This window comes from Equus przewalskii, chromosome 7 (genome assembly GCF_037783145.1).
Source record: "Equus przewalskii isolate Varuska chromosome 7, EquPr2, whole genome shotgun sequence".
NCBI lineage: Eukaryota > Metazoa > Chordata > Mammalia > Perissodactyla > Equidae > Equus > Equus przewalskii.
The window spans coordinates 24161665-24726121 of record NC_091837.1 but is presented as its reverse complement, the minus strand read 5'-3'; the positions used below and the strand labels follow the sequence as shown (position 1 = coordinate 24726121).

At 47.7% G+C, this 564457-nt stretch overlaps 15 protein-coding genes and 4 long non-coding RNA genes across 129 annotated transcripts in view; 10 read left to right on the top strand and 9 right to left on the bottom strand.

The window, feature by feature from the left end:
- RILPL2 (Rab interacting lysosomal protein like 2) overlaps nt 1-26455 on the top strand; it is a 30660-nt gene extending 4205 nt beyond the window's left edge. Inside the window, exons 2-5 of one of the 2 annotated variants that reach the window (XM_008518501.2) lie at nt 7665-9395; nt 15806-15957; nt 20547-20660; nt 25900-26455. In XM_008518501.2, coding sequence (XP_008516723.1) covers nt 9063-9395; nt 15806-15957; nt 20547-20660; nt 25900-25930 — 630 coding nt within the window. In that variant the 5' untranslated portion in view covers nt 7665-9062 and the 3' untranslated portion in view covers nt 25931-26455. Of the gene's footprint in view, nt 1-7664; nt 9396-15805; nt 16193-20546; nt 20661-25899 lie in introns of those variants that run through there. The other variant, XR_011542460.1, reaches the window with a different exon arrangement.
- A 2520-nt stretch (nt 26456-28975) lies between these two features.
- On the bottom strand, nt 28976-48741 carry KMT5A (lysine methyltransferase 5A). Of its 4 annotated transcripts, none has more exons than XM_070629260.1 (8): nt 48542-48592; nt 43009-43130; nt 41693-41849; nt 38556-38775; nt 38058-38145; nt 33271-33330; nt 31820-32010; nt 28976-30836 (listed from the first exon to the last, which is right to left on the bottom strand). In XM_070629260.1, the coding sequence occupies exons 1-8, from the start codon at nt 48549-48551 to the stop codon at nt 30626-30628; spliced, it is 1059 nt and encodes a 352-aa protein (XP_070485361.1). In that variant the 5' UTR covers nt 48552-48592; the 3' UTR covers nt 28976-30625. The 4 variants fall into 4 exon arrangements, with proteins under 4 accessions (XP_070485361.1, XP_070485362.1, XP_070485363.1 ...); XM_070629261.1 differs by lacking the exon at nt 48542-48592 and adding an exon at nt 43387-43705; XM_070629262.1 differs by lacking the exon at nt 43009-43130 and having other exon boundaries at nt 48542-48741.
- A 761-nt stretch (nt 48742-49502) lies between these two features.
- LOC139084761 (uncharacterized) lies at nt 49503-52836 on the top strand. Its single transcript, XR_011542465.1, has 3 exons — nt 49503-49631; nt 50795-50871; nt 52697-52836. It is a non-coding gene; the product is annotated as an uncharacterized lncRNA (long non-coding RNA).
- A 5647-nt stretch (nt 52837-58483) lies between these two features.
- On the top strand, nt 58484-111032 carry SBNO1 (strawberry notch homolog 1). 5 transcript variants are annotated; one of them, XM_070629170.1, is made up of 32 exons: nt 58484-59035; nt 67477-67608; nt 68111-68215; nt 69599-69911; nt 73354-73454; nt 76715-76811; nt 78322-78482; nt 79240-79373; nt 79543-79633; nt 81124-81285; nt 82171-82306; nt 82386-82491; nt 82627-82780; nt 83221-83403; nt 83944-84041; nt 85575-85726; nt 88063-88260; nt 88904-89071; nt 89160-89335; nt 89801-89932; nt 91484-91619; nt 92302-92414; nt 92504-92575; nt 93029-93128; nt 95372-95446; nt 96103-96249; nt 96561-96655; nt 96753-96845; nt 100652-100789; nt 101427-101503; nt 103166-103359; nt 104564-111032. In XM_070629170.1, the coding sequence occupies exons 2-32, from the start codon at nt 67477-67479 to the stop codon at nt 104704-104706; spliced, it is 4182 nt and encodes a 1393-aa protein (XP_070485271.1). In that variant the 5' UTR covers nt 58484-59035; the 3' UTR covers nt 104707-111032. The 5 variants fall into 5 exon arrangements, with proteins under 5 accessions (XP_070485271.1, XP_070485272.1, XP_070485273.1 ...); XM_070629171.1 differs by having other exon boundaries at nt 58510-59035; nt 69602-69911; XM_070629172.1 differs by having other exon boundaries at nt 58789-59035; nt 76718-76811.
- Nucleotides 111033-121875: 10843 nt separating this feature from the next.
- CDK2AP1 (cyclin dependent kinase 2 associated protein 1) lies at nt 121876-132164 on the top strand. 4 transcript variants are annotated; one of them, XM_070629286.1, is made up of 5 exons: nt 122710-122964; nt 123172-123217; nt 126988-127085; nt 128841-128967; nt 131353-132164. In XM_070629286.1, exons 3-5 carry the CDS (start codon nt 127017-127019, stop codon nt 131418-131420), a joined length of 264 nt encoding a protein of 87 aa, XP_070485387.1. In that variant the 5' UTR covers nt 122710-122964; nt 123172-123217; nt 126988-127016; the 3' UTR covers nt 131421-132164. The 4 variants fall into 4 exon arrangements, with proteins under 4 accessions (XP_070485385.1, XP_070485387.1, XP_070485386.1 ...); XM_070629284.1 differs by lacking the exons at nt 122710-122964; nt 123172-123217 and adding an exon at nt 121876-122185; XM_070629285.1 differs by lacking the exons at nt 122710-122964; nt 123172-123217 and adding an exon at nt 123220-125762.
- Nucleotides 132165-134126: 1962 nt separating this feature from the next.
- Nucleotides 134127-146173, bottom strand: MTRFR (mitochondrial translation release factor in rescue). 11 transcript variants are annotated; one of them, XM_070629270.1, is made up of 6 exons: nt 146018-146143; nt 140120-140300; nt 139551-139652; nt 138800-138975; nt 136226-136533; nt 134127-134545 (listed from the first exon to the last, which is right to left on the bottom strand). In XM_070629270.1, exons 3-6 carry the CDS (start codon nt 139631-139633, stop codon nt 134327-134329), a joined length of 786 nt encoding a protein of 261 aa, XP_070485371.1. In that variant the 5' UTR covers nt 139634-139652; nt 140120-140300; nt 146018-146143; the 3' UTR covers nt 134127-134326. The 11 variants fall into 11 exon arrangements, with proteins under 11 accessions (XP_070485371.1, XP_070485378.1, XP_070485375.1 ...); XM_070629277.1 differs by lacking the exons at nt 139551-139652; nt 140120-140300 and adding an exon at nt 138190-138323 and having other exon boundaries at nt 146018-146169; XM_070629274.1 differs by lacking the exons at nt 139551-139652; nt 140120-140300 and adding an exon at nt 143196-143333.
- A 115-nt stretch (nt 146174-146288) lies between these two features.
- MPHOSPH9 (M-phase phosphoprotein 9) lies at nt 146289-203981 on the top strand. 24 transcript variants are annotated; one of them, XR_011542456.1, is made up of 24 exons: nt 146350-146475; nt 148697-148959; nt 151375-151528; nt 156822-156911; nt 157125-157648; nt 158567-158690; nt 162164-162254; nt 163951-164033; nt 166847-166972; nt 167131-167591; nt 167926-168081; nt 172178-172265; nt 174209-174424; nt 183751-183798; nt 184686-184750; nt 186146-186247; nt 191927-192058; nt 192937-193112; nt 193918-194064; nt 195083-195203; nt 196011-196088; nt 196915-197162; nt 197470-197538; nt 200030-203981. XR_011542456.1 is itself a non-coding variant. In XM_070629226.1 (24 exons), exons 2-24 carry the CDS (start codon nt 148853-148855, stop codon nt 200129-200131), a joined length of 3534 nt encoding a protein of 1177 aa, XP_070485327.1. In that variant the 5' UTR covers nt 146350-146475; nt 148697-148852; the 3' UTR covers nt 200132-203981. The 24 variants fall into 24 exon arrangements, 20 of the variants coding, with proteins under 20 accessions (XP_070485330.1, XP_070485336.1, XP_070485338.1 ...); XM_070629226.1 differs by having other exon boundaries at nt 195985-196088; XR_011542458.1 differs by having other exon boundaries at nt 146357-146475; nt 151419-151528.
- A 1486-nt stretch (nt 203982-205467) lies between these two features.
- On the top strand, nt 205468-350691 carry PITPNM2 (phosphatidylinositol transfer protein membrane associated 2). 50 transcript variants are annotated; one of them, XM_070629178.1, is made up of 28 exons: nt 205557-205694; nt 238671-238776; nt 249810-249895; nt 311430-311602; nt 324418-324632; nt 325817-325938; nt 328130-328357; nt 330689-330997; nt 332085-332180; nt 334024-334128; nt 334350-334420; nt 337296-337543; nt 337969-338158; nt 338318-338437; nt 339059-339276; nt 339696-339874; nt 341202-341372; nt 341913-342062; nt 343173-343337; nt 344156-344317; nt 345218-345366; nt 345735-345851; nt 346185-346301; nt 346418-346566; nt 346663-346812; nt 347220-347403; nt 347485-347613; nt 347707-350691. In XM_070629178.1, the coding sequence occupies exons 4-28, from the start codon at nt 311525-311527 to the stop codon at nt 348028-348030; spliced, it is 4146 nt and encodes a 1381-aa protein (XP_070485279.1). In that variant the 5' UTR covers nt 205557-205694; nt 238671-238776; nt 249810-249895; nt 311430-311524; the 3' UTR covers nt 348031-350691. The 50 variants fall into 50 exon arrangements, 45 of the variants coding, with proteins under 45 accessions (XP_070485308.1, XP_070485279.1, XP_070485285.1 ...); XR_011542451.1 differs by lacking the exon at nt 249810-249895 and having other exon boundaries at nt 347278-347403; XM_070629184.1 differs by lacking the exon at nt 249810-249895 and having other exon boundaries at nt 343176-343337.
- Nucleotides 236581-242470, bottom strand: LOC139084762 (uncharacterized). The gene is made up of 2 exons (XR_011542466.1): nt 241853-242470; nt 236581-241221 (listed from the first exon to the last, which is right to left on the bottom strand). It is a non-coding gene; the product is annotated as an uncharacterized lncRNA (long non-coding RNA).
- Nucleotides 279762-283260, bottom strand: LOC139084759 (uncharacterized). The gene is made up of 2 exons (XR_011542463.1): nt 282427-283260; nt 279762-280442 (listed from the first exon to the last, which is right to left on the bottom strand). It is a non-coding gene; the product is annotated as an uncharacterized lncRNA (long non-coding RNA).
- A 369-nt stretch (nt 350692-351060) lies between the features above and the next one.
- Nucleotides 351061-353686, bottom strand: ARL6IP4 (ARF like GTPase 6 interacting protein 4). Of its 4 annotated transcripts, XM_008518475.2 has the most exons (6): nt 353462-353686; nt 352965-353138; nt 352251-352556; nt 352050-352167; nt 351661-351730; nt 351293-351583 (listed from the first exon to the last, which is right to left on the bottom strand). In XM_008518475.2, exons 2-6 carry the CDS (start codon nt 353125-353127, stop codon nt 351527-351529), a joined length of 714 nt encoding a protein of 237 aa, XP_008516697.1. In that variant the 5' UTR covers nt 353128-353138; nt 353462-353686; the 3' UTR covers nt 351293-351526. The 4 variants fall into 4 exon arrangements, with proteins under 4 accessions (XP_070485364.1, XP_070485365.1, XP_008516697.1 ...); XM_070629263.1 differs by having other exon boundaries at nt 351061-351730; nt 353462-353630; XM_070629264.1 differs by lacking the exon at nt 351661-351730 and having other exon boundaries at nt 351061-351583; nt 353462-353630.
- Nucleotides 353687-354352: 666 nt separating this feature from the next.
- On the bottom strand, nt 354353-359409 carry OGFOD2 (2-oxoglutarate and iron dependent oxygenase domain containing 2). 2 transcript variants are annotated; one of them, XM_070629267.1, is made up of 7 exons: nt 359165-359409; nt 358684-358865; nt 357801-357914; nt 357612-357711; nt 355959-356086; nt 355436-355693; nt 354353-355363 (listed from the first exon to the last, which is right to left on the bottom strand). In XM_070629267.1, exons 5-7 carry the CDS (start codon nt 355995-355997, stop codon nt 355100-355102), a joined length of 561 nt encoding a protein of 186 aa, XP_070485368.1. In that variant the 5' UTR covers nt 355998-356086; nt 357612-357711; nt 357801-357914; nt 358684-358865; nt 359165-359409; the 3' UTR covers nt 354353-355099. The 2 variants fall into 2 exon arrangements, with proteins under 2 accessions (XP_070485368.1, XP_008516698.1); XM_008518476.2 differs by having other exon boundaries at nt 358684-358740.
- ABCB9 (ATP binding cassette subfamily B member 9) lies at nt 359404-394631 on the top strand. Of its 4 annotated transcripts, none has more exons than XM_070629252.1 (12): nt 359404-359612; nt 372043-372733; nt 379137-379251; nt 379826-379956; nt 380935-381140; nt 383207-383404; nt 384645-384773; nt 386553-386741; nt 387225-387398; nt 389529-389688; nt 390976-391112; nt 393375-394631. In XM_070629252.1, exons 2-12 carry the CDS (start codon nt 372127-372129, stop codon nt 393633-393635), a joined length of 2307 nt encoding a protein of 768 aa, XP_070485353.1. In that variant the 5' UTR covers nt 359404-359612; nt 372043-372126; the 3' UTR covers nt 393636-394631. The 4 variants fall into 4 exon arrangements, with proteins under 4 accessions (XP_070485353.1, XP_070485352.1, XP_070485349.1 ...); XM_070629251.1 differs by lacking the exon at nt 359404-359612 and adding an exon at nt 359850-360010; XM_070629248.1 differs by lacking the exon at nt 359404-359612 and adding an exon at nt 366356-366567.
- Nucleotides 394632-416210: 21579 nt separating this feature from the next.
- On the bottom strand, nt 416211-419281 carry LOC139084757 (uncharacterized). The gene is made up of 3 exons (XR_011542450.1): nt 419108-419281; nt 417560-417666; nt 416211-417355 (listed from the first exon to the last, which is right to left on the bottom strand). It is a non-coding gene; the product is annotated as an uncharacterized lncRNA (long non-coding RNA).
- VPS37B (VPS37B subunit of ESCRT-I) lies at nt 417448-445346 on the top strand. Of its 2 annotated transcripts, XM_070629167.1 has the most exons (6): nt 417448-417609; nt 417903-418089; nt 419111-419398; nt 440267-440438; nt 442095-442177; nt 443062-445346. In XM_070629167.1, exons 3-6 carry the CDS (start codon nt 419288-419290, stop codon nt 443554-443556), a joined length of 861 nt encoding a protein of 286 aa, XP_070485268.1. In that variant the 5' UTR covers nt 417448-417609; nt 417903-418089; nt 419111-419287; the 3' UTR covers nt 443557-445346. The 2 variants fall into 2 exon arrangements, with proteins under 2 accessions (XP_070485268.1, XP_070485269.1); XM_070629168.1 differs by lacking the exons at nt 417448-417609; nt 417903-418089; nt 419111-419398 and adding an exon at nt 438561-439417.
- Nucleotides 445347-447586: 2240 nt separating this feature from the next.
- Nucleotides 447587-517427, bottom strand: HIP1R (huntingtin interacting protein 1 related). Of its 10 annotated transcripts, none has more exons than XR_011542447.1 (35): nt 516898-517132; nt 514359-514551; nt 511516-511682; nt 509228-509329; nt 462612-462675; nt 461928-462070; nt 461535-461591; nt 460269-460349; nt 459818-459894; nt 459471-459532; nt 457208-457348; nt 456404-456461; nt 456205-456280; nt 455905-456045; nt 455715-455776; nt 455412-455484; nt 455119-455302; nt 454907-454995; nt 454695-454811; nt 454488-454589; nt 453972-454166; nt 452790-452937; nt 452597-452683; nt 452108-452215; nt 451806-451942; nt 451427-451537; nt 451035-451122; nt 450734-450764; nt 450589-450651; nt 450121-450235; nt 449908-450013; nt 449641-449764; nt 449504-449565; nt 449195-449401; nt 447587-448917 (listed from the first exon to the last, which is right to left on the bottom strand). XR_011542447.1 is itself a non-coding variant. In XM_070629162.1 (35 exons), exons 1-35 carry the CDS (start codon nt 516931-516933, stop codon nt 448870-448872), a joined length of 3612 nt encoding a protein of 1203 aa, XP_070485263.1. In that variant the 5' UTR covers nt 516934-517132; the 3' UTR covers nt 447587-448869. The 10 variants fall into 10 exon arrangements, 5 of the variants coding, with proteins under 5 accessions (XP_070485263.1, XP_070485265.1, XP_070485266.1 ...); XR_011542446.1 differs by having other exon boundaries at nt 450135-450235; XR_011542445.1 differs by having other exon boundaries at nt 451035-451093.
- A 3533-nt stretch (nt 517428-520960) lies between these two features.
- DENR (density regulated re-initiation and release factor) lies at nt 520961-532297 on the bottom strand. The gene is made up of 8 exons (XM_008518471.2): nt 532273-532297; nt 531204-531318; nt 527322-527341; nt 526261-526345; nt 524290-524373; nt 522298-522414; nt 521365-521504; nt 520961-521257 (listed from the first exon to the last, which is right to left on the bottom strand). Exons 2-8 carry the CDS (start codon nt 531307-531309, stop codon nt 521213-521215), a joined length of 597 nt encoding a protein of 198 aa, XP_008516693.1. The 5' UTR covers nt 531310-531318; nt 532273-532297; the 3' UTR covers nt 520961-521212.
- A 15533-nt stretch (nt 532298-547830) lies between these two features.
- HCAR1 (hydroxycarboxylic acid receptor 1) lies at nt 547831-551829 on the top strand. Its single transcript, XM_070627235.1, has one exon. It carries the CDS (start codon nt 548844-548846, stop codon nt 549840-549842), a length of 999 nt encoding a protein of 332 aa, XP_070483336.1. The 5' UTR covers nt 547831-548843; the 3' UTR covers nt 549843-551829.
- A 6390-nt stretch (nt 551830-558219) lies between these two features.
- On the top strand, nt 558220-560503 carry HCAR2 (hydroxycarboxylic acid receptor 2). The gene has a single exon (XM_008518468.2). The coding sequence runs from the start codon at nt 558531-558533 to the stop codon at nt 559518-559520; it is 990 nt and encodes a 329-aa protein (XP_008516690.2). The 5' UTR covers nt 558220-558530; the 3' UTR covers nt 559521-560503.
- The last annotated feature ends 3954 nt before the right edge of the window (nt 560504-564457 follow it).

The window sequence follows — 564457 nt, the reverse complement described above, 5'->3', positions numbered from 1 at the left end:
CTAGATGGTCATGTCAAACTGTTGGCAGTGGTTGCTCCTGGGGGTGATGGTAGGATTGTGGAGGAGGAAGCCCTCTCACTTTTAATTATATCTCCCTGAGTAGCATTTGAAATTTTTTGCAATAAGCATCTATTCCTGTGTTTCTTGTGTTAGCAGCGGGTCAGACCGAATTAGGAGTACAAGAAGGTGAGTGGAGCTGTGAGTCAGAGAGAAGGGGAAGGCAGGATTGCGCAGAGAAAGCCTTCAGACCAGGTTGCAGGTCTGACAGCTCTGAAAGGGAGGAGGAGAAAGCAGCAGCGGGAAGTGAGAACCTCAGACCACAGCAGAGACCAACCCGGGGGGTTCCTTCGGGCCACGATTGCCTGTTAGAGTTGTCCCATGTTGGACAGAAATGTCCTGGTCCCAGTACCCCTGCTGTCTTCAGTTATGGACTTCAGGCCTCCTGGGGAAAGCGTGTCCTTAGCGTGAATCCTGCGGCAGAACCTGGAGGGGCTGCGGCCGGCGACAGCCAGGGACCTGCAGCCCTCGCACCGACCCGCAAGGTCCTTCCTTTTTTTATTGTTAATTGTGGGAACAACAACATGAAATTTACCGTAATGATTTCTAAGTGCAGAGTTTAACAGTGTAAAGTATATTCACGCTGTTGTGCAACCAGTCTCCAGAACTTTCTCGTCATGCAAAACTGAAACTCTGTCCTTGTTAAACAACTCCATGTTCCTCCCACCTCCCACCCCCGCCACCCACCAGACTTTCTGTCCCTTTGACTGACTACTCTTTGTACCTCATAGAAGTGGAATCATAGAGTATTTGTCCTTTTGTGACAGGCTTCTTTCACTTAGCATAGTGTTCTCAAGCTTCATCCATGTTGTGGTCGTCTGTTGATGGACACGTGGGTTGCTTCCGCCCACTGGAATTGTGAATGATGCTGCTGTGAACATGGGAGTACAAATATCTCTTCTGGATCCTGCTTTCAATTCCTTTGGATATGTACCCGGCACTGGAATTGCTGAATCCTATGGTACTTCCATTGTTAATTTTTTGGGGAACTGCCATACTGGTTTTTCACAGCAGGTGCATCATTTTACAATCCCACCAGCAGGGCACAAGAGTTCCCGTTTCTCTACATCCTCACCAACACTTGTTATTTTTCTGGATTTTTGTTTTTGTGTTTTGTGTTTTGTTTGTTTGTTGAGGAAGATTAACCCTGAGCTAATGTCCGCTGCCAATCCTCCTCTTTTTGCTGAGGAAGATTGGCCCTGAACGAACATCTGTGCCCATCTTCCTCTATTTTATATGTGGGATGCTGCCACAATATGGCTGGATAAGTGGTGCATAGGTCTGCGTCCAGGATCCAAACATGGCAAACCCCAGACCACTGAAGCGGAGCACGCAAACTTAACCACTGTGCCACTGGGCTGGCCCGTTTTTGTTTTTTAATTATGGCATCCTAATGGGTGCAAGGTGATATCTCCTTGTGGTTTTGATTTGCATCTCTCTAATTAGTGATGCTGAGCATCTTTTCATATGCTCGTTGGCCTCTTGAAGGGTCATCTGAAAAGCAGCTGCGTGACTGCGGGGTTTATAAAATTAAAAATTAATAGTAAAATACCTTACAAACCAAGCAGAAGATCTGAGGATGGCATGGACGACCCTAGTAGAGATTTCTATAGAAGTTTCACACTAATAAAATCTCAAACAAACATTTAACATTACCTGTGGGCACTGGGTTAAGCTCATTTCATTCAGCAACTCTTCAAAGAATGAATTGTTCATTCCATTGTGTCGCCAAAATCTCCTTTAATGCACCTCCCACTCTCCATCCTGAATAAACATTTCACCTAAGTTACAAAAAATAGTATTGGGGCTGGCTGGTGGCATGGTGGTTAAGTTCACGTTTGGCTTCGGTGGCCCTGGGTTCGCAGGTTTGGCTCCCGAGGGCAGACCTAGCACCATTCATCAAGCCATGCTGTAGCAGCGTCTCACATAAAGTAGAGGAAGATTGGCACAGATGTTAGATCAGCAACAGTCTTCCTAAAGCAAAAAGAGGAAGATTGGCAATGGTTGTTAGCTCAGAGCCAATCTTCCTCACCAAAAAAAAAAAAAAACAAAACCCACCAAGTATGCTCTTATGCAAACACAGACTCAAAACAAGTGCCTGAGGCACCACCCTTCCTGCACCCAAATTCTTTTCTAAAGACTTTCAACTCCTAGAGATGAAGTCACTGGCCCAAGATTGCAGGCATTTAAGGCAAACCGGGAAATCTCTGAAATCCTTGCTATTTCTGGGCATGATTTGAGGGTAACAAGACTTGAAAAAAATTTAGAGAACAGGAAGAAAGTCATACTGAGTGTGTCACTCGGGATTAATGGTGCCACAGATCTTCAGAAGGGCCTAAGACTTACTCTGCTTGATGTACCAAAATAGAACCACAACATATTTGCTAATGGAACATTCCCCTTGGGGGGCTGTAGCCCCAAACATTTACGGTTCCATTTTTATTGTGGGACCCACCCACTTACTTTTGTTTCCCATGTCGCTTTTTCCCTTGTTTCAACCGTGACCTTACTTTATGCTCCCTTTTGTGGTCACTTTGGTTTCTTCTCAAAGGCAGGAAGAAAAAAAAAGTACAGCTGCGTACGGTTGCATGCCTGTCAAATCTCAGGGGAAGAGTGTTTGTGACATTATTTTTAGAACTTCGTATAATGATGTATCATTGGGACTTTTTCAAAAGCTTTGTTTTAGACATATTCTATGTGTGTTACCTATCCAACTTTCCATATCTCGTTCTCAAATAATTATATGAACTTGGGAAATTTCTTATACTTCATATTTTGGAAATAAAATTAGTTTATAACAATAATAGGCGACATCTATTGAGTATTTACTATGTGCCAGACACTGTTCTAAACCACGTCATAACCATCTTATGAAGTAGACTCTAGCCTTATCCCCATTTTACAGCTGGGAAAACTGAGTCCCAGAATAGAGGCGTAGTTTACTTGCGTAACACAACACAGCTTGCAAATGGCAGAGCCAGTCAAGATTTGAACGTTTGTGGTCTGGTCTAGAACCCACCCTTTTGAACACTACGCTATCACTCATTGTTTTTCAAACCTGAGCGTGCATCAAAATTACCTAGAGGGCTTGTTAAAACACAGATTGCTGAGGCCCACCCCAAAGTTTCTGATTCATTGGGTCAAGAATTTGCATTTCTAAAAAGTTCGCAGGTGATGCCGCTGCTGCTGGTCTCAGGAACACACTTTAAGAACCTCTGCTGTAAATCATAATTATTTTCATAATTTCTGAACGGAGAGAGAAGGATCATGATCACCTACCAAGAGATAGTCCAATTCTGTGAGGGGCCTAAGAATTAAGATCAATAACACTGTATGATAATAGCCAGCATCCATTGATGCTTATGATGTACTGGATGCTGGAGTAGGCACTTTTTGGGCGTTATCTCATCTAATCCTCACACCAGTCTTGGGGAATATTTTTATTTTTCTCTGTTTACAGTGAGGAAATGGGGATTTGGAGATTAGGGACTTGATCAAATTTATGCACCAGCAAGTAGCAATTGTGAGGTTCAAGTCAAGACTGCTTAACTCCACAGCCCTGTTCAGACTTTGCACTTAGCAAATGCTCAGTACATAAATTATTAAAGGAATGAACAAAGGAATCTCTGTTATTTTATATCAAAAGCATAGCTACTCAATGGAAGACATTTTGACATTTTTAAGGCATGTTTACTAGGTTTCATTATGTAACAAAGGGGTATAAAGCACAGAGGAAGGAAGTAGAGGGTGAATTTCTAGGGAAATTTCAAGGCAGAAGGAACTTTTGACCAGGACGATGGTGCAGAAGAGATTCATGAGAGCATAAGTGGCTGGGGATACTGAAGGTGTAAAAGAAAATGCAGAAGCATTAAATTCTTTCTGATAACAATGCTCTGGGAAGGCTGCTTCCACTTAGCATTGAGACATAATTCGCGTGTCATAAAATTAAGCCATTTGAAGTGTACATTTCATTGGTTTTTAGCAAATTCACAGAGTTACTCAACCGTCACCGCAATCTAATTTTAGAACATTTTCATTACCCCAAAAAGAAACTGTCTGCATTAGCAGTCACTGCCCGTCCCCCTCTCCCAGCTCTAGACGACGACTAATCTTCCTGTCTCTATGGATTTGCTATTCTGCACATCTCATATAAATGGAACCATACAATATGTGGCCTTTTGTGACTGGCTTCTTTCACTTAGGAAAATGTTTGCAGGGTTCATCCACGTCGTAGCATGGGTCCCTGCTTCATTCCTTCCCTCCCTCAGCGCTTTACTGAGGGGTAATTTACCTAAAGGAAATGCACAAATATTAAGTGTACAGCTCCACGACTGTTTACCTATGTACATATATTCTCATGTGACCTCCACCAAGATCAAGATCACCCCACAGAGTTCCCTCATGCACTTTTTAAAAATTTTGGTAAAGTACACACAAGATAAAATTTACCATCTTAACCATTGTCGTGCAACCGATCTCCAGGACTTTTTCATCTTGCAAAACCGAAACTCTACGTCCATCAAACACCACTCTCCATTCCTCGATCTGCCCCAGCGCCTGCAACCACCATTCTACTTTCTGTTTCTATGAGTTTGTACTCTAGGTCCCTCATATAAGTGAAATCATATAGTATTTATCTTTTTGTGGCTGGCTTATTTCACTTAGCATAATCTTCTCAAGGTTCATCCATGTGTGGCATGTGTCAGAATTTCTTTCCTTTTTAAGGAATCATATTCTGATGTATAGATAGACCACATTTTGTTTATCCATTCATCCGTGGATGGACATTTGGGTTACTTCCACCTTTTGGCTGTTGTGAATAATGCTGCTATGAACATGGGTGTGCAAATATCTTTTTGAGACCTTGCTTTCAATTCTTTTGGACATACACCCAGAAGTGGTATTGTTGGACTGTATGACAATTCTATTTTTAATTTTTTGAGGAACCACCATTCTGTTTCCCGTAGTGGCTGTACCGTTTTACGTTCCCACCAGCAATGCACAAGACTTCCAACTTCTCCACATCCTCTCCAACACTTGTGATTTTCTGTGTTTTTTTTTTTTTTTTAGTAGTGGCCATACTGATGAGTATGAGGAGATATCTCATTGTGATTTTAATTTGCATTTCCCTGATAATTAGTGATATTGAACATGTTTTCCTGTGCTTTTTGCCCGCTTATATATCTTCTTTGGAGAAATATTTATTCAAGTCCTTTGGCCATTACTTTTTATTTTTAGTAACAGCTTTATTGAAACATAATTGACCAATTTAAAGTGTACAATTCAGGGGACGGGCCGGTGGCACAGCGATTAAGTGTGCACGTTCCACTTCGGCGGCCCAGGGTTCGCCGATTCAGATCCTGGTGTGGACAGGGCACCGCTTGGCAAGCCATGCTGTGGCAGGTGTCCCACGTATAAAGTAGAGGAAGATGGGCACGGATATTAGCTCAGGGCCAGTCTTCCTCAGCAAAAAGAGGAGGATTGGCGGCAGATGTTAGCTCAGAGCTAATCTTCCTCAAAAAATAAAATAAAGTAAAAAATAAAGTGTACAATTCCATGATTTTTAGTATATTCACAGAGTTATCATCATAATCAATTTTAGAACATTTTCATCACCCCCAAAAGAAACCTCATACCTTTTGGCTGTCACATCCCAGCCCCCTCAGCCTTTTAGCTCTCCAGCCTTAGGCAACCACTAATCTACTTTCTGTCTCTATGGATTTGCCTATTCTGGACATTTCACATAAATGGAATCATACAGTATGAGGTCTTTTGTAACTAGCTTCTTTGACTTAACATAACTTCCCATTAACAAGTTGTGAGAACATGTGTGAAATATTGTCTATGAAGGAAGCTCATTAGAGACTCTGTGCCAAAGGTTTTTATTGGGGGCTGGTCCCGCAGGCACCCTCTGCCTAGGAATACCAAAGTTCCAGACTCCCAGGAGGAAAGCTGGTGTTCACCATAAACCTTGGTGTTTGTGCAAACAGCTAAGGCACAGTGAGCTCCTCTTACCTCTCAAGGTGGTGAGAACCCTCCTCACATCCAAGGTCCCACATCCCAGCCAAAGACCAGCCTTACAGTCAGGATTTGCAAATGCTAGCATCCTCGGGCCGCTTTGTTAACTCATTTTTGCATAGATTTTGGTAAGGATTGTGCTGATTCTGCAGATCGATTGGAGATGTAAGATGGAGAATATTGCCGTCTTAACAATATTAAGTATTACAGTTGATGAACATGGGATGTCTTTCCATTTATTTAGATTTTTAATTCTTCTTATGTTACTTGGTAGTTTTCAGTGTGCAAGTCTTATATATCTTTTGTTCAATTTATTTCTAAGTATCAGAGGCCGGCCCCGTGGCTGAGTGGTTAAGTTCTCGTGCTCCGCTTTGTCCGCACAGGGTTCCGGTTTGGATCCTGGGCGTGGACATGGCACTGCTCATCAAGCCATGCTGAGGCGGCGTCCCACATACCACAACTAGAAGGACCCACAACTAAAAATACACAACTATGTACCAGGGGGCTTTGGGGAGAAAACGGAAAAATAAAATCTTTAAAAAAAATTACTTCTAAGTATATTATTCTTTTTGATGCCATTGTAAATGGAATTGTTTTCTTAATTTCGTCTGCAGATTATTCCTCGCAAGTGTGTAGAAATGCAATTGAGTTTTGTATATTGATCTGGTATCCTGCAACCTTGAGCTCATTTATTAGCTCTAATAGTTTTTTTGTGTTTTTTTTAGTCTGGTAAGATGGTGGATTACACAGATTGATTTTTTCGAACCAGCCTTGCATGCATGGAATAAACCCCACGCGGTTATGGTGTATGGTGTTTTTTATATAGTGCTCAATTCTGTTTGCTAATATCTTGCTAAGGATTTTGCATCTATTTTTACTTTTCCCATTTCTAATTGGGTTGTTTTTGTTGTTGTTCTTGCATGGGAGGAGTTCTTTTTATATTCTGGATATTAACCCCTTATCAAATTGTAATTTGCAAATGTTTTCTCTCATTCAGTAGGTTGCCTTTGATGCACAAGTTTTAAATGTTGTTATAGTCCAGTTTGTCTATTTTTTCTTTTCTTCCCTGTGCTTTTGCAGAAATCACTGCCAAATCCACTGACATAAAGCTTTTCCTCTATATTTTCTTCTAAGAGTTTTATAGGTTTAGGTCTTTGATCCATTTTGCATTCATTTTTGTCTATGGTATAAAATAAGGGTCCAACTTCATACTTTTGCATGTGGATATCCAATTTTCCCAGTGCCATTTGTTGAAAAGACTGTTCTTTCCCCAGTGAATGGTCTTGGCAGCCTTGTTGAAAATCATTTGGCCATATATATGAGGATTTATTTCTGGGCTCTGTTCTATGTCTTCATTCCTTTTTAGGGCTGAATAATATTCCATTGTATAATATGTTGTATTTTATTTACGGTAAGCCTAATATTTTATTTCAGTATTAATCACTGGGTGTTGTCACATCCGTGATTTATGGATTCTTGAGCCCTTGAACAGGAGTGTTGCTTTGATGATTAGAACATTTGTATTTTGTTTGTTTGCTTTGCTTTTTGTTTGTTTATTTTAGCTTTGTCCACTCTCCTTGTGATTCTAGAACCTTGGAGTGGAGAAAATCAGGTACATCTACCACAAGAAAGCTGCCAGCATATTCCTGGAAAAGACAAGCTCCTTGCCTAGTTTTCTGCCTATGATTATTCCAAACCTCTAATCAAACCTAAAATAACTTGTTTTGTCATCCACACTGCTAGTGTTCTCAGTAATCCCCTGTATATCTGTAGACTGCTTTCTAATTTTCAAAGCAGACAGTGAGTTTTGTCTTATTACTCCTCCCACCCTGCCCCATGTGTGAAGTGTCTTGCACACAAGCTTAATGTTTGTTGGAGGACAGAAGAAACCGTCTAACTTTTTTTTTTTTTTTTTTTTTTTTTGCTGAGGAAGATTCCCCTGTGCTGATATCTTTTGCCAAGGCCAAGCTTCCTCTTTGTTTTCTTTTTTCGTTTGGGGAAGATTTGCCCTGAGTTAACATCTGTGCCCACCTTTCTCTACTTTGTACGTGGGTCACTGCCTCACGGTGGTATAGGTCCATACTAGGATCCAACTCTGGAACCCAGGCCTCCCAAGCAGAGAGCAGGGAAGTTAACCAGTACTCCCGAGCGCTGCCGAAGCGCTTTCTGTCGCAGCATTATCTCAGGATCTCATCTCATGTACCCCTGGAAGCAGCCCTACCACCTAAATGTTGTTATTTACAGAGAAAGAAACTGAGGCTGGAAAGAGGTACGTGTCTTGCCAAGACCACAACGCTGGTTAAGTGGAGGAGCGCAGGAGCGAGCCAAATGCATAGCGCAGGGTCGCTCCATCTGGGTTCGCGCAACCCAGGCCTGTGGAGCGGGCACGCTGCCACCAACAGCTGTTTCTGCGTTGCCGCAGGCTCCAGAAAAACACCCTCAAACTGAGACCCGGATCTTCCTCCACGTCCCATGCAAATTCTACGGCTGGAAAGCTCGAGCGTGGGAAGGCGAGGCTGTGCGCTGTCTGACCCTCCCTTCCTGACTCGCGGTGGAAAGCCCGCCCGGGGCTCCTGGAAACCGGCGGGGCAGCGGCTGTCACCAGGGGCGGAGCTCGGCGCCGCCGGCCCTCCCCGCGGCTTGCAGCAGCGCCCAGGCCCGGAGCGATCGCCGTCACCCCGTCACCTCTCCCTTCCTCTTCTCGGCTGTCGTCCTTTCGTGCTCCAGACCACATCCTGGAGGCCGCTCTCCTGCGCGGTCCCCGGCGGGGACGGTGCACCCCGCGGCCGGGCCTGCGAGCCGCGCGGCGCGGCCTCCTTCCCCCGCAGGCCCACCCCTCGGCGGCGCCGATTGGCCGCTCCTGGGCCATCCCCGCGTCCTGGGCAGGCAAGGTCCTCTGCCCAGCGGAAAGTTTTCCGTGCCGGGAGGAAGTCGGCGTTGGAGACTCGGAGAAAGCAGCTCTGGAGGCTGCGGGGCTCTGGGCGGCCATGGAGGAGCCCCCTTTGCGAGAGGAGGAAGAGGAGGAGGAGGAGGACGAGGGGGACGAGGCCGGGCCCGAGGGGGCTCTGGGCAAGAGCCCCTTCCAGCTGACCACCGAAGACGTGTATGACATCTCCTACGTGATGGGCCGCGAGCTGATGGCCCTGGGCAGCGACCCCCGGGTGACCCAGCTGCAGTTCAAGATCGTCCGCGTCCTGGAGATGCTGGAGACGCTGGTGAACGAGGGCAACCTGACGGTGGAGGAGCTGAGAATGGAGAGGGACCACCTCAGGAAGGAGGTGGAGGGGCTGCGGAGAGAGGGCTCGGCGGCCAGCCCCGAGGTGAGTGCGGGAGGGAGGCGGTCTTGCCCGGAGCAGCCCCGAGGTGCCTGGGAGAGCACCCACTGGCAGGGAGGCACCCTTCTTCTCTGGAACATCCGAGTCCCTCAGAGAGTCACTGCGAGTATCCAGTCCTTAGAGTAGAAGCGTTAGGATAGTTACCATTTTGTGAGCACCTACTACGTGCTGGCCCCGTCTTGCGTATGTTCTAAATCAGTGGCTTCCAGCATTTTTGACGCGGGCCTGGAGTAGTGGCTCTCAAGCTTTAGCATGCATCACAGTCATCTGGAGTGTTCCTTAAAACACAGATTTCGGGCCCCAGCCTCCGAGTGTCTGACTCAGTAGGTCTAGAGTGGAACCTGAGAATCTGCATTTCTAACAAGTTCCCAGCTGATGTTGATGCTGCCGGGCCAGACATCGCACTGAGAATCTTTGATCTGGAGTGAGAAACACATTTTAACTAAAGAGAAATAGTGCTTATGACCACGGACAAGAATATTCAGAGCAGCTCTATTCATAATCGTGCCAAACTGGAAACAATCCAAATGCAACAGAGCAGTGGATTTTTTAAAACTGTGGTAGGTTCGTACTGTGGAATACTACACAGCAACGAAAAAGAACAGAGTGCTGGTACACACAACTGGATGGATGAATCTCACAGATGTAACATTGAGAGAGAGAAGCGAGGCACACAAGAGAGCCTCTTGTACGTGAAATTCAAGAACAGGCAAAATAATCTTTCCCTCTAGAAGACAGGGAGCAGAGAGTGGTGGGGAGAGGGAGGGAAATTTATAGGGAGCTAATCCGAGTGTGGTTGCATTGGTGTAGACATATGGTAAAAATCATTAAGCTCTAAACTCAAGATTAGTGCACTTTACTGTATGTATGTTACACTTTCATTTTACAAAATTACATTTTAAAAAACAATTTACCCTAACTCACCCTTACTAAACAGGATGCACAGTCAAACTTTCCTATTCTATTTTTATGAATTTTTAAATTCTTGTTGCAACTCACTAAATTAATATTATGACTCACTAGTGGGTCTCCAACCACAGTTAAAAAAAAAGCTGCCCTAAGTGGACCATCTCATTTAATCCTCACACTATTGTTATACCCATTTTACAGAAATGGAGGCACAGAGTAGTTAAGTAATTTGTCTAAGGACTTACAGCACGTAAGAGGTAGAGACAGGATTTGAGCTCAGAGATGCTAGACTTAACACGCCATACTAAAATACAGTATTTTTTGTATATTTTGACTTTTTGTACTAATGTTTGATGAGTGACTGTGCTGTGCCGGGCTCTGGGGCTGTGGAGGTAGATTAGACAAGGTCCCTGCCTTCACGGAGCTGACGTGCAGTGGGAGAGGGGAGACACAGAGACCTCCAGAACTCGAGTACAAGATCACAGCTGAGGCGTGTGCCATGGACGGACAACAGGCACAGCGTTGCTGAAGTTCACGGGGAAGCGTGAAGGTTTCCGGTGGCCTCCTGGTACGCTTTCACTTCATCTCCTCATTAGTCACAGCGACAATTGTATATGTAGGTGAGGTTCTACGCCAATATCCATCATATGGGATGGACGAGTATCTTGATTGTAGCCTGGCTTTTGAGGTTTAAGGGCAGGTAAATGCCTTGCCCAAGATCGCTCAGCTCACATTCTGTGTTCTTTTCCTGTCGCCTCCAACTCCAGGCAGGAGGAATGGAGGATATGGAGGCAGCCCTGCTGTGGACCGTGAACAGCGTGGTCTGCACAGGGGCCGGGTGATTTCCCAGATGGGTCACAGTGGACAAGCTTCATCAGTCAGCAGACGAGAGGGCACATTTTCCTCCCAACCTGCAGTCTTAAGAACGGGGGTGGGGGAAAAGGCAGAGAGAATGTTTAGTGCTGCTGAACAGTTCATAAAAATACACCGTATTCTTACCGTATTCTTTTCCTTCTTTCCTTTTTGTTTAACTATTATTTTTAGTTGTGGTAAAGTACATGTACAATTTACCATCGTTAAGTGTACAGTTCCGTGGCGTTAAGTACCTTTACATTGTTGTGCAATCGTCACCACCATCCTCTCCACAACTCTTCTTGCAAAACGGAAACTCTGTAGCCGGTAAACATTAACTCCCCATTCGCCCTCCCCCAGCCTCTGCTAACTACCCTTCTACTTTCTAGCTCTGTGAATTTGCCTATTCTAGGTATTTCATATAGTAGAATAGTGTCACATTTGTCCTTTGGTTATTGGCTTATCTTACTTAACGTATGTCCTCAAGGGTCATCCATGCTGTGGCATATGTTAGAATTTCCTTACTTTTAAAGGCTGAATAATATTCCATGGCATGGATAGACCACATTTAGTTTATTCAATCATCGGTCACTGGACACTTGGTTTGCTTCCATCCCTTGGCTGCTGTGAACAGGAAGGCACCAGCATCTCTTCAAGACCCTGCTTCCGGTGCTTTGGGGTGTATACCCAGAAGTGGGTTGCTGGATCACATAATTCTGTTTTTCATTTTAAAAGGAACTGCTGTACAGTTTCCCATGGTGACTGCACCATTTTACATTCCTACCGGCAGTGCACAGACCAATTTCTCCACACCCTCACCAACACTTGTTATTTTCTGTTTTATTTGTTTGTTTAAAGTGGCCATCCTAATGGGTAGGAGGAGGGTTTTTTCTTCTTTAAAATTTTAAGTTCAAAATTCGAAAGGTGCAAAAGTGTTTGTCTTGAAAAATTTCCCTCCTCATCTCTCTCCACCCCCAGCCACCCACGTCCCCTCCCTGGAAAAAATTTAAATGCTCAGTTTCTGTGTCTCCTTCCAGATATACTTTATGCAAACATAGGCAGATGTGAATATATTTTTCCCCTTTTTACACAAATGGTCTTATGATATATACCCCGTTCTACCTCTTGCTTGTTTTCACTTAATATATCGTGAAAGTTGTACTAAATCAGAATATAAAGAGCTTCCTCATCTTTTAATGGCTTTTGAAAACTTCCATTGTCCAGTATTATCAACTGTTCAGTTGAGGGCTCTTACCTTTGAGTTCATGGACCCCCCAAGAGGATCAAGATTCTAACTCGAGAGATCCATCAACTTACATGGGAAAAATACATATTTTTATTTTTGCCAACCTCCCACTGAAATTAATCACTTTCTTCAGTTATGAATGTGGACAACAAACCACAGTAATATTAGTAATACCTATGACAACCACCCATGGAAGTCACAGATATTTTCATATCTCATTACAGTACAGTACATATCTCAAAACTTTGTTTTTTGGGGCCGGCCCGTGGCGCAGTGGTTAAGTGCGCACCGTCCGCTCCTTGGCAGCCCGGGGTTCGCCGGTTCGGATCCTGGGTGTGGACGTGGCACCGCTTGGCAAGCCATGCTGTGGTAGGCATCCCACGTATAAAGTGGAAGAAGATGGGCACGGATGTTAGCTCAGGGCCAGGCTTCCTCAGCAAAAAAAAAAAAAAAAAAGAGGAGGACTAGGCAGTAGTTAGCTCAGGGCTAATCTTCCTCAAAAAAAAAAAAGAAAAACTATTTGTTCAGTATTTTATTAGACCTGTGGCTAGATCGTGTTATTTAATAAAGAATCATGTATATTAATAATAAATTTATTTTTAGAAGATTTTGATGACTGTATGTCATCTTAGTTGGTGTCCTTGTAATCCTGTACATTTTATTTTATATATTTAAAAATGTTGTGCTGAGAAGGAATCCATGTGAGCTTTACCAAGCTGCCAGAAGGCTCCATGGCACAAAAAAATGGTTAAGAATCTCTGCTTTAGAGTCAGCCCTTTTGGCCTAGTGGTTAAAGTTCAGCACGTTCCACTTCGGCAGCCCAGGTTTGTTTCCTGGACGTGGAACCACACCACTCGTCTGTCAGTAGCCATGCTGTGGCTGCAGCTCACACAGGAGAACTAGAAGGGCTTACAACTAGAGTATGCATCTATGTACTGGGGTTTGGGGGAGGGGAAAAAAAGAGAGAGGAAGATTGGCAACAGATGTTAACCCAGGGCGAATCTTTCTCAGCAAAAAAAAAAAAAAAAAAAATCTCTGCTTTAACCAGTCTCCTATCAAAAGAGATTTATTTTCCAATCATTTGCTCTTTGTACACTGAAAAATGAACAACGCTGACATATGCAGTCTGGCCCCTAGGGAGAGTATCTGGAGGAAATGTTCTCACTGGGTCAAAGGAAAGGTACATTTGAAATTTTGGTAAGTATTGCCAAACCTCTCAGGTTAAGGAGATTTGCTCCCTGAGCAGTCACTGTAAGTGTCTGTTTCCCCACAGCCATTACAACACAATGTGTTTTCAAACACGCTCATCTTTGTCAGCCTGATGGGAGGAACAGGGTCACTCTCTATTGTGTTCCTCTTTATAGTGCGCCTTATTCTCTTTATCACCTGTGGAATATTCCAGAGTGTGGTTGTGCCTTACTTGATTTAACTAGGCTTCTATTAATGGACATTTAGGTTGTTTTCAAACGTTTGCTTTATTTTAACTTTAGTTTGAAAAACTTTCACATCTATGGAAGAGTTGCAGCAAACACCTATATACCTTTCACCTCGATTCAGGTGTTGTATTCAGGTGTGTGTATATATGTGTGTGTTTGTGTGTGTGTATGTATATAGTATGTCTTAGGAAATACACACTGAAGTATTTATATACACACATGCATATATGCATATATGTGTAGATACACACATATATATACATTTAGTATATAGACACATATGCAAAAATAATATTTATGTAAATATATTATTTATTCATTCATAGTTTTGCTCAGCTTTTTGAGCATACCTTATGTTAGTTGCAGGATTAGTAGAAGATTAAGATCCTTTGCCCTAAATAATTCAATGTGTCTCTCTGAAGACATACTATTACATAACCACAAAAAAATGATCAAATTCAGGGAAAAAAGTTGATAGACTACTAAGATCTAATATACCATCCATATTCAAAGTTCGCAGTAATGTCCATTATAGCATTTTCTTTTTCTGATGCAGGATCCCATCCAGGGTCATACAGTACCATTAGTTGACACATCTCTCTCGTCACCTTCCATCTGGAATAGTTCCTCAGCTTTTCCTTGTCTTTCATGACCTTGACATTTTTTAAGATTGCATACGTCAGTTGGTTTGTAGAATGTCCTTCAATTTGGGTTTGACGTCATATTTCCTCATGATTAGATTCAAGTTCTACGTGTTTGGCAGGAATACCACAAAAGTGATGCTGTGACCTCAGTGCATCGGATCCAGAGGCCCTGATTCAGTTTGTCATTATTGGTGATGTTGACTTCACTCACTTGGTGAAGGAGGTGGTTGCCAGACTTCTGCACAGTGAAGATGTCTTTATTCCCTTTGTGATTAATAAGGAGCCTGCAGGAAAATGCTTTGAAACTGTGTAAAATATCCTGTTCCCCAACAAACTTTCACCCAAAGGTTTTGGGTCCATTTATTAGTCTTGCCTGAATCAATTATTACTAATTTGGTTCCAAAAGAGGAGATTTACTATAGGAATTGACTCCTGCAGTTATGGAGGCAGAGGTCCACAAACTGCGGTCTGCAGGCTGGAGCACCAGAAGGCCAGCGGAGTAACGTAGCCCGAGTCGAAGGCCTGAGAATCAGGGGGCTGATGGTGTCAATCCTGGTCTGGGTCTGAAAGCCCAAGAACCAGGAGCCTCGGTGTTCAAGGGCGGGAGAAGGTGAGAGTCTTAGCTCAAGCAGAGAGCGAGCGGGAACTCACGCTTCCTCTGCCTTTTTGTTCCATTCTAGCCCTCACTTGGTTGGATGACGCCCATCACATTGGGGAGGACCGTCTGCTTTACTCAGTTCACCAGTTCAAATGCTAATCTCTTCTGGAAACACCTTCGCATACATACTCAGAAATCGTGTTTAACCAGCTATCTGGGCATGCCTTAGCCCAGGAAAGTTGATACATAAAATTAACCATCACATCCCCATTAATTAGTTAGTTAATTTTAATTTTTTAATTGTGAGTAGCGACTTCCGAATTCTCTTTTTAGTTGGTAGGTTATTATTCATCCTGTTATTATTCATTTTGATACTCAAATTCTTCTCAGTTTGGCCAGTAGGAGCTCCTTCAAACTGTGTCATTTTGGTATGTCTCCATTCCTCATACCCCAAAATGTTCCAGGCTCACCTTGTATTTTCCCTGTTCCCTGTTCCGGCCCTGGAATCAGCCGTTCTCTACGGCCCTGGTTCTTTTCTCGGAGAATGGTGCTTAGAACTTTTGCATCTTTGCCGTCAGCCAAATACTTCCAGCAGGCCACGTCTCATCTCAGAAAGTCCCTGAGAGTAACAAAATGAAAGAACTTTCCTTCTGGAATGGGGAGTGTATCTTCATGTGAGACACTGTATAAGTAACGTCTTTTCTTAACAGGTAAACCTGGGACCAGACAAGATGGTGGTTGACCTGACAGACCCCAACAGACCGCGCTTCACTCTCCAGGAGCTGCGGGATGTGCTCCAGGAGCGCAACAAACTCAAGTCCCAGTTGCTGGTGGTGCAGGAGGAGCTGCAGTGCTACAAGAGGTGGGGCTCGGCTGCCTGCGGGCTCCGACGGCGGAGCAGGCCCTGCCTGGAATTCCTTGTCATGTTACATATTTGTTCTTATGATCATTCAACCAATTTATTGAAGACCTACTACATGCCAGACACTATTCCTGGCACTGGGGATCTAGCAGTGAACACAATAAAGTCCATCTAGTCTAGGGGGAGGACAGGCGATCGAGAAGGAAGCCTGAAATAAACAGGCAACATAATGGCGGTAAGTGCTCTAAAGAATATAAGGGAAAGTAACGGGACAGGGACCGAAGGGCTGTGGGAGGTGGGTGAGGGGCCTGCTTTAGATTGAGTGGTCAGGGAAGACCTCCCCTAAGGTCAATGACAAGAAGCAGCCAACCAGGTAAAGATTTAGTAGGGAAAAGAGAAGCAGGAAGTGCAAAGACCTTGATGTGGGAACCAGGTTGGCCAATCTAAGAGGTCCACCATGGCGGAAGCTGGCAGGCATGGTAGAGGCGGGTGGAGAAGAGGCTGGGGAGGTATGCGCTGTTGGCCATGGGAAGGAGCCTTCATTTGATTGTAAGTGCAATGAGAAGTTGTTGGAAAGTTTTAATCAAGGGAATGATAAGATCTGATTACTATTTTAGAAGATCAGTGGGGCTGGCCCAGAGGTGTAGTGGTCAAGTTCGTGTACTCTGCTTTGGTGGCCCGGGGTTCATGGGTTTGGATCCCAGGCACAGACCTACACATCGCTCACCAAGCCATGCTGTGGCAGCATCCCACATGTAAAGTAGAGGAAGATTGGCACAGATGTTAGCTCAGGGACAATCTTCTTCAAGCAAAAAGAGGAAGATTGGCAACAGATGTTAGCTCAGGGTCAATCATCCTCACCAAAAAAAAAAAAGAAAGAAAAATATCAATATGGTGATTTTGATAACTGAACTACTTGGTTGTGTAAGAGAATGTCCTCATCCTTTGGAAATACACGCTCAAGTATTTAGGATTAATGGGGTAAGATATCTCCAGCTTACTCTCAAGTGGAAGATGGATGGATGGGTAGGTGCATGGATAGGTAGATAGATATGTAGATGGAAGATACATAGGTGAACAATTAGGGGTCGGGTAAAAAGTATATGGGAAGTCTTTGTACTAATCTTAAATTTTTCTGTAAGTTTAAAATTATATAAAAATTAAGAATTAAAAAAATGACAATAATACTGTGTAGAGAAGGGATTGTGCGATGAGCAAGAGAGGAAACAAGGAAGGTGTTGACGTATCAGGTTTGGACTCTGCTGGGTCCATCTGTGCCACTGTTTCCCAAAATGTTTTTTCAGGTAGGTATTTCTGGAAAAGGGGGTCCTGTGGTCTAATAATTCTGAGAACATTGAGTTTAACAAAGCAAGTTTCCCTAGAGGCAGAAGAAGGAAAGACTAAGAGAATAAAAACACATTGCCATGTAATATTTATCACGGCTTACCATGTGCCAGGGACTCTGCTAAGTATATCTCAGCGTCATTACAATTAGTGTTACCAGCAAGCCTGTGACGTAAGGTAATGTTATCCCCAAGATGATCTGTGGTTCAGAGAGGTCAAGGACCTGCTTGAAGTCCACAGCTGGTGGTGGTAACTGTGAGATGTGACCTCAGACAACTGGACTTCAGAGCCTGTGCTTTTTTTTTTTTTTTTTTTTTTTGCTGAGGAAGATTCACCCTGAGATCCTGAGATAACATCTGTTTGCCAGTCTTCCTCTTTTTTTGATGTGAGCCGCCACCAGAGCACGGCTGTTAACAGACAAGTGCTGTGGGTCTGTGCCTGGGATCCGAACCCAGGCCACCAAAGCGGAGTGCACTGATCTTAACCACTAGGCCACCAGAGCTGGCCCCAGAGCCTGTCCTTTTAATTATCATGCCATGTCTGACCTTTGAAAGTTTGGAAGTAAAGATATAGCCTGACTCAAAACAAAGCAAAGCAGGGCCCAAGTGATATTATTCTTTCAGTGTAGCATCATTAAGAGAACAGCAATAAAGTAAGAGTGTTCTAGAAGCCAAATCCAAAAGGGCTGAGTTCTGATGACGGGAATTTAATTGTTTTTCTTCTGCTGAGGTTGGAACCATGTTACTCGAAAGACCTGTCTTCATCTCGTTTAATAAGTACTTCAGAAACAGGTAGTTAAAAACAGGAACTGCTAAACTGCCAATGCCGTGAGCAGCTTGTCAGTGAGTAAAGCAACACGCTTTATTTCCTGTCTTGAATTCCCAGAGAACCACAGATGCGCACTTCCCATCTGGTGCAGGCCAGTAGACAGCAGGGTTCTGTCTAGTCTCTTGTGTTATATATTCTGAAGAAACCAGCATGTCAGCTGAGATGTTCTCTTAGCAACTGCGTCAGTTTGGGGCCCTGAGCTCATGCTAATGAGTCTTTTTTTTTTTTTTAAAGATTTTATTTTTTCCTTTTTCTCCCCAAAGCCCCCCGGTACATAGTTGTATATTCTTCGTTGTGGGTCCTTCTAGTTGTGGCATGTGGGACGCTGCCTCAGCGTGGTTTGATGAGCAGTGCCATGTCGGCGCCCAGGATTCGAACCAGCGAAACACTGGGCCGCCTGCAGCAGAGCGCGCGAGCTTAACCACTCGGCCACGGGGCCAGCCCCCATCGTCATTGTTTTAAATCACTAAGTTTTAGGGTGTTATGTAACAATAAGTAATGGAAAAGAGGAATTTTTAGATGATGCCTCTTATTAAATAAGATGAACATTATAACAAATATATATAATAAAAATATAAATAATATTGAATAATAAGAGCCCTGTCTTTGCAAAACTCTTTGGCAAAGAAGGAGAGAGAAGGGTGAATTCTGCTCTCTGAGGCTCATACCTAAAGGAGGTCTCAGTCAGCTCGGGCTGCCGTGGCAAACACCGTAGACTGGGTGGCTTGCACAGTAGAGGTTTCTTTGCTCACGGTTCTGGAAGCGAGAGGTTCAAGACCAAAGTGCCTGCGCGGTTGGTTCTGACTCCTTCTGGCCTGTAGATGGTCACCTTCTTGCTATGTCCTCAAGTGCTGGGTGGGGGGAGAGAGAGAGAGCCCAAGCCTTCTGGTGTCTCTTCTTACAAGAGCACGAATCCCATCGTGAGGGCCCCACCCTTGTGACCTCATCTAACCCTAATTATGTCCCAAAAGCCCCATCTCCAAATACCGTCACACTGCAGGTTAGGACTTCAACCTGTGAATTCTGGGCGGGGGGGACAGTCCAGTCCTTAGTGAGGGGGAGAAACTGCGGGCATAAATTTACCAGAGGTACCACAACAAAATACCCAAGTGGATCTAACGAGCTTACCAGGTCAGACACTGAAATGCTTCGTTGTAGTCGGGCTTCTTTTGTTGCAAGTGACAGAAATCCAGTTCAAACCAGCTTAAGCACATAAAAGGAATTTTGTTGACTCGCATAGCTGGGAAGGACCCTGGAACTGTTCTCAGAAATGAAGAAACTGCAACTAAGGTCTCAGAGTTGGCACCAGGGACTTGGTGCCGCTTTCTTTCCTCTTTGCTTCTCTCTGTTTGTTGGCCTCGTTATCTTTCTTGCAGACGTGCCTTCTCTGAATCAGGAAACGTGGCTGCTGGCAGTCCCAGTTGCGCGAGTGAAAGAGAACAGCTTTCTCCAGCTTCTGTCCCAGGAAATACTCTGGCCCTCTTTGGGTCACGTGACCTCAATATCTTGTCAATCAATATCAATCTAGCTCTTATCGCATCTGACTTACACTATATATATATATATATAGACTATATATATATACACACTCACACACATATACATATATATTTTTTACTTATTTATTTGTCTATTGACTGCTTCCTCCCTCACTAGGATACAAATTGCACGAGAGAAGATATTTTGTCTTTGTTCATTGCTGTATCTGTAGTACCCTGGCACCGTATGTGGCTTGATAAATATTTGTTGAATGACTGAATGAATGAATGAATGAATGTCACATTGCCATATATTATCTCACTTAATCCCTCAATCCTACAAGATGGTTACTCTTATTTTTCTCATTTTACTGATTAGGAAATCAAGGCTTAAGTTAGAGAATTTGTACATGATCATATTTCTAGAAAGTGGAGAAGTTTTAAGTACTAGCCAGTGCAATTAGACAAGAGAAGGAGATAAGGTGTATCCACGTTGGAAAGGTGGAGGCAAGATTCTTACCAGCTGGGTCAAAATCTCTCTGACTCTAGAGCTTTCAATGATAATATTATTAGTATTATTTTGTGTGTGTGTGAGGAAGATTGGCCCTGAGCTAACATCTATTGCAATCTTCCTTTTTTTTTTTTTTTGCTTGAGGAAGATTGTCACTGAGCTAACGTCTGTGCCAATCTTCCTCTCTTTTTTTTTTTTGTATGTGGGACGCTGCCACAGCATGTCTTGATAGCAGTGTGTACGTCCACGCCCAGGATCTGAACCTGCAAACCCTTGGCCACTGAAGCAGAGCACACTAACTTAACCGCTATGCCACTGGGCTGGCCCCAATGATATATAATAATAATTATTAAGACCCTTCACTTTCAGAACTGCACAGGTAAGAGGTTTGCAATAAAATAACCCATTTATTTGTCCCCTTTTTCCAGTGGCCTGATTCCACCAAGAGAAGGCTCAGGAAGAAGAAGGGAAAAAGACGTTCTGGTTGCCAGGGCCAGCAGTGCCAGCAGTAACAAAGAGGAGAAGACAATCATAAGGAAGCTGTAAGTCACCTTGCTGCCCCCTGTTGCCACTAAATAATTGCTAAAGGAAGGAGTGGGGTGAGAGGAGGCTGGCCAGCTCCCCGGGATGGGGAGGTCCTGCTCTCCTGTGGGGGGGTGCTGCGGCTGATGCAAAAACTCAGTGCTGGTGGATCCTAATTTCTGCCGGGCAGTAGTCTAAGCGCTAGATATGTATGAATCATTGACCCATCACAGTGACCCTGTGAGGAAGGAAGTATCACTGTCCCTGTTTTACTGGTAGAGACTGGATACAGAGAGGTACAGTAATTTGCCCAAGGTCACACAGATGGCAAGTAGTGAAGTCAGGATTTGAACCCAAGGAAGTCCAGATTCTACACTCTGCTGCCTCCCTGTGATATAAGTACAATAGCCAACAAATAATAATGTTACAACTGGAAAACACAATGATTATTGGAGTGTAGGGGGCTACTCCATTGCCTCTCCTCCCTCCAGCTTTGGAGGCAGGGTCTCCCAGTGTTGAACCCGCCCTGCGGTTGCCTGTGGGCACTCCCCTCGTGTTTGTGCACTCTGTTAATCCCTTGTTTCTGCAGGCGCTGTGCCTCAAACCGCAGAGCGGGGGCTCTTGTTTAAAATTCAGATTCTTGGGAATCTTGTCAGCAGTTCCAGGATAAGGCCCAGAAATCTGGATTTTTAATGAATTCCCCGGTGACTCCGATGTGGGGACCCTTGGCCCCACTGAGACGTCCCTTCTTAGTCACCGGGCATGCTCTCCTCCTCCCCACGCGGCAGGCCGGTTGCCTTGGCTGCTTTGACAGCGTCTGGCCTGGGGACAGTTTACCAGCCCCTGGTCTCCTGGAAACTGAGAAGTGGCCGTGGTCAGGGATCTCATACTGGAATGCCTACCCGGGCCAGGCACTTAAAGTGGCTGAGTGATGGGGGCCAGACACTTAAAGTGGCTGAGTGATGGGGGCCAGGCACTTAAGGTGGCTGAGTGATGGGGGCGTGGGGTAGAGGCGGGGAACATTTGCCCCTCAGTTCTGTCTGGCTGAAGGATAACATGCTATCAGAGCTTATGATTCTTGAGAAAAACCAAGAAACTAGAACTTGTTTGGAATCTGATTTCCGAATGCTGGCAAATAATTTAAGTTAAAAAGTATAGACTGTTCGGTCTTGTCAGCACAGGACTCCTTTCTTCTTGTATTTATTTATTCCATTTTTATCTCCATCCCATTCTGCTTTATTTATTCCCTTTTTATCTCCATTCCCTTTCTACTTCCCAGCTCCCCTCTCCACCAGCCATCCTAATATGGTATTGAACATCTTCAAAAAAGTATATGTTGTTTCATGTGGATGTATTTTCAGTAAGTAACTGATATTTTAACACTTCATTCTATTTCCTAGTGTCATTTTTTTTCACTAAGCCCTGTTGTTTTTTTCTTTTTTATTAGGCACCCATTTTTTAAATTTTAATTTTTTTTGGTGAGGAAGATTGGCCCTGAGCTAATCTCTGTTGCCAGTCTTCTCTTTTTGCTTGAGGAAGATTGCCCTTCAGCTGACATCTGTGCCAATCTTCCTCTATTTTGTATGTGGGACACCGCCACAGCATGGCTTGATGAATGGTGTGTAGGTCCACACCTGGGATCTGAACCCATGAACCCAGGGCCGCCAAAGCAGAGCAAGTGAATCTAACCACTATGCCACTGGGATGGCCCCCCAATTTTTAAATTTTACTAATATATTTTATTAACCCAGCATATCCAAAATATTATCATTTCAACATGTATATGATCACTATAAAACATTAATGAGATATTTTACAAACTTTTTTATGGTAAACCCTCAAAATCTGGTGTATATTTTATATTCACAGAGCATTTCAGTTAAGACTAGCCATGGCTCAGAGGCTCAAAAGCCACAAGTAGCCAGTGGCCACCATATTGGACAGCACAGCTTTAGCCAATACATGGTAAGATCCTTTAGGCTTGAGGACTGAGTTAGAATTGTTGGGGATTTTTTTAGTTTTTTTTTAAATCATAATAAAATATACATAACATAAAATTTACCATTTTAACCATTTTTAAGTGTACAATTCAGTGAGAGTAAGTACATTCACAGTGCTGTGCGACCATCACTGTTATCCATTTCCACAACTTTCTCGTCATCCCATCGTGAAATTCTGTGATTATTAAACGCTAACTCTTTGTGCCCCTCCGCCAGCCCCCGGCACCCACCGTTCTACTCTCCCTCTGTGAATTTAACTCCTCTAGGGACCTCTGTGAGTGGAATCACACAGTATTTGTCCTTTTGTGACTGGCTTGTTTCATGTAGTGTAATGTCCTCAGGTTCATCCGTGTTGTAGCCTGCATCAGAATTTCCTTCCTTTTTAAGGCTGAATCACATTCCCTTGTATGTATATACCACATTCTGTTTACTCATTCCTCTGTTGCTGGGCATTAAGCAGTTTTAAAAAAATCTATCCATATAGCAGTGTAGACATCCAACTTTTGCTTCTAACCCCAGCATAACGGTCGCTCTCCCAGTGGTGGGATCCCAGGTTGCCCTCAGGAATCCCCCGCTGGAAGCAATGCCAGTGAATATCCCCATGCTTATTCATGTCCTCGTGTGGACCGGTGTGTGAAGTTCCCAGGAGTGAAATTGCACTGTCAGCATCGCTGTCAGGGTCCTGGCTAGAAACAAGTGGCACACTCGAAAGGGGTGATGGAAGAGATTTAAAGAAGGGACATCTTACAGATGCGTGAGCAGAGTTAAAGGATCCAGAAGGGATGGAGAAGCTCCCCCGAGCAGAGCAGAGCGGCAACAGGGCGGCAGGGAGGGAACCGTGATGGGGGGAGTGCGAGGAGGGCGTCAGACGGCAGTGTGGCCTTCAGAAGAGGAACACAGCAACTAGGAAGACAGCCCTGGCAGGGAAGGAGCGGGGAGTAAATACCACCCCTCTCTCCTCCCACATTCCCAGCTCCTGCTGGTGCCTCCCGCTGGCTGAGCCCAGCCCGCAGCTGGAGGACCGGGGACCTTGCTGCTCCTCTCCGTAGGGGCCAGCCTCTGGGAGCAGAGAGCAGGGTAGAGAAGGGAGGAGATGGTCTGCAGGGGCAGACAGCCCACAGCGTAGGCATGTGCTTAGTTTAGTTAAGGATTCCCAGACTTTCTGGAGTGGCTGTGTGAAAACTGCTTTGTCCCACAAGACCACTTGATGCCAGATTCATTCATTCCTTCAATGAATGTTTCTTGAGGGCCTACCATATGCCAGGCGCGCTGTTGTACATGCTGGGATGCAGTGAGCAAGCCGGTCTGCCCTCGCGGTGCTTACGTTCCAGTAGGGGGAGTCAGAGAGCACGCGGGGAAGGAGACAAATTAATGGGACAATTCCTGATACCCATGCGTGCTGTGAAAACCAATGAATAGGGCGCCAAGAGGGAGGTTGATAGGGGACTACTTTAGATCTGGGGAGTCCTGGAAGGCTTCTATGAGGAGGCGACATCCAATCTGAGCCCTCAGAGACCATAAAGACCCGAGGGAAGAGCCTTCCTGGCAGAGGGAACCGTGGGTGTAGAGGCCTGAGGCTGGAGAGAGCTTGGGGAAGAGGGCTCCTGGGGGCGGGAGCAGCGGAGAGAGTGGAGGCGAGGTCGGAGAGGCGGCAGATCACTCAGTGTCGTGGGTCCAGTGAGGACTTGGGGTTTCGTTAGTCTGTGCGCCTTGGGACGACATGGGAGGGTTTTAAGCTGGGGAGGGACGTGACCGTAGTGACACATGAGAAGCTCACTCTGGCTGCTTTGTGCAGAAGGGTCGGGTGGCAGAGTCACAGCGGGGCCAGGGGCAGTGTTTCCTCCCTGAGGAAGGCAGCTAATGAAGGCAAGAGCATCTCACCCCACACCAGGCGTCGGATCTGAGGGTGTGTATTTAGGACTGTCGTTGGCTGGTTTCTTTCTGCCTCTTCGAGGGCAGTTCTGTGGGTCACGAAACTGGAGTTTGAGGCTGATATGGAAAAAATAAAATGTTTGTTCTAGAAGTGCATGAGCCAGCCCAAGGACACGTGTTTAAAGAGAGTGAGGCCACAATTTCATGGTCCAGACAAGCTTGTTGAGCTAATGGAATGAAGGAAGGAAGGAGTGGTTTCCTGAAGAAGTAGGTCATGGTAAGAAGGATTTTTGTCTTTATCCTGAGGACAGTGGGGAGCCATGTCAGAGGTTAAGCTGAGGAATGACTTAGCTCTGCCTACGGCCACGGTCACTCTGGCTGCTGCTCAGTGGATGGCAGGGGGTGGCTGCTGTGCTCACCCTGGTGGCTTGGACTGGGGCGTGGGAGTGGAGGAGATGAGAAGTGGTGGGATTAGGAACATATTTGGGGCGTGATGACTAAAGTAAGCAGATGGGGGGAGGGAGGAGTTAAGAACAACTCTTAGGTTCTTGGCTTGGATGACAGGGTGGGGATGGTGTCACTTCCTGAGACAGGCGACTGCAGGGTTGGGGGAGTGTGCACAGGTTCAGGGGAGGATGGGTGAGCACTAACACCATGTCCAAACACTGGTCAAGGGCTCCCCCGCCCCATTGCTGGCAGAGCCACAAGTGGCACTCAGGGGTTTGTTTCGACAAGAAGAAAGAGTCCATATTCCCATCACTGACAGCCCACTGGCCATCTTTGCATCTTTCCCGTAGCTGCAAATAGCATTGAGATTTGTACTTTGTGATCAAAACCATTCTTCCTTTTCAAAACTTTGCATAGAGGGGGCGGGACACTGAAAGTTAGCTATTCCTGTCTCAGGGGGTGTCTTTATATGTTTTATCCAAGAACTTACATGTGAATCTGTATTCATTGCAGAGATCTGTTTTATAATTGTAGGTAACATTGGGAAGTTATCACTTATTCTACAGTAAAAACAACTAAAATTAAAAAGAAAAAATGGTGTCAGACCCTATCTGTGGGTATAGCACCGTGGTTGCACGGCCCTGAGTCCAACTTCTGATTCCACAACTTACTGTGTGACCTTGGACCTGTCACTTGACCTTGTGAATCAACATTTGCTCATCTATAAAACAGGGACATTGATTGCACTTGCCTCCTCAAGTTGTCATGAGTGTGAGATGAGCCGATAGATGGAAAGCCCCCGACAGTGCCTGTCCCACAGTGAGCCCTGAGTGGGTTTTTGAGTCAGTGACCTGCAAGCGCTGCTGACAGATTTTGCAGGGGGTTCTGCGTCCCTTGCTCCCTTCTCTCTGCTCCCTCTGACCCCTCTCTCTCCACCCAGGTTCTCTTTCCGATCAGGGAAGCTGACATAGATCAAAGGCCATGACCAAGGCGGCGCTTCTCAGGCTAGAGAAGAGAGCCCAGCAAGACTTGCAGACTCGTCTCTTCGTTTCCACACATGCACACTGTACTTGCTCTTTTGTTTCCCCTCAAAGCCGTCTGAGGAGGAAGGAGGGGAGGCTCTCTCATGATCGTTTCCTTCCTGGCTGCAGAACTGGACACCCGCGAAGCCTTGGCCAGGGCAGGTGAAACGGCACAAAGAAATCAAGCAAGTGGAAGGAAAGTGCCATGGGGCCCACCTCCTGGCCCGCTCTGACCACCCAGGGGGCCTCCAGCGGGAGATGTGTGCTCTCCTCCTCTGGTCCCACGGATGACCCTGGTCTTTACTGTGTAGCCGCAAAAAACATCCGCCCAAAGGGAGAGAGGAGAAGAGAATGCAGAAAATGTGGCATTGACATTCCAGTGACGATTTCACTGATATTTAGTGACTATTTGATTTGCTAACATGACTTTCTTTATGTGATTTTATATTAAAGTAAAATGACTTTTATACTTTCTGTAAGTTGTTTAGAGTGCTCTCTTAGAGTCACGTGACCTTGTGTAAGGTACTTCACCCTTTTGCAGTCTTGGTCTCCCAGTCTGTAAACTGCATACATGCGTGTGAGTGTGTGTATGCACATACACACAGAGATGGTAGTGTGGATATGGTGCGTGTGTATTTCATGGAATCTAAGTGATGCACCATTATTTTGTGTGTTGCTATGAGAAAAAAAATGCTGCAAATTATAATATTAAGATGCTATTGATTTTAAGGCTCATCCTGATTTCAGAGATGTTAAAACGTGAAAAAAATGTGCATTTAGGAATCGGTGAAATACAGTATATAGATAGCGGGTGGCTGCACTTCTCAAAGAAACTAACGAGGCTGCTGAACACATCCTGCGAGCCTGCCTTCTTAGTAAGTAGCACTGGCTTCCTGGATGTGTTTTGCCTGCTGCACGGATTATCTCCTTTATTCCTCTACCAAGTCGGGGAGACGGGAACTGGTACTCATCCCCCAGTTTACAGATTTGGAAACCAAGATTCCAAAAGGTTAGACTACCTTACACAAGGTCATGTAGCTGGGAAGTGGCTGCCCAGGATACAAAGGCAGGCCTGATTCTAAGGCCTGAGCTCTTATCTGTGAAGGTCTGTGTACCCCAATTGTCCAAAAAGTGCTAATATTAATCATGAACGATGGGGCCGGCCCGGTGGTGCAGCGGTTAAGTTCGAACATTCTGCTTCTCGGTGGCCCGTGGTTCACCGGTTCGGATCCCGGGTGCGGACATGGGACCGCTTGGCGCACCATGCTGTGGTAGGTGTCCCACGTATAAAGTAGAGGAAGATGGGCATGGATGTTGGCTCAGGGCCAGTCTTCCTCAGCAAAAAGAGGAGGATTGGCAGTAGTTAGCTTAGGGCTAATCTTCCTCAAAAAAAAAAATTAATAATGAATGCAATTTACTGCATGCCTTGCCTGCATCGTTTTAAGTATCTTACACATATTCTCTCACCGTATGGGATGGGTGTCATTGTTATTCCCAAGAGAGACCCAAGCAGATTGCAGCACGGTGGGGCTGAGGGACGTGTCCCAGGTCCCAGCTCAAAAGTGGAAGAAGTGGGACTTGAACTCAGGTGCCGACTCCACAACCCAGGCCTCAGCCACTCTGCCTCCCAAGATAAGTGGCAACATTTAAGGGCCTAATCCGGAACGCCATCCCAGTAGTCTTAGATCAGGGGCTCCTGGTTCCTAAGCCCACGTGGGGGAGGGGGCAGGGTGTGTGTGCAGGTGGAGTTTCTGCACCTTGGAGATGAGCACTGACTTGGGAAACAAATCTGTGCACCCCGGCTTCAGATGCACAGACCCTGGGGCATGGGTGTTCTGGAAGGTAGGGCCTGGGAGCATTTCTCCGGGAGCCAGGGCATGGAGTGGCCGCCGATAACAGAGCTGCAGCTGCTCCCACACCGCAGGCTTCCATCTACAAACCAGCACCAGCAGGAACAGGCTCGGAAGCAAGTTTTCCAGCCAGGTTTCAGAAGGCAGCAGAAGTGGTTGCTGTAGCAATCGTCTCTAAAAAACAAATAAATAGACACAGCAACTGAACACCAGGTGCTTATTATCTGTCAGCCCTGGGCACTTGTAAACCGTGAATGGTAGAAACCACCCCAATTTTTAATCCTAGTAACAGTGAACATTGGTTACTGAGGATTGTGTGTGTGCAAGGCACTACACTAGTGCTTTTTATGTATTAATTCATTTAACCCTCACAGTGACCCTGACACCAGCACCGGGAATGTCTCCAAGTTATAGAGGAGAAAGTGGCGCACAGAGAGGTTAGGTAAACTGCCCAAGGTTACACAGCTGCTAGGTGGCTGGAACGAGATGTTCTGTTCCAGGGCTGAGCACTTGGCCACCAGGCCACACTGTCCCCTCCAAGGTGAGGATGTAAAAATACATGACTATTGAATCCTTGGGACACTCCTGCAAGGCAGGTGGGTAAAGAGGGTTCCCATTTGATGGACAAATTTCAGAGAGGGTAAGTGATTTGTCCGAGGTGACACAGCTGACAAACGCTTAAAGCTGGTGCTGGAACTGATGTTTTGCTGCTAAAGCGAGGACTCTCCCCGGTTCCAATCTGCCTCAAGTGCCCCGTGCCCGGGGCTGAGGGAACTAACAGCCTCTCAAGGGCAGGTGGTGGGACATGTGGTGAAGACAGGGATCTGGGCGGGTAGGAGGGACTTCAGCACAAGCAGGTATGGTGGATGATTCCGAGACACCTACCCCAGATTCAAGTCCAGTAAATTAGACAATTCTATCAGGCGAAATTTGATTACGTACCAGGCATTGTTCTAAGGGGCCAATGTGCATTAACTTCTAATCTTCACGAGCAGCCTGTGACCCTCGTTAGACAAAGAAACTGTCCCCTCGGAGGACATCAATTGAAACTTGGACTCACACCAGTATGTGACCCTTTTGTAGACTCCAGCCCCACTCTTCTCTGCCTCCGCCTCATGAAAAACAGAAAGACACACACAGGTGGTTTCGCCTGGCAATAAATATTTTAATTTTTGTTTCATTTTTATGATGACAAATAATTTTCAAGTTTATTTCTTTTTTTGTTTTTAAATACAAAGCTAAGCCACAAACAGGTACAACCAAGACATTTTATCTCACATTAACACACTCCCGTCGGATCCTCCTCCAATTTGCTGACCACTGACCAGGCAAGTATGGGGTCGGGGGAAGACTTTCTTAGGTAGCACCGTCATGAGGCCGGGGAGGGGAGGGTGGGGGTGGGGACCTGGGGGCATCAAGGTTGAGGACAGGCTTTCATTGCCTGTCTCCATTCACATTTACCTGGGGCCGCGGGGTGGGGGTGGGAGGCCCTGGGTCTTGGCCGCAGAGCCCCAGCCCCCCCGGGGCTGCAGGTTAAGAGTGGGAATCAGTCCCCCTTTGGGAGGGAGGAGGCAGCTACCTACTCCTCCTGCCATCACAGTCGAGGTGAAAACTTCAGCCTTAGCCTGGATCCCTGGGCTGCTGGGCCTGCCCGCTCCCCTGAGCACCAGCAGGCGGCATGGGGGTCCTGCATTTCAGGGCTTGGAGGCTCACCCCTCGGTTCATGGCTGCATCTTCAAGGGAAGGAAACCAGGTGGTCTGACAGACAGACAGCCTTGACAGCAGGTCTGAAACTTTCAACCCAGCAGAATCGGGGTCGGGTGGGGTCGGGGGAGGGGATCGGGTAAGTAATTTCTGGTCCCACTACAAAACTTTATTTTTGATTAGAATAGAGTACCATCTCAAATCTCTTCTACAAAAAAAAAAAAAAGAAAAAGAAAAGAAAAAAATGCAGCCACTTCACTCACTTCAAGACCTATATACACGTAAGTTGTTTTCTGTGGTTTTTCTCTTTTTTTTTTTGTCTTTTTTCTTTTTTTGATTTTTATTATTTTTTTTAAAATAAATTCAGTGTTCACATTTCTATAAAGAATTAACCCAGTTTCAGGAAACCCTGCCCCGGCAGGGCTAGGTAAGCAATGCTTTTCCCTGCCCACGTCTACTTTATTACCCGCCCTGATGCTTCGAGGTGCCCGGAAAAGTGGCAGCCTGTGGAAGAGTAAGTCTAGGCCCAGCCCGTACTCACGGGCCACCGGGTCAGTAAGCTTTCGAGAAAGCAGAGGGGAAGACTAGCTTACTGCGAAACCTTTTTAAAAAATATTCATACACTTCAATGTGCGCCTGTCGAGACGTCAGGAAAACAAGAGCTTGGGAACATCCCGTCCAGGGCTTCGGGAGGCAGCATCTTCCTCGCACCCGTCAGGGGTGTGGGGAGGAGTCCTGGCTCTGCAGCTGGAGGCAGGAGCATCGCCCAGCTTCCTAGTTCATGTTCGATTCTCTCCTCTAAAACCTGTGCTGAGTCTTTGACTGCATGCACGGGAAGCACAAACGTTCAACTTGTATGCAAAAAAGGTACAAAAACAACTAGAATATAAAAGTTTTGGTAATATAAGGCCATCTGTTCAAGTCCACCTTGGAAACCTGTAACAGATATTTAAATACTACAGTGAAAAGGCATCTTAATATACTTTTTAAAAACATCTGAAGTCATCTGCTAAGATTAAGTGTGTAAAAAAAAAAAAAAAATCAATTCCCTTTGAGGGCACTTTGTCCATGGGGGTGGGGAGGCGGTGCATTAATGCTTCAGCCAGGGGTAGGCCTCGATGGAAGCCCTGCTGCGGTCCCCGTAGTCGTACAGGAGCTCCTCGCCGGCCGCGATGTCTCGGGAGGCGATGAGGATGAGGTGAGGCACGCCGTCGATGTCGTGCAGTTTGGTTTGGCAGTTCCCACATTTGCTGTGATTGATCAGTCTTCCCAGGCGATTCGTCTCTCTAGTTGCATCCACGCTGGCGGGGAGGGAGGGCAACAGAGGGTGAGATTGATGAAGAGGCCTTTGAACCCAGCCAGAGTCAAGCTTGCTCTCAACTCTGGGGGCATGTCGATTTATAGCTACAACTTTGGGAAGCAATTCAACTCAAAAAACATATCTTTAAAAGCCCAGAGAGGCAGTGGGTGGGGTATGTGAGGCGGGGGTGGGAGTGGACAGGAATGCAAAAGGCTCTTGTGGAGGCCCGTGAGGCAACTGGGGTTCTGCAAAATAAAGAAATGACTAAAAATCAACTCTGTGTGGGTGTGGGGGCTGGGAGTATCTGGGAACTCTCTGTACCTTCCACTCAATTTTGCTGGGAACCTAAAACTGTTCCAAAAAATACAGTCTAGGGACCAGGCCCATGGCCAAGTGGTTAAGTTTGTGCGCTCTGCTTCGGTGGCCCAGGGTTTTGCTGGTTCGGATCCTGGGCACGGACATGGCACCGCTCATGAGACCATGCTGAGGTGGCATCCCACATGCCACAACTAGAAGGACCCACAACTAAAATACACAACTATGTCTTGGGGGGCTTTGGGGAGAAAAAGCAGGAACAAAAAAAAAAGATTGGCAACAGTTGTTAGCTCGGGTGCCAATCTAAAAAAATAAAAAAATAAAGTCTATTAAAAAATCCAATCAACTCCACTGCCACGTCGAGAAAGGAGCAGTCAGAGACTTCCAGAGCTGGTCTGGCCAAATGCCCTGGGAGGGGGGCCAGGTGAGCCAATGATCAGGCTCTCATGGAATGAGTCCGCTTCTCCTTGTCTGATGAGATGGCACCTAGAACCGCTCAATCCCAGAGTGTAAAAATGGGAAGGGGCAGAGCTGCATCACAGCTTTGGAAAAAGGCAGCAAGAACTAAAGAAGCAGCTGGGCAGCAGAAAGATCAGCACGCTCCCCACGGCCCTTCGTCCTGACCGCCGCTGGGGCAGGAAAAGCCACTGGAAGCACCGGTGGACTCACCAGTAGGTTTTGCTCAGATACTGAAAATAGTACATGTAGCAGCCTGTGGAGGGGTCTTGTGCGTACAGAGCCTCCCGCTTCTTGGCGTCGGTGATCTCAATGAGGTCCCCGTGGTATTCCACCACAAACTCGCCCCGGGAGAACTGCTTGGTGGCTATCACGCCCCTGCCTTTGCCATCAATCAGGTCAATCTGTTGGGAGGTGACGAGAAAGAGGGTTGGTTTATAACAGCAACAGATGCCACCGTGCGTGGCTGGCTTCCAGGGTGCCTGGGGCTTACACCATTCTTCTAACAGCTTTATTGAGGTATGCCATACAATTCACTCATTTTACATGTACAGTTCGATGGGTATTATTAAACGGATACAGTTGTGTAACTATCGCCACATCCATCACCCAGAAAGTCCCCTTGTGCCCATTTGCAAAGCATTGTTAGACTGGATCCTCATGAGAGATCTGCGAGGTTGGTGTTGCCCCATTTTGCAGATGAGCAAACAGGCTTAGAGAGGCAGAGCCAAGTGTCCACGGCCACACAGTTAGGAAGTGCTGGAGCACACACTCAAATCCACTTACTTGGCCTTTTCAGAGGAAGAGTAGGACCCATTGTTCTGGGTCTCTTCTTTATTCCATAATCTACCCTCCTGGGTTTCTCCTCACTCCACTATAAATGGAGTTGGAGGTGCTTGTTTGAGGAGCCCAGACTTAAGCTCAGATCCCCCCAGAAGGTGAGTGGAGACTGAAGCTTTCTGACTCCTGCGTCCTAACCAGACCCATCTGGCCACCCTTTGGAGCGTTACTCCCCTCCCATCCACCCAACATGTTCAAAATATACTGAGAGAAGCAAATTTCCTGGGCATTGCCATTTCCCAGGAAAAGAGAGTTCAGAGAAAATTTATTAGTTTCTCCTTTTAAAGGTTTCCCCAGGCATCATGCTAAACGAAAGCAGCCAAATACATCAGGTTACACATTCTATGATTCCACGTATACAAAATGTCCAGAATTGGCAAATCCATAGAGACTGGTGGTGGCCGGGGGAGGGTACGGGAGTGACTGCTCATGGGAACAGGGAGGATGTTTGGGAGGATGAAAAAGTTCTGGAATTAGACAGGGATGATGGTTGCACAACACTGTGAACGTGGAATGTACTTAATGCCACCGAACTGTACACTTTCAAATGGTTACAATGGTAAATTCTATGTTATAAGCATTTTACCACAATTTTTAAAAACTTTCCCCAGGGTAATCCTTCACATACGAAGCCCACTCACGTCTCCTTCATGAGGCGCCCCCTTAACCATAGCTTAGTATATGGCGCCTCAACACCCTAACAGTCTGACTGGTCACAGTGACCATTAAAGGGTTAAAGCGATGGCAGCCGCTGTTGGCCCCGGGATCAGGGACAGTGGAACCACACAGCCTTAGCCTGATGCTGGGCCCCTGCTGCCCCTTACCTTCATTCCTTCTTCCTTCCCACTTTCAATCAATTCGTCTATTCTTTTCCTTTCTTCGGACTGGGTGGAGAGGAAAGAAAAACAGCACATCAGCATTTGCTCCTGGGCCACTTGGGGTAGCAACGGATGCCTGGGCCACCCACAGGGTCACTCACAGTTGGTCTCCATGATATCAGTCCCCAAGGATGCCTAAGGTCCCAATCCCCCTTTACTTGGTAGCTGTGTGTTGTGGACAATTTGCCACCTGGGGTTCAACTGGCCCAGGAGGGAGACAGTGGTAGCTCAAGGGCAGAACTAGGCTTGCGGCTATGTTGTTTGGCCCATGCAGTGTTCTAAAAAAATATTTAAACTGCTGATATTTAAAACTCATGGCTCTGGGGCTGGCCCCGTGGCTGAGTGGTTAAGTTTGTGTGCTCAGCTTTGGCAGCCCAGGGTTTCGCCGATTTGGATCCTGGGTGCGGACATGGCACTGCTCATCAGGCCATGTTGAGGCAGCGTCCCACATGCCACAACTAGAAGGACCCACAACTAAAAAAAAAATATATACAGGGGCCAGCCCAGTGGCGCAGCAGTTAAGTTCGCATGTTCCGCTTCTTGGCAGCCTGGGGTTTGCCGGTTCAGATCCCGGGTGCGGACATGGCACCACTTGGCAAAAGCCATGCGGTAGGCGTCCCACGTATAAAGTAGAGGAAGATGGGCATGGATGTTGGCTCAGGGCCAGTCTTCCTCAGCAAAAAGAGGAGGATTGGCAGGAGTTAGCTCAGGGCTAATCTTCCTCAAAAAAAAAAAAAAACATATATATATATATACACACACACACAGAATTATATACTTGCGGGATTAGGGGAGAAAAAGCAGAGAAAAAAAAAAGATGGACAACAGTTGTTAGCTCAGGTGTCAATCTTTAAAAATCAGGGCACAGGCACACCACATCTCTCCCTCCTGACGGCCCCTGCAAACGTCTCACTTTAGGATCTCTGAGCTACATCTCCACGGAAGCTGCTGCCAAGGAAGAGAAGAGGGCCTCCCATCCTAAAGAGTCAATGCACCCTGAACGGAGAAGCCACAGAGGAATGGACGCTCGAGATCTCACCTGTCCCTTAGGGTCACTGCCCGCACCTCCCCTCCCCCCCACCGCCATTACTCTGTCCATCCCTGATCCTGGCCCCACCGCTCTGTGGGTGCACAGGACTCTAGGGAGCCAGAGGGAGCTATAGAAAGACAGACCATAAGTCCCAACCCAGCGTGAACCCCCAGCCAACAGGATGGCACACAGGTGGGAGTTGTGCCGACAGCAGAGCCCTCCACACTCAGCTGAGCTCAGCCCTCCCCACCGAGGCCTCAGGACACCGCCTCAGCCAACGTAACCAGCCTGCAGCCCATGTGGGACCTTCTCACTCAGGCCACAAGTATTTATTGCATGTCTGCAATGTGTGTTGGGGGCATGGTGGTGAGTGAGACCAGGTCTCTGCAACCTTACAAGGGGTTTACAGGCGCCACAGAAGACCCCCACCCGACAGCCCCAAATCCAGCCCCCTCCTCTCCATTTCTACCACCGCCTTCCAGCCAAGCCGCGCCTGCGCCTGCCCGGGCGTGTGGGACAGCCGCCTTGCTGGTCTCCTGGCTCCCACTCTGACCACCCCCTTCACTGTTCTCCACAGCAGCCAGAGGGGCCTTTTAAAAATGTGAGATCATGTCATTTCCCCGCTGAAAGCCTCCCAGTAGGTTTATTCAAGAGTCAAGTACCAGCGTTGGCTCCTGAGTTGTGACAAATGTACCAGAGGTAAGACATTAATGGTGGGGGAAACCAAGTGAAGGGCCTATGGGAACGTTCTGTACTATCTTTGCAACTCCTGGGTGAGTCTACAATGATTCCAAAGTAACAAGTTTATTTAAGAAAAATAAAAGCCTTTCAGGAACTTCCCACTGCTCTTGGGATAAAATCCATTTTTCCGATGGCCCGTGAGGTTCCGCAGGCCCAGGCCCCGCCTCTCCAGCCTCCTCGCCCTCTTCGCCCTCGCTCCCACCCTCCGGCCACACTGCTGGCCCCGCAGAAGGCCAGGCTGGCTCCTGCTGCAGGGCCTTCACACTCGCTGTCCCCTGCCCGGCCTCTCCTTTCCCCAGTGCACGGGCCTGGCTTGCTTCCTCCCTTCCTGAGCTCTCCTCAGACAGGGACTTCCCTGGTCACAGCGGCTAAAGCAGCCTGAGCCTAGCCACGCTGGCAGACTACTGTTCTAAGTTAATGCCAAAGTGCCCTCCGAAACTACCTGGCCTTTTGGTTTTTCTTTTGTTGTTGTTGTTGTTAATTGCTCCCCAGTTGACGATAAGCTCCATGGGTACAGGGGCCTGATCTGTTCACTGTGGGGTCTCCTGGCCTAGGACAGTGTCTGGCACATAGTAAGAACTCACGGCAACGACACACAGCACCCCCCACCTTGCTGAATAATTAATGATCACAAGTGTGCAGAGACCAGTGAGGACAAGTATGTAAATGGGAAAACTGGGGTAGGTGACAGGAGGCTCTCCCGCTGGGAGTGAAGGTGGCTCGGAGACGAGCTGAGAGCTGCACCAGGCAGACACCCCACGTGCAGAGCCGAAGTGCCCGAGTTTCACCCTGGGGGCTCGAGGGTCTGGGCATGCAAGCAACCAGCTCGGGCCTTCCTACTGGGAACGCCACAGCAGCCCCAGGGGCCGGGAGGCAGCGAGTGGGAGGTGAGCAGGTCTGAATTAGGGCAAGGGCTGCGAAGAGGAAGGAGGGGACAGATAGAAGACATTCCCGAGAGGAATGAGCAGGCAGCTCTGTGCTTCAGCCCGGGGGGGGGGGGGGGGGGGGGGCTGGGCTGAGGATGAGGAAGCCAGGGCGTTGCCAACAGGCACAGTCCCCGCCCCAGGGCTGGCTGTCACCCACTTCGCAGCCAGGCTCCCCAGGTTCCACCCTCCTGCCCTGGACCTGGACTTGGACCTGAATGCGGCCCCACCCACTGTCTCCAGACACAACGAGGCACCCGCAGACCTTTCATTTCCGCTTCACCCTGGCCACCCACAGCCCTCTCCCAAGCCCGCCCGACTGAGCCTCGCTTTCTGCCAGCCCACGAGGGCCATCAGGCCAGGACTGGCCTTGCCCCTCAGAGGAGGTCCCGGGGTCCCGCCCTAGGGCTTCACCTGTGCCGCCAGGAGACGCCACCCGGGCCAGCACAGCCCTGTCACCCTGGCCAGTGACCACCTGGCCCTGGTGTTCCCTCAGCGGAGCCAACACAAGCGGGGGTGCAGCCTGGTGCCCCACAACTGGCTCATCGTCCCATGACAGAGAGGGCCGTTCTGGGCCGCAGACCCCGCTTCGGGGAGGTGGGCGTCCACTCCCTTCCGCTCATCTGCAAGACGCACGGCCCGGCTCACGCCCCACCGCAGCTTTCACGCCTCCAGACAGAAAAGCCCTTGTTCTTTAGTTAAAAAGCCACACTCAGCTGCCCCCACAGCCCACGGTGGCCCTTGGTGACCCCCCCACGCTCCGTGTGAGCACCGCACCGCCCCGGGGAGGCGTCTTGGGGCCTGGCACAGCCTTGCCCTCTGCAGTGCTGTCTGGAAGAGTGACCCAGCACAGCCTCCACTGCAGGCAAACATTTTATAACAGCTCGTTCTTGGCCAAAAGACGCTGCCTTTCTAAGGAAATAAAGCCAAAGCTTCTCGGGGGGGGGGGGGGGGCGGGGGGCGGGGGGAGGAACGGGGCCCTTTTTTTGTTTTTTTAAATGAAGCCTCATCGATTCAAAGGAAAAAAAGAAACAGAATACTGGATCGCCATATCTATCTACAGCTTTAACCTGTCCAGTGCGGAGGCAGTCTCTGTGGGCTGGGACGCTAACACGGACAGGACGGGGTCCCCCTCCTCTGCGGGGGCGGCAATCCTGAGCACTGCTCCTCAGCCTTGAGGTCACTTTAGGGGTTGGGAAAGCAGAGGGGCTGGCCAGACACCCCTGGGAGGCAGCAGGGAGGCAGCCCGGGGTGCGGGGCCGGCCACGCCCTGGGCTCCTTAACAGAAAGGCAGCAATCACAGCTCACTGCACCAATATTGACTGGCGCTGTGGAGCTTAGCCCTCTGCAAACACAACAGCAGCCGGAGCTCTGCAAACACAACAGCAGCCGGCGGGTGGAGGCCTCCCATGTCCCTAGGGAGGGTGGGGGGTGGGGAAGAGCAGAGGAGCCTCAGGAAGCGACAACACTGGGGAAGCCACGGTGACCACGGTAAGAGTTAACTGGTGCATGACAGTGCGCTAAGCACACTTCCAAGCGTTCTATGTGCTTTGAGGCATTTAATCCTCCCAACAACCTCACATGGTACGATTATCCCATTTTACAGACAGGGCACGAGGCGCAGAGCAGTTAAGTACTGACCTGAGGTCATAAGGCCAGTAAATGGCTCCCAAGCCACTGCTCTTTACCACCTCAGGACACACATGGGAACTTCTAGACGGTAGACAGACAAGCCTCTGAAAGAACATGCAGCCTTCCTCACGGTCCTAGGCTCCAGTGGCCCTGCCCACAGGTCCTGGAAAAGCTGCCTTTACCGTAACTCCTGACTTTCCATGCCATGTGCTACAGGTTACAAGGCTCCTTCACAGAGGACCCCAAGCATCGTGACAATCCCCATGAGACCAAGGAGAATACCAAGGCCACAGAGGCAAAGGGACTTGCCCCAAGATGACAAACAAAGGTCAGATTGTGCATGCCAAGCACTGCCCACTGGGCAACCGTGCCCTCCAAGAGCCAGAATTGAAACCAAGTGACTCTACCTGCAGCTCGGCTTTGCTCTTCCTGGAGCTCCTTCGCACAGGGTAGAAATCCGTGAGTTTGCGATTCTGCTGCGTTTTTCCTTGAGCTCTGGGGTAGGAAAGGAAGAGGAGAAAACAAACATTAGCGCTGAAACCCCACTCACATCCAGGAGGCACACAAATCCGTAGGAGGTGGCTCCTTGGAAAGGAGGTCACTTAAACACCCTTGTCCACTGCGGCCTGTGGTCACATAGGCTGGCCTACCCACAGGGGCCTCAGAGAGTGTGTCAAAGGCAGGCTGCCTTCTCTGGGGGGGAGGGGGGCTCTGCAGCTCTGGACCCATGCCAGACTGAGATGCTAACAAATAATGGTGTCACTGGTGGTGACTCAAGGAAGCTGAGCCTTAATGAGAGGCTGAGCTGGCAGACCGCTTAACCCTAGGCGGCACTGAGCAGGCCTCACTGGGCGCAGAGGAACCAGCCTGCTCTGTGCTGAGAGGAGGGCGCAGGAGGCACTTACTTTTTCCTGGGGGCCTGTTTGCCCTTGACGGGCTTTTTGAGGGCTTGCTTGCCGACGGCTGCGTTGGGAGAATCACAAGACAAGGTCGGAGTTTTTGGAGGTTCTGCTGCTTCAGATTTTTGGTTTGGAAAAGGTGCCAGGGGACCTCTCCTGGCGTCTTTGATCTTCTGTTCCTCGGGCTTCATGGTGCTTCGAACTGCGTTCCCAGTGTTTCTTTTCTCTGGAGGCAGAGGGTGGAGAAAGACAGGTTTATTCTAGACCGTCGGTCTCCCAATTCCTAGACCGTCAGCTGCACTCTAAGACAGGCTTTGAGAAACTCACGGGTGTGTCGGGCAGCAGTGCCCTGGGCCTGTTCAGCGTGGTGCCCACCAGCAGAGATCACAGAAAAAGCATCTGGCTTTACTTTTTGACCCAGACGCTGGGCAGAGCTATTGGTCTTCTGCATCTTTTTTTTCCCTTCAGTTTTATTCAGATATAATTGATAAATAAAATTCTAAGATATTTAAAGTGTACATCCTGATGATTTGATACACCCATACGTTGTGAAAGGATTCCTCGCATCTAGTTAATTAACACATCTGGCCTTCTGCACCTTGAAGGGAGAGCCCTTGAAGCAGAAGCACCCCAGACAGCAATACTGGGTGTCGATGGCTTCCAGGACTTGGGCTTCAGACCCCGGGAAAAAAAGCTCAGTTCCTAAACAGTGGGCCAGAATTGATGGACAGGAGTAAGGCAACAAAGCCGAACCTCATCCCCAGGAGCTGCTGGGCACACTTCACTGCAGACTCTAAAACAAGTTCCCTCTTCTAACAAGACCAAAGCCCGGCATTCACTGTGTTCTCAGCACGGTGCCCGGACACTGCTCAGTGTGTTGTGAGGGACATCGCAAATAATTTGTTACTAAACATAGTTGTGGAGCACCAGTGTTGGTGGACTATTCACTTTGTTTAAAAAAATGATTTACTTTTTAAAAATAAGTAAATAATACGTTGCTGGTAGGAATGCAAAATGGCGCAGTCCCTTTGGAAAAGAGTTCGGCTGTTCCTCAGAAAGTTAAGCACAGAGTTACCGTGTGACCCAGCGATTCTACCCCAGGCATCTATTAAGAGAATTAAAAACACACGTCTACACAAAAATCTGAGTATGAATGTTTGTAGCAGCTTATTCATAATAGATAAAAAGTGGAAACAACCCAAACGTCCATCAGCTGATGAATGGGTAAATAAAATGTGGTATATCCACATGATGGAATATTATTCAGCCACAGAAAGGAATGACACATGCTACAACATAGATGAACCTCATAAACATGATGCTGAGTGAAGAGGCCAGACACAAAAGACTACATAGTGTACGATTCTATCTATACAAAACGTCTAGAATAGGCAAATCCATAGGGACAGAAAGTAGAAGAGTGGCAGCCTGTGGTGAGGGGAGGAGGAATGGGGAGTGACTGCTAATGGGCTTCTTTTTGGGGGTGATGAAATGTTCTGGAATTAGTGGTGATGGTTGCACACACCTGTGAATACACTAAAAACCACTGAATTGTGTACTTTAAAATGGTGAACTTTATGATACGTGATTTATATCTCAATAAACAAGAGAGAAAGATAAATAAATACAGTAGAACCCATCCAGACTGTTCTCACCCCCTTACATGACTTATTGAGAAGAATGAGAGGGAGTCATGGCTGGGACGTCATACAAAACCCTAGGAGTGTGTGGTGTCCATGAATGTCAGCTGTCACGTCAGTCTGCGTCGAGGCAGAGAAAAGGTGGAGAAGCAAGGACAAGAGCCTGGCCCTCCTCCAAAGTATACCTGGCCCCAAACTCTAATTGTTGTCATTGAGTAACACTATGAGCCCAACAAGCTAGTTTATGTGCCATGTCACCATTCAGGACAATTTACATGCTGCCCCATTCAAGAAGGGATGAGACTGCCTGACTACCACTTAGGGAGAACCCCCTCCCCAGGCCCTAAGGGGAGGGTGCTACCCTAAGTGCTGCCAGTGCAGGGAGGAGCAGGCAGCGACCCTCGCAGTCCAGCGCAGGGAGGGCTCCCGGGAGGGAGCACTTCACAAAGCGCTCGTGCATCTGTGCTGTAAGTCACCTTTAGAAGAGCCCTGCGAGGTCGGGCTCCTCTCTCTCCCGCTCTACAGATGGGAGAACTGGGGCTCAGAAAACAGGAGCAACTGGCCCAAGCCTCCTCCCTGTAAGAGGCAGAGCTAGGATTAGAACCCAAGTCATGTGATGACCGACTGACATAGTATCGCCCTGTGCACCAGGGGACTCAGGCCGAGGGCTGGCTCCTGCCCCTGGCTCCGGGCTTCCTCGCCCCTGGTTCTCAGGTCTGGCCCCAGAGGTTGGGCTAAACCATCACTTATGGCATTTCTGTTCATGAACACGAGGCTTCCTTGTATGGAGCTGCTGGCAGCCTGAGTTCTGCTTCTTTAAAGCAAATTTTAATTAGAAGGAAGCCTGGTGAATTGGGTTAGCTCACACTCCCCACTGCCGCTTTAAAAGGGAATATCTGAATTAGAGCAAAACTTCTGTGAGGCTTCAGCTTGTTTAGCAGGACCAGACAGAATTTTCAAGAAAGGTGTATCTTCTTGTTCAATATTTTAACTCCAAATCTCATCATGGAGCATGCTGCTTTAGAGAGCAGCACTGAACACTTGAGTGAAAAAGAAGTTTAGAAATAAGGTCAAGGCCAGCTCAAAAAAGGGAAGGAAGTCAGTTGCCTGCGTTCACAGAACACAGCAAGGATTGCAAGCTTTGTGAGCGCCTGGTCTATACAACCCAGGCTCACTGCTGCTGCACTGTGGGCACTTGGGAGCCTCTTTACCTGCAGGTCAGGTGCACTGTTTTGCAACCTGGCAAGACAATCAAGCTTAAAGCACATACTAACTCTTGTGAAAGCAGGGAGAACCTGTTAGACCACACGGGACACGCCCTGGGCCAGGCCACCCTTTCCCCTCCGTCTGTGTTCTTAGCAGCAAGACAGAACATGTTCAAACCTTCGGAACCTGGGTTTAAAAGGCTCGATAAAAATTTAATATTTATGCATTATTATGGAAGTCAGAGGCTTCTGCAACGCGAGCAGCTGTGGTCAGAAGAGGGCCATTTCAGAGGCTTACCTTCTCGTTTCCTGTAGATTCCGGCTAATGGCTTCCCCTGGCATCTGACTTCATGATGTGCAACTGAGTTCTCTTCCTGAAGGGGGGAACGCATTCCAGAGCATTTGTTCGGGCTCATGTAGGAATAGATCTTTGACTGCCCGGTAAATACATTCTCCTAAAACGACAAATGCATATTCTGAAAGAGGCTTGAAGAAGATCCCATAGCATTTACGCAGAGAAGGAACAACCAGAATACAAAAGACAAAAAATAGACATCATCTCTCAAAAACTGGGATACCAGGGGGATGCCAGCCCCTGGAGAGCAGCAGAAGGGTTAGAATCTCCCAGGTCCAAGTCAGATGTTTCCAGAACACATGTGGTCTCTAATTCCAGTCACTAAGGAGACATCTGGCCAGCAGGAGAACCAGCTGGACACAGAGATCTATATAAGAAGGAGACAACCTACCAGTAGCAGGGAGGTCAGAATGACCCAGAGTAAACAAATCTGGAATTTGAAGGGCTGGCCTCTGTGCAGGAGCTAACTCCCCTGGCACGAGCGGCAGGGCCTCGGGCACAGAAACAGGCCTGGGGGAACCCGATTAACCACTTTCTGGTCCTGAGGTCACTTGGCAGGACCTATCATTACTGCCTGAGCCTTCTGTGGCCCAAGCCGGGCCCCTCTCAAATCAATGCCTCCAGCAGCCTCCCAGGACTGCAGACAGGACTGCGGCTGGGGGAATTCTCCCAGGGCAACTGGGGGTGGGGTGAAGAGCTGACAAAAGCAGAGCCTATGGGTGGTCACTCTATTGCTAACGGCATCTTGGCATTAACAGGAGGGTACCCAAGCCAGTGGGGCGGTCCAGGTCACTGCTGGTGTCCCTGGGTGTGGGGCCTCTCCTCTGAGCAAGCACAGAAAGGAGGAGGGCCTTCCCAGAAACACTGCTAGGGCCCTTCTGCCTGGTGAACCATTAAGCACCAAGTCAGCGAGACCTACGACCCCCCTCCGAGGGACCCGGGCAGGCCCCGGACACCCTGGGAAGGCAGCCACCTCCGGGGGAACTGGGTCTCGGGGTGTGGAAATGCCATAAAGACACAAACTTTTCCGAGGTCAAATATTGCCAGGGTCATGGCGGAGCGAGGGTGGACGCCACTCCCAGGCAGGCAGCAGAAAAGGAAGCAGCCGGGCCGGGCGCCCGGGCCGCACCCCCGCCCCGGGGCCGCGGGCGGGGGCCTGGGGGGGGCGCCCACGTGCTCGCGGCGCGGGGCTGGCGGGGGCGCCGGGCCGCACGGCCCCTGGGGCGCGCCGACTGAGTGCGGAGAGGGTGCCTGCTTACCCCGTCGGTGCGGGGCCTCCCCGGGCCCCTCCGCTCCACCATCTCCGGGCCCGGGGCCGTCGCTGCCACCGCCGCCGCCGCCGCCGCCGCCTCCACCGCGCGGGGCTTGGACATCTTCCTGCCTGGAGAGGGGGACCCGGGGGAAGCGGGGGAGGGGGCGCTCAGGGCGCGGCGGGGCGGGGAGCGGGGCCGCCCGGGCCGGGCGCCGCAGCCATGTTCCGAGGGCCCGGCGGTGGCGGGCCGCCCGCGCAGCGCGGAGGCTGGAGCCGGCCGGCCGGGCCCGTCCCGGGCCCGGGCCCGAGTCGCCCTCCCGCCGCCCGGCCCGGCCGGGCCCCGCGCGCCGCCCGCCCCCCGCGCGGCCGGGCCCGACACACCCACCTGCAGCCCGGCCAGGCCCATGGCGGCGCGCCCCGCGCCCTCGCTCTCGCCGCCGCCGCCGCGGCCCGGCCACCACCGCTGCCGCTGCCGCTGCTGCTGCTGCTGCCGCCGCCACCAGCGCCGCCGCGGCGCCCCGGGAAAGGGCCGGCGGCGCCCCACGGCGCCCCCTTCCCCCATGGCCTGCGAGCAGGGCCCGGACCCGCGCGCCGCGGCAGCCCGGCCGGCCGGGGACCGAGGACGCAGGAGGGAGGGAGCGCAGGCGGCGCGTCCTCCGCGGCCCGCCCGCTCGCCGCCGCCGCTGCCGCCGCCGCCCACCGTCCGGCTCCCGGCCCGGGAGGGGCTGGCAGGGGCGGCGCCGCGAGGCTCGGGGGGAGGGGAGGGGAGGGGAGGGGAGGGGAGGAGAGGGCGGGCCTGGCGGCCGCGACGAATCCCAACTCGGGCGCGCCCCCTCGCGCGCGGCCGCGGCCACTCGGGGAGGAAGGGGTGGGAAACTCGATAATGACAGCGCAGGCTGCCGGCCGGCCGGGCGCCTGCTCTCGCTGGCTCAACGAGTATTTTGGGAGACCCGTCCGTGCCAGGCGCAAGCCGCAGCGGGGAACGCGACAGGCGAGAGCCTTCCTGTGTGCCCGAAGCTGTGCTCACGGAGCGTTTTAAGGGCATTCAATCCTCCGGGCAAACCCATGGGGGGCAGGTACTGTGGCAAACCCGTTTAAGCTGAGGATACTGAAGCTCAAGAGAGATGCAGGGGCTTGCCCAAGGCCACAGAACTAGAAAGTGATGGGATCAGGCGTCAAACCCAGGCGGTCTGCACACGACCGGTACAGGGCCTGGGGAAACAGATCCACCAGTTACAATGGTAACTTTGCTGGGAGCTTCTCTTGCCTAAGTTATCTCACTCGAACCTCACGACAGCCCTATGAAGGCACACACCATTATTATCTCTTTGCTACAGACTGGGAAACGGAGGCTCAGAGAAGTGAGGAGCTTGACCAAGTTCTCAGAACTAGAAATGCATTTCCAGGCCAACTGACCCCAGAGCCTACACTCCGAGCCACTACCCTTCCCAATTACTGATGAGATTAAAGAAAAGAGCGTTGCAGAAGGGTTTAGCAAGTCACCCCGTTCTCCTGTCCCCTCCATGAGAAAATGTCCTTGGTAGGCAGGGGTTCCAGGTACCCTGGTGTCTTGTCTCAGCAGAGCTCACTGCCCTGCGCCACTCTGCTGGAGGCATTGGGGTTTGAGGGCCCACAGCCAAAGAGTCACAGTATTTGTGCAGAGTCATAGATGCAAACAAGACACCTTGGGGCGTCTAGCTCTTGCTGTTTGAGTCATGGCCTGGGAGGCAAGGACTTAGATTCTCTCCCTACCTCTGCCTCAGAGCTTCTTTGTGACCATGGCCAAGTCACTTCCCCAGTCTAGGCCTCAGCAACCTCATGGATAAAAACCAAGTAACTTGAATTCTATCACCCACCCGGAGCACCCCCCCAACATCCACAGATAAACAAATAGCTGTCACTTTAAGTAGCTGCCTCTCCTTAGAAGGGATAAGACTGAGTAGGATTACACAGCAGGGCACCGCTCAGGACAGTGCCTCCCCAACCAGCTCATGCTTTAGCATCCTTCCGGGCAGGACTGGGGAACCCCCCACCCTACCCCAAGTCCCCACCTCAACCAGTAACTCCAGTGGGGTAGGGTACTCAGCCCATTTGAATACCCAAGAGACTATGCAGAGAGTGAAAGAGATTCTAAAGTGACCCTCTGACACCCAGGCCGAGCCACGTGAAACAGTGTCTGTTACACCTGACGGGCAGAGGAAGTTTGGGGTTTGTTGCCAAACTATTGTGGGAATCATAGTTTGGGAGCAGGAAGCAGCCACTCAGATCATCTTGTCCACTTCCCATACTATTTTAACACCGCCTCACACACTATACACACATGCTCATGGCCATAGCTTTCTCTATGGTAGCCTTCAAATGCAAGGGATACACTAAAATACAAATCCAGCACTCATTCCTCCCAACTCTGCAGCTCTAGTACCTAGAATATGTGATATAAATCATTCGGTATAAGTTTCAAAATAGTCTTTCCTTTCTCTGTACATGAGCTGTTCATATGCATATAATAAATATAACCAGGGCAGGCCCCATGGTGTAGTGGTTAAGTTCAGCACGCTCTGCTTCAGTGGCCCGGAGTTCACAGGTTTGGCTCCTGGGCGCAGACCTATGCCACTCATCAGCCATGCTGTGGTGGTGACCCACATAAAAAATAGAGGAAGATTGGCACAAATGTTAGCTCAGGGCGAATCTTCCTCAGCAAAAAAAAAATAGTAATTAAAAAATAAATAGCTGCTGGCCCAGTGGTGCAGCAGTTAAGTTTGCACATTCTGCTTCAGCAGCCCAGGGTTCACCAGTTCAGATCGCAGGTGCGGACCTATGCACCACTTGTCAAGCCATGCTGTGGCAGGTGTCCCACATATAAAGTAGAGGAAGATGAGCACACATGTTAGCTCAGGGCCAGTCTTCCTCAGCAAAAAAAGAGGATTGGTGGCAGATGTTAGCTCAGGGCTAATCTTCCTCAAATAAACAGATAAATAAATAAACCCACCAGCAGAAATAAAAACTCTTATTGTTGCCCAGGATCTCAGAGAAATAGGATTCAACAGCAGTGATACTAATAGCTAACACTTCGGGAATGTTTACTATGTTACTATGTCTGGCCCTGTAATAATGCATTATTGAATTTAACCTTCCCAATCATACTAAATCTGTACTATTCCTATTTCACAGATGTAGGAATTGAAGCTCAGGGAAGACAAGTCACTTGCCTAAGAGTTACAAGACGAAGGTAATGATGCAGCTGGGATCTGAACTCAGTTCTGCTGTCTGAGGTACTTTACCATAAAGAATGTGTATTGCTTCCTTTGAAGTCAGACACTAAAATAGCAATTCATTCATTCCACAAACATTTATTGAATACCTACTTTGTTCCAGGCCTTGTGCTAAGGACACAACAGTGAACATAAAGACAGATGGAGCTCGGTGAGGCCAGAGGGGTCAGTAGGGCCCTATAGGCCTTGGTGAGGATTATGGATTTACTCCTAAGAGCAATGGGGAGGTTGGGGGAGGAGGGAGTACTGAGGCTCACATGATAAAAATCTGTGTTTTGGGGACCACTCTAGCTGCTAAAGGATAATAAATGGGAGATGGTAAAAGTAGAAAGAGGGAGATCAATTGGGAGCCATCCAACAATGGCAGCAGAGATGGAGAAAGGCAGATGGACCAATCCTCCTCAAACTAATATAGTCGAGGTTGAAAACATTTACATGACTGTAAAGCTCCAAAACCAGAGAGGAGTTCCCTGATATCTGAACATTTTGTTCATGTAACCCAGCGGGGCTCTCAAAGTGAACTACAAGTTTGGAACAAAGCCTGCTTTTCTAGAAGAAAAAGACTGATCCTTCATTTGAAGTACAGTAAATGATTTGATATTTATGACACTAAATGCCCAATTTAATAATTTTCAATAGTAATAAAGCCTTATGAAATAAGTAACTACAAGTTTAGGGGTCAAGTGAGACAGTGAGAATCACTAACCAATAAATTACAAAGGTGATTTGTAAGCCTGCCATGGAAGAAGCTGGAAAATTTGTCTCTGCTTTGGCTAAGGGAGGTGGAGTGGAACAAGCAATGACACAGCATGGCCAGAGTCTGGTCAGTGACTCTGGACTTCAGCTTCTACCTCTGAAAAATGGGAACAACAATTTGTAAAGATTAACTGAGATAATAAAGTGCCTGACCCTCAATGGTAATTATTATTTGCCCATATTAAGTATTTCAATGGCAAAGTGCTTAGTTTCATTTCCCCCCATAGATTAATTAAAGCAAGCTATTTTTTCTTCCAAATGCAGTACAGTTGAAATAGGTAGTTTAAATATTTTTCTACGATGGGAAAAATGAACCAGGGAAGCATAATTTTATTAAGATTTGTCAGATACTGTTAAGTATATTTTTAAATGCTTAACGCTTATCTGAAAATATTTGTCTTAATTTTCTCTGTGGATTAGGTTATAAAGCTCCTTAACTTGAAGTTCACTATGCCTCATTTCTTAATCAGAATCTGGGTAAGTCTTGTCCCAAAAGACCCTAAAGGGATGCTGGGAGAATAAATGATGCAACTGGGTGCAGGGCCTGAAAACAAAGGGGCCCAGCCCAATAAATATTTGCTGAGTGAGTCCTTACTTTATTCATTATTATTGCTGTAGGGAGCATACTGCATTAAAGGAAATTCCGACTAACATGCAATGCCTTGGAATTTTGAGAAAGATGTAAAACCTCAAGTTATATATTTTTTAAATAATAATTCCACGCAACCGTCCCGCTCAAGTTTTTACATGAAGGAGACACAGCGGCTGGAATGACTAGCGGCTGGAGATCACTTTGCCGCATAACGTAGGTCTTACTGTCCTGACAGCAAACTAAGTGTGCAAAGGACTTCAGGCCCGGACATCGCCTCCTGCGGCTGTCCAATCCCACCCAAGCCATCTCCCGTAGGCAGGAGACGAAGGGCCGCCCCGGGAGATGCCAGGAGACCCATCTCACCCCAAAGTGAGCCAGCGGGGCCGCTGACTGACTCAGGGCGTGGGGAGGGAAGGAAGGCGCCACTCCCACGCGCTCGCCCAGACGTAGGTTACCGACCAGCGCCCTCGCCTCGGGGTCGCCTCCTTTCCCAACGAGAGAGAGCACCCCCCACCGAAGCAGGCGAAGCCTCACCCTCCCTCCTCTGTGTATCAATAGCAACCATTCCCTGGAGGTGCCCTGTGCTTTAGTTTCCAAACAGCTTTGACATATGGACACGTTGCCTCTGGAGAGGCAGGCCAACAGTTGCCCATACTTTAGAGAGGGGAAACCGAGGCACGGCAGTGGGAGAGGTTTCTGGAGGCTTCGGGAGAGGGGAGGGAGGGGGAGAGCAGCGGGAGGGGGGGGGGACGGGAGGCGGGGAAGGTTCCGCAGCCCCCCTTTCCCCCCTTCCCGGTCCCCGCGCTCAGTCGGAGCAGCCTGCAGGAGGGCGCCTTCCCGCCTCTCCCTCTACCCCGGCCCCTCCTCCAGGGAGACGCCCCCCACCCCTGCCGGCCGGAGCTGGCCACCTGGGCAGATACCTCTAGCCATAGCCTGGCTCTGTCACCGCCTAGGATCTCCCGGGAAACGCGGCTTTCGAAAAAAGTTGCAACAACTGTAGCCAACTGCTCCGCCGAGCGCCGGCTGCCGCCCTGATTGGCGCCGCCGCCCGCCTCTCCTCAGGCCGCCTGCCGTGATAGGCGAGCTCAGCGGGGAAAGCCCGCCCTCCTCCCCGCCTCCTGGGCGGGGGCGGGGCGAGCGGCGGCACTTTGTACCAACGCTGTAGGGACAGGTCCTGGTGGAGGGGGTTGGAGGGCGTTTAAATTTTACCGTCTCCCTGCGTTGATTGGCTGTGGTGGAAGGACACCCGCACTGCCATTGGGGAGCCCCAAACCCCACCCTCTCCCGGTGCTGAAGCTCGGTCTTGGGAGGTTTAGTCACGTGGCTGGAAGCTCCAGCTCAGAGTGAACAGGATCTGGGACTTCCGGCTTTTCTCCGGCTTGACTGGAACCCGACCGTTGACCCCTCACCTGCCCTTATGAGCTGGGAAGCCTTATAGCTCTCCTAGCAGTTTGGCATCTCCAGAACCTTGACCCCTCCATCAGTTTAATTCATTCACTCCTAGATTTGAGAGGTTTATTGAGTCTCTTCTTCTAGTATTCAAAACCATCTGGCACGGTTCCTACCAACTAACAGGGTCGGCGGGTAAACCTCCCAGATCCTACCCCAACAAACCCACCCATTTTACAAATGGGGAAACAGGACCAGACGGAACAGGTAATTTACTTGCTGCCCAAGGTCACCCAGCAGTTTAATTACACGGCCTGGATCAGTTCTTTGACTGTGAGTCCACTAGATGGCTACCTTAACCCCAGGGAAACCACCATGCCCTGTTCTCCACCCAGGAGAGCCTCATCACTGTTCCCAGAGCAGCACGGGTGGCATGGGTATTCTCTGCTTTGAAGGCACGGAAAGTGTGCAGTAAGAGCTCTTCCCTGGGGGCTCCTCCTGGGGATGTGGGAAGAGTCCCTTATTCATTCTCTCTCTTTGGTCCCCAAGAAGGTTTTGGAGACTCCCACCACTGCCCAAGGACCCTACCATTACACTAGGAAAGCAGGAAAGCCAAATAAGGTGAGGTATGTGAAAGTACAGGGAAAAGTAGAAAGTGACACTTTGGCGCTAAGTTGCTGTATGTCTTTTGGCCCATTATTTCAGCTCTCTGGCCCTCGACTTCCCTGGCTGTCAAATGATGGAGTTGGGTTGTGATCTCCAAAGTTCCTTCCAGCTTCCATAAGTGCATAGAGGTTTTCACTTTCTCTAAAATTCATTAATTCAACATTGGTTGAGCTGTATACCTGGCACTATCTGGTCCCCCAAAGACACAGTGGCAAAAAGACATGAACCCTTCCCCATATTTTTTAGGGAAGAAACAAACAAGGAATTAGTTTTAAAAACATATTAAATAGTGATTAATGCTATCAGTAAAATGAATATGGGGAATTTTATAGAGCGTGACTGGAGAAAGGATTGCTTTTTTAGATTGATGAAGTCAGAGAAACATTCTTTGAATTGGCGGCTTTAAATTATGCCCTAAATAAGAAAGGTACTTCTAGGTGGAGGGAAGATCAGGTGCAAATGCCTGGAGCGGGGAATGAGCTTGGTGTGCTTGGGAAAGAAAACAAACTAACGCAATGTGTGCGTCCACGACGGTGAGAGTGGAGGGGATCAGGCTGAAAAGGTAGGGGCCAGGTCACATCGGCCCCTGACGCCTGTGCTGCTCTCTCAGCTCCAAATCCACTTTTTTCTACGCTGCCCTGTGATAGTGTAGCTGCAAACCATATTGCTTCTTTGTCAGCGAGCGTTAGGTTCTGTCAATAGGAGAGGATACAGGGAGACTGGAAGGCAGGGAGAGGGACAAGAGACTTTCTCGTGCCTGTTTACTTGCTATTCTCATCAGGGTCACTTAAGTAATGACATTTTATTTGTGGCAGGTCAGTTGGTTCGGTCTCCAGGTCCTTTCCTCACTCCCGGAGCAGCCTCAGTGTGCTCCCTCAGCAGTGCCAGAAGCAGCCCCTCTCCAGAGTTCTAAGCCCAGCTTTGCAGGGCCCCTCCCATAGCTCTTAAGGGACCAGCCAACGTGATGGTGTCCCTTTGTTAGAGACAGAAGAACCAGCTCTCCAGGGCTCCTGCTCTGAGAACCCCAACTTGTTCTCCTTGTTCTCCAGCCTAGAGGGGGGAACTACTTCCTGCAGTTGTTATGAAGGTAACTCAATGTTCCCTTTTTGCTTTTTCAGTCCTCCATCACCTGTTTGCTGCATTTCCTATTTAAAAATGCTTTCCGGACCAGACCCAGGCTGACACAAAGGCCATGGTAAGGACTTAGACTTGTATTCCAAGTCTAATGGAAGCCACCACATACGTGGTCTCAAGCAAAGGATAGACTGGTGAATCCGAACAGCAACTCACTGCAAATAGTTACATAAGTTACAACAATCTGTTTTGAGACTTGGAATCTGGGAATAATGTGACATGTTTCTGGAATGTCTGCTTAGTGGTCCCCACTTTCCTAAGATGGCCACATCATGTGGGTGAAATCAACCAGGGCTGAGATGACTTTCCTTATGATAGTGTTATCTTTGTGTTCATATTTGCTCCAGGCTTTTGCTATTGTTAAATACTTTGTTAGCATCAGTTCTTATAAGGCTCCACCAAATGTACCAAGCTTCTCCCAAAGTGCCACAGCCTGTGGCCACTGTGATCTACTAACTGCACTGCATTCTTCTGTGAAAAGATATTTTTTTCTATTATATGTATGTGTGTCTATATATAAGCATGCATGTATGGATTGATGGATAGATATATACGTATATAAATATATAAATTCTCCCATATATATTAATATGTGCAGTGTATATATATATAACGTATGCCATATATTTGGAACTCAAGCAAATGAGACTAAAACAACACTCTCTACCTCATAGGCTTATTGTTAGGATTAAATGAGAGAATGAATATAAAGCATATGGGGATGTAGGAGTTTGAAATGGTAGCCATTCAGTGGTGAATAAAACAGCATTACAAAATTGCATCTTACTGAATTGCTGTAATCTGGAGTTATTAACACTTCCTTCTCCATTCTTTTATTTGGTGTCCTCAGAGGGAGACCAAAACTTGTCTATTAAGTAGCTGTTCAAGAGAGGCTTCTGTGGTCAGGCTCTTTGTCACTGAATATGGAAAGAACGAACACAAAAATGGTATCTGGAGTGTAAAATTTGGCATCGGATGATATACTCAACGGCTTTTATGCCTGATGAGCGTTTTTTCTCATCTGTTAAATGGATATAGCTTCCCTTCTCCCCACAACTCTCATTGGGAAAAGATATTATAAACTAGTTGTTCAATTGATTGCGAATTCCTTAAAGTTTTAAAAATTATTTTATTGAAAAAGCAAATGTAAAATGTATATATTAATTTGCAAGGGTGTTTTTCTTTCTTTCTGTGGGGGCTTCTTGGCTTTTTTTTTGGATGGATCTTTAACTTGTGAGTTTGAAGGGATGAGTGAACATCACCATTTTGTTTCTGAGAGATGCTCTGAATAGTCGTATTAGTTTTCTAGGACTGCTGTAACAAAGGCACCACAAAGAGAGCGGCTTAATCAACAAAAATGTATTTTTGTTAACAATAAGCCTATGAGGTAGAGAGGATTGTTTTATTCTCATTTGCCTGAGTTCCAAATATATGACATACATTGTGTATCTCTATATGGCACATATTAATATATAGGGGGGAAATTTAGAGGCTAGAAGTCCAAAGCCAAGGTGTTGGCAGGGTGGTTCCCTCTGAGGGCTGTGAGGAAGAGGCTGTTCCACGCCCCTCCCCCAGCTTCTGGAGGTTTGCTGACTTTCTTTGGCATTCCTTGGCTTGGAAAAGCATCACCTCGACCTTTGCCTTCATCTTCACATGATGCTCTCCCTGTCTGCATGTCTGTCTTCAAATTCCCCTTTCATAAAGAAACAGTCATGTTGGATCAAGGCCCATCCTAATGACCTCATTTTAACTTGATTAGATCTGTAAAGATCCTATCTCCAAATAAGGTCATGTTCTGAGCTCCTGGGGGTTAGGACTCCAACACAGGAATTCGTGGGGGACACAATTCAACCCATAACAATATATTTTTGTTAAAAATAATTTAGGGGCTGGCCCCGTGGCCGAGTGGCTAAGTTCACGGGCTCCGTTGCAGACGGCCCAGTATTTCGCTGGTTTGAATCCTGGGCGCAGACATGGCACTGCTCATCAAGCCATGCTGAGGCAGCGTCCCACATGCCACAACTAGAAGGACCCACAACGAAGAATATACAACTATGTACTGGGGGGCTTTGGGGAGAAAAAGGAAAAAAATAAAATCTTTAAAAAAGTAATAATAATTTAGATATTTTAAATGTGCTCTTAAGAGAAAGTTTACAAAAATGAATAGCAGGGCTTCCATTATAAAAACATAAAAAGTATTTTTCAAGTTAATACATACAGAAACTCTTACAGCAGAAACTCCTCTCCTGTGATCTCCATCTCCCAGATCCAGAACAATCCCATGCATATGCTACCATAATACCTTAGGGACGGTAGAGACAGGGTTATAGTAAAGATCGAAAGAGATAATGGCCATAAACACTTTTTGTGTGTGAAGAGTTGTCAGAACATTCTGGAAATTCATATTAAGAAAGACGTGACGATTCTTGGATACCTGGCACGTTTAAAGGCAAGAAACTCAACCCTTGTTACTTGTGATGACTGAGGGCCTGTATGCTAAGTCTGTGCCTTTATTTTTCTTTCCATTCTCCTATTTTTCCCTATCCTAAAGAAATACTCTATATAGATTAAAAATGTCCCTACTTTCTTGGGATAGTTTGAGTCATTATCGGTCCATACTCAAAAAAGCCTGATAATTAGGCCAGTAAAAACTTTTAAAAATTAGTTTAAATAAATATTTTAACCTTTCAACATTGCACTTCAATTAGTATCTGTATTGGTTAAGACCATTGGACTGCAAATGAGGGAAACCCAGCTCAACCTGGTTCAAGGAAATAAGAGAGTTTATTGTCTCTCATAATAGAAAAGTTCAGGGGTAGGCATAGCTTCAGGCATGGCAGGATCCAGCGACTCAAAGGATGTCCTCAGACTGTAGTCTCTCCCTCTCTCTCCCTGTCCACCTCTTTGCCCCAGTGTTCTCTAGGTTGGCCTCACAGACTGGTCTCTCACTCTACCTGGTCGCTGCCTCCACTTCCGAATGCTATCTTAGCAGCACCAGAGGCAAGGGAGTGTCTTTTTCTTACTTTTTTCAAAACAAAATTCTGGAATTGAAACTCATTGGCCTTAATCAATGTGGCCTGGCAGTGGACCCAGTATTCCAATTGACCAGACCTGGATTACATGCTCAACTCTGGAGTGATGTGTATGGGAGATGGTTAGTGCTCTCCAAACCACATGGACTTTGATAGGGAGAGAGAAAATGAAGATGCTGCTGCCTGAAGAGAGATGGATTCTGGGCAGTCAAAAACAACCATTGTTCCAGAGCACAGATTTCTAGGGCAGTGAAAATCTTCTGATACTGGTAATGACAGATACATGTCACTATACGTTTGTCCAAACCCATTCAATGTACACCACCCAGAGGGAACCCTAAGGTAAACTATGGACTTTGGGTGATAATGATGTGTCAGTGTAGGTTCATCAATTGTAACAAATCTACCACTCTGGTAGGGGATGTTGATAAAGGGGGAGGCTGTGCGTGTGTAGGGGCAGGTGGTATATGGGAAATCTCTGTACTTTCCCCTCAATTTTGCTGTGAATCTAAAACTGTTCTAAAAAAATTAAGTAAAAACAACAACAAAACCCCAAAAACCTCTGAACACCATGATGTCTGGCCTCTTGAAAAATCCAATAGATGCTTCAGCCACTGGTGCTCTCTGCTGCATGAGATATTGCTGACCACTCACTCCTTGAAACTCTACTGCCTTGGCATCCATGATATAATCTCTCCTTGGTTCTGCCTTGACCTCTCTGATTGACCTTTCTCAGGCTCAGTGAGTGCTCACCTCTTAGATACAGACCTTGAGGGTTCTGCCCTTGGCCGCCTGCTCTTCTGCCTGCATTGTCTCCTAGAACAGCTGTGTCCTCTCTCATGTTTTAATCCCCATCTTGATCCTCAAGCTGTAGACTCTAACCGCTTGCTAGACATCTCCGCTTGCATGTCCTATAGGCCCCTCAGAATTCCTTACCATAGACTTATCTTGATGGCTTCCAGTGAACAATGCCTCCCACTATTCAGAGCCTTGTGCTGCCTTTTCATGAGTTCTATTTGCTCTTGTTAACTGACAGAATGTGGTGGAAACATCACTGTCTCAGTTACAAGTTTAAGATTTAAGAAAGGCTGGAAGCTCCTGCTTTCATGTTCTTAGGAGCCCTGAGCCACGACGTAAGAACCATGGAGAGGCTGCTGGAGAGACCACATGAAGAGAGGGAAATACAGCTGTACCAGCATCCCAGCTGAGCCCAGCCCACAGCTGACCCATCAGCTGGTTATAGACAAACAAGTAACTATTAGCAAGGCCAGCAGAAGAACCGTCCAGCTGAGCCAAGCCCAGCTTGCACAATCATGAGAAATAACAAAATGGTTGTTGTGTTAAGTCATTACGTGTGGGGGTCGTTTGTTACACAGCAATAGATAAGCAAAACATTCTTGATACCTAAAGCCAAACTCAGTTATTTTCCTCTTCAGATCTGTTTGTTTTCCTGAGGTCATAGAACTGATGACACCATTATCTACTGAGGTGCCTAAGCCAGAAAGTGAGACACTGTCTTAGACTCCTCCCTTCCCACCACCCCTAGCCAGCCAGCCACAGCATCTTGCTGGCTTTATCTCGGAAATATTTCTTGAACCTGGCCCTCTTCTATTGCTCAACAATTCTGCTCCAGTCCAGTTTCTGTTCTCATCTTCTCTCCACCTGTCTGGCCTTCTTACCTTCAGCCCAGTTCTTAGATCCATCTGCTACACTGCTTCCAGAGTGATCCTCCTAGAATGCATATCCAACCATGGTAGTTCTTTGCATAACAGGCTTCTGAGTTCCCCGCAGCCTACAAATAAGGTCCACGCTTAGCTATAAAAGGCTCTTTGAGAATGGCCTTCATCTACTTTTGTAGTCCTACTGGAATTCCTTTTTACTTGCTGTATCAATCAAGGTTCAGACAGAAGACGGAAACTACACCAGTTATTTAATGGAAATAATATAAGAAATTGTTAGCTAGGTAGAAACAGGTAAACTAGGTAACTGAGGGTAAAGAGAGAACTTTAAGGCGTCACAGAGGCAGCAACTGCAGGAAGCAGATCTCATTCCTCAGGCTAAGGGGACAAAGGGAAGGGACTGGTGTCACTTAAACTGAGAAATGTAGGCGAGGGGTCCCATGTTGCTGAAACTCAAACTCCAAGGAGGCTCAGCTCAGCTGGTGCTAGTGTCTCTGAGCTTAGAAGGCGACCCCGTGTAGGCTCTCATGGGCCCCCGTGTCTGGAAAGAGAGTTTGGTGTGATGAGGCTAGTTCTGAAAGCGTGCGAAAAACTGCAAACTGGGTATAGCTGCTGCTATGGGAAGGAAATGCAGCTGCCAGGGGGAAGAAGTGTTGCTGGGATGACGTGCACAGGAAACTTTTTCCTCCTCCAGCCTTGCAGTCTCTCTCTAGCGCTCACTGACACAGCTGGCAAAGCAGAAATGTAGTTGTGCAGTGCATCACAAAGCAGAGCAGAGAAGCTGGGGTTTGCAGCTGAGAAACAGACATCTTACCAACTGATGCACTTGTCTTGTTACTGTCCCTTCTCCTTGCTTTGCTCTGACCTGTTTCAGGACATTTGCATGTGCTGTTTCCTCTTCTCTTTGCCTAGTTAACACCTACTTTTCAAATCTCAGCTCAGTTATTTATCATTCTCTCAAGGAAGCTTTCTTTGAATCCCTAACGAGATCAAATTCCTTTATAACAGGTTCTGTTAACTTCTTTGTAGCATTGTCACAGTTACAAGTTTATATTTTGTGTAATTTTTGTATTATGCCCCCTAGACCGTAAGGGCATTAATCTCAAGGGCAGGGATCATCCCCTGCCTCTCTCTTGATTTTTCTTAAATTTGTGTCCCTAACCTCTAACACAGTACCTGGCACACAGAAGGAGTCAATAAATATTTGTTGAATGGAGTGAGAAGTGTAGTGTAAATAGCCACGGGGAAGTCAATACCGTGCCTGAATAGAGATTTTTCTGAATCATCGGGTTCCAGTACTATCTCTGCTCTGGGTGCACCCAGGAAGTCTTCCTCTTGCCTTTGACCGTCAGTACCTCAGTTCCCATCCTCTGATACAACTGCTACTTGTGTTGTCATTCTGAGACACTCTATGTGTATGTGCAAGCAAAATATATCATTATCGATTCTCATAGAGGTGCTTCATTCTTTTGAACAACTGTTTATAGGAAAACACCATAGTTTAGTTTACCTGAACTTTCTTCAAAGACAGTTAAGTTTTTTCCCATCTTTTGCTTCTAGAAATAGCGCTGCAATGAATAACCTTGTGCATGACATTTGTATGCCTATGTGCAATTATGGTATAAATATCCACTGAAACACCATCTTTTACTTTAGTTCAAAGTAAAGACATTATGCAGAGACGGCAGCAAGAATCTGGCTTGGATGTTCAGAAAGTACCCCAGGAGGGTGGAGTTTCTGTGTCAGACCTCCACTTCCAAAATCTGGTACTCGTCTAGTCCTAACGTGCAACCAGAGTTTGGGGGCCACTTGGTAAGTGAATTGTTCCAACCACGCTCCGAAGACACTGATGCATTAACTACAACGTCTTCGATTTCCTGGCTACACCCTTCCATACCTCCTTATCCTTTCATAATGGCACAGATTTGTACTTGCTTGTTTGGTCCACACTAGAGCATAAACTAGTTCTAGTGGATAGCAGTGAACAAGACAGATGAGGGCCTTGTTCTTATGGAACTATTTTTGTTATTTTTACCTTTATAGGTTTTTTTGTGTGTAAAAATTAAATGAAAGAGAGTAAGTAAAGTGATCAGTCAGCCATTTAAAATGTTTCCATTTGTACACACATACAAGACATATTTATGTACACAAATGCTAAGTTGGAAGGTTCATAATTATTCTTGCCATAACTACTTTTTTCTCCGTCTCCCCCAACATACTTTATCTTGAAGAGCTCACACTTTAACCTCCAAGTGTCCCAAAGACTGGGTTTGCTTTCAGCCCCAGACGAGTGCGACGCGCCGCCAGTAGGGGGCAAGAAGCACCAGGAGTGCCTACCACCTAAGCAACGGAGTCAAACAGCATTCTCAGAATGACTTTACAAAAGGGTTACCAAGAAGTTAAGTTGTTTATTCTGGGTTAGGGCATTTAATATAATAATAATAATAAAATAGAAGATGAAAATAAACCAGTGAGAGGTGGTAGCGACAGACCTATTCTACAGCAATCGTTGCTTGACAATAATGATGAACAAATTAACGTTCAGGTTACCGGGTGTGTGCAAGGAAAGAGGTGGTGAAGCTGACCGCGCTCACTCCTCAGGATGTGTTGTTAATGGCAGTGGACCAGGGGCAAGCAACCGAGTCACTTGCAGTTTCATATTGAATAAAGCGCTTTGAGCGAGCCTAACAAGCAACGAATATGGGAACATTTTTCTCTGGGACAGACGAGGTAATCATGAGCTTTTCAAACTGACAGAGACGCCACTAGATAACTTCCTGGGCCGAAGCCACACACCCAAAGCCTTTTGAAAATAGCTTCGGGCCCCTCCTGGCACGACTTTCAAAGCAGGTGTGGGACGCATGCGCCCGACCCACCGGCTGACCTCCTCGTGGCAACCCAGAGCGCCGACCTTCTTCCCAACAGCCCGCGGGGGAGAAAGGGAGGGGGAAAGCACTCTCGCGAGGTCTTTCGAGCGCCAGCGGAAGCAGTAGACACGTGACTCTCCTAGGCGGCCTTCGCCTTCCCCCCTCCCCCTTCTCGGAAACCCGGCCCCCTCACCCCTCGCCCACCCCGGAGCCGCGGTAATGGACCGTTTGGGTTCCGGAATTTCCTAGGATCCAACTACTGGTACCGGGTCGGCGGGAGCCGGCTGAGTCCGTGCTTGACGGCGAAGGCAGGGGGGCGGTCAAGATGGGGGGGGAAGTCATCTTCCTTCACCTAGGAGGGAGGCGGGGCGGAGAGCGGCGCTGCGGAGCGGGTGGGGGAGGGAGGAAGTCACGTGGGGCGCGCGGCGCGCGCTGCGTGCGCGCGGCGCCTCATCCCTCGCCCCACCCCCTCCCCTCCCGGCGGGCGGGGGGGCTGGGGGAGGGGCGTCAAGATGGCGGCGGGGAGGTAGGCAGAGCCGGACGCCGCTGCTGCCGCCGCCACCGCCGCCTCCGCTCCGCTCGCCTCTGGTTCTCCAAGCTCTCGCCGCCCGGGAGGAGCTGTGCCGGCGTCGGATCCCGCGGGGAAAGTAAGCCCTTCCCTCAGCCCTTCTCTGTTTCCACACTCCCTCTCCCGGACAGACTCCCACTCCCACCCTCCTCAGGGGGCCGTGTGGGGCCGGGCTGGGGGGGGCGCCACCTCACCCCGGCTTGGGGCCTCCCTCGCCCCTCGCCGCCCCTTCGGCTGCGCGCCCGAGGCTCTGGGGGCACGGTCCCCGCCGCGCTCGTTTCCTCCGCCCGTCCGCGCCGGGCCCTGCGGTGGCCGCGCGTGGGGCTCTCGGGCCCCGAGGGCCCCGCTGTCCCGGGCCGGAGGCACCCGTTTGGGCGGGGAGGCAGGGTCTGCGGACGCCGGCTCCGGCCCCGCTCGGTCGCCGCCTCGCTCCCCCCGCGTCACCTGCGGGTGCGAGTCCCCGACCCGCAGGAAAGTGAGCTCCGCAATCCTTCAAAAGTCCTGCTGCTGGAGGTCGCTCCCGGCCCGGCGAGCGCGGGGGGTGGCAGGGTCGCCCCGCGTCTGGACCGTGTCCCTGCGGTTTTCTGATGGCCTCGCTCCCAGGGCGGTGGGGAAGGTGCGGGGACACGTGGGGGCCACCTTCACGCCTCCCCCGGTGAGGAGGTTAATTTCACCTCCGGCGAAGTCTCTCTGCGGAGGGGAAGGCGGTTGGGGATTTGCTTACTTGGAGAGTGTTTGGCGTAACGAGCATCTAAAGTTCCCCAAACCAGTGTGTGCTGGTGGTTTCCCAGAAGTGGTTTTGGGGTCGGTTTAACCGCTGAGGAGATTTGGATGTTCCTGAACCCTTGTGATTGTTTCTCTCCTGACCCTGGCTTCCAGCTCCTCCCCTTTCCACCCCGGCTTTGTGCTTCTGTTTGGTTAATGTTTGCGGACCACTAACTTGATCCTCGCACAGAGAAGCTCTTTCTATGTGCGTGCTGCGTTTACTGTGGGAAGCTTTTGTTTTGGGGAGTCGCTGGTTGAGAAACGTGGGAAAAGAACGGGCGAGAAGATGAGAGTCAAATAAAGCAACGTTTTTATCCATTGAATTGCGCAGCCAATTGTAGCCGCACCCGGAAGTTTGTACTGAACACGTGTTGATGAGGGAAGGGTAAAAACTGGGTCCCCTTTGACCTTTGAAAATTGATTATTAGCAGTTTATGTTGAGTTAAATGTTTCATGTTCTCCAGGCAACCAGAATTAGAGACGGAGTAGGGCTTCTAGAGAGTCAGCCAGGAGGGTCTAGAAAGCTGTCAAACCCCCAGTTGCCCTAGCGCGAATCCAGTTAACAGTTGCAGACACTTAAACCAGCTAACAGTGCAGAGGGATTCCATTTTTTCCCAGTTATTTACGGCAATCAGAACTGATTTTCGTAAGCGGCGGGGGAAGCCATCGTCATTGCACAAAAGATAGTACAGAATTTCTAGGATAAAAGACAATTTGCTACTGGTGCCTTGAGTGAGATTTTAATTTCTCAAGCAAGAGAGTGTTTTATTTTCCTGTTTGAAGAAGTTGATCCCAAAATTAACCTTACCAGAGAAGACGTCTTTACTTTTTTCCTCTGGCTTCTACTTTTTATTTCCCAATTTAACTTGATTGCATACAGTTGTCTTCAGAATTTTGAATAAATTTTACTTTAGTTGCTGGATAAGTTTAAAAAAGAGCACTTAGTTATTGGTTTACAATTCGTTCATTCATTCATTGAATGCTGTTATGTGTCAGGCGATTTTACATGTTTTAAGAGTTTTGCTGAAATTGCTATTTAAAAACAGGCAGTCTTGAGATTCTTTCATGGTTTTTTGAATGATTTGTTTACCTCCAAGACTTTAGCTACAAATACATTTTGGCGTTTCTTAGTCTCTAAATTGAGCTTTGATTTGAGACTTGCCTGTGAAGGAGGTGAACACTCAGATCTGAGGTCTGGTCTTACCAAATAACCCGACTTTTCATGAGGCTCTGGGTTCTCATGCTTTGCCTGCCTAAAGTTGATGTAAAGATACTTTTTGAGAGGAATTGCTTTCAGGTTAAAGAACCAATTGATCATCAAAATGATGTAATCCTAAAATTTGTGCTATTCCCTTTGTTTTTTGATGCTAATTGACAGATGCACTTTGATGTGGTTGAACTTAATTAGTATTAAGGATAAAGTTGGGATACCACTGAAATTCTGTAGATGAAAAGGATAGGCTCTTGAAGAGCAGGAAATCTATTTTATGAATAAAATGTACAAAGCTTATCAAATTAGTTTATTTCTTGGGAGGCAGTGTATAGCACAGATCAGTGATTTTCAGACCTTTTACTGCATCCCACAGTAGGAAATATGTTAAATTGTGAGTTTGTGTATGTATACACACAGAACTGAAAAACCCATTTCATGAAGTAATGTTTATCTTCTCTACATGCTCTGCACTAATTTTCTCTTCTGTACTGAAATATTTAAAAATACTGGTCATGATACACTCAATTGGTTTGACACTCAATTGGTTTGACAACCCACTGTGTTGTGACCAGCAGTTTGAAAAATACTGATAGAGGCTTAAGAGTAGAGAATCTTGGAGGGATGTGATGTCAGCCAGGTTTGTAATTCTGCTCCAAGCTTGCTTTGTTGTTTCCTTGTTATACTTCATCTCTCTAAGCCTCAGTTTCTCATCTTTGACAAGAGAATAATGGGTTGCATTTATTCATGGGTTATCTTGAGGGTTAAGGAAACAGTCCGACCATATGGTAAATCTCAAGAGTAGCCATCTGAATTTGATCTGGTGATCAAGAAAGCGTCCATTCCCTCCCCCCCTTTCTTTCTTGTGCTTCTTTTGTAAAGCATTCTTGAAACTTTGTCTGTAATATATACGTTGCTTTGTGAATCCATTCTTCCTATAGGTTTTGCAATGGAGGATGGGTCATTTTACTGAGCAACTGCTCCCTTGAGAAGTAGGTGTTCAAAATACAGATTGTATCTTTTTAGGTAAAGAAAATTCTCTAACGAACTCTTTTGTAACTGCCTTCTCTTCCTCCTGGTTTTCTTAAGGAACCAGCACTCAGTAGACACTAAATACTGTTGATCGACTATATCAGCTAAAGTCTAAGTGGATCATTGTCCTTCACATTCTTAAACCAAATGTCAGTCATCACATCTGGGCTGCATAAAAAAGCAAGGTTGAAGCTGAGTAAGCTCTTGTAAATAAAGAGAAAAAATCCTTTTTGTTATTAGTTGAGGCAGAGATACTTGCTAAGTAATATTATCTGTGCACATTTAAAGATGTCTCTCAGTTTCCTGTAGACGTGCTAACTGATTAACTGGATGTGTGACACTTTCAGGTGAAAAGGGAGCTAGTATTTTATAGAGCTAATTTGGAGGTTAACTATTAAATAGATTGCCAACAAAGTTTGTTTTCTGGGAAATAAAATGTTGCATCAGAGATACGGAAGAAAACATTTTTTGGACATGATACTAATGTTTATCAAAGCAATAGTTAATAGCTAGAGGCTAATATTTATTCCAAGTAAATAGTATAACATTTAGTCAACCCAGCAATCCTATAAGGTAGGTTCCATTTTTGTTCCCATTGGAAGATGAGGAAACTGAGTCACAGAAGTTATTATTTGACCCTGTTATCCTACTAGTGGGTGATGTAGCCAGTATTTGAACCCAGGTATTCTGCTTGACTCTGTAGTCTCCTCAGTCTCTGTGGTGCTGCCGCTGCTGCAGATACATCCCTTGTATCTGCCTGGAGCTGTAAAGATCTGCTTTAGGTCTCAACAAGAGGAACCTTGTCCTCCTTGATAGGTTTCAGTGTTGGTATTCTCCGTGGGAACTGTATCCTTGCATTCTGATTGGCTATTATTTCTCAGGATTCTCTTCCTGCCAAGGATGGCTCTTAGTTTCTACTACTGTGTCCCTGTTTCTTATTTATCATAGATGCTTTGATAGGTGTACTGTTTTGAAATAGGTGATGATTTCAAATGTATTTATGATAAAAATGGAACCTTTTTGTTGTCTATTGTTTGAGAATCACTCTGCAGTTAGTAACTTTTGGATTTGTTAGATTGCTACCTATTAAATGTCACCTGAGGTCTGTGAAATGTTTTGTAGACACATTGTAACGCAGTGCTTACACCTAACAGTATTTGCATTTATCTTGTACTTAGTGGGTTCAAAGTGAAAGTGCTGTTTTCCCTCTCAGGAATAAATCTCACTTATTTGTAAAATAAGGTGGCGAAGACTGGATAATAGAACATTTTAAGGGCTCTCTGTCACCCTGAGCACTGAAATCCTGTGAGTCTGTGACAGTTTGAGAATAAGAATATGATTAAATATTAAGAGTTTTGCCTAATGGAGTTAGATGGAGAATGGCATAGATGTTCCCTGTCTGTGCCTTTTCCCCTTCTCACTGCACCAAAGTGCAAGTGGAGAACCTGTGCCCAATTGGCTAAGAGAGAAAGGATCCCTAGATTTCATTTCTGTATAAGATGTATGTAAAATTAAAATCTTTCATTATAGCTTGTAAAAGACCTACTACTTCTACAGATGTTGTCACTACTAGGTCACTTACTCAGATCGGAGAGTCTCAAGTTGTTGTTTGATTCCTGTGAATTTTGAAAAGGTCACTGATAGTGTTGTTTATAACTGTTGCCATCATTTCTTTTTTTCTTGTTTGTTTTGAGGAAGATTAGCCCTGAGCTAACATCTGCCACCAATCCTCCTCTTTTTGCTGAGGAAGAGTGGCCCTGAGCTAACATCCGTGCCCATCTTCCTCCACTTTATACATGGGATGCCTGCTGCAGCACAGCCTGACAAGCAGTGCGTAGGTCCGCACCTGGCATCCGAACTGGCGAACCCCAGGCTGCCGAAGCAGAATGTGTGAATGTAACTGCTGCGCCACCGTGCCAGCCCCCCATCATTTCTTATCTGAACAAATTTCTTCCCCAAATTCCTCACTTCCATGATAATATTTTTGTACATTTTTTTTTATCTTTTCTTTTTCTTTCTTTCTTTTTTTTTTTTGCTGAGGAAGATTCACCCTGAGCTAACATCCATTGCCCACCCTCCTCTTTTTTTTGCTTAAGGAAGACCAGCCCTGAGCTAACCTCTGTGCCAGTCTTTCTCTGTTTTGTATGTGGGACACCTCCACAGAATGGCTAATGAGTGGAGTAGGTCTGCACCTGGGATCTAAACCCACGAATCTGGGCCACTGAAATGGAGTGTGCAGAACTTTAACCACTCGGACAGAGAGCCAGGCCCATATTTTTGTACTTTTAATGCTCATTGTTCAAAAAATATATTTCAAAAAGCTGTCATGAGTTCAGTAACACTTTCCAATGATTTTTTGTTTCAGTAATTAGTGACGTTTCTGTACTTTGGAGTATAATTAGAGAGGGCTTGGTGTGCATCTAGTGGGGTAATGGTTCCCTTGGCCTCCAAGGGTTCTGTGGTTCTGTGGTCTATAGCTGAGGAGTCACTGGTTTAAAACAACGTACTTTTGTTTCAAATATAAATAAATCATTATTTCTAATATTTACAAACAAAGATGACATTTTGATAGTCTCTGGAGTTCTATTACTCTAGGTCAAGATTAACCATAGCAAGTGGGCCAAGACCCTGTGTTCCCACAGGTCAGTGGTCCTCGTGAAGTGTTTTATGGATTGAAAGTGTTTTTAAAGCATTGTGTTAGCTCTCTTGGTACTTGTTTGTGCTGTGTACTAGGATGATTTGTAAAGTATGGTCAACTACGTATTAGAAAAACGGATCAACTTAGTTTAAAATCCATGTTGGAACGTTTCTCTTATTTGTGTCCTCTGTGTCCAAGTCTTTCATAAAATTTCTATCTTGCTCGGGGCCGGCCCCGTGGCTGAGTGGTTAAGTTCTCGCGTTCTGCTTCGGTGGCCCAGGGTTTCACTGGTTCGAATCCTGGGCGTGGCGGACATGGCACTGCTCATCAAGCCACGCTGAGGCGGTGTACCACATGCCACAACTAGAAGGACCCACAACTAAAAATACACATCTTTGTACCAGAGGGCTTTGGGAGAAAAAGGAAAAATAAAATCTTTTAAAAAAAAATTTGTATCTTGCTGATAATGCTCTCTCCCCCTTCCAATTTTAATCTCAGACTATCATTTATTTCGAAATTAAGTGTTTCAACTTCACAGGTTACCAACATTGACTTCTAGGTCTGCTCATTGGAAAGACAATGCCTGGGCTTTGGGAGTTTGAATAATCTAGATCTGGATGGGTGGCCTTGGGCAGGTAATTTAAGCTTTCTGAGATTGAATTTTATCTCTGAAATTGTAGTACTGTCTTTTGCGGGGTTGTTATGGGCTCGTGTCACTAACACTGTCAGGCTCATAAAAGATACTTAGTCACTGTCAGTTCCTCTTCCCTTTCTCCTTCCTGCTCAAAGTGTTTTCTTCCTTAGGCTTTTTTTCCTTTCTCTGAAAAACTTTGGGGAAATCTCTTTTGGACGATCTGTACTTGCTCCTATGTTTTAAGTAGCAAGTCTGCCCTTAGTTTCGTTTCTGGATGTCTGTGGTTTCCACCTTAAACTCATTCCTGTTCCTGTTAGAACTTTCTAAATGATTCACGAGCTTATGTGACATAGACCTACCTAGTAGAGAATTTCTCTGTTAAATACTGTGCTTTCATCCAAAACAGTAGTTCTTATGTTGGAAGTCATGGTCATAGTATTGTTGACTAACATCTTTCTTTTTGTAGGACATAGTGAAACACTGACATTGAATTCTATCGCAGTCTGAGAACAAATGGACTAGTTGAAAATTAGTATATTATTTGTGTAACATGAAATTAGTTTTCTGAGAAAAACAAGTGCTGGGGCCGGCCCCATGGCTGAGTAGTTGAGTTCAAGCGTCCCGCTTCAACGGCCCAGGGTTTCCCTGGTTCAGATCCTGGGCGCAAACATGGCACCACTTGTCAGGCCTCGCTGAGACGGCGTCCCACATGCCACAACTAGAAGGACCCGCAGCTATGTACCAGGGGGCTTTGGGGAGAAAAAGAAAAAATAAAATCTTTAAAAAAAAAAAAAGTGCAGTCAGATTTCCCATAAGTATGTTTGTATATATATAAATAGGTTATTTCAGATAAATTAATGAGAAAAGTTAAAATTGAGAAAGCTCTGTGAAGCTTTTTCCCCCTACAAAATGGATAAAAATCCGCTTTGGTGGTAGAATACTTTGATCTGGCTCCTAAGAGTATAGTTGGAAAACCCCAACCTAAAATGTATTTACTTGCTCCTAAAAAGATGTCTCCCCCACCCGCCCCCAAAGTCCATATACCTCATTTTTCAGGTCTCCTGAGCTCAACTTTCAAATTTCTTTTACTTTTTTTTTTTTTTGCTTTTTATTTTTTGATGAGGAAGATTGGCCCTGAGCAAACATCTCTTGCCAATTTTTCTCTTTTTGCTTGAGGAAGATTGTTGCTGAGCTAACATCTGTGCCATGTTCCTCTGTTTTGTATGTGGGATGCTGCCACAGCATGACTTGATGAGCAGTGTGTAGGTGGGTGCCCAGGATCCGAACCTGCAATCCCTGGGTCGCTGAAGTGGAGCATGTGAACTTAACTATACTCTACTGGGCTGGCCCCTCAACTTTTATTTTTTCACTTTCTCCTGGCTTAACTCTAATCATCCATCAACTCAGGGTCTTTTGTTTGTGTGTTCCATATTCTCCCTTCTATTTTAAGTTTTTATTTAAACTTAGTCTCATGGACTCTCCTTCCTAAATATCTTGGAGTCCATTCCCCCTTCTTTCTCTCCACACCCTGCCATTACAGCACATCATCTCTCTCCTGGTCTGCTGTAGCAGTTTCCTAAAACGTGCCCCTGCCTCTGGTCTCATTCTCCCTATTCTCAGTTTGTTTCCTCACTGCCGTGAGGTGATCTTTATAAGTCAGAAACCTGACTATGTCATGCAGTCCTCTATCTGAAAACCCTTTAGTGACCCCCATTACCCACAGGATTAAGTGAAATCTCTAGCACGGTATACAAGGCTCTGGGTGATATCTTCCTCATCTCTTGCCATCACCTACCTGAGCCTCATATTTCTGTTCTAAGCTTTCTTACCCATGTTGAATTACTCCAACCATCATTATTAAGGAGTGCCGATGTCTTTCATGCCTGCATGAGTTTGAATGCACTGTCCAGAAGATCCTTGTGCACTTGATTTCTTCCTTGAGACTCAGCTCCGCTTTCATCTTTGTGACCTCTGTCCCCAGGCAAAGTTCAGCGTTTCTTTCTCTGTTCCCATAGCATTTTGTAGACAGGTACTTGTGGTGTGTTTTACCTTCTTCTCTGTTCTTTCCATCTTAATGTGAATTTCATGGGATCAGAGACTTTCATCCTTTTTGCCTGACATGTAGCAGGTTCTTCATAAATATTGAATGAATAGATTTGGTAGAAAAGGTTGGTTTATATTTAGAAGAGAGTTAATTGTCTTTTTAAGTTTTATGTTAATATTTAATATTTTGTTCTAAAGATGGTGGAGCCAGGGCAAGATTTACTGCTTGCTGCTTTGAGTGAAAGTGGAATTAGTCCGAATGACCTCTTTGATATCGATGGTGGAGACGCAGGACTTGCCACTCCAACACCTACCCCTCCGGTTCAGCAGGTAAGAGTTTTCTACAGCCTCTGTAAAAAGTAGGTTTGTCTTAATTTTAATTTCTACTTATGGAAATGGGTTTTATTAAGCCTTAATCTTAAATATACCTTTGAGTGTTATTTTTATATTGAGTATTAGTCTTCATTCATGAGGTGGAAAATATTTGCAATGAAAATCAAGACATTAATTTCTGCTTTGATGTATACGTAAGAGATGAATTAGAGTTATTGTGGGAGGATCATTAACCTCTGTAATAGTTGTCTTTGTACATTATAGAAACATTTTTATGACCTTTCACTATACACATTGTCTGAATTTTAGCACAGTTTTGCGAAGATGTTATGCTTGCAGAGATTGTTGCTTTATACCTAGTGTCAGTGATTTTACATTCCATTTGAATGTAAAACTTGACTTTTTTTGGTTTTAATAAAATAAATACATCTCTTGTTCTTGAAACAGAATTCACTGCCATCATTCCTTATTTCGTTCTCTGATGTTGTTTTCTCTCCAGTCAGTGCCACTTAGTGCGCTAGAACTAGGCTTGGAGACTGAAGCAGCAGTTCCTGTTAAACAAGAACCAGAGACGGTACCCACTCCAGCACTATTAAATGTTAGGGTAAGAATACTTAGTTTTGACATTACTACTAAAATAGTTTAGGATTGTAGTAAGAAAATAACCTTTAATATGAAATAGTTTTATCTCACTAGTTCTGCTTTTTGCTTCTTCTTTCCCAATATCCTACTCTCGCCTCCTACTCTGTAAAACATTTATTTTACTCTTCTGGTAGTTATGGTGATCAAAAGATAATTAGGACAAAACAGGAAATTTTTGGAGTTAGTTTATTGCAAGTGATATAATTCATGAAGTAAAAATGAACTGCATACTATCCCACTACACCTTTCATTTTTACTTATTTCGGCTTTTGTCTGTTGGTATGGTTTATTTTGGCTTTTTGTCTGTTAAAACAGCTTTTCTCTATTGGTATATGTAATTTTTATGTGATTGTAATTGTGCTTTAAATATGGAGTTCCTCTGACCTTACCTTAAACAAAGCTATTATTACCTTAAGCCTGGTGGTGTAAAATTATTGGATAAACTGGTTAACATTTGATAACTTACGATAAATTATTATTGAGAGTTTTGTTTAAAAGTGATTTACTTTGTTTAAAAGTAAATAGTAATCTAAAAGATTCTTCACGTAGTAGTCATGGAGAAATAAATAGTTTGAGGAAGAAAGAAAGTAGAAATAGACTTAAATTTATAAAAATATCTCAGTTGTACCTTAGTCGCTTGTAGTCACAGACATATTGTTATCCTCAAATCTTGACTCTTTTTTTTTTTTTTTGCATTTTCGTCCAGCTTGTAATGCTCCCACCTCAACTATAAAAAATAAGGTGCTTGGAGCTTTGTCTGAGGCTCAAAGGTAGCACCCACATGCTCACCTAGTTTTGTAATTTACCAGGCTAGGTCTTTCCTGTGACCCAAGAATTTAAAACTGCTTGGTGATTTTATCTTGTTAAGTTCTAAACATTAGTGTAGTCTCTGTGATAGCAAATGAAGCGTTGGACAGGAATCATAGAATGTTAGAAACAGAAACTGTCCTCAAAGAGACTGGGCCTCCAGAGGTGAAGCGATTTGCTTAAGGTTATCTACCTGGTTGAGGCAGTGCTGGGATTAGAAATCCTTTCTTTTCCTAGTCCTTGTGTTATGTGGGTTACTGTACATCACAGCTTGCTTAGCATAGTCCCATTTTATGCTTGCTGTCCCTGACAGTTATGAAATGTCACACTGCTGCTATCCCTTCTTTTCCTCGAAGTGGTGTGCTTTAACTTGGTAGTTTATAGCTAATCATATTTAATTAAAAATGAAGTGCCAATTGTTAGGTAAGAATAGAAGTCACTTTAGAGTTTTAAATGGCCTATTGTGTTTATGGGCATAGGCTACATTACAAAATGAAGCATTTTGCAGTGGTGTGACGTGTATGGTTTTCTTTTCTAGCAGCAGCCTCCATCTACGACAACGTTTGTGCTGAATCAAATAAATCAGCTTCCGACCTTGGGATCTACAATTGTAATGACTAAAACACCACCTGTAACAACGAATCGGCAAACCATTACTTTAACAAAGTTTATCCAGACTACTGCAAACACACGCCCTTCAGTCTCAGCACCAGCAGTACGAAATGCCATGACCTCTGCACCTTCAAAAGACCAGGTTCAACTGAAGGACCTACTAAAAAATAATAGTCTGAATGAACTCATGAAACTGAAGCCACCGGCTAATATTGCTCAACCAGTTGCAACAGCAGCCAGTAAGTCTGTTTTGAGTAGTGTCAACTGTCTGCCTTTGGTAAGATATATTAGTGTGTTTTTAAGGGTTTGCTTAGGTCTTAAAAGAACTGGGCATGAAAGAAGTAATATCTGCATGACTCTGTACAGTTATAGTGTTTCTATAGTTCAAGGGAAGCAAACATTTAGAAGCCTTAGCATTTGGCTTTGAAATGAAGTGTAGAATTATCAGGTGGCTACATTAACACCGTAAGATATCAGTGTTATGTATTGTGAAAAACCAGTTAACATTTTTCTCAGTCCTTTAAATCGTTGCTTCTCAAATTTTATGTGCCTATGAATCACCTGGGGATCTTGTTCAAAAATAGCATCAGGTTCAGTCGGTCTGGGGTGAGGCCCAAGATTCTGCACTTCTGACAAGCTTGTTGGAGGTGCTATAGCTGGTGGACCATACTTGAGGTAACAAGCCTTAAACTGATACTTTGCTGCTTTAACTCTGACTTTTCCACTTTTCTGATTTAGCCTGTCATTGACTTCATTGCTCGTGGGTTGTTGTGTTTTTACTAAGTTCTCTTTTAAAATACATACACTTTCATTATGAGATAATTCATTATAGTTCTTTGAAGAGTGAGCACCCATAATACTTTTTTCTAATGAACAGCTTTCTTGAGATAGAATTCACATACCATAACATTTACCCTTTAAAAGGTAAATGGATTCACTGGATTTTAGTATATTCAGAGCTGTGCACCCATCACCACTAGCTAATCTATATGCTTTAAGGATAGGTGTAGATTTAAAGGGGAAAAGCTCAATAATCATTTGGTTACGCCTTTTTGAGAATTCACTTATGCACAAAGAATGTAGATTTTATAGTTAGTTTTCCTTCTCTGGAGTGGCTATTTTTGTTATTCATTCAACACATATTTATTGAGTACCTATTATGTGCTAAGCACTTTTCTGAGATTTTGAGGCTATGGCTGGGAAGAAAGAAAACTGTTAAAATCTCTGCCCTCATGGAGCTTGCATTCTAGTAGAGAGAAACCGACAATAAACAAAATAGATAAGTAAATTATATAGTATGTTAGGTAGGGCTAAGTGCTCTGGAGGAAAATGGAAAACGGAATATGGGGTAGGAAGAGGTTACAGTTTTAAGTGGAGTGCTCAGAGGAAGCTTTGTATTTAGCACAGTAAGGGAATTGTTAAGAGTATAATAGAATTAATGTCTTTTTTTTAACTTTGGCTATTTTAAATCTTAGTAGTATAGTTTTAGAAACTGAAAAATGTGAACTCTTAGGAGGGACATTCTTTCCTTCCTTTGTCCCTTGGGCTAAATAATGTTTGAGTCCCTGTTGTATAACACTGTGTGGTGAGCACTGTTGGAGATGCTCTCACCTCACTTATCTCCTGAGCTGACCACTGTTTTATAGCGTTAGCATAGGAATGGGGGCCTTTTTAAGAAACAAATTTCTGTGGGTTCGTTGTATTCTTGAGTCATGAAGTTGCTGCTGTGTGCTAGCACTAGGTGTGTGTGTACTAGGACGTGCATAGCATCCCCTCAGGCTCTTGGAATGAGGTGATGTGTGTTGAATAGAGAGTTCCTCCTTCCAAACAGCCGCTTTACTTTTCTAATGGTGGGAGATGAGTTTTAATACCTGATAGAAATTGATATAGGCAGAATTGACTGCTTGGAAGTTGTACTCTGGTTGTGTTTATAAAGTAGAGGGCTAAAGGCATTCTACAGGAATGGGCAAAAAGTGTTTGTAGGATGATGTAGAACTAACTGTCTCCAGTGTCAGAGATGATTAAAAATACCAGATAATCTACTTTTTATGTTTGAGTCCATACCATTGTGCTCTAGTTTTATTCTCAAGGTCATTGTCTTGAGCTGGCTGCGACCTGGCAGTTAGATTTCCCGTTGGGAAATTGTTTTAACTGTCTTAGAACTGATTTCCATTTTCCGCCGTGGAGAGCAGGACTGTGGCCCTGACCTACTGAGGTTTGGGGCAGCATCTGGAATGGCTCCTAGGAGACTTGGGGGTGATTAACAGTTAGTGGAAACTGCTTTTCATTTAAGTTTTTGGATGTAATGAGGAGAAAGACTGCTGCTTTTATGTGAGTAGCTTTCTGAGCATTTCACTCCTCAAACAGCATATGCCCTCATAATTTAGACGACTATGCTATTGTGAGGAAAGACTTCAGAGAGCAAAACAAAACAGGATAGATTTGGATCTGACTGAGGAATACCTAATACAGTAACATCTTGGACATCCAATGTAGTAATTTTTAAAAGACAAAAGACTGCAAATCAAGGCTGTCCTTGTGTGGAAGCCTGAGAAACCATCAGACTAGACTAGGGCTGAAAAAGAAACGGTAAGTGAATGCTGAAGATGAGCAAATGTTTGTGTTGTTGGAAAGGGTCATCTTTTTACTGAAAAGGAAGAACATTAAAAGTATGAACTGCTAAGAGGAAGGTTTTGCATGTTCTTCTCTGATCTGTGTGGGTATTGCCTCTTTTGGATTCCTTAGCCCTTTGGGTTTCTCTTTAGGTTCTCATCTCTCACTTGAACTCCAGTCCTGTAACTATCTGTGAACTGTTCACTGGCTCTCCCACAATCATATTAAACAAATCATGCCCCAAAATAAAGTAATTATCTCTTTTCCAGCTTCTTTATTTTGTTAATGCTTTAATACTAGTCATTTTGGAGTCCCAAGTGACAGGCTCCCCCAAAAACTCCTTGTCTTTTGGTAGAAGAGATAAGATGCTAATCACTCCTTCTGGTGTGGTTTTCACACTGTGATCTCAAGAATCCTGGGTACTGGTGGGCGAGCTTCAGGGGTACTTGGAGGATAGACGTTAGTTACAGGGGCTCTGGACTCCTCAGTCAAGCAGGTCTACTTTGACACTCGGACTGAGGGGTTCTGTTGCTATATCTAAGAAGAATTTGCAGACCACTGGTGTAAAAGGTTCATTGTTTGGATCTTTATTCTGAGGGGAGGAGGAAAAGAGAGTTCCCAAATTGGTGTTTTTCCTTCCAGAAATAATTGTTTTGCTTTGAAAGTTAGTAAGCACCACCAAATCAGGTGAGATTGATTCTGGCTTCTTGATAACACCAGGTTTTATTTTTTTTTTTAATGAACCAAGTAAAGTGTCTCAAAGTAATGCTGGCTCTTGGTGTTTGTATTGAAATAAACTCTCAAGTAGTTCTGGTTACGGTGTCTTTTTAATAAATAGTTTTCACATTTCCTCTGCACGTATTTCCTTTTAAGTTGCTTGTTTTCTAAGGTTAATTCATACCTCCATAATGACACATAGCTTTGAATGTTTTCATCCTCATGCCTAATTTAAGTTAGTGATAAGCAGATTGGTATTCTTTGATTTGTGAAGTGGGTAAACTTTACTGAATTTATAAAAACTGTAGGAAAAGGAATTGTTCTAAAATGTAAATTGACTTTCTCCCTCAGCTGATGTAAGCAATGGTACAGTAAAGAAAGAGTCTTCTAATAAAGAAGTAGCAAGAATATGGATAAATGACATGAAGATGAGAAGTTTTTCCCCGACCATGGTGAGTTTCAAAATCTGCATCTGTATTTTGGTGTGGTATGAAAGTACACTTGGCTAAAAGTCCTCTACAATAACCCTTAGAACACTTTTTTTGGGTGAAGGGGGGGCTACTCAGCTACATAAACTAATGAATAAGCATTGAACCTCACTGGAATAAACTAATATATACTAAACAAGGTTATTATAACTTGCATATTTGATAGGCTGTAGTACTCACATCTTTTTATTGTGAATTTTCTCTGATCAGAAAAAACGATAATGTGAAGTTAACCAAAAGTATTTGATAACTATGTTCGTTTTAGGATTGAACCTGAGCTGTCAGATCAAATAATGGTGTAGGTATGGGTAATTATATGATAATTTTTTTCTGTGTTGGAGATGCTGTATACTTTGGGTTACTTGATTCCCTGCATTTATTTAATAACTATGCTGTGTATAACACTGCATGTGTGTGTGTGGTGGGTTTCTACAAGAAGTATCTGCATGGCTCCCCCTTCAATAAACGTACAATTTGACAACGGTATGGTTTGAGTAGGTATATAAGGTACAGCAAAAAGTGCATTGTGATCCTCAGAGAAAGGGTTATGAATTTGGAGGAAGGTGAGATCTCCCTAAACTTGATGGGAAGACTTTATTTTATGGAGGAGGTATAAGGAGCTTTAGTTTTGAGTCTGGAGAGACTGATAGGGCATTTTAGGAAGGGAGCTAAAACATTAATAGGCACAGGGAGTTGGTGGCTGTGTGCGTAGGTGACACTAAGCCTGGGTACTTGGGTTGCTGGAAGAAGTTGGAATGGTTGATTTGGGCTCTGTGGAGGATCGTGAGTTGAGCTTGAAGGACTTTTGACTTGGTGCAGCACCAATTCAGAATGGGTCAGGGTAGGGAGGAGAGACAGATTGGGATGTTGGTTAAGTTATCCAGAAGGGCAGTGATTAGGGACCAAACTTGGGAGATTGGAAAAGGGTGAGGGGAAAGAAAATAGGGGATGACTGAACATAACAATACCAAAAGGTTGTTAGGACTTGAGGATGGAATGTGGAATTAGAGAGAGAGCAGAGCAACCTGTACCTGACGTTCAACAGGGACCCGGAGAACAAGTGATTGCAGTACTCAGTTTACTTAATGGTTGTGTGCCAACAGCTTACTTGGGAGTTGATTTTTGGAAGGTAAGAAAACATTTTCTTTAAGAAATGTTTTATGTAGTGCTCAGGTTCCCAGTGCAGCCCATGTTTGTTCGTAATATGCCAAAAGTCCTATATTGTCCCAGCAGTTAAGAAACATCTAACAGATTGCATACTGGTAGCCTGTGGACCAAAACAAGTTGACAGGTATGTTTTGTTTGGCCTCTACAATATTTTGAAAAATTTTGAATTTATTGCTAATACATAAAATCTTGATTTCCAGGGGCCCGCCCCGTGGCCGAGTGGTTAAGTTAGCACGCTCTGCTTCGGCGGTTCAGGGTTTCGCGGGTTCAAATCCTGGGCGCGGTCGTGGCACTGCTTGTCAAGCCACACTGAGGTGGCATCCCACATTGCCACAACTAGAAGGACCCACAACTAAAAAAGTCTTTAAAAAAAAAAAAATCCTGATTTCCGGATTCTCTTGACCATTCTGAGCCCACATTGCCTACCTAGTAAAACATGCCTAAAGTTGAGTAGTGACCATTTAATTTGTGTGTTAGGCAGGCATTTCCCAGGTACCACAGTCTCCCTCCCTCCATTTTTCTCCTTAACACTAAGCTGGATGTCACTTGCCATTTTACCTTCAGCGGGCTTAGAAATATTACCTGTCTGGTCCCTGGATTTTGTGACCCTTTGGTATTACCAACTCATCCTCCAATTATACCCCTTGTGATTTTTTGTTTTGTTTTTGAATTTAAGTAGAAGACTATAAGGTAGAGGGAGAAAAGAGGAGTCTGGTCGTTTATTATAGTGTGCATTCCATCTTATAGGTGAAGAAAAGGTACAAAGGTGGGGGGGGGGGGTTGGTTCAGAACTTAAGTAATTTGCCCAAGGCTACACAAATGGATAACGGCAGAATTGCAATTTATATCTGTTTCTTTGGCTAACCCCATTTTGTCTCCAGTTTCTGAAATTGGATTTTATTTTGACGTACTTTCTGAGAACATTCAGAGGTTTGTGGATTTTTTTCTGAGGACTCCGTGAGTTAATGTTGATTAGATGTTTATCTCCTACCTCCTTTTACTTCTCACATTTTTGAGCATCTGTGTGCCATCATATTCTGCTCTAGACTAAATAAATACATAAAGTAGAAAGAAGAAACCTGCCATTACTTTTCAGTGTCATGTTATCCTTGGCATTACGTGTATGTCCTGACCAGGTTTTCTCCTTCTCTCCCTTCCTTGGTATACTGGGTTCCACAGCTGCTTCTCTCTGCTCTTCTTGAACAAGCACACGTTAATAAAGAGCTTTCCTAATGGTTTTCTGGTAATGAAAAGAGGTTTGTTCACGGTCTTCCTATTCCCCTATTCCTGCCTGCCTCTACCCCTTTAAGACTGTGGAGAAACACAAGGGAACATGAGACTGTGGTGACCATTCGCTCAGTTTGCTTGAGACAGTCTGGGTTTCCTCCTATTTTCCTGATGTGGTTACTGATAGCTCCCCATTTTACTCCCACATGTGCCAAGTTTTGGAGAGTAAATGATATGGCTGTCCTATATGATTGTTGTTGTGTCTGTGGAGACGCAGATGTCTGAAGTAAATTCTCTGTTCTTCAGGAGAACCTTTAAACTCCAGAGTTTTGGGGTTTAGGATTTGAAGGCAAGAAGACAGATGGAAGTGAACTGAAAGGAGGGTGGGATGTGAGACAGTTTCTGCCCATGAGGTTGGAGGATGTGCTGCTGGGGCTCATCTGCTTTTTCTCCCCAAACCCCTTACTCTTTGTATTCCTGGAGTAGGAATGAAGAGTGAGGACTGAGGTTAGAGAGCGTTCTGTGCTCAGGGAGGGTAGAAAGTATTGAAAGGGAAAGGAGTTTGTGACAATGATGGCTGGAAGGCAGGTGGAGCCCTTTGGTGACCTCTGTGTGTTAGGGATAAGAGTAAGACATGGATTGTCTGTGCTCATCATTGGAGAAGCAGGGAAGCCACAAAGTGTGACCCAGATTTTCGGGAACATAGAAGTGGTGTGTCATGTTTCCCAGCCTGATGAGTGAGGATATTCCTGCGAAAGCATTTTCCTGTGTGTTGGCTGGGGTCTCCAGTCTCTGGACTTAACACTGATTATGCGTTCTCTTTGTTACAGAAGGTCCCTGTTGTGAAAGAGGAAGATGAACCAGAGGAAGAAGATGAAGAAGAAATGGGCCATGCGGAAACCTATGCAGAGTATATGCCAATAAAATGTATGTCTTTGGGACTTGTCAACATAGTGAAAGATTTCTGGGTTCCTCTTAAATAATTTCCCCACACACGTTATTATCTATTAGGATCTGTCAGGATTGGTACTTCAGGATTTGAGAAGTATGAACATTGTAATATGTTTTAAACTGTCATGTGTTTTAAAATATCTACAAGAAAATTTTACTGTGGGTTTTTTCCTACATATATATAGAGCTTTGTTGTAAGTTGAAGTCTGTTAAAACCAAGAGTAAAAAAGTTTGAGTTTTATTTTATTTCAAGTTAATTTTGCTCATATTGGCAATGATTATAAAATCATAATAAATTGCACAGATGTAAATATGTATCTTAGCTTTTATAGTTTGTACAGCTTATCTAAAACAAACCATAAAAACATGGTAATCTTAAAAATAAAATGAGATATTTGAATTCAGTTTACATTAACACTATTTCTGCCTTTTTTCCATAAGGACCGTGATTCATTTTTTTAGTGGCATGATTCATTTAGTGGAAATGAATTCATTTAGTAAGTTGAAAATTAATAGCTTTTAGCTTTTGTATATAATTTTTCACTTTCTCATTCATTATATGGGGGTAATAAGATGAAAAAAACATCTGGCTAGAGTTTATCTTTTCTATACTCTGGGTTTATATAAAAAGCCACCAATAATACCAGTTAAATTAAACTAGAAATCTCTACCAACCATGTATGGATTCCCAAGATCTCATCCCTTTCTAGTCATTTAAAATGAACTTCAGGTTGTGGTATCTGAAATTTTTGGTATCTGGGTTTTTCCCCCTAAATAGTTTTCACAAAAAAATTGAAATTTATCTATGGGCCTTTAAACCACAGGTCAGCAAACTAAATCTGGACCCATGCCTGTTTTAATAAGTGGAGTTTTATTGGAACATAGCCAAGCCCATTGGTTTATTTATTGGCTATGGCTGCTTTTATGTTGCTACAACAATGTTCAGTAATTATAAAAGAGACCGGATGACCCACAAAGCTGAAATTATTTACTATCTGACCATTTATACAAAAAGTTTGCTGGCCCCTATTTTAAACTATTCACATTATATGCGTTTTGGGGAGTTAGTTGCTGTTTAATTTTATAGCCCAGACTTCTTTTGAAATACCTTTCAAGATAAAATTATATTCCAAACGTTTGATTCACCGATAGCAGTGAATGATTCGTTCAAGTAAACTCCTTAATCTAGGGTTTTGCTCTCTTACTACTGGAGAACCTGGTTGTCTGAACTAAGTTGGCATTTTTCTAGATCTTTTTAACCAGCAACTCTCTATTTAAACTGTAGGTAGTTGATAAATAAGTAATTTTAGTCAAATTTAAAAGGTACTTTACCATCTGTCAGTGACTTTTTATAGAATCCCACAGTGTATAGTTACTTATTATTGTATTTTCTGTTACAGGAAAAATATTGTAATGTCTTATAATAAAACCAGAAGTATTATTATGTAGAATAATTAAAATGAAGTATTTTTAAATTTTTGTTTAGTAAAAATTGGCCTGCGTCACCCAGATGCTGTTGTGGAAACTAGTTCTTTATCCAGCGTTACTCCTCCTGATGTTTGGTACAAAACATCCATTTCTGAAGAAACCATTGATAATGGCTGGTTGTCAGCATTACAGCTTGAGGCAATTACATATGCTGCCCAGGTAAGCAATAATATGTCATAACTACATACGATATTTATCTTTTAATCTGAAACCATGTAATATAGTTGTTTTAATCCAGGGTATGTTTTCCTTGCATGAAAAACTTATGAGTGTGGCTTTTATGGAACTTATATGTTAGAAGATTAAAGGGTAGTGTAGATGTGGGGAGTGCGTGTCTGGTGGAATTCACTGGGAATATGTATTAAAAATACATATATCCTTTGACCTAACAATTCCATTACTGGGAGTCTATCCGATAGAACTATTATATAATAACATATTTATAAGGCTATTTGTTGCAGCTTTTTTCCCCCCAGTGGCTGAAAGCTAGAAAAGATTCGAAAGCCCATACCCTTGGGGACTGATTGAATAAAATGTGGTATTACTATTCAGGTGTCAGAGCTGTGCCAGTTGTCTTGAAAGGATTTCTGTCATACTCCATTTTTGTAAAATAAGTAATGGCCAAATAGCCAACCATTCCCCATATTTATATCTGATGTAAAAGTTTGTATTTGAATTGTGCAAGCGTTGAAAGGGGTATGGAAGAGTGCTCACCAGTTTGTTAACTTTACCTGACGCATGTGGGGGTAGCAGGAAAGAGTATATAGTAACGTGAGGAAAGTATCCACACTAAGCCAAACTGTGCACCATTTATATAAAAACAGAGCACGTCTGCATGTTCCCGAACCGGTGGATGAAAGACTGATCACCAGAATATCAAAAGTAATAGATTAATTACCAGCTTTTTCCTTTTCAGCAACATGAAACATTCCTACCTAATGGAGATCGTGCTGGCTTCTTAATAGGTGATGGTGCCGGTGTAGGAAAAGGAAGAACGATAGCAGGGATCATCTATGAAAATTATTTGTTGAGTAGAAAAAGAGCATTGTGGTAAGTGCTAAAGACTGACCGGGAGCTTTCACTTGCGGATAGTTCCTTCAGCTTGTGGGGATGGGTTTTAAATAATAGGTGTCAAGGCCTGGTTTTATTTTTTCCTGAAAACTGCTAGAATAATGGAATTTATGTTTAATTTGTATGTTTTTCTTTTTTCGTGTGGCAGGTTCAGTGTTTCAAATGATTTGAAGTATGATGCTGAAAGAGATTTGAGGGATATTGGAGCAAAAAACATTTTGGTCCATTCATTAAATAAGGTATGAAAGTTTTGTATTCAGTTGCTTGTTCCATAAATAGTGACTCATCTGTGAGATGAGACTGATAGTAGTTTTTACCTTGTAGGTTGTTATGAGGATTAAATGAGTTATTTAACAGAAAGCCTAGTGAGTGCTAGCCAGTGTTGTTGGTGTGTGGATTACTGCATGTCAGATACTAAGCCAGGTAGGGTTATGTAGTGGCACACAAGATGGGCATTGTCTCTGTTGTTAGGGAGTTTATTCTCTGTGTCTTCAGTGTTATTTTTGTCTTTGTTTTTGAAGTAACTTGATATGGGCGGAGCTCATGTAACTATGAGTATGAGGGCGCAGTGTCATAAAGCTTTATGGACAGGCAGTGTGCCCATTGCAGTGTAGAGAGAATCGTGGTTTGGAGTCTGGTTTAGATATTTGTATGTCCAGTGGACTTGCATGCCGGATCCTGTGTAAATGTTAAAACAGTTCTGTCAAGTGGAAGGAAATGTGTCTCAGTGTCTAAAGCACACTTTAATGTGATGACAATCTTATTGTTCATTTGGGAAACCTTTATTGTTGCACCATTGTTGGAGTTAGAGGGTTCCTGCAAGAGCCTCCATCCTAGCCCTTTGAAAATAAGTAAACATAAATCTCCTTTCCACGTGAGTCCCAAGTGGGTTCAGTTTTGCCGTGCTCATCAGGGGCTTTTCTGGGTGGGTGCGACGGAGTGGATTGGGATGTGAAGTACTGTGTCTTGAATGACTAGTAACAGTTCAAAACTAATAACTGGAATTGTGTACCAGAATTACATCTAGAAATATTTTTGATTTCTGATTGAAAAGAAGACCACATTATTAATCATAATTCTCCTCTTTTTTTTTTTTTTTTTGAGGAAGATTAGCCCTGAGCTAACTACTGCCAATCCTCCTCTTTTTGCTGAGGAAGACTGGCCCTGAGCTAACATCCGTGCCCATCTTCCTCTACTTTTTTATATGTGGGACGCCTACCACAGCATGGTTCGCTAAGTGGTGCCATGTCCGCACCCGGGATCCGAACTGGCAAACCCCAGGCCGCCAAAGCGGAACGTGCGCACTTAACTGCTGCGCCGCCGGCGTGGCCCGAACTATTAATCATAATTCTTGTGTGTCTCTCAGAACTTAATTACAGTGCTTTGCATATAGTAAGTGCACAATAAATATTTGTAGTGATTGTTGTGTGTTTTTTTTTGTATGAGAGTTTAGTTTATAATCCTTTTTTGATGATAGCTTTTTTGAGACTTTGATGAAAGCTGGATCCTTGTACCCTAAAGTTGTATTTATACATAAGCATGGGTGTGTGCACTTGTGTGTGTGTGTATGGGTACACATATGTATGAGAAATTGTGTGCATGATTTTAGGAGGTCCTTTGACTTCCCTCGAGCCCATCTTGGACCCATCCGTTTCTTGCCTAGAAGTTTGGGTAGGATAACTATTTGAGAGAAAAGTGTATTTATTAACTTCTTCTCTTTTATTTTTAGTTTAAATATGGAAAAATTTCTTCCAAGCATAATGGGAGCGTGAAAAAGGGTGTTATTTTTGCTACATATTCTTCCCTCATTGGTGAAAGTCAGTCTGGCGGTAAATATAAAACTAGGTTAAAACAGCTTCTACATTGGTGCGGGGATGACTTCGATGGAGTGGTATCCTTTGCAACAAATGTTTTTGTATTTTTTAATGACACAAAAGTTAATGTAAGGATAAACATTTGGAAGACAGGAATCCTGAGATTAAATAAACAAATTGCTGCAATGAGTGCTTTAGTGATTACATGGAGTCCAAGGGGGTCAGAAAGTTGCTTCTATTTGTAGCTGTTACATAGGAGGCCAATATTTAAGTTCCTGGTTTAGGAAAATGTTAATAAGTATGAGAAATGCTGAACACTGTATTCCTGTCTTGAGGATTCACATTGCATATTTTCATAGTAAAATACCTGAGAAGACTAAGGGGAAAAAACCTGTTAACTTAGTGATCGCCAAACTTACTTGCTCATAGCGTACCTTTTACTGTCTTGCGTGAGAAACACTAGTTTTTAAAGTGCTGATTAAGTGGGTTAGCAATCATTTTTCTTCTTACAGAATTTGCCAAAATTATCTGTGTGGTGGACATTTCTTGCCACAGTGGATCTCCTTTCCTTTATTCTAATTAAGAATTAAATATCCAATTAAAATAAATACCAAATTCAGTGGATGCCTCTGAGGCTAGAGAGGGAAGGCAGAGAAATCAAGGAGAGGCACATAGAGGGCTGCATTTATATTTCTAATCTTTAAGAAAAAGAAAATCTGAAGTAAACATAGCACGATGTTAAGGTTTGACAAAGCCGAATGATAGGTATGTGGGTGTTATTAAAAAAAAAAAGTTAATGCCTAGGGGCTTATCATCAATAGCATCCCTCCCTATAATTAATAATCTTGACTTTTATCTACCACCCGAGAAATCTTGAGTGTTTCCCAAGGCTCCAGGGAAATAAAAGTTAACTCTTGACACTTGCTACTAATGTGATATGTTCCTTAATTCATTCCTTATAGATAGTGTTTGATGAATGTCATAAAGCAAAAAACCTATGTCCTGTTGGTTCTTCAAAGCCAACCAAGACAGGCTTAGCAGTTTTAGAGCTTCAGAACAAATTGCCAAAAGCCAGAGTTGTTTATGCTAGTGCCACTGGTGAGTAGTTAGTTATTTAAAGGGTATATGCGTGGGTTATTTTTTCAGCTATAATATGTTTTATTTTGGGGTTTTTCAGGTGCTTCTGAACCACGAAACATGGCCTATATGAACCGTCTTGGAATATGGGGCGAGGGAACTCCATTTAGAGAATTCAGTGATTTTATTCAAGCAGTAGAGCGGAGGTAATGCAATTTACAGTGTACACTATTTGTTCTCAGTAGCAGTCTAAAGGATGTGTTATTGCTAAAACCTCTTCCACGTATGTTAAAGCCTTACTATATTTAATGATAGTTACTGTGTGTTTTAATTTTATTCAGAGGTGTTGGTGCCATGGAAATAGTTGCTATGGATATGAAGCTTAGAGGAATGTACATTGCTCGACAGCTGAGCTTTACTGGAGTGACCTTCAAAATTGAGGAAGTTCTTCTTTCTCAGAGCTATGTTAAAATGTATAACAAAGCAGTCAAACTGGTGAGAATTTTTTTCTTAGTTCCTTGTGTTTTTAATGTATCTGATAACGTTTCCATTAGTTTTGTCCAGTGTTAGTCTGTCAGCCCCCAGGAGTGTATTTCTGCTATAAAAGAATAGATAAATCACCAGGTCCTTGTTTTCCAAGCTTTCTCTTTGTTAAAGTAACTTATACAAAATAGCCATTTATTTCAGTTTCATAGTTTTTGAAATCACAGTGTAACTATTTCCAAACATGATTGTATTAGTTAATAAGTTTTGAGACAACTCTGTGTGAGCATCCTGAAAAACATTTGTTTAGAGAATCCCAAGTTACTGAAGATGCTTTATTAAATTAATGTTAAATGGTCTTGCACTTAGCATTATATTGATTGAATTTAGACTTTCAAAAATAATTAACACTCAAAGATGAAATATCTAAAATGTTAATTGTGCTTCTTCAGTGGGTCATTGCCCGAGAGCGGTTTCAGCAAGCTGCCGATCTGATCGATGCTGAACAAAGAATGAAGAAATCCATGTGGGGTCAGTTCTGGTCTGCTCACCAGAGATTTTTCAAATACTTGTGCATAGCATCCAAAGTTAAAAGGGTTGTGCAGCTAGCTCGTGAAGAAATCAAGAATGGAAAAGTAAGTTGGAGAACACATTAAGAGATTCATTCTTTGGTTAATGTTTTTTAGTTTTTTCAGTGTTGAGGTTTTCTCCTTGTAAAACCTATTCTTTCTAAAGGATAGTTATAAAGGTATTAATGTAATAAGACTTTAAAAAATACATTTTTTAAAATAATAAAAGCAATGCTTGTTTATAAAGAATTTAGATGGCTCAAAAAAGTATAAAGATAGAAATGTCCCTATAGTCCGTAGATGTAATCACTGATAACCTGTGGGTATTGTATTGCCTTAAGGTTTTTTCTTTTTGGTGAATATATATGTACTTAAAGCACAAAGAACTGGGGCAAGGGCTTCCGTTGTGTCCACTGCTGTAATCCTATTTCATAGCTAAGCTTTTTACACATAGCATGTCTCAAATATACATAGAATAAATAAGCACAGATGTACAATAATGGGGCGTTCTTGTTTGAAATCTTTTTTTGTTACTAAACATTTAAAATGTTAAGAAAGCACATGCATATTTTTATTTATAATTAATATGTTTTCTTTTTTCTCCAGTGTGTTGTAATTGGTCTGCAGTCTACGGGAGAAGCTAGAACATTAGAAGCCTTGGAAGAGGGTGGAGGAGAATTGAATGATTTTGTTTCAACTGCCAAGTAATGTTTTTGGTTTTGAGTTTTTACTTAGATTGGTTTAAGTGTTGGCATTTCCTTGAGGCAAAATTTTTGATTTACCATATCATTTTTTGAACTTTTTTTGATCTTAGTTTTTGCAGTTCGGGGTAGCCATAACAGTATATTTATTGGAAAATAATACCAAAGAAATGCTGAAATGTTAAGCATTTTGGCAGTATTATGCCCAGTATTTGGAGTAATGGAAAGGCTTGATTTTTGTTTGTTATGTATATCTTGGAAATCTGTGACAGCTTGGTTTAGTTTCAGTTTTGGTTTCAGCTTTGTATATTTGAAATTACCATTATCCAGAGGAGCAGTAACTTTAGTTTGCCCCAGTTTAGTATGCGCTGATAGAAAAATTGCAAATAGTTATGAGATATTCAAAAAGAGTTTAGAAAAATGTTTTGGAGGGGCCCAGCCTGGTGATGCATTGGTTAAGTTCACATGTTCTGCTTCGGTGGCCCAGGGTTCACTGGTTTGAATTGCAGGTGTAGACCTACGCACCACTTATCAAGCCATGCTGTGGCAAGCATCTCACATATAAAATAGAGGAAAATGGGCACGGATGTTAGCTCAGGGCTAGTCTTCCTCAAAAAGAAAAAAGGTTTTAGGGGGCTGGCCTGGTAGCGTAGCAGTTAAATTTGCATGTTCTGCTTTGGCGGCCCAGGGTTCACTGGTTTGGATCCTGGGCACAGACCTACGCACTGTTTATCAAGCCATGGTGTAGCAGGCGTCCCACATATAAAATAGAGGAAGATGGGCACAGATTTTAGCTCAGGGCCAATCTTCCGCAGCAAAAACAGGAGAATTAGTGGCAGATGTTAGCTCAGGGCTAATCTTTCTCATAAGAAAAGTGTTTTAGCCATTGTTTTTTGTTTGTTCCCCTAACTTATCAATTCTAGCTCTGGTAGTAAAATTTGCAAAATAACCTTTGCCACTATACTATCTCTTGCCTTAGGGGATAGATTCAAGTGGCTCCTCTTAACATGGATATAATTAAAAACTGCTTTTAAAAGCAAAACATGAACCTGCTAATCTGTATTTTTCTGTACTTGCGTGCCTAGTACTGCTCTGTCTAAAATGATAGCCACTAGTCACATGAGGCTGTTGAGCAGTTGAAATGGCTGGGCCAAAGTGAGATGTGCTGTAAGTATAAAATACACACCAGGTTTCAAAGATTTAGGTAAAAATAATGTAAAACATCTCATTGATTACATGTTGCAGTGATATATTGAGTTAAAATGTATTAAAATTGGTTTCACCACTTTCTTTTTTTTTTTTTTACTATTTAGCTACTAGAAAATGTAAGAATTACATATTTGGCTTAGCCTGCAGTATATTTCACGTGGATAGCCTTGGCCTAGAATATTAAAATTCATTTAAGCTGGATTATCAATTTTTTGTAAGAGTGAACAAAGTATTTTATTTTTGACAAATATATTCAGTAAGACTTTATATGTAATTATTTTGCAAACTGAGCCACTAATTGTCACTTTTTCTCTCTCCTGCAAACAGAGGAGTGTTGCAGTCACTCATTGAAAAACACTTCCCTGCTCCAGACAGGAAGAAACTTTATAGTTTACTAGGAATCGATTTGACAGCTCCAAGTAACAACAGTTCACCAAGAGATAGTCCTTGTAAAGAAAATAAAATAAAGAAGCGGAAAGGTGGGTGCTTTTCTTTAAATGGTATGGAAAGTAGTATAAATTTTAGCATTTTGAAGCAACTGTATTTTGGGAATGAACTGCCTCCCTTGAATTGGCAAGCGGTTGCATATTTTCACTGTCATGTAGTTTTCAATGTACAAGTAACCCCGTGTTTTAAGTTAGGGCTTGGACAATTTGAGTGGTGTTAGGCACGGCACTAAGCACTGACCATGTGTGATCTCGTTTTATCCAGAAGGGATCCATATGAAAACAGATCTTATTTTTTCCAAGGAAACTAAGGCACAGAAAGATTAAGAGGTTAAGGAATTTCCCCAGGTTCGCATAGGTAGTGAGCAATATGTGGGAACCCAAATCCAGGCCTTTCTGTTATGGAAGCTGCGTTTATATGCAGTCACACGTTGCTTACCAATGGGATAGGTTCTGAGAAAGGCCTCTTCAGATGATTTTGTCATTGTGTGAGCTTCAGGGAGTGCACTTAGACAAACCGAGATGGTACAGCCTACTACACACCTAGGCTCTATGGTCCTAATCTTATGGAGCCACTGTCCTGTATTCATTCCATCATTGACTGAAATATCGTTACGTGGTGTGTGACATATGGGTGTTTTTAATAATCTTTAAAGAGACTTCTGTTAGTTTATTATTTAATTATTAGGAATACACTCACCATATTTGTTAAATGTTTTATAATCAAACTTGGGTTTGTGTTTAAGTGCTTATTACTAAGCTTGACTTTCAGATGTTAACTTCTCAGGCTATCTTTCTCTCAAATGGTGATAATAAGTTACATTATGAAAACTGTGATGCTTTGTGTTCTAAACACAGTGCCAGACACTTTAACCTTGTTTCATCTGTTCAGAGAAGTATACTTTTTTACATTTTTAGTATGCCTGAAAGTAGGTTGGTTATTATAGTGTAATTGTCCGTATTTTTTATTTTAGTGGCATAAAAAGTAATGCTGTGTGTTAGAATGAGTGACATCTTAGAATGGTCAGATGGTCACATTTCCCTTTCCTGAATTATGTTCTCACCATCTCAATATGTGAACCTTTTAATGTTCTTAATTTTGATTGGTTTGTTCCAGGTATCTTCTGACTTTTCAGTAAAATAATTCAAATCAGCACCCTGTTTGACTTTTTTTTGTAAATGGAAAGGAAGCCATAGTGGGGAGAGAAGTGAGCAGCACACATAAGAAGAATTTTTTTTTTTAAGATTTTATTTTTCCTTTTTCTCCCCAAAGCCCCCCAGTATATAGTAGTGTATGTTTTAGTTGTGGGTCCTTCTAGTTGTGGTACGTGGGACGCCGCCTCAGCATGGCCTGATGAGTGGTGCCGTGTCTGCGCCCAGGATTGGAACTGGTGAAACCCTGGGCCGAGGAAGCGGAGTGCACAAACTTAACCACTCGGCCACAGGGCCAGCCCCTGTTTGACTTTTAAAAATGAAGTGTTTTGTTTTTTCTTTTTTTTGAGGAAGATTAGCCCTGAGCTAACATCTGCTGCCAATCCTCCTCTTTTTGCTGAGGAAGACTGGCCCTGAGCTAATATCCGTGCCCATATTTCTTCTGTTTTATTTGTGGGATGCTTGCCACAGCATGGCTTGCCAAGCGGTGCCATTTCCGCACCTGGGATCCAGACCTGCGAACCCCGGGCTGCCGAAGCAGAACATGTGCACTTAACTGCTGCACCATTGGGCGGCCCCTAAAAATGAAGTTTCATGGATTTTTTTTTTTTAAGTATTCTGTAAACCTATAATTATTAGGCCTCTTCTCTCAACCAGATACACAATTAAATTGTGACAGTGCCAGAGGTTCTGTTTTATCTCTGTTGTCCTAATTTATTTTGAAACTTGTACACTTGAAGGCAGTCTTGAATTTGTGCTTACATATGTCATTTCTTGTTAAAAATAATTGAACATAGGGGCGGCCCCCGTGGCCGAGTGGTTAGGTTCGCACTCTCTGCTTCAGCAGCCCAGGGTTTCGCTGGTTCCAATCCTGGGCACGGACATGGCACCACTCACCAAGCCATGCTGAGGCGGCATCCCACATGCCACAACTAGAAGGACCCACAACTAAAAATATGCAACTAGGTACCAAGGGGCTTTGGGGAGAAAAAGGAAAAAGTAGAATCTTTTTTTAAAAAAAAATTGAACATAGCCTGATTTCTTATCAGAGTCCAAAAGGTTACCACTTGTTTGTGAATTTATTTGTTCTTATATACCTACATAAATGCTTTTCTTCTACAGCTCACATTTGAATTAAGTCATGAACTAAATATAACTTTCTGGATCTTTAGAACAGTGTATTTGGGCTGACTCTCTTGTTTGGGATTTGATGATAGGTGAAGAAATAACTCGAGAAGCCAAAAAAGCACGAAAATTAGGTGGCCTTACCGGTAGCAGTTCTGATGATAGTGGAAGTGAATCTGATGCCTCTGATAATGAAGAAAGTGACTACGAGAGCTCTAAAAACATGAGTTCTGGAGATGACGATGATTTCAACCCATTTAGAGATGAGTCTAGTGAGGATGATGAAGATGGTAAGTTCATCAATATGTTAAGTGTAAACTAAACGATAGTTATTTCTGTATATTTAAAATGGGATATTGGGGGCCTGCCCCAGGGCCGAGTGGTTAAGTTCATGTGCTCCGCTTTGGGGACACGGGGTTTTGCTGGTTTGGATCCTGGCCATGGACATGGCACCACTTGTCATGCCATGCTGAGGCGGTGTCCCACATAGCACGACCAGAAGGACCTGCAATTAGAATATACAACTATGTACTAGGGGGCTTTGAGGAGAAGAAGAAAAAAAAAAAAAAGATTGGCACCTGAACTGACACCTACTGCCAATCTTAAAAAATAAAATGGAATGTTGTATTGAAGCCTGTTTTTCTGTGCAGTACAAATCATGACACAGATTTCTGATCTTTGCTTCATGTAGAGCTCCAAGTATCGTCTTCTGAAGGTTTAGCTCACTTATGTAAGATGACCTCAATTTGGTGTGCAGTTGTTTTTAATCTCAAACCATGGAGTTGTACCTCATGGTGTATGGATGTACTCCTGGGCTACTGGAGTTGGTGGTGCTTTACAGGTTCTCAGCCAGCAACGCAGCAGAATTCAAGGGTTATTTCCCTTGAAGATTCTGTACCCATATTAACAAATGAATTCACACTTATCTTTCAGATCCTTGGTTAATCAGAAAAGACCACAAGAAAAACAAAGATAAAAAAAAAAAGAAAAGTATAGATCCAGATTCTATTCAAAGTGCCTTATTAGCATCAGGTCTTGGATCAAAACGACCTAGTTTTTCATCTACACCAGTTATTTCACCTGCTCCTAACAGTGTACCAGGTATCTGTGTGGAATCTTTGTGAAATGTGCTTTTAAACAAAACAAATATTTAAACTGTACTAATTTTTAACAAATGTGCTTTATCTAGCTAACAGTAACACCAACAGTAGCAGTAGCCTTATAACAAGTCAGGACGCCGTGGAAAGGGCGCAGCACATGAAGAAAGACCTTCTTGAGAAACTAGAAAAATTAGCTGAAGACCTTCCTCCTAATACCCTGGATGAACTTATTGATGAACTTGGTGGCCCTGAGAATGTAGCTGAGGTAAATATGACTTGATTACGGTTGTGTCTTAGTAATTTTTTTGCCACTTTTAAACCCTGTAGTATGAGTGATGTTTTGGGTATTATCTCATAATAATTGAATTTCCTCTCTTAGATTTAGAACCCTTGTTTTTCTCTAGTTGTTGTCCTAGAGCCAGTGAATTCCTGGCCCTAGTGTTTGTGTTTTTACCCCAAGACACTGATCTCTGTTACTGCACCTGTCACGCAGCATTTGTGGTCATTGCCCCGTGTCTGCTTTCTCCCCTGGAATTTGAACTTTTCAAAACCAGGGATTATGTTGCAATGTTCTCTCTCTCACAGTGCCTGGTGCAGCACAGACTGCTATACATGTTGGCTTCATCATCCCCTTGCATCTCCCACCAAGTTTCACTAATAAAGGAGGTCCTGAACTTGAAGCACCGTAGTCAGATACCTTAGTTGTAAGTGACACTGTTTGGCTTTCCAGATGACTGGCCGCAAGGGGAGGGTTGTAAGCAATGATGATGGAAGCATATCTTATGAGTCAAGATCTGAACTTGATGTCCCTGTGGAAATACTAAATATCACGGAAAAACAAAGATTTATGGATGGCGATAAGGTATGTTTTTCTGGGATGCTTTTCAATGAAAAGAATAATGCCCATACATTTGATTAATCTTTAGAAGGTTTTTTCCTTTTAATATAAATCATGTCTGTTGAGTGGTGTTATTCTGTGTTTTTAGTAATTGCACATCAGTGAACATTTTACATGTTTTCATTATTTTCTCAGAAATTGAATGTAATAGGTGTTTATACTTTGCACAGAATGTGGCTCTTGATAGCTTTGAAGGCTTTTGAAATTGTTAATCAGAATATTTAAAAAATACTGTGTTCTCTCTGGTTATCCTAGTGGCACCTTGTTTAATGCTGCTGCTCTCTGTTGGCAGTGTGATTTTGAGTCTAGGAATATATGTAAGCATGCCCGGATTAACTAGTACCCTTTGATTTTTCTGTTTCTTTTATTGCTCTGCCGTGTTATGTTAGGATGATTGAGTCTGAATGACTTGTCGATTGAACTTGCATGTCTGACCACTGTAGAGATCTGGGCTGCCTCCAGAGACTCTTTTTATAGGCTCCGATTGTTAAGTAAACTTCATCAATTTTACTGTTCTCAGATCAGTTCTTCCTCCATCTAGGTGGAATTGCTATAAGCATTTGCTGATGATATTGCTAAAAAATAGGAGCACCACTTCAACCTCATTCCTTCGTCTAAAAGGGGTAGAATAAAATCTTATCTGTTTACCTACATTTTGCTTTATGGTTCACTGAATTTTCCTGCCTCTGCAACTGGAAAATAGATGATAGTTAACACTATCAAAGTAGTCTTTTAAATATATTTAAAAACTCATGTTACATGTTTTAAGGATTGTAGAGTTAGAGGTATTATCTTGTAGGTTATTTTATGTACTTGTTTTGTGAATTTAGACTCTTGAAGACTGAGCCTTTTCTGTCTCCTTTCTTCAATACGTGGGCCTCCATTTCCTAGTTAGCGCCACATTCCAAAACAGCTGTTTCAGATTCAGTCATTGCTTCTCTGCATTTCAGCCAGCATAGAAGAAAAAAGAGGAGAATGGTGTGTCCCCAACTTTTAAGGACATTTCCGGGGCCGGCCTGGTTGCACAGTGGTTAGGTTTGCACATTCTGTTTCGGTGGCCCGAGGTTCGCTGGTTTGGATCCCCAGTGCAGACATGGCACCGCTTGGCAAAGCATGCTGTGGTAGGCATCCCACATGTAAAGTGGAGGAAAATGGGCACAGATGCAGGCCAGTCTTCCTCAGCAAAAAGAGGAGGATCGACAGCGGATGTTCGCTCACGGCTAATCTTTCTCAAAATAAGTAAATAAAATAAAAATAAGGACATTTTCTGGACGTTATTCATATCATCTACAATCTAGTGGCTGGAGGGTGCCTGCTCTTAGCTGCAAGGGAGACTAGGAAATGTCTTGATTCTGGACAGCCGTATATCTAGCTAAAATTGAGGGTTTTATAATTTAGGGAAGAAGAGGAGAGTGGTGGACCACCAGTAGTCTACTTAAGGACTTTATTTAGGGCACTTCCCAGCTTGTCTTAGTGCAAAGGTAATCTTTTTCTTTTCTGTTTTGTTTGATACAGAATATTGCTATCATCTCAGAAGCTGCCAGCTCTGGTATTTCGTTACAAGCAGATCGGAGAGCTAAAAATCAAAGGCGAAGAGTACACATGACTTTGGAATTACCCTGGAGTGCTGATAGAGCAATTCAGCAATTTGGTAAGCCTCCACTGAATTTCACGTAATAGATAAGCTAGGAATCATTGGGGAAATGTGTGCATTTTATTTATTTAATATCAGACATCTTAAAACTTGACACATATGTAGGTTTTGGAGATGTTTGTGTGTTGCGTATACCTTAAAGTATAGACCGCATCACGAATTCATTTCCTCCCTGTTTTAGAGGGTGTGAAACATCTGTGGTAGGATTTCATGGGATTTCTGGCAACATATCCAAAACAGGGCTCCTCAGGCAACTTTTCATTTCTCATTGGCCTTCGTAAGAGCACATCGCTCCTCCCCTTCCTTCCATTTTCACATCCCTGTGATCTGGTCATTTAGAAAACAGCTGTTTGGGGGAAAATCCAGAAGAGCTGTGCATCAGCAACATTGTGGTTAACCAAAGTTGGGGTGGTGATAATATGTTTATCATTTAACAATTTTATAGCCATTTCCGTCCCCTTGTAAGGGGGAGTATTGTTCTAAATATGGGTCTTGTTTAATTCAGTGTTTTTGATTTTGAACCTTTTGGCAAGTTATGATAATTGTTACAATCTTTAATTTTTCGTCTTCTTTAAAGGTTTCTAGATACCAGCTTAGTGTTAAGTGCCAGGAATAGATTTCAGAATACTCTGTATCTAGTGAACACAATCAGTAACTTTTTTTTTAAATGTTGTTATAGGACGAACTCATAGATCTAACCAAGTTACTGCTCCCGAATATGTCTTTCTGATTTCCGAATTGGCAGGAGAGCAAAGATTTGCATCTATTGTTGCTAAAAGACTTGAAAGTTTGGTAAGTTTTTGAGTTGTGTAGATATGTGTAAAAGATTGTGTATGTTACCTGTCTTCTGTGTCTTGATTGGCAATTTCATGTTTTGATAGGGGGCGCTTACACATGGTGACAGAAGAGCAACAGAATCCAGAGATCTGAGCAGGTTTAACTTTGATAATAAGGTACATTTCAGCTTTCAGTATCTGAAAACTTGTGGTAGTACATGGTGTCTGTAGTGAACAAAAAGGGAAAATGGTTACTGTTTGAAACTGCTTCCTCCTATGGTTTTCTGTAAAATCATGTCTTCCTGTAAGACACACGATTTCGCATATCAATTAAAGGTTTGGTGATCAACTCTGCAATATAATTATCTGTTCATTCCTATTGGAAAATAGGACTATGATAAATACTTGTGGATGAATGAGTGTGAGTTCCCAGAAGTAAAGCAAGTTATTTATTGAATGTCTGCTGTGTGCAAAGATGTGAACTAGGCACTAGGCAGTGTAAAATACATATGAAGATAATTGAGTCTTGCTGTTTCTGAATCTTTGGTATAATAATAGTTCTTAGACTATTCAGTTGGTCATGTGATTGGAGAGTATCCAATGCTGAAACTGGTTAAATTTTTTTTGCAGTATGGAAGAAATGCTTTAGAAATTGTCATGAAATCCATTGTAAACCTAGATTCACCTATGGTGTCACCACCTCCAGACTATCCTGGAGAATTCTTTAAAGGTAATTTTTAAAATAATCATAATAAAGGAAAATGAGTACTGATAAGGAGATACTAAAACCTATTCTAACACTTGCTGCTGTTTTTAGTTTTCTTTTGACATAAATTTTATAAAATTTAGAAATTGAAGGTTACTTATAATAAGCAGTGGATTTATTAAATTTCAATGAAGATTTATTGCATTTCGGTAAATTCAAATGAAATGCTTTTGTTCTTGACATAGGTATTGCATGCTGTTCACTAGAGGAAAGTAGTTTTATTAGCTTAATTTAAAATCGCTATGCTAAATAAGTAGCTTTTAAAATTTAATTTTAAAGTTAAAGTACCTAGGTAAATAATCTTTGGTAGAGGTAGTTGGTAGAGGGTGCAGATAAAACATAACTGACCATGTATTAGCAGTTGTTAAACCTGGGTGATGGGTAGATGTGTGTGGTTCATAGAATATTATCTTTACATTTGTATGTGTTTAGAAATTTCCATCTTAAAAAAAAGTTCTAGGTAGTGCTATAGAAATTCTTAGACCTATTTTGTAAATATGTAGAATAGATTTTACCCATAAATGTAGGAAGTCTAGATGATTTTAGTTGTTCAGGAAACTATGAAAATATTTTGGAAAATAAATAAATGTAAGATATTTGAAACATCATTGTAGAGTGAGTGTTTTTCACTAGAAAGTCCTTTCCAGTTGAACCAGTGTTAACAGTCCATATTGACATACCTGACAGGGGTGCTTATAATCACTGATGGCATTTAACAAAACAAAAAAGCAGTAAAGCCTTGGCCCTATTCTTTCTCTCTCTCTCTCCTCCCCTCTTTGTCTTTTTTTTGGTTGTTGGAGTGTTAAAAACAATCCCTCAATTTATTTCTAATTTTTTTCTAGTTACATGTTACTTATTCATTATAAGTAATGAAAATAATCTAAAAGTGTATCATGGGGGCCGGCCCGGTCACGCAGTAGTTAAGTGCGCACGTTGCACTTTGGCGACCTGGGGTTCGCCAGTTCATATCCCGGGTGCGGACATGGCACTGCTTGGCAAGCCATGATGTGGTAGGCGTCCCGCATATAAAGTGGAGGAAGATGGGCACGGATGTTAGCTTAGGGCCAGTCTTCCTCAGCAAAAAGAGGAGGATTGGCGGCAGATGTTAGCTCAGGGCTGATGTTCCTCAAAAAATTAATTAATTAATTAATTAAAAGTGTGTCATGAAGAGTCATTACTCTGCCCTTAACCCCCACCTTCCACTCTCACCCACCAAGGTCACAGATGTTGACAATCTGAAGGGGGCAGCCTTCCACATCTTCTCTCCATGTTTGTCTAAACGCATAGCTTTTGTTTTAAATGTTATTAATATTGCTTGCAACGTGCTTTTTCAGTTCATAACAGATATCCCTTATAATTCAGTAGCTATAGCACTAACGTTTTTTAACAGATGCATAATATTCTACAGCTGGCGTATACAATGGTATCTTCGCTTATTTCCTTAATGATACTCAGGTGGTGTTCATGTTTTTTGCCATCACAGTGCTGAAATTATACAGGTAATTTCCCTCCATAGGATGGGTTCCTAAAAGGAGAAATTTTTGTAGTAGAGATGTTTGACTACACAGGTGTCACCTGCAGAATCTGAACAACTTTGAGCATGTAGCAGAATACTAGCTGATTAAACAAGTGTGTAAATAGGGTATAATCATGCTTCCTATTGACCCTTTTCTCTTACGCCCTTATTCTCTAAGTCTGAGTTGGAGCCTGGACACCAGTATTTTTTAACAGCTCCATAAACTGCCCTCTTGGTCATACACTTCAGAACATGTTGATGTTATACATGTTGCTTATCTTTTGCATCACCTTGTCAATACTGACAGGTAACGTTTGGGCAGGAAACATGATTATATCCTTACTTATAGAATTATTTAATCAGCTAGTATTCTGCTGTGTGTTCACAGTTGTGTAGATTCTGTGGGTGACAGCTACATAGCCGAAGGTCTTCACAACCAGAGATTGCTGTTTGTAAGATAAGATATTTTAATGAAATAAGAAAATGTGTGATGAGGTTTGAATGCTGTAGGATTTTGAGTGCCTAGAGACCTTTGAGGCCTGTGGGCTCCATTTAGTTCAGCTCATAGGAACCATGGAACATACATAGGCTGTGTCTTAATGCTAGAACTTGATCTAGTGTGATTAGTTAGGTGACAGCTCATTGAGTCATTTGGGCTATAAGGTTTTTTTGCAAATTTATTTTCTTACAGATGTTCGACAAGGACTGATAGGAGTTGGCCTGATAAATGTAGAAGATCGCTCGGGAATCCTTACTTTAGATAAAGGTAATAGTATTAATTTTGTATATGCAGATAACTGTTGCTGTATCATTAAAGCCTGTTTGTTGTTTATGCTTTCGTCAGCTTGAAGGGGAAGCTTCCAATCCGTAGTTCCTCCATCCCTCATTACCGAGCACTCACAGAGCACTCCGGGTGGGTGGTTTTTGCTACAGTGGTTGTTCAGGAGAGATTAATCCTCTATTCTGTCCGTGTGTGTAGCAGCAGTTCTTGATGCACGTTGCATATGGGATCAACTATCAAGCTCTTAAAAAATACTGAAAACAGGAGCTCAGGCATTGGTAATTTTCCAGAGCTCCGAGGAATTCTAATTGTGCAGCCAAAGTTGAGCTTCCCTGACTTATAATTTTATGGGTTAAGAGAATTTTGGCGAACAGACATTCTCATGTGCTACATTGTGCTCATACTTTAAGTAAAGTTGAAGATGCGGAAATTCAATTCAGCAAACATCTTTTGAGCATGTATTATAGTCATGCTAGCTGCTGGAGGTAGAAATGGTCAGATTATAGCTATGTTCTGGGTACAGTGCAGAAGTTGTGAGGGAAGACTTGAGAGGAGAAAATGAGATTTGAACTAGGCTTAGAAGAATGTTTTCAGTTGCCGCTTGAATGCATTGAATTTTTTGTATAATCTTGTCATTGCAGATTATAACAACATAGGAAAATTCTTGAATAGAATTTTGGGCATGGAAGTGCATCAGCAGAATGCATTATTTCAGTATTTTGCAGACACACTCACTGCAGTTGTTCAAAATGCAAAAAAAAATGGGAGATATGATATGGGAATCTTAGGTAAGTGAGGATGTTTTTTAAAGATTTTTTTTTTTCCTTTTTCTCCCCAAAGCCCCTTGGTACATAGTTGTGTATTTTTAGTTGTGGGTCCTTCCAGTTGTGGCATGGGGGACGCTGCCTCAGCATGGCTTGATGAGCGGTGCCGTTTCCGCACCCAGATCCGAACCAGCAAAACCCTGGGCCGCCAAAGCAGAGCGCGCAAACTTAACCACTCAGCCTCAGGGCCGGCAGTGGGGAAGTTTTTAAAACATCATGTATATTCCTGATAAAATCCTCTTTTTACATTTATATGTTGCCTTTTCTTGTTCCAGATCTTGGATCAGGGGATGAAAAAGTAAGGAAAAGTGATGTTAAGAAGTTTCTGACTCCAGGATATTCAACCTCTGGCCATGTAGAGTTATACACGGTAAGTTGAGGAGATGTGCACATTCGGTTACACTGTCCTTCTGTGATGGGCGCTCACCGAAGTGAGATTAACTTAAATTTTAATATTTCTTTTACAGATTAGTGTAGAGAGGGGCATGTCCTGGGAGGAAGCTACCAAGATTTGGGCCGAGCTGACAGGACCAGATGATGGCTTTTACTTGTCATTGCAAGTAAGATTTGTTTCCTTTAAGTGGTAACTGTTCAGATGGATAGTGCATTTTCATTGCCAGCATTGTAGTTATCTGTTTGCTTTGTGCCGATTTTCCCATTGTTTGTAGCTTTCTCTGTTTTAATAATTTATCATTGTAGTTGTGGATTTCTCCATTTATACATTTTTATTTAATATATTTTGAGGGATGTTATTAGGTGCAACTTTTGAATTATTACGTAGTTGTAAATTGAACCCTTTTTTTTGCAATATGGTGATCGTCTTTAGTCCTAATAATACTCTATGTCTCAAAGATTCGTTTTGTGGTTATCAGTGTAACTACATTCTTTTGTTTAGTACAGTCATGCCTTGCTTAACGACAGGGATACATTTTCAGAAATGTGATCAGTGTGCAAACATTATGGAGTGCACTTACACAAACCTAGATGGTAGAGCCTACTGCACACCTAGGCTCTGTGGTTCTGACCTTATGGGACCACTCTGGTACGTGCAGTCTGTTGTTGACTAAAACATTGTTAAGCAGCACATGACTATCTGTATTCTGTGGCTAGAGCTAAGGCAGAGGCACGGGAGTAGGTGGGGGGAGAGGAGTACCTGTATGTGTACATACATATTCATTACATATGGACATATATATATATACACACACACGCATGCATGCATACGTTTATACATGGTACAATATCTTGAATTCATGTTTGTTTGTAATGTTCAAGGCTATGGAATTTTTATCTCACCTTTTCCCTGATATTTATCTGTGTTATCTTTCTTCCACACCAATCATTCTTATTCTCCAGGGCACACAGGATGATAAAATATTATCAATGCTACATCTAATATTCCTGCAAATAGTTTTTTTTAAAAAATAACCTTTTTTGGCATATACTTCCCCCATTCTCTCATTTTAAAAAATAGTTGTACTATTTTTGTCTTGTCAGCATGTGGCAATTATGTAGTATACTCTTCTTTTTAACCCTTCTTTAATATTTGTATTTAATGCTCACCACTCACTTGTCCTTAAGTTAATATCTTTCTAGTCATTTTGTTTGGCTGAAGCCTGTTCTGTAGCAGATTCCTCAAGAAGGGCTGATGAGAACAGAACTCCCTGAGTCTTTGCATGCCGCTAAGTTTGTCCGGGCCTTTGTGCTTGAAAGACGGTTTTACGGACAGGAAATCTTTAGTCTTCCATTGAGTGTCTTCAGTACACTGCTACTCACTCTTTGGAGATGAATAGTCGCTGTCAAAGTTTGACGCTGCTCTGTTTTCTTTCCCTTTTTAATTTAGTTGTTCTTTTTTGTCTACGTGCCCAAAGGAGTCTCTCTGTAAAGTTCGGTAATTTTATTAGAATGAATCCTGGTATTAGTGATTCAGCACTTTTATTGAAATATTATTTATATATCATAGAATTCACCCACTTAAGTGTATAATTCAGTAATTTTTGGTATATTACATTGTTTTAAAATTGTGGGAAAAATCTATAACAAAATGTCATTTTAACCATGTTTAAATATATAATTCAGTAATATTAATTATATTCACAGTTTTTTTCAACCGTCACTATTATCTGTTTCCAAAACTTTTTCATTATCCCAAACAGAAACCATAACAATTGTTAAACACTAGCTCCTCATTCCTCCTCCCCCAGCCCCTGGGAACCTCTTGTCTACTTTCTGTCTCTATGAATTTGCATATCTAGGTACCCCATATAAGTGGAATCATACACTTTTGTGCCTGGCTTCTTTCACTTAGTATAATGTTTTCAAGGTTCATCCATGTCGTAGCATGTGTCAGAACTTCATTCCTTTTTGTACTGAGTAATATTCCATTATATGTATATACCACATTTTGCTTTTTATTTGCAAATATTTATGGAGTGACCAACTGTAAATGAAGACCTGGGTCAAGACGTAACTGCATAGAGACCATATATGATGATGCCACAGGCAGGGTGAGACCAGAAATAAGCTGTCTAGAGCAGGAGCCCCTAAACTTTTCCCTGGAGGGTCAGACGGTAACTATTGCAGGTTCTGCAGGCCGTACATGGTCTCTGCTGACCAGTCTTTTTGAGTTTGTTTTTTTCCTTTCTCTCTCCCTACCTTCTTTCCTTCCTTAATCTGTTCTTAAGCTTAGGAGCTTCAGGCCAGATTTGGTCCACAGACCTAGTTTACTGGTTCCTAATCCAGTTTTTCCAGTGGTAACATTTTACAAAACTATAGTGTAATATCACAACCAGGATATTGGTAGAATTCACCAGATTTTATTCAGATTTCTCTCTTAGATGGGGTTTTGATTGGTCCACATAGGGTATTGGTGGTTGTTTTTCATTTGAAGTTGTTGCCAGAGTTTAAACCTTGGTAGATTTTGATGGAAATGCCTATCCCCGGCTTCCCTTGAGTGACAAGATGTGGTAACATTGGTGCTTTGTTACTTCCTGCATGGTGCAGGCAGCTGGATGTGAGGAGTGGTGGCCCTGGAAGAGGCATCGTTCTGGGAAGGTGCAGCCGCTTGTCTTTCAACTTGCACAGCAACAAGCACACATGCTTCACAGTGTGTTAAATGTGTGTTAACGTGAGGAAAACCGTGTCAGGATCACTTTTCTTTCCACTATAGTGTGATGATTTATAGTTACAATGAATTAACCTGGCACTGTCAAGATAGATCACACTGTTATGTGCTTTAAACACTCTCCTCTGAGTGTGAGACGTTTGAGTGTCTCACATCAAATGATAAACAATTTAAAAAGTAATTTTCACCGTAACTATTATTTTGTAGATTTTGCAGTAATTATGTAAACAGTGTTCAAAGAATTTCAACAAGTAAAAGACAAAGGACATTTAATATACTTGAAGAGAAAAGTAAAACATTGTCTTTTTCTTTTATCAGTGTCTTAATATAAAAAGTAGCTCAACAAATGATTTATATTGTGGGAGAGCTGGGGAAGTGTCTTTACTTTGAAACTTGTTTTTCCAAAGATTGTTGCTTAGAAATTTTTCACCTTTCTTTACAGGAGATATTAATTTTCCAAACTTATTTTTCCTTGAGTTAAACGGGGCCTTTTATAATTTCTTCTCAGGATTTCTTTCATAAGTCCAACTTAAAATAAGTTTTAAAAAGATATTTAAGTTCCATCGTTTGTTTAATGCATCCTTTACTTCCACTTCTTCATACACATGTCTTATTTGTTCCACGTTTTGGCTTTCTCCTGCTGTGGCTTTACCGTTTACAGATCCCTTTGTCCTGTAATAGCCATTTCACCCTCACTGCAACCACATGGTGGGCAGCACTCATGGATTAGATGAATTCAGAAGACTGTGGGTGATTAAAATCTTTATCTTGGAGGTTATATTTCTTCCTAACTTGAAGGAGAGTAATTTTTTTTATTATGAAAAACTTTAAACATACAGTAGAGATAAAAGGATTTTCCTGTGAAGACCCTTCGTGCCCACTGCCTAGATTCCTGCCTCACAGATCTCTGAGGCTGCTGGGGCTGAGTGTCCAGGTGCATGGACTGGAAGAGGTGAAACGATTTCCCCCGGGCATTGGTGCTTTTGAGCTGATTTCAAACAGTTTTCTGCCCGTGCCTTCAGCCTACCTCAGAATTAAGGTCTAGGAGCTTTCATTTTGGTGCGACTGTTAAATTTGGTTACACATGCAGTTGTCATCCTTTCTTGCAGTTGCATATTCATGTACTTATTTAGCATTACAGTCTCTCAAAGGATTATATTTGCGGATGTGATGGTATAAAAAACAAGCATGTTTTAATGTGTGTGGTATTGAATCTGTATGTTTCTCATTTTTTTTTAACAGATAAGAAACAACAAGAAAACTGCTATCTTAGTTAAAGAAGTGAACCCTAAAAAGAAGCTTTTCTTAGTTTATAGACCAAATACTGGGAAACAGCTCAAATTAGAAATTTATGCTGATCTAAAAAAGAAATATAAGAAGGTATTTGTTCATTTGTGCATTATGCTATATAGAATACTTATAATAACATATTGAAACTATGTTTAGGAGAGCTTTGTGTCTATTTATAAAATTATTTTGTCAATTTTTTTCTATTTGATTACTGGGAAATTGTTTTCAGAAAAAACTTTATCTGACTTTGTTACATTAATATTGTAGTCTTAATGCTTAAACCATTAAGAAACTTGCAGGATGATTATTTGAAAGAGCTTGTATTGTCAGAAAAGGAAGTTTCTAGTGCTAACTACAAAAAATAGAATTTTTTAAATAAAGAGAAGATGTGCAAGACTGTCTTTTGCAGTGATTTCTAGAAAAACAATAAATGGCTTTTTCCTAACATTGTTATTAGTTATTATTTTATCATTAGTATTACCCTATATTACTATTCTTCCTAGCCATTTTCACTTGAAAATGATTATCAGTAAGCTAGCTATTTGAAAAATGTATTACATAGGAGGAACCTAATGGCACAAGTTTATGAATGGCCTTCAAATGCAACCAGTGGCAAGGGCCAGGTTTTCTGTATAGAAATGATTTTGTTAGCTTTAGAGAGCAGATGAGGCAGCCAATTTGTTTAAAACAATACTGTTTCAATGGAATTTTTGTCTTATTTTCACAGGTAGTATCTGATGATGCCCTGGTCCATTGGTTAGATCAGTATAATTCATCTGCAGATACTTGTACTCATGCTTATTGGTTAGTATTTTCATGTTTCTCATCATATATTGCAAAGTGTGATCAAGATTTAATATAGGGGCCGGCCCAGTGGCGCAGCGGTTAAGTTCGCACATTCCACTTCGTCAGCTCAGGGTTCACCAGTTCAGATCCCGGGTGCGGACGTGGCACTGCTTGGCCTGCCGTGCTGTGGTAGGCATCCCACGTGTAGAGTAGAGGAAGACGGGCACGGATGTTGGCTCAGGGCCGGGCTTCCTCGGCAAGGAAAGGAGGACTGGCAGTGGTTAGCTCAGGGCTGGTCTTCCTCAAAAAAAAGATTTAATTTAAACATGGCTTCACTCTTTAGCTGTCTGAACCTATAAGTACATGAACAGATTATTGTCAGGTGGTGTTCTTTCAGTCAGAAGTACTTGTTCGATGGGCATGGACCGCATGCTGTTTAGATGTCCCCTCTGCTCTTCACTGATGCTGTTACTTCCAACCAATTGGTGTCTGGCAGCATGGACTTAACTGTTATTCTTAGTGTTAAGACTTACTTTTTCTCTCTTCTTCTCTGCGCCTTCCCTTCCTTTATTTTTTCCTTCTCTTTTTTCCTCAAAACTTTACTGGTGTCCCAAGTCAGTTTTATTTTTAAGGCTAAGGATCTTCTGGGAAACCACAGAGATGCCTCAGGTAGCTGATAGCGCCAGAAAACTTACGTTGTTGAGCCCTCAAGCTGATCCTGCTGTGCCGCTAGGCCAGCCGGAGGTGTGTTCTTTCAAGTCGTTGTGTAATACCCCTTACAGTGTTCATCTGAGGACCTTGTATCGGGTATTTTCATACCCTACAAATCTGAATTCTCTTCAGTGTTTTCTTACCCATTAAATAGTTAGTGTCATATATGACCCACTTTATGAAAAGGGATATAGAGTATCGATGAATTTTAGGTAGTTTTTTAGACATATGTAGGTAAATACATTTGCTTTGATGTGAGCAATGATTGCTGTTTGCATTTTGAAGTAAATTAGTCCTGTTGGAAATTAACTTAGGAAGAGCCTTTAAGATAAAATATTTTAAAAGTTACTCTACAAAAGTCCTCTAAAACATTTGCTTTGAGTTTTAGCAAGAAAAGTGCCCTACTGCTGTGCATTAAATTCATCTTGAATTAATACTGGAAAGACCTTTTTATTGTGAATTGTGAAAATAATTTTTAGCATAAAATTTTAGTATGTCTTCCTTTTTCACAGTTTTTAAAAAAATTACATATGGTTTCATTTTTTGTTTGTTTCTTGAGTCCTTTCCCACCTATCAGATTTTATTTGTTTATTTATTTATTTATTGGTAGTTTAATACTATAGAAATAACTGGCAGGATTATTTCATAAGCTAGTGTTAATACAGCAAACTAATGGATGTTAAAATGGCAAATGCTTAAATGGATCAAAACCAGTAAATCAGCCCTTTTACAGGGGCTCAGGCCCCAGAAATAACTAATTTTAAAAATCAGTAGTGATACCTTAAATAGCAAAGGGTAATCCAATATGTCAAAATATTGTAATCTAAGAAACTGTCAGTAAAGGGAATGGTGCTAGGACATTTTCCATTTGGAATTTGGGTAGACCTTGCAAGCCGTGTGTGTGTGTGTGTGTGTACATGTATATGTATATTTATAAATATATATCCCCCCTCCTCCCATCTATCCTAGGCGTGGCAATTGCAAAAAAGCAAGTTTGGGATTGGTTTGTGAAATAGGTCTTCGTTGCCGCACATATTATGTATTATGTGGCTCAGTACTGAGTGTCTGGACAAAAGTTGAGGGTGTTTTAGCATCTGTCAGTGGCACAAACGTGAAAATGCAGATCGTTCGGCTAAGAACGGAGGATGGACAGCGGATTGTAGGTGAGTCTAATTTTTTTTGGTTTGAGCTGTGGGAAAAAAATCAGATTCTGTTTCTTTCTAATTTTGCTTCTAACATCTTAGAATCTCTTCATCTATTCCAGTAGTGGGGTAGAGCTTGCTTTTGTATCTTCTTAAACGGTTGAACATAAGGTAAGCCTTTGAATGGACATTGTTGATTCTGGCTCAAATTCTGATGTGGTCGTTTATTTTATGCTGCTCTCTTCTGCTTCTTGCTCCCCTTCCTCACTGTTAACCATCTTCGTAGGCTCCCTGATGTGAAGACCAAGCTCTGCCTCTTACCCAGGATTCTCTAGCTGGTAGAATACAAAAGTCTACATTTTATGTTCATTTAGCCAGATTGAGACTATGGAACTCAAAGCCACTGTGCACAGAGGATGGACTGGAGTCCTGCAGGGAGTAAGGGCAAACCAGGCTAGCTGTTCCCACCATTCACCCAATTACAGGCTTCACAGCAATCCATCCAGTTATTGTACTTTCTCTATTGCTTTACCTTTATTTCATTTGCAGCAGCCTTCCTCTGTATAATAGATTGCAGGTTGGCAGCCTGTAGGCCAAAGTCAGTCCGTGAACATCTTTTTGACCCTTGAGTATTTTTGGTTATTGCAAGTTTTCATTTGAATTAGTTGCCAACGTAAAATCATATCAAAAGTCTGGATTTGCATCATCTTTTAAAAAAACACAATAGCTTCTCTGAAACTTTGAGCCCCTAGTCCCACACAGGAGGAGTTAAAGTGCCCTTACCCAGGGTTTATACTCTTCCAGTTTCCTAGCATCCACACTGTGGCCACTTAGAAGTTACCTGCTTTAGTAAGCATTTGAATTTGCAGCCACTGTTCTGTCGTCGTCTTGGTACAGTAGTCATGCCAGTGAAGGTGGTGTTCGGATACATTTGTGGAGCTGCAAAGATAGTAGATAGAAAGGTACCATACTTGACCTTCTGTTCCTCTACCAAGGAGATGGTGTTACACTAGACATATGCTCAGGTATTTGTGGGTAATGCTGCTGAGGAATTGCGATACTCACGAAGGGGCTATTTTAGTTATTAGGTATTCATTTAGTTTTTGTGTGGAGTCTTGTTCGTTACACTTAATATTATGCCTCCTTAGAATTTGCTGTGAAGCTGTAAGATACAGTATGGTTTCTCCTGGATGCAGCCTTTATAAATTCTTGTTTCTAATTGCAGGTTTGATCATTCCTGCAAATTGTGTCTCTCCTCTTGTAAATCTCCTGTCAACTTCAGACCAGTCTCAACAGCTTGCTGTCCAACAGAAACAGCTCTGGCAGCAGCGTCACCCCCAGAGCATCGCCAACTTGAGCAACGCATAAGAACAGACAGGTTTCAACATGGATGTATCTGAAATGCTGTTGAAGCATATCATTTGCATAAAAATCAGGGACAGTTTCCAAAGAATTATAATTTTTTTCAGTTGTGCTCTCTCTAGTTAATTTTTTGGGGAATAAGGACAAACCTGGAATAGATAGCAAAACTGAAAGTCAGCGGTGCCGATGGTGGCCCACATGTCTTCCCTTTGCTTCCCCATGGTACTTCCCATCTGCTTTCACTCTGGGCGAGCAGAGGACTCTGTGTGTGTGCGTGTGTGTCAGTCTGTTTGTTTACTTCTGAGTTTCTTAAAAGCTACAAACCACAATTGGTTTAAAAATGCTTGGAACTTCCCAAACTGGCTTTACTTTTACGTTATCCAGTGCTCAGGGTTAACGCAGTCCATCCATGCCATTGCTGTGGGAGTTATCCCCAGATGCATGTGTTTGAGTCTATAAATATAGCAAATATATATTGATTTCTTTTTCCAACTTAATAATAGGTTTATTAAAGCATGAAATGAAAGTTGCGTATCCTGCATTCAGGTTCTTTTCTGGTTTTTGTTCTGACAGTGCATGTCTCTGAAAGCATGCGTAAACAAGATTAACACAGAAGTCAAGTGACAGAAACGTGTGTCGATGTACAGCATTGGTTATTGCATTTTTATAGTGTTTATACCTGGGTGTTGCTTCTAACCCTGCGAGTCCCTTTCCCCCCTACCTCCCCATTCTCCTTGCCCCCGGTTTCTTGTCAAGGTAATGAGTACATACTTTTTTTTGTGATAAAACTCTTAAAAGTTAATTTTAACATATTAATAGTATTCCTAATGTGCTGCAAAAATGGCTGTAAGCCTGCTTTTCTTAAAATTACATTCTCCTTAACTTAAAGATAGTTTTAGAAAGAAGTACAAATTGGCTTCCATCTTGCAAAGAATCTTTTTTTTTTTACCTTATTATCTTAATTTGCTTTGTCACTTATGAAAAAGGAAACCGTACTTGAGTTGTAAACTAGACAATGAGGAAACACTTGAGGCTTCTGCTGTATGTTTATTTCTTGTTGTTATTGTTGTTACCCAGTAACTTGAATATTGTTTAATGTGTTGTAAGACATTGTAGAGTTTCTCTCAAGCTGTTAAAAATGGTAATGTACAAATGTGAATAGACACTTATCTATAATATGGGTAAGTTTTGTTTTGCCTATAATAGATGTTTATAAAAACAAGTGAGGGGACAATTGATCTTTTTGTTTCCTTTTTTTTTCCTTTCCTTTTTTTTGCTTGCACAGGTTGCACTATTGAAAAATTGAGATTGTATAAACCTGGTCAAAAGCTGCAAGATAGCACAGTCTTGTAGATGTCAAATAAAAAGTTATAATGTAACCCGAAGTGGACTCTTGCTTAGGCCTCACCCCTCAGAAGGAGTCTGTGATGGGGATTCTGCAGAGCTCGCGTGTCGCTCAGCATTCCAGGTAGTCTGATATTTTGGCTTAAAACCTACCCCTCAAAACTGAGATGGTGTTGAGGAAGGGGTAAAAGTGATAGGACTTTTGAGCGTTACTCAAGTTGAATTGTTCTCCTTTGTTACTTTTTAAACTCTTCACAGAATTGAGTGAGATGTCTGTTAAGTGATGGAAAGCTAAGACTTTCATCCTTTTGTGTTTCTTTAACTTGAGTTTGGTTATGTCAAATTTACCGTGAGTTTCCTTCCTTTGGATTTATCTATTCTCGATGCCTGAAAGGACACATTGAGAATAATTTCTCTTCTTTGGTGTATTTTGCCCAGTGGATGCAACTTTGATCCTCAGTCTAGTCCTTATATCTCAGGCAGTGATCCGTATGAATATCAACCAGTGTCCCTTGTTAGGGCCACTAGACCCAGCTGACAGCCAAGAACAGAATTGTCCCGCCTGCAGCAAACCTTCCGAGTCAGTCCTGTTTTTAGACCGGTAGCGCAGTCAGCTTCCATGAACAGACCGAGGTGAACCAGAGCTGGGGAGGGGAAGCACAGCAAACCTGCCCCCTCCAGTGAGACAACATGGCAGGGTTGGGGAAGATAGATGCTCAGAGGCTGTTGGCCCCGTCTCCTTTTTGTGTGTGTGAGGGTATCTTTTAAAAGCAGGTTACAGTTTTTTCCGAACAGCGTCATGAGGATTCTTTAGCGTGCGGTTAGTTCACCCCCACAGTTCATGCTTGCTCTTGGGATAGCTGTCTTGACACAAAGGGGCATATGTATGTTCTGTTCTTTGTAGAACAACTTTGTTTTGCTTTTTAAAAATAAGGCCTCTGAAAACTCTTAAAGTAGGCCTCAAAAAGGCAACCAGTGTAAATGGATGGGGAGCTGAGATGCCGCATGCCCATGCCCGTCATGGTGTGGTGTGCCTGTGAGCACTGAGTCTGCTGCACTGCCCTCTCTTGGGAGGTGAACAGATGACCTTTACACTGTGCCCTTGTCCAAGCAAGTTCAGGTTGGCCAACGTAGGGAAACCCAGCATTCAAGGTCCCCCTTTATCAAAAGATCAAGTCTTAACAACAGCTAGCTTCTGTAAAACAGATCCACATATTTCAGGATCTGAATGCCACGTCTGAACCCAGGGGCCTTGTTGAACTCAACGTGAGTCCATTTGGCCTCTGCAATGCCTTTTCTCCCTTTTTAGCAATATGGCTCTGAGCACAAAGGCGTGATTGTAAATCATGTTGGTGTTTTCAGAGTTTGCAGTGTCAATTGTACTGAAAACCACTTCCCAAGTCCAGAGCCATTCAAATGGTATTTTGGGGGGAATTAAATCTTCCCCTAATTTAGCAACCTCCATACCACATGGTCTCTATCTGCAGTTAAGTGGGACTATCCAGATATGTATCAATGATGTGAATTCCTGAAAGTATTAACAAAGTATTTCTTTAAACACAATTTGCTCAAAAAGTAAATATCTTAAGCAGTTTTCCCTTTTTGCTGCTAAATTACAGATACACTCTTTTTTTTCTTCACATCTATATATGTTACCAAGAATCTGCATCCAAAACAATGTAGTAGTGTGTGTGTATATATATTTATTCCTATCCCATTAATTAGCACTTCAGAAAACTTTTTGAGTTGCAACAACAAACCTTTTAGTTTTGTTTTGCTTCATCTATAAAAGTTAAAGTTCTAGATTACCAAACTCCCAGGGAATATAATATTTAGAGGCACAATTTTCTGCCTGTAGCCCCTGGGCATTCATTTGCTAATCTCCATGTGATGATATTAGAACAGTGTCTAACAGGCATGACAAGAAAGGGTACCAGGACAGCATTCACAGAAATGAGAACCGTTTCCTCTACTCATTCCACTTTCCAGTTTAGCATGAGGGAAAAAGCAATAGATTAGAAATGATTGTTGCATCTCAATTTATGAAAGTAGGGGCAGAGGAAAGGTATTTTTCCCTTGGGTCCTTTTCTTGATAAGATATTCAGAGAAAGGTTCTTATCAAAATACTCTCATTTTAAAAATGTGCCCGAGTGGTATGTGATCATTTCCAAGAATGGTGCTATACAACAGTCGCTGTGAGGCTTGGGATCCAGTTAGTAGATGTTTGGTCAGTTCAGGCGTCCCAGTGACAAAGGCAACCACTGTGATGATGGGCATTTGTTGATTCCCCTTGCTGTGTCTGGGGTCTCCCCAGCTCACATCATCCCTTGCACACGCACTGTGTACATGTGGCTGCTCGAATTCAGTAAGCAGTCCATGTCGTGGCTACAGCTGCGAACAAAAACCCTTTGTAAAAATTCCTTGTTGGATGCCAATGGTCTATACAAATGCAGTGTCTTTTAAGGGCGTGTAAGCAAAGGAAACACATCTAGATACCTGCAACTCAAGCTAGCTAGTAATCTTCTGAGTACTTGAGGTGAAACCCAAAACCCACCTTCTAATTGTATGCTGTACTTATATATATGTACATAAATGTGTATATATAGAGATGTTGAGTTCTTTTGAATTCTGAATGTAAATATTTCTTGTAAATTGGGATCTTACCCACTTATTTTTCCCTTTTCCCTCCTCCTTTCAGTCCTATTTATTCTTTTCTTGACTCCGCATATGGGGCATCTTATAATTTTTTTTTTTAATGAAGAAAAGTATGAAAAACTTCTTAGTTGAATTTGTTCATATATTTTAGAATTCAGTTGTGCATCTTTGCTATAGACTATAGAATTCTTATGTCTGTTTTGTGTTAATACTTTTCAACACGCCTGATTGTGTTTTGCGTTTTTATTACAGATTTTTACTCTGTGCAATGCGTTGTATTGGGGGGAATGTACTTGAGTGCAATTTCTGATACTGTCATTATATGACTAGTTCTGCTCATTTATGTTGCTCTTTGGAAGCTATAGTGAGCCTGATGTTTTCACATAAAAAAATTTCTTCCCAAGACTTCTTTAAGCTCCTCTAACTTCTTCAGTGCATTTGGGATCAAACTTAGTTCTTCAGGAAACCCGACTTGTTCCTACCCTTGCACTTTTTCAGGCCTGCACCAAAGTTCATCTGTGTGACTCTAGCTGAGAGGAAAACCTTACTGATCTGAATAGTGATTTAACGGCCTGCTGCTGCTGCAAACTTTCTGTTTCTTTGAGAAGTTGGGCCTGTATTTTTAACCTACAAATAATAGTCAGAAATTTACTTTGCAGTCGGCACAGATAATCCACTTCTGCTCTCGTCTGTTCAGGATATTTATGGGGAGAGAGGCCTGGTACATGCGGGTGTCCATATTGACAGGTAACATTAGAGAATGTACTTGAAGGAGCAATTGTCTTCCAAAAGAGAGCAACACAACTGCTGTGGGGCTTCCAGGAGCCTTCAGCTCGTGGGTTGATTCTGTGCTGAGGGTAAAACAGGCACTTAACCGCAGAAGGACTGGCCAGTAGGATCCCCGAGCTACTCTGCCACAGGGACTGGTGGATTTATCTTGACAGGATCAGCCATAAACCTAGGAGCTGAGCTGGATTAAGGTATTCTTAACAATTAGTGTTGCCCCTAGGGAAGACCCAGGGCTGGCTCAGGAAAATGGTGGTGGCCGTCACCTGGGAGGCAAATGTTGGGTTTTTCCTTACAGATTTTAAACCTTTAAGAAAACGTTTCTCATAACTTTTAGGAAAGATTGCCACGAGCATTTCTTGAGCCTTGAATTCATGTGCACGTTTCATTCATTACTATTGAACTTGGCAGACTTGTGGAAAATTTAACAGTTTGTGTTTAGGCGAGTCTTGGGAACCTAACTGGCCGTGAACTAGGGCCTGCCGGAGCCCAGCTCTGGTGTGAAGGCCTGCCTTGCCCAGCTTGCCGCCTGTGGCGCCGGGGAGCGGCTCAACTGTGTGGTTTGCAGCAGTCGCCGTCGCAGCGGCAGCAGGGTGGCAGGGCGCGTGAAGCTGAGACTGCCCCTGTAGTGCAGAGCCGAGCAGGGGATGCAGACTGGGAAAGTTGCTTCTTTTTGATACTTGCAATTCAGGCCTCCTCAGGCCGAAGGTCAGTCCATGGGCCGCTTAGGGAGAACTGCTGGCTTTTCCACCTGCCCTGCCCTAAGGGCCTTTCTTACTTTGACAGTATTTGTGGCACTGAAGAGGGTAAAGAAGCTTGAGCCTTCTTTCTGACTTCCACTTTCTGGGGCAGAGAGCTTTTTTTCTACGTAGCACATTGCAGTCTCACGCCATCCGAAAAAATCATTCTGTTCATGGTTTATACTGAATTTGCAAACTACTGATATTCTTTTTCAATAACCACTTGTGTCTACCATCAACCATGAGAGGTGGGAAGAGGTACGCTGTATCTCTGCAATAAAACCCTGGCCAGGTTCTACCTCCGCTGAGCAAAGGATACTTTTATACGTAGGCCTAGATCTTTCCTTTCCTCACCTGCCATGGTGCATCTTGAGACAACATGCGATGGAATCCAAAGACAATTTGAAACAAAGGTGGATGTAACTCTTTTGGTTGTTTTTATTTCATTCTGTTTTTTTAAATCTCCCTTTTTATATTGCTATTCCGTTTCGAATGTCCGTCAGTGTATGAAGGGTACACACTGTTCTGGTGATACTGCACTGCTTCCTTCAGCCTTCCACGGGAATGCAGTACTAAGTGTCCAGAAACAATTGTTAAGACCGTTTTGATGTGTAACTTTAAAAATTGGGTCTCATGCAATAAAAATGTATTGGCTGCATTTAGTGAGGTTTACCCTTGCAAGTGAAAAACGATTAACCATGAAGCGTAACAAATTCTGTATTTAGTTTTTTGTTGTTACTGTGGTTTTTGTTTTTGTTTTTGTTTTCTTTTTTTGTAAGATTCTTAAATAAATTAAACTGGCTGATACGCTCCTTCTCTCTTCGTGCTTTCTTGGTCTGGGTTCTGAGCAGCTGCTGGAGCTGTGTCAGTGCTGCCACGCACCCCTGGAGAGCTGCTTTCCATCTGGGAGCTTGGACTTCTGTCCTCTCGGCACTGTTATTTAACGTGAGTGATAGAAGGCTGCTCGCCTGTTGATCTCGTGGATAAAATGGAAGCCAGCGCTCATCAGAGCAGGAAGTATACACGCTGTCTGATGGTCAGACAGTACCACAGGCCTGGGCGAGGTCCTGCCACCTACCACTGTCCCCGAAACTCAGGTCACGGGGTGTCTTCCCTGAAAGATACCACAAAACAGGAGGGTAGCCGCGAGCGTTGTGTTGGAGGACTTGGAGATACAAGCCTCCCGATTTAAAATCCATTCCCGGTGTTGAGCAGCCACCCAGTCTGTGCGTCCAAGATTCGAGCTCTGCTTATGAAGAAACAAAACAGAAACTAGTGACCCCGCTCAGGGGGTATGGAGCGCTTAGTGTGTACCCTTCCTGTGGAGTGCTTGCTTTGTTTGTCTCCACAGTCCTCAATCCTCCCGTAGTATTTTTTTCTTCTGCTTTTTCTCTCCCAATCCCCCCAGTGTATAGTTGCATATTTTAGTTGTAGGTCCTTCTAGTTGTGGCATGTGGGACGCCACCTCAGCATGGCCTGATGAGCAGTGCCATGTCTGCTCCCAGGATCCAAACCAGCGAAACCCTGGGCCGCCAAAGCAGAGTGTGCGAACTTAACCACTCGGCCACGGGGCTGGCCCCAGTCCTCCTGTAGTTTTCAGATGAAGTTACTTTGCTCATAAGCTATGAAGGCCTTTTAGTTTCTAACTTTTGTGGAATTGGTGCTTGTATTAATATTCATTTGTTCAGTTAGTGTTCAGCAAGCAGCCGCTACGTGACTAGCATTGGGCCACATGCCGTCCCCAGCAGGTGATTCCTCGTGGGTAGTTAGTCTAATATTGGAGACAGTAAACAAGTGAGCAGGTAAGATTCTGGTGGTCCTGGGAGTTAGGAAGAAAACAGGAATGCTACGAGCACCTGAGGGTGGGGCCATTGGCGTGTTGACTCAGGTGACTGAGCAATGCGCTGGCACCAGATTGCCTCGAGGGAGCTGGAGTGGGTGGAGAGAAGGGAGTGCGGCTATTTTATGCCAGTACTGAGCTCTGGGGCTCATTGATAGAGAAATAATGATTGGCCGAGAACTCCAGCCAGCTCCTTGCACTGGACCTGGGAAGCCAGAGAATTTCGGAAAGAACAGGCGAAAAGACACCACAGAAAGGAGAACAGTTTGGCACGCGAGAGAATAGCAACTAGATTCTTTGCCCTGTGTGTGTGGTTAAAGAAATCCTCCCTGCCCCTGACAGGCGCGAGCACCCTCACTCAGTCCACAGATGAAGAGACGGGAGCCAGCAAGGGGTGGGGGCCTGGCCAGCCCGGGCGGTCTGGGCCGGGAGGCCGTGCTGCTGCCCTCCAGACCTGGAGAAAGGCCGTGGGTGGGAGGGAGGATGGGGTGCATGGATGGGTGTTTTTAAACGTTTAGAGTATAGCTTGTTTGGGTCTTCTCTCTGTGGGGTTTGAAATGCTTGAGAGACTCATTCAATTTGTAGATTGAAATGCTTAAGGGAATCTAATCAAATTTGTAAATGGTGTTCATGTTTAGGGGAACTTAATTTGTTAAATACACGAGATAATTGAGCATTAACTGAAGAACAAGTGAAAGGGAGTGTTTTACATTTTAACTTAAATTTTACTCAGATATTTGTAAGTTGAGCTTGAAGCCTGAGAGGAAACTTGTTTTTAAGTGTATAACCTTAATAAATTGAATATGAATTTGAGTCAGCAATAAGAGACCAGACTTCATATGGAGCCTCCACCATCCGCACCATTTTTCTGTTACAGTTCCAGTTTGCTTTGACCTTGTTCCCTTCAGCCTCTTATCTGTGCTCGAGTCTGTGTTCAGCCTCACCATGTGAGCCCCTGGGCCTGGGCACTACTGACATTCAGGCCAGGCCATTCTTTTGGAGGTGCTGTCCTGTGCGTTGTAGGCTGTTGAGTAGCATCCCTGGTCTCTATCCACTAGAGGCCAGTAGTACCCACTGCACCTCCCACCCCCAGTTACGACAACCCAAAATGTCTCCAGACATTGCCAAATGTCCTGTGAGGGGCAGAATTGCCCCTGGTTGAGAACCACTGCCCTAGACAAAATAGTCATAAAGAGGCAAAAAGCTAGGTTCTGTGATCTGTGTGCGTGTGTGCCTGCACGATCTGTGTGTTTTACAGAGGACAAGGCCCATGTCAAGGGGGTACCACCCCTGATATATAGAAAATATAAAAGTTAGGTGGCTGGGGGTTTGGAGTGTGTACAATACAATTTCCATAAGTATGAATATTTATCAGCTAGTCATTTGAGAGCATGATGTAAAGAAGCCATCTGTGAAGGCCTTTATGGAGAGAAAAGAGGCTAAAAGAAATGTGCAAAATGCTTATTTTTAGAGTCCAGTTCTCAGCAAGTTGGCTTCGTCCTCTGAAAGCTGCCCGATCGGGGCGTGAAGTGCATCACTGGGTTAGGAGAGGCAGGTGTCACGCTAAATGTTGCAAATCGTCGTCACTGGGTTAAGAATTACCACTAAGTGTCCGCAAAGGTGAGATGGCTAGGGGGATGCTAAATTAGTCTGAAATACTTAATTTTTACGTTTTCGATTGGTTGTTTGCTTGAATAAGTAACACCCGCACATGACAGAAGTCAACAGGCAGAGGAGAACATACAGTGAACATTGTTTTCTCTCTGCTCCTACCGCTTGGCCCCATTCCTCCTCCTAAGGCTGTCATTCTTGCCAGTTTCTTCAGGATCCTTTCTTGGGGAGCTTTAGAGGGTAAGTTTTTGAGCATCACAAAAATGCTCTAGCTTCTGTTGTTTACCTTTGTTCCAGGCACGATTCATTTTCACAAAGATCAATCTGCGAGCCCTTGAATTACTGAGGAAATCCAAGCTAGAATAAATTATTAATTGTAGGAAATTGGGAAATTCAACAACATGAACCTTCAGTAGAAAGTTGTGTTTTATGTAGATGCCCACTGATTAGAGCAATAGGAGGCCCCTACAACTCTTCCTTTCATCTCTAGTCCTGGATAAGATAAACGACACAATGCTCTCAGTTCTTGCATTAATAGTGGGTTTCTGTTTAGTTTTCTGTCCCCACAGTTTAGGTTTTTGCATGTGTGTGTTTCTTGTTCAAAAGTATTGATATGAAAAGAGGGTCACGATGTCCTGAGAAGCTTGCATGTCCTATTTTTATTGTTCTAGCCATAGGGGATCAGGCTTAAGAAACAAACTTTTGTGATCTAAAACAGGGACTGGCAAACTAGTCCCCAGGTCAAATCCAGTCCACTACCTGTTTGTGAATGACCCTGCAAGCTAAGTTACTTTCTTAAATGGTTGAAAAAAAGAAGAAAATTGTGTATCGTGAAAATTACATGAAATTCAAATTTGTGTTCATATATAAAGTTTTATTGGAACCCGGTCATGCCCATCCTTTTATGTATTGTCTAAGGCCGCTTTAGCGCCATAATGGCAGAGCTGTGTGGTTTGAGACTATATTGCCTGCAAAGCCTACAGTATTCACTCTTTGACCATTACAGGAAAAGCTTGCTGACTCCTAGTCTAAAAAACGGAGTCATGGCAGAAACATAACTGAAAATTAATAAATTTGGGAGTAGACCTCTGATCAAAACCCAACTTGCTAGAAAGTATGGTTTTACTGTCCTGAGGACATAGACCAATTTGGAGTCAGCAACTGTGACAGGCTAATCATGACACTTCCCCCACAGCTTGTCTGGCTGTCAAACTGTTGGGTCGGGCCACCTACTTAACTAGTTTCTTGGATCAGTGGTCTGTAAACACTTTTGGTCACATATTCCAATTAAAAAAAACAACACACATTTCTGAGCATACCTCCACTACTGTTTGCTAAGTTATCTGTAAGTTATACATGTGCTACTGTGCTAATATGTAGACGGTAAACCCCACATAAACAGAGGTTCTAATATTCTCTCTTCTGAGTTGCCCTTCTTACCACCCGGACAGGTGCACCCCACTTTAGGGCTGTTGTCTGGTGATGGAAACAGCTCCAAATGTTTCAAAGGGCTTTCTGGGCTGATGCTTTTCACTAGAGAAAATGGCATGTGTGTTGTCCATCTGCCTTCTTAGAAGGATGTTAGGATTTCGAGACTTCTTAGAGCTGCACCCCATCAAACCTCCCTAATCTTATGGAAGAAACTACGGCCCAAGGAGTTGAAACAACTTATTTGTGGCCTACGGAGAGGTTTATGGTGGATCCACAGCTCGAACTGGCCTCCTGATTTTCTTCCATGCCAGGCTCTTTCCCTGGGCTCCCCCTTCTCTCTCCTTCATTCATCTGTGCTTCCTGGCAAGCCGCTCTGTGAAATGCCCACTGAACTAATAAGGAGCCACTCTGGATCGTTCTGAAACCACTCATTAAAAGGTGCCTCTTTGAGTGAACTGCATACAGATGCTTGTTAGTGCAGCCACTACGAAGATTTCTTTCCCCTCTTAGGGGGTTTTAACTCTTAGACAAGGAAGAGCACAAAGGGAAAAAAATCCCAATTGTTTTTGAAGCCTGTTGTAGTGGGTTGAATGGTGGCCCCAAAAAGATATGTCCGCCTAGAATCTGTAAATGTGACCTTTTTTAAAAAAAAGGTCTTTCCAGGGTCCAGCCCCGTGGCCTAGTGGTTAAGTTTGGTGTGCTCTGCTTCAGCAGGCCCAAGTTTGGTTCCTGGGCACAGACCTACACCACCCATTGGCAGCCATGCTGTGGCAGGCGACCCACATACAAAATAGAGGAAGATTGGCACAGATGTTAGCTCAGGGCACATCTTCCTCAGCAAAAAAATAAATAAATAAAGGTCTTTGCAGATGTTATTAATTGAAGGTCTTGAAATGAGATTTTAAGGTCTTAAAGTGAGATCATTCTGGATTTGAGTGGGTCTTAAATCCACTGACAAGTGTTCTTAGAAGAGAAGACACATAGAGAAGAAGGCCACCTGAAGGCAGGATTGGAGTGATGCTGCCACAAGCCAAGGAACACCTGGAGTGAGCGGGAGCTGAAGAGGCACAGGATTCTTCCCTAGGGCCTCTGGAGGGCGCATGGCTCAGACTTCTGGCCTCCAGAACTGAGAATCAATTTCTGTTGTTGTAAGCCCCCAAGTTAGCGGTAACTTGTTATCGCAGCCCCAGGAAACTAACCCATCTGTTATGGAAAGTGAGTTGTGAGCAGGAAGAAGGGTGAGAGCTGGAGTCCTCCAGCAGAGGAGAACTGATCACATTTGGTCTCATTGCTAGGAGCACATTGAGGCCCTTGTGGAATGTTCTATGTGGCTGACCAGAACATTCAAGGATGTAGTTCTTTCCGTCGAGAAGCTCAGACTCATGCAGGAGACAGAGCAGATTAAGTGCAATAGCAGGCGTTAACAGAGGGGCAGCCAGCCAGGGAAGACTTTTCAGAGGTGGGGATAGTTGAGCTGGGCTTTGATGGATGAACAGGAGTTTGCCAAGCGGAGCACAAGGGCAAGTTGGTGTAATGAAAGCGATGATGTGGGAATGGACAAGTACCAGGGTCATAAGCCAGTCTGGTCCGAAGAAGAACTAGTGGGAGGCAAGGGTTAAGGTAATGGTTCCAGTGTGGTGGGGTAAGAGGGAATAGCTAAATGTGGCTGCCATTCCTGGAACAATAAGCTTCATGACAACATGGAGATTGTCTTCTCCTGCCCCTAGAATAGTGCCTGAAATTTGGTGGACTCTCTATAAATATTTGTTGAATAAAGGGGAAAAAACTGGGGCCGCCCTGGTGGCACAGCGGTTAAGTTCGCATGTTCCACTTTGGCGGCCTGGGGTCCGCTGGTTCGGATCCCGGGTGTGGACATGGCACTGCTTGGCAAGCCATGCTGTGGCAGGTGTCCCACATGTAAAGTGGAGGAAGATGGGCACGGATCTTAGCTCAGGAGGGCTGGTCTTCCTCAGCAAAAAAGAGGAGAATTGGCAGCAGATGTTAGCTCAGGGCTAATCTTCCTCAAAAAAAAAAAAAAAGGAGGGGGGACCCACATGATCTGAATAGATGCAGAAAAAGCATTTGACAAAACCCAACTCTCTTTTCATGATAAAACACTCAACAAACTGGAATAGAAGGGAACTTCCTCAACTTGATAAACGGCCTCTATGAAATGCCCACAGTTCACATCAGATGTAGCAGTGAAAACCTAAACACTTGCCCCCTACGATCAGGAACAAGACAAGGATGTCTGCTCCCACCACTTCTATCCAACACTGTCCTATAGTTCTGTCCTTGAGGTTCTGGTCATGGCAGTTAGGTGAGAAAGAGGAACAAAAGACATCCCATTTGGGAAGAAAGAAGTCAAACTCTATTTGGAGATGATATGATCTTAGACACAGAAAGCCCTAAAGAATCTACACACAGACACAAAAAAAGTATTAGAGCTAATAAGAGTTCAGGAAAGTTGTAGGATACAAGACAATATGCAAAATTCAGTTGTATTTCTTTTTATTTTATTTTATTTTTTAAAGATTGGCACCTGAGCTAGCAACTGTTGCCAATCTTCTTTTTTTTTTTTCTGCTTTATCTTCCCAACCCCCCCGTACATAGTTGTATGTCTTAGTTGCAGGTCCTTCTAGTTGTGGGATGTGGGATGCCGCCTCAACATGGCCTGATGAGCAGTGCCATGTCCGTGCCCAGGATCTGAACCAGCGAAACCCTGGGCCACCGCAGCAGAGCGCACGAACTTAACCACTCAGCCACGGGGCCGGCCCCCTCAGTTGTATTTCTATACACTAACAATGATCAATCCAAAAATTAAGAAAACAGTTCCACCAAAAATAATGAAATACTTAGGAATAAATTTAACCAAAGAAGTACAAGACTTGCACACTGAAAACTATAAAACACTGTTGAAATTAAACCAATAAGACCTACATAAATGGAAAGACGTCCTGCGTTCATGGACTGAAAGCATTGCAGTTAAGATGGACTACACCCTGCGCTAATGCACAGATTGAGTACAGGCCCTATCAAAATTCCAATTGCTTTTTTTTTTTTTTTTTTTTGCAAAAATGGGCAAGCTGATCTCAAAACTCAGAGAGTGATGCAAGGGACCCAGAATAACCAAAACAATCTCGAAAAAGAAAAACAAGTTGGAGCACTCACACTTTCTGAGTTCAAAGCTCACTACAAAGCCACAGTAATTGAAGCAGTGTGGTATGCCTGAAGGACAGAAAGAACAGTGGAACAGAATTGAGAGCCGGGAATAAACCCTCATATTCACCATCAATTGATTTTCTTTTTTTTTTTTTGAGGAAGATTAGCCCTGAGCTAACTACTGCCAACCCTCCTCTTTTTGCTGAGGAAGACTGGCCCTGAGCTAACATCCATGCCCATCTTCCTCTACTTTATACGTGGGACACCTACCACAGCATGGCTTTTGCCAAGTGGTGCCATGTCCGCACTTGGGATCCAAACTGGTGAACCTTGGGCCACCGAGAAGCAGAACATGTGAATTTAACCGCTGCACCACCGGGCCGGCCCACCTCATCAACTGATTTTCAACAAGGTGTTGAGATGGTTCAATGGGGAAACAATAGTGTTTTCAATGAATGGCGCTGGGACAACTGGATATCCACATGCGAAGTATGAATTTGGACCCACCTCACATCATACACAAAAGTTAACTAAACATGGATCAAAGATCAAAATGTAAGAACAAAAACTATAAAAACTGTTCAAAGGAAAAACAGGTAAAAAATCATTGTGATCTTGGATTAGATATGATACCAAGAGCACAAGCAAACAAAAGAAAAAATAGATTAATTGGACTTCATCAAAATTAAAAGCTTTTGGGGCCAGCCCAGTGGCGCAGTGGTTGGGTTCATGCACTCTGCTTTGGCGGCCCAGGGTACGTGTGTTCAGGTCCTGGGCGCGGACCTATACACTGCTTATCAAGCCATGCCGTGGTGGCGTCCCAGATCACAAAGTCAAGGAGGATTGGCACAGATGTTAGCTCAGGGACAATCTTCCTCAAGCAAGAAAAGGAAGATTAGCAACAGATGTTAGCTCAGGGCTGATCTTCCTCACCAGAAAAAAAGAAAGAAAGAAGGAACGAAAATGAGGAGACAATTCACAGACTAGGAGAAAATATTTGCAAATTGTATATCTGAGGATGGGCTAGTATCCAGAATAAAGAAGTCTTACAACTTAACATAAAAAGGAAACAATTAAAAATGGGTAAAGAATTGTAATAGACATTTCTCCAAAAAAAGATATACAAATGGCCAGTAAGCACATGAAAAGATGCTCAGTATCATTAAGGAAATGCAAATCACAACCAGTTCACACCCACTAGGATGCCTAAAACAAAAAAGCCAGATAATAAAAGTGTTGGTGAGAATATGAAGCACTTGGAACTCATCCCTTGTTGGCGGGAATGGAACATGGTGCAGCCACTAAGGAAAGTAATTTGGCAGCTCCTCAAAAAGTTACACAGAGTTACCATATGATCCAGCAATTCCCCTCCTGGGTATATACCTCAAAGAACTGAAAACATGTTCACACAAGATCTTGTACACAAATGTTCACAGCAGCTGTATTCATAATAACCAAAAAGTGGAAACAACCCAAATGTCCATCAACTGATGGATGGATAAACAAAATGTGGCTTATCCATACAATAGAATATTATTCAGTCACAAAAAGGAACAAACTACTGAAAGATGCTACAACACGGATGCACCTTGAAAACATGATGCTAAGTGAAAGAAGCCAGACACAAAAGGTCACATACTGTAGGATTCCATTTATAGGAAATGTCCAGAATATGCACATACATAGACACAGAAAGTAGATTAGCAGTTGCCTAAAGCTACAGGGAGTGGGGAATGAGGAATGACTGCTGTGGGGTATGGAGTTTCTTTTGGGCGTGATGGAAATGTTCTAGATTTAGATAGCGGTGATGGTTGCACAACTCTGTGAATATACTAAACACCACTGAACTGTATACTTTAAAAGGGTGAATTTCATACTAAATGAATACTATCTCAATTAAAAACAAAAGGAACAAATATTTTTCAAAGATGATCAGGACTTAAAGTGAGGGGGGTGGGCAATGCAGTAAAAAATACAATATCAAAAGAGAATAGCCCAGAAAATGTCTAGAGGGGATCAGGGCAGGCTACTGAGATCTGGATTCTTGTCCCAAGGAAACAGAGGCCGAGTCAAACAGCTAACAGGTGGTGAAGCCAGAGTTAGTACCCAGGTGTGTCTGTCTTACCAGCCCTGTGCTTGTAGCCTGCAGCCCTGCACAGTCCGATAGGAAAACTGCCAGCTATTGCAGCTATTGAGCGCTTCACGTGTGGCTGGGCTGAATCAAGACGAGCTGTGAGTGTAAAATACAGGCTGGGTTTGGAAGTGTTAGTACCATAAAAAGAACGTAAAGTATCTTAATAATTTCTTTATATTCATTACATATTGAAATCATACTGTTCTGGATCTATTGTGTTAAATAAAATATATTATTAATTTCACCAGTTTCTTTTTACTTTAGAAAACATCACTTCTAAAAAACTTTAGGTATGTGGCTCCCAATATGTTTCTATTGGATGCTGCTGCTCTAGAGCCCTGGATCCCCGGGGGCAGGGTAGGAGGGAGTTACATTGATTTATTCATGAAATAAAACTTCACTGAGCATCCCTGGCTGAACTAGCCTAAAGCTGATCACCAGGGGTGCTGGTTAAGCTGGGGAGGGGGTGTCACCTGCCCCTTCCATCCTCCAGGGAAGGAGGAAAGGCACGGGTGGTTCCCTTCCCTCTTGCGCGGGCAGGTTGACGCCTTCCTCACTAGATCCAGATGTGTCTGAATGTCTGTGACTAATTTAAAAATCTGCAAAGCATGGCGATTAAAAACGGCAGAAAAGGGTGGGCATCTTGTGTATTTTGACGAGCTTTACTATTTAAGCAGAACTCCAAGAAGCAGGACCTTCAAAAGCTTAGTCATCTATTCCAAAATACGTTTGACGATTGCACTTCAGACAGATCTGAGGATGGGCTGGGGTGGGGTCGAAGGAGGGTTAAAAATTGTAAGGTCAACTCCAGGAGAATAGAAACTTCGCCAAGTTCATTCTTGTACCCTTGCACCCGGAACCGTGCCGGCACACAGTAGGCGCTTCTTAAATATTTGACTGAGTTAAGGTGCAAAACTACGTGGATGCGAGGGTGAATTTTTGCAGGGGACGAGGCCCCTGGCTTTTGTCAGCGTCAAAGGAGCCTGGGCCCCCAAAGGGTTAAAACCCACTTAATTCGGACAGGGACATGAAATTTATTTGAAATCAATGTCAAGAATTGGTTGCTCTTCTTCTGGGGAGTCGCCAGACCTCGGCGTCTGGAATGATCTATGTGCTTAAAAATACCAGTCGCCACCATTTTCTCCAGGTAATTTTCCATCCCTGCCCCCACAATCAAGGGGAGAAAAAAGTAATTCTACAATCCTACCTAGCTATTAAAAAAAAAGAACAATTAAGCGGTCAAATAGCAAATCCCCAGGCGCTGCAAGCAAGGAAGAAGAAAGGGACCCTCGCGGGCCTCGGGCGCCGCCGGGACCCCAGCCCCCCAAAGTTTGCCAAGTTGCGGGCGCCGAGCGCGCCCGGAGGCGCGGGGCGCGGCCGCGGGCGGAGCCACCCCCTGACGCCGGGCCGCGGCGCGCCGGGCCGCCCCCTCCCGGCCCGGGCCGGCCCCGCTGGCTCCGCTCAAAGTTTGCGGCCGCCCCTGCGCCCGCCCGCCCGCCCGATGTATGGGTGATATACTGCAGCGGGTGTCAGGGTGAGGGACGGCCATATTTGCCGGTGCGGCCCCAGCCGTCAACAACAAAAAGTGCGCGGGAGCTCGGCGGGCGCACGGACGGGCGCACGGACGCCGGGGCCGCCTCGCCGCCGCCCGGCCTCGCCGCCGCCGCCGCCGCCGCCCTCGCGGCCCGGGCCCCGCGGCGCCCCGGCGCGCCCCGCCGCCCGGGGGGATGTCTTACAAACCGAACTTGACCGCGCACATGCCCGCCGCCTCCCTCAACGCCGGTGAGTGAGTGCGCCCCGCGGGCCGCGCGCGCCGCGCCCCAAGTGCCGCCAAGTTGGGGGCCCGCGCCGGCCCCGGCCCCGGCCCCGGCTCCCGGGGGCCCGCGGCGGCGGGGGGCGGCGGGCACCGGGTCCCGGCCCGGGGCAGCGCGGCGGCCGCCGCCGCCATGATTCCGGCGCCCGCGCCGCCAAAGTTCGCGGGGGCGCCCCGCGCCGCGCCGGGCCGGGGCCGGGGCCGGGGCTCGGGGCGCGGGCGGCCCGCCGTCCCCCCAACGCCGGCGGCCGAGGGCTCGCGGGGAGCGCGGCGGCCGAGGGCGGGGGAGGCTTTTCTCTGCTCCTTTTTCCTCCGGCTTTTGGGCGGCTCGGCGAGGGCCCCTGCCGGCGGGAGTCGGGAGCGGCCGGGCCGCGCTGGGAGCGGGGCGCGGGGCGCGGGGCCCGGGCTGCCCTTGGGGCGCGGGGCGCAGGCCCGGGCGGGGGCCGGCTGCAGGGCTGCACGTGTGCGAGGCCAGGGCGCGCGCGTGCAGGGCGGGGGCGGCGGCGTGCCGGGTGCCGCGGCCCCTGAGGGCGCGGGGCGGCTGGGGTCACCGGCGGTGCAGGGGACGCGCTGGTCCGCGGGGCTCGGCCTGGCGCGCGGGCGCAGGGGCGCCCAGAGCAGGCACGCGGGAGGCCCCCCGGCGTGCGCCGAGCGAAAGAAGTTGGAGAAGACCGGGGGCTTCCGAGTGCCTGCGCGCGGGCGCGGGGGCTGCCCTTCGGCCCGGGCCCCGCATCGCGGAGCCCCCAGTGTGGGTAGACGCCCCCTCCTGCAGGGGTCCGAGGGGCCGTCCTCGCCCCTCCCTGGGGCTGGAGCGGGCGCTCTCCGGAAACTCCTCCAGAAGTTGTCCGGCAGCTTTAAGCTGTGCCCAGGGCTTCCCCCAGGGACCGAAGGAGACATGGGGAGGGGGCGGTAAAATTGTGGGGTTCGGGGGTAACCGGCTTTGTCTCCTCAACAGGATCCTTCTCCTTTAGGCGCTTGGTTGGAAACAGACTTCCAAAAAAGTGAGGCGCGTTGGGGGGGGCGCGGGGGCAGAGCCCTTGCGGGGAGGGGGTTGGCCTTGCTGGTCAGAAATGCCACGTTGGCAGTTGGCCGCAAGTTTGGGGCCTTGTCTCCAAACGTTGACTCTAAAAATCTGAAGAGGAACCCAGAAAAGCCGTGTGTATATATATAAATACGTGTATATTTTTTAACTCCTGGGACACAGATTTGGAGACTGGAAGGGGTTAAGATTGAGGGTGTGGATGGGGGGATAGTTGAATTGGTCAAATGTGGGCTCTGAGCCCCAAGAGCAAACAGCCACTATTTCCTCCAATGTTCTCACCTGCTCTGGGGTCTGCAGACCTTACAAAGACAGGCTCTGTGGCTCAGGCAGGATTTCTCCCTGCCTCCTTCGACTGTTTCTGGGGTGGGAAGCATTGAGGTCTTGGTGCCAGCCTGGGCAGATGGGAACTCTCAGGAGTGCCCTGGCATAGTTGGGGCAGGGGCCCTAAACTGGGACATTTGGGGATTGGGGTCACAGAGTGACAGGGGCACCCACTCAGGACCCCTGACACCCCGTTCTGGTCTGGCTAGCACCTGTGCGCAGGTTTTCTTCTGTCTCCTGTGGGGAATTCCAGGAGGAGTGCTGAGGTCCTTAGATCTCTAGTGTTTTGGTGGGGGGCTGCCCACCTCCTCCTGGACCCCTTTAGAAAGCCCTGATCTCCCCCTGCCATTTGCATCCAAGATGGACTCTCCGCTGCCGCTCCTCCGGCTTCCTTGTCATCATCCCTCACGCCCTCCAGCCCTGCCTCCTGCTCGCGGGTTGCCAAGCCGCGGCCTGGCCGGCGGTGGCAGTGGCGGAGTTAGACAAAGCCCCCGCCTCCCCGCCGGAGAACCCCCCCCAGGCGCCCCAAGTGGCGGGAAGGCCGCCAGCTCCCCAGGCCCAGGCCGCTCTTTGTCTGGCGTGGGGGCGGGGAGCTGCGCCTGGCCCCAGGAGCTGCTGGCCTCTGCCAATCCCTCCCTCAGCTCCGGGCCCTCCCTGGTCCCCGCACACTGCGCGCATTGTCTGCGATGCTCCGAGAAGGCCGCGCTCACACCCAGTCTGGTTTTCTCCCTGGCCTCTTGCAGTCCGACCCGCTGGCCCTCCCTGTGTCTGCAGGAAGGAGTGGGCATGAGTGGAACTTGGGGCCCTTCCTCCGCCAACTCTCTCCAGGACCATAGCTACCCCCCCTCAACACAGAGTAAGGGGTGGGCACTGGCACAGAATCCGGGTCACTTACCATGTCACCCAGGTGACTGAGCTGTTGCCCCACTTCTCCCCAACTCCAAACTGGGCGATTTCTCATTCCCCCTCCCTCAGCCCCCCAAGACCTAACCCCAGCACCATGCAAGAGCAGGATCTGGAGCCTTCAGACATTCTATTGGGAGCGTTGCCTCAAACAGATGGGGAAACTGAGGTGCAGAGAGGGAAGGGCCTTGTCTAACGTCACACAGCCAGGTGTGGTTCAGATGGACCAGCCCCTAGTCCAGGCCATGCTGGCAGGAGAGGAGATGGGACAGGGAGGCAAGAAACACAGTGAAGAGAGTACTGGAGGAGGGGGCAGGAGGTGGTGTGGAGCATGCACGGGAAGTGTCCAGCTCACCTGCCAGGGAGCAGAATCTTCCAGACGCCTTGAAGTGCTGTGGGATGATACACACCCGCCTGCCTCCCCCATACCCCCCATTTAGCATCCTGGCCTCCCAGGGAGGTGTGGTAACTTGTAGCGGGCATGATTGGAACCCAGGTCTGGGGCTGCGAGGCCTGAGCTACCCAGACCACACTCACTCCCACATCAGAAGGTTCAGGAAATTGGGGTTTGGCTGGTGTGGGGAGCTCGGCATGGGTGGGGGGAGCAGGGGGGTACCCACCCTGCCCCATCCCTGTGCTCTGGCCCCTGCACATCTGTGGCTGCCTTGGCCAGAGGTTGCAGACATGCTCGCAGTGTGTCCCTGTCCTGAGCAGCATGTTCCAGCAGTGCAGGCGGGTGGCAGCTGAGGCTCCTAGCAGCACAGTGATGTGGCCAGTTCCCACCTTAGAGGTGGCAGAATCTGTGTTTCCTGGCTGGGCATCCTGTGTTTGAACATAAACCTGGGCCCCCATGGGGATATCCAGGGCAGGCCTGAGACCGAAGAAGACATCTTGGGTACAGAGCTGTCCCCAGCTCCCGGACAGATGGACCTGCGTTGGGGTGTTAGCCTCTCCTGCGCTGTGTGGCCTGGGGCAACACCTACCCTCTCTGGTCTGAGTTTCTCTGTGGGGAGGGGCTCGGGGTTCTTTAGGGCCCCTTCCCACTCCATCAGCCTGAGCTCCTGAACTTCCTTCCTCCCCTGCCCCTCCCCTTGCCCACACAAGATGAGCAGCTGGTCGGTTTGGCCAGCCTGGCACCAGCTGTCCATCCCCGGGGCCAAGTCTGCATGGCCCGCTGTGTGCGTGCGCAGGAGACCATTTGGCTCTGGGGAGGCAGGCAGAGGGGGAGCTGCTCCTCGGCCAGACGTGGAGGCAGGCGGGCAGCTGCTGAGGAGGGCTAGGTAAATTCTCCATGGTTACCGCTGTTTGTTATTCTGCAGGACATCCTTTTACCCGCTAATGGCCACTCGGACGCCATTATGGGTCTGCATGCTTCCAGCTACTGAGCTGGAGCCGGAAAATTCCCTGCTGAGGACCTCCCCACCCCCCGTGCAAGAGACTCCATTCTGAGCCGGGCCCTGGCCCTGCATGGTTCCTCACCGCTAAGGGACAGTGTCTCTGAGTGTTGCAGTCTATAAGCAGGGCCTTACCCTCCTCTCTTGAGGTGCGAGACATCTGGGCATAGAATCAGACTGTCAAGAGAACATTACCCTTTCTGGGGAGGGGGTGATGGGTTCAGAGAGGTTGAGGGGCTTGTCTGAGAACACACAGAGAGGCCATGATATTCTCCAGATTCCTGCCTTTGTGTCCAGTGCACCAGTCTCTAGCCAGGGTTGGGTTGCAAATCTTCCAAACTCTCCCCATCTTCCTCACCATATAGTCCAGCAGAGGTTTGCACACACAGGAAGTCAGTCCGGGTGTGGACCAGGCTCAGTAGCAGGTGGGCTCCTGTGGCAGCGATGTGACTCTAGGTCATCAACCTCTGCAGAGCAGGACCCAGGGAAAGGGGACTGGCAAGGATTAGGCTGAGAATGGCAGCAAATTTCCTCTTTGGTACCAATCCTGACTGCATGATGGGAAGGACTTCTGTGATGGATTAGTGATGTCTGCAGTGGTGGTGGGTTTGAAGAGCAGTGGCTTGCTAGCTACATTTTATCATCAGTCATCTAGGCGGAGTGTAGGCCATGACCAAACCATAGGACAGGAGTGGGGTTTTTTTTTTTTAAGATTATTTTATTTATTTATTTTTTGAGGAACATCAGCCCTGAGCCAACATCTGCCAATCCTCCTCTTTTTGCTGAGGAAGACTGGGCCTGAGCTAACATCCGTGCCCATCTTCCTCTACTTTATATGTGGGACACCTGCCATGGCATGGCTTGACAAGCGGTGCCATGTCCACACTCGGGCTCCGAACCAGCGAACCCCAGCCCGTGCAAGCAGAACGTACGCACTTAACCGCTGGGCCACTGGGCCAGCCCCAGGAGCAGGGTTTTTTATCCTGCAGAAAGACCACTGTTGGTGGCATGGGTCCTGGGCGGGGGGCCTGTTGCCTAATCCAGAGTCTTCATTTTGGGCACAACTAGCCAAGGCTCCGTGAGTCTCTGACTCTTCTCTCCTTCCCTGTAGCTGGGAGCGTCCACCCGCCCTCCACCAGTATGGCGACGTCCTCACAGTACCGCCAGCTGCTGAGTGACTATGGACCACCATCTCTAGGCTACACCCAGGTATGACAGCAGGGGTGATGCATAGTGGGAGGGGCTCTGGGGGTGGCCTGCGCCCTTAGGGGACCTGCTGCCCACTCTCCAGGGAGGAGAGTGGATGGAAGAGGCGAGGAGTAGAGATGATGGAGTGGGGCAGTCACCTGAGCCTCCTCAACCCAAGGCCCGGGCCTCAGAACAGAGGGGGGACCCCAAGAGATGGGAGGGGTGGGAGAGCCCCGCAGGCCAGAGGCCCTCAGAGCCGCAGTTCCTGCTGGGGCCACCACCCCGCCTGCATCCCTGCTGGGTCAGCTGGTGCCTGATTCCTGCGAAAGTCAGCCCTGACCTTGACTCTGGATCTGGGTTTGGACAGAGGAGAGGGGACCCCGCTCCCACTCATTCCCCACAAAGTCTGACCCCAGAAAAGAGGAACATGGGGCCCAAATGCTCATGGAGTCCACATGTTTCATTGTGGTCCCTGAATGAGGCCACTTAGGTTTACACCTGGTGCCACCACTGATGAGACTGTGACCCCCACTTGGCAACCTCTCTGAGACTCAGTTTCCTCCAGTGAAGTAGGGTGAACACTCACACCAGCCTCCTCGGGTTGGTAGGCGCATCAGTGGAGTCAGGCACAGCTTCAGCCATGCGGCACCTGCCAGGGCACTGCTGTCCCGGGGAGGGACCTGACCCGGCCCAGCCCTGGGTGTCACACACCAGCCGCCAGGTTCTTTCCTGTGGCCGGAACTCAGCCACGTTCTGAGGTTGCCACGGAGGCTGTCCCTTGGGGTGAGGGGGCGGCTCCCCGACCATGTCCCACCAGGCTGTCGTGTCCTGGGAGGAGAGGCGGGAGCGGGACCACCTGAAGAAGCGGTGGCAGCGGGAGGATGGGGGGAAGTGCAGCCTGGAGAGGAGGGAGGAGCAGAGAAGGAGGGAGGAGCACGAGGCCAAGAGGAGGTGCCAGGAGGATGCTGAGGAGGAGGCCACGGAGAGGAGAAGGAGGGAGGACCAGAGAAGGAGGGAGGAGCACGAGGCCAAGAGGAGGTGCCAGGAGGATGCTGAGGAGGAGGCCACGGAGAGGAGAAGGAGGGAGGACCAGAGAAGGAGGGAGGAGCAGGCGAGGGCCTTTGGAGGGAAAGAGCCCCGATGGGAGGAGGGGGGAGGGCGGAGGGGGGAGAATGAGGCTGAGCAGGCGGCCTCGGCCTGTGGCCGGTGGGGAACCCAGCCTCCCTGATCTGGGTGTTTGCTCGGGGCTGTTGGTGGGGGTCTGGAGAAAAAGGATTTCTCTGGGGTGGGCCCTGCCCGTGGGGAGGATGGATGAATTTAAACACATTCTGGGCTCCATCCTGATGGTCTTTGGTGGCTTTTTTAGTCCTGCTGACCCCACGTGTGGCTTCCATCACGTCCACTCGCTCTGGACCCTCAGCCCCCGGGATGTACTTGCTCTTCCCTCCGGGTCCCAGGAAGTTCTCAGTGAGCCCTTTCTTGCTCACAAGCCAGTCCCTTTTTTCATTTGAGATGATAAAAGAGCTTTCTGAAGACTGCAGAGGGGTTTCTTTGAGTGTGCAAGGACAGGAGAGAGGGCCGCCCCCTGGTCGGCAGTGGTCCCTCTGAGGGGACGTGCCTGGCCCCAGCGGAGGCAGTGGCTCTGGAGCCTACCCGGGGCTCGGGCCTCTCCCCTCCCCTGCCCTCACTCTGGCCAGCACGTGGTGGGGTCCTGACCGTGGCGTTGAGGTCAGGTCAGGGTTCAGTCCACCTGAACTCTTTCCTTTCTGATCCTAGGGAAGCGGGAACAGCCAGGTGCCCCAAAGCAAATACGCTGAGCTGCTGGCCATCATCGAAGAGCTGGGGAAAGAGATCAGACCCACCTATGCGGGGAGCAAGAGCGCGATGGAGAGACTCAAACGTGGTGAGTCGTTTAGTCTTACCTGACGGGTATCCTGACAGGGCCTGCCTCACTGCTGGGTGACCCCAAAGCACTGGCCCATTGACTGTTTGGAAAGGTTTTCCGGGGGAAACGTTGGAGCGTGAGGGAGGGAAGAGTCCCTTTCGCCACAGGGGCCCCCGTTTTGGCACAGAATTCCTGTGGGAGCTGGAGGCGTCAGGCGGGGGCGAGCGGGTCTGGGATGCAGGCTGTCCCTGGGATCTGACGGGAAGGGGCCTGGCGGCCAGTTGTCTTCAGCTGGGGCTTCTAAGAAGGGCAGCCAGTGACCTTCCTCGCCCTGCGTGCTTCCTGGGGGTCCACCTGCTTTAAATGGAACCTTTGTAGCCAGATGCCGCGACACTGTCTCTTGTCTGCCCCGCTCCTGGTGGCCGACACCGGTCCCAGGGAGCCACGGGAGCCAAATACTGCAGGCTCCCTCCTCCAGGCGAGGCCGGGGACACGGGGAGCCGCGTTGCCCTCCAAGCCAGCGGGTGTGTGGGTCTGCCCTAGTCTGGGGAGGGAGAGGGAACCCTTTTTAGTTCTTCCATGATTGAAGAGGGAGGAAGGGCGGGAAGAGGACGCCAGAGAAAAGAAGAGAGTCCTCTCGTGCAGGTGTGCCTGACAGCTGGCTTCAGAAGGCAGTGGAGCAGGTTGCCGCCTCAGGAGGCAGCGGCAGTGGAGGGAGGAAGGGGTTCTGTTTTAGAAGGGGCCGTTCAGAGCGGCAGCGGCCTGTGCGAATTTGATTGCAGGAGGGATGGGGGTTCTTCAGAAGGTTAGAGAAGCAACATGGGAGAAAAATGAGAGAACATTCTTTGGTTATAAATCTGGGGCATCAGGGAGCCTTCTGTTGAGGCTGTGACACTGCAGTGATAGTCCAGGACAGCTGGGACAGGCTCCCACTGAAAGCAGTGGGCTTCTGGGTGTTTATGAAGCCTTTGTCAAGAGGCTGACTGCCAGGCAAGGTTGGGTAGTAACAGGCCCAGGTGTGGGGAGGGGCCTGGCAGGCAGAGGTTGGAACCAAAGGGCGTGGGAGAGCTGTGGAGCTCATCCTTGATCCAACCCACGGGATCAGGGGCATTGCTTTGCCGTCCCGGCTGCTGTCTGGGGAGGAGGCAAGCGTCCTGGTAACTGGAGTGCTGGTTACCCGAATGAAAATCCCTGGGAAGGCGCTGGACCCCAAAGTCTAAAAGGCAGTCTGCAGCCATCCAGACACACCGGTGGTTGAAGTCAACACATGGACATCCCTAGTGACCGCTCTGGGGCATATCCTAGGCGAGCAGCCGGTCCCCCAGTCACCCTGACCACTAGCCAGGCCAGCCAAGTTTACAGCGTAGCAGGGTGAAAAGGGGTCACGAGGGCATGAGGGTGTCTGGCACATTGTGGATAGGTCGGCAAACTATAGCCGATGAGCTAGGAAATGGTTCTTTATAGTTTTTAATGGTGAAAAAAATATGATTTTGTGACGTGAAAATTACATGAAATTCAGACTTCAGTGTCCATAAATAAAGTTTTGTTGGAAGATGGCCATACCCATTGCTTCTGTCTGTGGCTACCTTCACGATTCAATGGCAGAATTGAGTATTTATGACAGAGACCATGTGGCCCGCAAGGCCTAAAATATTGCTGTCTGACCCTTTATGGAAGAAAGTCTTCTGAAGCTCTGAGAGGTAAGATTTGTGAGGTGTGGACGCCTAAGTGACTTGGGGATGTTATTCCCAATGCCCTCTGAGAGTCAGCTCTTACTGGGATAGATTCTTGATGTCTATTAAAATGAGATCAGTATATCATGAAGTTCCGTAAAGGCAAAAAAACGCAAGCAAAAGATAACCTCCAAATCATAGAGATAACAGACGGGGGAGACAAAGGGCAGAAGGTGGCTCAGGGACCTGAGGAGGAGCCGTCACGGTCGACCAAGAGTTGAACACAAGTGAGTAGGAATCGTCCTGACCCTACTACGTGCAGGCCACCTGACATTTATCAAAACCTTTCTGGAGTTTAGAATATGAAGAAGCCAGAAAAAGTAATGATTTGAAGGCATGGAATCTCCAAAATGGGCCAGGCTTGAAGAATTGGGTGGAGATAACGTTTATTCCCGTCATCTAACAGCAGGTCCCGAAGAGAGAGCTTGCTGCTTGTCACCTGGAGTGCAGGAGGACATTTTTAGGGAGGCGTGAAGAGGAGTTTTGGCTGGGAGAGGTGGGATGGGACGTTAGTTAGTTAGCTTTGCACACCGCTCGCATCCCGGGGTCGTGGGCTGCAGGTGCCGAGTTCCTGCCGGTGTGCGGGTTTTCCGGCTGGTTGTGAAAGGGCCCTCCTCCTCCTCTGGAATGGGCTCTGCCCGACGCTTCCCAGCCTCTGCCTCTCTTCCAGGCATCATCCACGCGAGAGGACTGGTTCGGGAGTGCTTGGCCGAAACGGAGCGGAACGCCAGATCCTAGCTGCCTTGTTACAGTGGAAGGTTTTCCAGCTTCTTGCAAGACAGAAAGTTACAGTTCACCTCCCCTGTTCAGATGAAACTCTTGTTTTCAAAATGGTAACAGTTTGATTTCTCCTCCGCAAACCCCTCTCAGGGTTCACTAGGCTCTGAACCTATGGTCTCTAAGATTTGAGAAAAGATTTTGCAGTTGACTAGGATTTACATTTTAAATAGTTAGGAACTACCCAGGTTTTTTTTCTTTTTTTAAGCATTGGTTCAAAAGATGCACGTAAGTTACCTGTCTTACAGCAAACTGTAGTTTGCCTCCAAGACACCAGGGTCTCGCTTTCATCTTCTCTTCTGAATACGTTTATGTTACCCAGATTCTTTGTTCCTTGCACAAGTGACTACAACTCTACGGGATTTGTTCTCAGCATTCTGACAGCACGCTTTACTTAGTAGCCGGATGGCCCCGTTTGCCAGACAGCGTAGATTCTGCTTAATGTAACTTCTTTGCTTAAGCATTTGCATGACTGTTAGTGCTTTGAAGTCAATTTAAAAAATGCACAAGTTATAAATACAGAAGAAAGAGCAACCTGCCCAACCTAACAAGGACCCCCGAACATTTCCCTACTAAGACTGTAATAGATTTCAGTTCTGCCTTTCCTGTAAGTGGATCCAAACATCGGGAAGAAAATGACTAAAACTGTTTGCATCTTTGTATGTATTTATTACTTGATGTAATAAAGCTTATTTTCATTAACAATTTGTATTAAGATGTGGATTCCTTGAATTCCTAAGTAGTATTTTAAAAAACAGCTCCTCAGTGAGAGGTGGGAGAGCCTGTCAAAGGGTCTTTTCCCACTGGCCCAGAGACCTTTTGTGTGATGTCATGGGCACCACAGGCTGGGGGAAGGATGCTTGCTTAAGTCGGGAGGCAGGGATAAGGCGACGTTGCCTCACGGATGCCTTGTGGCTGTGGCACACTTAGGTGTGTGCCAGGAGGAAAACAAGAACCACCGTGGAAGCACTGTTGCTGACTGTGCCCTCCCTCCCCACCCCACCCCACAATTAGGACCCTCTAGGTTTGTAGGTGCTTATCCTGCGGGCACTTCCTGGGTGCTACAGGAATCTGTTTTCATGCCATGCGGCCACTAAACTCAAGCTAGCTTGAGTTCATCTGGTGCTCACAGGAAGAGCTGGTGCTGAGAGAACACCGGGCTGGGTGCCTCAGATGTGCTGAGTCCATGTGGTGGTCTCCAGGCGTGCCTGGCACAGGGATTCTGAGGTAGCCTTTGCCCCAGGCCCTAGCACTGCTCCCCATGTAATGAGGATTCGCCTTGGTGGGGGGTAGACTACAAGGCGGGGTATGGTCAGTTTTGCAGGTGGGAGGCAAGGGCCCCACCGTAAGAGTAAAGGCCGTAGGAATGAGCTCTAGGGAATGGGCTCGCCTGCATCTCCTTCCCGCACATGACAGGAAATTCAGAAAGGTACAAGAAAGGCGACAGACACTGAAGCCTCTGTCCCTCCTGTCTGCAGCTCCCAATTTCCCTTCCCACTCTTACTGGTTTCTTGCGTACTATTCTAGATACCTTACTTGGCTACCTTCTAAGTGGAGGTTGGAATGGGGAAGGGCCTGCACAGTGCAGCCAGAGGTGGAGAGAGCCTTGCCTAGAACGCTTGAGCTTCCAAACCAGGCTGCTCCAAGGTGAGAGGAGCCTTGACGGTAAGCTTATTTGGATGCATGCTCTGGGCGTCTGCTGGGCCTGCTGACTGGACTGGTCCTGACTGCAGGCAGACGTGCGGCGGGCCCTGTGTTTCACGGTGGCCGCCTCACCTCATGGTATTTCCTCTACTTGTTTTATGAATGGACTCCAGATGTGTTCTAACAAGCCAAGCTATTAACCATGCCTAGAAAAACCCCAAGTGATTGTAAGGTCAAATCCAGCTGGAGTGATGGTATTGAGCACATTCATAAACAAATCCGGTTTGTGGAACGTCATCTCTTATAAATCCACTAGTAAATCAGCATATGGGAAACGATCTATTTCCACATCAGAGAGGTTACTTGGTAACATAGTCTAAGCTAATGGGGTAAATGGACAAGTAATTTACTGATTTGTAAATCTTTTGCCATCTTGTTTTTTCTCTCTTATTCTCTCAACCTGATATTAAGCTAATGGACATCTAAGTATCAATGAGCAATAACCTCCCAGATGACAAGATGGCACTAACTGCTATTAATGTTTGACTCAATTTTATAGTTCTCCATAAAAATGGACCTTATTAATAGTAATACAGTCACGTGCTGCATGGCCATGCTTTGGTCAATGACAGACCGCATACGTGACGGTGGTCCCATGAGATTAGTACCATAGAGCCCAGGTGTGCAGTAGGCTGTGCCATCTAGGTGTGGGTAAGTACACTCTATGATGTTCGCATGATGACATGGCACAATGACGCATTTCTCAGAACACATCCCCCTGTTGTTAAGGGGCATATGACTATGCTTTAAAAAAATATTTTTATTTCTAACCTTTGATAATAAAACAAGCTACAATCACACAAATGTATAGCTTGAAAAAATAAGGCGACATCCTTCTCCCTACCGCCCAGGTCAAGAAATAGAACTGTCGGTGACCCCGGAGGCCCCTCCCAGTACGGCATGCCGTGGACGGCCCTCCCCCTCCCAAAGTCGCCGCTAGCCTTTTAAGTGATGACTTCCTCGTGCTGCTTTACAGTTTTATTCTTGAACTGTGCATCTCCATTCACTACAACTTAGACCACCATTTAAAAAACTTTAAGGTCTTTTAAGTCTGTCAAAGATCTTTCTTTCAAAGCTCCATAATAATGCTGGTGATGGAACTCACCACCATTATTCCTTGAAAGCTTCTGGCAGTGTTTTAGTCAGAATCTGGACATTTTTACTCAGTGGACATTTTTACTTGATTCCCAGAGTTCTTTAAGGAGTTTCTTTTTTTCTAGGGTTTCCTTTGCTCTTTTTTTCCTTTCTTGCTTTTTCTTCTCTGACTCTCGTTTTTCCTTGTATACAAGACTGTTTTCCCCATTGTAGAAAACATCCACTTTCTCTTGTAGGATTTTCCGAGCTAGCTTTCTGTTTTGATCAACTGATCGTGTCTGATGGCACTGTAAGAGATCATATTTTATAAAGTGAAAACCACAGTTTGTTCTGGACAGGACCTCAGAAGTCATTAAATTCAAACTAGTCACTTTACAGATGGGGACAGGCTAGAGAGGCAAAGCCACTTGTCAAGAATCCCGGCGAGCCAGTGGCAGAACGAAGGCCGTACCATTTCCTGCCTCTGCCCAGCCTCGGCCCCGTCCCACACCCCAGCCGTACTGTGTGGCTTTCACAGTGATTGTTGATCACTGGGCGTGCTGTTCTGTTTAGAAGCAAGGACAGCCTTCAAATACTTAAAGTCCCAAAATAATCTTGAAAACATCAACCCATATGTCTAGCTTGTGGCCAGGGAACAAGCACTTGGTACACACCACATACAGACATCAAATTCTTTTTGGAAGAGGAAAAGGGCCTCTTCATTACTGTCAACCATAACATTCATCATGTAAAACATTCATCATGTAATACCTTAGTTATTACAGGCGAGTGCCTTGCAAAGCTTTGCTAAAAGAGAAATTCTTTGAATTTAGGGTGAAAGAACAGTATTAAAAGCAAATTTGGAGTAAGTTATGTAAAACAGGTTAAAAATTATTGCTCATGAATGACATTTTTTTCAAGGAGGAAAAGATAAGTGATTGAGGTTTTAATTGATATGCTTTTGGCTCAAAAACATGGCCTTGAAGAAAAGCTGTTAGCAACACAGACTTTGGGTTTGGTCTGGGTTGACCCCTGCAGCTGTATGACCTTGGGCAAGTTACTTACCCTCTGTCCCTGTGATGCCACGTCTGTACCATGATGAAGATAATGAATGTGGGCCTGTGAGGACTAAAAGTTAATGCGTGCAAAGTGGTTTAGACCAGTGCCAGCCACATAGTTACATGAGATATAAATATTTGCTATTAGTATTGGTGGAATATGAAAAACCTGCCTTTGCTCTCTCTTCTCTACTGTACCTCAAAGGCTTGTGGTGCCTTAGGGCCCTGGCCAAACAGAATGGACTGGCAGTTCCCTTGAGAGGCAGTGGGGCCACTACCAAACCAGGAAACAGGAGAAAGCACTTCAGCATTTCCTAGAGGTTCAGAATGTGTTGAAAGCTGGTGAGATTCTGATGAGAGACTGGTTTTCATATGAAGAAGGAAGACTCCTACAGGCAGCTATGCATAGCATTTTTCTTCTGAGGGCTGAAAATGGTTTGTAACATCACTCTCAGAAGGTTGGTGTCATTGACATTTACCAAAGAGGTGACAGAGGGACACGGAGGATGTGACCATCCTGACTAATGAGCCAGGTCACTAAGGGCTGAGACGGCTAGCAGACGACCCAGGCCGGCCTGCCGCTCAGGACTTGGAGCCCACGGCGGTGCTGCAGAGCTCTCTGCAGCCATCCTGCAGCCGAGTAGCTTTACAAGACCCGTGCTGCCTGCCAGCTTCAAGGATGGCAGCAATAGCCTGGCTCCCAAGGTCCTGGAAGGCAGCTTCTGAGGCGGTGCAGGAGGTTCCGCCCTGGGGAGGAATGGCTCAGGGCAGGGGTTGAGATCTGCAATGCCCTCTATTGCCGGGGCCAGAATGAAAATAGGCTTCAGCCGACACCCGTTATCACTCAGCAGAAACCTACTGTGGCGGTGCAAGCCAGCCATCTAAAAGCGGGGCTCAGGACCTCTCCCCTAGCCGTCTTTCTTGCTCTACCTTGACGACGATGCCTGAGGGCATGTGCTTCAGCACCACGCAGTTGCTTGTTTTGTTTGTCGCTTGGCCACCCGGCCCATGTCCTTTCACAAACTGCTCTTCAAGCTCACTCTCCTCCAGGGAAGGCAGAGCAGGGCGGTCCTTCTTGCCTGCCATCTGGACCCGAGTGACTGCTCTTCCTGGGGATAACAATGTTGGCCTCTCCCAAAGCCGGAGTCCCCACGACACTGTGCGTATTCTGGTCAGTGGTGCAGGAAAGCGAAATAAACCCGAGGTACTCATAGAGAGGGGCTCTGCTTGTTCAGGACCTGAATTAGACAAAAAGATAGTCTTTCAGGAAGATGCATTTGCTTTTCAAGATTATCCTGCGGGTTCTAATCTTTTGTAAAGTGGTTCAAACGATGACCACCCATCTGTTACGGAGGGTATTTAGGAAACTGGTGCAGATTATTCAGCAGCAACACCTCTCTCCAGCCTCACCTGGTCTACCGTGTTCTCAGGGGTACGTGCCCCTGCCAGCTGAGAAACATTTTCTTATAACTGACCAAAAATATCTTCAGAGCACCCAGAGGTACTGTTTTCTTGGGAAGGAGAGGTTTTGAGCGTGAAATTCAAAGGAACAGGACTGCCACTTGATAAAGAAATGTTAATAGTACATCAAGCAAGATTTAGGGTCTGAGTCAAGTGACATTATTTAAACATTTGAGAATCTTTGAATCAAAATGTAAAGACAACAGTATGCAATAGTCTATTTTACAGCTGAGCTTAAGCAGTCTGACACAGTAAATATCACTATCAATCAATGTCATGATTGTTGTTTTGAATGTTTCCAGTTTCATGGATTTGAATAGGAACACCTGTTCCCTCAGATGCACTGCCAGTAACGTGATCCAACTGGTACTCATCGTTAGAACTCCCAAATCAACTCGTTTTTATTAAGATGCCTGCTAGGTTCAAAATACCATGCGTGCTATAGTGAGTGATACGATGTGGAAAAGCGCTAGACTCTGTCTTCATGAGGTTCAGTCTAGTCAGAGAGAGAAGATATTCAAAAAGAAAGCAGCATTTAATGATATGAGATTTAAATAACCGCTCAAGATGTAGCACAAGGCTGACCCGTCCTGGTTGACAAATGAATAGTACAGAGAGTAACAGCTACAAGGAGATGCTGAACCCCACAGGCCTCTGCTTTTGTCGAGGGGAGGAAGGCGGAAGGACCTGAAAGGCGTTAGCTCTTTTCAAAGATCCGCATATTCCCCACGCAAACGGGGCAAGCCACAAGCTGGGCCAGTTTCCTCATCTGGAAAACGGGTGAATGAGCAGTTCTCCGCCCATTCCACACAGGCTTAAAGATCAGAGAAAAAGTATTCCCGAGAGGGCTTTTGTTGATACCTCTGAGGGCATGAGGCTGGTTTTTAGCAAAATCCCTGTCACCCAGGTGGACTATGGGAACTAAGAATGTGCCACTTGCTTCATGCTTCCTGATCGAGGATTATGTAGGTACCAAAGACAGATGTGCTGCCCTTTTTAACTGCTTCCCATGAGGCTCTACATAGCTTCTTTTACCATTTGAAACCTTCAAAATTCTAGCTCATGGCAACTGGTCTCTAACATAGGCAGGAACTGGACGAAACCTAAGCCAACTTCCTAAGCCAAAAGTAACTTATCATCCACCAAATTACTTGGCCAGGTTTGCTCTCAGCTCATTTACCTGTCACCCGCTGTCTTCTGACTGCTAACATCTACTGAGCCCACACTGACAGCCTAGATCAGCACTGAGGAAGCCTAGTGCAGACACGTGCTTCCTTGGAAATACGTGCATTTTAAATCCAAGTGTCCAACCTTAGTGATCAGTGCAACTGATACCGAGACGATACTGGTCATCTTTAGAGTGATAATGCAGTCTTCTTCACTTCTATCGCTACAGAAAATAAGTATAACGAAATATAACTTTCAAGCCTTACGCCATGCTAGCTTTCAATTCTGTGACTGACATTACGGTCTGAACTCCTGTCTTTGTGAAAGTCTGACGTTCAGGATGATCTGTCAGTGCCGGCGGGTGTTGGTGAGGGGCTCCGTGGCTGCGAAGGGAGACATTCTGAAAGAGAGTGCGCCAGTGAAAGCGGCGCTTTAACAACTAGCTTTGTTTATTGTGTGAAATATTTCAGAAGGATCCCCAGGAAAAGAAAAATGATAAACCCAGGTACTTTCTCGGAAATCTGTACAACAAAGAACCCACTCCCTATAAATGATTACGTGAATGAGACGAAGTCGATGTCCAAAATTCCCCTCCCCTTGTCTCTGCTTTCAACCCACAGAACGAAATTCCTGTGTGTACCAGATAGCATCTAGTCCCTGGATCAGATTCATTACAGCACAGGAGCCCAGCGCCCCTCTTGGGGTTTCTCTTCCGCTAGTGAGTAAATCTGACCAGGCAGGCCTGCACTGGGATACAATGCAGTGACAAAGAAAGGAAGCAAGTCTGAGACAAGGCGAAACTCCCAGACAAAGGGCGGGGCAGAGAGTGCTGTCCCCAGCTGCTTTGTCCCCAGCCTCTGTGTTTCAAATCTCTACCTTTCTGTCCTAGTTCAGGGCGGGGACACACACTGGAAGGCCTCCCACCCAACTGGAGTTCTCGAAGGTCCCGGTGCTCAGTTACTGCTGCTCTGTTGAACAGCTCATTCCAACAGCCCGTCGGATGATTCTCAACACTTGTAGTATCTCCTGGAGCTTTGGCTCTGTTCCAGCGCCTGCTCAAAATGACAAACACACCCATGGTTCCACTTCCCCAAAGCCCAGAGAAGAACACGGATTGGATTTCAGTTTTTGTGATACCCACAAAGCAACCCAAAGTCTTTGAGGAACAATAAAAGCAGCTCGGATTAGAGCTCGTTGGGACATTAAAAAAAGAGAAAAAGAAAAAGGGTAACAAGAAGTGCTAGTAAAGGCAAACCAGCAGTCCTGACAGCTCGCCCTGATTCCCTCTGCGAGTGTGCGCCAATCCACGGCTGGCTCTCCACCGACTTCCCCTTCCCACTTGGTCAAGTTAGGAGTAATAGATCTGGGGCCTTTATAAGACACAATGTTAATTTGTTCAATGAATACTTTCAACATCTACTATGTGCCAGGCATGGGCCTCATGGAGCCCAAGGAATCTGTAGCATAAAAGAGAAATTAAGACGTCCACAAATCTGATAACACCAGCCTGGGAAGGACAACATGCTATAGAGCAGTGGTCCTCAAACTTTATTACGCCCCCAAATCACTGGAGTGCATATTATTGGAATATGGAACTCGCATTCTATTAGGTGCCTCTCTTCCTGACCTGGATCCAGCCGGCACGCATTCCCTCTTCAGGCTTCCATAATCAACCCAGACCAAGACAGACACCCACTGTGGGGATGGCATGTCAGCTCTGGAACGTGGCCTGTGACAGGAGCAAACAATCCCGGATTTAAACGAGCTGCAGCGAGGTAAGGCTGTCTCACCAGCAGCTCCAGGGCTCTAGAGAGTGGGAAAGAGGATGCAACGCCTTTCCTTTGTGTCTCAAAGAAGAAAGGATATTTGAATCTGTTTTCAGGAAAGCATAGCATTTCAATCTCTGGACCCACCTTCTGGATGCCATTTGTCTAAAATTCACTGTTGAAGTATTTTTTTTTTTTTTAGAAAGAGAGAGCACTAGTTTCTCTTAGCCACACCTTTCATGGTATATCAACCTTGAAGAAACGGCATTAACTAACTGAAGGAACAGATGTGGAGATTAAACAAAATGGGGTGCTTTAGGAAAGATACTTGTTAAAGCTTTCACCACTCAAACTTTCCCCTGGGGATCTCATTAAATAGGATACTGGTTCATTAGGTCTGGGGTGGGGCCTAAGATTCTGCATGTCTTACTGGCTCCCAGGTGAGGCTGTTGCTGCTGGTCCAGAGACCACACTTTAAATGTCACGGCTAAGGGCTTTGAGCGAGGGTGCTGCCTGTATCCTGGCTCTGAGGATCGTCCGACTGCTGGATGCGAGCCCCAGGATCATGATGGCAACGATGGACACGAAGAGGGTGTAAAGGAGAGTAATGGCTGGGAAAGGAAAACATTTAGAGGAAAGAATTAAATGAGTATTGATTTGAGTTAACAAGAAGGTGAAATGGTTACAAGGGGATTGAGAAACTGGGTCATCTGAAAAAAGAACAAAAATTGTTGCTTCTATAGCATTAATGTTCTAGAACACTGTTGGCCAACAGAAATATATACAAGTCACATGTGAAATTCTAAATTTTCTAGTAGTGACATTAAAAATAGTAAAAAGAAACTGATGAAATGAAGGTTAATATATTTTAATTAACCCAATATATCACAAATGTTATTATTTCTTTTTTTTTTCAGTAAGGGAGATCAGCCCTGAGCTAACATCTGTGCCAGTCTTCCTCTATTTTGTATGTGGGATGCCACCACAGCATGGCTTGATGAGCGGTGAGTTGGTCCATGCCCAGGATCCAAACCTGTGAACTCCAGACCGCTGAAGCGGAGCACACAAACTTAACCACTATGCCACTGGGCCAGCCCCCGAAATATTATTATTTCAACATGTGATCAATATAAAAAAATTACTGAGTTTTTTTTCATATGTAGTACTCAACATCGGGGGTATGTTCACACTTACAGCACACCAGTTTGGACTAGCCAAGTGCTCACCAGCCACACATGCCAGTGGCTACCGTACAAGATCTAGAATTTGACTACTCAGAGTGTGGTCCACAGAGCAGCAGCAAAGGCAGCAGCTGGGAGCGTGTGAGGAATGAGGAATCTTGGGCCCTAGCCCAGAGCTCCCCAGCGAGAACCCGCCTTTTACTAAGATCTTTAGGTGATTCAGAGGCACGTTCCCGAAGCTTGAGCAGCACTGTACTAGAACACAGGCATTAGCAGGTTCTCTGGCTGCTGGGACAGACACTTTTAAAAGTTGTTGTTTCTTACATTTCTAATATTTAAGATTGAGACGAGAATTCAGGAGTGCTGATTACCTCCTTAGTCACAGTCTTTTTTCCCCCCTCCCCAATAAGGAGGGAAAATGACAGATCACAAAACAATGACCTAATTAATGGTGAAGGACCAAACAGTGAGCTTGAACAGACTGACGTGCGAGGTGCAGCTTCAAAAAGACAACATGGGGCTGGCCCAGTGGTGCAGCGGTTAAGTGCACATGTTCTGCTGTGGTGGCCCGGGGTTCGCTGGTTGGGATCCCATGTGTGGACGTGGCACCGTTTGTCAAGCCATGCTGTGGCGGGCGTCCCACATATAAAGTAGAGGAAGATGGGCACGGATGTTAGCTCAGGCCCAGTCTTCCTCAGCAAAAAGAGGAGGATTGGCAGCAGATGTTAGCTCAGGGCTAATCTTTCTCAAAGAAAAAAAAAAGACAAAATGGCCAGCTGATGGCACTGAAGTAAAGAGAGAGGAGACTGATTTTTTGGAAACTGCTTAGTAGTAATTCATGTTTCAAAAGTGTGTTTTGGTGCTCTCTGCAGAATGGGAATTAAAATAAAGCAGCCTACAGGGCCGGTTCTGTGACCTAGTGGTTGAGTTTGGCGTGCTCCATTTTGGTGGCTCAAGTTCATTTCCTGGGTGGGGACCTCCACTACTCATCGGTGACCATGCTGCGGTGGTGACCCACATACAAAATAGAGGAAGACTGGCACAGATGTTAGCTCAGAGCAAATCTTCTTCAAGTGAAAAGAAGAAGATTGGCAATGGATGTTAGCTCAGGGTGAATCATCCTCAGCAAAAAAATAAAATAAGGGCTGGCCCCGTGGCCAAGTGGTTAAGTCTGTGCGCTGTGCTTCAGTGGCCTGGGGTTTCGCCAATTCGAATCTTGGGCGAGGACACGGCACCGCTCATCAAGCTATGCTGAGGTGGCATCCCACATGCCACAACTAGGACCCACAACTAAAAATATACAACTATGTACTGGGGGGCTTTGGGGAGAAAAAGGAAAAAATAAAATCTTTAAAAAAAGTAAATAAATAAAGCAGCCTTTCTCTCCCTTTCATATGTGTCTCACCCTCCTGCTGTAGTTGCCTGCAATCCCAATGAGAGCGGGAACACCTCCCCAAATGGAGCTCCTAGGAACTGCGGCTCAGGCTTGAAACAGACCCTGTTCTCCCCTCGGCTTGGGGTTTTACAGGGAAGATAAAGCACCTTTCACCCACAGCAAGTGTTTTCAGAGAATTACTCCTCAAATGAGAACATCGTAATCGATTACGCAGGAAATGCAGAGCTGTTATCCTTGATTTTGGGGGACAAGAGGAAAGGAGATGACTCTGGGTCTGCTCAACATTTAATAGGCTTATGCTGCAGAGTTCAAGAGATGACTAATGAAGCCGATAAAGAGGCTTTCAAGTCATACAACACCAACATCCCGCTCAGGGTGTTTTAAACAGAAAACTTTGAATCCACAGAGAATTACAACTGTCCTATTTGTGTGCATCACTGTGATTTCCTTATATTTACAGCATCTAACAGGAACTTTATAATTTACCAACCACACTATTAAAACAAGAGAAACACAAAAAACAGCAATAACACTCTACCTTTTCTTCTAAAAGTCTCAAAGCCTCTATTACCGTTCATGATGCTTTGCATGTTCAGGACTTAAATGTTTTCAAAGCACTTTCAAATATATTATCGTAGTTGATACAAATAAGGAAGAGATCCACTATGTGGATTATTTCAGGAAGACTTATCTTGGGAAAGCATTAGCAATTCCATTTTTTAAACTAAACTGATCTTTCTACAGCTTGTTTCTTTACCTTTCGTAACATCTCCAGATCTGTTCTTCCCCCAGCTCCTTAAAAAGTGTTAGCTCATTTTCCTCAACTTTCTCTTCTGGACGCTTCCTCTCATTTTTTTCTCCCTGAAAGGCCATACTGCTTTGTAGTCAGTGTGACCTGTGTCAATGTTTTGACTCCGTGATTTACTCACCGTGCCACTCTGGCCACGCTTCCTCGTCTGTAAAATGGAGGTAATACCACTGAGGGTGAGAAGAACACCGTACATGTCGCCACAAATGTAAATCACTTAGGTGCACTTCGGATCCTTCCATGACACAGCTGAAGAAACCTGGACAAACTCACCACATCAATTGGGGTCTTACCCCATAAACCCAGTCTGCAAGCTGATCGTTTCATGGACTTTTTGTTTTAGAGCTCCGAGTGAAAAGGTATCTAGCATAGTGATCTGCAAACTACTTTACTCGGTATGGTCCCATTTAAGAAGTACTTGGAAGCCATGAAATTATCAAAGACATGCAGTTTGGTGAGGTCATAATTGTGGTCTTTGAAATCGGGTGCCACGGAGAAAATCATGATGCCAAGAATACAGCTTGACTTCCCAGCAGGTTCAAGTTGAAAGATAAAACCACGTTCATTGAAGCAAGTTCTACTTTAAACATAGAGATCTTTAGAAATTATCTAATATAGTAGGAAAAATCATGAAGGACAAGAAAGATGAAAAAATTCATATTTAAGAGTATACTCAATCACTTCCACGTTTAATGGTTAAACTACAGATTTAAAGTTTTAGAGTTCTTCATTTTTTGCTGTGGAGAACTGGCCCCCCCAAATGACAAACTGTTTGGATATAAAAATCAATGACACAAAGGAACACCCTGGTTAATAGACACAAAAGGCTTCATGCCATTAGCAGCCATTATTACTGAATAGCCTGATCTTATCCCAATTAATGTGAAAGATCTCCACTCAAAAGCTGTCAATTTGAAGCTTTCAAAGCAAAAGAGAAATACTGGAGCAATTTGATGTTATAGTAAAATCATATTGTAATCATATCCTTGCAAGGCCATGAAATAGTGGTGTAGGCTTGCATACAAGCAGTGCAAAATCTCCAGTATGGGGCAGGGGAGGTTTAGATTAGATGAACAGTTACTTAATACATATTTATACATACTTATAAAGCTTCTCTGTAGTCCAATTAGGCAAAGACAATTTCCACACTCTGAAATTTTTTTTTGAGGAAGATTAGCAGTGAGCTAACATCTGCCAATGCTTTTTTTTTTTTTTCTTGCTGAGGAAGACTGGCCCTGAGCTAACATCCGTGCCCATCTTCCTCTACTTTATATGTGGGACGCCGACCACAGTATGGCTTGCCAAGCAGTGCCATGTCCGAACCCGGGATGTGAACCCATGAACCCTGGGCCACCGCAGAATGTGCGAACTTAACTGCTGTACCACTGGGCTGGCCCTGAAATTTTTTTTGCTGAGGAAGATTGTTGCTGAGCTAACATCTGTGCCAGTCTTCCTCTATTTTGTATGTGGGATGCTGCCACAGCATGGCTTGATGAGTCGTGTGTAGGTCGGCGCCTGGGGAGCCAAACCTGCAAACCCCAGGGTGTTGAAGTGGAGTGTGTGAACTTCACCATCTCACCACAGGGCTGGTAGATTTTTTAAAATGAAGACCCTACCAAAGAGCTTAACCTAAGGTAAGAAATATGGTGTGAGCAACCTCACCAAGATATCTCACCACATCAGCTGGTTAACAAGACAACTTGGTTAATCAGAATACTAGCTCCTGGAAATGTTAGCTTATTAAGATATTAATAGATTTTTAAAAATTACTTAAAATCACAATGACCAAAAAAAAAACAAAATCCAAAACAGAAGCAAACACGCTCAAACTGAACATAGTCCATCTGATTTTGTAGCCAAAAAGCAATGACCTCCTGCCTCTTGCATGGTTAGGAACTAATCTCTAGTACTTGATTTGGGGGTTAACATTTTTCTTGTAAGGAAACACACCTGTCTTTGCCTGGAGCTGTTTCAGGAATACCTGCTCCTCAATTCTTCTGTGAGTGCAAGATTCTACAGTGTCTCAAATAATGGATTTTGAGACCAACTGAAATTAGTGATAAAATTGTGCGTTTTTAAAAATTTTTTTGGTGGACTTGAAACATGGTCACTGAAAACAGAGCCATGTGATTAAAAATAATTTGATTTTGGTTAGGTATCCCATGAGCATAGTACTGACGGATGGATTAACACAATGTGGGGGGCGATCAACCTATTTAAGCTTGAGATCTTCCATGCATGGATGGGGTTTTGGAAAGAGATGGGTTCTTCACTGCTGCGACATGACTGTTGAGTATTCTTAGGAGGTTCAGATGAGACGGAATGCATCCTGGCAGGCTTGTCATTCCAAGGGCAGATACAGCTCCTTCAGGCACATCTAAGTAACAGGGCCGGTGACACTGTGGGCTCAGGACACTCGGAGGGAAATCGAAGAGCTGGAAGGACCCTTAAAGGTTAGCTAGTCTGAAGACTGCGCACTGAACAGGGCGTCTGAGTTGGGCTGGGGGCCCCCAGGGAGGGACGCGGGTCCTCGGCGGTCCCTCGGAAAGCCTGGCAAGAGCAATGCTGACACCTGCCACGTGCAGCCGAAAACAGCCCTGCTACGCGCTAAGAGCTCCACGGGCTCTGCGGACAGCAAAGGGGGCTCGTCCGGCTCGTCGGCGGGCCTCAGAGGAACTGTCATCTCCGGGGCGGCGGGCCCCCCGCCAGTCCTTGAAGAGCCCCAGGGCCGAGCCCCAGGGCCGACCCACAGCAGCCGAAGGTAAACCAGGGGCAGGGAAGACTTAGCTCAGGTCCCTGGGCGGCTGCACCGCAGCGCCAGCGGGGCCGCAGGTCAACTGGCTGCGCGACTCAGGGTCGCGAGCCGGGAACCAGGCCTCTCTCCAGAGCCCTTGACAGTCGCGGACAACCGTGTGGGTCCCTGGCTCCTCCGTAGACCCTTACCTGGTTTCGGGACTGACCTCCGGTCCCCAAAGTTCGGGGGAAACCGGAACCGCCGCAGCAGCGGGTTCGCAATCGCGCTGCCGGGTTTGCGCACGCGCCCTACTCCTGCCGCGGCTTCCCTCACGTGCCCGAGGCTCATTCTGACCAAGTGCGCATGCGTGAAGCTGAGGCTCCTTTCCCGCGTGGCAGCCGTAGGTTCCCAGAGAGCCAATCAGATGAGAGCATTTAACAGCAGCCCCGCCCCCTCCCGTTTCCCAAGCTTCGGACCTCCCTCTTTGGCGCGAGCTGCGGAAAAGGGAGGGGGCAGTGGACGCGCGCGCCGCGCCTGGGCTGTCTCCGCCCCCTTCTGAGCAGCCAATCGCAGGCAAGACGCCGGGCGCGCGCACGCTCCCCCGAGTTTAACGGTCGCGAGAGGCCGCTCGACTGACCCTGACATCGGCAGAGGGAGCGCCGGCCAGGTAAGCGGCTGCCGGTCTGTGGGGAGCTCCCAGTTGCGGGGGATGGGGGACAAGACTTAGAAGACACGGTCTTAGAGGAGCCCCGAGTGTGCCGATGAGCTAGGGCGGGGGAAGACAACCACCAGACGAGGCGGCCCCGCCGCAACCTGCGGGTGTGTGTGGGGGCTTGCCGGCGGCCGTGCGCCTTTTCTAGACTACGTGCCCTTGAGTGACACCGGCGCGGCCCAATCGCAGAGCGCCTCTTCCCGAGGGGCGGGGGGCTTGTGGGATTTTTTCTTTTCTTTTTTTGGACGAGCTTCCTCCTCTCACTTTGGGGATCTCGATTGTAGTTGGAGCGGTGGCTGTTGTCCAGCCTCCTGCTGTGTACAATTTATGCGACTGCGTGGGTTCTTCCTCGCCTTCCCCCTTTGACCCGGGAGCCGCCACCCGCAATTGAGGTCTGGCTGTGAGCGCGAGAATGTCAGGATCTGGCCTCAAAAACCTTTGAAGTCACTCCTTCTTTCTCCTGTCAGCTTCCCAACAAAGCAGAACGCCTGGCTAACTTTTATACATCAGTAGACCCCGATCGGTCGCTCCTTTTTTCCGTAACTCCCTTTTTTTGCTAGGGATTGGGGGGCTCCAAAGTATCATATTTTGTTGCTGGAAAATATAAAAATATCTCTTTTTATATCCATTCTCCGTCTTTTTTAAAAAATTTTCCATTGTATAGCGGGGTTTTTCCCCCCTTCATCCCCATCCCCTCCGCCCCGTCCCCGCCTGCTGGAAAAGCATCATTGCGTTTCAAGCGGTTTTCCATCTGGATCTCCTGCATCCGGATTACCTCACTGGGGAAATAATAGATGGGGTTGCAGATCCCCGTCCCTGGAGAGCTTGTGTTTTCCTGGTAGAAGAGCAAGGTGATTTGAATCCAGGTATTTTTGTTGCCAGTTGGAAGGTGCAGCCCCTTACTCTTTCAATACTCTATTTGTCGTTGGCGATGGGCTGAGCCACTGGGGAGAAATCCATTTAGTCAGGTCCAGTTACCCTTGGCTTTCACACCTGTCCCCGAAGGAAATGGTTCCTTTATGAGCTGGTGTTTTTAAGGTTGTGCTTTGTAAATCAGGCCCTAGGCAGTGGGAATAATAGTTTCCCTCTATTGCACTACCTAAACTTGCCATTTTGTAAGCAGTATAGGTTTTCTTCTTTTTCCCTTGCTCCCTTGCTTTTTTTTAAAAAATGCATGAATTCCCTAAGACGGAATCCTATTGTTTGACTTGTTATAGCCAGTTTGTCTCCGTACACCTAGCTTCAGTTAAATTTTAGTTGACCTGGCAAATAGTTTATTTTTTGAGAAGTAATACGTCCATAGAATCCAGAAGACTGTGTAGTGCAAAAGACATTTCTGCCACCCCTCACCTTACAGCCAGTGGGAAAACAACCATTGTTAACAGTTTAATTGGCTGTTTTCAGTACCAAATTAAATCCTAAGCAGTTGCCATTCATCTCTTCACTGTATAAATCAACAAGCATGGATACTTGGTGGAATTTATTAAACAGATGAATAAAACATGTAAGTATTCCAACTGTTACATAGTAGAATTGTGTCTAGAACCTTGATTATTAAACACATAAAATTCTGAAATATTACCTGAAAAAGAGATAGTACTTCTGCAAGTCACCCTTATTGTAGATTTTTTATTGAGATATAATTCATGTACCATAAAATTCACTCTATTAAAATATAGAATTCAGTGTTTTTTTTGTATATTCAGAGTTGTGCAACCAACACCACTATCTAATTCAAGAACTTTTCATGACCCTGAAAAGACACCCCATACCCATTTCAGTCACTCCCATTCTCTCCTTCCCCCAGCTCCTGGCAACCATTAATCTACTTTCTTTCTATCTAGATTTGCCTATTCTAGATGTTTCAAATAAATGCAGTCGTACAATGCGTGGTCTTTTACTGAGCTTCTCTTACTTAGCATAATGTTTTCGGTGTTCATCTGCACTGTAGTGTATATCAGTATTTTATTCCTTTTCATGGCTGAAAAATATTCCATTATATGGCTACACCACATTTGTTCATCAGTTGATGGACATTTGATTTGTTTCTGCTTTTTGGCTCTTATGAATAATGTTGCTATCCTTTATGTGGATTAAGATTTCCAAAGTCATGAAAAGACAGTTGCTAGGTTTAGAGGCTTTTTATAGTAGTATTCTTTTCCTCATTCATTTTCAGACTCTTGGGAGCTTAGGATATTACACAGTTCTGAATGTTAGCAGCTGAAAATGCCTGTAGACGATGAAGCATCTGAAGATGACTCGGACTCAATTTCTTCAAACAGTGAAAAAACCTACATTTTCCAATAAGAGAGTATAACAGTTTCTGTACATTATGGAAGATTTTGACTTGGTGAAACCCTTACAAAAAACTTCATCTTCTCTAGAATCTGATATAAAAAATTCTCCCCATTCTCTTGGACTGAACTTAAATACTAATAGGTAAGAATGAGCTGGACAGATTTTTTTTTTTTTTTAGTGTAACAACAAATCAAAGTAACTTTATTTGCATAATTTACCAGTTTATCCACATAGTGTTATAGTTACTCTGATCAGGAACTGTTGAGGGACAGTTGTTAAGAATAGTTTTATTCTTCCATGATTTTTTTTTTTTTAAGATTTAATTTTTTCCTTTTTCTCCCCAAAGCCCCCCAGCACATAGTTGCATATTCTTCATTGTGGGTCCTTCTAGTTGTGGCATGTGGGACGCTGCCTCAGCGTGGTTTGATGAGCAGTGCCATGTCCACGCCCAGGATTCGAACCAATGAAATACTGGGCCGCCTGCAGTGGAGCACGCGAACTTAACCACTTGGCCACGGGGCCAGCCCCTCTTCCATGATTTTTGTTTCTCCCAGAGATGAGTACTTTTACATGGGGAACATTGTGAAAGAGAGCTTGTTGTGCCAATTGTGGTTTTCTTTACACTTTTTTTGTTTTTGGTAAATTACAAGTATATCTTTAAAATTTAGTTGCCTAAATATTGTTTCTACATTTTTTTTTAGAAATTTTTATTTTTTACTTTATTTTATTTTTTGAGGAAGATTAGCCCTGAGCTAACATCTGCTGCCAATCCTCCTCTTTTTGCTGAGGAAGACTGGGCCTGAGCTAACATCCGTGCCCATCTTCCTCTACTTTATATGTGGGGTGCCCACCACAGCATGGCTTGCCAAGCAGTGCCATGTCCACACCCGGGATCCGAACCAGCGAACCGCAGACCGCCAAAGTGGAATGTTTGCACTTAACCGCTGCACCACTGGGCCAGCCCGTTTCTACGTTTTTAAATTAATAGGACATATAATGTTTAATATTGCAGAAATACCCCACCAATCTGGAAAGTAGCAACTGAAGTTGAATACTAGGAAGTAAGCGAAAAAAGACACTCTTGAGTCGATGAAATAGATACTATCAAACAACGCATTTTCTTTTTAAACTATCCCATGTTTGGTTTCTTTTTAATCAGAGGCTGTTTACTCTCATTTTGTACATAGTCAGACAAGCTCGATTATTTGGGTTTCTAAATTATGGTAACTTAAAAACAGCAAAGAGGCAGGGACCACGAGAGAGGAGATCAGCTGTAAAAAGCAGGTCCAGTAAAATCAAAAAACAATAGTCTGGGCTACTGGTAAAGAAGCAAATATCTTTAACACAGTAGGTCTGTAAGAGATTGTGTTATTATAAATAAATTCCTTGAAAAATGTGTTCATTCTCTGCCCTCCTCAGGAGGAATTTAAGGCCACTTATAAAATATAGAAAATAAAAGGAGAAAGCATAAATTAAAGTAGGGTGAAAGGGGGAAAACAAAAAGCATGGGAAATGATCCAGAAGGGATGTCTGTCGTGCAGTCTATACAACTGGTCATGCTTTTTGGATCATTTGGGGGCCCCTTGAAGCCCACTTCTAGAAGAAATCTCTTTGAGAACATAGGGTTTGATTTGCTTGGAGGAACCTAAATGTGCCTTTCTAATGAAAATTATGTAACTGAACTTGTCTCCCTTTTCGTTGTGACTGGCAGTTAAATTGGCCACATTTAAACTTATTACACAACTATATAAACCCCTTACGACAGCATACTATGTTCTTTCCCTTGAATTTTTATTAACATTTTCTCCAACCTAACTCTATTATTTTACTGTTATTTTCATTAGTGCCCTCTTTTTTACAAAGTCTTTGTGAAACAAAGCGGAGTATCAATAAATAAATGATAATCATCTTTCAGTGATTGGAATTGAAATACATTTTAATGTCCTTAATTATACTTTGTGTTTTTATAAAACAAATCTGAAATAAACTCGTCTCGAGTTTGGAAAAGCAGTCCTTCTGGAAAGAATCAATGCTGTTTTACACCCTGAATAGCCTGAGTCAATCCTGAATATTTGCTGCTAATTTGCTGGGCCCAACTTTTATTCAGACAGTGCAAAGATAAGCATCAGCTTATCACACCAAATTAGGGGGATGCAGTTAAGAAGACTTGACTGTAATTCTGGGCAGTGGAGAAAGAATCTCCATGACACTAAAGGGCTGTTCTTGAAGTGGGGTGAAATAATCCTCTGGAATAATTTAGATTGGAGAAGCTGGAAATTTTTCTTATCGTTTAGCAGGAACTTTTGTATTCTGCTGGTTCTCACTTTTGAAGAAGGTCTTTCTGTTGTGTTTTTAAAAAGATAAATGCTGTCTGTCTTTTTACTGCTATTTTCCTTTCGTGGACAAACTTGTGATCAGATTTTCAACAAATGAGGTGCCATTAGGAAGGATTAAATATCAGTAGTTTTGTACTGCTCTGCTAAATCTTGAACTGCTGAATTATTCAACACTTTGGTAGAATGAAGAAAACCATTTGAATTATTTATGTTTCAACAGAAGTAGTCCCCACCTTAGTACAAATGGGGTATCCTCTTTCTCAGGGAAGACCAGACCGTCTGTAATTCAAGGTACAGTGGAAGTCCTAACCTCTTTAATGCAAGAGCTCCAAAACAGTGGAAAGACTGATTCGGAACTTTGGAAAAACTGTGAGGTATCTAGTTTTGTTTTATTTTTGGAATTTTAAAATAATTATAAAACGTGCCTCTGCTAAACTCTAAATTATTAGAAATTTATATCCTGAAGAGCATGATACTTAAAGTTATTGCTAAAGTAAGGTGATCGAGTATTGGGGAACGATATTGAATGAATGTGATAAAGATGATCAAAAGTATGTTTTAACAATATATTAGTGATTAGACATACTGTTTATATTTAAAATGTGAACTAAAATGTCTTTGTTCGGAGAAATGAGAATTCCAAAATTATTAATATTGTTTTTAATCCTAATGTTTTAAGTAACTCATATGGAATTGTCATCAAGAAAATCTAAATCCACTTTGAAATATTTGAATGTTCTAATTATCAGTTAAGGGTTCTATTTAGTACCTTATCACTTTTAGCTGTGATACATTGAGTTATGTTGATTTTTCAGGTCACTAGTCCTTTTTTTGGTCCATAGGTTAAATTGTGATATAAAAACTTAACAGTTCAAAGAATACTGGTATATATAAATTTTGTTTCATAGAGTAATGCCCAAGATAGACTTTTCCAAGGCTAGATTTGGTAATGCTTAATAGGAATGTATAAAACATTATTATTATTATTAAATTCTTTATTTAGAGTGTAGATTTTGTTTTAAATGTTAATCATACTTTTAAAACCATCATTTGTGTTACTTTTCAGAATGTAGAATAAATGGAATGAGACAGTGCCTGTTTAAGAATTTACTAGCGGCCACCCCTCAGTGTGATTACTTATTATTCCTTATCTGTAATCATTGAAGTTATAAAAATAACTGAGTGTTATTGTAAACCTTAAAAACATTATGCTTTAAGTTTTTATGTTTTTCCATATAACATCTGTATGTGCTAATACGAAAGACCTATAAAATGCCATTGTAAAATGAAGCAATTAAAAATAGAAGGTTTTATGAAATGTTTCTGCTAACGTACTTACTCATTAGCTTATAATACCTGACAACATGTTTTTAAAAGATGAGGCATTGCCTCTTGTAGTTTGGCAAATTCATGTCTGACTAGAAATTGTTACTCATAATACTTTGAAATCAGCACCTTAAATCAGACTCAGAATATATTTGTGAATTTAAGATACAGATTTTTGTAAGCCAGAATACCAACCAGCTACTCACCCCTTTTCACATTTGAACCCATTTCTTTCTTTCTGCCCTTTCTTCTTCACCTGTGATAAAACAGATAATTATTTTTATTATGTTTAGTAATAATTGCTTAATTTTTGTAATGTCGACATATAATTGATTATTAGGTGAAGAGTTTCTTAAGATATTTCTTACTTTGACAGACTATGAAATATCCCTCTGGCCATTTCAGTAAAATTTCTTGAATATATTTAGTGTGTTTTGCGGCATTTCGTATGCTAAAAAAGTGAAATCCTCTCATGTTTTAGTGTAGCACTTTAGAAAGAGTGGGAGGGGTAAGGATTGTGCAAGTCTTATTCCTGACTTTTTTCCCTGAATTTCATGTTTTCACCTTGTTTTTAACATTTGTCTGATTTCTGCCCCTTTAGGGGACTAATTCATGTTATTAAACCAAACATGAAACCTTCCACAATTTGAACATGAAGAGCTCTGGAGCTGATGTATTTTTTTTTTAATTAAAAAATATTTTTTTTGAGGAAGATAAGCCCTGAGCTAACATCAGCCACCAATCCTCCTCTTTTTGCTGAGGAAGGCTGGCTCTGAGTTAACGTCTGTGCCCATCTTCCTCTACTTTCTATGTGGGACGCCTACCACAGCATGGCTTGCCAAGCAGTGCCATGTCCGCACCTGGGATCCGAACCAGCGAACCCCGGGCCACTGAAGCAGAACGTGTGCACTTAACTGCTGGGCCACCAGGCCGGCCCCGTGTCCCCCCATCTTTGTGACAACCATGACCTCACAGGTTTTCAAAGTATAGTTCCCCCATTGAAATCACTGCTTTACATGCATCATATTTAAACTTAAAATTTGGTCCTCCCAACCATCTATGAGACTATTATTCCTCCATTATTATTCCTATTTTATAAATTAGGAAACTGAGGCACAAGAAATTAAGTTTACTTGTTCCGCACCACACAGGATGTTGGTGGAGAGCTGGGGGTCAGACCTTGGATGTCAGAGCCCAAAGGGTATTTACTGGGCCAGACTAGAAATCCCAGGCAGGCTTATCGCATCAAAACACTGCATGCAGGGGAAAACTTTAAAGAGATGCCATATCCTCCAACAATATGTAAAATTCAGGTCACATAAATCATTTTAGTTTGAAATGAATAATACCCCTTCTTAATAGTTAAGTGAATAATGTTATTCACTGCATTTATAATGTTCTTAAATAAGTTTATTTAAAATTAAAATGTTAGCTATAAAATCTGGCCAAGAAGAACAAAATCGTCTCCACTAATTTATATCCTAAGCGCTATTCATCTATAACCTAAATCGGAAAATGATAATAAGGATGTGATTAATATCAAATGTCTTACGTTTTTTGTTGCATAAATTGTTATTCTATCATTATTGTAATTTAGGTTTTTTTGTTTGTTTGTTTGGTGAGGAAGGTAGGCCCTGAGCTAACACCTGTGCCAATCTTGTATGTGGGACGCTGCCACAGCATGGCTTGGTGAGCAGTGTGTGGGTCCACGCTTGGGATTTGAACCTGCAAACCCTGGGCCCCTGAAGCAGAGTGCGTGAACTTAACCACTATGCCACTGAGCTGGCCTCATATTGTAATTTAGTTTTATGTGAATAGTAGCTTTATCAGATTAAAAGTAACCCCCGAAGGGTGTTGCTTAAGGTTAGTATAAGCTGTGTGAAAACTGTTGCCTGATTCTTTCTTTTTCTTTTTTTAAAGATTTTATGTTTTTCCTTTTTCTTCCAAAACCCCCCACTACATAGTTGTGTATTTTTTAGTCGTGAGTCCTTCTAGTTGTGGCATGTGGGATGCCACCTCAGCGTGGCTTGATGAGCGGTGCCGTGTCCATGCCCAGGATTCGAACCGGCGAAACCCTGGGCCGCCGAAGCGGAGTGTGCGAACTTAACCACTCGGCCCCACATTATTTCTTTTTTGTTGTCATTAATATAAGATACTTTATATTATAGGTAAGTTGAGAAGATGAGGAACTTAATGTGATCCAGCCTACCTTGCCCTGAAGTTAGTTGATTTAGTATTAATACTGCCTCTCAGTAGTCATATTTCATTTTGAAGCCTTCCTTTTCCAATCCTGAGGGTTTTTTCCCCCTTTGCCTTAATCCTGTTATACAGGTTTCAACTTATTTCTCTTGTGTACTATGGTTCTGTAACTGGCTTTCAGCATTAACCCGAAGGGCTTCTGGAGTGTGTAGTCTATAGTACCCAGAAAAGTTCAGCTTGAAATACACATTTTTATATACTCATTTACACTGTATTTCTGAGTGCTCACTCTTTCATACGCATTGTGTCCTAGCTGGAGATAGAGGGATGGTAGACAAGTTAACAAGGTGAACACATGAGATACTCTCTGACTGTGGTAAGTGCTCTGAAGGAAATAAAGAGGACGACAAGAGTAACTGTAAGGATGGTTTGGAAAGCTCTCTTGGAGAAGGTGACAGTTAGGCTGAACTTGCAGCATCGGAAGCAGCCAGCCATGTTAAGAGCTGGGGAAAGAGCTTTCCGGGCAGCGGGTACAGCAAGTACAAAGCTTTTGTGGTAGAAGACAGTGGTGGCATGTTCAGGGAGCACAAAGAGGCCAGCGAGGCCGGTGTATATCAAGCAAGGGACAGAGCAGGTGAGACGAAGTTGGGAGGAATGTATGAGCCAGGTCCTGCGGGCTCTGTGAGGTGGCAGGAGTGGGAAGACATTGAAAGGTTTTAGAAGGGAAGCTAGTCGTCCTGGTAGCTACTTATTGACATCATGTATTATTGCGTGTAGTCTGTAACTGAAAGTCCACCAGCTTTGAGACTGAATTTAGCCTCTGGGGAACTCCATGCCCCCTTTCCTGCCGTGTTTTGGCTTAATCTAGTTCTAGGAGTACTAACTGCTTTTGGGAGTAAGGATGGATCAGGACCTAAAAGTGGCTGTGAAGGGAGTTATAGGCACTTCCATGGGTTTTGAGTCATTTTTTCACTCCTTTATCAGCTGTTGTGCTTTAAAACACTTCAACATCTGACTTTAAAAAGAATAAATTTACTTAAATAACAAATAAATTAGGAGTTGAATTCTCATAATACCAAACTATTTATTTTAAAATGTGGGCATGAAAAAGAATAAAGGAAACCTCATTTAAAATGGAGTTGGGAGGCCAAAAGGGGGAGCCCTCGCTACTGCCACGCCAGGTCAATTACAGACCCCAACAGGAAGGCATCGGTTACACACCTCCTCCAGGAAGCACTCTCCTTTCCAAGCAAGCCCAGCCATCATCACCCTGCACTCTCACTTTTCTCTCACGGACTTTGCTTTTTTTATTTTTTGAGCTTGGCCCAGAGCTAACATCTGTTGCCACTTTTCCTCTTTTTTTTCCTCCCCAAAGCCCCAGTACATAGTTGTACATCATAGCTGTAAGTCTTAGTTCCTCTGTGTGGGATGCTGCCACAGCATGGCTTGATGAACGGTATGTAGGTCCGAGCCCAGGATCTAAACTGGAGAACCCTGGGCTGCTGAAGCAGAGTGCGAACTTAACCACTGTGCCACCGGGTGGCCCCAAACGGACTTTCTTTTAAAACAACCCCTCTCAGCTTCCTCCTTTTTCTCTATAAAGTAATGGTCCTTTCCTTTGTTTGCGGGACTTGCCCGTGGCTTTTGCTATAGCTTGCTTGTCCCAAACTGCAATTTCTTTGCTGTTCCCAAATAAACCCATTTTGCTGGTAAAATAACTGACTCTTTTATTTATTAGGACAACATGGGATTCTTTTTCTGAGTACAAATCAGTGTTTAAGAAAATCATTAGCTGTTATGAGGAAAGGAAGAGGAACTTAAGACAAATACAAAGTGGAACTCCTGGTTCTTGATTAATCAGAAATGATAGCAGATGACATCACATTAAGATGCCATTTGAGAAATGAGATTTATCCAGACCTTCAAGTTTACCCAGACCACAGGTTGCATGAGAAAGTGTCCCTAAGCCCCATATCCTTGTATTTTTGCATTAAATGTAGTTTTATACCTATTTAATTCAGCTTAAAAATTTTACAATAAGAAATAAATTTTTAAAAAAGGCCCTTACCCACTGGAGGAATTTATTTAATTAAATATTAGGTTAAAAATGATTTTTAACTAAAATATTTTATAATTTAATAGGCCAGGTGGTTACAGCTCTTCGATTTGGTGGAAAAACAATGCCAAGAACAGATAGTTGCCCGGCAGGAACAGTTTCACAACCAAATTCAAGTAAGTTGTTATTTGTATTGATTTTTTTTAATATTGTAAGGTTTGCAGAAGAACCAATTAATACTCTCAGTTTTGTTTGTAAACTAAAGATAAAGCATACGTATTATCTTTACTATAATATCATCATATTTTTAAGGACAATATTTTCATAACATCTATAAAAATGTGATGTTTAATATACTTTCTTACCCAAATCTATAACTTTATTTTCAGCGTATACAAGAAGAGATTAAAAATTTAGTCAAGTTACAGACCAGTAATGCTTCCTGGGCCTCCTGTGATAGAAGTTCTTTAGGTAAACACACATCTTCAGAAAGTCAAATGGGTTTTTTTTCTGAAAACAGTGAGAGAAATGAACCTGTTGTTAGTTACCCTAAGTCTAAGGAACCTGAAATGCAGCAGGAAGCATCCGCATCACACCCAGACTGCATCGTGGACAGCAGCTCAGTGAGCAGCGGGTATGGTACCTTTTGTGTCTCAGAATTAAATTCCTACAAATCGAAGGACCCTCAGGAGTTCATGGAGCTCCAAGAGTTTTCTAAAGGACGGTACGGAGCGCCTGTGGTGCCGACGGAGTCACCTGTAGATGGTGTAAAAAACAAGAGTTTTTATATCCATGCTACTGAGGAGTTCGGTGCATCTTTAAAGGAAGATATTTCCACTTTTCCTGGTGAACTTGAGCACAATTTTCTTGGTGAAAGTAAGATTTCGGAAGTATACGGTGGAAAAACAAATAGGTGAGTAGAATTTCTCCATCATTTAAAGGTAGTTTTACTGGTTTATTACATTTAGAATATAGTAAATAAATCACCTTTTAGCTGGACTATATTAGAAAGAGATGTGTTTGAACATTTATCAGTTTTATCAAATTCTTTTATTGTCTGTGGAAAATTGAAATAAACAAAGCATATTGTATACTAATGACATCTCACTTTCTTCCTATTTGCAATGCTGTAAGACTACTACTAAACTCTTAAGGTGGGGGGTCTTGCCAGAAAGGTACTTTTATATTTTCTGGTCACTATAAACTTACTAAAAATTAGAGTATGGGACTCTATCAACAGTGGAATTTTGTCACACATACTCATATAATTTGAAACCAAAAAGTATACACAAGCATACTCAATTCTATGTTTTTTTATATATAAAAAGAGACTTTGTAAGTTTAATGACATTTTGATTGCCCAGGGGACTTTTTAGTGAAGGAAACGTGACTGAATGTTTGTAAAGCCAATAATCATTTAAAATCATTTAAAAAAATCATTTAAAATAAACTTTCAGTTTTATATCTCTGAAATGTGACATCTAAAGTAAGGTATTTAGCTGTAGCAACACAAATCTTTTGTATACACAGTATAATTATTATTTCCTGTAAATAAATATGCTTTCACAGTGCTTTTAGTACTGGAAGGGGCCGTGGGACAGTTTTCGTTCTGTCCCGTGGCTGCAGACTATATGTATTGTTAATCACTGGTCATCTGTTTGTTGGCTTTGTCTTGGGCAAAGGAATTTAGGTGAATCAATACAAATCCATCCTCTGCTGTCAGAAAAGCACATCAAAGCATTTTCCACTGACTCTGTGTCTACCAGTGTTTTGATTTATTGTGAAGGACAGCATCTAAAGAGAGTACTTTTGGTCTTCTCTTTTTAAATAGTAAATCTATAACATCATGGGCACAAAAGCTGAAGCAGAACCAACCAAAGAGAGCACATGCAGAAGAGGGGTTTTCAAAATCTGTGCAAGGAAGTGAGCAAATCAAGAAATCACCAACGGAGAAAGTAGGTGAAAAGTCCCCTCCCTCTGGCATGCTTCAGTGCTGGTAATTATGTTGGGTTTACCAAACCGGCCTTTCTTTTTTTTTTTTTTTTTTGGGGGGGAACATTAGCCCTGAGCTAACATCTGCCAATCCTCCTCTTTTTGCTGAAGGAAGGAAGGCCCTGAGCTAACATCCATGCCCATCTTCCTCTGCTTTCTGTGTGAGATGCCTACCACAGCATGGCTTGATAAGCGGTGCCGTGTCCGCGCCTGGGATCCGAAAAGGTGAACCCCGGGCGGCCGAAGCGGAACATGTGAATTTAACCGCTGTGCCAACAGGCCAGCTCCCGTTGGGTTTACCAAATGCTCATCCATTTGACATTTTTTGCCTTTTCTTTTGTATTATTTATTTGTTCTGTTGATATATCTTCCTTTTGGTGTCTCAGAGGATTGGAAACAGTGATTTGCTCTAAGTATTGGTTCTTTAGTAGGCCAGAAATAAAAACTAATGAGGGATAAAATACTATAAGAAATGAACCGTTTTGTAAAGATCTTAATTCTCTTTGCAGTGCAAATGTTTATATTTAGCCAGGGAGTAATCCATTTAATTGTTTTTAGAAAACCCTCAAGTAATTTATACTACTGTTAAGTTGTAAGAAGTAGTATTATATGTGTGAATGCTTATGATGGCTTTATAAAAAAATGTGGAAGTTTGGACAACTCTGAATTTATAATCCAAATTGTAAGAGATTAAATGTTTAAGTTCTGTGCGGCCCTTTTGCTAATGTAGCAGCTGCTTTGGCAAGTGTCACACATCTTTAAAGCCTTTTTGGTCTAAATTGCCATCGAAAACATTGTTTAGTATAATACATTGAAATTCAAAAGTCAGGTTTCTCTACAAACTTGACACCTTTAGAAATTGGCCATGTCTTGATCATCCTAAACATACTCTTTCCATCATCCTATGAAAAAGATCTATTAAAGAGGAGAAGTTGAAAGAAGACGGTCGCTCAGCCTTCACAAGGCACTGTTTCTTCCTCTTTGCTTTCAGTAAATTTTCTTTCTTCAGCCCGTGATACTTAGGCTCCCTAGTATCACCGTTCTTTAAACTTACTCAGATTTGTGTGGAGGAGGGAAGTGAAGGTGAAGAAAGCGGCGTGAACCGAAAGCGTCTGCCCAGGTCCCAGACGTGGCCTCTAGTGCTGCCTTGGTAGCACTCTTCTTTTGCGCCTGTGTGCCATCAAGGACGGTGTGTTCTTGTCTGGTGTGATAGCGTGAACGCCTTTGGAGGCTGGGCTGGAAGTTGCGTTTTCATTGGAATAGGTTGGCAGAAAGGGAGAAGAATGTTTTCATACATACTGATTTCTTTTCTTCTGTTTTCACCTTAACTGAAACTCGGTCTGGAGAGACTTTTCCACTTGTCATAAACTTTGAGTTTGTGGTATGTGACTTGGTACCTTCACTGGTTTTCTTGTCTTTTGTGACCTAGCTCATTATTTATTCAGTGTAGCACAGTGGTTCCCAAACTTTGCTGCACATGAGAGCCTCCTGAGGAGCTTAAAAAATCGACTTGTGCCCGGCTGCCAACCCCATCGGTCTGCCCTCTTTGGTGCGCGCGTGACCTGTGTATCAGGAGGCTTCAGAGCTCCTCAGGTGATTCTCGTGTGCTGTCAAGCGTGGGAACCACTGGTCTAGCCTCATTTTCCTCTTCGGCTTGTTGGAGAGTCAGACCAGTAGCAGGAAGATCAGGCGCCCTGCTGAGAACTGCCCTTGGGGATAGGCCTGCCTCTGCTGATGGCAGAGCGTGGAGAGTGGAAGCCACGATGAGGGGGTGATTCCCGTTGAGGAGGATTTTTCCTCTTCTTTGATCTATCTCCTGGACAAGTTTTTTTTTTTTTTTCTTTTTAAGGTGAATGATATTTTTGGTATTAAATCATTAGGGAAATCGAGTTTCTTTGATATTTGAGTTTTAAATGATTTTCGGGTAATAGTGGTTGGGAATCAAAGACACCGCACCTGAAATACTTTTCTTACGTGCGTAATTCTGAATCAAATTCTGTGGATTCACAAAAGTCAGAACTTTCCTCTTTATTTCATCCTTTCTCTTCTCCTGTTGTTTTCCAGTTTCAGTGGAACTCTGGGAATCCTCCTGATCAGATTTCTCTTGAGATCCAGTTTCCTTTTTATGCAGTGGTCATTTATAGGGTCCTGCCTATTCTGAGGCACATCTTGAGGTTGGATATTGTTGAGCATAAGGGTTTCCCGAAGCTCCGGTCCTTGTCTCCTGGGTCCTTTGTCTTGCACAGACTTGACGTTGCCGTTTCCCAGGCTGTGGGACGTGGTGGTTTTCAGATGGGCTGATAGACTGTCCCCCACACTGATGAAGTGCCTTGCTTGGGTCAGCTTCTTGGGAAGGGGTTTCCATCGCCCCATATTTTCCTTTCTCAGTCAAAGCTGGGCCTGTTTTCTTCAGCCGATGCTTGTTTGCCTGAAGGAGAGCAGAGGCAGCCGTGTCTGGTGAGCCCCGCTCCAGCCACTGGGGTGGAGTGTCTGCCGAGTGCCTTACAGTGTGCACCTCAGAATCGGGAAGAGGACACTATTTTACTTGCGTTTTTTCACTTAGTCTTCTCCACTCACCTTTTCCTGCTCTTTTAATTACTGACACTTGACAGAAATTTGAACAGGTAGGAGTTTTAGACAAGGCAAAAGATGACCTAGGAATTTCTCGTGATGGGCAAGAGGCTAAGGGATGCCTTCGAGGCGAGGTGGTGGGGAGCATCATTATCTCAGCGAGCTTTTACTTTGAAGGGGGTCCGTGGATGGCTTTAAGCAAAGACAGCTTAGATGCTTTAACAGGAATTAGAAGTTTGATCATGATGGAATTCACAAGAAAAATTCTGGTAAAAATAGTCTTTTCACATAGTTCTGTTTGGAAACAGATTTCTGTGACAATGCCAGAGATATTTTGAGGAGAGATTAGCTCAGAATTATTGGAATTGATGATAAGTAAGCCTTTGGAGCCTTTTCCGGGGCTAATAACCAATTGTTTGTATTTAAAGTTCATATTAATTATTGTTTGCGGTTTTCAGAGTTGATTTGACTTATAAAAAGGAATTTTATAGCTTTTACATTAATTTTTATACTAAATGACTTTAATTCTAGGCTCTTCCAATTTCTTTTGGAAGTAGATGGCAAATTATAAATACATTTTCATTCTGAACTCATTAAGTAACACCTGCTCCCGGTTTTCTCCTTGAAGCTCCACGGAAAACTAAAATAAACATCTGTAAATTACATAGGAAAAGAAAATCCTTCACTGTTAGTTCCTATCATTTTGCTTTCTTGTAACCACAGGGAGAAACCAGGCTCCTTGTTCATGAACCTTGTGAACGTTTCTCCAGGCCTGAGTTTGACACCCGGCTCTCATTCCTTGGGTCAGCAGTTTGTGCCTAATGATTTTTAGCTGTCGCTCATAGTTTTCTTTCTTGGATTGTAGTCTGACTTCACTGCTGCTACACATCCTCGTGCTTTTTACCTCGATAAACCAGATGAGAGTCCAAATTCTTGGAAGTCTGATTCAGGAACAGGTATGATACTTGTGTGTGTGTGTGTGTGTATGTGTATATGTATATGTATATATATTTTTTCCCCCTTGAGGAAGATTCACCCTGAGCTGACATCTACTGCCGATCTTCCTCTTTCTTTTTGCTTGAGGAAGAGTTGCCCTGAACTAACATCTGTGCTAATCTTCCTCTCTTTTGTATGTGAGATGCTGCCACAGCCCGGCTGACAAGTAGTGTAGGTCCATGCTCAGAATCTGAACCCTGGAACTTGGGCCACTAAAGCAGAGCATGCAGAACCTTAACCACTACACCATGGGGCTGGCCCCCTGGATACTTATATTTTAAAGAGTTTTTTAAAATAACAGCTTGTCTGCATTTCTCATAGGATGATAATCACGTACAGTATATTAGAGTGGTTTCTGTAAATATATTAGGTGGTTTGCCTCTGGTAGGTATAACTTCCTTACTTGCCTTAATTTGTGTTACGAATTCTGTAAAGATAGAAAGACAGACTTTTGCAGTTAATTCGAACAGCTGCAAAAATCATCTCGGCATTTTTCAGGTGCCCCAAAATGAATTAAGAAATTTAAACCCTCTGTGAGCCATTCTTAACTCTCTGTGGTAAGCTTATTTTAGTTTAATGATTTTACATGCTGGCTCTTTTTCTCCCACAATCCCACATCCAATTCATCAGGAGGAATTAGCTCTGCTTTATGAAAATTGCCAGAATGCAACCCACCTTCCCGCTGTCACGCTCATGGAGCCCCCATCATCTGTCACCTGGGCTCCTGTAACTTCCTAACCAGCCTCCCCGTTCTCACTCCTGCACTTGCCATTTTCTCCACACAGTAGCCAATGTTATCCTTTTCAGAGATAATTCAGATCATGTGACTCCTCTGTTCAAAATTCTGCGGTGGTTTGGCTTCCTTAGAATAACAGCCAGGGTCCTTACAGAGGCCCAAAGGCCCAGCAAGATCTAGCTTTTTCTCTTTCACCTCACTTTATGCTACACTTTCCCTTTCTCTGCTCAGCAGGGAGGCTGTTTGCTCAAATGTGCCAGATATCTTCTCATTTTAGGGCTTTTGCATTGGTTGCTGGCTTCTTGGAATGTTCTTCTCCCAGTTTGGGGGAACTCCCTCATATGTGGCTAAAATGGCAGCCTTCTTAATTTTTACCCTTGCAATGCGCCAACCCTGACCACCCTAGTCAAAGAGAGCAGCTGCCCTCCACTCCCCGCACATTACATATCCCCTTTTACCCGATTTGTAAATGCACCGTCAGAGTGCTCGCCACCTTCTAACACACTGGACGTGCTGCGTGATTTACTTATTACTTGTGTCTCACTCTTCCTGCTCCCCGAGCCTGGCAGAGTAAAAGCTCAATAAGTATTCGAATTATTGAATTTTTTACATTGCTTCCCTGGAAGTCTGTACTATTCATAAAGAAATTATCGTCTTTTAAAAATATTTTTTAAATTGCACTAGTTTATCTTGACTTTTAATATAATATTTCAGTTTTAAATGTTTGGATCATTAAGTTAGGACTCTTAGAAGGTAAGGCACTCATGTGAATCTTTTCCCATCCAAATTCAGCTTCCTGTATCCGGACAGCCAACAGCTAGTCACTTCCCATGTTTTCTTTAGGTAGAAATAAGTTATTCTAGAAGGGATCCTGTTCTTGTTCCTCACTCTTTGCTGTTCTGTGTCTTTGTACATGGCAGGACTGACTGACTGGAAGCGGGAAGAGAAGGACACGCATCACTCTTTGCCTGAGACTTTAGAGAAGGACGTGTCACCAAGCCAGGTAATTTGAAACACAGTACCCTTATGTATTTACACGTACAATTGTAGTTAAGTACTCTATTTCATTACAAATTTTGTAGTTTTCAATTTCTGATACAGAAAAAAGCATAGTCTTTATATCATACTCACCTGCTTTCAGATTCTGTCTCTGTCATTCACTACCTCTATGATCTTAGGAAGTTACTTAAAAATGGAATTAAAAATGCCCGGGGAGTGTTTTGTGAAATTAAATGAGATGGTTTTTTGCCTACTATTTAAACATAGTAGATCCACAGATAAACTTTTCCTGTTGCCAGACCTGGTTTTGATTTTCCATCCTATTATACTGTCCCACTAATTGATCTGTACCACAATTCTGAGCAGTTTAATTTGCTGTATTAATTTTCTTTGAGCAAGAAATGTAAATATTTTGTTTACTTCAGAGCAAAGAAATAAAACTGTCCAGTATGTGTACATCGAGGTACATGTCTCACTTCTGGGTTTTGATCAGGTGATGAGAGAGTAGGTTGGGGAAAGGGAGAGATACAATTAAAGTAAGCAGGTGAGGTGTGAGCACAAGTGACAGGTGTAGACAGATGGGGCAGCAGGGGACCAGCATACTTGTCAGCATCAGTCCCACGGAAGGACAGAAACCAGCATTTCATCCTTCAGGAAAGGAGCAAAGAAGAGAGACGGATAAACGCAAAGAGAAAGGAAGGATGGGGAAGTGAGATTGCGGGGCTGGCAGGCTCCGTGGGCTTGGTGGTTATGGGGCTCGCTGTGTGTGTTAGCGGATCTGCAACATCAGTAAATTGACACTAGATTGCGTTCACTCTAAGATGCCATCAATTTTAAGACTTCTCTTCTGTTTCATCGTCTACCAAGAAAAAAAATTTACCAATTAGACTGATACAATGCTTTCTTATCACTTAGAATTTATATTTTCTTGCAGAAAGAGCTTGTAGACTTAAACGTAGATGTGTATCATGTAACTTATACATAGTCTCACAGCACGTAATGGTGTTTTGTCAATGATGGACTGCACGAATGATAGTGGTCCCTTAAGATTAGTACCATACAGCCTAGGTGTGTAGTAGGCTGTACCTTCTAGGTGTGTGTAAGTGCACTCTGTGACGTTTGCACAATGATGAAGTCGCCTAATGATGCGTTTCTCAGAATGTATCCCTGTCATCGAGTGACATATGACTTTACTTAAAAAAGGAAAATATAAATGAAGTAAATTGGTTAAAACTTCTTCACCTACAGAAGCTTGCACTCCTCCCTTTGTCTCAGTGTTGGTCTCTATGTTTTTCCATGTACCATTTTCCTCGGGCCATCGAGCATTGGTGATTTGGCATTTTTTTAAAAAAAGATGAAAGGCCTTGGTGCTGAGTTTTTACCTGGCTTGGTAGTTATGTAGAACTGGCCTACTTTTGACTCCCAGAGGGGGAATGTTGCTAAACATGTCTGATTCACCATCCCGTAAAGACTGGTTCTCAGGGATTCCAGTGTAGGCTCTAGGATTTTCTTCCAAGCTGCTGACACTTATTTGGCCAATTTTGATGGCTTTGGTATTTGCTTATGAGCAAGCAATGACAATTAGGTCACAACTGCTACTTGACCGAAAGTAGTTGTAAGATGCCATTAATTACAAGAGGCATCCGCACTTCAGAGATGTCAAAATATGAAAAGAAATCATAAAAGTGGTGAAAAGTGATACCTTGTATTACTGTGAACTCTAAATACAATAATTCTCCTGTTTACCCAGGCTACGAGGCAGGGCTTCCTCAGGCTGCCCCACAGCCAGAGCACTGCTACCTGCCATGGCCTTCAAGGCTTGAAGGGGACCTCTAGGTTGTTGGTATATAAAAAGTAAAATTCCAAAGCAGGATTACAGAAATATCTGGTAAATTTTAAGGGTTTACATTGAACAAATTAATGCCTCTGATGCACGCACACAGAAAGTATAATTAATTGTCTTATTCACAAGTTAGGTATAGGATTTATTAAAAAATATTAATTTATGGCACTCTGCAGCCTGTGTAGTAGGGTCTGGAAGTGGGACATAAGTTTAAAGCTCTGTGCTGAATGTGTTCTTTCGGTTCATCTCTTGTTAAATCTGTGATCTTGTTTGAGAGAATGTCCAGTTTAAATTCAGGGCCCAGGGTTAGATGGTACCCTGTCATGCCCTACAGTAGGTTCCACCTTGAAATAATTTAAGTCCAAGGTGTTAATATTTGAAGCTTAGACCTCTTTGCAACATTTCCAGTGTAGCAAAGCTCTAATTTGAACCTGTAGAAATTAGGGACATATCTTCTTATTCTATTGATTAAAAAAGAAGCTTATTTTCATCGAGTAACTTCTTAACTCTTCTTGTCGGCCAACTCTTAAACATGAATGTATTTACATAGATGAGGAACTCCACCTCTGATACCTGTCCCCTTGAGTTGCAGGAAATTCCTCTCGTGAGAAGTTTCCTCGTCCTGCTTCAGTCATTCATCATGAAGTCTTTTCTGACCTCCAAACTTGGTTCTCACTTTGAGTAGGGGACTACCAAGGATTTTATTCTTTGGAAGTATTCTTAGGCTGCTAAACAACTTAGGTTCAAATTATCCCCTTAGTATTTATGGTTAGGGGATGTGAAAACTTTTTCATTCTGAAGGGGACTCATAATAATAGGTAATGACTTCCAAACTTTTATTATAAATCTTGTCAGTCTAGAGTCTTAATTTATTTAAAATTTTCAGAATCTTTTTATGGTGCTGATCTTGATATCAGTAAATTTTCTTCATCATTGATAATACCGTTTAAATAATTTTGTTTCATATTTTTAAGTCTAATACTAGTAATGAGATGAAGCTACCATCACTGAAGGATATTTATCATAAAAAACAAAGGGAAAACAAGCAGTTACCCGAGAGGAATCTCACCTCTGCTTCCAACCCAAATCATCCACCAGAGGTAAAGTTGTCAACACTCTGCTGAGTGAAAATGAAAGATGCTTCGTGACTAACTTTATCTTAAGCTTAATTTTCCCTAGGAGATCTAAAGCCTACTCACTTAAAAACAAAAACTGGATACTGAGGGTGAAGCCTCACTGTTGTCTGTCTGATTTCTAGGTACTGACTTTAGATCCAACGTTACACATGAAGCCGAATCAGCAGATTTCTGGGATTCAACCACATGGCTTTTTGAATGCCCTTGATGACAGAATATCCTTTTCACCAGACTCTGTTCTAGAACCTAGTATGTCTAGTCACTCTGACATAGACTCATTTTCACAAGCAAGTAACATTGCTTCTCAGTTATCTGGATTCCCAAAATATCTGTCAAGTACAAAAACTTCACCAGTGGACCCTTGGAAAAATCATGCATTCCAGAACGAAAGTAGGACCAGCTCCACGTTTCCTTCAGTGTATACTATTACTAGTAACGACATCTCAGTCAACACTGTGGATGAAGAAAACACTGTCATGGTAACTGCAGCCTCAGTCGGTCAGTCCCAGTTTCCAGGTACAGCCAACAGTGTCCCAGAATGCATTTCATTGACTTCCCTGGAAGATCCTGTGATATTGTCTAAGTATGTATTTCAGTGAATGGCTTGTAATGTTAATAGATTTTCTATGATGTCTGCTTAAATGATGAAAATGATTTTTATTGAACTTTAGTAATGTATAATCTTAAAAAAAGAGATGTAGCATTTTTAAGGTAGAGCATCTAAAAATTAAATGATACATGCTTTCTTTCCTTCACTTTATTAGTGGTCAACTTATGAATTAATTTATTATTTTCTGTGGGTGTGCGAAGGAAAAAGACTGTACTTTTGCTTATGAGTGACTATATTTTTGGTTTCTTTTACAGGATAGAGAGTGAAGAGATGCTTTCCTAATGATGTTTTTCACTCCCACCAACAGGATTAGGCGGAACCTGAGGGAGAAGCACGCTCGACACGTAGCAGATCTTCGAGCTTATTATGAATCGGAGATAAACAGTTTGAGACAGAAACTGGAGGCCAAAGAAAGTTCTGCAGTTGAGGATTGGAAGAAAACCAATCAAATTCTTATAGACAGGTAAAACTTATAATTTAACTGTAAAGTTAATGTTTCTCCAACTTGGATAGATTATTTTCCCCAAAGGTGATATGTTGTGATGATAAAGCACTTTGAAAACGTTTCAGATTTGAAAATTTTAAGACAGAAAAGTGTTTGCCTAAGTAATTATTTTTACAGATTTGAACCAACCTCTTACAATACACTTATAACTGACATGAGGACATTTGTTTCATATGGGCAAAATACTGAAACAGTTGAGCAGATTTTGTGTACAGAGAGGAATGTCATTTATGGAAGGATTAGTACAGCATATGGATTCTCTAATAAGAAGTCTGTGACTAATGTCCTGGGGCAGTTCTCACCCCATTTTTATTTATTTTTTATTTTTTAATTAAATTTTTTTTTTGAGGAAGCTTAGCCCTGAGCTAACTACTGCCACTCCTCCTCTTTTTGCTGAGGAAGACTGGCCCTGAGCTAACATCCATGCCCATCTTCCACTACTTTATATGTGGGACGCCTACCACAGCGTGGCTTTTGCCGAGCCATGCCGTGTCCACACCCAGGATCCAAACTGATGAACCCTGGGCCGCTGAGAAGTGGAACGTGCGAACTTAACCGCTGTGCCACTGGGCTGGCCCCTCACCCCGTTTTTATAGCCAGATACTCAATGACTTTATCTCAGACACTCATGAATCTGTGGAAGCAATTATCCTGTTCAAAAAACCCATGGAAACACAGAGGAGAATGGCCCTTTTATTTATTTTTTATTGCAGTAACATTGGTTTGTAACATTATATAAATTTTGGGTGTACATTGTTATATTTCGATTTCTTTGTAGATTACATCATGTTCACCACTCAAAGACCAGTCTATCACCACACACATGTGCCTAATGACCCCTTTCACCCTCACCCCTCCCCCCTTCCTCTCTGGTAACCACCAGTCCAATCTCTGTCTCTGTGATGGCTCTTCTCCTTATGAGTGAGATCAGACGGTATTTGACTTTCTCCCTCTGACTTATTTCACTAGCATAATACCCTCAAGGTCCATCCATGTTGTCACAAATGGCCGGATGTCATCATTTCTTATGGCTGAGTAGTATTCCATTGTGTATATTTACCACATCGAGAATGACCTTGTATTAGGCATAGCTTTACACCTATTTTAGAGAGAGAGAATCATCTACACAATTTGATGCTTTAACTAGTGTTAATAATAGCATACTTGCAACATACTTTCAATTAAGTGGGACTTAAGCACACTGAAAATTGCTCAGGTCTAGATGATAGCAAAGGATTCTTCTCTAGGGCAAAAAAGACAAAGCCCCTTGAAAAAAGGTTAGGAAGGAACTGAAATCTTCTGGTCCAGTTGACAGTTTAATTTGCAGAATTCTAGGGAAACTAGCTGTTACACTAGTTTGTGCTTGCTGTGGTAGTTAACACGCTGTCGTATTCCTGAGTGTTTGTACAGCTTCCGGTTTGCTGCTATTGGTGGGGATGGGGCACAATGGTAGAGAGAAGTGATTTGAAAAGGGCCAGAAAAAAAAGCCAGGCTTAGGCTTTCTATGACCAAAGGGAAAGAGTAGATAGTAGGCTAGGGAAAGTTGCTCCTTTTTTTTTTTTTTTTTAAGACGACAAAGCTGGCCACAGGTACTTCCTGTTGGAAAACAAGTGTGAAAAAAATCCATCGGTGGACCTTGTTAGGGTAAAGACAGGGTGCCAAAGAAGACCCTAGTAAATGACAGCTAGTTAAAGCATTTCCATATCTAGAAACTGCTAGAGCACAAGGAGCAGTGAGAGAATGTATGTGGAGCAGATTGGAAGTCAGTTTTCTTTTTGTTTGTTTGTTTGTGGGGTTTTTTTGGTGAGGAAGATTATCCCTGAGCTAACGTCTGTTTCTGATCTTCCTCTTTTTGCTTGAGGAAGGTTGTCCCTGAACTAACGTCTGTGCCAGTCTTCCTCTATTTTGTATGTGGGATGCTGCCACAGCATGGCTTGATGAGCAGTGTGTAGGCATGCGTCCAGGATCCAAACCAGCAAAATCCGGGGTACTGAAGTAGAGCACGCAAACTTAACCACTACGCCACTGGGCTGGCCCCCAGAGTTTTCTGGAAGTGGATGTGTTATAACAATAACAGCAGCAATGTAGGGTACTGGAGTAAATATAACAACAGCGTGCAAGTGAATAGCAATACATTATTTTCTCCTACTACTCCCAAAAGGATTCAACTTCGCTTAAACAGTATAAAACTGTGTTACAGATGACAATAGAAACAAAATGACAAGTTGTAATCATTTAGAACTGGAGAAGTGATTCACCTAAGACCAAAACCAATATTATGTTGTCAGCATACACAGCAGCACTTTTTTTTCAGACTTAAAATTGCAAATTGGAGAATCCCACTGCTACTGCAAATGGGCCATTAACACTTAGATTGTAGGCCAGCTGTGATATCAGATTGTTATGTCACACAGTTGCAGCTCAGCAGACAAGATGTCTGGCATACCAGAATCAGTGTGGTAATTAACACAGAAAAGTACAGTTAACACACCTACACTTGGCTATTTAGTGATCTTTCTTTCAAGAACAGTTATTAGTACTTCATTTCTGCAAGGCATTAGTGCATAGTGGCTAGGAGTATGAACTCTGGAGCCAGAGGGCCTGGCTTAGAAACTCAGGAGGAATTTAACTTCTCTGCCTTTGTTTTCTCATCTGTAAAATGGGAATGGTGACAGTCCTTACTCATGGAATTGTGAGGATGAATGCAAAGTGCTTAACATAGACTGGATGTGCAATCAGTGCCAAACAGATAGTAGCTTTTATTCACAATACATCATTAAACACTGAGTTAAAATGGTAACCAAATTCTTTAGTACATTTTGTTACTTTGAGGTTCTATGATAATTAACTTTACAAAGAAAGTCTTTCATTATAAGAATAATACATTTATTTGAAAAAGTACAGAAGGCTATATAAGGAGTCTCCGTACCCCAGTCTCTCTTTTCACATCCCAGACTTAATTTCATTTTTTGCTTCCTTCTAGAAATCATAATGCATATATGTGTATAGAGATTTTTTCATAACTAAGATCAAGCTATTTTATGCAGTCTTTTATATCTTTTTTAAAATTAAAATCTTTTTTATTAGTTTTTTTAAAGATTTTATTTTTCCTTTTTCTCCCCAAAGCCCCCCGGTACATAGTTCTGTATTTTTAGTTGTGTGTCCTTCTAGTTGTGACATGTGGGACGGCGCCTCAGCATGGCCTGATCAGTGGTGCCATGTCCACCCCTAGGATTCGAACCGTCAGAACCCTGGGCCGCCGAATCGGAGTACATGAACTTAACCATTCAGCCACGGGGCCGGCCTCTAAATTTTGTTTTTTAATGTGGTAAAATTTAAGTAAAATTTACTGTTTGAACCATTTTTAATTGTACAGTTCACTGGCATTAAGTACATTCACTTTGTGCAACCATCACCACTATCCATCTCCAGAACTTTTTCCTCCTGCAACACTGACACTCTGTACCCGTTAAGCAACAGCTTCGCATTCCCTTCTCCCCCCAGCCCCTGGCAACCATCATTCTACTTTCCGTCTTTATTAATTTGATGTCTCTGGGTACCTTGTATAAGTGGAATCATACAGTATTTGACTGCTTATTTCTCTTAGCATAATGTCCTTGAGGTTTATCCGTGTTGTAGTATGTGTCGGGATTTCCCTCATTTTTAAGACTGAATAATCCATTGTGTCTTTGTATCTGTGTGTGTATATATATTGCATTTGGTTTATCCCTTTGTTCCTTGATGAACACTGGGGTTGCTTCCACCTTTTGGCTGTTGTGAATAATGCTACTGTGAACATGGTTGTACAATGTCTGTTCATATCTTGCTTTTTTCACTTAGTATTTCTTAGGGACCTTTGTATATCGTTATTGCCTCTGGATGCTATAATATCAGGTTCATTGGGATATATTTTACTAAAATGGCATCCTGAGTCTTAGCTAACTTTGGAAAATTTGTTTTATGTTATATATTGGAGAATCAGTTAGATTATATAATATTTTTAAGGGAAAGGATTTTATCTTCTAATTGTTTCATTTCAATTTATGGTTTTTAGATGTGGCCAATTAGATAGTGCTCTGAATGAAGCTACTAGTCGTGTGAGAACACTTGAAAATAAGAATAACTTATTGGAAATAGAAGTGGTAAGTAAGCACCCTATTTTTTGTTGTTCTGTTGACTTAATGTTAAAAATTTAAGCCTTTTTATTAATTGAACTTTACAAATGAATAGTTTTATAAAAACATTGGTTATGTTTTTTGTTGTCTCCTTTAGAATGTCTTAAGTACATTTATATTTTGATTGCTCTTGGCTTCATATGACACTATAAACTTTTACCCTTTAAAATTTGCATATCATAAAACTCACCCTTTTATTTATTTATTTATTTTTATTTATTTTTTTTTTAAAGATTTTATTTTTTCCTTTTTCTCCCCAAAGCCCCCCAGTACATAGTTGTATATTCTTTGTTGTGGGTCCTTCTAGTTGTAGCATGTGGGACGCTGCCTCAGCGTGGTCTGATGAGCAGTGCCATGTCCGTGCCCAGGATTCGAACCAACGAAACACTGGGCCGCCTGCAGCGGAGCGCACAGACTTAACCACTCGGCCACGGGGCCAGCCCCCTCACCCTTTTATTTTTTTAAATTTTTTAAATTTTTATTTTTTTGAGGAAGATTAGCCCTGAGCTAACTGCTGCTGATCATCCTCTTTTTGCTGAGGAAGACTGGCCCTGAGCTAACATCTGTGCCCATCTTCTACTTTATATGTGGGACGCCTACCACAGTATGGCGTGCCAAGCGGTGCCATGTCCGCACCTGGGATCGAACCGGCGAACCCCCGAACCCCTGGCCATTGAAGCGGAATGTGCGCACTTAACTGCTGCACCACTGGGCTGGCCCAAAACTCACCCTTTTAAAGTGTACAATTCACTGTTTTTTACTGTATTCACAGACTTGTGCAACCATCGCCACGATAAATTTTAGAACATTTTTCTCAAAAAGAAACTCTGAACCCCTTAGCCGTCACCCCCAACCAACCCCTTCTCCCCAGCCACTGGCAACCTATTCTACTTTCTGTTTCTATAGATTTGCCTCTTCTGGACATTTGATCTAAATGGAATCAAGCAATATGTGACTGTGTCACTTAGCATAATGTTTTCAAGGTTTATCTATGTTGTAGCTTGTATCAGTACATAATTCTTTTTGTGGCCAAGTCATATCTTACTGTATGGCTAGACCACGTTTTGTTTATCTGTGCGTCAGGTGGTGAATGTTTGGGTTGGTTTTACTCTTTGCCTCTTAGGAATAATAGTGCTATGAACATTTGTATACAAGATTTTGTGTGGATATGTTTTCAGTTTTCTTGGATATATAACTAGGAATGCATAAACTTTTAATCTTAAATAAATTTTTTTTTCATGTGATGACCAAGTTTGTTCTTCTGCATGTAACCTTGGAAACAGTGTTTTGGTGCACAATGCCAGTTATGTTCTATACACTGTGTTTTTGTCTTTGATGTCTTTTTAATCTTTGTCTCCTCCTAAACTATAAACTTTATGAAGTTAGGGACTTATCTTTCTTGTTAATCTTATATTTCTAGCACCGTAGTGCCAGGCACCTAGTGGATATTCAAGAAATGATTGTTAAGTGAATATTAATATATCAGATGCATTTTGAATTTTTTATTTTCATAGTAAGTGAGAGAATAGGGTAAGAAATGCTTTTTTCCCCATAAATATTAATGTGCAGTGACAAATTCCAGCTATACTTTCAGAACCGTTTCCCTAATAGCCATGGTTATTTTTTCCTCATTATAGTGATCTACAGATGAGTCCTAGAATCATAATGCCTCAGACAATGATTTCTGTCTCTACTTGATGATAATCTCATGGAGCTAACATTCTAGTAAAGCAATCCTTTCTAGTCTCCATCCCAGGGTTAACAAAATGTTTAAATGTGTTGATTTCCATTTGTAAGTTTTGTTTTATTACTTTTCTTTATATTTTAATACCCACAGTTTATTAGTTGCTTTTGAGACTTCTATTTCTTTTTATTAGAAACAATTTATTATCCTTGTCTTTGTTTTGTAGAATGAGTTCAGAGAACGCTTCAATACAGCCAGCAGTGCCTCCAAAATTTTGCAGGAACGAATTGAGGAAATGAGAACAAGTAATAAAGAAAAAGATAATACCATCATGCGACTAAAATCTAGACTGCAGGATTTAGAAGAAGCCTTTGAGAATGCTTACAAACTCTCAGATGATAAAGAAGCTAGACTGAAACGAGAAAACAAAATGTTTCAAGATGTAAGTGACATTTAATGATAACTTAATGACTTGATTGGCTAAAAGTGATTTTAGATATTGTACTCTTCCAAGCTGTGCTGACTTTTTCCATATTTATTTCTGTGTTACATACCTTTGCTGTAGCTGCAAATATGTACCCTTCTGATGGAGTCAGTTGGGTCTTATCTTGAAGCAGGAAGTCAGAGCTTTCAGAACTGCTGTCGCTCCCACGCCTGTCTGTCTCCCGCAGGTCAACTTTTGAGCTATCTCAGATTAACATCTGTGTCTGGCAGGGTAAAATGAACCGGATTTAGAACAGGTTTGATTGAACTTTTTTCACTTTGATTTAATTTCACTTAAAATTTGGATTCATATAACATTGAAACTGGATTAGGTTTCAGGTTTTCTTAATATCCTCTGTCATGGTATATAAAAAAATCACAGTATTTCAGGTGTTGAAATTTACTTCCTTATAGCTTTAGATTTGATTCTTGTTGCTTTGGTTTTTAGAATTTATTTACATGAAAGTAATACATGTAAATGGTTTAAATAGTCAAATCTCAAATGAAAAACAGCAATCTTTGCCACCTCTCCCTACCTTGGAGTCCAATATCATAGAGGCCGTTACTTTCAGCTCTTTACCTATTCCTTCTAGCATTTTCCTTCATATTTCTAAATAGCAAATTTATGTTGCTCTTTCCTTTTTTCCCCCTCTTTTCAATATCAGACATTATCTATTAACTTCCTTCTGTGCAAGATCACAGTTTAGCTTTCTTTCTGCATTTGTTCCCGATACAAAGATTTCTCCCTCTCCTTCCGATGTGATTAATAGATTAAATTGATTCTAAGAAGCTTATTCTTTTACCTTTTAACAACTCTGAAGTTGGAATGCATCTTTACACCATAGTGTCATATTTTAATGGGCAACATTTTTTTCTCTAGAAAATAACATAAAATAATGGTATGATTTCTAGTCCGTGGTGTCTTACATTTGAAATATGATATATTATCATTTATAGTTCAATCAATATTCAGTATATTGTCTGTAAATATTGTTTAGAGCTAAGCTGTGGTATACAGTGATTACTGTACAGTGATTTCCTTTCTCTTATGACTTTTATTTTTCCTAGAATTCACAATTGCCTTGCTTTTTTATCTGCTTACTTTTCTATATGCCTAGCACTCACTGTCCCCAGCCCCCACCCCAATACCCTTGAGGTCTGACACACAGATGATCTAGGACTCTCCTTCGCTGTCATCCTGGAAACTGTCCTTGCTTCTTTCCTGTTTTGGATCTATTGTCTTCTTTTTCGATTTAACTCTTTGTTTTGCTAGAGTACATCTCCTGAGAAAAAGAATGCCTGGGAGACAACTTTGGAGACTTTCCCTACCTGGAAACTTCCGTAGTATGCAGTCATACTTTACTTTTTAAAAAATACTTTTTTTTTACAACAGTTTTAGATTTACAGAAAAATTGAGACGATAGTAATGTTCCCACATACCCTGCACTGTTTCCCCTCTTATTAACATCTTATATTAGTATGGTATATTTGACACAATTAATGGACCAATATTGATACGTTATTATTAGTTAAACTCCATAGTTTATTCAGATTTCCTTCATTTTTCCCTCATGTTCTTTTTTCTGTTCCAGGACTTTCTACGTTTAGTTGTCCTGTCTCCCTAGGCTCCTCTGGGCTGGGACAGTTTCTCAGACTTCTTTTTGATGACCTTGACAGTTTTGAGGGGTGCTCATCAGATATTTTGTAGGATGTCCCTTGGAATTTTTCTGTTGTTTTTCTCACGACTAGACTGGGGCTTTGGGTTATTAGGAAAATCACAGAAGTACAGTACCATTTTTAGCATATCATTTCAACAAGCACTATATGTTTTTTATTCCTTCACAGTTATTATAGTAAAGTTTCAGGAGGGAGTGGATATAAACACTCTGTTCATTATGCCGTATTTAATTAGAACTTTACATGGCTTTATTACTGTTCTTATTCATATGTATTAATGGTCTCATTTTAGTGCATGTGAATACATGAACTCCTGGTTTTTAAAACTTCTTGTATTTTTTACTTTCACATAATATCAGACTTACAGAAAGTAGTAAAATTGTATAAAGAATTTATATATATCCCTCACTTAGTTTCTGAATGTCAACATTTTACAATATGTGCTTTATCTAATGAACCTTTAACTACTTCAAAGGCAGTCTTTCATATAACCAGATCAAAATTAGGAAGTTAACATAAATATAGTAGTCTTATTTAATTTATATAACTTTTGCAAATTATACTACTAATGTTCTTTATACCAAAAGAAAAGACTTTGTTTTCCCCTTGTCCAGGACCCAATCCAGGACTATATGTTGCATTGAGTTGTCACATCTTTTTAATGTCCTTTAATCTGGAATAGTTCTCAGTTTTTCTTTTTCTTTGTCTTTTATAACCTTAAAACTCTTTGAAGATGATAGAATAATTACCTTATAGAACTGTGCTTTTAATATGGTAGCCACTAGCCACATGTGACTTTTTCAATTTACATTAACTACAATTAAATAAAATTTAAAATTCAGTTCCTCAGTTGTACTCACCGCATTTCAAGTGCCCAGTAGTCACGTGTGGCTAGTGGCTACTGTTTTTAGGGCAGTGCCGATAGAGATTTCTCCCATCCTTGTAGAAAGTTGTGCTGGACAGCACTGTTCCTCATTTTGGGTTTGTGTTTCTTCACAGTTAGATTCCAGTTGTTAGAATGCACAGGAATTCCCCAGAAGTGAGCTGAGCCCTTCTTAGCACACCTGATTAGGAGGCACATGTTGACTTGGTGGTATTAACTTCCATCACTTGGGCAAGGTGGTGATTCCCAGGTGTCTCCACTGGAAGGTTATGGCCCCTGCCTTTTAATTAATGAGTAACTTATGAGAGGATAATTTAAGACTCTGTAAATCACCTTTTTCTCAGTAAACTTTTACCCACTAGCTTTAGCATCCACTGAGGAATCTTGCCTGAAACAAGTAATTACTGTGATGGTTGCCAAATGGTGCTTTTTCCAATTCTGTTGTTCCTTCTACGTTTTACTGAAAGAAGGCACTCTCCTTTCTGCTTTCTTTATTCATATCAGTGTGGGCTCATGGATTCTTATTTTATTCAGTGAGTTATAGTTCTTTTTTACTATGGTTATTATTTGGATGCTTGCATTGTTCTGGTTTTGCCCAAAGGGATACGTGTCAAGCTGGCTTCTGTGTCCTTTCGACCTGCCTATCATTCTTTGAGCCAGTCAAAACTTCTTGGCACAGCAAGATGTTCCAGGCTCATCTTGAACTTTTCCAGCCCCAGCCCTAAATCGGTTCATTTTTTTCAAGGAGCCCTGGTTCCTTCAAGTGGAAAATGGTATTTAGAAACCGAGATCTAGGTATATTCATTGCTACTGGAATGTCGTCGTTTTTGTTTATTCAAAAACCCACCACAATTGTATTCGAGTAGCAGTGGAGCAGCAGAGAATAGCTAGAATGCTGTTTTCACCTGAAATTATATTAATGTTGCCAGTGGTAACACTCACTTTCTTTGCATTCATCATGTCAAATATTTCAAGCATACGGAGAGGACTAGAGAGTAATACATTGAATAGCCATATACTAGCCATCTGTAGATAGAGTTGAAACACTCTCTTCTTTTCCTTTCTTCCACACCCTAGAGGTGCTGTCTACGCTAAATGTGCTCTTAGTTACCCCCGTGCATTGCTTTTTACTTTTACTACATATGCATGTGTCTGTGAACATATGTATAGTAGTGTTTTGTATGTTCTTAAACTATATATGAATTGTATTGCACTGCATATATTCCTGCTGCAGCCTGTTTGTTTCTCTCAACATTGTTTCTGGGTTTTACCATGTTGATACATGTAGCTTTTATTCATTTTTATTTAAACATTTATATTTGAAATATTTCTGGTATGAAGAATAACACAAGAAGTACACATGGACTCCACCACCCATCCTAAGAATTAAAATACTACAGATACATTGAAGTTCCTCTGTGCCCTTTTCTGATCACCTCTGCCTTTGTAGGAGTAACTGATCTGCATAGTGTGAATGCCATTCCCATGTCTTAGTATTATTACATGTGTATGTCTGCTTAATCAGTGTGGTTTGTTTGGCATATCTTAAAACTTTATAAATGTTATCATACTGTGTTTACTATTTTGCAATCTTTTTTTATTTGTAAGATTTATCCAAGCAGATACCTGTAGCACTAGTTCATTTGTTTTCATCCCTGTGTAGTATTCCGTTGTGTGAAACTTCCACAGTTTATTTATCCATTTTCTTATTGCCAGTTTCTCTTTATTGCTGTTATGAGCAGTTCTACCATGAACATTCCTATACATTTCTCCTCGTGAACATTTACAAGTACCTCTAGGGTATTGTTCCTGTTACCAGAGCTATAAAACAACCCCAAACTGGACATATTCTCCTCATGGACTCAGGGCTCCAGGACTCTGGCCCGGGCACAGCAGCAGGGGCAGCTTGTCTGCTCTGCCATATCTAGGACCTCAGCTGGAAACTCAAAGGCTGGGAGCTGGTTGTTGATGATGCCTGTAGACTAAGGCTGCCAGTCTTCTCCTTGTGGGCTGATGTGGGCCTCTGTGCAATGTGATGGCTGAGTACCAAGGACAAGTATCCTGAAAGAGTGTCCTGATAGCCACGTTGCCTTTTTTTTTTGAGGAAGATTAGCCCTGAGCTAACATCCACTGCCAATCCTCCTCTTTTTGCTGAGGAAGACTGGCCCTGAGCTAACATCCGTGCCCATCTTCCTCTACTTTATATGTGGGACGCCTACCACAGCATGGCTTTGCCAAGCGGTGCCATGTCCGCAGCCAGGATCCGAACTGGCGAACCCTGGGCTGCCGAAACAGAATGTGCGCACTTAACCACTGTGCCATCCGGCCGGCTCATGATAGCCACGTTGCCTTTTATGACCTAGCCCTGGAAGTCATACAGCATCGCTTCTGTCACATTCTGTTTCTTAAATGGCCCCAAATTCCTGCCCAGGTTCAAGGGAAGAGGAAGTAGATACCACCTCTTAACAGGGCGCAGCAAGATTCTGGAAGAGCCTGTGTGAGCTGAAGTATTGCTGTGGCCGTTTTGGGGACATACTCTGCCGTGAGACTGTGCGCGTGTGAGGGCACAACTGGCACGTAGACTGTGGGCACGGCCGTCTTCCTCAGAATGCTGCTCACTTGCTCGCTGAAGTGGCTGCACCAGTTACTTTCTTACCAGCGATGTATGAGAATTCTTATTTTTCTAGATTGTTCCCAGTGCTTGCTATTGTCAGACCTCTTTCGGTTTGATCCATGTGGAATGGCTGTGTGAATTGCAGTTTTCTTCTCCTGGCTTGTGGCTGGCTTTTCACTATCTGTAGTGTCTGTTATGGGGTACAGGTTTTGTATTTCAGTGTCCAAAATACAGTCTTTTAATTTATGGTTTGGGCCTCCTTTATGTCTTATTTACAAAATCTTTTTCTACCCAAAGATCAGAAAACTATTTTCCTGTATATTGCCTTCTAAAATTGTAAAGCTTTGCTTTATATATTTAGGCCTTTAATCTGCCCCAAATTCTCTCTCATCTATGGTATTGAACTTGAGGAATTGAACTTGATTTTTTTTCCAAATGATTAACGGTTGTTGAAGGACCCTTTTTAAATAGATTATCCTTTCCTTACTGACCTTTAATGCCACCTCTGTTGTATATTACGTTTCTTTCCTGTATGAGTGTGTTTTGGCGCTCTCTGGTCTGCTCTGCTGATCTGTTTATTTGTCCCTGAGTTGAAACCACACTGTGGGGGAGGAAGAACTGTCCCTCTGCCCTCTAGGTCCCTCTAGCTGGTCTAGGAATTAAATTGACATGAGACTCGGGACTGCTGAAGTGGCATGTGTGAACTTAACTGCTGCAGCACTGGGCCAGCCCCTATTTTATTTCATATAAATATTACCATCAGCTTAACGCATTTCATGAAAAACTCTGCTTTTGGTTGGAATTGTACTGAATTTATAGATGGAATTCAGGACAACTGAGACTTATAATATTGAATCTTGCCATACATAAATGTGAACATGGTTTATATCTCTGTTGCTTTAAATCTTTAAAAAAGAAGTCTCTCACCAAAGTAGTACACTTTTTTTTTTGCTGAGGAAGATTTGCCCTGAGCTAACATAGGTGCCAATCTTCCTCTTTTTTTTTTTTGCTTGAGGAAGGTTCACCCTAAGCTAACATCTGTGCCACTCTTTCTCTGTTTTGTACGTAGCTTGCTGCCACAGCACAGCAGCCAAAGAGTGGTGTAGGTCTGCTCCCAGGAACCGAACCAGAGCCGCCAAAGTGGAGCATGCCGAACTTAACCACTAGGCCGCAGGGCTGGCCCCAGTATTATACTTTTTTTTTTTTTTACATCCTATGTTAGCTTTTTCCTCTTAGGCACCATATTCTAGTATTTATCTCTGTATTTCTAAATAAGGTGCTTATATTGTTTCTTGAATTTTTAACCTGTCCATAATTATTGTGGATGAAGATTTAGTTCCTTTGCATGTCACTGGGCTGAGTATAGAATTCTGGCTCTCTGTTTTCTTTCCATCAGAATTTTGAAGACTTTGTCCTGTTGTTTTCTGTTGCCCGTGAGATACCTGAGGATCACTTCTCTTCCTTCTGCCCCCACCCCCGTCCCATGGCTTTTGTTTTTCCTCCATCTTTTTGTTTTAAAAGCTTGAAGGCTGCAGAAGAAGCGTAAGAATGGTGCAGTGACAACTTGTGTCTATTCCTTACCTAGATTCCCCAAGCGTGAGTTTTACACGTTCGCTTTTTGTCTTTGTGGTGTACAAACAGTTTCCTCTTGCCGAACTCTTTGGGAGTAAATTGCAGGCATTGTGAGGTTATATCCCTAAATTCTTCCACAGGTAGCTCCCAAGAACAAGGACACTACCTTCTCTTGCATCATCTCAGCCCAATTATCATACTTGGGAATTTAACATTGATATAATACTAGTATCTAGTATGCAGTCTGTATTCAAATTTCCCCGCTTATCTAAATAATGTCCTTTATAGGTGTTTAGGTTTGTGCTTTTTGGTCTGGAAGCCAGCCAAGGATCAGACATTGCATTTAGTAGTTGTGTTTCTCATTCCTTTTGAATGAGTTCAGAGCTCCTCCTGGAAGTCTGTCAACACCTCCTTTTTGTCCTCAGTGCTCTGAATTCTGTGACAGTGTGCCTTGATGGACTGGCTCTTTTTTGTTCATCATTTGGGACGCAGGTTCTTCCAGTCTCGAAATTAATGTCTTTCAGTTCTGTAAAACTTGCTAATTTCTCAATTAATTTCCTACTTCTCTTTTCTCTGTTCTCTCTTTCTGGAACTTTTACCAGTAGATGTAGCATTACATGGGTTGATTCTCTAAGACTTTTTCATGCTTTAGTTTGCATCATCGCCTCTTTATTCTTTATTTTCTGGTCTCAGTATCAAATTTATGTCCTCTCTCTAAGCTTCTAAGAGCTTTTTCTTGTTCTCTGATTTAGTTTTTCATAGCTTTTTTTTTCGTTTTGCTCAGGAAGATTCCCCATGAGCTAACATCTGTGCCAATCTTCCTCTTTTTTTGTATGTGGGACGCCGCCACAGTTTGGCTGATGAATGGTGTAGGTCTGTTCCTGGAATCCAAACCTGTGAACCCAGGCCGCTGAAGTGGAGTGCACTGAACCATGCCATGAGACCAGTCCCTGCATAGCTTTCTGTTCTTGTTTTATGCATATAATGTTGTTATTTCTCTGAAGATATTAATAACAGCTTCTTTCAATCCTTTCTTTAGTTTGGATTCATTATTTCTTCTAAGTTAACCTTTCATTTTGACTTGAAGTGTATTTCATAGTGAACGTTTTTTTCAGTGTTGCTGCTTTTATAGGCTCTCATTTGAGAGTGGGGTGGCAAAAAGCTATTTGGAGTCTCTGCACAGATGGGACTTGTTTCCTGGTAGCCTTCATTTATGGGCAACTGTAGAGTATGCACCAGCCATTTGCCTAGGAACCTCCAGATGTGAATATGTGGAGGTCTTTTTCCTGAGGTTGTTCAGTTTTCCAGTGTCTGGTCTGGGACCCATCAACCAGGCTCTGGGGCAGTGAGGGAGGGAGAATGAGGTTGGTATTTTTGAAAACTTGTCCTCAGTCATTTTCTCTTTATCCCTTTGCCTCCCCGCCTCTGTTACTTGGGTTTCCAAAGTTGTGTTTTTCTCCCATTCATGTCTCCGGTGTCTGTTGCCTGGCTGGACTGTCCACTGCTGCGTGGGGTCGGGGAAGGCCTGGGCTCCCACCGCTCTGCTTAAGGACTTTCTGCCTGGTGGGCAGCCCTGTGCTTCAGCCGTCTCCACTTCGGAACCTGCGATGCAAGTCTGAGCCTCTCCAGGGTGTGAAGAGATCAGCCTTCTTGCCCTGGGCATCCTTTATTCAGGCCCTGGAGGGTGTAGCCTCCCCTGCCCAGCTAGTCTTCATTGCAATCTCTCCCTGTTGCTGTTCCCACTTTTGTTTTCTCTTTAATTGCTTCATTGTTACTTTAGTGGGCTCTCAGGGCACAGAGAGAATTCTGTGAAGAATCTGTCCTCTTTAACCGGAAGTCTCATGTACATATTTTTAAATAAATTACCTGATTATATTAGACTTAGCTTGTACCTTTACTCTGGAACTAGCTTAGCAAAAAGTAGTACACGGCAATTCAAAAGAGAACAGTGCAAATAAGTTTAAATCTTTTAAAAAACTGCTCACTTAAGGGTATTGACACTACATTATTTTTGTTTTACTTTTTATTTTGAAATAAATTCAAACTTACAGAAAACTTGCAAGAACTGTCATATTCCTTTTGCCTAGGATCACAGTTGTTAGCATTTTGTCGTATTTATCATCCCGCCATATCTATATGTTTACACATGAATATATATATATTTTTTTTCTTCTCTTGAACCATTGGAGACATCGTGCCCCTTCCCCCCTGCACTTTGGGGATGTGTTTCCTAAGAACAAGGGCCTTCTCAAACGTGGCCACAGAGCAGTTGTCAAAATAAAGAAATCCAATCGTAATGTGGTCCATATCCAAATTGTGCTGTCACGGGACTGTTTTCCTGTCCGGGACCCCACCCAGGGTCATGCCTGTAGTCACTTCTCTCATCTCTTTAGTCTCCTTTGATCTGGCACTGTATGTTAACCTTTTTCTCTCATGACATTGGCATTTTTGAAGATATGGGCAGTTATTTTGTAGACTATCCCTGAGTTGCTGTTATAATGTTTAATTTTGTGGTGCAATTCTTTGTTTATCCTTGTAGCTTTTAGGAGAGTATGAGTCCCTTGGAAAAGAACACGAAAGAGTGAAGGTAATGTTGATTGTTCATCTTCTGACCTTCATGTAGGGGCAAAAGCCTTAGACTGGAAATCAGATCTGACCCGTCTCCCTCCTCCGTCCCCATCTAGCTGTTTGACCCAGAGCACTCGCTCATGCTCTTTGAGTCATTACTCTTGTTGTCACATGTTTAACTCACAAGTTTGTTGGATTCATTAATTTAACAAATACTTATTGAATGTCTCTTGCTTTTGAGATGAAACTTTTAGAAGAGTATAAGATACCATATAGATGCAAATAATTAATACTGTTTAAATAGAAAGCTTTGTTTTTCACAGCATTAGCTTTTCATGGGGTTGAGTTTATGGATTATGTTTGAATTCTTAATTAAAACTCTGTTTGGGAACTACCTATATGTACTCATTGAAACCCTACAATAATGCTGTAAGTGCGGTCGTATTTCTGTTGTGTGAAACGCAGGGTTGCGATTATCCGAGGTCAGTGAAGAGGCCTGCACAGCTAGGCAGCCAAGATTCTGGGGGGTCAGGAGCCAGTCTTTATGTCTGAAATCTCATCATCACAGATACTTGTTTTGCCATTTACTGAGGTTTTAGTCGTTTGTGGTTAAAATGTGTCCATTTTAACCCTAGATTGTTTCTAACCAAGCAAAGTGTAAGAGGCTATGCCTGTTACCAGGGGACCTGCACACGGCTGTTGTATAAACCGGTGTTTTGCTCTCATTTTTTCCCTTGAATTATGGGTATTGGCTGTGTGGTTGATGCCATACTTCCCAAGTGTCTGCCTAATTTTCTTTGTAGCTCTCTGGTATAGTCTTAGGTTAATACTGTGTTATGCGTTTTAAAATAAAAGGAATACGTTTGAATACTTCAGTTATCTGAATTTTTTCCTTTATTTTTGTAGGATACATTAAATACAACTGAGAACAAATTGCTTGATGCTCATACTCAGATTTCTGATTTGAAAAGGTAAAATATATTGTCTTACTAATAAAAAAACACCTCTAATCGTTCTTTTAGCACTTAAACGTGTGTCTTTATTGAAAGTGATGAAAAGAAAGCTTTTCTTGAGGATTTTTAAGTACCTTGAAGTTAGGTTTAATCCTAATCTTCCCCTGACCTGGAGATATGTTTGATTTTAGCCAAAGAAGACTTTTAAATGATTACAATATATTGGTGGTTGTGCCTAAAAGGTACATTTCCCCAGACATTATGTATTTTCTCAGCATTGGTAAAATCTAAATGATATTAAACCATTGAAAATAATTTTAAGAGGCAGTCTAGTTCACTGAATTAGTTTTGTGCTCCAAAAAGAAAATAACATTTACACCAATTTTGTGGTCATCTGCCTTCTTTAAGACCTGGTTTGGGGACTATATTCATGATTTGGTTTACTTAATTAGGTAGGAACAGTCATGAATGGTCCCTGTGGCACATTATTAGATATTTCTAATTGACTTTAGAGCATCTTTTTATTTTAGGAGATAAATGTCCCTTATTTAGGGATTTTACTGCTCTCCTAAGGACTTTCCATGGGGCGGGACAGAAATGCTGTCCAGCTTTCTTCTCTGCTCAGGTCTTTTCAGTGATGCATTCAGTTCCAGAAACAGCTTCTTTATCAGGTTGGTAGAAAGCATCAGCCCTGTTAGAGCTGCGGTTCTCAAACCTTCCTTGCAACAGAGTAGGTAAAAGTTTGAGTCTGAAAGATGAGACGAAGACATATACAAATTTAAAAGAACAGAAAGAATGTCAAGATATGCTCTGAACAATTAATTGGCCAGAGTACTTGTTTTCTGTTGGTAAACTTGAAAATAGGCTATTATTCTCAACACGGCACAAATTAGATGAGCTGCCTGTAGGCTGAGTTGTCCGGGATGGGAAGTTATTTTAATAGCTCTGCTGTTGGGTGTAAGCCTGCTTCCTCTTTTGTGAGAGTGTTACCTGTACATATTTCGTATGCATGAATCCATACATATTAGAATTAAACATGTTAGAATTGCAGTTTCTTTGAATACTTGAATTTATTTTGTTTTTATTTAATTTGTACCCTGTGTGTTTTGATCTGTAGTTAAATTTATAAATTTTTTTTAACTTACTGTGTTAAGTTCATTTGTTGCTCCCTTTTCCTTCAGCTGTAGTGTATGAAATGCTTCTTTGTAGAGTGTTTTGTATTTGCCTTCCTATTTATTCTTCCTGATTTTGTTGAAGTTTAATGGTGGCATCTTACTATGAAAAAGGTTTATGGACTTGCAGCTCTATTGTGACCTCTTTCCTAGAAGTGTCTGTTAAGTAAGTAATTTATAGTTGGGCTATATTTTCAATTTGTTGACATGTACTTAATTTATCTTATTGCTTTTGAATTAGAACAATTTCAAAACTTGAAGCTCAGGTCAAGCAAGTAGAGCATGAAAACATGTTAAGTCTTCGTCATAATTCTCAAACTCCCCTGAGACCGTCACGTGCCAAGTAAGTTGTTTCGTTTAATCTCTGTAAGCTTGAAATAGGTGTATCCTTTTATTGAACTGAGAAGCTCATCTGTCTAAATCATGAGAAAGGGTTAAATATGATCATAGAACTTAGATGTGTAAAAACATCTAATTGTTAGATGTCATCAAAGCTCTTAGGCAGAGGCATTTGCCAGGAGGGAATAGTGGAATCAGATCGGGAGTAAGGAGACTTGGGATATTTTTGTTTTTTGACTCTGCCCAGCTGTGTGACCTTATGCAAATCACTTAATTTTTTTGGAGCCCACTTTTATCATCTTTAAAAACAATGACATTGGTCTAGAACGTCTCAAAAGTTCTTTTAGCCCTAAAATTTCCCAAATTTTATTCCTGTGTTAATGGAAAGACCTATGGAGATGGATCTTCCTTAGGTCGTGTAGTTTTTTCTTTTTAGTTTTTCAAAATTGTCTTTGTTATAATTTCAGAGCATTATGTTGATATGTTTACAGAATAAGTTTTTTCCATATTAGAATTGGTTTTTATTATGATTTTGGTGTAAATAAAGAGTGTTGAATGAGTAGATCATAACTTCATAATATTGATGTTTATCGGAAAAAAGATTAAGTTGTAAACTTTAACCTTTCTAAATAATAATTGTCAAGTGGGAAACTTTTCCTAGGTCTTTGTTAATTAATCTTAGTAGAACATAGTGAATTATCTAAATAAAAAATTATGTAAGTAAGTGAAATGGAACATTTGAGATTGAACAAAATGGAAGCTAGGGTTGGGGTCAGGGAAGGCCTTTCTGTGGAGGTGACATGTAAGCAGAGAGGTGAGCTGTAGAGTTGTTCCAGCTGGGCATGTGGAGGGAAGGAGAGGGATGTCCCTGGCAGAGAAATTGGCCTTACTAAGTGCTGAGGTAAGAAAGAGTTTACTTTATGCTCAAAGAACCTGAAGGAGGCTAGTATGGGCTGAATATTGCCAGCAAGGGGGTGAAGCAGCCCCAGATGAAATTGTCGACCCGGCATCTATCACTTTCTGAGCCGTAGCTGGGAATTTGGATTTTACTCTAAGTCCGTTGGGAAGCCCTTGAATGGTTTTATATAGTAAAACTGTGTCATCTGTTTGCTATTTTGTAAGTGTACCTGCCATGAGGAGGAGATGGAGATGGAAAGAATGGAAGGAGAGAGACTAGGTAGGCTATCGCAGCGCTAGGAGAGAGAGGGTGTCAGCCGTAGAAATGGACAGAAGAGAAGAATTTGAGAGAGAGTCTGCAGGTAGAGTCCACAGAACGTGGCTGTGAATTGGATGGCAAGGTAAGAAAGGGAGGTGTCGGGTTAACGCCTTCATTTCTGTCGTAAACGACTGAATACCACATGTTGAACATGGGAAGAGCAGACCATCGGGTAAAGATCAGAATTTCCATCTTGAATATCTTAGTTTGAGATTCATGTGAATTCCAAGTGGAAATCAAGCAGGCGATTACAAATTTGCGTTTGGAGCCAAGAAATAAGGTCTAGGCTGGAGTTATAAATGTTGGTGTTGTCTTTCTAGATAGTGCTTAAAGCCATAGGATGGATGGTTGTGTTTAGTGAGCAGTGGTCCCAGGACAAAGCTCTGAAGAACCCCAGTGTTTTGATGTCGGGTAGAGAAGGAGTTGGTAAAGGAACCTGAGAAAGAGCTGCCAGAAAGCTAGGAGGAAAACTGATGGCAGTTGCCTGGGTCGAGTGCTGCCGAGAGAGAAGTGAGAGGAAGGTTGAGAGGGTCTGTGGGATTTGCAGGCGGGAGGCTATTGGTGACCTAGAGAGCAGTTTGGCTGGAGCGATAGAAGTGGAAGCCAGTTGGTAGTGTATTGAAGAGAGAATGCAAACAACCTAAACGTCTAACAGCTGGAACATTAATATACTGTGATATGCTTATACTATACAGCGTGACAGTGCCAACACCAGACCAGGGGTTGGCAAACTACAGCCCCAGGCCAACTCCTGGTACACCTGTTCTTTTAAGGTCTGTGAGCAAAGAATCGTTTTATGTTTTTAAATGTTTGAAAAAAAATCAAAGAGTAATATTTCATGATACGTGAAAATTATATGAAGCTCATATTTCAGCGTTCATAAATAAAGTTTTACTGGAACACACCAAGCTTTTTCACTTACGTACTGTCTGTAGCTGCTGTGCACTACAATAGCGAAGCTGAGTAGTTGTGGCAGAGACTGTCTGGTGTGTAAACCCTACGATAGTTATCATCTGGCTCTTTACAGAAGAAATTTGCTGACGCCTGAACTAGACCGTCAACGTAGTTTATTCTTAAGAACATAATGTGGAACAACAACAAAAAACTAGTTGCAGAAGAAATAGGATGGATACTATTTATATCGACTTGAGCATGTGAAACTTCTGCACGTCTTATGGATTCATACAGATGTAGTGAAAGTATAAAAACACGCATGAGAATGCTGAACACAAATTACTATCAGCGGTTGCTTTTGGGAGGGATGAGATTGGAGAGGAACTCAGGGGACTCTAGTTGTGTCCGTAGTGTTCCACTCTTTGGAAATCTAAAGAGGATGTAGCAAAGGATCAAGATTTTATAAAGTGGGATGGTTGGTGCCTGGGTATTATCTGTATATCTATGCATGGTTGAAATATTTTATAATTTTAAAATCAACAGGAACCGATCAAGGATTAGTATTCAGAATATATAGAACTCCTACAAATCAATAAGAAAAAGAACCTCCTCAATAAACAAACAATAAAACCTCTTCAGTAAACAAGCAGTTCACATAAAAAGAAACCTACATGGCTAATAAAAATGAAAAGATGCTCATTTCGCTAGTAGTCAGAAAAATGCAAATTAAAACAATAATGGGAGGCCACTCACACCATCAGACAGGCCACACTTACAGTCTACTCATTGTAAAGTTTGCAAAGATGTGAAGAGCTAGGAACTTGCAAACTCCTGGTTGGTACAGCTCATCTGGAGAGTGGTCAGTATCCAGTAAGACTAAAGACGTGGACACCCCAAAATCCACAGCTCTAGTTTTAGATATTTACCTTAGATTCTTACACCTGTCACTTGCAGCATTGTTAAAGGTGATATATTCGAACCTAAACATCCACCAACAAGAGAAAGGATAGATAACTGATATATTCATACTGTAGATAAATGATTAAAATGATAGAGCTTTATGTATTAACATGAGTAAATCTCAAACATGATGTTGAGTAGGAAAAGCATTAAATGGATGTCTATGTTATACCTTTTATGTAATTTAAAAAATACAAACAACAATACATGTGTAATTTTGCCTTAAAATTAAAAAAAGTATGGCAAGATGTTAGCATTTGTTAAAACTAAGTATGAGTGAGTGTGTTACAATGTTCTTTGTAATTTTCTAACAATTTTTGAAATGTTTCTTAATTTAAAAATTGAGGAAAAAAGGAGGAAAGGAGTGACTGGAAGTTGAAATGAAAATAGATAGAAGGGGCAACTTTTTTTTTTTTTAAGGCAACCTTTCTTTGGTAAGGACGATTGGCCCTGAGCTAACATCTGTTGCCAGTCTTCCTCTTGCTCCCCTCCCCCAAAGCCCTGGTACATAGTTGTATATCCTACTTTTATTTATTTATTTTATTTTATTTTTTTGAGGAAGATTAGCCCTGAGCTAACATCTGCTGCCAATCCTCCTCTTTTTGCTGAGGAAGGCTGGCCCTGAGCTAACATCCATGCCCATCTTCCTCTACTTTATACGTGGGACGCCTACCACAGCATGGCTTGCCAAGCAGTGCCATGTCCACACCTGAGATCCGAACCGGTGAACCCCGGCCCACCTAAGTGGAATGTGCAAACTTAACCGCTGTGCCACCGGGCCGGCCCTGTACTTTTAAGTCATTCTAGTTCTTCTATGTGGGATGCTGCCACAGCATGGCTTGATGAGCAGTGTGTAGGTCTGTGCCCAGGATCTGAACTGGCGAACCCAGGGGCAGAGCGCAGGAACTTAACCACTTGGCCGTGGGGTCGGCCCCAGACACAACTCTTAAAAAGTTTGGTTGTGAAAGGGAGCAGAGAGAGGAAGGCAGGAGTTCTTGTGTCATGGTTTCTCTTTCTTCTCTGAATTGTGATGCGAGGTTATCACCTGACAGTCAGGGTTGGGGTGAGAGGTCTGAGGAGGCAGAGAGGGTGTAAGACAGTCGTATTGGAGAATCGGAGCTCGCTGAGTACAGGAAAGCTGTGTTGTCAGCCAGTGTCGGGTGTCCACTTGAGATGGTGATAGTGATTCTGTAATGATACCCTAGTCTGCATTGGGTGACTTTTTTCCAGCAAAGCTCAACTGTAGGAGTGTAGACACTAAGAAGTGAGATCGTTATAGTCATCAGGGTTAGGTTTTTGCTGCCAGTCAGGTGTGATGGAAGGTGAGAGGGAAGGGAGTCAAGGCAGTGAATAATTATCAGGAATAGGTGGTCCAGAGTAGGTAGAGAGGAGCTAGGAAAGCCGGGAGGGGTTAACGTGTAGAAAATGGTGAGGCCGAGGATCGCAGGTCAGAGTGCTGTGTGTGGTAATGCTTGACTTGGGAGCCGAAAGAACCTTTGGAGGACTGGTTCCTTGAGCAGGGGCTGTGTTCTCTGGTGATGACAAAGTCCAGTGAGTGTCCTCTGAGGGGGGCAACTGAGGAGGAACAGAATCAGATCATTGGAGAGAGGTCCAGGACAGCCATACTTGTGGACGCTGATGCTGCCCAGTGTGAGAGGAGGAGCAGGTGCAGAGAAAGTGAGTCAGGTTCCGAAGTCCGGCAAACGACCACTAATGTATGATGACGTGAGCCTCAGACGAGCAGGGTTTTCATAAGAATGTGGGAGAGTAATGGTCTAGAAGCGCATGGCTCAATAAGTAGTGCCAGGAGCCACGTGCGGCTATTTAAATTTAATTTAATTTAAATTAAATAACATTTAAAAATTGGTCCTTCAGGGGCTGGCCCCGTGGCCAAGTGGTTAAGTTCACGAGCTCTGCTTCGGTGGCCCGGGGTTTTGCCAGTTTGGATCCTGGGCGCAGACATGGTACTGCTCATCAGGCCATGTTGAGGCAGCATCCCACATGCCACAACTAGAAGGACCCACAGCTAAAATATACAACTATGTACTGGGGGGATATGGGGAGAAAAAGCAGAAAAAAAAAATTGGCACCTGAGCTAACAACTGTTGCCAATCTTAAAAAAAAAAAAAATTGGTCCTTCAGCTTCACTAGCCACATTGCAGGTGTTCAGTAGCAGTATGTGACTGGTGGCTGCTCTGTTGGCCTCTGCAGATAGGGGATGTTTCTGTTTTTGCAGAAAATTCTGCTGGACCGTGCAGGTCTGGGAGGAATGAGCCAGACCTGAGCTGTGGTGGGATATGAAGGAGGTGCAGTGTGGGCAGTGAGGCAGTGGGCTCTTTGGGGCTGTTCAGAGCTGTGTGGATGTGAGAGTACCTGAATCTTGACTGCGATTCAGGAATGCTCAGAAGTAACAGAAACCTAAAATAACAATTCAGTTGGATCTGAAAACCGTGAAATAGAATTCATGTATCTAAAATAAGATTGTTACATGCAGTTTTTAAATTGCTGTGCAATGTGTAAGTAATATTTGAAAGCAGGTCATTTTCGATATGTGCTCGGTCTAAATTGAAGCAGAACCCTTATAATGCCGCTGAACTTTTCTCCCTCTCACAGCACACTAGCAACCTCAGATGTCAGCAGGCGGAAGTGGTTGATACCAGGAGCAGAGTATTCCATCTTTACTGGCCAGCCCTTGGACGCCCAGGATAGTACAGTGGATAACCAGCTGGAGACCTGTGTTCCTGGGTAAGATAGCCTTGTCAAAGATCCTATTTAGGAACCATTATGTTCTCTTAGAGATTCCAGTTGCCTTTAAATGTGCAGGAAGGTGTGAAGAGCCATCTCCTTTTTTCTTTAATGTCTTAATTTTGAGCATCTGATTTTTACTTTATTTTGAAAGGCTAGTGCTTTCAGGATTTTACTCTCATGGGCTCTGCAGAGCTTCCCGTGCTGTGCTCCTGGCTCAGTGGTGCACCATGCATGGGCTTGTGGTTAGGACAAGATGTAGATCCTCTCGCCCTCCGGGTCGCCCGGGCCCACATAAGCAACCTCATTCATTTACTCCAGAGTGCCACATAAATATAATATTTCTATATGTGCTAGGATGTGAAAAGGATTGAGAAGCGCGGGTGTGTTATATGCAGGTTCGGGTGTAATTTATTTGCATTGGGAAGCATACATATTCATTGTGGCGTATAATTGTGAATGCTCATGTTATTCCCCTAACAATCCCAGTAAACTGTGTGTCTCAGTTCAGGCTGCTATAACGAATTACCATACACTGGGTGGGTTTAAACATCAAACATTTATTTCCTACAGTTCTGAGGCTGGAAGTCCAAGATGAGGGGGCCAGCATGGTTGGGGTCTTGGTGAGGACCCTCTTCCTGGGTCTCTCCTCACATGGCCTGTCCTGGGTGCATGCATGCAGAGACAGGTCTATTCCTCTTTTATAAGGACACAAATCCCATCGTAGGGGATCCACCCTCAGGATCTCCTCTAAACCTAATCATCTCCCCAAGACCCCAGATAACCATGACAGTGGAGATTGGCGCTTCAACGTAAGAACTTGGAGCGGCACAGAAATTCAGTCCATAGCACTGTGTGTCCTGTGATTATCATTTAAGGTACCATTCTCCTCCGGAAAAGGATTCTTCCCCTGGAAGTACACCAACAAGCTTATTGATAAAAAAACAGAGAGAGACTTCAGACACACCAATCATGAAAGCTTTGAAAGAACTCGATGAAGAAAAAATACTTAAAAATTGGGGCACACAAACAGAGAAAGAAGACACGTCAAATAGTAAGTATTTTATTCCTTGTTTCATATAGATAGATACATAGATATCTTCTCCTTTCTCTCCCAATTATATTACCTTCTTTAAAATGAAATTCCTCAAGTAGTGAAATAAAAAGTTTATTTTACTCCTGCCTGAGCCCCATTTCATAGATAATTGAATCCCCTAGTTAATAACTTATCACAGTCATGGCAACACATACCTTTTATACAAAGCAAATTATATGTTACATTCTGATTATTAAAGATTGACCTGGCATTCTTAAGGATATTTGACAAATTTCTACATCCGTTTGTCTTACTTGCACACATGGAAAACTTATGACAGACATTTGGTAATCGTAAATGAAGATGTTGCATTTCCTACTCTTCCTTGCTTGGTTCCTGAGCATCTATCAGTGGGACAGGAAATATCTGTAATACTGTTTTGTTGCAGGTCCTTGTGCTTTCTCTGGAGCTTACTTGGTTGAGCCTGCTAATCACGTCATTAACGTCTTTGGTGTTGCTTCTCCAAAGCAGTATCTCCTAGTAAATAAATTAGTGACCTGATTTCTAAAAATAAACTCTGTTGAAAAAATCACCTTGAGTGCCGGTTGTAAACAGGGAATCAGAATGAATCCATTATAAACTCCCACATTTTTCTTCATCAAGCATTTTTTATGATGATAATGTGGTGCGTTTGCAAATAATCATTAGAACCTAGGTACTGAGGTTAATTGCTTGCTTGGCGTAACTGTCTGTTAATAAAGGCAGATAGCTGAAGCTGGGTTTGTTTTGTTTGATTTTTTTCCTTTACATTTTTCTGTTATAGAATTAGTGAACCCTCAGCAAAGTGAAACTTCAGTCAATGCAAGTCGGTCCCCAGAGAAAGGTGCCCAGCAAAGACAAAAGAGATTTAATTCTGCTTCACAGAGATCGTCATCTTTACCACCTTCAAATCGTAAATCAAGTACTCCAAGTAAGAGTTCGATGTCTGTATCTCTTGGGCTCGAAAGAGGGATACCTCAGTCGTGCACACGGTTTGATGTTTGTCTCCCTTATCCTCTCCCTCACATCTGGTAGTGTGCTCAGAGCACAGGATCCCTAAATAGATCTTGTCAATAATAACGTTGTCTGAATGCACAGATACGATGACTACAACTGAAGAAATTCTCAGTTTATTGAAGTAAGATTTTTGGTGTGTCCTGCAAATTTTTGGCAACTAATAGTACGTCACAGTTTTTGACATGGTAGACAACCGTCTAATTAAGCATTAGTTCAAACAAATTAAGCTAGCCTGAAAAAGGTGATGTTTTTCATACATTTACCTAAGGTTGCTCAGCATTAGTCACCTTTTTCTTTATCCAATTACAAGTATGGCTTTAAAGTTACGCATTGGATTTCCATATCCTCAATTCTGTGTTCATAACAGCAGAGGAGATTCGTATATGACTGTTACAGGAATGCTCGCTAGCACTCTGGTGTTTCCATCTTATTTCCAGTCGACTTCTAAAATCCTGAAAAACCAGTTTTGAGTCAGAGTGCTGAAACTACAGTCTGATATACTAAAATGTTGACAGTGGTTCCCTCTAGACGTTAGGATTATGAATTATTTTTATTTTGTATACTCTTATCTTTCAAAAAGTTTTTATTTTTAGTTTTTTTATTGAGTTAATGATAGATTACAGTCTTGTGTGATTTCACTTGTACATTAATGTTTGTCATTCGTGTTGTAGGTGCACCACTTCACCCTTTGTGCCCATCCCCCACCCCACCTTTCCCCTGGTAGCCACTAATCTGTTCTCTTTGTCCACATTTTTAAATTCCTCATATGAGTGGAGTCATACAGAGATGATCCTTCTTCAAAAAGTTTAACAATGAAAATGTAATTCCTTTTAGAGTTTGAAAAAACGTCCTGAAAAGGAAACTATGTTCCACCAATATGACACACATATAGAAGGAAAAAATATTTATTTCCTCTTTGTTTTCTTCTGTAGCAAAAAGAGAGATTATGTTAACACCAGTGACTGTGGCTTATAGTCCAAAGCGATCTCCTAAAGAAAATTTGTCTCCAGGATTTAGTCATCTGCTTAGCAAAAATGAAAGCAGTCCGATTCGGTAAGTTCTGTAAAATTGTAGAATAAAGTAGATATGTTATTGATTTTTTACAATGTCAACTTATGCCTCTAGCTATTACTGATTTTTCAGTTGTTAATGGAACCCTGTGGATTCAAATCATTTAAATGATCGTCGTACTAAAAATAGAAAAGCACTATAATACATGGAAACAGTTTTTAAACTACATAAACTGGCTACTAGTAAATTTTAAATACCACCTTAGAACCCCTTCTAGTTTTTGGATGTAGAATGATAATTCTTTGTTTTCCTGAAAAGGTGTACGATATGGGGAAATTCTTGAGCCATTTGTACAAGAAAGTGGGCTGTCCTGGTATGGCCCTGGCACTAAACCTAAGTTTATGTGTGCTCTGGAGAAAATTGTCCTCTCTGAAGTGTGGTCAGCAGGACTGACTCCTAAGACAGGAGAGCTGGTTTCCCAGCTCCATGAGGCTCCTGGAGAGATTACCTAAGCACATTGAGCCTCAGTTTCCCCTTCTGTAAAACGGGGATAATAATGCCTGCCCTGCCTATGTTATAAGGTTGTTATAAAGATAAATTGAGAGAATGTATGGGGAAATGCTTGAAGGCTCTACTATGTGCATATAATTTTGTGTTTGAAAATATATGTTAAATTCCAGTTTTAGAAAATTATATGACCGTCTTTTTTTAAAGACAAAAATATAGATATGTGAATTAACTGGATGCCAGCTCATCTTTCTAGTGGAGATAGGGAAAATCAGTTAACATTTTTTTCTCACAAGTAACTTGCTTCATTCAATAGATTTGATATACTTTTGGATGATTTAGATACTGTTCCTGTGTCTACGTTACAACATACCAACCCAAGAAAACAACTCCAGTTTCTTCCTCTAGATGGCTCAGAAGGTATCTTTTACTAAAAAATTATTACTTATGGCTTTAAGTCATTCATTTTGTGAGTTTCTGGTATTGTTTTAAGGTTCTAAATATTATAATACCCTGCACTTAAATATTTTTCTACCCAAGGGCCTCTAAAAATAAGCATTCATGATGCTCATATTGTGTGTCAGTGTTGTTGTCCTCATTGAAAAATAGGGAAACTGAGGTACAGGGAATGTTAGTGTTTAACTACCAGGGCCATACTGTTCAGTTTTTTTTTTACAGTCATGCATCGCTTAATGATGGGGATGTGTTCTGAGAAGTGCATCGTCAGGCGATTCCGTCATTGTGCAAACGTCACAGGGTGCTACACACACCGAGACGGTGTAGCCACTGCACACCTAGGCTTTTGGACCACCATCATGTGTGTGGTCTATCCTTAATGAAAACGGCATTATGTGGCGCATGACTGTACTTTCGTATTCTATAACTTATGTGCAACTTAAGCTTTGAGTGATTTTTTTTCTTTTTTCTCATTTATATTTTAAGTTTGGAATAAAGTTATAAGATAATGTATATGAAATCATTTGAGTCGGTCCTTAAAATGTTAATGTTGGTGTGTGTCCAGTGAATGTGGTGCTTGGTTTTTAAGCTTTTTCGCTTTAAGTTTACTTACAGTGCATTTGAGTTTGCATGTGTCCATTAGGGAAGTGGTGAAGCTTGTCAAACTGAGGGCAAAGCTTTTAGAATTCTGTGGAGAATAAGTGCTGAAAAAATAAGATCGTAACCTATTTAGTATATATATGATCTATTAGAAAAATTGATAAGAAACAATTTTTTTTCTCTTGGACAGAAAAAAAATATTCTGAAAAAGCCACTGACACCCATGTTAATCATAGCTCTTCCCTTGAACTGTTGCCAAATGGAGTGAAGAAACCCTCTGTGAGAACAGCCTGGGAGAAGAATAAGTCGGTTAGCTATGAACAGTGTCAGCCTGCTTGCGGAGCACGACATGGTGATGATTTTGAATATACAGCAAAAATTAGGACCCTAGCTGAAATGGAGCGGTTTTTTGATGAACTTACAAAAGAAAAGGACCAGGTAAAAACAAACAAAATTTTTAAAAAATCTTCTTCTGAACTTAACCCTGATGTCTTAGGAATAGTCAGAAGGGAATTGTGGAGGCCAACCTATCCCAGGAGGTTGCCGTGGGTACCACAGCAAAGCTGCACCGGAATAGCGTGCGAGCCGAGCTGTCCTTGCTAATCATGACGGGAGGAACTTATGTGACGACAAGATGGACAAGAAAATACTAGGCTGAAGTCTTGTCTTTCCATTCTGTTACAAACCTCCCTGCCGGTAATTAGAATTCTTCTATTTTTATTTAAACATCTTTTTGTGTTAACAGATTGAGGCAGCACTAAGTCGGATGCCTTCTACTGGAGGACGAATCACTTTGCAGACGAGATTAAATCAGGTGAAATGTCTTAGTCTGAATCTGCTTTAGAGGCTGATGCTAGTCCGTGCTCCATTTATCCAGGATGATGTTTTTAAATCATGACTTTTAGGCACGCTGATGCAGTCGGTCAAAACTGTTGGCCTTGTGGCCGGCCTGGTGGTGCAGCGGTTAAGTGTGCATGTTCCACTTCGGCAGCCCCAGGTTCGCCGGTTCGGATCCCAGGTGCGGATATGGCACCGCTTCTCAAGCCATGCTGTGGTAGGCGTCCCATATGTACAGTGGAGGAGCATGGGCATGATGTGAGCTCAGGGTCAGTCTTCCTCAGCAAAAAGAGGAGGATTGGCAGCAGATGTTAGCTCAGGGCTAGTCTTCCTCAAAAAAACCACCAAACTTTTAGCCTTTATAGGAAGTCTTCGGTGACTATAGCATATTCTATAACTGCATGCTAGCTTTCACGAATAAAAACTGATTTTACCTTCATACCTCAAGAAAAAGGTGGTCATGCCATTGTGGTTTCAAGAAACTAACGTTGGAGCAAATGGCGATATGCCTTATCAGATTTTACATTGTTAAATTAATGTTCTCACATGAAATCCCCCTTTTTGTGTTTGTTTTTTCCCCTCCAATCTGTAATTTATTTCTGAACCCCTTTCCATTTAGTAAACGTGTAAAACAGTTGCACTTTGCAGCTGGAATAGCTGTAGGGGTTAGAGAGAGAGAGAAAGAGAGGTGATTCCACTGTTGAGCAAGTGTGGCCTGTGTGTATTTTAGTTGCTTTTCAGAGAGAATTAAAATGCATGAAACCATGGGACATTTTAAATCTGCTCTTTTTGTAACATTTTAAACATAACAAGTATATGTCTCTTATATAACTGCATGTTTTGGCTTTTCAGTGCCTTAACTCCAGGAAAAGTTCATTTTCAGATTGATCTGTAATACCAGAAGGGAAGAAAAACACAATGAAAATAGCAGAGGTCTTTTTCTAGGGCCTGTGTCTCTAACTTCTCTTTTTTTCTGTCTTTGAGTCTTTTTATTGTTCTGAAAGTTTTTATTTAATAAGTTATAAGACTCAACACATGAAGCTCTTCTTAAAATAGTTTACTGGAAAAGCAGAAGAAAAACTTGTTGATATTCAGATTCTAAATCTATCTGAAACGTTTGTTTAATGTATTTTTATATAATGATTATAAGCGCTTAAAATAAGACTTAAAGGGTGTTAATTTCTGTTTATATATGTCAAACTAGTTCAGTCCAGTAAGAAGACAAATGGCAGCAAAAAGGGGATGAAGATGCATATATATGATTTATAAGTGAAAAAGGTAAAATTGGGCAAAAAAAAAGATGAAAAATATTCAGCCTCCCCAGTGAATAAAAAATATATATATACATTTAAACAAAAGCATCATTTTTTTTAAGCTATTACATTGGCAGATATGTCTTAACAACATCCAGGATGGGGAAAAGCTTATTCCCATACACCATAGGTGGAAGTAGAAATTGTTACAGACTTTCTGGAGCACAGCTTGACATGTGTCCAAAACTTTGAATTTTGTATTTCTTTAGACCCAGCGTTTTTACTTCTAGGAGTGATTCCTAAGGCAATACTTACAGATATGTGCAAAGAGATATAGGTATGTGCAAAGAGTTATGTTTAAGAATATTTATTGGAGCATTATTTATGATATCTAAATTGGAAGCAACCTAAATTTCTACTAAAAGATTCTTGGTTAAGTATGGTATATCTGATGGAATATTGCACGTTAATTTAAAACAATATCATAGAAGGATATATTTCATAACAAGAAAAGTTGATTTGGAAAACATTTTGAAGTAGAGAGTTTGATTCTGTTTTTATTTTTCTTCTTAAAAATGGTGTGCATATCTGCAGAAGAAACAGGAAAGAGGAACAGTGGTGTATTACTTTTTACTCATCTGTCTTCTAAATATTCTATAATGAAAGTGTAATCTTTTTATAATTACAGTTAGAGAGAGAACGATTTTTTAAGAGAAAATTAAGTTTTATTTCAGGATACCATTGGAGCTAATACTGAATAAAGTATTTAAAATAATATATATTCCAGGTACTATTTATTTAACAGTAGTACTATTTATTTTTATTTATTTGGGTTTTTTTGAAGAAGAAGATTAGCCCTGAGCTAACATCCATGCCCATCTTCCTCTCCTTTATATGTGGGACGCCTACCACAGCATGGCTTTTGCCAAGTGGTGCCATGTCTGCACCCGGGATCCGAACCAGCGAACCGCGGGCCGCCAAGAAGCGGAACGTGCAAACTTAACCGCTGCACCACTGGGCTGGCCTCCTATTTATTTTTAAATAGCAGTTGTTAGATTAATTCATTGTGAAATCTCTTGTTCTTGCAAAATAATTTTGTAATTTTACTGTTTATACTTATTGTTTGCTAGAAGAAAGGTTGGTTTGGTGGTAAGTATTGAACCGGTGAACTTGATGTAGAATTCTAATTGAACTTTCTCCATTATTTTCACCTAGGAAGCCTTGGAAGATCGTTTGGAAAGGATTAATCGAGAACTGGGCTCAGTTCGCATGACTTTGAAGAAATTTCATGTTTTGCGCACGTCTGCAAATCTCTGAGATTTGTAGCCATTAAATTTTGAGACATTTTTGTTTGCACTAATGTATAATTACGCACTCAGAAAAGGCAAACTATTTTGTACTGTTTATAGGCCTTCAAACAGTAGTTTTACAATCATGCTCTTCTTTACACTTGCTATTTTATACTTCAAATGGCCACATATTTTCAAGATATTTTTGTTATGCTCAGGAATCTCTTGTATATTTTACTATTTAAAAAGTATTATTTTTAAATAGTATATGTCTCCAATTTATATCAAGAATAAGGAAACGTGAACACTGGAGGCAGCTTGTTTCTAAATAGTGTTATCCTTTTACAATTAACTTTGCACACCAATTTTATAAACTTGTTCTACATTGTGAATATGATTTTTTAAAAAATAAATGCATAAGAACAGCTTTCATAATGATAGACTAATACATGCTGAATGCAAAAAAAATCTGGATTTTAGTTGTGTTGAGGTTTTTTAAAAATGATAATGCAGTTCCTTTTCGAAACATGTCTTAGAGTGAATATTAGAATAGTAATAATGGAAATAATGGAATATTGGAACGCTTTCAAAACTACATGAATATAACTCATTTTGTTTCTCTTAAACTTTATTGTTTATAAGGAAGGAAGAATGAGAGGGATGTAATTCTCTAATTTTGTCATATATGTTAGTACTTTTCAGAAAAAGTTGAACAATTGGAGAGCTGTAGCTTTCTGTCCATCATTCTGACCATAACTTGTGTCCCACCCTTGACGGTAGGTTGAGAAAGCTTTGAGGAAATGCAGGCCACCATCCAGTGAGGTAGTAAGAGCAGCCCTGGCTTCCTCAATGTGCAAGGCTTCAGCTGTCAGTCACTCGTCATGCAGACATTTGTAACCTCTCTCCACTCCCTCCACTCCTGCCAAAAAAAAAAAATAAATGCTCCCATAGTAGATGTGGTAAGAACACTAGATTGAGATCAGAAAAAGCTACTCTGCTTGTTAATGGACAGAGACTATGTCTGGATAGAGCCTGGTGCCTTTGTGGCCTTGCTGGAGGGCTCCAGCCCATGGCGTTGGCAGCACCTCCTGGCCCTTGGAAGTAGCCCCTTGACAGGAGGCTGTGTGCTGATCAGGAGCTCTAGCAGGTCTGTGTCCTGTTTGCTGGTCAAGTCTGGGCTGTTTAAGTCCACTTTTTGGTTGCCTGTCAGAACCTAGCGCCCACATGTTTCAGCTCGACACATGATGATAAATGGACTCATTCCAAACTTTCAAAATTGATTCCCATTGAAAATGCTCAGGTTTTAAGTTTTGCTTTACTTTTGAGCTTATTCTTCTCCGCGTGTAGCTCTTAATAGCATATAGTTACAGTGCACCAAGCCAACCGTTATTCCATTAGTGGATATACATGCCTTCGAGCAGGGGTCTCAGATGACCTTTGAGTACCCTTCACCAAAGCTGCACCGGCTGGAGCTCAGCCGGGGGCCCATAGCCATGCTCCTTCTCAGCCTGGGGGGCTTCTCCGCAAGGAGGGGCCGTCTGACAGCCCCTCTCCTGCTCCTCTCGAGAACGGAACCTCAGCTCCCAGCTAGCTCCTGCACCCCAGTTGAAGATGCCTGTCTAATCAAAATTGCTCATAACAGAATCAAGTGCCTTTATTCTTGGTATCTTTTTCTAGCCTTTTTTTTTAATCTCATAGTGACAGTAAAGAAAAAGTTCATTTAATCAAGGTCCAGTACAGCTTGTGTCCAGACCTAATAAAGGGATTGACTTTACTGATGATGTTCCCTACAGTGTGTCCAGTATATGTTGTTAAGAGTGAACTTAAAATTATTAGGATCTTTCATTGTTCCCTATTTTTATTGTAAAGTCCGCTACCTTCCTAAGACTCGGAAATTGCCATTCAGAAGAGATTACAGTTTTATCTTGTCAAGGAGTTATCTTCTTAGTAGTCTGTACTGGCTTATTCCCAGAAAGGTATTAAGCTCCATCAACACATTTTCTGTGCCTCTCTCTCAGAAAACATGCTTTGATTTTTGAAGTGTGTAATAGATTGGAAGTATCAGTCACTTTTTTTTTTTTAATTTTTTCTCTTCATAGCTGTGAAGAGGGAAACCAAGGAAAATCGTTTTAGCCGTCTCTCCCTTCGGTAATGCTTAACTTAGGACACTCAGCTCCACAACAACTCGCCCTAAAAGTGGAAAAGGTGGCCGTCTGAAAAAGCGACTCTTACCCCAGGGAGGTAAAGTGCTCTTGTTGCCGGCTGGGCTGAGCTGCAGTTAGTGAAGAGCTCAGTGAATCTTCTGTAGCGGGAAGTGCCTTCTCAAATGCAAATAGAGTTAAGGCTCTCCTTTCACCTGGCTCTGCCCCTGCCGTTCCCTTACAAAGCTCCTGAAGTGGGGAAACGCCCTTTGGGAGCTCCAGTTAAAATATGTGTTCCAGCCGAAGCAATAGTCAATGCAGCTCAGAGGGCGAGCCGGGATGCAGAAGCTGGGCCAGGGACAGGAGACCAGGCAGACCCAGGTCACACTTGGGCTCAGGCCTGCCTTCCTCTGCAGTAAAAGCTAAGATGAACTGATAAAAAGCTTCCATTAAGGGAGATTATATAAAGTGCCTGGTGCTTAGTGAATTTTCAGTAAATAGTACATTTCAGATTCATACTGAGTTAAACAGAATTTTGAAGTAGGGATTTAGTACTTTTTAAAAATAGAAAAGTAGATTATGTCCCCAGCAATTGACTTAAAAACTACATTGGGTTGGTTGACATTTCTGTTAAGTGGTCTAAGATGGTCTTTCCACCATTTTGCAAAAAATGAGCTTTCTTGGAGTTTAAATGAGCTTCCCTCTTGTGTGAGAGTTATTTTTTTTATGACAAAAAAAAAAGATAACCTGTTGAGTGTAAGTTCAGAAGCACTTTGCTCTTAAAACAGGTAATTTGGAGTTATTTGATATAAATACAGGACATTTCCCTTTGAAAAGTATTGCCAATGTAATCAAAATAATTCCTTCCTTGAATGTTCCCTAGTTAGCTGTCTAAAGGTGACAGCCTGTGAAGGCAGGACTGCACAAAGGAGGTGCCTGCCACTGGCCGTTAGAAGATCTATATGAATATTATTATTTTATAGAGTTTGATAAGCAACCAAGACAGTCCCATTTTTAACTCAGAAAAGCCCAGGTGCTTTGCTGAATGCTATTTGCAGTCTGAACTCTGCACTTAGATATGTAGTAAAATTAGACATTTTTGTCATTTTAATTTTGAGCTATCTCAAAAACTGTTTTCACTGAATTTTAATGTGCCACTTATGCTGTGAGTCTTTAAGAAGCTTTAAAAAATAAATGCACACCTTTAGGTGCCCTTTAGGAGTCATAAAGGTAAATCATATTTACCCATCATGAGTGATTGTGTATGGTTATGAGATCTGCAGGTCTGATTAAACCTATTGTATTGCACACATTTTGCAGGAAATAATTTCCTGCCCTGCCAAGAGTTGTGTGGCAGTTTGATCATAAACTCTACCCGTATTCTTAGGACCTGTGTTACTAAGCTTTCCCCTTCTGATTGGTGTTTTACTTCAATAGACTCCTCTCCAATGGGAGGAATCAAGCCATAAATTTGCATTTGCCGGACATTATACACCACATCATTGCTATGAGCACAGACTTCAAAGATAATTGTTTTATCTACACTTTCACAGTAACAGTGAGCAATATAATGTGAAAACTTTGCTTCCCGTAGTGCTGCTGCTGATTAGACAGACAAGTGCTTGTTGCGGTTAAATCTGGTCAGATCCTGGAGTGAAATTGTAAGCTCCACGAGAGCAGGGACCATGTCTCCTCCATTCTTGCGTACAGGCACTCAATAAATATTTGTGGCTGTGAGCTGTCTTGTGATATTGGTGTATTTATTCCTTCCAGCTAACTGGGATCTGGCTTTTAATAGTGTTGAGTCCTCTGAGTTAGTGGTTTGAGTACAGGCGTTGCAGCGTCCCAATGGTATCTGTCCAGGTGCTCAGTTCTGACTGGTGTACAGGCACTGAGCCTCACTCTGGAGCTCTGTGATGCTCTGAAAATCTTAATGGGTCTTAGGTACCTCTCGGTGGAGGGAAGGGGTTGAGGGTTTGGTATTTGATGGGACACCTTCACCTGTGCCAGTGTGATCATCATAAGACTGGTATTTTGAGGCGAGTCACGTAAGGGGGGCTTGCCTGGCCCATCCAGTCTCCAGTTCTGACAGTAACCCAAGGAGATGAACAGCCTCTGGTGGGTTTTGCTCCCCCTGACCTCGTCTGAACTCATCTTGGACTGCTTTAGTTTTGGTGTGCACTTGCCCTTCCAGGGGAAAGCCCTCAGGTCTCCTCTCAGCCATGTAAGGTGAGACTTAGTGGTGGGTGACTACCACTAGGTTTTAGGTGTGCCCTGGTTAATTCAGATCTTGGCAAACAAGTCCATCCTTGCTCAATCTAAATATACACTTAACATTTTGTTTTAAGTTTCACCCAATACCTCTTGGTCTCTTTATTTTCCAATTGGAGAGTCAAGATGAAGCTATTTCTCATCCTCTTCCAGTTCCTTCTTGAGGTCAAGGACTAGAACTTCACGCACACCCTCTGGCTACTGTGACTCCTACTACTTCTGATGGCCAGCGAGCATTTTCATTTTTCTTGGCCCAGGTCATATTTGGTGCCTTGGAAAACTCCTTGATGCCTATTTCCTACAAATGTGGTCTGTAACCGATATAGGTACCCGCATCTAAGTTTGGGCTTCAGTTAACTACCTTTGGCTTGTCCACAACATTCCAAAGGCCTTATGAAGCCCGACGCCCGTTGTTCCCCTAGATTTCACTTTACCCCCGAGGAACTTCGTTTTTTACAGCTATTTGAGCGACAATTCCCACGAGTCCACTCGCTCCCTCCCGCGGTGCCCCTGGCTCCGCTGGCACTGTAGCAAAGCCCCCCGGCAGACAAGCCCGGGGGCGTGAGGAGCCGAGGGGGCCTCCCCGCCGAGAGCGCGCCCAGGCCTGTGGGGCTCGGGCTGCGGGCGGGGGCGCAGCAGGCCGGCGGGCCGCCAGCGCGGGAGCCCCGAGTTCGCCAGGTTCTTCCGGCCGAGGCCCCGCGGGCGGCGGGCGGCGGGCTGTGGCGGGCGGGGGCGGCCCCTAACCGGGCCTCGCGCCGCTCCCCGCGTGGCCTGACGGAGGCGCAGGCCGCCGCCGAGTGAGGGAATGCGCGGCGGGCCCGGCGCGCGCGGGCAGCAGCGGCCGCTGGGGCGCGCGGGGCACGGCGGCGCCGCGCCGTAGGGCTGTCAAGCGGGTCGGCGCGCCCCGCGCCCCGGCCGCCGCCTCCCCCGCCCGCGGCCCGCGCTCCAGCGCGCAGAGCGCGGCGGCAGCACGTGCGCCCGCCCGCCCGCCGACGGCCGGGGAGCATGCCCGCGGGGGCCCGGCCGCTCGCCCGGGGCCAGCTGGCGGCGGCGGCGGCGCGCGGAGCCGCGGGGCGCAGGCGGCCGGGCCGGGGCCGCCGGGCGGGCGCCTCCCGGGCGGCGTGAGGCGGCGGCGGCCCAGCGCGGCGGAGAGAACGGAGCCGCGGCCGCGCCGAGCGGGTGAGTGTCTCCGCGGCCCGGGCCGGAAGGCGGCGCGGCCGGCCCCCTCCCCAGGCCCGCGGCGAGCCCCGGCGTGCCGGGCGCGGGCGGGCGGGCGGCCCCGAGAGGCCCGGCGGGAGGGCGGGGGGACCCGGGCCCCGCGCCGGGAGAGGGTGTGGCGCGCGGGGCCCCCAGTCTCAGGAAATCGCCCGAGTCCGGCCGCGGGAGTCGCCAGCCCTCCGGCTTCGGGCCCCAAATGCTCATTTCCGAATTTCCGTCGGTTGCGGCCGGGCGTGGAAGACTCCCCTCCCCCAGTGACAAGTGTCCCCGCGGTCAAGGGGCAGGTGTGCGGTGCTGGGCCTGGCGGTCCCACCCCGCGCTTGAGGATAAAGCGGGGAAGGGGCCGGGAGGAAGCGGTGGGCACAGCCCTAGGTCCAGCCTGCTGCCGCTTCCCACCGCCAGCTGGACGTCCCTCCAGCCCCGGCCGTGGCTGGGTGGGTGTTCGGGGCCCTAGCATGGGGTGCGGCCCTCAGAGAGGGGTCCGGGACTTAGGAAACGGTGCTCCCGGTGTCCTCCGTGGCTGGAGGAAACTCTGGCCCATCCGCATCCCGAGTCTCCCTTTTCTGTTGTAATCTAAGGTGCCAGCCGTGTCTTAGCGCCTGCGGCTTCCTCATCCACCCACCCCTCATCCGTTCTTCTCAGGGGCAGGGCTGATGGGTGACGGGGAGAGGGAAACTTTAGCGTCCGCCTCCCCCATAATGTGCGCTAACTCCCCCCTAAGAAACCCCACATGCACATTCTAAGTAAACACCGTGTGCTGGCTACGCAAATGTCATTTCAAAACAAGTCCTCTGGCTCTGTACCCTTTCAACAGACTTGCTGCCCCTATACAGAAATTCTAGATTCCTCCTCCCACCTTGCTCTCCCTACCTCTGAGATGTGGGCTGGGTCAGTTCTGGAAGCACTGGGGCCTGCCCATCTCCTCCCCTCCAGACTCGGGATTCTTCAAAGGAGACCTCATTTGAGCATCTTTCGGGGTCTACTACCAGCTCTCTTGCCAGCACCCACCGGGAGTCAGAGGAGCTGATAGGATAGACGCCCCCCTTTCTGTGGGGAAGGTTGTTAATGCTCCCCTTCCTCTGAATCCCGTCCACCACCCAGGCCCCCACCTGGACTATCCCTGCTCTGAACTCACCCTGCGCTTTATCTGTCTTTTGTGTGACTCTTATCACCGCCTGCCTGATTTTATAGTGACTTTTGTGCCTGGCTTATCTCCCCTGCTGGAGGACAGGGCTGGAGTTTGATTCATCCCTGATCTACCCCCCCCCCACCCCCCCCCCACCCCCCCTCCCACCCCCTCGTCAGCTCCCTTTGTGCAGCCAGCGTCTGGGTGGAGTAGGAGCCTCCTCCCTGGCTTGCCTCCGGGACCCTAGCTTGTCTGACTCCTGGACCGTTGCTGTTAAGTTATTTTTCTTCTGTTAAGAGACTGTACGCTGTGATCAGAAGAGATTCCTAGCCCTCACCCTTTGCAGAGAGAAACACAAGGAGTTAAGAAGGGCTATTTTTCTTGTAGGGAGTGACTTGCCAAATGACTAGGACAGTACATGCTCTGCTGTGATGGCCGGGCACAGAGTCTGGGTTCCCTGGGCAGGGAGCGTGGAATGGCCCTTCTCTCTTTGGCCTCCCACAGCTCACTGTGCAAGGGAGGCAGTAGGGTAGAGAATTGGAGGATGGGAGTCAGGGTTCCATGCCCGGCTGTCCCAGAACATCTGTATGAGCTTAACTAAGTCGCTTGGTTTCTCTTGGTCTTGGTTGGTGCTTATGGAATCTGAAAGAAAACTCCTTTGCATATAGGAGGCCCTTCAGGATCTGGGCCCTGCCTCCTCTCCCTTATCAACTCTCCATTGTGGAGACCCAGGCTGGTCTTCACTGGCCTTCCCGGGTAGTCTATCATCTCCACCTTTGGGCCACCCTAATCCGATTTGCCACATGGAATGGCAGTTAAATGTTTACAGGTGCCTCCCCGCTAGACTGAGCTCATGGGAGGTCAGTGCTGAACTGCTTTTCTCTATACCCTCAGTGCCTGGCCCATGGTCGGGTCTCAGGACAGTGTTGGATAAATGGGGAGAAGGTCAGTCTAGATGACTGCTGAGAGCCCTCTCCTCCCAAGGTGACTGCTTGTACACTCTTACAGGAAGCCGACTTTGCCTTCCTCCCTAGCCTATTTTCAAACCAGGCAGATATTCTCCGAACCATCCCATCCGTTTGAGTCTTTCCAGCTTGGTCTCGGAGAAGAGCTAGTCATGGAGAATGTGCTGTCATTTGTGGAGATTAGAAGAGGAAACTTCTGGTGCTTCAAGATCACAGCGCTGCTGCTTTCGGAACAGATGCCGGGGGGCCGTATGCTCTCAGTGGAGGGACAGCGATCTCACTCTTGCCACTTTAGCCGTGGACAGGAGAGGCAGTCAACCTAATACCACGTCTACCAAAGTGAGCGGTCACCTGCTTGCATTCCACTTCTCAGCCTTGCTCACACGAGACCAACGCCTCTGCAGACAGGCATCCTGACGTCTGCTTAACAGAATCCCCTGCCACCGGACACGGATGCAGCCAAGTGGTCTCTACACAGCTTCCCACAGGTCATTCCATTGATGCTTATTAATCTTTTACTGAGTACCTGGTATGTTATTACATAGAGCCGACAAATCCTCCATGCAGTTTGCTCTAAAACCATAATCTGGGGCATTGGCCCTTCTGCTCAAGGCATCTTACCAGGTCTCGTATGAAAATTTTTAGAATTTAGGGCCAGCAAAATTTACCTCCCCCAGGAGAAACTAAAAGCTTCCTCCCTTGATAATGAAAAGGAAGTTGGGGAAGGAAAACATGTATTGTTTGTGTATTCTGTGCACATAGTGTGTGCACGGGGCTTCCCCACCCATCCTGCAGGTGTTACCAAACAGGTTCGTTTTGCCCACCACACGATTATGCCAATCATCAAGATGAGGAGTTTGCCAAGAGGAAGAGTTTAATCACAAGGCAGCCAAGTGAGGAGGTGGGAGAACCAATCTCCTGGAAATGGGGACTTAGGGATATTTGTGAGATAAAGGGGTGGGGTGGTCTGAGTGTGGGAATAGATGATTGCAGGTGCAAGCATTGTCAAGCTCCAAGGCTCTTCCCCGGACGCATGTGCACAAAATGGTGGCGTCACCATGGTCTGAGGTGAACTTCTTAGCTGCCTGACATCAGGGGGGTCATCTACTCAGGCCCAGTTGATGAGTTGGTGGTCACAACTGGCCTGAACTGGACAAGGAGTTGACTCTCGGTTCTTGAAAAACTTAAGCACCCTGTCTGTAACCATGGTGACCCAAGTGTCAGAGATGTTATCTCTAGGGTGGCTTTAGTAATACATTATCTAACTACTTTTGCAAATAGACAACTAACTGAGTATAGTTAAAGCCAGTTGGCCCCCGGTTGCACAGGTTAGGTGGTCTTCTTCTCCTGTTTTCCCAGAGAAAGAAGTTGAGACACAGGGAAGTCAACTGATTGGCCCAAAGGCTCTCTGGGTTTGTACCTAGTTCTGCCTGAGTCTTGCATGCCACCCACACTGTCTTTCCACTGATTATGGTCACCTCCTCTCCCTGGCATCCAGGATGCTCAGCGCACAACCCCATATTCCATCCGGCAACTGTATTCCGTTATCCTCATAGTCAGCACGCTTATTTCTACTTTGCTTTACTGTCCGTCTACATGTGTGTGTATGTTTATGCGTAAACCTACCTATATTCTTTAGAAGTCATCACAGAAGGTTTCTAGAAAACAGTGGACAGATATGTGAATTGAGTACAATAATAATATTGCACCGAAAACTCAGGCCAACTCCCAGTGTGTTTAGGGAGACGAGCACCACTCGTAACACAGGGTGTGTATGATAAGTGTTGCTTCAACAGCAGGCAGAGTTCAGAGGAGGAGACGCCCTTTCTGGGAAGGCAGTCAGGGTTGACTTCCTGGAAGAGGTGGGATTTGAAAGAAGCTTTGAAGAATGGGTGGAGTTTTGATAGCCATAGCACCTGTAAAGGTGTGTAGGACTTAAGAGTCTAAAAAATGTGGTTAGCACAAAGGCTCCACCAGAACAGGTCTTCTAGTACGAAAGGAGAGGATTGGTCCAGAGGGGAAAGTGAGGAGCCTGGTGATGCCTTTTCAGATCCTCTCTGGCCTTGGTGGAAGGCACGGGGACACTGGAGCTGGGAGGGCTGCAACTCCTTAAGGAAGAGGAGCCGAGGCTGGCAGAAGAGAGGTGACATGCAGGAGCCCCATCCATTAGCCTGGAACCCAGATGACTGATTACCAGTTCAGTGCTGCTCTTTATACCGGCGAGGCTCCCGATGGGCAGCAGCCCTGTGTGTTGGCCCTTTTTTCCTGTAAAATGAGTTCAGCGATGCCTTCCTCATGCCCAGCCTGGCAACCGCCATGACAAACCCCTGCTAAGCCTTTATGGCCAAAGCCGTAAAGATGCCGTTGCAGAGGAGAGCTGGCATTCGCTTAAATTACTCATGTTAACAACTGTCCTTGCCAGAGGACCAAAAGAAAATTAACCAACAGGGAGGATTCCGGTAATAGACAAATCAAAACCCCAAGCAAGAGCCTTGGGGAAAAGCATCTAAAAGGCAGTTTCACACCCTCCTCACTGAAGTCCCGCATCCTTCACAAAGCTTTTCCTCAGTGCCCTGGCCCCCACAGCCCCGGGTCACTATTGTGGGACCGGGGTCAGGAGTCGGTCGTTCAGGGGAAGGGCAGAGAGCTATCAAAGCGGCCACAGGACGCGGGGAACCCTGAGGCTGATTCCCCTGTCAGAGCCATGCGGATAGGTGGGGTGTGGACACGTCAGCCTGCAGCCCTAGGAGCGATGGCCCTGCAGAGCAGAGGACCTCCAAGTGTAACACGTCACCTAACACAGTCAGGCTCGTTATTCGAGGTAGTTCTGTTCTGTAAAGTGACTTGACGCTGAATGAGCGAATATGGAACCACTGCTCCTAGGGGATGTACAGGGTTAGGTTCCTGCCAGCCTCTCGGCACAATGTGTTTGTCCACCCATCAATATATAGCCTTGTTTTATGTGTTTCCGTTTAAAGATGCCTTATTTAATATATATTGTTGATTCGTTACCACTGAACTCAGCCAGCAGCACTGTCACTTGTGCCTGAACCAAGCTCATCTAATGCATATTTTCCCCGTAAGACACATCACAGCATTCCCACGCCCAGGAACCCTAGACAGCGTTCAGCCCTCCGCCCGGGGCCATTTCAGACAGCGGAGTCACCAACAAAAAGCACAAAAGTGTGAATACCATGCTACTAAACAAGCCACAGAAAGGATGCTTGTTTACTCTATGAGCTGAAACGAGAGGCAGAGCGCCTTGTTCCACCTCAGCTGGGAACATGCGCGTTGGGTGACTCAGAGTTTTTCGCCACTCTGCGTCTGTCCACAAATGACCACGAAAGCACCCTGAGCCTTGATTTTGGGGCTACAAATAAATTTTAGCAAGTGGGCGAATTCACGAATACAGAATCTGTAAGTAATGAGGATTGACTGGATATGCAAAGTCCTTCCACGGCTGCGGCGTTTCACTTGAGCACCGCAGCGTTCCTGAGGGATGAGGAGGGACCGTTGCCTGCATTTCACAGCAGAGAGGTGTAATAACTTGCTCGAGCTTGCACAGGCAGCTGGGGCAGAGCCAAGACTTGCACTCGCCCATGGTTGACCCCAGGTGCAGCTCTTTCTCCTCAGTTCTCGCCACCCTCACGATCAGATTCCTCCCTCCTCCTGGCGCCCCCAGGATGGGGAGCCCATCTGCCGTCTTTGCCATCCTGTCTGCCCCCTCGGTATCTCCAGCATATAGAACAGGGCATCTTGTTGGTGCTCAGTAAGTACTGGATGAATGCAGGCTGGGGCTGCAGATTCTGCGTTTGTTCCGTCCTAGATGCCAGAGGAAGGAGAGCTATCTGGGCATGGTTTCCCTCCCTCGGCCCTGCTGTGACCCATCTCCCCTTTCCACAAGCCTGCGGGCAGGAGGTCCCAGTGTCGTTGCACGTGGTGGGGGTGGGGTGGCATGGCGTGCTTGTCAACCCCACGCAGGCCCCCCTAGCAGAACTGGTCTTGGCTAGAGGAGCTGAGGGCAGTCCTTTGCCCAAAGGAATGATCCTCTTAAGGAGGCGTTACGGGCCACGTGGGGCTTCCTGGGGCCTCAGCTCCTGGCCTTCTTATTCCTGGGAAGCTTTCCAAAAACGTTTCGCCCTGTGTGCCCCGTGACGTGTTGAGACTAGGTAATGCAGATTGTTGCTCTTTCTTCTCTCTGAGGCTCGCGCTCCCTTTGCAGAGGTGATTCCCAGGGAAGGACGGGATTTTCTCTTTTGGCAGCTGGGGGGCCTTCCCCCCAGGTCTCCTTGGGGTCTGGCTGACTCATCGGCTGGGCTGTGAGCAGGGCGAGCTCTTCCTCCTTGCTGCCCCGCGGGACTGAGTCAGGCCCTGCAGCCTCCTGGCCTCACCTGGCCTTGTTCCATGAAGAAGTCAGGCCCCAGGTAGGGCCCACCAGGCACCAGTTGCCTGCGTGAGGCAGGGGAGGAAGGGCTGACTCAGTGGGTACTTCCAGCTGTCCCCCTGCTGTCTCTTTACTGCCCCTTGAAAAGCCATCTTGAAGGGCTGGGCAGAGGGACAGGGGTGTGTCAGAGTAGAAATAGGTGACCATCCCCGTTTTCAGCAGGGACCAGCTTCCGTCGGCATGAGGTTGACCGGGAACAGGCCTTCCCTGCAGGTCTGGAGGCCGGGTCAAGGCCGGTTTAGCACTGGCATGTCCATGCCCCTCCTCTGTCCTGCCAGAGGGCCCTTTAATTGCTTTTCTTGGCACTTTGTAAGAATTGACATTTCACTTGCTTTTTTTTTTTTTTTTTATAAGAGGAAGAAAAACCAAACATTTTATGCAATTAGAATTTTCCCCTCTTGGGTAATCACAAGGGAAAAAAGCATTTAAGTCCTTTGAAAACCACACATAAGTGAGTCTTACCGAGCGGGAGAACATTCGGTCAGCAGGGACGGCCAGACATGGAGGCCGTTCGGCGTGCTCTCGTGTCAGGAAACAACGATTTCACATTTATTTTGGGTCTGCTTGTTGCGGCATATTTCAATTAGTTTGTCAGTGTTGTGCATCTGACAGGCCACACGTTTATTGTGGTTGAACCATCTGGGAGGTGGGAGGCCTGCAGCCTTCCCCACGGCAGCCAGTCAGTAACTACCAGTTTAAAGAAAATTTGTTTCATGTGTTTAAGAACCCAGCACTAAAACACCATTAATAAGAAAAGCCTCGAGAGTTCTGAAAGCATGCTCACTTGTTTAGCCATCAATCGGCCATGCGTAACCCAAGACCTCATTTTTCCCCCATGTGTATGACACTTTCCAATGCAGTGAGGCGAAGTTCTGAAGTGGCATCTTTAATTGGTCCAGAGCACGATTTGTATTAACCCGGCTCGGAAAGGAGCTCGTTAATTTACACTTGGGTGCAGCGCAGCCTGTGCGTTTGCTGCTGGGAGCAGCGGGGGGGTGGTTAACAGATCCTGGCATTAGTATGCAGCCGAGCTCCTGTCCTGTACTGTGATGGAGAACCCTAGTTTTACTTCAGCTCCTAGCCCTGGGTGACTCACCGTAGCGTCGTGAGTTCACGGTACTGACTGCTGACCAGTGCTATCTGTCCTGCACTCCTTTTACAGCACCCGATTACGCCCATTTTTCTTTTTACCTCTGTTATTTCCCCCCTGGGTAAAAGTTCTCTTTCCTGAGTAATGTTCTGTCTGACTTTCCGGCAGCGGGGAGAAAGGAATCCAGAATCTTACGAATAGGTGAGCTGGAAGGAGCTTTGGCAAAAAGCAAGTCTAATGGTTTGACCTTCCCACGAAAAGAAGTGACTTTCCGTTTCCCTGAAACCTTCTGATCCCAGGGCTGGGCGTGGAGCGGGGTTGAGACTCAAGGACACGGTAGTGCACTGGAGGCCGGCTCATAAATCCGGGGCGTCCAGTTCACTCAAGTTTGTCTTGGTGTCCTGGTAGCTGCAGGACTGGTGTTGGGAGGGTTTAGGCTAATAATAGCATCCATCTGTACCCAACCAGGTGACCCTTGATTATGGACTTTTCTGGGGACTGAGATTCCTGCTCAAGGAGAAGGCAGCTCTTCCCTCTCCACACCACGGGGGTCCCTGGTCTAGCCCAGCTGCTCCACAGGCCGAGGGACCTTGCCTTATTTGTCTCTGAGTCTCTGGTGCCTGGCACAGTGGCCTTCTGGTGATTCGGGGTCTGATGACCATTTCAGGGGAGGCAGTGGCTGCAGGTTCAGAGGTGAAGGGGCCTCTCGTTGATACATCTTTTGTGAAACGCCCTCCAGGGCACAAGGTGCTTTTGCCCGTTCTGCTTCATTTGATGCACGTAAACGCTGCGGTGCCCATTGTACAGGTGAGGGGACGGGCTGGAGAGGTCGTGATTTGGCCCCCAGGACTTTCACCTGTCGCCGTTCACACCTGGGGACACTACAGCTCAGAGACGGCATGGTTTGGGCTGACCACCCGGAAAATGAACTGCTGGTTGGGACTCAACCTAACCCAGGTCCTTAGTTCCTCATGTTCATGTTCACGTTCAGTCATGTCTGTGACACGGCCTGTGCTGCGTTGTCATGTTGTTTTTTAAATCCATCAGTATTTCCTGGTCTGGCTCAGTCTGAACAGTGCACAGTACTTTTCAGTTTGGGTTTGCGTGGGCTTTTGTTTCTTTTCTTTTTTTCAGCGGGGAGAACAGAATTCTTCTTCTGTTTTCTGTAACTTTTGCTTTTCAAAGAGGCCAAAGGGCTCCATGGACTTAGAGCAGACTCCCTAAGACAGGGTTGCATCCTCTGGCTCATGGCTGTCGACATGATTTTTGAGATCCTGTTGTCAAGTCCTCCAGCCACACCCCTGGAGGCTCGTGGTCAAGAGCCGGCACCAGGCTGGGGCTGCTGGGTGTGTGTATCTGAATCTTAGAGGGTGACGTACTTGGGAGGTGGTACCTTTTCCTTCCCTCAGGTATGAGCTGGCCTTTCAGATAAACCTCCTTATGGCTAGTCAAGCAGATCCCCCTACATGGGTGTGGGGCTGGTGGACACCCCCCGCCCCCGTGAGGAAGACTGGCCCTGAGCTAACATCTGTTGCCAATCTTCCTCTTCTTGCTTGAGGAAGATTGTCACTGAGCTAACATCTGTGCCAGTCTTCCTCTACTTTGTATGTGGGATGCCGCTGCAGCCTGGCTTGATGAGCAGTGTAGATCCGCACCCGGGATCTGAACCTGGGAACTGCGGGCCACTGAAGCAAAGCACATGAACTTAGCTCCTACGCTGCTCGGCTGGTCCCATGATCTTTTAATAAGAACACAGTTCAGGGTAAGCCAGGCTTGTCTGCCTGGGCTCTTCCCTTGGGCTGCTCAGCTTGGCCTGTGTCTTTTCCCTCTCCCTGCCCCACTTCTGCCCTTGCCTCCTCTCCAGCTCCTTAGAGAAAGAGCAGGGACCCAGTGGCCTTGGTAGGAGTGCAGCAGGAAGCCAGGTAGGGGAGGAGGAGGCTAACGCACTTTGTCTCCCACCAGCACCACAGTTGTCTGCCACACTTTTTCTCCTGGCTCTTCTGAGCTGGGAAAGCTGAAGGGGCCATGGCTGCTGGGCTGAGAGGTGACAAAGGTCAGGGTCCCTTCACAAGAGTTTTAGGATCTTCTTTTCTCAGGAGGCCTGCAAGGATGTGTCCAGAACAGCTGATTGGGTCCTTGCCCCAGATGGAGACACATCCCTGGAGCTCCTCACACTCTATCAACCACGCCCTGGACGGTGACAGTCTTGGTGTGGCTCCCAGGGTCTGGGAGTCCTGGCCAGCCTGTGGGCCATCAAGGAGTGCCTCACCTGGTTCTGAACTGGGAAGAGGGGTTTAGCAAAATCTCTGAGTAAAAGGGGCTTGGGGAAGGTGGTCTGGCCCACCTGCCCTCTCAGGTGGCTGCTTGCCGGTGTTTTCCTGCTTTCCCTGGAATCCTAACCAGTGCTTGGAATAACCTGGAAGAAGTCCACGCCCCTGGCTGTGCTCAGGCCTCGGCCACGGAGGGAGAATGGAGGTTCCAGCGTGTGCAGCGCGTGGGAATGGCCAGGAAGGGCCTCTGGATACCCAGCGGAAAAGGGGGCATCAGGCGAGGCTCTGGATGCAGGAGAGAGGGCTAGAGAATGTGAGATTTTCTTTTCTTTCCTTTTTTTTTAATCGAAGTGAAATTCGCATAACACAAAATTAACCATTTTTAAAGTGTCCAATTCAGTGTCATTTAGCACATTCACAATGCTGTGCAACGCCACCTCTATCTAATTCCAGAACATTCTCACCATCCCAAAGGGAAATCTCACAGCCATTAAGAGTCACTCCCATGTCCCCCTCCCCCCAGCCCTTGGCAACCACCATTCTACTCTCTGTCTCTATAGATTTACCTATTCTGGATGTTTCATATAAGTGGAATGGCACAATGTATGACCTTTTGTGTCTGTCTTCTTTCACATAATGTAATGCTTTCGAGGTTTATCAGTATTGTAGCATGTGACAGTACTTCATTCCTTGTGTGCATGGTAAAATACACATAACGTAAAATTTACCATATTTAGCTGTACACTCAGTGGCATTAGGCACATTCATGTTGTTGTGCTGCCGTCATCACCATCCACCTGCAGCACCTTTTCGTCACCCCAGACAGAAACTCTGTACCAATTAAACAACCCCCCATTTCCCCCTGCCCCAGCCCCTGGCACCCACCATTCTACTTTCTGTCTCTATGAATTTGACTCTAGGTCCCTCATATAAGTGGAATCATATAATATTTGTCCCTTTGTGACTGCCTTCTTTCACTTAGCATAATGTCCTCCGGGTTCACCCGTGTTGTAGCCTGTATCAGGATTCCCGTCCTTTTTGTGCTGAATGATATCCCATTGTACGTACACACCAAATGTTTATCCACGCATCCATCGATGGACGTTTGGGCTATTTCTGGGCCAGTGCGATTTTGACTTTGCCTTGCCTCTGGATAGGGAACAATGAAAGACAACTGGGCTAGGAGGACCTCAGATTGAGTCGCACCCTGCCAACATGATTGGGCTTTGACGAAAGCACCATTCTGTGCCTTGGTTTCTATGTCCATCCAGTGGGGGTAGTGATGCTCCCTCTCAGGAGTGCTGTGTGGATGCAGCGAGAGACTGGGTGGGAGGGTGGTTTTGTGAACTGGCCGTTGCCCTGCACATGTGGGCCACTGTCTCTCTGGTCAGGGACAGTCCAGGTCTTCATCGGCCATAAGTATGAGGGTTGGTGGCACCAGGCCTTCCACCCACCTGGGACTCACCTGGGACTCCCACTTCCTGGAAGGTTTCCTCCCTCACAGAGCTTCCAGAGCCAGCTCCAGGAGAAGGTTGTGGGCATGTGTCCTGTGCTGCCTCTCGGTGGCCTGAGTGCTCGCTGTTTCTCAGCCATAGCAGTAGGGGAGGCTGGAGACACAGGGCCTCCTGAAGCAGTGTCCCCTGGACCCCTCCCTTGGTGCTTCAGGAAATCGAAGCCAGGAGGATGACATTGGCAGCCTCCCGGGTGGCTGAGTCAGAGCAGAAAGTCGATCTGGAATTCACTAAGTCACACTTGCCTTCATTAGGCTAATTAACTTTTGATGTGAATTAGCCCTGTGAGCTGACTTAGGAAATCCATTATCAGGCCAGGACCAGTGTCGTGTGCAGTGGTGCCTAGGAAGCTGTGCCGTATTTTCCATATCCACCAATTAAGGGTGCTTAATTATTAACTTCGGACTGGGTGACTAATGAGGAGCTGCATTCATCATGCTTTATTTGAAAATTTTAAGGCCGTTTAAAATTAGCCGTAATATTGTTAATACTCGTACGAGGAATCATAAATCGTGATGCATGTTATGGACTACTTGGAAGGTAAGCTGAGGCGAGGATTGATTTGTGGAAGGTCACGTGTGAGCGGGAGGGGGTTCAGTGTGTGTAAAGTGCTGGCTGATGTGGGGAGTTTCCAGCTGACACACTGCTGGCACCACAAAGGCTGCTTCCCATTGGAGTGTCCATTCACTGGTTAGGTTCTCAGGCTGGCCCGCCAACAAAAACACGACCCACCAGGCAGCTGAATGGCTGAGTTCTTGGGGCACTTACTCTGTGCCAGGTCCTCAACAGCCCTCTGCAGTTAACGCCATCGTACAGAGGAGAAATCTGAGGGCTAGAGGGGAAAAGTGACTTCCCCAAGGTCACACGCTGATAGATTCAAAGTCTGGTCTGAAGCTCTCGGGTAAATTGCTACTTTAGACAGTTTACTGTACAACGGGCCCATTTTGAGAGCCCACTAGGAAGCTAAGCCTTCTGTGAAACTTTTGTTTTCTCAAGTGGGAAAATGTGATCCATGGTGCACCTTGGAGAAGAAGGAACACATCTTACTTTCGGGACGTAAGAGGGAGCACCTGCGTGTGCGGGAACAGCTGCGCCCACGGGGCAGGTGCCTTTGCTTGCTGGCACTCGCCCACGTGGAGCCCATTTGTCCATGACCCCATGGGTGTCGACCTTCACTCTCTTCCCAGGGAGCGTGGATGGTGGTTGATTCTGCGTCCTGGGTGTGTTGTCACCTGTTTTCATGGCTTGAGGGCCTTTCTTTGCTGTTTAGGTGTTGGTCACTGAGCGTCACTGAGCTTCGCTGAGCCCCCCTGGCAGCTGGAGTGGAACAGACGGGGGTTCCAGGAGGTAGAGGTTTTATTTTTAGCCCCACAGCCTCTGTGATTCTGTCACTATGGAGATATCAGGCTGGTAGCCCACGAGGCTGCACGCTTTTCCAGCCAGCAAGGAAGTGGGGTCCTGCTTCTCTCCTGGGATGTGGTTCCCCAGGCAGCCTGGGCTTCTCATGAGAGACCTCAGTCAGGGTCTGTCTGTGTGTGTGTGTGAGAGAGAGAGAGAAAGAGAGATGCTGCTGCTGCTGATGATGATTAAGAACTAGCTGCGGGGCTTGGCCCTGTGTGGAGACTGGTGTCCCCAGCCATCTTGTGCTCTGGCTGGCCTGTACTAGGAGTCCAGAGGCCCCATTTAAGCTGTGCTGTGTGACCTTGAGCAGGGTTGCTTCACCTCCCTGGGCCTTCGTTTCCTCACCTGACAAGTTGGGATGATAATTCCTGCCCTGTTGCTTCTCTAGATCTGGCGACAGCTTCGATTTGGGCAAACTTTGAGTCCACACTGAGGTTTGAATGCTGTGCGTGTGCACGTGCACATGTTTCCTGTGCATCTAGTAATTTTTCCATTGCCAAGATTGACCTCAGTAGATCCTCTAGAATTTTTGCCCACTCCTTCTTTGTCTTTTTACTTTCTCCTGTATTTTGGCTTCTTCATTTGAAGGCAGAGAAAGAGGAGGTTGGAGGGAAAACTATTCCAGTCCTTTCCATATATTATCATAGAAGATATATCAAGGAAGGTTGAAGCTGTCCTCCCTTTCCACCACCTGTGTGTCAGCCCATGGAGTTTATGAAGAGACTCTCTTCCATTCCTGTTGTCAGTTCACAGCCCTGCCTCCAGCAGGAGGTGACGCTTGGCACATTAGCTGCATTCCTACAGTGGACATAACTGAGGCCGAGTGGTTTAAGTATCTGTCCAGAGTCGCACAGCCGTAAGCACCAGAGCTGGAACGAAAAGTGAATTCTCTTGACTCTACAACAAGCGTTCTTTCTGTAGCTCTGTACAGAAAGCAGCGTAAGGTGCACAGATGCCAAGGGTTTGCCATGGGGCCTTACCTGGGGTTCCCGTGGCACGTGCCTCTTCCTTCTCTTTAAAATCTCAGGCTTGGCTATTATCCCAAAAAATGGAAAATAATAAGTGTTGATGAGGATGTGGAGAAATGGGAACCCGTGTGCACTGCTGGTGGGAAGGTAAAATGGTACAGATGCTGTGGAAGACAGTCTGTGGTTCCTCAAATAGTTAAACACACTTGCCAGCTGATGAATGGAGAAACAGAAGGTGGACTATCCATACAATGGAATATTACCACCGATTCCACCCCTGGCTTGTTATTCCCCAAAGCATTGAAAGCAGGGACTCAGACAGGTATTTGTACACCTGTGTTCATAGCAGCGTTATTCACAATAGCAGAAAGGTAGACCCAACCCGTGTCCGTCCGCTGATGAATGGATAAATGGAATGTGGTACAGTCACGCTTCGCTTAACGATGGGAATACATTCTGAAGAAATGCGTCGGTAGGCGATTTTGTCATTGTGCGCATATCATAGCGTGTAGTGAAGGGGAACAAAATTTGCCACCCCAAAATGTGTCTCTTTAACATGAGGATTATTTTAGGTTTTTGTTTTTTTTTTTTTTTTTTGAGGAGGAGGATTAGCCCTGAGCTAACGGCTGCCAATGCTCCTCTTTTCACTGAGGAAGACTGGCCCTGAGCTAACATCTGTGCTCATCTTCCTCTACTTTATATGTGGGACACCCACCACAGCATGGTGTGCCAAGCAGTGCCATGTCCGCACCGGGGATCCGAACTGGGGAACCCCGGGCCACCGAAGCAGAACGTGTGCACTTAACTGCTGCACCACCAGGCCAGCCCCTAGGTTGATTATTTTTAAGAAACAAAAGACTCAAGAAGGTTTTCTTATTGCCTCCCCCTTAACTACCTAAAAGAATTCAGATGAAAAAAACCTGTCTCAGGAAGCAAGCTGTCACCTTAGCATCACATGAACTGGGTGGTGGACAGGGAGGAACCTAGAAAAGCCTGTTTGTTGGGCTCCCCTCTGTGTTCTTCTGTTTCTGTGTGGCCACACACTTGTTTTCCAAATGTTTGCCCCTTTTCTCCTACCTGTGAACCTCCTTCCTTTCCTTTGAAGTCGCTGACTCTCCCCACCCCCAACACCTTCTTCGGTCTTTAGCTGGGGTGGTATGTAAGGTGAGAGCTTTGGCCGTCTTGGTGAGTTACTTGGTTTTCTGGGTTTCTCCCATGTGTACACGTATTAAACTTTTGTTTGTTTTTCCCCGTTAATCTGCCTCATGTCGATGTAATTCTTGGGCTAGCCAGAAGAACCTAGAGAGTAGAGGAAGATTTCTTCTTCCTCTATGGTACTTACACAACCCTAGATGGTATAGCCTACTAAATACCTAGGTTCTGTGGTGCTAATTTTATGGGACTGCCATGATATGCGTGCTCTGTCATTGACCAAGACATCCTTATGTGGCACATGACCGTATATCCATGTGGTGGAGTGTTATCTGGCCGTAAAAAGGAGGGACATTCTGACACATGCTATGTGGTTGAACCTCAAGAACATTACACTGAGTGAAAGAAATCAGACATAAAAGGATGGTATTGTGTGATTCTACTTGTGTGAGGTGCCTAAAATAGGCAAATTCGTAGAGACGGAAAGAAGAATGGTGTTTACCAGGGGCTGGGGGAGGAGGGATGGGGAGTTGCTGTTTAGTGGGTACAGAGCTTCTATTTGGGATGATGAAAATGTTCTGAAAATAGCAATTGTGGTTGCACAGCATTGGGAATATCCTTAATGCCACTGAATTATACACCTAAAAGTGATTAAAATGGTACCAAACCCCCTCAAGCTTATCTTACAACCTCAAATGGGTCTTGAGCCGGTCACTCCGTGCTTCTGCATCTGTGGAGCACGCAGCCTCCCCTGGGCACTGGGAGGGGCGCTCTCACCTCAGCAGGGAGTGTGCACACCAGTCCTTGTGCTCCTGGGGGGGGGCGTTCCTGGCAGTCAGTGGTCCTGCCTGGTTGCTGTGTGTGAACGACACCTGTCTCTATGGAGCACTCATGCACCTGACGTCGGGCATGTCCTTTTATGGCTCTTGCTTGCTCTCGGTGAGTGGAAAGATAAATACCTTTTCAAAGGGCAGATGCCAGCTGCCTGGGGTCCCTGGCGTCCACAGCTGCGAAGCGAGTGGGAGACGGCTCTGCCGAGGGGCAGGTGCTGCAGCCCCGGGTGTGCAAAATCACCCCCCACGCTGCGTGGTCGGGGCCCTGTGAGGACAGCCTGGGCATGGGGCAGGCTCTGCCACGCACCTGCTGTGGGAACTGAGTAGGGCACGTGCTTGTGTGCTCTCTCTCTCTCTCTGTCTCTCTCTGAGCTCCTGGTTGCTCACCTACCCCTTGGCTGGTCCTGAGGTTTAAAGGAGAATGTGTGTAAAAGCACCCAGCACGGTACCTGGTGCCCCACCGGGCTTAGGAAGTGCTTGGATTCATCCTCGTGTCTGGCCCGAGGGAAGTGCTGGGGTCCTTGATCCCTTCCAGCGAGAGGTCCCAGGCTGTGAAGTGGTCTGGAAGTGCAGTGGAGACCTGGGTGGCTGGCAGGGCGAGGCCCATTGATTGGCACAGGGGGACGGGCTGATGTGGTTTGAGGGGTTCCAGACCAAACCCAACTTCCCCTCCTCCAGGAGCTCCTGCTCCATGGGCAAGCCCTGGCCGCCTTCTCGAACTTTCTTTGCATCCGTCTCCTGGGACTGCGTAACAGAGCACTATGCACTGGGGAGCTTAAAACAACTGAAATTATCCTCTTACAGTTCGGGAGCCTGGGAGGCCTCATTTAGGGTGTGGGCAGGGCTGTTCCTCCCCGAGGTGCTGGAGAATCTGTTCCATCCCTCTTTCCTGGCTTCTGGTGCTGGCTGGTGATCCTTGGCATTCCTGGACTTGTAGACGCATTACTCCCATCTCTGCCTCTCTCTTCACATGGTTATCTTCCCTCTGTGTGTGTCTGTGTCTCTTCTCCTCTTCTTAGAAGGACACTGGTATTGGATTTGGGGCCCACCCCACTCCAGCATGACCTCACCTTAACTCATTACATCTGCAAAGATCCTATTTCCAAATAAGGTCACATTTTAAGGTTCTAAGAAGGATATGAATTTGGAGGGCATACCCTTTAACCCAGTACAGTCTCCATACTTGTTGAATGAATGAGTGAGTGAAAGGATGGCTATGAAAAGCCATCCTTGTGCGTCTGCTCAGGTGTGTTGATGCAGAAGACCTGGGTGTGCTGCAGTGGCGGCTTCAGGATCTTCCCCTCTTCCCCTCTCACTGCTGGCCTCTAACCCTGAGCCCAGCACTCTGGCTGCCTCCTGGCTCAGCCAACTTTGGAGGTAGAAACGGTAACATTTATTACAGGGAGAGTCACCACACGCAGGGTGTTCTCTGCTTCCTTTCTGCCCAGGATCTCAAAGCTCTCTTTGTTTCTCTCTTCCTCTCCTTGGAGCCAAGAAAGACAGGCGGGATGGCTTGGTGACCTTGGGCAAATCAGCTGCTCTCTTTGAACCTCAGCCTCCGTTGCAAATGAAGACGGCTGAACAGGATGCCTCTGAAGCTTTCTTTCGGTCTATGATTATTTCTGTTTTACTACTGAGAAAATTATGGGCCAGGAAAGTGTGCCCGTGGGCCACATGAGAGGCAGGACTTAAATCCAGGTGCCCTCATTCCCAGCCTATCCCTCAATCCTCTCTGTAGGTGAAGTCCCTCCACCTCTTGTAGGCAGCCCTCCGTGATTAACCTGACACAGTTATGTGCGTGTGTTGTTTTCGCCCTGTACCTTCCCCCTCCGTTTCTGAATAGGCAGGAGTAGTTGGTTGGTGTCTGTCTCTGTGCTCCCCCAGTACAGCACCCAGCACAGGGCTCATTACACTGGATTGTGGACCAGCCTCAGAAACATAAGCAGATGATTAAATACTAGGAGATCTACTAAAAGTAAAAAAGGGGGGGGGGGAAAGCTGAGATGCTTTCACTAGATGCTAGAAAAGCATTTGATAAAGCTCGACATCCATTACTCTTAAACATAGAGACCGAGGGATAGGTGCAGATTTCAACATGATAAAGAACATCTTCAATCAGGAGCGACTTCATCCTTAATAGTGGAACACTCTAGTGGCATTTTCCAAAGGATGTTTGAGGAACACAGAGTGCTACTGGGGATTGTGTCGTAAAGGGATTACGGGGCCAAACAGCATCTCAAGGACACTCCTCTAAGAGACATTCCTTTTAATGGCAGTTGCAAGACAAGCATAACCTCTTTATCACTATTAATCATCGCTCTAAACTGAAGCCAGTGCAATGGGCTAGGAAAGAAGTGGAACAGGACTCTTAGGAAGGAGGTTGCAAAGCTAATGTTTTGAAATGGGTGCAGTGTTCTTAGGTTTGCAAAGCAGACACACTGAGAAATAATTAGAAGTAATGAGATAGTATGGTGGCCAGGTTGCACAATAAATCCAGAACCCCCATCACTTTCCTGTGTGTGTCAGGGGTCACCCGTGGTAAGTGTAACGGGAAGGGGTGGCACCTCTGGCACCTTTTGGCTTGGGTGCCAACAAACCAGGGTCCTTATTTCTGGATAGAAACAAGAGTGACACCTAGGCAGTTTCAGGTGGCTGCCAACATCTCCTTTGCCTCCCTGGAGCCCAGAACCCCGGGAAATGTAGGGACAAGGGTGTAATGCAGAGCATTCCGGATCTCTCCTGGGATTAGGTCAAAGCTGTTTCTTGGGGCTAAGCGTCCCCCTTAGTGTTCCAGTTAAGGAGCTGTGACATGGAGTCAGGAGACCTGTCCTGAGTGTGGGGGTACCACTGTCTGGCTGTGGGGTTTAGCATGAGTTACTTAACCTCCCTGAACCGGAGTTTCCTCATCTGTGAAAGAAGGGCCACAGTGCCTTCCTCGCAGGGTTCTTCTGAGGAATCTCTGAGAATGTTTTGAATCCATTTGTGCACCATTAAGCTCTTGTTACAAAGGCTGGAAATCCATTATTTTAAGCTCAGCACCAATCCTGGATGGTGGATGCAACTAGAGGGGAGATGGCCCTCAGCGCAGTCTCCGAGACGGGCTCTCAGAATCTCCCCTCAGCCTTGTCACAGGTCCCTGCCCTGGCATCCCCAAGGCTGCCATGTTGAGTGGGCACGAGACGCTGGTGAGAAGAGTCTGGGTGTTGGAAGTAAATTGTGAACTCCTGCTGGAGACCAGAGCACGCACAAGTGCGGCCACGTCATTGTCCTACGAGGACACCTCATTAGCCAGCTTCACTGGGACTGAGGTGTTACTTCACATTTCCCCAGTAATGATCCTCATCTTTCTGGAAGGCACTTCTTGCCTCTCTTTCGATAAGCAATGAATGCTAGACATAATTCAGTCTTTTAGGGATCGCTGAGTCATTCAGCTGGCTGGGGCCACCAAGATGAAGTTCCCATGTCACGAACCAGGCTGTCCTTGGAGGCCTTGAAGGGGTGGATGGGGGTGTGTCTGCCAGTCCCTCAGGCTGAACCCACGGGCTCCCCATAATTCCTTTTTAGGTAATCTTCCCTCTTCTCTATTTCTTTTCCGTTTCTCTCCTCGGTGTGGTTTTGCTGCTGTTAATTTTTGGCCTTATTTTTAACCACAGTTGTTTGAATGACCACCCAAGGGGGCTGGGACAACCTTCTGAGGACTGAAGTCCTTGGGCTTTGCGACCGCTTTTCCTTGAAGCCTAGCAGCCTTGCTCTGTTGCCCGGCCCACCTCACCATGGTCAAGTTTGCTGCCAGCTTGCAGGCTGGGTCTGGGGATAACAGGGCAAGAGTTAGAGGTTTAATAGGAAGAGTCCCCAAGCTGGGTATGCACCGATGCCTGGAGAGCTGTTAAAAATTGTAATCAACTCACTGGAGAGTGATGGGGTTTTAGGTCTGCTTTCTGATTCCTTATGAATATGTGTTTCACAGAATTAAAAGGTAAACTGTAATGTGGTTTTAGAAAAAGTATTTTAAAATTATTAATATCCCCCCATTATATTCTTTGCATTCTACTATTTCAAAAGAAACATGAAATTTTGGCTTTTTTTTTTTTTTTACATAAAATAGTTATTAAAATTAAAATTTTAGAAACTCTTGTTCGATTAAACTTTTAGCATCAACTCAACTGCGCTGTCAGCGGTGTGCGTCTTCCTTTGATGTTACCGAGTCTGCTTTTTCTCCCTAGTTGTCAATTATCGGTTTCTGCTTCTACTCAACCTCTTCCTTCCTTAACAACTCAAGGCTCCCAATTTTCTAGTATTCCAAGAATGTTAATTATTTTTCAGATGCTTTTCTTCACTATTCATTCCCTTAATCATTCACTCACTCGTTCTTTCATTTATTCAAAAAGATTACAAAACACCCAAAAAGTTGTGACATTATACCAGACCTTGGTAAAGTTTGAAAGATAAATTAGATACATTCCTTGATTTATGGAACTTATAAGCTCAAAGATTACAATAAAGTAATGCAATAAAATCAATAGTAAAGATCATTTTGATAACATCATTTGGATAAGTCATGCATTGCACTGGGTACCAAATTGCAAAGCGTTGACAGACAAGCATGAGACTTCTTTGCATGCTTGTCTGCAGTCTCCCGGTTCACCCTAGAGGCAGCTACAGTGGCTAGTTTGTGTGTGGGGGGGGGTCTGTGTACTGTTTCAGAGAGATTCTCTGCATGTATGAATGTGTATTACTTTAAAAAACCCATGCAAATGGCTGCCTGCTGTTGTACACCTGCTTTTTTGGCTTGACAGTTCGTAAATGCTGGAGGTGTCCTCTCTTGCTTTGTTCAGCTTGCCCGGATCTTTTTAATGATGGGCTTAGTGTTCAGCTGATGGGTGTACCATCGTTTGTCAGACCCGTTCCCTGTTCCTGGGGTTCTGGATGATGGCAGCGGAAGACTGGAAGCGACAGTGCTGCACTGAGTCTCCCGGTGCATAGGTTTCATCTCAATATGCCCTCCTGCCTGTGGAATAAATTTCCAGAAGTAGAATTGCTGGGTCAGGGGTGTTTTCCTTTTATTTTCGATAGCTGTGGCTAAATTGCTCTCTGTAAAGGTAGTACCAATTTACACTCCCACTTACAACGTACGAGTGCGAGGCAGCGGTTTTTAACCTCAAAACCTCAGGCAAGGAAGAGCTTTTAAGTAAAATGAAAATCCGGAGAAAACCGTGTGAGAGCTTCTACCGCAAAGGGCAGCTCCAGCAGAGTTCCTGGCACGGCCGGTTGTGAACGAACCCTGGTCCCCATTAAGTGCCTCCTTGCAAACAATGCAGGAGGGGCCTCGATTCCCCAGGCAGGTTGTGGCCTGGAAGATTCCTTCCTGGTGGGGTTGGTGCAGGGCTGCCCTGCTTTTCCTCTGTCAGTTTGTCCTTCATCAAGTATCTGAGAAGCCCCAGGCACTTTCTGGACCCCTGTAGGTCTGATCTGACCAGAGTTCTCAAGTTTGGGGACTTACGTTGGGGCGAAACCCATGTGTTTCCAGGAGGAACCTCAGCAGGCCTGTGGCTTAGATTTCACAGACGTGTAAAATTATAAAACAGTTTTGCCATTAAGAACATAATTTTTAAAGAGCTGCCAATCGTAGATGTTACCAAGTGCTGTGGGGAGGGTGGATGGGGAGTTAGTATTTAAGGGGTACAGAGTTTCTGTCAGGGGTGATGAAAAAGTTCTGGAGATGGATGGTGATGATGGTGGCACAACAGTGTGAATGTCCTTAATGCCACTGAACTGTACGCTTAAAAATGGTTAAAATGGTAAAATACATGTTATGTATATTTAACCATGTGCACAGAAAAGCTGCAATTCACTGTAGCCATCCTCTCGAACAAAAGGACACTAAGAAATAGGAAAATTCAAAACTAAGAATAAAAAGAGAATAGATGGGGCTTTTTGAACAGTTTGCCCCGTTAACCATGAGGTTCTCCATTCACCTTAGACTGGCGAGGGCTGGGTAGGGCCTGGTGCTGACCTGCTCACTGGGGTGCAGGAGACCGAGACGGAGACACCCCCTGTCCCCACCCCAGAAGGAACTCGGGCTGGGCCGGCAGGGGGTCTGTGGTCCGGGAAAAGATCCCATCTCTGACCTGGGAGACCCAGGGCTAACCTGCTCCCCATCTGAGGCACTGGGCCCACCCTTGGCTGTCTTGTTTCTTTGTGTTTAAACAAGAGGCTTGTCTCTGGGCTGCTGCTGGGTGCTCTCTGAGCCTGGTGTGAGTGAAACAAACAGTGACTGGGTACCACCTTTGTCATGAATACTCCTGTGTCCCCAGCAGCTCAGAGAATTTTTGCAAAAAGAGCATTTGCTCTGTCTAGAAGCGGGCGAGCAGAGCAGATGTCTGAAACTACTTGGTGGCTCAGAGCAGATGCTCAGAGCGGACATCTCTCCCGGGGCTTGAGGGATCTGACCGGCAAGGAAGAGCTTCCCAGATATGTCACGTGGGCCTCTGCACGGCCACCTGGCCTCCCTGAGGTGCCAGGAGTGTTCCCAGCGAAAATCATCATTCCAAACTGGAACTATTGGCAGAAAACCTGTGTCGCTGATCTCCGCTTGTAGAGGGTGTGGATGTCGACGTGCTCACTCTCTGTCACGCGGGGTTGCCTCTGACAGTGAGGGAGCCTCATGCCGTGTCTGGCCATGAGCTCTGGCTTTCTTCACAGTCCTCTCTCCATGTGTAGGGTCTGTGGTCCTCACCCTACTCGCAGAGAGAGAAGTGCTATCCTAAGAAAGACCAGCGACCCTGGGTTGGTTCTAAGGCCACAGAGAGACCCCTGACCTGCGCCCCAGTGGCCCAGCCACTCTGTGACTAAAGAACCAGCTCGGACTGTGAGGGAAACTGCTTCAAGCCACATGTGTCACCCCTCATTTCACATCCAAAACACAGATTCCAGGAGGTGAGGTGGCCAGGTAGCACTTGCACCCAATCCGTGTGCTACCCAGGCCCTGGACGTGCTGTCTGGGGCATTTTACGTCTTAGAGGGTGTTAGTTATGAGAAGATCTTAAAGCTGTGGGTTCACGGTTGACGGAAACACTGCCCGACCTTCCCTACAGGTGCACCCCTCTGAAAGCCGCTGTCAGGGCGCGAAGCCACCCTGGCGGGCCACGCAGGCACCTGTGACAAGTTTCCATTTGACTCACAGTTGTCAAGAAGGTGACGTGACTTACCAAATTCTCAGGGCGCTATGATTGCTGAGCTGACACAGCTCCTCACGTGGGTGGCAAGCGTGTGCTTCCCATTAAGAAAATTGCTACTTTTGAACAGGCTCCGAATGGAACTTTTTTACCTTTACTAAAATTAAGAAAATAATAATAAAACAACCCGCCCAATACCCCAAATTAAAAAAAAAAAGGAAAAGGAAAAGTTTTAACATCAATGCAAAAAGAAACCCTGTATTCAGCCTGGTAGCAGAACGCGGTGGAGCCAGACGGACAGAAGGAAGAAGAAATTCTCATTTAGGCGAGATTAAAGTCACGGTCCTCCATCCTTCTGGAGCTGTGATACTTAATCCTTGTCCCCGCCTCCCGAGCAAGCGACAAAGCTTAGGTAGAAGCAACTTCGAATGCAAATGGACTGTGCTGAATTTGCCTCTGTGAGTTCCCTGTGGTCCCACGAGATCACTGGAGAACCCCCAGGCGGCTGCGGAACTGGAGCGGCCTTGCCGAGTGACGTGGAACGCTCGAGCCCTGGAGGGGTCCTCGGTGAAGCGAAGTTAGTCTGTTATTGCCGATGCTCAGCCCAGATGGAGCAGAGGGTGGGAGATTGAGAGCTCTGCTCCCAACCTGCAGGGGCCTGAGGCCGTCCGTGGGCACAGTCCGGCAGACACGGGCTGCAGGTGGCCTCTCGGGGTCCCCATGGTGGAGAATATGACGGGGATGGGGCCGGGGGACGCTGCCTGAATCCCCGAGCCTGGCCTCCATCGGTACTAAGGCACAGCGTTTGTGGACCGGCCATGTGTTAGACAATACTTACCGCATCCAGTAGCCAGATGGTCTAAACAACCCGTCAGTGGTACGGTATGTAAATATTTTCCATCATTATCATGGTGCTGCCGTGTTGACAGTAATGAGGCTGAAGAATTAGTCTGAGGAGCTTGCCGTCAAGAGCCAGTCAGGCCATGGGTGGGGCTGCGAAGCTGGCCCTGCACTGTGGAGGGGAGAGCTTTCAGGGCAAGCTTGGCCTCCTCTTTCTGCCTCCTGCCCAGATGCCGATTCCTCTCACACGGCAACCCCAGGGAGCATTCCCTTCTAGCTCTTAGCAAGGACAAGGTTTGTTTCTCATCATGAACCAGTATGTTTTTCACTGTTGATGAGAGCTCTGTGGCCCAGCATATTTCTCTCTTTGCTTTGCCTGCCAGGAAGCACATAGCTAAGATTTTTACTTATTTGCCTCCAGATTGTCCTCAGTTAGGTGTCTCAGTATAGGTTTTCTCCTTTGTGGTTTCTTTCTTTCTTTACTTATCTAGTTTTTTGGGAGGTGAGCCTATGTTGTAAGGTTTTTGGAAGCAGGTAGTATGGGTGGAGCTTGGATAACATGAAGCAGCCCCCATCATGTGTTTAGTGTATGATTGCAGGGTGCAGAGCTGGTCTTGGTCTGATCTCCCTGATTTATCAGCTAGACTGGTGGTGCCAAGAGGGCCAAGATCAGGCCTAGGCCTCATTCTCTTATGTGTCCTTCACACATCTGGCACGTAGTAACAGTTTGGTGAATGTATTAGTTAGAATAAGTAATGGTAGCTGCTGTAACAAACAATCCCGCAGTCTCAGTGGCTTAATACCATAAAGGCTTGTTCTTACTCTTGTCCTGTTTGAATTGGATGCTCTGGGGGTGGCTTCCATGCAGTGAGTTGGGGATCCAGGAACCTTTCCTGTTGTATTTCTGCCATCCCCTGGGGCTCCCTGGGGGTCCTCCAGTGGATCTGGGCAATCAGTTGGCTTATGAGCAAAGAGAGAGAGAGGGCATAGAAGATCACATGGGGCATGTTAGGGGCCAGGCCTGGAAGGGGTCTACTCACAGAACTAGTCACACAGTCCCACCTTGAATCAAGGGGGCTAAAAATGTTATTTAGGAAGAGGAAACTGGACCAAGCCAGACTGCCACAGGGAAACGTGGAATGAGCAAACAAATTCGTGAAAGATGTAGAGTTCCAGGTGCACAGTGGTGAGAATGCCACTGCCTGCCTTGTAAATCTACATGAAGTCACTGAGACTGTTTGGCGTTTCAGGTCGGTTTCAGTGTTCCCTTCTGCCGAAACTGGAGGACTGCATGGAGAGGCCTTTTCGGAGATCAACCTCCTCACTGTACAGATGGGGAAAGAGGGGCCCAGAGAGGGAAACTGACTTAGCCAGTCAGCCAGCTAGAGCTCTGGTCTCAACCCACACGCCTGGGATCACTTCACTGCACACAGGGACTCCCATCGATAGCTCTGTCCACACCGTACAAATCCCTGCTCTGGACAGGACAATTGAAAGTTGAGTAATTAAGTGACAGCTTGAGTCAATGAACCGATGACCTGGTTACTCCGTTGGATCATTGGAGAAATCCCCCAGCCTTGACAGCAGCTGTTTGAAACTCAGCACAAGGCTTGATTTCAGCGTTTATTCCATTGGGATTTGGGGAGTGGAAAATTAGTCTCTTCCTCAGAGTCATTCGAGCACTCACTTCTCTTAGTGACTCAGATGTGAGATGTGAAAGATCTTCATAAGCCTCTCATTAGGAGGAGAAATTTCCCCAAACCCATTAGAGAGCCTGACCACTGTGTCAATTATCTATTGCCGCAACAAAGTACTCCCAAACTCAGTGGCTTAAAACATCAACCATTTTATTTATTTGCTCACTGTGTGGCAATTCGGGCATGGCTTGGTAGGGACAGCTCATCTCTGCTCCACTGGTGTCAACTGGAAAAGCTGGACTGGGGGTGGGAGATCCATTTCCAAGATAGCCCCACTCTCCTGGCTGGCAAGTCCCGGCTGGCACTTGGCTGTATCACCTGGGGCTGTTGGCTGGGGCATTGGTTCCCCTCCACATAACCTTTCCCCATGGCTGGGTTGGGCTTCTCACAGCTCAATGATCTTCAGGTAATTGGACTTCTCACGTGGCGGCTGCTTCCCTCAGAGCACAAACACAGAAGCATCCAGGCCTCCTCCTCCTCCTCTTTTTATCTTAATTAATTTTGATGAGGAAGATTGGCCCTGAGCTAACATCTGTTGCCAATCTTCCTCTTTTTGCTTGAGGAAGATTGTCCCTAAGCTAACATCTGTGCCAGTCTTCCTCTGTCTTATGTGTGGGACACTGCCACAGCATGGCTTTATGAGTGATGTAGGTTCAGTGCCAGGGATCCAAGCCCATGAACCCTGGGCTGCCAAAGTGGAGCGTGCAAACTTAACCACTGTGCCACCAAGTCAGCCCCAGTTTAATTTTTTATCGTAGTAAAATACACATAAGATTTACCACTTTAACCATTTTTAAGTGTACATTTTAGTCACATTGTTGTGCAGACATCACCACCATCCATCTCCAGAACTCTCCTCATCTTGCAAGACAGAAACCCTGTCCGCATTAAACACTAACTCCCTGTTTCCCAACCCCAGCCCCGGGCCCACACTGTTTTACTTTCTGTCTCTCTGAGTTTGACTACAGATGGCCCCTGACTTACGATGGTTCAACTTGTGATTTTTTTACTTTATGATGGTGTGAAAGCAATACGCATTCAGTAGAAACTGTGCTTTGAATTTTGATCATTTCCCGGGCTAGTGACATTTGGAACAATCCTCTTGTGACGCTGGACGGCAGCCGCGAGCCACAGCTCCCAGTCAGCCCCATGATCACAGGGTGAACGTCCAATATATGTACAGTCATTCTGTACCCATCCAACCATTCTATTGTTCACTGTCAATACTCAGTCAATTACATGAGATAGTCAACGCTTTATTATAAAATGGGCTTTGTGTTAGGTGATTTTGCCCAACTGTAGGCTAATGTAAGGGTTCTGAGCAGGTTTACGGTAGGCTAGGCTAAACTATGATGTTTGGTAGGTTAGGAATATTAAATGCATTTTCAACTTATGATATTTTCAATTTATGACGGATTTATTGAAACATAACCCCATCATCGTAAGTCAAGGAAGATCTGTATTCTGAGTACATCATGTGAGTGGAATCATGCAGTATTTATCCTTTGTCACTGGCTTATTTCACTCAACATAATGCCTTCAAGATTCAGCCACGTGACGGAATTTTCTTTCTTTTTAAGGCTGCCTAATATTCCTTTGTATACATACGCCACATTTTGTTTATCCATTCATCCACTGATGGGCACTTGAATTGTTTCCACTTTTTCCTGTTGTGAATAATGCTGCTGTGAACATGGGCGTGCAAATATCTGTTTGCATCTCTGCCTTCAATTCTCAGTCAGGCCTTCCTAAGACTTGGGCCCAAACCTGGCCCAGAGTTCCTTCCACCTCATTCTGTCGGTTAAAATAGGTTACAGACTAGACTCAAAGGGAGGGGACTCCGCAAGGCCGTGGCTCATTGAGGCCACCAGAGTTACTATCTGGGGAAAGATCTTTGCGTAAGAGGCCAGGTGGACCTGCTCACCCAACCCATGCACGCATGGCTCCCCTTTCCGATGCCCCGGGAACGCCTGCATTCCTGGGGCCCAGGCTTCCAGAGGCCAATGTTCCGTGGAGAAGCTCAAGCCAGACCCCACCGGCCCGGAGGAGGCTGCAGCCCTTGCTGTATGTTTTGTGTCGCTGGTGGTTGTGCCTCTTATTACATAATCTGTTATTCTGTGCTGCACCAGGCCCTGGTTACTGTCAAAAGTTTCTAAAAGCCAGCTGTATCAGCTCCAGGCAACTGGGGGTGCTGCCTCTCCCTCATAGTATTAGTCACTCTGTACTTAGCTAAATTTAACTTTTTATCATCCAAATGATATTTTTGTGGGCTTGAAATTTTACATAATGCTACCAACTGCTGCAGGCTAAGAATTTCTCTTTTTTGTTGTGTGTGTGTGTGTGTATGTGTGTGTTGGGTTTTTCCTCCATGAACTTTTGCATACCCAAGGAAGCGTTGTTCAGTTTCTTTTTGTTGTTCTGCCCTCCCAGGCCTGGGTCTGTGCTCCAGGCTCTGCTTTGCCTTTACTGCAGAAAAATCGCTCCTAACATCATTCTAATGGGCCTTGTAATGCTTCCTTTCTCACTTGAGGTCTCTCCACTTTGAAGGTCTCTGAGGGTTTCCCTGCTGCCTCTGATAGTCTGACTACCAAGGTGTGGGGTCCAGGATGCAGACTCTTCCTCTTTGCTTGTGGGAGGGCGGGTGCCGAGACCTCAGCTGTTCCCTCACTGCTGGGAGAACTTGGGGCTGCGGGGGGGCTGGGGGGAGCTGGCATCTCCTTGGGGAGGGGCCTGGAGTGGGAGGTGGGATACGGGGTTGCAGCATAGCCATCCTGACTCTCCTGGAGCACCCGCTGCTCAGAAATGGTGGCACGCGGGCCCTTACCCAGGAGTCCTGTGTGTTCCACACCGTAGCTGTGCGTGGGAGGTGCCCACCTCCGTCTTCCGGTTGGAGAAACAGGGTCAGGTCGGAGGGGTGAAGCCGTGGTAGTAATTACGGCAGCAGCGAATCCTGAGCACTCCCTGTGTGCGGGGCGTGGCTAAGCACTGGCTCTTCGCAATGGTTCTGCGAAGCAGGTATTGGTGTCGGCACTCCTTTGCGAAAAGGAAACTGAGTCCCAGAGAGATTAAGCAGGATAAGTTGCTTGAGGCCAGAGCCAGATGTCAAAACCTGCCTACCTTCCGACCTTCTCCTGTCAGTCACTCAGTCATGTCACCTCTCCTCCCCTAAGCAGCTTCCCAGGGGCATGCCACTGAAGGACGCACAGATGGGACTCGAACTGGGCCCTGTGCTCTTTCCAGAGCCTTGCTAGGTGAGTTCCAGCCTCACCTGGCTGCCAGTTTCCTCGCTGCAAGCTGTTTTTAAAAATGCAGCAGGGGGCGCCAGCCCAGTGGCGCAGGGGTTAGCTTAACACGCTCCCGCTTCCGCAGCCTGGGGTTCGCTGCTTCCCATCCCAGGTGCAGACATGGCACCACTTGTCAAGCCATCCTGTGGCAGGCATCCCACATATAAAGTAGAGGAAGATGGGCATGGATGTTAGCTGAGGGCCAGTCTTCCTCAGCAAGAAAGAGGAGGATTGGTGGCAGATGTTAGCTCAGGACTAATCTTCCTCAAAAAAAACAAAACAAACACATCTGTCACCACAACTAGGATATACAACTATGTGCTGGGGCTTTGGGGAGAGAAAAATAAAACATTTTTAAAAATTGCAGCAGGGCGTGTGTATTTAGGCTATCTCTAGGGGAGTTAACCCAAAACTTGTGTTTCCCCCTGGGGAGAGGAACTGGGTGCCCAGGAACAGGAGCAAGAGAGAAACTCACTCTCACCCTGCACCCTCTTTATCTTTGCAGAAATACAGGTCTATTACTTGTTTTAAATTATTTTATTTTATTAGAAAATTAGGAACTCCTAGGTATATACCCAGAAGAATTAAAAACATACGTCCACACAAAAACTTGTCCATTAATGTTCATAGCAGCTCTATTCACAATCCCAAAAAGTGGAAACAGCTCAAATATCCATCGACAGACGAATGGATAAACAAAATGTGTATCCATACAGTGGAACATTATTCAGTCATGTAAAGGAATGAAGTGTTAATCCATGTGACGATGTGGATGAACCTTGAAAACATGATGCTAAGTGAAAGAAGCCAGACACAAAAGGCCACATATTGTACGTTCCCATCTATATGCAATGCCCAGAATAGGCAAATCCATAGAAACATCGGTGTTTACCAGTGACTGGGGGGAGAGGGTATGGAGAATGACTGCTAATGCGTATGAGATTTCTTTTTGGGGACAATGGAAATGTTCTGGAACCAGATAGCAGTGGTGGTTGCACAACTTTGTGAATGTACTAAATGCCACTGAATTGCACACTTTAAAAGGGTGTGCTTTATGGCATGTGGATTCTATCTCAATGAAACAAGACTGAGGAGCATGCCTTCTTTCAGATGGAATCAAAGACCGGCCTGTTGCCAGCAACCTGGACAGTTTGCTTCAGTGCCACTACCGTTTGCGTCTGTCCCTCTCTATCCATTCTTTAGCCACCTGCCTCACGTCTCCATGTCAGCGGGGGCTGCAAACCACAGTGTTTAACTTCAGCCGCACTACCCACTCGTTTGGAACTCATACTTTCAACCAGGGCCAGCTCGAGACATGCGGATGTCTGGGCAAGCTTATAATTTGGCACCCCGTCAAACCAGTATTCTTTAAGTGTTTGTTTGACATTTATTTAGTGGGGATGAGGAGAGACTGATATTCTATTAATAGATATTATATAGAGAAACAGATTCTCTTACTAATTCATGTCCACTGACTGAAACAGTCGGATCCAAAATTTTTCAAGAAAGCAATTTTGTTCATGTCTCCAAAGGTTGGTTTTCTTTTCTTTTTTTTTTCTTTTTTCTTTTCCCCACAATTTCCCAAGTCATTTGAGAGGCATATTAAAGATGTAGATTTAAAACTTAGGGGCTGGCCCCATGGCGGAATGGTTAAGTTCACGCGTTCCGCTTCGGTGGCCCAGGGTTTCGCTTGTTTGGATCCTGGGCGCCGACATGGCACCGCTCATCAGGCCATGCTGAGGCAGCATCCCACATGCCACAAGTAGAAGGACCCACAACTAAAAATATGCAACTATGTACTGGGGGAGGTGGTTGGGGAGAAAAAAGCAGGAAAAAAAAAGATTGGCAACAGTTGTTAGCTCAGGTGCCAATCTTTAAAATAAATAAATAAATAAAACTGAAAGGAGAGGATCCAGTGTTTAACACGATGACTATGGTTGATGACACTGTACTGTATAATTGAAATTCGCTAAGAGTGGAACTTAATGTTCTCACCCTCCCCCCAAAAAAGGTAAACATGTGAGGTGATGGATGTGTTAATTGACTCCGTGGTGGGAATCCTTTCACAAAGTATCAAACCACCACATTGTACACTTTAATATATTATAATTTTATTTGTCAATAAAATACTGAGATATCTCAATAAAACTGGGGAGAGAAACGTAAAGGGATAAAATGTTTTCTTTTGGTCCTGATGTACAGCGGCACGCCCTGTATTGCTCAGTCTCAGGCCCCTGCCCCCAGGACCGCAGCCCGGTGTGCACGGAACACAGTGCAGCAGCCCTCAGCGAGGACTCGTGTCCTGTTGGATTCTCTCTTTCCCTTAGGGCAGTGGGCTGGCCTGCGTCGCGCCTTTGTGTGAGGGTCACAGGAGGAAACTTGAGGTGTCTGGCAGCATCTTCCCACTTCACTCCTGCCATGTTTTGCACCCCTGCCCCTAGAGGCCTGTTCCCAAGTTGTTGCCTCGCTCCTTAAGCTGACCTGGCATTCACTTTTTGGACTTTAAGGGCTGTTTTGTCAGAAAAGTCACCTCCCCGCAGTGCCCCTCCCTGAGGAGCGTGCGTGTTCCCTGGCGGCCCCTGTGGATCTCATTCTGCTGGGTGTGAGTCATAGCTGACCTTCTCTCCCACGGAGGGGCTCGCCACGGAGCAGCCGGGGGCCAGCCTGCAAGATCCGGCTCGCCACAGGCTGCTGTGTTACCATGGCAAACCCCTCACCCTCTCAGCAGTTTCCTTGCCTCTGAAATGGGGGGACTCACATGGCCCTCACAGAGGGGTTGGATGTGTTGCAATGAAAGCTCAGAAACAGAACGGAAAAACCGTGCAGAGGCAGGGCTGGTGTGGAATTCCTTGGAAGGCAGGGAGGGAAGCTGGAGGGGCCGGCATGCCCGGTGGGGTGCTGGGATCTGGGACAGTCTGTCCGATGGGGGTTGAGCATGTGTATTGGGGTGTGGGTGCAGCGTGGAGAGGAGGGGCAGGTGTGAAGCAGAGATGGAGCCCCATCCCCTGCAGGCCCGTCCCGAAGAGGAGTTTGCAGAATTGGCCGTGGCTTCCCTGGGTGTGTGGGACTGCGCTGGGGCAGGTGGCGTGTGAGAAGCCAGTCTCTGTGGCTCGCAGCCACACCTCCCACTGCTGTGCGCGTAGTTATCGCCTTACCTCCCCGGTTAGCATCTCTCCCTCCCCTGAGCGCTTACTGTCTCTGCCCTCATGTGGCAGTTTCTCACTTTTGTTGCCCCGAGCCACCATGGAATACCCCTCGTATTTTGCCTCTGTCAAGACTGCTAGCCCCTTGCAGGCATAGGCAGGGGTCCCCGGAGCCCCCGGTGCCTCAGCTTGGAGTAGGGTTGCTCCACAATTGGGAATCCAATGTTGCCTGCTTCCTGGGCACAGGTACAGGGGCTCACAAGTGTGTCAGACAAACAAGAATGTGTGTGAGCCACAAAATGTTTGCCCTGGGGGCATCTCAGCCCCATGGGAGTCCCTGGTTGGGTGGCGGCCGTAGCGATGCCTCTGAATTTTCTGTCATCTCGTAGGCTGGTTGCACCTGAGACTCCCTGGAAACCCATTTCTCCACCTATTTCATTTTGGCATGAGTGCCCATATCTGGTCTTTGGGTATCTGGTGGAGGTGGGCCTCCAGTCACACACTGCCCACCTGCAGGGACCTGGTGGGAAGAGGAGAGTCATCTGCATCACCCCACGATGCTGACTGGGGCCCTGGGCAGGACATCAGGCTGCTGACCAGAACTATGGGCTGCTGTTTCCCCCACTCTTCCTCCTGCCTCCCCTCTGCAGCCTGAGGTCCTTCCTGCAGTCTTAAAGGTCAATAGGTGAAAAGCCTTAGGTTTGAGGCTGAGAGCTCTGAGCTGGGCTTCTGAGATAAGGAAGCTTCCGGTGCGGGGGATGTGGGTTCTCTTCCTGAGCAGTCTTCCCAAGCAGAGGGAGCCCTGGGCAGTGTCGGTGCCTCAGCCTCATGAAGGCATCCTGGACTGAGTCCCTTTGTCAAAGGGCAACTCCTTCAGCCAGGCGTCCCCTGTCCTGTCCTCTAGGCACATCTGGATTCCCAGTCTCTGGCATTGCCTGGGATGAGGCCTGGCTTGGTCGATTTCCCAGTCAGGTTGGCGTTGAGTGATCAGAGCGGCCAGGTGTCTCACCTCCTCACCCGCTGGACTTCTCCCTGCAGGATGCTGGCACGTGTGTTCTGGTCCCCGACAACCTTCTGTGGACTAGTGAGCCGTCCCTCCTCCCGCCGCAGGACACCCACGGAGCTTTCTCATGCCGATCTGCAGGTAAGGACCGCCCACCGGCGTTGGAGGTTGGAGTTCAGGGGCTCTGTTGCTGCCTCCTTCTTCCTTGAACATCTGACTTTATCTGCTTAGTGCTGGCTGGGTGGTGTTAATCCATCCTGCTTCTTGCACATGTTGACTGCGGTTCACTATGTAGGAAGGACTGGTGTGCCGTCCCTGGCAGCTTTAGATTCCAGATCCCACCAAGCCTCCTCGGCAGCCCTTGCACCTCTGCTCTGTCTGGAACGCCCTGGGCTGCCTCTCCTCTTGTGGCTCCCCTGGCTCAGCCTGGCCCTCCGCACAGGTTGTAATGGCGCCACAGAAACACCTGTGCGTGTGTCTCCACGTAACCATCTCCCTGGATGAGAAACTGAGGTCGGGTTGTGGCGTGCCTGGGGTCCCATGCGAGGTCAGTGGTGGCCTCAGGACCAGGTGCTTAGCTCTTTCTCCCCTTCTGCCCGAGTTAGGAGCAGAGCCCTGGATCCTCCTGGGCTTCTTGTTATTTTGCTCCATTTCGTGTCCCTACGTCTCAGGCACAGGCCTCGTCTTGGCCCCTCTTTGTCACACCAAGGCCTCTGGTGGTAGAGCAGGTCCAGTGATGCTGCCTCTTCCTTTCCTAAACTCTGCTGAACACTTCTCCCTGTGTACTGATTGGCTAGTTTGAGCTTTGAGGGCACGGAGGATAGATTTTCCATTGAGGGAAACTAACCTAGCGGGTGAAGAGGTCGAGAGTGGGGGAGCACCAGTCTGCCTGGTTTCTCTGTGTCTGTCTGGGCTGTGGGCTCTAGATGCACTGGCTCTGCTAAGTGCACAGTAACCTGCACGGGAGCCATTAGGATCCCATTTTACATGAGGAAGCTGAGGCTCAGAGATGGCAAGTATCTGGCTCAAGGTCACACAGCTAGTCAGTGGTGGGCCTGGGACTGCCCCCCATGTCTGGACCCGAAAGCACATGGCATGGTTTCCCAAATATGGCCAGACTTCCCCATGGGATGGGATCCAGGCTCAGCCCTTTCTCATGGCCTGGTGCCAAGTGAGTCCCTTCCTTCCTCTGGGTCTTGTCTTTCCTCAAGAAGAACAGGGCATGACAGACACGGCCTCAGCTGAGTGCCCCCCTCGCTCCTGCATTTCCACATTGGCACCGTGGGCTGCTTTCTTCTCTAATTGCTCATTCTTTTTCAGTGCCATGAAAAGGCCTCCAAGTGCTAGGAAGGGAGGGAGCTATGTTGTATTTTCTGTTTCATTTTAATTCACTCTCCAAGGTGTCTCTGCTGCCGGGGTGGGTGTGGGGAGGGCTGGCATGGAAATCAGCCCTGACTCTCGGCCTGTCTGGGGTTGCTCACTGTCCTGCTGGCGGGCAGGGCCTGGTGAGTGCGTCTCCACCAGGGCCTGAGCTCTGACAGGGGTCACGTTGCTCCGAGGGGCCCTGCTCCCACACACCTTCATTTCCTGTGCCCTTTGCTGCAGGCAGGGGGTTCTTTTCCTTCCTGACAACAGCATCCCCGAGTTCCACGGGGTTAGAATGGTGACTTGCAGCCCACCTTATCTGCAGTCCTCACTTAGAATTCCTCAGCTTCACTGCTTTACCCAGTGAGTATTTACTCAGTACTTGGTATGGGCCAGGTACGATTCCAGGTGCTTGGGACGCAGCTGTGAACAAAACAGATCAAAGCCCCCACCCGCCCGGAGTTATACCCTGGTGTTGGCCCAGCATGCACGCCGCACTCACACCTCTGCACTTTGCATATGCTGTTCCAGCGTGCTGAGGTTCCCTCTGCTTATCTCTACCCTAGACCTGGAAAACGGCCCCGAATGGGGAAGCTCAGGGTCGCCCCCACATGCCTCTGAGCTCCTCCTGGGAGTTTGTGGCCATGAGAGGCGTGGAGACCCCTGGGCCCTGGATGGCAGGAGTTGGGGAAGGAGAGAGGCAGCCCTCCCGGGGCAGGGGGCGGGGTGGCTGAGGATGTGAACCTCCTAGTGCCCTGCGCAGTGGGCTGAGGGAGGAGAGGACTTAAGGAGCAGGGTTTATTTTTAGAGGAGCTCCTTGCTCCAAAGGACCAGAGCCCTTCCTTCCCGAAGGTGGGTGCAGGGCAGGGGGCAGCTGGAGCTGTCATCTCAGCCCAGCCTGGCCGTGGTCTGGAGCTGTCTGTTTGACTCGAGGCGGGGGCCACCCGCAGAAAGGGTCTGCCTCAAAGACGGGTCCCAGCGGGGAGAGCATCTGCCCACAGGCTGCCCTCCCCAGAGTCGAGGATGTTGGCCACTCTGAGCCGGTGAGCAGAGCGTCTAGCATTTGCTGTTACCGTCGGTGTCCTTGGGGTGGGGGCTCAGCAGGGAGGTTCCCGCAGCCAGGCTCAGAGTCCGTCACTTCCTTCCTGACTCCCCAGCTCTCATAGGGAGGGGTGCTTCCTGCCATTGTCTCCGCCGAGGCCTCAGCAAGGTCACTGTCTCCTGGGGAGGAAGAGAGCTGATGACTTGGACAGGACCTCAGACCACAGCGGCAACTGACACACACTTTCCACCCCCTCTGGCCTGTGCTGGCCTCCCTGCCTCCCCTGGGGCCCCTGGATGGAGGCCGAAGGCGGGCCTAGGGGCTTCTCTCCTCCACCTGCGGAAGCTTAACCTTCCTCCCAGGCACTGCAGATGGAAAGTGGCCGCCATTCCCACGCGGTTTAGGTCTGGATAACAGCATGTTGGAACCTGCAGCCTGTGGGGCCGTGCCAGCGAGGGGTGGGAGCCCGCGGCGCGCAGGGAGCTCAGCGGTGCCTTTGCTGTCCCCCACAGCGCCCGGGAGAGGGCTGGGCGGGACCTGACGTGCCCCTCATGCCTGCCCCCCCCCCCCCCCCCGACTTCTCCCATCGACATTTTATTTCCTAACGAGGTGCCTTGACAGGGAAGACAGCAGAGGGGTTTCCGCTGGAGATCAGAGACCCTCCCCCGCTCTTTGTACGCTCTTGGGCCGCCCTCCTGCCCTGTGCAAACGCCCTGCTGAATTCTGGCCCATCGTTTCTCTGTTCTTCCTCTTCTCAAGAGCCTGAGGTACCCACTTGCTGGGTTTGCCCTGTTAGCTTAGGGGACTCACATCTTCCCGAGAGTGTCCGGGTTTGTGTTCAGCCAGGCGGCAGAAGCTGCCTTTCTCTGGCTTCATTTCTGGCCCCGCACCCAGTCCCTTGTCGGGTTCGCACAGGCTGCGTGGCTTTCACAGAGCCGGGCTCCAAGGCATCCGGCTGGCGCCCACCAGGATTGGCAGGGCCCGGGAGAAGCTGGCCCAGCCTGCGAGGCCATGCGGGCAGCACTGGCAGCCCCCCTCTGGCTGCCTTCTGCTCCCTCCTCCCTTGTCTCTGACTTCCCTTGGTTCTGATGAAGAGCTTGCTGCTTGAGGTTTTGTCCTGTGCTTTCCCCATGACGGTGGCCGTGTTTGTAACTTCCTCTCGCCTGGCAAGGAGGCACCTGGGAGCATTTGCTCATGAATTGACCCTCACACCTCCTGGGACCAGGTCCAGTCAGTGATCTCTGGGTCATTTCCTTGCTTTGTTCCCCTACACACTTCCTGAGCCACGAACCTGCCTAAAACAATCACTTTGATTCCTGGAGACAGTGTCCAGAGCTTGGGATTCTCAGAGGGACTCCTGAGACGATGCTGTTCAGGCTGGAGGGTTGTATGGCCCGAGACTGTTCCTTTTAGCAGCATGAGGGAAACCTACAAATGATGAAAATGTATTCACTCAGCACATATTTAGTGAGTCCCCACTACTCAGGGAGCTGGATATGAAGGAGTGTTGAAACATTTAAAGTTCTGGCCCTCCTGAGGCTTATATTCTAGCGGGGGTGGACATACAAAAACAAATACGCGGATGGCAATCAAAGCTAAATAAACGGGAAAGAGAAGGCCTCTCAAAACGGGGACATTTAAGCAAAGGCCTAAAGGAGGCAAGGGTGAGAGCCAGGAACTTACCTCAGGGAGGACATCCAGGCGGAGGAGACAACCTGTGCAAAGGCTCTGAGGCAGGAGCTTGTCTGGGGTGTTGAAGAAACTGGGGTGAGTGAGTGAGGGGAAGAGTAGTGAGGAGGAGGCTGAGGAGTAATGCCAGCCCACCTCCAGCAGAGCCCTGAAGGTCTTGTGGGGACTTTGACCTTGACTCTGAGTGAGATGTGGAGGTGCTGAAGTGTTTGAGCAGAGGAGGGCTGGGATTCGACTGGTGCTTTAGAAGGATGGCTTCCGGCTCCTGTGTGGAGAACAGACTGGAAGGGTGAAAGGAGGAAGCAAGGAGACCAGTGGGGAGACCATTGCGATGGTGAGAGGCGGTGGGCGCTGGACCAGGGTGGCAGCAGTGGAGGTGGTGAGGGAGTTGGGCTCTGGGTGTGTTTTAGCAGTCCATAGCCTTAATCACTTGGCCACCTTGTCCCCTACCAGCTGTGTTTTAAAGGTAGAGCCTAAAGGAATTGCTGAGGCGATCCCTGTTGTGTGGTCTTTTAAAAGGATGGCTCTTGCAAACTTGGAGGGACCCAAGAGATCATCTGGCCCAGCCTTTTCTCTTAACCTGCAGGGAAACTGAGGCCCAGTAAGGGAAGTTACTTGTCCCATGTCACATGGCAAGCTGGGTAGTGGCAGAGCCAAGACTCGGGCTTCTGACTCCAAGTGCGGTGTTTTTGCAGCAGAACTGATGGACAGCTCTGGGGAGGAGAGCTGCAGAGGTTTGCAGACCTGAGGGAGGAAGGGCTGGCCCCGGACACTACAGCTGAGCGTGGGGTCCCTGCAGACTCCACTGCTGGGCAGGAACCTGCGGCTTTGTAAGCTGCCAATTCTGGTTCTCCCTGGGCCAGTGTTTTAACCTCAGTTGGGCAGGGGTCTTGATGGCCGTGTCTGAGCTCTTGGGCAGATCAGAGTCAGTGCTTATTTCATTTAACGTACATGTTATTGAAGTGCCAGGCCAGAGACAAGATGTTCTTGCTCTCAAGGAGCTCACAGTTCAGGGGAAGCAGACAAGGGAACAAGGATGCCCCTGTGGTGGGGGTAATAAGGCCCAGTTTTAAGGCAGGTAGGGGGAGCTGTCCGTGCTCAGATCTCTCTCCAAGGACGAGCACTGCACGGCTTCTGCAGTCGCCAGGTGCCCCTGTGAACACACGCCCCTGTACCCCAAGGTGGTCTGTTGAAACCCGTAGTTAATCTTTTGTAATAAGGGAGCCAAGTGGGGTCGGAGGGCCCGGGTCTCACTGCCCGGCAGCTGTGTTACCGAGAACAGGTTTCACTTAACCTGTGAGCACCAGCTGCACCCTGACTAGCTCCCACTCACTGGGGGCCCCCTTGCATTTCATTCCTGGGTGCGCCTTTGTGAAGGTGGAATGGGCTGGTAACTTTGTGTTTAGTGTGCAAAGCTGCTCTAATTACCGGCATTAAGGTGACTTGTGGCCTGCGGAATATAGAACGAGGCCTGTGAAGTTCCCAGCTCGGCGTGGAAAGGTCTGGGCATCGTCTTTAGACTCCTTGGCACGAGGATTGCCTGGGAAGGTGAAGAGATTTTGCTTTCGTTGTCTTTGGAGAAGTTGAATCTGTAGGCCAAAGCAGGGAAAATCCAGTGTGAGTTTTCTCTCAACCTTTTAACTTGATCTGTCTCCATCACAATAAATGTCCAGTTGGAGAATGACAACTTGGAAATTGCTTCCATTGAGTGAGTCACGGGCTGTCTCCTGAAACCGTTCTCAGAGCCCTTTGCCCTGGTTAGCACCCATGTGACCACAGGTGATCAGGGACAGGGATAAACAGAATGTGGTGCCCAGAGGTGGGAGATCCGGACGGACCACTGAAGTCAGGCCTGCAGCCTGGCGGGCTGGGTGTCGGCCAGCCCCTTCCTTTAGTTGGCGTCTTCCTCTGAGGCTAGAGGAGGTGGGGGGACATGAGGCCATATCTTTGCTCCAGGGCACAAGCCGCCCAGTCCCCTCTTTCCCCACTGTGGGCTCCAGCCCCCCTTGCTCGCTCCGACATGCCTTGCCGGGGACTTCCTAGCACTCCTGTGTGGCTCTCAGGTGTAGACCCATTCTCTAGGACTACTGAGGTCAGGTGCTATGCCCAGATTGTGTCCACAGATTGGTGGCAAGTTTCAAGATTCACACATCTGCTCCTGGCATCAGGCTCCCTGAGAAAAGGGAGGTAGTTGACTTGTCCCCGGGGAGTGGGCTTTCTCGGAGGCGAGTTCCCAGGTGGGAAGATGATCACCTTACTAACATGTTAAGCACCTTCTATGTGCCTGAGCTGTGCTGTGCGCTGGAGGTAGAAAGAAGCCAGAGCTGTGCTTTGAGGGGCTCGGAAGGAGAGCCGTCCCTCCACTGTCCCTCCCTCAGTCACTCCTTCCTCTAGTCAAGCAGTGCCCTTTTTCTAGTTCTCATTCAAGTTATAAATACTCTTGGGAAATTTGTCACACGCACTCTCTGGCACTTTGCCATGAATAAGTTCATTCAATGGGACCAAGAAGCGGCCACGTCGGCGAGGATGAGACTTGATGGCAGTGGGGAGGTGGCATTGCAGCAGGAGGGACTGCTCCTACATCACGGATTGCCCCAGCACCAGCCCCATCCCCGTGACATGTGCTTTACTCCCACTGCAAGGGACATCTGAGGTCATGGGCGTGTTTTCTTGAACCATTAAAGCCTCTCGCAAAGATGGCCTGGATTTGAAAAGCCGGTGACCAACGGAAAGAGAGCAAATGAGAAGACCAGTTGGAGCAGCTCGCATGGTGTCTGGCGCTTAGGAGGAGCTCAATAAATAAACGTTCTTCCCTAACACAAACCAACCAACTGGTCAGTGCTGGCTGTGGCTCCCAGGGCTGGCAGCTGCCTGGGGACGGTAGCTGTGCCCCCAGCTGAGAGGGCTCTCTGAATGACATCTGTGTGGGGTGCCAGGCACGCGAGCGAATGGTTCCTTCCATCTGTGAAGTCAGGAGAGCTTCTGGAGCTGGGGACCTTGGAGCTGTGGCAGCACAGTGTGAAGGCAGCTGTTTGAGGATGTGCTTGCCCCAGGTGAGGCGGCCTGGGCCCCAGTCTTCTCCCACACAGAAGAATTGCCAGTGCTGCGCCAGCTCCTCAGTCCTGTGTCTGACACAGGAAGCAGGGGACAGGCCAGAAGTGGAAAGCTAGGGGAATGCCACAGTGTGGTGACCATGTCTGCTCGGTCTGCCCCTCCCTCGGGCAGAAGGGACTCCCCTGCAGTGTGTCCCCGGCACAGGGGACTGGCACGCCTTTGCTTTTGTAGAGTTGTTGTTTTTTTCTAACGGCTTGGTGGAGAGGTAATTCCCATAGCATATTCTTCCATTTAAAGTGTACAATTTAATAGTGTTTCATATAGTCACAGACTTGTGCAACCAGTACCACAGTCCATTTTAGAACATTCTCATCCTTCCCAAAAGAAACCCTGCACCTCTTAGCTATCACTTCCCTCCCCCAGCCTCTGGCAACCAGCAATCTGCTTTCTGTCTCTATGGACATTTCATATAAATGGAATCATACAATATGTGGCCTTTAGTGACTGACTTCTTTCAGTCATCATAATGTTTTCAGGGTGCATCTTTGTAGTAGCCTGAATCAGCATTTTGTTCATTTTTATAGCTGAGTTAACATCCATCGTAGGGATGGACCTGTATTCATTTATCATTCGTCAGTCGATGGACGTTGCATTTTTTTCACCTTTTGATTATTGTGAATAATGGTGCTGTGAACATTTGTGTTTGAGTTTTTGTGTGGACCTATGTTTCATTTCTCTTGAGTGTGTACCTAGAAGTGAAATTTCTGGGTCATGTGGTAACTCTATGTTTAAATTTTGAGGAACCGCCAACTTTCCCAAAGCCGCTGTCCCATTTTCAGTGCACATTGTTTTATAACGATCAGCGTGGAAGATTGTATAGTGTGGCGGTTAATGCAGGCTCCAGAACCAAGCTGCCTGGGTTGAGATCCTGACTGGGGGCCTTGGGCAGGTCTCTTCACCTCTCTGAGTCTCAGTTTCCTCATCTTTGAAATGGCACCAATATTAGTGCTTGCTGCGTGTTGTCATGAGGATTAAGCGAGTGAATATCGGTGAAGCGCTTGGTAAGGGCTGTGTCTGTTAGTGGTTGTGAGTGTTTCCCTGTAGGCCACAGGTGCTGGGCACACAGTAGGGGCTCTCCCCATGATGTTTTAAAGGGTGCAGCGTTTGCTTTCTGGGGCACCCCCTTTTTCAGTGCTTTTGATTCTTCCGCTCACCCCTGGGAAAAGCCGCTGAGGCTGTCGGTGTCTTGCACCCTAAGAATCTCTTTCCTCACTTGGAGGGGCTGCCCAAGGGCACCTCACAGCTATAGGGCTCTGCTAGGTTGGGCATGGGCCCTGGAATGGCTCCAGCTCTGAGAATGAGGCATTAAACCTTAAACCCAGGGACACAGGGAGCACCCGGAGCCAGGCCTCTGGATTCGGGAGCGGTTCGGGTAATTCAAAAGCTGCAGCACTGGGGAGGCAAGACCCAACTCCACGACAGTGGCCCCGTCCCTCCCTGCACCCCGGCTCCTGCTCTGTGATCGGCTGCTGGGAAGGAGACTGCGTCCCTGCCAGGAGTCCCGCAGACAGGCAGCCAGCCATTGGAAAGCTTCTTCGGATGCCCAACACTGCAGATGTGGCCCACAGCCCTGGGGCCTTGCCACCCCCTTGCACAAAGACGAGCCTGCTCCCTCACTAGGGGTGGTCCTGCCTCGGAGCCCTGGCAGGGTCGCGGCTGCCCAAGCTGGCAGCATGGGGTGTTCTCCCTGGACGAGGAGAGCCTGGCAGCCTGCATGCCGCCCAGATGGGGAGAGATTCAGACAGCACCCGGACTTGTCTCTGGCCCTGACTGCTGAAGGGAGTCCTGGTGTGGGGTTCCATTCTTTAAAAAAATTTCTTGTAGTGGGCAAAAATGATGGCTCTAGGTGGGCGTGAAGGAGGGAATCAGTTCACTCTCATCTGGCAGATGTTTACTGTGCCTACTAGGCAGTGGGACACAGTGAGGAAAAGGAACTCGCCATCTAGGATCAAACACATATTAGAGCACATAGTATGTTAATAGAGTGAGGCACAGAGTTCAGCTGGAGCAGAGAGAAGGCAACAGCTGACTGTCTGATGGGGAAGATTTCACAGAAAAAGAGGCCTTTCGGTTGGGCTTTGAAGGATGCACAGGAGTTTACCAGGACAGTAGGAGGAAAGACAAAGGGAACAGCACGAGCCAATGCCTTTAGTACTCAGAGTACATGGTATATTTGGGGAATGACAGGAAGTCCAGCTCCCTTCCCAGCCTGATCACCCTCTCACCACCCTTGATCCTGCACTTCAGCCACCTGGGACTTCTGCCATTCCCCTAACATACCATGCACTCTGAGTACTAAAGGCGTTGGCTCGTGCTATTCCCTCTGCCTTTCTCCCTACTGTCCTGGTAAACTCCTGTGCATCCTTCAAAACCCAACTGAAGTGCCCCCTTTTCTGTGAAATCTTCCCCATCAGGCAGTCAGCTGCTCCAGCTGCACTCTCTCTGCTCCAGCCACGCCCTGTGCCTTCCTCTATTAACGTACTATGTGCTCTAATTTGTGTCTGTCCACCATCCCAGATGGTGAGTTTTTCCAGGATGCCGAAGCTGAGGAGCAGGAGCAGGGCCCCTGGTTCCCCTAAGATCCCTGCTGCTTCTTCCCTGACCAGCAGGTCGTCTCTGACCTTTCAGGAGTGGGGAAGAGGCTGGGGAAGCAGGAGACAGTGTGCACGCTTCCAAGGTGAGCCTTGTGCTTGCAGCCAGGTGCAAGGGACGAGCCAGTAGGGTGGCTCCCTGCAACCCTGGGGCCCAGGTGACCTGCTTTTTGTGAGCGTGTACCCAGGAATCGGCAAGCTCTCGTGCCTGCTGCCTCTGAGTCTCCCTTTTGAGCTGGACAGTCTGCTCTGATTAGCATGCTGCCATCCATCAGGAGCCCGAGTCACCTTTGGTCTCCCTGCAGCCCGGCGGCTATGATGTATCCTTTTGGATTTGTCTGCGCATCACTACAGAGGACCACGGCCAGCGAGGAAAGAGGGATTATGTTGTTCCCATCTGGCTTCAGCCGCCTTCCCGGCCCCATCCAGCTGATCCCTGATCCTCACTGCCAGGCGGCAGATGTGGGGGGCAAGGTCAGCCCAGGAGCTGGGGACCCACCCCTCATCTTCACGTGAATGTCTTCAAGGCTATTTCTGGCCTCGCCATTATCCCAGCGGCTTGGGGGGATAAATATAGACCCGGATTGAGAAGCCCCGGTGGCAGGCAGGCAGGCAGCGCTGGAGAGTGTGTGGACGGGCTGCTTGGCTATAAATAAGTCTGCTAGAACACCTCCCCAGCCACACTGCGCTGAGCCGTGTGCGGAGAGACAGATTTCCTCGCGAACTCCCTCCCAAAGCCCACTCGTGCCCAGGGCTGGGCAGTAGAGGCTGCGGGGAGAGGGAGAGTCTGCGAAGAGGAGGGAAGCAGGATGCTGGCCTGTGGGGACCTTGCACGGAGGACGGGCTGTGGGAGTAGTTCTCTCTTAGTGCTGTTAGTAGCTTACAGAGAACGGCAGGTGGACCCAGCGGGGGTCCTGGGGCAGCTACGTGAAGGGACAGTATGTTGTGCTAAGAGCGGTGGGGCTGGGCCAGCATCCTTGGTCCCAGCTCCCCCAGGCCTGGGCGCTGTTGCAGAGCAGCCAGCAGACAAGGACTGGGTTGAGGTGGTTCTGGGGCCTGGGGCCAGCGGGTCTGTGGGGTGGCTCTGAGTCTTTCTCGAGCCACGTGTCTGTCTCCTTTTTCTGCGTCCTCCCTGCCCGGATGCACCCTTCTGACAGAGCAGAGCTTCATTGTCTTCTGGTCTCCAGTCCTCACTGCTCAGCTGAGGCCGGCCCTTAGTGACCCTTGTTCAGGCTGGAGTCGCAGGGCGGGGCATCCAGAGGCTCTGTGGCCCTTGACCCTCCTCACGCCTGCCTTCCTCCACCTTCCTTCCTGCGATCCTTCGATGTCCCTCCCCCAGGTCCCACCCCTCATTTCTGGCTGCCTCCTCCTAGGCAGGAGCCGATACCTGGGGCTGGCATTGAGCGAGGAGCAGGACACGTGCCCAAGAGACACTTTCCATGGAAGAGGATAGCAGTCGGTAAGCTGGCAAGAATGCTGTGAACTCCTTGTGAATACAATATTGTTGCTGTGCACTCACCAGTCATGGGAAGTGACTTCTTGCGAGCCCGTTCCCCATCTGCGGCCTCATTGAACAAAGACGGTGAGCTGGAGCGTGCAAGTGGGGCCTGGTGCACAGAGAAGTGACATGTATTAATATTGCTACATGAACGCCGCCCCGGGCGTGCTTGCTGTCTGCAGATGGGGAGTGGGCGGCTGTGGCGTGGGTGCCCTGCTGGTCCGCGGAGGTGGGCCTGGTCCTCTGCCCCATGGTTGTTCCTAGTGCTTTAGGGCTGTGAGGACTAAAGGAAGCCCAGGGCCACCTTGGCTCCTGGAGCAGACTGTATATGTGCAGATCCGCGTTTCAGCCCCTAGTGTGGGCGTGGAGCAGAGGGCCCAGAGGTGAGTTGGGCCTGGCTCCGCTCTCAGGAGCTGTTCAGCCATCAGAGGGGACAGAGTCAGTAGGCAGTTGTGGTGCCTGTGAGATGTGCCCGTGGGCATGGGGGTGTCAGGGGTGTCTACTCTTGGGGTGAAGAGCCCATGGAGGAAGTTCTCAGGCCCTGACACTTGAGCTGGATCCCGTAGAATGCCAAGTTTACCCAGCATGAGAGGTGGGGTTGGCATTAGGCAGAGGAGAGCCTTGCAGGCAGAGTGAACAGCCTGCGCAAAGGCACAGAGGCAAGAGGAGGCACTGTGGGTTCCCGTCTGCAAGTCTGGTTGGGGGATGTGCTGGGAGGACAAGCTGAGTTGAGGAGCCAGAGGGGTGGGGTGGCATGCGCTCTGGTTAAGGAGTGTAGATGTCGTTTTGAAAGCCGAGGGGGAGCATAGAGGGGCTGTAATCAGAGAATGTCACACTCTGATGTGTGTATTAGAAAAGGCTTCATCTGACTTCATGTGCATGACAGGTCGGAGGCGGTGGGGAGTTGGGGGCAGGCTGGTGGCAGCATCACGATGTCTTGCTTTGTTGAGTACCTGAAAGATTTTTTTGTTTTCAGCTGAGCCTGTAAAATCGGGATCTACGCATGTGGGTACATGCCTGAAAACTAGGATTTCTAAAGATGGCAGCGCTCAGCCGTTGCAACTTGCTCAGTTCCCCTTGTCACCAGAGGAGTGACTCTGTCCGGCAAGCTTGGCCACTGCCTATAGCCCAGGTCTGGAGTGAGATAGCTGACTCTCAAAGGACTTAGCCTGTGGCCTGGTTCCATCTCCAAGCTCGCACCCCAAATCAGCTGGCTGTGAAAGGATGTTGGTGTGTGGCTCTCAGCATCCCCACCCCCAGCCTGCTCCTTTTCCCTCCTCCCTTCCGGGCTGATGCTGTGCTGTGAGTTCCAGCACCCCAAAAAAGAAGTGACTTAGAAAGTGTTGTGTGACGGAAAGATAAACATGTTTGCTTAAGTGAACCATGGAACCCAGAAGTTAATCTGGTCATGTAAATATTTCCATGTGTTTATGATTCTGCGGGTGTATATTGATAAATAGAGAGAAGAAAGGAGAGATTGTGTGGCCTTGATCTTGCCTCCAGGGAAAGTGTGATATTTGGTAAGAACTGTGTGAGTCAGAAGTCCACCGCTGCTCTGATGTCCCCACACCTGCATAGACCGAGAAGGTCAGGGCTGGGAGCCTCCAAAAGGCCATTCAAGTCCAAGTCCTTCGTTTCTTGGGTGGAGAGTAAAGGAAAACTGTTTCTTGACTCAACACTTCTGACACCTAATGTGTAGGTTTCCACTCCAAGCAATTCTCCAGTTCTCTGCGGACACCAACTGGGTGTCCCAAAGTCAATTCAATTCTGACACTAATTCCTGGAGTTGGCGCAGACCCCACAGGTGAAGAGCTCAGTCCCACAAGACTGCCCCCCACCCACTTCAGATGCCAGTTGCAAGTAGTGGGTCCAGGGTTACCCACACTTCTGTTTGATTTGGCTACAAATCGGGGGTTCCCACATTCCTCCAACCCTAGCCTCAGGTTCGATAATTTGCTAGAATGGTTCACAGAACTCAGAAACCTTTACTTCATTATAAAGGATGTGATAAAGGATGCAGATGAACAGCCAGATGAAGACATACGAAGGATACGTAGGGCTCTGGAAGGGTCCTGAGCACGGGAGCTCCTGACCCCGTGGGGTCGAGGTGCGCCACCCTCCCAGATGGAGTCATCAACTTGGAAGCTCTCCGAAGCCCATCGTTGAGGGTTTTTATGGAGACTTCATAGGCACAGATGATGAAATCATTGGCTGCTTGCTGGTGATTAACTCCATCTCCAGCCCCTCTCCCCTCCTGGAGGTTTGGGCAGGAGGGGTGAGGCTGAAAGTTCTGACCCTCTAATCATGCCTCGCCTCGCCTCACCTCATATTTCTGGCCGCCAGCCCCCATCCTGAAGTTATCTGGGGAGCTCAGCCTCTAGTCACCTCATTAGCATACAAAAAGATGCTCTTATCACTCAGGAAATTACAAGGGTTTTAGGAGCTCTGTGCCAGGAACCAGGAGATGAAGACCAAATATATATTGCTTCTTATATGACAAGATCATAGGGAAACTGATCCCCGTGGAGGCTGGGTGAGGGGACACGTGTCCAGGGGCACATAAGGGACTCAGGGGCAGATCCTGGTCTTACCCCAGGGCTGTGCCTGGCTTCCCCTCGGCCCCCTTGAGGTCTGTCCTGGCACCCAAGGAAGTTACTTCCCTGCCCAGGCAGGTGGACAGCTGACTGTGGGGACCCCCAGAGGCCCTGCACCCAGAGGGGACCCGCTGTATCCTCTCTGTCCTGCCTTGTCCCTTCCCCACTGGTGGACACACCTTGCTAGCCTTGGTTCCTCACCCACTGCTTCCACTCATGCCTCTTGAGTGGAGTGGGACAGGTGGTCTGTGCCCCAGTGAGCATGTGACCTGGAAGGCAGGTTCACATCCTGAGCCTTCAGAGTCAATGGATTTGGGCTCTGCCAGGTGTGCCAGGTACCAGGTCTGAGGCCTCAGACGAGTGCCGTCACCCCTCCGAGCCTCATCAGTCACACTCTGCAACATGGGAATGCTAAAGTGTCGGCCTCGTGGGCTTGGTGTGAGGAGGAAATAAAGCAAGCGCAGCAGGCAGGTTCCCCGAGTTGTCTTACTTGCCCATCTCGGCTGCCCGCTGAAGGAGGAAGGCTGTGACGGGTGAGGGTCACAGACTGTGACTTCCGTTGTTCTTTAAGAGCAGTGGTGCCTCTCTCCTGCCCTGCGGGGGGGGCGGGGGGGGGGTGCTGCTGCAGGCACTGAAGGTGATGGAGGGGTCTCTGGTCAGAGGTCAGGTTCTAGCCCGATGACCTTGAGCAAGCCACCCTGGGCCCCAGTGTCTTTGTCTGCCCAAACCCTTGAGCACGCAGTCCAGGACAGCATTTACCGGGTGTCTAATGGCTGGTGTTGTGTTGGCACCAGGAGGTTTGGGGAGATTTTTAGGAGCCTTCCATTTCTTCATCATGTCTTTCCTGTGGTCCACAGGCCCCTAGCCCAGGCTTACGAAAGACCCCTCCGCCTCTCTGGAGTGGAAGGAGGAGGCGCCTGCCACTCTGGGTGCTCACCCAGGTTTGGATGAATGTGTGGCCACCTCCCCTGCAAACTGGCTGTCCTGTCACCCCACCCCCACTCCCTCCACCCTGTCTGGAAGGGCCTTTGGAAGCTAGCCCGATGATCCCACACCACCAACTGAGTGTGGTTTTGGAGAGCAAGCATCCAGCCTTTGATGTGTCTGTGCAGAGGGCAGCCAGTGATTTATGGTCCTGTGGGGGAGGGGAGAGCTCCAATTACCAGTTTCCCAAATTTGTTGTTTTATGGCTGGAGTTGGAGGTAGTGGCTTGGATATAACGTCCCCAGAGGGCTCTGCTAGCTTTCCAGGCGCAGAGCAGATAGCAGAGGCCTCAGTGCCGTTGCCTGTGAGCCAGATGCAACAGAGAACAAGCTCGGGGTTGAAGCGAGCCTCATGAGGGCACGGGGGCTTTTCTGGGGTCAGCCAGTGTCACTGTCCCTGGGAAGCTGCCTCTGAGTTCTCAGAGGAGGCAGACCAGCTTCTCTGTGCTCCTGGCCCCCATGTGCCCCGTCAGCTCCATTCCCCTGACTGGTCACCTCAGTCAGGATTGCCCCTTTGAAATGTATGGTCAGCCCTGGGTTGGTGAGGCTCAAATAAGACAAGTACTTCTGAAATAACCACCTGGCTCAGTAGAAAGCTTGTGATCCATAATGTGGGCAGAAGCAGCTGCCCCATGTGGCCTGGTGAAATCTGGCCTGTATGACAATGCTTTGCTGTCCACTTGGCCCCTGATCGGGCCTTTCATGTAGTCTTCACTGTGCCAGCTGCAGCCTCAGACCCTGGCCCACCACAGTGGTCTCTTGCTTGTGTCCTGGGCTTCGTCCCTGAGACGACAGGGATGCCTCTGCCCAGAGGGTGCTCGTCCCTCACCGCTGACCCTGGTCTTCTCTGACCCCCGTCGCTGAGCCCATGGGAGTCTCTGCTGCCCGGTGCTGCAGGGGGGAGGGTTGGCTAGGATGCAGCTGGGACCTGCCCAGGAATAATAAACACTGTTGGCTCCTCTCTGCCCCAGTGTTATTGTTGTTTGTTTGTTCCTCTCTGCTGTTGTTTCAGCAGAGATGCAATGGCACTGCCATTTGTGGTTCCTGTTTTTCCGCAAACCAGCTGGAGGTTTCCGCCTCAGGGTTGGAGGGTTGAAAGATGTGGAGCAGCAGTTTCTGCCCAGGCTGTCACCTGTCTTCTGGGTCCTCTGGCTGCATAGCTCTGGTTCAGGAGGGGGCTGAGTTGGGGCTCCGGGGATCAGCTGTGCCAGCGTCTGGGAGGGGAAGGGAGGCGGGACGGGGCAGCAGAGGGAGACTCCGCTGCAGAACCTTCTTCAGCGGCCTTAGTTGTTTACAAATGGTTGTTTGAGTTTTTTTTTATTTTGCATTTTTTTTACAAAGCTTTTTTAAGATATAATTCACTCATTTAAAATGTACAGTTCAATAGCTTTTACTATATTCATAGAGTTGGGCAATCACCACCACAGTCAGTTTTAGAATGTTTTCGTCACTCCAAAAAGGAACCCCAGACATCACCCCGCATTGCTTGCTGAACCCCCTGCCCCTGGCCACCACTGTCTGTTTCCTGACTCTCTGGATCTGCCTGTTTGGGGTTTGTTGTATAAATGGAGCCATGCAGTATGTGGCCTTTTGTGTCAGCTTCTTTCACTTAGCGTGACATTTTCAAGTTCATTCATGTTGTAGCGTGGATCGGAACTCCGTTCCTTTGTATGGCTGAATCATATGTCGTTGTATGGATAGGCTATATTTTTTTTCCCCGTTCATTGGTTGATGGCGAGTGTGTTTTTAAAGAGTGATTTTATGGGGGCCGGTCTGGTGGCGCAGCGGTTAAATTCTCACGTTCGCTTTGGTGGCTCAGGGTTCGCCTGTTCAAATCCCAGGTGCGGACACGGCACCGCTTGGCAAGCCATGCTGTGGTAGGTGTCCCATGTATAAAGTAGAGGAAGATGGGCACGGATGTTAGCTCAGGGCCAGTCTTGCTCAGCAAAAAGAGGAGGATTGGCAAGAGTTGGCTCAGGGCTAATCTTCCTCAAAAAAAAAAAACAAAAAAACGAATGATTTTACAGTTTCTGAGGTGGTGACGGGATCAGGGAACAATTCCATAGAGAATGAAAACAGTGTCAACAGTAGCTTCCAAGAGAGGCTCCCGGGGTGGAGCAAGGATGTCCTTTCTCTGAGCAGCCAAGCGAGAGGGGGAAGGAAGAGTTGAAGAGCCCAGAAAGGGGAAGGTCTGTTTCAGGGGTCCTGGCAATTTTTCTTTTCTCTTTCCATGAGCTGGGGAGATACTGAGCTGGCAGATGAGAGTGCCAAGCATCAACGATGGCTGAGGTCTCTCTGAAGGAGGCCCGGGTCCAACAGCTGGCGCGGTGGAGAGTGTGTGTCCCGAGGCCCTGCTTTGAGGTGACATCTAAGGCCTCAAGGAGCCTTGCAGGCAAATGCAGAATGAACTCAGACTGGAGCCTGCCTGACTGATCACCACTCGGGGATTAGGGCCCGGCAATTAAGCCTTTGTTTAATCTTGTTCTAATTGTCTCAGTCTTTTCAAACAGAGTGACTAGTAATCCTGTTTAAGGCTGCTGTGGGGCAGTGCCTTCTGGAGAACAGAGTCTGTCACTGAGAGGCAACGTGCCTCTCAGCTCTCCGCAGGCCACACCTGAGCCGCGGTTGGTTCTTAGGTCGGGGGCCGCAGCCAGGGGTCGCAGGAAAGATTCTGCAGCATCCAGACGAGGCCGGTGTCACCCACCCCAAAGTGTAAGTGCAGAACCGTGGTTGGGGGATTTCTCTGCTGAGCCACCTTACTGCAGGGACCCCTCGGGTTCCAGAACTAAGCGAGAGGATGAGGAGGCAGGGAGAAGCGGCTCCTGCCTCGACTCCCTGGAGGCAGGCGCCTGCTGGAGGCTCCATGCACTTTATTTAATTTCGCCCCGCATCAGCCCCGCGTAGTGGGTGTGAGACGGGACACAGCGGTTCCCAGAGGTCTCAGCTTGTGAGTAGATCGGGCAGCTCTAACCCTCCACGGCCGCCGTCTTCCCTCCGTGAGGGGGTGGCCCAGAGAGGAGGGCCAATCTCCGTAGAAACTTCAGGCTGGTGGAGATGGGGTCTCCAGGACAGTGTGGGGATACGCCTCTCTGGGTTTGACACCCACGCTCCTGGAGGCTCTGGATGAGGACAGGAAAGTGTCTGAATCGGTGTAGCCTGCCTGGGGATTGTCATGTCACTGCCTTTTAAAATCTATCAGCGAAGTGGACCCCTGTGCTTGTTTTGCAGGGGGCACTGCTTGCATCTGGGCCTCAGGCTGTATGGCTTCTGCTCCTCTGCCCCCAACCACCTGTCGAGGCCTGTGCAGGGGAGGAGTAGCCGTCAACCTTATGTGGAGAAGTGAGATTTATGGACTTAATAACATTTTCCCCTGTCTGTGGTGGTGAGAATGAAGTGGGGAAAATTGATAAGCCTCTGTTGTTTTACCGTAAGATGGAAGGTGGCTCTTGAAGCTGGAGGGACTGCTGCGTTTATCACCTGTGTCCTCCTGCCTCTGAGCAGCTGTAAATCGCATGGCCACACGTCACTTGGGTGCCTCTCAAAGTCGGCCTCCTGATGAAGCGGCTGCAGGACAGCAATCCTGCTGTGAGTCAGGCACCTCAGAGAGGGCGAGGTGGCAGGAACGAGAGGGGAGACACTCCTTGCCGTTTCTGCAAGGCCACTGGTGGCTGGTGGCCTGGCCCTGCCATCGAGGGCGTGCCCGTGTGAGTGGCCATGCTGCTTCTCCAAGCCCACCTTTCCTGGACATCCACGGCCACCTCCTCCCTTCATAGCTGCCAGCGTGTCCTCCCTGCAAGGAGGCAGGGCCAGCCGGCCAGCGCCTCGCCCGCTGACACACCGGTTTCATGAAACGTTTGGACAGCTGCCGATGTTTACCGAGTGTCCGCTCTGCACCGGGCCTGTGCTGGATGCTTCTCTTACGTTCTCTCCTTTCATCTTTGCGACACTCCCGTGAAGTCAGTGCTGTTGTTAACCGTATTTTATGAGTGAGGAAATGTGGAGAGATTAGGTAACTTGGCTGGGCCGTGCCAGCCTGGCTTTTGACTCCTTGCAGCGGCCTGAGGAGCCAAGATAGTGGTCATTGCGAGCTGGACAGGCAGGACAGCGTGCTGACCTGTCCGTAACGACTGGCGGGACTTGCAGCAATGACCCTCCCAGAGCTTCACTGTCTCCTTCTGTAAGATGAGGATAGAAGGCCCTGCCTCTGAGGACTGTCATGAGGATAAAAGGAGCGGGTTGAGGGTTAGGACCTTTCAAGATGCCCCAGCGCTCCTGCCTCCTGCTAGTCGCGGCCCCGTGCTGTCCCTGCCCACCCTGGACAGGGCCGACCCACGTAACCCATGGATGTTGTGGAAATGACGGAGTGTGACTGCCAAGGCCTGGTTATAAAAGGCAGTGTGGCTTTTGCTGTCCTCTCTCTTGGATCACTCGCTCTGGGAAGCCAGCCGTCATGTCATGAGGATACTCAAGCAGCTTTCTGGAGAGATCTGAAGACGTGATGAGGAACTGAGACTTCTTGCCTACAACCAGCACTAACTCATCAGTCACGTAAGTTACCTCAGAAGCAGCCGTTCCAGACCTGGTCAGGCTTCTGATGACCGCAGGCCTGGTCCACATCTTGACTGTGACCCCATGAGAGACCTGGAGCCAGAACCACCCGGCTGAGCCACTGTCTGATCTTGAGGCACAGAAACAGCATAAAATTAGAAACATTTATTGCCTTAAGCCACAAAGTTTTGGGGTAATTTGTTACGCAGTCATAGGTAACTAATATGAGAGCCATAAATGTTCATTTTCTTTCTGCTGCTCGCGAGTCATCTCTGTTCATGGGGCAAGTCCCATTGTCTCTCCCCTGGTGTTGGCTGTCCCTCGTAATTGCAGGTCTTGATGGCTCAGGCCTTTACGCAGAGACTGTGGTTTCTCAAATCCAGAACTCAGAAGGTCACGTCTGCTTTGTGCTCCTGGAACCTTCCATGAGGCGGGTGGACCCACAGCTTGTCGTGTGCAACTACAGCCAATCTAGGGTTTCCCTGGCTTTGTCTGCATGAGTGGTTTCCGTTGGAGGTGAGGCATGGATGTTTGGGAACTTCTCTGCCTGAGGTTAGGAGAAAACTTTGTGTTCTCTTTCTCCTCTGCTCTCTTCGTCTCTCTCTTCCTTTGGCTCAGCTTTACAGACCACTGGAGACTTTAGAACTGGTTTCCTTTTCTGGATGAGTCTGCAGAGAGCAAGTTCTGGGACCCATAAAAGAACCAAGGTTAGGAGGGCTGGCCTCGGCAGCCTAGTGGTTAAGTTCAGCGTGCTCTGCTTCGGTGGCCCAGGCATGGACCTACACCGCTCTGTTAGTAGCCATACTGTGCAGGCAGCCTACATACTAGAAAATAGAGAAAGATTGGCACGGATGTTAGCTCAGGGCAAATCTTCCTCAACAACAACAAAAAAAACCAAAAAACCCTAAGGTCAGCTGGCTGGTCTTCACAGGAGAGGGCTTTGGGCCTGTGGTGAGGGTGGTAGGGTTCCCTTTGGATCCAGGCCACACATGCAGAAGGCAGTAGGAGGAAGGCAGGGAAGGTGTGGGCCAAGCAGCCAGGCCTGGGCACAGTCGGTCTCCCTTGAGGGAGCCGGACTGGCTGGTCAGAAGAGCTGACCAGTCAGAACTGTCCTGGCCTGACAGCAGCGTGTGGTTACAGCCTCTGCCAGTGATGCCCCTGCTGCTGACACAAACTCGCACACTGACGTCGTTGGCCAGTCTCAAGAAAGCACTTTCAGACCAATGGCTTAATCTCTGATGCCCACGGTGGGGGCGGGGTTTACAAGCTCAAGCTCCTCCAAGTTTGCACAAAGGGCCCTAGATGCTCCCTGTGAGATGCCTCACTGAAGTCCTTGTGACTACCGTGTGCCAAGGGACCTGTCCCTTGACTTCTCATTCCTCCCTGGAAAGTACGCTGGCTTTGTGTGGTACGTGGAGAGAGGGCACTGTGTTAATTTAGTTCCGTCTGCTCTGCTGGTACGAGGGGTCTTGTTAAATCTGTACACCCTTTTAAAAAACTTTGTTGTACATCTTTCATTGTCTAGTTATCTGTCAGTCATTCTACCTACCTTTTTAAATTTTTAAACTCTTTATTAACTGTAACAAACGTGCAGAAATGTATAAATATTAAGTATACTGCTGATGACTTTGTGCAAACTGACCATCCAGATCAATTAACAGGACATCACCAGTCCTCAGAAGCTGCCCCGCTTCCAGTCACTCTTCCACCAACCATCCACTCTTCTAAAGCGATCAACAGAGTTTTTGAACACTACTCATGCGCCAGGCAGTGTGTTAAGCACTGGGGATACAGCAGTGAACCAGATGAAGTCCCTTCCTACGATATACTGTTTGGTGGTGCTAAATGCCAGGAAGGAAAATGAGCAAAGGAATAGAATAAGAGAGTGAAGGGGTAGGGAGTTTTAGATGGCATGGTCAGAGAGGACCTCTCTGTAGAAACCTGAATAAACTTAGGAAGCAAGTCATGTAATATCTGGGGAAGTGAGAACAGCAGGTGCAAAGGCCCTGAAGTAGAAGCATGCTTGGCAAGTTGGAGGAACAGCGGGGAGGCCGGTGTGGCCAGGACTGAATGAGAAAGGAAAGATGGTGAGAGACGGTAGAGTCAGGGGCTCCATCTTGGAGGACTTGTAAGTCGTGGTAAAGACTTTGACCTTGGTCCTAGTGTGAAGGGAGTCCCTGGAGAGTTTTGAGGTAGAGGAGTGCATATCCTTCTTTGCGTTTACATTTTCAAATGCTCACTTTGGCCGCCCTGTGGAGCCTGGAGTGGAAGCAGGGAGACCAGTAAGAAATTCTGTATCGCGGTAGCCTAAGAGAGTTGTTAATTAAGAGGTTTGTAGATATTTTCTAGAAAGTCGCATAGAGGGAAGTAATTGCCTTTGGGAACGAGTTAGAAGCAGCTTGCCCTTTAGCCGTGCGCAGAATCCCCAGCACTGTGCAGGGCCCCTGTGTCTGGCCCCTGGAAGGGCGTGGGCCTGCAGGTGTCCCCTGGGTTGCTGGGAAGGCATCGTGAGGCGGAGCCAGGACGCACCCTGGGCCGTGCTCTGAGGGAGGTAATTGCACTTGGGTGCCGGCCAACATAGCTCGGCCGAGATGAACCGAGTGTGATGAGCTTGGAGACCTTCAAGAGGGACCGGCCAGGCCAACCGTGCTGTGGGCCTCCCCAAACGACCTGCTCTGAGACCTTTCCCTCCAGCTTCCAGAGGTTCATGTAGCCCGGATGTCAGAGCTGCGGAAGCTGGCCAGGGATCTGCCTCAGGCCCGGGAGCCACATGACCAGGGTTTGAATCCAGGTTCTACCACTTCCCGGCTATGTGGCCTGGGGCAAATCACAAACCAGTCTGTGCTTCAGTTTCTTCATGTGCAAAATGGGAACAGAAAAGATTAAATCAGTTAATTCCTGTTCAGCACAGGTTAAGCCTCCAGGCCCCATCCTCTGCCCCCAGGGTCACTGACCTCCTGGGCAGCCTCGACAGCAGTCAGCCTTGTGTGTCGTTTGAGCTTTCTGGAGCCGTTGCCCTGGGCCCTCTCTGAAGGAGTGTGCCTGCGAGTTGGGAGGTTATAATTACAATCGTTGCATTTATCAACCTTTGGCGGCGTCCCAGCCATATGCTAACACTGTGCACACATCCTCTCACACAGTCCTCGGAGGAGCCTGTTTTCATCTCCACTTTGTAGAAGAGAAAACTGAGGCTTAGAAGGATGAAGGGCCTTGCCAAGGCCCTCTAGCTGGTAATGATGGAGCCAGGATCTGACTGCCTTCCCACCAGCTGCTTCTCTCCAGCCAGGAACAGCACGAAGGTGCTGGCTCGCTATGGATGCACAGGGCCATTGGTTTTCTGTTCTTGCTCAGGGCCACCCTACCTGGCCCTGTTGACCTTCCATGCATCTTTCTGACTATAGGATGGTCAGAGAGAACCTCTCTGTAGAAACTTAAATAACTTAGGATGTGAGTCATGTAATACTTGGGGAAACGCTTTCCAGGCAGAGAGCACAGCAGTGCAAAGGCCCTGAGGTACCTTCTGGGGAGAGCATCCCGTGGGCCTTCTTCTTGGCCGCTGCCTGTTCTTTGGCATCTGGTGGGCCATCAGGGACACAGGGAATCCTGACTCAGTGACACTGGCTAACATGAGGAGCCTTTCTCTGAATGTCCCTGGCGTTCCTACGTGACTGGAGGCGCCTGTGAGCTCCAGAGCTGTACCTTAGGAATTGAAGTCTGGCTAGGGGCAGACCACAGACGGTGCTGCCGGAGTCACTACACAGTTGTTAGCCCCTCCTGTATCTTTAGATAGCATTTTGGAAAGTTAACATTTTTTTTTTATTGTGGTAAAATACACATACAATTTGCCACTTTAGCCATTTTTAAGTGTACAGTTTGGTGGCATTAAGTACAATCAAGTTGTTGTGCAGCCGTCCCCACCATGCATCTCCAGAACTCTTCTTTCCCCATATAGAAACTCTGTCCCCACTGAACACTAACTCCCCCTCCTCCCTCCCCCCTCCCCCAACCCTGGTAACCTCTGTTCTATTTTCTGTCTCTGAATTTGCCTATTTTAGGCACCTCATCTAAGTGGAATCATACGGCAGTTGTCCTTTTGTGCTGCCTTCCTTCACTTAGCATAGTGCTTTCACGGTTCGTCCGTGCTGGTGGGGGTGGGCTTTTTAGAAACAAACAGGATGTTAGCACTGTGTGCCTGCCCCGTCCTGGGAGCTGCGAAGGCACCACAGAGGCTGAAGTCACGCACATCGTCCCTGCGCCTGAAGGCTTGGGCTCCTCCACCGCTGGCTTCACTGGTTTGCGTTTCTCCAGGCAGGCACCCTCGAAACCAAGGCCCCCATCCCACATCACGTCTTCTGCCACGGGGCATGTCACAACTCTAGGTTCATCCTGGGTCCTGGGCCATGTGGTTATGCCCTTCCAACCTCAGCCTCGTTTTTCTCATCTTTGAAGTGGATCCTGTGCACTGACTGTCAGGTTATCTCTGGCCACATGAAGCTGGCCTCCCACAGCCAGCCTGGAGCTGACCCTTGTGTGCCGGACAGACTGGGGGCAGGTGGGGGGGGGGGAGTGCCTCTTAGACTACGACTTTTTTATTTATTAAAAATTAATTAAGGGGCGTTGATGTATCAGGACCTAAGAGGAGTTGACAGGTCACATGGTCTCTGAAAGCACAGGGCTGGTAATCCATTTAAAAAAACATTTTCTTCTTCTTCTTTTTAATTTAATGGAGGAAATCATTAGTGGGGAAATTGGTAGAACTGATTTATTCCTGTTTTGGGGAGGGGGAGTGGAAGAGAAAAATCTGCTCTAATTGCTGCTTGTTCTAGAAATATGTCAGCAAAATATTCCCATTAGCCGGGCCTGGCATGGGCGGAGACAGCGCATCGAGCGTTCTTCCCTCAGATCTTGCTCTGGGCGGGGCAGGGGGGCTCCTTCTGGACACAGGTGGGTGGCTGGTGATGTCAGCAGCGGCACATCTTCTTAAACATCCCAGCAGTCTGCCTCGGCTCCCTGCTGGGGGACCCTGTTGCCCAAGAGCCCCTGGGACTTCAGACTCAAGCCCTCATTCCCAGGACACAGGACCAGGACCCCCATCTGGGAAAAAGGACTACGTGCCTCTTGGGCTTCATCCGGTTCCAAGGGGAGGCAACCGGGTTCACCCTAAAAATAACCAAATATGCAAACAACTTCGACATGCAAACGTTTTTCTTATCTGTGGGCCAAATAATTTAAAGGTACAGCTGTTTTCCACGGTCCCTATCTGTTTATTTTCCTGGAGCGGGGAGGAGCTCTGGGGTGATCTGGGCTGTTCTGAGGTCACCATCTTCCTGCACCCCTGCTGGAGGTCTGGCTGGGCGCTGAGGCCTGGCCGTGGGTGCTCAGCTGCTGCCCTGTCCTCGGGTGCCTCCTGCCCTGGGGCACCCTGAGTCTGGCAAGGGGTGAGTCACCTGAGAGTCAGGAGGCCCCGAGTGCCCCCGACTTGGGCAGGGTGGCGCTGGCTGGAGCGCTGTCGCCCCTTCAGGCTCACTGCATCTGCAGAGGGAGGGGTCCATCTTACTTTGATTTTCCAAGTGCGTCTGGCCCAGAAACACGGGTAAATGAGTTCTCGGAGCCAAGGCGGCTATAAATAGCCAGGTAGGACGTAGAGGAGGTGAAAGGTGAGGGGCTGCCAAGTTTGGAAGGCCCACTACTTCCCGAGCAGTGGCTGCGTCCTGGCTCGATCCGGCCCTGCAGAGCCTGTGGGATCCAGGCCCTGCATCACCTCGTGTCCTCACTGCCACACGCTGCACGGGGCCACTGTGAGGCTCCAGGACACATTGTCATGTCCACAGCTGGGGACTCTATCTGTGTAATAATCTTCCCATAGACGTACCACGTCTGAGGGGAAAGCCCACCATCAAGTGGGGGGTCCTGTGGCACTGAGTGTGAGGGGTAGGGGTCTAAAGCTGTGGGGCGGGGCCACCATCCCCACTGTCACAGGGAGTTCATCCACAGTGCGGGGAGGGGCAGGCCCAGACTGGTGGGCTGCTAACCTCTACAAAGTCTTTGTTCATTTATTCAGTCATCCACAAGTTCATTCATTCCTTCATTCAAAAGATTCATTCAGCGCCTGCTGCGTGCCGGGTACTCTTCAGGCCCTGGGGATAGAGAGATGAGTACAACCAACCAAAATCCCAGCCCTCATGGAACCTGCATTCCAGCAGAAGAGACAACAAAAAAAGAACGTGCTATGCCACGCACGAACGTGGAGGGCTTTTTTTCTTTTTTTTAGTGCTGTTGAGTAGATTCCAACTCCTAGCGCCCCTGTGTGAGCAGAGTGGAACCCTGCCCAGTCCTTTTGCACCATCCCCTCCCCTTCCAGTCCTATATCAGACGATGCTCCACTGCCATTCACAGGGTTTTCATGGCCAGTTTCTTGAGAAGTCAGTGGCCAGGTCCTTCTTCCTAGTCTGTCTGAGTCTGGAAGCTCTGCTGAAACCTGTCCACTGTGGGTGACCTGCTAGTGTTTGACATACTCGTGGCATAGCTTTCAGCATCACAGCGACACACAGCTGCCACAGTATGACAACCCACAGATGGGTGGTAGGGCTCTTTGACCAGGAAACAAACCTGGGCCGTGGTGATGAGAGCACCGAATCTTAACTGCTAGCCCACCAGGGCTGGCCTTGAGGATGTTATGCTAAGTGAAATAAGCCAGACACAAAAGGACAAATTCTGTATGAATCTACTTAAATGAGGTACCTAAAGTAGTCAAATTCATAGAGACAGAAAGGAGAATGGTGGGTGCCAGGGGCTGGGGGAGGAGATAGGGTTAGTGTTTAATGGGGACAGAGTCTCAGTTTCACAGATGAAAAGAGCTCTAGAGATAGATAGTGGTGATAGTTGCACGACAACGTGAATGTACTTAATTCCCCTGAACTGTACACTTAAAAAGGGTTAAGATGGTAAATTTTATGTTATGTGTTTTACACCATAATTTTAAAACTAAAAAAAGAAGAGAGAAAAGTACACAGTAAATAAGATGAGGATCAAGACCATGAAGAAAATGAGAAAGAGACAGGAGAGTGCTGGGTTTGAGGTAAGATTTAAATAAGGCAGCCTTAGTGAGCAGGTTCCAGACAGAGGCTGCAGGTGGAGTGGCACTGGGCAGAGGGGAGCAGGTGCAGAGGCCCCAGGGCAGGCAGGGAGGGCCTGCAGGCCTCCACCCTGAGTGGGGTGAGACCAGGCCACTTCGGGGCATAGTTTGAAGGGGACCCCCCTGGCTGTTCTGTTAAGGAAGGAGGGGCACTTGGGAAGCTAAGAGAAGGTTTATGGGGTGGGGGGACAGGCTGGGGCTCCCCGTCCTCTGTAGCAGGTCCCAGCCCTAGGTGACCAGTGCCTGATCTTGGGCTCAGAGCACAACAGGAGTTAGGGTTCTTTGTGGTTGTGTTTAAAGTTTTCCTATTTTACTGGAGTCCACCGCTGCCCCTCTCCAGATGTCGCTTCTCCCTCTCCCGCTTGGGCGGGTTAGAGTAGGTGAGGACAGGGGCGTGATGGCATGGCCAGGTTTCAGTTCCTGCCTTTCAGGCTTTGAAGCCACACAGCTCCTTAGAAGTACACAGCCATCCCCTGGCCCTTGGCCTGCCCTGGTGTGGGGGTTGAGTGCTGGTGGCGCCCCTCTTACCCAAGCCTGTCCCACAGTTGCCTCTCGGGAGGCCTGTGCAGGAGCAGACCAGAAGTTGGGGGCCTGGGCTTCAGCCCCACCTCTGCTTTGCTTTGCCATGTGTTCCTCCAGCTGAGTCTGGGTTTCTGCATCTGCAAAGTGAGAATGTCAGACTAGAATCTGGTCTGGATTCTGGTCCACTCGCTGTGCCAGGGGAGCGAGCTTGTGAGAGCAGCTTTGTGCACATGGGGAGGTCTTCCTGAGCACCCAGCTCCACTGCCCAGTCTAGAACCAAGGATGCCCTGCACACCCCACCCCCGCCGGGTCTCTGCTGCCACTCTAAGAAGGGGGGAGGGTCTGTTCCAATCCTATAGCTCCCACCCAGACATTCCAGGGATGACCTCAGGAGTTGCTGAGGGAAACAGCCGGACACGGGGTTCTAGAACGGGGGTCTGAGACCAATAGAGGCAGGAGGAGAGGTCAGCCGGTTCAGGAACGCACGTCATTATGGAGTCCGCCGAGCATGCTCCCCAGCTGGTACCCGTTTTGTTCCCTGAGAGCCAGACCACCCACCCTCTGTCCTTTTAGAGGGGGACCTCGGGGGCCAGGCTGCAGACAGAAGCCTGCTTCATCTCCCAGACACTGTGGGGTAAGTAGGGAGAAGAAGGGATGAAGGAAGTGGACCGAGGAGCTAGGTGCTTGGCCTGGGCCGGGCGTCCTGCGTTCCCATCTCATCGAGTCCTCAGAGCTGCTCTTTCCAGGGCAATCACCACTAGCCCCATGCGACTATTTAGTTTTAATTTTAAAATAAAGCAAAATGAAATTAAAAACTTTGTTTCCCAGGCACACTAGTCACATTTCAGGAGCTCAGTGGCTGCGAGGGCTGGCGGCAGCCGTATCGGACAGGGCAGACATAGAGCGTGACCATCACCACAGAAAGTTCTATCAGGCGGTGCTGGTCTTGTCTCTACAGCAACCCCAAGACGCAGAGACTACCGCCCCCACTTCACAGATGAGGAAGCTGAGGCTCAGAGAGGAGAAATGACCTGCTGGTCAGGCAGCCAGCCAGTGCCAGAGAGTTCTATAACCCAGGTCTGTGAGGTCTCAAAGTGTGGACGTGGGGTTGGTGTGCACATGTGTCCTTCTGCTCAGAGAGCTACTTCTTGGGGGACAGAAGACAAAGGCTCACATGTCAGCCACACACACACACATGCACACCCTGGGACCTCCGCTTCCAGCCCCGGGGCCAGGCAAGGCCTCCTGTTCTTGCTCCTCCAGTGGAGAGGGATGCCTTAATGAAAAGGCAAAGCAGGGATTCACAAGCAGTTTGGGGCCTCCGGGGCCTGCACCTTTGAGACCCAGTTCCTTAGGAGGGGCTCCGGGAAACTTCACTGGGCTCCGCGAAACTCATCTTAAAAGGGAGAGAACAACAGGCAAAAGGTGGAAACAATCCACTCCTGCATAGATAGATGAATGCGTGTGGCATATCCATCCAGTGGAATGTGATTCAGCCATAAAAAGGAACAGAGCACTGACACCAGCTACAAAGTGGATGAACCTTGAAAACATGATACCGAGTGAGAGAAGCCAGATACAGTAGGCCACATCCTGTATGCTCCCATCTATGTGAAATGTCCAGAATCGGCAAATGCGTAGAGACAGAAAGCAGACTGGTGGTTGGAGGGGCTGGGGGGAGGGGGAGTGGGGAGTGAGTGCCTATCAGGTTTTGGGGTGATGAACATGTTCTGGAACTAGATAGAAGTGACAGTTGCACAGCATTGTAAATGTACTAAATGCTGCTGAATTGTATACTTTAAAATGGTATTTTTTATGTTATGTGTATTTTACCACACTTAAAAAAAAGCAAGAGGAAATGGTAGCGTCTAGGTGGGGCCTGTGTGGATGTTCATTATAAAGTGTCTCGATTTTGCCGTACGTTTGAACATTTTCATAGTAAAGTGTGGAGGGGAAGTGAGAGGAGGACTGAAGGGACGATGTCTCCAGGGCCGCCCCTAGGTCTTGTGCTTCAGAGCAGCAAGACCTCAGCCTCTGTCCTGGTGTGTGGGGCAAGGAGAGGTGGGACGTTGGGTGGTGCTGCTCGCTGTACTTCTGTCCCGCTAAGGAGACACCAGTTCCTGAGGTGTCCACACCCCTTAGTCATCCCCAGATGTTTCAGTGTCACCGTACCTGCAAGTGCAGACAGCAGGTTGTCCTCGCTTGTGCTGAGGATGCCAGTGGGCCAGTGGCAAAGTCCTGGAGCTGGGGTCAGGGACAGAAGCAGCAGCAAGCTGGCAGCAGGTGCGGGGAGACCCACAGGGAGCCATGCTGGATGGTAACTTGGGTGGCCTGGTGCACCCAGGAGATCGCACTCCATCCTTCTCTTTCTGCGTAGGTGGCTCTGGGCATCGCAGCCCTCTCATGGGTGGGCATCCTCTTGTTCTCGAGGGTGGGAAATGTGCCTGACATTCCTGGGGAAATGTGACTCGAGGTTTGGCAACTCTAATTTCTAGAAATGAGGAGGCAGGTGGGGATCAGAAGTGCTTCCCCAAACCCCAGGCCCCTTGTGTGCCCCGGCCATCGGGTGGGGCTCTGGTCTCATTAGTCCCCCGTGGGTCTGGCCTGAGATGAGGGGCACAGCTCTTGCTGAGGGTGACAGAGCTCAGTGAGCCAGATGAGAAAGCCCTGAGGTCCTTTCCTGCCCCTCACCTCCCTTCTCGCCCCAGTGGCAGAGAGCTGCTATTGGCCCCACTGGGTCAGGCCAGTTCCCCTCCCAGCCTGGCCGCCGTGGGCCCAGAAGGCCTGGTTTAGGGGAGGCTGCGCCAGGAGAAGGGTGGGGATTGGTTCTCCGCGGATGCCTTTCCTCTGGCATATGGCTCCTCCACCCGCCTCGGGCTCTGCCAGCGGCTCCCCTTTCTCCATGGCAACTTAGCTCAGTGGTCCCAGTGGAGGAGAGAGAATCAATTCTCCCTCTTCCCTCCCTCCCTCTCCTCTCCCCACCCCTTCCTCTCAGCCTCCCTTCCTCCTTGGTCCGTGCTAGGGCTCTCAGCTCCTCCATCCGTCCTCTATCCGTCCATCCCGAGGACCTCCGTGCTTCGAGGCCAGCTCCTGTCTCCAGTCATGGGTTGCTTGCAGAGCTGCGTGCTGGGGGCGGCTCCCTGAGGCTGGCATCATGGGGAGCACGGGAGACCTCCGCAGACACGGGGGCGCTGCTGGATGCACCCAGGCCTGGCTCCGCGGTGTGTGGCTCCCTGCTCTAACACTTGGTCCCCTCTCTTCCCCCTCCTTACATTTTCTTCCTGAAAGGTAATTTCCTGCTAAAACTGTCACAGCCTTAGGACGGGTTTGTTAGCAAGGAAGGTTCTGTCCTGGTCACGTGGGCTGCTTGTTTTCTCTCAGTAGCTGGGATGGAGGGAGAGAGGGAGGGAGAGGCTTGGCCTGACTCGGAGCTCAGAGGGGACAGGGTGGCTTTGGGCGTGTGGGGTCTCATCCAGGGCTTCCGTGAGTAGCCCGGCTCCTGCCTCCTGATGCTTGGATCCACTGCTGTCTGTTGCACTTCCATTTTCCAATGTAATTGCTACACAGCATGGACAATCTGCTTTCCTGGGCCATGGTCTGACCAGGGGGACAAGGAGGAAATTTAGAGGCATCCACATGTACCCCATGTGGGGCAGGGCTCTGGATTGGGGGACACTGGGGACAGGTCTCTCTGTCTAATCCTTTCTCACCTGAAAATGGAGGTCAATAGGGGAATGTTTTGTCCCCGTAACCAAGAATTTCCAAGAAGATGGTGTAACGAGAGTCATCTGCTGACTGGTTCCAGGCAGAGCGGTCCTGGCAGCATGGCTGTCCTGGGCACTACTGCCATCTGTTTGGGACAGTCCCTCAGCAGAGTTTGGTTCAGATGGGATTTTAAGACCGCTGCCGGGTGGGTCGACATTCTCCATCGCATCTTCCCCATCTGCCGCCCTGGCGTTGAGGATGGCTTCTGAATGGCTTTCCTGGAGGCAACTGATGAGGTTAATCTGTCGGCTGCCCATCCCAGGGGTGTTCTCTGCATCTGGGCCCAGTGGCAGGCAGCCCACTCTCCCATACCTCTGCCTCCCGTGCAGCGGACAACGGAAAAATGAACCCCTCATTGCCAACCAGACATCTCCTCTGTTGATGGAAAGTGAGGCCCAGAGCGAACGGATTTAGCACCCAGTTCTTAGAAGCCACGGGTTTGCATGGTGTCTGAGAGGAAGCCCTGTGTGATCTTTAAATAGAAAGCGAACACCAAGTGGCCCCGTCTGACTCACAGGGAAGTTTGGTGCAGGTATCAGGGAAACAAGTCAATTTTGAACGTGGTGCCCATCATGAGGGCTGAGACGGCAGGGGCGTCTGGACGTTCAGGTATGTGTAGGGTCGGGCTCAGGGCGTCGGATTGGATTATCTGCTTTGTTTGAGCGTTATCTCTGACAGATCGCTTTAATAACAGAATCCTCCGTGAAGGCGGCCCCAGGCAGGGCTCCCGTCTGTTTCTATGCTCCAGCCTCTTTAAACTGCATTTGCTCATCTCCCAAACCCCTGTCTCTCTAAAGCTGCCTTCAACCCTGAATTCTTGGAGCTTCCTTTTGATAATCAGATGGGTTCCTGTTGGGCAGGATGAGAAGAATGCTTTTGTGTCTCCAGATGTCTGTGCGATGTCTTGCTTTTCGTTTGCTTTGAGGCTGGAGTCTGTCACTGAGACCTTCCTGGCATCTGGACTCTGTGCAGGCTTCTTAATGACATTACCCGCGTCTGGATTCTGGTTGGTTTGCTGTAAATTCTGATGGGTTTACAAGTTGTGTGAGGGGTGGGGAGGCTGTGTGCTGGTTTGGTCTGGTTTGGTTTTGGTTTGCTGGTGAACGGAAACTCTGATGTGACACGTGAAAGGTCAGCCCTGAGAGTGGCAGTGCTGTGTTCTCATCTGAGTGCTCAGCCCCAATGGGAGGCTGGCCCAGCGCTGCTGCTGCTGGGGTGACTCTGCCCTGGGGTCTTCCGTGTGTGCCCAGGGTGAGGGTTGCTTTGGTGATGCAAGTGTGTGTTCACTCAGCAAGCCCAGAGTCAGAAGGACAGCGGAGCAGGGCTGGTGTTGGAGGAGGGGAGGCACGGCTCCGCCAACCCGCCTGCTTTCATCCGGAGTGAATCCTGAGTGCTCCGTGCCAGCCTCCCCCTCCCTCTCACATCCTCCGGCACAAGGAGCCTGCCTCCTTTCTTAGTGTAATTTCACGTAGTGGTGTCTTACTTGAAAGCATCCTAAGGAGCTGCTGCGGGTGTGAGAGCAGGTCGGAGAGGTGGGAGCCCTGGCTGCTGATGGCTCCTGCCAGTGGAACCATGGAAAGCTCATTCCAGGAAAAGTGGAATGAACACTGCGTTGGCTGGCTTTCAGGCGGTGAGTGGTTCTCTCTTCTTTAAGTCCACGGGAGTGCTGGGATTCAGGGAAAGGCTCGGTGGGAAGCCCGGCTGTTCAGATAGCCCTCACAAAGCCCACGAAGCTCCGAGGGGAAAGTTTGACTTATTTTCCTCTGGCCTGGCTTGCAGTATGCTGGTCCACCACCCAGGCTGTGCCGGGCAGGACAGGCAGTGCTGGCTCGGCGTCAGGGATTCTAGGACTCAGGACCGAGTCTGCCCGGGAGGCCAAGCTTGTGTCCCAGCCCAGCCTCATACCCAGCTTTGAGAAAATCTGTTGGTAGTGACTCTTCATCTTCGTTACACAAATGCCTTAACAAACTGCAGGAGAAAAGAAGCTCATGAACATTGAATTCTCCCCCATCTGTCTTGTGATGTCCCCAAACACACATATACACGCACTTACACAAACATGCTCACAGGCATGCACATACCCACATGCTTGCACACACGTGCACACTCACATCCCACATGCACACAGGCATGCAGGTACACGCCTGTGCACTCTCACACACGCACACACAGATTCGTTTTCTCTTCTGCCATCGGGGGTACATGTACCAATTGGCATTCTGCTCTTGATAACACGATCTCCTATAAATTTACAGTTCCCGGGATTGATAAGATCATATGGCTATCCTTTTTATGTGGTGCTTTTCTGCTCAGTGTCTCACCTGAGTGAGACTGACCATTCCTGTCTAATTCCAGAAAGAGCTGCCTCCCTCTTGTACTGTTCCTCCTTACCATGCCCCCCGGGCTCTGCTGTGTTGTCAGGTGTGGGACAGAGATTGGCACGTTCATGTCTACAGGGGAGGCCCCTGGCTGCCACCTTTCCATCCTAGGCTTCTGAGCCTCTCAAGTCCAAAGGAACAGGAGTTGTCAGAGAAAGACCCCTTAGCTCAAGATGTGCTGAGCTGTGAGGCCCTGCATGTGTGTGCATGCAGGTATGTGTGTGTGCTCTCTCCACATTGTTCATATTTTGGCATCTTTAGCTTTCCTTCCCATTTCTCCCCATTTTCTGGTTCATTTCCCAGAGCACAGCTCAGCAAACTCTCAACTGGGATCTTAATACCCATCTCAGAGGTACCTTTACAAATCTCATCTAATTTAACAATTTGCAACCACCCTAGAAGTACTTGGTGTTGTCCCATTTTACATATGAGCAAACTGAGTCTCAGAGCAGTTGACCAGCCTACTCTGGGAGGGCAGAGCCAGAGCTCAGATTGCTGGCTCATTCATTCATTCATTCATTTACTCATTCATTCTTTCATTGATCAGTTACACATGGAACCTGCTCTGCATTGAGCTCCATGCCACTGGGCTTTGGGACAAAGAGAAGACTCAGCCCTTGCCCTTCAGGGAGGAGTCAATCCATCCCAGTTGTCTGAGGAGAGAAAAGGAAAGAAGCAGAGAGCGGGCCCGGAAGGAGGAGGCAGCTGGGACCTGAGTGGGGAGCCCCTCACTGCCCACCCAGCCCACTGCTCCTGCCTGGAGTGGGGTAGTCCATGCTACGCTGTGGAGAATCTTGGTGCTCTGGGTCCTGATCTGCTCTTTATTCTGCTACAGGGCAGCCTGGCTCTTTCTTTTAAGAAGAGTTACAACGTCAGCAGGAAGGCAGTCTGCAGAGCGGGGGCCTGTCTGTTTTATGCAGAGCACTCAGGTGTGGGTGGTTGGTGTAGTAGGAGGGGCACTGTGCACCAGGAGACCGTGCCTCGGTTTCTTCATCTGTAACCTGGAGGTAGCACCACCTCGTTCACACACCTCAGCAAGGAGGCAGGTGTGAGGGTGCTTGGCATTGCACCCCATGAATTGGGTGGTAGGATTGTTATCATGGATCAGACATTCTGGTACTTACTCTCCGACGGTTCAGAAGAAACTGTATGCGTGTTGATTGTATAAATAGGTTCTGTGCATGTAGATATCCACAGAGAGAGGGAGAATACAAATGGTAAAGCAAATGATTTAAACAGGGATTCTAGGTAGGGTGTACCTGAGAGTTCTTCTGTTATTTCTGCAACTTTTCTGTGAGTTAGAGATTATGTGAAAAAGAAAAACAGACTTAGGCTTGTGAGGGCTTTTCCCCAAAGGTGGACAGGATAGTAACACAATTTAAGGGCCTCGCAAGAAGCCACATGGATAAACCCTGGAGGGAAAGGGAGTCGCAGAGGTGGGATCTTTTAGGCCATTGGCCAGACACTCTCAAGGAGGACTCTCCCTCGACACGAGGGCCTCTGAGGCCAAGCTCCTTCCCAGCTCCCTCCCTGGGCTCAGTGACAGGGGACCAGGCTAGGATGCCTTCCCCAGGGCCCCTGCCTGGTAGCCTGCGACTCTTCTTCTGGAGAACAGAGCCTGCCGCCTGCACCGGGCCCAGAGAAAGTTGTTTGTATCTCGTGATGGTTTCTTATTTCTTCTTAATTTTATGAGGAAGATTGGCCCTGAGCTAACATCTGTGCCAACCTTCCTCTACTTTGTATATGGGACGCTGCCACAGGATGGCTTGGTGAGCAGTGTGTAAGTCCGCATCTGGGATCTGAACCGGTGAACCCTGGGCCACCGAAGTGGAGCACGTGAACTTAACCACTATGCTACTGGGCTGGCCCCACATGATGGTTTCTTGACCGAGCGCTGGTTTTGCTTTGGTCCAACTGCAGTTGCGTGTCCTCCCGTTACATCAGCCTTGAGGCCCACTGCTGTTGCGCGGGCTCCTGGAGCCCCTTTCGGTAGATGGTCACCCTCCAAACCGTGAGCAGCTGTTGAGAGGGAATGCCAGACCTAGAGTCCAGCTCTGCTCCCGGTGGACCTCCCCGAGCCTCCATTGTCTCCTTGACCAAGCCAGGCTTGGTGGGAATGAGTGAACCAGGCACCTGAACATGCTCTGTCTGATCTGTCCGACCTTGCGGGAGCTGCCTGCTCTGTGCCTCTGTTCCCTCACTTTGTTGCCATAGCGAGAACTTTCCTCAACAGGTCCCCATCGCCTCTCCGAAAGCAGGGCGGTGCTCAGAGGCTAGTGGGGAGGCAGCAGAGTGTTAGGAGCGTTCAGGGCTGTCTCTAGCTGTCTCACAGCCTTGGGTACTCCCCAGCTCGCCAGGGGAGAGCAGAGGGCAAAGCAGGTCAGAAGAGGTTGTCCTAATGCCTGCTCTGCCATTAGCCTGGTATGAGACCATGAGGAAGTCCCTGATCTCTCTGAGCCTCAGTTTCCTAGTCAGCACGACAGGGTTACTGATGGGAGCCCTCGGGAGACTGGGAAGGACAAAAGGGACATGTGCAGAGCGCTGTGTCCCATGCCCGTGCCCTCACTCTGCCTGTCGCCCATGCCCTTGTAAAGCACTTCACAGCTTTCTAGGCGTGGGCACAGCATTATCACAGCCTGTGGCTGTGAACGGGCTTTGTCAGGGCTGCAGCAGGCTGCGCAGATAGGGGACCGGGACCAGTTAATTTTAAAACACTTGCTGCCTGATTTCATTTGCCTGCTGGGCCCCTGCTAATTCACAGCTGAAGGCCTTTCTCCAGGACTTTGGTCTCTTGGGATGGAGAGATTGGGAGGTAGGGCTCCTCTGGGGTGGCAGGAGAGCAAGGCTTGGTAGCCACGTGGTCCTGGGTTTGAGCCCTGTCTGTGCAGCCTGTAGAAATCACTTAATCCCCTGAGCCTCTGTTTCCTTCTGCACAGAACAAGGGCCAACCTCCCGCTGCAGGGCTTTGGGTGAGAATGCAGGACTGCCTCCTTGCCTGGCCCGTAGAAGAAGCAAGATGAAGGAGGTGATGTTTTATAGGGCTCTCCTCCAGTGTAGGACTTTAAAAAAAGGATTGGTTTCAAACGGCCACTCTCTACCAAAGGTCACCCTAGGATGGGACCAGGCCGGCTGCTGCTTTTCATGCTCCCAAATGTTTGGTGAGCCCATGCCATGTCTTGGCCAACAGGACCTTCTGTCAGGAGATGTGGTCACTAAACTGCCTGTGACCTGGAATATGAAAAGCTGTGCTCCGCCATCCACCTGAGGACATGTGACACAGCAGCTGTGCTGATGGAGAAACGAAGGCACAGGGGTGTGTCTCACTGCTGGAGCTGGGTGTGGCCACAGTGCCAAGGAGGGGCCTCTCCTGAACCCTAACAGAGAGGAAGGGCCAGAATTTATGCCTGAATCACCACCCAGCAGCTTTGGCCTGGAGGAGAGGAGCTGGCACGATTGTTGCCTAGAGCCCTCTGCCCTCCCCACGGGAGAGTTGAGCCCGCTCATGCCTGTCGCTCCCGGGCAGCAGTCGACGTGCTAGACTTCCAGGTCAGGCCTGGCAGATGGGGAAACCGACGCAGAGACCCAGAGGAACTTTCCTGTTTCACCCAGAGCCACACTGGGCGGGGCTGGCGGGGCTGGCGGGGCTGGCTCATGGAGGCAGCACGGAGTCCAGCTTCCTCTGCTCTACTATGCCCCCCATTTGCAGCTGTGGAGGGGCCTTGCTAGTGATGTGGTGATGTCCCTTCCGTACAGCGCTGGCATGAATCACAGCATTCTTGGGGCTGGCTCTTGCCCCATAAATGATCTGGGTTGGGCCGATGCAGGAAGGGGCATGTCAATGCTGGGCCCTTAGGGGTGTCCCCCCCTCAACTAGCCTGGGCTGAAGAACTGGTTGGTCCCTGTGAGGTAATTTAGAAGGGAGGGTTCTGAGTGGAAGCCTGTGTATAGCTTGAGGAAGAGGCATTGTCCAGCACTCCTTGGAGAAGAGCATTCCATCCTATGGGCAGCTCTGCTCCTCTCTGCCTACTTGGCAATCTGCATGAACTTGCATATAGCAGCCAGCTCCTGCCTTGGCCTAAACAAGTGTCACATTCCTCTGAGCTGCCCAGCCTGGGCACTCTAGGAGACCGGGGTGGGGAGGGACACCAGTGAGTGCCTTACCCCCACACACACCCTCACCCCCGGGTACACAGAGCCATTGCCAGTCCCTAACTCAAACCCCTCCACTATAGCTGGGAAATTGAGGCCCACGGAGGGCCAGGGACCGACCTACTCTAGCTCCCAGGGCCTTGGTAGCACTACATAACATGACCTGCTATCTGCACGCCTGATAGCTGTCAGGGCCTGGGCCCATCCCCATGAGGGTGGGGACTAGGGCAGGATTTATGCCCCTGAGAGCAGTGAGCTGTGCCGGGGAGGAGGCGGGCAGAGCCTCTGGAATCCACCTGCCTCCTGGACCCTCTTCTGTTGCCCCAATCTACCAGCAGAGTCTCTGGCTGCATCTCATGCCCTGGACTCAGCTCATTTCCAGTCAATTAGTGCAAACTTGATGGTTGTGTTAACAGCAGTGTGCAGAGCTCATGCTTGGATGCAGCTTTGCAGTTTCCAAAGCACGTTGCATCGGGTTTATCAGTTGATTCTCACTGTGGCCTTGTGAAATGGTCAAGGCAGGCGACCAAGACCTTTTCTATGCAGGGGCAGAGAAGCCGAGTGAACTGCCCAAGGTCAGACAGCTGCTCTGGGATAGAGTTTGGACTTCAAATCAATTAGCTAATAAATATTTGCCAGGCACCTGCCTTTATTTTGCAACTGCTCTGGCCAGGCCCTGGGGAAGCAGCTGTGAACCAGACGCAGGGCCTGAGCTGGAAGGCACACATGCAGTGACATTACATTCTAAGAAAGGCCAGGAGAGAAGTCAGTGTCAGGTGCCCAGGGAGCTGACCAGGCCCTCAGGGAAGCCTTACCTGGGAACTCAGGGGGCTCAGTCACCTGATTCCAGGACCAGAGGGGCACTGCTCCCCCTCAGCACCCCCCCCCTCCCCGCCCCAGCCAGGCCCAGGAGACATAGATTCTAGTCCCAGCTCTGCTATGTGACCTGACAAGCCCTGTCCTGTCTGCTCTCTCCACCTGCACGAGGAGGTTGAACCAGGCCACTTGTTCTCATCTCTGGTGGGCCCCCCAGTCTCCTTGGGGAATGTGTTTAAAATACAGGGTCCTGGGCCTCTCACGCAGAGGTTCTGTCTCAGTAGCTCTGGGAGGGAGTGCCAGGAATCTGCATGTTGAACAGGCTCACTGGATGCTTCTAAAGCAGCTCATCCCCGTCCCTCAGTTTGAGAAATGCTGGACCAGCCACCTGGGAGCCCTTTGAACTCCTGACGTCATCAGCCATATGGTGGTCCTAAGCCTGTCCCTTGGTATGGCAGTGCCTGTGGAGCTGGGATGGTGGAGTGCCAGGGGTTTGCAGATGCTGAACTCTCTGAGCTCCCAGACGTTGTAGGAACCCAGGGAAACCCTAATCTTAGTCCTGAAGCTTCCAGAAGCCTTGGCCAGCTCCCCACCCCCTGTGAGAGGTCTTCCAAAAATGGAGACAGGTAGGGGATGCTGAGGCAAAGGTTTCTCATCACAGAAACCTGCAGTCCCTGGTTAGGACTTCACCCAAGGAGTGCTTCAGGCCACTTGCTTAGGGCTGGTGTGCCCAAGGACTCTGGCCGGGCTGGGCTGGCCTGACTAGGCATGGGTGCCCAGGAGAGGCTGTCCAGGGCTGGTGTGGGGAACAGGGAGAGTGGGGAGGCTGGGCAGCTCCATGTTTGGGAACCACTTCCCCTCTAGCGTCTTCAGAGTGGACAAAAAATGGCTTCTCACTGGCTCCTCAAGTGCCCTGAGCTAATTGGACTGCAGCCCTGGTGACAGCCTTGCTCAGTCCTGCCAGGGCACCAGTGTCACCCTCCCAACCAGGACGCCATTGGCTCTTCTGCTGAAGGCGCCCAGAGCAGGGGGACACTGGCTAATGTCCATGTGGTCAGCTCAGGCTATGGCCTGCTTTCTAGTGCTGCAAACCCAGTGCACTAGTTTCCTGGGGCTCCCGGAACAAGTGACCACAAACTGGGTGACTTAGAGCAAGAGCACCTTATTGTCTGACAGTTCTGGGGGACAGAAATCTGAAATCAAGGTCTCTCCAGGTCCTTGCTCCCCATGAAGACTCTAGGGGTGAATCCTTCCTTGCCTCTTACAGCTCCTGGTGGCACCAGGAGTCCCTTGGCTCATGGCTGCATCACTCTGATTTCTCCCTCCGTCTCCACATGGCTGTCCCTCTGTGTGTGTCTCTCTGTGTCCTCTCTTCTTCTTGTAAGGATTCCTGTCACTGGATTTTGGGCCCATCCTAAATTCAAGATGATTTCATCTTGAGATCCTTAATAATTACCTCTGCGAGACCCTGTTTCCAAATAAGTCACGTTCTGAGGTTCCAGGTGGACGTGAATTTTGGGGACACCATTCCACCCACTACCCCCAGCAGGCAGAATGTTGCAGGTAAACGGCAGGTCTGCTGCAATGGCTGGGGGAGCAGTTGGCTGGCGGCTGGTCCCAGGAAATGGATCTGGGACTTTGAGTAGCCTGAGGCTCTTGTCAGCGAGGGCAGCTTTGCCTCTGTTAGTAGAATCAGAGAGCCTAGAGCAAGGAGGTGGTGGTTGAGGGGGCAGCTACCCTGGAGAGGGTGTGCCATTTGGACACCTAAATTAAGGTGCCCTGGACAAGAAAAGCTGAACGTGGCTCTGAAGAGCCAACCAAGACCCTAGGTTGAGTCCCAGGGAGGCAAAATGCTCCCTGGGACTTTGCCCCTTAAGAACTTTGCAGCAGTGCCTTATAGGTGGTGAGCATCCCATCCTGGGAGGAAGTCTAGTGGCCCTCACAGGGTAGGGATTGCAGAGAGCATTCCCATCCCCCAGAACTCTAAGTCTATGCTTGTCTCAGTTAAGGACAGCCCCATCCAAGAGCCGTGCGTGAGCTCAGGGGCTCCCCCAAGGGCAGCCAAGGAGATGTGGCAGAGCCAGCCCCAGACCCCTAGCCTCTCCCTCTAGATGGCCCCTGGGTTTGCAAGCCAAGGGAGAGTGGTCCCAGTGCCCCAGGCTGCCAACTCCTCTGCAAAGCCTGACCCCCTCCCTCTCCCACCCCCACCCCATCTGCTTCCACAGCTGGGTCTCCCCTACTTCGCTCCATCTTATAGCTCAGCATCCTGTCTGCCTCACCCAGGAACCTTGTCCAGGGGCCAGCTGAGCACTCCACACAAGCTCTGCCCTGCCTCTCTCTGAGCGCGTAGCCCTCACTGGACACTTCACCCCGGGGCACGTTGTGGAGTTCTCATCTCGATGCTTGGCACCTGCAAGAGCCTTCATTTCTGTGTGTCCAGGGCCCATCCCAGACGAGACACACTGAACACATCTCAGCAGCGAGGGTGACGTTGAACTCCACACAATTACACGCACACCAGGCTGGAGGATATCGGAGGGCACACGGCTCAGCCCCACCATGACCTGCTGCAGACCTTGGGCAAGTCCCTGCCCCTCAAAGGGCCCTGTGTCCCCATCAGCTAAGGAAAGACGGGCCCTACTGCTCTGTGAAAACCTTCCTGTGTCTGACTTCTAGAAGCCCCTGATGTCCAGGGGTGGTGGAGGGTGACTCTGACACAGTGCCCGAGGTCTATGCACTCCCCATTGCCAGGACCAGAAGCCCCGTGGCTGCTGGCACCTCGGCCATCTGTCTCTGTCCCTTCCCATGCCCATAACTGTCCCTTAGACCCTCCTGCTTGGAGAGAACTAATAGGCTCCTCCTGGTGATGGAGTCCCCTCTGGTTCCCAGGCCCACCCAGGATGCCTGTTGGCTGGAGCTGCCTACTTCACGCCCAGGGGCTTTAAATTTTTTTTATTGAGGTGAAATTCACATAACATAAAATTAACCATTTTAAAGTAAACAGTTCAGTGGCGTTTATGACATTCTCAACATTGTGCAATCATCACCTCTGTCTAGTTCCAAAACATTTTCATTACCCCAAAAGGGGACCACACGCCCAGCTCTGGGGCTTTTTTCTTTTCTGTCTTTTTTTAATTGTGGTAAAATACACATAACAGAATTTATCATTTTAACCATTCCTAAGTGTACAGTTCAATAAAATTAAGTCCATACACATTGTTGTTCAACCATCACCATGATCCATCTCCAGAACTCTTTTCTTTCCCCAAACTGAGACTCTGTCCCCATTAAACACTAACGCCCTGTCCCCCTTGCCCCCAGCCCCTGGAACCCACCATTCTACTTTGTGTCTCTATCAGTGTGACTCCTCTGGGTGCCTTGTATAAGTGGAATCATACAGTATGTGATCTTTTGTAGCTGGCTTCCTTCACTTAGCGTGATATCTTTAAGGTTCATCCACGTTGTAGCCTTTGTCAGAATTTCCTTCCTTTTTAAGGCTGAATAATATTCCATTGTATGGACAGACCATATTTGTTTATCAGTTCCTCCATCAGTGGACACTTGGGCTGCTTCCGTCTTTTGGCTATTGTGAATCCAACCCTGGGACTTTCAGAGAGTCTGGTGAAAAAAGTACAGGGTCAGGAGTCAGCTGGGCTCATCAGATTCCCACTACATGCTCTGGCCCCCCTTAATCTGTAATTAGCTCCAGGCCCCAGTGGGAAGATGATCATTCCAGAACGCCCTACCTCACACGTACCCTCCTCTCCGAGCCACGCTGCCTTAGCTGCTCATGGGCCCCCATTTTCTCCTCCAGGAAGACAAGGACACACCATGCTGAGAAGCTCAGCCCTCACTGGAGCCTACTGGCCCCCTGCGAGGTCTGACTTGTGAATGACCTTGGGCATGTGGCTTCCCTTCTCTGAGCCTCTCATCTGTCAGAAAGACATAATGATCTGAGACGAACCACTCCTGTGGTGGTCTGTGTCAGCTTCTCACCTGGTGCCTGGCTCCTCGGAAATGCCCCTAGATGGCTATTCTCCTGCCAGCCCTGTTCCCCGGTCCGTTCCGTCCACAGGTGTTTGCTGAGTACCTGCTCTTAGAGGGCACGAGGCACCTGCAGGACAGGGCTGTAGGGGGCTGCTGGCAGAGGTGGCTTCGTGCAGCGTCTGCGGGATGACTGGACGCATCAGGCAAAGGGAGAGAGTTTGCTTTGGGAAGGGGAGCAGGGGTCACCCTTCCTGTACGTGCCCGGTGCCTCAGTGTTGGCTCATTTAATCCCACCCATCCCTGTGAGGTGGACGGTCGGGTGCAAGGAGGTCTGGAGTGGTTAACTGACTTGCTTGAAGACCAGGCTTGAACCTGAACTGAGGTCCGTCTGGTTCCACAGCTAGTCTTTCCCTCTGCGTCCTGCCGCCTCCAACTAGTTTTGCTTGTTTGTTTCCGGCCGCCTTGTTTTGCAGGGTGGGGGGATTGTGCTTGCTCCCGCCGCCCCGACTTCCCCGTTCCTGCTGTTCAGTCCGGGGCTGTTCAGCGCCTCCCCACTTCCCACCCTGTTGACACGGGCTGTTGCTGGGCTGGTTTTGTTTTTGACCCAGTCAGCCTGGCAGGGAAGTGGCGGGCTGTGTGCAGAGCTTCCCAAAATAGCCCCAGGCTCCCTGCCAAAGATAGAAGAGCCAGACTGTGTGCGATGGGCTTGGACCAGTTGAAGATGACTCAGTTCCCTGCGCCCCAGCCACCCCCTCTTTTTGCCCTCCCCTCAAGCTCTCCTGCCCTGCCCACCCCCCACCCCTCCAGCCCAGGCCACTGGATGCCCCTTCACACACCTGTGCCCCCTCAGGTGGCCTTACTCCTGGGAATGCTGAGAGGCTGCACAGGCCGCCAGCCTCGGGGCGTGGCTGCGAGGGGTTTGGTGGAGTCCCAGGCTCAGAATCGGGGGTACTTTTTCCCTCCCCCGACTGACTTGCCCAATGGCCTTGACCAAGTCCCTGTTGCTCTCTTGGCTTCAGTTTTCCAATTGGAAGTGGGGAGAATGAGTCTGTCGACCTGTCTTGTGTTATTGTGGGGCAGAGGTCTCAACAGGCGGCGGGAAGGTTGCTAATAATCCTATCAGTGAGTTATTTCTCCTGATCCTGACTGTTCTAGGTGTGAGGATACAGTTCACAGAGAGGCCCTGCATCGGCAGCGCTGTCCCCGTGTCGTTGTCATCGCTGTTCTAACAGTGCAGCCGCTGCCATTTCTCAGGCATTGTGTGCTGGGCACTTCACGTTCATTGTCTTTATTTATCCCCCCGACTACCCTATGGAGTGTATGTGGGTTGGACCTACTTTCGTAAGTGTGAACTGAGGCTCAGAGAGTCTGAGCAACTTGCCAAGACCAAGTGAAGGGTGGAGCCGCCATGGGAACCCTGTTCTAGCTTCAAAGCTGCGTGCCTTCTTTGAAGTCCTACCCCTCCTCCAGGGTCAGCCTGTCCCTGCTCGAGGCTTATCCCTCCAGACCCCTATCCTAGTCTCTGGTGGGCTGCCTGTGGTAGCCAGAGCAGCCAGGAGGTTCTGTCTACGTTTACATGGGACCCTGGTGTAGGACACACCGACGAAGTGCTTACCTCAACAGAGAGCCTTGGGGGCGGGAAGGGCACTTCTGGAGCTGAAGGGGCCGCCTCTTTATACCGTACACTGAGGCAACTTCGCAGAACAGTCAGCAAGCTTCTCAAGCACCAGGCCCCAGGGCGCCTTCACGCTCCTCGCAAAACCCCGTGAGGCCCAATTATTCAGACTTCGCAGGTGAAGAGATACAGCTCAGTGAGGAGGTCAGGCCACCTGTCCAAGGCTGCCCGCTGCTAAGTGGCAGTGCCAGGACTAGATCCCAGTCTGCCCGGCGCTCTTCCTGCCCCTCAGGGTCCAGGGATCAGGAAGTCCTTGGCCGCCAAGCTCCAGCGCAGTCCTCATTCTTGCCCCCTCCTCCCCTCATCCAGACAGGGCCTCGAGACGCGCAGGGCTCCTCAGGGTGGGCAGGCGTTGGCTTGGGCAGGGTATCTGTGGCCACTGGGGACTGCCCAGGGCTAGGTTCCATCCGCAGAGCTGGGCTTCTGACGTTGTTTGCCTCTGTGCCTGCGGCTGGTGCAATTAATATATTTATACGAATTGCTGTGTGCGTGTGTGTATGTGTGTGAGTGTGTTTGCTTTGTGATTGATCTCCTTGCGCTGTGTCCGTCAGGTCAGAGCCTGGCGAGTCTTTGGGGCAGGACGCACGTGACCCTCATCTGGACTGCATCGGCTGTGGGATGAACAGGAGTGACGCATGTTTGTGTCCATGGTATGTGGTGAAAAGCATTGAAGTGCAGAGCCACAGTTCCTTATCTTCAATTCCCAAATCCGGCAAGCTCTGAAAACCAAACGCTTTTTCATAACTCGTTTGGCAGCAAAATCCTGCCTGAACTGAGGTGAGGCTATTTATAGTCCGAGTAAGGCTATTTATAGCCTTTATGCATTTTGCATTCACGTATTTCCTGCAGAAATGTCAACTTATTTGATTACTGGATGCTGCTGAAATACGCAGCATTACCATCTAAAGTCCAGGGAGTTCTGAATTCTTAAATACATCTGGCCCAAGGGTAAGACCTCTACTTTTGTACCAGCTACAAATAGCCTCTGCCCCCAGCCCCCTACAGTATCCCTCCCCTGGGATTCCTGGAGCTACAGGGGATGATGCCATCTGTGGGGTCTCCAGGACCTCACCCAATCCCACAGCCAACGCCGCTGATAGTACCTAGAGGTTAGATATTTTTAATATCACCATGGGTGATAGAACACATCCTTATCACTAGGCATGGTGTGGGGTGCTCTCCACACTTATGTCTGATCCCTCATTGGATGTATTACCACCCCCCTTTGCAGATGAGTAAACTGAGGCTCAGAGTTTTAAGTACCATATCTAAGGACAGGTGAGAAGGGCAGGTGCTGGGCTCCAACTTGTCTTCCGTCTTGCCGCCTCTCTAGGAGGGAATGTGAGGCCCCAGCAATGTGCCTCCCTGGATTTACAGCCAAAGCATGTTGAAATTGGGAGGGAGCAAGCCTGTGGGGACCCAGGTGCACATGGAGGGGAGCAGACAGATGCGAGCCAGGCCCCTCCCTCAGCAGGGAGGAGAGGAGGCAGCAGGAGCCCTCTGCAGCCACAGGGCCTCCCTTGGGACCCCTCGCCCACCTCCCGCCACCACAGCTCCTGCTTCTCAGATGTCCCTTTTGTACGAGCACCTGTGCCACTCCCCCGCCTTGTCTTTTCCCAGCGGCTGGTGGCAATAGTGGTCGTAGCGGCTTGGCCCTTGGATCTTTTCTACAGTACCCTCCGAAGCCACAGGCACACTGCATGGCTTTGCCCAAAGCCCATCTGTCTGCTGTTCTTGGGGACCACCTCCCCCACTACCTTCAGGAGCTCCCTTGTGTCCAGGTGCTTCGGCAGGCTCTAAAATCCTCGAGCGTCCATGCTCCCCAGTGTGCAAGCTCTTTTCCATCATCTCCCATCATCCTGTGACAGCCCAAGGACCCCGCACCTCCTGGCATGGCAGTCCTGCCTCGGAGCATTCGCTCAGCTTCTTGCCCACTGGGAACCCTCCTGCCCCCGACATGAGCCACACCTGCCCTGCCATGCCATAGTGCAGAGAGAGAGCGTGCTCTTGGCCATCAGAGGGATCCTGTGATGGCCGCAGTTTCCTCATCTGCAGAGTGGGCTCGGGGACGGCTGCCCTGACAGAGCTGTCAGTGAACTGGCTTTAGGGCAGGTGCCTGATGTAGTACATACCTTGGCATGATCCCCCTAGCTGGACTTTCTTCTTGCCTACCCTTACAGGGTCAGAAAGTTTCTCAGGGCTGCCATGGGCTTAAAGAAGTTAACTGTGGCCCATGGTGGAGAGCTTGGAGTTGAGAGGCTGGGCTCTGGGCTCCAGTTCCAGCACTGCCCTGGCTCCCTAGATGGAGGGGAGGGAGAGGTAGATGCATGGATGGATGCATGCGTGCATCTGTGCATGCACAATTGATGGATACATGGGTGTATGTGTGGATAGATGGATGGATGAATGGATGCATTGATGGATAGATGAACAGATCAACTCTCTGGGCCTTAATTTCCCATCTATGTAGTGGTGGGGTTAGGTGACAAGTTCCCCTTCAGTTTCTGAGTTCTGTGATCCCATCTGTGTCAACCTAACACCCTTAAGGACCCCTGCCCCACCCTAGGCACCAGAGTACCACACCTGTGTCCAGGGGCTCTGGAACCTTCTCTTGGCTCCACTTTCCACCCCCCATTGGGCATTCCCTCTGCTGGCCTTGCAACCCTAGCCTTGCCCCTCTGCCCATGGGTGCGCTGTCCTGAGTCTGTGTCCACTCATCCCTTCCCACGGGAGGCTCAGTTGTTTCTTTTGACTTTTTTTGATAGAACCATTTGTCTGTGGTAGAGCGATTGTATGTCCCTTCAGGATGAACCACTGAGTGAGCAGCGGGTGGGAGCATTGTTATGTGGAAGGGAATGGCGCCCTCTGGAGTTGGGCAGCCCTGCAGTGGTATCGGGCCCTGGGGATCCAGAGGAGATGACGCATGGCCCCTGGTCCTTGGAGAACTCACAGTTTTGTGAAGGAAATAAGATCCCAAAGCAGTGCAGGTGTGAAGAAGCATTCTCCGCAGTAACAGACCCCCTTCGTGCACTGGGAGCTCAGCGGAGGGAAGGCAGGTATGGCTGAGGAGGCTATGGGCCAGGCACAGGGCTGTGGGCAACTTTAACCACAAGGCAGGTCTTGGCGGGGCTCAGCTCAGTAGGCAGGGTGTCCCTGGGGAGGTGGGGACCCAGATGATGGCACGAAGTACAAGCAGCCAGCACGGCTGGGGATCTCCACGCATGAGGTTGTCCCGTCACCAGCTCATGAATGACCTTGAGTGCCAGGATAAGGAGCCTAGGTGTTCTTTGTTGAATAAAGGTGAATTCTTGAAGGTTTTTAAGCAGAAGAGTGACCCAGTCAATTCCCCTTTCTTACAGTATGTTGGGGGTTGACTTGGAAAACTCACCCATGATTGGTGCTCTGAGCCTTCGAGGCCTAATGGTTGATGTGAGGAGCTGGGATGCTGGCTCACCAAGAAAGGGGCAGCTGCCAGGACTTGTTGGATAAAGAAAGGAAACTGACACCTGGAGTTTTGCCTGACCTTTTTTTCCCTGGAAAAAAATCTTTTTGGAATTGAAATTCACATAATATAAAACTCACCACGTTAAGGTGAACAATTCAGGTTCATCTCACATCAGTGGAATCACACGTACATCAGGTGCTTGGGGCCTTTCGGCCTGACTTCGGTTCTGCCTTGCCCGCTGTGCCCTAAGCTCACCCCGTACCTGCTGCTTTGGGGCCCTCAGGCCAGCCCTGTGTCCAGCCTGCTGTAGCTCCCAGTCTCCCACTGGTCCAAGAGAGAAGTTCAGATAGATTCTATGAAGGATGAGCCAGTAAGCATCAAGCTGGACCTGTGGGAGGGGCATTACTTGCATGTGTGGCTGTGAGACTGGGACAGTGCCCCCGACACAGGGGAGCACAGACCCAGCCCAGGAGTCACAGTGCCACAGGTCACGTCTGGGGCCTAGGCAGGTTCCTTCTTGGCCTTCACTGGGCCCACTGCTCCATCTTGTAGACCCTTTACCAGGACTCAGGCCAAGTGGCCAGTGCCACCATGTATGGGGATAGGGGCTGACCCAGTGGGAGGTGGTCCCTCGAGTCGCCCCCCTCCAGACTGTGCTCTGGAAGACCCCTGGAAATGGCCCAAAGCCTCTGAGTGCTTTCTCTCTGACTGGTGGGAACCCAGGAAACCCAAGGGCTCTTTGTGCCCTGCCATGTGCCTCAGGTGGTCTTCTCCCCTCCCCAATTTGCCCACCCCCAGCGCCCCTGCAGCTGAGGATTCCTGAATGTTTGTGGAGGTCTGCAGAGCACCTCGCGGTGTGCTCCCCACTGAAGACACAGAGATGAACCAGATACAGGCACTGCCCTTGAGCCTCACAGTTTAGGGACAGATAGTGGGAAGGGTGAGAATGTGGTAAGAGCCGGAGGCAAGGTGCTTTCAGGGGCCCCTGGCACCCAGCTTCGCCTGGAGTGGTCTGGGAGGGCTCAAGCAGCAAGTGCTGGTTAAGCTGTCTTAAAGGACACTTTGGAAGTTTGCCAGGTAGACCAGGTGGGGAAGGGCTTTTTCCAACAGAAGGAACAGCAAGTGTGAATCTCAGCAAACACTCAGGCAACAGTGAGGGAGCCCCTGCCGCGCGCCAACACTGGGGACTGTGTAGACGTGAGCGCTGCCCTTGAGGCTTCAAAGCTGGGGCCCAGGGTGCACAGCTGCCTGCAGCCTGGCTTCAGCCAGCAGTGAGAAGGGTGGGTAGAGCGGGAGAATCTAAATGGCCTCGGTGGGAGGACCCAAGGGGTCGTGGAGCTGAGCATGAGGGCCTTGAGTGACGTCTGGGAGCGGGCCTCTGATCCTGGAGGGAGCTGCCCAACGCAGTCAGATGCACTCTGACAGCTTCTAGAAGGAGGATTTGGGGGGGACCCAAACTAGAAGCATGGGAGTCAATTAGGAAGCTGTTTTGCCCCCCACAGGGAGAGCTGACAGGGCCCGGATGGAGGCCAGGTGGAATAGGGACAACAGGTGGGGCAAATTAGAGAGAGATTTCCACTTCTGCCTAGGGGATGTGGGAACCACAAGGAGGGACTTGGGATGGTGCTTCGGGACCTGGCAGCCATGAGACTTTGGGTGAACTGCGTGATCTCTCCCAGCCTGAGTTTACTCTTCTGCAAAATGCACAGAAGGGAGGAACGAGGAGCGTTGGTTCATCCCTACGTTGAAGAGTGAAGCTCAGGGAGTGAGGTGTGGTTTGTTTTTGCTGGGCTCAGGGCCCTGCTGCTGTCGAAGGTCACACTTGAACCTCTGGATTCCTTGGGTCTGTGCAGCCAAGGGGTCCTAGTCCCCCTCCCTGCCTCCAGGGGCAGCCGCACCTGATCGCCTCCTTGGCTGACCCTGACTGCACCTCCTCCTCCATGGTTAATAATTCAGGACCAGCCAGATGGCACTGCTTTCTCCCCCTCCTGCTCTTCCCTAGCCTCCTGGGGTTTGTTCTGCAGCTTGGGGTAGGCATGGGGAGTGGGGAGCCCGAGAGGCTCGCTGCAATTAGCCAGGTGTCCAGGTGTCTGAGCTTTCACCCCAGCGCCCTTGGCCTCCGTGGGCCCTGGGGAGCCCCAGCTTCAGAGTCTGTAGGCCCATTGCCTGTGGTAGTGGAGAGAATCCTCAGAAACCGCTGCTCCTGTCTTCTGCCCATCCCTGATTTCACAGGGGGTCTATCTAGGGCACTTCGTAAATATTTATAAGATGAAGAGACCGATGGTGCCATTTGCACTCTTAGGAACATTCCTTCCTTTGCTCTTCCCAACGTTCCTGTTAGGAAGAGAGTCACACGCACACACACATTCACATCTCCCGCATTCAGGATCTGAAGCTTCACAGTGCCCTGACTTGCCCAAAGTTGAGCAGTGACTTGAGTCCACACCTGCTTGGTCCCCGTTCAAGGCCAAGGGCTGGACCTCAGTGAACCGTGAACTCCTGGGACTGCGAAGCCCTGTAGGGAAAACTTTAAGGCATGTTACACTCTCTAGTTGTTGGCCTCATTCTTAATGTAATTCTGTGGGGCAGCCAAATGCCGTGACCCCCTACTTTTGCTGAATGTGGAGAGAGCACATGCTGAGGCTCAGGTTGTGGGCAGTTACCCCAGCTCCTGGCCCAGTGCCGGGAGGACAGGGACAGTGTCCAGTGTCATACAGGGCTGGGAGAGAACAAAAGACTATAAGCCTTTCTCCATTAACTTAGGAAGACTTGTTGGAAGAGGAGGGCAGGGCAGTTCTATTCTTTCATGCTTCAGGCCCTGATCCTGGGCCTCCTGGCTTTGGTAAGAGCTGCTGACAGAGAAACCTACCCAGGCCCGTGAAGGTGCCCTCCAGGGTGAGCAGCCCAGGTGCACTGTCCCCATGTCTGTCTGCTCATGTGAAGCCTTCACGGTGAGAAGCTGGCACAGAACACTCTGGGGCAGCTCTAAATAGGTGTGTGTTTCCCAGGCAACGTGAATGTGTGCTATCAGCCTACACTCCTCCGCTTGGGTGCCTAGCGCTGCCTAAGAGCTCTGGCAAAGTTCACGCGATAGTTGTCCTTCCCAGACAAGTAAACTGTGGCCCAGGTTATGTTTCCAGTGACCTTCCACCACTTCCCTGACCTCAGGGCCAGGGTCTGGGACCCAGGGACTCTCAGGGCTAACTCAAGGAAGCTTGAACTGCCTTGGGACCGGGCAGTGTTCCAGTAGCCAGGTGGACCTGGGGGGAGAGGTGGAGAGAGGTTGACAGCACAGAGAATAACCCCAGAGGGAGGCGGGGCCCCTTGACGATGGCTGGTGGGGGTGTGAACACATAACAAAAAGGTGCCACTCTCTTAACTACCTTCTCTCCATTTCTTTTAATCTTGCTTTCACACAGCTTCCACTAACATCTTACAAGCATGTGTCTGTCTGTCTGTCTGTCTGTCTTAAAATCATCATATTAGTGTATTGGAAACACTTTTGTAGATGAGGCTCATGGGGAGCCCCTGGCATGGGTTCCCCCTGCCCTGGACGTCTCGTATGTTTCTGCAGGGGAGGGGAGCAAGTGGGTGGCCTAGGAGTCTGGCAAGGAGGATCCCCATCTAGGATCTGTTGTAAGGATGGGCCTGGTTTTGAAGTTGATCAGAGGATCCCGTGGCCCAAGCTGCCCTCAGAGTGGTCCAGAAACATGTGAATGTAAGCAAAGTCTACTGATGTGTGATTAATTTACAAATAGGCGTGCAGAGCGGGACAGTGTGTACATGGGAGCCTGCTGTTCCTGCAAAGCTGCGTCAAGATGTCACCGAGCTGGGTTTTATTTTAGTCCCAAGCATTGTGTCTGTTTAGCACCAAGCCCGCATGGTGCTGTGTGCACACTGGGTGGGCAGAGCTGGTGGTGTTACCACCTCCTGGCGGGGAGAAGCCTTTGTGGTAGTTCCAGGCCCCGTGCAGGTGGGCCTAGACTTGTTAGAAGCCCAGGGCAACTCTCCAGATTCACAGAAAGTGCCCATATTTTACGGATAAAGTCTTTGCATAATGAAAGAGTGGTGAATGTCGGAACACCAGACTGCAGGTCACCTGGCATCTGCCCTCTACCCCCAACCAGCTGTGTCCTTCCCCCTACCAGATCAACTCCCCACGACTTACGTGGACTCAGAAGGCAGACTGTGAGATTTCAGAATGATTACACAGAGAAAAAACAACTTAGCTGATTTTGAATTTTCAATCATTTTTTGACCTTGGCGTAGAGTGAAATGTATCTTTATGCCCTTTAGGAGGAAAAAGTTTTCTGAGCAAGTGGATAACATGCAGAAGGTCAGCAGAAGAGCATCATCCTACTATTAGTCAGGACTTTTCTGGTTGTGAAAAACAGAAGTCCAATTTGAGGTAGCTCTGGTGGAAAAGGGACCTGCCACTACAGGATGAAGGCCGGGGGCAGCCAGCCTCAGCAGCGGCTGGAGTCACAGATCCGAATGTCACCAAGACTTTGCTTGTATTCAGCTCTATTGAGGCCCATTCCATTGTGGGCGCTGGTTCCATTGTCCCAGACAGGCTACGTGGAGGGACACGGCTGCTGACAGCCTCCCTGCATTTGCTACCAGCAAAAGACCAACTCATGTTCTCTTTGATCTCATGTTTTGAAAAAAATCCCTGGAAGTTTAAGCAGGGGCAAGATTACAGTTTCCAGATGGAGGGCAGACCACAGCCACCTTCGTGCTCCAAATCCCTCAATATGATAGAACAAATATTATTAAATATCCATGTGGGCAAAGAGATGCCTTTAGTGGTAAGAAACCATGAGGAATTTCCAAAAGATGGAGTGAAAATGGGTTTATACTGAAAATAGAAACAGTGGCCAAAAGTGTACCCAGGAGGTAGAGAGGTTCCTAGGTGTGCTCCAAGCCTAGATGCGACATGAGGAGGCAGGATGGGGTTCTGGAGTTAGCTACACAGTTTTGGAGGATAAATGAGGAAGTGGAATGAACTGTTAAGTTTCTTTCATTGGGGAAGGAAAGATAGATCCTTGTTAAATCTGGGCACTGTAGAGAATTATACATTTAATTGTGTGTGTTTAAATATTTAAAGATTATCACTGTAACAAGAGTCAGCAAACCATGGCCTTTAGGTCAGATCTGGCCCAACATCTGTTTGTGTAAATAAAGTTTTATTAGAACACTGCCACAACCATTAGTTCATGTATTTTCTGTGGCTGCTTTCATGCTGTAGTGGCACAGCTGAGTAGTTGCAACCGAGACTGCATGGCCCACATAGCCTGAAAGTTTTACTATGTGGCCTTTACGGAAAAAATTTTCTGACCCCTGCTCTAGAAAAAATGAAAATAAAACATAGCGTCCAATCTATTATAGAAAAAAAGGTGTATCTAACAAAGCAAAATGAATCCAATAAAGGGCAAAGAAGGTGAAAGAAAATAAATATGGTAAATAGAAAATGACAGGAATTGGTCTAAACATCAGTAAGCACAAAAAAAAATGCAAACAAGTTAAATTCACTAATTAAAGATAGTCTCTCAAAATAAGTTAAAAAAATTTTTAATGAGACTGAAAAAAAATACAACAGCTTAAGAAGTATGAAAATAAAAGGATGAGGAATGAAATCCCTAACAAACACAGCAAAGAAAGCAAATATAGCAATATTAATATCAGAGAAAAGAGAACTAAAAGTAAAAAATATTTTAGGTGTAAAGGAATTGTTCAAACTGATAAAAGGAATATTCTACTTTTCAAAAGGTAAAAGGTAAAAGTCATGGACTTTCTGTACTTAACAGTGTAGCTTCAAATACATTAAATAAAAATTGATGATATTGTGAGTGAAAAAATGGCAAACATAGAGTGACAATAGAGGGCCTTTAAAATCTCCAAAGTTACTCTTGTGGTGTATACATAGATGTGTACAAGTGATCAAATTGTATAGAACTTAAGACATACACACACCACACACACAAATAAGGACAAGTGAAAGTGGGGAAATCTGATTAAAATCTGTGGATTACATCACTATCAATGTCCTGGTTGTGATATTCCAGTTTTGTAAAATGTTACCGTTGGGGAAACTGGATAGTGTGCAAGAGATCTCTCTGTTATTTCTTACACCTGCATGTGATTTACAATGATCTCAATAAAATTTTCAATAGAAAAATCTCGAAGAACAATGCATTATATACAAAAGCTAAATAACTCTTAGGTTAAATGAGGAAGTCAAAGTGAACATTTTAAACAACAGTATTTGAAATGAATGGCAGCAAAGCACTGAATGTAAAAACCTATGGGATGAAGCCAAATCCATATTCAAAGGAAAATTCATAGCCCTAAGTTCATTTATGAAGTGATACATAAGACTAAAAGTTATTGAACTTAGCTTTCAATTCAAGAAGCTAGAAAAATACGCTCAAAGAAGGTAAAAAGAAATAATTAAAAATGAAGTCAGAAAGTGGAGTAGAATTCATCAGTAATTCCAAAAACATCTTCTTTGAAAAGGCTAATAAAAGAGAAAAATCTTTGGCAAGTCTGATTAGAAAAAAAAAAGAAGACACAAACAAAAAAGAGAATACAACTACAGAGAGATTTTAAAAAGAAAAGAATATTATATGCAACTTTTGGCCAATTAATTAGAAAATCTAAGTGAAGTATATGATTTTCTAAGTAAATAAAAACTACCAAAATTGGCTCATCAAGAAAATAAATTTGTCCCTAAAATAGGGATAAAAATCTCCCAATTGTTCAAGGAATAGATAATTCTTGTATTACGTTAACTATTTCAGAGCATGCAAAAAGATATTACAGGTCATTTTACAAGGAACCCTGGTGTCAAAATCAGAGGGTAACTCAGCACAACTACAGGCCACTCTCACTTTTGAATGACACCTAAATTCTTTTAGAAAAAAAACCTAAATAAAATATTAGCAAATTCAATTCAGCCAAGTAGTAAAAGAATAATACAGCGTGACCAAGTAGGATTTATCCCAAGAATGGAAAGAAGATTCACTATTAGAAAAAAATTTAATGTAATTTAGTATATTAACTGTTTGCTTTTTTTTTTAGTAGTAGTTGTTCAAAATTAAGATTGTTCTCATCGTAGAACAGACAAATGGATGCCATTTGCCTGCAGCCGAGGGAGAACTTTGTCATGCTGTCCTTCTACATAACATCCCTGAGTGTATTTCACAGGTGAGGCTGCAGTGGGCCAGGTCCCCGTTATTGGGGTGATAGAAGGAAGACCCTGTGCTGGGGTGACAGAAGGAAGGCAGTGTGCTGTGGTGGGTAGAGCAAAATTTTTAAAGCCAGGCCAGACTGAAAGAAAACATAGAGATTGTAAGGTCCAAGCTGCCCAGAGAGGGTACAACTTGATGGAAAGAGTGTGGTTTGAATTGTGTCCTCCTAAAAGATATGTCAAAGTCCTGACCCCTGGGACCTGTAAGTATGACCTTATCTGGAAATAGTCTTTGCAGACGTGATCACGTTAAGATATGGTCTTGCTGGAGTAGGCAGGCCCTTAGTCCAGTGACTGGTGTCCTTATAAGAGCGCCATGTGAAGACACAGAGACCCAGCGCCACACAGGGAGACGACCACGTGACAACAGAGGCAGAGATTAGAATGATGCAGCTGCAAGCCAAGGAGCACTGAGGATGGCCAGCAACTTCCAGAAGCTGAGAGAGAGGCAAGGAACAAGGAACCAGCCCTCCTGACACCTGAATTTCAGACTTCTGGCCTCCAGAACTGTGAGGGCATAGACTTTTGTTGTTTAAAGCCACCAGTTTGTGGCTTTGGGACAGCACCCCAGGAAACAAACACCCTTTCTGTCTGTCCTGGAGTAGGAAGAGAGCAGAAGCATGTGAAGGGTGAACCCAAACTTCCTGGCAGATCAGAATGACCTCCAGCTGGAAGTTCCAGGTGAGCTCGGGTGGGTAAGAACCCAGGCATTTGGTGAAGCAAATGTAAATCCTCTGAGGAAAATCAGACCCTTGTCCTAAGTCTCAAAGGATTTCTACAGGGGCCGGCCTGGTGGTGCAGCGGTTAAGTTTGCACGTTCTGCTTCTTGGGGGCCTGGGGTTTGCCAGTTTGGATCCTGGGTGTGGACATGGCACCACTTGGCAAAAAGCCATGCTGTGGTAGGCATCCCACATATAAAGTAGAGGAAGATGGGCATGGATGTTAGCTTAGGGCCAGGCTTCCTCAGCAAAAAGAGGAGGATTGGCAGTAGTTAGCTCAGGGCTGATCTTCCTCAAAAAAAAAAAAACCGAAGCAAAACAAAAAAGATTTCTACAGATAACCTCCACAGAAAATGAGCAGCTCATAGTCAAAAATAACCAAGCACGATAGTGAGGAGCCACTGTGAGCCAGCCAGAGCCAGCACCACTAATTTACAGCAGAGACAGACCCTCAGGACTTCAGATACAGCAGTGTTTACACACAGTGGATGAAATAACTATGCATTCAAATAAATAAAAGACATCATTGAACATGTGTGCAGGAAATAGAAAAGTGTAAAAAATGATCAAGCAGATTGGAAAAAGAACCAAACAGAACTTGAATAAGAGAGTAGTCATAAGTGAAGAAAAGGATTAGCACCTGGAAGCCAGATGTGAAGAAATCACCCAAATGCAACATTGGAAAGAAGAGGAAGCTGAAGGGAAGATGAAGCACATGCAGAAGGAGAAGGCCTAACACTCATCTAATCAGAGGTTAGAAAGAGAAGAGAAAAATAAGCCAGGGGCCACGTTTGAAGAGAGAATCGCTGAGAGTTTTCCAGAATTGATGAAAGAGGCGGAAATGGAGACTAGTTTGGAGAGAAGGTTGAGAATGCTGGAGAAATAAATGAAATTCAGCTCATAAACGATGGCTAGTTCTTCTCTCAAGTCCTGAGCTTAGAGCTAGATTCCAGCCCAGCCCCCAGAATGACTCAGAGACACCAAACCCTTCACCTTGACTCCCTTTCAACCTTGGTCAGTTCCTCCTACCCACAGGTTACGGATGGGCAGTTCCTGAGAACTGAGGGGTCTTCATTCTAGGACAAGGTGGAGAGCACCTTGAGACTATTGAGAACATTGCCCCAAATCAAGCAGAACCCTTTCCCTACACTACTCATCTCAAGGCAGTGCCGATCTTATTGTAGTCCATGAGAATGTTACTGCTTGGTGTTGGGCAGTGCACAGACTGTGCAGCTAAACTGGGCAACCCAGCGACCTCTGATGCCTTCTATTCCCAAGTTATGGGCCCATAGAGCTTTCCAAATTTGACCAGTGGTGTTTTTCCTTTGTGTTTTCCTTCCTCCCTCTCTCCCTCCCCAGAGAGGGATGGCATCCATCATTGGCGGGAGGATTTTATGGGGTGATAAAGGGAAGCTAATAACTCTGTAAAGCAGGACCAGTTACCTGGGAAACTTTCCAAGCATGTCATGTTCCCTGACAGCCTTGGGAGGCCTGGCTGTAAGGCCACACCACTCAGTGAGATGGAGCTAGGCCTGGGCAAAATTGTACAGACATGTGAATTCATGTGTGCACACCTATCCCTGGGGACACTGGCTGGGCCTCTGGGTCCAGGATCCAGCCCGGCCTGCTCACTCCCTTCTGAGTTGAGCATTTAGACCCAGTTGCTGGTGGCCTGAGGCACCTGAGCCTTGCTTACCTGGGGGCGCAGTAGACCAAGCCCCGATCCATCGCAGGCAGGACATGTGGATCCCGGTGCCCTTCTGCCCTTGACTCACTGTGGGGCCTCTCCAAATGGCTCAGCCCCCCTGGGTTTTTGTCTTCCTGCCTTGCCCTGGCTGCTTCTGAGCATTGACTTTGAGTGTGGTAAACTGTGAGGCACTGTGCACATCTGAGAGCAGGTGGCAGCCACTCTTGGGTCATTTGGGCCACCTGGCACTGGTGTATCTCATTCAGGGCCACACTCATCTCCCAAACCTAACCCACAGGAAGGGCCTGAGAAGGCCAGACGCCCCCCACACCCTGCCATGGCTAACAGCATCCGACCTTCTGTCTGCCTGCCTGTCTGAGCTTTGTGCCCCTGCACGCACTCCTGGGGGGAGGCAAGTCTGGCTCCATGAACAGTCTGAGTCATAGACGCTGTCAAGAAACCGGGTTTGTTACTCCAGGGACGTGGCAGGGAGAGTGCGCTATTCTTGGAGAATCTTGTGGATGCTCTGAGGAGCAGCTAACAGAGCAGTTTGTAATTAGCACTTTGGCTGCTTAGTGGCATTATCTGCCTGTAGAGGGGTTTCAGGAACATGTGCCAAGCAAGCCTTTCTGAATACCTACTCAGTGCCAGGCCCCTGCCCCCTAGCACGTGCTGAGAATGCAAAGACGAATCAGACACGTTTGCTCTCATTTCCTCTGCCCGGGCCCTCTTCTTGCCACAAGCAAGACAGGCGAGGTGTCTGGCCTGGGGTTACCCACGCTGTGGGGAAGGGAGGCAGTATGAGTAAATCGGATCACTCCAGAGCGTGGTGAGCCAGAGGCTCGAGCAGGGCAGGAGGGGGCTCCTCCTCCACAGGGTCGGGCAGCAGCCCAGAATCGGGAACTAGCCTGGCAGATTCCAAGCAGAGGAGGCAGCCCGGGTGGCTGGAGCACTGCAAGACAGGCAGGCTGGCAGGGGCCGGGGGTCAGAATTTCCTTCCTTTTGAAGGCTGAGTAATATTCCTCGTCAGGTCTTTCATGACTCACGTCTTCCCCAGTAGCCAGGAGAGTCCCTGAGGGCTCTATCTTGGTCCCCTCGACTCCCAGCAGCCAGCACAGTCTGACTTCTGGCTTAGTCAACACTGCTGGATGCTTGAAGTTCAGAGGGGCCCCAGCATAAGATTTCTTGCTGAGAGGGGAGGATGGAGGGGTTTGTTGAGACTAGAGTTTAAGGATCTTATTTGCTAGGTTACAGAGTGGAGATTTTAACTTCCAGGCAAACTTTCCTATTCTTATAAGCCACCACGGGAATTTGTTAAAAATACGTATTCCCAGGTCCCTCCCTTGGCAATGCAGCAGATTTGAGCTGGAACCAAGAAGTCTATATTTTGAAAGAAATATTGACCTTTATTTCCCAGATGAGTCAAAAACATTAAAATAGGGGGCCGGCCCAGCAGTGCAGCAGTTAAATTTGCACGTTCTGCTTTGGCAGCCCGGGGTCCACCGGTTCAGATCCTGGGTATGGACATGGCACTGCTTGTCAAGCCATGCTGTGGTAGGTGTCCCACATATAAAGTAGAGGAAGATGGGCACGGATGTTAGCTCAGGGCCAGTCTTCCTCAGCAAAAAGAGGAGGATTGGCAGCAGATGTTAGCTCAGGGCTAATCTTCCTCAAAAAAATAAATAAAACCTTAAAATAAAATCAAGTGATTGTTCTTAGATGGAGTTTATGGGGTACTGTCCCTCAGCTCCACCAAGGTTTGCAGTCACTATAATCCGAAGGAAAAAACCAAAAATTATTTCTCTAAATCACACGTCTTTGTAAAAAAATTAAAACTGTCCTGTTCTCTCCCATTATATCCAGATTCGGATTCAGCCACCATTAATCCATCAATAAATGTCTCTAGCCTTGAATATACCACTTAAAGTTTTGATTCCTTCCAAAAATGGGGCACACTTGCCTTTTCCACCTGGGAGGATTGACCTGAGAAAGCAAGCATGCAAAGCTAAGAACACTTGTAAGCCATAAGATGCTATTGTTCATGCTAGGGGTATGTATTTCTATAAACTGATATAAATTTAGACAACAGTTGTTCGATTCTTAAGCTATTTCTATCCTGGCTGCACAGAAGGATAACCCTGAGTCCACCACTGACTGAGTGACAAGGGGACGAGGTACCTTATAATGACACTGAGCCATGGCATCCTACCTGTAAAAATGGGTGTGCTAGCCATGCAGTCGAATATTATTCAGCCGCAAAAAGGAAGCAGGTACTGACACATGCTACAGCATGGACAAACCTTGAATACATGATGCTGAGTGAAAGAAACCAGATACAAAAGGCCACACATTGCTTGATTCCATTTAAATAAAATATCAAGAATAGGCAAATCCATAGAGACAGGTGGAAGATTAATGCATGCCGGGGGTGGGGGTAGGGGGATGGAGATTGAGTGCTAATGGGTACGGCGTTTCCTTTTGGAGTGAGGAAATGTTCCTGGAATTAGATAGTGGTGATGGTTGCACAACTCTGTAAATCTACTAAAAACCACTGAATTGTATACTTTAAGAGGGTGAATTGTATGGTATGTGAATTATATTTCAATAAAACAAGTAGATAAATGGGGGTAATAGATCTAACTCATGGCCGTCGTGAGGATTAAGTAACTCATAACTTGTTCGTGTAGCCTGAGAGTATAAAATGACTGAAGGGCTTTCTAAGCCAGGGAACCAAGAGAAAGTCTGGTGATGCTCATGGCTAGGTGTAGGGCGTGACGAGCCCCTGGTAGGGCCTTCAGGAGAGTCAGAACTGGGCGCACTGTATGTTTTCTCTTGCATCCACATGGTGTGTACGAAGAACTGGGTGCGGGGAGAGGGTGGGGCTAAGGCTCTGAGCCTTCAGTTGCTCCAGAATCTGGATCTTTAAAGAGCACTGCAGTTGGCTACTGGATCCATCAAGCTTGGGAAACACGGTTTTAGGCACTATGGGGACCTGTGGGCAGTTTCTTGGAGCTAAAGGGCTTTGTTGCTTCCCTGGGCCTGCACCCCATTGAGCTGTAGCTATTGCAGAAGGAGCAGTGAGGGCTCAGAGCTGCGGGGCACCACGAGTAGGGTAGGCTGAAGGGGCAGGGACACCGGCTCCTAAAACGCCAACGTGGGGTTTGGTTTGGGCCCCTCTGGACTGGGTCAGCCCCTCAGGGCTACTTGCAGCCTGCACAACACCAGCTGCTTTTTTGGAACAAGGAAAAAAATCATAATTTGCAGCTGATGGCTGTTAGGCTCGGAACAAACTGGAATCCGCACGTAGTGGGCTCCGAGCAGACGTTTGTGTGAGTGTATTGGCCCAGGAGAACCTTGTCCAGCCAGGAATCTGTTCAAGGGCTGTGCTGCCTGCCTACAGTCCATACACACTCCGTCACTGTGTGTTAAATGCAGGAACTAACCAAGGGCTGGAGACGCTGAGGGCTGAGAATTGGCCACTGGCTTAGCCCTGCGGGCGTCACTGATGGCCTTGACCAGTGCAGTTTCAGTGGAGTGGTGGGGTAAAGTGGTTTGAAAAGAGATTGGGAGGTGAGAAAGTGGACCACAAATATACCTAACTCTTACAAGGATTTTTACAATAAAGAGAGAAGGAAGTGGAGTTAAGAGAGCTGTGGGGTTCTTGTAAATGTGGGAGCTATTACTTGCATGTTTCCATGCTGATGGGGTGGGGGCTCCAATAGAGAGGCGAAAACTGATGGGGGGCAGTTAACTGCGAGAGAAGGTTCTCCAGTGACAAGAGTGGGACCCAGTGCACAAGAGGCAGCAGGTCGGCCTCCAGTGGGAACCAGAGACGTTCCTCCGTTGTCCCAGGAGCTGCAGGTGCAGGCAGGTTAGTGGATTTGATGGTGGGAATTTGAGGAAATAAGAAAGATCAGGAGAAGATGTGTAACAGCCAATGGAAAGTGCAGGAATGGAGTCTGTGTGGCAGGATCGCTGGGGGCTGGGACCCCGAGGTGTCCAGGCAAAACCTGGAGCCTGGGCTGGCCTGAGAAGTGAGCACTCAGCACTGTTGGCTGCAATTGTCACCATATTTACATTATCATTATCACATCCTCGTTATCATAACAAGGGGTCATCAGCTTTGGTGAAAATCCCAGCCCTGCCTCTTATTCACTGGGGTGCCCTAAAGCTTCAGTTTCTCTATGGGGTAACAAGCAGAGGTGCTTTGGGGCCCGGCCTGCGGCAGAGCCAACACTGCCAACGAGCCCAGCCCCATGCTGGATGGAGCTTAAACAGAGCCCTTCTGCCTGGAGGTGCTCCTGCCTCCAAGCATCTGGCCGGGGGGGGGGGGGGGGGGGGGGGGGGTGGTTCTCCCTCCCTCTGCCCCGGTAGCTGGGGGGCATTCTCCCCTAAAGGCGTGCTTGTTTCTAAGGCCAGCATGCTCCTGGAATGCCCAGACGCAGGACCTTAGGTGAGCGGACTCGTGCACTACTGACGAGAAGGATCTGGGTACTGCTGCTGCTGAAGTAGCAGTGCCACGGGGAGGTGACCAGGAACGGGAAACGGGGGCCCCTGAGCAAACCCTTGCAACCACTGCGTGAGCCTCAGCTGGGAACCAGATTGTCTGTGGAGGTCTCTCTGGGTTTGCGTTTCCATTGTCATATCTGAGCATCCAGTGGCATTCTGCTTGAACGAGCCAGCTTTATTTGAGCTATACTCAGTGCTAGCTGTGGGGAGCACCTCTCAGAGGCCATCATGGCGATGTTCCCTGGGGCAGAGACCAGCAGGGTCCCCAAATGGACCTGGCCCCTCGTGCTCATCTTGCAAGATCTGGGTCTCAGTTTTCATTTCCTCCCATACAGATCTCCTCTCCCCTTTTCCGTACAAGTGAGGTTGCAGCTGGCAGGCCCAGCAAGGAAGTAGGAGATGTAAAATCGGGGTACAAATTGCCCTTGGCTTGCGGCTGTCCTTGAGCAGGGTGCCAGCCCTCTCTGGGCCTGCCCTGCTGTCTGCACCATGGCGATAAAAAGCCCTCCCCGCTGAGCCCCTTGGCTGCTGCTTGGGTTGGGGTGTTACAGATGAAATGTTCCAAAATCCTCAAGCATTTTTCAAGGTCCCCCCCAACCCCCACCACACATCCCCAGCCCTGCAGAGCACTGCACACTCTGTGGTGCCCCCACGTGGCCACTGTCTCGTGGGGTCTGATGACAGAGTCCCGCAGTGACTTGGCAGTCATCCCCAGCTTGGCACCCTGGGCATACAACGATGAGATTTATGGCCTTCCCTGGGATGTCGGTGACTGCAGAGGTGCCCCGGGCTTTGGTGCTCCATGGGGCCCCCCTTCAATGCTCAGGCCAGGGGCATGGAGAGAGGCTTGGTCCTCTCTCAAAGGGGTCTGCGACAGTGGGGGAAGGCTGTGTCCTCCAGCTCTTGACACCTGTGAGATCCAAGCGTCAGTCTCCTCATTTATAAAGTGATGGTTGGACTGGAGTAGAGGTCCTCTACTGTTTCTTCCAAAGAAATCTGGTGAAAGTCCAGTGTCTAACAGATAGAGATGAAACTACTCCAGCAGCTAGGATTGGACGCCCCAGCCAGCTCCTTCCAGCTCAGACTTTTCTGGGGGATGTGCTGGTTCCTGCTTTTACCCCCAGGGGACAGAGAGGCAGCTGATTGGTGGTCACTTCATCTACAAGCTCCCTCACCCTACCCTAGGCCAGAGCTGGTCCCTGGGGCACAAAGAACTGCCCCCTTCCTCTCCACCCCCTCCCGTGGCCCTGTCGCCCCCTCCCATTCATCTGGAGCCTGCCTTCCCTAGATAGAGATGGTAGGGGGAGAGTATGGGGGAGAGCTGCCCGCATGGGGGCAGGTGATGTTCTTTTAACGTTACCTACTTTGGCCCCTACTGGGGGTCCCCAGGTTTGGGAAGCAGAGAGTAGGAGAGGAAGCTTTCCTAGAGACAGACCCAAGGGAGCCAGAAGGGATGTTCCAGACACACCAGAGTCCTTGAGTCCCAGGGCCCCAGAAACTGCTCGCAGCACCCCTGTCCCCGCCAGCCACCCTCCCCACTGTTGCAAACGTCTAAGCCGGCTCTGCTGGCCTGGCTTGGAGTAGCTTCCAGACCTAATGGCCAGAATGCAGCTGAATTGCCGCTGGACAGATTCCATCCTCTGTAGTCTCTGCACAGCCTCACTCCTAAATTCCATCTGTGACGTCAACCCCCAGCTAATCGTGGAAAAACAGATTAGGTTCTGTAAACTCAATTCTCTTGCTTCCCCTCCCGGTCAGGGTGTCTCGCCAGGGCCTCTGCTAGAGGAGTTGTCTTGCATTCCTACCTGCTCTGTCCGCCCACCCTTCTGAGCCAAACCCTAATAACCCACCAGTCTTCACCACAGGCTGTCGAGCCTGGCCCCTCTGCCCTTGGAGCCGAAGCTGTTTCTGTCGCTTGGCAACGGCTTTCTACTCCTAGAAGGTCCCTGAGATCTCTAGGCCCCCAGCCGCGGAGGCCCCAACAGGCACCCTACCCTCGATTTCTCGGTGGACTCAGGTGTTCACTGTCACCCTCAAGCCCTCTTCTGTCTTCCCCATGTGGGTTCTGGAGGGACAGGCTGCCTGAAGCAGAGTAGGGTGACATCCCTTCGCCATCTGCTGTGGCCAGAGCCTTGGTCTGCACCTTATCCAAGGCAGGTCTCATCCCCCCACCCCCCGCCGCGGTGGCCTCCCTGATGTCCATGCCAAGTGGCCCCCACTCTGACATCGTCTGGCCCTGCTTTTTCCTCAAAGGCACTGTGACATGGGGACTGGGGGTCCTTTGTAGGGTCGTGAATACAGGGGTTCTGAAAACCCATGGCTTTTCTAGAGACCAGGGGCCAAGTGCCATGTTTGAGGCCCACTGCAGGGTCCGTCCTGTCCTCCCGGGTGGGGGCCTGGGTGGATGTGCATGTGGGTGGGTTTCATGCGCGGTGGTTGCCCAGGCTCCTAGCCTGGCTTCCCTCGCTGAAGGGCCTCTCGAGACTTGTGTTTTTCTTTCTTCCCTCTCGCTGTGCCAGGCCCTGAAAGCTGCCCTGTGGAAAGCAGTAAAATATAATTCTGTCTAACCCATCATGACTCCAGCGGGACCAGAGATGAAATGTGTGTCTGACCAGGCAGCCAGTGTGGGTGTAATGAGATTGTCTGAGGGTTCAGCTGCTGGGGGAGGGGGGCTCAGGGGACAGGCAGAAGCACAAGTCATACTGCCTTCTCTCATTGTGGGACTGGAGTCTGCTGTCCCCCTTGCCTCGGGCTCATCCAGAATAAAGCAAGGGGGACCCTGTCATGCCCCCACAGGTCCACATTCTGGCTGCAGAGCCAGCCAGGACCTGCCAAGGGGCCATTTGTCCTTTGGACACCGTGCCCTGGGCACTGGGCTGTCTTTCTTTCCCCCATGGCAGTGGGTTTCGTGTCTGCACCTGGGGTAGGCAGCCCAGCCAGGAAGCCCACAGGCCCCATTCCCCAGGCACCTGCCTTCCAGACCCCGCGCAGTGCAGTGGCACCTCCTAATTGCTAGCTGAGTGCTGGATGGAACTGGACTAAGCATTTTATGTGAATTATCTCATTTAATCCACAAGACAGCCCAACGTTGTCGGTGCTGTTCTCACCCCTATTTTGTAGAAGATAAAATGGAAGATCAAAGAGATTAAGCTATTTGCCCACGGTCACAGCTGGGAGGTATTGGAAGGTCTGGCTGACTCAAAGCCTGTAATTTTAACAACTACACTGCTGGTCCTTCTCTAGCTGGTTATACACATACTGTTCAAACTCTGCTGCTGCTGCCTTGTGAAAAGTTGAGTAACATAGAAAAGGGCAAGTAAAAGTTGCCCCAAATTCCATCAATCTGAGATAACCCTCACCAGCAGCATCCAGTGAACGTTATTGCAGACTCTTTATACAAACAGACAGGTACAATCAGAGTAGTAATAACTTTTTAAAAAAATGAATCATACTTTACATGCATTTTTAAAATATCAAATTTAATTTTACTTGAATTTAACCGAAGATGTCACCTATTTGCATGTATTTAAAATGAAACAGAAGGGAATTGCTAAATTTCAAAAAAACATTTCTTTAACTTAAGTGACAATAGTTCTTAAAGTTAAGGGGGGAAAAGAAAAACTTTTTTAACAGCTTTATGGAGATGTAATTCCTATACCATACAATTCACTCATTTAAAGTGTACAATTCAATGGGTTTTGGTATGTTACATTAATTTTTTAAAGTTGTGGTAAATATATATGATATAAAATTTGCCATTTTAACCATTTTTAAGTGTACAATTCCATGGCATTAGTTCCTTTACAATGTTGTGCACCTGTCAGCACTACAATTTCCAAAATATTTTCATCTTCCGAATAGAAACTCTGTACCCACTAAACGGTGACTCCCCATTCCCCTGTCTCTCTAGCCCCTCATAACCTCTAATCTGCTTTCCAAGAGAAAAACTTTTAAAAGTTTGGAGTGATTAATTTTTTTAATTAATAAGCTTTATTTTTTAGAGCAGTTTTAAGTTCACAGTAAGATCAAGAGAATGGTACAGAGATTTTCCATGTACTCCCTGCCCCCACACATGCACAGCCTCCCCCATTATCAACATCCCCCCCAGATGGTACTTTAGTTACAACTGACGAACCTCCATGGACACATCCTTATCACCCAAGGTCTGTAGTGTGCATTAGGGTTCACTCTTGGTCTTGTACACTCTATGGGCTTTGATAAACCTGTAATGACATGTATCCACCATTGTAGTATCATACAGAATAGTTTCACTGCCCTGAAAATTCCTGTGCTCTTACTATTCATTCCTCATTAATTTTTTAACCTACATAATGAACCAAAGAAATTATCATCCACCTCTGTTCTTCCACTCACAATTTTTGTTAGTTACGTTATTTGTGTACGTTGTCAAGGTTTTCTGTATTCTATTCAATAACCATAATTGCCCCAATTTCAAAAATATTAATTCAGTATTCACCAGGATTTCTCCGTTGATGAACTTATTTTGATTTATCTTTTGGTTGGTTGGATTTCAGCATCAGGTAATTTTTTTAAAGACATTATGAATGTCTAAACCCTTAAATTCATGTTTCAGAAGGTCTATTAACTTTACACTCAAAGGATAGTTTTGCTAGGTATAAAATCCTGGTTCATAATTTCTTTCTCTTAGAACTCTGTAGACATTGCTCCACTTTCTGAAATTGTGTTGCTGTGGGGGATCCTGATTCTCCTCAACCCTTTGCCCTGTGCCCCTTAGTTATGTGATTCTTTTTTTGTCCTTTAAGCTCTGTAACTTTTTTAGGATGTCTCAGTGTTCATTACATCATCAAGTTTTCCTGGGCCACAGAATGACAGTTAATCTGCAGGGTCAAGTCTTCTTTATTTCAGAGGATTTTTCTATTACAATCATGCACCCCATAGCAACCTTTAGGTCAATGATGGACTGCATATACAATGTCAGTCCCATAAGATTAGTACTGTATGGCCTAGGTTGTAGTAGGCTATACCATCTAGGTTTGTGTAAGTAAATCTATGATGTTCACACAACGATGAATTTGCCTAATGACCCATTTCTCAGAATGTATCCCTGTCATTAAGCAACACATGACTGTATATGTTTGAATATTCTTTCCCCCTGTTCTATTATTCTGTTTTCAAGAATCACAGCAATTATGTATAGGTTGGATTTCGTTTTGCCTTCTGTATCTATCATTCTGTCTTATTAGTCTTTTCCGTTTAATCTTGTGTGGTTTCCTCAAGGCCGCCCACCATGTCTAGTTGTTCACACTGTGCTTTGTCTATTTTTTCATTGCTTATAATATGGCTTTTAAAAAAGATCTATGATGTATTTATTTTTCTTTCTCATTTTTCCCCTGAGCTCTGCTAACTCACCTCTCAGCTTTTATCTCTTTTTGTTGTCAAATAATTCTTTTTTAACGTCTGTGTCTCCTTTCTTCCACCTCTCTGCCCCCACCAGTTTTTAAGAGATTACATCTGTAGCTCCTCTGAGTCTGTGGAGAACTCCTTTTCTAAAGTCTTCCTCTGTTTCTCCAGATGATTCCTCTTGTGATCTCTCTTCTTCATTTGCCCCCCACTCTTAATGTGTAGGACCCACGTGGGTTCCTTTCTAATTATTCTTCTTTACCTGCTTTCTCAATAGCAGTGTGTGAAAAATGTGGGGAGTGATCTGGTGCAGTCTGAAGCTGCCTTTTGGGCTGATTTATTGTCTGGAAGATTCTCTTCCGAGAGCTGTTACGTATCCTGCGCCCAGGGATTCCATCTCCCTCGGGTTTCAGGGTTCCTGCGGTCATCGTGGCTCACAGCAAAGCTCTTGAGCTCTTTGACTCTCTGTATTAGCACCAGGGCCTCACTGCCCCTTCTCCTTCCCGAGCCCCACTTCACTCCTGGCATCTCCCTTCCCTGGAAAACTAGGTTCTGTCATAGAAATGGCATGTTGGCGTGAGTTTCCCATCAGCTCTCACTCTTCTTCCATTCCACAATGTAAAATGACATCTCTGCATGTACTCAGTTGTTCACAGCCCCAAACTGGAAATTACCCAAATGCCCATCAACAGTGGAAAGGCTAAGTCGATCATGGTACATTCACCCAGTGAAATACTAGACAGCGATGAGAATGAGCAGTCCTCAACTATGTGCCGCACCCTGGACAGATCAACAACTGTGAGCATGATGTTGGTCAAGAGGAGCCAGGATCGCAAGAGCATGTGCCCTGTGATTCCACGTGAGAGGCTCATTCTGTAGCTCACGGATAGTGGATATTGGCAGTTCATGGGCTTCAAGTACAGAAGAGGCAAAAGGCAGGGCAGCGCTTGTCCATGGCTGGGGACTTGTGACTAGAAGGGGGCACAAGGGGGGCTTCTGGAGTTGTTAATTTTCTGTTTCTGGATCTGGATGCTGGTCCAATGGGTGTGGTCAGTTTGTGAAAATATATCTAGACTTATGATATGTGCACTTTTTTGTATGTTTGTAATACTTCAATAAAAAGTGGGGGGGGAAAACCAGAAAGATGCCTGTCCTCTCCTGGGGGCATCCACCGCCCGAGATCTCACCATGCTAGTGGGAAGACTGTGGCCTGCCTCACCTTCCAGGAGGTGATACTTATTTGGGGTCCAAGGTGGCTCATGTTAGCTCTCAACGGGCTCCCTCCTCCCAGCTCAGACTTCGTGGCCTCTGGCTAGTGTCCCTCATGGATGAAGGTTTGAAGATATAGCCACTCCCTCATATCATCAGCGGTGGTGAATTCTCCCCCTTTAGTAGTTTCAAGTTGTTTTGGAGGGAGGAAGGTAGAATGGAAATGCTCCGACTCCACTATCTTCAACAGGAAGTCAGGGCAGATTTCTGAACCGACTACTGTAGGGGTCACTAGAAAGAAACAGGCCTGACTTTCTTTCTTAACTAAATAAAATGCTAGTACTTGACAGACGAGAGGCTGTCGGCCTTGAAGGACAGCACCCAAAGTGGCCAGCGCTCAGCGATCACCCTTGTCCGTCCCCAAGTTCTGCAGGACTGGCCTGAGGGGAGCAGAGCTCTGAAGGCTTCCCAGAGGGGTGCCCTGGCGGCGGGGGTGGCCGCATGCCTTCCATGGGGGCTGCTTAGATGATGACATTTGCTTCTGTGTGGAAGTGCTGGTTGTGAAACTTATGCTTTATAGTCACGCCTTGTCTGGGGAGTGCGTCTTTTCTCCCCCGAGAGACAAAACCCTCCTGGAAGCAAGTGACCATCTCTTGTCAGCCTGCTCCTGTCCCACCCCTAACACCGAACTCCATGGGCATGTGGGTGGGCTGTCACGCTGGGCTGCAGGGAATGGCCTCATCTCAGCCTTGAGCATGTCTTGCCCTGTGGCCAGTGGCTGCAGGGTGACCTCAGTGTTTCCACCCCAGCCCCAGCCCCTCAGGGCATAGCATCGTGATGCTGGGGGCATACCAGTGGGAGGTCACTCCAATGGCTCTGGACATTCCTGCCTCAGGGCCTTTGCTCATGCTATTCATTCTCCTGGAGCATGTCCTTCTAATTAGTGAGCAGGATCTCACTAATCCTGAAACAGCCTGCTCACGTCATTTGAAAGTTCCACCTTCCATGAAGCATTTCTCCAGTCCCCTCTGGCCTGAGTGATGGACACCACTCCTGGCAGGTGCACTTTTGTCATCTCTGTGATACTCATGGTAACTCTGGACAGCAGGTGGTGGTATCCCCATTTTATACATGGAGAGACTGAGGCTCAGCAGGCACAGAAACTTGTCCTGAGGGGGTCACATGGCTAGTAAAGGCCTTGTCAGGCTTTCAACTCGCATCCCGAAGAGAGGCTGCACCTGTGACCTCCTCTCCCGTTTGTGTCGCTCTTAGAGCCCTGATTCCTCTCTCCTATTTAATTAGCCACCTGTGCACTTACCGGTAACTATACAGAACGCTTTATTTTGTTCTTCTCGTTGTGGAAGGAAGTTCTGTCCTAGTTGTGTACCTACCTCTGTACCTCTCTAGCTCCTCATGGGCAGAAGCGCAGCCGCCTTCCTCTAACTCAGCCGCAGATGCAACTTCAGCCGAAGCATTCACGCCGTCTGGCAGTCTCCAGACCTTGGTCGGCTCTGAGCCTTGCCTGCCAGCCCAGCTCTCCTGGTGCTGGAGCTGCCGAAGGGCCTCTGGAACCTCTGGGGTTGTGTCCCCCCTCTGTCTCTGTGCCCTCTGCCTGCACATGGAGATGTGGACACCGCCTGCGTGATGACAGCTCACCGGGCAGCTGGTCTTTGGGAGGAGAAAGCCGAGACCTAAGGCGGAGGTGATGGTCACTGTGTACCTGTTCCAGACGTGTTCACAGAGCTCCGAAATCCCAGGATCAAGCCAGCGTCTGGGTGCTAGCTCCTGCTTTGGGAGCTCATCCCTGGCTTTAAAATGGGGGGAAGCTGGGGGTTGTCAGGAGGAGATGGGGCTTCTGAGGAATGTATGTAGCCCAGCCCCATCCTGCCCCCTCCCCTGAGTGCCTGGCAACAGCGCCTGGTGGGCTGGAAGAAGCCCCTGGATGGACTTGGTTGGGCTTGTGTTTGGGGAGAGCGGGCAGGTCATTTACCATGAGCTGTTGAGACCCCAAAAGGGCAGATTGCTCAGACTTCTAGAGTTTCTCAAGAACGTTTAGAGATTGTGGCTAACCTCTGTTACTTAGATGAGGAAATGAGACTTGCCCAAGGGGTCTCTGGGTCATTGAATTTGTTCCCCCCAGCAGAAGGAGCACACAAAACGATGTGGAAAAGCTTCAGAAACACGACCTTCATTGAATCTTGGTTTTCCCTTCCCTGTCTCCAGTCCTCATTTCATCCAGCTTCTCCCAAGCATGTGGTTCTCTCTCCTTTGAGTCCAGAGGTTCCCAAATCGAGCGCCTCCCCTACCCTCTGGCCAGTTGGAAGTCCATCCAGGTGTCAGCTTGGATGCCTTGCTGCCTCGGCTGAGCACAGGCTCTTGTTTCCTACCCTCTCCTGGAAGGAGGTGATGCTGTGGGGGCTCAAGGGCCATCACTCCTCTCTCCTGTGGCCTCAGCTTCCAGCCAGACTTGAGCATAGACCTGTGGGCCTTGGGGCAGGCAGGTCTCAGAGCCAAGTAGGGGCAGCCTACACCTTTGCTTTCTCCTCCTCCTGGACAATTTCAGCTCGGGCCCTGAATCCGCATGACCTCTCAGCTGTGGGCTGGACCCACCTACCTTGGAGGAAGGTTAGCAGTGATCTGTTTGCACTTGAGCATCGCCTTGGAGAGTTCAACCCCTCCCCTCTGTGGTAATCTCCTGGGTTCGGGGTTGATGGGGAAGAGCCAGGACCAGGAGGGGCAGTAATGACGAGCTTTACTAGGTGGTGCTCAGACAGGTTGCTCCAGTGGGAGAGTCCCTCCTAGCAAGAGGCCTTCCAGATGCAGCGATGTGGGCCCACCACCCAGAGGGGACAGGGGCGTGGGACTAGGGGCTCACCTATCTAGGTGACGTCGTTCAGAAACATGATGGGGGGCCTCTGGGTCGCAGACCTCCCTCATTTTGAGTCTTTATGGCCCCGGGGTTAATGTTATCTGTGGCTAGCAGATGTTGGGTATATAAAGGAGATACTCTCTGACTGGCTAAAAAGATGTTTATCTGGACTGTATTTAAAGCAATTGGATGTGTGAGGATTTGAGTGTGGTGCTGGGGCTTTGAGCTAACAGTTCTTCCTGCTATAAAGAAGTAAATAACATGGGGGTCATTTTAGGCTGATAACACAGGGACCATCTCTGGCCCATTTATATAATACCCCCAACCCTCTGTCTCTCTCCCTCCGTGGTTTATTAAAGAATTTCTTTCAGCCCTGTGTACTGATTGTCCTGAGAGTTCTGGTATATACACTTTGCCCAGTCTCATTAGAGATCCAGTAATGCGTTAGTGCCTGGAGATGCTCAGGCCTCATTCAGATGGTGCCCCAGGGAAGCTGCCTGCCTGGTCAGGCCGTCGCTCTTATCACTCAGCTGGTGCCCTGCCACCAGTCACTGTGAATCTTCACCGACTGCTGTCCCTGGTGTGGTCCTTCCAAAATGCTATCCTGATTCTGCCACTATCTATATTGGAAACGTTCACTCAGCTTCCAGTTAATAGCATGTAATCTAAGGGTAACCAGATGCATTGACAGCAAAGCCCCCACCATCTAGGGCATGAATTATGATGGGTGACTTCATTTTCCAGATAACTGAGAGAATGCTTCCTTCAAGCATTAAGGTTTTTTAAAAATTTGATTGTTTTAGGTGCAAGTCTTCATCAAATATATTGTCATCTTAAATAGAACCTACTATGAGTGCTTTGCTTATTTTTTTAAATAGCTTTATTGAGATATAATTCACATGCTATACTAGCCACCCATTTATCGTATTTATCTCTTCTACCTCCAAGACCTAGCCCAAGGTTAGCGATAGAATAGGTGTCAATAAATAGTTGCATTGGGGGCCAGCCTGGTGACGCAACGGTTAAGTTTGCACATTCCGCTTCGGTGGCCCGGGGTTCACCGGTTCGGATTCCGGGTGCAGACATGGCACCACTTGGCAAGCCACACTGTGGTAGGCGTCCCACATATAAAGTAGAGGAAGATGGGCACAGATGTTAGCTCAGGGCCAGTCTGTCTCAGCAAAAAAGAAGAAGATTGGCAGCAGATGTTAGCTCAGGGCTAATCTGCCTCAAAAAAATAGCTAACTAAATAAATAAATAAATAGTTGTGTTGGACTGAAGTGAAACCACGCTTAAGATCACCCCTTTTGGGTAACTCAGGACCTTCTGCCAGGAAGCAGCAATGCCATCTGTGTCTGGTGACACAAACAGAGCTGATGGCCCCGACACTGAAGGGTCCCAGACCACTGGTTTTTTAATTTCTCGCATCCGTTTTTCGCATAGTTTTGTTCATTCTGCCGTCTTTCCAACAGCCAGCCATCGTCAGTTGCTGCCGTCCCAGCGCCTGGCTCCGGCTCCTCCAGAGGCCTGGGGACTGAAGCTGCAGCTTGTTAGAACTGCACGTAAAACAGGAGTGTGGTGCTCTCTGCTCTTCGGGATGCGGCACCCTCCCACTGCCCGGCCCCCACCTGTAGGATGGCAACCCTTTATTTTCCCGTGGTTGGTCAGAGCATACACATCTTCTACAAGATTGTTTAGCAAACAAGGAGAATGGAGGCTAGGGAGGTGAGAGAACTTGCACAAGGTCACACGGTGGGCTCATGGTGAAGTCGAGACAGAACTGTAGCCTCGGGTCTAGACCAGGCCTGAGCTGTGCTGTTATGGCCACCAGCCTCTACAGAAAGTGACTCTTCTGTCCCTTCTTTCCCTTTCAGGGGTCCTTGGTGAATTTTGTCATGGTTATTTAAGGACCCTGGCCTAGAAGTCCCAACGCGCAGTTCCCCATCGACGGGAAGGCTTGGACTCCAAGATGATCATAAAGGAATACCGGATTCCTCTGCCAATGACTGTGGAGGAGTACCGCATCGCCCAGCTGTACATGATACAGGTGGGTCATGGGGCCGGGGTGGCGGCACTGGGCGCACAGCAGCTCTCAACACCCACGTGTTGAGACACACACTGTGAGAGACAACACCCACGTGATAGACACAGCACCGTGTCTCCAGGTGGGCTCCTGGTAAACATCTGAGTTGCATGGAGTCCTGGCTTCCAAGCACGATGCCAGGCACACAGTGGCACGCTGTGGGTGTTAGCAGCTGGATTGTCTCGCCAGCACTGATGATACTAACGCTCCTTGCATTTAACACCTGTCATCGCACTGGTCCAGAAATGGTCCTCCTGTTCAGTCAGCTCGGGCCACCTTAACAGAATACCACAGACTTGGCGGTGTAACCAAAAGACCTTTGCTTATCACAGTTCTGGAGCCTGGAAGTCCGAGATCAAGGGGCTGGCTGATTTAGCTCCCCCATGAGGACCCTCTTTCTGGCTTGCACACGGCCACCTTCTCACTGTGTCTACAACATGGTGGAAGGGGTGCAGGAGCTCAGTGGCGTCTTTTCCTAAAAAAGCACTGATCCTGTCCTGAAGCCCCACTCTCATGATGTGATCACCTCCCAAAGGCCCCACCTCCAACACCATCACATAGCGGGTTAGGGCTTCAATGTGTGAATTTGGAGGGAAGCAAACATCCTGTCCATAACACCCCACTTGACAGACGGGAAGGTGCGAGGCCCAGAGAAGTTAAATGACTTGCCCAAGAGCATCGCGTCTCTCCCGACTCTCAGGTCCACACTTTCCTCACTACCCTAGGCTGCCTGGGAAACGGCAGCGTCAGCTTTGGGGCTGATTTACAGAGTCACGAATGAGTTTGAGGATGACAGATTCCTGTGACAAGCCTCCCTACTCAGTGCCTGACGAACCTGGAACACGGGATCAGGAGCCCTAGGATCTGGCTGTTTGTGGCCCAGACATGACCACAGCCCCCACTCACTGGGGTCCTGCTCTGTGGAAGTCCCCCTCCCAGCTTCCCTGCCAGCCTCTGGCTCATCCTTGGTGCCCCAGCCCTGTGCCCGGCCCGCAGCTTTCCTCTCAGTTGAGGGGCTGATTAGGAACCTGCTCTTGGCCTGGTTCTGGCTCCTCTGGGCATATGGATGCCTCAGTCCAGCCTCTGGCCATGCAGCCCCCTGACGACAGCAGCGTCACACGCAGCCCTCAGGGCAGGGAGAGCCCAGCCAGCAGGGCCTCCACCTGCATCCCTGGGTTTGCTTGGTGCGCCCTTCAACCTGGGTCCGGGAAGTTAGGTATGAGCTCCCCACAGAGCCCGGGCCCCCAGCTCTCTTCTGGGTGGAGCTCGATGAAGCTTACTAGAGTTTAACCAGGCCCCAGCATGGGAAGCTTGACTGAGAAGAGAACAGAGGCAAACGCAGCCTCTCTGGGGGGCTGTTGGCTCCAAGCTGCTTCAGAAGCAGCACTCAATTCCCTCTTGAACCACTTATCCCTTAATTATTCCTAGAGAGCAGGGAGAGAGGAGAGACTTGCATCAGCCCCCCAGTCTGAGCACTCTGGAAATTGCTCAGCCTGCTCAGGGACCAGGCTGATCTGCCAAAGCTGCTGTTTGTCCTGCAGCTTCTTAATTCCCACCCAAGCCAGGGAGCCCAGACCGTAGCAGGCTGCCTCTCAGCTTCGCCTCGCCTGCTAGGCTGGGTGGTGTTGAGATCCTGGGGGACTGACTTTCAGCTTTAGGATATTCATAGCTTTTTTGAGCATTTAATCTCCTCTGACTCTGGGCTCCTCAAAAACACCTGCCATCTTCACACCTTTTTTTTTTTTTTTTTTTACTGTGGTAACATTGGTTTTATAGTACTATATAAATTTCAGGTGTGTGTCATTATATTTCGATTTCTGTGTAGATTACATCATGTTCACCACCCAAAGACTAATTTCAATCCATCACCTCACACAGGTGCCTAATCACCCCTTTCACCCTCCTCCCTTCCCCCCTTCTCTGGTAACCACCAATCCAATCTCTGTCTCTATGTATTTGTTTGTTGTTGCTGTTATCTTCTATTTATGAGTGAGATCATATGGTATTTGACTTTCTCCCTCTGACTTACTTCACTTACCATAATACCCTCAAGATCCATCGATGTTGTCACAAATGGCCAGATGTCATCGTTTCTTATGGCTGAGTAGTATTCCATTGTGTAAATATACCACATCTTCCTTATCTATTCGTCCCTTGATGGACACCTAGGTTGCTTCCAAGTCTTGGCTATTGTGTATAATGCTGCATTGAACATAGGGGTGCATATATCTTTACGCATTCGTGTTTTCATGTTCTTTGGATAAGTACCCAGTAGTGGGGTAGCTCAATAGTATGGTAGTTCTAATCTTAATTTTTGAGTAGTCTCCATAGTGTTTTCCACAATGGCTGCACCAGTTTGCACTCCCACCAGCAGTGTACAAGGATTCCCTTCTCTCCACATCCTCTCCAAAACTTGTTGTTTCCTGTCTTGTTAATTATAGCCATTCTGACGGGTATGAAGTGCTATCTCATTGTAGTTTTGATTTGCATTTCCCTGATAATTAGGGATGTTGATGTTGAACGTCTTTTCATGTGCCTGTTGGCCATCTGTATATCTTCTTTGGAGAAATGTCTGTTCAGATCTTTGGCCCATTTTGTATTTGGGTTGTTAGTTTTTTGGTTGTTGAGATGTATGAGTTCTTTATATATTTTGGATATTAACCCCTTCTCAGATATATGGTTTGGTATGGGAGAAGAATATCTTCTCCCAATTGTTAGGTTGCCTTGTCGTTTTGTTGATGATTTCCTTTGCTGTGCAGAAGCTTTTTAGTTTGATGTAGTCCCATTTGTTTATTTTTTCTATTGTTTCCCTTGCCCGGTCAGACATGGTACTTGAAAATGTGCTGCTAAGACTGATGTTGAAGAGCATACTGCCTGTGTTTTGTCCTAGAAGCTTCATGGTTTCAGGTCTTACATTCAAGTCTTTAATCCATTTCGAGTTAATTTTTGTGTATGGTGTAAGATAATGGTCTACTCTCATTCCTTTGCATGTGGCTCTCCAGTTTTCCCAACACCATTTGTTGAAGAGACTTTCCTTTCTCCATTGTATGTTCTTGGCTCCCTTGTCGAAAATTGGCTGTCCATAGATGGGTGGGTTTATTTCTGGGCTCTCGATTCTGTTCCTTTGATCTGTGTGTCTGTTTTTGTGCCAGTACCATGCTGTTTGGATTATTATAGCTTTGTAATATATTTTGAAGTCAGGGAGCGTGATACCTCCAGCTTTGTTCTTTTTTCTCAGGATGCCTTTGGCTATTTGGGGTCTTTTGTTTCTCCATATAAAGTTTAGGATTCTTTGTTCTATTTCTGTGGACGCTGTATTTGGAGCTTTGGTCAGGATTGCATTGAATCTGTAGATTGCTTTAGGAAGTATGGACATCTTAACTATGTTAGTTCTTCCAATCCAGGAGCATGGAATATCTTTCCATTTCTTTATATCTTCTATTTCTTTCAACAGTGTTTTATAGTTTTCAGTGTACAGGTCTTTCACCTATTCACCCCCCTTTTTGAGGTTTTTTATTTTTAACATCTATCCTTATGCCTCCAATTAATGCAAAACACCTCATGGGCTTGTACATAATGCCTCCTGCAGGCCCAGGGCTGCTGGGCATGCTGGCTCCTCCGAGCCCCACCGGCATCTGCCTGCCCCTTGGGGCCAACCTCTCTGCTCCCACCGTGGCATTTGTCTTCCCTGCCTCTGGCCCCAGGTTTCTGGGGGCTCCATCCACCATGGGGGTGATGACAAGCGCATTATCTCCATTGTGTGACGTCTCACAGAGGTGAACATAGGTCAGAGCTCGCCAGCTGTACCTTCACATAAACACGGTTTGTCGCATGTCAGTCAGACCTCAATAAGGCTGTTAAAAAACTGAGTTATATTCACCAGACTTTTCTGTGCCTGCTCTGGGCTGAGGACTAGGTACAGAGATGAATGAAAAATGGTTGCTGCTCTCCAGGGGTGCCTCGGGAAGATGGATGCCTACACAGCCCACTGAATGGAGCCTGGAGCAGCGATCCGGCAGCCAGGGAGCCAGATGTTCGCAGGGCTTTGGGCTAATGCTCCAGGAGTGCATCGCTCTGAACTGGGCTGTACGAGATGGATAGGCCTTTAAGGAAGCAGCTGCGTTTTTAGGGGGGAGAAGAGCAAGACCTTAGTTAATTTCCCACTAGTCCTGCTTACCAGCAGAGGTGGCAGCTCAGAAAGGGCCTGCCTCCTGAACTAGCTGCCTCCTCCCGAGGCTGTGAACAAGATGGGAATAGCTCACATGTCCAAGCGCCTCGCCAAAAAAACAAAGCTGGCCTGGTCAGGAGAGAGCCTTCTAACCCAGGAGGGGCCCAGCAAATGCTTGCCCCGGAGTGAGCCATCAGAGGTGGCTTGGCCAGGACCCTGGACAGCTCTGAAAACTGCTGCTTTCAGGGGTTTCTTGGTCTTTGCCTCCTCTTCCCCTTCCCCTTCATCTGCCCCAGGGCTGCGGCAGAGCTGCTCCTCCACACACCCACCCCAGGAGCCTCCTGTTTCTGAAGGGTCCTGGCGTCATTGGGTCTGAGCTTTCTCTGCACCAGGCCCGTGGTGACTCAGGCCCCTCCTCTGCAGTCCCCAGGCCCCAGGGAGGGGGAGGAAGAGAGGGAGAAGGGAAGATTCCCTACCCAGCCTGTGTGGGCAAAGTAGGCTGAGTCACCAGTCAGGCCTCGCCCTGGGCATGTGTGGCCCTGGGGAGCTGGGCGTCTCTCTGCTGCCCGTCCACCATCTCCACGGGAGGCACCACAGCGCTGCTTACAGGAATGGTTGGCAGGGAAAGGGTGGCTCCTGGTGTGGGCAGAGAAGGTCAGCGCAATTCAGGAAGAGCTTTCTCCTAAGTGGCATGACTGAGTGCCAGTCTGTGCCGGGGAGGCTCGCCCCATTTGGATCCATCACTGGAAGGGAGCCAGGCGTCCACCCTTTGGGATGCCAACTCCAAAGCTGAGGGAGAGGCCCAGACTTGGAACTAGCGACAGTTGGGAGCAGAATCCATTTATTCATTTGACCAATCTATATTGAGCCCTACTGCGCAGACGTACTCAAGTGCTGTGTGAGGAGGACAGGCTGAGCCAGTCTGGGTCCCGGTGGCTCTGCCACTGCTAACTGGGGCCCTTGCAACCCTGAGCAGACTACTGTATCCATCTCCTGTGAGTGACTGTAGCCATTGCCCCCCAAGCGATGATGGCGGCCTGGGTGCCAAGAGGCTGACATAACATCACCTGCTTTAATCCTCACCGCACCTGTAGAGGTGGTGATATTTGTACCCATCTTACAGATGAGAGGTTGAGGCTCAGAGATGTCAAGGAACTTGCCCAAGGATACATAGCTGGCCCAGTGCAGCCAGGCTTTGTCTGCAGGCAGGGTTGGCCATCTCTTCCATGGTGTGTGGAGATGTCCTCATCCACCCAGCTCTTACCTTCTCTGATGTTGCAGCTGTTGAGGGTTGGAGTAGAGATGCCCCTGCCCCGTCTGCCTCTAAAGCCTATGCCCTTCCCTAGCACAGCTCTACCCCCATGCTCGCCTCACATGCACACATCTGCACCTGGGGGACGGCCAGGCCGGGGTCGGTGTGGTCAGCCTTAGGAGTCAGCCACACACTGGGGAATGTGCTGGTTCCAGAAGGCTTCTGTGGCCAAGGGCTTGGCTTCATGGGGGGGCACTGGGTGGGAGGCAGCGAGGGGCTCACCTGTCAGGCACGTCTGGGACAGCATGAGGGTGCTGTCTCTGTTTTCCCACAAGCAGGCTGAAGCTCACTCACCAGAGGTGATGGTGGGCGCTCGCCCAGCTGGTTGACTAGTGTCCCCCCAAAATTCGTGTCCACCCAGAACCTCAGATTGTGACCTTATTTGGAAATAGGGTCTTTGCAGATGTAATCAGTTCAGAATCTTAGGATGAGATCATCCTGGATTTAGAGGCCCAAGTTGAATGACTATTGTCCCAGTAAGAAGAGGAGAGGACAGAGAGAGACAGAGGGAAGGTCATGTGATGCTGGAGGCAGAGATTGGAGTGGTACAGCCACAGACCAAGGAATGCCTGGGGCCAGTGGAAGCTGGAGGAGGCAGGAAGGATCCTCCCCTGGAACCTCCAGAGGGAGCTTCTGGGATGGGCACATTGCTCTCCCAGAGTGGGGCATCTGAGGCTGACTCAGGCCCCGCTCACCTGAGTGGGCATGGGACTTCTATGCAGCTCACTGAGGCCAGGTGGGAGGGACCCTCCCCACCCTAGCTCCCTCTCCAGACTTCCCTGTCCCTTCTCCACCCTTGGCTCCCTGGCTGGCTGGGCACCCCACCTCACCCTCAGAGACTGCACAGCCCTGGCCCCTCTGACCTGCTCATCCTCTTCTTGCCGAGCTGCCTGGCACCCCAGATGTATTAGTTTTCTGGGGCTGCCGTGACAAAGTCACAGAAATATCTTCTTTCACAGTTCTGGAGGCCAGCAGTCTGAAATCCAGGTGTCGGCAGGACCGTGCTCCCTCTGAGCGCTCTAGGGAGGATCCTGCCTTGCCTCTTCGACCTTCTAGTGGAGACTGGCTTCCTTGGCATCCTTGGCATGTGGCTGCATCGCTGCAATCACTGCCTCCATCTTCACCTGGCCTTCTCTTCTGTGCATGTCTGTCTCTCTGTTTTCTCTTCTTATAAGGACCCAGGGCCCACTCTAATCCAGTATGATGTCTCCTTAACTAATTACATCAGCAAAGACCCTATTTCTAAATAAGGTCACATTCTGAGGTTCTAGGTGGATGTGAATTTTGGGGGGCCCTTCAACCCACTACACCAGGGCTTGGGCAGATATCTAGCCCCATGTCCACTTATAGTTTTAGAAACTGAGACGAGGGAGAAGTGACTTCTCCAGAAAGAGAGGGAGCTGGTCACAGAGTTGGGACTAGAATCCGCTGATTTGTTCAACATGTATCTATCAAGCCCTACCTTGTGCCACAGTGTTTTCCTGAAGGGGCTCCTGCTGTGGGCGAGCAGCCCCAGAATCCAGCAGGTCTCAGTTCCGGTCCCAGCTCGGCCATTTGGTAACCAAGTAACCTTGGACAAGTCCTTCCACCTCTCTTATCCTCCACCTTTCCATCTGCAGATTGGGAATAGCAGCAGTGCTGCACCTGTCCCAGGGGTAGTGGCAGTAACTAAAGGAGAAAGAACGTGCAGAGCACATAGCACAACCGCCCATAAATGGAGCTCCTGTCAGAGGTGGGAGCTGAGAAAGCATCCAGGAGGAAGTGGTCGCTGTTTTCATCACGGAATTGCAGCCATGTTCCAGGAGCTCCTTTAAAGAGCGAGGGATGGTGCACCCCTACTCTGACCCCATCTTTGACCGCAATCAGGGTCTTTTCTTTTTTTCTGAAGACTAGTCACTTTGGGCCATGGAGATATAGCACATCTTTATACCCCAGAGTGGGTCATGCCCCAGGGGTGAGGCAGTGCCATTGGGAGTACTTGTGTGCCTGTCTGTGTGTGTGTGCACGTGCACACCTGCTGTTCAGGAAGCTAACTGAAGATGGCCTTGGCAATGCCATCATGTTACCATGGAAACAGGTGCTGGGCTTAAAGTCATGAGCACTTCGACCACAAGCTTTCTGCATAAGCAGAAACCTGAGCTTTTGGACACTGGGAAGGACAGTCATAGCAGAGACACTTAGAGGTGACCCAGGCGTCATATCTCACAGGCGCTGCCACCGGGGCCTGTTCCCACTTCCCACATCTGAGCTCTCTGAAGTCTTAGTGAGTACAGGAGGCAGCACTGGGTTTTGTTCATTTGGGGTTTTTTTGCAGGTACTATCTATTTATTTAAGTCTGATTTACATATAGCAAAATGCGCAAAACAGAAAATCATGTAAACCACACCCGTCAAGACAATGGAACATTTCCGTGACCCCAGAAAGTTCCCTCTGCCCGTTCCCATCAATCCCCCATCATCCACCCCAACCACTGTTTCCGTTTGTCACCAGGAATTCGTTTTGCCAGTTCTAAAGCTTCAGATAAATAGAGGAGCACGACATACACCCTTCTGTGCAAGGCATCTTTCACCCAGGAGGATGTGTTTGAAATTCATCCATGTCGTGTGTGTCCGTACTTCATTCCTTTGTTATTGCTGAGATGCATTTCATTGTGTGACTGTGCCACAATTTGTTTATCCGTTCACCTGTTGTTGAACCTTTTGGTTGTTTCCCATGTCTGGCTATTATAAATAAAGCTGCTATGAATGTTTTACTTAGAAGTCTTTGTGTGGGCATGTTTTCAGTTCATTTGTGTAAATATCTAGGAGTATAATTGCTGGCTCATAGAGTAGATATGTGTTTAACTTTATAAGCAACTGGAAGCACTTTACCCAAGTAGATACAACTATTTTATACTCCCACCAGCAATGTGTGAGAGTTCTGTATCTTTGCTAACATTTGTTATTGTCCACCTTTTGAAGTTTAGCCATCCTATGTGATGTGTAGTGATATTTCATTGTGGTTTTAATTTTTGTTTCCCTAACTGTTGATATCAAACATCGTTTCATGTGTTTATTTGCCATTTCTATATCTTTCTTTTAACTGTCTGTTCAAATCTTTTGCCTTTTTTTAATTTAAAAAATTGGCTTTTTTATCATCTTACTGAATTCTAGAAATTCTTTATATATTCTAGATATAAGTCCTCATATATATATATATATATATATATATATATATATATATATATATAAAATAAGTATTTGCTCTCAGTCTATGGTTTGTCTTTTCATTTTCTTTTCTTTTTTTTTTTTGAGAAAGAGTAGCCCTGAGCTAACATCTGCTGCCAATCCTCCTTCTTTTTTTTTATTTTTCTGAGGAAGACTGGCCCTGACCTAACATCTGTGTCCATCTTCCTCTATTTTATATGTGGGACGCCGGCCACAGCATGGCTTGACAAGCGATGCATAGGTCTGCACCTGGGATCTGAACTGGTGAACCCCAGGCTGCCGAAGCAGACCGTGCAAACTTAACCACTGTGCCACCCAGCCGGCCCCCTGTCTTTTCATTTTCTGAATGGTGTTGTTCAAAGAGCAGAAGTTTTAAATTTTGATGAAGTCCAGTGTATCAATATTTTCTTTTATGATTAGTGCCTTCTGTGTCTATTTTTTTAAAAATCTTTTCCTACCCCAAGGTCATGAAGATAGTCTCCTTGTCATTCCAGAAACTTTATTGTTTTAGTTTTTACATTTAGGTCTCTCATCTACATCAAATTAATTCTTGTATATGGTATGAGGTAGGGGTTGAGGTTCGTTATTTCCCATTTAGATGTCCACTTGTTTAGCACTATTTGTTGAAAATAAAATTTGATCAAAATTTCCTTTCTCTATTGAATTGCTTTGCTGTCATGTTAGATTAACTGACCGTATGTGTGTGGTTCTATTTCTGGACTCTTCTGTGTTGTTGGTTTCTCTTTATGTCGGTTCACACTGTCTTGATGCTGCAGCTTTACAATAACTCCTCCGTCTCTGGACTTCTCTTTCAGTGTCGCTTTGGCCGTTAGAGGTCCTTTGCATTTCTGCATATGTCTGAGAACAAGCTTGTCAATTTCTAAGAAAAATCCTGCTGGGGTTTTGATTGGGTTTGAGTTAATCTATAAATCATAAATCAACTGGGGAGAATTGATATCTTAACAATATTGGGTCTTTGATCCGTGAATGTGGCATCTCTTTCCATTTATTTAGATTTTCTTTAATCGTTCTGAACATGTTTTATAGTTTTCAATGTGGAGGGCTTAAAAATCCTTTATTAACTGTATCTCTAAGTACTTTATATTTTTTATGCTGTTGTAAACGGCATTCTTTAAATGTTTAATTTCTAGTCATTTGTGGCAAGTATGTAGAAATACAAGACTTTTTATGTATTGATTTTGTATCATGTGACTTTATTGGTTTTTTTGGAGATTCCTTAGGCTCTGTTATGTATACAATTGTGTTGTCTATGAGTCACGACAGTTTTCTTTCTTCCTTTCCAGTGTTTGTTCCTTTTTCTTGGTACATTGCAGTGGCTAGGACTTGAGCTCAATTTTAAATAGAAGTGGTCAGAATTGACATCTTTGCCTTGTTCTTGATCTCAAGGGAAAAGCATTCAATCTGTCACCATTAGGTATGATGTTAGGTGTAGGTTTTGGTAGATACCTTTTATCAGGTTGAGGAAGCTTCCTTCTATTCCTAGTTTGCTGAGAGTTTTTATCAGGAATGGGATTGAATTTTGTCAAATACTTTTTCTGCATCTATGGTTGTTTGTTTGTTTTGTTTTGTACCAGCTTTATTGAGATGTAAGTCACACACCACACAATTCATACTTTTAAAGTGTATAGTTTGTCGTTTTTATGCATTCACAGGGTTATGGAACCATCACCACAATCAATTTTAGAACATTTTCATCTCCTCAAAAAGAAGTCATTCTCCATTTTCCCCACATCCCTAGACAACCAGTAATCTACTTTCTGACCCTACGCATTTCCCTGTTCTGGACATCTCATACCAGTGGAATCATACAGTATGTGGCCTGTTGTGTCTGGCTGCTTTCACTTAGCACAGTCCTTGCGAGGTTCATCCAGGTTGTAGCAGGTGTCAGTGCTTCATCCCTTTTTATGGCTGAATCATACTCCACTGTGTGGATGTCATTTGTTTATCCATTTCTCAGTTCATGGACATTTAGGTTGTTTCCACCTTTTGGCTATTGTGAATAATGCTGCTATGAACATTCATGTACAAGTTTCTGTGTTTACATATGTTTTCATTTTCTTGGATCTGTACCTAGGAGTAGAATTGCTGAGTCATATGGTAACTCTATGTTCCACTTTTTGAAGAACTGCCAAACTGTTTTCCACAGCGACTGCACCATTTTACATTCCCACCAGCAATGTATGAGGGTTCTAATTTCTCCGCATCCTCGCCAACACTTGTTATTGTCCATCTCTTTGCCATCCTAGTGGGTGTAAAGTGGTATCTCATTATAGTTTTGATTTTCATTTCCCTAATAACTAGGGATGTTGAGCATCTTTCCATATGCTAATTTGCCATTTGTATATCTTCTTTGGAGAAATGTCTATTCAAGTCCTTTGCCCGTTTTTCAATTGGGTTGTTTCTTTGTTGTTGAGTTGTAAGAGTTGTTTATATATTCTGGATACAAGCCCCTTATCAGATATATTATTTACAAGAATTTTCTCCCATTCAGTGGGTTGTCCTTTGATGCACTAAAGTTTTTAAATTTTTATTAAGTCCAATTTATTAGTTTTTTCTTTGTTTGCTTGTGCTTTTGGTACTGTATTTAAGAAACCGTTCTCCTGGGGCCAGCCCCGTGGCTGAGTAGTTAAGTTTGCGCCTGCACTTTATCGGCCCATGGCTTTACTTCTTCAGATCCCGGGTGCGGACATGACACTGCTCATCAGGCCACGCTGAGGCGGCATCCCACATGCCACAACTAGAAGGACCCACAATTAAAATATACAACTATGTACTGGGGGGCTTTGGGGAGAAAAAGGAGAAGGAAAAGAAAAAAAATATTGTGAAATTCAAGATCATGAAGATTTACCCCATGTTTTCTTCTAAGAGTTTTATAGTTTAAGCTCTTACATTTAGGTCTTTGATCCATTTTGAGTTAATCTTTGTATATGGTGTGAGGTGGGGGTCCAACCTCTTTCTTTTGCACGTGGATATCTAGTTGTCCCAGCAGCATTTGTTGAAAAGACTACTCTTTCCCCCATTCATGGTGTTGGCCCCCTTGTTGAAAATCAGTATATGCAATATATTGATCTATTGGTTTAGTTCTAGACTCTCGAGTCTGTTGCATAGATCTTTCTATCCTAGGCTAGTACTACACTCTTTTGATTATTGTAGTTTTATAGTAAGTTTTTATATGGGAAAGTGCGGGTACTCCAACTTTGTTTTGTTTTGAAGATTGTTTTGGCTATTTGAGGTCTCTCATAATTCCATATGAATTTTAGGATTGGTTTTTCCATTTCTACCAAAAAGTCCATTGGGATTTTGCTAGGATTGCATTGGATCTGAAGACTGGGGGAACGTTGACACCCTAACAATATTAAGTCTCCCACTGCATGAACATGGATGTCTTTCCATTTATTTAGGTCTTTGATTTCTTCCCACATTGTTTTGTAGTTTCAACATACAAGTCTTTCACCACCTTGGTTAAATTTATCCCTAGGTATTTTATCCTTTTGGATGCTATTTTAAATGGAAATAATTTCCTAGTTTCCTTTCTGCATTGTTTGTTTTCATGTGTTGATTTTGTATCCCGCACTTTTCTGAATTCATTTATTTTGTCTAACAGGTTTTAGGGGAATTCTTTAAGATGTTCTGTATATAAGATTATGTCATCAGCAAATTGAGAGAGTTTTACTTCTTCCTTTCTAATTTGGATGCCTCTTATAATTTCTTTTTCTTGCCTAGTTTCTTCAGCTAGAACCTCCAGTGCAATGTGGAATAGAAGCAAGAAAGCAGGCATCCTCATCTTGTTCCTGCCTTTGGGGATGCTTTTAGTCCTGGGACAGACGGGAATCAGAGTGGAGGAGTTCACACATGCAGTGCTGGGGCTTGGAGGGAACTTGTGGCCTGTTCGGTCTCCTGTAGGAGCTCTGGGGCACGTGGAGCCTGGGTCTGGATTAGAGGTTCTGAGTGACACAGGAGGAACCAGCCTGGTTGGCTAAGGCCTCTCCTCCTTTCAGCAGCCCCAGGCCTGGTCTTCCCTTCTGCAGAGTGCTCCGGCCCCCACACATCACGGGTGCTTTTGTCCCCACAGAAGAAGAGCCGTAACGAGACGTATGGCGAAGGCAGTGGCGTGGAGATCCTGGAGAACCGGCCCTACACGGACGGCCCCGGCGGCTCCGGGCAGTACACACACAAGGTGTACCACGTGGGCATGCATATCCCCGGCTGGTTCCGCTCCATCTTGCCCAAGGCGGCCCTACGGGTGGTGGAGGAGTCCTGGAATGCCTACCCCTACACCCGAACCAGGTGAGCCTGTCCCCACACCTCTGCCATCTTGGGGGAAGCAGCCCTGCGGCATAGATCCCAGGGTGGCCCTTCAGGTAGACTCAACCCGTGCACACCAAGGAGCCCAGTCTCCGGGGGGACTGAGCCTCTGTTCTGGATGGCCTGCATTCCAAGAGCCTTCGTCCTCAGGAAACAGGCAGGAGAGGGATGGATGCACCCCTGGATGCCTCCCAGCCTGCCCAGGACAGGAGGCCAGGAAGGCATGAGTCAATCAAGGGCTGTCTGAGACCCCTTTGCCACCTGGGAAGGCTTAGGGAGTACAAACTCACTTTAATGTTTGCCTGAGAATGCAGGACCGTCACCCACTGGGAAGAAACGCAAACTGAGGGTAGACCAGATGGCCCAGAGATTCCCTCCAACCCTGAGACCTTCAGCTACTATGACGATGTGTCATTACATGGCATGTTGAGCAGGGCTTTCCTTTGTGTCCCCCCTGGTAGGCGGTTCTTTACTCTGTGCCCGCCCCCCCAACCCACCCTGTGTAGCTGAGCACTGCTAGGTTAGAACAGATGGGGGGCCACCCCCAGCTGGCTGCCCACTTGCTGCACAGGTGAGGTCCCCAGAAGTCTCTTGGGGCTTCCTTCCCCACACTTGGTGAGGGCCTGGAGCTTGGCAGAGGATCCCCTGAGGTTATTCTTCTTCCAAACAGTGCTTTCCTCCTCTGAGCTCCTCTCCAGCCGAGAGAGGGGCTGATCCCCTGTTGCCAGACCTGGCTCCTTGGGGAATGACGGGGGTGAGCGATGGCATGTCACACAGAGTGCTGGTCCAGATTCAGCCTGCTTAGCAGTACACCAACATAGCTGTGCTTGTGGCGCATCTGTGTGTGCCTGAGTCTGCACGGTGCCTTGCACATGTGGACCATGGACACAGGGCTTCCAGCAGCTTCCTGCAACATCTCCCTCTTCTGCCCAAACCCATTCCTACCCCTAGCCTGGCCTTGACTATCCTTGGGACAAGCTGCAGGTCCAGGAGGTGGATGGGACAGACAAGTCTCAGCCCCCGCTCCAGCTCTCCTTCTCCTCCCCCCTGGGCCCCACGTGGGTCCCTTCTCTCCTGCCCAGCAGGGTCCAGCAGGCCCTGGCCCAGACACCCCATGCCCACCCCCTCCAACCGCGGGGCCTGATGGATGCTTTCCTTCCCCACAGGTTCACTTGCCCTTTTGTGGAGAAATTCTCCATCGACATCGAAACCTTTTATAAAACTGATGCTGGAGAAAACCCCAACGTGTTCAGCCTGTCTCCTGTGGAAAAGAACCAGCTGACAATCGGTAACCACCCACCACGAGGCTGCCCCCCAAGGAAGGGCAGGAGCCCTACAGAGCCGTGTTCTGGCTTTCCCTGCCCATGGGCCCCTGGTTCTGCCCTTGGTTTCCTGGCCTGGCAGGCTCCGGACTGGCTCCTGTCCTAGGCGAGGAGGCCAGAGTCCCAACAAGCCTGAGGGGGTATCTGGGAAGGCTGCACTGGCCTCCTAGGCCCCATTTTCCTGAGATTCACATCCAGGCTAAGTGCTTTTCCCACCCCAGGCGCTTCCCTCCATCCTGCCAAGGGGTCCCCATCCCCAGAAGAACACGTGTGTGCTCAGGGGCCATCTCAGGCTGAGAGCCATGCGTGAGTGCAGTGGGCCCAGCGGGACCTGTGTACCCTTGACGGCAGGTGGCCTCGGCTCCACTCCCCTCCAGCTGACTCTGCCATGCAGGAGATGGGCCCCATTTGTTAAATCTTTTTTAAGAGAGGCCAGAAATAATGATTTTCATGTGAAATCTCCCAATTCCTGAGTGTTGGAAACTAATTAAAAATCGTTGCAAATAAACTTACACTGGCCACATGAAACACATCTGTGGGCCAACTGCAGCTCAACAGCCACCAGCCTGCAGCCTCTCGGTTCCAGGCCCAAAGGAGCGAGCCACTATGGAGGTGCCTGAGGCAGGGGCACAGCTGGTGCTGGAGAGGTGGCCCAGGAGCCTATGCCCAGGAGCCTCTGATGGGCGTGGAGGGCTTTTCCCTGTGACGCCCCAGCTCCCTCCCTCTGGCTGGAGTTTTCAGGCCCCGCTGGAGTTTGGGAGCTGTATTAGCTTGCTTGGGCTGCCCGAACAAAGTACCACAGACCTGGGGGCTTAAACACAGAAGTGGATCATCTCAGTTCTGGAGGCCAGAAGTCTGAGATCAAGGTGTTGCTGGGTGGCTCCTTCTGGGGTCACTGAGGGAGAATCTGTTCCGTGCCCCTCTCTAGCTTCTGGTGGCTGCTGGCCATCCTTGGCGTTCCTTGGCTCGTAAACATCACCCCAACCTTGGCCTCCATCTTCACATTGCATTCTCCCTGTGTGTGTGTCTGTGTCCAAATATCCTCGTTTATAAGCACACTAGTCATATTGGATTAGGGCCCACCCTAATGACCTCATTTTAATTTGATTGCTTCTTTAAAGACCCTCTCTCCAAATATGGTCACCTTCCGAGGTTCTGGGGATCAGGACTCCAACACGTGAATTTAAGGGAGACGCATTCTACCCATAACAGGATGGGAGGACTCAGCATGAACCAGGCCCTCTGGCAGCTCTGTCTGTCCAGCCTCAGACACTACCTGAGCTCCCCCCAGAGGCCACCTGTCACAGTTCCTAAGTCCTAGCCTTCCCCTTGGTGGCCCTTGCTTGCCCCAGCAGGGTGGGCATGTGGTCAGCTCCAGACAGGATGTCCATCCCTCACCAAGTGCCACTGCCCTGCGGTGACTTCTGACCCCTCACTGGTTTCAGTGGAGCTGATGACTGTGTCTGCAAACCACAGACCAGACTTGGTGCTGGCTGGCAAACCAGGATGATGAGACAGCTAGGGCCTGGCTGGGACAGAACTCCCCAAGTGTCATTGTCTCCACACATCCGAAAGAAGAGCTCTCTGAGCCACAAACGCTGTCCTGGGTGCCTTCTCACTGAGTGTGTCCCCAGCCCTGTCTAACACACCCATGCCTCGGGAGTGAGCATAGCAGGGTGGTTTTGACTTTAGGGAGGAGGCATGTGACAAGAGGTGGCATTCCTCTTGTCACCCCCGCCAGGTCCTACCAGCCCCCCGTCCTGTTTCCTGTATGCCCAACTCTGTGACATCTGCTGCCCGCTCTCATCCTGGACCAACTCAGGCCCAATACCCCACACCAGGCCCCTTCAACCTTCTCTTCCTATCTCGTCCCTTCTGATCTGTCTAGAAGGGGCTTGCTAGCAGGCCAGCCTGCCTCGACCCGTTTATAGTGCCACTTCCCTCTCAGGGCACTGGAAAGACACAGGCCCTGTGGTCAGGGGAGCTCGGGGTCAGCATGACCCAGAGCAGCATCTTCAACCCCATATCGGGGTCTGTGGCCCCTCAAGGCCCAGACTCTGTGAGGATTTGGGGTGGCAGGGACATGGGGAGGAGATGGACAGGGAGGGGTGGGGTGGAGACAGGGCAGAGGTGGCCACTCACAAGGTCTCCCCACAGACTTCATCGACATCGTCAAGGACCCCGTGCCCCCCAGTGAGTATCGGACTGAGGAGGACCCCAAGCTGTTCCACTCAATGAAGACCCAGCGGGGGCCCCTGACCGACAACTGGATCGAGGAGTACAAGCAGCGGGTCTTCCCCATCATGTGCGCCTACAAGCTGTGCAAGGTGGAGTTCCGCTACTGGGGCATGCAGTCCAAGATCGAGAGGTTCATCCACGACACGGGTGAGCACGTGGGGCGCCCAGTCCGTCTGCGCCCCTTGCTGCCCACCCCCTCGCACCGCAGCTGCCTGTGATTCTGTGTTTCTGTCTCACTCCTGAAAGGCATCCCCAAGGCCCACGTGCAGTTTCCCACCTGGTTATCTTGAGCACCCATAATGCTTGCTGAGCCCCCACAGGCGACAGACAGCATATGTTGTCCCTTTCTGCAGCCCCAGGCCCTGCCCGCAGATGCTGCTGGCTGGTTTGTGTTTATAACACGTGGTGCTCACCCCCCAGGGGGAACAGCCCCAGAGGACAGCTTCTTTGCTGCTTACCTACACCTCTCAGAGGCGCCCGGGGCCCCAGACCCCAGGTGCTGCCTCCCTCATTGGGCTGGAAGTTCCGGGGGCAGAGGGTCTTGGACATCATAGTGTCCTTGCACCACGCCATCCTGGCCTAGAGCAGGTGCCCAGGGAACAGGTGGACTAACAGATGACCTGGGGTTCCTGGCCCAGGTGGTGCTGACCAGGCTCCTCCCTCCCCTATAGCTGTCAGTGCCAAGGGCTTGGTCCCAGCCCTGAGGCTCCTGATCCAGGAGCAGCCTCTGGGCAGTCACCTTTTGACTCCAGGAGCGCAGGGACTTTGTTTAGACATGTCTAACGAGCCACACAATTGACAGCATACCACACACTTGTCATATCAGCTCACGATGGCCTGTGAGGGTTGCCACTGTCACCCCCATTTGTAGAGGAAGAAGCAGAGACCCAGCGCTAGAGCTGAACCCAGACCTCCCGTCCCAGCCGCCCTTGATCTGAACTAACATTCTCGTGCCTGTGGTGGGGGGCACATCCCATCGGACAGTCTGTTCAGTGTGGGTGCTGGCTGACCCCAGGGGTGGCGTGTCTGAGACCATGGCCCAGGGCCGGGGGGATGCAGACGGTCCTGGCTGAAGGAGGGCACCCTCCCAGGAGCAGGGCCAAGAAGGTTTCCTCCAGGCGGACCTTTAGGAATGCAGGGATTTAGAAAGGACCGCGTGAGGCAGAGTGGCCTGAGCGAGGCTGGGAGTGGGAAACAGGAGGTGAGCAGGGAGGAGGGGTCACCACTGACCAGCCTGGGAACGTGAAACGACTGACCACTTGGAAAGCTGCTCAGCTTTCCCTAGGAAAGCGGAAGGTATGTGTCAGGAGACCCAGTGACGTCCCTCCCTGGTTTGCATCCTGGAGAAACTCCGGCACGTTCCGGAATGTTCAGAGCAGCAGGTTTGTCAAAGCAAAACGGACAAACAGTGAAAGTGAGCCAAAAGCCCATTGGCAGGAGAAGGAATAAATAAAATGTGGTATTTCAAACAAATAAATACCATACAGCAGCAAACCTGAAAGTCACCCAAAAAAGCAAGTGGCAGAGAAATGCATGCAGTGTGACACATACATGTAAATGTCAACAGCATGCAAACCAACCCAGCATATTGTGGAGAAAAACACATCCGGGTGCTAAAACCAGAAAGAAAAGCAAACAATAAACAGAGAAATCGTGTGTTATTTTTCTGGGGCAAGAGGAAGATGAGCCCCACGTCACTGGTCATGTCTGCTCCCATGCTGGGTGGGGTGCATGGGAATCTTTATTTCTTCTTAATGTTTTCTTAACCAGCTTTATTGAGGCCTAATTTTACATACCATCCGCTTCACCTGTTTTAAGAGGACAGTTCCATAAGTTTTGGTATATTCAGAGTCATGCACACAGTTCTAGAACATTCCGTCACCCCAGTCTTTTGTTCACGGTCACTCCCACCCCAACCCAAGGCAATCCTCATCTGATTTCTGTCCCTATAGTTCTCGTATTAGGCTTTGTACCTTAAAAGCTGTCATATCTTATTTTGTATTTATGATATATTCTTATATATCTTACTTTGTTTTATTTTTATATATATTCTACTAAAAAATGAGAAGGACTAGCCCACTTTGAACTTTAACTTGATTTTCCATGGGAAATTCGACAGGAAAAGTATACTAGACATTGAGACAGGAGACTCAGGAAGTCCTCCAGCCTCCTCCAGGGCAGGAATTCCTCCCAAAATTCAGCGTGGCTTCTGAGCAGACTCATTACCTTGGGAGACCCCTCTACTCTAGTTATAGAACCACTGTGAGCTTCTGAGGCCATCTGTGAGCCAGACCTTTCATTTACAGATGGGGAAACTGGGGCACGGGCAAGCAGTGATTTACCCAAGGCCACACAGTGAGTTCGGGTCAGAGCCTGGCCTGCAATGTCGGGGTACACTCCAGCCCCACGCCCGGCCACAGGAGCCTCTGGGGCCGCTCTCATGCTGCCTCTCTCTTTCCCTTCCCCGGGCCCGTGCAGGCCTACGAAAGGTGATGGTCAGGGCCCACCGGCAGGCCTGGTGCTGGCAGGACGAGTGGTACGGGCTGAACATGGAGAACATCCGGGAGCTGGAGAAGGAGGCTCAGCTCATGCTTTCCCGCAAGATGGCCCAGTTCAGCGAGGATGAGGAGGAGGCCTCAGAGCTCTCCAAGGATGAAGCCACCCAGGACCAGACCTCTAGGGAGCCCCCTGAGCCCAGCAGCAGCGGCGGGGAGCCCCTGGCAGGCCGGGGCCTGAAGAAGCAGTGGTCCACGTCCTCCAAGTCATCGCGGTCATCCAAGCGCGGAGGTGGGTTGCAGTTCTGCCTCTCTCCACTTGGGGTCCTTGCCCTCTCCTCGTCCACCCCAGTGACAGCCTTCACCCTCTCCCGAGGCACCCTGTGTCACTGCCAGATCATTCTAACTTTGAAAACGGACTCTTGCTTTCAGACACCATGAGCCACCTCCTCCTTGTAGCCGTCCACCTCTGAGAGAAGCCCAGGGTGCCCCCACCCCCAGCAGGTTGCCCCAGACTCACCTGCACAGCCCACGGGAGATGGACAGGCTGGCCGTGTGGGAATCCTGCTCCCAACCTCTCCCAGGACCCAGCTGGCTGCAGCTCTGACAAGCCAGGGTTCCCAGGAGGAGGGGCGTCTGGGTGGGCTCCACCCAGCACACCCAGGAGGGGCCTCTGCTCCTGAGGCGGGAGCCAGGCTCAGGGAGCCGGAAAGCCCTCAGATCCTGAGAAAGGCCTCTCTTTGGAACTTTTGTGGACATGCTGTGGCTGTTGGGGAAAAAACAGGATATCCCCTGTAAGGCCAGGAGTCCCCTCTGCAAATCGAGTCCCCTCTGCAAATCCGGCTTTTCCCATACCAGGCTTGTCTGTCCTGTGCTGAAGGGACCCGTGGAAATATGTGCATCAGTACCTTCTATCTCACTCACGGCCCCGCACTGCCCTGCATCCCCATCTGTCGGCAGCAGAGCGTAAGGGGCTCACTCCTGGGCAGACCCAGGTCAAAGGCACGGGAGTGGACCCAGGACTGCACGTCCTGACCTTCTCCAGATACCCTCCCACCTCCACATCCTCCCCAGGACACGACTGCACTGTGCCAGGTGGGCTGGGAGGGGACCATCTTGAAAGTTCCAGGAGCTGCCACAGAGATGAGCCAGGGCCCCTCTGCCCCTCATTTCTCCACTTCATTCTCTTCTAAGCCCTCCTGGCCCTTGCTTTGGCCACGTCCACCAAGGGGGCTGCGTCTGGTTCCCATGGCAGCGTGGACAGTGCCCCTTTGGGGCCTACAGGTCTTCTTCACATCTCCCTGCCTTCTGCCCACTCAGCTCTGCCGCTCAGCCCAGTCCAGCTGGGTGGTCGGTCAGTCTGGGGTTTTGCCTTCCAGCGAGTCCTTCCCGCCACAGCATCTCGGAGTGGAGGATGCAGAGCATCGCTCGGGACTCTGATGAGAGCTCAGACGACGAGTTCTTCGATGCTCACGGTAGGCGGGCTCCTGGAGCGCCCTGAGGGCCTTCCTGGGAGAGGTAGTGGCAGGGTCAGGGAGAGTCAGGGGCAGGGGTGTGGGCTGAGGTGGGAATTAGCTGTGGGAAGTCCTGGTGAACAGCATGGCACGGGGCAGAGGATGAAATGAAGTCACCCAGAGTTCTGGGGTCTCAGGCTCGCCCTAACCACATGTGCAGTGGGCCTGGTGGGTGGGGACCATTCTCTCAAACGCCCCCAAAATGGATTTACAATCAGATGGCAACTTTTTTCCATATATGAATTTATTTCCATACGAAACTTTACAAAAGCATTTTAAGTTCTTATAATTTTCCAATTTTTTATAATTACCTGATTTTTTCTTGATTAAATTAATGTAAATCTAATGTAGAGACTTTAGAAAATGCAAACAAGCAGAAAATATATGAAGTGCCCATTTTCCCACTCATCCTACCAGACTCAGCCTGATGAACCACCACCTGTGCCAGGAAGACGCGAGTACAAAACGCTCGCTTCCTGCCTTGCCCGTTCCTCCCAGGGGAGTCAGAGGGCTGCAGGCAGGTGCGGGAGACACGTTTCCGGTTTGGAGTTTATAGGAAAGGACACAGGCTCAGAAAGGGACAGGGACATGCCCATAGACACACAGCAGGGCACAGGCAGAGCCAGAGCCATCTCCTGCTGCCTCCGTGGCTTGGAACAGGCAGAGGAGTCACCTCATTGTAGCATCTTAGGTGACTGGCTGGCCCTCAAGGGAGAGAACTTGGACAGTCAGTGTCCAGGCAAATGGGAGGTGCCTGGTTTGGCCCTGGGGCGGGGCCTGGAACAGGTGGTATGGTTCCTGAGCCACTCTCTGCGCCTGGGACCTCCCTGAGGGTAGGGAAGGGTATTTTGAGCCTCCCATCCCCCCACAAGCCAAGAAGCTAAGCCCCTCCTGGCTCTGTGTCTCTGACATGAGGAAAATACAGAGCTAATGTAGAAACTTTAGAAAACTAGAAGAGAAGAGACAGCATAGCAGGAGATGTCAGAGCTGCAGTGTCCTCAGGAAACTGGCCCTGTGACCCATTGCGTGGCTGGAGGAAGGACCAGCACATGCTAGAGCCCAGACAGCTGCCTCTGAGCCAGTGGTGACAGGTAGCAGTTCTCAGAAAGCAGAAACAAGAGTCATGAATGGACTTGTTCCCAGCAGCCTTGTCTCTAAACTGTTCTTTTGTGGCCATTGAAAATGGTCAGGAACGTCAGCTGATGAGTGGAGAAACAGAATGTGGTCCCTCCATACCATGGAATGTGGTTCAGGCATAAAGAGGAAGGAAGGAGTGACACATGGGTGAACCTCAGAACACCCTGCTGAGTGGAAGGCGCCAGGCACAAAAGACCACATATCGGATGATCCCATTTATAGAAAATGTCCAGAAGAGGCAAATCCACAGGGACAGAAGGCGTATGGGTGGTTCCCTAGGGGCTGGGGAGTGACTGCTGATAGGGACGGGGTTTCCCTTTGGAGATGGAAATGTTCTGGAACTAGATAGAAGTGGTGCTTTCAGAGCATTGTGAATGTAATAAATGTTACTTTAAAATGGATAAAATGGTGAATTTTATGTTATGTGAATGTGACTACCGTTTTTTAAAAAGGTCAGGCAGAAGCCCCGTGGCTTTGTGGCCCCATGTCCGTCTTGTTAAGGAAGGGAGAGCAGAACTGAGCATGGAGGGGCACGCAGGCCAGAGAAGCATGGGAGCCCCCAGAACAGCCATCCTGGGCCCTCCGCCTCTGGATGCCAGGCCTCTCAGCGCTGCCCCCAGTCCCTGCCCTACACTGGGGTGCTGAAGCTCCTCTCTCTCCTCTCCAGAGGACCTGTCTGATTCAGAGGAAATGTTCGCCAAGGACATCACCAAGTGGAACTCCAACGACCTCATGGACAAAATCGAAAGCCCTGAGCCAGAGGACACACAGGGTAACCAGCCCGGAGGCTGCAGGGCCCCGGGGAGTCGGGGTGGCTGGTGGGCCCAAGCCCCTCCTCTCTAACCCAGCTCCTGCTCAGTGCTGAGCGTGGAGAGGGCGTAACACACCAGGGAGGGGGAGGGCCCCACTTGTCACAGTCACAGCCTCTGCCCTTTGGGCCCAGGGCTGCCTGCTGGTCCTCTGCTCATAGCGCCCACCACTTCTGTGTTACAGACAGTCTGTACCGCCAGAGTGCCCCCGAGTTCCGAGTAGCCTCCAGTGTGGAGCAACTGAACATCATGGAGGTGGGTGCCCAGGTGGCAGAGGGCCAGGGGCTGTGCTGCTGAGGCCCCAGGGCTGCCCGGGGAGGGGGCAGGTCCTGTGGGGGCTGTGGAGGCAGCACCTCACACCCAGAGCCTCACATCCACACTGGCCTGGGCACCATCAAAAAAGCCTGGGGCCCACCCCCTCGGGTGTCCCTGAGAACCAGCAGGGCCTGCAGCCAGCCCCCGAGGCAGGCCTTGGCCCAGCGCCACCCGTGGAAAGTAAAACGAGAAACTTGTAAATTCCAGATCAAAAGTAAGATCTTCACCTTGTGCCCAGCCTGCCTGCAGTCCCTGAAGAAAAAAGGATGGAAGGGGAGGAAGCGAAAGCCATCTAGGCAGAAGTGATGTGGCCGGCGGTGGCCGCCCCGCTGGGGCAGGCAGAGCTCTCAGTGTCCAATAAAGCTGTCGTGGTGGAGTGCCTGTATCCGCTTCGGGGGTTCTTTGCACAGAGCTCACGCCCCTTCTCCTCCTCCACCTGTGGGCGGTCAGAGCTGTTTGCACTGGGGGCAGGAGCTAGGGCTGAGCGGGGCTGTCAAACGATGTGGTCACTGCTCTGGCCTCAAGCTGCCCAAGGTGGAGATGGCACCCCTGGGGACTCGGGGCCCTTGGGGAGTTTGGACTGGGTTGGGGAGCATCCACACCACCCTCCCCCTCTTGGGGTTTTCTTTAAGGTCTGAGGTCCAAACGGGCTTCTCTAGAACGGTAGCTAGGATGAGGGGAGTTCATTTCCAATTGCCGGTTAATGGTGATAAAGCAAATGGAGCCCCCTCCCCACCTATGGCGCACACAGCTCTGACGGCCCCCCGGGGAGGGGCAGAAGGGGCCTCGGGCTCTAGATCTGCCTCAGGATGTGCCTTCGGACCCAGCACGGATTCTGGGGCGCTGCCATCCAGAGCCAGATCCCTTTGCTTGTAACAGCCCCCAAACCGGAGCCTCCTCTCCTAGCCTTGGAAGGAGGGCAGCTTTATGGAGACACTGACGGGAGCCCCCGGCTCTCCAGAGCCCGCTCCCTGGCCTGCCGAGTCGCCTTGCCTCCCATGGCTCTGTTCCCATGGAGGTCTGAGTCTCAGGCAGGGTGTGCCCCTGTAGAAAGCAGGCTGAATGGGAGGAAAGTCATGTCTTAGACTGGCCTCCAGGGTCCCTGAACGGTCTGCAGCCTCCAGTGCTGGGTCCCACAGTCAGGATTCTCTCAGCCCCCAGGCCCAGCCCTGCCTGTCCCCATGACTAAGGGCTGCTGGACTCCGCCTCCCTGTCCACGTGATGGAGAGGCTCTGTAAGACATTTCTTTCATGAGCCCCTCAGCCCTCAGGGCCATTTGGCAGTCTGTCCTGGCCTGTGGTCTGGGCAGCTGGTAGCCCCAGCCTGCCCTGGGCCATGAGTTCATTTCTGCCCAGGCCGCCTGGCGATGGGCAATCCTCATAGGAGGACGGGAGTCGGTCCCCAGCTTTGCTGGGCGTGCATTCCAGCCCGTGCCCTGTGGTCCACGACTGGCCAATGACCAGCCCCATCTCGGGGAAGAGGCAGCCCAGCCTTGCCTCTGCTCCATGCCCAGTGTGGACGACCAGCCTTCCTCCCTTCTGTGCTCACCCAAAGCCCTCTGCTGGAGCCCTCAGTGGCTCCCAGCCCGGCCCATTCCTGGTGGCCTCACCAGCCCCTGGGTCCAGTGCTCAGACTGCTCACCCTTCTCCTAGACTCTGCATTGACACTTGGGTCCTGCTGCTGCCCCACTTCCCGTCATCCAGTGGCTCAGTTCAGGGCCAGTTGCCCCCACACAGGTCCCCCCCAGTGGCTTTAGCCCTTTGGTCTGCCCTCCCGGTTCCTTGGGGACAGACCCCTCTCTTCAGCTCCCTTCCCCACCCCTACACCCCCTGACGTAATATGGACACAGCAAGTACTCACCAGTGGTCCCTCTTGGGCCCTCGCCTCCCCCAGTTACCCACCAGAAGCTTGGGGTGGGGAGAAGCCCCTGGGGATGGGGCCATAGCCTGGGTTGGCAGGAGAGCACTGAGCTGGTGGCAAGAGCTCTGGGTTCCAGTCCAGCTTGGCATTGATGTACTGTGTGACGTTAGACAAGTCCCTTGACCTCTCTGGGCCACCACCACCTTGTCTCTAAACAGGACAGTTCCATACCCCGTGGGATGTGTACAAGTCTCACGTCCCGCTTGGACCTCACAAGCAGGCCTGAGCAGCAGGAGGTGGGGTCGTTACCCCTCACAAGTGAGGGGCTTCAGATAGACACACCTGCGCTGCCCTCCCTGCTCTGAGATGCTGGGGCTCTGCCACCGCTGTGACATCTCTGCTCCTGGTCTAAGAGTCCAGGAATGGCAGGGCCTGGGGACAGGCGACAGGGGAGGAGACCCTGTGCAGATGGAGGGAGCGCTCAGAGCTGCAGGCGGAACGGCCAGGCCTAGGCCCTGACCTCAGCCCCTCTTAAGTGACCCCGTGACCTTGAGCCAGCTGTGGCCCTGCCTGCTCGGGCTGAGACAGACCTATGCCTGGACACAGACACAGGGAGGCAGCTAGGCCCCCAAGGCCTGGACAGGGCTGAGCCCCTGCCTCCTCCCCAAGGCCCGAAGTCCCAGAAGCCCCCGCAGGGAAGTGGAATTTGTGCTTTTGTCCGTGTCCTCTGTGCTCTGGCCAGGCTGGCAGACAAGAGCAGGGCTGCATGGAGAGGAGGAAAAGGACCAGGTCAGCCTCCCGGGGAAGGGGTTGCGGCAGCCGACACCAGGCCCTATAGCTGAGGAACTGAAATCAGGGGAGCAACTGGGCCTTGACAGGCTCCCTCCAGGGTGACAGGGGCCTCAGCAAGGAGCTGAGTTCCCAGGAAGTTGATGCCCGCCCTCCGCCCGCATAGGACGAGGTCAGCCCGCCACTGGCTGCACCACCCTCCAAGATCCACGTGCTACTGCTGGTGCTGCATGGGGGCACCATCCTGGATACGGGCGCCGGGGACCCCAGCTCCAAGCAGGGTGACACGAACACTATCGCCAACGTGTTTGACACTGTCATGCGCGTGCACTACCCCAGCGCCCTGGGCCACCTTGCCATCCGCCTGGTGCCCTGCCCACCCGTCTGCTCCGATGCCTTCGCCCTCGTCTCCAAGTGAGTGTACCAGTCTGCTGCCACCCCGACTCCCACCCCCAGCCCTGAGGGTCAGGCGACTCTCCCAGTGTCTGGACCCCCCTGTCCAGACATCAAGACCTGCCATCCAGCCTGTTTGGCCCGGAGGCGGCAAAACCTATGCAGATGGCTGAGCTTAGAGTCGGGAGGGGCCGGCGCCCAAAGCTGAGCCTCAGTTTCTGCCTCTGTGATGTGGGGATGCTGGCTCGCCTCCGAGATGCAGGGCCTTACTCCCAGACTCTGTTCCTCAAGCCTGCCCAGGCCTGGCCCAGAGGTGTCCCCACGGGGTTTGCTGAGGCTGTCAGGGTAGCAGGAGGCTCCTGCCCTGCTGCTCAGGTCAGGGGAGACAGGGCCCTTGGGCTGAGCTAAGGCCGCCTACTCTCTCCTGACCGGGCCCCCTCCCACAGCCTCAGCCCCTACAGCCACGACGAAGGCTGTCTGTCCAGCAGCCAGGACCACATCCCCCTGGCTGCCCTGCCCCTGCTGGCCACCTCCTCACCCCACTACCAGGAGGCAGTTGCCACAGTGATTCAGCGGGCCAACCTCGCCTATGGGGACTTCATCAAGTCCCAGGAGGGCATGACCTTCAATGGGCAGGTGAGTCATGGGGTGGGAGAAGGGAAGATAGAAGGCCCTGCAGGGTGGGCTGGCCTGGACTTCCAGCCCTCCCCGGGGCAGGGGGTGATGGGGTTTTCCCCAGCCCGCGGCCCAGCAAGCAGGGCAGGCACTCAGGCCTCTGGGCCTATCCCCGTCCAGGTCTGCCTGATTGGGGACTGTGTCGGGGGCCTCCTGGCATTCGACGCCTTATGCTCCAGCAGCCAGCCGGTGTCTGAGAGTCAGAGCAGCAGCCGCAGGGGCAGCGTGGTCAGTGTGCAGGTACAAGTTTCCCACGGCCCCTGGACCAGGGGACCTCCAGGATGGGGCCTGCATTGCACTTTGGCCCCAACATCCCCAAGGCCTGCCATAAAAGCAAGGGAAGAACAGAGGTTGGCAGCACAGGTGCCCGGAGGCAGCGGGGCCAGTGCACAGGGCGGGTGGACAGCTGTAGCGAGGCCGAGCCAGGAGCACATGTGGCTTCAGCAGGCAACGAAGCAGGGTCTGCACAGTGGGGAGTGGGCGCTGGTCCTGGGAGGTGCGGTGGGTGGACTCTCGGAGCTGCCCAGCAGGAGAAAGGATCCGAGGTCCCTCTCGTGCAGAGCAGCAAGTTGCCTGGGTGGGCTGGGCAAGGTAGTGAGATCAGCAGAGATCACCAAGGTTCAGGTGGCTGGACCAGGAATGAAAGCTGTGAGGACTTGGCCAGTGGGCTGGGCGGGGGGGGGGGAAGGGGGGGGCAGTGGGGGCACAGAGGGACAGGGCTTTCCTTCTGGCTTGGCTGAGAGGCTGGCTGGGCAGTGGCCACAGAGCCTCGAGTCAGGAGGAAGGACGCCACTTCCAGGACACTGAAGAGGGGCCAGGCCAGCAGCCACCTGGCAGTGAGCCTGCATGGGGCCATTCCAGGACACTGATATGCTGTCCCCTGGCATCCCGGTGAATGTGGCACATGGCGGTGGTGGCGGCAGCAACCTGGAGAGCAGTCGGCACCTGAGCCGCAGCAACATCGACATCCCCCGCAGCAACGGCACTGAGGACCCCAAAAAGCAGCTACCCCGCAAGAGGAGTGACTCATCCACCTACGAGCTGGACACCATCCAGCAGCACCAGGCCTTCCTGTCCAGGTGGGCGGGGCTGGGGGGCCAGGGGAGCAGACCGTGAGGCCCACTCCATGGTCTGACAGGGAAGCCCAGACTGGGCCCACGGCTCTTCAGTCAGGAGTAAGTGGCTTGTTGGGTGAGGTAGTTGTCTTATACACGCCGAAGGCCATCTTGAGCCAGAAGGAGCAGGTTGTCTAGAAGTGGAGTGCGGTGGGGAGTTACAGCAGGGTGGCCCTGGTCAGGGCTGTCCTGAAGGTGGTGGGCTCCCTAGAGAGGTCATCAGAGGTGTCCCTGCAGGCGCTGGGCAGCTGTACTGGCAGGACAGCACAGGGGACAAACCTCATTTGGGCCTGATGAGCCCCAAGGGGTCTCCTTTGGGAGGCTGAGGGGAGGCCAGCCCTAAGAAGAGCTGTGGTGTCACCTCGAGCATCCCCTGTCTACAGCCTCCATGCCAGCGTGCTGAGGAACGAGCCCAGCTCCCGCCGCTCAAGCAGCTCCACCATGCTGGACGGTGCAGGGGCCCTGGGCAAGTTCGACTTTGAGATCGCTGACCTCTTCCTCTTTGGGTGCCCACTGGGGCTGGTCCTGGCCTTGAGGAAGACCGTCATCCCTGCCCTGGATGGTGAGCACCCTGCAGGGGTGGGGCAGGGGGTACCTGAGCTGGGTAGAGGGTCTCAATGGACCAGTCACAAGTCCATGGCTGCATCCCAGCCCCCTTCCTATGTTGGTCTCATTTCTGCCCTCTCCACCAAGGACCCATGGCTCTCCCATGCTCCTGCATCAGCCGCTCAGTCTCTGGCCCCCATTCCCCAACACCTGCTGTTTCATGTCGTCTACAAGGCACCCCGGGAGCTGAAGTCCAGAGAAGGAAGGGGCTACCCCAGGATCAGATGGGGACTGACCCAGTCTCCTGTGCCCAGGGTCTTCCCATAAGGAAGAGATGCAAAGCCAGACCCCCCTGAAGTCTCCTAGGTGCTATGGCCTCCCAGACCCAGAGGGGCCACGGCCACACTGCTCCAGGGGTAGTCCTCTCAGCTTCGCAGACAGGGAGGCGGGACGTGTGAGCTGAGCAGCCCATCAGAGCAGTCATCTCTGCCTGGTGCCCCTGGATCAGCCAGTGTGGCCCAGGGAGCCCTGGCATCCTCACTGTGCAGGCCCCATGTTATGTCCCCAGGTTACAAAGGGAGAAAATGAGGCTCAGAGAGGTACAGACACTTGCCCAAGAGCAAGTGAGTGGTGGCTTACATACAAGTGCACAAGAACTTAGGGACTGATATTATGGCAACGGCATCTGTACTCGTGAAAAAACCAGAACCAACGTTAACATCCATCTGTGGGAAGGGGGGCTGGTTAAATAAAGTCTGACACAGCCATACAGTGGAATACCCCACCACAGGTAAAAAGAATGAGGCCCAACTAAGAGTGCTGACATGAAAGACTCCAACATTCTTTGTGTTAAATGGGAAAAAAAGCAAAATTCAAAAAGTATAGCATATGTTCCTATTTGTGTGGTTTTTAAAGTGAGATGTATACTACTGATGGTTTATACTTGCCTCCACGTGATCTGCCTAACAACTGCGAAGGGGCTGGGACAGCAGCCGCATCCCACAGCCTAGTGCACAGTTCAGGTCCTGGCGGGCGCCACTCTGCTCAGTCTGCGCATGCCCGAGCTCCAGGGGCCTCCAGCCTTATGAGTCTGGGGTGGAAGGGAGCCTTTCACGTCTTTTATCATATACTCTTCTGTACTTAAAAAAAATTTTTTTTACCACAGTCATAACTGTCTCAATTTAAAAAAATTGTTTAATAAAGGGACAGTGGCCCAAGCAGACCGCAAATTGATAGACACACTTTCGGGTTTTTCCGTGGTCCCCACTGGCCCGCCCTAGGCCCCGCCTCCTTGGGCCGGAGCTAGCTCCGGGCTCTGCGACCCCCACCCCTGTCTCCCGCAGTGTTCCAGCTGCGGCCCGCCTGCCAGCAGGTCTACAACCTCTTCCACCCCGCTGACCCGTCGGCGTCGCGCCTGGAGCCGCTGCTGGAGCGGCGATTCCACGCCCTGCCGCCCTTCAGCATCCCCCGCTACCAGCGCTACCCGCTGGGGGACGGCTGCTCCACGCTGCTGGGTGAGCGCCGCCCGCCGGCCCGGGGAGGGGGCAGTGGGCGGCGCCGCGGGGTGCCCCGGGCCCGGGTGGGTGGCCGGGCTGCGCGGGGAGGGCGGCCTGCACTGAGCACTTCGAGAAGCTGGACACCTGGTGTAGGTGCGGTGACGACACAGCCTCACAGGTCCGGGCCTCACCCCAGGTGTGAGGGGGCAAACTGGGACCAGGATCCCTGCCCTCTGCCAGGCCCAGGCAGAGCTGAGACCCCCAGAACACTAGCTGATTCCGGGGCATTATCCCACCCGGTGCTGAAGCCCCTGGGTCACCTGGTCTGGAGATGGGGTGCAGGATGGGGGTCAGGGAGCACGTTTGAGGGCTGCTTGTCATCTGCTCACGGCCCTCACCCACTGGCCTGTCCCACCTGCCCCGGTGTGTCCCCCAGCGTCTTGTCACGTCCTAGTCCTCGTGGAACCGCGCGTGTCTGTGTCAGAGCGTGTCTGTGTCCACACAGCCCACACGAGTGTCTGTTCTTGTCCTCTCTGTTCTCTCCTTTTCTACTTCCAGTGGAGACCATGCAGAGAAACCCTGAGCTGGTCCTGGAGGGCGGCCCCCTGGCCCCTCTCCCGCCCGGGGACAGCTTCCTGGAAACCAGTATCCCTGTGCCCGCGCTCACCTGGCAAGATGGGCCCCGCCTGAGCCCGGGCTCAGCTGAGTGTGTGTAACCCCGCCTGCTCGTGGTGGTGTCCGCTTCACTGGCTGACCGCTGGTCCTCAGGGACCCCCATGCCCTCCTTGGCCACTTGGAGTTTGTGGGACTGTGGTGGCGAGTAACAGAGACTGGGCAGGATAGGTCCTGGGGAGCTGACCTTCTCACCTGCTCTCTGCACACTGGGGCAGAGCTGGGAGGGGACCCAAAGCAAAGGGGGTCTAAGAGTGGCTGTCTCAGGGTCACCTAGCATGGGTGCCAGGTCAAGGGCTCTGTCCCTCCTTTGTGAGGCTGGCAGGGGCAGCCAGGAGATGAGATGAGGCCTTGAGCCCACCGGGACCCACCTGCTCCCCCAGGAGAAGGCTTTTGTCCTGGCCAGGGGTTGGATTCTCAGGGTCCCTCCCACCCCTTCCCTCTCTGAGGAGGTCCGGACACCTCCTGCACCCCGTCCAGAGGGAGTCCTCTAGCTCAGCCCCATTCCCCCTGTTCTGCCCTGCCCTGCCCTCAGCCTGGGCCCAGGTGAGCCTGGCTCAAGGCCCTGGCCCCTGCCTTTGTCAGTGTGGCCCGTGTGTAAGGGCCGCCCAGGGTGTTGCCTCGTCCTCAGGCTTCAGCGTAGGGCATCTCCAGAGGCTGCCCCAGGCCCCTGTGGCTGGCATGCCTCAAACCCAGCTGCTGTGGGTCAGGCCGGGTTAGGCTGGGCCCCGGAGGCTGAGAAGGCCAGACTAGCTCGGGAGACCAGATCAGGAGCCATGTAGGGGAAGAAGGGTGGCCAGGGGGAGTGTGAGCCTGGCCACCTTGCCTCCCTGCCCACTGTGTCTGTGTCAGTCCGTCTGTCCACCCCTGCCCCAGCCCTCCCTCTCTCCTGCCTTGGCCCTGCCCTGCCCGTTCACCCTGAGCAGACAGGCCCTGGCACGTTTGGGCCCATCCTCACTGCCAGCTGTGCTCAGATGCCACCGCTCATTTGCAGCTGGAGGTGTCAGCCTTGCCTGGCACAGCCACCACTCTGGCCTGCCCCAGCCCAGGAGCACACTGAGCCCTCTCTCCCACTGCTCGGGGCCAGGGAGCCAGGCTGGGCAGGGCCTCTCTTACCCCTGGGTCTCTGGTCTCCTTCATCTGCAGCAGACGCCCTCCAGACCCATAACACGGTCTTCCAAGAGCACGCGGCCCCCTCCTCGCCCGGTGCGGCCCCCACCACCCGAGGCTTCCGCCGAGCCAGCGAGATCAGCATCGCCAGCCAGGTGTCCGGCATGGCTGAGAGCTACACGGCATCCAGCATTGCCCAGAGTGAGTGCAGCAGTGTCCAGGCTGGCCCTCCCTGCACCCTCCCTGTCATGGCAGGGGCCATTGTGGCCCTGGGGATAGTTGCTAGTGTCTGGAGACAACTGGGGAGGGGCACTACTGGCATCTGGTGGGCAGAGACCAGGGATGCCACTCAACACCCCACAGTGCACAGGACGGCCCCCCAGCGAAGAGTGATCAGGCCCCACATGTCCATTGAGGACTCTGGAGGAAGGAGCCTTGGAAGGCGGGACCAGGTCCAGGTGTACAAGATGGCAGCATCGTCTCCCAGACAGCTGGAGGCAATAGGCCTGGGAGGAGGGGTCCTAGTCCCAGGGGCCAGTGCTCCCTGAGGGAGAAAGCCGTGTGTCTGTTTCTGGACAAGCTGGAGGGGTGGCTGAAGGGAGACAAGAAGGTGAGGTCTCACTGAGGCCACCGGCTGTGACCAGCCCTCCTGCTGCCTCATGGGGCAGAGGACCCCATGGCCTTCTTCACTCCTTGGCTCTTGCCCACTTCAGAAGCTGCTCAGCAGCTGGAAGTGGAGACTGGGTCACCCCCCTCACTCCCCTGGGGCCAGCTGCCCCCTCCCACCCTCCCTGCCGGCCTGGCAGGTTCTCAGGCTGCCTGTGAGAGCAGGTGATGCTGGGGCCAAGGCTGGCATGGGTGTCTTTCTGTGAGGAGGACTGAGGGGGCCTGGCACTCTTCCCAGAGTGCTTCCTGGCCTATAGTGGCAGCATGGTGGTAGTGGTGGCAGCATAGTGGCAGTGTGGTTGCAGCTGTGGCCCCAGTGTGGCTGAGCCTTCCCCGTTGTTCTTGCTTCTCAGAGGCCCCAGTGGCACTCAGCCACACCCCCAGCGTCAGGCGCCTGTCCCTGCTCGCCCTGCCCCCCCCTCCCCCTACACCCCCAGGCCCCCGCCTGCAGGCCAAGCGGGTGAGCCCCAGCCTGGAGAGGGTCCCCCGCCTCCCTGACTTGGACATCAGAGAAGGTACTGGGTGTCATGTGCCCCCCACCCACACACGCCCTTCTCGTCTAACTGCGGTTACTCACTGTTCCCAGGCCCATCTCACCACCAGGCCCTGTCTACCATGCCCCGCTGAAGCCTAACCAGGGAGCTGGAGGCTTGGGCTGGCAGCACTCACACATCCAGGGAGGAGGCAGGAGCAGTTGGAGTGGGCTGAGGGCAGGGGGACTCCAGGAGCTAGAATGGGACCAAGTGAGGCCCAAGGTTGCCTGTCAGGTAGGCTGTGGGCAGAGGATGGAAGAGCCCCGGCCCATGGTCAGGCACCATTTACTGAGCACCTCCGCCGCGCAACCACCAGGGAGGCGCCTTAAAAGCCGTATCTGGAGCTCGGGTGGGAGCTGGGATTCACACCCAGACCTGTCTGACCTGAAGGCCCAGACTTCACACTCGGCCTGCTGAGCCCCAGGCTCCCAGGTACTAGGAGGACAGAAAGCCTTGCCTTGGGGTTCAGGAGTTATAACTCCACCTCTGCAAAGTCCTTCATGGTCTTGAGGCCTGGGGGCCAGACAGGGGGTCCAGGAGAGGCCCGGAGAGGGCAGTGATAGAGCCCAAGGCAGGGGGTCACCAGGATCAGTGACAGGACCAGGGACAGCGACTCCTGCCTCCAAACTGGGCTTGTCCGCCTCCCCCCTAACTCCACATCCTCACCGCTGAGTACCTCCCACCTTGGGGTGTCCTGGCTGCTTGCATGCTGTCCTGGTGTTCTGTCCCTTCTCTCCTGCTCCCCTCTGTCACCCAGTCTGGGAGGTGGAAACTGGCCTTGCCCGTGGCCCTTTTTCCCTAGTCGGAGGAGGGTCTAGTCTTTGGGTTGAGCCAGGTGACCCCCTGGAGTCCCAGCACAGTCACCACCCTTCCTCCTGGCAGTTGCTGCAAAGTGGTGGGGCCAGAAGCGGATTGACTATGCCCTGTACTGCCCCGATGCCCTGACGGCCTTCCCCACCGTGGCCCTGCCCCACCTCTTCCACGCCAGCTACTGGGAGTCAACGGATGTGGTCTCCTTCCTACTGAGACAGGTACCTGGTCCCACTGCCAGGCACACCTGCGCCTCACCGGAGGGCCCTAAGTGACAATACCACTGACACGGCCTCATTCCATAGAGGAGGATGGTGGGGGACCCCACCCTCTGACCCCCATCAGGCCATACAGCAAGCAGGATGGAGGAGCCCTTGGGGATGCTGAGATGGGGTGAATGTATTTGCACATTCATGGGACAGATGTGAATTTTGAGTGGCCAGAGTGTGGGCTGTAGTGGGTTGAATAATGTCTCCCTAAATCCTCACAGGTTCCTATTTCTGGCTCCTAGGGCCGCTGGCCTCTCCCTCCTGAACAGGAAACCCCAGGCTTCAATCTGCCCCATAGCCTGCCTCTGTTCCCCTCCCAGGTCATGAGGCACGACAATTCCAGCATCTTGGAGCTGGATGGCAAGGAGGTGTCAGTGTTTACCCCGTCAAAGCCAAGAGAGAAGTGGCAGCGCAGGAGGACCCATGTGAAGCTGCGGGTGAGGGGTCCTATGGGTGCCCAAACCCCACAGCTATCACCCTGTTGAATCCACAGGAAGACCCCTCTCAGGGATGAGGAGACTGAGCTGCTATTAAGAAGCATGCTATTTAATTCTCACAGTCTGCAAGGTTGGAGTTATTACCCCATTTACAGATGGGGAAGTGCACCAAGGCCATGTAGCTCAGTGGTCAAGCTGGACTTGAACCTGGGCCATCTGGCCTTAAGCCCATGCTCACCCCCAGGGCCGACAGGAGGCTTGGGCTGAGCCCAAGAGACCCAAGCTGCCCCTCCATCCCCAACCCTGACCCAGCCTTGCTCTTCCTCTCCCCAGAATGTGACAGCTAACCACCGGATCAATGATGCAGTCGCCAATGAGGATGGCCCACAGGTTCTGTCGGGCCGGTTCATGTATGGGCCCCTGGACATGGTCACCCTGACCGGGGAGAAGGTAAGGACACAGCGAGTTAGCTGGAGCCCCCTGCCTCACCTCCCTCTGGCTAGTGTATGGGAAGTGGGCAGGCCAGGGGCACAGCCCCCTCGTGACCAGCCTGCGCGGGCTCCCAGGTGGACGTGCACATCATGATGCAGCCGCCCTCAGGCGAGTGGCTGTACCTGGACACGCTGGTGACCAACAGCAGCGGGCGTGTCTCCTATACTATTCCCGAGACTCACCGCTTGGGCGTGGGCGTCTACCCTGTCAAGATGGTGGTCAGGTACGTGCCTCCGGGGTGCGAGCAGGCCAGGCCGGCCTCCTCTGGGGCAGGAGGAAGGGGCTCTGGTGGGTTCTGATCTACTGCCCCCACTCCCAGGGGAGATCACACGTTTGCTGACAGCTACATCAGCGTGCTGCCCAAGGGCACGGAGTTTGTGGTCTTCAGCATCGACGGCTCCTTTGCTGCCAGCGTGTCCATCATGGGCAGCGACCCCAAAGTGCGGGCCGGAGCCGTGGACGTGGTGCGGTGAGTGGCCCAGAGGGGCACGGTGTGCGGGCTCAGAGGCAGAAGCTCCTGGAGGCCAGAGCAGGGGACATTTGGCAGGGAACCTGGGACTTGAGGAGCCGGCACCACCACTTACTAGCTGTGACCTCTTGACACTGATGCCTCAGTTCCCTCATATGGGAAGTGGGGCTACGAACCTAACAAGCAGGTACACCTGCTGCAGGAGCATCTGTGGGCATCGTATGACCTATGCCATGTGTGTCATACAAGGGCTGTCGCCATTGTGGTTGCTACTGTTATTGTTGGAGCCTCATCAGAGATGCGCTCTTCAATGGCCCAAGTGGGGACTGGCTGGGCAAGGAGACAGGGCGGCCCAGGAGGGAGGAGGGGGTGGCTGTGGGACACCCAGGCCTGCCCCTCGCCCCCAGACACTGGCAGGACCTGGGCTACCTCATCATCTATGTGACGGGCCGGCCCGACATGCAGAAGCAGCGGGTGGTGGCATGGCTGGCCCAGCACAACTTCCCCCATGGTGTGGTGTCCTTCTGTGACGGCCTCGTGCACGACCCGCTGCGGCACAAGGCCAACTTCCTGAAGCTGCTCATCTCCGAGGTGGGTCCCGGGGGGGAAGGGATCAGGGCAGAGGGTGGGGTGGAAGGGCCATACCTGTGCCCACACTGGTCTTGCCTGCAGCTGCATCTGCGAGTGCACGCAGCCTACGGCTCCACCAAGGACGTGGCAGTCTACAGCTCCATCAGCCTGTCGCCCATGCAGATCTACATTGTGGGCCGGCCCACCAAGAAGCTTCAGCAGCAGTGCCAGGTGAGTGGGCAGATGGTGGTGGGTGGCACAGGTGGGCAGCCCCGGGAGCCTGGCCCCTGGACAGCCGTCCTCCTCACTGCCCCTCCCCTGCAGTTCATCACAGACGGCTACGCGGCCCACCTGGCGCAACTCAAGTACAGTCACCGGGCACGGCCAGCCCGCAACACAGCCACGCGCATGGCACTGCGGAAGGGCAGCTTCGGCCTGCCTGGCCAGGGCGACTTCCTGCGCTCCCGGAACCACCTGCTCCGCACCATCTCAGCCCAGCCCAGCGGGCCCGGCCACCGGCATGAGCGGACACAGAGCCAGGCGGACGGCGAGCAGCGGGGCCAGCGCAGCATGAGCATGGCAGCCGGCTGCTGGGGCCGCACCATGGCTGGTCGGCTGGAGCCAGGACCAGCCGCAGGCCCCAAGTAGGGCACCATCAGTGAGGCGCTGTGGTCTCCATGGTGCTAGGCCAGGGTGGCCAGCCCCACCAGGAGGCCTAGCCAGGGCACACACACTTGGCTGGGGACCAGCTTGTCCCAGGGCCTGGCAGAGGACATGGGCCGTGCCACACACAGCCCTCCCAGCCCTGCCTCATTATCCTAGGGTCTGAGGAGTTCCAGCTTGTTGTGGAAGGTGGCAGGATGACCAGTCCCAGGATGATGGAAGGACCAGGACCCCCCATGTGGACCGGCCTGGAAGGCACTCCTGGACGTTTGCCCTGCCTTGACCTCCCAGCATCCTGACACCTGCTCACTCTGCCCCCAAAGTCCCCTCCCACTTGGTAGCAGCTCCAATGGGGGACAGCCTGCTTCTTGTTAACTCGAGTTACTCAACTGTTCAACCTCACTGGTTTTGCACTGATTCTTGAGAGCGGAGACCCATTACCATCTTCTCTGGCTACAGACTCGTTGACATGCATGAACATTCAGTGTATGCTGATCCAGGACCTGTTGCTACACAGAAGGCTCCAGGGCAGCAAATCCTTGTGCAAGCAGGAAAGAAAGGCCATATCTTAATTTCTGCAGCTCCTCCTGGCCCGCCAGCACCCTGGCAGCCCCGGACCCCTACCCATCTGTCCTGCCCCTCCTGGAGCCCAGTCTGGATGGGCCTGGCATCATCTCCAGCCCTGGACATAGCCCAGGCAGCGAGGCAGTGAAGCCCAGAGCCAGCTCCCACCTGAGAAGTCCGGCCTTGGGCTGCGGGGCCTGGACAGGCGACAGGCCTGGCCTCCTCTTCTGCTCACCTGCCATCAGTCAAGGCCCCATGCCTCAGCCCCTCCCGCGTTTCTACACCTTTCTACTTCTTCGATCTGATTTCTATGAGGTTTTTTTAAATGAGCGATCCTTGGCTGCTTCCTTTTCTTAACTCTTTCAGTACCAAGCGCAGCCCCTCGACATGAAAACACCCAGCACTGTGACGGAGTCCAGCCTGGTTCTGGGTCCCGGGGCCCTGCCTCCTGCCCATGCAGGGGGCGCAGGGGCTCCCTGCCTCACCTGACCCGTTAATTCCACTGAATTTCTACTCTGGGGTGGGTGGGGCACACACTTAGGTTTTTTTAATGCCAATTCCGTTTTGATGCCGAATCTAAGAAGCCACAACTTGCTTCGTTAGCTTAGGGGCAGGCAGCCGCGACTTCATTTCCCACCTGATAAGGACCATGCTGTCCTGCACGCTGGGTCTGAGCATCAGCCCTCCCTCCCCAGAACCGACCACAGTCTGAGCTCTGGCACTCGGTCCACGTGGCCCTCTGCTGCTCCTGCACCTTTTCTGAGGCGGCGGAGCCTGCCTGGCCTCAGCCAGCCGTGCAGCAACCAGGCTCCTTCTGTGAGAAGCTGCTGCCAACCTGGATACGGCCTCAGGGCCTCGTGGGCCGGGACAGGGAGGCGCACAGATCGATGTTAACGTTTTCCCATGTGTAGATATGTACAGCCAAAGGGTTGTGTAAATGGTCTGCCAAAGTGGGTCTATACAGAGTGAAAGCTATTTATTTTGTGCAGAGAAAAATATCTGGAAGGACAGGACCTTCAGGGTTTATTCATATTTAAGACGTAGCTGTTTGTTGTTTCAGGCATTATGTATAAAGCGAAGATTACTTTATGGACCAAGTTTTCCTGTAACTGTTGCAGTGGAAGTGCAATATCTGACCCCCTGCTCCCCAGCGGGAAATCACTCGGCCCGACAATCACGGCCCCAGCAAGGGGCCCCTGTGGCCAGTGCCTCCTCCTCTCTCGGTCCCACCTGACCTTGTCTTGCCTACTACCTGGGTGACCAGCCATCCGGAGAAGCACCTGGAAGAGTCTCGGGCCCGCCTGCAATAAAGACCAGGAGGCCTCCTGGCCTGGGGAGGCCGTGTGGGCAGTGGGCTCAGCCTCTCTCAGCGGGCAGCTCCCCCATGGCTCCACGCTGCCCGCCCGCCTGCCCAGCCGCCAGCCATGCCAAGGACAACAGCAATAGTCCCCCGGGCCTCTCCCAGCGGCCCTTAGCCATAGATGGTGAGATGGGCAGCCCACCCTTCCCGCTGACGTCTCTCTTCTATATCCAGGTCTGCTTCCTGCCTCCCTTAGATTCCTTTCAGCACACTCTCCTCTTGAGGAAGCACTAGTTTCTCAGAAACTGAGAGAGGAAGGGCAGAGTCCTTTAAAAATACCAAAAATGTTTACAGCGTTGGGTGCTGAGCTGCAGGGCTCAGGCCTGACCAGTCGCAACCAAAGGGTGAGGCAGGCCTTGCTGACTGCCACCCCCACCCCAGGCCTGTTGGAATAGAAGCCTTAGTCCCACCCCACCCCACCCCAGGACTGAGCCTCAGCCCACCACCCCCAGATCCGACCACCTGCCTTCTCTTTGATTTCTAAAGAGGGATTCAGCAGAGACCCCCCCCCCCACCTTTCCCAGCCCGGTCTGAGCTGCCTGCCTGCCCACCACGTCACAGTCTTCACGTCTCGGCCCCCTCCTGTCCGTCTGTCTGGGCCATGTGTGAGCAGTGTTCTGACGCGCCCGGCCCACCCTTGCTGTCCCTGCACCACCAGGCCTGAGTGTGCTCTGTATGCAGTGTCGTCGTCTGTACACCAATTAAAGCAGCAGGAAGGCTTCCTTCTGGGTCTCGTTACTGCACTGGCGACCAGAGCAGCGGCCGGGGGTGGGGTCTGGCGTGGGGGCACAGCCTGTTCTGCGGTGGGAGAGGCCATCCTTCCCAGGACACAAGGCCCGCTGCACCCACTGCCGGACCAATACATTCACGTGGACCTTACCCTGTGCCAAGCCCCCTTCCAGCCCCTTCCCGGCATGAACTCGGTTTGTCCTCACAGCAGCTCATTGAGGTGGGTACTCTTAGCCTCTCTGCTTCACAGAGGACACAGCTAGTAAGCTGGGCCAAGATTCCCCCACGGCCCCAGCGCCGAGACTCTCAACTGTTGTCACCTGCAGGATAAACACAGCAAGGGCAGCAGCCTCCCTCCCAGCCTGAGGGAATCAGATCTAAGAGCCAAGTCCCTGGGTTTGGGATTCAACTAGGGCTGGGGGTTGGGTCCAGTCCAGGCAGGCTGATCTGAGGATGCACAGGGCACAGGTGGCCAGTGTGGCCTGTGTGCACAACCGCCGGGGTACACCCCAGCTTTCCCCAGTCCTGTTTTTCCAGAGAGTCAAGTAGCAGCCTTCCCTCCCCCTCTGCACAAAAACCAACAGAACAGAGGAATTCTCCAAGCAGGGGACATTTAATATTTGGGGAGCTGTGCTCTTCCAGGAGAGGGGAGAACTGATTAGGCCAGTGACCCCGTCCTCCACCCCTGCCTCTGAGAGGAGGCTGGACCGGAGGCTGGTCCCCAGGAGAAAAAGCAAACAGCACCCATTGGGCTTGCTGCTCTCCACCCTGAGGCCAGCCTCCAGACCAAGCCACCAGCACGTCCACAGGCCTTGGCCAACAGGGCCCTCAAGGCAGCAGCCCCGCTCGCAACTGGAAGGCCAGGCCATCCCCTCGGGTGGCTTGCTGGGGAAGAAAGCACAGGAGGGGGAACATAAGAAACAGAGCTGAGGGTGGGCCCTGGGCAAAGGGGGGACACCCACCTTGTTGATCTCTCTGTGTCGTTCCTTGGTTACGATTTCCTCTAAAACCTCACCGTCTCCCTTAATGAGCCTGGGGGAGGAGGCGGGGCAGGCTGAGCCTCTAATGCCAGAGCAATGGGAACCGGAACTGCCCGGTGCCAGTAGAGGGTGTCAGGCCTCAGGCTCCCGGTCCCTCCCTCTCTCCCACCCTTGGGACAAGGATAAAGGCGGCCAGCAGCAGCTCCTACAATTGCTTACTCTAGGCAATGGGGAGGAACGGCCTAAGAAGTCCCAGCAACAAGAGACTACTTTCTCCCCCGTCACCGGCCCCTCCTCCTGAGAGTGTCCATCTGAGGCCAGCACTCCCAGATGCAGCAGTATGGGGCCAGGCTTTGCCAAGCGCTCCCCACCTGGTGCGTCCTGTCTCTGGGTCCACCACCTTGCGGATGACACTCTGCCGGGCATCCCACTCCTCCTTGGTCATGGGCTTCATGGCCTGGATGCGGGTCTTCTGCTCATCCGTCAGGACTGGAAGGGGAAATGGTAGGCAGGTGGTGGTCGGGCCACGAGGAGAGGACCCTCCCCCTCCTGCACACAAGGTGGCATGGTACCTGGGCCATGTTCTTCCTCCTCGGCTGCTCTGTGCCACTGGTCCAGGGAGGGTCCCGGCAGAGCCTCAGCCTGCTGCACCTTGGCCTTCTCTTTGCCTTTCTTTTTCAGCCTCTTCTTCCTTTTCTTTTTCTTCTTCCTCTTTTTGTCCTTGTGCTTCCCCCGCTTCTTCCGGCCATCGCTGGAGGAAGAGGAGGAGGAGGAGGAAGAGGAGCTGGAAGAACTGGAAGAAGAGGAGGAGGAGCTGGATCGTGGTCTCCTCCGGGCCTTGTGCTTGCTTCTCTCAGTGATGCAGGGAGAAGGTGAGGCTGGAAGGCCAGGAGGGGAAGAAGTAAACCTTCGTCCCCTTGCTCTGGCCTGTGGCAGGCTCAAGCGGACTCAGAGGGGTGAGACCTCCTGACAGGGCTTGCCAGAGCAGGGGTCAGCACTCTCTGGGCTCCACGCAGTCACTGTGTGCCCGGGAGCAGGGCGGCCAACCCCGACATCCCAGGCCCAGCTGCACAGAAAGCATAAGTGCTCCTTTCAATCCATACTCAGTGAGTCCGCCCAGCCCCTGGATTCTGAGGGTCTTTCAATCCAGATATCCAGGTTCTATGCTCTGCACCCTTGACCGTTTATTGCTCACTGCGACTTCCCCACAGCCAGTCCTGGGAAGCCGGCGTGCAGCTCCCTCCATGAAGCTCCCTCATCCCTTTTCCCAAATCCTTGGTCCTCACCCTCCGCCCCAGGGGAGACGGTGCTGGCCTTGCGGCCTTGGGATCTAGAAGCCGAGCAGCTCCTCGGGGCGTCCTTACTGCTCTTCTTCCTTCTCTTTTCCGACCCTCGCTCCCGGGTCCCGCTGCGACTCCTCGAGCCCTTGCGAGAGCCGACATGAGCCATAGCGCCAAGGGCTGCAGAAGGGAAGACGCGCCGAAACGGAGGCTCTCAGGGCGGCTCTACTCTGGGCCTGGTCCTCGGGGGCCCAGGGCCCATCCCCGCCCCAGGCAGTGGTGTGAGGGGGTCCGGGCAACCGCACGGTCCTCACCCACCCCAACCCTTGGGGACTCCGCCCACAGCTTCTCGGCCGACCCCCGGAACCTCCGCCGCGGTCCCTTTAAGGGCCCGCCCCCGGCCCGGAGCTCCACGCCTGCGCACACGGCTCAGGCGCCCTTAAGAACGGCCGCAATCCTCTGCTTGCCCCGTGCGTCCTGAATCCCATCCCGCGCGCTCCTACCCTCCACCCCCGCGCCCTCCGCGGCCTCGCCGCTTTAACGAAAGTCCCTGGAGCTGCTCCGCTCCCTCTTCAGCCGCCCATCGGGCCGGACAGGGCGCCCTGCACCACGCCTTCGCGTGAGGAAGCGGCGGCAAGGTGACTTCCGGCTCGGGTGGTGCTGAGTCCGGCCGTCCGGCTGCGAAGCGAGACGCTGCTGCCTTCAGTTCCGAAGCCCCAGGTTCCGTCTCTGAGGCAGCCCAAGAAACGGAGCGTGCAGCACCCACCTCCCGCGGAGGCGAGCTGGGCATCCGGGCTTCCGCCTCCAGGCTGGTGCGAGGCCTTGCCTGCGCCCGCAGCTCCCGGCCGAGGGACGTGCTTCCCAGCCTGGCGCCAGTCCCCGCTCGCAGGCCCTTCGCCGCAGCTCTGCCCTCCTCCAGGGCTGCCTTCCCGGCGGGCCCCTGCAGTCCGGCCTCCCCGAGGCCCCGGGGGGAAGGCGGCCCTGCTGCGCGCCGCTCCCCGCCCTGCGTTGTCCGCGGACTTGTCCACTCCACCAGGCCGTGAGCTCCGGGGCTGAGACACCCTGGTCTTTCCTACGTCCCCACCCAGTAATGCAGAGGTCGCAAGCTCAAATGTCCATAAGCGGCCGGAGAGATCGTGGCAGTGACCGAGGGAGGGGCCCGTGAGACGGAGCGGGCAGCTGAGGCTCTGCTCCGGCTGATTTCTGCGATGTGGAGTAGGGCCTGCTGTTTCCAGATCTTCCCGCCTTCCCAGGGAAGCCAAAACTCAAGATTTCAACATGGAAATCTCTGGTTTTCAGATGTCAACCCACAAACAGCACAGCTGCACGCCTTATCCAATTTTGGGGCCATCAAGTTGCAAACTCTTCAACAACAATAGCAGCAAACACAGGGCTCTTATAAAGCACTTTATAAACGTTAAGTCATTTGGTTCTCACAACAGCTCTAGGAGACAGGCACCTCTAGAGAGGGAACTAAGGCACAGAGACGTCAGTGGCTTACCCACGGGGAGAATCAGAGTTCAAAGTTAGGCAGTCTGGGTCCAGAGTCCCCGCTCTTCACCCCTCCTCAGTAAGCCCTCAACACTGTCTAGAAGATGCTATTGGTGGCCCACCCAAATCCCCTTCATAGGCAGGTGCACTCACCCCCAGCTGTGATGTCCACTGCTCACAGCTCCCCGGAAGATTCCCTTGGCCCCTGGGAGCCATCTTGCCTTGGAGATCCATGTCTGGGAAGTTACTCACCCCTCCCCGCCCCGGGCCGACACACCTATAACTGATGCTGGGGGCAAATTGTACAACTGATGCTCCAGAGCTCCCCGTGGGGTCCACTGAGACTGGATTCCACTTGACACCACATCATGGCCCAGCTCCTTCCTGCCCCATCCTTCTTCCCTCACTTTCCCCTGAGGGTGTTTCCTCAACAAACCACTTGCACAGGAATCCCCACCGCAGGCTCTGCTTCTAACAAAGCCAACCTGAGCCAGCCTGTCTGCTGAAAGAATGACCCAGAAGCCTGCATGTCCTCTTGAGCCCAGAAGTACTGAGGGATGCACAAAGTTTATTTCTGCCTCGCCCAGCCCAAGGTGGCAGAGCCCTCTGCACGGTGCCACCCCCCCTCCCCCGACTGGGCCCTACCAGGCTCAAGTCAGTGCACACACATCCACTGTGGTGGGCTCCTCTCGGGTGAAGCCGTCGCCGAAGCCCTCGTCGTCCACCAGGTCAGGCTTGCGGCAGCACATGGGGCAGAGGCGGTTTCGCACAGCAGAGGCCCGGAGCCAGACAACGAGGTTCCAGCGCTCTCCAGTGCCCAGGGGCCGGGCCCCGTGCAGCTGGCTGCCCCGGTGCAGAACGCCCTGGCCCACCATGTGCTCCACCTCCAGGGGCTCGGCCAGGGCTGAAGGCGCCTGCAGACAGTGGGGCTCAGGCCTGGGCACTCCCGGCTGCCCCAGGCCCTTTCCCACAGGTCACACACTAACCTGGAAGAGGCCCCCGAAGTACAGGGCGCCCCCCGTGAAGGTCTTGCCCAGGGCCACATTGAGGGTGAGCTCAGCGTTATCGTAGTGGCAGCCCAGCTCACGGTCCTGGCCCAGTGCGTATTTCACCACAAAGGCGCGGTGGCTGTCAAGCCAGCCTCCACCACAGTCTGGGTACAGCAGGGCCGTTAGCGGCTGCAGGAAGCGCTCCCGCAGTGGCGTCACCAGCGGCTCATCCAGGCCTAGCTCGTGCAGCAGCACCTGGGAGGGAGATCCGGGGTTGGTGGGGAGACTGGTGGGCCTCACCCTGGTGCCCTGGGGGAGTTCCTTCCTAAGGACAGTGCTATGTGCTTTGCAAACATCAATTCGTCTAACTTCATAATAATCCTACCGTGATCCCATTTTACAGACAGGGAGACCGAGGCCCAGAGAGGGTCACACAGCTCGTCTGCAGCACTGCAGCTACGTCTCCCCAGACCCCAGATGTCTCTGCCTCCTCGGGCCCACCAGGCGGAGCCTCACCCACCCCATAGTTGTTCATGGTGTTGGGTCTTCCCTTGGGCATGTCCGACTGCTCGAAGTGCTCCAGCTCCTCCAGCAGGGCCTGGCAGAACGGTGCTGTGAACACCGGCAGCCGGTAGATGCGCTTCTCCTCTGCAGAGGGCGGGACAGTCTGTCGGCCAGGCGCTCCAGTGTGGGGTTGCACAGGCCTGAGTTCAATCTCCCCAAGAGCAGTGTAAGCCTGGGCATGTCTTTTCACTTCCCCCAGCCTCAGTTTCCTCATCTGTGCAATGGGGATGATGAGGGTACACCCCTCCCCCCCGCCAGGGCTGTGTGATGAGTAAATGATGTAACGTGTGTACAGCAAGGGGAGCTCTATTCTCAGGCCCCCCCACTGCTCCCTGGAGCCTCTCATCCTGCCTCCAGAGTGCCCTCAGTTCTAGCCTCCAGACTCAGATGCGGGTCCTGATGAGGCCCAGAGACAGGAAGGGACAAGCCCAAGGACACCCAGCAGGCCAGCGATGGAGCCAGTCCAGGACCACAGAGCCAGCCTCAGCTTCTTTTCACCCCCAACCCCTCATGAGCCACCAAAGTCTGCACCTCAACTCAAGAATCTCTTGGAGCCTCTGTCCCCCAGAGGCCAAGAGGGGCTGCTCTTTCTTGCGGGGCCCTGGTGGGGAAAGGCCAGGCTCAGAACAAAAATGTAAAGTCTTGGCAGATGCACCAGCACCCAAGAGGTATAGGGCTTGTGTGCCCTACCACACACACCACCTCTGACCAACTCACAGCCCAGCCCCAGCCCCACCGAACCAGCCTCCACAATCTCCACTGCTGGGGAGTGGATGGCAAGGAGGGGTCCCCCTGAGCCTGGGAAGGGGGCCTTCATTGCACATTCCACCCTCTGCCCCCCAACAGAGCACAGGCTTCATGAGGGGAGCAACTTTACATCTGTCTCCCCACAGGACCCCGCAGACCTAGGATGACAGTAATTCTAAGTCTAGGAACCACCTTCCAAAACTTATCCGTGCTGAGCCTTTTATGCACATTCCCTCACTTAGTTATCACAACACCTCCAGATGGGTATTACTGCTCCCATTTCACAGATGAGGAAACCAAGGCAGAGAAATTAAGGAACTTGCAAGGGCTCCCTGGCCTGGAACTTCCTGCTAGGTTTAGCCAATGGGAGTCCCGGGCAGGAGATCCGAGGGCAGGAGAATGGGCCATTTCTGAGTTGGCGCAGCTGTGTGCCTCTGCTCAGGGCCACAGCGGCTGTCCGGCAGCCCCTCTCCCATGGCTCCAGGTCGTGGCAGGTTCACTCTTGCCCACTCCTTCAGGTATAGGGGTGGACCTGCTCCTCCTGCACCGCCCGCATTGCTAGCCCTGGAGAGTCCTTCACCATCCCTTGCTGATCCCTTAACCCAGCCCACACCTGTCTCAGTTGTTCCTGTGTTAAGCTCTTCATCTGAATGTGCCAGCTGGCTCAGGCCTGATACGAGGCTCTGAAGAACTTTGCTGGGTGAGTGAGTGAGTGAATGAATACAGACACCCTGTTCCTGGCAGGTTGGTTCCACCAGCTCTTCCAGCTCCTGCTGGTTTGGTTTTTGGAGGCACACATGGTGGGTGGGGGGAGCCAGTCTCCCACCCCCCAGTCTGCCAGATCACAGGGCCGAGACCTCACCCGACACTGTCTCCAGACGCTGGAGGAGGCCCTCGAGGCCCGCGCCCGGTGACGTGCTGTACTCAGTCGCAGCCAGAAACTCGGGAGCCAGAGCCGCATCCTAGGGGCAGAACACACCAGCCGTGGGGCAGGCAGCCCCAGGCCCGGATGCCTCCACCTCCTTCCAGTAACCTGCCCCCTGCCAGGTACCTGCAGTGACTTGTAGAGCTCGGGTCGCGCCGGGTGGTAGGAGCTTGCGATGAGGGCTTTCCTGGCAGCTGACTCCGGCCCCAGCAGCCGCCGCCTCTCCACCTCCTGTTCAAGCTGGGGTGGCAAAGGGCCCCGTTACCAGGATGGGGCCTCCCATCCCTTCTGAGGCCATTGTACGGATAAGGAAACTGAGGCTCAAGAGGGCCAGAGCAGGGCCCAGGCTGGAAGCCAAGTCTCCCTAAACTCCTGACTCTGCCAGAGTCGACTGCAGATGCCAAGCTATTAGCTGAAGGGGACTCCTTCTAGAAGGGGGCCCATCTAACTCTGGGCTGCACCAGCATGAGCGTGGCTGGGATGAGAGCCCCTTGATGCACCTCAACCAGCTGGACCCACACAGGGAGGGAAACAGAGTCCCGGCCAAGCCTTTTGTTCCACGGGCTGCAAAGGGCTCTCCTGGGAAGCTTCCACCACTAACCCCCCGTGAGGGAGGAGGTGGGACAGAGCAGCAGCAGCGGTCTTGGAACCAGCCCAAGGGGAGTCGGGGAAGGGATGAAGACCAGGAGCCTGGTGGCCCTGGGAGAGATCTCAGCTCCACCCGCTGTGAAGTCCTGGGCAAGAACTCCCCTCTCTGAGGCCAAGTTTCTCATGTCAAAATGGCATGAGGTAGACAACCTGGCATTCCCTGCGTTCTCTTTTTCTGGTGACAGGACCCAAGTGCTGTGGTAAGTAGGGACAGGGAGCAGGAAACGTAAGGTCTAAGGAGCCCTGCAGACATCTGGGACTGGCAGGCCTTAGGATGGAAGACCCTTCAAACTACTGATCTAAAAAGCAGGGGCCAGGCTGGATGTGTAGGGGAAGGGGGCGGGGGGGAAGGGCGTGTTACCTCTCCTAACAGCTGCTGGAAGTCCTTGGGGCTGATACAGCCTCGGCTGCGCAGGATCTGGGAGCAGAAAGGCCAGTGAGCACGACTGTGTGACCTTGGGCAAGTCACTGAACATCTCTGAGCCTCAGTTTCCCCTCCTAAAATGGAGACGAGAGCCCCGACCTCCCAGGATCGCTGTGAGGCTGAAATGCGATAAGACAAGGGAGGGTTCTCCGCTGCTCTCACAACCACACCGACGGCGCGCTGAGCCGGGCCCTGCCCGGAGCACGTCACGGATGTGTTTGTTCATTCGTCTTTCACGACCACCTCACTAACGAGACACTGTTATCCCCATTTAAAGTGAGAAAAGGAAGGCACCGAGAAGTTGTCATTTCTGTTGTCACATCTGAGCACGCGCTGCGCGCCGCGGGCACAGCCGCAGACCTCGGGGACAAAGGTCCTCCCCGCCCACATCCCCGCGGAGCCAACAGAGGCCACTCACCGGGCCGTAGTCCTGGCGCAGCTGCTGCTCGTCCCGGAAGCGCACGTGCAGCCCGTAGCGCGCCACGTACAAGTTCTCGGAGCAGAAGCAGGCGCAGCGGCAGAAGCGCCGCGGGGCGCCCGCCGTCGCCATGGTGAAGAGCGGCGCGCGGCCCCGCCGGCTTCCGTATGAGCACTTCCGGGCACGCCCCCAGCCGGGAGGGTGTGGAACCAGAGGCCCAGGGACCGTTCTAAATTCCCAAGCGCAGAAAAGAACGAAGACGCCCCGTCCCAGGAAACGGTGCGCGACGGAGAAAGATGCTCCCGGGCCGCGGTGGGGTCGGCGGCCTCGGCTGAGAGCACGCGGCCTTGCCGTCCCGCCTCACATTTTCCCCATCCACGAGGCAGGGATTAATCGCCCCACTTTACAAATAAGTGAACTGAGTCGCATCCTCACAGGACATGGAGAGGTAGGGACTCGAAATCCCAAGACGTTTTGTTTAAACGCCGCCTCCCTTTTCTGCTCGGAGCTTTGAAGAACCAGCCAAGCCCACGAGGACAGTTAGAGGAGCTCTGGGGTCCGATCTCTTTCCTTCCAACCGCTATGACCCATCCAGTTCTGTGCGTGTGAGCTTGGGTTTAGCATTTACCCCGAGTCCCTGCCTGGCACTAGGGCGCCTCCGCCGCAGTATTTTAGGATTCCAAGCAGTTTGCCCCTGTGAGTGTCTCGCGCAAACGCTCCGGCCGGCGTGACTTCCGGTGGCGCTCCGGGTGGATTCAGATGTGGGCGGGCGACAGGGCGTGGTCCGCCGGCGGCCACACCCCGCACAGCCAGGGTCAAGTTCTGCCCAGCCGCTGCGTGAGATGAGTATGTTTCCTATACGGCGTGCGCCCCACCCTCGGGGGGACCCATCACAGCGCACATACCCTGCCTGGGGACCCTATCATTGTCTGCCGTGCACCCCGCAGGCTCAGGCTGCAAAGCCGCGTGAAGACGCTTGGATGGCAAAGCCATTGCTCAGATGAGAGAACTAAGGCGCCAAGCAGGGAGAAGTCGTGTCCCCTGGAACTGACCCCTGACCCCTGCCCTATAGTTCCTTCCCTCAGCGTAGTGCGCGGATGGGGGTAGGGTGGACTCTGGGGCTTCAAAACTCCAGCCCTTATCCCAGATAAACAAGTGACTACAAGTGACGATTCCTGTTGGCGGAGCCAGCCTCTCTACCGGGACCTGCACTAAGGGCTCTACCGCCCACCTTGTCCCCTTTCATTCCTACAGCAAACCTTTGAGCTAGGTGCCATTATATCATCATGTGACAGATGGGGAAACTGAGGCTCAGGGAGGTGCAGTGACCTGCCCCAGGTCACTCACCAGTAGGGGACAAATACAGAGTTTGAACCCGACTGAGTTCCCTGTTCACCAGGACGGGGTTCTCTGAGTGATGGGAATATGAGGCATTTTGAATTTTCTCTCCGTGCTTGTTGGCATTTCCTTGATGACTCTGCTTTCCTTTCCTCCTTGTGTGTACACAGCTTCACACTCACACATTCGCATACACTGACACTCAGTGGTGCATACACACGCTCACACATGCTAACATACATTCACCCACAAGCACACATGCGCTCACATCCTCACACAGACCATCAACATATGAGTGTTCATATTCACACACCCAAATCACATGCTCACACTCATGCACACCCTCACACACATACTCACCCACACTCACAGGCACACCCCACACAGTCACACATACACTCAGCACGAACACTCACACACTCAGGCAGCACAGCCCTGGTTCCTTTCTTCTCTATGGCAAGTTGAGCTCCAAGGCCCACAGGTTGCTCCTCCAGAAGCCCAGGGCCCCAGAAGGAGAGGGGAGACCCTCACATCCTTTGATTCAGTGCCAAGCCGTCCTCCCAAGCCATCTCCCTCAGCACATTTGGGGGTCAAGACTCCCACCTACAAAGTCTCCCCGCCTCGCCCCAGTACCACGCGGGACCAGGAGAGGGTCCCCACTCTCCGGGCAAAGCCCACACCAACAGCCTGATTGGTTTTCACACTGTCTGGGTTGGGGCAGCAAGACCCTCCTGAGTGTGTGTCTGTGAGTATGGGAGGTGTGTGTATGAGCATGTGGAAGTGTGTTTTGAGTGACACAGGTCCCTGCCCTTCTGAAGCTCTCAGTCAAGTGGGGGAGACAGGAGTAAGCAAGGAAACAGTTACGTGACCAAGTTATTCTCATTCAGTGTGAGAGAAAGGGAGACACAGTGTGGGGTGTGATGACAGTGCCTGGAGGTGGCTGCTTTAGATGCGGTGGCCAGGGGACACCTCCTGAAGAGGGACATTTCAGCCGAGCTCTAACTGCTGCAGCAAGATCAGGCAGGAAAGGGTTCTAGGCAGGGGAATGGAAAGTGCAAGGGCCCAGTGGAGGGATGAACTTGGTGTGCTGGAAGGCCAGCGAGAAGCACAAGGGCCCGTCCTAGGGAGCGAGGCCAGGGTGGTATTGGGCGCCAAATCTTTGGGCAGAGGAGGCCACAGTTAACATTCTGCAAAGGGAAGCTGTTTAATCCCCACAACAAATGCAAAAGATAGGCACTATCCCCATTTTACAGATGTGGGAAATGAGAATCAGAGAGATTGAATGACCCACCCAAGGTCACACAGCTCGTAAGTGCTGGAGTTCGGAGTGGAACCCAAGTCTGACTGTGCTGGGTTGTTCCTAAAGGTGCAGCCAGGTCTCCATCGGTGCCCGCTCTCCTCCTCAGGTATGAAATCTAGGTCACTGGGCCATGGGAACCCTGGCACCCAGCCCAAGTCTCCTGAAGCTACCAGGCTTCCCCAAGGAGAAGAATGGCCTTTGGGGGCCTGCTTCCCCCACTCAGGACCCAGCTCCCCAGCCCAGAGCTCTGTGACCTGAGAAGGTGTTTAAAGTTTTAGAGGTGTCTTGATAGCCCAGCGATAGGGAAGGGACCTACTATCCAGGAAAGGATCCATTTCCCCAGCTTGATGGTCACTACCCGCCTTGAACTGTCTTCCTCCACCGGGGAGGCCCAGGGCAGCTGGCTCTGCAGCCAGCCACCACACAGGCCTGGCACCTACAGCCTCCCCCCAGCTCACCCGGGTGGAGTTCTCCCTTTGCAGTGGTTTACAAGGTGAGCATGGTCTGCTTTCAGCTTACGCTGGCTCTCCCCGTGGCCCCATCCTCCTTGGAAACAGTGTCCCTGTCCCCACCCTGCCCCAGCCTGGGCTCAGTCACCGCAGCAAACAGCAGCAAGAAGAATATTAATAGTAAGCACCAAATTAATGTGTGCTCCCAGCCAGCCATGACATGTGTGAGGTGTTATCATCTCCATTCTACAGACGAGGAAACTGAGGCTCAGTGAAGTGCAGGGGCCTGTCTAGGGTCGTAAACCTAGTGAGTGGCAGAGCCAGAATTAGAACACCCATCCTCCTATCTGATTCCAGAGGGGCGTGTGTGCGTGTATATTATCTGTAATATGCATGTATATATGTATATATACATATGTGTAGATGTGTCTATATACATTCTTTTCAATTAACATGGAGCACATATCCAGAAAAGGGCACAAAAGTGTACAGTTTGGCAAATTTTCACAAGCTAGACACACCCATGTAACCAGCACCAGATCCCAAACAGCACTCCCGCAATGTTCCCGCTCAGTCACTACCCATCTCCCAAGGGTCTTAAGAGCAAAGATCCCTCTTGCCTGTTCTTGAATTGGATACAAATAAAATCGTATAGTATCACTATTTTGCATACTGCTCCTTTCACTCAGCAGTATGTTCTTGGGATTCATCTGTGTGGTTGTGTGTGTGGCAGCAGTTCGTTTTTTCCTGGCTGCCCAGTATTCCACTGGGTGCCCATCCACCAGGCATTGAGCCATTCTTCAGCTGACGGACATGAGCATTGTTTCCAGTTTGGAGATGTCATGAATGAAGCTTCTATGAACATTCTTCTTTTTTTAAGAATTGCAGTAAAATATACATAACATAAAATTTAACATTAAAACCATTTCAATAGACTTCATTTTTTAGAGCAGTTTTAGATTCACAGCAATATTGAGTCGAAAATACAGAAATTTCTCATACATTCCCTGCCCCCCCCAACACACAGAGCCTCCCCCACTATCAAAATTACATTAGGGTTGGGAGTTGTATATTCTATGGGTTTTGACGATGTTTAATGACGAGTATCTATCATGACAGTATCATATAGAACAGTTTCTCTGCCCTGAAAATCCTCTGTGCTCCGCATCTTCATCCCTCTCTCCTCCCTAACCCCTTGAAGCCACTGATCTTTTTACTGTCTCTGTAGTATGTAGCCTTTTCAGATTGGCTTTTTTCATTTACTAATATGCATTTAAGTTTCCTCCGTATCTTTTCATGGCTTGATAGCTCATTTCTTTTTAGTGCTGTATAATATTCCATTGTCTGGATGGACCACAGTTTATTCATCCATTCCCCGACTGAAGGACATCTTGGTTGCTTCCAAGTTTTCGCAATTATGAATAAAGCTGCTATAAACATCCACGTGGAGGTTTTTGTGTGGACAGAAGTTTTCAGCTCATTTAGGTCAATGCCAAAGAGCACGATTCCTGGATTGCATGGTAAGAATATGTTTAGTTTCCTAAGAAACTGCCAAACTGTCTTCCAAAATAACTGTCCCATTTTGCATTCCCAGCAGCAATGGATGAGAGTTCCTGCTGCTCCACCTCCTCGCCAGCATTTGGTGTTGTCAGTATTTTGGATTTTAGTGCGTCTATTAGGTATGTAATGGCATCTCATTGCTGTTTTAATTTGCAGTTTCCTAATGACATATGATATTGAGCATCTTTTCATATGTTTATTTGCCATCTGTATATCTTGTTTGGTGAAGTGTTTGTTCAGGTCTTTTGCCTCTTTTTTAATCGGGTTATTTGTTTTCTTATGAGTTTTAAGAGTTCTTTGTATATTTTGGATAAGTCCTTTATCGGATATATCTTTTGCAAGTTTTTTTCCCCAGTCTGTGGCTTGTCTTCTCATTCTCTGGACACTGTCTTTCACAGAGCAGAAGTTTGTAGTGAAGTCCACCTTATCAGTTCTTTCTTTCATGGGTCTGCCTTTGGTGTTGTATCTAAAAATCATCTCCATACCCAAGAAAATCTAGATTTTCTCCTATGTTATCTTCTAGGAGTTTTATAGTTTTGCATTTTACATTTAGGTCTATGATCTATTTTGAGTCAGTTTTTGTCTAGATTCCTTTTTTTTTTTTTTTTGCATGTGGATGTCCAGTTGTTCCAGCACCATTTGTTGGAAAGACTGTCTTTGCTCCATTGTACTGCCGTTGCTCCTTTGTCAGAGATCAGTCGACTATATTTACATGGGTCTATTTTTGGGCTCTCTATTCTGTTCCCCTGATCTATGTGTCTGTTCTTTAATCAGTACCACACTGTCTTGATTACTGTAGCTTTAGACTAAGTCTTGAAGTCAGCGAATGTCAGACCTCTGACTTTGTTTTTCTGCTTCAATGTTGTGTTGGCTATTTTCACACAGCAAACATGATAGAGCCTGGATGTGGACTCAGCTCTGAGTCAGTCTAACTTTTGGATACATCCAAGATATTCTCTGCAAGTACAATCATATGTGTGTGTACATAGTTTTTATTTATTTATTTATTTATTTATTTTTGGTGAGGAAGATTGGCCCTCAGCTAACATCTGTTGCCAATCTTCCTCTATTTTGTATGTGGACTGCCGCCACAGCATGGCTTGATGAGCAGTATGTATGTCCGCACCCAGAATCTGAACCCTCGAACCCTGGGCTGCTGAAGCAGAGCACGAACTTAACCGCTATGCCACCAGGCCGGCCCCTGCAAGTACAATCATGTATTTGCTTTTGTTTTTGCACAGACAGTAGCACACTTCAAACTTCTTCTGTCCCATGTTTTTACTCAATGCATTTAGGAGGTCATTCCATACCTTTATATAACTTTTGTATATACACAGATACATAGATTTTTTTTCCCTGCTACAGGGTATTCTGTTGAGCAATGTTCTGTAATTATTTGGCCAGTTCCCTATGGAAGGGTATTTAGGTTATTTCCAGACTTGTACTTCAGTAACTATCTGCAGACTATTATCTTTGCTTCTCTCCACAAGTCTATGTATAGAAGAAACTCATACTGGGTCAAAAAAAAAGGTGCGTTTTAAATTCTGAACTCTGCTCATGTAAGCAGCAGAGGCTGTCTTAAATTCAGAGAGCGCTTGAAGCTTCTGACTGAAGGAGGGGATGGGGGATGTTTTGCCCCACCGGCTGCCCCCCTGGGCCTTGACCTGCTCTCCCCAGTGTGGTTCAGGCCACACTGGTCCCTTTCTGTCCCTCCAATGGCCAGGTGAGTTGCCACCTCAGAGCCTTTCAGCTTGCAGTCCCCTCCCCTAGAATGCTCTTCCCCCAGACCTCTCCGTGGCCCTGTCCTTCTCACCGTTCGCCTTTGACCGTTCTCAGAGAGCCCTTCCCAGATGAAGTAGCCCCATGGCACCTTCCGTTGCCTCAACCGGTTCTATTTCCATACAGCACTTAGCACTGCCTGAGATTATCTTATGTCTTTACCTGTTGATTTTCTGTCTTCCCCACGCCAGGCTTCCCCACGCCGGGGGAGGAGGAGAATTTTCTCTTTTTTTCACATACAGCTGTGTGCTGAGCACCTAGCACCTAGCACCCACTCAGTACATATCGCTGCCTCCCCTCTCCCAGTGCCCACTATCCTGCTCTCTTGTTCTGTATAAAATGTGCTCCCTTCCAACAGATACAATTTCCTTAGTCACTCTCTGTATTGCCTGACTCCCTCACTGGAATGTCAGCTCCAGAAGTTCGCAAGCTTGTCTTGTTCACCGCTGCCTCTCGGACGCTTAGAATGGTGCGCGGCACATAGTGGGTGCTGGACAAATATTTGTTGAGAGAATGACAGAGTGAATGAGGATCATAAGCCCCGCCCTGCAGGGCGGGCAGGCTGTCCCTCCAGAGGAAAAGGCCAGCGAAGGAGTAGGCACCCCCAGCAGGTGAGGCCACTTCCCTCTGCTCAGGACCGGCCGCCCGCCTCCAGGGCAGCAGCGCAGAGCTGGAGGGCACCGCGGGGCAGATGGGGGTGGGGGCTGGCCGCAGGTGGGCGGGGCTGGCTCTGGCCCCGCCCCGGAGGCCCCGCCCCCCGGAGGCCCCGCCCCGCCCGTCAGCTGGCCTGGGCGCCGGCCCCGCTCCGCTCCGACCTTGCCGCGGCGCAGCCCCGGCGGAGGGCGGGGAGGAGGGAGCGGCGGGAGGAGCGGAGCGAGCGCGGCGCCGGGCGCGGTCTCCAGGGAGCGTCTCCAGTGAAGACCCGAGCCCGCTGCGCCCCCTCCCCACGGCTCACCTGGGGCCAGGTAAGGTGACAGGTAAGAGCGCTGCGCCCGGGACCCCCGCCTCAGGTCCTTCCCACGCAAGGGTACCAAGCCGGGCACAGGCGGGGGCGTCTGTGTCCCCCTGTCCCGAGGGTGGAGTAGGCATCTCGTTGAAGGTGGGAGCCTTCCAGGCCCTCGCCCCTGTACATCGGCGCCCGCAGCGGCAGGTCCCAGCCCCCCATCCCTGCAGCATCCTTTCCACACCCGCAGGGCGAATGTTGCATTTATTTTAACTCCTCAGGCGCCGCTGCCTCTTGGAAAATGGTGGGGGTGCCTTTTAGGGAGGATCCTGGGACGGCGGTCCTTTCCCCAGGATCAGACTGGCGCGTCTTCCCACGGCGGGGCCTGCCCTCAGATCCTGAGCGCCTAGCTGTGGCAGAAGACTGGGGGCCTGCCGAGCCTGGCAAACCCCTTCCCCTCAGTCTGCCCAGCTGGCCCATGGGCTGGTGCTGTTCACACATCCACCCTGGCAGTTAGGCCTGTAGGTTCCCAGGGTCCCCTCCCTTATTTCTGGGACTCTGTTAAAACAGGGTGCTCCTTCCCCAGGCCTGACATTAACTAAAACAGCTTTAAGCTGGTCTGACAGGATTCCCGGCCGTCTGCACACTGTCCTACCCCCCACAGATAGGCTGGCCTCCATTCCCCTCCTTGCGATGGGGCAGGTGCCAGGTGACAAGAGGAGGGTGTGAGAAGGCCGCCGAGCTCTCCAGTTTGCCTGCCCAGAGTCACAGTTACCTGAGACAACTTTCCCGAGTGCCAGAGTGCGGGCCAGACCCAGTGTGGGATGTGGTGGGCTCAGCAAGGTGGGAGTCAGGATCCAACAGCGTGGACCCAGCCCAGTCCTGGCCCTGTCTCCGGAGACCCCATGGTGACACCATCCCACAGAACCAGCCTAAGTCAGCCAGGGTTTGCTGAGCAATGAATGGGCCTTTCCCTGCTGGGTGATGACCACTGTGGGATGAAAAGTCCATCAAGTCAGGGGTTGAATTGAAACCGAGCTGCTTGGGCTGCCCAGGTTCCTCAGGACCCTTTTCTCGCCGTCCCCAGATGGCCTGGGCAAGGGCACCCCAGACAGTGTAGTGTTGGGTTTCAGTCCTGCCTTCCCGTATCCTCTGCATGTGCTTAACTTCCCCAAGCCTCCGTTTCTCCATCTGTGAGAAGGAATGAGAGCTGCGAGGACCTCCCAGGGTGGCCGTGAGGACCCACAGAGATGGGAGGCGCCAGGTCCTTAGCACCTTGTCCAGGACTTAGTAACACTTTGTAAACGGTGGCTGTTGTGGTTGTAGTGATGATTGTTATTTATCATCTCCTGGCTGTTCCAGCCTTTCCTTTTGTGCAGCTGACAGCTGGAGATGCCCCAACCATCATTTTTTCTACTGGGAAGAAAAGCCTTTGACAGGATCCCTCGTAGGGATGGGGCCACTTGCTAATCCTGTGCCATTCCTTAGCATTTGGGGTCAAGGAGAGTTGCCTCTGCCCTCCTGGGCCGTATCAGGCCCCAGGCAGTGTCTGCTCTGGCCTCTGGCCACAACCTTGTCCCTGTCCCTCAAGCCACACACGTCACCCATGTGCCCACAATTTGCCCTCCAGCTCCACCTGGCCAAGCCCGGCTGCATCCTCCAGGTGAGTCAGAGGGAGGGCAGGGACATTCCTCTAAGCAGCCCTGTGGTCCCCATTCTCTCCTCCTCACAGTCTTGGCTGGTGGTCTTGTCTTCTTCATCCTCCTACTCAGTAACTTTAAAAATAACAGAGGAGCCTGTCCCCACCAAGGGCTGTAACCCGACCCGAGTTGCATTCTGCTCCATCAGACCTGGAGTAGGAGGACTCAGCACTGGGGAGCTGGGGGACCCTGGTGCTATTGCTGCTCAGCCCCCAGCTCACTAGGTGACCCTAGACAAGCCTTGCCCCCTCCCTTTCTGGAACTCAGTTCCCCCTTCTGTAAAACATGGTTCAGACAGACTGTCATGCTGGTATGCGAAATTTTGTTTATTCCAGTAAAGATAAACATCTGGGGCCCCAGGAGGGGGGGTGCGGGGAGTGGCTGTCAAATGGGGTTGACATTACCCGAGCGGAGCAGAGGGGAGTCAGGAAGGAGCTCCCTCAGTGACTGGAGGGTGGGTGGGGGACGGGAGAGGCAGCCAAGCCCCTGGGCTGGTCTCTGGCAGATCTGCCTTCTGTCCCATTTCTGAACGCCAGCTCCTTTCTGGGGACTGAGGAACTCCTCGTGCTCACCAAGAGGTGAGCAGCAGCCAAGGTGGCTGGCAGGGCCTGGGCAGCCAGCAGTCACTTGGCCAGGAGGCCTGGTGTGGCACCAGGCCAAGAGCATCCCTCTCTGGGCTCCGACTCGCGCTCACCCACTCGCTGGCTCCTCGAGGCTTCTGCATTGCAGCAGACAGGAGCCCTGCGCTGGCAGCCCTGCCGAGGCTGGGAATGCAGCAAGGGCTTGGGCAAGGGGTGTCTGTCCTCCCATCCCGGCCCCGCTCCCTCCCCTGCCCTTGATCCCACTCACGGGAGGGGCAGCTGCTGACAAGGCAGCCGTCTTCTCTGGGACAGACTTGAGTCTGCCTGGAAGTGCTGGGGTGAGGGCAAAGCCCAGGCTTGGGGACCGTCATACCTCTCAGTCCTCTCTGCATATCAGACCCCTTCTGAGTGTCATTAGGGGGCTTGGCTACCCCTGGAGAGGCTGGTTTTGAAGGATTAGGACTTTGGAGTTAAGAGCATAGACTTTGGAACCCGACAGCCTGGGTTCACATCCCAGCTCTGCCACTTCGTAGCTGTGTGACCTGGGGCAGGCCACTTAACCTCTCTGTGCCTCAACTTTCTCAACTGTAAAATGGGTATAATAATAGAACCTACCTCATAGGACTCTTGAGTATGAATGCATGTAAATCACCTAGAACAGTGTCAGGCACACCTTAACATCAATAAGTGTCAGCTGGTTTTACTGTTGTTGCTGTCAGTGTCACTGTGATCATGGTCATCTGCTCTGCTTCTTGGCTTCTGGGGGCTTAAGCATCATGCATCGCTTACAAAGAGCTGAGTTCTCAGAAATGCGTCACTAGGCGATGTTGTCGTTATGCAAACATCATCGCGTGTGCTTACACACACCTAGATGGCACAGCCTACCACACATCTAGGCTCTATGGCACTGGTCTTCTGGGACCACCGTGGTACATGCTCTGTCCTTGACCACAGCGTCCTTGTATGGCACATGACTGTAGACTCTCTTTTCCTTAGCTGAACGCTCCCTGTTGGCTCTTGTTGTATTGACAGGCGTCTTAGCTTAGCAGTTGGAGCCTAGATTCTGGAGCCAGACAGCTCTGAGTTCAAATCTCAGCTCTGCTGCTCACGAGCTTCAGGATTTGGGGCAAGTTATTAACTTCTCTGAGCCTCAGTTTCTCCATCTGCTAAATGGGGATGAAGATAGTGCAAATCTCACAAAGTTGTTGTGAGGATTAAATAAGTGAACACATATAAAGCTCACGGGCATGTAACGGGCGGGCTCAGAGGAAGGGCTGTGCTGTGTAACTTGTAGCTTGTAGTTCTTGGGCACCTGGCGTGTGTACATACAGGCATGCGGTTCAGAGGGTGAGAGGCAGGTGCTGGGATCCCTCACATACTGGCTCGAGTCCTGGCTTGGGCCTTTGTTAGCGGGGTGATATGGCATGTGCTTTTCCCCCTCTGTGCCTCAGTTTCCCCGAATGTAGATAGGAATGTGGAACCAGCCTCATGGGGTTGTGTGGGGTTTCTGTCACTCCAGAACATGAGGTCCATCACCTTGGTTTGGGCACCAGAGCTGTGCGGGAGAGGGTGTCTCGGGCTGGCCCCCCTTCCTGCACTACTCAGAGTCACCCCTCCTGTTGTTCCATGCCTCCACCCTCCGCTTGGGGACTCCAGAGCTTTGCCCATTTTCCAGGTGGGACAAAAAAGACCCCAAGAGAGAAAGGGACAGAATGAAGTCAAGAGGTAGCACTTGGAGGCATGCCCTAGCTCGGTCCCACTTCTGCCCTGGACAAGCCCCACTCCCAAACTCAGGCCACCAGGCCCACATCCCACGGTGGCCCTGCAGCTCCTGGGGTCTCCCAGGCCCCGGCTGAGTCCCGAGGAGCCCCATGTGGGGGACGCTTTGGACAAAGCAGACATTAGGCTCCAGAAAACCAAAAGGTCCTAGGGCTGGGGGTGAGGGCCAACCTGGGCTACAGGAAAAGATTCTGGAAACTTCCAGGCAGATGTGAAAGTCCCTGAATCACTCTAGAGCCTGCAGTCCCCTCTTTATCTAAGAGTACAAAGGTTTACTTGGGGAGAGAGAAGTGAACAAACATTTATTAAGCACCCACTGTATATGGGGGTAACAATCAGCAGTAATTATTATGTACGAGGCACTGTGCCAGAACTGATGTTCACGCGCTAAACCTCACGCTGACGTTTTACAAGTGAGGAAACAGGTTCAGAGAAATTAGTAGTAATTGTAGCAGCAGTAGCAGTAAAAACAGCGACCATTTATTGCACACTTTGCTTATCTCAGCTTCACCGACAAAGTCCTCCAGACCCCTGCCCCCTGCCAACCTCTTGGGGCCTCCTTGCCTCCCTCAAGCACGTCGGCACACTCCTACCTCAGGTCTCTGGCACTGTCTCTTCCACTCGTCCAAAATGCTTTTCCCCCAGATATCCACATGGCAGACTCCCTCACCTCTTTCAGTCTGGCCCAAGTGTGGCCTTCACTGCAAGGTCTTCCGTGGCCCCCCTATTTAAAATTGCCCTTAGACTGACTCGTAGCTACAGAGAACAAATTAGTGGTTGTCAGAAGGGAGGGGTGTAGGGGGAAGGGTAAAACAGGTGGAGGAGATAAGAGGTGCAAACATCCAGTCATAAGTAAGTCGTGGGGCTGTCACGTACCGCATAGGGAAGATAGTCGACAATATCGTAGTAACTTTGTGTGATGGCAGATGGCAACTAGTCTTATCAGAGTGATCATTCTGTAATGTAAATAAATGTCAAATCACTATTTTGTCCACCTGAAACTAATGCAATATCCTATGTCAACTCTACTTCCGTAAAAATAAATAAATACAAATTAAAAAATAAAATTGCCCTCACCCCCCCATTGCCCCCATCCTCTACACCGCACTCTTTTTTCCCCCACCCCTTACCTCCTAACATACTATATCATTTACTTATGTTTATCATCTGTCTCTGACACGAGTGTGTCAGCTTCGCAAGAGCAGGGGTCTTTGTTCCTTTTGCTCATTGTTAAATCCCCAACACAAAGAACAGTCTGGCCCCCAGCAGGCGCTCAGTGGAGATTCCTTGGATGAATGGAGTCTTCACAGCACCCCTATGAAATCAGTACTCTTGGCGGTGCCATTTTACAGATGAGGAAACTGACGCTCACGGCTGTCAGGTGACTTGCTTGAGGTTCCACAGCCAGCAAGTAGCAAACCTGAACCCCTTGCCCTGTCGCCCCCACAGGTCTGACCTCACCCTGCAAACAATGGCCTTGCCCCTGTGAGCCAGAGCCTGCCCATTGGCGCCTGCCCACTGCCAGCCAGCAGGATGCAGCTGTGGAAGGCGGTGGTGGTGACCCTGGCCTTCATGAGCTTGGACATTGGCATGACCACAGCCATCTACGTTCTCAGCCACGTGGACCGCAGCCTGCTGGAGGACATCCGCCACTTCAACATCTTTGACTCGGTGCTGGACCTCTGGGCGGCCTGCCTGTACCGCAGCTGCCTGCTGCTGGGGGCCACCATCGGCGTGGCCAAGAACAGTGCCCTGGGGCCCCGGCGGCTGCGGGCTTCCTGGACGGTCATTGCCCTCGTGTGCCTCTTCGCGGGCATCTACACCATGGTGAAGCTGCTGCTCTTCTCCGAGGTGCGCAAGCCCGTCCGGGACCCGTGGTTCTGGGCCCTCTTCGTGTGGACTTACATCTCACTCGCTGCCTCCTTCCTGCTCTGGTGGCTGCTGTCCACAGTGCAACCAGACGCCAAGGCCCTGGAGCCAGGGACAGGTGCTGAGGCCGAGGCCGAGGGCTTCCCTGCGGAGGACCAGTCGCCACCTGAGCAGGCATCGGGGGCCACGCTGCAGAAGCTGCTGTCCTACACCAAGCCCGACGTGGCCTTCCTCATGGCAGCTTCCTTCTTCCTCATCGTGGCAGCTCTGGGTAAGTGAGGACCCACAGGACCTGGTGGGCACCCAGGAAATCAGTGTAGCAGATATAACCCCCTGTTCTTTCCTCTGAAATTTTTAACATTTTACCTACATGGTTCAAACATCAAGTTGCTATGAAAAGGTAAACATTGAGAGTTTCACTTTTAATTCTGCCCCTGGCTACCCTGATCCCCCTGCCCAGAGCCAACTACAGGAAAAGGTTCCAGAAACTTCCAAGCGGGCAGGAAACCACGTTTATTCATTTCTTGTATGTGTTTCCAGTGTTTCCTGGTAACAGCTACATGCACATATGAACACGTTACTCTCCCCACCTCATACACTTTGTTTAGGGTCCTGCTTTTTTCACTTAACTATATATTCTGGAATTTTCCCATGCGGTACCTCATTCTTTTCTTGGGCTGCATGATATTCCATAGATTGATTGTGTGTGTACTAACTGTGCAGTACTTTATTTATTTATTGGTTTTTTATTGCGGTAACATTGGCTTATAAGATTACATAAATTTTGGGTGTATATCATTATATTTCGATTTCTACGTAGATTACATCATGTTCACCACCCAAAGACTAATTCCAATCCATCACCACACACAGGTGCCTAATGACCCCTTTCACCCTCCCCCCTCCCCCCTTCCCCTCTGGTAACCACCAGTCCAATCTCTGTCTCTGTGATGGCTCTTCTCCTTATGAGTGAGATCAGACGGTATTTGACTTTCTCCCTCTGACTTATTTCACTCAGCATAATACCCTCAAGGTCCATCCATGTTGTCACAAATGGCTGGATGTCATCATTTCTTATGGCTGAGTAGTATTCCATTGTGTATATATACCACATCTTCTTAATCCATTTGTCCCTTGATGGGCACCTAGGTTGCTTCTAAGTCTTGGCTATTGTGAATAATGCTGTGAAGAACATAGGGGTGCATGTATGTTTATGCATTTGTGTTTTCAAGTTCTTTGGATAAATACCCAGCAGTGGAATAGCTGGATCATATAGTAGTTCTATTCTTAATTTTTTGGGGAGTCTCCATACTGCTTTCCACAGTGGCTGCGCCAGTTTCCACTCCCCCCAGCAGTGTACGAGGGTTCCCTTCTCGCCACATCCTCTCCAAAACTTGTTGTTTCCTGTCTTGTTAATTATAGCCATTGTGACTGGAGTGAGATGATATCTCATTATAGTTTTGATTTGCATTTCCCTAATACTTAGTGATGTTGAGCATCTTTTCATGTGCCTGTTGGCCATCTGTATATCTTCTTTGGAGAAATGTCTGTTCAGATCTTTGGCCCATTTTGTAGTTAGGTTGTAGTTTTTTTGGTTGTTGAGATGTATGAGTTCTTTATATATTTTGGATATTAACCCCTTCTCAGATATATGGTTTGCAAATATCTTCTCCCATTTGTTAGGTTGTCTTTTCGTTTTGTTGATGGTTTCTTTTGTTGTGCAGAAGCTTTTTAGTTTGATGTAGTCCCATTTGTTTATTTTTTCTACTGTTTCCCTTGCCTGGTCAGACATGGTACCTGAAAATATGCTGCTAAGACCGATGTTGAAGAGCATACTGCCTATGTTTTCTTCTAGACGTTTCATGGTTTCAGGTCTTACGTTCAAGCCTTTAATCCATTTTGTGTTAATTTTTGTGTAATGGTGTAGGATAATGGTCTACTCTCATTGTTTTGCATGTGGCTGTCCAGTTTTCCCAAAACCATTTGTTGAAGAGACTTTCCTTTCTCCATTGTTCTTGGCTCCCTTGTCGAATATTAGCTGTCCGTAGATGTGTGGGTTTATTTCTGGGCTCTCAGTTCTGTTCCATTGATCTGTGTGTCTGTTTTTGTGCCAGTACCATGCTGTTTTGATTACTATAGCTTTGTAGTATGTTTTGAAATCAGGGAGCGTGATACCTCCAGCTTTGTTCTTTTTTCTCAGGATTCCTTTGGCTATTTGGGGTCTTTTATTGTTCCATATAAATTTTAGGATTCTGTGTTCTATATCTGTGAAAAATGTTGTTGGAAGTTTGAAAGGGATTGCATTGAATCCATAGATTGCTTTAGAAAATAGGGATATCTTAGCTATGTTAATTCTTCTAATCCATGAGCGTGGAATATCTTTCCATTTCTTTGTGTCTTTTTTAATTTAGTCCAACTGACAGTTTTCAGTGTACAGATCTTTCACCTCTTTGGTTAAGTTTATTCCTAGGTATTTTATTCTTTTTGTTGCAATTGTAAATGGGATTGTATTCTTAATTTCTCTTTCTGCTGCTTCATTGTTAGTGTATAGAAATGCGGCTGATTTTTGTATGTTGATTTTGTATCCTGCAATTTTACTGTATTCATTTATTATTTCTAAAAGTTTTTTAGTGGATTCTTTAGGGTTTTCTATATATAAAATCATGTCAACTGCAAATAGCGACAGTTTCTCTTTTTCCTTTCCAATTTAGATCACTTTTATTTCTTTTTCTTGCCTGATTGCTCTGGCTACGACCTCTGATACAATGTTAGATAAGAGTGGGAAAGTGAGCATCCTCGTCTGGTTCCATAGATTATTTAGTCAGTCTTCTGTTGTTGGACTCGTGGGTTATTTTGAGTCTTTTTCTTACAATAAATACATTTCATATGCATGTGGGTATATCTGTAGGATAATTCCCGGAAGTGGGATTGCTGGGTCAAAGCATTTTTTGTAATGAAGCAGAAGAAATTAGAGACCATCAGAGTACATTGTCTGTGGAAAGATGAAGTATAGTTTTGTGAAACTTTGAGTTACATGCGCCTGTGTGTTAAGTGTGACCTGGTTTGTGATGTAAAATGTATTTGTCACTATGGGTCTGGTCCAGGCAGGTTGAAAGCACCACTCCAGCACCGAGGGTAGGATGGCAGCATTGCAGGGTGGACACTCCACGGGAGCTGGGGCAACGAGGCCTAGGTGGAAATCCCATTCTGCTCCCTCCCTGGCTGTGTGACCGTGGGCAGGTTCTCGAACCTTCCAGAGCCTCACTTCCTTGTCTGTGAGACTGGGATTGGTAGTATCCTTATGCCATGAGGTTGTGAAGCTTGAATAAAGCAGATGGGAGACAGGCATGTGCAGAGCTTAGTGCAACAGGTGAGTACTCAGGAGTGTCAGCGATCACGAGTGGTTCCATGTTTCACTCACGGGGACAGAGTCTGGGAGTGGCCACAAAGCCAGAGTGTTCTCGAAGAGGACAGGCGAAGCCCAGAACTGGCCCCAGTTCCGCAGCCCCTTTCTCTGACTGTCCACCTTCTGCCCTCTCAGTCCTGGCCCCTTAACCGCTGTGTGATTTTAGGCAAGTTGCTTAACCTTTCAAAGTCTCAGGCTCCTCAGCCGTAAAATGGACATAATAATGTGACCCATCATGTTGGGGCTCTGAAGCTCAGTGAGTTAAGACAAGGAAGACACCCGGACACTCCTGGCACATAGAGAGCTCCCGATAACTTTTGGTGGCTGTGAATATTGGGGTGATCCTTTCTGTTTAACCAGCTAGTTCTCCTACTCATGCTTCAAGGCCCAGATGTCCCCTCCTCAGGGAAGCCTCCTTGGATTCCACCGACAGCGGCCCTTTGTCTGCACCTCAGTTACAGTGTTGGTGACATGAAAAGCATACATCCACCCTCCTGCCTGCACTACCAGGCTGAGCCCCTCAGAGGTGGGGGCCGAGTCCGACTCTCCCTGCTCCCCTGATACCTGGCACAGAGGGAGGCTCACGGGATGAGTGAACGAATGAATGAGCGAACAGATGACTGTCCTGCCTGTGTGGGCAGATGGTGCCCCACGACCTCGCTTCCTGCCAGGTTCCTGCTGTCAGCCGGGGCGCGCTCAGAGAATGCAGATGTCCTGAAACACACCTGGGCAGCTTCTGCTGGGTCGAAGTTGCTGCCTCCGACTTGGGCTCAGGCCCCCGACGTCACTGATACTTCACGCAAGTTTACTGATCCCAGCCAAGCTCCAGTTTCTCATCCTGAAATGGGCACTTCCTTGGGCTCTTGTGAGAATTAAGTGAGATGAAGCACGGTGCCCAGCAGAAATCAGTTTTTCATGAAAGTTAGGTGCTGTGATTATTAATAATTGTTTTTCAATCAACAAGCATCCAGTAGGGCCCAGCTTTTACTAACATCTCATAATCTGAAAGAAAAACTGCAGATTAGGAAGAAAGGTCAGTTTTAGGTTTGAGTATCTCCTATTAAATTGAGATTCTTTTTTTTATTTTTTAAGATTTTATTTTTCCTTTTTCTCCCCAAAGCCTCCCGGTACCTAGTTGTGTATTTTTAGTTGTGGGTCCTTCTAGTTGTGGCATGTGGGATGCCACCTCAGCATGGCTTGGTGAACGGTGCCATGTCCGCGCCTAGGATTCAAACTGGCGAAACCCTGGGCTGCGAAAGCAGAGCGTGCAAACTCAACCACTCAGCCGTGGGGCCGGCCCCCTAAATTGAGATTCTTTAATATGGATTTCATGGCAACCCAACTACATAAACTTGGGCAAGTGACTTAACCTCTCTGAGCTTCAGTTTTCTCATCTGTAAAATGGGAAGAATAATAATACCATACCTATATGGGAGGGAGGCATTTGAGATTTGAAAGAGATGAGGGAGCAGATATCTAGGGTAACAGTGCTCCCAGCAGAGGGAACAGCCCATGCAAAGGTCCTGAGGCTGGAAAGTGCCTGGTTGTAAGGAATAGCAAAGAGGCCAGCAGAGCTGGAACAGGGTGAGTGGGGGTAGGGTAGAAGATGAAGTCACGTCAGTCACAGGGGCCCGATTGTGCAGGATGCCGTTGGCCACTGTAAGGACTTTGACTTTTACCCTGGCTGCGATGGGAGCCATTGGACTGTTTTGGGCTCAGGTACGACAAGATCTGATTTCAGTGTCACAAGACCCTGCTGTCAACTGAGTGGAGAACAGGCTGACGGGGACAAGGGCAGGGAGAGCCAGGAGCTGGTTACTGAGATAGTCTAGGCAAGATGGGCGGCTTGGACCCGGGTGGGCAGTGGAGGCAGTGAAAGTGATCGGGTTCTGGAAATATTTTGAAGGTGAAGCCTCAGGATCTGCTGACAGATTGGAGAGTTTCATGTGGCTCTTGTGCAGATTCAACCCCAGAGTTGGCATATGTGCGTGGCCCAGCACCTGCACCCAGAAAGGGCTCGAGAAACGTCTGCTGTGGTTAATATCGTCGGTGCCTGCTGGAATCAAAATGCTTTTGGAGCTCGCTGATGCCCTTTTCTCCCCTGTGGGTAAACTGAGGCAGAGCTTCCGCTCACGTGGAACTCCACAGTGGTGGCTGGAGACCCCATCTGGCCGAGGACTGTAGGGACTGAGGATCCCTAGGTTGCCATCTTGTGGTCCCTGTGCCAAGACCAGCAGAGGGCACCAGAACCCCACAGAAGCCCTCATTGTCCCCACTGGGCCAGTCATGTAGAGCTGGCCAAGGAGGGGCTGGCCAGATCTGCCCAGGATTCATTCACTGACCTTTATTGAGTGCCGACTGTGTGCCCAGCCCCAGGCCAAGCTGTGCCTGTGGCAAGAGCTGCAGTGAAACGGGACAGAGCCTGGGCTGACCGCGTTTCATTCCCTGTCTATCATTTCCATGAGACGAGTGGGCATCCCGGATTATCGGGAAGGAAGGGACAAGGAAGGAGCCCCCAAATTGGAAGCCGGTTTGGGTTTGAGTACTGGCCCTGCCTCTTAACTACTGTGTGACTTCAGGCAAATTACTCCACCTCTCTGAGTCTCCCATTCCACCTCTGTGAGATGGGGGTGACATCCCTTCTCAACCCCCTCTCCCCACCCCTGCCCAGGATTGTGGTGAAGATTCACTAAGACAAACGGGTAGGAAATAACCTGGCAAATTGTGTAGCGCCCACCAGGAGGGCCGCGGTGGCAATTTCCAGCACTGCTCGGAGCCAGAATATCCACATCTGAGGTTCTAGAATTTGGACTCTGAACCCTCCGTCAATGAGAAGAAGGATGTGAACTTGGCGTCATCAGCCCCTATTGCTGTGTGGCCTGGGCGAGGGTCACCTCATCCTTTCAGTGTCGCTTTCCTCCTCTGTAAAGTGGTGTGATGACAGGACCAACTCGAGTCTGCATGCAGAGAGGATGAACCTCCGCCCGGAGTCCCGTGCTCTGAGTGCTGGGGGCCTGGTGGCTGTTATATACCCCCGACCCCGGCTGGGTAGATGGAATAACCCATATGTCCTGTGTTCCTGCTCCCTGAAAAGAGAGCGTTGAGCAGCGGCCCCCACCCTGCTCCCGCCGTGGGGAGAGGCTGGAGATTGCCCAGAGAGAAACGCCCCCAGTGGAGCAAGCAGAGGGGTGGCCTGTGGGCTTCTGGGAGCAGGGGTGCGGGCTCCCCTGGCTGCAGACGCCCCCTGAGCCCACCCTGTCTCCGGCAGGAGAGACCTTCCTCCCCTACTACACGGGCCGGGCCATCGACGGCATCATCATCCAGAAGAGCATGGAGCAGTTCAGCACAGCCGTCATTGTCATGTGTCTGCTGGCCCTCGGCAGGTAGTCGGCGCTCGACCCCACTCCCTCCCCCGAGGCCCGCAGCTGGTGGGGGGAGAGCAGCTCCTCAGGGGAAAATGGGCCAGAGGGGTGCAAGAAATGTCCCTGGTGGGCCTGTCCCTTAGCTGGTCACCGTGGTAACCAACAAACAGGGCTTAGCACCCATGTCCATGTGGTTCAGCCACACCCTAGAGCCATACTCGCTTGTCCCTAAAAATGGCTGCAGTCCTTAAGGGTTCCCTTTTCACCCTCCCTGGCTGTTTTCCAAGTGGAAGACGAGGACCAGCCCTGTCTGCACTGTTCTGGAAGGGAGAGGGATCTGGCTGGCAAAGTCGGGTCCCTCACCGACCCGTAGACACAGTCCCCCTTTGCCCTCACCTTGGGAGCTCCAGCTGGGGGACAAGGGAGACCTCGGGGTGGTGCCAGCCCTGGAGAGTGGGCTCAAGGTTGAGGTCCATCCCGTCTCCGCCCCGCAAGTGGCCGATGCCTGCCAGCAGCGGGAGGGGACAGCCAGGTAGCAGCTGTTGGTTGTCAGAAGGACGTCGTGCTCTATGTAACATCTCTTATCTGCAATTAGCTCATTTGCCGCAGGTATTCGGGGCGGCATCTTTACCCTCGTATTTGCCAGACTGAACATCCGCCTTCGAAACCGTCTCTTCCGCTCGCTGGTGTCTCAGGAGATGAGCTTCTTTGACGAGAATCGCACAGGTTGGTCCCCCGGGGCCTGGGGTGACCTGGGGCTGGGCCCGGCGGGGTGGGCTTGCCTCGCATTGAGGAATTAAGTGGGCACGTTCGTGGTCTCAGCCACGCTGGCCCCTCCATCCAGTTCAGGATGGAAACCCCCAGCAGGCTGGCTGGCCCCTGGCCCTGCCCGAGCCCTGGGGAGCTGGCCTGCTGGCTGAGGTTTGGGTGTGAGCTGTGGCTGCCCTGGGACCCTGGCCAGGCCACCCGAGGTCCCTGCAGGAGCCAAGGCCTCGCCTCCCACTGCCCTCTGGAAATCGTGAGGGCCAGGACTGCCCAAGCCTGTGGCCTGAGAGGCCCAGCACCTATGGGGGTGAGTGGGGTGGGGGTACAGGGTGAGCCAGACAGACAGTGTCATCTCTGGCCAGGCTCCCAGGCTCAGACAGAGCAGCCTGGGTCTGAGGCCTGGTCGTACCACTCACTAACTTCACCTCCCTGAGCCTCTGTTTCTTCATCTCACGAAGAACAATAGATGGGAACAATCACAGCAGCCACCCCATAGGGTTGCTCTTAGCCCGGGATCCAGGGGTTGGTAAAAGAGTATCTGCCTTTTCTCCTCCTCCGGCCCAGACGGCCATTTCTCTGTGAGGCAAGAGAGGAGTTCATCCCTCTGCCAGGGCAGGCAGGAGACGTGGCTTTGATTCTGGCTCAGCCGCCGGCAAGCTGTGTGGCACTGAGCGAGCCTCTTCCCATTCTGAGCCCCGGCCGCCATCTCTGTGCTGTGGGATGTGCTGAAGCTGAGGCATGAGGCTGGTGTCAAGGGCTGGGCTCAGAGCGGCCCTCGAGGGGCATCTCTTCCTCCCTCCCCACCCCGCCCGGAAGGTGGGGGAGGTCCGCCCTGTCCCACGCTTGTCTTGGAAGCCCCCTAGCCCCCCGCCTCGAGTCCCCTGCCCTGCCCGCAGTGGCCTCGTTGCTGCAGCGGGAGCTGAGCTGCCTGTGTTCCAGGGGACCTCATTTCCCGCCTCACCTCGGACACCACCATGGTCAGCGACCTGGTCTCCCAGAACATCAACATCTTCTTGCGGAACACGGTCAAGGTCACAGGCGTGGTGGCCTTCATGTTCAGCCTCTCGTGGCAGCTCTCCTTGGTCACCTTCATGGGCTTCCCCATCATCATGATGGTGTCCGACATCTACGGCAGGTACTACAAGGTAGGCCCGCCTGGTCCCTCCCTGGGTCTAGGAGCGTGGTGGCTCCCAGGCGTCCCCTCAGAAGGGGCTTGGGGGCCGCAGGGGCTAGCAAAGGACCCATCTTGAGGCTGTGTTTGCATTCATTCACTTGTTCCTTCAGTCATTCAATCAATACTTATTGAGCACCCACTACATCCCGAGCACCAGGATCCATCAATGAAACAGACAAGGGCCCTGCCCACAGGGAGCTTATATTCTGGTGGGAAAGACAGACAATGAGTAACAACAATATTAATGATGAGAATATATAATACAGTAAAACGTGCTAAGTGCTGGGAGAAAAATGAAGGGAGGGAAAGAGATTAGGAGCATGCGGGTGGGTGCGATTTTAAATAGGTCTTTCTGAGAGGGCGACATTTGAGTCAAGAGGTGTTCCAAGTGGAGGAGGGCACAACCGGTGCAAAGGCCCTGAGGTGGGCACGTGCCTGGTGTGTCTCAGGAGCCTCAGGGAGGCCAGGGAGGCTGGAGCGGTGCGGGGGGATGGGAAATGAGGGCAGGGAGGCAGCAGGGCCCCAGGCGCGCATCTCTGCAGACCTTCTGTGGCACTGGAGGGGCCGTGTGCCCCCTTTCTGTAGAGTGTGCGTTCCTGCGGGGCTGGCTCGGGCCCATGATGCAGTGTGGACAGGCCGCTGTCCCCCAGCCCCTCCTTGGCACTGCGTCTGCCGGGAAGGCCAGCCCGTGAGCTGGGCCCCCGCCACACCCGCCTGCTTCCTGCTTGGTGGTGCCCCGCCCCTACCGAACCAAGGCCGGGTTCGGGCAGGGGCAGTGGCAGGCCCCAGGGATCCGGGCCTGGGGGGCAGGGTTCTCCCGAGCACGGGGCTTAGACCCTGATGGGCTCAGCGTCCCCAGCTCAGTGGGAGCCCTGGGAGCCTTTGACCTGAGGCCAGGCCCAAAGGACCCGGTTCCCCGCAGCCGCTGTGTCACCTTCTGGCAGAGCCTGCCGCCCGGACGGCCTCTCCCTGCGCCTCGGGGTCACAGGCCGTGCTGTCTTCCGTCCTCAGCAGAAAAAGTACATCTGCGAGTTAGAGCCCCACGGGTCCCCTTCCTCTGCTCCCCACCCCGCTCTTCCTCCCTCCCTGCAGGCCCCGGGAGCGGGAGCGGGGCAGGAAACCCCGCCGCTCCTCATCGGCCCTCCTCCTGCGCACCTTGGCCGGCCCTGGGCCGAGTGGGCGAAACCCCTAGGCCCCCCTGCTCCGGTCTGCAGCCTGCAGGCGTTAGTGCGGCACCGGGTCAAGTTGGCAGCCGCCGATGGCTGCGCGGGACTTGCAGGTCCTGGGACGTGTCTGGGCAGGACCCCGCCCAGGAACCCCTGGCGGCCTTCCAGGCTCGTTGGAGACTCTGAGTGTGGTGACTCTTGCAAAACCTGAGCAGCTCTGCCCAGACACTGCTTCCAGAACTCTGAGGGGCAGCAGCCTGCTGGTCACACTCTTGGAACCGCTTCTCAACCATCTTTCCCCAGTTATACACACCATGCAGGCGGATATAACCCATGGCCTCTGCCAACATCTAGAACTTGGCTAGGTATTCTGTAATCTCTGTGCCGACCCTCAGGCCCTCACATAATTTAATGTAACGTTGATGATGTAAATGATGTCCCCGTAATAGTTGGTGTTTCTTGTATAGTGTAGAACCTGAACAACCATCCAGGACATCCCTGCTCTGATGCCAGTACAAAAACAGGTTTTGAGGCTCCTTTTCTGAAAGGATTACCAAAAACTGTACGGTCATGAGTAACTTCCTTTGACTACTGGAGATGACTTAACGGTCAGCCTCCCATCCTTCAGGAGCTAGAACCTTGGGATGTCACCCCTAGAATCCAGCTGGAATCTATTCTCTAAGTCTGTCAAGTGGAGCCAAAAGATGGGGGAGAAAGGAGAGCTGGGTCTTATCCTTTCGTCCTTGGGACTCCCCGCATGGAGCTGGCAGCAACGAAGGGTAGAAAGACCCAGAGAGGCCTGGGGCTCAGCTGGAAACTGAGACTGTCTGTTTTGGTGTCCCCTCTTTCTTGTCCCCCCTCCTGCCCACAGAGGCTCTCCAAAGATGTGCAGAGCGCCCTGGCCAGAGCCAGCAACACGGCGGAGGAGACCATCAGCGCCATGAAGACGGTCCGCAGCTTTGCCAACGAGGAGGAGGAGGCAGAGGTGTACTCGCGGAAGCTGCAGCAGGTGTACAAGCTGAACAGGAAGGAGGCAGCGGCCTACACCTACTACGTCTGGGGCAGCGGGGTACGTGGCCCTCGCCCCCAGCAGGGCTGACGGTGGGGACAGCACCAAGGATGGCAGAGCCCTTGATCAGGACCGTAGCCCGGGTCCCTGTGTGTCGGTGTCAGGCCGCTTGCACCTGACTGCACTCAGTGGCAGCTTTCTGCTTGTCCGGGAGAATCTTTCTGGAAAAGCCTGCGTCCTCACAGAGGACCCCCCTCCCGTCCTGCCGGGGCCTGGGCAGCGGGCTGAGAGCTGGCTTTTCTCAGCTGGGGAGGCATTCCTGCCGGGGAGGGGCGTCACCCGGAGGCCAGGCCACTTTCCCACATATCCAGGGTCACAACCTCACCTGCCCCCTAGAGTGTCTGCTGACTCTCTGAGGAGTGTCGCAGCCCCTCCCTGGAGGATGGGGAGGGCTCAGGTCCTGTCGCTGCCACATCTGGGAGGTGGGCACATAGGGGGTCAGCTGGGGCAGGAATGAGGAGGGATTGGAATTTAGAGGGAAGAACATGCTGCTGGTCTACAGGGGGTCCAAGGGACAGGGACTGTCTGGGTCCCCCCTGGGCAGGCCGCCCCTCAGAAGTGCCGAGCCAGGGAGGAGAAGGGGCGGAAATCCAGCTCAGCTCGCGGGCCCCTTTGCAGTCGGTGCCCCACAGGGGCGCCTTTGTTGCTTGCACAAGGACACTTGGGGTCTAGCCAGGACCTAATTATGGGGCCTGCAGTGGGAGGGGCAAATAGGGACCCTGACTGGTCCCTCTCCTCTCCCAGACACACCCCAGGCTCGGGAGGGTGGGGTGTACCCTGGACAAGCTCTCCCTCGTGGAGCCTTGTGGGCGAGGAAACAGACGGCATCGTCCTGCTCTGCCCAGCTCATGGTGTGCCCAGCGGACTTGACCTCTCTGAGCCTCGCTCTTCCCAACGAGGAGGAGGCCTAAGAACTCCTTCTTGGCCTAGCCGGGGCACTTGGGGGTTGCATGTGTGTGCCAGGGCCTTACAAAGGAAGCCTTGTTCTCAGCCAGGCCCATGGCCCACTCCAGCTGGAGGCCTTTGCCAGGAAAAACTCCACGGCGGGGGCGGGGGAGGATGTGAGGGACAGATAGCACCAGCACGTGGGAGGACATCCCCGAGGCTGGCGGGAGTTTCAGTTTGTGGCTGGGAGGGCACAGCCCACAGCTGCTCTCACGTCCCCTTGCAGCCTGGGGGACAGGAATGGGGGCCATAGGGGGCCGATCTGACCCAAATCCCTTGTTGCCTCTGCCCCCAGCTCACACTCCTGGTGGTCCAGGTCAGTATCCTCTACTACGGGGGCCACCTTATCATCTCAGGGCAGATGACCAGCGGCAACCTCATCTCCTTCATTATCTACGAGTTTGTCCTGGGCGACTGTATGGAGGTGAGGGGCTGGCTGGGGGAGGGGTCCTGGGAGAAGGGAGGGGTGTGTGAGGGAGAGGGATCCAAATCAGGGGGTGCTCCATGGTCCAGGGGTGTGGTACTCTTTCTAAGGTAGGTAAGGAGAGAATGTGATAATGCCAATAATGATGATAATACCGACAGGTGGCAGCGACAGTTATTTCAGAAAATGCTCCTAAGAGCTCCGGGGAGGCCTCCGTGCTAGGCAGATTCCCATTTCTCAGAAAAAGCTGAGGCTCAGTGATGTTAAGTGACTTGCCCTCCGCGTCTGTGTGGGAACTGGGTTCAAAGCCAGAGGGGCCCGGCGTTATTTTAACCCACTTTAAAGAGCAGTGCCATGGAAAACACAGTGGTGGTTTTAGAGCACGTCTTCACCTGGGCTCTCCCTCCAGCAGACCTGGCCTTTATTTCCCACAGTGATGAAGCCCAAGGACGTGTCTGTGGGGGCATCTGCTGCAGGTGGCACTTTGCATGGGACACTGTCACACATGCAGTGTCATTTGTCTCAGCACTTCTCCCTCCAGGGCCCCGTGCCTCAGAAGTACCCACACCAGGGGCAGAGGTGCTTGTCCCGGGATGTTCGGTGCAGCAGTGTTTGTAACAGGGAAGAGCTGAAACAACCCCAGGGGCCCACCGACCAGGGCTTGGGTAAATACGGTAGGGCTTGGGTAAATACGGCACATCGGGATTCCGGAAACAGTCCACCTGTCCTGTAAAACCAGGCAGAGCTGCAGAACTGAGGTGGGTCTGTGTGCCCCGGCGTGGAAAGAGCCCGAAGCTTTATCACAGTGAAAAAGCTGATCCCTTAGCAATAGGGATAGTCTGATCCCATTTGTGTTTTTTCAGATCTCAAACTTTTTAATCATATACGTGCATATGTTTATAAATGCTCAGAGAAAGGGCTGGAAAGATCCAGTACATGGATAACCGGGGCCGCCTCTGGGATGAGGCATGAAGGACAGCGTGCACGCACACTTGTACCTGAATATGCATAGTAATATCTTGATATTAATGATAGCAGTCATCACGGTGGTGTGGTGGAGCACTGTCTTCACAAAACCGTGACACTGGAACTAATGTCACCCCCACGTCACCAACTGGGACACTGAGTCACAGCACTCAGATGCCGGGCATGCCTGGGTTCAAGTCCTGGCTGTGGCACTTCCCAGCTGTGTGACCTGGGGAAAGTTACTTGCGCTCTCTGTGCCTCAGTTTCCTCATCAGCAAAGAGGAGATGATGATAGAACCTACCCGTTAACATAAACAAAGTGCTCAATAACATGAGTCCTCATTATTCACATTTATATTGTGTATATTTTTACCCAAGGAGAACGTAGAGTATAAATTAAGAGCCATTTTTACAAGTGAAATTTTTTAAATGCTGTGGCAGCTGAAGGAGGAAGGGCGGATTCCTGTTCGGCCGCCTTGTGGCTGGTTCGTGTGACTTCCCTGTGCTTCCGTTTCCCTCTCTGGGGGGCAGTGACACCTCCCCTGCTGGGCGGGGGCAGATTTAGGTGTGGTGACTGCCACGTGCCGGCTCCCCATGTATTCTGGGAAGGGTGCTGGCATTTGTGCGGCTGTCCTCAGTTTCTCCTTAGCGTCACTGGCTGCTGCACTAGCAGGTGGGCGCCAGCAGCCTCCGGTGCCCCCAGAGCTGCTCTGTGTCCTTGCTCTCTCTGCACCCCGTTCATCCCTCTGGCACAAGGAGGGGGGCCCAGGGATGGCCTGTCGGTGGGGCAGGAACGCATCTCCTCCCCCGCAGTCCATGGGCTCCGTCTACAGTGGCCTGATGCAGGGAGTGGGGGCCGCCGAGAAGGTCTTCGAGTTCATTGACCGGCAGCCAACCATGGTGCACGATGGGAAGTTGGCCCCTGACCACCTGGTGGGCCGAGTGGACTTTGAGAACGTGACCTTCACCTACCGCACTCGGCCCCACACCCAAGTCCTGCAGGTGAGAGGGGCTCGAGGCCTGCCCAGGTCTTCCTTTCCCTCATCCCATCCCTCTGCACCTAATCCAGGCCAGGCCCTGGCGGTGTGGCCAGGAACACGGAAGGCCAGTCCCTGCCCTGGGGCAGTTTGGGCTCCAGTTGGGATAAGTGCTAGGAAGGCAATAGATCAGGGTGGCGTGACAGGGGCAGTCTGCAGAGATGGTGTTAACAGTCAAGGAGGGCTTCTCGGAGGAGGTGACATTTGAGCTTAGACCTGAACGAGGAGCAGATGCCACACCAGCTGGCTCTTTACGGAAAGAACGTTCCAGGCAGAGGAAATAAGTATAAAAGTGCTGCCAAATCCGAGAAAGGAGAGCATCCTGGGGGACCAGCAGTGCCCAACCATGGCATAGGAGCACAGGGCGGGCTGGGAAGGGCACCTACCCGTGTCTGAGGCCAGAGCATCTAAGCCGGTGGCCCCAACCGTGTCTGCCTGTTCCTTGCAGAATGTCTCCTTCAGCCTGTCCCCAGGGAAGGTGACTGCGCTCGTGGGGCCCTCGGGCAGTGGGAAGAGTTCCTGCGTCAACATCCTGGAGAACTTCTACCCCCTGGAGGGGGGCCGCGTGCTGCTGGACGGGCAGCCCATCGGCGCCTATGACCACAAGTACTTGCACCGAGCGGTATGTGAGGGGCCCTGCTGCCCTCCTCCGCCCCTCTCTGTCTCACCTTCTGTTTGGTGAGCTGTAATGCAGATGCAGAGAGCAGCCCAAGGAAGGTCTGAATCATCATCACCTGTGTAGCGCCACCCAGGTCAAGAGAGAGAACATTCCGGCACTCCAGAAGGCCCGCATGGGTCCCTCTCTTCCCCCCACAAGCAGTGTCTCGCCTGGCTTTTATGATCCTAATTTCCCTGCTTTTCTGTTTTCTCGCCGTCTCCGTGTGCCTCCCCAGGCAGCGCAGCTGTGTTTGGCTGGGTTTGCACTTCATCTGCCTGGAATCACAGAGCGTGCATTCGTGTGCATCCTGCTGCTTCTACCCAACATTATTTGCGAGTCCTGCAGGTTGCGGCTGTGGTTGTGGTTCCTTCATTTTCGTTACTGGATGCTGATCTACTGTGTACACTTGTCACAATCTATGCATTCTGCTCCTCATGGATATTTGGGTTGTCTGCTGTTTTTTCCTATGACCAACAATACCGATATGGTCAATTTTGTCCATATTTCCTGGTGTGCATGGTTATGTTCTCCCAGACTGGATGTGTATCCCCAACTTTAGTAGCTACTGTCATTAAGGTGATCATACCACTTTACATTCCCACTCACAGTGGGTGAGAGTTCCAGTTGTTCCACAGTCAAGTCATCGCCAGTACATAAAGGAGGCTATTCATGACCATACAGTTTTTGGTAATCCTTTCAGAAAAGGAGCCTCAACACTTGATCCTGTTCTGGCATAAGAACAGGGATGCCCCAGATTGTTGTTCAGGTTGTACACTATACAAGAAACGCCAACTTTGAAGGAGGCACCATGTACATCATCAACATACATTAAATTATGTGAGAGCCTGAGGGTTGCCACAGATATTCCAGGACCCCCAACCAAATTCTGTATGGTGGAGAGGCCACAGATTGATAAATCTGCCCATGCATGTTCATGTAACCAGGGATAGGTGGCTACAAGTGGTTCCAGGTGTTCGACCCCCAGGGGTCTGGAAGTGGCGCCTAATAGTTAATATGCCCAGACACCTAACATTCTCAGACAGCTGCTATCATCAGTCCCCGATTTCTGCCAGGTGGTGAGTGCATGGAGTCGCTCCTTGACATCTTCTGCATTGTCCTGACGACTAAAGATATTACATACTTTTTCGTATGGTTATTCACCACTTGCATTTCCTTTGTGAATACCTTCTCTGTAATTTAAATTAAAAATTTTAATTTTCATAAACCTCAAACAGTAAGAGGCAACAATCTAACCATATTCCCATATATTCAGAGAATTTTCTACCTAAGACGTGAGAGTTCCCCTCCACCTCACCTTTCAGATTCCACCCTGTGGAGGTGACCGGTGTTAACTGGGAGCAAATAGCCCTCTCAGCCTGTTTCCTATCTTACATAAATAGATCAGTCTGTAAAGGCACTTATATAGTTTCTTAACAAAAATAGAATTGCACTGTGTGTGTGTGTATATATATATTGCAATTTGATTTTATGGATGCACTGTAATTATTTAACCAATCCCCAATTTATGGACAACTAGATTGTTCCTTTTTCTTTTCTTTTTTTTTTTTTTTGCTATTTTTTCTTTTGCTATTTACGCCATTGCAGTGATAGCCTCCATACTATCGTTTTTGTAGGCCAAATTCCTAAACCTGGGACCATGGGACAATAGCTCCTTTAAATTTAGAAGGGAGGGCCAACAGTCGGGAGGTCTTTGTGGCTGGGGGGCCTGCTGTGGCCTCGCCTCCTGCCCTGGACAGACCCACTCAGAGAGCTACCCTCCACGTTGTTCTCGTTCTCTTTTTGCCAGGACAGGGCAGACAGCGCGCCCTCTCGGCGGTCCGGGAAGCAGGCTTAGCCCAGAGCAGTGGGCCGAGCGGTCCCCACAGTGTTGGTCAGGGGAGGCTCGTGCAGAAAGTGGACTCCTCTGTTGGGAAAGAAAAGAGGCAGCTGAGTGCAGCAGCCGCGCACAGGCCCTGATCAGATGTCAGACCTGAGACCCCTGGCGTCAGCCAGGCCCGGGGCTGGCGACGTTCCTGGCGACAGCTGGACGGAGGCGTCCCTGGCTTCTCATGCCCCATCCTTCCTCCTCCACAGATCTCCCTGGTGAGCCAGGAGCCAGTGCTGTTTGCCCGCTCCATCACAGACAACATCTCCTATGGCCTGCCCTCCGTGCCCTTCGAGACGGTGGTGGAGGCTGCGCAGAAGGCAAATGCCCACGGCTTCATCATGGAGCTCCAGGACGGCTACAACACAGGTACAGAGCCCAGGAGCATCCTCCACCGGGCCTGAAGGTCCACCCTCAGGGATGTGACCCGAAATTCACATAACATGAACTTAACCATTTTAAACGCACAATTCAGTGGCATTTAGTACCTTCACAATACTGTACAACCACCAATTCTATTTAGTTCCGAAACATTATTACTTTTAAATAACATGTGTGTATTGTATTTATTACAATTATTTACTATTATATTAATAAATTAACATTTTAATTTAATAAATTTAACAATATGTTCATTCATATTATATATTTCATTATATTTAATATACTTTACAATTTTAACTCTTGAAAAGGAGTTATTCACATGGTTCAAAACTAAAAAATATATAAAATGGTATACAGTGAAAAGTTTATTCCATCCATTTCTCCACCCCCCGTTTCCTCCTGCCCCCACCAAAACCTCTTTCACTTGTTTCTTACGCGTCCTTTTGGAGTTTCTTTATGCAAATATGAATATGTATTTTTATTCCCTCCCACCCTTTACAGAAAAACCAGCACCTTATATTCTGCCCCTGGCTTTTTTAACTGAACAGAATATCTTGCAGCCTCTGCAGATTGAGACCGAGACAGCTGCCATGGTCTTTTTTTAACAGCTACATAGTGTTCCAGTGTATGGGCTTTATAATAATTTACTTGGTAAACAATTTATTTATTCAGTTTCCTACCGATGGACATTTGGGTAGGTTTGTTTTTGCAGTAACAGTGCTGTGAGCCACACACAGCACGTGTACCTCGCTGCACACGGGAAAGTTGGTCTGTAGGGAAAACTCATCGTGGTGGGTTTGCTGTGCAAGGGGTGTGCATCTGTAATTGTGATCCGCGACTTGCGCATTACAAACCCCTGGGCACAGAGGTGTGTAGCTGCAGCCCCGTCATTACCAGCCATGGGGACTGCACGAGCTACACTGGCCCAGGAAGAGAGGGGGCTTGTCTCCCCACAGCCACACCAGCACAGTGGATTATCAAACATTTGGATGTTTGCCGAATTAATGAGTAAAATTTGGAATCTTGGTGCCAACTGCGTGCAGTCGTAATTGGCATGCATATTATGAACGCAGAGGAACAGCATCCTTTCATGGAGTTTGAGAGCTGTGGGTAGGCCCAGCCGCTGGTGCTTTTGGCCACACCTTTTCCCTAAAGCTCGGCTCCCCCTGCGGCAGGGAAAGCAGGGAAAGGTGGAGGAGGGGCGTCTCGCTCTTCCCTAGGCTGCCCCGGCCTCGCCTCCCGCTCACCTGCTCCTGTGCCTCCGCCACGCAGAGACCGGGGAGAAGGGCGCCCAGCTGTCAGGTGGCCAGAAGCAGCGGGTGGCCCTGGCGCGGGCTCTGGTGCGGAACCCACCCCTCCTCATCCTGGACGAAGCCACCAGCGCGCTGGATGCCGAGAGCGAGTACCTGGTGAGTGGCCAGGTGGCGGGGTGGTGCCGGAACAGGGAGCAGCTCCAGTGGTCCAGTCCCCCCTCCACCCGGCAGACAGGTGCTGGGAAGGGGTTTCCCAGGCCGCCAGCTTCCGGGACTGGGGTGTCCCAGTCGAGGTGGGGAGCCGGGGAGAGGAGCCCGGGGCCTGGACTGCAGCTGTGCGAGAGGGTCGTGCAGGAGCGTGGGCCAGGAGCTCCGCCCTGCCACGCAGAACATGAGCAGGTCTCTTCCCCTCTCTGAGTCCCACTTCCCTGGGAAGGAGCGTCTGGCAATGATTTGTAGCTGACCAGCTACCTCAGTCTCTCCCCGATGGACCCACTTATTACGCAGGTAGGTATTCTCTGCGCTTCTCTGGTACCAGGCACGTCCCAGGCGCTGGGGTCCCAGTGGCGGCTGACCAGACAGACAGAGCCCTGCCCGCTTGGCGTTTCCAGTCCAGGGGGAAGACAGATGATGAACGAGGAGACAAGCAGGAGTTCGGCCTGTGGCCTATGCTCCACAGAAAATGAAACCGTCATGTGATAGAGATTGAGGGGCCACCACTGTCAAAGGGAAACAGAACCGGACATTAGTTACAGCTGGAAAAACAGCTTTTATGCAGTAACTCTGGCAGATGGGGAAAGAGCTGAGTTCCATTCTGATTTGTGCAGAGGTGACAGTGGTGAGGGGCGTTGTAAAGGGAGAATGAGGGCGTTGGGAGCGGGACAGAGCAGGGGCTCAAGGGAGAGCTGACAAAGGGTTGGTCAGCGTGAAGGCGATTAGTCCAGTGGGGTCGCTAGCTGGCAGCCGTTGAAGATAGGATCCCACCCGCCCGTAGAGGCTGGGAGGCCAGACCCTGTCCTTCCTCATGACCGTGTTTCAAAGGAGTGGCCCTCAGGTCCTTGAGGAAGACTCCTGAGTTGTAGGAGATTCTTGTATATAGCCCAAAGGGACAGAGGAAGGATCTGCAATTTTAAGCCCTTTTTGGTAAATGCTGTAAGAAAGGGAGGTCAGGCACCTACCACCAGGTGTTGGCTGGAACAGTCGATTCTCCTGGCCGCACTGAGCACTAGGGGTCCAGGGCTCATCCCTGGACAAGGCCTCGTGCTGGAGTGGGGAGTCTCAGTGCACGGTGTGGAGGGGCTTATCTGTGCCGAGAGTCTGCAGTTCACGCGATAGAACCAGGGTCATCAGGTACCATTTGAGCTGAGACCCGAAAGGGAAGGAGCCAGCCATGGGGAGTTCTGGGGTAAGGGCAGAGGGTGAAAGGCCTGGAGCAAGTTCACAGCCAAGCCCGAAGGTCAGACGGGTGGGAGTCAAAGAGAGCGAGGTGCGAATAGAGTCAAAGGGAGAGAAGCTCCCCAGGCCCTGGTAACGAGTTGGAGGGATTTTTTTTTTTTTATTAATAGATTTTATTTTTTTAGACCAGTTTTCAGTTTAGAGAAAACAGCACAAAGTATGGAGAGTTCCCTTATATCCCTTTATCCGGCCCCCGTTTCCCTTATTATTAACGTCCTGCATGGGTGTGGTCCATTTGTTACGACTGAAGGACCAATATTAGTGCATTGTTACTAACTCAGGTGCGTAGTTCCATTAGGGGTCACTCTCTGTGCTGTCCGGTCTGTGGTTTTGACAAATGCAGAACGTCACTTGTCCACCATCGGAGATACAGAATAATTTCACAGCCCTAAACTCTCCCAGGAGTCTGGGTGTTATCCTAAGTGGGACGAGAAGTTGTTGGATGGCTTGGAGTAGGAATTCAACAAAAACTGATTAAACATTTAAATCCGTGTGGGGAGTGGAAAAGGGAGCAGGGCAGGAGAGTTGCCAGCATCCAGATGAGAAGCAGTGGTGGACGCAGAAAGAGGGGACAGAGCGAGAGAAACTGGGGAGACAGGATCTGCAGGGTTTGCTAATGGGTTGGATTTGGGCAATAATGGAAGGATGAGGAATTGGGGCTGACGGTGAGACCATCACTCAAGGCCAAGGTTAGAGGAAGGAGCAGCAGGACCAGAAGACGACCAGCTTGGGGCCCATGTGTCACTCACGAGCCTTGCCTCCTGTGGGCACTGAGCTCTGTCCCCAGGAACGGAACCCAGAGAGCAGGTCATGTGCAAGCCCTCGCTTTACAGATGAGGAACTGAGCCTCAGAGAGGTTAAGCATCACTAGGAAGTGGTGGAGCTGGGCTCCAGGCAGGACTGGGCCGGGTTGTGGGTGGCTGAGGCGGCGCCCACGTGAGCCAGCCCCTCCTGTTTCCGCAGATCCAGCAGGCCATCCACGGCAACCTGCAGAAGCACACGGTGCTCATCATCGCGCACCGGCTGAGCACGGTGGAGCGGGCACACCTCATCGTGGTGCTGGACAAGGGCCACGTGGTGCAGCAGGGCACACACCAGCAGCTGCTGGCCCAGGGCGGCCTCTACGCCAAGCTAGTGCAGCGGCAGATGCTGGGGCTCGAGCCCTCCTCAGACTACACAGCTATCCACCAGGAGCCGCCGGGCAATGGCAGTAACAAGGCCTGACCATCAGCCCTGCCTCTCCTGTGGGGCAGAGGCCCTGGTGCCCGCGTGGCAGGCGTACCCGTTGGGGCCCCCCGGCAGCCCCCGGCAGCCCCCGGCTGCCCTCCAAGCCCAGGCCCACAGCACTGGAGGCGACCTGCCGTATCCCACATGTCACTGCTTCCTGCATCTTGCCCCTAGTTCCCACCCTGTTCCCTGGGCCACCACCAGCCCCTTGCTGCCATGAGCCACCCCCTCCAGTCTGGGCAGTGGGGACACCGCTGGTCTCTCCATCTGGTCTCCCCAGGCTTCTAAGCAAAGGTAGAGCCACCTTTTTAAACCAAGATCTTACCAGGTTTTTACTGCTAGGTTCCATGGGACCCTGTCAACTCCTAGATTTCAAAAACATTTTTATAATTGGGAGTAATGGTGGGCAAGTTCACTGAGGTATTCTAGAAACTTCTGAACCAGGAGTGAGTAACCCTTCCTAATAGCCTGTGGGACATCAGAGAGAACTAGGCCCTTCCCCTTTGTCCCGTGAGAGAAGGGGCTTCCCTGTCCCAGTGGGAGGACACAGGGAGGGGACTTTCTGTCTCTCCTTCTTCCCAGCTTCGTGAGTCAGGCGAGGGGCTGGCCGGGAGAGTGGCAGGCGCCTGTCTGCCTGTCACCCCTGCCACCCTGCCGAATCCAAGCCAGTCTCACTGTGAACCACTGCGAACCTCAACTGGGGGAGTGAAGGGCTGGCCAGGCCTGGCGGAGCCTCGGGGCGTCCCGGCCCAGCACCCAGCTTTAGCCCCTGGCCCTGCCTCCTCCCTCCCCCCTCCCCTGCCTGGCTGGCACCCCACCACCACCACCACCACGTCCACCTGCTGCTCTGCTCTTTGAGGCCCTTTGGATGTCTGGGAGACACATTCTCCTCCAGTTCCGTGGATGGGATGGTGGCAAAGCCTGGGGTCTGGCTTTGTAGGGGAGGTTGTAAGATGTTGGGAGAACCTGGTCAATAAAGTGTACTACCTCTGATCCTTGACCTCTGACCCCTTCCTGGGCCCTCTGCCTCATCACCTGGTTAGATTTTTCCATCAGATCCAGCTCTCCTCCTGCCTGGTGTAATTGTAGAAAGACCTTGGGTGGTCTAGGGCCTCTCCCAGGTCTGGGAGCCTCCCGTCTGTGCTCTTCGTGTCCCCAGGATCTCCAGTACAGACGTTCGTGTCTGTCTGTCTGTCTCCAGGGGGCTTGTGCAGGGTGATAGAGACCTGTCTCCTCTACATCCCTGGCCACCCGTGCCTCTTGGGAAAGCCGAGGCCCAGCGAATGCCACCTGTTCCTTTCTGTCGGGGACCAGGCACCCCGCGCCCGCTCCAGCCCGTGGAGCTAAGCAGTGTGACAACAGAACGGCTCCATCAGAAGGAGGCTGGGCTGGACACAGGAGGGCCTCCATGGTGGTTATTACTGGCTGGTTGTGCTGAAGTCTGGGTCCTAGGAGAGGGGCTGGGGCAATGGCTTTTTACCAACTGGTAGAGAAGTATTTCAGTGTATTAACTACTGGTCCTTATGTCATACTGCATAGACCAACTCAGTGTCAGCCATGTACCTATTTTCCTGCCAAATAAACCGAGGCCTAGAACCCAGACTGTGGCCAGCTGGGTCCCCTGCTTGTCCTCAGAGGCTTGGACCTGTCTTGAGCATCTTATCTATCCAGGACCCTCTGACTCCTTCCTGAAGAAGCCATTATGAGCCCTAGAACTGTGTTCCACAGCAAGAATGTGCTCGGGCCCAGGCCGGGGTTCCAGGTGGAATCTGAGAGACATTAGTATGTAGTGTCCATTCCCATTTAAGCCTCACAACAACCAATTTTCTCCCCATTTTAGAATTGAGGAATCCAAAGCTCAGAGAGGTTAATTGATTTACTCTATACCACACAGCCAAGACCCTATAAGCCACGCCCACAAAAGTACGGAATGAAAAAGTTATGGGGCATCATATTATCTGGACTCTAACTGTGCTTGGATCCTTCCATAATAAAAATAAATAAAAAATTTTTAAATGCTGTGAAAACCCAACAAAATACGTAGGTGAACTAAATTCAGTTAGGAGGAAAACTGAGACAGCTGTAAGTGACTTCCCTACTTATCTTCCCCTCCCTGGGCCTCAGTGTTCTCACCTGTCAAAGAGGAGGTGTTGCAAAGATGGAAGAAGAGAGGGAACTCCTGCCTGGGGAGCTGGGGCTCCTGGGGAGGAGGGGGTGTTAGTTTCCCGGGCCTGCCATAACAAATTACTGCAAACTTGTGGCTTAGAACAACAGAAACTCCCTCTCTCACAGTTCTGGAGCCTGAAGTCCAACGTCAAGGGGCCAGCAGGGCCACACTCCCCCCCGAAGGCTCTAGGGCAGCCTCCTGCCTGCCTCTTCCAGCTGCTGGTGGCTCCCGGCCTCCCTTGGCTTGTGGCTGCATCACTCCCATCTCTGCCTCCGTCGTCACATGACCTCCTCTGTGTGTCTCAAATCTCCCTCTGCCTTTCTCTTATAAGGACATTTTTGGTTGGATTTAGGGCCCATGTGGATAATCCAGGATGATCTCATCTTGACAGCCTGAATCACATCTGCAAAGACTTTTTCCAATAAGGTCACGTTCACAGGATCCAGGGATCTCACACGGATCTCTTCTGGGGGAGCGGGGGAGGGGCACTGGCAGCCTTCATCCAAGTGGCTTTGCATCCCTTGCTCCACCCCTCCTCAGGGACCGCTGCCCTGGCGCAGGGCCACCTCAAGACTTCCTGTTTGGTTTGGGGGCGGGGGATTAAATGCTCAGAGGGCAAACAGGGCCAGGCTTGGGTCAGCTGTTGTGAAGGGGGCTGTGGAACGGACAGTAGAGGCTCTGGGCTGGCCTGGCCTGCTGCCAGGTTCATTTGTTCCTTTGTCAATCAGATTCTGTCCTTTGGCTGCTGCAAACCCTCCCACGGAGTCTCGGTGCCCCAAATCCCAACAGCTCCGCGTGGCTACAGGCCCCCTGCCTCCCTTTCGGCCTCCAATGTGACCCTCAGTTGCTCTGTTCTAGCCACACTGGCCTTCTTCCTCCTGGTGCTTGAGGAAGCCAAGCTCATTCTTGCCTCTGAAACTTTATACTGGCTGTTCCTTCTGCCTGACACACTGTTCCTTCCACTCAGTTCCCAGCTGATTCCTTCTCATTCCTCTCTCAGCTCACATGTCCCCTCCTCCACAACAAGTCCTGAATGTTGGGTTTCTCCCAGTCTCCCTGATCTGTTATCATCACGGTACTTGTCACCTCCTGAAATTTTCTCTGCCTTGTTTGTTCTATTTCAGGCACAGGTCTACATGCTTCGCATGAGCTAGTCACTTATCCTCAGAAAACCCCTAAAAGGCAGGTACAATGTCATGCCCATTTACAGTTAAGGAAACCGAGGCACAGAGAGGTTAAGTGACTTTCCCAAGACCACCCAGCTAGTAAGGGGCAGAACCAGGATTCACACCCAAGAAGCATGTGTATGTTTGACCCAACCACAGCACACCTGTGCGAGTGAAGATTTCAGGGCATGGGTTGGGAAGGGTATATTGACATTGCAGCAAGGGCTGCAGATCAAATATTAGACTTGAGTTCTCAAATAGAAGTGCTTCCAACAACCAGGCAGGTATCATCAGGGAGCAAAGCTGTCTATGTGTAGGAAAAATGACAACCTCCTTGGTTTCTCTTTCGCTTGTTCACTTTGACATGGTGCAGAGAAATCCTTCTGGTCCATTAAAAACAGACTATGAGGCACGCTTGAGGATAAATGGCACCAAGGCTCTGTCAGTAATCAGTGACAATAGGGGGTGGTGGGACTATGGCAAACAGGAGAGCTTTACCAGTTTCAAACGGAGGGCTGGGATCTGGCTCCAGCCCCTTGGGGCCATGCAGGAAGGCGGCCGTGAGTTAGCAGATCTTCAGATGTTTCCAGAGAAGTTGGAAATTCCAATTTTAATGTGAGATTGACTGCTTTTTGTAGATTGGCTCAAATTATTTTTATAAAACCAAGGGTCAATAAAACACGTCTCCAGCCTAAGGGTCACCAGTTCGCAGCCTCTATGTCGGACATTCCAGTTCTCCAACGTCCCTGGAGCTTCCCCATCAAGGAGTTTTAACCTGCCACGGAGGGCCCCCCGCCCCCCCCCACACCCAGGCCCATTCCAGCCCAAGCTCCTCTCTCGCCCATCCCCCCACCCATCTCTTCCCCTCATGCCTCCCCTCCCACGCTGGGAACTCCAGCTTCTTCTTCCTCTCCCATGTCTGAGAGTCAGCTCCAGCTCCCCAACTTGCAAACTCAAACCCCAAAGTGGGCCCCAGGCAGACAAAAGAGCCTTCCGGAGAACAAGTTGACTTCTCTTTAGAAGGCAGATATGATTTTTTTTTTAAGATTTTATTGTTTTCCTTTTTCTCCCCAAAGCCCCCGGTACATAGTTGTATATTCTTCGTTGTGGGTCCTTCTAGTTGCGGCATGCGGGACGCTGCCTCAGTGTGGTACGATGAGCAGTGCCACGTCTGCGCCCAGAATTCGAACCAACGAAACACTGGGCCGCCTGCAGCGGAGCGCATGAGCTTAACCACTCAGCCACGGGGCCAGCCCCCAGATATGATTGTTTAAAATAAATATTTTATTTTGGAATTATTTTAGATTTACAGGAAAGTGGCAACGATCATAGAGGAAGTTCCCATATATCCCTCGGCCGGTTTCCCTTCTATTAACATCTCACTCGATCGTGGTACATTTGTCACAACTGAGAAACCAGCACTGGCAATCGCTGACAATGAAACTCCAAGCTTTTTTTTGTCTTTCACCAGTTTTTCCACTAAGGTCCTCTTTCTCTTCCAGGATGCAATTCAGGGTACCACATTGCATTTAAAGATTTAAAGGGTTTTTTTAATTGTTTTTATTGTGGTAAAATACACAGAACATAAGTTTACCATTAATGACATTTAGCATACTCACAACGGGGTGCAACCATCACCTTTATCTAGTTCCAGGACATTTTCATCCTCCTCCCAAAGAACCCTGTGCTCGTTAACAGTCTCCCTCCATGGTCTCAGCCCACAGCCCCTGGCAACCACGCATCTGCTTTCTGTCTCTACAGATTTGACTATTCTGGATATTTTATATCAACAGAATCATATGCCATGTGGCCTTTTGTGTCTGGCTTCTCTCACTCAGCATCAGGTTCTCAAGGTTCCTCCACGTTGTAGCAGGTGTCAGTGCTTCCTCCTTTTTATTGCTGAGTCATAATCCATTGTACGGAGGGACCACATTTTGTTTATCCATTCACCCACTGATGGACGTTTGGGTTGTCTCCACCTCTTGGCTGTTTGAACAGTCACGTTTTATATGGACATATGCGTTCCGTTCTCTTGGGTGCGTGCCTGGGAGGGGAACTGCTGGGTCAGACGGTAACTCTGCGTTTAACACTTTGAGGACCTACTGAACTGTTTCCCACAGCGGTGGCACCATCTTCCCTTCCCACCAGCAGACGACTAGGGCTCCAATTTCTCCGCATCCTCACCAATGCTTGTTATTTTCTGTCTTTATTTATTTATTTCAATTATAGCCATCCTAGTGGGTATAAAGTGGAGAGCCACGATTTTTTAAACTGATTTGTTCTCTGTTACAATTAATTTAGCAAATATGGCTGCCTTCCTCTGTCCCGGGCACTGCGATGGGCAGTCAGGGGAAATCGGTCCGGTCGCCCCTCAGGGAATGCCCGGGACCGGGAAACAGACAAGGAAACAAAGAAAGACGAGACAGAATGGCGATGAGCACGGGGAGTGGGAGGACCCAGAGCAGGCGTAATCCTGGCGGGAGGATCGAGGGGCAGGGAGAGGACAGAGGCAGGGCCGCTTCCTAGGCACGCGACCCGTGCAGTCACGCAGGGCCCCGCAAGCAGAAGGGCCCCACACCTGGTTTAATGCTCTGCAGCCGCCCTCTTGAAAGTCTGAATAATTTTTGAACAAGGGGGCTCTGATTTTCATTTTGCAAATTATGTAGCTGGTCCTGGGTCGTTGTCCTAGCTGGAGGCAGGGGTTTGGGGAAGCCCCTCCCCACAGCTGCATCTTTGGCATCTGGGGGAGGGGACGCAGGAAATTCTATAAGCAGGACTCTGCTCTGCACCCCTCCCCTCCCGCTGCCTCCTCCATCTTCCAAGCTGGTCCCTTGAAGGTGAATTAGCGCATTAGGCAGCAGATGGGTTTTTCCAAATGGCTGGTCTGGGCAGATTCTGACCCAGAGCATGTGTGTTGGGAGGAGGCTGTTAATCTGATTTGGGGTCACAGTCAGAGCTGACAGCTCCAGGGACAGAAACCCAGGACCTCAAGATGCTGCTCATCAGCTGCAGAGCTGGAAAGGATGCTGAAGGTGGGCTCTTTGGGGCTGAGCATCCTCACGTGGGTGGCAGGAATGATGGTCTCTCCACAGCGTGTCCCCTGTTCATTGCATGGTGGCTGTGCCAGGGCTCTTCCTCACCTTCCCCTCAGGCTCTCAAATCTGCTTTTCTCCTCAAGTCTGGCTGAGACCTCCCCTACCTCAGGAAACATCCATAGCTAATGGGTTTGGAAATCTATCTGTCTTCCTTTTCTTCAGGGTGGCTTGGTACAGTTTTGCAGGTTGTGGCCTGCACAAGGGTGCTCAGTTGTAAGGGTGAGCCCCCATTCACAGCCTATAGAGCTCAAAACTTTACACCAGGGGCAGGTGCCCTCAAAGGTGTGCATGGGCCAGGGGCGGGAGAGGGACACGACATAAGCGAGTAAACGGGACCAGCTGTAAGACATTAGGGAGCAGTGGGGACTGTAGTGAACTGGAGACCTCATTCGCCCTTTAAATGGGGCTCCTGCTGCTCAGCTCTGCCACGTGTCACCACAAGGAAACGTGTGCTAACCTGGTCTTCCTATTTCTCAAGGGAAGTTGGCAAACCACATTTTGCGCTTTCCCAGTTTAACTGTAGGCGTCTAATTCGAACTTTTAAAAATACAAACAGGTCAAACAAAACAAGTCTTTGGGCCCCTAGACTGTGACCTCTGGCTTATAGCCACAATTTAGCTCTGAATCATTCCCTCGATTATTTTTCTCTTGGGTATGAAGCATTGGTGTGGATGTAGGGAGAGAGAAGTTCTCATTCAGTGCTGTGACAGTGCAAACTGGAGAGCAGCTTGTCTCGTCTAGTAAAAAAGTCGAGATGAGCAAACTCTATAACCTACGATTCTGCTCTTAATATACCTTAGAGGAGTGGCTTGTTTACTTTTAATCTAGGTAAAAGTCACAGAACATAAAATCCACCATTTAAACCATTTTAAAATATAGAATTCAGTTGCTTTTACTACATTCATACTGTTGTGAAACTATCATTACTATCTAGTTCCAGAACATTCTCTTTATCCCAAAAGGAAACCCATATCCATTAAGCAGGCACTCCCCATTCTCCCCTCCCCCCAGTCCCTGGCAACCACTAATCTGCTTTCTGTCTCTATGGATTTGTCTATTCTGGACATTTCATACAAATGGAATCATGCAATATGCGGTCTTTTGGGTCTGACCTCTAAGCATACTGTTGTCAAGGTTCATCTATGTTGGAGCAAGTGTCAGTATTTTTTTCTTTATTATGGCGGGATGATATTCCATTGTATGGCTAGACCACATTTTCTTTATCCATTCATCAGCTGATAGACATTTTGGCTGTTCTCACCCTTGGCTACTGTGAATAGAGCTTCTGTGAACATTTTGCACCAGTTTTTGTGTGGATATACGTTTTCAATTCTCTTGGGTAAAACTATTGGGAGAGGAATGTTTTCTCAACCTTTTTTTTTTGAGGAAGATTAGCCTTGAGCTAACATGTGTGCCCATCTTCCTCTACCACAGCATGGCTTGACAAGCGGTGCGTAGGTCCACACCTGGGATCTGAACCAGTGAACCCCGGGCCGTCGAAGCAGAACATGCAAACTTAACCAGCACCACCGGGCCGGCCCCTCAACCCTGTTTTTATTGCAATCTTCAATAAGAGAAATATTTTACCTTCCTACCAAGTACACACATACATACACACACAAAACAAAAGTTTCACAAAAGAATCTTAAAGTATTTATTACAAATTATTCTGGCATGTCATTTAAGAAAAAAATGACCTATTAATGCCTCAGGCAGTTTGAAAAACACCAATTAGCCCAAAGATGTTTATAGCAGCCTGGTTTGCATTTGTAAGCACTAGAAACAACTGCTATGTGTTTCATTTGGTTAGAAAAACAAAGTGTGCTACAGGACATATGGTGGAATACTATGTGGGAGGATAAAGGGATATATTGGATCCACACATATTAGCTTAGATCGATGTCCTAAACATAAAGATGAGCAGAGGGGCCGGCCCAGTGGCGCTGCGGTTAAGTGTGCACCTTCCGCTTCAGCAGTCCAGGGTTCGCTGGTTCGGGTCCTGGGTATGGACATGGCACCGCTTGGCAAGCCATGATGTGGAAGGCGTCCCACATATAAAGTACGGGAAGATGGGCATGGATGTTAGCTCAGGGCCAGTCTTCCTCAGCAAAAAGAGAGGGATTGGCGGCAGATGTTAGCTCACGGCTAATCTTCCTCAAAAAAGTAAATAAATAAATAAATGAAAATTTTAAAAAAAAAGATGAGCAGGAAAGCATGCTGCAGAATGATAGTATATTATGATACAGTTAATTTATCGATGATAATTAATATACACAAGACAACATCAAATATATTTCTTGGATATATAAATATGCGTGTATAGTTTAAAAATAGGCTGGGAGGCTACCTGCTCAGTTCATGTCAGAGTTTGGCGACTGGAGGCAGAGGGGCAGTGCTTTACTCTTTGGTTAAGAATAACAGTAGATACACAGCAAATAGAGGAAAATGTTAACAACTGTGTTCTGAGGGCGCAGGCACATGGGTGTCGGTTATATTGTTACATTGTATATACTGTGTGTTGGTTATATTGTTCCATGTACATTTCTGAATATGAGAACTTTCCCAAGCAGTTGGGGGAATAGAACACTCAGAACAGACTGAACCCTTGCTCGGTGATAAGAGCTCACCTGGCCCGGGAAGACTTCCGGAGAGGAGGTAGAAAGAGCTGTTCTGATTTCTGTTTACTGAAAACAGAAGTTGTTGAAAAGTCCAAGAGCGAGCCAGCACGTCCAGCCAGGAAGTTCTCCCAAACCTGAGCGGCCCCTGTGGCATCTCCTCCCTCCTCTCTCTCTCAGAACCTCCACTCTATAATCCTGCCCTCCTCCTGGGCCTGAAATTCTAGACAATTCCACAGAGCAGGGACTCTGGCATCCAGCACCCAGCCATTACTGCTCAGGTAAGTTATTTCTGGCCCCAGGTAGGAGAGCTGTTATGATTTCAAATAATAATACAGAAGAATTCTTTTTTTTAAAGATTGGCACCTGAGCTAACATCTGTTGCCAATCTTCCGTTTTTTTCTTCTTCTCCCCAAAGCGCCTCGGTACATAGTTGTACATTCTAGTTGTGGGTCCTTCTGGTTGTGCTATGTGGGACGCCGTCTCAGCATGGCCTGATGAGCAGTGCCATGTCTATGTCCGGGATCCGAACCAGTGAAACCCTGGGTCACCAAAGCAGAGCGTGTGAACTTAACCACCCAGCCACAGGGCCGGCCCCAGAAAAATTCTTTAACTTTTTTTTTTGGCAGGGGGCTCAGAAAGAGGTTAATTGTTTAATGTTTACTTTTTTTTATTGTGGTAAAATACATATAAAATTGATCATTTTAACCATTTTAAATTGTACCACCCAAAGGCATTAAGCGTACTCAGAATTTTCCTTTAACTTTTCAAAAGCACTGTTTTACCTCCTTTCATCTGAATGCCCAGCCTGCAGATATGGGTAGGGAGATGGATAGATGATGACGATGATGATGATGACTATTCCAGCAGAAAGCATTTTCAATGCGCTGAGCACTAGTCTAAGCGTGTTATATAATATTAACTCTTTTAATCCTCACAACAAGCCTATGAGGCAGCTATTAACCCTGTTTTTCCAAAAAAGAAAAAATGAGATTAAGGAGCCTACAAAAAATCATACAGCTATGTGACAAAGCTGGGATCTGAACTCCTGACTCCCACGCTGGAGCCCTTACCCATTGCACTAGGCTGACTACAGGCTTACACATATATCCAATTCCCCACCCAAATTCTTCACCTTTTTTTTCCCTTTGCAATAAGTCGCTAAGGGTCACCTGTTCCAGCCCCAGGACTGGGGATCGCTGAAGAGATGTCTGTGCTGACTCACCAACAGGGAAGGATGGAGAAACAGAAGATCACCAGTGATTTCCTCTATTGCTGTTTGTTCTTTCCTCAGGGCAAAAGGAAATTATCTGTTTAAATAGCTGAGTCACCCCTGGGCGGTCCCAATGGCGACCTAAGATGACAAAGACATGCCTCATGTTATTGAGAGAGGAGCGCTATTGGAGCTTGGCTGATCTGAGGAGGTGACATCTGAGCTGAGGGCTGAATGAGAAGTGGGACCAGCCATGGGTAGCTGGGGGAAAGAATGAGCCAGATGGCAGTCTGATGGTGCCTCAAAAAGTTGAACCAGGGCCGGCCCCGTGGCCCAGCGGTTAAGTTTGCACGTTCCACTTCTCGGCAGCCCGGGGTGCACCAGTTAGGATCCTGGGTGCAGACATGGCACTGCTTGGCAAAAGCCATGCTGTGGTAGGCATCCCACATATAAAGTAGAGGAAGATGGGCATGGATGTTAACTCAGGGCCAGTCTTACTCAGCAAAAAGAGGAGGATTGGCAGTAGTTAGCTCAGGGCTAATCTTCCACAAAAAAAAAAAAAAAAGAAGTTGAACCATAAGAGCCAGCAATTCCACTCCTTGGTACAGACCCAAAAGAAATGAAAACATATCTTCACACAGAAACTTGTACATGAATGTTCATAACAGCTCTATTCACTACAGCCAAAAGGTGGGAACCACCCAAATGTCCATCAGCTAACGAATGGGTAAATAAACTGGTATGTGCAGACAGCGGAATATTATTCCACCATAAAAAGAAAAATTCTGACACCTGCTACAATGTAGATGAACCTTGAAAACATTATGCTAATGAAAGCAGCCAGTCACAAAAGGCCACACACTGCATGATTCCTTTTGTACGGTATATTCAGAAGAGGCAAATCTACAGACCAAAAGCAGATTAGAGGCTACCAGGGCATGGAGGAGGGAGTGATGGGCGGTGACGGCTTTAACGGGTGTGAGCTGTTTTTATGGGGTGATGAGAAAGTTTTGAAAAGTGGGAGACTTTGTGGTTGCCTAACGTTGGAAATACGCTAATATCAATGAGTCTGTATGCTATAAAATGGTCAATTGCATGTTATGTGAATTTCACCTCATTAAAAGGAAAAAAGATGGGAGTGGAAAAAGATTATCAGGGCAAAGGAGTAGTAAGTATAAATACAGCCCAGGAGGCGGGCAGAAGCTTGGACTTGGTGGAGCAGGAAATGGGCAGTGGGATGGAAGCCTGGAGACGGTAAGGGAGGGAGGAGGGAGAGGATGGAGATGGGTGGTGTGGCTTCTTGGGGACATGTTCGACTTATTCTGAGAAGACTGGAGAGCATTGTTGGGTGTTGATCAGGGGTGACATGATTGATCCTTCTGGCTCTGTGTGGAGAACGTTCTAGACTGGATGGGGACAAGAGAGGCAGCAGGCAACCCCCCACCCTCCAACTCCCCACCCCGAGGCAGCCGGGGTGGTGGGGGGGCAGCAATTGTGTCATCCCTGGGCCTTCCGCAATCCTTATTCAGGATGTCCTGCCGTTATTTACAACTGGAGGGGCCATGTGAGTTGACCGTGCTTTGAAAAACACTTCAAGGGATTTTCTGCTCTGCATCGGACAAAAAGGGGCCAGTCAGCAAGGACCCTGGCGCAGCTATAGAAGCCCCAAATAGATCCTCAGTTGAGGCCCTTCACCTTTCCTGGCCCAGATCAATCCTGCACACGCCCAGAGGCAATTAGAGACTCGATAGCTCCAAGCACTGACTCTGCTCAAGGCCAGAGTTGACAAAGTCTGGTCAGCTGCCAGATGTGAATTCCCTGACCTCTGACCCTCAATTATCTGGCTTTTCTGGACATCAGCCGGGAGAGAGGGAAGGCTTTTTCCAAACGGGAGCCAGCTGGAAGCCAGGACTCATGTACACTGGTTAAGGACGGGCTTTTCCAGAATAGGAAGATGGCTGATTTCGGGACATCCAAATTGAACATCCTTTGTGTCCCACTGCCTCCAGGCAGTCTCTCCTGATTTCCCATTACCCCTGCTGATCTTCTCCATCCTCATTTATTTGACCTGTCAAGGCTTCCCTGGTATGTTGCTTGCTCTTCGAGAAGCTAGAAGCTTCTTAAAGGTAGGACCTGTGCCTTTCACACCTGGGTTCCACACATAGTGGGTGTGCTCCTTGCTGGAAGTAGGTTCTCTAACCATAACCTCCAGATGAGTTCATACATCTCCCTACCTACTCGATATCTCCTTCCTCATGTCCCAAAGGCACCTCAGACTCATCATGGCGGAAGTGCAGCCTCTGGAGATTTTCCTCCCAAACCTGTTTTTCTTACAGTCAAGTCCATCTTTGTTAATGCCACTGTCTGCCGGTTGCTCAAGCCCGAATATCTGGCCGTCATACTTGACTCCTCCCTTTCTTTGTCCCCTATGGTTCATCTCTTGGCAAGATGAGTCAGACTGTCCGCTCAGCCTGCTGGGTTGGATTCTATTTCTCCGTCTCCTTTGTCCCTCCAGACCGAAGCTGCATCTCCCCTGCAGGGCTGCCATAATAATCTTGTCTCGGCTCCCCTCCTGCCCCACCCTTATAATCCATTCTCCACACTGCAGCCAGCCAAATCTTTTTTTTAACTAGACTTTATTTTTTAGAACAGTTTTAGATTTACGGGAATATTGCAAAGATAGTACAGATTTCCCATAACCTCCTCACCCCATTTCCCCTGCTATTAACATCTTATATTAGTACAGTCTATATGCCCCAATCAATGAAATGAACCAATACTGATATGTTATTATTAATTAAAGTCTATTCTTTATTTAGATTTCCTTAGTTTTTCCCCTGATGTCTGTCTTGTGTCCCGGGACCCCATCCAGGAGACCACGTTACACGGAGTTGTCCTGTCTTCTTAGGCTTCTCTGGGCTGTGACCCTTTCTCAGACTTTTTCCCTCGTTTTTGGTGACCTGGACACTGTCTAAGAGGACTGGTCAGGGGTTTTGTAGGTTGCCCTCTAGTGGAATTTGCCTGATGTTTTTCTCATGATTAGACTAGGGTTGTGGGTTTGCGGAGGAAGGCCACAGAGGCAAAGTGCCACTGTTATCACATCATGTCAAAGGTACATACCATCTCCCTGACTTATCGCTGCTGACGTTGACCTTGATCACTGCTGAGGTATGTTTGTAGGTGTCTCCACTGTGAAGTGACTCCTTCTCCCCCTTTCCACACTGTCCCCTTTGGAAGGAAGAATGCTTGTATTCGCAGCCCACACCTTAAGGAGTGGGGAATCATCGAGATCATTAAAACTGTAAATCAGATCTTCTCACTCCTCTGGTTCAAACCCTGTGACAACATCTCCTGCCTTTGGAATAAAGCTGACCCCCCCAGCCCTGGGTGGCCTGGCCCTGCGCCCCCCCACCTCGTCCCTGCCATTTGCCCTCCCTCACCACATTCCAGCCACACCAGCTTGTGTCTTTTCCTCAAACATGCCAACTTTGTCCCCACCTGCCCCCTGCGCAAGGCTCCTCCCTCCGCCTGCAGCCCCTTTCCCCCAGTCCTCTCCTGCTCAGCTCCTTCTCCTCATGCTCCTTCTCCTCACGCAGGTCTCTCTCAGCTCACATGCCACCTACCCTGGGGGATCCAGGACAAATCCTGGGGGAAACCCTGAACGCCATGAGGGTTCACCAAAGCCTTTTTTGTCCTAAGGGCATTGGTCACCCCACATGCTCAGACTGCAGTGGCCTTGTAGAGAGAGCAGCCAAGACAAACCAGAAAGAAGCTGGTGACATGCTGGAGCTGGCCCGTGTAGACTCGTGAGGGCCCATTGGGCTCCTATGTCTTCCAAACTCCACGGTCATGACTTCATGCTGGCAGCTTGAAATCAACCTGGTGGGAGTATTTACACCCCAGAAAGTGACGAGTGCTATGAATCAGGGCTTTTTTTTGCCCTGGTAGCTGATCACTAAACATTTCCCCAGACCCCACTGAGGGATGGACAGACACCAACCCCAGGGGCTGGTAGAGAAGTTTGTCTCGATGCTGAGCAAACCAGAAGAAGAAAAGGAACAGGGAGAGAAAATAATTCCTGAGAAGTTGTCACAGGTCTGCCCGCCCACAATACACATCAGCCGGGTGCACAGGGAGCTGAGTCTTAGGAGCTTGATTTGAGGTGGCCCCGGCTGGTAGTTCCCTAAGAGCCTGGCAGAAGCAAACACAAATCTTCTTCAGAGGATAGCTCACTCATTCTAGACCTCAGAGAATGCCCGCAAATCATTTCCCACGGGCAATGAACTACATGCAGTTGAAGAAAACCTGGCCCACAAGGAAACAGAGAACTATGGGCAAGAACCGACAGACAGAGACCCACACAGACCTCAGATTCTGGAATTATCCAACACAGATTTGAAAACAGTTATGCTTGCCCTGTTTAAGGAAATCATCGTCGGGCTTGAAAATGTTTACAAGGAGCAGAAGGCTATAAAAAATGACAGCAGATTTGATAAAGAACAAAACAGAACTTCTAGAAATTATAGTAATAATAATGATAAACTCAATTGTTGCATTTGGCAGTTCAGACACAGCAGAAGAATTAGTGAGATATCAGAAGAAATGATCCAGAATACAACACAGAGAGACAAAAGATAGAAAATGCCCAAGAGAGAAAATGAGAATGTGAAGATTCCATGAGATATTTTAAGTTTGCTTGGAGTTTCAGACAGAGCGGCGAGAGAGAGTGGAGAGGAAGAAAGATTTTAAGAAATAATGGCTGGGAGTTACCCAGAACTGATGAAAAGATGTCAGGCTACAGATTTGAAGAGCCCAAATATTTGTTGACTAAGTGAATGAAAGATTCCTTGATAAGTGTGCCCTGTGCCCCCGCCCCCACGTGTGGGCTGCAGTGGGTAGAAACCCCCCACGTTCTCCTCCCAGGCTTTGCACACGGTGGGAGCCAGTCCACGTAATTGAAAGCCTGTCAGCCTGCTGCCAGCTTTTCGTGCCAGATGTCCTTCACCCACTGCTCAGCCTTTGTTGTCTTGCCTCGCCTCCCTAGTTATCTGTGTGGTTTAAAATAGACAGGCAGGGAGAGGAATGTTGCCCAGCTACTGAGCCGAAACAAGCCCAGCTTGCAAGCCCAGAGATTCTCCAAAACTCTGCCCTCAGGGAGGAGGGATATTTAAACCCGCTTAGCAGTCTTTCTCTCCTGGAACAAAGGGAAACATTTCCAACCCAGAGGAACAACCCGAGTGCCCCTCCAGCTGAGAGGGAAGGAGGACAGAGGCTCAGAAAGAGTTGGTGTAGTTTTCATTCCAAAAGTCTGTTGAGTCCCTACCCGGCGTCCGGGGAACCACACACCACCCAGACCAGGCTGTCGGGGCTGACTTGTCAAGGAGGCGTGATGTGCCCCATGCGTGCTTTTCTATAAATCTAACGCCTTGTTTTCATAGTGAGCTGAGACAGGAAGTAGTCCCATTTTCCAAATGGGAAAACTGAGGTACAGGAAGCAAAGTAATTGGCTCCTCCTCTCAATTGCCAGGACCCAGGTTCTCTGGTTACTCAGGCGATTTCTTCTCACTGAAACTGCATATCATCACTTACTACCAAGAATCAAGTTCCAGTCATGTACAAAGTGTGCCACCTGACTCTGTTGGGGACCGTTGTCTGGTTTTCCTGACCCTGGAGTTTACAGTTAATTGGCCAGATCAAACAAACCCAGGTGGCAAAGGTTTCAGAGGGCTTACAAGGGAGAATACAAACAAGTACAGGTCGATAGATTTGCAAATGGTAGACGTGGCTTGCCAGAGGAAGCTCTGGCACCTGCTACAACGTGGAGGAACCTTGAACATTAGGCGAAGTGAAAGAAGCCAGACACGAAAGCACAAATATTGTATGACTCTACTTACATGAACTATCTAGAACACGAAAGTTCACAGAGACAGAAAGTAGAATAGAGGTGGGGCTGGGGGTTGGGGGGAAATGGGGGCTGTTGTTTGATGGGGACAGAGTTTCAGTTTACGATGAAGAAAATATTCTGGAGCCAGATGGTGGTGATGGTTGCACAACAATGTGAATGTACCTAATGCCACCGAACTGCAGATTTGAAAATGCTTAAAATGGTAAATTTTATGTTATGCTTATTTTACTATGACACACAAATATTTTTAAAAAGTGGTAGCTGAACTAGTTCTATATATATTAATAGAGATGAACCTCAAAGCAGAGAAAGAAGAATGTTGCATAATATGATACCATTTGAGTTTTGTTTACCAAAAAAATACCAAAAACAATACTAAATAAATGTGCTATGTATCTACATGTACATATTTTAAAGAACAAAAATGGTCTGGAAAAATGCACCCCACGTAGAGTTAATAGAGTCAATAGCGGGAGAAAGGATGGAGACTAGAGTCAGGGGGTCAAAGGCGATCTTAGGCTCTAACTTATTTTTAAAGGAGGATGGTGTGGCAGGCTGAGTAATAATCCCCCAAGTAAATCCACATCCTAATCCTCAGCACCTGTTACTGTTGCCTTATTTGAAAAGGGGCTTTGCGGGTGTGATGAAGTTAAGGCTTCTGAGATAGAGTCTCCTGTGTTAACCCGGTGGACTCAATCTAATCACAAGGGTCCTTATAAAAAGGAGGCAGGTGGGTCAGAATCACAGGGGGAAATGTGACAACAGGATTGGGGCTCTGAGTGGTGCACTTTGAAAATGCAAGGAAGCCACCAGCCAAAGAATGTGAGAGCCCTCTCGAAGCTGCCAGAAAGTCAAGGAAGCAGACTCTCTCCTCCCAGCCTCCAGAAGGTACTAGTTCTGCCGACACCTTCACTTTAGGACTTCTTAACTTCAGACTCCTGATGTCCAGAATGGTAAGAGAATAAATTTGTGTTAAGTTGGTGGCGGTTTGTTAAAGCAGCCCTAGGGAATTAATACAGATGGGTTCATATATTACTTGTGCAACTAAACATTATGAAAATTATATAAATAAAGGATGAGAGACTTGGGAGGAGGGAGCAGATTTAGGGTAGCTCAGATAAGACAGCCCCTGTTGAAAGCAGAGCGTGAACCAGGTGGGCTTCTGGAAATACTAAAGCTAAGAATATGAGGTGGGGAGGTGGGAGGCGACTGAAGTGTGAGATGATGGAAGGCGATGAGCATGTGCAGAGCCACTTCAAGAACCGCAAGGTGTTAGCGAAATAAACTCGCATCTTCACACATTTTCTGCCTAAGATGAGACATGCAAAATTTCACAGTGATTAGAATGTTCCAGATTTAGTGCCTGAATTAACACCTTCTGCCGGGAAGAATCTTTACTTAAAAAAAAAAAAAAGCCTGCATGGAATTAAAAGAAGAAAAACCACTCAAACTATTTTCAGTCCTTATGGAGGAAACGGAAACTTGGGCAGTCTGCTGAGGGAGCTTCAAGTGCTTTAGGAACTATCCGTGGGTCGATACTGTTATTAAGGAGTCACATTGATTTATCTTCTTTAGCAACATGATTTCAGAATGACGGATTCCATCTCAGCTGAATAGGATCCCAGTCGCTTTAAAGAAGCAAGGGAGCGGGTGGGAGGGTGGAGGTGAACAGGTAGCTTGAACATGCATTGAAAAAACTTCCGGTAAGGAAACATTGTTAACAATGGTTTTTGCTTTATTCCCCTTCACTACTGTTTGAATTTGATTTTATACCATTTTATGACTTTAAAAAATTAGAAAGTGAGGGGAGCATAACTCCCACCCCTTAGGTGTGGGCTGTGCCTAGCGACTTCCTTCCAAAGAGGACAGTGTGGAAAAGGAGAAAAAGAGCCGCTTTGCAGTGGAGAAACTGGACGAACTCCACCTGCACAGCGCCAACGGTGATAAGCCATGTTTGGTAGCATATACTCTTGATATGATGTGATGACAATGGCACTTGGCCTCTGTGGCCTTCTTCCCTAAAACCCATAAGCCCGGTCTAATCATGAGAAAAACATCAGACCAATTCCAAGAGAAGACAACCTACAAACTCGCTGTGTGTGATCCTCAAAACCGTCCAGGTCATCAAAAACAAGGGGAGTCTGAGAATCCGCCACAGCCAACAGGAGCCTAAGGAGACGTGAGGACTGAAGGTACCATGGTGTCCTGGATGGGATCCTAGGACAGAAAAAGGACATTAGGTAAAAACTAAGAACATCTATAGCATGGACTTTAGTCAACAATAAAGACTCAATATTGGTTCATTAATTGTGGCAAAGGTACCATACTAATGTAAGATGTTAATAACGGGAAACTGGATGAGGGAGTATGTGGGAACTTTCTGAACTATCTTCTTGACTTTTCTGTAAACCTAAAACTTTTAAAAAATAAAATCTATTAAGTTAAAAAATGGTTCAATTCAATTTCGAGGAAATTATTCTACATATCTGCTCACAGAAGTACACAAAGATGCATATACATGAGTGTTCATTGCATCATTCTGTATGGACAGCTAGAAATCTAAATGCCCACAATGGTCATTCTGGGATACTATATGGCAGTTAAAAAGAACGTGGTGTAGCTTAAAATACTGAATGCCAGTTGCCGAGTGGTAAGATCCTACTTCTGCTGCATGAAAGGTTACATATGTGCATGTGTATCTAGATGTAGAAAAATTCTGAGAAGAGGAACACAAAAGTGTTGATTGTGGTTACTTCTGGAATATGAGATCAATAGCTTTATTTTTAACATTTCAGTTTACATACTTTACTGTCTGGACAGTTTACAGTAAACAAATATTTTAAGTATTTGAATGTTAATTGGTATATTTTATTATGAAACATTTCAGATTTGCCAAAACAGATAGAGAATAACATAATAAACCCACCACCCAGTTAAGAAATGAAAGATGCAAATTACTTTTATAACTTAAAAAAGCCCCAAACACCCAAACCCTATAAAGGTTCTTCTTTAAATACCATCTTGAGAAAGTTTCAGTTTCTCCCTAGAGAGTTGGCAAGCACAGTGCCTGGAAATCATCTCTACCTAAGTGTAAATCTACTCAAATGTCAAAACCACTGCTCATATGTTAGGTTTTCAAATCTTGTCAGGGCTGGAAAAAAAATTTAGAGTTGAATTAATTTCTTGGTGCATGAACTTAATCTTCTTGAAGTTGTCAGGCTTACTGAGATGTATATACGCACAGAACAGACAGTTCAGGGCCTCGGTGGTTGATCCTCGGGGTTGAGGCAAAACAGGGCAAAATATTGAAGCATCTCTTTCCTAACGGCATTTTGGTGAGGAAAAACAAAGTCCCAGGATTTGAAAACATTTGGGGTCCTCTCCAGGGCCGGCCAGTGAAGCTGCTCTTCAGGGAAGCAAAAGGTAAGTAATTCTACAGGTGGCCTTCTCTGTGAAATGGGATTGGCTGACCAAGAGAAGAGGTGAAAATAGCTTTATTACCTCTTGCTCTTATTTGAAAGAAGGGTGCATAACAGAAACGCTTTTGGTGAGAGAGACAGAAAGCAATGCAAACATTTAAACAGTTATCAAGACCCCTCTCCCTTTAATTAGTGAGAAAAGTAAAATTTCAGCAAAACTGAAGTCGGAAGTTGAAAGGCAATCAGGCTGGGGAAATCTGTAGTCCTCTGTTTCATGGCATATGATCCAACAAATTTTTATTTATTGTAGGTTTATTCAAATTTCGCTTTGGGGGTGTTCACTAAATTTTTTTTTTGGTGACCTTTTTGGTCTTTCCACTGACGCTCAATAAAATCTTTCCTGAGGTCATCAGCAACTGCTAAAACAAATCTATATTAGATCTTTTTCCTTTTAGGTAAAAAATAAAAACAAAAAACTTTAATCTACAAGCATCATTGTAGCCTTAACATAACTCAAAAGAAGATCTTATCTACTGCCTGTCCATCAACAACTTAAAGACTTTGTCTCTCTCTAGTCTTGTTCACACACAAACATGACTTGTTCGTGTTATAATAGTATACGCACGTTTGTATTTTGCCTTTGTACCTTAATATTAATTGATACTGGATTTTCCATGTTGCTTCGTAGTCTTTATGTTTCTTATTTTTAATGGCTGGAAAATATACCATGGATCAGATTTACCACAATTTACTTAACCATTCCCCTAGTGTCGGTCATCTAAATTATCTTAATAGTGGTCACTTATTCAGCCTTCCCTCCTATGATCACTCTGCAGATGCTACATTGGTCACCTGTTGATGTGTAACAAATTACACCCCAAATTAGCAGCTTAACAACAACATTATGTCACATCGGTTCTGAGTGTCGGCAATCCTGGAACAGCTTGGCTGGATGCTTCTGGCTCAGGGTCTCTCATGAGGTTGCAGTCATCTGAGGTCTGACTGGGGATGGTTGTTGGCAGGGCTCAGTTTATCATGTGTCCTTCTTCACAGGGTGCTTGAATGTCCTCGTGCTGTGGCAGCTGGCTTCCCCCAGAGCTAGACATGTGAGACAGGAAACTAGAAACCTAATCTTGGATGTGATATGCCATCACTTCTGCCACATTGTACTGATCACACAGACCAACCCTGTACAGAACCAACCCCGTACAAGATGAGAGAGGGCTACTCAAGGGTGTGAAGAGCAGGAGGTGCCTTTCTGATCTCTAACAGCCATCTGTTTCCCACTCCTTTCTCTCATCTTTTTCAAATTCTCAGTCTTAATCTACAAAGACCTTTTTTGCAGGAACAATTAGCCACTTCCTTTATATACAGAGACATTCATTTCTCTTCTCAACCAGAACTCTCTTTACATCTTACTTTCTAGATTGTAGGGATAAAGAAAAGTTATCTTTATAGATAATAATTGGTTTCTGGAACTTTTCAGACATCCTGCGTCTGACCTGAACTGAGAAATGAAGTGATGCACATCTTTCAAAGCTCTTTTTTGACACAAAGAACTCTTATTTAAAAAACAAAGCAAAACAAAAAAACCCGGGATGGCTATTATTTAAAAAAACAAAACAGGGGCCAGCTGGTGGCGCAGTGGTAAAGTTTGCATGTTCCACTTCGCTGGCCCGGGGTTTGCCGGTTTGGATCCCGGGTGTGGACATGGCATCGCTTGTCAAGCCATGCTGTGGCAGATGTCCCACATATGAAGTAGAAGAAGATGGGCACGGATGTTAGCTCAGGGCCAGGCTTCTTCAGCAAAAAGAGGAGGATTGGAGGCAGATGTTAGCTCAGGGCTAATCTTCCTCAAAAAAAAACAAACCAGAAAACAAGTTTGACATGGATGTAGAGAAACTGGAACCCTTGTGCATGGCTGGTGGGAATGTAAAATGGTACAATTGCTGTGTAAAAAAGTATGGTGGTCCTCAAAAAGTTAAAAATACCATATAATTGAGCAATTCCACTTCTGGGCATATACCCAAAAGAACTGACATTTATACACCAATGTTCAAAGCAGCATTATTCCAATATCCAAAATGTGGAAACTGCCCAAATGTCCATGAACAGAGGAATGCATAAAAAAAATATGGTATATGCATACGGTGGAATATTATTCAGCCTTTAAAAGGCATGAAATTCTGATACATGCTATGACATGGACGAACCTTGAGGATATTATGCTAACTGAAATAAGCCAGTCACAAAAGGACAAATATGTATGATTTCACGTCTTTGAGGTACCTAGAGTAGTCCAATTCATAGAGACGGAAGATAAAATGGTGGTTACTGGGGGCTGGATGGAGGGGGAGCGAGAGTTACTGTGTAAGGAGTACAGAGTTTCAGTTCTTGAGATGGATGGTGGTGCTGGTTGAACAACAATGTGAATATATTTAATGCTACTGAACTGTACGCTTACAAATGGTTAATTCTGAGGCTGGCTCAGTGGCGCAGTGGTTAAGTGCGCACGTTCTGCTTTGGCAGCCTAGGGTTTGCCAGTTCGGATCCCGGGTGCAGACATGGCACCGCTTGTCAGGCCATGCTCTAGCAGGCGTCCCACATATAAAGTAGAGGAAGATGGGCATGGATGTTAGCTCAGGGCCAGTCTTCCTCAGCAGAAAGAGGAGGATTGGCAGCAGATGTTAGCTCAGGGCTAATCTTCCTCAAAAAAAAAAAAAGGTTAATTCTACATTATGTATATTTTATTGCAATAAAACAACAAATACTACTGGTACAACCACTTTGGAGAATGATGTGGCAATATCCCGTACAGTTGCAGATATGAAAATCCTATGACCCCCAACAAGAGAAGAAAGGATGTTTTAAATTATCACGTAGGTATACAGCAGAACACCACACAGTTGTGAAAAAAAGAGAGTTTCAAACTATATGGATCAGCAAGGATACAGCTCAGAAACTTAATGTTGATCAAAACAAGTAGCAGAAATATATCTGTATATAATATCTTTATTGTTTACAGATCTATCCAGAGAAGGTAAGATAACTAAATAGGATAGCAGCTACCTTCTGGAGAGGGAGAAAGGAAATGGGATTGAGGAGAAAGGATACATAAGGGCTTCAATTGCGTCTCTGATGTTTATCTCGTAACCTGGTGAGTACATGAGTGTTTGTTATATTCTCTCTTTCTTTAAACAAACCCCACACGGGAGTGAAAATAAATAAAAGAGAAAAAAAATCCCAAACTGAAAAGAGTCAAACCTCAAATCAAAATAACTAACCTTTCTGCATCCTCCACCTTTATAACACACCAAAGTAATATCAATCTTATATATAATTTTTAAAATACTGCTCCAAGTTTTTATATCTTCTTTCTCTCTCCAAAGCAGGGACTGTGTCTAAAATAATTTTTTCTTCTCATGATTAAGGCTTAGGTCCTGCTGGGTATTTAGAGGTTAGTGGATGACAGTGACAGCGGTGGTGACGTCAGGCTGTGTGTCCTGAGAGGGGCATGGCTGTTCCACTTGCCGCCTCAGGGGATAATACCTCCCCTGCCCACACAGAGCTGCACAGCATATGCTACGATACCTTGTCACCAGGTCAACACATTTTCTCCCAGCTCTTCGAACTGGAAAATATTTTGAATAATTCTACTAACTTGCATTGGAGAGAGAGAAGTCTAATTTCAAGGCTGGAGGATTTTGAGGTTCAATTATGCAAAGGTTACGTGTGGTTTTTTTTGGAAGAATGCTTTCGAAACAATTCCTGATGTTGTCTAACAGGAGATTCATTTCTTGGGCGGCAACAATACTCCAGTGAGAGAGAAGCCCTGGCACACACATACGTTGTCCTTGATTTGCCAGAGCAAAACATTAGTTAACCTACAACTATTACAGGCAGACGTAGGTACGCAGAGAAACCCAAATATCAGTCAACCACAAAAGGGGAAAAAATGTACAAGTCCACCCACGCATTACATCGACAGGTTTGACACCAATGCCAGGATTTTCTGATGTTTCTTTTCTTCTTTCAACCACTTTTAAGAGCGACAAGAAGTTTTTAGAGCAGCAGCACACACGACGTTTCTGTGGTTTGCTCCGCTTGACAAAGGAAGTGGTGTGTAACTTGAATAGGCTGGTGGCAGAAAACAGGTTGGAGAAAAGTTATAAAAGGACTAGGCGAGGCTAAGAATGTGAACTTTGTTCCAACTGAGCATTTCAGCGGTCACTGCATACAGGTGTGGCATTCAGCACGGGGCTTGTTCCTGGTGTGTGCTCTTGGCTGAGTCACCTCATCCCTCTATATTCCGCAGCCCCCGGACCCCTAACCTAGTCTCACCTTCTGTGGGGACCATGAGGAATTTCTGGACAACATCTTAAGCCTCCCAGGTGAGAAGTTCCTGGAAATATAGCTACTGTGCCCACTTTGGCAGGTCTACTGTTTTCCTGGAAAGAAAAGAAAAATGAGCTAGTATCCGGAACACAAACTTGACTTTCTGCTTCCCCTTACTCTTTACTGTGGTCTTTTCTCATCAAAACCACCTTTTTTGACCAAGTACAACAAGTTAAAAGGAAGAAAACTATTGAGTGCTCCTTTTGAACTCAGTAAAACCTTTTGCTTACAGAGAGTATGAAATGCTTTCTCTAACTTTGTTCATTTTTCTACAAATGTGTGCCCTTAGTCACAAGGGGCTGGAAGGAGAGAAAGAACGGGCCAGTGGAGCCCAGCTCGTACGCACAGACAACTTAGACCTTATGTTCTACGGATGGGAGAGCAGACGCATCATCTCCATACACAAAGCTCACAAGGCAGCCAATCAGCTATGACTGAATGCCTCGACTGTGTTCAGTGCCGAGTCATGCGACCAGGTCAGTGTGGTATGATGCCAGCGTGGTGAATGCCAGACTGGGAGCCAGGAGACCTGCCAATTACTAGATTTTGGAAAAAACCAAAAACTTCCTCCTCACAGGGCCTCAGTTTCTTTATATGTAAAATTAGGGGGCTGTACTGGCTAACCTCAGACTTAGGGTTTTTTCCCCAACTAGAATGGTGGCAGATTCCAAAGCAGGATAATGAGTCCCAGACTCCTGGATCTCGAGAGACTTCTAGACAGCTGGAGAGACTGAGCAATTGCACTCTAAGTCATGTTGTTTCTGAAAGAGCACAGCTGGGCCCACCTACGTGTCTAGGCGCCTTCCTCTGAGTTGGTGTAAAGGGGCTACTTGCATGGGTCCTTGCTTAGGATGCTCCAGTCATACTGGTTTTCTGCCCATTCCTTCAATGTACCAAGCTAGTCCTGACTCGGGGCCTTTGCACATGCTCGTCTTGCTGCCTTGGGCTTCCTACAGGAATAGTGGCTGGTTCCTCCCTTCTCATCCTTTAGATCTCCTTAGATGTCACCCTCTCTAAGAGGGCCATCATTTCCAACTCTCCCTAAAGAAGGTCTTCTCTACTCTTACTTGTTTTTTCTTTGCTTCTCCTGTCACTCCATTAGCTCCGTGTAGGCAAGGCTCCTTTTTGTTTTATTCAGAATTTTATCCCCAATTTCTAGTTCACATAGTAGGTCTCAATAAACATTTGTTAAATGAATGACTTGGCAGCTCCAAACGCATCTATAGTTTCCCCATAAAGTCTCCTTTCTTTGGGGTTCCCCGGCCCAGGCCGGGCTTAGGCTGCGGTAACTTCCTTCCCACTGCTTGATCTCTGCGGATCTCGGCATTTCTCTTCCTTGAGGAAAAAGGCTCTTATGACGTCACAGCGCACTCTCCTGTGCCGCAGTGACATCATCACCGCCGATCGCAGCCTCACAAGTCCGTCCCCAGGTCCTTTCTCCCTCCCTCAGACGCCCCCAACCTTCCCTGAGGAATCCTCCTCCGCCACTCTCACCAGGTGCCTGGCCAGCTCCGTCACGTCCGCCCGCCCGCGCGGCGATGACGTCACGCCCCAGGGCTGGCGTCACGTGCCCCCCCCGTCGGGGGCGGGCCTTGAGGGCGGCGCTTCCGGTCGGCGGAGCCTGGCGGTCAGAGCGGCAGCGGCGGCGGCGGCGGCGGCGGCCGAGACGCGGGGATGGCGGGCGCCGCGAGCGAAGCCCGGTTTGCCGGGCTGTCGCTGGTGCAGCTCAACGAGCTGCTGGAGGACGAGGGCCAGCTGACGGAGATGGTGCAGAAGATGGAGGAGGTGAGCCGAGCGCGGCGGCGGGGCCTGGGGGCCGGGGGCCGCGGCGGGCAGGGGCGGCCCGGGGCGCAGGCGGTGGCGCTGCCTCAAGTTGGGCTGAGGGGACTGGGGCGAGACGCGGGGGGCTTGCGACGGACCGGGGGTGAGGGGACGCGTCCTGAGACGGGCTCGGGGGCTGGCCGGGTCCCGGGGCCGGAGCGAGCGGGGAGCGGAGCCCGGCGGGCGCGCGCGGGGACGGGCGCGCTGTGGCCGCGTCTGAGGCGGCGGGGAGGGACCTGGGGGGATCGAGGTGAGTTGGAGAGGGTGGAGGGGACTGCGGTCGAGGATTCGGGATGACTGAGACCGGGCCGGGGGCTGGGGCTGGGCGGGGATTGGGAGGTTGGGGGGTCCCGGGGGACTGAGGGAGTTATTGGGGTCTGAGGATAGGTTTTGAGGGGCTGAGTGGACTGGCTGCGTTTGAGTCTTGGGATGTGGGGCTTCCAAGATGGATGTAGGGGGCTGAGTGTCTGTAGCTGTGTTCGGGAGGTAGTTCTGAGCTGGGCTTTAGGATTGGGCAGGGGTCCCCGAGGTTGGGAGACACGAGGCCACGGATTTAGCCGGGTTAGGATTTGCGGGGTCCTTGTATCTGGGGGTTCCCAAGAGTGTCAGAAGGGCCCTGCGGGGTCTGGTTTCATTTGGAAGTGGTCCTAGCAGAGTTACCCAGGGGGCTATTCTCTCCCGTCTGGTGGATGTGCCTTAGGGTGGCAGCAGGCTCCCTTTCTCTCTAAGAGTTGCGCCCCCCCCCCCCCCCCCGCGCCCCATGGAAGAAGGGAATGTGGGAATTCTAGTATGGTGGTTTTGCCTGGCAGTGGCAGTGCCCTACCCCGCTGGGGCCAAGGAGGGTTCCTGGAGCTGTTTTTTTGGGAGAAGAGAAACTGGGAATTGGGGGCTGACAGCTAACCCCTAGCTCTTTGATGGTCCAGGGCCTGCCCAGCTTCCAGAAGGCATGTGCCCACCCTGTTTCTGGTTATCGCACTCCACCCCTTGTGGCATGGTTTGCTCTCAGGGGTAACTGACTTTACTCTTACATTTGCAGCATCTGCTTCCTTCTCTTCCTAACTCCCAACCCTTTTGAACTCTTGCTGTGAAAGTCCCATCCTGTGGGGCTGGGTCCCCTCCAGGCAGGTGGACCCAGGCTGATCTCGGCTCTCCCGGCCCCTCCACCACTCCTACTCCTTTGTGTCTGAAGTCTGAGCCTTCCCACGCCTCCAGGACTGAGCCTCTCACCCCAAAGCCCCAGTAGGGGCTTTTGGCTTTCTTTCCTAAGAGGGATTGTTCAGCACCCAGCCAGCCCCCTTAAAAGGGGGCTTGTATGGAGGTTGCACATTCAAAATCACTGGAAAACCCTCAACAGATCATTGTCTGAAGCTACAGAGAGGCCACTGTAGTAAGATGGTATCAGTCTTTCCATTAATACACCCCTTGTATTCACAGGCTTTGTAACTTGGCACATACAACTTTGCTCCGAGATGCAATTTACCCCATTTATGGTCTCCATGTGGCACTTTCCATTTTAGAGAATAATGAGTGACAAAATCCATCTTTCTTGACTGAATGAGAGTTTCGTGTCTTCAGAGAAAAGAAAATCTTTGCTTAGTTTCTGTGCTTTTCAGTTGCTGGGAGGCCTTTTGTTGATTGTCAGCTGGCATCTTTCTAGTTTAATAATAAAATGATAGATGTCTTTTTCTAATGTTTTAACCCCACCTACAAGGTATTCTGCTATATGTGACTATTCTGTTTCAGTAAGAACAGAATACTGTAGTTATATTGGTGGAACATTAAGAGAAATAAACTGCCTTTTAGTGGAGGGAGGATTGTGGAAAGAATGGAGTAATTCTGCTGACTCCGAGGCCGTTAGGGACAGCTTCACTTGTTTCTTCTACCTAAGAAACTGGAGATGATTTTTTAAATGGAAGGGCAAATTAATCTAGCAGAATTTTTTTGTTTGATTTTTGAGTATAGGTGACCTTCATGCTAGACTGCCCTGTACGGATCCTGAGGGCTCACTGCCTCCACTGGATTAGACCACATAGTTCAAGCTAAATTACTCAGCAGTAGTTTGTTCTTCAGGGCGTAGTGCTTTCAAAACAAGGAAACTGACTGCGAAGACCAGAATGCCTTAGCCAGGCGGCTCACCTAGCCACCGTGACACTTAGCAATCCGATTGCTCTGGCCGGACGTGGCATGTTTCTGTAGGAACATGGAGCACGAACAGCCAGAGTTCTGGCCATCACAGTTTCACTCAGCTGTTACTGTTATGCGTTGCTTTATTTTCGAGTGGTTGTTAGACACAGTAGAAGGAAATACTTTGTGAACTGTCCACTCTTGACCAAGTGGAACATTTATGGTGTGTTAAAGAACAGGCTTTGGAATCATACATTCCAGGCTGGACTTGGCCACTTCCCAGCAAGTCACTTCAGCTCTCTGAGCATCTATTGGGGCAGGATAATAGAATGTTTACTTCCTGGATTTGGTGCGGGGATTATGTGAGATAGTGCATGTTAGTCCTTAACACAGCATATAGTTAGTGCTCGATAAAGAGTAATTGTAATTATTAATAATCATCTGTAGTTCTTTCTTTTTAGAAAGGTTAACGACAATCATTAATACCAGATCATCCTGACAAGAATTTTAAGTAAATTTTTATTTGCCATTAGTCTAAGAAACATTTTACCTTTCTACGGTTAAAATGATTACGTATGTCAGTAGGTCTGGACGAGACAGTAAATGGAACAGATCTTTCACAGCATAGATTCCCTTGACCTGAACCAATGCTTTTTTTTCTTTTATTGTAAGAAGGAAGTGTTTTAAATTGTAGAGTAAGGCTTCTTCAAGCCTGAGGGGATATTTTGTGGCCACTGGAAAGTGTGGCTAGGTTTCAAAGGCATTCACTGCTAGGTTTAAGTACAGCAGTGCATTATGCCACACTTACATCGTTTTAATTGTGGTGTCTGAGCTTGAGCGCAGCGCAAGACATTCAAATCATCTCGGAGCCCTGGACGTTCTCATTTTCTGGCCCGTGTGTTTATCTTTTCCTGTTCCTCCTGTCCGCGTGCAGCTCCCTAAATGGAGCACAGCCCTAGTGATCTTACGCTCTTTCCTGTTGCCGTGGGCTGACGTTTCATATGCACACATTTTTATTTTTATTTAAAGTTATTTTTACATGGCAGTGGAATGCGCCTTTCTGTAGCGTCCACGTTAACCCTGCTGGACTTGGCAAGGCGCTCCCTTAAAAGGAACTGTCGCTTAGGGGATTAGGCAGCTAACCGGGACCTCTCGGGTCACTTCTCCCAGTGTGTTCTCTGAGGAAACGCTGATGGGTTCGTGTTAAGTAAGGATCCCCCTGAGGATGCAAATTCAGGATCTTTCTCCCTGTGGCAAGTGAAAATGCCCACATGCGGAAACTCTGAGGGTCTGAAAAACAGATTGTTTTGCGGAAAGTCGAGAGTCTGGTCTGGAAGAAGGTGTTTCCCTAAGGCGTGTCCTGTGTGATTTGTGTGGGGCTGTGGAGCTGCCGTGTGAATCATGATGGCTCATTGAAATGCATCCACTCTGCTGTAAACCCGGGGCTGCTTCCCCAACACACACTCCCATCGCTGGTGGGACTGGTTTTCGGAGGCTGAGATTTAAACTCTTTGGGTGGGTACTACTGGAGTTTGCTTCTGTTCCTGTTGTGCAGTCATTAGTGTGTATGTAAAGCCTTCAGTTTTTCTGTTTAAATCTTCACTTTCATGGACCTATTTAAGTCTTGAGTAAAAAAGTACTGTGCCCAGGAATATTTTCTGAAATTCAATTTTATCTGATTTTACTTTTTTTAAAGGGGGCATCAAAGTTTCATAGAAAGAGCTTAGCTGAGAGTTGTGACCTCATTTCTGTTATTTAAACTCTGTGCTTCAGCCCCTCCACTGTAAAGTGAGGGTTGTAACTCGCCTGCCTTTTAGGGTTCTTGTGAGGGTAAACAGAATAGCAGGTGGAGGCAGTACGTGGCGCAGAGGAAGCTTTCAGTAGAGCCCAGCTCCCTTTCTTTAGTAAGAGATTTTCGGAATTGTTAGACTGGCTTAGATGAAGTCTGATCCCTTATTTTATTTAATTGCTCTGTACTTCTTTTGCACTGATTAAAAGTGCAGTGGGCTTGGCATAGTACAGAACTGGCTTTTGATACTAGCAGTGTGACCTTTGGCAAGTATTCAGTCTTTCCACTTGCAGTTTCCTCCTTGAAAACAAAGGGGTAATAACAGTAACCTACTTCATAGGGTTGTTGGGTGGATTAAATGAAATAAGTATATAAGATGCTTAACGTGGTACCTAGCACAGAGTGAACACAGTAAATTGTTATTATTAGCTAGTAAAGCTAAAACTTTGGGCCTTTTCAAGAAGATTCCATTTCAGTTCCAAGCTGTGGCGTGCTTCCTGTGTGCAAGGCATTGTAAAGGATAGAAACATGAATAGGGCATAATCCCTATATTATAAGATGGGCAAGATACCAAGTACACAAGCATCTACAGTACGAGAGAGATTAAGGGGTAGGGGGTTTCAGTTTGGGAAGATGAAAAAGTTGTGGGGATGGATAGTGGTGACACAGCAGTGTGAATGTAGTTAATGCCCCTCAGGTGTATACTTAAAAAGGGTTAAATGATAAATTTTATGTATATTTTATGACAGTTTTTCAAAAAGAATAAGAAAAAGGCCATGTGTGAATTGGAAATGACGTTGAAGGTCAGATGAAGAGAGGCTCTCTGGCTGGATTGGGTGCCGAGTGCCAGAGGTGACTTCGGTAGATGGGTAAGACTTAAGAAAATAAATGATCAAATACAGTAGTACCTATAAGACAGTATAGAATAATATAAGGAACATCTGTGTACCTGCCGCCCGGCTTAGGAAGTAAACACTCCCAGCCCAGTGAGAAGCCCTCTTTGTGCTCCGTCCTGAGCATGGCCCACCCTGGGAGCTGCTGTCTTGAATTAGGTATTTATTTCTCTAAGTAGGATTTTGACAAACAGAAATGGGGGCTCGAGAAGAAGTGACAGCCTGAGCCTAGGCACAAAGCGGGAAGGCAGAGACAGGTTCTGTGACTGGTGAGTTACCATCTACTTGAGCCTGAACAGATTTGCTTATGAGTAGGGAGATGACGCACGGTAAGGCTGAAGGGGCAGAGTGCGGGGGGGTGAGCTCCAGGGCGGGGAATTTGGTAGCCTGAGTTTCCCTGACTTTGGAGCAGAGGAACAGTGTGATGAGAGGTGCTCTGTAGGCGGATTAATTGGGCAGCAGTGTATGGGCTGGCTTCACATGGGGAGATTCGGGAAGACCAGGTCGAAGGTGGAAACAAGTGGAGGGAAGAAGAAATTAGGATTTGAGCTAGGCTTCCAGGAGAGAGAACAGAGCAGCCTCCGGGGCTCCCTTCACACCTCAGTGCCCTCATGGAGTTGTCCCTCGCCCTCCCCTGCCCACCGAGAGACCTCATCAACGTATCCTTCCAAATGCCCTGCCCCCTCCCTTAGTCACAGACACACGGTCCCTTAGCCTCTTTGTATACCTCTTCTGAGGCACTTGACACACATTTTGTAAGTCATTTACTTCCCTGTTCCTGTGACTAGCCTGGAGGCTGCATTTTGTTGTGCTTATCATTGTGTCCTTGGCATCTAGCATGATGCCTTGCACACGGGATGTGCCCAGTTAGTGCTGCTGAGTGAGTGGAAATAACTGGGCTTCAAGTGGCAGTAAGAGAGTGAGGCAGGAGGAGGACAGAGGGGGTCGTTGAGACTGTGCCAGCCTAAGTGTGAGGGACAAGCAGGGTAGTTATGTGGCACTGGCTGGCAGGCAGTTGGAGGTGTAGTTCTGGACCTCAGGGAGCAGTCTGCTGAAATACAAACTTGGGCACTAATTTCCTCCAAGTGCTTGTTGAAATAGGGGAGACTATAAAAGTTTGAAAGGCCACAAGGAGTAATTAGCGGGTTGGGAGAAGGAAAGAGGGGCCAGGGAGAAACAAATCCAGTGACCTTATTTTACAGACCAGTTGACATCCTGTTAGAGCGCTTGTACTGTAGCAGACCAGCCAAAAGAGGAACCTAGAAGTAGACCAAACTGTTTGAACCTCAGCCGTCCTGTGCAGGGTTGATGTGCTCTCCAGCTAAGCCAGCTTTGTTGTTGCTTTGGCCCTTATCACAGTATTTGTAGCAGTGTGTTGCTATGGGGATTACGCCAGGTACCAGTGCAGGGTTATCTGTAAGGACCTGTGTGTCAGCCACTGTTCACCTATGTAATTGCTGACGCAGACAACATGCTGGAACAAGAGCTGTAGTTGGTTTATTTCCTTCCTCAGCCGTGTGGGTTGTTCACATTCCATCATTATTCACAACTATCTTACCCAGAGGTACAAAGACAGAGGAAAGTTCTTGGTAGAATTTCTTCATAGGGAAGAGTGAAAGTAGAGGGAGATGTACCTTTATTGTCACTAGGTTACATTGCAGTGTGTCAAGGGAAAGCTCCTAAAAGTGTTTCTCGTGGAATTGTGAGGAACATTGTTTGTTATTGTGCCAAAGAGTTTATGTGAAAAGCAGCTATTTGAATACAGTTGTGGTCACTTAACGACGGAGTTATGTTTTGAGAAACTTGTCATTAGCCAGTTTTGTCGTTGTGTGAACCTCATAGAGTGTGCTTTCACAAATCTAGATGGTATAGCCTACTACACACCTAGGCTATATGGCATTAATTTTTTTAAAAATTTTTTTATTGTGGTCTAAATAGTTTATAACATTGTGAACTTTCAGTTGTACATTAATATTCAAACATCATATAAATGTGCCCCTGCACCCCTTGTGCCCACCATCTCCCTTCCCCTGGTAACCACTAAATTGTTCTCTTTGTCCATAAGTTTGTTTATATTCCACATATGAGTGAAATCATACGGTGTTTGTCTTTCTCTTTCTGGCTTATTTCACTTAACATGATGCCCTCGAGGTCCATCCATGTGGCTGCAGATGGGACAATTGTCTTTTTTTACGGCTGAGTAGTATTCTATATGGCACTAATCTTATGGGACCACCATCATATATGCGCTCTGTTGTTTACCAAAACGTCATTATGTGGCACATGACTGTAGTTTACGTTACAAGCAGTGTCATAGTTAATGTTTCTTTCAAATAAAATCCTTTATTATTGTCAAGCTTAGTTAATGGCACCTCAAGGTTATTTTCATATCCGTAGCCCAGTGCCTGGGTTGGTGGAGGGATAGAGTAAGTGCTAATTACTGTTTGCCATCAGTCGGCAGCTTTCATTAATGTGAACACAGCTGAGGTCCGGGAAGTTTATTCATTTACTCAAGCTTTATGGAGCACCTTGGGGATGCGAAACTGCTAAGCCACATGGTTTTCATTTTTTGGGTTGACGCAGGTATACAAAAGCTGATTTCACAAAACATTGTACATGGAAAACAGTAGTGATGCGGAGACCCCACAAACTTTTATGGGGCTGGGGGAGATCAGTGGGAATGTTTTCTGGAGGAGAGGACTCAGGAGCTGGGATTCAAAGGATGCATTAACCAGGTAATGAGAGAGAAGGGCTTCCAGGCCTGGGGGTGGGAAGCAGGAACAGAGGCATAGAGGAAAGAAGCCTAGAGAGAGCTTATGCAAGGAATATCACAGGCCTTGTTGAAGGGAACAGAGCAGGGCATGGTGGGCGACAAGGCCAGAGGGCAGGCAGAGACCAGATGTAAAGGAGCTTGGGCTCTAGTCAGAGGGAGCCGTGGGAGAATTTTAAACCAGAGAGTGCTGCAGTCACACTTCTGATGTCTGTAGATGATTCAGGCAGCCAGGGGAAGGATGGCTTTGAGGGGTATAAGACCAGAAAGCAGGGAGGTCAGTTAGAAGGCTGAAGGATGATACTAAAAAAGATCTTTGGGCAACCCAAATCACTGACCTTGAGGGCTTACACTGCACTCATCGCAGAGCCTGTTGTCTTGCTTTGCACACAGTTCCAGTAAAAACACATTTGGTTATATGGTTTATCTGTCAGTGGCAGACTTTTAAAGGGTGTAGGGAAAAAGGAGTAGGGCCAGTAACATCATCAAGAAATAAATGATAGAGAAAGAGGAGGCACAAGTCATAAAAAGCTGCACAAAAAACATAAGGTCAACTCTTAAGCATAGTAGTTACTAAAATAGGATTTGGGTTGCTAGGAAACTTTGGATACGGATTCACCTTCCTCAATGTCAATTTCCTCGTGTTTAAAATGAGAGTATTGCGATACTGTCCTGATGGAGTTGTTATGAGGATTAAATGAGGCGATACTGGGAAACTGCTGAACACAGTTCGTGGCAGTACCTGCCCGGGAACTGCAAGCTGTGACACTTCTTAATGAATTGGTTGGAGCCGTTCGATTTAAGGAAGTGTTTCCCAACATCTGGATTTTGATAGTGATGACTTTAAAAAGGATTCCTTGGTATGTGAATTTGGGAAACCTGTGGTTAAATAAGAGGGGTTTTGTTTTGTTTTGCTTTGTTTGGTCCTTCCTGCTAGGGTGTGTGGTGAAGCCCCAGAGGGGCATATGTTGCAGTGTTTCCCAAACTCACCTGTCGCAGAACTGGTGGACTAGGTTCCCTGGGGCGCACTTTGGCAAATGCCTGTTCAGGGGATAAATGTATCCATCTGCTTCCGCAGCCCCTGGGTGTTGGTTTGTCACAGACAGTGCCACAGTTACTTGATATTCATAATGACAGTTTTGTCTCATCAAAAGCTGCCCTACTTTTCTGTGCTGTTTAAGAAGGCAGGGAAGTATATACTATTTGTTATTTCTGATCCCAGCTGATCAAATCTTTAAAAATAACATTTTTTTACATGTTTATTATAGAAAAACAATTTAAAATACAGAAAACTATAAAGAGGAAAAATGTAATCACATGTAATACCACCGTCCAGAGATAGACACTGTTAACAAACATTTTCTATGTTTTCTGTCTTTTTTCTCATTAGGATCATTCTGTATATACATTTTTTTGGTTTGTTTTGTGTTGTTTTTTTCACCTAAAGTTATACTCTGGGCATTTTCTTATCAGAATACAAGAATATATCTGTGCCCTTTTTTTGTTAGAATATTCTTATATGACATGAATTTTAATGGCTACATGATATTTGATCATGTGGATATGTCATAGTTTATGTGACCATTCCCCTATTGAGTATTTAGATGCTTTTTTTGCTACCATAAATTATGTTGCAGTTAACATCTTTGAACATAAATCTGTTAAAATATCAACATTTCGTTGTTGTTTGAAAAGCAGTAAGTCTTAAGTATCTAGGCAGTTCTTTTAGTTAAAACATCTAATTCCCTCTGTCAGATATAATTGCAGTTTTTGTTATGAAATTAGAGTAATTTAGAGTAACTCTTCTCCTTTGACTAATCCCTTTCTCTCCCCATAGACTAAAAAAATAATCTCATTATTAGAATAGCATTTTCTCATACTGAGTAGTAAGATGAATAATTTCAGTCATGTGAGAGTAACTTTTATCTATTAAAACGAATTCTTGAGTCAGGTGTTGGAAAGTTCATGTCATGATGAATTTTAAATGTAAAAGCAAAATTGTCAAAAGATAGTGTCTTAATGCCATAAATCCAGGATCCGCCTGGACAGGGATTTTCTTATTTGCACCTGTGTAGAGACTACACCAGAAAATTCTCATACATGCGTTTCTTGTAAATTGTGGTTAAAAGGAAATAGAGAAGAGGAAAAAAACCCTTAAGCTCTGACTAAACAAGTGAATGCTTTGGTTGTTCGTCCTGGCCAGACTACTAAGAAGAAAAGCAGAGTTTGGAAATTTGGTCTTCTATAGGCTGCTTTCTTTTGGGGGAGAGGAGGAGGGATCTGGATTTTAAAATTACAGTAGAAGCTGTTAATCGACTTCCCTCCACTTAACTGAAGTGTTCAGTAATTCTTCTCCAGTCCCTTCATCGAATATAGTGATTGATGCCCCCCCCATTATGGTTAGGTGCTTTCGTGTTTCTGCTCCCACGTGGCCGTTGCATACCTACCGAGAGTCAAACGCGTTTCCTCTGACCTGTTCATTCTGCTTTTATTTGTTGTCATTAAATGATTTCATTAAATACTCTGGCAACTGATGAACCGTGAGTGAAAAGAGGAAGAGTGAGAACTGTAAGCACAGTGCTTTAGAAAGAGTTACATAGAATGTGAGTCACTAGAAAAAAACTTGCTAGTGAGTTAGGCGTAGACTAGATTGGGGAAGATGGAAGAATTCCAGAAGGCATCTGCTCTCCTTTTGCCTGTCCAGTGTCTTAAATTCTCCATATGGAAGGATGTGGTCTGGGTGGGAAAGAACTTTTGGAACTGGGGCCAGTGGACTCTTTCTCTAAGAAAAGACCTTTGCCTTATATGAAAAAGTAGACGGATGTGTATCTTTAACATTGTGTGTGTGTCTAGTGATTTACTGCTTTAACCAGACTGCTCAGTTAACCAGCAGCTAACTGGTTCTGCTAATCTGGAGTGAGGGCTTCTCATTGGCTTCCCTGACTCACCTGCTGAGATTCTGATTCAGTAGGACTAGCCTGGGGCAAGTGTGACAAGCCCCTTGCTTTTAGGAGACTGGGGACAAAGGCAGTTAACTATGATCAGCTTTGGTGTCCCGTCTTGCCTTCTGCTCCACATCGCTCCCCTCCTCCACCCAGAGTCCCCAGGTGTTATAAGGCCAGTGATCCTAGGAAAGTAACATTTTATAGCACATGACAGTTATCAGAACTGGTCACACCTATTATTATATTTCTTTATTATTGACACAATTATCCACAAGTCCAAGAAGTAGGGAGATCTAGTTTTTTTCCTCTGAATATTCAAAAATAAGTCTTCTAGGAAAAAAAAGCTAACCCAAACACCTTGATGTGTTGTGCCTGCCAGAACTAGAAAACTGTCAAATTATGTGTCCCTGAGACCACTTAATTCTTCTCTGAGACGAGTCCATTTATTTTCATGCCTAGCTTTTTGCATTTCTGTGGTCAGGTACACTTAAAGCGCACAACATACTAATTCTTAAGATGCGAGCCTGCTCCACATGGAAGGGATTGTTCCAGTCTGCATCCTGCTGCCTGCTGCTTTCTGAGGGCAGCAAGTTTCATCTCAACAAGAACGGTTTTGACATCTTCAATCAAAAATAGCAATCTTGATTAATACGTTGTTTGTTGAGTCGGTCGTTTTCTTGGAACATTTGATAAGCAGCTGGTAAATTTCCTTTCCCGAGTAGGCTGTAGTCTTGGAGATGGTTTCACACAGCCCCCGAGATTGTTGTATTTTAGAACAGTTTCGTAATGTTCTACAGTTCTTTCACTGTATTTTTGTATTTTCAGATCTTTAATTTTGTTAACATATTAAACAGTTCAACTCTGCAACTGTTAAGTTTTTTCATTAAAACTCAAGGAACATTTGGATTGAGTTAAAACACGTTAGGGGTGTTTGCAGCACACCTCTGGAGTGGCGTGGGCTGGGATTACAGGCTCCACCTGAAAGCCCACGTTCGACTGGAGGACTCTGGTGAAATGAGTTGTCACTGGGAAGGCCTTTGCACTGAACAGAAGATGAATTTGGGCTTTCTAATAAGCCAACACTTAATATTCAAGCCCAAACTCAAATTACATGTGACTTTGGTGAAATTTACCCTAAAATTAATTGGTGAGCTAGATCAAGAATAGTACAATAAGAGGATATGAGATTAACCTGGCTGAATGCACGCCAGCCTTTTCATCACCTAATCGGTAAGCCTGCTGTATTTAAAGTCTTAATGTAACTTAAACTTTTCTGCTAGTAGAAAAGTACAAAAGCCAGCATTTGTTTCATTCTTTGTCTTTGTATTATAGATAACTTTCAATTTAATTTTATCTGGAGAAGAAAACATCAAAATCAAAAGAAATTTTCCACCAAAAGGAACCAGTATGTCTTCGAGAAGGGCTGGTGCTGGTCCGGGGCAGCAGGTGCACAGGTGGTCCTGGGACATCTTGTTTTACCAGGGTAGGGAAGCTGTCAGAGCCCTGGGGTATGTGAGCTTAAGAGCCTGCTTGAAGTGTCTCCCACTGGCCAGGGACAATTTGAGCATCAGAAAGATTCAGGACTGTAACTGATTGAAACACACAGAAAGATACAAATCCATTACTTAATACTGATACCCCTAAAAAAGCTTATTGGTCATTTTTGGAGGTTACTTGAGCATTAACTCAGTCTTCTAAAAGTTGGTTTAAAGGGGAAAAGGGTGCAGAATCAAACATTTATCCTGCTTTGCCTATATAAACTATTTTACATACTCAAAAACATGAGGCAGAAACCTCAGTATAGAAGAATTCAAGCCAACACATGCAGAAGATGAAATTAAAGAATTGTTAATTTTAGTTCAGTGTGATTACAGCATTCTAGTTAGAGTTATAAAGTTCTTACCCATTAAAGATACATGTTAAAGTTTTTAAGGGTGAAATGATATGCTGCCTGAGATTTGCTTTAAAATACTTGAAAAAGTGAGGAGTGGACGGAACAAGATGGGCGAATGCCGCGGGTTGTTGCACCTGGAGAAGAGCACGCAGGGATTCACTGTGCTTACCTCTCCTTTTGCTCTGTGTTTGAATATATCCTCAAAAGACAAAAGGTAAATAGAAATGAGATTTAAATGATTGTTGGTACTTGAAAATAGAGAAATGATAGCAGACTAGATCCTACGGAATTAATTCACGCCATAATCATGTAGAAAACACACTTGGAGACAAACTGTCCTGACACAGTAATGGGCAGTTTGCCTTAGAGCAATCACTGTCACAATCTTAATTTTTTCTACTTACATTTCACTTCCAAACCATTATCACTACTGTGGTGAAGTAGGAGTGCAAATAGTTTCCCAGTCAACGTGTAGTTGTTTGTAATAATAAGCATTACTCTATGATGTTACTGTTTAAAAATTTATTATAAGCATTTAAAGAAGCTAATCTTCAGAGCAATTTAGCAAGTTTTTAAAAGTGAACTGATAGTGGCTTGAGGCCCCAGCAATCAAGATTCCTACAGATTAAGTCGAGCAAGAATTTAGTGAAATGCCCGCGTTGGCCTGGGTGGTGTACTAGGTTCTGGGCCTCAGGAAATGAATAAGACACAGCTCTCCTTTTAAGGGGCTTCGTGTTTTCATCGAAAGGGGGAGTGAGCTCAAATGTCATTTTATTTCATTGGGAAATCTGTTCAGTTATATCAGTCAGGCAGCTGGCAAGACAGGGGGCACTCAGCTTGGGGGACTGGAGAGGCCTTTAAAGGCCTTCTTTACAAGGAGAGGGTGGGTGTAGACCCCCCAGGGCTGGTACAGCACTAGCCACGGTTGTGCACATCTCCCCTCCAGGCCTGATAGGCAGAGCAGGGTGCAGAGAACCAAGAGAGGGAGAGAGAACTGCTTTGGTTGGGAGGGATCTGGCCACCTACAGGGACCCATAGAGGGAGGACCCCAGAGAACCCCCTCCTCATTTCATTCTTCCCCCACCCCCAGTCCCCATCGCTGATGCCAGCTCGAACCAGAAGGCAAGTGGCCTGTTGAAGTGGTCATTGTGGCCCCTGGGGCACAGAGCAGGATGGGGCGTGGATCTCAAGGACAGGCGGCAGATTCCAGCACTGTACTAGTTTCTTGTGGATGCCATGACAAATTCTCACAAATTCGGAGGCTTAAAACAAGAGAGATTTATTCTCTTACAGTTCTGGAGGCTAGAAGTCTGAAATCAAGGTGTCCGTGCTCTCTCCGGGGCTCAAGGGGAGAATGCGTGCCTTCCTCTTCCTGCTTCTAGTGATTGCTCACTTCCTTGGCTTGTGGCCACATTACTCCACTCTCTGCCTCTGTCTTCACATGGCCTTCTCCTCTGCGTATGTCTTCTCCTGTGTGTCTCTTATAAGGACACTTGTCATTGGATTTAGGGCCACCCAGATAATCTAGGATGACCACCTTGTCTCCAGATCCTTAGCTTAATTACATTTGCAAGGATCCTTTTTCTAGGTAAGGTCACATTCACAGGTTCCAGGATTAGAATGTAGACACATCTTTTGGGGGGGCCACCATTCAGCCCGCTGCAAGCACCTTTCACTCCCAGGAGAGTTAAAGCTCCATCATGACACATTGGTAACTGATTGTTGGTGTACTTCTGTTGACTGTCTTCAGTGGACACACCCTCCAAGGGGGCAGGGACCTGCCTTTCCTGTTCACTTCTGTCTCCATTGCCTGCCCTGCCCGGAGCCAGCACATAAAAAAAAGCTTTTTTTGGGTGAGTGAATTAACAGACGAACGAACAAGCACAGCAGACGACAATGCAAACAGAGTGAAAGCAGGGGTCTGCTCTGTGAGTACACTAAACACCGTTCAGTGGGCGCTTTCAATGGCGGATCATATAGGACGTGAATTACACCGCAGTAAAGTTGTGCCTCAGAAGAGTGCCTGGTGATCAAGCGAGCAAGATTGTGTGGCTTTGTCTGGGGCTTGGGGAGGGCCGGAAAAGGCCCAAAGCTGTTGCCGGGGGCCTCTGTTAGGGCAGAGCTTTGGGGAAGGAGGGCATTCCAGGCTGAGGGGCCAGTGTGAGCAAAGTCATGGGTTGAGAGCATGTTATCCTCCAGGCACATGTTTACTTGTTAAATAAAATGTGATTGTTTACCTTGTGTAAATACCAGGCCCTCTGGGGGGGCAGGGCAGGTGAGAGGGAGCACCTGTGCCCCCAGTGCCCCGCCCACATTCCCGAGCACTGACTCCGTTTTGAGCATTTAAAGGCCTTCCAGTGCTATTAAGAATTTCCGTTTGTTTGTTGAAATTCGCTGACATAATGCAGTGCTGACGTTTACTTTGTTATGACAAGGATTATATGATATGTAAGAAGGAGTAAGGGGCCGCCTTGAGTACTCTGCCATAGCAAGATTCAGCTTGGAAATGTGGACACATCTGTCTGCCATATTGTTTAGGAGGACACCATTATAATTATAGATGAAGGAGCCAGACCGTCCAGCTTGAGTCAGACTTTCACATCTTAGAAGCGTCTGGTTTGGAAAACGTCCCCTGCAAGCCCAAACCTTTGACCCAGGCTGGCCAGCGGGCGTGGGCCACTTCCCATCCCTGTCTCGGGTGCCTCTCATCTGTAACCACTGCATGTGTCGTCCAGAGGGGAGTTTCTGTCTCTCTTCTTTCTTGCCAGCTTTATTTTTTGCCACACTCCCCCACCCCAAATAAATAAATAAATAATGACATGCATTTGCAGTAGAATGTGCATTCTGTGAGAACTTCACATTTGGATGTAAGCATCCCGAGAGATAAAAAGGGTCTCCACATTTCTGCCTGGACAAGTGAGTATAAAATACCTTGTTTGCTTTTTTAAAACAAAGGCAGCTTATTTCCCTAGAGCCTCTGCCCTTTTGGTTCTATTAATATCTAACAGGTTTTTTTTAATTAAAAAATGAGCATTCTGTAAATTTATACATGCTTGTTATAATGAATCAAGCGCTATATACAAGTAGAGGGAAGTAAAAAAAAAATCACACCATTCAGAGGTTGCTGTTGTTAACTTGGAGTGAACATCCTTCTAGACAGCTCTCTGCGCGCGTAGACAGATGGGCGGAAGTAGCAGTATAAATGGGGTCCTATGTGAATGTTGCCATCTATCATGCCTCTTGTTTTTCTTTGATATGAGCAGAAAAAGAAACTGAAGTGAAACTGAGTACATTTATAAAAATGGTTCCTTACCACAGAGTGATTGTTTCCTGAAAAGATTTCTCTATGGTTAAGAAAAACGGTCAAGAGAACTGTCAGGAGGTTGGGACCCTATTTTCAATTTCAGGGACCTCTTGGCTCCAAACCTGGCTCCTAGAACACGGGGGGGCCTCTGCCGGCGTTTTCAGATTTACTGTACAGCTTTGGTTACAGACGTCGAGGCTGGAATCGAGCTGAGAGGAGGTGGAGAGTGGGGCTGCGTGTCACCCAGAGTGGCTGCACTTGGGCCTTGCTGAGTGTGGTGTGCACTGTCCCTAAGGACGGGCCCTGAGTCCCATCCTGCCCAGCTCGCCTTCGCTTTGCAAATGATAGAACAGGGGCCGGCCCCGTGGCCTAGTGGTTAGGTTTGCGCGCTCTGCTGCGGCGGCCCAGGGTTTGACCGGTTTGGATCCTGGGCGCGGACGTGGCGCCGCTCATCAGGCCACGCTGAGGCGGCATCCCACATGCCACAACTAGAAGGACCCACAACTAAAAATACACAACTATATGCTGGGGGGATTCGGGGAGGAAAAAAAAAAGATTGGCAACCGTTGTTAGCTCAGGTGCCAATCTTTTAAAAAAAAAAAATGATAGAACAGGCTGCGTGTTTCTCCCCATTTTCCTCAATGGGAACAAGAGGAGGGAATATTATGAAGGAAAGAGTCTTTTTCTACATCTAATGCAACATCAAAGGTGTGTACAGGGCCCATAGGAGTGTTGGAAGAGCTTTATCAGATGCTTAAGAAAAGACGCTCCTCCCCACCTCAGCGCAGGTGTCCTGGCCGTGGCCCCGCGGCCGTGTTCCCCTGCCACCATTGTCCCCCTGGAGAGTGCTGTGGGTGTACCCTGCATGGCTGCTTAGAATTTACTGATATTTATTTATGTAAAAATATTTGGGGGCCGGCCCGGTGGCGCAGCGATTAAGTGCCCACGTTCTGCTTCTTCGTGGCCCAGGGTTCGCCAGTTCAGATCCCAGGTGCGGACACGGCACCTCTTGGCACGCCATGCTGTGGCAGGCATTCCACATATAAAGTAGAGGGAGATGGGCACGGATGTGAGCTCAGGGCCTGTCTTCCTCAGCAAAAAGAGGAGGATTGGCAGCAGATGTTAGCTCAGGGCTAAACTTCCTCAAAAAAAAAAAAAATCTGAGTATCCAAAGGATGTAAAAAGTTTCAGCAGCATAACGGTCATCAGTTGAAGTTAATTTGGTCTCTTTTGCTGGCTGGTGACTTCGACTTTGCCTTTATGCATCCTGTGCAGATGAGCTTCCTTTTGACTGTAGCCTGTGCTTCCTTGGGTTACTCTCTCCTAGGACTTTCTAGCATGGAGAAGAAGGGGGTTTTGACTGACTTAGACCCTACGAGAATAAGATTTATTTGCGGAGGTATTATACTGTGAAACTGAGGCAGGGACACTTAGCTGTATGTTGCAGTCACCTGGGGAGCTTTGAAAAAATGTCCATGCATGGCCAAGTGGTTAAGGTTGCATGCTCTGCTTTGGAGGCTCGGGGTTCATCAGTTTGGATCCTGGATGTGGACCTATGCACCGCTCATCAAGCCATGCTGTGGCAGCGTCCCACATGGAGGAACTAGAATGATCTACAACTAGGAGATGCAACTATGTACTGAGGCTTTGGGGAAAGAAAGGAAAAAAAAGAGGAAGGTGGCAACAGATGTTCACTCAGAGCCAGTCTTCCTCACCAAAAAAACAAATAAAAAGTGTGCCTGGGCCCCTCCTAGAGAGTTTGGCTGCTATGGGGTTGGTCTGGGTATTGGGGATTTTGTCGGGTGATTCTGACGTGCAGCTGAAGTTGAGAACCACTGCTGTAAAGTCATATTTAACAGCGTGCTAGGATTATGCACTTCCCTGGGTGCCAGTGCCTTTCCTGCGGTCACCTTGGGAGACCTGAGCTTACAGTGCTGCCTTTGCTTAAGAGTTTTGGAGAAATCCTGCTTTCGGAATTACCCTTAGATCTAATGTGAGACTCCCCGACAGACTCAGGCTCAAAGGACTGTGTCAAGGGAGCCTGCCTGTTGCGGAAAGGATTGGGGGCAGTTATTGCCTGACAAACACGGCTCTTCTTTTTTTTTTTTTCACTCTCGATTTTGTTACCCACCTTGTTTGTCGGACCTGACCTCAAGTGACTGGCTTTTTGTGGGTGGGGAAGGGTCATTCTGACTCTTTCGGTGGATGCTGAGTGGCTGATATGTGCTCGGTACTGGGAACGCCACAGATGACAGGATATTGCCTATGTCATTAATATTCCAGTGGGGGAGACAGTGAGCAAGAAACCAGATTTGATATTCACTGATTGCAATTAGTGGCAGGACAGAAAGGAGTGCTGTGACAGAGGGTGACTGCCAGCTTAGATAGGACGGTCAGCGAGGCCTCTGAGGGCAAGGCATTAAGCTTGGGCCTGACAATGAGCAGGAGCCGGATGGAAGAGCAGACCTGAGTGCCAGAGGCCTGTGGAGGGAAGAGTTCCATTTCTTCTCAGGACGGGGCGAGTGGGAACAGGTCACCCTGAATCTCAGAGATCGGGACATGGCAAGTTCGGTTCCATTTGTGCTGACTGTGAGTTTAGGTGAGGACAGAAGCGCTCATGTTCCACTCATTGCTCAGGGCCTGGAAAATAATAGTTGCTCAGTAAATGTTTATTGAACAAAGAATTGATTGAGTCAGAATTTCGCGTGCACAGAGCAGTGAGTCTGGGAGCAGGCGTCTAGGTCTTCACTGTGGCCTCCAACCCCTGCCCTCTTCTCATCCATCAGATGAGACCAGTGGGAGGAAAAGATCTCATCAGCAGTTGGTTTGTTTATAACTAAACTTTGAATTTTAAGATAATTGTAGATTTGTATGCCATTGGAAGAAACAGTACAGAGATACTGTATGTATCTTCACCCAGTTTCCCCCAATGGCAGCATCTTACAGAATTCTAGTCCACTCTCACAGTCAGGATAGCGACACTGATACAGTCAGCATAGGGAACAGGAGAACATTCCATCACCATGAAGATCCTTCATGTTGTCCTTGTAGCCACTTCCCTCCCCCAGCCACTAATCTGTCTGCATTTCTGTAATTCTCTCATTTCAAGAATGTTGTATACTCGGAATCATAGAGTATGTGACTCTCTGGGTTGGCTTTTTTCACTCAGCAGAATTCCCTGGAGCTTCATCCAAATTGCCATGTGTATCCACAGTTGGTTCTTTTTTATGGCTGAGTAGTGTTCCCTGGTGTGGATGGAACTCACTTTGGTTAACCCTTCACTTGCCGAAGGACACCTGGGTTGCTTCAAGGTTTTGGCTGTTACAAATAAAGCTGTTCTGAACGTTCACGTACAGGTTTTCGTGTGAATATAAATGTTCATTTCTCTGGGATAAATACCCAGGAGTACAATTTCGGGGTCATATGGTAGTTGCATGTTTAGTTTTAAAAGAAGTTGCTGAGCTGTCTTCCAGAGTGGCTGTGCAATGGTTTATTTTTGTTTGTTCTTTTAAATGGCTTAACAATCGAAGGAAAGACTCTCCTGCAGGACCTCGGGATACAGTGCACATGGAGGGCGAGCCGCTGTAAGGGGGAGGCGGGGAGCGAGTGAGGGGAGCCCCCTCCGAGGGCCGTTCCGAAACCCCGAGATAGCAGAAACCCTGTTTAAACTCAGTCTTTCCAGCCCCCAACAGAAACTATTTCTACTGCACTAATTTTAGTGTTGAGCTAGAGGCTTAATTTTCTATCTTAATGTAAATCCTTAATTTAAATTCTGTTTTGAGCTGGCCTAATCTTTCAGGCCCTGCACCCAGCTCATCTGTGTGGAGAGAGAGATTATGTGTCTGCTGAAGAGCCCCCAGCCTGGTGGTCAGGGCCTCCTGGTGGAGGCGTCCATCCAAGGGCTTTCCCTTTGTTCTCTTCCTTCACTAAGTTGTGCGTGCGTGTGTGTGTGTGCACACGCCTCTATGAGTGTGCTGGAAACTGGGCATGAGCAACAAATGGGTATGGCTGGGGGGAGGGGTGCAGAGCAGAGGCAGCGCAGCCAGGAATCTACACTCAAACTATCAAGAGGAAGGAAGTAGCAGCGAAAATAGCCTGGGTGCGGTGGTAGGAAATATTAAGGGGAAAAACGAGATGCCTGGCGTCGGGGTGAAGAAGAGCTCCTAAAAACGCGGGCATGTGTGGGGAAGGAATTGTGTGTTGTTGAAACTTCAAATCCAGAATGTGAGCAGTGGGCAGGCCGCGCTGGAGGAAGCCGATCAAGGTGAGTGAAAGGGGAGCTGGAGGACATGGCACGGATGCCTTGTGTTTTTTGGTTTTTCTTTAATATACTTTTGCTAAGTTTTATTAGGAGCTCCTTACCTTTTTCTCAGACCTTCCATTTCTCCCTCTCACTCCTGACGTCCAGGCGGGCTTCTCTACCTCCCAAATAACCTGTCCCCACTTGGAGAATGAAACCCTGTTGGGCAAGTAAGTCCCCCTTGCCCAGCCTTGGGTCAGCCTCACTGAGGGACTGGCCAGGAGCTGGCGAGATGAGGCCCTCCCCTCAGCCAGGAAGAGCTGGTGCTGGGGTGGGGGAGGGACGAGGGCAGAATCCTGTAAATGGAATTCATCCCTGGGGCCTCAGGCTTTCGTGCTTGAGCTGTAAGCCTGAGTGTTAAGCCTGAATTGACATTGCACTGACTGGTCCTCCTCTGATAAAAGCGATTCTTTAACTCTCTGGAGTAGCAGGAACTTGTTTTGAAAAAATCTAGCCCTAAATCTTTACAGCTGTCTATTCCTGCAAGCACAGTGACGGGAGTAAGGAACTCCAGGCACGGCGCAGCTGCTGAAGCGAAAGCCTCGACAGGTCACAAGACAAAGCCCATCTTGCAAACTGGTTGGAAAGGAAGTGGCCTCACTGTTTAAGAATAGGGGGCAGTGTCCAAACTAGAAATCTGAGAGGCTGGAGTCTTTGGGGCTGGGAATGGCTGCCCCGCACGTGGCCCAGCCTGGAGACACAGCCAAACGGAAGCAGATGTGGCAGCTCCTGGGCGTGGGGCGTGGGAACCTCTGGGGACTTGCCTATGAACTAACACACTTTGGTTCTCATCATCCTGTGTGTTCCTTGCAGACACAGAACGTTCAGCTTAACAAAGAAATGACGCTGGCCAGCAACCGGAGCCTGGCAGAAGGAAACCTTTTGTACCAGCCCCAACTGGATGCTCTGAAAGCACGTTTGACCCAAAAATACCAGGAACTTCAGGTTCTCTTTGAAGCCTATCAGATAAAGAAGACCAAATTAGGTAACTTTTTTAGGGTGATCTTTCAAGAATAAAAAGTTGAGGGCCAGCCTGGTGGTGTAGTGGTTAAATTTGCATGCTTTGCTTTGGTGGCCCAGGGTTTGGAGGTTCGAATCCCAGGCACGGACCCACACACTGCTCATCAAGCCACCCTGTGGCAGTGGCCCACATACCAGATGTTAGCTCAGGGCCACTCTTCCTCACCAAAAAAACAAAAATAAAGAAAAAAAGAATAAAGAGTTGAGGGAAGGACACATTTTCAAGCTGTTGCACTACCAGGAAAGAAATATTATTATGAGAAAATTTCAGATTAAGACAGTAATTACTGCCACAAAGAAATGGTTTATATTTAGAATTGTCACCAATTTAGAAAAGAGACTTAACTGCTTTTTAAATAAGACTCCACCTTCTCCAAACAGCATTAGGAAAGAGGCAGTTTTCTGAATTATGGTTCAACAAATGTGTTATCTTGTGAAGTTAGCCCTCAGAATTAACTCTGAAAAATACTCCTCACTGGAACATTTTATTTTAATGTCACACTTTGATTCACAGCCATTTTGAAGAGAGCGTGGAGTTGGATATTGTTCGAGTCCTCCATACTTTGGATTGCTTTCGAAGAGACTTAGATTAGAGAAGGTTAAAGATTACCCCCTGCAGAGAGGTTTACAGAGACTTCTGATGCCCAAATCCCCTTTCATTGTCTCTGTAAAGGCAGCAAAAATGGACTTTAATGTGCCCACCAGAGTGAATAAAGTTGAAAAGGCTGGCACTGCCCAGTGCTGGTAGGAGTGTAAACTGGTAAGACCACCTCGGAAAAGCTGCTTGGCGGTCCCTGCTAATGTGAGAGATGTGCGTGCTCTGGGATTCAGCACTTCCACTCCGGGTCTGTTTCCAGCAGCAGTGCGCATTTATGTCTCTCAGAAGATGCACAAGAATGGTCATTGGAGCTGTATTCCTGACAGCCAGATGTGGAAACAGTGTAGATGTCAGGCTACAGAGGGATGGGTTAGTTGTGATATTTACACAATGGACACAGCAGTGAAGGAGACAGCTGCTGACTCAGACAGATTCATATGACACTAGGGTGAGATCAGAGACCTGGTGTGAGCGCAGGAAGCCGGCGCAGAGCACACACTGTGATGCCGCTTGTGTGAGGTTCAGGACCGGGTGGCACTCCAGGGTGGTGCAGGTCGGCTCAGGGCCTCCCTCTGGGGGGCGTTGCTGGGGGTGGGCCTGAGGGAGCTTTGCAAATATGCTATGTCCTGAGCTGGTGCTGGTTGCTGGGGTTTAGACATATGTAAAAAATCACGTGATACACTTAATGACGTGTATGCTTTATGTAAGTTATCACTCAGAAATACAAGGGACATATGTAACGGGTGTTCCGTACAGTTCTCTAGGGCAGTGCTGATGCTCGGCACGCTGATGCATGTGCAGCCCCGAGTGCCCACGCTGGTCCGTGCACTTGTTCCTCCCCTGGAGTTTAAGCCTTACTTCACTTTCAGCTTCCTGGAAAGTCAGCTCTCAGAAGGTTTGACTCTCCTAGTGCCTTTCCAGTTACAAGGCACTCCTCCTCTGGCAGGGGAGGGAAGGAGGCGGAGGAGCAGGTTTGAAGGGCTGGGGGTCGTGCCCCTCTCATCGCGCCGCCTCCTCTTCCAGATAAGCAGTCCAGCAGTGCTTCCTTGGAGACCCTGCTAGCACTTCTTCAGGCGGAAGGGGCCAAGATCGAGGAAGACACCGAGGTAAAGCCAGCCAGCCTTGGTGGAGTGCCCAGGGCACAGTTACCCGTGTCCTGGCCACTTTGGGCCCAGTTCCCTCGGGGACAGTGAGTGCCACATCTCCATGGCCAGGAGATGGTGCCTCCCGCATGTGTAAGCTGCACGTGAGCCTGGGCAGCCTGGCCTGTGGTCAGAGAAAGTGCCAAGCTGAGGTCTGGTCCTCAAGTGAGGGATGCACGCTGCCCTGTGAATTGGCACTGGTCCTGTGGGTGCCAGTGGCTGAGCTCCCATTCGCTCTGAGTCAGCTGGTGGGGCAGGGCCTGTGGGATGTGGCCAGCTGGGCTCTTGAGGCTGGAGCCTCACTAAGTGATAAATGAGTCAGGGTTGAAAGTTGCGCAGTTGTAGCGCATCAGGGCTGGCAGTGTGTTACCAAGTTAGGCTACTTGGTCTAATTAACCATCGCCATTAGGCGGGAGCCCTGATGGGCACGAGCAAATTTCTGTCCTGCTGACTCCGAACGGGGCCAGTCTGTCAGGATGCGGCTGGTGGAAGGAAGGAAACACTGGATTCCAGTTGGTTTAACGCGGGAGGGTCAGAACTGGGTGCAGTGGTTTCCTCTCCGGGCCGGGAGAGCCAGCAGCTCGGGGCTTCGTCTTAAGGCTGGCTCTCCCCATGGCCTGCTGCCTGTCTGGCCTGTGGTTTGGGAGGGTGGGGTAGGCATGACCAGCCCATCTGTCCAGGGCAGAGCCCCCACTGAGGACAGCAGCATGGAGCGGTGGCAGATAGCAGAAGGGGACAGGTGTTGGGAGGAAGCTGGGTGCTGCCTCTCCCTGCGCACCGGGTAGTGAGGGAGCGCCTTCCCTCACAGCTGACCTTCCCTGTAATCGGGTTTCTCCTGCTGCTTCCAGAACATGGCAGAGAAGTTTCTCGATGGAGAGCTTCCTCTCGACTCCTTCATCGATGTCTACCAGAGCAAGCGGAAACTGGCCCACATGCGCAGAGTTAAAATTGAGAAGCTCCAGGAGATGGTGCTGAAGGGGCAGAGACTTCCGCAGGCCCCAGCTCCAGCCCCGCTGCCCCCCAGGGTGCCCGAACCAGTGCCCGCTGCCCCCCTGCCCTACTCCGCCTCGGAGGCCAGCGGGCCCCCGTCAGTCGTGCCTCGGCGCATCCCACCCCCACCGCCCCCGGTGCCTGCAGGACGGTCAGCCACGCCATTTACCGCCGCCTTGGCCTCAGGACAGGCCTTTCCGTACCCAGGATCACAGTGCCCACCCCTGCCCCCCCGCGTGGGCCTTCCCCCCCCCCAAGGATTCTCCACACAGTTTGTGTCACCATACCCGCCACCTCTCCCCCAGAGACCCCCACCCCGGCTGCCTCACCAGCCGGGCTTCATCCTCCAGTGAGTGGCCCTCGGCCTCCTGGGAGGCTCCCTCACCTGCGCCTGCTGGCCGGGGTTCCGCACACACCGGGGAGGCTTCGAGGACCAGGTGCTCTGCCAAGGGCTCCGGTGCCCTGGGCCGGGATGTCCATCTGATTTTAGAACTGTAGGTCAGTGGTAAGTAGACGTAGAAACCAGTCGTGTACACCCAGGCGGCTGTGTGTGCTGGGCCTCCGCCTGGCATCCCTGTGGTTGCGCTGGTTTGCGTTCTCGGTATCATTTCTAAGTCTCGTAGTGTTGATGAACTCACGAGTTTGGAGGAAAAAGCCTCCCTCCGTTCCTGTTTAGAATCGTGGTCCTCCTGTTGCAGCTTTATCTAGTAAGCATGGTTCATCATTTCTGGTTTGTTTTCAAAAGACAGTTGTGTGTGTCCCAGCCCGCCGCCCGCCGCAGCCCCTGGTACGGGTTGGTTGGGTGGGCTAGCCCGGAAGGTGCTTGCTTAATCTGTGTGGGGTGGTCGTCAGTCACCCCCTCCTCTCCTGAACGTGGGTGTTTCAAAGCCACACGCAGAGTTTGCACTTGGCCCACTGCCACGGCCTTGCCGGGCGAGTTGCGGCCGGCCCTGAGGAGATGGCTCCGAGCTGGACTTTGCACAGCAGATGATGTTCCGGGCTCTCCTGCTCTCCCTCCGCCTCGAGCCAGCCCTGAGGGTTTCTATGAAGAAATACTCCCCCCGTATTTTTACTACATGTGTAATTTTCCTATTTTTTATTGGCAAAGAAAACTTTTTTGACACAAGACCATTCAGGGAAACTATAAAAATGCACATACTGTTCTGAGCAGAGTGAAGTGCACACGAAGTGAATGCAGTGCCCTTCTTGGAAGTAGTGCCCAGTCGCACCGCGGCCCGTGCTGTGCCTTAGCTTCACCTGGTGCCAGTGAGGGGCGGCCGTGGCTCCCCTGTGGGCCTCAGGACGGGCAGGCGGTGGGGGCTGTTACCAGCTGCTGTTGCCACCACCCTTGGTGGCTCTAGGTTCCACAGGGGCTTTTTTGCATTGTTTTGTTGCCGCTGGAGGAAGTCTGCCCACCTTGAGCCAGGATCCTCTTAGCCAGTGTTCTCTGCCCCTGGCTGGCTGGGCCTCAGGACACGAGTGGGGCAGGGATGCCAGCAGCATTCAGCTGGGTTTGGAGAAGCCCGCCCCCTGAGATTAGAGGGCCCCAGCACACTCAGACCTCTGGCAGCACCCCAGGCTCTTCCTTCCCCTCTGGGTTCTCACCCACACGTGCCGAATTCCCAGGGCTCGTGGGGGTGGGGGGAAGGCCACCCCCCACCTGCTGGCAAAAAAGGGCTGTGTGCTCATTGGTGAACCCCTGGCCCCAGCCTGTGACCACTCACCCAGCTGGCTGCCACCCGGGTGACAGAATCAAGGCAGAGCTCAAATGGCATCTGTCCCAGCGGGCCACGGGCAAGGCCACCAAACTTTGTACTCAATTACTGTACAGTTCTCCTGGACTTGAACTCTGTGTCATAATTGTCTTTTTAAAAGCTGTACAGGACTCAGTGCCATGCCAATCAGGTGGGCCTACCATGTTCTGTGAATCTTGAGAGTGCGGTGCCACCACCCGATACCTCTGCCACGTGCCCCGCTGTCGGGGTGCCCGCAGCCCGCACGGGGCGCAGCCAAACGTGTGAGCTCGATGTTGACATGGTGCAGGGGCCTCCAGGCTGGCCTCGCCATCTCTGCAGGGCCACGTCTGAGCTGTGTTTGTAAAGCTGTAGGACCCTTTTTAATAAAGAGAGAATTGTTAACAACAGCCCTGTCATTTATTTACCTGGGACGTTGGTGATGGGTTTGGTTCTAGAATATCAGTGATCCAGTTTCAACAGTGAAGCGAGCTGGCTTGTCTATTGAAGTTAAAAGCCTGGGCTGGCCCCGGGGCCAAGTGGTTAAGTTCGTGCACTCCACTTCAGCGGCCCAGGGTTTTGTCAGTTCAGAGCCTGGGTGTGGACATGGCACTGCTTATCAATCCACGGTGAGGCGGCGTCCCACATGCCACAACTAGAAGGACCTACAACTAGCATGTACAACTACATACTGGGGGGCTTTGAGGAGAAGAAAAAAAAAAAGATTGGCAACAGATGTTAGCTCAGAGCCAATCTTAAAGCCCCCTGAGACAGCCAAAGTGTCTGCTTGTCCAGGGTCCCCAGCACTAAGGGCAGGGCCTTTTCCCTTTGATCATAGTGTCATAAATGTCAGTAAGGGGCAGAAAGCAGTACACTCCTCCTGTGTCAGAGGACTGTCTTCAGGGTCGCAGGGACCTGTAAGTGGGGGACTGAGGGTGCCCACTGCCCTCTCCCTCCCTGGCCTGTCCACAGGGTCACCACCATGTGCTGCACAGCTGATAGAAACTCCAGTTAGGACGTTCTCTGCTTGTTTCAAGTAAATGATAGAATTCAGTGGCTGCCATTTTGCTCTGGGGACGTGCCCACAGGTGTTTCAAGGGCTGCCCTCCCCACCACACCAAGCCAGGTGCTGCCTCCCTCTCGAGGCTGAGGGGCACCCTTCCTCCTGTGGTCTGCCCCTCAGTTCAGCTGTGTGTCAGGGCCTGAGGCCCCGGGAGGGACTTTCCTCCCCACATCGGTGGAGCATGAGCAGCCCTGCACAGGCTCACCCATCGCTGTTGCCTCCGCGAGGGATGCGTGCCCGGCACGTCAGTGATGCCGCGCAGGAGACACTGCTGTGCTTTTCCTGTCAGGACGAGGGAAGCTTTTCCTGAGAAATCACATTTGTTTTTTGCTTCAGACAATCTCTATCTGGTCGTTTCTCTTCCCAGTGGCCGCTAGGAAGTTTAGAGCCAGGTCTGCAGTCCAGGCATGAGGGTGCTAAGGTGAGGGTGAGCGTGGCTCCTCACGAGCCCAGCCTCATCTGAGCCTCTCCTCACCCTCCCGGCCCCAGTGCTCGTGGGAAGGTCCAGGGAGGGACAGTGCCTGACCCGAGCTAAAGTGGCAGGTGGGTGTGGCAAGACCAGACCCCGAGGCTTCTCTTCTGGGGTCTCCAGTTAAAGGTTTGCTCGTTGAGGACTTAAGTCAGGTTTCCTTGGCTCCGTTAAGTGTAGTCAACTCAGGCCAGTTTTCACTGGTTTGCAGTTGGTGGGGAGAGCCGTCTGCTCTGAAGTCTACTTTCTGAAGCTGTTTTCCCTAACAAACAAGCACCAGACGCCTGCTCCATCTCGGCACCCGTCCTGTTTGTGGAGACTACAGTCCAAGCACTGTCACACCTGCCCCCACCCGCCTCTCACAACCACCCTGGAGGCAGGCAGCGCCGGGCGGCCCCACTGCGTCCTTCAGGAAGCCGAGGCCAGGGAGTGGACACTTGTCTGAGTCCACATGGCAGGAGCCAGCTCGGTGGGAGCGCCTAAGCTGATCTTTCTCCCCTGACTTGCACAGTCCTTTTGTTCGACAAACGCTGGTGATCTGGAGGGGGGGGGGGGCGGAGGGCAGTTTCTGAGGGCACATCGGCCGCAGCAAGCCAGTGTGGAGCCTTCCCGGGGGAGGGGATAGCAGTGTGCTCCTGGGGAAAGTGGGTGCTTGCTCGGTCTCGGGAACCTGGACACCTAAGTTCCCTAATAGAGTGTGTGTGGCCACAACCGTCAAGTCCAGAGCAGCCAGGATTCAGGGTCACTGCCAACAAGGTCATATATGTGAAATTCTCAACTGCACAAGTAGCGGTCATTCCTCCCTTTCCCAAAGTGATTTCCAGCAGGGCTAGGGGAGGGGCCTCTGGCTGGGAACCACGGGGGCCTCAGAGGGTAGACTTGGGGTGGCAGAGAAAAGCCACGACTCACCATACAGGCCTCCCAGGACCTTGAGTCACATAAACCTCCCAGAGACGAGCCGGGACACTTCTTGGCAGAACCAGAAGCAGCACTAGCAAGGTTTTCTGTGGTCGCAAGAAGTCTGTTCCCTGCAGAGTCCGACTCAGTGGTTCCTACCCAGTGTCCTGGCCCCGGAGAAATGAACAGCCCAGACCCAGCCCCTCACTGTGGGGCAGTGATGACAACAGTCAAAGTGCGTTTTATTGCCAATCTGACTCATCAACACACGGGAATAATAAACGCAAAGCAAAAGAGCTGGCTCCTGTGCTGTCTCCAGACCGCGGCTGCTATCGGGCAGCCTTCCCAGAGCACCGGCAAACGGCTAAGGGCCGGGTGGGGGGGTTCGTCCGACCCAGCAGCTGGTCCTGTCCTCCCAGTCAGGTCCCCCCCACCCCCCGACTCCCCAAAGAGGGTGGGGCCCAAGGAATGCATTCTATCCTCTGACTAGGGCAGGGCTGTTGGGCAGAGCGGTGGTCCTTCCCTGAGGGCAGCCCCTTCCTGTGGAGCACAAGGAGCCCTTGATTCGGAGGCAGGCAGCTCCTGGTTTCTGGGCTTTTTCCAGCTGAGCTGGAGAAGCCCAGGGCCAAGGCCCCACCTTCAGGAGGGCTAGAAATCACCCTGGGGGAGGAGGGGGCAATGGGGAGCAGGAAGAACTGGGTCACCAGGGCAGGGGCACGAAAAACATGAAACGGGAGAATCACCACAGATTTGAAGGGTAACAGACTCCAGGGGTGAACGCAGCACCTGCGCCGGGGCTGGGTGCGCAGCCACAGCACCTGCCTGCCTGGCGGCAGCATGGACTCTGCCCCTCCCTCTGGACAAGGGACTCATCCAGTGTTCGCCCTCCCCCTCCGCACTCTCATCGCTGGTGCCCCAGAGCGAGGTAGGGAGGAAGGGGGGATGCCCCCAGCCTGCTCTGGAACATCCTGCTTTGCCTGAGGTCGCACCACGTCCCGTCTCCATGGAATCAGTGCCCCAAGGCCATAAACAGGTGACGTCTTACTCGCGTCCCCTACAGCTAGCACGGACTCTGTTCTTTCTGTTCATCTCTAACCTCAGACCCTGAATCCAAAAGGCAGGGGAGGCCCTGCTTCCCAGTGTGCTGAAAACAAACTCATACAGAAAAGGTCTAACTCGGAATACTGAGAATGTTCCGTGTATTTCCTGAAGAGTTGTGGCTCAGGCCTGCTGGGTCCTGGCTGTTCTCACAGTTCCTATTGCAGATAAATAGACGCATGTCCAGGAGAACCACCCTGGTCAGCCCAGATCCCATGGGCTCAGCAAGGGCTGTGGGCCTCTGGGACACTGATCCGGGCCGTGGGGCAGGGGGCTTGGGCACCTGGTGTGGGGGCTGGTGCCATCGGCCGGCGACTGGACCCCTTGGAGGCTCCTCGGCCAAGTCAGGGAAGCCATGTGAGGCCCAGGCCTGCCCACCAGCCTCCTTGCTGGACCCCTTGGGGGCCTAGTAGTTCACAAGTTGAGCCGGGTAGATGCCATCCTTTTTGTCGAGCTGCAGGGGTCAAAGGTGAGGGGCTCAGTGGACATGGCCAGGCCCCCATACACCCCACCTCTCCTGGCCCCTGCATTTTCCCCTTGAGCAAGGCCCTGCCACCTGCTGTGTTCCCCATGTTGTTGGTGCAGCATTTCTGCTCCTGCTGGGGCTTCTCAGTGGTCTCTGACTCTCCCATGGCCACGTGCCCCACAGACCCAGGAGCAGAGGCCAGGACAGCACTTCCCAGGCGCCCTCCCATCAACCCCCTCCCTGCCCCAGCGCTGATGCCTGGCACCTGGTGGTCCTGCCTGGGGGCCACGCTGGGCTTCTGGGCCAGGGGTGGCTTCTTGGAGGTCCCGCTGCGGGGGGCAGGGCTGGGCCGGCCAGGCTCCTCTTCGCCAGGCGTCCCCACCACCCCGGCTAGCACATAGTGCTGCTTCCGTAGCTCCCCCAGCCGCACACGCTCTGCCTCCAGCGTCTTCTCCAGCTCCAAGACTCGCACCTGCAGACCCGCAACCCCACTCAGCATGGCCCTTCTCGGAGCTCAGCCCTCAGAGACGGACAGGCCCAGAGGCCAGCCATGCACCCAAGACCGGCACCCTACCTGGGTCTCCATCTCCTGCTTCTTCAGCTTGATGAGTGACAGGCCAGAGAAGTCCATGGTGTCTGTGGCCAGAGAGAGGGCGTAAGTGTCTGGGCACTCACTCCCACCCCAGCCACTACCAGGGCCCCACCACTTGCCTCTCTCTTCGATCTGCTCCTGGCCTGACTTGGTAGAAGCCACCACATTGGCGGCCATCTCATTGACAGTGCGGGAGCACTCCTGTAGGCGACTCAGGTGGGGGCTGTGCTTGTCAGCCTTCACCTGGGGAGCATGGGGGTGAGTCAGGGGGCCTGCTGGGCTCGCCCTCCATCCCATGGTCTCCCCTCCACGTGTGGCATATCCACCACGGCCAGGAGTTGAGTAACCCGAGGCGAGGCAAGGCAAGGCTGAGCACGGAGCCTCACCTTGGAGGCTGCCACCAGCTGGGCTGTGCTGGCTGCAATCTCGTGGGAGCAGACGATGAGCTCTTCATACTTGCCCGTGTGAAGCACCACTTTGTCAGCTGACTCCCTGGGGATGGAGCCGGGCAGGGCCTGGGTCTCTGACCTCATGGACAGCCGGCCACCCCTACGCTCCTCCCCACAACGTGAGCACCACAGACCCTGCTGCCCCCCGACCTGGGGCGACATACACCAGCTGCGTGGCTCCCCAGCCCACCGCCTTGGAGGCAGAGATGAGGCCTTCCGTCCACCGCGAGTTCTTCGCGTAAAACTCCTGCTGTGTGGCTGCCCCCTAGTGGTGAAAGGAGGGCAGGGCGGATCAGTCAATGACATCACAGGTGGCAAGGGATCCCCACAGGGCCCTCTCCCCTCACCCCAGCCACAAGGGCGCATCCCTGGGCCGTGGGGCGATTTGGCTGTGATTTCTGGGCATGTGGTGTGCACTGGGGGGGTCGTCTCATCACTCTGTACACTTCAGGAGTCTCACGCCCAAAGGAGCCCTGTGGTCGGCTTCAGCCACAGGTTGGAGTGTTCTTGGGTCATGGCCCTTTCAGGAATCTGTCCCTCGCTGGCCCAGCTGTGTGGCCTGCTTGGCACTCGCCCAGCCAGGGATGGCCTCTCAGACCAGCAGGTGGTTCAGCTCACCCTGCCACTCTCCACAATTTCCTTCTGCAGGCTGGTGGACGTTGTCACCAGGAGCCGAATGGCCTGCCAAGACCAAGACACATATCACTCTCGGAGCGGCCCTCCCAGGTACAGAGCCTGTCCTGGTGTCTCACTCAGCACTCACCTTCATCAGGTCTGTGCAGGAGTTGAGGATCCTGGGGGGAAGAGAGAAGGATCTGCAGTGTGGCCCCATAAACCACAGAGGGTGGGTAGCAGGGAGCCTGGCCTGGTCTCTATGTGGACAATCGCAGGGCCTGGCCACAGCAGGTGCTCAGAGGGTGGGCCTGCAGGGTGGGTCCAGCTCTGCTTGTTCCAGCCCTTCTTTCCAGAGAACGAAGCAAGCAGGAGGGCACAACCCCGATGGATCTAGGAGGGCCGTGGAGAACCTGCCTCGTAATGTACTGGGGGGCAGAAGGGAGGCTCACCTCTCATTCACCTCCAGCTTTACCCCGGAGCTGGCGTGGCGGGCCTGGTTCATCATGTCCTACGCCCAATGACAGCATTGTGAGCAGGCTGCAAGAAGGGCAGCGCGAGAAGGGGGCAGCGCGAGACGGGGGCAGCATGAGAGGGGGCAGTGCTGGGGAAAGGGAACACTGGCACAGTACCAGTCCCTGAGAACAGCCACTGAGCTGGTGAGGAGAGGGCAGAGCTCAGGGTGGAAAAGCCAGGGCCACCTGCCTGCCCTGCCAGTTCTGACCTGCAGAGGCCATCTGTCCCTTCCACAAAGACCAAGTGCAGAGGTGGGCACAGCCCGCACTCAGCCCAGCCCCCAGGGCTCCTGCAGGAACTGAAGGATGCCTTGCACCCCAGTCCTCACCTCGATCCTCTGCACAGCGTCTTCAATGGCTGCGGATGTAGCTGCCATTTCCTTGTCCACCATGGCCCCCAGCTCCTCCTGACGCACATCCAGGCTCTTGGGCTTCAGCTCCTGGGGGAGGAGGGCATCCAGGAGTCAGACAGTGTGGGTTCGACCCCTAGCAACCCCACCGGGGGCCTGGGAGACAGGTGGGCAGCAGTGCTCTGGGGGGGTGCTCTGTCCCTGCCCCATGTCCTGAAGATGCAGGCTCTGCACACGAGCCCCTGTTCAGCCATAGTGGAGGAAGGTGCAGAGAAGTCGGGGACCCAAGCCCCACCCCAGCCCATTGCCCTGGCTCCAGACCCTGGCCCACGCTCAGTGTCGTGGCTGCACACCTCACCTGGCCCAGCTGAAGGATGCCCTGCAGGGGGTTCCGCACCAGGCCGGGCTGGGCCTGCTGCAGAGCCTGCTGATCCTGCAGCTGCCTCACAAGCTCCAGGGCCCGGGCCCCGCACTCCCGGCAGGTGTCGATCAGGCCTGGGGCAAGAGAGATGTGAGGGGGCCCGTGCCCAAGGACCCTGGAAGAAGCTCCCACACACAGACCCCAGCCCAGGATCTGACGCCAGGACCCGTCTGCAGGCCCCCATCTTTCCCTGGTCCACCATGAGGACCCCATGAGACACAAGCCTGAGGCCCACTTACGGTCAGCAGGGTCAGTGGGGGCCAGGTGGGAGGTGGCACCGCCATTGACGATGGTGTCGGCAGTCAGGTGGGAGAACTGGGTCAGGGCTGCCACCAGGGCAGAGGCATCTGTGAGGGGAGGAAAACAACGGAAGCCTAAGGCTGCTGCCATGGAGCAAGGCCTGGCTGACGCCTCACAACAGGCTGCCCAGCAAGCCCAAGACAGACACCTGAACCCCAGTTTGCAGATGAGGAGGGGAGGGCCTGAAGGGGAGAAGGTGCTAGGCCAAGGTCATGCAACTGGAAAGCAGCAGGGCAGGAGCCAAACCCAGGTCTGCGTGACCCCAGGCTCATAGGGCGGGGCTCCTGGGGGCACCTGCTCAGCTTCCTGGAGAGGGGCCTGTTGTGGGAAACCCCCTGGAAGGAAGGAGGCAGCAATGGCCAATGGAACCAGCACACCACTGCTGGTGGCCTCAGTCCTGTCCCAGTCCAGTCCCCCTCTGCTCTCACCTGATCTGGAGGCGAGGTACAGGGTGTGGCCCTTCTCCAGGGCACTCACAGCCTCCAGGGCCGCCTGGGCCCTGCTCACCAGGTAGTCTGCAAGCACAGGGAGCAGCGGTGAGCGGGGTGCCTGGCCTGAGGCCCCCTCACCCTCCCGCCTGCTTCCCTCAGGGCGGGCGAGTGCCTGCACCAGCAGCCCTACCCGGGGAGCTGGTGCAGCGCAGGTGCAGGGGGTCATCCAGCTTGCTCACAGCGTCCTGCAGGATGCGCTCGGCCTCAGCGGCAGTGCCCCGGAGCACCGCAAACTGCTCATCCAGGAGCCTCTGCCGTAGCCCCTGCTCCTGAGACTCCTGGTGGGAGAGGGAGAAGCAAATTAGAGATCCTGCCTCAGGGACAGCCAGCCAAGCAGGAACGACCCAGGTGAGACCCTCGCTGGGGACAGGGGTCTGAGGAGAGGCCCCACTCCACCCAGTGCTTGGGCTGCTCCCTCAAGAGTGGAGTGGACAGCACAGTAATAAAAAACAACCTAATTAAAAATAGGCAAAGGATCTGAACAGACATTTCTGCAAAAATATATGAGTGGCAGTGAACATGTAAAAAGATGCTCAGCATCATTAGCCATTAGAGAAATGCAAATCAGAACCACAGTGAGCCACCACTTCACATCTACTAGGACGGCTAAAATAAAAAAGAGATGGTAACAAGCATTAGCAAGGATGTAGGGAAACTGGCACCCTCATACATTCCTCGTAAGACTGCAAAATGGCACAGCCACTTTGGAAGACACTTTGGCAGTTCCTCAAAAGTTAAACACAGGATTACCATGTGATCCAGTTTCACTCATAGGTATATATCCAAGAGAAATGCAAACACACGTTCACACAAAACCTTGTACACACATGTTCAAGCAGCAGCATTCACAATAACCAAAAAGTGGAAACCACCCAAACCTCCATCAACTGAAGAATGGATTAACAAAATGTGGTCTATCCATACAACGGAATATTACTGGGCCGTGCAAAGGAAGGAAGTACTGACACATGGATGAACCTTGGGAACATGCATAGTGAAAGGAGCCAGTCATATTGTGTGATTCCATTTACGTGAAATGTCCAGAATAGGTAAATCCACGGAGACAGGAAGGAGATTAGTGGTTGCCAGGGGCTGGTGGTGGGGACTGTGAAGGGAGAATGGGGACTAACTGCTCATTGGATAAGGGGTTCTTTCTGGAGTGGTGAAAATGTTCTGGAAGTACAAGGTGGATGCTTGTACAGTCCTGTGCACATATTAAGAACCACTGACTTGTACCCTCTAAACGGGTCAGCTGTGTGGTATGTGAATTCTATCTCAATCTAGCTGTTATACAGGGTGGGGGGCCCGCTACCTTGTCCGCCAGCCGCCCCTGCAGCTCGCCCCTCTCCTGGGAGTTTCGCTGCTGCTCCTGGCTCAGCGCCTCCTCCTTCTCCCGCACCAGGTTCTGGGCCGCCAGCAGGTCAGCCTCCCGCTGCCGCATGGCGCTGCTCAGCGTGTCCTTCTCTGCACTCAGCGTGTCCAGCCTCGAGCTCAGCTCTGACCCGCTCTGTTAACACCTGGCATGTGAGCAAGGCTTCCAGGGGCCCTGCCCGCCCCCGCATCCCCCCCGCAAATTGACAGACAGTTCCTTAGGGCCATGTCTTCACTATCCCCTGCTCTCAGGCTGAGAGGTTCCTGAGGGCCAGGGCCAGGTCCTGTTTCCTGTGTATCCCCGCTAGGGCTGGGTCAGAGCAACACCCCAGGACTGCCGAGGGCCCCTCTGAGCCAACCTAGTGGCATCTAGGCATGGCCCAGTTCACAGGAAAGAGGCCCCTAATTTCTGTCCCACCCGATCCTGGGAGGCCACGCTGCCCAGCAGCCACCACACCTGCTCTGTGCGGCTCAGGGCCTCCTGCACGTGCACCAGCTCCCCAGCCTTGGCCTCCAGCTCCCTCTTGAGCTTCTCTAGCTGGTCACTCTGCTCCTCCAGCTGGAACAGGATAGTGTGTCACGGAGGCAGTAGGGCTGCCGGGGACTCCAGAGCGGGGCTGCTGAGACTGACGAGGTCGGGGCCCTGTGCACACAGGGGACGCACCTTCATCTCGGACTCCCGTTTCACCTGCTCCATCTGGAAGGCCAACTGCTCCTTCACTCGCGCCACCTCCTCCTGGCTCTGCTGTGTCACTGTCAGCTGCTTGGCTGTGTCTGCGTTCTGCACAGGCGGGGGACAGGCTCATGCTCTGCCACCACTGGGGACTCCCCTCCTCCGGGCCAGCTCTGCCTACACAGGGCTGGCCTGGAGCCTACCTTCCTGAGCAGCTCAGCGTGCGTGTTGATGAGCTCGCTGTGCTTTTCCTTCAGCTTGTTGTAGCGCGCCTCTGTAGCGCTGGCCTTCTCTGCAGGTGAGAGGCCAAGCCGTGATCCCCAAACATGGCAGAGGCCCCCCAGCAGCCCGGCGCCCACACCTCGGGACGAGGCGCTCACGTGGGGACACGCCCACCCCGGCCGGGCCCACGCACTCTCAGCCTCCTCGCGCAGGCCCTGGTTCCGCTCGCCCTCCAGCTGGGCGGCCCTCAGCTGGGCCAGCTCATGGCGGAGCTGCTCGTTGTCCACCAGAGCCTTTTGCTTCTGCTTCCGCTGCTCCTCCAGCTCAGCCTCCAGCGTGTTCACCTGGCCCTTCAGCTGCGAGATGTACCGCTGGGCCTGCAGCGGCAGGACGGGCGTGGGGGTGGGCGTGGGGGCCCTGCTTGGCCTGGCTGGTGGTGGGGGCAGCCCCACAGCCCCAGGCCCGCCCTCCGCCCATGCCCCTCACCTCCAGCTTGATCTTGTCCAGCTCGGCATGGAGCGTCTCTACCTCTCTTTTCAAAGTCTCGATCTGGAGGTCCCTGAGGAGAGGTCAGGAGGGCAGTTTTCTGAGGCCCACACAGTCCTGGTGTTCAAGTTCAGTCAACCAGGAAAATCAGAAGACCCGGGCACGGGAACTGGTGTTCTCATCAGCGGCCCCATGGGATTTGGGTATCTTAAGTTGTGTCCCCAACCTGTGCCCTTTCCTGACCACAGCTCTGTGAAGCCATTTCCAGCCCCTGCAATAGCAGTCAGCTCCCCAGGCCCTCACCTGTCATCCTTCACTGAGCCATTGGGGGGTCCAAACGTCTGCTCAAAGAGGTCAGCCACCACCTGCCATAGCAAAGCACGGTGACCCCCACCCTGACTCCCCTGGGCCCTCCAGGCCAGGAGCAGGAGGGAGCAGAGGGAGGGAGCCAGACCCCTCCCCGACACCCCACGTGGGAATGGGGGCAGCTCACCACTGGCTCCCCGGCCGGGGGCCCTGTGCTGATCTCGATGAGGGTCTCGGGCTCCTCGTCCTCGGGGGCCTCCTCAGGGATCACCACCACAGGCTTGATGTGCTCGGCCAGTGCCGAGGCCCGCAGGAAGTTGGGAGGTCCCTACAGGGGCAGCGGGTGGGGAGCTGCTCAGCGTCCCCTCCCCTACAGGCAGCCCTCCTTCCACCATCCCCAGAGCCCACGTGGGGTCCCTGCTGGGCGCCCGGAATCCTCAAAGCGCCCAGAGCCCAGGGCAGGAACAGCTCGGCAGGCGGCAGGCACCTCGGGCAGCCGGGGGATCTGGATGAGCCGCTTGAAGTAGAGCATGTCCGAGGCTCTGCGGAAGAAGTTTCTGAGGCTGCAGGGGATGGACAGGGGAGGTCACTGAGGAGCCGGGCTCCGGATGGGCAGCCCCAGCACACGTGGCTGGGAGCCACGGAGTGTCTTCCCGGCCGGGCCTCAGCGCTGCCCAGGCTGGTACCTGTGAAACTGCTCGTGGAACCGGTCCCTGTGGCCTTGCAGGGTGTCTGCCGGGAGACCTGCGGGCGGTACAGGTTTAACGGACTTCCTCTCTGCTCACTGCTCTGTGGCTTAGGAAGACTGCACATTCACTCCCTTCCTCTCCCCTCCCTGTTCTTCCACGTTCTAGAAACCGTCATAGATCAGAGAGATCACCATCATCCACCACCTGGCTGGGTCCCTCCCACCCGTGGGGAGAAGGGTGGGATGAGACCCGGGTTGAGGGGTTAGCTCTCGACTTTCCAAGTGAGGGGAGAAAAGGAAATGGTGAGTAGGAAGGACATCCCGCAACCATAGCAAACCAAGCGCATGCCTGGCCCTGGGGCGCCCCGTGAAGTCACTTTCAGACCTGCATCTGCCCTGGGCGAATGTCTGAATAGCTCACAAACCCTAGGCCAGCAGTTCTCTAAGTGGGTCTGGGGACAAGACCCTTTCAGAGGGTCCACCGGGTCCACACAGACGGAGCAGGGAAGCAGGTGAGAGGCCGGCTGCCCGCTCATTCAAGAGAGCCAGAGACACGTAAAACTAGGCCACTCTTCTCACTAAGTCTTTTTTCGTTTTGGAAAATAGTGATTTTTCATAACAAGTATGTTATTTGTGTTAATGGATAATGAGTTTATTATTGGCTACTTTTAACTAATTTCTTGATTTTCACTTCTGATAACAGTACATGCTGATCAACATAAGCTACATAAACACAGCCCTTTGGGGCTTCAGCTGAGCCTTGGGGGCCCGCGGCTGGCAGCAGGAGGGCTGGGGGACTCACAGGAGTGCAGCTTGAACAGGAGCTTGACTGTGTAGTGGTAGAGGTGGCTGCAGTCCTGGATGACCTGGATGAGGGGGGCCAGGCGGCACTGGCCTGAGGACATCTGAGACACAGCGATGGCTGTGTTGAGCTGCCGAAAAACTGCACAAAAGAGAGGCGGGAGAAGGAGCATGAGTGCGGGACCCCACAGGTACCAGCGTTGGTGACAGCCATGATGCGAATGGCACCATCACAGCAACCCTGGGAGGTGGGTCTGAAGATGGGGCAGCTTTACTACTGGGTAGTAACAGGCTTTACTGCTCCCAGCTGGGCAGTGGGACTCTATCCTGGGTCCCCCAACATGCTCCAACTGCTAGAATGGGAACCCATGTGCTGTGGCTGCCCCAGACGGAGGTCCAGTGCTCCTGTGAACTAGGTGACAGCGAGGTCAGGGCAAATGAAATCCAGCTCACCTCGGCCAGGGTTTCCAGACCCTCCATGTGGTGGGCCCCAGACAAGGGTGACTTAGACAGTCCTGTACCTGTGGGCCTCAAGCTCACTCTCCATCTTAGGGAGCCTAAGGCTGGGGAGCCCAAATGCCTCCTTTACAGACATGGGGACAGGCCCTGGCTTGGTCAGTCACACCACAGCAGGGTCAGGACTCAGCTTTGCAAATCCCAAAGGACCCTAAGACCCTACTTGCACCTGGGGTCAATCTCCCTGCCCCTGACAATCAAGCCTTTCATCAGACTGACCGAGCAGGGGGGACAGGGACAAACATGAGGCTGCCTCCCCAGGTGGCCTCTTCTCTGGGGCAGAGAGAGAAATGACCATGAGCAGGCAGCATGCCAGGGTAGGGGAGCCGCCAGGGCACCCGCACGGGACAGACACCAGCACACAGTTCCAGAACAGTGGGCTCCAAGCCCTGGGGTCCTACTCTTACCTGGCCTGGGGTGGGACCATTTGCAAACCTCCACGGTGACATGAGAATCCCCAGGAAGGAAGGGACAAGAAGGAAAGAGCTAAGCTGTCCCTCACCTTTTAAAAAATTACTTTTTAGCTAAATGTTAAGTACATTTTCCTTACAAAAAATTAAATCACAGAGTACTGCTGAGTTTTAAACACGTGGGTAAATATTGTTCTGCAATGGGCTTTATTTCGCTCTGCAGAACGTTTTCTAGCTCTTCCCCTGTCAGAGCAGATACAGATGCATCTCTCTCCACTTCCTACCCCAAGTGCACAGTGTGCTGCAGCCATTTCTCCACTAGGGGGCACTGATGGTGTTTCCCTTTTTTTGGCTGTTAAAACCCAGCGGTGGGAAACCCCTTGCACCGTTTCTCCAGGGAGATGCTGGCACGTGGGACAACCTGTGTGCCCCTTCTCTGTGCTTCAGCGAGACGTCAGTGTTCCCAGGAGTGGGGCGCCTGCCTGTGGTTTTCTCCACCCTCCCTCCTGGGGACCACTGCCTCCCCACACTCGGCCCAGTCGTCCCCAGGCTGAGAGCAGCACGGGGTGGGGACAGTAGTACTTGGCTCCGCCTGGCACATCTCTGCGAGGACACAGAACCCACAGCCATGGCCCTGGACACCTGCCCTTGGCTCCCCAGGCCGGGTCCTGGGCAGGCCTTCCAGGGCACAGAGAGTTTAGGTCCGAGCTGCCCGCTGGACTCGCCCAGCCTGGGAGGCCAGACCCGGGAACACCAGGAGGCTGCCCAGACCCACCTTTCCAACTCCTGATTTTCCCTTAAAAGGCATTTACTTTTCGCCGTCTTGTGGAGAGCGCTGAGTCACCCACAAATTGTTCTGAAGCTGCCACCCAAAATAATCACCTCTGTGGCCCCGGGAGGGGGAGCCCTCTGAGATTTCCTGTCCAACGGCTGCTAGTTCCCGGTTGGGAAGTCCAACATGACTCAGAGGCCTTTTACAGCAGAAAATGGGCAAGAGGACCCAAACCAGCTCAGGTCAGGGCCCTGAAGAGGCGGCTCCCAGCGGCCCCTGCCCTGCACTCTCCCTGCCTTGGGGCCAACAGAGTGGGTTCAGTCAGTGGAAGGCCCGGCAAGACCATGCCCTGCACACACCACCGGGGCCTGGCATCCTGCAGGGGTAGGCAGGCGTCTCGCCCATGCTTTGGGGGCACCTGGAGGCCCTGTTTCCTATTCCTGGCAGGGACATGGACTCCCAGGGGGTGGGCATTCAAGACTGGGAAGTCAGTATGGCTAACAGCCACCCCAACCCTGGGTCCTGAGGAATCGCACTCAGGACCTGGATCTGCTCGTTCGGCTCACCTGATTCAGAAAGCTTCAGCTCACAGTCCATGTAATCGAACATCTCCACGGTGAGCTGGAAGCTACAGGGGAAAGGAGGAGGGGAGTGATGAGATGGGAGCACAGTTCATCGGCACGCCCTTGCACAGGACAACAATCCTTCAGCCAAAAATGCCTGACTCCAAAGAACCCCATCCCTTTAACTCTGGCCTCATCTCCTGGGAACATGACCTTCAGCCCCCGAGAGTCACCGACAGCACCAGCCCCACGTGAGCACCTGGGTGTGGAAGACTTTAGGAACAAACAGGGAGACTGAGGGAGGAGAAGGGAGCCTGGGCCAGGCCACTCCACCATCCTGAGGGACTCACATATTGTTGACGTCCGTCCCAGCTGCCTTTTCCAACACCTCGTCTGTCACCTCCAGGCCCGCAGGAAACTGGGGGTGCTGCAGAGAGGACACCCCCACTCAAGTGCAGCCCATGTTGGCCCTGGCCCAGAACTGGTTCTAGCTTTTGAGGGAGGGGAAGAGGCCAGAGATGCCCCCAGCCTGTGAAGCCACCAACTGCCCTGGGTGCTGGCTGAGGAGGGGCTGGGAGGGACCAGAGAGGCTGCTGGGAGCCTAGGGCAAGGCTGAGACCACCCCCAACATCCCAGGGAAAGGCCTCGAGGTGTTGTGACTCTCCTGACGCCTTGGCATCCCTTGTTCTCCTTGAGCCAAGGTTGGGACAGAACAGATCCTGTGCTCCTCTCTGTCCTACAGCGTGACAGAGGGAAGAGCCCAGGGTCCCTGCAGCCCCACGGCTCTCCCGGGGAAACTACCTTGAGGTGGAAGGAGATTTTGGTCAGCAAGAGTTTGGTGTAAACGTTCACCAGTTGTCCGTATCGGTCATGCAGATGCCCCTGTGGAGAAGGAGCCCAGGGTAAGGCGGCTGCCCGTGAACACGCCCAGCTATCCTACAGGACCCAGGCACGTTCAGGGCAGACAAGGAAGCCGAGGCGGGAAGATGCGAGGCCACAAGCTGAACATCATTCCTTCACCCACCCACTCAGTCACTTCTTCACCAACAAATATTGCTCAACTCGCCAGAGGCGGCTACCTCTTCATTCCTAAGGGCCCCCTCCAATCTCCCTCCTAGTCTATAGCTCTTTTTCAACCTTCCTCCTTGTCATTCTTGCCAAGGAAACTCTTGTGACAAGAGCACTTTGTCCAGGGCAACAGGCCAACTCTGATTGGGATACTTTATTAAAATGCTGGTGGCAGTCAGGGAGGCACATTCCAACAGGCGTGTGTACACATCCTCCCAGCTGCCTCCTCTGTCACCTCCAAACACCACGTCTCCTGTGGCCATGCCAGCTGGGCCTGCATCTGCAAATGGCACCACGGCACTGTTTTCCTCACTTCAAAGGGCATGCGAAAAACACAGCAGTTCTGGGTCATGCGCCGCCTTCTGCAGGCCAGGTCAGTTCCCAGAGGCCGCCCTGTTCCTGCCCAGCCAGTCGGCCCCAGCAGTTTTAGCAGACAAATAAGGCCTGAGGCCCTCTTTCCACCTAGAGGATACCTCCAATTCCTGAGGGTCTGGGAGGGGCTCTAGAACACAGGCTCTGGGGTTCCACCTTTACTGTGGGTAAGAATCTTCTGGGGAGCCCTCTGAAAATGCAGACTTCCAATCCCGAGATTCTAAAGCAGCTGGTCTGAGGGGCCCAGGAGTCTGCAGCCTTCACCTGGGCTCTAAGCACCACTGTGAGATGCCTGGACTTGGGGTTGGGTGTTGCCACATTTCCCAACCCACAGGGACTGAAGGCTGGTGACTTTTGGAGCCGGAGGGCCCGTGAGCTCTGCGTTTGGAACCTCCTGTACTGGGCCCTAGAAGCAAGGCTGCAACTTCACTTACTGATGCTCATCTCCCTCCACTGTAGCCCCAAAGAACATCACTAACTTCTGCTCTGAGAGAAAGGAGAAAGACACCCGTCACAGGATGCTCCCATTTGCTCAGCCCCGTGCGCTGGGGGACACAAATGCCTAGCAGGTCTGTAGCTAGACTTTCTGGACGGTGCCCGTCTGTAGGGTGCTCAGGCCGCACCTACCCACAGATCTCCAATCTCCCGAATGTTGCTCCGATAGCGCTGGCAGTCGTGCAGCACCTGCAGCACGGAAGGGGAGACAAGGGAGAAGGGTGAGGGATCCAGAAGCTTGCGAGCAGAGTCCCGACACATTTATTCCCCACGCTAGCTGGCACGCCGAGGGCGGGGAGGCATGGGGTGGAAGGCATCAGGCAGGGTGGGCCAGCCCCGAGCTGAGGCAGACAGACGCAGGGACAGTCTCATTTCAAAGGGATGCTGCTCTGCCTCCCTGGGGCACTGGCCTGCTCAGGCAGCAGCAGATGGAGGACCCAGGCTCCCAGGCCTCCCACTGCCCTGGGAAGCACAAGGTGGCTGGAACAGATTTGCTTCTCCCGGGACCGGTGAACAGCTACTTACATTGGGGTGCCCGTCTCGAAGGACCTTGTGGAGGACATGGCAGAACTTCCAGCTGAGGATGGAGCTGCTGGGAAGTGGCAGACCGATAGCATAGGACCAGAAGGTGAAGGCCCCCTTCTCGTGGTGAGTGCCCAGTATGATGCCTACCAGGGTCAAGGCCAAGTGCAGGAAGCAGAGACTCAGGCGTGGGGAAGGTCAGAGGCCACTCAGTGACTGCAGAGACACGCATGGGAGGCCAGCCCTCACCCCATAGCCACTGAGCGCCTTCTCCCCACATCCTTCTCCCTCTGTGTCTTCCACAGTTCACCGAGAGCTATGGTCTTTAGCGAAGGGCATGAAACAGGGCAACATCATGCCCCACGAATTCAACTGGGCCCAACAGACTAAGACCATGGATGGTGCTCCTGAGATGGGATTCAGAGTCTGAGGAGCTGAGCAAGACGGGAGGCCCAGCTGGTCCAAGGCCACACGAGGACATGGGCCTCCCTCCTCAGTGAGGGCAGACTTCACAAAGCGCTGGTGGCCATCTGCAGAGCCACACTGCCCCCATAACTCACTCCCACCAAATCCACGTTCAGAGGCCATGCCGGGGAGGCCCAGGTCCTCCTCAGAGCCTCCCAGCCTCCCCGCCTGCCCCCAGGAGCCCAGAGACATGGAGGGCCGTTTGGAGGCAGGGAAGGATACGCCGGGCATGCTTCTCCTTCACGGGGGCCTCCTGGGTGTTGATGGCTTTGCTGATGCTGATGGCCTGTGAAGGAACAGAGGAGGGGGAGTTCACACACCCGCTGGGCAGGCTTCCCTGGGGGAGAACACCTCACAGGGGGAAAGGGCAACAGGCAGACAGGATGGATTCTCCACTTCAAGGCGAGTGTAGAGAAATTCTCTCAACCTAAGCAAACCAGACGTCTGAAGACTTTTCTTTCACTCGATATGTGCGGCTCAAACTACAGCTAACACCCGAAGCCACAAAGCCACCGAGAGCCTCCAGGGTCTGGGGAATAAGGAGGAGGCTGGCTGTGGCTGCAGGAGACTACCTCTGGTCTGAAACCTACATGCGTTTAGCTGTCCCCAGGAGGTGAGGCCCTCTGGGCCCCAGGGGAGCGGCCAGTCACGGCACAACCTGGCCTCCTCCATTCCGTCCCTCCTCTGGGACCTGAGCCCTCACGGCCCACCTTAAAGAGCTGTGCGTCATCCCCACTTACTGTGGGGCAAGGCCCAAGAAATGATGCAAGCTGACAAGGCCCACACAGCCACTATGTGGAAAACCAGGATGAGCCCAGCTCCCGTCGCCTGTCTGCCACGCAGGCAACCTCTCCTGGGTGGGCCCAAGTCCTGACTCAGCTCCCATCCCCACCAATGCAGATGGCAACTGTGGCCCTGCAGGAGTGGCAGGAAGTGGGGGGTCCACTTAGCACACCTGCTGCTGTCACTTGGGCCCTGAGCAAGCAGCAATCTCACCCTTGGAGAAGGGCCTCTCCCATTTCCATCTGCTGGAGTCCTGTCTCCTCTACCTTAGCTCAATGCCTCCTCTTCCAAGAAGGCTTCCTGGACGTGACTGCTCCCTCACCAAAGGCTCACAGCACTTACTGTCACCCTCCACCCCACTCACCCTGGAATTATTGCCAGTCCTGGGTTTACTTGTGGATATGATTTATTTCTCCACCTGGGGGCAGGTCTTAGAAGCCTCTCCACCCATCCAGCACCGAGCTAGGGACATCAGTGTTTGTGGGCTGAGAAGAGCTTCCTGTGCCATTGGAGGAAGGGACAGGACACTCGACAAATGCAGACACCTCTCCAGGCCAGCTGATTCTCCCAAGTCTCCCTCAGGTCCTTAGCCAGGGCCCACACTGAGCTTCCCCCACGCCCTCCAAGGACCTGCCCTGGGCAGAGCAAGGACTCCAGGGGCTGCGTGGTCACCCTGTAGCCAGGACCTGAGCCCGCAGGTCGCCGCCTCGTCATCAGGACGCACTTGCATGGTGTGACTGGGACAGGAGCACAGGCCCCAGCAGTCCTCATAGGAGCGGGGACACGGCAGGGGGAGCCTTGAGGGGCAGCGCTGGCACTTCCTTTTTATCTTAGAGGCCACTGCACTCTCCACTCTGGCATCTGAGCAGTAATAGCTGCCCCTGCCCGGCAAGGAGGTGATTTCACTCATTTACAGTCTATTGGGAACCGACCTTCGCCTACTGGGCAGGCTGTGAGGTTTCCTCCGTAAGAAAAGCAGCCCACGGGAGTATAGGCGGTCCTTTCTGATCAAACACACAGACCTAGGAGTGGATGGGGCTGGAAGCAGGAGGCCTGGTTCCCTCCCCCCTACTCCACAAGGCAGGCTGACCTCCTTTCACACACAGTGCCCATTGTGGCCCGGTTCGTGGGGTGTGGAGAGTCCTGGGGCCGCAGCCACACACCACCCTGGGCCCCTCAGGGGCCACTCTCCTGGGATCAGGGACAAGCTGGGAGAGCAGCTCCCTGCCTCCCTGAACCAGGGCCCTAAGAGAAACCCAGACAGGCTCTGGCTCCTCTTATTCTCAAAGCCTCAGCAAGCCAGACACGGAAGGCTCCCCTGGCGATCTGTTCTGTTTGCCAATCCTTTGCCAGCACAGCCTTGGCGCCTGCCTTTGCTCAACAAGCATCACTGAGCAGCCACCGTGAGAGGAACTGTGCCCTGACACGGGCCACTCCCTGTCCCACATGAAAATCACACCCCACCCAGCAGAACTCTGTCCACAATAGTGGTGGTGATGATGATCAACAACCGCCATTTACTGGGTGCTTACCCTGCGCCAGGCACAGGCAACATGCCTCCCACCAAGAAGCCTGGGAAGTGGTCATGAGCCCAAAATTCTGATGAGAATACTGATGCACAGAGGGGTTAGGCATCTCGTCTGTACAGCTACTAAGGGCAAAGCCAGGGCTGGCTGACTCCACACTTGGCGTCCTTAGTAAGTCTGCTCTACAGCTCCCCAGGCACCTCCTTCCCGTGCCGGCGCAGAGCTGGGAAGAGACAGGCATGCATGGCAGTGCACAGGGCAATGGGGTGGGGCCGTGCCTCCCCCAGTAGCAAGCAGTTGCCAGCTTGTAAGCCAGGAGTGTCCTGTTTCTGGGGGTGTGTAACCCCATCCCCAGCTGCCTTGTCACCTGAGCTGCCTCTTCTGACGACTGCCACCTGGTTCCAGAATCCAAGGAAGAGCAAAGCAGAGCAGAAGCTACACATGCAGAGCAGGCCAGGAGGCAGCTGTGGACGCAGAGATGCAACCACAGTCACAGCAAGTGCTTTCTCCTCCCCACGTCCAGAGCACACCCCAGGAAGGGGCTGCGTATTAACTCCTCTCCCTCCTGGAGGCCTCCCCCTTTCTCCTCCCAGGGCCTGCAGCTGGAGAGCAGAAGCAGACACACCCTAGAGGAATGGGCTGGCTGGGGCCCAGGGGGAGGGCTGCCTTTCCTGGAGCAGGGAGGAGGGCAGCCACGGCACTGCTTAGCTGGGGGCAAGGTTAGGTACTTCCACTTCCCAGTCTTCCCCACGGGTCACTAGGCACAGGCTTTTACTTCATCATTGGTACAAACGTACACCAGGCCCCTCTCATGGCGGGACACTGGACCCCAGAAAGAGTGCCAGGCTCCCCCGACCTTTGGGTCTCTGCTCACCTGTCACCTTCCTGCTGCCACCCTATTTAAATCCCGCCTGATTTATGCTTCTCTGTGTACTCAGCACCCCTGAGAACAATGTTTTCCTTATTTGACTATTATCCATCTCTCCCCACCGCACCAGATGTCAGCGCCACAAGCGAAGCGGTTCTGCCTCTCTGGTCGCTGCTGTACCCTCATCCCTAAACAGAGCCCGGCACAGGGAAGATTTTCAGAAGCAGGGAGGGAGGCTCCGGGGACCCAGCGGGATGTGGTGACTTGGGTACAGGGCACAGTCTGTCAGGGTGTCAGGCCTCCACCCCCCGGCCCCCAGTGCCGCCCACTCCCCACGCTGGCTACAGGAACAGGGTCCTCCCCAGCGGGAACACGGCCCCGTTGTGTGCAGGGCGGCAGATGTGTGGGTCGGGAAGCCTCACAAGGAGGCACAGTGCTCACACAGAGGGAGTCTGTGGACACTTCACAGGGCCTCACTTTTCCTGCCAGGCGCAGCAGCCAAGCCTCGTCCCAGGAGGGGACGTCAGGCCTGGGGGCGCCCGTCCACCTCCCCCCGCCTGTCCTGAGTAGGCTGCAGAGGTGGGGAGAACATTAGGGTTCTTCCCCTCAGCACTGGAATCTATGCCAGGAGATTTTGACATAGCCCAGTCTCAAGGCAGATCTGCCAGTGACACTTGGTTCTGTCTACACAGCATGGCATCCTCATGCCACCCCAAGGGGTGACTGTGGGAAAACTGCAGGGTAAGGGGGAGCCAGAGGGAAATCCAGGACCATCGTGTGGGTTCTCTCTAGTCTGCGGGCCTGAAAAAAGGCTTTCTTCTGCCCTGGTACAGCCACCCGGGCCAGAACCACCCCCAGCGAATTTAATCCCTCACAGCTGGTGGGATCAATTGCCATGGAGAGAAACCTTCCAGGGAGACACAAGCTTTGAGTGGAATGGATTGATTAGGGGCCTCAGTGTCAGGGTAGAAAACCCGGAGCTGGAGAGAAGGGTCCTGCGGGCGAGGAAGGGGAGCCGTTCCCATTCCACCTCTGAGTGCTCAGGGGTGGGGGCAGCGAGCGGCTCTCCCCACGTCTGAACAGAGGAAGCAGGGCAAGAGCAAAACGGTGGGTTCCACAGCTGTTGTGAGATCCCCAGAAATGCCCAGGGGGACTTTGGGGGAGTGAGCAGGAGGGTCTGCAAAGACAGCAGAGGGCAGGCAAAGACGCTCCTTAGACCCGTGAGGGTGGGGATCAAACAGTTTCATGGGCATTCAGACCACCGCTGCTCCTTCTGTGCTGGAAAAATCCAACAAGTCCACACCCCAGGCTCTGGGGAGCCACCTCCCCTGGAACTCTCCAAGAGTCTGCGCCTTGTTCCACCCAGTGCTGGAAGAGTGAGGGGCCTCACCTTCTGAAGGGCAGAGGTGAGGACAACACTAGGGGTGGCCACAGGCCAAGGGATGGGAAGGTTCCAGCATGCTCTAGAGACAACGTTGAAATCCACAGCACTGGGAAGTTTGTAAAAGGTGCACTTCATGCCACCAGACCAGCAAACTGATCTCGATAACCTAATAATAAAATGATTTTTATCGAGTTCAGCCATGTGCCAGGCACCGTGCTGAGCAATTCACTGGTATTATCTCATTTAATCTCCTAAGTAACCCTGGAAGCAGGCGGATGAAGAAAGCGAGACTTAAGGAGCTTAATCGCCTGCCCAAGGTCATAATAATGACATTTTGACGAGTGCTTAAGCCCTGCCAGGTGCTATTCTAAGCACTTTACTGTAGTGACTCGACCCTCACACAATCCTCCCCCATCAACCCGCACCAGGAATCTGCAGCACAGCAGGTCAAGCAACTGCCCAGGGTGGCTGGCAGGACTGGAAGCCAGGCTGCTCGGCTCTGGGGACTGTCCTCTCTGCCACCTCGTGGTCTTCGGGGAAGAGAGGCTGGGCTGAGGGAGCAGTGCATCAACACAGACATCCTTCTTTGTCCCACCACAGGAACCCAGCTCCCCAGGGGCCCACTTCCGCTCAGGCAGGACCTGGCCCGACTCCAAGCCAGGATGCAGATTCTGGATTGGGGAATATGTTCAGAGCAGGGTAATAACATCAGTGGGGAGGCACTGAGCAGCTCCTGGGGCTCCTCCACTGACCCCTCATTCCTGTGGAGAGAGCATCTGACTCTGGGCCCCAGCCTTCATCTCGGCTCACTGTGGCTCTGTCCCGGGCAGCTTCTGACCTGAGGCCAGGGCGGGGACATCTGGGAAGGCCTCTAACAGGGGCCCCATCGGGTCCAAGAGAGCCTGGGCCCTCAAGACACACCTGCCTGCTTCCAGGAACAATCTTGTCCTAGTCTGTCTAATAAGAACCCAATCCAGGAGAGGCCCTGGGAGTCAAGCCTGAGGAGACAATCCCAGGACCAGGTCAGATAGAGCCGCCATTCGTCCCTGGATGGCCCCTCGTAGGGACACACACCAGGAAGCATCTCAGCGGAGATCTAGAGAGAAGAGAGCTGGGGGAGGCAGCCAGCCAAGCCAGGGCTAGAGCCACCACAGGTGATACCCCCAAGAGGCTCGAGACAGAAGCAGAGCCTTGGGGCATGGACACTGAGGAAGCCAGATGACCGAGCCGGGAAGCCCCATTGGCTGTGGGGCTTCAAGCTGGGCAAAGGGGTTCCCAGGAAGTTTAGGAAGACCCACAAAGTCAGGGAAGCAGAAGGGAGGGGACAATCACTGAGGACTGAGCAAGAGTGTAAGCCTCTCACGGGGCCACAGCTCCTCAGCCCAATGCGTGCCAATGTCAGAACACCGTCGCCGGCACCCAGAGCCCTGGGTGAGGGGTCAGAGCTGAGGGACCGCAGGGGCCGCAGCCCTGGCTGTTCTGTGAGATCTGACATCCTGAAGTCCCTGGGGAGACCTGCACAGCAGAGGAACACGGACTCGGGGAGACCCATTCTCCAGAAGCCCTTGCGTCTGGCAGCCCACGGGTCTGGGGACAAAACAGGTTTCCTTGCCTACTTCCACAGCTGCCGGCCGCAGCACCCCAGCCCTCAGACCCTGGTCCCCTGGGCCCGGACTCACTGGGGAGCCTCTGCTTTAGAAACTTCCCCTTTCCAGACCAGAGCTTTCCCATCTGAGAAGCAGGAATAAAAAATTCTCAGGTCTTCTAAAATGCAAACACACACAAAGCTTGTATGAAACATCTCACTAGGTTCTAGCCACATGTACTTCCTTCTGTTCCTCAAAGAGAAGCCAGGTCCCACGTCCCTCACCCAGCTCTGAGCTCAAACGCATCCTCCTGGGGGCGTCTTCCCCAAACACCCTATCTACAGCAGGCCCTCCCTCCACACGGGCAGCATCTTCCCGTTTAATTTCACCCGGGACATTTATTATTGGAAACCATCTTGTTTACCATTTATTCTGTTTCTACCTCCAGCCCCCGAACAGATGTACACAGCCTGAGGAATCCGTCGGTCTCACTCCCTGCTGTATCTCCAGGCCCCAGACCCGTGCCTGGCATCAATAAATCTTTATTGGATGAATGAAAGTGAACACTTGAATGAACAAAAGCTCTTTCAAATCTAAGTACTGGTTAAATTCAAGGCAGTGAGTGTCTCTTTCTCCAGCTAATAATTTAACCACTAGAGTTAAACAGTAAAGGCAACTATAAAACAATTTCTGTTTTTAAAATCAACCCTGAGATGAATCAGACTTAAGGCTCCTTGTAACGTTATCATGACGTGAACGGCAGCGGTCAGCAGGGACAAAAGCATCCTTCAAAGAGCCGGCACAGGGGCTGGCAGAGGTGGGTCATTCTGCTTTAGCGTTTCCAGAGAGCTGTTTGAAGGACAGAGCGATCTCATTCAGACACGTCTGCCACCTCAAAGCCACTGGTGAAGCAAACACAGGATTTCTGTAGCTGAGGCGGCGGCTAGGATGTGGTCGCATGCAAAGCGGTGAGGAGCTCTGGGGCCGAGGTCTGCAGCCCGGTGATTTCAGCAGACGAGAAGTCAGCAGAGCAAGGCTGGTCCTACCGACTCAACCTCCTCTCTCTTCATTCACGTCCCCCAGTCCCGCCCTGGCCAGGCCTCTCAATCATTCCAACTTATGAAACTGGAGGTGGCGCTGGGGCCACCTACCCCTCCAGAGGACAGGTGTAAGCCCAGGGAAGGGTCCTCCCTCTCACCAGGACCCAGTCCAGAGGGGGCAGCCCAGCCCACTGCCACCTCTCCCCTGCGCTCTGCAGGTGACACATGAGGAAGAGGAGGACAACGCCCTAAGTCGTGCCTCCAGAATCAACAGGGAGCCAGCCCAGGAGGTTTCCTTCCCTGGGCCCTGGTGACATCACTCCACAGACCTGTTTGTCCCACAAGCCAGGAGCTGAGACATTTCCTGGCAGGCGAACCTACTGCAGTTTGAGGACTGTGTTTATTTCAGCAAGAGAAAAAACAATCCCGCCTCAATTAAACTTTTCTCCATGGCTCATCCTTCACTGCAGTGGGTGCTGTGGGCCTTTCAGGCCTCGCTAAGCAATGGTACTAAAGAAGGGACACTCAAAGAAGGGAGACTCGCCCATCCCCGCTGGCATCATCCATTCATTCGGCGCACGCACACTGAGTGTGTTCCCTGAGCCAGGCACTCCTGGGTGCTAGGACACAAGAGGAGCCAACACTGTCCCAGCCTGAGGATCTTGGAGTTCAGGGGCCTAGTACTTAGGGGGCTCAGAGGGCAGGCAGTGCAAACCCTCCTCCCATGACCCGGGACCTAAACACATGCCCAACCTTGCATCCGTCCACTTCTGCCGGTTCAGCCACAGTATATCGTGGAGATGGGGAGACAGTGCGAATAACACATGAGAACTGGGGACGCGTAGCAAGGCTTGGGCAGGAGGAAAGCAGCTGATGGCTTCACAAAGAAGGTGACATTTGAGTCCACCCTGAAATCAGGTGAAGAGGAAGGGCATCGCCGACAACACAGCTGGTTGGCCAAAGTGGCTCCGTTCTTCGGGCCGGGCGTCTCAGGTTAGCTGGCTGGGTTTCCCTGTCCCTCAGCCAAGCAGGCCTGGATTTGACTCCAGAGAGTTTCCACATCGAGATGCTGGAATCAAGTGCCCAGTCGGGTTTCAGTCACAAACGGCCCCAGCCTGTCCAGCCTGGGATGCTGGCCTGGGGGCAATGTCAGAAGAGCGGGCATTTCTGCCAAAGGAGTCAGATGCTGGCCAGCCTCCCTGGGGCTTCCCCCTGGAGTATCTTCCCAGAGGACAACGTCACCTGGAAGCAGAGGCCTGCTGTCCTGGAGAAGGGGCCGGCCAGTCTGCAACGTGAGCACCTGCAGGCTCACTCCTCCAGGAACGGGCTGTTCCCCACCTTCCTGTGTCCGCCCAACCCTGGCTGTAGATCTGCTTCTCTTCCAAACTGCCCTCACTCCTCTCTTCATTCATAGTTGGCTAAACTAGGGGCCCAGAACCCAAGAGGGACAGGATTGCTATTTTTTTCTGTCCCACCTGCTTCTCTGTACGCAATGTAACAGCATTTACTCTGCACCAGGCACTATGAAGTCCTGTAAATACTCACAATCACCCCATGACATGGGTACTACTATTACCATCTCCATTTGGCAGGTGAGGAGACCAAGGCAGAGTCTTGCTCTCAACTACTCTGCCACAGCACACCTGTCCATCTCCCACCTCTCCCACCTCCTTCGCTGAAATGAAAACTCTGGGAGGGAACAAGAATGATCTTTATCTTCCTGTAGCACACCCCAAAGCACCAGGAACAAGCCAAAAGACACACAGTAAATGGTCCTCATGAACTGTCATGGGGGCAAACACACACCAAAGGCGGGAAGGGGGAGGGGAGGACTAGCAGCCCCATCCCTACCCTGGACCAAGAGGTCACCAGATACCCAGGGAGCCGAGGGGATTCCGGCAGCCTGGGAGTCAGGAAGTCAGCTGCCTGTCTGAGCATCGCCAAGCAGGCTGATGTGGCAGAACCAGGTGGAGGGCATGTTGGCATGAAACAGCAGCATACGTGGCAGGAAGGGCACAGCTCACTACCCACAACCCACTCCAGCTGGCTCAGGCCTGGGCGGGGGAGGTAAGTGCTCCTGGACTGGCTCCTGTTCGGCTTTGGGGGCAATGCCCTAGGCTGGTTGGGAGCCTGGTTCTCTCTCCTTCTCAGGAAGGAGCCTTGGCTCACCTCTGTTCTTCAGCTATTCAACCAGTCTGTACCTGGTATGTGGGGACCTGAGGAAGAGAAGACAGACCCACCCCTGCCCCCAGGGTCCTGACAGTGGCCCCCATGACAGTGGTGGGACAGAGGTGGGGGGTGTTCTGGCTGTCTACCACATGATTTAGATTTCTCCCCAAACTCGGAGGCCAGAGGAAGTTTTTTCAGGTGAACATTTAAAGGAGGCCCAGAAAGTGGTTAGTGACTTAGAGTGTTTGTAAGGAATAATGAAGACATAAAGCTGGGGGTGTGTAAGTCCACCTGCTCATCAGAGGAGACTCCAGGGAGGAGGGGATGGGTACAAGGCGGAAGGAAGTCAGGGCAGAGGGACCAACGTGTGCAAAAAATGGGAGTCCTGAAGAACACCGCAAACCAGAAACTTGAGTTAAGTTCCCAAACACCTCTTTGTGTCCTGTGGTCTGCCTTTAACAAGAGGGTTCCAAAGAATTCCTGGTCGGGGAAGTTTAAAAAAAAAATAGACCAATGCCTAGGGCCCCAATTCAGAACAAACCACTCTGAATCTCCAGAACCTAGGCACTGACATTTTTAAAAACCTCCCCACGTGATTCTAACACCATGCCGTCCAATATGGTAGCCTCTGGCCACAGTGGCTACTGAGCAACTGAAATGTGAGAGCCCAGAGTGAGATGTGCTGAGTGTCCAACACACAATGGATTTTGACGACTTAGGAGGAAAAGAATGTAAAATATCCCACTCATAATTTTTATAGTGATTCCATGTTGAACTGGTTATATTCTGGATACACGGGGCTAAAGAAAATACACAACTAAAATGAATTTCGCCTGTCTCTGCTGTCTTCATGTAGCTCAATAATCTAAAAATTATACACATGGCTCATATTCTGTTTCTATTGGACAGTGCTGTTATAACACGAGCCGGGGCTGTGAAGTCCGTGTCAATAAATGTTAATCTTTACCAGTCTGCAGTTCCAGAGAGGCTGCTGAGGCGCAGGAGGGGCACGTGTCACTGACCCGGAACATTGAACCCGTGAACTGTTGTCTGCCGGCTGGCCCCCCTCCACAGTTCCACCCCCAGTGGAAACCCCCAGCTCCTGGGTAGTCTCACCGCTATGCCTGTATCTAACGCCCACCCTGGGGCTTGGCTCACTGAGCAGCATGGCCCCTCTCTCTCGTCCTGACCTGAGAGGAAGGAAGCTTTGGGGCTCTATTTCCATATCCTGCAGGGGAAACTGAGGCCCAGAGAAGCAAAGGGGCTCTTAGATAAGGAAGAAGCAAGGCTGAGTTGAGCATTTCTAAGACCCCTATCTGCTGAGTCCTCACCACGATAGGCCTCAAAGACGGGTCTCCTCTCTGGTGGACGGTCTGAAATAGTTCTCAAATTTTAAAGCATTTTTTGGGGTGGGGAAGGAGGGAGAAAGACAGCTGCCTGACTATGCGCACAGCACTCTACTACGTGTTTGCATTCTGTATGCGTTAGTTGCCTATCACTGCTATAACAAATCACCACAAACTCAGTGGATTAAAAGCACAAATTTATCATCTTACAGTTCTGGAAGTCGGAAGTCCAAGATGAGTCTTATGGAGCTAAAATCAAGGTGCCGGCAGGGCTGTTTCTTTCTACAGGCTCTATGGAAGAATTTATTGCCTGCCTTTTTTGGATTCTAGAAGATGCCCATGTTCCTCAGCTGGCAGCCCCTTCCTCCCTCTTCGAAGCCAGCAATGGCCGGTGGAGTCCTCCTCATACCTCATATGGCATCACTCTGACTCCTTCCACCTCTCTCTTCCTCATTAAAGGCCCTGGGATTCCATTGGGCCCATCTGGATAACCCAGGCTACGCCCCCTATTTTAAGGTCAGCTGATTAACATTTTCTTACCAAGGACTAGAACATATTCACAGGTTCCAGGCATCAGGACACATAAATCTTTGAGAGGCTGTTATTCAGCCTTCCTCACCGTATCTACACCTTAAGACAGCCGTAGGAGGTAGACTGAATTATCTCTATTTTTACAGATGAGGAAACAAATTCAGGACTTAAGCAACTTGCCCAGGGACACAGGCGAGCACTCAGATCTACCTGCCTACAAGCACTTTCCATGACATCACACCATCTTTTAATGGTACAGGCAATTTTCAGGTTCAGAATGCAGGCATACTGTACTCTATAGCATTCTGTATTCAGAATACTGCAACACCAACAAAAAGCCAATCCTATCACCTCCATTTTGAAAAGGGTTTTATCACCAAAGGACTAAAGTCATGGGGAAGAACTGAGCAGCTTTCTAGACATTCCCCCTGGGATTACACACACACACACACACACACACACACACACACACACACACACTCTCTCTCTCACCATACAACAATCACAAGGACCAGCTATCCTCCCTGAACACTCCTGACTGGGTGGGGAAGGGACCTTTGCAAAACAGGGCGTGGCTTGTCAAGAAAGCTAATATGGAAGCATTTTCCTCCTCCTGGCTCAGGAGCCCAAGAGGAAAGGCGAGGCTGGCAGAACGGTGACTTAAATTCTAAGCAAGCCAAAGTGCTCCTCTGGGACACGGGGCACTGTGGTCAACGTGGAGACAGAGGCAGCGTATTCCACAGGGAAGGTGGGCCCATGGACGGGGCATGCTATTTTCTGTCCACAGGGAGACATGCAAGCAGCAACCTCAGCTCTCCAGGTCCTTTCCACCAACGGGGCCTGGCTGGCGGCTCACTAGATATTTCTGGGAGCGATCTAATTAAATATTAACCATGCACAAAACCTTATTCCTACATCCCTCAATAAGTCACTCTGACGACAAGCAAACTCAGACACTGAACCCAAACTCTACCTTTCCAGAGAAAAGGGCCCTGGAATGGGTAAATCCTATGAGATTCACCCATTAGAAAGTTATTCATTATAAGTGACCCTCTCAGACGCTGAGAAAAACCCAATGGCAAAACCAAAACAAAATACCTTCTAGTTTACCAAGCCACCCACTAAAATGTGTAGACCTATAATCAGAGTTCTCTTTGACATTAAAGAAGGTTGCCCTTGATTTATAACTTAAGATCAATGAAGTTGGCCCTTTAAATTCCACCTCCTCTACGAAACAATCAGACCTCTTTATCCTCAAAAGCATGGAGAAAATCTAAAACTCAGTGAATAAATAAAGCTTGTGACAACACCCAGATTCTCTCTGCCAATTAAATTTTTCTCCCCATTCCTTCCGCAAGTTCCTGGCACAATTAATTATGCATTAATAACTTTAAATTAAATGCCACATTTGTTTTCACGATGGGCTGTCCGGGCTGAAAATACACCGTAGGCCAGATGATGATGATGATCACAAGGATAAATTAATACTTTGCGGCCAGGTTGGTTCCAGCGCTTGGCTTTCACATAGCCTTGATGTCTCAAGGTTTTACTATCATTTTCATTGTTAATTACAAGCACAAAGGTGAGAAGGTCTCCCTGAGTTTTTCTTATTTCAAAACGAAAGCTGTTGCAGGCTGCATGTGCTAACTTGATTTGAAAGCAACTGCAGACGTCACGGCTCTCTGCAGGGAGAGGTGGGAAGGAACTTGCTAAAGGCAGCCACAAATGTCATCATCCTGCTTCAGACAGAGGTGGGTGGGGTCCTTTTGGCTTGTTTGATTTCTAAAGTAAAAGTTTTCTGCTATTTCAGTCTTGGTTGACTTATTCTGGCAAATGAGCAAGTCTGCTCTCCCCTCCCCGGGGCATAAGAACACCCCAGTGTTGGTAAAATAAAAAGGAACAGAAAAGCAGAAACACAGCGACACCTGCATGGTGGGGTCTCAGCAGGAGCACATGTAGAAATACACACCATTGTTTAATTTTTAAAACAGCCTTCTCAGGATAGGCCATGCTCTGGAGGAGATGCCGGCGCGTGGGAAGTGCGGGAAGGGAGCCCGAGGAAGTTTCTATCTGTCAGGCGCTGGAATTTAATAAGGGGGTGTGAACCTATTTATATATGTGGGCCAGCGCACCGGCAAACAAGTCTGGCTGCATACGTGCAACTTTTCGCCAAGTAGATAATGAGATATTGTGCGGCCCTGGAAAACAGCTCAGGAGAAAAGGAAACAGGGAGTTTCCTTCAAGGAAATGCACTGCCTCCCTGAGGTGGGGGCATTTTTATAAGGCGTGGAAGCAGGTGGCAGGAGCCCGTCTGCAGGAGCCGGGGAGGGCAGCACCGCCAGGGCAGAGAAACCGTCGGCCCGCGCCGGCAGGACGCACCCCGACCCCGCCGGGCGCCTCCGCGTCTCGGCCCCGCTCCACCTGGGTCCCCCGCCACCTCGCTCCCCGGCCACCTGGGTCCCGCCGCCTCGCTCCCCGGGCCGCATCTCGGTCGCCCACCACCTCGCTCCCCGGGCCGCATCTCGGTCGCCGCCACCTCGCTCCCCCGCCACCTCGGCCGGGCTCCGGCGCGCGCTTCCGGTCCACCTGCGCGCGGGGCGACCGGGCGGCGGAGGCCGGGGAGCGAGGCGGCGCGGGCGGCCCCAGCCCTGGGCGCTCGGAGGCGGGCAGGCCGGGCCCTGAGGGACGCGCGCGAGGGGCCGGGGAGAGGGCGCCGCCCGCCCTCCCTCCCTCCCTCCCGCCCGCCCGCCCGCCCGCGGCCCCGCCGCTCGCCTGGGTCTTGTCGAACTGCTCGCGCTCGGCCTCCAGGCTGTGGCCCGGCCTGCGGCTCAGCACCCGCGCCGGCACGTTCTTGATGCTGTTCATCCTGCCGGCCCGCCGCCCGCGCTCCCGGCCCGGCTCCGCGCGACTGAGCGCGTCACCGCCGGCGCCCGAGCCTAGGCACCGCGAGGCCCGCACGGCGCCCGCCGGGGGAGGAGCCCGGCCCCGCCCCTCGCCCCGCCCCCGCCCCGCCTCCCGCCAGGCGAGCCGCAAGCCAGCGCCCCCTCCACACCTCCACCCTCCCCTCTCAAGGCCGAGCGAAAACACCCGTGCTTCCTCCTTCCTCAGAACTCCGGGCGCGGGCCAATTCCCTTCCTCCCGACACACCCTCCACCCCGGACACTAAGTCCTGTCTACACCAGGCCAGGATCTGGTTAATTGGAGAAAACTTGGCCTAAGTGAATCTGACCAATGGAAGCACAACTAGCCTTTTTCACTTTTCCTTTTTAGTCTTATATTGACTTATGTGTCAAAAATGCATACAATTAAGCTGTCCTCTCTTTGTGCATCTCTAACGTAACTGCAGTTGTTATCAGTGCGGGGCTGTGGGATGAAATTTCAGAGACTGCAGGCTCCAGCATGCAGACGCCTTGCCAGAGTAAGGGGACCGGGAGGCAGGGCTGGGACAGCCTGCAGACAGATCTGAACAAAACACAGTGCTGGGCCATCGAAGTGCATCGGAAAGATGCCGCAGGAGGTGGTGTGAGACTTTTAAAACCATTATTATTGGTTTGCTTTTTAAATTATTGGGCACAAACAAGACTGAAGTAAAAAAATCACAGTTCTCCCAAGTGTGTGCTCTCAAATGGTTATTTTGTTTCTGCTATCCTCAGCTTTCCTCTCAGAATATAGGTGTGAAATCGCCCAATACAGGAACCAAGAGGGAAGGTGATGCCTACATAACCCTGAACATTGTCTCCGGACCCTTTCTGTAACCTCACGGATTCCTGGCTGCCTGGGTCCAGAGCTGATGCTGGGTACTGGAAAGATGTATTTGACAGAGCTCTCCTCTCACTCTAGAGAAATTAACCATGCTTTCTGTAATTCCAATCACTGAAAAGCTTCTTTACCAGAATAACAATAGCTAATATTTATTGAATGCTTATTGTTTGCTAGACACTGGGCTAAACCCTTTACATGTATTATTTCATATTTAATCCTCAGCACCCTGGTCAATAGCTGTGGTCAAAGTCCACAGTAAAGGAGTTTGCTGGCTCCGTACCAGCTGTTTCTCAGACTCCTCTTTCGACTTGAACAAAAGCAGTTTTCCTGTCATCTTCACACTTAACACAGTATCTTCTTTTAATCGAGGCAGCAACCCCTCTGGATCTGTGATGTCTGCCACAGTGACTTAACATTAGCAACCAACTACCACTCTTCTTAAGAATAGAGTTATTTCTGTGCCAGACACTGTGCTCAACATGTGTTGGGATCCCAGAGCACTTGGCTAAAACATCTCTAGTGACTTGTAACTTATCTGCTTGTAAGCAAGGTTTTCAGCTACCAGAGGTCAAGGACCACTCTGTCTTACTCAGTTTCATACACTCAGTGCCTAGCAGGGTGCCTGGTGCATCAGCAATGTTCAATAAACGCCCGTGAAATGAAGGGCTGAAAGTGAGTAAACAACTCCCCATAATTTGGTACACTTCACCATATGGCTCAGTTTTATGAAAGAGCATTCCTGGGGACACAAGGATACAAGCTTCCCCACTCTTAGTTTGTCTAGGTTCATCTCTCAGAACATCTCAGACAGGACACCTGGTTCTAGTACTGGCTCCATCCCTGGTTGGCTGAGATTCTCATGTCATTAGAATCAAGGTGCCAGTTTGGTGTATCTCCAGGGTTGTTTAATGCTTCCCCCAGACTATTACAAAGGCAAAGTGTTTGGGATACAAATTAGACTTTGTTTCAAGGAAAACCCAAGAAGACAAACAGTAGCATTTACATCATTGGGCTTACTAAAATGATGGTGCTGCAATCCCCAGTGCCTCATTAACACATGTGTATGATCTAGCCCCAGCTTCTCTGTCCAGCTTCATCTTGCGCCATCCTAGTCCATTAGGTTTGAAAATATGTCATACTCCTTCCCACCTCAGGGCCTTTGCACATGCTGTTACCATTGTCTGGAATGCTCTTCCTCCTCCTGTTTGCCAGTTAGCATCTACTCCTTTTTTAGCTTAGTTCAGACGTCACTTCCTCAGGGAAGCCTTCCCAGAACCCTCCACCTAGGCCCCTAGCTCAAAGCATTATTTCATAGCACTTACCAGTTTTCTATGACCTCTTTGTGATTATTTGATTAAGGTCTATCTCTTCCACTAGACTGTAAACAAGGATTGAGTCTGCTTTGCTCACTTTGTGCCTCCAGTGGCCAGCAAAGCAGTACTTACTGTGTACTCAAATTATTTTGTTCTTTTCTGTTTAGATCTCCTGAGCTCGCATTTGGCTGAGAACCCAGAAATCATCCTTTATGGGACTGATTCATACGCCCTCTTCGTTTGACAAACTCCTCTCAAAAACCATCCTGGTTTTAACCTCCCTTGTCAGCTGTGGTCCTGATTAATGTGTCTGGTTTCTTAATCTGATCTTAGTCACTGTTTTCTATCACGTAGGAAGTGGTTAAGATTATTCTGTTTAAGACTGAGAATGATGAACTTTCCTGAAATGGACCCTAACAAAATCGTCGCCAAATGGCTCAAGAGAAGCAAAGGTACATTACTTCGAAACAATCACATTAACGACACTACAGAACTCCAGGGAAGGAAAATCTCAGGTCAAGGCCACCGAGAAAAACTCCAGGATCAATTAGTCAGAGCAGACACAGGTTTCGATCCTCAGCCACGTTCCTGAAATGAACCAGCCCTACCCCAGGGCCTCTCAGTTCCACGCATTCTACTGGCACTTTTTAGGTAAAACTGCTGTTAGTGTTTATTATCTTGATTCAGAATTTCTTTCTTTTGGGCTATTTCTATTTCTGTTTAAAAGATCTATTCACAAATTCTAAAAATACCCTTATATCAGTCTCTTCTGATGGCTGAGAATTTCTGGCAGGCAAATTACAGTATAATTTAGTTGCCTCCTCTTAAGATGAAAGAATGCTGATGACAAAATATACACGCTAAAATCTAGTTTTATCTTGCAACTATTTCAAACACACTGAGGCTGCCTCTCTGTAACAGAAATTGCTCACACATTTAAATAACTTAGGTTGAGATAGACAAATTGATAATATGAAGATTTCCCATTTTTTAATTCCACATGTTATAATTCACAATAATGTGTTGGGGTAAGAACAGGTACTGTAGATACTATAACCCTATGAGTTAAAATATACTAAGCCACAAAATAATGTCTGACTTTTTTCAAATCCTTTAGTTTCCCAAATTTTCCTACTTAGACCTGATCAGTGTTCTCCTTTCACCAGGCAAATTGACATGTTGCCATGAACCTATCAGAAGGATAAGGAGAGGGGCTGGCCTGGTGGCGCAGTGGTTAAGTGCACAAGTTCTGCTTCAGCAGCCCCAGGGTTCGCTGCTTCGGATCCCAGGTGCGAACATGGCACCGCTTATCAAGCCATGCTATGGCAGGCATCCCACACAGAAAGTAGAAGAAGGGCACAGATGTTAGCTCAGGGCCAGTCTTCCTCAGCAAAAAGAGGAGTATTGGCGGCAGATGTTAGCTCAGGGCTAATATTCCTCAAAAAAAAAAAAAGAGAAGGAGAAAATTTAATATTTTGTTTCTCAGACTGGAAGTCAGCCTGTCCAGGGACATTTTAGGTTTCCAATTTGGAGGGGATAGTTGAGAATCAGCTATACCTTCCTCAGACTTGCTCTGTACAAACCAGCGTAGGCTGAGGGAGAAAGGAAGCATTTAGAAAGAACATAGCCAAACCTCACCCAATTTCTCTTTTCAGCACCCTAATTAAAAAGGCTAAATGGGGTGGCTCCTCCACTCTCATGAAAATCATCTCTGAAGCAGCACTGAAACCTTTTAACAAAGCGGCATTTATACAGCACAATAGAACTTTGATTATCTGCAATGCTTAAAAAAATACACTCCCATTCCTGAGGAAATTAACTCGCCAGGTTCGTTTTCAAGCAACTAACTTTCCTATTTAACCACTGTATAATAAACAGAAACCAAAGAAAATTACTTTTTATTATTAAAAATATTTTTTATTGACTGAAGCTGATCAATTCTCTTAGAAGGGACAGAGAGGCACATAGTATATTCTTCAAAAAATTAAATTACTTTACAAGTTAAAACATAAGTGCTTTAGTCTTTAATGATAAAAAAAAAATACATATAAGACTTGATCTGCCAGCAAGGTTTTGTTTGTTTGAGTAGACGGGACTACAGACCCCGACAACATTGGGCTCTGCTCAGCTTTGGGACAGAAGGACCGCGACTGTCAGTAACCGAGGAGCTAATTCCAGTTAAAAATATTTTATATTATATCATTTCATGTCTATTTACACAGCAAAGTCCAGAGCTAAAACCACAAGAGAAGAGAATACTTTTTCTCATATATTTGGAGCTGACTCTGATAAACCACTAGTTGTAATTTAAATGTATGCATAGCTTTAAAAAAATCAGATAGTTAAAATAGCATTTTATATGCAGGCTTCTCTATTTTGATTAAAGAGCTTTTCTAGTATTTAACCGTCGTATACAAACAATATACAATAAGGGCTAATTTCTTGCACATGAAAAATATTTCTTACATAAGAAAATGGGTAATTTGAAAAACAAAATATAGATGTTTAAAAATTCACTTTCAGTTTCTGCTCCCCTTTGGTATTAAATGTTGCTCACAAAGGATTACAATCCTCTTTTTGTTTTCAAAGGTGAAGTCCCAGGTATTGATGTCTGCTTCCTGCCTTCCACATAGATGAGAAATCGGCTTCTACAGGAAGGAAACGCAGTTAATAGAATCAAAATCGATGAGGGCTGCCCGGCGTGCTCTAGGCTCCGGGCTCTCAGACATTAACTACACATCCTGATCTTCATCAACACACGGCCGTGCCAGATATTCTAAATATGAAAACTTCCCAGCAAAGGGCGAGAACAGGAGAGAGGGATCAAGGGAGAGGGCTTCTTAAGCTCACTGCTCCCACGGTTTTCTGCTCTTGCGCTTACACTGAAAACAACTGACATGATTATACTTCGTAACTGGATTCTAAAGAGCCTTTGCATATGAAATGAAGGTTTGATAGAAGAAAACACAAATCAAGAAAGTGGTTACTGGGTCAATAAACCTTTTTATAAAACTTGAAACCCCCAGGAAAAGACTTCTTTCCAGACAGACATTCAGATGAAATGCTGAAATGTTCATTTAGATTCCGATTTTGAAAGCTGTACGTATTCATTTCCTTAGGTTAAAAATCTGGGTACTGAGAACAAGAACTTTTTGATCTGCATTTCTCTTACAAGTAACTGCCATTTTCCTCTGATTAAATTTAGAAGGTATGTATAAATAGGTCAAGCACAAGAGAAAGGATTACAGGGCGTCCAAATGCATGGCCTTGACTCCACATTATCAATGTTCCCAAGTTACTTATTAAATGCCAACTGAGACACAGGTGAGACAAGCAAAGGTGACTTACCCACGATCACAACAAAGACTGGAGTTGACTTTTGTTTTCTCTAATTACTGAGAAAGGTATTTTTTTGAGCTGACTCTTCTGAGACTTCTAAATTCTACAAAACAAATCCCAAATCAGTACCCAGGAAAGGAAAACTAGAAAATACTTAAGAAGACAATACACAAACATAGCAGAATTGCCTTTAAAAGACCTTTGGGAATTAATGGAATAGAAGGAAGTAATTTCATCAACTACCATCCATCCGTCCAACAAAGAGGTAGGGATTTCCTACTCCTGTGTGGGGCCCTCTGTCCCTCATGGCATCGTAGGAATGCTGTTTGCTTTACCATATGTGTCATTGCTAAACTCTGGCAATCAGCTAATGCCCAAATATAAGCGGCTCTTTGTCAGCCCAACATAGACGATGTGGTGAGCCCTTAATGAAGCAACAGTCATCAGAAGAATCAACAAGTCTAAGTGTTATAATTCATTAAAGTGCCTACTGAGGGCTTAGTTAGCATTGTTAAGTTTGGGGGAGATATTTAAAAAAGAAGAGAAGAAGGAGGAAAGAGGAGGAGGATGACACCTGGCCAGACACGGGTACTCGCAGGTGATGAACTTCAGCATGCAGGGTAAGCTGCCTTCTCAGCCTCTTCCTCCTTCCCGTGGGGCCTCTATCTGAGCCATCCGAGGATTATTCTCCGAGCTTCCAGACGTCTGTGCTTTTACTCACGCTGCTTCCTCTCTACTCAAATAGCCCTCCTATATTTTACAATCTGATGTATTTTATTTTATTCATTTAAAAACATTATTCTAGGGGCCAGCCCCATGGCCGAGTGGTTAAGTTCACATACTCTGCTTTGGTGGCCCAGGGTTTCGCCAGTTCAAATCCTGGGTGCAGACATGGCACCGCTCGTCAGATGATGTGGCATCCCATATGCCACAACTAGAAGGACCCACAACTAAAAATACACAACTATGTACTGGGGGGCTTTGGGAGAAAAAGGAAAAATAAAATCTTAAAAAAAAAACCCAAGAAACAAAACATTATTCTAAAAGGCCTCTACCAGTCTGCCACAAATAATACCAACAGTCTCACAACAGTCCTGAGGATGTCCAGTCCCATGTTCTAGTCAAAATTCCAAGTTCAGTTTCAGGCTGAGTCCCTCCCCATTCCCACACTTCAGGAAAGTAGAAAGCCTGCTGTGGGGGAAGGTGAGTGGTCAGCTGTGCTGTGTTTTACTCTTTCTTTCCTTTTTCCCCTATTTTTAAATTATTGGTTTTTTTTAATAGTTGATATACTGACATGATTTGAAAATAAAAACAATGTATATTCTTATTCCTGCCCCCTTTTGTACATATGTAGAATACCACATAAATCTTTCAGGATCTTGCTTCTTTTCACTTAATAATATATTCTGGAAACATTTACACATCCAAGATCTTCCCCATTCTGTTTCATGGCTGGGTAATATTCCAGTGTGTGGACATACCATAGCTATTCACTCAGTTCCTTTTTGCTGGACACTTGGATCATTTCCTAACTTTTGCTATGATAAAGCAATGGTGCAATGAAAAACTCATACATATGCTACTTTACACACATGCAGATATAACTGTACGAGAGATTCCTAAAGTGACACTGCTGCATTAAAGGGTCAGTTCTGCAATTTTCAGGAAATATTGCCAAGTTCCCTGCCAGAAGGACTGCATCACTTTGTGCCAGCACCATAGGGCCTGTTTTAGAGAAAGGCTTTGAAACGAGACTCTTGTCTTTATTAACAGATGGCAAAGCCCTGGTGAGGCAGACAGAACTCTCAGAACTCTACCCTGCTTCCTTACTGCAAAAATTAAGAACTTTTTACAAAATTATTTGCTTTTTCTGTAACTAGCTATACCCAGTTCAAAGAACTAGAAGAGAGGAGTTTGTAAAGTCCGTGGCCAAGGGGATTTCTGTTCATTAAATTCTGTTTTCCTAACATCTCTAGAATTAGTTAACAATCCACAAGAAAATATATTACGTCTGGAGCCGATACTTTTTCCAAATAAGTGATATCTGACGCTGGCTGTGAGATGTTAGGAGATTTAATGACTTTCCTCACCTGTAAAGTAAAAGACTGACAGATATCTTTTAGGGATCTTTCTAGCTCAAAAATTCTCTCAAATTAAGTTTTCACCAACCTCAAAAAGCTTTAGCATTTTTTCAGTCTATACCTGAAGTCACTGTTTTGTGCCTTTTTCCTGCGCTTTCCCTATCAGTTCCATTCACAGTATCCTCCATACCAGGTACTGTGTGTGCCACAACTGGGGAAACCAAGATGAAGGAGGGGGCTCCTCACGGCGCTCACAGAGGGGCAGGGAGATGGGTATGTCATTTACTGTGACGTGCACTCTGAGGGAGATCCGTACACCATCACACACACAGAGCCGTGCTATGAGGACGAAAGTGGGGAAGCTACTGACCATATCTTAGACAGGAATTTAACGTAAAACCCTAGAGAACAGGTTAAGAGAAAAGCTTGAGGCCAGGAGGCTGAGTAGGAGTCTGTCAGGTAGATTATACTGAAATATAGTAAGTTCTGCTATACACTTATTTTGAAAATGTGAATTTGTTCCAACACATCTGATATGTTAGGGAACAGATTGAGCATAATGTGAAGTTTGCATTTGTTTGCCTGAGATTTTGTCCAAGAGAAACACTAGGTGAACTATGTACCCAGCTGGACTGAGCCCCGCCATGTAGGAATACACACACACGCGCACACACATGCACGTGCACACACACACACACTCACATACACCCCTCAGACATGTCCTGGCTTCCCCACATCTGCGGCGAGAAGCTTCCATCCGAGAGCCCTCCTTCCACCACTTCCTAAGGAGTCACGTGCAGCAACCTCTCCGACACCACTCAATCCTGCAGGCAAACTTCGGTCTTTTTCAAGGTAGTGGCATATTTACTGCAGTATTTAAGTATTTCGTAACCACTTGACATGTATAAAGCTGTCCTACCATTCTGATTATATTCCTGTCCTTTTTAAAAAATGTGTCACTGACACAAGCGTTTGAGTGTCATGCTCCTAACCCCATTCTTCCCGTCAGCTGTGTGGTTTTTATTGTGCAATTGTGCACTGTGTGGTGAAATTTAGGAACTCACACGTTGTATTACAGCAGAAGAAACTGTGGTTATCACAGTATTAAGCAAGGTAGTGATATAATAATACATACTCCATTAGTGCATTAAATAAGAAGATCTAGCAGCAAGGCTAATATTCCATAATTCTGAGGTAGTTCTAAGGATAAATGATATTTCACGATACCTGTAATAACTGAAATGTGACGTGAAACTATCTGTGATCTCTACTAGTGACAAAGTCACAGGTATCAGGCATTACTGTGGCTTGTTTCCTGTATTCTTAATGAAGGAAGTGCTAAATCTCAATTAGAGTTAATCAAAATAAACTTAGGTATAATTTTTATTCCCATCAAAATTTATGGATCCCCTGAATTCTACTCAACAGACTCTGATTAAAAACCTCTACCTAACAAATCCAGAGAGGCAGAAAGTAGACTAGTGGTGGCCAGGAACTGTGGGGAGGAGGAATGGGGAATGCTGCTGAGGGGGACAAGATTTCTTTTGGGATGATGAAAATGTTCTAAAATCGGATTATGGTGATAGTCACACAACTTTGTAAATATACTAAAACCACTGAATTATGTACTTTACGTGGGAGAACTTTATGATATGTACATTGTATCTCAATAAAGATGTTTTTAAAAAGCCCTTACCAATATTTAAAAATATTCTCTGCCCCAATGTATATAAATTATTTCACTAATGCTTCCAAGAGAGTTTGTTGAGAAAGTATCTTCCCAGAAACCACCACAAAGTCCATCATGGTTTCCACTTTGAAAAGCTTATATGGCACATATGGTATGTATAGTTTTAAAAATCACTATTTTTGGAGCCCATTATTCTTTAAGGCAATCTTTGCAACTACCTGTTGAGGTTTGTGGCAATGAGCATGTTGATTCTAAAATAGTTAAGGTTCTAGTTTCAGATCATCTGTGTCCCATGGAAACTGCTCCATGGAACTCTTGAGTCTAACAAAATGCCATGTGAAGAAGAGCTAAGTAAGAAATGCCACCAGAGAGTATTTCACGGAAATAAGACAAAGAAGTCCACTCTCGTTATTTCTATTCAACATTGATCTGGAGGTCTTAGCCAGAGCAATGAGGTAAGAAAAAGAAATAAGGCATAAAGATTAGAAAAAGAAATTGTTTTTTTTTTTGAGGGAGATTAGCCCTGAGCTAATATCTGCTGCTAATCCTCCTCTCTTTGCTGAGGAAGACTGGCCCTGAGCTAACATCCATGCCCATCTTCCTCTACTTTCTATGTGGGACGCCTACCATAGCATAGCTTGCCAAGTGGTGCCATGTCTGCATCCGGGATCTGAACTGGCGAACCCTGGGCCACAGAAGTGGAACATGCAAACTTAACCATTGTGCCACTGGGCCAGCCCCTGAAATTCTTTATTCACAAATGACATGATTGTCTAGGTGGCAAATCCTAAGAACCAACAGAAAATCTACTAGACTAGGTGAATTTAACAAAGATGCAATTTACAAAAGTCATTTATAGTTCTTTATATCATCAACAAACAATTTGAGAATGAAATTTAAAATACCATGTATATTGGCATCAGTGAAAAATATCAGGAATAAATTTAACAAAAGATGTGCAGGACCCCTACAATGAAAATTATAAAATATGGTTAAGAGAAATGAAGGCAGCCTAAATAAATGGAGAAATACTCTATCCATAGATGTCAGTTCTTCCCAAAAGACCTACAGATTCACTGAAATCACAGTATCAGTGTGCATTTTTACAAAAATTGACAAGTAGACTTTAAAACTGCTACAGACTTGCAAAGGACCTAGAATGGGAAAACAATCTTGCAAAAGAAGAAAACAGTAGAGGACGTATACTACTGGATTTCCATAGAGTTACATAATCAATACAGTGTGGTATTACTGTAAGGACAACAAGCAGATCAAGTGGAACTGATCAGAGTCCAGAAATAGACTCTCACGTATATAATCAACTGATTTTCAACAAAGGTGCCGAAATGGAGAAAGGACAATCTTCTCAACAAATGGTGTTGGAACTAGATATCTGTATGAGAAAAATGAACCTTGATCTTTACTTCACACCATCAGCAAAAATTAAGATGAACTATAGCCCTAATCAGAACTATAAAACTTCTAGGAGGAGAAAATATTCACAATCTTGGAGTAGATTTCTATGACACAAAAGGCACCATTTAAAAAAAATGGATAAATGGGACTTCATCAAAATTTTAAATTTCTGCTCTTCAAAAGACACTTAAGAAAATGAAAAGGCAAACCACAAACTGGAAAAAAATATTCACAATACATCTGGCAAAAGACAAAGGACTTGTGTCCAGACTATGCAAAGAACTCTTAAAACTCAATAACAAAGGAAACAGGTCAAAGCTAAAACAGGCAGAAGACTTGAAGAGACACTTTGCAAAAGAAATGAAGAGCCAATAAGCACATGAAGAGATGAACATCATTAGGTCATCAGGAAAATGCAAATTAAATGGCAAGGAGATGCCACTTCGTATTTACTAGAATGGCTAAAATTAAATCGACTGACAAAACCAAGTGGTGGTAAGGATGTGGCACACCTGGAACTTTCATACACTTGGTAGAGACGTAAAATGGTACAACCATCTTGAAAACAACTTGGCAGTTTACAAAAAAGTTAAACATCCACCTAACCTATTACATAACCTAACCTATTAGATATTTACCTTAGAGAAATGAAAACATATGTCCATAAAAAAAGGTTGTATGAAAATGTTCATAGCAGCTTTATTCATAATAGCCCCCAGCTAGAAACAACCCAAATGTCCCATCAACAGGTGAGAAAACAAACTGTAGTCTATTCATACACTGGAACACTGAGCAGCAGTAAAAAGCAGTGAGGGTCTGATGCACAACAACATGGATGAATCGAGAATAATTCTGTTTGAAGAAGCTGAAGAGCACCTGCTGTATGAGCGCATTTACGTGAAGTTCCAGAACAGGCAAAACTATGCTCTAGCGATAAAACCAGACCAGTAGCTGCCTGGAGTGGGGTAAGGAGGGATTCACTCTACAGAGCATGACGGAACTTTCTGGGGAGATGGAAACATTCTATATCTTGACAGAGATGCTGGTTACATGGGCACATATACATTTACCTAAACTCATTGAACTAGCGATCTGTACCAGTTCTTCATGAAAGAACAAGTATATAGGCATTAAAGACATTCCTAATAAAATCTCTATTTTATTGTATACAAATTATACGTCAATAAAGTAGATTTTAAAAGAAAAGTACAGGGGCCGGCCCCGTGGCCAAGTGGTTGAGTTCATGGGCTCCGATTCAGCAGCCCAGGATCTACCAGTTCGAATCCTGGGTGCGGACATGGCACCGCTCATCAGGCCATGCTGAGGTGGCATCCCACGTGCCACAACTAGAAGGACCCATAACTAAAAATATACAACTATGCACTGGGGGGCTTTGGGGAGAAAAAGGAAAAAAAAAAAACCTTGATAAAAGAAAAGTATTTCAGTGTTCTTGGAGACCTTTTTTATTTTAGTTTTTTGGTCAGGGATACAAAAAAGTTTAACTCAATGGCTTTCAAATATCTTTAACCATGCATATAACACACACAAGTCATGAACCTGGAAGCCTAAACTCAAAGCATCAGTTCCAAGCTCTTACTTAACAGGTTAGGAAACTGGGACCCAAGGATCCTGATTTCTAGTTTGAGGTTCTTTTCACCGTTTACGTTAACGCTATAAAATCTACAAATCAACTTATATCATGGCTACTGACATGTTACCATGCTCAGAAAAAGCAGTTAAAATTAACATGTGAAACAATTCCTGAAGGAATGACAGATTTAGAAAATTACTATTTTGCAATTCCTAATGAAGTAATAAATCTAAATAATAATAGTCAAGGAATGCTAAAATCATTAGTTGAGGGGCCGGCCCGGTGGCGGAGCAGTTAAGTGCGCACGTTCTGCTTTGGCACCCTGCGGTTCACCGGATTGGATCCCAGGTGCGACGGCACGCTTGGCAAGCCATGCTGTGGTAGGCGTCCCACATAGAAAGTAGAGGAAGATGGGCACAGATGTTAGCTCAGGGCCAGTCTTCCTCGGCAAAAAGAGGAGGATTGGCAATGGATGTTAGCTCAGGGTGAATCTTCCTCATAAAAAAAAAAGTGAAGGAGAGGAAGGAAGAGGAAGAAGAAAGGGGAGGAGGAAGAAGGAAGGAAGTGGAAGGAAGGAAGCAGGGCAGAGAGAGGGCAGGAGAAGGAACTGTTGGGGATTAAGAGGGACTTCACAGGACAGATCCAAATGCCAAATATGGACCTTGGTTGGATATTAATTTGAACAAAGGGTAAAAAGACATTTTTGAGATTAATGGAGAAAACAATATGATTTAGTCATTAGATGATATTAAAGAATTATTGTTAATTTGGTTGGGTGGATAACGTTCTGGTTGCTTTTTAAAAGTCCTTATCTGCTAGAGATATATAACGAAGTATTTATGAGTGGAATGATATGACGTTTAGAATTTGCTTTAAATTGCTTCAGAAGAAAATGTGTATGGATGGGGGAAGATAAAACAAAAATGGCAGAAAGTTGATGGTTCTCGACAGTCTGTGATTATATTAGTCTTTCTACTTCTGTGTGTACTTGAAATTTTCTACAATAAAATGTTTTTCAAAAATCCCCAAAAGGGGGCCAGTCTGTGGCCTAGTGGTTAAGTTCAGCACCCTCTGCTTTGGTGGCCCAGGTTCAGTTCCCAGGCCCAGAGCTACACCGTTCACCAGCAGCCATGCTGTGGTGGCAACCCACATGCAAAACAGACGAAGATTGTCACAGCTGTTAGCTCAGGGCGAATCTTCCTCAGGGGAAGAAAAAAAAATCTCCCAGAATTTATATTCATATGCCCAGGTAATGAGAAAGAGGAAGTTTGGGTGCAGCAACATTTGAGTGTGACTTTTTCCTCCTCCTTAAAACCAGTGTACTACCTCCCTCTCTCAGAGACATAAACTTTCTAACAGAAAAGGCTGCCCTGCTAGCAATATTTGCACACAAGTACTCAGTGGACTGTTCAGTTACAACAGATGGGGTCAAAAGAAAAGTAACCACGTACATTTTGGGCACTGCTGTTGAAACTCTCAGAGCTGAGGGGGAGCAGAGTACTCAGCTCCAGATCTGTAACCATCTGACGGGATTCTGCCAGCAAACGCTGAAGCTTGCTAGTGGGAGAAAAATCATCCTGCCAAGGTAACGCAGTTTAAGCATTCATGAGATCAAGAAGCATTTTTAAATGTTTACGTTCACAAATACAATGTTACAAACACAAATGTTAACTACTTGTTAATATTTTTTGACTTTAGGTATTATAAAGCAGGATATTAAATACTAGAATAACCAAAGTCCATGTATTTCTTAGAACTCACATAGCTAAATAACTTGTCTGAAACAGAATTTACTACAACTAATTAACTAACATCCAAGTGATAAAAGAATACCAGGCATTGTTTAGCTCTCCTAAATCATCTTTCCTAGGCCATAACTAGAATGTCAAAATAGTTGCAAAATGCAACTTCAACACTAAAGGCTTGTAAAGCTTTTAAAAATATGTGGAACTATGCCCTAGTTTGTTCTTGTTTAATTTTCAACTTTGGGATCTGAATTTTTTAGCATGCCAACTGCTCTCAAAAACACCTAGACTAGGGGCCAGCCTGGTGGCGCAGCGGTTATGTTCGCATGTTCTACTTCAGCGGCGCGGGGTCCACCAATTCAGACCTACGCACCACTTGTCAAACCATGCTGTGGCAGGTGTCCCACATATAAAGTAGAGGAAGATGGGCACGGATGTTAGCCCAGGGCTGGTCTTCCTCAAAAACAGAACAAAACAAAACAAATTTTAACAACACCTAGGCTAATTTTTCCATTAAGAAAAGTTCATTTCTGGGGCCAGCCCCATGGTCGAGTGGTTAAGCTCGCGTGCTCCACTTCAGCGGCCCAGGGTTCGAATCCTGGGCGCAGACATGGTGCCGCTCATTAGGCCATGTTGAGGCGGCATCCCACATGCCACAACTAGAAGGACCCACAACTAAAATATAGAACTATGTACTGGGGGGATTTGGGGAGGAAAAAAAAGCAAGAAGAAACAAAAAAAAGATTGGCAACAGTTGTTAGCTCAGGTGCCAATCTTTAAAAAAATAAATAAATAATAAAATAAAATAAATTTAAAAAAAAGAAAAAGAAAAGTTCATTTCTAATTTTCCGTGAACAATGATCAATACTGAGCTGATCTAGAAGACATTTAATAAATATCTGCTATATGACTATATCTATGTATATACATATATACAACACACATACAGACACACACACACACACATACAGATATATATACATGCATCGACAACATAGGCATGCAATGTCATATACTGCCTCAGAAAAGTAGATGCAAACATCGAAAAAGGGTCTCCTAAAAGCTAGAAAAGGTAATAGCTAGTATTTCCCCTCAAATGTATAACTTAAAAAAATTAACAGCTTTGAGGTATAATTGACATACAATTAACTGTACAATTAAAGTGTACAGTCTGATGAGTTCTGACATGTGCACACATCCATGAAACCATCCCCCCAATGAACAGGGATCGTATTCTTCACACCGAGGCCCCTTTGGAATTCCTGCCTCTGTGAGCCCCTCCCCCTATTCCCAAACAACTACTCACCTGCTGTCTGTCACCAGAGATTAGTCTGCATTGCTAGTATAAACAGATTCATGCTGTTGTCTGTCTGGCTTTTTTTTTTTTTTTGAGGAAGATTAGCCCTGAGCTAACATCTGCTGCGAATCCTCCTCTTTTTGCTGAGGAAGACTGGCCCTGAGCTAAAATCTGCACCCATCTTCCTCTGTTTTATATGCGGAATGCCTGGCATAGTATGGCTTGCTAAGCAGTGCCTAGGTCCACGCCAGGATCTGAACCGGCGAACCCTGGGCCGTCAATGCGGTGTGAGCAAACTAAACCTCTACACCAACGGGCCAGCCCCTAGCTTCTTTTATTCAGCATAATTATCTTGAGATTCACCCATGTTGTATATAAATAGTTCATTCCTTTTTATTGCTGAGAAGCACTCCATTGTATGGATGTACCATAGTTTGCTTATCTGTGCACCTACTGATACATATTTGGGTCGTTTCCAGTTTTTTAGCTAGTACAAGTAACACTGCTTGAATATTTGTGTATAAGTCTTTGTGTGGATATATATTTCTATTTCTCTGGGAGTGGAATAGCTGGGTCACATGGTAGGTGTATATTTAACCTTTACAGAAACTACCAAAGTGTTATGCACAGTGGCTGTCCTCTTTACATCCTCACCGTCAGTGAATCAAACTCGCAGTTGCCCAGGATTCTAGTCAACACGTGGCATGGTCAATGGAGAATTAACACTCAGCAAATACCCATTAGGGGCCAGGCCCCACGACATCTCATTTCACCAAAATGACTGTGATCTTAGTACTGCATATTTGTGGATGAGGAAACATAAGAAATTAAACAACTTTGCTAAGGTCAATGAGCTAAGACAAAGTAAAATGGGGATTTGAACTCAGGTCAGTTTGATTTCAAAGCCCAATATCTTCCCCAAATGACATCAAAGTAAATTAAGTTTACTTGAACTTGTTTTCTTTGTGAGAGATCTGTGATGAAGACCTCATTCATCAAAGACAAAAATACATACATTTTGTATAAGCAGATGAAAATGTGCTCAACACTATTAGTCATGAGGGAAGTGTAAAAGTAAAGCCACAATGACACATCACTACACCCTTACCTGAAGGGCTAAAACTAAAAAAGACTGACAACACCAAATGTTGACAAGGATGTGGAGCAACCAGAAAGCTTCAACACTGCTGGTGGGTGTGTCAACCAGTACGACACTTTGGAGAGAACTGACAGCTTCTACCCAATAACCTGGCAATCCCACTCCTAGGTAAATACTGAAGAGAATGAAAATATACGTCCACAAAAAAACTTGCACAAGAATGCTGATAGCAGCTTCATCACAGCAAAAATGGCCAAAAATTGGAAACAACCAAAAGAGGCAATAACAAGAAAATATATAAACAATTTGTAGCATACTTATCCAATGGACTAACAATTCAGCAACAAATGGGAATGAACTATTGATGCATGCAACAACAGAGGTAAATCACTTCAACATGCTGGGCGAAAAGCCAGATGCAAAAGAGAACATACTGCATGATTTCATTTACATAAAGTTTTAAAATTACTTGTCTATGGTGAAAAACATCAGAAAAATGGTTGCCTCTTGTGGGGAACTGATTGGAAACTGGAGCATAAGGGAAATTTCCGGCGTGATGGAAAGGCTCTATATATTGTTAGGATTGTAGGTTACACAGATGTATGCATTTTCCAAAACTCATAAATTGTACATTTAAGATTTGTGCATTCCATTTTATGTAAATGTTACCCAAAAAAGAATTAAAAACAAAATTTGAACTCTAAAAAAAAAAGACTTTGCTCATGATGAAGACACTGGCTCATCCACAATAGTGACAATGTAGATACAACCTCAGTGCCCATCAGTAGGGGTATGGACAAACAAACTGGTTTATTCAATCAAGGGACTACAAGTTAATCAACAAGCAAAATGAAGAGACTAGGTCACAAGTGTCAGCATGGATAAATGTCACAAAATATTGACAAAGTTGGAAAAATCACACTGCAATAGGATATAGACAGTATTTTACCATTTATATACATTTTAAACACACACAAAACACTATGTAATGTTTCAGTATATACTTTTATGTAGTAAAAGTATAAAAACAAGCATGGAAGCAACTTAAGGACAGTGGTTAAGGGGTGGGGGGAATGGACATGGGGAGAATGGCATGTGGGACTTACACTTTATGTGTAACATTTTATTTCTTTAGCAAAAAAAATGAAGCAAATATGGCAAAATGTAAACATGTTAAATCTGAACTAGGTGCACAATTCCTTGTCAGGTTCTTCTTTTTTTGTATGCTGAAAATATTTATTAATTAAAAATAGATACATCAATCACCTGGAGGGCCTGAGAGACATCTTGCCTAACGCTAATCTACAAAATATTTAAAGAAAACAGAAGGTGAGCAATTTTGACTTTAGCTAAATAATATAATTAAAATCCTATAATTAAAAAAACCCTGAAGAATGGCCAAAATTAAGCACACTAACAATAGTGCTAGAGAAGAATTAAAAGTATGCTGGGGAAAAGTCTTGCCTGAATAAGCGGGATGCTACTAAGCGAAATACACACCTTTTCACCGGGCAAAGCTGCATCTTTGTTGATTAACAAAATCTTAGAAGCGTGCTTTTTATCAGAAGAGGACTCTGTCTCTATCAACTTCTCATCCTCTCTTAAGGCAGATTTTGAAGAACCCCAGCAGTGGGAATGCTGGATGGCAACTAGCTCACTGTGAATAAGAAAACCAGACAAAACACACAAAATCAAGCATTTATCACCAAGACTCAAACTTAAAAGTCTCTCAACAGGACAAAAACAAAGCTGCTTTTCTTTTTTAATGAAGAAGCTCAAGTCTGAGCAGAATATTATGGATTTGAATAGAATATATGAGTAGAATATTATAAATTAATGCAACCCTTTGCAGTAAGAATTAAAACAAAATTCTTAAAGAGTAACTACAGAATAGAGAATTTCTCTCCCCCCCACACACAAAAAAAAAAACAAAGAAAAGAATGTTCGAGGGACAGGATCATCCAAAAGGAAGGACAAAAATCAACACAGTATAAGGTTAAACTTGTGAGAAGTTTGGGTTTTTGGTTTGTGAGACTGATTTTTGTTAATGGTTTTCAAAAGTCCTTTTGTGAAAGTAGAATAGCATTGTTGTGGCTATTAATTCTTCGATATGGATTGTAATTAGTCTTTGAGTGGTGAACATGGTGTAATCTGCACACAAGTCAAAATATAGTGATGTACACCTGAAATTTATATAACGTTATAAACCAGTTACTGCAATAAAAAATTTTTAAAAATGAAAAATTCTTCTATAGGCTCTTAGTATTAGAGAACAAACACACGTAGCTAAGCCTCTGGGTACATTATTAAAGTTTGGGCTCAAAGCAAAGTTAACAGCAAAAGCTGTCCTGGAACAGACTGGAGGCACCGGAACCTCCTCCGCCCATGGATCCTCTAAGTGAGAGCAGCCTGCCCCTGGCTTCTCCCTCCGCAGGCAAACCTCTACTTCCCAAACGGAACCGTGGTACAAATGTGAACACTTTAGTCAGATAATAAAGTAGGTACACAAGTTCTTATAATCTAAGGAAAAACAGGAAAACATAATTATCATTTCTACTTAATCATGTATTTGTCATGCGATGCCTTGGCATGTGCCTCTGCTGGCAAAACAAGAAGTCACTTCAACTATTTCAAGCCAGGGAGGTCAAAAGGGCCTTGAAAGAAAACTCTGAAATTAAATTTGAATGTCTTTCATACATTAAGTTTAATATATGTCCTTTATGCTCTGAAAACTATCTAACGTGAGCTCTTCCCTTAAATGTACGTGTGTTCTTGTTCAGTAGTGAAAAATATGCAATTGTGCCCTACTGATACTTGCAATTACTTAAAGAAGATCTTTCAAAACCAATGATGAATAGATGACATTTAGTGTGGCACCAATTTTTTTTTTAAATTTTGCAACTCACAGTAACTATCTGTATGATTTTTAAAAGACTCAGGCTTCTAAAAGAGCCAAATAATAATCCAAATAATGAAAATATCGAACTTTTAATCACAAAGTCCTATGAAAGTCGATGTGATAATTAAAACAAGGCTCTCAGTACAGAAACTTTGTTCTTTCTGTAATGAAATATTGAAGAGCTAGGTTTTATCCAAAAATAGCAGACATTATGATAGCGCCCCTCAACCAGAAGATTCAGCAGTTCTAACAATAAGATGAGCCTGAATAATGCAGCAAATGCTAATAACTAATCTATTTTCTTCTCTTAAAAAACCAATAGCTTTTACCAGCTTGTTAAATATAAAAATTCTTTCTCTTACATGATTTTAAACAGTAAGAAAGTTTGGGAAATGTAAAATGAACACAAAGGCAGAAGCAACTGGATATGTAAATATGTCAATGGGAGGAAAAAGAGAAATTCTTATCCGGGGTCTAAGGAATGCAATCTGGACACAAAGAGACAGCTTATCAATTCAAAAAGAATCCTAGGGTGAGGAATGCCCCAGAGCAGCATTCTATTCTGTAAAGTGACCCACCTGTTTGTTTTAAATAAAACACAGTTGCCCAACTCATGACAACTGGCTTTGTTTTTAAGCAAAATCTTTGTCTCAGAAGCTGCCCTAGGTACAAACTTTCCACTGGAATCTAATACATTCTCTTTGCACAATCAAAAACTCAACAGCCTCCGCTGCAATGAAAGGAGTAAATGGTTTGTCTTAAACATGATCTCTGTTTGCAAACACACCTTTCGGGGCTGGCCCCGTGGCTGAGTGGTTAAGTTTGTGCGCTCTGCTGCAGGCGGCCCAGTGTTTCGCTGGTTCGAATCCTGGGTGCGGACATGGCACTGCTCATCAAACCACGCTGAGGCAGTGTCCCACATGCCACAACTAGAAGGACCACAATGAAGAACATACAACTATGTACTGGGGGAGGGGCTTTGGGGAAAAAAAGCAAAAAAAAAGCCACTCCTTTCCATTTAACAGTCACATGAAGCGGCTACTGCGGCCCTTTATATATCTAAACACAGTCTGTGGGCTCCCTGGATGTTTACAGAAGTGAAACATTACTAACCTTGTTGGGGAGTTATATTTTTCTCCACTGGCACTTTCTGAACAAGTGCACACAGATCTGTGGTGAACGATTCTTTGCACTTTAGAAGGTTTGAAAATACTCATCCACTCTACATCAGACATGTGGCCTGGGGCTTCAATTATGAAATTACTCGGGTGGCAGCATTTGGATTCACACATGTCACTTTCACCCAGGCAGGCTTCATTTTTATGGCAATATGAGATTCCAGACCTTTCTATGTGATCTTGACATTCAACATCCAGCTTTTCTGGTTGCTTTGAACCAGAACAGTTGGCCAGGCCCAAGTAAACACTGACATCGTGCCACTGCTTTTCATCAGATAAGGATGTTAATGTTTCTGAGAGTTGTTTCTCTTCATTCTGAATGCCAAGTCCATCACTTTGTGGTGATTTTGCATGGATCTTGCACAGCATACTTTTGTTTTCGGGTTCATCCTGGATTTTTCCTCCCAGAGCCCAAGACTTTTGTTTCTCCATTAAGTCTTTCGTAAACAGAGACGAGATAGCAATTACACTTTTTTCCCCAAATGAAGTATTAACCTGTAGTTTCTTCTCTTTGCATACATCACAAGAGCTCCTGTCTGACTTACTTTGCTGAATCAACATGGTCTCAAATTTTGGGTCCTTAACCAGTGACTTCTGACTTTTCTCCCTCTTAATATTGACTTTTGAGCGGTTATTTTCAAGGTCTGATAAACACATGTCTCTGCTATGATGGCATTATAAAAAACAGAAGTTATAAGATATACTTGATATTGTCATTCTAAATATTTCACCCAACCCACATTAACTGAGCTAAATCATAATAAGACCCATTTTTATGAAATGAAAATATAATGAACATTTATCCTTTCTTCAGACCCAATTTCAGCCCAGCCTTCTCTAGGAAGTCTTTCTGATCACGACCCACACTTTCCCCTCCCATCCTTAACTCCCTCTGGACTTACTGTCTATATCACGTCATTATCCTACTGTATATATTACCTAACTAATCACACAGCAAATCTCTTCTTCCAGCTATATTGTTCACTGTTTCATGCATATATCCTATCTTCTCAACAGATTGTTAAGTTTTTTAATACATAGAGGCATTTTTAATCCTCCTGGCACCTAGGACAGCCTTTAACATATATTAAGTGTTCCGTAAATACTTGTTGATTGATCTGTTATTTCTCTTCCTAATTCTATTAGTTTCACAATAAACAGAGGTAAAGCCAGAACTGAAAGGTAATGGAGATTCAAGGTACAAAGACAAAGGGGAAAGTGCCCAATGTGTCTTCCATACTGCAGTCAGGACTATCCCATTTATGTGCTGAATACTTACATAGCTATATACTGAAAGCTAGTCTAAAGTAAAAATGACACGTGCATAAAATAAAAATGAAGAATACTACATATATGTGATAAACCTTTTAAGACACCATCTTTTAAAGTTTTTCATGTCATACCTACTCAGGTATTCTGATCTGCATAGTTCTGACCCCTCAGAAAGCTCAACCCCTCCTTCTACAATAGCATAAACCATTTTATACTCTTAAAGAATAACGTCCCTCATGGAGCTCAGGTACCTCCCAGGGACAATGAAGTACTAAAGGAAAAAGAGCGTCTATGTTGGGGCTTTTGCCTGCAAGAGAACCCTGGGTTGGTCTGGTGTTTATTAGCAGCAGCAGGAGCCGCTGGGATACAGAGCAACAGTGTAACGACCCCAGCAGAAGGCCTCAAAAGACAAGGAGAGCCAGCACAGAAAAGGGCGGTTGAATCTGGGTGGTGCTGTCTGTAGCAAGAGGCGCTCACACCCACTCCTGCGGACCACTCCTGCGGACTACTCAGCACCAGGCCGTCACTCCAGCGCAGGCTCTGCGGGCACACGGAGTTGCCGGGAACTTCCATAAGTCCCTTTTTGGCACTCCTTGTAACGTTTCTGCTTAGAAAAGCAGACTAAATTTAACTGTGGGACAGTTATATGCCTGTTAAATTAAACCACACCTCATTTACTTATATTTTAATTTTACAGAAACTAATTTAATTCACACTGCTTGCTATAGGTAAGAGAAGACGTCTCCTATTAACAAGGAAAACAGGAAAATCAAGCTAAGAGCAGAGATGACCCTCAGCTAGCTGAACTCCTATTGCAGTTATTTATATCATTCTTTGGCATCATTTCTTTTAGGCAAGTACCATGTCCTACATATCTTTATTTTCCCTATTCCTAGCCCAGTGCCTAAAAGACGGTGAGTGCTGAATGAATGAATAAATGATTCATCTCTGAAGTTTCTACTTTAGCTCAAAGCCTTCTACACAACAGACACACAAATAATGTTTAATGACTTTCTTTTATCAAGTGGCTAAATTAGGATCACGCCTAGAATTCTAAGACAAGGTCTCGTTACACACAGGATTATAATGATAAATATTAGCTCACATATATTTAGTCCCTTCTATATAGGGAATAGTACTAGGTACTGGCCCATAGTAAGTACTTAAGGAATATTGACTGAATGATGAAATAAAATACAAGATGGTATTAACAGCATCTTGCTAAGATTACCCGGATTCCAGGGACTTTGACTCCTCCATCTTTGAGTCATATATCTGTATCAATTCCTGAGACTTTTCCACATTGACATTGAGAAACTGCAGATCACTCTGTTGTTTTACGTAAATCTGCCGTAGATATTGATAAATCAATATAAAATGTAACAACAAAACTAAATGGAGCCAATAATTTAGTACTTTCAAACACTAAAACAGATCAGATAGTGACTAAAGAAATACACTAAATATCTTTGATTTTATTTTTCCTACGTTAGCAATGAGATTTGTTAATACCACTAGTCTCCTAACCTTTAATTACCATGAGCAGGACGCCATCTGCTATGCTACATATGATATACCATTAAGGAGTTAGGATTCCAAAAGCACCCTAAACAAAATCAACAGGCATCCTGTTCTCCTGATTGGGTGTTTGTTTATAAACGTTTCCACCTAAGTGTTAGAAGCCTGACTGGGGACCTACCTGTCTCAGGTTACGCAGCTCTGCATTTGTACGCTCTTGCTTTGACTTTGCGATATCAAGTAACTCATCTTTCCTTTTCTCTCTCTCTGCTATGTAAGAACAAATATTATTAAAATATTTCTCATCAGTCATATCAACACAAACCTCTTCATTTCCAACAATTTAATGCTCAGCTAACATTTTTTCCCTCATTTCTGAATTTAAAAATTGCAAAAGAGGATGCTGGGAAGAGCTTTAATCTGACTAGATCCTACATCAAATGAGAAAATTTTCACAATATAATTAATGCCAAGTCAAAAAAAATGATTCAAAATTGTATCAACTCTAGGATCAAAATGCATGTGTGTTTGTATGTACAGACGCACAGAAAAAGTCTGAGAGCAAGTATACCAAGGTACTAAAAGAAGTTATATTTGGATGGCAGTATTAATGATGATGATTTTCCTCTCTTCTTTTTATCTTGGGCGGGCATTGGTTTCCAAATCTCTAGAATTAATATGTCTTACTCTAATTTTCAATTTTTTTCACATTACACAGGTAACCTATGAATGCATTTTCATTGTAAAAATCTAAAAGACACATTCTCTTTATTAACAGAAAAAAATAACATTACAAGGGGCGAAAAATCACTATTTTTAACAGCATGCAAATCAGTCTGCTACAGTAATTTCACAGGCCCTTCCGCTGTATTCTCACTGACCAAAGACCGTAGATAATTGTCCCTATGAGGCGCCCGCACAGGCAGACAAACTATTTCCACTTGAAGAACAGCCCAGCACTCCTTTAAAGACTTTCTATTGCTTGAAAACTCTTTTTATCTGATAGGTAATTAAGATTCAGAATTCTCTTTAATATACATGGTGATACATTTAATTTCTTAGTGCAAAAAGACAGAATAGAGAAGTAATTTTTTTTAATCTTCATTCTTTTACAACCATAAACATTTTGCTGAAACATGGACACTTCAGTATTACTAGAGCTGGGGCACGAGAAATCAATATTTTAAAAACAGGATCAGAAGTTGGTAAACGAGAACTCACAGAAAGGAAAGGATCTAAAGTGCTATACAAGGACTTATATCAGAAAACAATAAAATTAAGCTTAAGAAGAAACAATTTGATTCACATAAAAGTGAGAAATCAACAATAAATGCTTCACTTAAAAAAATCAGTATCTTTATAAGAAGTTCAAACTAAACGTATAAAACTACCCTCTCTCGCTACATGAATCCATTTTAAGTGAATCTGACGCAATCTAAATCAAAATTTACAATTTATATCTTTGGTTCTTCCATAAAACACCTTTTCCAAATATCATCTTTCTTGTGGATGAAAAGAATAAAAATATTTACTCTCACTCTCCATTTGGAACATCACAAAAACCACCTAAGGACAGAGGCGTGTACTGTGCTGTAGATTGCAGCCCCACCTACACAGCTATGCCGCAGTGTCTGCTGTGTCACAGGGGACCAAGCAGAGCAAACAGGGAGAGGGATCTGTGCACAGCCATCCCGCCCCCAGAAACACACTTAATGCTCAGCCCTTCCAATATGGGTCTGCAGCATTGTCTTACTTTTACGGTAATCCTGGTACACAAAATTGAGAACGTGAAGAAAAGGACAATAAGGAGCTCGCCTGGTGGCACAGCAGCTAAGTTTGCAAGCTACACTTTGGTGGCCTGGGTTTTGCCAGTTTGGATCCCGGGCACGGAGCTATGCACCGCTCCTCAAGCCATGCTGTGGCAGGCGTCCCACATATAAAACAGAGGAAGATGGGCACAGATGTTAGCTCAGGGCCAGTCTTCCTCAGCAAAAAGAGGAGGATTGGCAGCGAATGTTAGCTCAGGGCTAATCTTCAAAAAAAAAAGAAAAGAGAAGAAAAGCACAGTGAAAGCCCAGCTCCAGGTTTAAACTACTCTGTCTTTTCTATTCAATTCTGAATTTATTTCTTTGGATTAGACCATAGTCAATACCATTGATACCAATTAGACCATAGTCAACACCACAACAAAAAAATCATATAAATGTAGTGCACTTGCATTATTTATGTGGAATTGCATTTAGTTTATGTGAATTCAATTACATTCACAAAGAAAAAAATAAAAAAGGATGGGGCCAGCCCAGTGGCATAGTGGTTATGTTCATGCAGTCCCCTTCGGCAGCCCAGGGTTCACAGGTTCATATCCTGGATGCAGACCTACAGCTGCTTGTCAAGCCAGGCTGCAGCGGCATCTCACATACAAAATAGAGGAAGACTGGCACAGATGTTAGCTCAGTGACAATCTTCCTTAAGCAAAAAGAGGGAGATTGGCAATAGATATTAGCTCAGGGCCAATCTTCCTCACCAAAAGAAAAAAAGGAAGAAGAAGAAGAAGAAAGAAAAGAAAAAAGGAAACACAGCTACTCTAACAGTGGAAGTGATGCCCACAGTGCATCTGTGACTCTCAGATGGTCTCAATTCCACACGCCTCTCATATTAACAGCATTGTGACACACTGGGTATATTCCTAGTGTTCAGAGATACTTGTTTTGGATACAGCACAGCCCCTAAACAAAAGCCAACTATTTTATCTGGCACTCATGGGTCATTTTAAATATATTTGAGTTTTGCCTGAAGCTCTGACTTTAGAATAATCTATTGTTGTATAAGAGGCAACTTTACTGTAAATATAAATGTTTCCCTAAATCAGATGGTTTTCTACATGGCTGGGTTTACCTGAGAGATCAAAGTGGAGTAGGTCCACCTATTTCCACAAGTTGGTCACAGAGAACAAAGAGGTCTGGAACTCTGCTAAGAAACAGCACAATGGAAGGGGACTGGAAGTCTGGACCCTGCTAAACTTGGGTCAAGGCTCTGCCTTTCACTGACTGGGAGACCTCAGGCAAGGCACTCAGTCTCAGAGGCCTCATTGACAGGACTGTCAGGACCACAGAAATGTAAACCAGTATCACTGTTTTATTTGTAAACTTCTTATTAGCAATATGTACAAACAAACGAAACAGGTGTCTAAGCCTCCGTGAAGAACTTCATCTTCAACAAGAGGAAACAAAAGTTTTCAACTTAAAAGAAAAGCACACTTTTAAGACATCTTCCAACTTCAGATAATACATGTTAATTTTTAGCCATAGCCCCTGACAGCATAATACCATGTGAAGCCTTTTAAAATTATTTTTAGGCTTAATTCACTTTTTTTAAAAAAAATTTTATTTTTCCTTCTTCTCCCCAAAGCCCCCGGTACATAGTTGTATATTTTAGTCGTGGGTCCTTCTAGTTGTGGCATGTGGGATGCCGCCGCAGCATGGCTTGACACGCAGTGCCACGTCCGTGCAACCCCGGGCCACCGAAGCAGAGAGCACGAACTTAACCACTAGGCCACGGGGCCGGCCCCTTAATTCATGTTTATAATTCAAAAATACAAAAATTATTTTCAGACAGTGGTATGAGTAGAAAAGATGTTTACAAAACCAGCTTAGGAAATGATTTTTAAAAATTATTTCACAAAATGGATTATAGTGTTATCTAACAAATTTCATATACTTTACCTAGTAATACCTAATAGGATGTATGAGTAAAAAGTTATGAATCAAAAAGAAAGGAGGCTATTAAAATATCCTGTAAATATTTTTCCTTCGTCTGACCTCCCAGAGCGTTTTATTCACAGCATTTGTATATGTAGTACTAAATTCTCTGTGGGCCTATGAGCTTTTTGGCAACTGGCAGAGTGCCTGGCACACAAATGCTTATCCAAAGATTGTTTGAATTAAACTGTAAAGCTACAAATATATCCATATATATCTCTATAAAGATAGATACATATACGGACATATCTGTAAAGCTATCCATGTATATATCTTTAGCAGTATAAGAGACACTATTAAGGCGCAGCAATCCCAGAATTAATGGAATAGTGACCTCTAGTGGTAGAAAACCACATTTCCCCAATCTTTAATCACCCGAGATTAAAATTAAGAATTCCATTTTATTTGAAAAAAATATATAATACCGAATTTTGCCCTTTAACTTACAGAAATGTATTCTCGTCCTAGAAGGAAGGGCATTGTGGTTACGTATGAGAAGATTTGAAAAATGTTAATTTAATTTCTATTTGGAACTTTACCTCCAAATCTATGATTTTCATAACAAAAACTACCAAAATGAAAGCCGAATAAGAACTGCTTGGCCGGCAGGGACAGAGATAAGCTCTGTGTATCGGTGATTCTCAGCTGGGAGCGGTGAAACGGAGAGGCTCTCACTAGTGCAAACTCTGAGATACCGGGACACAGACGGGAGAACGCGGCTGGGGGGATGAACGCAATGTTCACGTTTATCAGAAAGGGACCTAAGTTAAACCTTATTAATAAATTTCCTTTTAAATCATGAAAAATTCATTCCCAACCCTATTATTTTAGGGTCATAATGATGTAACAAAACACATGAGTATTTTCCCAAATGTAATAATTACAGGTAATCTATTTGCGAAAATGGAAAAATGTTGAATTCCTAAATTTTATCTAGTATTTGCAAAAGTACAAATATCCTTCCTTCTCAATTCATAAGATTTTTTCTGAATGGATTTTTAAGCACAAGTACTATGTTTTTAGTGAGAGGTATAGTCACACACTCAGGTTAGAAGGGAGGGTAGTTCCTCATTTTATAGAAGAGGAAACAGTTAACTGGGAGGCACGATAATGCTTAAAATTCCCTGCCTGGTCCCTCCCCGCCACTTAAAGGATGTAAAAAACACAAACAGAAACTATTTTGAAAGAGGTTTGTAATTCCTTAGCCTGTCATAGCAGTATCGTAGAAAGTTTAGGTTGCAAATATATAACTATTCAATCACTTAAACTAATTATCTATTTTTACCAGTAAAAATCAATTCATCATGCAGGCAACTATTCTCTTGCTTGAGGCGAATGATCTCTTCTCGTTGTTCATTATTTTCTGTTGTCTTTTCATTTAGATCCTCTTTACAAATAGAAGAAAAAAAGTCCTCAATAAAATACTAGTCCTCAAATAAATACTAATTTCTGGAGAATACACACTATGAATACCTCTCATGTTCTCAGCACTCCCTTCCAAATAATATGAAGTCCTGCTGAATCTGCAGCCAAAATATGTTCCACATCCTGCATCTCACCGCGTCCCTGGCAAGGACCCTGCTGAGGCTTCCCTCTCTCTCACCTGACTGGTCTCCCCGCTCACCTTTGTCTCTCCTGTTACAGCCCACTGTCCACAGAGCAATCAGGGCAATCTTTAAAGAATAAAAATCTGCTCAAGTCACCTCTCTGTTAAAAGCCCTCCTACTCCACCTAGGATGAAGTCCAAACTCGTAACCTTAAGCCCTGCATGGCCTGGCCCTGCCTGTCACTCTCCTCTCCTTTTGTTCTGTTCCTTGAGCAGGTCCCAAGCTCAAAAGCCGCCCTAGGGATTTTGCATTTGCTGTTCCCTCTGCACAGAAGATTCTTGGCCCAGATCTTCACACGGCTGGTTCCTCCCATCAGCCAAGCTTCAGCTCAATCGTTGTCTTCAAAGATGTCTTCCCAGTCCACCCAAAGGAAATGACTCTATTTCCCTCACTTTCTAGTCCACTATCCATTACCTTGTTTTCCTTTTTTTTTTACAAAATGTTTTTAAAAAATATCGAATTTATAAAATAAGGCATAAATACTGATAAAACTGACTTCTGTTTACTTGAATATCTTACCTAGGTATACACAGCATTTAATAAATATTTATCGAACGTCTACACTGTACCCTGGGGGCTGTGCTATTAGCAGCAGATCCGAAAAAGAGACAAGAGAGTTTGCTCCTGCTGTCAAGGGGCTTACACTATGATTATGGTTTTAGCTGAAGCTACAAATGGAGACAAAACCTGTGATTTGCCACAAGTCAGGGCATCATAAGAACAAGATTTTAGAAGGCTGAGTCTTTTCAATTAAATTAGCCACGATAAACTATCACAATTTCAACAGCGACTCACTGCTTCACGAGGCACCCCACTAGACAGAGGGAAGAGTAACATCCACGACATAGAATGGCTTTGTCATTCTAAGGTTTCCTGTTCCACAGTGGGACGCGGTCTTCGTGTCTGATGTGATCACCGTTTATAAAATATGATACTATGGGTGCAGATTTAAGACTAAAATGATAGGTTCTCAGTCCAACTGTTCACTCTGCTCCATAGTGGGGAAAGGCCAGAGAAAAGTGGGCCTACCTCCATACCCTTTGTAGACAAATTTAAATTTTAAATATTCAAGTGCATAGCACTAACCTATCTGGTATGCCCAGCCTTCATTCCATTATTAAACTTCAAATAATATTACTTAGAAAGAACAAATCATGGAGTTACTGTGAGAATGAAAACAGACAAGGAGAACCGAAAGGGAATTTTCAAAAATAAAACATGGCCCAAAAAGCCCTCTGGCAGACTGTGCTGTTGGTGGCAATTCCTCATTCCGCCCTGCATTCCTCCCACAATTTTTTTCAATTCTTCCCACAAAGGGGCAGAGGATATTTCTCTACCGCTTGACTTTGGGTTCAACCATGTGACTTGCTTTGGCCAACAGGCTGAACAAGGGGGAAGCGATGGTGTCAGGTCCTCATGTGCTTCTGCTGCTTCTTTTAAGCTTCTGCCTTCACCATGGGAAGAAATGCGCAGGCTAGCCCACTGGGGAGGAGATGACTAGACACATACAGCAGAGATGCCCCAGACGAGCAGCTCAGCTGGGCCCAATCGAGATCAGCCAATTCCTGTTTCGCCTCCAGATCCATGAGTGTATTAATGCTTACGACTGCATGACACTGAGATATTGTCGTTGGCTGTTACAAAGCATATATTAGCAATAGATAACTGGCACAGCCAAGGCAGGAATACTTTTAAAATATAATGTATTATGCAGTTTCCCCCAACTCTTTTGTTGATCTTGTAACACAAAAATTGCAGCATAATTCTAAACAAATGAAATGAATATTGCGTGGTAGGCCCCAAAGCCAGCAACAGACCTACTCTCAATCATAAGACTAAGTGAACCAAAACGAAGAAATATATTCCCAAAATAAAATGCTTAAATTGATGTCTCCTCCTTACCTTTTAATTTATTAATTTCGATCTTAAGTGCCTTCAATTTCTGCTTATAGTCTTGCTTTTCTTTCACGATACAACTCTCCACCATCTTAGCATCGCGTAAGGCATGTTCTAACAATTTAAATTTTCCTGAGCAGTCTGAAATGTGATTGACTGCCTCAATAATATCTTTGTCCTAAAAACGAAATTTGAAAACCATTCTATAAGATTTTTAAATTCTAACTAATCAATACAAAAAGATCACACTTACTAAGATCTATCTCACTGTGTGCCAGGTTTCGTTCTAAGCACTTCGCAAGTGTTAACTCCCTTAATGTTCAAAGTAACTCTCGGAGATAGGGACTATTGTTATCTCCACAAGACAGACAAGTCAACAGCAAACTGCCCACAGGGGCCAGCCCCGTGGCCAAGTGGTTAAGTTCCCACGCTCTGCTGCGGTGGCCCAGGGTTTTGCCAGTTTGAATCCTGGGCGCGGACATGGCAGCACTAGTCGGCCCATGCTGGGGTAGCGTCCCACATGCCACAACCAGAATGACCCACAACTAAAAATATACAACTATGTACCAGGGGGCTTTGGGGAGAAAAAGGAAAAATAAAGTCTTTAATAAACAAATAAATTGCCCACAGTTACACAACTAGTTAGTGATGGAGCCCTAATTTGAACCTAGTCAGCTGGTTCCAGAAACCATGCACAAACCATCATAGCTTATTGTCTGTCTCAGAAAGTTTAGAACCAGACAATTCAATTACCTAAAAAACTGAAATAGCAATAGGAGGGTGTCGGCCCTGGAAAGGGACTTATTCTCTGTATTACAGATAAATCCCATGGGCCCCGCGCTCCCTCCCTTTCTTTTCAGCTTGTTAAAATGACAGACTCCAAGACCTCACCCCAAACCTACTCAAATCAGAAACTCTTATTGTTGAGGTGGTTGTTTTAATTACAAAAAAGCTATCCATTTGCTGAAGAGCAATTCAAGCAATATCTGAAAGAATAAAAATAATAAGTAAAAGTTCTCTCCCTTCACTACTCACCTGACATAACTGTTTAAATTAGCAGGTTTTACCCCCGCTTAAGCAGATGCATAGAAGCGTTTCTGCTACAGCATCAAATACACCTTCCTGAAAAACCTCCCAGTCTGTACCCTCACACTAGGAGGACTTATGGGAAAAACAGGGTTGGGCAGACCATTCCAAAAACCAACGGAAATTTGTGATCAGTTCAGTAACGAAAAACAACAGTCCTAACGAACACAGTTTATAAATATGAACCGTTTGGAAAATGCCAGTGTAGACCTAACAGTCAATCCTTTTCGGGCTTAAACCTGAGACCCCTTCTTCCTCTTTTGTAAGTATGTCCTGGAGGGCATTTGTTTCTCATAGAGACCATTTTCATCAAAATAAAAATTCTAATTCTGGAAATACAGCCTTCTTAACCAATCCACTTTTTTCATGCAGGGGAAATGCCTCTGCAGCACCTGCGTTAGTAATCACAGCTTTGCCAGGGAGTTGCTGCGATGGAAACCATAGTGGTTGCTGAAGTCTCTAAACCGGTCAGTTCTTGACTAAAGACAATTCTGTAGATATTAACATTTTCTCTTGAATTTTAAGAAAGCTTGCCCGTGATCACTTCCAAACATTAATGTGCTGGGAAAAGCCACAGATGAATTAGCATGGGTTGTCCCAATATACCAACATTATTCCCCTACTCACCAGGTATCAAAAACACGTGTTACAGAAGAGACTGTTCATCAATCACTGTTTATGGCACCTTAGTGACCATATCAATGCTTGATTGCTAACAGTTTTTCTCTCCATTTTAAAAAAACATTAACAAGCAATCTGACTGTCAGTGACTTCACGAGACTTAATAATGGATGCCTTGGAAGAAAACACGTTAATCCAGCCATGCTATACCATGGAATGGGCCTTGGAGACAGAGACCAAAAGTGGAGTCCTGCCTCCTCTCTCAATGCCTTGGGGACATCATTTTTAACTTGTTTCCCTCATTTCTAAAACTAGAATTTAAAAAGAGAGACCAACGTTGGTAGCTGAGTTGCTATGGGCTTATGTAAGATAATGTATATGACCATAATTTATAAACTACAAAGTGCCCTGGCAATGGAGGTATTATTGTGAATTACCTTTAGCTTTATCATGGTAGTGAGAGCCTGCTCTCGAGCTTGTAATTGTCCTACCTGAGCAGAAAGTTCCATTAATGTGTTGCTGAGGTTTTCATTTCTAGCCTACAAGAGAACAACACATAAAATACTAATTGAGTCATTTAAAAGCTTTCATTACTATCACCAGCCACAATCTGTGCTTATTTTTCTGTTTATTTAACTTTTTTTAGTAACAAAGTGGGCTAAATAAGCAGTCGTCAACAAGGAATACAAATGTTGATTTCGCCATGACCTCTAACATCCTCTCAATACTCGTGTTTGCCCAACTGAGTTATACTGGTTATGTTTATAAACAATCTATAATTCTAGCTTGGCAAGAAAGAGGAAAATGAATGAAAGAATGAAAATTGGATTAGTAAGAAACTTCCTTTGGCAGTATAAAGAAGCATTAGTGAACTTCTGTGCATTTTTTTTAACTCTATGTTAAAAGAACTTCAGCTTCAAGTGGGGTATTCCCAGTTATCAGGGTTTTTTTAAACCATAGAACTATATCTGATATAATTATTTTGTACATGATGTATTTATTGGTTGGAAAAAAAGAACAATCAGGGTTTTTTAACGATATCTTCATAGAGGAAACTTAAATGCATATTACTAAGTGCAAGAAGCCAATCTGAAAAGGGTACATACTACATGATTCTAACTACAGTCATGCCCCACATAATACTTCAGTCAACAATGGTTGTCCCATAAGATTAATACCACATAGCCTAGGTGTGCAGCAGACTACATCATCTAGGTTTGTGTAAGGACACTTCACAATGTTTGCACAATGATGAAATCACCTAATGATGCTTTTCTCAGAATGTATCCCTGTCAGTAAGTGACTCGTGACTGTACATGACACTTTGGAAAAGGCAAAACTATGGACACAGTAAAAGAGATCAGTGGTTGCCAGGGGTTGTGGGAGGGAGGGATGGAGCACAGAGGATTTTTAGGGCAGGGAAACTATCCTGTATGATACTACAATGGTGCATACATGTCATTATAGATTTGTCAAAACCCATAGAATGTACAACACCAAGAACGAACCTTAACGTAAACTATGGACTTTGGGTGATAATGATGTGTCTGTGCAGATCCACTGATTATAACAAATGTACCACTGTGGTGCAGAATGTCCACAGTGGGGGGGCTGTGTGTGCGGGAGGGCCGAAGATGTATGAGAAATCTCTCTACGGTTTCACTCAATTTTGCTGTGAACCTAATACTGCTCTAAAAAATAAAGTTTATTAACTAAAAAAATAAAAAAACCCAAAAACTTCCTGCCATGCACTGAATTGCACCCCCGCCAAACGCATATGTTGAAGCTCTACCCTCCAGTGTGGTGGTATTTGGAGGGGGGGGCCTTTGAGCGTAACTAAGCGGAGGTGAGCTTGCTCACTCTCACTCCAGCACTTGAGGACACAGCAGGAAGGCGGCTGTCCACAAGTCAGGAAAAGAGCCCTCACCAGAAAGTGACCATGATGGCGCCTTGATCTTGGACCACCAGCCTCCAGAACTGTGAGGAAAGAACTCTCTGGTGTGTAAGCCACCCAGTCTAGGCCATTCAGTTACGGCAGCCCAAGCTGACTAATGCACTTCTGTTTTTAACTCAACACATCAGTAGATTACAGGATAGCTTTCACTTATTTTAGAGCTAGAAACTGTCTAGAATAGTAATCTGAAAAAATAAAAAAGGCATAAAATAAAATCTATACTATTATTATGAATTACTAAGACTCATTACCAAGATCTATACTGAATATCATTATGAAACAAGAATATGGAGGATATAACAACAACAAAAATAATGGCTTTCTCTCTGTGCCTCTCACAAAGCAAGAGCTCAAAAAGTATTTGATGACTGACCAGTTAGAACTGAAAACTGAAAACTGTCTTACAGATTTTATTCCCAGTACACCACTAACATGGTGTTGATTTTTGTTTATCATATCAGATAAGACACAATTATTTAGAAAGCATAATTTGAAGCTACCAAAACTTGATGATACGGATCTCAGACTTTGAAAAAGGCTTTCTAAAATAACCCATTGTTGATAAAACGATAGCCTTCTAAAACAAATGGCTAACAGTTAAAAAAGGGTTGTAACGAAGCTTCATCTCTAGCGCTGTGTAGCTAAGCAAAGCAGTACGATGAACACAAAACTATGATAGACGGATGCACGTACTTTCATACACACACAGATGCATTTTAATAGAAACATTTAAATCAATAAATGAAACAGACGGAACGTGGGGCTACCAACCTCAAGGTCTTCAGATAGGAGAGAGGAATGGGTCGCCTTTTGAACCATTTCCTGAAGCTGTAGCTGAGTCTTCTGAAGAACCGTCTGGCATTCCATTTGATTAGATTCAAGGGTTTTTACCTTCTTTGTGAGTGACTTGATTATTTCAGTTCTTTTATGTAGTTCACCTGAGGGAAACGTCATCAATAACTTATTCCTGGTCAGATCTGAAACTTAAAATGCATTATTTTCAAACACACATTTAAAAAGTAAGTGTGCTAAAGAATTTTTTAAAGGATAATTCTCTTTTTTTTCTTTTTCTTGGTGAGGAAGATTGGCCCTGAGCTAACATCTGTTGCCAATATTCCTCTTTTTGCTTGAGGAAGATTGTCGATGAGCTAACATTTGTGCTAATCTTCTTCTATTTTTTTGTATGTAGGATACCACCACAGGATGGTTTGATGAATGGTGTGTAGGTCTGTGTCCAGGATCCAAACCTGTGAACCCCGAGCCACCAAAGCAGAGTGCGAGAACTTAACCACTATACCACCTAGCCAGCCCCAGAATTAATTCTTCTTTTAAAAGTTTTATTATGAAATGCATGATACTGTACCCTAGTGAAGAAACAGAATACTGTCAGCAACCCAGAAGCCTCCCGTATGTCACTTCCTGAACACATTCTCTCCAATTTCCATTTTCCCAGCCACCACACTGATCTTTTTTTTTTTTTCTTTTTTTTTAAAGATTTTATTATTTCCTTTTTCTCCCCAAAGCCCCCTGGTACATAGTTGTATATTCTTCGTTGTGGGTTCTTCAGTTGTGGCATGTGGGACGCTGCCTCAGCGTGGTCCGACGAGCAGTGCCATGTCCGCACCCAGGACTCGAACCAACGAAACACTGGACCGCCTGCAGCAGAGCGCGTGAACTCAACCACTGGGCCACGGGGCCAGCCCCCCACCACACTGATCTTAATCATTTCCTTGCTTTTTATTATAGTTTTACCACCTATGACCACATCCCTAAAAATATAGTTTAATTTGAACCATACATAAATGGAATTATACTCTATGAATTCTTGTTTGCTTTTTTTCACTGAAGATTATGATCCTGAGATTTATCTATGTTGTTGTGTGTAACTCCTGTTTGTGCACTGTCATTGCTACATAATATTGCATTATGTGATTATGCCGAAATTTATTTCTCCATCCTACTATTGATGGTTGGGTGGGTTGTTTCCACTTGGCAGCTGTTATGAACAATGTCGCTCTGAATATTCTTGTTCACGTGTCTTGGTGCAATTTCGCCTGAGTTTCTCTAGAGCCTTGCTACTCAAAATGTGGTCCTTGGACCAGGAGCATTGACATCACCTGAGAACTTGTTAGAAATGCAGACTCTTAGGCCCCTGACCTATTGTATTAGAATCTACATATTAACAAGATCTTTCGGTAATTCATGTGTATATTAAAGTATGAGTACATTCCTAGAAGTGGAAATTCTAGGCCACAAGCTATGTATCTCTTCACCTTCACTATACACTGTTGAATGATTTTCCAAAGTAGTTGTACCAACTGACACTCCTACCAGCAGTGAATGAGGCTTCCCTTGGCTCCACACCTTTACTAATACCTGATATTTTTTGCCAGTCTGGTAAGTATAAAATGGTATCTCATTATGGTTTTAATTTGCATTTCCCTAATTACTAATGAGAATGAGAACCCTTTTACATATTTACTGGCCATTCAGTTTTCCACGAAAGGCCTATTCAAGTTTCTTACTCATTTTAAAACCAGACACTGATGGCTACATATAATCTGTTATCTTTCTTATTTAACATGTTCATATAAAGATATTATGTCCCATGTACAATTATATTAAACACTATGTTCATGTGTATATATATGGGACCAGGTATGGTCAGAGTAAAATCAGATGGTCATCAAAGAAACAAAAAAGATGCATATTTAGATTGTCATGTTTACAGGATCCTTTGCGTAATATAAGTAAAAAGAAGGAGCTGTATGGTTATCTTCCTATTAAACAGATCTAGTGTTTTCCCCTCTAATACACTCTAGTATTTTTTTTTTTCCTTAAAGACTGGCACCTGAGCTAACAACTGTTGCCAATCTTCTTCTTTTTTTTATTGCTTTTTTCTCCCCAATCCCCCCAGTACATAGTTGTATATTTTAGTTGTGGGTCCTTCTAGTTGTAGCATGTGGGACGCCGCCTCAGCATGGCCTGATGAGCGGTACCATGTCCGCACCCAGGATCAGAACCAGGGAAACCCTGGGCCACTGCAGCACAGTGTGCAAACTTAACCACTCGGCCGCGGGGCTGGCTCCTAATACATTCTAGTATTAATGTAGTGTCAGCAGAACATTCAGACTTTAGGGCAGCACTAAAGGGATGATAAAATTAAAATACCATAGGAAAGAAAATTTCTGCCAGCCACTTTTGACATTGCTGTAATTTTAAAAGATGATTGTTTTAGGTACTTAAGATCACGTTCAATACCGAAAGTTTAAAATCTTGGAGTCAGTTCAAGAGAAATGGCTAGCCTTGGCATCTTTATCCATATTCTACCTCAAAACCACGTTCCCTGAGATTCGCTCTTGCCGTGCCATGTGGGCTGGAGCTCTACCTGACACCCTTTTACAATGAAGTACTTTGTTTGTCGGACTGTGATTCACATTTATGTTTATCTGTTTGATCCTGAGGGTTCAGAAAGTCCTCCTCTCTTCAATTAAACTAAGCTCGGGGACAGCAAGGACTGTGTTGACACATTCCTTCTCTGTCTTTCCTGTGAGCCCTTCCAACGTGTTAGCATAGAGAAGTGCACAACGGATGTCGCTGAACATATTTCTGACCTTCTAATTTGCTGCAACGTTCTTCCAAAGTCAACACTTTCTGCCGATCCTCTTCCCATGAAAGAAGTTGTCTCTGATGGACTGCAACCATGTCATTGAGCTCTTTATCTCGGTCTTTTAATTCTCCAATGAGCAGCTGCAGCTCTTTCCGTTGTTTTTCGATAGTGGAATTCTCAACTTCTGACGCGATGTTCTAAACATACAAAGTCATTTTATATCAAAATAAGACTAATGAATAACATAAATTGGCCAAAGCATATTTTCCAAATAATTAGATCTTCTTTTGCTGCCAATTCAAGGTAGTTAAATTAACCAAGCGTTACTCACCGTTTATAACATGGCATCAAAATTATGCATATTTAAAGCAAGTTGGGGGCTGCCCTGTGGTGTAGTGGTTAAGTTCGGGGCGTTCTGCTTCAGTGGCCCAGGTTCACATGTTCAGATCCCGGGCGCAGACCTACACCAGTCATCAGCCATGCTGTGGCAGCATCCCACATATAAAGTGGAGGAAGAGTGGCACGGGTGTTAGCTCAGGGCTAATCTTCCTCAAGCAAAAAAAGAGGAGGATGGGCAACAGATGTTAGCTCAGGGCTAATATTCCTCAGGAAAAAATATAAATAAATAAACAAATAAAACAAGTTCACAGCTACTGTGCACCCTGTCTCCATCATTTCCAGTCATATCACACATACACTCTTAGAAAGCGGGACTGGTTGTAAAACCTCCATTAGCTCATCACAAATAAACCCATTTCTGCTTTTTTTTTCTTTGCTGTGAACCCTCACCTTGCCCCAGCCATTCTGGTGTAATTGAGTAAAGGGAAACATGAAATAATTACTGTTTAAATGTAAATAATTCTCATAACATCTAACACATGCCCATACACTCAGGCCACCAAGAACAGTTTAATATTGTGACTGGTCCAAACTCAACACACCTATTTAAAAACAAATTTTCTAAAGGAAACATTTCAAACATACACAGAATAGAACTGTAAGCTCCCATATGCTCGGGACCTAGGTCCGACCATAATCAAGATTTTGCCAAATGCGTTGCAATTTTCCTTTTTCTTTTTGTTGATTAAAAACACATTTTACCTTCACATATTTCAGTATGCATCTCTAAAAATGATCATTTTTATGCAACCATGATGCCATTTTCATACCTAACAAAATTATCTACAATAATTCCTTTTAAGCATCCATCATTTGAAAGTCTAGTGCATTGAAGTTGGTCTGACCTTCGTGTGAACGCAAAATCAGCCACTTAGTGGCTCTCTAACCTGGGGCAAGTTACTTCGTGTCCCCAAGCTTTAGTTTCCTCACTGTAAAACGGTAATAACCGCACTTTCACTTCTTAGAGTTGTGTGCATTAAGCAAGATAAGCTCTGAAAGCACTCCACAAACATTACCTATTAAGAGTGTAAGTCACACTTCAAAATATGGTACTGTCCCCACCTACAAAATAAAGACTAAAAAGTGTTACTTTACGAATTCTACCTTAAAGACAAGTAGTTCACCAGAGGCCCGTGTCCATCATTCCTGCTTTCTGAAAAATAGATAATGGTGAATAAATTACAGTTACTTACTAGTAACTTAAACACAGAAAATGGAATTTGGAGTCAAGGGATTCCAAGTCACTAGACATGAATTCCGGTCTTTGGTAAGCCATTCATTCACTCATTCATTCATTCACTCAACAAATATTTACTCAACACCAAATGGCTGGGGATACAGCAACGAGTACGCCGGCAAGGAGCATATACATTAGCATAGGAAAACAAGCAATATGTCAAGTATACAAAACACTTTCATTGTATACTGAGAAATGCAAACATCGGGCAAGTTCACTTTCTGTTTCTTTTTTCTTTTTTAGAGGTGTCTGAAGATTGTTTTATTTTTTCCTAAAGTTTGCCATTTTCTTCTTTTTTTTTGGAGAGGAAGATTGGCCCTGAGCTAACATCTGTTGCCAATCTTCCTCTGTTTTTCTTTTCCCCCCAAAGCCCCAGTACATAGTTGTATATCCCAACTGTAGGTCCTTCTAGTTCCTCTATGTGGGACGCCGCCACAGCATGGCTTGATGAGCGGTGCTAAGGTCCGATCCCGGGATCAGAACCGGTGATGCCCAGGCCGCCGAAGCGGAGCGCGGGAACTCGACAACTCGGCCACGGGGCCGGCCCCAAGTTCCCTTTCAAGAGTTTTTGGTAAAACGGAGCTGTGAGCGCTCCTCCGTTCGCTGGCTACTGTGAAGTAAATTAAGGAGCGGAGGCAAGGCGGCGGATACCAAAGCCGCCCTACAGATGCCCCCCGTTGGGGTTAAAAGTGAGACGCGGGGCTCGCCGCCAGTCTGCGCCGGGGCGGAAACCCAGTCTTCCCTAAGGTAAGGAGACGGATGTGACGCTCCGTTTTTCCTCTGCGTGCTGTGCATCGTTTTAGATTCGGGGCAGAAACTGCTCCTTAAAACCCAGCCACGCTGGGCCCCAGTGCACGCTGTCCCCGAGGTCCGCGGGCCCCCAGCCCCGGGACGCGGCGGCGCTCACCTGGCGCCCGGCGAGGAAGGTCGCCGACAGGTTCATAGGTGCTTCCTCCGCCCCCGGAGAAAGCCGCTGTGCGCAGCGTCACCTGAGAAACGCCATCGGCGCGCCTGTCCCGAGCGGCGGGGGCGAGCCCCGAGCCCCGGAGCCCCGCGCCGTCGGCCCCGAGCTCGCCCGCCCAAACCGCTGCCCGGCGGAGCGCGCCCGGCCCGCTCCTACGGCGTCGCCGAGGGGCCGCCCCGGCTCTCGCGACAGCCCGGCGGCCGCGCGACCCGGCGCGGGAGGAGGCCGGCTCCCTCCCCGGCCCGAGGGGGCGCGGCCGGCGCCGCCTTCCCGGCGATTCTTCCTCCGAATCGGGGCCTGGGAGCTCTCGCAGGAGTGAACTGAGACTGTAAAACCCATTCCGCACGGACCTCAAAGAATCGGTCTTTACCGTTACCCGGTGAATGGGGAAGCAGATTAAATTGTTTCTGTCCCCATCACCCTGGTTTGTGGCATTTGAGTTGCTCACTTCTTTTCGTCTTCCCGAACTGTGAGCTCGGTCTCGTTAGCCGCTGTCTACCTGGCACTGGGGACGGTGTTGGGCATTCAAACGAGTAAACGGATGGAGGCAGACGCCAGCCCTGGCAGCTAATAGCTGCTGGCCATCCTAGCAGGCAGCCCTAAACTAAGAATCACAGACGAAGAGAAAAAAATTCTTTTTGGACTCTCGACTTAGCTCTTGAATAGCAATGAGAACCTTGGCGCTTTATCGTGACAAAATTTACCACATTCTGGATTGAATCTAAGCTTTTTCACCTGTTGCTTCAGTCACCCCTTCTCCAATTTACACTTCACATTATACAGGAACTGGACTAAGGAAAACTACTACTTATCACATTTAACTCCTGCCGGCCCAAGCCCAACTGCTTAACTCCTAAGATGGTATTACTGGGAAGACAAATGACCAGCCTTTCAACTTTACTTTTTGGTTGACTATGAATTAGCAAAACATGCCTTTGTGTTCTTAAAAGACAATCTCAAAATGGAAAAACACAATTAAAATTTCTTGCTTTGAAGCTTTACTTATTTGGGTGACACTTGCCTCCTTAGGATAGGCTTATGGTTAGGAGAACCAAGACGACAATGTTTTAGAATTTAAAATCAAGAAAGCAAATTCTGACTAGTTAAAAACAGCTTATCAGTAGATGCTATGCAGTAGTCTTGGTGGAACGAGAAAGATGAAAATGAGTGTGGCTGAATGTCAATTTCCCAATTGAGGAGCATTTTAATCCACACGCTTCTCAAATCTCACATTGCAAGATTTGGTATTTTTCTGGGAAGCCCTAAAATGCCGTTGTTCACCAAGCAACCACATACTTAACACTCACTGTAAAAGTAGGAATAAAAAAAGTAGTAATAAATGAAGCTCATTTTGAGATTATAATTTTTTTTTTTTTTGAGGAAGATTAGCCCTGAGCTAACATCTGCTGCCAATCCTCCTCTTTTTGCTGAGGAAGACTGCCTCTGAGCTAACATCTGTGCCCATCTTCCTCTACTTTACATGTGGGATGCCTACCACAGGATGGCTTGCCAAGCAGCGCCCCGTCTGCACCCGGGATCCAAACTGGTGAACCCCGGGCCGCCGGAGCAGAATGTGCAAACTTAACTGCTGCACCACTGGGCCGGCCCCTGATTGTTAAACATTAATTGAATGTGGTGAGAGGATTATGACCAGTTGCAAATCAGAAACCTCAATATTTTTAAGTTCACTCCCGCAGGTTTTCTTTAAAACAAAAAACTTCAAAGATATAACTTCTTTAAATGACAAAAGATGATGTTTTATGAAAGCTACAAGAACTATACTCCTTCTGATTTTACACTCTATTTCAAAATGATGAACTAAACAGACTCATTCTGGTCTACCTTACTTCCTAAGTAAAGAAATTTAGTAAATAACAAAGTTGTTGATAGTGCCGTCAGGTCGACTCCTAGCAGCCCTGTTAGAGCTGAACTCTATCCTCTCACTTTGCTGTGCTATGTCAGACAATGCTTTGCTGCTATCCATAGATTTTTCATGGCCAACTTTTTAGAACTGGAAGTGGGTGGCCAGGTCCTTCTTCCTACTCTTAGTCTGGAAGCTCCACTGAAATTTGCCTACCATGAGTGACCCTGCTGGTATTTGACATACCCATGGCATAGCTTTCAGCATCACAGCAACATGCAGGCGCCACAGTATGACAACTGACAGCCCAGTGGTGTGGCTCCCTGACCAGAACGGAACCTGGGCTGCAGCGGTGAGAGCACTGAATCTTAACCACTAGACCACAAGGGCTGGCTGAATAACAAAGACATGATCTGCAAGGTAGCATTCCTCTTTAAAATAATAATTTACCAACTTTTTAACTAAGAGTGAGAAAGATACCACGGATTATATCTTAAGCTACAGGCATCCATGTAATAACTAAGTAACTACTGAAGCATCTATGTAATAACTGAGAAACAATTTAAAATCAATTATCAGCATCTATTTTTTTTAAAATAAATAAAATACGACATACCAAAACTGTATTTGCATTTGAAGTTGCCAGCTTGATTATGGCAAATCTCTTATACATATTATGAGATAAGGCTATTTAAAGGTTAGTATTCTTTTTGCTAAAAATACTAGACTGTGAAAACATTTACATAATACATAAAGAGAATGTATGAATTAAAGTCAACCTTTGAACTTTCAATACATTTTTCATCAGAGATTAAACTATGCTGCATTTTAAGTTTCAGGTCAAAGAAAAAGATTCACACGTTATACACAAGGACAATTTTAATCCTGCATTTTCCTGCAGTAACATCCACTGCTGCCTATATATGGATTGAAACTGCATTTGCAAAGAACTGTGAACATTAAGAATCTTTACACGAAGTCACGTGTGCTGACACAGGCACAGAGACATCTTCCAGCACCAACAGGATACATACATAACACATACCAAATGGTCTTAATGGATAAATTTGCTTCATCAGATAATCGTATTTAGTAAACTTCAGTTAATGTAGAATTTCATTTTCTTAATTCACATCTTTATTACACATTCTTTCTAAGACTTTAATTACTTTTAAAAAACCACTCTTTCATTCAAGATTGTAATTTGCAGGGCAATAAACAATGGGTTCTAAATTTCTCAAAGGTGTCTATAGCACTTTAAAATCCCATGAGTCTTCTTTCCAATTTGTAGCACCTGACCTAAGACCTTTATTACAAACAAAATTTAATTTAGTGCATTCATTAAAATTGTCACTAGTGTGAGAAAAACATGTTTCAATTGCTATTTCCCAGACTATATATTGAACATGGGGGTATATTATTTTCACTTGGTTAGCAGAATTTTACTCACATAATTTATAGCCTCAATAAGAATTCTTAGCCTCTCTGAATAGCCTTCCACTCAAAACAATGATAATAATGTGTAAAATGGATTTGGGGTCTGCCTCCTACTTAACATTACCAGACATGTTTCCAAGTATTCTTGGAAAATATTTTTAAATATATGCATAATATTCTACCATATGATATACCATCATTTCTTTAACCATTTCCCAATTGTTCATTTATATCATTTGCAAATTTCTGATATGAGTAACATCGTCATGAACACTGTCATCCATAGTTTTAAGCAAGATTGAGTATATCTTTAGGATAATGTCAAACAAGTGGCTTACTGGGTCAAACAGTGCAGATGGCTTTAAGGCTTTTAATATACTTTACCAAATAATCTCCAGAATAACTTGAACAACTACCACCAGTATGTTAATGTGCCCAGAAAGTGGACTTGGTTGGTAACAATGAAGCAAATTCAACCACAAAATCTATTAGATGCTCAAGCATCTCAAAACTATCACACCAAAGAAGCAAGGAGAGTTATTACTGGTGATGAAGCCAAATTCAAATTCTTTAAAAAATTACTCAGCTTGAAATCATGATTTGATTAAATCATGATTATTTAAAAATAATCAACAGAAAAGCTTTCCACAAAAAGTCTACAGTGTTTTTCCAAAAATAAAAAGTTAAAAAGAGAGAGAAAGAGAAAAGTCAGTACCAAATGACCAAAAATTTTTATTTGACTAAATTCTATTTCATGCATAAGCATGACAGTCACCCCTGTTTATTAGACTTTGGCAATAAAAAAAACAAGCAGCCTTGTACAGAACAGTGAAAATGCCAAGGGCGAGGGTAGTCTACAGTTTTACTGTAGCATAAATATATATATTTTTAAAAGGCCTCTCTCCCTTTGGCCATATCAACTCTCAGTTCAGATCATTAAATAGAGACAAATGTTCAAAATCACTTCTTCACTTCTCCAAGATCTTCGATGCTATCATCATCCACCTATAAAACACAAATAATTGCATTTCATGAGCTCTTGTAGCAAATAATACGAAAGCAACTTGCTTTAAAAACTTATTTCTCCAGATACACATGTTCCATATAATTACCTCTGGCCATTTTTCCTGAATGACATCAATTATGTCATCTGTAAAGTCTCCCTGAATGATGATTTCATCCTCTCCTGTTACTGAGGCACCACAGGAGAATTTCTGAGCAAAAAATCTTTGTGCTTCTTTAAGATCAATTTCTGTTATTTAAAAAAAAAAAGCAAGACTAAAATTGGAGTCATATGGCAAAGATATTTTTCCCCATTTTGAAATTTAATCTGCATTTTAAATTCATAAAACAGACTGCATTAATGGGTTTCACATTACTACTTTCAGAACAAACTACCACAGGCAGAGGTCTTAACAATTCAACTTACATTTTCAAGGTCAAATAAAGCTCAGTACATAAAAATAGCATCATCCTTACTGTTCATAACTCATAGAAATTCTTTTGTTTATCCTTTTTCACAAAAGAAAAATTTACAGCAGAGAAACAAACCTAGTATTTATAATGTGGCCCAGTGATTGTTTTTGAATGTGTTGTCACATGAAGGACCTTGGTTTATAATTTCAACTCAGTTTCACTATTGACTCAAGGCCTCCAGGAACTGAGGGGCTCTGAAGCAGGACAATCTGCCACTACCCACCTTCCTTCACCCTCTACTGTCATTCCCAGAGGGGAGAAGCTGTTTTGCAACCTGCTGCCACCAAGCATACAGGGAGAGAGGAGCAGCATACGCAGGCTCAAAGGGAATCCTTTCTAGCCCTCCTCATTCTACATAAGATGTGCCCAAGCAGGAATTCCTGAAAGTAAAAAGTTAAACCAGTTCTGTCTGCAAAAGATTTTTAAATTTCTTCAAAATTTGATTTTGAAGCTATAGTTAGAAATGCAAAATCTCATGCAAAACATACCTGTGAAATTTTCATGATAGATTAAAAAAGAGAGATAGAATATACTTTACACATTTTAAACATACTTAAGCTTCAACTCACCAAATGTTGCAAGGCCACACACTCTTGTTACATATTTCTTTTTTGCTCTGGGAATTTTGGCTATCGTAACCTTTTGTGGTACAGTCTTCTTTTTTTGTTTTATTTGACCCCTTCCACCTTTATTTATTAAGAAAGAGCTCAGCATTAATTGTTTTGTTTTTAACACAGAGAATATTGACTTTATATTTAATTTTCGAAAGGTACTAAATATTAATTTCTTAAGTTTCTTTTCCTAACACAAAATTAATAAACAGATGCATGAGTATTCAGACAATAAATATTTTTAATAGGTGCCAAGCACTGCACAAAGGGATGAGGACATAAAGAGGAACAGGACAGAACATAGTCCCTCCCCTCTAGGACTCTCAGTCTAGTAAAAGGAGACAAAAAAAGTTAAATAGTTATAGCAACCTGATATATACTATAATAGGATCCATGAATGTGGTACTCACAGAGCTTTGCTGAGGAATGGCTTACTCTGCTTCTGGAGGACAGAAAAGTTCTCCTAGAGGAAGTGGCATCTAAGTTCTTGCAGAATAAGGAATTGTCCAGGTGAAGGGAGAAGGGCATAAGAAAGGACATTCCAGGAAAAGGGAACAAGTACAGAGATAGAAAAAGGCATTATATTTGAGAACTACACTTGTCTTGATGAAGGATGCTTATGGATATGCAGCAGATGAAGTCATAAAAGCAGAAGATTATATACCAGTCATTAAAGGACTAGTATTTCAAGCTCTGTTATTTTATACTGAGGAAGAAGACAAAACACTGAACAACTATGCAGGAGTGAAATAACCAGATTTATGTGTTATCAAGATCACTCTACAGTGTGGAGAGTGTGTCTGTAAAGAGTAAGACTGACAGAGAGGCCACTGAGGAGGCTCCTGCATCAGTTCAGGCAGAAATTAATCCAAATCTAAACAAAGCAGTGGCAACAGTAATGGCCACTAGGCATAGGAGAAAGAGAGTAAGGAGGAGAAATAGCAGAATTTAGAACTGATTCAAAGGAGCAAGAGAGAGAACCTAGGATGGGTCTCAGGTTTCTGGCTCAGATGACGGGATAAACTGTGCTATCATTAACCAAAATAGGGAACACAAAAGGTGCAGATTTGGGACTTAGTAAATTTATTTTGGAAGTGCTGAATTTGAGGTGACTGTGGAACCATGCACATTTCCAGTCTAGAGACACAGGCCAGGACGAGACATTATAGACTTGGGAATTATAAGAGTAGAGTGATGGCAGAAGCATGGATGTGGAAGAATCATCCAGGAAGAACAGGCAGAATGAAGAGGTCAGAGGGCTGAAGACAGAATCCTGGGAAACACCAACTGTGAAGGGACAGAAGGGAGAAGAGAAGTCTGCACAGAAGACTGAGGAGGAGTGACAGGAGAATGAGGAAGAAGAACGTCATAGAAACCAAGCAAGCACAACACTTCAAGAAGAAGAGAGTGTACAATGCTCTTACTATTTAGGAATTACCCAGTCACTGGTGACCCTTATTAGAGGAGTTTTAGTGACATGAAAGTCAGGTTAGGACTGACTGAGGAGAGAAGAGTGAACGACAGAATGGTAAGGGGGATAGTGAGTAGCCTTGTTAAAGAAGTCTGGCTAAGAAGGGAAGGCAAGGGATTAAGGCAAAGAAAGAGACGGGATCTTGGGGGAATTTTTTTTTAAAGCTGCAAAGTCCTGAAACTATTTATAAGCTTATTTTAATACGGTAACAAAGTTTTCAAATCATATACACGTTGCTTTTTACCTGCATATAGATGGCAAATAAAGCTTGTTTTCTTAGGTCTAATTTACTGATAAAGCCCAAATCACACAACATCTAGCCACCCTGGGAACACGATTCTGTATCCCTCTGTATGATATACACATGGCATTACAATAACAGGTAGAGGTTACTGACTTTGGGGAAGCTTTCATTACTTATTTCTTCTAGCAGAGAGAAGGTATGTTTGTGTAGATCAAATAATAGATTTAGGTCTCACCTCTCTTTTGTTTTTTCTTCTCTTCCTCCTCCCCTGCTGTTCCTTGACCCTCGCTAATTCCAGCTTCTTGTTTGGGTGAATTTTCTAAATGTAAAAACGAAATCCAAAAGCATTATCACCACTTAATACTAACATTAAAAAATCACCTTTGAGCAATCTCATACACAAATAAGGCATTTTACCAACAATTGAGCATGACGTTTATAAAGCAAATGATTATACTGTAGATTCCTATCAAGGCTAATTCTGAAGTCATTATGGTAAGTGTATGGAAACAGAAGACAAAACAAAGCCTGATAGGTGAGGATTAGGATCTTTTCAGCCACATGAAAGGAGCATAAAACACTCAGACTCTGCAGAAGTGTTTAGCATCTAAACATACTAATCTTGTTAACAGGAAGTCTGGTCCCAAATATGAAGAGCTTCCCAGCCCCTCCTCAAGTCACATCACGTCCTAGCAGGTCATGTTCAGGGCCAACCATGTACACTGACTGTCACACCAGACATGAGAGTTCTCATCCAACTACTGACAGAGAGCATATGGCTACTACTACCGAAACAGCCTTCTCAAGTTTCAGGGGTTGTGCCTGCCTCATGGAAACAATCTGAAAAATCAAAGCGGCAAATAGTGGGGTAACAGTGGGTATAGAAGGCTTTCCCTTCTTCCTATGACTGCCTTCATTTTTAGCAATCTTGTAAAAGAAGCCATCAATTTTAGCAAATCGAGGAATTCTGATCCTCCAAAGTCTTCCTTACCTCTGGCAACAGCAACTCCCGTCTTCTAGTTGCTCGGGCTAAAGCCCTAGATGCCCCTTTTTCTCACATCCCACGTGCAACATATCATAAAATCCTGTTAGCTCTATCTTCAAAATATATCCAGAATCTGGAGGCCGGCCCCGTGGCCGAGTGGTTAAGTTCGCGCACTCTGCTTCAGCAGCCCAGGGTTTCGCCAGTTCGCCTGGCGCCAGACATGGCACCACTCATCAGGCCATGCTGAGGCACCATCCCACATAGCACAACCAGAGGCACTCACAACTAGAATCTACAACTATGTACTGGGGGGCTTTGGGGAGAAGAATAAAAAAAAAAAAATCCAGAATCTGACCACTTTTCAGCACCTCCACTGCTATCATTCTGGTCCAGGTCATCATCATCTCCTGACTGGATAACTGCAGGAGCCTCCTATCTGGTCTCCCTTCTTGGCTGCCTATGCCCCTCTTCAGCCTATTCTCAACACAGCAGCCAGAGATGCCGTGGAAACAAAAGTCACACCTTATCACTCTTCAGCTCAAACCATCGATAGCTCCTCAGCTCACTCAGGGTAAAAGCCAAGACTTGGCCTCTAAGATGTGGTCCTCCATTACTTCTCTAAGTTCATCTCATACCGCTCTCCCATTCCTTTGATAAGCTCTGGGCGCAGAGGATCTTTTTTTCTTTTTGCTGAGGAAGATTTACCCTGAGCTAAGATCTGTTGCCAATCTTCCTCTTTTTTCTATGTGGGTTGCCACCACAGTATGGCCGCTAACAAGTGGAACTGAACCCAGGCCGCCGAAGTGGAACATGCCATAATTAACCACTAGTCCATGGGGCTGGGCCATCCCCAAAGGATCTTTTGTTTACTGCTTTATCCTCAGTATCCAAAACAGTGTGGAGCATATACTAGGCTCACAAGTAAATGTTAAGTGAATGAGTGAAAATATATTTTCCCCTAAATCATTTACTATTCTTTATGTAAGAACGTCGATACTTTGATCTATCCTGTCTCAGGGAGATAAGACACAGGAAACAGTGTGTGACTTTATACAAGTAATTTTAACCCAAGAACTGAAAACAGTTTTAAAGTTAGTAGATATAGATAAATATAATTCTATAATATCCTACTAAAGGAAGACTTTCCTATCTTTAAAATAATTCCTTATATACATTTGTTTCAGGTATACAAGCTTTGATGAAAGAAAAAGATGTTCATACCTACAGTAAGTTTTGCAAACTCATTTGGAAAATTCTTCTCTAACCATTGTCTACATTTAGCAACATCAGGCATATATTCACAGTACTGGTGGGAGGGAAAAGAACAAATTGAGTCACAACAGAACATTTTCATTCAACCAATACATTTTTAATTAAAAAAAATTTTTTTTTTGAGGAAGATTAGCCCTGAGCTAACATCTGCTGCCAATCCTCTGCTTTTTGCTGAGGAAGGTTGGCCCTGAGCTAACATCTGTGCCCTTCTTCCCTTACTTTATATGTGGGATGCCTACCACAGCATGGCTTGCCAAGCAGTGCCATGCCCGCACCCAGGATTCGAACCGGGGAACCCGGGACCACGAAAGCAGAATGTGTGCACTTAACCTCTGCACCACTGGGCCAGCCCCCAACCAATACATTTTAATTAAAAATCATTCCCTATACTTGTTATATCAAGAAAGATAAAACTAACTACTCTCACCTGACCTCTTATCCACAGAAAATCTGGATTCAACCAGGAAATACCCCATAAGAAATTAGAAATTAAAAAGGATTAGGCCCCTCCTCACTGTAGTAATTTATTTCTTCTCCATCAAACAGAAAGACCATTAGAAGAAGGAGCAAAGAGACAAAAACAAGCATGTCTATTTCTTGTTTTGGACATATAGGTGTTTCATTTTCATGACTTGCCCACAGAACCTGACTTAGAAGCTTATTAATAGAAAGTCTTATACATAATTTAATTTGTGCTTTCTCTCCTTTGCTTGGACATTAAATTTTGGCTATAAAGTGACTCATCTTTTATTAGCTGACTATGAGTTCCATGGAAAAATCCAAAATGTATAGCCAAGTGCAAAAGATGTCCACGTGACTCAAAGTTTAAAGAAAACAATCTGTAAGACTATGAAATTATTCTAAACCAAAGTTCTCTATAAAAGGTTGAAACCCTACTATCAAATGATAGAAAACGAAAAATAAGAAAAAGAAGTTCTCAAGCCAGCTCTAAAATGAATGACCTCAAATGCAGAATTTTAAAAAGAGAAAATCATTTTAAAAGGACTTACCTCTGTTGGTAATGAACAGACTGGAGAAATGGAGAGAAAAAGATTTGAAAATTAAAAAATACATATACACACACACAGGGTTCATCAAAACTTTTATCTTAAATTTGAAAACATGCTTCGTTTCTACTTTTTCCTATAACTCTTCTGTACCACTTTTCAAATGTTTTTCTTTTTTTGAGGTGAGGGGAACATGGTTAATAAAGATATTATCTTTATTTTTTTGATCTCAAGAAGAATGTCTTCTTCAGTTGATGCAACATCAAACTATACCAACTTGCACATCTTAAGGTTTTACCATAACCACTTCAATGGATCTGAAACTAAGCTAAAATGAGAACACTTCCCCATACAACAAAGCTTGAATGGAGCTGGTTATTTCTTTTCATAGCTTTACCAAAGAAGCCACTACTTTTTATTCACACTACCACATTTATAAACTTCAGCAGCACTTTTGCCACCATTTCTTTGCAATATACTTTTCCTTTTCTTTTCCTATTATGCTACATAAGATCATGAAACTGTAAAGCTAGAAGGAACACTGGTTCAATCCTGTCACTGTAGAGCCTGCACAGGCTAATGGACTAGAAGAACTCAAAGGGTTTCCCAATTTTAACTATAATTCTAGTACTGGGTCAATTGCTTATTTTGTTTTTATTTTTAAGGCAAAGGAAGGAGTAGTTCAGTGTGCCCAATGTCTTGAGATTATGAGGGAGAGGAGAGGTGGTACACCATTACTAATAATAGCAACTAACATCTATTGACCACCTATTATGTGCTAGGCACTTTGCTATGCTTTATAGCCATTATGTTTAATTGTCATAACCCTATAAGGTAAGAATTACCACAGCTATCTTACAGATGAGAAAAATGAGACTTAGCATAAATAACCCACTTGCATCTGGTTAGAACAGGATTTGAACCCTGGTCTGTTTCTGAAGCTCATGCTCTTAACCACTAAATTAGATTACACAATGTACACAGGCAAGGCAGCTGTGTGCCAGCCAGTCGACAGTGATCGTCCTTCTCACCCCACCATCGCTATGTTATAGATGCCCTACAAAAGGTTAAATAGCTCATCCAATGACAAAGGTGGTATGCGGCAGAAGAAAACTGGAATCTAGTGTCTCTTTATTTCAAGTTTAGAGTCATTTCCACTAAAGCTCTCCCTAATTACCAGAGCTCTATAGTCCTCACAGTTCAAGTTCAAATACTAGTAGGTACAGACACCCACCCACACTTATATACACACAATTATAGGTTAAATACCATTACAGCAAATACCAAAGCTGTAAAACTTTGTACACCATTTCGAATAATATTCAGTTCAGCACGATTCTAATACAATGAGAAAATCTGGACAATTGTTCCAAGTTCACAGTTATTTGCTCTTAAAGTCAATTTCCCTCCACAGATCACTTACTGTTTGTAAACTGTAGCTTTTCAACACAAAGATCTAGCAGCCATCTTCAAACTTCACATCACTAAGAGTGGCACATCCTGACTTTATGTAGCTGCTGACGTGATGCAAGATGAAGAACAATGCATCGTCATCCAAGGAACCTTCTGCTTTGTTCTCAATGTCTGTGTCCCCTCAAAATTCACATGGTGAAAACCTAATACCCAATGTGATGGTATTAGGAGGTGGAGCCCTTGAGACTATCATTTCATTTCTTCTTCTCGAGAGCCATCTGAAGTAGGCTCTACTGTTATCCATTTCATGGATGAGGCAACTGGCCAGGGTCACACAGTGAGTAAGTAAATGGCTGATCAGGATTCAAACTCAGATTGACTTCAGAGTCTGAAGTCTCAGTCCTAAAGACAAGATGTCTCCCTGGAAATGACCCCATCCTACCTACCATTGCTTCTCCCTATACTCCAACCAACATTCTGCTCTTTCTTTCCCCTCTCCCATGAAGAAACTATATTAAATCTTGCCACCACATTGTTCTTATGAATTCCTTCAATTTTCCTTGCAAATTCTACTTATTACCTAAGGCTTCTCATTTCCTTGGAAATTTCCCACTTCCTTCTGAAAAAAAGATCCCTCTCCTTCCTGAACTCCTAATTCACAGATTCAGTATCATTTAATTTAGCATTTAATATTCCCTAAGTGATTCTCCTACAACTAGATCTTAAACTCCTTGAGGAAAAAGTAACCCTCTCCCCATCCTAGTGCCTGGAATATTAACACAAACCAGGGAAGGAAATCAAAATAATCCTTTCTCAAAAAGGTTAGGGACCTCTGGTCGACACAAATTATCAATGGAGTGAACTGCATATTTAGTTGTTCAAAAGCCACCTTGAGTGACATATGCAATTCAACAGGATGATTTTTATATACCGTATTTCATCAATTCCAAATTTTTTTTTTATTTTTGTAAGGATGCATTTTATAATTACGGCATGTCAACCGAACAATTTTTTCTTTCTTAGTGGAACATAAAATATGGAGTCTTAGATTCGACGAAATAGGGTACAAAAAACAATAGCTCTTAACTACATCTAACAAACTAGGATGAATAAACCATACTAAACTAGTATGCTTTTCTAATAATAATAATAATAGCACTTATTGTACTATGTTGTTGTGTTGGCTGATGTACCAGGTGCTTTACAGGAATCCTCTGATTTAAGATGTAATCATCATCTTCATTTTACAGACTTTAAGAAACAGACCTCTAACCCTTAGTGAAATTAGGTAACCTGCCCAAGGTCACATAGCTGGTAACACTGAAGTCAGGATGCAAACCCTGGACTGTGACTCTAAAGGCAAACAATATAACCTAATAAGACCAATATAACAAAACTCAATCAACTCTACAAAAAGTTCCCCTGCCTACTCTCTTACTGAGGTATTTTATACTAATTTTATTTTACTATCAAAGACATTCAGTAAGTGATAAGTTGATATAATTTTTAACTCAGTGACATCACGTCTCCTTCTATAGCACTTAAACTCCAGATGAAGTCTCTATGACACTCACAGAATGTAAGGTCCACGAGAAAAAGGACCTTTTCTGACTTATTCACTACTCAGTCTCCAGAACCCAAAACACTGCTAGGCACATAGTAAGTGGTCAAAAATTTAATACTTAAAGAAATATTTTAATATTTTAAAATATCTTAAAAATACTTTTTTAAAAAAATTAATATTTACTTGCCCTTTTATTGTCTTGTATCTTCAAATTTTCCTGAAATTTTCCAAGATGCTAATAAATTAGAATATTTCTAATTCACAAATATTTCTGTATTGAAAATGAAGAAAAACACCCAAAGGGAATTGAAAATGAAGGAAAACACCCAAAGGAAAAAAAATCCTGATTCAACCTAAGACACATTTCACTAGTCAAAGCAAGAATACTTTCCCAAGACTGTTCCTCTACCCATCACTTCAGCCTCATCACCTTCCACTCTTGACTGACTCCCTCCCTATTCTACATGCTATCCTAATACAAAGCTGCTTATTTTCCCACAGACATGCCTCAAGCTTTTTCTTGCAAAGCTGTTCACTTAGTCTGGGATGCCCTTCCCCACTTCCTCATCCTGTCCCTATCTTCCCTTAACACTTGAGATCTTCCAAGAAGCCCTCCTCTAATAGCCGGACTAGCAAGTAACAGTCAGCTGAAATAATCTGTTTGCACATCTCTATTTCAAGTGGACTGTAAGCTTCTCCAGGCCAAGCAGCAAGACCCAAGTCACACACAGATGGGGAAAATCTGTTAACTCATGTGTCCTCTTCATCATCTCCCCACCTCCCAATTCAGGCTTTGCCAAATGACAAACACAGATGAAAAAGAGATTACAGGTACCAAATGTGACACTATGATCACAACGCATAAAAATGCAGAGAATAAAAGCCATTTTCTGCCTTTCAACACTTGCCTCCACAGTAAAGGACTCGAAGTGGGTAATCCGCATCTAACTTGGTATTGCTCCTTGGGTCTCCTTTGCAGTCATGCCCACCAGATTCAGAAATGTCAGCAGCCATCTCACAAACCTGTAAGCAAGGAAAATAACACATCTTCTGGGGGAAGGGCGAAAGGGGTAAAGGGGCACATATGTACGGTGATGGATAAAAACTAGACTATTGGTGAACACGATGCATATACAGAAACTGATACATAATAATGTACATCTGAAATTTACACAATGTTATAAGCCAATATGACCTCAACAAAAAAAATTAAAAATTAGTAAATAATACATCTTGACTATTTTGGACCAAGAGCCCAGAGAAACAGTTTTCAGGTGTAGTCTCACCTCCTCCCACTAGAAATCCCCCAATCCCAAATCTGTTTCGATTCTCTGTTGCTAAGTGAAGGCTACAAGCTGCATTAGGATTCACAAAATATGAGCAATTCCGAGCACACCGTTTACCAGGTCCACAGGTCTACAGGGAAGCAGGTGACAGTGAGACTCTCAGCAAATGGACCGCGAAGAATAGGGGGCGGAGGGCACTAGTGAAAGAGGAAGCAATGGGAAAAAGGATGGGGAGGATGACTTCGGTGGAGACGGGGCAAAAGGTCTGGAAGGCATGCAAACTGCAGCAACAGAGAAAGGCCACAAAGCAGCTGGAAAGACAGGCTGGAAAAGCCTACGAAGGTGGTACCCAGAGTGCAGGGTGTGGGGGCAGCTAAATGCCAAGGGGGGGACACAGGAGTCATGAACAGGGGTGGGAGTGGGAGGGGGCGGGGAGACCAGAGTCTGAGGAGAGAAAATGGGGGCAGAAGAGCCAGGATGGGGCAGAATGTAAGAGTACTGAGGCGACAAGGGCGGCCAGGTGTGAGGGCAGATCTGAGGCAAAGGGGCAATCCCGGGGACCCCGGAGGGGCCCATGTGGGCGGGGGTGTGGAGACGCCCGGCCCGACCCCCTTCCGCCAGGCGGCACCTCAGCTTCCCCTACGTTCTCTACGAGCTTGTCGGAAGCGAGAGAGGCCCGAGGGGTCATTACCCAGGCGGTCGCACAGCCTCCGCCGCCTCCGCTCCCGCCACTACCGCCAGCTGAAGCGACACATGCAACTCCTCTTCCCCGGCTACGGCCGCCCGAGAGCCCGTCTGCCAGCCGCGGTCCCGCGAGACAATAAGTCCTTCTCGCGAGATTCAGGCTGCCGCTGGGCGGCTGTCGCGAGAAGCCCGAAGGCGGGGGCGGAGAGGCATTGGGGAGCATGCGCATTCCGCTCGGGGGCGGAGCCAAGCAGTCGAGAGGCTGACAGCCGGTAGGCGGTGCTCGTTACCCGTGGAAGAGGATGGGTGGGTGGGCAGCGGTTGGCGCGTGGAAGAGGACGCTGATTGGGTAGCGGAGACGGACGCTTGAGTCAGCAATGACTCCCTATTAATGAGCCAGGGAACATTGACCCGGACTCTGGGTTGCAACCTGGAGTCCTGACGAACCTTTAGTCTGGTGGATAAGTCACTCCCCCGCCGGGAGATTACAGCTGGAATGGGCGTTTTGTTTCATTTCAACACCGTTCCCTACATTGGCGGAATTATTTTTGAAAAGAAAATTTCAACGCTATTTAAATTTTTCTCATCGTTTACAGTCTCACCGCCCTAACAACTATTTTCATCAGCTTCTTCGTGTTTACCTATCTATCATTCCGTGTGTTGTAAATTGGAATTAATCTCTCCCATCTCAGGCTTGCTCTCAGGAGGCTGGAGTCTGGTACATGTGACCACGCGGTGTACATTAGCTTTGCTTCCATCTAGTTGTCTCATTTGGGAAAATCCCTTCATGTCCATATTCAGCCTGAGTCCCTACAACACTTGCAGGGCTATGAGGGTTAGGGAAATGATGACAAAAAGTGCTTCGTAGGTGGTGGAGGTTCTTCTTTTCTGCCTTGCTTTATCCTCCACTCACACCTGCCTCATTCCTCTCCTTCCCTGCCAATTCCATTTGCCACCACCACTATCACTCTTAAATTTTCTGCTCACAACTTACTGTGTGTGGGCAGGAAGCCATCTGAAATAATCTTTTCCACTAGAGACTGTTGCCTCCACTCTGACATCTTTCTTAAAGAGTTCCCCCTTCACAGAAGAGCAATTCTACATGACATTAGTGAAAAAAGATCTTGTTCCCAAGCCTGTTTGATTCTAATAATAACAGCCTCCATTTATTGACACCCACCTCCCACTATCTGCCAAGAACCTGCCCATTTGGGGATAAAGTCCAGGTGGATTCATTCCATAAAACTTTCTTGGGTTCCTACTATGCACCAGGCACTGTGCTAGGCCCTGCGGATACAGTGAATAAAAGACAAAGTCCCCACTCTCACTAAACTTAACAGTCTTAGACATATTAGCCGATTTAATCCTCATAGAAACCCTGTGAAGAAGGTATTGTCTCTAGTTTCCAGATGGTAAAATCAAAGCTCAAAGGTGGAAATGAATTAAGTTCACATATGCTTAAGATTACACAGCTAATAGCATATTTTATTGATCTTAAGACACATATCAGGGGCCACCCTGTGGCTGAGTGGTTAAGTTCGTGTGCTCCACTTGGGTGGCCCAGGGTTTTCCTGGTTCAGATCCTGGGTGCCAACCTAACACCGCTCATCAAGCTGTGCTGAGGCGGCATCCCACATAGCAGAGCCAGAAGGACCTACAACTAGAATATTCAACTATTTACTGGGGGGCTTTGGGAAGAAAAAGAAGAAGAGAAAAAAAGTTCACATTTTTCACTTTTTTGTATGTGTGTGAGATAGATTGGCCCTGAGCTAACATCTGTTGCCAATCTTCCTCTTTTTTTTTCCCCCCAAAGCCCCAGTACGTAGTTGTATACCCTAGCTGAAGGTCACTCTAGTTCCTTTATTGAGATGCCACCACAGCATGGCTTGATGACAGGTGTGTACGTCTGCTCCCAGGATCCTAACGGGTGAACCCTGGGCCACAGAAGCAAAGTGCACAAACTTAACCACTTGGCCACGGGTGGCCTCTATTTTCCACATATTACCATCTCTCATATCAAGATGTATTTCAGTGGACAGAGTCTTAGTGTTGCATTATAGTTTAATTGGAAGCATTTTTCTTTCTTGGTGATGCATAAAATAATGGTGCATCTTACAATCAATGGCATCTTAGATGTGATGAAATATGGATAGATGGCCAGTCCTTCACAGTAGACCCAATCTTCACCCTTTCCCTTTTTCCGTTCCTCGCCCTTTTTCTGCTCTGCTTTGTAGAGAAGCGGGTTCTGACTCGATAGACTGTATTCTCAGGCTTCCTGGTTCCGGAGCTTCCAGCTAAGCTCAGCCAATGGGAGACAGCAATGGGAGCAGCCCCTTTCCCAGCCACTCCATCTCGCCCCCTTGAGTAGCATCTCTGGCAGTAGCTGGTTCTCCCTCTGCGTCATTAGGGGATCCCAGCCACTGGGCTCCTGTAACATAGCCCCCTTCCAGGAAGTATCTAGTCTCTAGCCTAGTGGTGGTGACTGATGGCTACTTGCTGCTGCTAATCTCTGAGTTGCCTCACCACCTCTGTTTAGCTTTTCAACAGTTCAACTCCCCGTTGTAGCCAATCCTCTAAATGAAATTCTCCTCTACTTTAAATACTTAGATGGAGTTCTGTTTACTGGGTGGGCTCTGCCTGACACTACTGGCCTTCAAACCTAGATTTGCACTTCCTAGCACATACCACAGCCTATCAGCTCTCAGATTCTAAAAAGAGGAACGACATAGTAAATAAAGAAATGTCATGGTGGTTTCTTATCAGGAAGCCATAGACTCATTGAGAGCCAGCAGAATTATTGCAAAGGATACAGGAATCCACTTGTGCACCAAGCATTGTCAGGAAATTGACTAAATATCTTTCAGACGTAAGTATTACTATTTTTTCGTGTAAGTTACAGTTTTGTTCCAAGAAAATCCAAAAGTTGAATCTGATTGGCCCGGCCCCAGTCAGGTCCCACCCTAAATCAGTCACCATAACTAAACAAGCCCTGAGTCAACTGTCTACCTTTGGAGCTGGGTTTAGAGAGTGGGACAGGGAACATCTCAAAGGAAATTTGAGGCACTATGACCAGAAGAGGGAATGATGCTGAAGTATCAAAAACAGCAGATGTCCACTACAGACGTCCTCATACTCACATGTGCTGAAAATTATTTAAAAATCTAGTGGCTTTAACACATCAAATGGGTGAATAGATGAGGCAGACTTCCTTATTAATAGAATCCTATTTCGCTTGAGATAGCAGTGGTCCATCACCAGATCCAGCTAAAGATATGTGATTACTTAGTCTCCCTTGCAGTGAAGGTGGCTGTGTGACACAGTTCCGGTTAATGCGCTATAGGTAGATGCTGAGGAGGGCATCCCTTCTGTCCGGAAACATTGTGAAAGATTTTTAAATGGGCAAAAAAGAAGACTAGGTGTCCTGTGTAGCATACTCTTTGTTGTCATCTTGATCTTTCATCGTTTCATCACCCATCTGTTTAAATCAATGCAGTAGGGTTTTCTATTAAACTACAGAATGCATTCCTAAATGATACTATCAGAAAGCCGGATATTTCCTCTAGTACAAGAGGTAAACCTGTGGCCAAGCAAAGCCCACCTGAAGGAAGGGGACAAAGGTGAGACCTGGTTGGGGAGATAAAGCAGAAAAAAAAAAAAAAAGATTGGCATCAGTTGTTAGCCCAGGTGCCAATCTTAAAAAAAATAAAAAGATGGTCACTTGGCGTGAAGTGGATATTTCTTGATTGCCTTTCTAGCATCCACTCTCTATAACGGGTCCATCTTGGTTTGGAAGGGCTCATCTCTCACATACTCTACCCATGTGGTCCAACTGGACCTTCACAACCTCCCATCCAGAGGCAGAGCAAGTGACCCATGTCTAAGGCAATCAGCACGTGGTGTCTTGCTGGTAACAGTGATTAATTGATTCAAGGGGAGATCAATCAGAGTGAATCCCAGCACACTTTTGAGGGAGCTTCTAGAAAAGAGACTCTCTCTTTCCCACTGGACTGGAGTCTCAAAGGATGCACGAGAGAGTTGCTGGCAGCCACCTTGCCACCATGTGGCCTGAGGATGAAGTCAATATGAAGGAGAGCAGAGCTGAGAGATAGAGAATGTTTGACCCCTGATTACAGCCACATCTGAGATCAGCTCTAACCCTGGTCTTTTCAGTTATAAAAGTCAACAAATTCCCGTTTTGTTTTGTTTTTTTAAAGAATCAATGCATTCTTTTAGGCTGACAATTCTTTTTTTTAAAATTTTTCCTTCTTCTCCCCAAAGACCCCCCAGTACATAGTTGTATATTTTAGTTGTGGGTCCTTCTAGTTGTGGCATGTGGGACACCGCCTCAGCATGGCCTGATGACCAGTGCCAGGTCCGCGTCAGTGAACCCTGGGCCGCTGAAGCAGAGCATGCAAACTTAATCACTTGGCCACAGAGCCGACCCAACAAAGTCCTGTTTTTGCTTAAACCAGTTTGAGTTGGAGTGTCACTTTCAAGTTAGTTCTGATGGATACGTAGGTTACTAGGGCAGCCCTTGCAGGGGTTTATTAAGGCCTGTTCTAGCCCGGTGTTTCCCAACATTTTTTCCCCATGATGACACACACAACGGATATCATGCCCTTGCAGAGCACAATCTCATTAACAAATCTGCATTTTGACGAAACCCCAAAATGACTACAAGCATGAAAAGCATTATAATAATAATTTGTAATTTTCACAACTAATTACAATATGTATGTAAGGTAGTTTGCTATAGACTATGGCAAATTAAATGGGCTGTCATTTGATTCCTTTCCTTCTTACTCAAGAAGGGATTTTGGAGTTCTTAGAACAAAGCCTGGCTCAAAGGGCATCATAGGGCTCACCTTCAATCTGTCTCATTTGCTTAAGTAAATAAAATTTCAAACTCTAATACTTTCATATTAGCAATAAATTACCAACACATGCCACATGTAAAACTGAATTCAACATACCAGTGGATCAAGATGCCCACGGATGAGAACTGCTAAGTGAATTGGGCTCAGTTTATTCAAGCTGTATGAACTACCTTCAAATTGAATAAATTCTTCATCTGTTAGCTCTGGTCAAAATTGGAAACATTTATTCTTTTTCCTTTTTTTTCTCTTAAAGATTTTATTTTTTTTCCCTTCTTCTCCCCAAAGCCCCCCAGTACATAGTTGTATAGTCTTCGTTGTGGGTCCTTCTACTTGTGGTATGTGGGATGCTGCCTCAGTGTGGTTTGATGAGCAGTACCACGACTGCGTCCAGGATTCGAACCAATGAAACCCTGGGCCGCCTGCAGCAGAGCGTGCGAACTTAACCACTCAGCCACGGGGCCAGCCCCTATTCTTTTTCTGAAAAGAGAGTTTTAACTTGTCAGCTTTCTCTCTTGAAGGATGGATATCCTTCAAGAATTGCTCTCTCAGGGCCGGCCCTGTAGCCAAGTGGTTGGGTTTGCACACTCTGCTTCGGTGGCCCAGGGTTTCGCTGGTTCGGGTCCTGGGCGCAGACATGGCACTGCTCATCAGGCTATGCTGAGGTGGCGTCCCACATGCCACATCTAGAAGGACCCACAACTAAAATATGCAACTATGTACTGGGGGGGATTTGAGGAGAAAAAGCAGAAAAAAAAAGAATTGCTCTCTTAAGAGCAAGATGGCATCTGTCTCTTGGATCTTTGATGTTCAGACTGGTTTAGAAAAAAAAATCTTTTTAATTAAAAATATTTTAAGAATCCAGGAGTGGATTCCAGTTTCAGGCACAGCTGGATCTGAGAGAAAAAACAACATATTCAAGAATCTATCTCTCTCAGAGAATTATTAAGCAAATATGAAAAGTGCTTATGCTTGGTAGTTCTGGGTAAGTGTGTGGGAGTTATTTTGTATTTTTCTTGCAGTTTTTCTGTAAGTTTGAAATTATTTCAAATTGAAAAGTATTTTAAAAATGAAACTATCTCTTTTCATCTCTTGCTTCCTGCCCCATGCCTTCTTCATATTCCCGAAATATTTAGGTTGTTTTCTACTAGTTTAGCAATCCCAGAAGAAAGAGAGATGATCTTTTCCAATGGTTCTAACAAGTAACTCAAGTCAAGTAAGTATCTGTCGTGGACTGAATGTGTGTGTCCCTCTAAAGTTCATGTGTGGAAATCCTAACCCCCAATGTGATAGTATTTGGAGGTGGGGCCTTTGGGAGCTGATTAGGTCATGAGGTGGGATTAGTACCCTCATAAAAGAGACCCCAGAGAGTTCCCTTCTGCCTTCTGCCAAGTGAGGACACAGTGAGCGGACAGCAGTCAGAAAGCAGCCCTCACCAGCCAGTGAATCTGCCGGCATCTTCATCTTGGACTTCCCAGCCTCTAGAACTGTGAGAAATAACTTTCTGTTGTGAATAAGCTGCCCCGTCTGTGCTATTTTGTTAGAGCAGCCCAAATGGACTAAGACAGTGAATCACCAGCCTTTGAGTCCCCTGCCCATCCCTGAGCCAATCAGAGTGGCTGCGGGGATAAAATGATCTGACTTGCCAGGCCAGGCCACATGCCCATTCCTAGAGCCAAGGGATGGAGCCAAATCCTCCCAAACTTCAGAGACTGTCAAACCTCGAGGATGGATGGGTCACCAAAGGAAATAAGGGGGCGTTAATGCCAAAAGGAGGGCATATAGATGCTGGGAAGACAAAAACAGCATAAAACTACCTGTCCTCTGAGCTCTTGATCCCAGAAGCCCTGCTAAAAGGGAGAAGGAGCAGGGGGCTGAGATGACAGGGAAGGAGCGGGCGTGACAGAAGTCAGTGAAAATCAACCTGTTCTGCTCCTTCCAAAAGCAGATGTTTAATAAGGTGATTTGCTCTTCTTGCAGTGCAGGACTGACAAGGAACACAACCAGTTCTGCCACAAAAGGCCCATAAATATTCAACATAGAGGAGGACTAATTTACAAAGATGATACCACTTTATCATGATGGGGCGGGTACTATGTTAAGTTTACCGTGAAATCCATCTTTGCTTAGTCAAACCCAAAACCCCCTCATAAGGGGCCCAAAGCCCCTCGACACTTAAGTATTTCTCTCTTTTATTATAAAAAGATTAGAAACTATTCAAACAATACAGAAGTGTGTAAAAAATGAAAGTTTCTGCTTCTCCAGAGTGCTATTAAGCGTTTGGTGCATATAATGATGATAATAATAACAGGAATATCAGCTAAAACATATATAGCAGCTACTCTGTGTTGCACACTGTTCTAAGAACTTTACATAGATTAACTCATTTTACCTTCATATTAGAATGACGTGGGTGATATCGTTTACATTTTACACATGAAGAAATTGAACCTGAAGGATGTGAAGTAGCTTGCCTAAAGGTCTCTCAACCAATAAGTGAGAGAATTAACTTTAAACCCAGGCAACCTAACTCCAGAGTATGTATTCTTATCTTCCAGATCTTTTAAATGCATACACATATTTTTTTTACTGAGTTGCAATTCACATAAAATTAACCATTTAAAGTGGTTGTAGTTCAGTAATTGTAATTCAGTGACATTTAGTACATTGATGTGCAAAGACCACCTTTATCTAGTTCCAAAATATTTTCATCACCCCCGCCCCGCCCCCAAAATCTGTACCCATTACCACTCACTCCTCATTCTCCCCTGTCTCCAGTCCCTGGCAAACAGTAATCTCCTTTCTGTCTCTATGATTTATCTATTCCAGACATTTCATTTAAATGGAGTCATACCATGTGTTACCTTTTGTGGCTGGCTTCTTTCACTTAAAATGTTTTTGAGGTTCATGTACTTTGTCGAATGAATCATTGCTTTTTATGGTGAAATACCATTCCTCTGTATGTATATACCACAATTCGTTTATCCTTTCATCTGTTGATGAACATTTGGGTTGTTTCCACCTGTATTAGTCAGGCTTCTTCAGAGAAACAGAACCAACAGGATGTGTGTGTGTGTACATGTGTGTATATATATATATATATAGACAGAGAGAGATTCATTTTAAGGAATTAGCTTGTGTGATTATGAAGATGGCGAGTCCGAAATCTGTAGCGTAGGCTGGCAGGCTTGATACCCAGGGAAGAGCCAATGTTCAGTCGAGTCCAAAGGCCATCAGCTGGCAGAACGTCGTCTTGCTTTGGAGAGGCCAGTCTTTGTTCTAGTAAGGCCTTCATCTGATTGGATAAGTTTCACCCATATTACAGAGGGCAATCTGCTTTACTCAAAGTCCACCAATTTAAATGTTAACCTCATCCAAAAGACAACCTCACAGAAACATCCAGAATAATGTTTGACCAAATATCTGGGCACAGTGGTCCAGCCAAGTTGACACATAAAATCATCACATCACCTTTTGTTGCTTCTGAGTAGTGCTGCTATGAGCATTCATGTACGAGTATCTGTTTGAGTCCTGTTTTTGATTTTTTTGGGTCTATACCTAGGAATGAAATTGTTGGGTTATGTGGCAATTCTATGTTTAACTTTTTGAGGAACTGCCAAAATGTTTTCCATAGCAGCAGAACCATCTTACGTTACCTCCAGCAACGTATGAGGGCATGTATGTTATTTCTTAACTTCAAAAATGGGATTATGCTACACAAACTCCAGTGCATTTTTTATATTTAATTTTTTTCACTTAACTAAATACCTTGGACATCTTTCTGGGTCGGTACTTAAACTCTGTCTCATTCTATATGGATAGGAGAGATGCTTCGAACAGGGCCTGGCCCAAAGGGAGTGTTATATAAGTGAATGCTATTTATTCTTTTTTTTTTTTTTTAAAGATTTTATTGTTTTCCTTTTTCTCCCCAAAGCCCCCCAGTACATAGTTGTATATTCTTCGTTGTGGCATGCGGGACGCTACCCCAGCGTGGCCCGATGAGCAGTGCCATGTCTGCGCCCAGGATTCGAACCAACGAAACACTGGGCCGCCTGCAGCGGAGCGCGCGAACTTAACCACTCGGCCACGGCGCCAGCCCCGCTATTTATTCTTTTTAATAAGTAAATAGTATTTTATTGAATGGAGTCCCCATAATTTATCTCATTTCCCACTGGCAGTTAAGTTGTTTTCAGTTTTATTTAAGTTCTTATTGTGGAAAATATATACAAGCAGAGAGAAGAGGACAATGAATGTCCGTATTCTCATAATCCAGCTATAATAATAAAAAACTCATAACATGTCTTTTTCTATTTCTGTCCCCTTCTCCTGTTGAAGTCCTTTGGATCTCATCCCAAATATCATTTAATTTCATCTACACATATTTCAGTATTTATTTTTAAAAGGTAAAGACGCCTTCTTTAAACATAAGTGAAATACCGTTAACACATCCATGATAATTATCAATAATTCCTTAATATCCTTAATTAGCCAATCAGTGTTCAGATTTCCCCGAATGCCTCATACTTTTTAACAATTGAAGTTGTTTGAGTCAGGGTGCAAACAGTTGGTTAATACATCTCTTCAATCTCTTTGATCTATAATTTCCCCCTCTCTCTTTAGTTTTTATTGTACTTTATATGTAGAAAAATCCATTGTTTACAATTTTTAAGACTCAGTTTGAAATGGTGAGGAACTTCCTTGTGAGAGGTTGTGTCAGGTCAGGGAAACCCCCCAGTCACGCTGTGAAGAAATCCCGTCCCTCCCCTTAACTTTTGGACCCCCAACTTTCTCCTGGGCTGCAGCCCTCCTGAACAGAAACAAACAAAAAAGACGCTAAGTCATTTAGTCCGTCAGTAATTCCCCTTCCCTTCCATAGAGGGCATCTCTACCCCAAATAGTTGGGTAGAGAAAGGAACTCTAGGACTCAAACACTGATGTTGAAAAGGTCCCTGTAGTGGTTTGAATGGTTGTTTCCCTATAAAAGATATGCGCACATCTTCACCCCTGAAAACTGTGAATAAGACTTTATTTGGAAAAAGAGGCTTTGCAGACATAATTAAGTTAGCAATCCTGAGATGAGATCATCCTGGATTATCTGGGCTCTAAATCTAATGACAAGTGTCCTTATAAGAGGCCCACAGAGAAGGCCATGTGACCACGGAGGCAGAGATTGGAGTGATGCGGCCACAAGCCCAGGAGTGCCAACAGCTGGAAGCCGGACAAAGCAAGAAACAAGCTCTTCCCTGGAGCCTCTGGAAGGGAGCACAGCCTTGCCGACACCTTCATTTCAAACTCTTAGTTTCCAGAACTGCAAGAGAATAACTTTCTATTGTTTTAAGCCACCAAGCTTGGGGTAATTTATCACAGCAGCCACAGGAAGCCAATACAGTCACATACTCAGGCCTCCAGCCCGGAAAAGCGCTTGGAGAAGCGGAACTCTACCTGTGAAATAATGAGAAATATATATATATAGGTCTCTGCCCCTGGTTCCTCACATTGAGCTCCTAAATCCCATGGAAGTTCCTGGAGTGTCTTTTGTTCTAATGAGGCAACTCTGCGTGGGCTCCTGGATTGGGACTGGCCTCCAGAAAGACCAAGCCATGATGAGAAGCTTGGAATTTTCAGCCCTATTCTCCAGAGGGGAGAAGAGCTATGGTGTAGTTATTAATCGATCATGCAAATGTAATGAAGTCTCCATAAAAATCCCAATTGTATGAGGTTTGGGGAGCTTCTGGGTTGGTGAACACATTCACGAACCAAGAGGGTGACACAACTCAACTCCATGGGGACAGAAGCTCCTGTGCTCCGAACCCTTCCAGACCTCACCTTATGTACCTCTTCATCTAACTGTTCATCTGCGTCCTTTATCACATCTTTTATTATGTAATAAACTGGTAAACAAGTCTGAGTTTTGTGAGCTGTTCTAGCACATGTTCGAATCTGAGAAGGGGTGGGTCATACGCACGTCAAATTGTAGCCAAGTCGGATAGAAGTTGTGGGTAACCTTTGGACCCAGAACTTGCAATTGGCATCTGAAGTCGGGGACAGTCTCATGGGACTGAGCCTTTAACTCAAGTTAGTGTCAGAATTGAAGTGAATTATAGGACATCCAACTGGTGTCACAGAGACTTGCTTGGTGTGGGAAAAACATCCCACACATCTGGCATCAAAATTATTGTAAGTGTGGTAGTAGTATGGGAGTAAAGGAGAATTGTACAGAAGGAGTGTGTCTTTCCAACACACTGCCACATAGACAGTTCCTTCTCATGCCACCTACTAGGCGGCCCCCGCAAGAATGTCTACTTCCTCCCCCATTGTATATAAAGTGAAATGTTCTCATAAAACAGCGGAAGAGGTGGCACGGCAGGGCCCAAGAGCCCCAAGCTCACACCGGATCAGCCTGGCAGGTGTGTTCACAAGTTCTTTCAAACCCCCCCGCCCCCGCCTACACACGAGTAAACCATTACAGTACTGCATGGTAAGTGAGGGGTGACAGAAGTGGTGCAGAGAAGAGCGTCTAACACAGACTAGAGAAGGAGATTCATAGAAGGCTTGGAAGCTGGAAGAAGTGGTGTCCCGTGGGCTTCCCGTACGGTAGCCACAAACTACGTGTGGCTTTTAAATTTTAAATTACTAAAATTAAATGACATTGAAAATTCAGTTCCCACTAACCCCATTTCAAGTGCTCAATAGCTACAAGTATATTACAGGACATTTCCATTATTGTAGAAAGTTCTATTGGAAGATACTGGTCTGGGCTCAGGCCAAGAAAAAAGGAGATATCCAGGATTGGGAGGGAAGGAAGTATGTCCCCAGTGGTCCCTATAAGACAGTCTTTGGATATTAAACACAGTTATGGCTCATGTTGGAGGTGTCGAGGCCAGTTCCCGTGGTGTCTTGTCCATCCTGAATTCCCTGCTAAGGACAAGAGAAAGCTACGGGAGCATTCGAGCAGGGGAGTAACATTATCAGATTTGAGCTTTGGAGAACGGATTGAAGGAGGACCAATCAGGAGGTGGTTGTATTCCTCCAGAACTATGGACCAGCCAAAGTGGTAGCACTGTGAGTAGACAGAGATTTAGGGTGTTGATGCAAATAATCCATAATCAATCTATAAATCAAAATTGGAGTGAGTTTATTATGAGCCAGATCTGAGGGATAGCCTGGGGCCTTCCTTCCCCAAGGAAGGAAGGGCACCAAAGAAGTGGGGTGTACAGAGTGGTTATATACCATCTTGGAACAAAGAACATACATCACATATGATAGCCATGTCCCATTTACAATTGTCACGAGATGCTTAGCTGGCACAGCAGATCAGTGGTCAGCAGGTCGGTGGTCACAAGGTGAGCACAGCAGGTCAGTAATTAATTCTGAGTTCCCAGGAAGGGATGCTTATCCTTAAAGAAATGCCAATATGAGGGGAAGTTACTTCGCTATCTTTAAGGGCATCATTCTTGTCTTTGGGACATAGTAAATATTTAAAGCAGATGTACAATGCATGCTCAACAGGCCATGTCAGGCCCTTTTGGAAAAGCAACGTGAGCCCAAATTAGTTTAAACCAAAGGGCTTCCTCATATACTCCAATATATCCTATTGCTTTTCATTTATTTATCAAGGGCACGTGACCAACAGATAGGGGATTGTGGTGAGCAAAGGAGGAGAGGAAAGGAAGCTTACGGCTTGAGCTATTTGGTGGATGGAGCTGACAGTTCCCTTTGTCTAATGTGCAATCTGAGGAAGACGATGAGAAACTTTTCTTAAGTGATAATGTTGATATGGATATCGATACTATCCCCTCTATGGCTCACCATGGAACAATTTAGAAAAAGAAGACAAGGGCTCTGAGCCTGCAGAATTAGCAGGTGAGAACGGGAGTACTGTGGCTCCAGGGCAGGCCGGAGAACGGGAGGGGGAACCAAAGCCTGTTGCTTCCCTTCTCTCTTTTTCAACTATCCCTCCAACCCTTTACAATGCCACTCACTCAAAAATGTCTCCCAACTGCCACTGAGTTCAAGGTCCCCTGCAAAAGAGCCCCACTAGACACGCCTATTTGATTCCTTATGGTCCCATGACATAGCCTCCAAATTCCAGATTCCTTGAAACTTCCTCAGATGCCCCCTCCAGCCTGACTTCTTCGTGCTCTCCATTTTATCTGGACTGTCTGTTCCTTCTACTTCTGCCCCTAGAAATTTTAACTCTCCCTCCTTCACAAAACTCTGGTGGGCCAGCTTCATTTTTTTTTTGAACACGTTTTAAAATAAAGTCATAAAGTCAAAATCCACGTCTATATTACTCCATAGCACCTAAAATCATCTCACACATTATCTGCGGTGTGTCTACCACATTTTGGAAAATACTGCCTTAAATTGCTGATTCTATTTGTTTTTCTTTATTTTTATTATGTTTTTCAAAGATTGGCACCTGAGCTAACATCTGTTGCCAATCTTTCTTCTTCCTGTTCTCTTTCTTCTTCTTCTTCTCCCCAAAGCTCCCCCAGTACATAGCTGTATATTCTAATTGTAGGCCCTTCTAGATCTGCTATGTGGGACGCCGCCTCAGCATGGCTTGATGAGCAGTGCCACGTCCGCGCCCAGGATCCGAACTGGTGTAACCCTGGGCTGCGGAAGTGGAGCGCACGAACTTAACCACTCGGCCACAGGGCTGGTCCCTCGTTGTTATTTATGTGCTTGTCTTATTTCCCGTACTAAACACTCAGCAGATAATATCTTCCTTTTTTGGTGGATCCTAGAGCATCTAGCAAAAACACCTTGGAGGTTCATTAAATACATTTTAAAATCATTTTAAATACATTAAAAACATTTTAAAATCAATAAACCCTCTATTTTGCAGCAGGCACTGTAATTAGTAGCTAGGAGTAAACATAAGATCAGTAATAAAATTTGGTTTAAAATTGTTTTTATGACTATTTTTCTTAGAGCAGTTTTAGGTTTACAATAAAATTGAGGGGAAGATACAGAGATTTCCCATATACCTCCTGCCCTCACACAGGCAACGGTAGGCCTTCAGAGAAAGAGAAATCTATCTTTTCTTTCTTAATCTTCAGCTTTCCAGCTAATTCTACAGTCAAAAAGGAAGAAGAAATTGATTTAACAAGACAGAAAGAATGTGGAAAAAAAAAGCAAGTGCTCGTCATGCTTGGGAAAAGGGAAGCACTTGTGTGTACAAGAATCTTTTTTTTTTTAAAGATTTTCTTTTTTCCTTTTTTCTCCCCAAAGCCCCCCGGTACATAGTTGTATATTCTTCGTTGTGGATCCTTCTAGTTGTGGCATGTGGGACGCTGCCTCAGCGTGGTTTGATGAGCAGTGCCATGTCGCGCCCAGGATTCGAACCAACGAAACACTGGGCCGCCTACAGCGGAGCACACGAACTTAACCACTCGGCCACGGGGCCAGCCCCTACAAGAATCTTGACAGCATCTGCTGACACAGAAGGAAGAGTATTTTCCACTTGTTGAAAAATTCTGTCTGATCATATTAAGGTATTTGGAGTTACCTCCCTGGAGTGTTATCCTACGGGAGCGTTACAGCCTATATTAGTTACCTCCTGTTAGTTCGTGTCTTCTCACAGAATCACAGGGGCCCCCAGAGTGAAAGTGGCTGCTATCCGCTCTCATGAAACTTAGAAGTTTGTCACCTAGATCCTTACCCTATGTCCCTCCTGCAGAACATGAACTTTGTCTCCAAGGACGTCTTAGATTAGTGGGGGAGCTAAACATAGATGTCTGATGGACACCGCTATTTATTAGAAGTTATGAGACCAACAAGTAGGATATGAGAAGGAAAGTGGCAGGAGAGTGATCTTGGAAAGGTACTTTGGGAACCATCTGTGAAGGACCTTGTATACCAATCCAAGCAATGCGACCTTTAACCCAGAGCCAAGGTGCCAAACTCAAAATCCCACAGAGACCAGGCATGTGAAGGAATGAAGCTGACCATGCAGTAGGGAGTGGTGAGGACTGTGGCAAAATGGAGAGTTCTTGCCCTGACTAAAGGAGGCAGCTTCCCTCAGCTCCGGCTGATTGTTACTATGTGGGATTGTTGACCCAGTGTGGCCAGATCTTCCAGTTTTCCAAGAGATCCTGGAAATCCAGGTTTTTATAGATTGGTCCCAGGTTGTTAAACCAAACTGGTTTTTGAACCAGATATGCCCCACAGGCCATACAGTCTAATACCTTGACATTGAAGAGAACTAATGAAAGTTTTTAAGTAAGGAAAAAGGATATGATCATATCTGTGCCTTAGAAAAACCACATTGTAGTGTGGGAGAGGAATTACAGGGAAGGGACTAGAGGAAAGGAAACCACTTAGGAAACTCTTTCAACACTTTCAACAGGTGGGGGGTGACAGCGGTCATGCAGGGTGAGGGCAGTTGGGGGTGGTGTTGGGCTGATTTGGAGTCCAGGCTTCAGTGGGGAGAATTTAGCTTTAGTTGGCATCTGGAAGCAGGCGCCTGTGTTCTTTCAATGCTCCCCCTGCCCTTTCCTCAGCTGGGAGCTGAAAGGCGCAGGGCAGATAGGTCATCTCTGAAGCCAAAGGAGAGGAAATTTTAGCAAAGAGTCCGTCTTTGGTGCAGTCTATTTTTATCTATGATTATTTTAGAGACAGACTCCTTGACCAACCTCCCCGACCTTCATTTGCCCCCATCAATGAGCTCAGCATTAATTGATTGTACTGAATTAATTTTAATTAAAATTAAAAACATAGATCATCATGTTTGGCTTTTTTGAACAGCCAGTGCGAAACTCAGAGCCAAGTCCTCTTTTGCAAACAGCCGAGGGAGGAACTGGGTCCCAAAGAGCCTGTCTTGTGGAGACAGATCCATGAGAAGTGGCTTCAGATCCATTTCATGGTCTTGCTGGTTGTGCAACTGGTCACTTACTTGGGTCCATGGAAGGATGCAAAGGGTCAGAGCTGCGAATGGAGGCAGGAAAGGCAACGTGCTTCAAGGAATTTTTCTAACAACCAACAAGTGCCGTTTTCAGAGCTTTTTTCCTCCGCAGACCCTTCTGATTTTTGAGTGCTGTATTTCTGGATGTGGGTAGAGGAAACGGTTCTGAGGACTGGAGAACAGAGCCTCCCCACTGGCACGGCCTGGGAGTGCCCCCTGGGACAAGGAGAGGACAGGGCGGTCAGGCAAAGGTTAGGGAGGAAAGCAGAAGCAGAGGCCCAGAACGGCCCCAGGAAGTGTTTGTATTTCTCCTCTGGGAGGGAAGACAAACAAGCTTTTCTCCTGCCTTCTGGGCAGCTCTGCGCGCTCTCCAGCACAGAGTGAGTCTGAGGAGAAGGCGTGAGGCTGCAAACAAGAACCATTCTGGGGCTGGACCCCACAACTCCCCTCCAGTATGAATCGCATCGGAGCTGCCAGATGCTTCCCAGAAATGATCACTTGGGCGTAATTTCATGAGTTTCAAAGCCTGGAGGTGCTCCAGGCTTCGGCTCCCAGGGACACAGGCAGCTTGTGACCCAGGCTCCAGAGAAAGGACTTCCCTGAATCACTCGTTTCCCAGCTGAAGTTGCTGTTCTCCGTGGAGCGCCTGCATCCACCCACACGTGCAGCACCTGCATCCTGGAGTGAAGAAGTTGGTAGAACAGCAGCTGTGTGAGCAGTAGCATTCAGATAAGCATCTGTGTCTTTGCGGGGACTCTACAGCCTGGCACACAGAGCACTTGTCCTGTGTCCACTATGGACAACGAGTCGTGCTGCCTCATCGAGGGGGACCCCATCCCTCAGGTGATGCCACCACTGCTGATCCTGGCCTTTGTTCTTGGCGCCCTGGGCAATGGCATTGCCCTGTATGGTTTCTGCTTTCACATGAAGACCTGGAAGCCGAGCACTATTTACCTTTTCAACTTGGCAGTGGCCGACTTCCTTCTCATGGTCTGCCTGCCCTTTCGGACAGACTATTACCTCAGGCATAGACAGTGGGCCTTTGAGGATATTCCCTGTCGGGTGGTGCTCTTCATGATGGCCACGAACAGGGCTGGGAGCATCGTCTTCCTCACGGTGGTGGCTGTGGACAGGTATTTCAAAGTGGTCCACCCCCACCATATGATGAACACCATCTCCAACCGGACTGCGGCTGGCATCGTCTGTGCCCTTTGGACCATGATCATCCTGGGGACTCTGTATCTTTTGATGGAGAAACATCTGTGTGTGCAAGGGGAGACTATATCTTGTGAGAGCTTCATCATGGAGTCAGCCAATGGCTGGCACGACGTCATGTTTCAGCTGGAATTCTTCCTGCCCCTCGGCATCATCTTGTTTTGCTCCTTCAAGATTATTTGGAGCCTGAAGCAGAGACAGCACCTAGCCAGGCAGACGCGGATGAAGAAGGCCACCCGGTTCATCATGGTGGTGGCAGCGGTATTTGTCACGTGCTACCTGCCCAGCGTGTCAGCCAGACTGTACTTCCTCTGGACGGTGCCCTTGAGCGCCTGCGATCCGTCTGTCCACATAGCCCTCCACGTTACCCTGAGCTTCACCTACATGAACAGCATGCTGGACCCCCTGGTGTATTATTTTTCAAGTCCTTTGTTCCCCAAATTCTACGCCAAGCTCAAAATCGGCAGTCTGAGACCCAAGCGTCCAGGACGCTCCAAGACACGGCGGCCGGAAGAGATGCCAGTTTCGAGCCTCTGTCACAGGAGTTGCACCAGTGTAACAAATAGCTTCCAAAGCTAGCCTGATGTCCAGTGGGATCTCCAAACGTGCTGAATGGCACTAAAAAAGGCAGACACACTAAAGCGAGGAGGACAGATTGGCGACTTGGAAAGAATTTGTGCTAAGGGGGAGGGGCTTTGAAAATGCCACCCTTTCTTAGCTGTATCCTCCTCACTGTTGGATGTGAAACTCAGGTTACTGTGCCTTTTTGAAAGGTTCCAATTGAGAAGTGAGTAGGTTGCATTTATATAATCTGATTACAATGACGGGGATGATATATGCACGGAGTGGGGCATGTATGTGTTGGGGCGGGGGGTTAGGAAGAGCTCGGCTCCTGTGTAATTTTGAACAGCTGAGTAAATACATACCAATGTTTAAACCAGTTATGTTCTCTCTCTGGGGAAGTTAGTGAAGTTAATAACTTATCAGTATTTCCTATCTTCCGACCTTCAATCGTTACTTGTCTCGGGAAATAGAAACTGGAGTAAGTCAATAATTTTATTTCAAGCTGAGTGAGGCTCTTTAGATTGGGAGGTCCTGATCCCGATGATTTTCGTCTTCATGGGGCCCCCTTACATTGTTGACTTCTCAGTTGCCGGAGAAGAATGACTGCAAAACAGTTCGATCTGACCTTCTTCAGACTCCGAATTTTTCTGCAAGTCTTTACATTTCAAAGAAGGTGCTGAGGGCTATGTTTACCTGCCCTGATTTTTCCAGTGGGAGCCGACTGCTTGAAAAAATCCCGTTAGCCTTAGGGAAGTGCTGAGTCTGGCATTATAGCTTTTGACTGCTTGTTACGTGACTATGAGTTGAAGTTATTCATTCATTCATTCTCCATGTCTTTACTGAATTCATGTTCTGTGCCAGGCACTGTGCTAGTGTCCCTTTTAGCTGGAGCGTCGTTAGTCAACCCTTGTGTGACAGCAAAGTCTTTTGGGGGCGGGGTGCAGGCAGGGAGGTTAATGACCTCCGCCTTTTCAATGAATATAGTTTCTAGACCTGTTCTCTGCAAACATCAGTATTTCCCTCTTATTGCAGGATTCTGTACAAACATGAAAGGGCAAGAAGGCTAAGTGTCCTTATGCACATAAGTTCCCAAACATATACCTGGAGCCCTCAGAACTAGATGATTCTATGAAATGATAGGCAGCCCTGCCCTAGATTAGGAAGAAAGATTTCAAACCAATCTTAGCTCTATTCTCAAGCCACGAAGTTGTGAAAGTTGTTCTCAGCTCCTTTATTTACACTTTGTCAAATTTCCAGTGTACTCTCTGCACTTAAGGACCTTACCAACTTTTAGTTCTTTGGCCTCAGAACACCCCTTCAGCTGTCCTTATTTCCTTTTTCAGAGGCACTTTGCATTGCCTAGTGATGAAAAGTAGGGGCTGTAGAAAGTCTGATGAACCTAAGTTTGAATCCTAGCCTAACCTCTTACTAGAAGTGTGATCTGGGGAGAAGGTTTTATTTAACCACTTTTAGCTTCAATTTCCTCACCTGTCCAACCGGGGTAACAATAATGTTGACTTCAAGAGATCGTTGGGTGGATTCAATGAAGGTAGGATCCTGAAGCATAGAGACCTTGTTCACTGTGGTACCCCCAGGGCCTAGAAGAAGGCCTGTACACAGCAGGTGCTCAATAAATATTTGACTGCATGAATAAGTGCATGTAAAGAATTAAGCGCAGTGTCTGGCAGTAAGTACTCGATATTATGACTTATTGTATTAACGCATCTTACACATAAAGAAACTGAGGCATGGAAGCAACTTCCCCTGGGGTTCAGAGCCGCTAAGTAGCTGCTGCATTGTCACCACCTAAAGCCGCCTGCTCCCCAGCTGCTTGGGAAGGAGCAAAAGTAAGCATTCCGATCAGCGTCAAGGAACATATGTCCTCCTCGTAGAAATCTGTGAAAACCCGCACTTCTGCTTTGAATTCTATTCTTAGCTTGAATTCTTTCCTGGGCTGCTCCTTTCTTGCTTCATCTTAATAAAAATGAGTTCCTGAAGAAAATCCGTGTCCTGTGTATGACCCTGTGTTAAAAGACTTCTTAAAACTTTACCCTCCAAAGAAAACAGGCAGACGTTCTCACTAAAAACCAGCAAGAACAAACAAAAAGAAAGAAAAATCAAACAAAAACCCAAAGACAGTCTTGACTCTCATTTTGCTTCCCGTTTTAAATTCATACAATGTGACAAAAAGAAATCATCTTAAGAAGTGTTCTTCAGAAACTGTAAGGAAGAGGAGTACAGCTTTTTTGGCAAGACGCTGTTTAAACTACCTGAAGTGGAAAAATGTAATCGATTTAGAAAATGTTTTCTCCTCTTGCTCAGGGTCTTTCAGGAAAAGTCACACAAAAGCTAGCAGGGATATTAGGCCACGTAGTCTATACGAATCGTATGGAAGAAATAAGAGGTACTTTCTATTGGTGCTGACAGTGCAAAAATTTAAGGTCAGGTCTATTCTCAGGATGGGTTTCCTTACCCTTTATTGAAACTGAAATGGTTAAGACGGTATCTGGAGTCACCAGAGTGCAGGGGCTGGTTAGACAGGATTATAAGTCTGGACACAAGGGGCTGAGCCAATTGTTTAAGATTCTACAGCAAGGTGGGGAGCTGGCCACACTGCAATGCATGATCTCACCTTGCTTGCCCTCTGGGCCTTCTAATCCAGACGTTTCCAATATGACTCAAGACCCCATCATCACAGCGAGTGCATGAATGGCTTCAGGACCAGCTACATAATTTGCAGGGCCAGGTGCAAAACGAAACTGCAAGATCCCTTGTTCAAAATGTATTAAGAAGGGCCAGCCCGGTGGCCCAGCGGTTAAGTGCGCACATTCTGCTTCAGCAGCCCAGGGTTTGCCGGTTCGGATCCTGGGTGCGGACATGGCACCACTTGGCATGCCATGCTGTGGTAGGCATCCCACATATAAAGTAGAGGGAGATGGGCACGGAGGTTAGCTCAGGGCCAGTCTTCCTCAGCAAAAAAAGAGGAGGATTGGCAGCAGATGTTAGCTCAGGGCTAATCTTCCAAAAAAAAAGTATTAAGCATGTCAAGATGGGAACAAAAGAGCATTAAAACTAAACACAAGAATTTCAGAGTTCATCCATGAAGCTGGGGCACTAAATTATATATATATGTACAGGTTGAGATAGAGTAGAATAAACAGATGGGCTCACATATGGGCATAATCTATATTCAGCCTACAATGATGATATAGGGGGAGTGGGTAGGGGTCAGTATTTTATTCCTTGTAAAGATTCATTCATTCATTCATCCTCCCTTTCAGGGAATATTTATTAGGCACCAGCTCTGTACCAGGCACAGTAGAAACACAATGAAAAACATAGCCCCGATCCCATGGGGTCTATTGTAGAAACCAAGGAAAAAGGAAAATTGCCATTCAGGCTAACTGCAGCAAAAATGGTAAACACAGGGCTCTGCAGGAGAATCCAGGTGTCCCTAATCCTGGCTTAGGGGTGGGGGAAGGCTTCTCAGAGGAAGTGACTCATAAACTTGGCCCTGAGGGATGGATAGAAGGCAACCAGGTGAGTCAGTGCGGAAAGGTCCTCCAATTAGAGAGGAGAGAGGTGAACGAGAGAAGATGGTTTGGGAACCACAGGACAATCAATGGGACACGAATGGAAAGTCCGGGCTGGGGCCAGGACGCCTGGTAAGAGGTGAAGCCGTGAGATCCTTCAGGGAGAGAAGGGCCTGTTCACAACCCGTCACAACACACAATTTGTGAATAGTCTTTCAGATTCTTTATTTCTAAAAAAGAATTACGTTTCTTTAATTATGTTTTTGTTCAAAATTTAAAGAACAAACAAATATATAAAGTAAGAAGTGAAAGTCTTCTTTTCATTCCTCCTAATCTCATTTCCTAGAGGTGATGACTTAGCATTCAGGGCATCTACACACTTGTACACAAATAATGAGTATTTTGTTTTGCTAAAGTAGGATTATTATATATAAAATACAGTTTTGCAAAGCATTTTTGTCATGACTAGCTTCCCACATCGGAACAGAGATCAAGCTCATTGTTTTTAACTATATTTCATCGTATAAATGAACGATGTATAGTTTATTTAACTAATGGCCTTTTAATGGATATTTAAGTTGTTTCCAATTTTCCTCTATTGCCACCATTCCATGGTGAATATTCTGAATGCGCTATCTTTGGACTCATGTGCCAGGATTTTTGGAAGATAAATTCTTAGATGTGGAATGGTTGGGTCAAAGGACAGGCATACGGGGTGAGGCAGTGTGCACAGTGGCTGACAGCATGGGCCCTGGAGCCAGACTGTCTGGGTTCAAATCCTTCTCCTGTACTTATTAGCTGTGTGATCTCAGGTAAGTTACTTCTCTCTCAATGCTTTATTTTCCTTGTCTGTAGAATGGGGACAAGAATAGTACCTGCCCCATAGGGTGCTGGTGAGTACTAAGTGAGTTTAGATGTATGAAACACCTAGAATAATGCCCAACAGAGAGTAAGTACTCTATCTATTAGTTCATCGTATTTTCTCTTATTAGCTCTTAGTATATTAGCTCTGGCAAAAAGGCTGAGCCAACATTTTGCCACCAACAGTGTGTGAAAAAGCCTTCTTCCACAAACAGGCTCTTGTTTGTTTTGTTTGTTTAATAAGCATTTTTTTATTACTTTTGTAAAAGAAAATCCCACTTCACTCCTTTAAAGTTATGAAGTGCAATTTATTGATTTTTTCTCTTGTCGATGTGCCTTAGGTGTTGTACCTAGGAAGGCTTTGCTTAAGACAAGTTCATGAAGACTTATTCTTAGGTTTTATTCTAAGAGTTTTATGTCTTGCGTTTAGGTCTGTGATCCATTTTGAGTTAATTTTTGTGTGCACTGTGAGGAAGCAGTCCAACTCCATTCTTTTGCATGTGGCTGTTCCAGGACCACACTGTCTTGATTACTGTAGCTTTGCAGTGAGTTTTTAAATCAGGAAGTGTGAGTTCTCCAACTTTGTTCTTCTTTTTCAAGATTATTTGGTTATTCTGCTTTGCCCTTAGGTTTTTTACATTAAATTCAACACTATATTTCAACACTCTGCAATATCCTTCTCGTTTCTTTTTATATGCCCTGCTGGTCAGTATCATCCATTTCCTTTCTACCTCCTTACTTCCCGATTTCTCCTACTTCATCTTCTTCTGTAGTAGTCCAGAGGTCCTCATTTCCCAAGTGTCTAGCCAACTCAATGTCATTTATGATTTGCAGAGGGAAGTCTCCCAAAATGCCCCCAATGAACTATGCTTCCTGTACTCCCACCCATATGCGGCCCCTCCCAGTAGAACATGGCCTGGCTATATGACTTGCCTTAACCAAAGGAATGCAGTGGAGGTGACGTTCTAGGATTTCGGAGCCTAGCCATTAAGAAGGCCTGCTGTGTGCTTTTGGAAGCCTTGAGTAGCCTCGTAAGAAGTCCAACCTACCCTGTGGAAAGAACGTGTGAAGAGACCGTGTGTGGATGCCACACAGAGATGCCACATAGGCAGACGCGAGACTATATGAAGAGGGAGGGAAGCTCAGGTGTCCCAGAGTCCTGCTTGAGCCTAGCAGCCACCCAAGAGACCCCAAACGAGAACGGACCAGCGGAGCCCGGTCAACCCATAGAGGTAATGCAACGGTGGTTGTTTTAAGCCACTGAATTTTGTGGTGGTTTGTTACACAGCAATAGATAACTAAAACAGAAATCCCAGCGAAGTTCAAAGGCAAATAATAGTGAATTACTTCACCTCTCTAAGCCTTGGTTTTCTGACTGTACGACGAGGATGAGGATAATAACAGCACATCACTCGCAGGGTTTTTGTGAGTGAGGATCAAATGAGATCACATATGCAAATCCCTTAGCACAATGCCTGGCACAAAGCAAGCCAGTTGAGAGATGATAGCTATCTATTTTTAATTCTGAAAAATGGTTCAATCCAGGTCAGTGGCACACATTCAAGATGTAATAAGATAACTAGGCATGGAGATCCGAGTTAATTGTGAAAGTCATAGATCTGAAGTGGAGTTTCCCCCAAACTCTGTGGACTCACTGCCTTAGCTGTTGAAATGATTCATTATAACAAGTTTCTGTACAACTCATCCACTAGTAAGGAAAAAAATAAGTACATAAAGAAGGATACAAGCAAGACAAGACATGCCCGTGTTGCAATGGGAAGACCGGAAATTCCATAGCAGGTGCCAGAATCCAGGCAGACGGGAAGTTTCATTCTGTCTGAGTAGTTGTGAACTTGGGTTTACAATCAGAGCATGTGAAAGCTGGAAGGAAGCTTGAAGATGGTCCAATCCTTCAATTCACACACGAGGCAGCTGAGGTTAAGAGGTTTGACCGCTAGTTAACAGAGCCAGAACAAGCATCCAAAGTCCAGCTTTTCTTTTTACAAATTTAACAATATTTGTTGCTGTTCTTTTCTAATTTTATCCATGACTATTGTTTCAAAATAAAACCCAAATATTGTAAAATTGTAAAACTTAGAAAGGAGATTCCCTTGCAAATTTCAGCTCCCGGGAATAACTATTGTTATTAGTTTTTCTGACTCTTGGTTTGTTCTTCTTCTAGTTCCTTGAGATGTAAATTTGGGTTATTTATTTGAGATCTTTCTAATTTCTTAATATATGCATTTATTGCTGCTAACTTCGGGCTTCTGACTCTTAGTTAATAAAGGCCCTTAGGATTGCTTTATGAACCTCATTGACAAGTTCACATTCATCCAAGAAGGAAGCAGCATATTCACGGGCAGCAAGGACGGGAAACAAATACCAGTCATTTCAATAGAACCTAATACCCCACATAATGTCACCCCAATCCAAAGTAGCCTTCCAGAAGGAGCATTAACATAAGAGGCAGTGTGTGTAATGGTTAGGGACACAGGCTTTGAAGCCAATGCTGGATTCAAATTCAAGCTCTGCTCTTATTAGCTGGATAGACTTGAATATATTACCAATCTCTCGGAGCTTCACTTTCTTCATTTTGAAGTCAGAATCAGTGATGTTCCCTATCTCACAGACTGCAGTCAGCATAAAACAAGATAATGTATTTAAAGCATTGTGCACGGGGTTCGGCATGTTGGAAGTTCTCTGTAACATGGGTGCCAACTTCCTCTTCATCATCATCTTCATCAAGTTCCCCTGGTTCCTATGAGTCTAAGATTAGATTATCGTGACTGCAGCTTACTGTGAAGAGTCTACAAACCCCTACTGTTGAACCTTGGTATGCAACTAAGGAAACAAATCTATTTCTTTCTTTCTTTCTTTTTTTTTTTTTTGAGGAAGATTAGCCCTGAGCTAACTGCTGCCAACCCTCCTCTTTTCACTGAGGGAGACTGACCCTGAGCTAACATCTGTGCCCATCTTCCTCTACTTTATATGTGGGATGCCTACCACAGCATGGCTTTTGCCAAGCGGTGCCAGGTCCCCACCCGGGATCCAAACCGGTGAACCCTGGGCCGCTGAAGCGGAGCGCATGCACTTAACCACTGCACCAGCAGGCCAGCCCCACAAATCTCCTATTTCTAACTCAAAGTAGATCCAACACAATTTACAACATCTTGCATAGCAGGAATTCCTAACCAAGATATTAAAGGGTAGAAATGTTCTGTAGGGTTACACCCAATTATACTGAAAAGCAAGGAAATGATGTGTGAAATGGTGACCTGCTTGAGAGGCAGAGTTCAAAGTCCTCTTAGGTCTTGTTGCTCTAAGTTTAATTTTTGAAAAATAGGGGCTTTTAAAATATCACGCACTTAGAGGAGGAGGCTGTGCAAGAGTGAGGACAGGGTGGATGGGAACTCTCTGTTCTTTCTGCTCAATTTTGCTGGGAACCTAAAACTGCTCTAAAAAATAAAGCTTATTAATTAAAAACAAAATCACATACTTAAAAATAAATCACTTACATGAGCACAGAAGCATATCAAAATCTAACACAAACCAAAAAACCAACTTATTCTAACATACCACTGGCAATCCAAATTAGGTTCAAGTTTTCAAACATCTTAGGAAATTTTATGCTGCTCTCAAGTAGCTTTTTTTTTTTTTTCTAACTAGAGATTGAGTGCAGAGTTCTGGTGTGGAAAAGCAATCTATGTTTGTGTAGAGAGGATGGCATGGGAACATCAAATTCAATACATCTGTCCTCATAAAATAGACAATGACTGTCCTCTTGGTCTTTCCAAAAGAAATCATATGCAGGCTACTGTTTCTTAAATTATATGCATGTTAATATTTTATGCTAATTCTTAATGTTTCTGGAAAACCATGCTGTTGAACATCGTAAATTGTTATTGTTCTTGTTTTTGTTGATTACGTAAGCTAACCGCATGGTAGTGAATCAGTTTTCCGGTGCTAAGTACTCGATACACAGGCACACAGCCCTCCAAAGGGAAGACCTCCACATTTCAGTAATTTACAAATGACAGATGGCTTGCCTAAACTTATCCTTTACGTTTAGAAAATTTCGTGGGTTCCCGCCTGGTCAGGGGATTTTATTACTTGTTTATGCAAACAGCAAGTTGCATAAGAGCCTTACTGTCTTTTTAAAAGTGATTTCGTAGTTTCCTGGTAAGCGTTTAGTCATCTATTTCAACACCCTGACATGACATAAAGGCAGGCGCTGAACCACATAGACGGGCACCACTTCCCTTGAGGATTCACTAGGTGAGGAGCTCCCTAGGACCAGCTCGATCCACTCATGAACCCATACCACCAGCGGGATCATTTTCTGGAAATAGACAAGAAAAACTGCTGTGTGTTCCGGGATGACTTCATTGCCAATGTGCTGCCACCGGTTTTGGGGCTGGAGTTTGTGTTCGGCCTCCTGGGCAATGGCCTTGCCCTTTGGATTTTCTGTTTCCACCTCAAATCCTGGAAATCCAGCCGGATTTTCCTGTTCAACTTAGCCGTGGCTGACTTTCTCTTGATCATCTGCCTACCGTTCCTGACGGACAACTATGTGAGGAAGTGGGACTGGAGGTTTGGGGACATCCCTTGCCGGATCATGCTCTTCATGCTGGCCATGAACCGCCAGGGCAGCATCATCTTCCTCACGGTGGTGGCGGTAGACAGGTATTTCCGGGTGGTCCATCCCCACCATGCTCTGAACAAGATCTCCAATCGAACAGCAGGCATCATCTCCTGCCTCTTGTGGGGTGTCACCATTGGACTGACAGTTCATCTCCTGGGCCAGAAGAGGTTGATCAGGAATGGCAATGCGAAGTTGTGCAGCAGCTTTAGCATCTGCCATACCTTCAGGTGGCACGATGCGATGTTCCTCCTGGAGTTCTTCTTGCCCCTGGGCATCATCCTGTTCTGCTCAGCCAGAATCATCTGGAGCCTGCGGCAGCGACAAATGGATAAGCACGCCAAGATCAAGAGGGCCATTAACTTCATCATGGTGGTGACAATTGTCTTTGTTGTCTGCTTCCTGCCCAGTGTCGCTGTGCGCATACGTATTTTCTGGCTCCTGCGCACTATGGGTACAAAGAACTGTGACATCTATCGCTCGATTGACCTTGCGTTTTTCATCACCCTCAGCTTCACCTACATGAACAGCATGCTGGACCCTTTGGTGTACTACTTCTCCAGCCCATCTTTTCCCAACTTCATCTCCACCTTGATCAACCGCTGCCTCCGGAAGAAGATGCCGGATGAGCCAGTTAATAACCAGAGCACAAGCGTCTAGCTCACGGGGGAACTGAGTATTGCTAGGAGTGTTCCAGACGCTTTAATCGCTGACCCCAGTGAGCCATGGAGCCCCTCCTATCTGACTCCGGCCTCTCATTAAATAACCAAGCCAAGAAAAGAGGTTGTCACCAAGAACCAAGATCTCTGGAGAAACAGTTTGGCTGGTGCACAGAGTAACGACATCAGACTTGGCTTGAGGTTTCCTAGAACGTCCAGATTCAGAGAATCCGATTTAGAGAAGTGGTGTGGCAGAGTGGGCTGCTTGGTTGCAGAGTGTCACCACAGAAATCTTGGGGGAACGGAGGATAGAGCTTCTAGGCATCTGAAACTTCTGCCTAACCTTGGACACTTGCAGAACTGAAGATGGCAAAACTGTCCACCCTTCTGCCAAGCAGAGTCAGAGCTACAGGAGACGCCCATCAGCACCTGCGATTCACTGGCCTCTTTCCTTCACCTGCCTGAGCCTTGGATGGTTCTCAGCTCCTGGGGTCATATCTAGCCTGTGTGTGGGCTCTAGTTGGGACAAGGAGAGTGAAGTGATTGGAGGGGAGTTCTGGCTTCTGGAAGAAGCCCAGGCATCATTAGACAAGCCAGTAGGTCACCTGGGTTCCGTGGGACCAATTCATCTTTCAGCCAAGCTTTAGCAGAAACAGACTAGACGGAGAGACTCCCGAGCTGTGGTGAATATCTGAGTTTTGAGCGGTGGTAAGAAGGAGATTATCCCTGGGAGGGATGGGGCAAAACAGTATTTCTGAGGGAAACTGTTACAACTAATCCATTCCTCTGCACAGATTTGAAAGTTGAACAATTGAAAAGGCTTCAGGGAAGAGAGCTCCTTCCCACTTGTGTTTGGTTTTATTGTTAAAAGGGAAATGCTGCCCAATGGTTGGGCGGGGGGGAGCTTCCTCCCGGTTCGTTTGCTTGTGTTTCTGTACTTATAAGAAACTTACCACTTCAATAAACTTTTATATGAGACAAGCAGTCTGGGGTTGCATGTGTCTGAGTGATGGTTCACAGAAATGGGCTTACTACTCAAGCAGAGACCTTTATGGGTTGTCAACTACGTCCTGATAGAAAATACTGTATACTGTAAAGTCAAAAAAGGGTGTGGACGCTGAGCTGCATCATGAAAGAGTTAAGTAAAAATTACACACGAATTGGGACAGGGATGGGAAAGGGCTGGGCATAAATAAAACCCATTGCATTCAGAAGGGTAGTACAGACAGGATTGCAAGAGCACTTTGCATTTTATTTGAAGTTTGGTGAATGTTGCTATTAATATATGTGTATTAAAAAAGGAACTGGCTGGTCTTGGATTTTTGCATAAGAGGGGAAGAAAGAACTTCCTATGGAATGGTTTCAATTCTCAGTTCTGGATTGGAAAGGAGATAAACTGGTTTGAGTTTGCGATCGGTCCCAGTTTCTGTCACTCTTTCACTTCCAGCTTCTGACACTCCTTGATTCTTTAGCAAGATGAGGCTTGCTTTGACACCCTCATGGCTTGGACACAGATAAGAAATGCAAATCCTCAGCCTCCCAGCCATGAAAGAACGCCAGTAAATGAAGAAAGATAGCCATTCTTGAATTTCTTAAGTGTTTGCAGAGTACTTTGCTTGTCTCGTTCACCTCCTAGAGGTAAAAAATTACAAGCAGAGATCCCCTTAAAGAAGAAGAGAGGGCAAAGATGAGCTCCGAGGGGAACAGGGGTTCCCCCAGCCTCGGCCGCATGAGTCAGCAGGGAGCTGCTAGTGAAACTCAAATCTGTTCAGAACCAACTCACATTCATTCATCTGTGTGTCCCACCAGTTTTTAGGTTATTGAACACTAACTATGGACCAGACACTGCTCTGAGTGATTGGTAGAAACAGAGCAAGGAGCAAGGTACCCAAGACCCTCTTCTCAGAGAATTCACCTTCAAGGTGGAGAGGCGGACAGAGAAGAAAACAAATGAACGGAAAGGGAACATGTGGTAACAATGAATATTATGTGGACAGCAAAGCAGGGTGACAGGCTGAAAAGGGAGTGGGGTTGGGTGACTGGGAAGGTCCCTATGAGGAAGTGACCTTGTTCTGAGCCATGAATGACAAGACAGAGAAAACAATGCAAAAATCTGGGGGAAAGGCATTCTAGACAGAGGACGTGGTGAGTGCAAGGGCCCTGAGATGTGAATTAGTTTGGTGTGTGTGAGCATATTAGTTTCCCAGGGCTGCCATAACAATCTACCACAGACTTGATAGCTTAAAACAGCAAAATTTGTTCTCTCACACTTCTGGAAGCCAGAAGCCAAGTCAAGGTGTCGACAGGGTTGGTTCCTTCTGGAGGCTCTGAGGAAGAATCCTTGCCCCTGGTTCTGGTGGCTGTCGATCCTTGGCCTTCCTTGGCTTGGAGATGCATCACTCCAGTCTCTGCCTCCATCTCTCTTCACACGCCCTTCTCCTCTCGGTGTCTCTGTGTCTTCTCCGTCTCTCTCTGAGAAGGACCCTTGACCCTGGATTTAGGAACCACCCTAATCTAGGATGATCTCACCTCAAGATCCCTACCTTAATTAAATCTGCAAAGAGCTAGTTCCAAAGAAAGTCACATTCTGAGATCCTGGGTGGACATGCCTTTTGTGGGCCCCTATTCAACTCACTACAATGGGGAACAGAGAAGAGGCCAGTGTGGCTGGGTACAAGGAGCGTGGGGTCTGCCACATAGTGAGGTAAAGAACCCCTGTTGTGTGAAAATAATGAAAGACTTGAGAAAAAGGTCACATTATGTTAAATGAAAAAGAGTTTCAAAACAGAATATGATATTGATTCTCTTTTAAAATGTTTATGTCTGTGTATACACGCAGGAAGAACATACTAGAAGAACACAAGCCAAAGCCTTAACTTGCATTCTACCTGGCTGATGGGATTACAGATGATTTTTGTTTTCATTTCTGGACTTCTCCTTGTTTTCTAAATTGTCAATGATTAACTATATTACTATCGTAATTATTTACAAGGGTATGTTGTTTAAAAAATTAAATCACATTTAGTTATATGTCTATAAAATAACACCATCATCTTCCTTGATCATCAACAATAGTTATTAATGAAACCAGCAAACAGTTAGCCATTGTTAAGCAGCTAGTAACTAAAGTATTTCTCCTTCTGGCAATTACTGATATAGCTATTAGCTGTCTAACCCACCCACTGCTAACAGTGCTGTTAGGCAATATGCTATCTGACTCCCACTAGGTTCCTGTAGATAACATCTCCCTGAAGCCTGGGTCACCATGGTAATGGGGTTTGAGCTGTTTTTCAGGAATTAGAACCCCTTGTCTGCTTCAGACCGGTTGAGAACACCAACCCATCCACTGGGCCTGTGCAGATGTCTGATAAGTGACCTTTTGACGTCAAGAGGCTAAAAACCCCACCCTCAGATCCTGCTCATGCCGCCATTTTGTGAACATGCGTCCTGTGAAGAAGCATGGAGTCTGACTACGCTTGTGTGCAGACCATCAATTCTCTCACCTCTCCTCACCTCCCATCATCTATCTCCAGGTTTCAGACCACCTTCCCTCTAACCCATAAATATCCCCGAGTCTCCATTTTTGGGGAAGCGGATTTGAAACTCATGCTCTCGCTTCTTCACATGGCTGTCTTGTGATTAAACTCTCTCTGTTGCAATCTCGTCGTCTCAGTGTTTGGCTTTCCTGGCAATAGGCAAAAATGGACCTGGTGCAGTAACAGTAAGAGAGTAGTCTCCTAGATGCTTCTGTTTCCCTGTGCAGGGGGGTGTCAATATTCACTTAAAATAGGAGCAATCAAGGCCATTCTGGGCTAAACCAAAGGGGCGTTCCGCTCAGTCTCAGTCTCAAACTGTGGTGCAGCATGTGTGCGTGTTTAAGAACATGCAGGTATGTCTGTATATCTACATATTGGAAGGGGCAGTTATAATCATTGATGCATCTGTTTTCCATTACTTTATTTTGGAGGGTACCAGTTCTTGGGGTCAGGAGTTCCATGAGTTTACTCTCTGCTTTGTAAAAAGTAAAACTTCCTTTTAGCTGCCTCCAATCAATCTCTTCCAAGCTTCAAGAGATTAACCCCAGGTCTAGAGCCATAAAATTAGGGGTGCAAAATCATGCGTGCTTCTGGTTTTATGAACTCCCTTACCTTTCCACATTTATTAGCCTCTTCGCCCCACGTCACGTTGCCTGGAGGGAGGTGATATAAACTGCACCTTCACATGCCTTGGTTTAATTTTCAAAATACTTCCTGATTATGATCTATCAATCGACTGGCCTTCCTGCTTACAACAAGCAGCTCTCTTCACAGACAGTCCATCAGGCCCAGGCGACCTCTCTTGTCCTCCACTTTGCTTCAGTCATCGGAATTTAGCAGAGGAATTGGTTATCTGTGGAGCCTGGGACCATGGTGGCATTTGGTGGAGTCAGTAAGTACTGGAAATTGACCATTTGCCAAGCAACAGGGCTATGAGTTCTCATGTTCTCCCATCTTTTGGTTCAAATTAATGACTTCTTCAATTTGGAACTGAAATATTGATGACATTTTTTTGATGGTTGAGGCTGGGCTGTTTGTGTTACTTGCAAACTTCCTGAGAAGGAAATTCCTTTTTTAATTTTCTCTCATTGTAGGGGAAAGATACCTTATTATAATTTTTTAACTCAAGTAACTGAGACACACTTCAAACTAGCTTAAGCAAAAAATTAAAAATAAAAAAAGAGGAAAGACACTGGAAAGAGAGTGGCGTATCTCACAGAAACTAAGAATTAAGCCAGGCGTGGGCAGCATCGGGACATCAGCTCATAGCCCTTCGCCCCAGCTCTTAATCATGAACGTGACTCAACTCCCAATACCTGAGTCTCTCAGGGCAGATTCTCAAGTGAGAGAATCTGATTGGTCCCCAAACACTCTTTATAAAAGGGTCGTGAAGACGACAGTC

What these genes read in the sequence shown, in the direction of transcription:
- KMT5A (XM_070629259.1), bottom strand. Translation starts at nt 43,563, where the DNA reads ATGGGGGAAGGGGGCGCCGTGGGGCGCCGCCGGCCCTTTCCCGGGGCG. An exon ending in AGAGCAAAGCCGAGCTGCAG is followed by an intron (nt 33,331 to 38,057) that starts GTAGAGTCACTT and finishes CTCTCCACCCAG; the next exon opens with TCCGAAGAAAGGAAAAGAAT. An exon ending in GGAAGGAAGAAGGAATGAAG is followed by an intron (nt 32,011 to 33,270) that starts GTAAGGGGCAGC and finishes ACCTCCCAACAG; the next exon opens with ATTGACCTGATTGATGGCAA.
- SBNO1 (XM_070629170.1), top strand. Translation starts at nt 67,477, where the DNA reads ATGGTGGAGCCAGGGCAAGATTTACTGCTTGCTGCTTTGAGTGAAAGT. An exon ending in AGAGTATATGCCAATAAAAT is followed by an intron (nt 76,812 to 78,321) that starts GTATGTCTTTGG and finishes ATTTTTGTTTAG; the next exon opens with TAAAAATTGGCCTGCGTCAC. An exon ending in GGTTTAACTTTGATAATAAG is followed by an intron (nt 92,576 to 93,028) that starts GTACATTTCAGC and finishes TTTTTTTTGCAG; the next exon opens with TATGGAAGAAATGCTTTAGA.
- CDK2AP1 (XM_070629284.1), top strand. Translation starts at nt 122,131, where the DNA reads ATGTCTTACAAACCGAACTTGACCGCGCACATGCCCGCCGCCTCCCTC. An exon ending in CGCCGCCTCCCTCAACGCCG is followed by an intron (nt 122,186 to 126,987) that starts GTGAGTGAGTGC and finishes CCTTCCCTGTAG; the next exon opens with CTGGGAGCGTCCACCCGCCC. An exon ending in GATGGAGAGACTCAAACGTG is followed by an intron (nt 128,968 to 131,352) that starts GTGAGTCGTTTA and finishes CCTCTCTTCCAG; the next exon opens with GCATCATCCACGCGAGAGGA.
- MTRFR (XM_070629270.1), bottom strand. Translation starts at nt 139,633, where the DNA reads ATGCCATCCCCACAGTGGGTGTCTGTCTTGGTCTGGGTTGATTATGGA. An exon ending in CCCTGAACTAGGACAGAAAG is followed by an intron (nt 136,534 to 138,799) that starts GTAGAGATTTGA and finishes TGTCTAATTCAG; the next exon opens with GTCCTGAACAAGCAGAGCCC. An exon ending in CCTCAGGCATCGTCGTCAAG is followed by an intron (nt 134,546 to 136,225) that starts GTAGAGCAAGAA and finishes GATCTCTTACAG; the next exon opens with TGCCATCAGACACGATCAGT.
- MPHOSPH9 (XM_070629226.1), top strand. Translation starts at nt 148,853, where the DNA reads ATGGAAGATTTTGACTTGGTGAAACCCTTACAAAAAACTTCATCTTCT. An exon ending in GAAGTCTGATTCAGGAACAG is followed by an intron (nt 162,255 to 163,950) that starts GTATGATACTTG and finishes TGTACATGGCAG; the next exon opens with GACTGACTGACTGGAAGCGG. An exon ending in AATGAAAGCAGTCCGATTCG is followed by an intron (nt 195,204 to 195,984) that starts GTAAGTTCTGTA and finishes TTCATTCAATAG; the next exon opens with ATTTGATATACTTTTGGATG.
- PITPNM2 (XM_070629175.1), top strand. Translation starts at nt 311,525, where the DNA reads ATGATCATAAAGGAATACCGGATTCCTCTGCCAATGACTGTGGAGGAG. An exon ending in AGCAACTGAACATCATGGAG is followed by an intron (nt 334,421 to 337,295) that starts GTGGGTGCCCAG and finishes CCGCCCGCATAG; the next exon opens with GACGAGGTCAGCCCGCCACT. An exon ending in GCAGCGTGGTCAGTGTGCAG is followed by an intron (nt 338,438 to 339,058) that starts GTACAAGTTTCC and finishes GGGCCATTCCAG; the next exon opens with GACACTGATATGCTGTCCCC.
- ARL6IP4 (XM_070629263.1), bottom strand. Translation starts at nt 353,127, where the DNA reads ATGGCTCATGTCGGCTCTCGCAAGGGCTCGAGGAGTCGCAGCGGGACC. An exon ending in CGTCTCCCCTGGGGCGGAGG is followed by an intron (nt 352,557 to 352,964) that starts GTGAGGACCAAG and finishes CTGGCCTTCCAG; the next exon opens with CCTCACCTTCTCCCTGCATC. An exon ending in GGAGGAAGAACATGGCCCAG is followed by an intron (nt 352,168 to 352,250) that starts GTACCATGCCAC and finishes TTCCCCTTCCAG; the next exon opens with TCCTGACGGATGAGCAGAAG.
- OGFOD2 (XM_008518476.2), bottom strand. Translation starts at nt 359,296, where the DNA reads ATGGCGACGGCGGGCGCCCCGCGGCGCTTCTGCCGCTGCGCCTGCTTC. An exon ending in TGCGCCAGGACTACGGCCCG is followed by an intron (nt 358,741 to 359,164) that starts GTGAGTGGCCTC and finishes TTCTGCTCCCAG; the next exon opens with ATCCTGCGCAGCCGAGGCTG. An exon ending in ACTTCGGGGGCCTCTTCCAG is followed by an intron (nt 355,364 to 355,435) that starts GTTAGTGTGTGA and finishes CACTGTCTGCAG; the next exon opens with GCGCCTTCAGCCCTGGCCGA.
- ABCB9 (XM_070629252.1), top strand. Translation starts at nt 372,127, where the DNA reads ATGCAGCTGTGGAAGGCGGTGGTGGTGACCCTGGCCTTCATGAGCTTG. An exon ending in ACTACGTCTGGGGCAGCGGG is followed by an intron (nt 383,405 to 384,644) that starts GTACGTGGCCCT and finishes CTCTGCCCCCAG; the next exon opens with CTCACACTCCTGGTGGTCCA. An exon ending in TCCTGGGCGACTGTATGGAG is followed by an intron (nt 384,774 to 386,552) that starts GTGAGGGGCTGG and finishes CCTCCCCCGCAG; the next exon opens with TCCATGGGCTCCGTCTACAG.
- VPS37B (XM_070629167.1), top strand. Translation starts at nt 419,288, where the DNA reads ATGGCGGGCGCCGCGAGCGAAGCCCGGTTTGCCGGGCTGTCGCTGGTG. An exon ending in GATAAAGAAGACCAAATTAG is followed by an intron (nt 440,439 to 442,094) that starts GTAACTTTTTTA and finishes CTCCTCTTCCAG; the next exon opens with ATAAGCAGTCCAGCAGTGCT. An exon ending in AGATCGAGGAAGACACCGAG is followed by an intron (nt 442,178 to 443,061) that starts GTAAAGCCAGCC and finishes TGCTGCTTCCAG; the next exon opens with AACATGGCAGAGAAGTTTCT.
- HIP1R (XM_070629162.1), bottom strand. Translation starts at nt 516,933, where the DNA reads ATGAACCTGTCGGCGACCTTCCTCGCCGGGCGCCAG. An exon ending in CCCCACTGACCCTGCTGACC is followed by an intron (nt 451,943 to 452,107) that starts GTAAGTGGGCCT and finishes CTCTTGCCCCAG; the next exon opens with GCCTGATCGACACCTGCCGG. An exon ending in AGCAGGAGATGGAGACCCAG is followed by an intron (nt 449,402 to 449,503) that starts GTAGGGTGCCGG and finishes GCGGGTCTGCAG; the next exon opens with GTGCGAGTCTTGGAGCTGGA.
- DENR (XM_008518471.2), bottom strand. Translation starts at nt 531,309, where the DNA reads ATGGCTGCTGACATTTCTGAATCTGGTGGGCATGACTGCAAAGGAGAC. An exon ending in GAAGAAAAAACAAAAGAGAG is followed by an intron (nt 522,415 to 524,289) that starts GTGAGACCTAAA and finishes TAATAAATAAAG; the next exon opens with GTGGAAGGGGTCAAATAAAA. An exon ending in GTGTGGCCTTGCAACATTTG is followed by an intron (nt 521,505 to 522,297) that starts GTGAGTTGAAGC and finishes TTTAAATAACAG; the next exon opens with AAATTGATCTTAAAGAAGCA.
- HCAR1 (XM_070627235.1), top strand. Translation starts at nt 548,844, where the DNA reads ATGGACAACGAGTCGTGCTGCCTCATCGAGGGGGACCCCATCCCTCAG.
- HCAR2 (XM_008518468.2), top strand. Translation starts at nt 558,531, where the DNA reads ATGAACCCATACCACCAGCGGGATCATTTTCTGGAAATAGACAAGAAA.